Genomic DNA, 576,716 nt, shown 5'->3' on the forward strand with positions numbered 1-576,716 from the left:
TGTTTTATACGCCGATAAATATGGTAATTTTTTTTAGAGAAACTTTGCCTGGTATTTAAATAAACTTATTTTAACTATAAAATATTCTGGTATCCTTAATGTCGGTTTTCTCATTCTGAAAACACCTTTTAAGCATTTTTTACATAGCGCTATGTAATTAGCTGACACTTTCTTGATATTGAACTCATTATACAGGCACAGCAGACCTCAAACTGGAAAAAGGATGGTCGGAACTCTGTACTAAGGGTGCTGCCTCATTCCTTTCACCCTAGATACATATGAATTACACAGGTTCTGAGGCTGATAAAGGTGAAAATTAAATTCACTCAGTGCCCTACATTCATGTACTGTAGTTATTTATAGAGCCTGTGTAATGCATATACAGCATGTATGCCTTGCGATAAAGGGATTATGTGGTAGCCCTAACTATCAGTCTAACTGTGAACATTCTGTGAACATTATTACGGTAGACTAGAGTGCACAGATGACCTGACTTATGGGCTACTGACCCTTTAATGTCCGGGCATGTGCAAGTGTGAATCCTGGACTAGGCTGTATTACTATTATTAGCTGCAAGGAGCACGGGTGTCCAATGCCTGACTATACTGACTTAAGGCCTGTTTCCATCTGTGCATTGTAAAATGTGGTATGCTTTTCTGGAAAATGCATTTTTCATTTTTAGCTTTTTTGTTTTTTTCAATGCATTGTGTTAAAAATACCATTCAACACATGATTCAGTGTACATGCTTTTTGCATGTATCTTCCTCCCTGGTCACCTAGGAAAAAAGCACATGTGACTAAAAAAAAAGGCACTTAAAAAATGTGTGGTGCATTTTTGTTTTGATGCAGTTTTGGTGTGCTTCTATAGATCTCATGAAAAGGCGCACTTTTGGTGCATTTTTCAAACAGTACTGAAGATGCATCAAACCAGACTTTTCAAAAAACCGCACACTGTAAAAAAAAGAGTGCACAGATGGGAACAGTTTAAGGGGACTATATTTCATGCACTTTTGCGCACTGGGAAGGTGCGTTTTAGCACAGCAAAAGTGCACAAGTGTGAGCAGGGCCTAATAGAATTGTCTGAATTGCAAAACTAACAGAATGAACTTAAAAAGCTTTTGGTAAGATTGGGACTCATAGCACCCTGATTTAAATGTTTTGTTATTTCTTACATGTCCCACATTGTGCAATTATGAGATTTAAACCAGAAAGATATAAAAGACACAATTAATGCTTCAAGGTAATCATTTATAAACTATTCAATTTATTTTTAAAATGTTACTAGTATAAGTACCTGAATTTGACTTGATATTAGCCTCTTTCCAACCCTCATACAGCAGCACTGAGACTGGTATAAGGAGGAGGGGGGCAAGGTAAAGTACACAGATGACCTTATCAACATTGTTGAGAATAAAGGAGAGGAATACAGACCATGACAAGCGGTTTATTTTGCAAAACAATCACTATACAGCAACAAATACAATTGCAAATTGGTTTGAAAAACATGAACTAACTACCACCAGCCATTCAATAAACACCTCCCTATTACAGGCTTGAAAAGGTCTCAGGGAAATGCACAGGTTTTGCAAATCACACCCCTCACAGCTCAGCACAGAAGTAATGCACTGGTTTTTCTTTTCCATTGCTAAAGTTGAACATTTTTAGCATGACGGTTCACTTTGATAATGCAAATTACCTTGAAAATGTTTAAACATATTTTATGTAGTTATTATATTTGAAGAGTAAATAAAAATTAAGACTTTGATTGTATTTTATTGTGCAGCCATAGTACACCTCTACTCTAATCCAGGCTTTGAATGTGGACACATATACAAGAGCCTGTTGTGATTACCATAAACTGTATGTGGTTGGTTGCTTTGTGTTTCTCAGTTTTCAACATCATCATTGTTTTGTGCAAGCCCTTTACTTAAAAGTTTGCTTGAATTATGTGTGTTATTGTTAAATTCTCCCAGTTATGGTTTTCTGCTGCAGCATAGATCCGTAGTATGTGGTCATAATTTATACAATATCAAATGCATAAAACCCAGCATTTTGCCAGGAACCTAATCAAAAAGGCTTTTGGGTAAATAGAAAAAAGTGCTAACTAGTAATGCCCAGTGCCAGACTGGGACAAAGTATTATTCTGGCATTTAAAGCATTCTGGGTTTATGTTTGTGCATGGCTGAAGCTACATTGTTTTATGTCCACTAAAGCATTAATGTTAGTGTAATAGTGCAAGTGTACAATATTACCCTGGATCAATGCAGGTCACCTGACATATAACAAAAGTGTCAGATTTCTAATCCCGAACTATGAATACCCACTATGATAAAATCTATTGACACCACTGACTTTTTCAAAAAATATTATAAAGAAACCTTCTCCAGACAAAATATTATTACTTAAGTTTTTGCTTAAGACTGGAGAATTATTGATAGCATAGTTACTGCTGGTCATTATCAAAAACAGTATTTAGCTTTTGCTAAAGCACAAATGCTTTAGAATTTTCTAAGACTAGGGGACTGTCAGATACAGAGCTGGCCAGTTCTTTTACATTTCATATTATATACGTGTGGTCATGTATAGGTAACAAATAAAAGCCTGGGCTCAATGTAAAAACGTTTGAAAGGACTATGTGTTGCTTATTTCAACTTTAATCTTTAAGTTTGGGTTTCAAACAGAAATTGATCTGCTCGCAGTAGGAAGTATTGGAATTTCTCAAGTTAGACTCTTTGATATAAAGCTCATCAAAGCCAAATAAATTAGCGTCCATCTAGAGACTTCACCTCTCTTTTACTATTTCAGTTACTAAAAGCCCTTTCCGAGCAATCAACTTTTAAAAATTTCCAAAAAAAAAATTACCTTCTTTTTTAAGTCAAATCTTCTTTCTCTACGTTAGTGTAGAAAATCAGAGAATAAGCAGTGCATGCATGTCTCTCCTATGTGACTGGCAAGCTGTTATTTGAACTGCATTTCCCCACAGCAATATGCAGGTCACTGTTACATAGGCTCCAGAGGAAGACAGAATGGCTTTCCAATGATAGGTGACGGCAGAGGCAGGCATTCAGCAGTAACATTCCTTATTGCCTGCTCACTCCCTATGTCCTATTGTGGAAGCACAGAGTGACAATGCAGCAGTGATTCTAACTGCAGTAGCAATAGTGTTATCAACCCAAAAAATTATGTCAGGGTTCTACAGTTGAACTGGCCAGATCAACAGGTAAACTGTCTTGCAAATGACACTATGCAAAATGAAATGTGCTTCACTTTGCATTGACTGATAAGTAATTTTGACTTTTAGCCTGCTTTAAGAAATGTGATATATTAACAGACACTGTACATGCTGTACTATATTTAGATGGCTTGTGAAACATTAGCTATTTGACTATAGGAAAGCAAATGTAGCGGTCACTAACAAATTAATTAGTGTACAATGAAAGAAAACACCTGCAAAATATCAAGAAAAGTTGACCGCATGCAGGATAATTATAAGACTGGAGCAGTCAGGATGAGCACCTTCTCTGATCACATGGGGAACATATTGCTCTAGAATGTACCCAATCCTATGAAAATGGCACTTCATTTTAAATGCTACACCATTTTTTTTTTTACATTTAAGGATGATACAGAACACTTCCACCAGCACTACACACCTCTGAAGAAAGTTCCATTCTACAAGGTTGCCTAGCCAAGTAGCCATGATGACTTCCTTTGATCAGTGTATTTGATAAAGTGTTCACTGCTGCGTACTAGATAAATTCCACAAATAATATGTGATCTCTATTTAGGAGCAATCATCTTGTTTATATTTAGTATTAGTAAAATGATAAAATATTGCTGCTTTTTTTATCTTGCACTGAGGAATGAACAGATTAGTACAGAGGCCTATAGCTCACCTATAATAACTTAGGAGATGTACTGTCTTTTTTATATTATGGGAATTGTCTTATTAAACATCCCAAAATTGTATTTTTTTTGAAATGCTAAATATGCAACTTGTTTGTTTATTTGCAATTTGTTGCAGGCAAGCTACCTCTAGACCACTCAAGGACTGCAGCTGACTCAAGTCACTGAGCACTGGTACAACTCATCTACACTGTACACACTACTAGAGATTTACACTACTTTTAAAGTAGTCCGGCTGCTGCTCATCTATAAAAGTAATCTACTTATGAAAATTCATGTGAACATCCTGACAGAAATACCAACATAAAATTCCCATTCGTCTATCTTGATATTAAGGCTTATAGCACTGTGCAAATTTGGGAGGGGGTAAAATACATGTTACTGCATATTCACAATTTCAGGATTCCTGTGAAAATGTCTGCTTTCTTTACTACAAATACACTAATCTCATCTAAAGGTACCATGTACTTACCTGCTTCATCTGTGAACAATACTACTAAATGCTTGACTTTGACTTTAAAGTTTCAATACGACTTTATTAGAATCTATAGATGCCATCTTATCTAGTATCTTCAAAAATTAATATTGTGAATATAGAGCTCAAGTAGAACTGGACCTGCTTACAAAAAAAAGCAATTCTGAATTTTTACAACACTATTGCAAGACTAGCTGCTAGGCAAACTGATACCTACCAACATTCCATGTACATTAAATAATACTGGTGGAAGATATGGATTATCATTTTAAATTACATGGCGGCTTCAATCAGAATGAATAATTAAATAGTAGCCAATTACTCTTGGTAACTGTGGTAAAATAGAGTCATATTCCTCCTTGGAAATTATATGATGATATAACATATGTGTTTGAACTTGGGGCTATCAATTCTATAGTTCTCATACCCTCTTATTAAAGCCTCAGTGATGAGAGGGGTTACATTCTGATAGGTCACCACCTATAATATAGGATACAACTAATAGGTTGCACTGAAAAATTGTGACAATTCTAAAGACCTCACAATCCAAAATCAATACATCAGCTGTACTTTTGTTCAACTTTAGCAAGCAGAAATCAAAATCAGGAAATGCCTTCCTACTGAGTCTTTGTAAGTGAAAAAGAAAACAGGAACCTTCATGATTAAAAACCAATGCATACGGCAGCCCTTTCGAAATGAGGAGCAAGAGAAAAGCAAAATCATTGACAAAACAGCTCTCATTTTGGGGCATTCCAGCAAAAAAGGAAATCTAAGACAGCCAATGCTTCTTAAGAGCCCAATGAGGACAACATCATGCTTAACAGCTTTTCTGCAGTTTGTCTTTATTGTCTTAAATATATGTTGTTGTTTTCTTCATTTTTTTTCTAGCTTTACGTATTTTTTACATAGGAAAAAAGAGAAGCTTTCCTAACATTAAATTATGCCTACCTAAAACTGCTTTACCAAATGGTGCAACAGACACAGATACTGTGAGTAAGAAATGGAATCTTCAAGTATATGAAAAGGGTTTTGGGGATATGCATGAAAACATGGCCACAGAGAAATATATATACATCTAGATTAATAATACTGTATCAAACAGGTGGAAAAAAAGGTGTTGGAAATGTCTGCCTATGCACAAAGCTAAAATTTTCTGTTCATGGCCTCAGCTGCTCGAAAAGTCTGCAATGCACCATGTTACAAAGCAAAGCAGGCATTCTAGTAGCTAACAGACCATCAAATATACAGATACTAGTCAAAAAACAAGTGCTTTATTTACTGCTCCCTTACAACAGTGTTCCCCATAATCTTCCTCAAATTGGCTGCTTCTTCTGCCATTTCAATGGCTCGACCAACTGCTCGCTAACAAGATTTTCTTTTAACGTCAAAATTGGTGTTTGCCTTCTCTTAAACACACCTTGCTTGGTCTCTGACACAGCACAAAGCTTCAATGGGTTTATTAGCCTATGGGGACTGGGAATCTGATGGAACAAAGAGCTTAACCACTTGAACTGAACAAGAAGATGAGCAACCGCTCTGACTGGACATGGCTCTTACGCAAACTTTGTTCGGGTGGCTGGCAGGCACATGTTGAAATTACACCGAGTATTTCAGGGCTCCATGCAAGACTAGTTAAGAGCAGTGATAACAACTTGGGTGATGCTTTGAGAATATCATAATGTGTGACATTTGGTCTTCAAATTCCAGTGTACAGTGATGAAGTATGACCAGACCTACCTGTCTACAGTTATCCTAAGATCATCACTTGTTTTCTGTAATATAATGGATACATCTGGTATCTTCATGCGGAAAATCATGTATACAATGAAAGAACCTACAAGTGTATAGGTTTGGCATGAAGTGATATTTGCTTCTTTTGTGTTGAAGGATAAATAATGAATGTGACACCTGCTTTGAGCCCAAATCCTGCCAAGAGCTCATGCGTAAATATTTTTGTTATTAATATTACTTAATATTAACTTCATACACTGCTAAAGGTAGGACACATTCATAAGCCCTGTTTGGCCAGGGCTGCGGTAACATCTTCTGCTAGAGTAGCAAGCTGTGGGGATTCTAGCAGATTGATGCTTCCAGAGGAGGACACATTGCTGAGGCGCCGTGGAGAAGCCACACTGGACCTTCCTGGAGATTGTGTGATAATCTCAGCTCCATGATCTACACGGGCCTTTGCCGCATCACGGAAATTCAGTTTCTGGCTGTCTATCTGCAGAAGGAAAATAGAAGAGCAATATACAGTAAAAGAGATGTTATCTGCACAATTCATAAAGCATGTAGGTCAGCGACGTGAGTTGGAAAATGTGTTTCTATAAGCCTGTGCTCCATATTTTTATTTTGCCTACACAGTTCTAGCAATGGCTCAGGGCTGCTATCCAGGGACAACTGGAACAGTGACTTACTGATTAATGAAAAATAAGTCTCTGAACATCATGCAGTTATAAAACCCAGTATTTTGCCTAGGATGCTTTGAAGAAGAATTCCAGACAAAAACAGTTTTTAGCTAATTTACTTTGTCTGCTTTTTGTTTTTTGGAAACATCACACATAGTCCAATTTAGGTAAGTTCCAGATAAGAGATAACCCACCTTGTGTACAATGCAGCTATAACCAGCACTAAAACCTGCCCCCTACCTCCAGCCAAACAGTAATTACAGTCTTAAAGACTAGGTTTAGCTAAATATAAAAAGATAAATATCAGCACAAGGGACATAACTTACATGATGTGCCCCTTGTGTTTATTCTTCTCCTTTCAGTAGAACTCTTCCTCTGTCCTACCCTTCCCATACCCCTTCACTGTGATTTTACAGTGCCACCAGGGCCATACAGCTAAGGCATCGTCAGGAGCCCTCATCAAGAGAGACTGACTATGCCCGCCCTTTCCTGCCAGATTTGCCATTCATAGAAGCTATACTACAGCTTCTATGAAGGACACAAGATCTCTAAATGGGGAGGAATGAATGATTGATAGCTCCACTTCCCACATTCAGAGATCCTGTGTCATTCATAGAGGTTATAGTATGGCTTCTAGCTATTGCAGATCTGGCAAGAAAGGGCAGGCATGTTCAAGCTTTCTTGATGAAAGGAGCTCCTGATAGTCCCTTAGCTGTATTAACTCCCGCTAAACAGGCAGAGCATGGAGGGGGATGAGGGAAACCAGAGGACGATTTCTACTGAAAGAGAAGAATCAACAAAAGGGACGCATCATATTAACTGTAAGGGATGCCCCTTATGCTGATTTATCTGTTTTTATTGTTAGCTAAACTTAGGTTTTAAAGCAAAACCAAAGCCACTGATTTTAACCGTTTCTCAAAACGGTTGCATTTAAGACATTCTGTGAATAAAAACTGTCACAGTTACTGGGCTGCTAAAGTCAGATCTCAAATGAACTGTCAAGCCATCAAATGACTGGTGTCATAGCTTTTCACATGAGCAGCACCATGGCAACTGCAGATGAAACATAGGTTAAGATGGCAGCTTACTTTTAGGTAAAGGATATAAGTATTTAGTTACACTGACTATGGTGAGCTGATTTGTAAGTGCCCTAAACTCATATTATGTAAGTGTACTGCTGTTTGTATCCCAATTACAGTTCTATTTTAAAGGAAAGGTACACAAGAAGTGTCACTTACATTGCCATAAAACCTCAAGTATAACCTGTTATGACATTCTTATGCAAAGTTGGGTTTACAGTTTATAGTTGCAAAGTACTTAAGGCTACATTTGAGGAAACAGACACATAGAGGTTGATTTACTAAAAATAAATTGACTATTCATTCTATAAGGTAATTTACCTTTAGCTTAGTGAATGAGGTGACTTCTATGATCCAATCATGTGAAGGAGAAAATATTTTTTTTCCTTACTTGTGATTGGTTCTTCTTTGCAAAGTGAATTTTTACCACATCCACTAAGCTAAGAGAAAATTCCCTTTCAAATGGAACAGCCTATTCAACTACAGCAAATCAACACCATAGAATAATTGTTTTAGGCAGTAGCATATGTACTTATTGGTACTGCAAAAACAGGGTAAGGGCAAGCAAGTAGTAAAAAAGAAACAAAATACTTCTTTGCAAACACTATTGAAATGTTTTAAGAGGTATCAGCTTACTAAGATAACTTCTCTTTTCATCATCATTGCATATAACACATGCTATGGGCTCTAACCTAACTGTTGTGTATATAACCTACATCACTTGTCTGATACTACTAATAGAGAATTTTTTTCTGCCAAGTTCACAAAGTGAAATAATTATTCTTGTTCTTATTTTTTATTGTGTATACTTGTGATGCTTCATGGAAGCCTGAATATTAGCCAATATTATTGAGAGCTGAAGTTGGATGCATTACTAATTAGTAATTAGTAAGGTCCATAATAAATGCTGCTAGAATGAATACCTGTCAGACTGTATTGGTTACATCTATCAGCAAGTATACAGAATTATCTTTAATAATCTATACTAGTTCCCTGAGCTTACATATTAAATGTACCAACAACTCCTGGTCTACTGCTTGTATGCTCTAGTTATCCAAAGATTTCTACTTGCCCACTTAACAGGATGCTTCTGGAATGCTTCTAGCATTGTGAAATACCCTAGCATACTTGAGCTGTATCAGTTTTGTTAGGGTACGTGGCTTCATCTTAGACTTTAAACTCCAACTCCTTTCCATCATGATAGTTGTATTTTGTTGTTGTTTATAATTCAAGTGATTTACACAACATACTAAAATACTAACATAATCTGTTCATTTACCTTTATGTTGCCCCCTCCGGGAATATGATGGGCATTATCTAGAGAGCCAATCTTTGCCTGGGCCTTCTCCTTGAAGTCTAGTTTAACACTCTCAATCCTCACGTTTCCACCACCTGCAACAAGAACAATCATGAGACTAGGTGATAAGATACATACACTAAGGACACACTCCTCTTGTTAAAAGCAAATTTTGTTTGTTGAACATTCAATTTTGAAATAAATGTAATTTCCTGAACAAAAAGCACATTCACTGTTAGAAATTTGTTTATTTGAGAAAAATGTTCCCATCCTGCTTCTTTGCATTTTCTATTCACAGCTGTAGAAAACAAACAGTAATATGACCTAACTAACAATTAACAAATCAGACAAATGTTCTTAAATAACATTTTTTGAACAAAATTCTACTAGTATATAGCCAGCTTAAGACCAAATTCAGACTTCAAAATTAAAAAATACAGCATCAGCTAACAGTGCCCACTAATTGAACACATGAACAGTGATTGGGTGTTACTATGCTGCTATAAAGAGATGTCAAATATATTAAATGTATGTTCAAATATAATACAATTATCTATTAAAATTAAAATAAATGTTTAGCAGAACTATACCCCGTTACTTCACCCCTTTACTTTCGGGGGTGCAGACAGGAAGGAGATATGTATCATGTCTGGTGGTCTTCCCCGAAGGTGCAACGTTTTTGGATCAGAATATTCAACCTGATCTACTCAGTGACAGGACAAACTATACCTAGAAAACGGGGTTGTTTACTGACCTGTCAGAGATCTATGATCTCTCACATTTTTCATTCTCCTAGCGGCTAAAATAACTATAGCACGTGCATGGATTTTGCCTGTAATCAACGTTACCTTGGTGAAACACAAGCTGTCTTGGATTATGGTCAATGAAAAATTGGACAGTATAAGACGAGATAAGCAAGCTAGGTTTGAGAAGGTGTGGAATCCCTGGATTGCTTATTTCCATGAATGCTGGGTTATTTGTGATGAGAGACCGGGGTCAGGGGGACCCATCCCACTCTGTTCTACTCTATCTAATTCTTAATTTCTCCTTTTCCCTTTTTCTTTTTTTTCTCCGTTCCCTCGCGTTTTTACACGTGGGTTTGGTTATATCATAATGATGAAGGGAGGGGGGAATATATGGTTTGAAGGATGCTATCAGGGGACAAGGAGGTCTCTCTAGCCAAAATATAACCTTTCTTACTATGTTTGTTAATATGTATTTGATAAGGTCCACTGATCATATTGTATATTGCATCCTTGTTTCAACAATCTTCTGATGAATATCTGAGCATAATGTTCTGTATGATCTTTTGAAAATGTAATAAAAACTGTTGGAACAAAAAAATTTAAATAAATGGCAAGCATACTTTAAAGTCCTGTTTATAAAAGTTGTAAGACATTCTCAGAAGTCCACTGAACAAGAACAAGCTTAACCGCTTGCCAACCGGCTCACACTAATATACGTCTGCAGAATGGCATGGCTGCGCAAAACAACGTATGAGTATGTTGTTCCCTTTAAGAATTGCCAGAGGCGAGCATGCCCCTGGCACTGCGGGGGACCCGATACATGTGGCCGGCGGGCGTGATTGTCGCTGGCCACGCGCGGTCCCCCAGTCAATCATATCCCCATACAGTTAGAAACACTAACTAGGGAACACATTTATCCCCTTTATTACCCACTGGTGTTAACCCTATCCCTACCAGTGACATTTACACAGTAATCAGTGCATTTTTATAGCACATCATCGCCATTACTAGTAAAAAAATAAAAATGCCATAAAAAATCTTTCCCATAGTTTGAAGACGCTATAACTTTTGCGCAAACCAATCAAATCAACCAATCAATATACGCTAATTGTGATTTTTTTTTACCAAAAGTATGTAGAAGAATATATATTGGCCTAAAGTGATGAAAAAATGTGTTTTTTGGGGATATTTATTATAGAAAAAAGTAAAAAATATTGTTTATTTTAAAATTGTTACTCTTTTTTTGTTTATATCGCAAAAAATAAAACCGCAGAGGTGACTCAAAGCTCTATTTGTGGGAAAAAAAGGATGCAAATTTTGTTTGGGTACAGCACAGCACGGCCACACAATTGTCAATTAAATCTATGCTTGTAGACAAGTGCTCTGGTCAGGAAAGGGGTGAAATCTTCCGGGACTGAAGCGGATAAAGCAAGTCAAGTCACAGTAAATTTAAAAACTCCTATATACATTTTTTGAGTCAGGGAAACAGAAAACCTGGGTTCTGTTGTGAATGTAATATCTAGAGTTACCGTTAAAAAGGAATGAACTAGAGAAGATCTCAGTTTAGCACGTAGAAACTTATTATCTTGACTAGCTCAGTGATACCTGTTTTTGGAACTGGTTTCCAGCGGGTTTTTATTAACCACTTGCCGACCGCCGCACGACGATATACGTCGACAGAATGGCACGGGCAGGCATATGGGCGTATATATACGTCCCTGCCTTCCCGCGGGTGGGGGGCCCGATCGGGCCCCCCCCGGTGCCTGCGGCGGTCGGTATTCATTCGGGAGCGATCCGGGATGAGGGGGCGGCCATTCATTCATGGCCACCCCCTCGCGATCGCTCCCGACGAATGGAAACGCTCCGTGACATCACTTCCTCTCCTGTAATGTAAACACAGGCAGAGGAAGTGATGTAATCTCTCCTCCGTGTCGGTATTTTTCGTTCCGGCACCGAGAGAGGATCGGTGAGTTGCACCAACACGACACTACACAGTAGAACATGCCAGGCACACTCACACCCCCCCTTCACCCCCCGATCACCCCCCCAATTACCCCTGCCCCCCCAGTCACAGTGACACCAATTGAATTTTTTTTTTTTTGCATTGGTGTCATTTTTGACTGTAATAACTGTTAGGGCAGTTAGGGTTAGCCCCCTTTAGTTCTAATGTACCCCCCTAACCCCCCCAATAAAGGTTTAACCCCGTGATCACCCCCCGTCGCCAGTGTCACTAAGGCTGGGTTCACATTGCAGCGGTTTATGAGAACGGATGTGATTCGCACCGCACTGCAGTGCAAATCACATCCGATCTCTGTGCGATTCGAGTTCAGCCATACAGATAGTATGGCTGAATTTGCGCCGCACCCGCCGCAAATTCGCACGGGACCCTTTTTTTGGTCCGCAGCAGAATCGGATCGCATGGGTGTTCACACCATGCGATCCGAGGTTTGCAGATCGCACTGCGATATGCGAACTGATCTGGGGGTGTCATTAACATTTCACTGACACTCCCAGCAGTTCGCATAGGGCAGTGTGAACTGCCGCCGGGAGGCATGCCATGCGGGAACCCGCCGCGGATTTGTGGCGTTCCCGCGACGCTCCAGTGTGAACCCAGCCTAATAAGCGATCGTTTTTTTGATCGCTGTATTAGTGTCACAGGTGACGCTAGTTAGGCAGGTAGGTATTTAGGTTCGCCGCAGCTTTTTATAGCGCCAGGGACCCCCATATACTACCGCATAAAGCCCCCTGATTGCCCCCTAGTTAACCCTTTCACCAGTGATCACCATATAACTGTTACAGGTGACGCTGGTTGGTTAGTTATTTTTTTATAGTTTCAGGGCACCCGCCATTTATTACCTAGTCTCACTAGTGTACCCCTAAATTTAGGGGTGTCTACTTTCCAAAATGGGGTCATTTGGGGGGGGGGGTTTGTGCCATCTTGGCATTTTATGGCCTTCAAAACTGTAACGCCCTTAGAAAGCCTGAAGGCGGTGCTTGGTTTTCGGGGCCCCGTACGCGGTTAGGCTGTGTCATTTCACATATGCCCATGGCATGCGTGAGCAATATATCATTTAGTGACAACTTTGTGAAAAAAAAAAAAAAAGTTTGTAATTTTCCCGCAACTTGTGGCAAAGTATAAAATATTCCATGGACTCAACATGCCTCTCAGCAAATAGCTTGGGGTGTCTACTTTCTAAAATGGGGTCATTTGTGGGGGTTTTGTGCCATCTTGGCATTTTATGGCCTTCAAAACTGTAATAGGTAGTGAGAAGTGAAATCAAAAATTTACGCCCTTAGAAAGCCTGAAGGCGGTGCTTGGGTTTCGGGGCCCCGTACGCGGCTAGGCTCCCAAAAAGTCCCACATATGTGGTATCCCCGTACTCAGGAGAAGCATCAGAATTTATTTTGGGGTGTCATTTCACATATGCCCATAGCATGTGTGAGCAATATATAATTTAGTGACAACTTTGTGAAAAAAAAAAAAAGTTTGTAATTTTCCCGCAACTTGTGGCAAAATATTAAATATTCCATGGACTCAACATGCCTCTCAGCAAATAGCTTGGGGTGTCTACTTTCTAAAATGGGGTCATTTGTGGGGGTTTTGTGCCATCTTGGCATTTTATGGCCTTCAAAACTGTAATAGGTAGTGAGAAGTGAAATCAAAAATTTACGCCCTTAGAAAGCCTGAAGGCGGTGCTTGGTTTTCAAGGCCCCGTACGCGGCTAGCCTCACAAAAAGTCCCACATATGTGGTATCCCCGTACTCAGGAGAAGCAGCAGAATTTATTTTGGGGTGTCATTTCACATATGCCCATAGCATGTGTGAGCAATATATCATTTAGTGACAACTTTGTGTAAAAAAAAAAAAAAAGTTTGTAATTTTCCCGCAACTTGTGGCAAAGTATAAAATATTCCATGGACTCAACATGCCTCTCAGCAAATAGCTTGGGGTGTCTACTTTCTAAAATGGGGTCATTTGTGGGGGTTTTGTGCCATCTTGGCATTTTATGGCCTTCAAAACTGTAATAGGTAGTGAGAAGTGAAATCAAAAATTTACGCCCTTAGAAAGCCTGAAGGCGGTGCTTGGTTTTCAGGGCCCCGTACGCGGCTAGCCTCACAAAAAGTCCCACATATGTGGTATCCCCGTACTCAGGAGAAGCAGCAGAATTTATTTTGGGGTGTCATTTCACATATGCCCATAGCATGTGTGAGCAATATATCATTTAGTGACAACTTTGTGTAAAAAAAAAAAAATATTCAATGGGCTCAACATGCCTCTTATCAATTTCCTTAGGGGGTCTACTTTCCAAAATGGGGTCATTTGGGGGGGTTTTGTACTGCCCTGCCATTTTAGCACCTCAAGAAATGAGATAGGCAGTCATAAACTAAAAGCTGCGTAAATTCCAGAAAACGTACCTTAGTTTGTAGATGTGACAACTTTTGCGCAAACCAATAAATATACAGTTATTGACTTTTTTTTTTACCAAAGACATGTGGCTGAATACATTTTGGCCTAAATGTATGACTAAAATTGAGTTTATTGGATTTTTCTAATAACAAAAAGTAGAAAATATCATTTTTTTTCAAAATTTGCGGTCTTTTTACGTTTATATCGCAAAAAATAAAAATCGCAGAGGCAATCAAATACCATCAAAAGAAAGCTCTATTTGTGGGAAGAAAAGGACGCAAATTTTGTTTGGGTACAACATTGCATGACCGCGCAATTACCAGTTAAAGCAGCGCAGTGCCAAATTGTAAAAAGACCTCTGGTCATTGACCAGCAAAATGGTCCGGTCTGAAAGTGGTTAAAATGTAATATATAGAAAACAAACTGCAATGTGTTTTTTAAACTGCAAAGTAGCAGTCATCAAGATTTCTAACCTTAATTCTACTTTTAAACAAAATTTCTCCAACACACAGATCAAATGTCAGATGTCAGATACTGATCTTGTGATCTGTCAGTCATGTAAATGCTTATCTCATCTTCTGGTAGGAATCAATGAGCAAAATAAACTGGTCTCCTGTGGCCACTTAAAACACAGCTCTGTTTTAGTGGTTCAGACATATCATCATTACTGTCTGTCTTATTATAAAACCACACTGTTCCGTTCGATGCAGAAGAAAAATAGTGAAAAAAAAAACACATTGCTTAATCATGCTTGTGTTTTTTTCTTGGGGGATTTTAATTAAATGTTTAATTCTAGTAAGGTCAAAGTTAATCTTTACAGACATGTTTTCATCAAGTGTAGCACATTCTGGGGTTTCAAGTTTTAGAACCACCTTACTATTCAAACGACTAGTTTGTTTCCAAAAAAGGTTTGTTGACATGTTTGTTTCCAAAAATGATTTTTAACCACTTGCTTACTGGGCACTTAAACACCCTTCCTGCCCAGACCAATTTTCAGCTTTCGGTGCTCTCACAATTTGAAAGACAATTACTCAGTCATGCAACACTGTATCCAAATGAATTTTTTGTCCTTTTTTTCCCACAAATAGAGCTTTCTTTTGGTGGTATTTGATCACCTCTGGGGTTTTTATTTTTTGCACTATAAATGAAAAAAGACCGAAAATTTTGAAAAAAAAAAACGCATATTTCTTTGTTTCTGTGACAGAATTATGCAAATTATTAATTTTTCTTCAAAAAATTTTGGTCACAATTTATACTGCTACATATCTTTGGTAAAAATAACCCAAATTAGTGGATATTATTTGGTCTTTGTGAAAGTTAGAGAGTCTACAAGGTGTGGTGCGAATCGCACAAAATTGATCACATCTGATGTACTGGTGGCCTATCTCGAGTACAAATACCCCCCAAATGACCCCTTTTTGGAAAGTAGACATCCCAAGGTATTTAGCAAGAGGCATAGTGAGCTTTTTGATGTTGTCATTTTTTTCCCACAATTCTTTGCAAAATTAAGATTTTTCATTTTTTTTTCTCCACAAAATTGTCATTGTAATAGGTTATTTCTCTCACATGGCATGTGTATACCACAAATGACACCCCCCAAAAAACTCTGCTACTCCTCCTGAGTATTACAATACCACATGTGTGTGACTTTTTCACAGCCTGGCCACATAGAGAGGCCCAACATGCAGGTAGCGCCATCATGTGTTCTAGGAACATAAATTACACATCTAACCTGTTGACTATTTATTACACTTTTGAAGCACCAGGACAATGACGCGTGACACTGATGACAGGTGGCACTGATACGTGGCAATGATGACACTTATACGTGGCACTGATGACAGGTGGCACTGATGACAGATGGCACTAATATGTGGCACTGATGACAGATGGCACTAATATGTGGCACTGATGACACATGGTACTTATACGTGGCACTGATGACACGTGGCACTAATACGTGGCACTAATACGTGGCACTGATAACAGATGGCACTAATACGTGGCACTAATACGTGCCACCGATGACAGATGGCACTAATACATGGCACCGATGACGCGTGACACTGATGACAGATGGCACTGATAAGTGGCATTGATGACACGTGACACTGACAACAGATGGCACGTGACACTGACAACAGATGGCACGTGACACTGACAGGTGGCACTGATGACAAATGGCACTGATACGTGGCACTGATGGCAGATGGCACTATGTGGCACTGATGACACGTGGCACTGATGACACGTGGCACTGATGACAGATGGCACTGACGACAGGTGGCACTGACAACAGGTGGCACTGGGGGCAGGTAGCACTGGGGTGGATGGCACTGGGGGCAGGTAGCACTGGGGTGGATGGCACTGGGGGCAGGTAGCACTGGGGCGGATGGCACTGGGGCAGATGGCACTGGGGCAGATGGCACTGCTGGGGGCGGATGGCACTGCTGGGGGAGGATGGCACTTTTTATTTTATTTTTTTACTTTTTTTTTTTTTTTACTACAGGCAGAACGGCTGCCGCTGCAGCCGTTCATCTCTCCCCTCTCACACTGTCTGTGCGAGGAGGGAGAGCGGCGCTGAGAGATGATCTCATATGTTTACATATGAGATCATCTCCCATTGGACACGCCGATCACGCTGTAAACGGCCGCTGTGATTGGCCGTTTACAGCGATCTGTGTTTGCGGCGGCGCGCATTGCGGAAGTAAACATCAGGACGTCCAGGGACGACCACCCGGACGAACGTGCCTGCTCTACGGCCGTCATTCGGCCATAGGGCGGGCGCGAGGTGGTTAAGCATGTCTGAAAGCTGATGGAAAGAATTTGTTTAACAGACAAGACTCCTGCGCTTGGAAGCACCCACATGTTGCAATTATTGCTAGAGATACTTGGAATGTCCCTAATCCTGTTTCTGTGTAAACAACACAAATGATCCAACTTTGCAACAATCCTTTGTTTCATTAACAAGCACATCCGCTATTTAACAGAAAGTATGGAGATTCTGGGTCGTTAGCACTTGCTTTTATTTCCTTCAACAATATTTGCCTACATTGTATTATAAGTACTGGCTGAAGCAGAGATCTGGCGTGATGCATATGTTTATACACATGTAATATCTCCAAAATGTAGAGTTTATGCACATATTATTTTCTTTAAAATGACACAAATTATTTCAGTAAATATATGCCACTTTATTAGGTACACCTTGGTAGTACCAGGTTGGACCCCCTTTTTGCTTCAGAATTGTCTTAATTATTCGTGGCATAGATTCAACAAAAGTGTTGGAAACATTCCTTAGAGATTTTGGTCCATATTCACATGATAGCATCACATAGTTTCTGCAGATTTGTTGGCTGCACATCCATGATGCAAATCTCCCTTTCCTCCACTTTCCAAAGGTGCTCTATTGGATTGAGATCTGGTGACTATCATCCACACCATTACACCACCAACACCAGCCTGAACTGATGGATCCATGCTTTCATGTTGTTTATGCCAAATTCTGACCCTACCATCTGAATGTTGCAGCTGAAATCGAGACTCATCAGATTAGGCAAAGTTTTTTCAAAATTGTGTTGTTCAATTTTGGTGAGCCTGTGCAAATTTTAGCCTCAGTTTTCCATTCTTAGCTGACAAGAGTGGCACCCGGTGTGGTCTTCTGCTGCTGTAACCCATCTGCTTCAAGGTTCGATGTGTTGTGCGTTCAGAGATTGTATTCTGCATACCCTTGTTGTAACAAGTGATTATTTGAGTTACTGTTGCCTTTCTATCGTCTAGAACAGGGGTCTCAAACTGGCGGCCCTCCAGCTGTTGCGAAAATACGTTCCATCATGCCTCTGCCTGTGGGAGTTATGCTTGTAACTGTCAGCCTTGCAATGCATCATGGGACTTGTAGTTTTGCAACAGCTGAAGGGCTGCCAGTTTGAGACCCCTGATCTAGAACCAGTCTGACTATTCTCCTCTGAGCATCAACCAGGCATTTTGTCCACACGACCTCCGCTTACTGGATATTTTCTCTTTTTCAGTCCATTCTCTGCAAACCCTAGAGATGGTTGTACATGAAAATCCCAGTAGATCAGCAGTTTTTGAAATACACAGACCAGCTCGTCTGGCACCAACAACCATGCCACATTCAAAGTCAATTAAATCCCCTTTCTTTCCAATTATGATGCTCGGTTTTAACTTTAACAAGTTATCTTCGCCACATGTAGATGCCTAAATGCTTTAATTGGCTGCAATGTGATTGGCTGATTAGAAATTTGTGTTACCAAGCAATTGAACAGGTGTACCTAATTAAGTGACCGGTGAATGTAAATCTTTCTATCGTCTAGAACAGGGGTCTCAAACTGGCGGCCCTCCAGCTGTTGCGAAAATACGTTCCATCATGCCTCTGCCTGTGGGAGTTATGCTTGTAACTGTCAGCCTTGCAATGCATCATGGGACTTGTAGTTTTGCAACAGCTGAAGGGCTGCCAGTTTGAGACCCCTGATCTAGAACCAGTCTGACTATTCTCCTCTGAGCATCAACCAGGCATTTTGTCCACACGACCTCCGCTTACTGGATATTTTCTCTTTTTCAGTCCATTCTCTGCAAACCCTAGAGATGGTTGTACATGAAAATCCCAGTAGATCAGCAGTTTTTGAAATACACAGACCAGCTCGTCTGGCACCAACAACCATGCCACATTCAAAGTCAATTAAATCCCCTTTCTTTCCAATTATGATGCTCGGTTTTAACTTTAACAAGTTATCTTCGCCACATGTAGATGCCTAAATGCTTTAATTGGCTGCAATGTGATTGGCTGATTAGAAATTTGTGTTACCAAGCAATTGAACAGGTGTACCTAATTAAGTGACCGGTGAATGTAAATCTACAGTGTTTACTTATCTCTGTCCAAAGCTCTAAGTGTCGTTTCTCTCTGGTGCTTCGCTCCTCTGTTATCAGCATGAGTCACTTCTGAGAAGTTTTCCAGAGACATGAGATAAATTTGTGTCGGGAGCAAAAGCTCAGAGTGGAGATTGTCTATACACAACAATATACTTCTGCTGTGTGGAGGGGTGTGTGGATCTCTCACACACTGGAACTGCAGTCTCTCTGCCCTCTTCTCTGTGCTGCTGACAGATGAAGAGAGATTTTTTAACACAATCTGCACTTTTGAAAGAGTTTAGAGAAGGGGAGACTGCAGATAAAGAAGTAAAACCTATCTAGGAGGATTTGTTTAATCTCTGTGTATTATCTGAGGCTGTTCTCTTCACTGGTTATACGTGAAGGTTTACAACAGGGATATGCAATTAACAGACCTCCAGCTGTTGCAAAACTACAAGTCCCATCATGCCTCTGTCTCTGGGTGTCATGCTTGTGGCTGTCAGAGTCTTGCTATGCCTCATGGGACTTTTAGTTCTGCAGCAGCTGGAGGTCCACTAATTGCATATGCCTGGTTTACAATCTCTTAAAGTGTTTTGTTTAGCCCAAAGTCAAAAGTCCTACCAGCTGAACAAAATTAGTTTTATGAACCTGCTGATCACTGCATTGTAATATGTCTACTAACACAACTTGGCAACAAGGCTGGGTCAACAAAAAAGAACATTGGACAGGCCTCCATCAGGGTCTGTTAGGTGTTTTATCATGTGCAATGCACTTTGCTGAATGTTTTGAAAGAATACTAAAACTTCACACCCAATATTCTAATTAGTTAGGTGGTGAACATTAAAATTGTGTGAAAACTCCAAGAACTCTGAATAATATTTGGATTTGGTGAGCTTTATATACAAAGCAATATGAACAAACCATTATAAGATTAACACATATGGAGGGTTAGTTAGCATGTCAATATTATTACGATTTTGTTTACCTGGCCTGTGGCGTATGTTCCTTAGAGATCCACACTTGGATGTGATATGGCTAAGGTCAATCTTCTTAGTTACAATGTGGATCTGTAAGAAAAGCATAACATTATAAAATATAGAGAATGTACAAACCCTTCACCAGAAAGGTTGTTGAGGAAGCTGGAAAAGAGCTTTTGTAAAAGATGTTTCATGCTTCAAAGGCAGTGAGGATAGACAGGTCAGTGGTGCAGCAAGCATCTACTGCAGGTAGCACTTGCTACTATAACCATAAGACATTAGTAATGCACCAAGAAGTGGTTAAGTTCAAGCAGCCAACATGGATGGTCACAGCTGGACTCTAGTTCTATGCTCATTGGCATTTCTTGTCATGTATTAATTTAATTTTAATCTTTAATTGTATTTGCAATGAAGCCAATAAAATTGTTTTTGCTGCTACAAAGTTTTTTTGGTTGATCTACTGTGCCTATTTGAAAAAACTATGTTGCAGGTATTTTAATATTTCTATCACATGATAGCATCACCATGTTGCTTGAAATGTTCTGAGTGTGCCAAATACTGCCTAAAGTTGCCCAACACAGAGGTAAATGTTGAAAAGAAAGGCTTAGGTTGAGTTTACAAGAAGACATCTATAGTATTTAACCTGTAAAGTGGTAACTTTTACACTAACTAAGCACTATAACAACTATCCTGGTAGTGTTGGACTTAAGAGAAAAGGCTTTGGCTTGGCCAAGTAGAGCCCATGACAAGGGCAAGAATCAAGATCTTTTGGCTCTGGATGCTCACTTGCAGACATAGGACACCAATGTTTGTCATTACTTGTCCTACTAGTACTTGATCCCATTGGTTTTATATTACTAAACTATGTGGCACCAGATTAGCTGCTCAAGTGAACAAAGCTCTGGGAGTTTGTTACAGAAGTGAACATTCAGTAGACAGACACATAGAACAGACCAAGTGCTGACAGGTTAGGTGAGGCACAGATAAGGGTAGAACCTTTGAGGATCTTGCAAGGAGCACCAAGGAAGTGGCGGAGGAGATCCCATCATAAAATGTGCCCTTACTTACTTGACCTCCCCCAGCACTATGACTGATGTTATCCTTGGAGCCACAACGAGATTGAATAGAACTAAAATCAATCTTCTCATTTAAGATCTTAACCTAAAAGGAACAGGAGGTAGAGTAAGTGTGCCCAAGTGATATAAAGAAGCTCTGAAAACTATGCTGCTACTGTACCTTATAGCTTTGCGACTTCAAGTTTTTTTTGCATTGTAGTTCAGTGCAAACAATAATACAAATGTTAAGTTTCAATGACTGCAAAAACAATCATTATAAATCCTCTGAAAACAGCCTATGCAATGTGAATAAATAGGCAAAACTGCATATGTGGCTCTAAAGTGTTACTAAACCCACAACAGTAAAATCAGTGTGTATATGCAGTAAAGCATGCTTGTTATACTCACTGTGGAACCTAAGGGGTTAATCATCTGCATTGTGTAAAAAGGCTGTTTGATCCTATCTCTTCTGATCCTCTCCTCCTTCCACTGTCCCCAATATATTTCCTGATAATACAGAGCCAGGGGACAGGCTGCACATGCTCAGTTTGGTGTATATTGCAAGAGAATTATTTTTTTTTTATTAGGAGAATGCATGTGATCAGCACAGGGCCACTCAGCACTGACCAGATAGAGGGTCAGTGGTCCAGCATCCTGATTGGACAGTCAGTGCAGAATAAAAACTCCTCCTACAGGCTTTATTCAGACACTAAGGCTGCTTTCACACTGGGGCGGTATTCAGGCGTTACAGCGCTAAAAGTAGCGCCTGTGTAACGCCTGAAAAAAAACGGCCCCTTTAACTCCAGTGTGAAAGCCGGAGGGCTTTCACACTGGAGCGATGCGCTGGCAGGACGGTGAAAAAAGTCCTGCTAGCCGCATCTTTTCAGCGGTGAAGGAGCAGTGTTCACCGCTCCTAAACCGCTCCTACCCATTGAAATCAATGGGACACCGCGGCAATACCGCCGGCAAAGCGCCGCTGCAGCGGCGCTTTGCGGGCGGGTTTAACCCCTTTTCAGCCGCTAGCGGGGGTTAAAACCAACCCGCTAGTGCCCGCACACCGCCGCTAAAACGACGGTAAAATGCCGCTAAAAATAGCGGCACTTTACCGCCGACGCCGCTCCCGCTGCAGTGTGAAAGCAGCCTTATAGAAGTCACAAAACTGCCTTTATACTGCTGGTGAGAAAAGGTATTTAGAAGTTTATATTTACTAAAATAACTGTATTTCCATGTTCTGTGTACTGTGGGAGACCAGATATAGTGAATGCAGGGTCCTGGGTTTAGTAACACTTTAAGTACACTTAAATAAATAACATATCCTTGATCAATGCCACTCCAGACAATCTTTTTCAATTAGCCATGCTGGATATGCAAACTATTATCAAACTAGGAAGATTTTCAGGCCAGTAACCTGGTTATTGGATTTGGACTATAATATATTACTAAGTATATTTTCTTGCATGAGTAAATTTAATCACTGTTAAAAGGAAGTAAAACGTGAGGTTTTACGGATTCTAGGAAATAGTTTATTGTCGGTTCCTGTTGAGAAAGCAAAACATGATTTTATATGCTGAAAGTAATTTCACATGTGGCTGTTCCACTATAATAAAGTAGATGTAAACACTAACCAAATTATTTTAGTTTGCTAAAGTTTGTGTGCCATAAACAATTGCCAGTTTTGTTAATATATGCATTTTTCATATTTTTTCATTCTTTGTTGCATAAGGGCATGTTTCATCTGTAGCCTCTTTCTGTCTACAAGCATGCACTCTGCCAACTGCTCATTTCTCTGAGAAAATTTCCAGATTATGACAACATTGGGCCATGTGCCTTCAATGTGCATCTGCAAAGCTGTATTTGGTCTCCAAAAGGAGAGAGTGTGACAGTTTGACAATGCAAGAGAACAACTGAGAGACAGGGACAGAGCATTGTCACCCTTTAACAGGGACTGCATACACAAGGACTTACATGGCAGTGTCACTGGGCATTATCTTAACCACTTCCCGACCGGTGCACGCCGATGTACATCGGCAGAATGGCACGGGCAGGCAAATGGGTGTACCTGTACGTCCCTTTAACCACTTGCCGACCGCCGCACGACGATATACGTCGGCAGAATGGCACGGGCAGGCATATGGGCGTATATATAAGTCCCTGCCTGCCTGCGGGTGGGGGGCCCGATCGGGCCCCCCCCGGTGCCTGCGGCGGTCGGCATTCCTTCGAGAGCGATCCGGGATGAGGGGGCGGCCATTCATTCATGGCCACCCCCTCGCGATCGCTCCCGACGAATAGGAATCCCCCGTGACATCACTTCCTCTCCTGTAATGTAAACACAGGAGAGGAAGTGATGTATTCTCTCCTCCGTGTCGGTATTTTTCGTTCCGACACGGAGGAGAGCGGATCGGTGAGTTGCACCAACACTCTACACACACAGTAGAACATGCCAGGCACACTCACACCCCCCCTTTACCCCCCGATCACCCCCCCAATTACCCCTGCCCCCCAGTCACAGTGACACCAATGTCATTTTTTTTTTTTTGCATTGGTGTCATTTGTGACTGTAATAACTGTTAGGGCAGTTAGAGTTAGCCCCCTTTAGTTCTAATGTACCCCCCTAACCCCCCCAATAAAGGTTTAACCCCGTGATCACCCCCCGTCGCCAGTGTCACTAAGGCTGGGTTCACATTGCAGCGGTTTATGAGAACGAATGTGATTCGCACCGCACTGCAGTGCAAATCACATCCGATCTCTGTGCGATTCGAGTTCAGCCATTCGCCGCACCCGCCGCACCCGCCGCAAATTTGCACGGGACCCTTTTTTTGGCCCGCAGCAGAATCGGATCGCATGGGTGTTCACACCATGCGATCCGAGTTTGCATATCGCACTGCGATATGCAAACTGATCTGGGGGTGTCAGTAACATTTCACTGACACTCCCAGCAGTTCGCATAGGGCAGTGTGAACTGCCGCCGGGAGGCATGCGATGCGGGAACCCGCCGCGGATTCGCGGCGTTTCCGCATCGCTCCAGTGTGAACCCAGCCTAATAAGCGATCATTTTTCTGATCGCCGTATTAGTGTCACAGGTGACGCTAGTTAGGCAGGTAGGTATTTAGGTTCGCCGCAGCTTTTTATAGCGCCAGGGACCCCCATATACTACCGCATGAAGCCCCCTGGTTGCCCCCTAGTTAACCCTTTCACCTGTGATCACCATATAACTGTTACAGGTGACGCTGGTTGGTTAGTTATTTTTTTATAGTTTCAGGGCACCCGCCATTTATTACCTAATAAAGGTTTAACCCCCTGATCACCCGGCGGGTGTCATTTGTGACTAATAACTGTTAGGGCAGTTAGGGTTAGCCCCCTTTAGTTCTAAGGTACCCCCCTAACCCCCCCAATAAAGGTTTAACCCCGTGATCACCCCCCGTCGCCAGTGTCACTAAGGCTGGGTTCACATTGCAGCGGTTTATGAGAACGGATGTGATTCGCACCGCACTGCAGTGCAAATCACATCCGATCTCTGTGCGATTCGAGTTCAGCCATTCGCCGCACCCGCCGCACCCGCCACACCCGCCGCAAATTCGCACGGGACCCTTTTTTTGGCCCGCAGCAGAATCGGATCGCATGGGTGTTCACACCATGCGATCTGAGTTTGCAGATCGCACTGCGATATGCGAACTGATCTGGGGGTGTCAGTAACATTTCACTGACACTCCCAGCAGTTCGCATAGGGCAGTGTGAACTGCCGCCGGGAGGCATGCGATGCGGGAACCCGCCGCGCATTCGTGGCGTTCCCGCATCGCTCCAGTGTGAACCCAGCCTAATAAGCGATCGTTTTTCTGATCGCTGTATTAGTGTCACAGGTGACGCTAGTTAGGCAGGTAGGTATTTAGGTTCGCCGCAGCTTTTTATAGCGCCAGGGACCCCCATATACTACCGCATAAAGCCCCCTGATTGCCCCCTAGTTAACCCTTTCACCAGTGATCACCATATAACTGTTACAGGTGACGCTGGTTGGTTAGCTATTTTTTTATAGTTTCAGGGCACCCGCCATTTATTACCTAGTCTCACTAGTGTACCCCTAAATTTAGGGGTGTCTATTTTCCAAAATGGGGTCATTTGGGGGGGGTTTGTGCCATCTTGGCATTTTATGGCCTTCAAAACTGTAACGCCCTTAGAAAGCCTGAAGGCGGTGCTTGGTTTTCGGGGCCCCGTACGCGGCTAGGCTCCCAAAAAGTCCCACATATGTGGTATCCCCGTACTCAGGAGAAGCAGCAGAATTTATTTTGGGGTGTCATTTCACATATGCCCATGGCATGCATGAGCAATATATCATTTAGTGACAACTTTGTGAAAAAAAAAAAAAAAAGTTTGTAATTTTCCCGCAACTTGTGGCCAAATATAAAATATTCCATGAACTCAACATGCCTCTCAGCAAATAGCTTGGGGTGTCTACTTTCTAAAATGGGGTCATTTGTGGGGGTTTTGTGCCATCTTGGCATTTTATGGCCTTCAAAACTGTAATAGGTAGTGAGAAGTGAACTCAAAAATTTACGCCCTTAGAAAGCCTGAAGGCGGTGCTTGGTTTTCGGGGCCCCGTACGCGGCTAGGCTCCCAAAAAGTCCCACATATGTGGTATCCCCATACTCAGGAGAAGCAGCAGAATTTATTTTGGGGTGTCATTTCACATACGCCCATAGCATGTGTGAGCAATATATCATTTAGTGACAACTTTGTGTAAAAAAAAAAAAATATTTTTTTTTTTGTCATTATTCAATCGCTTGAGGCAAAAAAATAAAATATTCAATGGGCTCAACATGCCTCTTATCAATTTCCTTAGGGGGTCTACTTTCCAAAATGGGGTCATTTGGGGTGTTTTGTACTGCCCTGCCATTTTAGCACCTCAAGAAATGAGATAGGCAGTCGTAAACTAAAAGCTGCGTAAATTCCAGAAAACGTACCTTAGTTTGTAGATGTGACAACTTTTGCGCAAACCAATAAATATACAATTATTGACTTTTTTTTTACCAAAGACATGTGGCTGAATACATTTTGGCCTAAATGTATGACTAAAATTGAGTTTATTGGATTTTTCTAATAACAAAAAGTAGAAAATATCATTTTTTTTCAAAATTTGCGGTCTTTTTACGTTTATATCGCAAAAAATAAAAATCGCAGAGGCAATCAAATACCATCAAAAGAAAGCTCTATTTGTGGGAAGAAAAGGACGCAAATTTTGTTTGGGTACAACATTGCATGACCGCGCAATTACCAGTTAAAGCAGCGCAGTGCCAAAGTGTAAAAAGACCTCTGGTCATTTACCAGCAAAATGGTCCGGTCTGAAAGTAGTTAAATTTGCCACCCTGCCATCGCTCGCATGCTGCCGGCGGTGCGCTCGCGTGTCGGTCGGGACCCCCGTGAGTCCGGTCGCTGGTCCCGCGGACTCGATCGCCGCGAGCATGCCCGCAATCATCTTACTGGGCGGCTGAACTAGGAGATGCCGTTGTAAACAGCATCTCCCAGTTCTGCCTAGCAACAAGTGACGCTGATCTCTGCTCCATGTGATTGGTCCCCAAAATGTGTCAAAAATGTTCGATGTGTCCGCCATAATGTCGCAGTCACAATAAAAATCGCTGATCGCCACCATTACTAGTAAAAAAAAAATATTAATAAAAATGCCATAAAAATATACCCTATATTGTAAACGCTATAACTTTTGCGTAAACCAATCAATAATCGCTTATTGCGATTTTTTTTTACCAAAAATATGTAGAAGAATATGTAATGGCCTAATCTGAGGGAAAAATATTTTTTTATATATTTTTGGGGGATATTTATTATAACAAAAAGTAAAAAATAATGTGTTTTTTTTCAAAATTGTCACTCTATTTTTGTTTATAGCGCAAAAAATAAAAACCACAGGGGTGATCAACTACCACCAAAAGAAAGCTGTATTTGTGGGAAAAAAGGACGTCAATTTTGTTTGGGAGCCACGTCGCACGACCGCGCAATTGTCAGTTAAAGCGACTCAGTGCTGAATCGCAAAAAGTGGTCTGGTCTTAAGCCAGCAAAATAGTCCGGGGCTTAAGTGGTTAAAGAAAGCTGCAGATTTAGCAATATCAAAATGTATTTTTAAATTGCAATCATGTTTTAAATAATATATGAGATTTTAAAGGAGAAGTATGGCCAAATCTCTTTTGGTCATACCTCTCCTGTAGGTCACAGGAGTGCATTTAGTTCTGTGACCCTGATTCAGCTGACAGAGGACTTTATGTCACAGAGCCAGCCCAGGCTCTGCAGGGATCCTGACAATAATGCCTGGATCTGCCCAGATGCCTGACCAGCTGCTGGCTCAGCTTCCTAGTGTGCTGCTGAATGCATGGACCAGCCACTCCTGCCCCCTCCACAGTCCGGCACTCCAGTGAATGCTGGAGGGGCTGAGCACAGAGCCATAACTGACAGTGAGCACTCAGAGTGGACCCGAGAACTTTATTGCTCAGTTCTCGGTGTAGAGATGGCAGGGAACAGCTGAAGCAATGAATCGATGCTGCAGCCATCTAAGTGAGTAGGTATGTTTGTTTTAATTCCTGCACCTTTCTTTTATTGATTGTGTTTACATTTCCTTTTATGGCGTTAACACAGTATTTTGTTCTACAGAATGGAAGCTTTTACCTGTCCTCCTTTAGGCTGATACCTAATGTTGTCTGTGGATCCAATCTTAGACTTGATGTTCTTCAGGTCAGGTAGTGGCTGGTTCATTACACGCATTTGTTTCAATGTGGCTGGGGATTTGGGAGGTGTTCGAAGAATAGCCACTTTCTTTTCTGAATGAATGTACATGGCAGATTTTGGAGTTCCTGGAGTGCGTGGAGTGCGTGAATAACTTGGTGTTCCTGGTGTGCCTGGAGTTCTTGAAGCATAGCTTGGTGGTGTTCCTGGAGTAATAGCTGTAGATCCAGGTGTGGTTGGGGTAGATGTTCCACTCTTTCCTGTTCGACTCCAGATTGGCTCAGATCCTGAATATAAATTGGACACAGTTTGGGCAATGGTCCTAATTTCTATCAGTAACTAAACATTAATACGTTTATTACGACTTATGAAGTTCATCCCAAATGGTAATGAACAATTATAAATCCTTATTACAGGAGCTTTTAAGAAAAGTACTAGGAAGGAATGTTTTTAATAAAAACTATTTTACTATTCAGTAGAAGATGATTATAGACCCTGGTATGTAATTGTGGTGAAAATCTACCATAATGCAGTTCCAACAACTATCTCCCATAGCACTAAGATCTATCATTTCAATGCAGATTCAACAACTAACTCCCATATCACTAAGACCTGTAATTTTATTGCAGACAAAAATCAGGTGCACTTCTCAAGTTATATTGTGTTTTACAAAACACAAAGTAGGCCTTGCATAAACAGGAATCATAACAAGCTAAATACACTATATTGTCAAAAGTATTGCCTTTACACGCATATGAACTTTACTGCCCTTTCGTCCAATATCAGTGCCTGATCTCACAAATGCGCTTCTGGAGGAATGGTCAAACATTCCTATAGACACACTTCTAAACCTTGTGGACAGCCTTTCCAAAAGAGTTGAAGCTGTTATAGCTGCAAAGATGGGCCAACTCAATATTGAACCCTACGGACTAAGACTGGGGTGTAATTAAAGTTCAATTGCGTGTAAAGGCAGGTGCCCCAATATTTACTACCTAGTTACAGAGGGGCTAGACTTTCCTAGATTCCAACATATTTTTCTAATAGAGAAACAAATCATGGGAATTATTGTGTATTCCTTGCAAGTTGGTTCTTTTTTGCTAAGGAAACAGTTGGTTTTCTTTATGGCTCTCCTACTTATATCCTCCTGCACTACACTCCTCTTCTTCCCCAGCTTCCTTTTTACCATTCCGTTCAGCTCCCCTCATCTCTTCTATAAACACAATTTTCTTATTACCAATACCCTTCTGCCTTGTTCAGCTTATTTGCTCTTCTGCTGTCCCACTCTATAAGTCTCACTATCTGTATAGATGACTCAGCAATAGTATCATGCATAAAAATCAGACTTCTCTGAGGTATAAAGCCACAGCTCTACCTTGATAAATGTATTAATCGCCTAGCACCAGAGCCTGGGATTGGGGGGGGGCAGAGGGGGCACCTGTCTTGGGTACTGGCTGTTTGTGCAGTGTGTGTGTTTGTGTGTGAGGGGGTTCACGGGAGTGTGTATTGGGGTGCTATGAGCTCTGTGTATGGGGGGGAGCTAGAAGGTGGGGGAGCTCTGTGTGTTGGGGGTGCCAGGAGGTAGGGGAACTATGTGTATTAGAAGGTGCTAGGAGGTGGGGGAAGCTCTGTGCATTAGGGGGTGCTAGGAGATTGGGGGAGTTCTGTGTATTGGGGGTGCTGGGAGGTGGGAGAGCCCTTGTATTGGAGGTGCTAGGAGGTGGGGCAGATATGTATATTGGGGGTGGTACGGGGTGGGGTAGCTCTGCACTTTGGAAGAGGAGGGATCTCTGTCCTTGGGGGGGCTAGGGGTGGGGGGAACACTGTACTGGGAGGCAGGAGGAGGGCTGAGCTTTGTGTACTATCCATGCAAGGGGAGGGGTGCAGTTTCCTATCTTCGCTTTGGGCACTGATTGACCTTGTCCTGTCACTGCCTAGCACATAACATAATATAAAACTTGTGGAGTGACACCTCACTTTTTCATTACACTACAGTCCCACTACAGTTGTACAGAAAACTTTGTTAGTATCATGCAGTGCGCACAATCTATTTAATTATAACAATAATTTTGATAAGTAATGAAACTATCAGATTTAACACTGATGAGCAGAAAAACCACAGCAGCTGATGAAAGTGACTGTTCTGTTCATTTTGGGAAAAGTGCAGTGAAAAATTATTTCTGATTGGTTGGTATAAGTTAATACACAATTAAGTAGAACTTGAGGTCTAGTATTTTGGGGAAGAGTGGTGAAGAATTAGCCCCTATACACACGGTCGGAGATTTCCACAACCAAATCCGTCGGATTTTGCCCGTCGGTTTTTGTCCGTCGGATCTTGTCCGAAACTGTTGCATACACACGGTCGGACAAAGTTGGCGAAAAATCCGATCTTTCAGAACGTGATGACGTAATTTCGTTACGATGGGACTACATTCAGGCTAGTAGCCAATAGCTTTGATGTAGGAATTTGATCTGAGCATGCGTGGCACTTGGTCCGAGCAAAATTCTCTACACATGATCGGAGTATGTCCGATCGGCCCAGTTGGTCGGGAAATATTTCCAACATGTTGGATAATTGGGTCCGACAGATATTCCAACGGAATCAGTCCGATGCATACCACACACAGTCGGATTATCCGACGACACGGTCTGATAGGACACATTCCGACGGATTCTCCGACCGTGTGTACAAGGGCTTAGAGACCTTGTGTTATGGAGATTTCCTCTCACTTCCAATCCTGGAACCCACACAGGCAGAGAGGAGAATCCCAGCCCTTCCCCACTCTGAGATTAAAAGTAAACACTGGTGAACATACTGGTGGTGCGTCTCACTGAAGAAGACACTGAAGTGCTGGTGGATATAGAGTTCTCGTCTTTATCTATAGGGATGATCTTCCTGGTGGGATGAAGAGAAGAAGGTCTGGGCAAGGATGAGCGTTTTTCCGGACTTTTAGTCACCCCATCCTAAACAAAGTACCAAAGATAAAGTAATTATGACATTGTAAAATCACTTTTCCAACAATCTTGAAATAACAATACATTTATTCCTAGTAAACTAGGGCACAGTTCACATTACAGCAAGTGCTTGAGCCACTGTAACTTTATTTCCTTTAGGCTGGGTTCACACTGGTGCGCTGTGTGAGATCGCATTTGATTTGCATCGCACTGCAGTGCAAATCACATGCGATGTCCATGCAATGCGATATCAGTCATACAGACAGTATGGCTGAATTCGCATCGCATTCAGACCAAACTCGCACAGGACCCTTTTTTGGTCCGCACCAGAAACGGATTGTATGGGTGTGATCCGATTCATGTCGAACTGTCAGTTTGCAGTGCAATATGCGAGCTGAAATGGGAGTGTCAATACCATTGTATTGACACTCCCAGCAGTTCACATATGGCAGTGTGAACTGCCTTGCGAGTCAGGTGCGATGCAGGAACCCACAGTGGATTTACAGGGTTCCCGCATCGCGCAAGTGTGATCCGGGACTTATTCTGTTATTTGTATATTTCTAAAATGTAAATAAAAACTAGAATAAAGTAATGAAAAAAAATATATTTTTAGAGTTTATGCATCTTTTTTTTAAAAAAAAAGACAACTGTAGTTCGACATGAACAAGAAAATGAAAAAAAAAAAAAAAACGGAATGACAAAGTTTATATTTTGGTGTTTTTCTTTTCTGCCCATAGTTGGATGGGTTTGTAAAGTTTTCACTGATTCACATTTACAGTTGAAAAATGTACAGTCTTCTGCTCAAACTAACAATCCGGTGGAAAAGTCCAGCAAACTCAAGTCCGCTGGACAATCCGCCCATGTTTAGCCTCCGGCGGACTTTTTTTACCCAAAAGTATGGCAGACTTAGAAAGTCGTTTTGTACTCCAATCTTACAGCCGGACTCGCATTTCGGCGGACAATCCGGCCGTGTGTGCGCCAGTCCGCCGTACTTTTGAAATGAACGGACTTTTCCCGCCCGGAGAAAAGTCTGCTCATTTTGAGCGCGTCTCCAGGTAGGCGGGGCCAGCGAAGGAGGCATCACTGGCCCCGCCACCTGGTATGGACTTAAAGGGGAACCCCAACGCCGAAAAAAATCGGTGTGGGGGTCCCCCACAGGTCCACATCAGACCCTTGTCCGAGCATGCTACCCGGCCGGCCAGGAAAGGGGGGGACGAGCGCCCCCCCTCCTGAGCCGTACCAGGCCATGTGCCCTCAACATGGGGGGGTGCCGTGGGTCTGATGTGGACCTGGGGGGGACCCCCACGCCTTTTTTTTTGGCATTGGGGTTCCCCTTTAAGTCCATACCAGGTGTACTACCTGGAGACGCGCTCAAAATGAGCGGACTTTCCTCCGCGTGTGTAGGCGAGTCCGTTCATTTCAAAAGTACGGCGTATAGTCCGGCGGACTTAGTACGCCGTATTAGTCCGCTGAAAAAGTGCCGTGTGTGGGCAAGTAGCTCGTTCGGAAAGTCCGGCGGAAAGTCCGGCGGGAAGTCCGCCAGACTAAGTCCGACCGGATAGTCCGCTACGTGTGTACACGGCATTAGTGTGACTGTTGTGTAAACTTAACTGTGACTCTGTAGGATGGTTTTAGATACACAGTGGCAGCACTGGGGTCGTTGGTTTGAATCCTAACTACAGCACTTCCTGCCTGGAGTTTGCATGTTCTACCTGTGTCTGCGTAGGTTTTCCTCTGGGCGCTCCAGTTCCCTACAATACTCCAAAGACTCACGCTGGTAGGTTAAATGTTTCCTGTCTAAATTGGCCTTAGTATGAATGTGAGTTAGGGACCATAGATTGTAAGCTCCCAGAGGGCAGGGACCGATGTGAATGTACAATATACAGGGCTGCATAAACTTTTGGTGTTCTATAAATACCTATACTAAATAAAATACTACAAGGTGCCTGCTCTCAGCTAGTTCATAATCTCTGCTGATTTAGTCCCATAAAGTTCGGTGAACATTTCAACATTTTGAAAGAGCAACACGTTTCCTTGTGCCTGGAAGTATTGTTTCTTTTTTTTTTTAATAACAGAAAACTGCACCAGAGAAGGTTAGAAATTTAGAATCAGAAGACTTTTTATAGATCAGAAAACTCTTTGCTCCTAACGCTGTTTTCCTGCCACTGAGTATTGTCAAATGAACATTATACACATTATTGTGATTCTCTGTGGTAGATGTGTCTCTACCCATCCATGCAATGGACCAATTAATAATAGGGTGCCTAATGTCATGTTTTTTTTCTATTACTCAGTAACTGCACAAATAATTACCAGGAAATCCCCCCCAGTGGGGACATAGTAAGGCTGGCTATACATTATCCAATTTTCTTGTACAGTTTTCCTTTATATTTACAAAAAAGATATAATATGAGGTTAAACCTAAATGCTTTCAATTTGTATGAAATCAGGCAGGTCCTTGCACTACACGAAGGTAAATATAAAGCAAATTGAAAAAGAATTTCGTATAATGTATGGTCAGCTTAACTAATAACACCTGACAGTAGTCTTAAAGTGGTTGTAAACCCTTACAAACCACTTTGACCTACAGGTAAGCCTAGATTAAGGCTTACCTGTAGGTCCAAGAAATATCTCCTAAACCTATATGGTTTAGGAGATATTTGCCCAAAAACGGGCACCGCTGTCTACGGCGCATGCGCCGTAGACAGCGGCGTGCAGGCGCACTGAGTGCGGCATTTCCAAGAATGGAGCTGCCGCGCATGTCGACTCCCATGCGCATGCGCGGGAGTGACGTCATCGCGGCTTCGCCGAATGACAGCGGCGGAGCTGCGAGACGCCACCAACAAGATGGATGCGGCGGACTACAGGGGACAGTGGCGACTTCGCTGGCTCCTGTGTCAGGTAAGTGACACATAATGGACTACTATGCGATGCATAGTAGTCCATTATGCTTTGCCTTTGCAGGGAATGAAAGAGGAAGTAAACTCATCAGGGTTTACTTCCTCTTTAAGCCCTGTACACACGAGCCGTATGTCGGGAGATATTGGCTGGTTAAAAAACAAATGGCCAACATTCTGGCCATGTGTACGCCACCCTGCCAGATAGAAGCCGGCTGTTTGGCCGGTTTCTGTCGGACGAGCATGCTGGAAAACCAGCAGCTGACAGACTCCCAATCAGCACTCTCTGCCTATGTAGGAGAGCGCTGATCGGAGCATTTTGGTGGGGGGGGGGGGTGTCCCCCTGCCAGAACACAACAGCTCAGCAGGGGAGATTGCTTTACTATCTTTGCATAGTTAGTACAGTAGCTCCAACCAGAGCTGATTTTTAGGATAAATAAAAAAAAAAACTCATAGTGTGTACCAGGCTTTAATCTAGAACCTAGAAATCTGATCTGGGTTAACTGAGAATGCCAAGTTTGTATGCGTTTAGCCTGTTCCTATTAAATTTTGCATCTCTCTGAAATTAAGTCTTCCAAAAAGAAGGTATTAGATTTGTTACTCACAGTGCTCCTGTCCTTAGTTTGCCGAAGGGCACTTGACATTTGCTGAGAATCTCCCCCTGTTGGCATAGCACAGGAAAAAAAAAAACTTAATGGTTACAAGCACTAATTTCAATAGGATGGAACCACCAGACAGGAGGTCCTGGTAGACCAGCTTCTTTTCACATCATAATTATCATCACTCTACTAGTAAGTGTATTAGTGGTTTCTGATGCTCTATAACGATTTTGCGGCTTAACTTTGAGCACTGTTATCACTTGCTTAACAATATTGGTTAACTGATTTTTTTTAGGACAGATATTAATAGAGTCTGCTCTAATGAAAAATTTAACAATAAAAAACACATACAGTACATAATTATTGACTATACCTTCATCATGTCAATTTGATACAAACTTTAACCCATACACAATAACATGCATTACATGAAACACAGAGCACACATAGGCACACTTATTTCGCAGCAAGAATCAAATTCTAAGAATTAATCCCAACTTCAAGGCAATTTCCAACTCTACTTTCTTAAAAAAAACAAAAAACGAACTAGTGAGAGTTACCAACTTATTATTGGAAATGTATATTCTTACCATGAATGTATCTGTATTTTTTTTTGTGATGTCTCTGCGATTGAAGAAAAATGCCTACTTACAGATTTTACTCTAAGGCACCTAGACTGCTGTTTTAGCCATAATGCTGTTAGTATCTGCAGCTAGCCTACACGTATTAGATAAAATCTGTGCATAATCTGTCAGTAAACTCAGAGCAATTAAAGTGGGCTTGATATCTAAGTTCCCTCTTAGGTAGATGTAACTAAAACAGGTAAGACAAGGAAGACAAAAAAAATAAAATCTTTACCCATCCTAACTTAAAATTTTTTTTTTTTTTGCTGTGTGGTCCTTATTTGAGTGATTTTTCCTTATTTCCTGTCTTAATGGCCACCATCAGTGGGGCAGAATTTGAGGCCTATTCCTCCAAATAGACAAAACAGTCAATGTAAACCTAGGTTACCAGTGAGGAAAGCATGGAGAACAAGAAAACTCTCAGGTCTTAATGAATGGCTAATGGTTTGATACATGTTGGTACGTATAAAGATGGGAGGCTGATGGTATGGAAGGAGAAAAAAAGTATTTCCAATCCAATAATAAACTGGATAATGATAGAAAACAGTACACAGCAACCTCTTTTATCAAGCATCAACTCTCAGATAATGACCGTGGTTATGTATTTACTTTAAAGCAAACATAGCAATGTGAGCTTATAAGCACCAGTAGGTAAAGAAGCAATCAAGCATGAAAAGATAAGCTCCTTTGTTGGTGGAACAATAGAACCAGCACATTTTATAGGCTTCAGGACTGTGTCTTCTGTATGATATGTACTTAGCCATAGGAGGTGAACCTGATCATTGTTATCTAAGCCTAAGGTTGCTGCATTAGTATTTTGTTTTCAGAATGCAAAAGCCCCATGCTGGTAGCTTTCAGGGCAGGTTTCCTGGTACAGAACAGATTTCTCCCAAAGGTCACCCCAACTCCCCCAACCTTAATCCTCAATCTAACAATAACCCTCTCCTGGAGGAAGCCAGGGAGAAGATGCCAGCACTAGCAAGGAACATGGGATCATTGAAGTACAGGTGAATATCGAGGAGTTTAGCTTCACTTTAATGGGTTGAAGTAATTCTGGAGTAGTGGGAATTCTTAGGCAAGCTGTCTTTGCATGCATATTGCCCTAGGTAATGCTGAGCTTCTATAATTTAAATAACTAAAACTAAGGCATGAAGGGGCTGGGTCAGTCACAGTAAGGCTGATAAGAAGCAGGCTCTATCTGCAGCTTGCAATGCACATGATGCATCTAAAGCTCACACTGTGCGTAAAATCAGTCCCAGCAATTTCAGATCAGGGAAAGAATCTGTACAAAATTTAAGGTAAGGCTGGAGTTCAGCTTTATTATATTCACAGTTTTGATAAAAGAATCACATAATTTAGAAACCTATGGACATAAGTGATTTTTGGTATTAAATCCACCTTCAAAACCATGTTCTTTGTTTATACGATGGTCATTTTTGAACAACAGATAATTTTAAACAAATAATAATTCAACTATTGTTATGTGTTTGGCCAGCATTAAAGGGGTTGTGCAATAACATTATTACATGTATGGTCATTCAAAATGGATCTGTGCTTTACCCATGCATGCTCTGTGTGCTTGCAGAAGCAAAGAGGAGAAGCCATGTATAAGCTCCAAATCACTCTGGTCAGAGCTTACCCAAGGCTCTCATTCTGCTCCAAGTGACACTGCGGCTGTCCGGCGACTGGTCATTCAAGCAACCAGTGCTGCATCATGGAAGGAAGGGGAATAAGTCACAAGCTCTTTATGTCCAGACGTACTAGGTATTTCTCTTAAAGTGGTTTTATTGCCCACTTGGTCATTTTTACCTACAGGTAAGCCTAAAATAAGGCTTACCTGTAGGTACAATTAATATCTCCTAAACCTTCACAGAGCCGATGATGCAAGCGGCCCATGCGCGCTGAAGGTCAGGTGGCTCGTGCCGGAACTTGCCGGAATGTATGACTCCCGCGGGCATGCACATGAGTGGCGTCATCGCCGGCTCCGGCTGCTCACTGCGCCGGAGCCTGCCAACCCAGAATAAATGCAGAGGGAACATGTCAGCCCTCTCGGCGGTGACAGGGTGAGAGGCGGTAGCTTTGTTCTAAGGTAAGTATTTTATAATGTGCTAGTATACAATACATACTAGCACATTATGCTATTGTCTTGCAGGTTTTTTTTTTTTTTCCGGCAGTTTACTACCGCTTTAACTTTGGGAATGCTGGAGTGGTGAAACTGAAGGTAAGTATAAGCAGCTTATACTGCAACGTATCAAATACGAATCACGTTTCAGGAATGCACTTTAATGCATTATAAAGTGCACAGGAAGTTATATTATGCAGAATCTGTTTCTGATTGTGCCTGGAGACAATATTCTATATTATATTCTATATTATGGGTGCAATGCTGAGGATGCAATGCTCTGCATTTGGTGGAACTACAGAAAACTGTCCAGATTCTGCTCTAGAGTCCTCAGTTTCTTAGATTCAAGGCTTGACTTGCAGCACCAAATAAAATCTCTATATTGATAAAAATAGTGAGGCTGCTATTTCTGATTTACTTCTTAAAATACCAATTGCCTGTCTGTCTCTGGCTTTAGTATTTCAAAAAATTGGCCAGCAACAAGCTTGTAGATCAGTAAAATCAGTGAATCAACATTTCTTAATCTGCAAACTTGAGTGAATCATTGACTTAGAAAGTATTGAAGCATTTGAATAAGCTTGAAAAACAGTAAACTAGCAGATTCACAAGATCATCAATGGTGGCCTGCATACTTCCTCACTACAGCTTTCCTTTAACAAAGCACAGTATAAACTGAGTTTTCCCTCCTCATAGACAACCATATTAAAGAATATGCTGTTTAAAATCAACATTATGCTCCTAAGGCCGCGTACACACGGGCGGACTGTTCACCCAACTTTGTCCGCTGAACAGTGTTTCAGTGGACAGTCCGCTCGTGTGTGGGCTTCAGCGGACAGTTTCAGCGGACAGTCTGACGAACAAAGTTTTTCGGAATTCCCGTAAGACAGTCCGCTGAAACTTGGTTTGAGCGGACAGTCCGCTCGTGTGTAGGCTTGTTCGTCAAACTAAGTTCCGCGCATGCTCAGAAAGGATTTACACGCCGAAGGTTGCATTGCAGTGTATAGGACGTCGTTTTTCTAGTCCCGTCGTACGTGCCGTTCACGTCATTGCGCACGCTTTCAGCGGACTGTTCGTTCATCGTGTGTGGTCAAGTCCGCTCATGCAAATTTTGAGCGGACTGTTTGTCGGATTGTTTGACAAACTAAGTTGGGCGAACAGTCCGCCCGTGTGTACGCGGCCTGAGGCCGCGTACACACGCGGGGACTGTTCGCTCAACTTTGTCCGCTGAACAGTGTTTCGGCGGACAGTCCGCTCGTGTGTGGGCTTTCAGCGGACAGTTTCAGCGGACAGTCTGCTGAACAAAGTTTTTCGGAAATTCCGAAAAACTGTCCGCTGAAACTTTGTTTCAGCGAACAGTCCCCTCGTGTGTAGGCTTGTTCGTCAAACTAAGTTCCGCGCATGCTCAGAAAGGATTTACACGCCGAAGTTTGCATTGCAGTGTATAGGACGTCGTTTTCTAGTCCCGTCGTACGTGCCGTTCACGTCATCGCGCACGGTTTCAGCGGACTGTTCGTTCGTCGTGTGTGGCCAAGTCCGTCCATGCTAATTTTGAGCGGACTGTCCGCTGAAACTGTTTGACGAACAAAGTTGAGCGAACAGTCCCCGCGTGTGTACGCGGCCTTAGAGGTAATAATTTGAATAGTTGGCCCCCCAATTGATTAAAAAGAGAAGAAAACTGTATTCCTTAAGAGTTGGAAGCCTTGTGTAACATTTGTTCATCCAGACTTAATTTCAAAGTCTGACATGTTTTACAATTCTCCCACTTAATGCAAGTGTACACACAGCCGGACTTTTTGACAATTCGACCGTGTGTGGGCTTCATCGGACCTTTGCTGTCGAAAAATCAGACAGACTTTAGATTCAGAACATGTTTCAAATCTTTCCGACGGACTCGAGTCCGGTTCGAAAAATCAGTTCGTCTGTATGCTAGTCCGACGGACGAAAACCGACGCTAGGGCAGCTATTGGCTACTGGCTATGAACTTCCTTATTGTAGTCTGGTCATACATTATCACGGTCGAATCCATCAGACTTTGGTGTGATTGTGTGTGACCAAGTCCGTTAGTTCGGAAAGTCCACCGTAAGTCCGTCGGGAAGACCGTTGGACCTAGCCTGCTGGAAAGTCCGGTTGTGTGTACACGGCATTACAGACCTATTTCAAGATTCCACATTCCATCTTTTAATTAATTAATTTTTTATTCAATGTGTTTTTCTTTTCCCCATTTGAATTGTTATTTTACTCTATCCATAACCTATAACCTACTTTTGCCTTCCTGCCCAATCAAAGGAGTAAAGTGCAGATATCCCCTACGCCCACCATGGCCACTTCTTCCCGTACTGTTTTGTTTTCTGTGTTATTTCATGCACCCTTGTGTTTGAGTGGTGCATGCAAATGTTTCAGCATTTGTATTTTCATAATACTGCAATAAAAAGAATTAAAAAAAAAGAAAAAAATGTTTTGCTGTATACGACCAAATATGACTAAGATGCAGCTACCCTAAATGCTAAATCTCTAATTTGTCCAAGCAAGTCCCTGTTCAGTCCATGTACAGCAAGCTAGATAAAATGCTGTAATTATGGTTGAATTAAGACTAGCATCCCTGCTGACCACTCTTTTGTAGCCACTGTACATCTTTTGTGCATCTGCATCAGTTTTTAGCTTTCGCAAAAACCAAGATAGCAGGCACGTAATGTATATAGATGTAGGGGCAATGAAGGAAATGACAATCCTTTACAATGTAGTTTAAATCAAATAATCCTGCTTGTTCTTTCAAGTATTATAGCATACAGTACATTTAAAGCATACTAAAACCATTGACGCGTTTTCTCAACTGTCTGACCTCAAATATTGGCTGGACCATAATAAAAAATGACAACTTTTTAACTTTGCCCTCTTCTAATGCCTTCAAAAAAATCCCCTTCTCCTTGAAAGAAATTACAATATACTAAGATATTTTGTTTGTGTGTTCAACAATAACTACTATTGATGTCAGTTAGGTGATCTGACTGAAACAGATGGACTCCATTCTAGCCTTTACAGGATCAGTCCATTTAAAACTATTACATCGGTAATGAGAAAACCTTGCTGGCCTGAAATTTCCCTTGGCTTTTTATAGTCTTGGAGATTTTCTCAGGAAGAGTATGGCTCATATTCCCACTTGCCATGAAACCTCATTCTTAATGCAGCATTCTACATGATTTATGACATACAGAAAATCCAAGAGGCAAAGTGGAATTTTTTTTTTTTTTTTTTAACACCTGCAGCAGCCTGGGACTATTGCAAAGATGACAAAGGATAAATTAGGAGAGTGGGGGATTCAACCCACAAGCTTCTTCTAACTGATATGTATTTTAAAGTCAGTAATCGGAATGTATGATCTGAAACAGGAACAGGTAACATGTGGCAATTGTGAATCGATCGTTGCCAATTTGTTGCACACACTGGACTTATAATACCTAAATGGTTTTGAATGTTTACTTAATACAGACTGGGAACACTCACACTGTAAGCTAATATGTACTGTATAAGCATAAACATGGGGGTGGGGGTATTTACAGAAGCTTTCAAAAGACCCATTTTACTTATCTCTAGAGTAGGCACGAACAGATTTAGAGATGATGTAATTAATGTATGAGACAGAGGCATATCAATGGAAATGTGTACCATGGTTGCAATCGATCATGAGGTTTCCACCAGAACAGACATGGATATACAAACTTCTAAGAAAGCACTAAGTCACTATGCCAAGATACAACCAATGCACGCTTATGGCTTCGCAAGCGAATGTGATCATGAATTCTGCAAAGAAATGAACAAGAATCCATAAATCAACAAATAAATAGAACAGGAAACTAAATAAGAAGCAACACAAAGTAAAATAAAATGTTTGCAATGCTTTAACATGGAAAATTAGTTACTATGGAAGCCTGGAAATTCTCCAAATGGGAAACAAAAAAGGAAAAAGAAGAAATTTTGCAAGGATGAAATTTGCAAGCAACGCAACATGGAAACTAACCAAAATCATGTTTGCCAGCCACATTTGCAAAAAACTGAACAGAGCGGTCACCTGCCGGCTTTCTCCTCACGCAGGCCTGATGGGCCGGTCTAGACTGCTTGACCGCAGGTTTTAAAATTACTTTCCTGGAGGGAGAGTGGGTCTGAACTTCAGATTTTTTACCAATTTCAGCTTTCTTAAGAACTGCTATAGATGAGGAAAATAAGAAAAAAAAGAGAAAGAAAGTACAGGTCAGGGGAAATTACAACATACAGTAACAATAAAAAAAAAAAAACTGCTGAGTTGTGTCAATTTATTTAGGCTCCCTGGATGAGCCATAAATCTGTGCTTGGATATAAAAGATGAATAAGTGATGGACCTTTTTTCCTTCTCACTTCATCTCTGGAGGTTATGCACGGTTCCCTTTTTGTAATTTTTCTTTCTGGAGTAGAAATTCGACCTCGGCCAGTTTTGATTGGTTTATCTCTTCTATGTCTTTCAATGGGAGCCTTCTGTACTTCTCGCTCCACCTTGTCCTTTGGAATTGGCTCTATAGCTTCAGTCATGATACTTCCTTCATCATCTGTACAATTGGAAAGAGTTAGGAGAGCAGCATATACATGAGTATTTGGAGAAAGGAAAAAACTTCCAAAAAATAAAGGCCAAAGCTAGCAAGCTAAAGTAGAAATTCTACTGATTGTTATTACTGTATACAGTATGTTATTATACAGTAGATGAATATACTTTTCTTTTGAAAAGTATTTGATACTAACATTCTAACAATAATAATACTATCCGGTACTATAAATGTGTGTATTTGTAACCCTAAACGTGTTTCAAATAACAATTTTTTTAAAGGGGAGTTACCCCCCCCCCCCCCCGTGCCACAGTAGGCACCTTAAAAGGGGAGGGGGAAGGGGTAATTGTTTTTTCCAGTTCCCTGTCCCCACTTTTTGGAGACAGTGCAGACCTCTCCTCCTTCCTCTGCCGTCAGGCCAATAAGAAAAAGCATTGCGCATGCACAGTAGGGATCCTTCTGTGAAGCCGAAAGGCTTCATTGCCAGTTTTCCTTAGAGGAGATGGTGGCAGCACCTGACAGCCAATCCGAAAGGTCGGCTGGGGTGCCGACAACGTGGGCTCCCTGGACAGGTAAGTGTCTATATATTAAAAGTCAGCAGCTACATTATTTGAAGCTGTTAACCTTTAGTTCTTTTCCCTAGGCTGGAACACCTCCTTAAGAAGAATTTCTAGGATAAAAATTAACAATTCCTTAAGGTCTTCATGTTACCACACAAAGTGGTCCTCCCTTAACATAATTATAATATATAATGTGATGATATGGTGTAATTGTTAATATAATTCAAAAAGCAAGGTTAGTCTGCCAAGCAGACAACTGGGAGTCACAAGAAGGAAGGAAGGAAGCATTCTTATTACTTTACAGAGAAGCCTTGTCTGGTTGAAGTATTGTTACTGTACAGAGAAGAAGGAACGAGGGGTATAATTGTGTTTTAGCTTTGAACAAGTATTCCTATTGTTTAAAGTAAAGCTTCAGTCAAATATAAATAAAACATCAATTAATGCTGTTACAGTATCTCACAAAAGTAAGTACACCCCTTTTGTAAATATGTTATTAAATATTTTCATGTGACAACACTGAAGAAATGACACAATTTTCTGTCCCCTCAAAATAACTCAACACGCAGCCCATTAATGTCTAAACCGCTGGCAACAAAAGTGAGTGCACCCCTAAGTGCAAAGTTCCAAATTGGGCCCAAAGTGTCAGTATTTTTTGTGACCATCATTATTTTCCAGCACTGCCTTAAGCCTCTTAGGCATGGGGTTCAGCAGAGCTTCACAGTTTTCCACTGGAATCCTCTTCCACTCCTCCATGACAACATCACGGAGCTGGTGGATGTTAGAGACCTTGCGCTCCTCCACCTTCCATTTGAGGATGCACCACAGATGCTCAATAGGGTTTAAGTCTGGAGACATGCTTGGCCAGTCCATCCCCTTTACCCTCAGCTTCTTTAGCAAGGCAGTGGTCGTCTTGGAGGAGTGTTTGGGGTCATTATCATGTTGGAATATTGCCCTGTGGCCCAGTCTCCGAAGGGAGGGGATCATGCTCTGCTTCAGTATGTCACATTACATGTTGGAATTCATGGTTCCCTCAATGATTTGTAGCTCCCCAGTGCCGGCAGCACTCATACAGCCCCAGACCATGACACTCCCATCACCATGCTTGACTGTAGGCAAGACACACTTGTCTTTGTACTCCTCACCTGGTTGCCACCACACACGCTTAACACCATCAGAACCAAATAAGTTTATCTTGGTCTCATCAGACCACAGGACATGGTTCCAGTAATCCATGTCCATAGTCTTCTTGTCTTCAGAAAACTGTTGGCTTTCTTGAGCATCATCTTTAGAAGAGGCTTCCTTCTCCCGTGCAGACCAATTTCATGCAATGTGCAGCATATGGTCTGAGCACTGACAGGCACACCCCCCACTTCAACCTCTGCAGCAATGCTGGCAGCACTCATATGTCTATTTCCCAAACACAACCCCTGGATATGATGCTGAACATGTGCACTCTACTTCTTTGGTCGATCATGACGAGGCCTGTTCTTTGGTACCTGTCCTGTTAAACCATTGTATGGACTTGGCCACCATGCTGCAGCTTAGTTTCAGGATCTGGGCAATCTTTTTATAGCCTAGGCTATCTTTATGTAGAGAAACAATTCTTTTTTTCAGATCCTCAGAGAGTTCTTTGCCATGAGGTGCCATGTTGAACTTCCAGTGACTAGTAAGAGAGTGAGCGATAGCACCAAATTTAACATACTTGCTCCCCATTCACATCTGAGACCCTGTATGACTAACGAGTCATGACACTGTGGGAGGGAAAATGGCTAATTGGTCCTAATTTGGACATTTTCACTTAGGGGTGTACTCACTTTTGTTGCCAGCAGTTTAGACATTAATGGCTGTGTTGAGTTATTTTTAGGGGACAACAAATTTACACTGTTATACAAGCTGTACACTCACTACTTTACATTGTAGCAAAGTGTCATTTCTTCAGTGTTGTCACATGAAAAGATATAATAAAATATTTACAAAAATGTTAGGGGTGTACTCACTTTTGTGAGATACTGTATGTATCCATAAAAAATAATAAAATGCAATTTTTATATGCAGCTAGTGTAAGTACCTAAACGTAAACCCTTCCTGCCGCCGCCACCCGGCCCTTTAAGAGCTTTTAGATGCCAGGAGGCAGAGGTGGGCAATCGGGTCATGTGACCACTGGGATTGGCTGTCACAGAGATCACTGGATCGAAAAGTTTCTGATTGCAAGTATAGATCAGGACTTTCTGACCCCCGCTGGCACTTGTGCTAGGAGTGCACAGGGACCACGCTCTCAGCACTGAAATGTTTGCATTTAGGCTGCATATTTGCAGCCTCTCTGCGTTAAAGTCCATCCGCTGAGAGACCGCATATATGCATAAGGCCAGCGGGAAGAGGTTAAGATGTTACTAAACCCCAAAACAAAAATGTAATATAATGTAGCTTACCAATCATTGGATGTGGTGGCTGCATTAGTTTTCTTTTTTTAGGTGGGGGGGATTTTAATGCTTTATTTTCTGATACAAAAAAGGTTTATTGACAGCATTAAACAATCACAAAGTAAAGAAGCATAAGGAACAAGGCGTTCTGTGGCAAACGGTTTTGCTAACCCACACAGGAGCCATTCAGTATGCACTAGGGAACACAGATTCCTAAGTGTATATAAAATTAAGGATTCTCAAGAGCAAAGGTATACAAAACAAACAAAAAGCTTTATTATAAAAATTGTAAATCGGAATATTGCCAGATTATTGCATGTAGTAGCCTCGTAAAGCACAATGAATATTAATCCTTTATTTTCATCTGGTATTTGGTCAGTAGCATTGTCAATCAGTGGAGAGGGTGGTGTTGGATGGTCTAATAGATTTAGGTGGACTTTACATTAATGACTAGCCCAACTCTGGCTAACACTTTTTAAGTAGTTACAGCAATTGTTTTTTTCTTTCCCTTTGGGATAAAGATTTTACATAAATGAATAAAAGCTGCTCTGTTACAGGAAGTTGAAAAACAACAGACTTGCTAGCTGGGTCACCAGGTAATAGAACTATGTAACGGAAATGCAAAGTGTTAATGCTATTGACAAACTTTATCATATGTATTTTGTGATTTTGGCCATAGTTACACTTAAAGAGGGGAAGTAAACCTACCCATTTAACTGTCTCCCAAATCAGTTACATTCAATCAGTCCTGAATTATATTTTTGTATAAATAAATTGTAAGCTCTCGCCCAAACTGTCAAGCCAACAAATGGCTGATGTCATAGCACTTGTACTGCACCATGGCAACTGCAGCTCATACAAAGGCTAAGGTGGCTGCTTCCTTGGCTGTAAAGAACAGGATTGTTTAGTTCCACTTTAATTTGGTATAAGCCTCTTGTAATCCCCCTGTACATCAAAACAGAGAGGAAGGGGCAGCATTAGAGGTCAATCAGCAATGCTGCAGTACACACGTAATAACAAGAGACAAGCTGGCAGGAGGAGAGAGCAGAGTGAGCAGAAGGACTGGTTTATTAATCTGTTAATACTCTGTTATTGTCCAATCAGGCTGGGGATGGGGAGGTGACCAGGCTGTATGGCTTAACCACAGCAGAGAAAAGTCAGGTCACCAATCTGGTTCTGCTATTGGGCAGGTCTGTGTAAATCTCAGAACTACAAGGACATGATTACAAACTATTTGGCAATGAAAACTGCTCCCATATTTGTATTCAGTCTGTATTTAGCAGTGTGCCTTCAACTTTAAATATAAGTAAAGCAGAACTATATTCACCTTGGCTCGAGCAGGGAGATGTCCTGGAGCTCCCCGCTGGCTGCTGACATCTTTGAGCAGCCAGCTTCCAGGTATTGGATGCCAGCCGCTTTTGTTACTGGGCAGGGGTGACGTCACTACTGCTTATGCGTGGCAATTCTGCTGGCTTCAGTATTGCCAAATTTCTACAGTCCTGTACATGGGCATATAGGTAGGTAGGTCATTTTAATGCAGGAGAGACAAAGCATGTCTCCTCTGGTGTTAAAAATCCTGCCTATTCACTGATTTTTATTTGTTACCTAATAAGAACACCATTACTTCTTCATTTTCAGGATTATTAGTTCAGCCAAAAAACAGGCTAATTACACTGTGTAGGTATCAGGCCTAAATTAAAGTTTTTTTTTATTACGTTACTAAAGCTTCTCAATACGAGTCACTGCATCTTGCTAGAAACATGTTCTTTCTGCATTTCAGTTCATTTGATATTCTACATTTCTGGATTTAGTGATTCATTGAAAATCATGTAGCAAAAGTACAAATTATTTTGTTAGTCCAAGCTGTTTATCTGTCTGCCAGCTAACCTGTAACGCCCCTTCTCCTTAACAAACTAGCAATTACACATTTGTCACCAGCTCAGAGAGCTGACAGCTGTTCTTTGTGCTGAAAACACTTCATTGCTGTTAGCTATTCTCACTTTTTCACTGTAGTATTATAGGCAAACAATGGCAGGGCATTTAGAAGCCAAACGCCTTTTCTTTTTAAAATACAGCAGCAATTTTTCACAGAGGGAGTTAAAATTGAGCATCACTTTACCTTACTATAAGGGTAGAATTTATTTTACTCTAACCAATATTATTGGTATTGTCAATACACAAATGTATGTAAGGCTCTCAAACTACCCATGGCACCCCAGTATATGTGGAGATTTTGCTGCTTTCCAGAGAGACAAAGCAAACACCACAGTTACCTAGAGCCTACGGCAGCCTTTCTTAACCCTTTCAACACAGAGATACCCTTGAAATAACTTTCTGGTCTCAGGGATCCCCTGTTAAAAATGACTATATCGACAACTCATGATACATTAGTATGATGGTCAGTGGAAAGAATGCTTCGTACACTTGTGGTCATTGGGAAGAATTATAGATAGTTATAGATAGCTAAAAAGATCAATGGTGTCAGTGAAAACTTTATCTGAGAGGCAGAAATTGTTCACTGCTCAAGGAGCCCCTAACAACCTCTGGAGGAACCCTAGGGTTCCATGGAACCCTGGCCTATGGAATGTTCTGTATTTTTGACAACAGTTCATGTGTCTACAATACAATATCCAGAAAACAAACTGCAGTTTTACGTTGTGCATATGTAAAACTTCAAGGTACAAACAGGACACATATTGGAAGAAGACAATATTATTAATAATCAATATTATTAATATTATTATTAATATTATTAATAATCAATATTATTAACACATTTGATAATTTTCCTGATCTGTCTTGCCTTTAGCATATCAAATTACTTAGTGGTGGAGGTAAAATGGGGCTTTTTAATATTCCTTTGCCAAAGGAAGACACTGGATTTTCCACATCACACTGATGCATGACATTTACAGCTGAACAGGTTCTGTATATTTTACGGAAGATTAAAATAAATATAGATTAAGACTCTCTCTCTCTATAATTTTGCTTTTTGTTTTTTTGTCCACAAAAATATATGACTGTGTATGCATACAGTGGTGTGAAAAAGTGTTTGCCCCCTTCCTCATTTCCTGTTTCTTTGCATGTTTGTCACACTTAAGTGTTTCGGAACATCATAACAATTTAAACAATAGTCAAGGACAACACAAGTAAACACAAAATGCAATTTGTAAATGAAGGTGTTTATTATTAAAGGCGAAAAAAAATCCAAACCATCATGGCCCTGTGTGAAAAAGTGATTACCCCCTAAACCTAATAACTGGTTGGGCCACCCTTAGCAGCAACAACTGCAACCAAGCGTTTGCGATAACGTGCAATGAGGCTTTTACAGCGTCCTGGAGGAATTTTGCCCCACTCATCTTTGCAGAATTGTCCTAATTCAGTTACATTAGAGGGTTTTCGAGCATGAATGGCCTTTTTAAGGTCATACCACAACATCTCAATAGGATTCAGGTCAGGACTTTGGCTAGGCCACTCCAAAGTCTTCATTTTGTTGTTCTTCAGCCATTCGGTGGTGGACTTGCTGGTGTGTTTAGGATCATTGTCCTGCTGCAGAACCCAAGTTCGTTTCAGCTTGAGTACACGAACAGATGGTCGGACATTCTCCTTCAGGATCTCTTGGTAGACAGCAGAATTCATAGTTCCTTTTATCACGGCAGGTCTTCCAGGTCCTGAAGCAGCAAAACAGCCCCAGACCATCACACTACCACCACCATATTTTACTGTTGGTATAATGTTCTTTTTATGAAATGCAGTGTTCCTTCTACGCCAGATATACTTGGACACACACCTTCCAAAGAGTTCCACTTTTGTCTCATCGGTCCACAGAATGTTGTCCCAAAAGTCTTGGGGATCATCAAGATGTGTTGTGGAGAAATTGAGACGAGCTTTGATGTTCTTTTTGCTCAGCAGTGGTTTTCTCCTTGGAACTCTGCCATGCAGGCCATTTTTGCCCAGTCTTTTCCTGATGGTGGAGGCATGAACGCTGACCTTAACTGAGGCAAGTGAGGCCTGCAGTTCCTTGGACGTTGTTGTGGGGTCTTTTGTGACCTCTTGGATGAGTCGTCGCTGCGCTCTTGGGGTAATTTTGGGCGGCCGGCCACTCCTGGGAAGGTTCACCACTGTTCCATGTCTTCGCCATTTGTGGATAATGGCTCTCACTGTGGTTCGCTGAATTCCCAAAGCTTTGGAAATGGCTTTATAACCCTTTCCAGACTGATAGATCTCAATTACCTTCTTTCTCAATTGTTCCTGAATTTCTTTGGGTCTCGGCATGATGTGTAGCTTTTAAGGATCTTCTGGTGGACCTTACTGTGTCAAGCAGCTCCTATTTAAGTGATGCCTTGATTGTGAACAGGTGTGGCAATAATCAGGCCTGGGTGTGGCTAGAGAAATTGAACTCAGGTGTGGACAACCACAGTTATAGTATGTTTTAACAAGGGGGGCAATCACTTTTTCACACAGGGCCATGATGGTTTGGATTTTTTTTCACCTTTAATAATAAACACCTTCATTTACAAATTGCATTTTGTGTTTACTTGTGTTGTCCTTGACTATTGTTTAAATTGGTTTGATGTTCCGAAACACTTAAGTGTGACAAACATGCAAAGGAACAGGAAATGAGGAAGGGGGCAAACACTTTTTCACACCACTGTATCTGGATTTTAAACTACTGCATAATGTAGACCTTGGCACACTAAATTTCATACACAAGTGCCATTGATCACAGATGTTATCTAATCACATGTGTAATTCTCCTAAATGTTATTATGTGAAACTGGAGTTGCAGTGACCCATGAATTACTCTGCTTTCATATTCAGAATTCCCATGGCTGCAAAGCTGTATTAAAACTAGCTGGAAACTAATCCAATATGGGCTCTGTACATAAATAAGTGCAATAGATTAAATTGTTTGTGTAGCTGTTATTGTTCTGATGTAAAATATGCATACAAAGTAAAAAGTAGATATACATGATCAGTTTATGTTATTATTTTATCTTTGGCTGGAGGTTAGCTTTAGATCTGCAACTCCATTCTGGCAATATATTGTTTGAGATCCCATCTGTTACAATAAATACATTTTTTTTAAAACTGTCCATCCAATAGAAAAATAGAATGGTAACCCACCTTGTGTGTCCACCCAAATGCTATCTGTATCCAGAACGGAATCATCAATGGTTGTCTCATCTCTGTAATCATCCTGTGTTTCTGTCTTGTATTCTGTTTCCTCCCTTTCTGGAGAAGCTGGCATACAAGGTGATCCTTCTTTGGGCTCTTCATTGGATTCTTCTTCTATTACTTCCTCCTCCTCCTCCTCCTCCTCCTCCTCGTGCTCCTCCTCTTCTTCTTCTGTTAAGGGCTTCTCATCTAGTTCAGCAGGTTGAGTTGCTGCAAAGCGGACATTGTGAGCCACAGATTCACCTTCATCCACAGTAGTTTGCTCTATCTTAATAAAGTCATCTTCCACCGTTACCACAGACTCAATAATTCCTTTAATTTCTTCTGTGTGGTCCTGAATTGGTTCTTTATCAACATTCTCTAACTCAACTTCCTCTGGCAATTCTTGTGTTAAGTCTTTACTACTTTCCTCTGTTACCTCTAACTCATGTATCTCTTTATCAGATTCTTCATCTACAGGTTGTATTATCTTCTGATCAATTTCTTCTGCTTCTGCTACTGTCTCTGTAGTTTGCTCTAAATTAGGTTCCTCCACCTTTTCTTCCTCTGCTTCCTGTGGCTCCTCGTGCTTTATCTCCTGTGTAAGAGAAACAGGTGTCTCCACTGGTTCTTGTGTGATCTGCATAGTGCTATCTTCAGTATCTGGTTTTTGAGTATCTACAGGTGATGCACTCTGGGGGCCTTCTTGTGATGGCTCTTGAGCTTGTTCTGGTTCCCCACTAGATTCATAAGACTCTTCTTTGTCAACTGCCTCTTGATGTACTAGGTCAGGTTTTGCACCTTTCTCCTTCAAATCAAGTTCAGAAAGTTTGCTTCCCTCCTTCAGAGTGGCTGCATCTTCATCAGAAATTACTTTAACTATGATGGAATCTTCTGCAGTAATTTGAGGTTCAATAGGTTCTTCTTTCTTATCTTCTTGTGCCTGCAACTCAGAAGGTTCAGTAACTTCCTGACTGAGTGTTTCTTCGGTAGATAGCTTGACTTGTTCGGATGCCTCTGTCATAGTCTTCTCAGGGACAGAGTCAGGGGTTGATTCACTTTCTTCAGGTTTGGACTCCTTAACAGATATCTTATCTATTTCATTCTTCATCTCTGGGGCTTCTTTGTCTTTCAAGCCAGGCTCTGTGCTTTCTACTTTGTCTGTAATATCCGCTGTCCCTAATGATTCTTTTAACTCAGTCAAATCCTCTCCTTTTTCTAAGACAGTATCAAGTTTTGTCTCACCAAACTTTTTATCCTGCTCTGACTCCCACCCCAATGACCCTGTGTCACTGCTGGATTCCTGCATTTCTATTCCAAGTTTTTCTGCTGCTGCCAGTTTTACCTGAATAATGGATGGGTCTACAGCAAGACCTTCATAAAGGGTAGACATTCCCCCACTCATACTTTCACTGTCTTGTACTGGAGATGGAAGAGGGACGGTGTATTTATTGAACACACAGTAGCCTAGTTCTTCCTGCTGGCTATCTGTCTTTACAAGAAGGCTGCTTTCTTCAATTACAGATGCTTGCTGGAGCACACTTCCTTCATCAATAATGATCTCAGAAGCTCCAGACTTTCTTCTAGCAACATCTACCTCTGCACTACCTGAATCTAGCCTTGATCGAGGTTTAGTTAAATCTAGCATTTCTGGCAAGTCTGGTGCCATGATAGTACCATTCTTGTAATAATCTTTAGCTGGATACTGAGACTCACATAATGGTTCCAACTCAAACCTTTCTTTCCCTGTATCTTTTTCTGTTTCTTGTTCATGCTCTTCCTCATCCTTTTCTTCCTGCTCTGCTTCTTCTGGGAATGAAGGCGCTTTTTCAAGAGCTGGGGTGATGGCTGGCAAATCGCCTTCATCTCCCTCATCTAGGCTACCACTTGTATTCGAAAGAATATCAGTTGCTAGAGGAGAAAGGTCATGGGCACGAGCATAGCTAAATCCTAGTGCTATGGAGTCAAGACAGGACATTGGAAGATTTATAGACATACTTCTTTGCTCAATGGCAGATCTTCCACCAAGTCCTAAACTACGACTAAGGGTCAGATCATCTTTATTTTTACTAAGGAACTCTGATTTGTCCGCATAGATATTTGGATCAATTGTGAATAAACGATCCCCGGAAGATACATTTGCATGCATCATTCCAGAAGTAAGAGTACTATAACCTACTTCATGAGTCGCACGGACCTTTTTTTCAACCACTGGGGCTAAGTCATTCTCTGCTTCATCTTCATCTTTAGCTATATGTGGAATGGAAGCAGCTTCATAAGGGGGTTCTTTGACATCCGTCAACTCATAGTAATCACTACTTTGTTGAACACTATCTCCTAAAGCTTCTTCTTTCAGAGCAGATGTTTCAAAATATGTGGACATTCCAGACTTATCCTCCTCCAGCTTGATTTTATGCTCAGCTACATTTTTACTATCATCCTTAGATTCTGGTAAAGATTTTTCTTTAGGAGATTCCAATATAATTTCTTTTCCATCTTGAACCTCAAAAGTGTCTACTGCTGATGCTTCCTGTTTATCTTTAATTTGCTTTTCATTATCAGTAGTAGATTTGCCACTGAGAGTTTCTTCTTGTTTTGGCAAAATGTCCATTTCACCTATTGCTTCATCAGGCTTGGTGTGAACATCCTCTTTTTCATCAAGTTGTTTGTCAGAAACTTTACTAGACGCATCACTTGATGTCATTAAACTTGGTGTCTCATCTTTCATCTGTGTACTTAATATGCTAATGGTTTCTGCCTCTGGCTGAGCCAGCTGACTGTGAAAACTTTCAATGGCACTATCTTTGGCAATTTGAGGGAAATCTGTCTTATCTGTAACATCTTTCTCAAATGAATCTGTGACAAGCATTGGCATTGAGGTATGTAAAGAAAGTTCATCTTTGACAACCAGCCCTCTATCCTGTACAGTTGAAAGTGGTACAGAACTTTCACTTGAAGGGAAACTAGAGAACAAGTTTTCCTTCACATTGCTTGTTGGGGATGTTGAAAGGTTATCTTTGCTTTCAGTTTCAGCTTTCATAAAGTCTTGCTCAGCTTCAGGAGATGTAGGGGTGCATGGTTCTATAGAAAATGAGTAACCGTGTGGAGCCTCAAACACTGTATCAATGCTGGGCATTTCTAACGCTGAAGGCAATTTGTCATCTTCCTTCTCTGGTTTCTTGACATCTTTCTCAAGGAGTTGTGATGCCAGGATATCTTGCTTTGGTTCTTCCTCAGTCTTGCTCTTAGTAGATGGAATATCTTCCACAACTTCCACGGAGGAAGGAACAGAATCTGCATGTCCTTGTGCCCCCATCTTCGAGGCTGAAAGCAAATCTAGAAAAGTTTGACTTTTTTTCAAAACATATCAGCCAGCAATCATTCATCAGAAATGTCTCTGTGAACAGGTGCATTACAATTAATGTAACAAAGCAGAAAGCACAGCAGCTCATATGTAAAACAGCAGGGCCTGGAATTACAGTACACTGTAACCTGAATAACTCAGATTATACTACATGGCATATTATGGCAAGTATACACCATTGTTTTCAATATTTTTTATTTTTTTTGTGAAGATACAGACCCTACATCAAGCCACTGTACTGGGCACCTGAATTGTCAATATTTTAGGTAGGAGTATTGAACAATGATGCTATGAAAAATTTAATTAGGCAAGACATCAACATGCAGTGTCTTTTGCATCATGCCGGTCCTTTTAACCCCCCTAGCGGTAATCCAGAGTCTGGCTCGGGGTAGGAATATACTGATAGGAGCGGTAAACCCGAGCCAGACTCGGGATGACTTCGCTCGATGCAGGGGAGGACACAGGGATCGTTACTCACCTTGTCCCCTGGATCCAGCGATGTCCGCCGCGCTGTGCGATTGAGCCGTCCTGCGCTCGATTCACAGTGCCGAATGCCGCCGAGCTCCGTTCCCTGCGACGTTACGGCGCACGGGAGCGGAGAACGGCGGCAAATTCAAAAAAGTTAAAACACACTAAACACACACAGCACTGTAATCTTACAGATTACAGTGCTGTATTAAAAAATACACACCCCCTTTGTCCCTAGTGGTTTGTGCAATGCCCTGCATGCACTTTTATATTATAAATACTGTTTTTTACTGCCTGGAATTTGGAGATTGCCCATAGCAACCAAAAAGTGTAAATTTTTCAGTGTTTTAGGATTTTATTACATTATTGAATACATTTTATTATTCTTTATTATATTATAAACTTTATCATACCCGGGATGTCTGCTAGACTCTGGTTTGAACAGATTTAAGAGCGTTATTCCTAAGAATTACAGGAATACAAAATAAAAGCCAGATTTCCGTGCAAAATAATTGTACCGCTTTCAGCACCTTATTCCAGACTGAATCATACCACCAGGGAGGTTAACATACCTTCATTATTGCACGTTATGTCATGCATTATTGAGTGTTGTGTTAAGGCAGCGCATTAATTGGGTAATGCATTTGGTAACACAGCGCACCACAATGCATTGTTGTGTGTTACTATATGTTGTGGTATGCTGCATTGCAGGTATTTTCCCTTGTGGCTCAGGATGTCAGTGAGAATTAAAGGCACTGCCACACAATAACTGCGGTATGGTGCATTACCAAGTGCTGTGGTAAAGCATACATTACTGTAATAAGGGTTGTATCAGTGGGCCTTCACTTTTTATTTTCTGACCTAGCACAACTGAATTATACCACAATTTTAAAATTTTCTAACAAGGTGTACAAAAACATTAACTGGAGTGTTGAAGGCTGCATCAAGCAGACTATATATCGCACTTACAAAATAATGTGTTTTATTGCTATCTTTGTCTTCCTGTTCTGGCAATGAAGTTAAATGCAACAATAAAAAAAAAACTAAAACTAAAAATAGTATACCAGTTAAAAAAAAAACCCACTAAAAAAAGTGGCCGGGGATTGGCTTTAGGCACATTTTTTTCTGCTTTTGCTTAAAAAAAAGCAATCCACCTACATGTTTTAGTTGAGTTTAATTTAAAGAAAAATTGCCTTAAAGCTACTGTGAAGGATAAAAAAATGCAGTTTCCATAGTAACTTTTAGGTGAAAGGTAATCTCTCTTCCGCTATCTGATTTTAATTTGGAAAAATCCAATGAAAATGTTGGTACTTGTCTTTGAATTTATGATCCCAGTAATATTAGATTTGTATGAACAGTATATGTTTTATTAATCAGGTTACAGTGCATCTGTAAATACATGACAAACAGTACAGAGAGTATCAAAACAACATAAGCAATTCGCATTGCAGGATTTCTCTTCTGACACAGTACTCCAAAGAACTATTTGAAAAATGTTTTATTGTGTAACCTTTCCTAGAATTGTTTCCCCGGTACAAAAAGCATGCTACCATTTAATTGTATCATTCCCTGATATAAATGGAGGTACACTTCCAATCGAGGAATTCACCGATAACCGATTTCTTTGGTGCAAGCCAGGACTGCCATCCTTAATTTGTTTCTGGTACGGTGACGTGTCAAATGACACAGCAAATAAAACTAGAAATAGGTTTAGCTGCCCCCCAATTTCAGTTATCAACATTTAAAATGTAAAGTTCGGCTTTTTCAATAAGTCTTGATTCAAATGTTCAATGCTAATAACTTCTCCTGATGGGAGATATCACCTCACTTCCTATCCCTATGCCAACAGGACCAGAGGAGAAACAAACCTGTCCAAAATAGGCTCAAACAGCCATAGTAATATTTTAGTAAATGAGGAAGGGGAAAGTAGAAGCTTTTAATCATATTTATTATGCATGTATCCCCACTGAGATTTCCTATTGCTCCTTTCTCCTGACATACTGCATGTCATGATGTGATAGGGTATCACTGGAAGAGGAAATGAGGGGAACCCTCATCAGCAGTTCTAACCCACTCTAGGCAAACCTGAAACAAAGAAAACTGGATGAAACTGGGCTTTATGAACAATTTTAGAGGGTGTATTTATTTTTATAATTTGTCATTTTTAATTCTGATATATATGACTATAGGTATACTTAACATTGTATTGGTGTCTACTATGAATATGTTTCATACATATATAAAATATGACGTTTTTCTTTTTAAAAATATGTTCTCTTCTCCATTGTACTCCATCTTCCCCTACACTCATTTCTATATTTGATTTGATAAGTATAAATCTGACATATTTTGACCGATTTTGTCAAACTGCTTTAAAAAACAAAAAACACTAACAAAACAGGTATTTAACCTGGGTTTTCTGGAAGACACAGCATAGTTGCAAGGTATTACATCACACAAATGATTGTGGCATGTAAACAAAGTTTATAAAAGTAGTGCATCTCATATGTATAAAAAAAAACACTTGTTTGTAAACCTCTAATTCGCTGACAGAGTAAGACCCAGTTCACACAGGGGAGACTCATTCTGTACTATGGAACCATTCTAATAGGAGTGACTCAAGTCGCTCCCACTTAGAAAAGGTTCCTGTACTACTTTTGGGGCGACTTCAGGTGACTTGCATTGACTTCTATACAGAAGTCATTTTGCAAGCCGCAAACTGAAGCCGTGTGCAGGTCACCTCTGTGAGTCGTGCCGCATGTCGTGCTGCCCCTGTGTGAACTGGCTCTAACTATTTCTCTTGAAATCTGTTTGGCTCTGCAATTCTTTTTTTATGCCAACAAAAAATGTGTAATAACCCTTTGGAAGTCAATTAGATGATTATCACACGTTGATATACACATCTGTAAAAAGCCCACAGTTGACACTATCAGCCCATACATGATCAGTATGTGACTGCACCAACAGGTCACAGTGCTACAACATAAGATCTTGCCTGCTGGCCCAGTGGCTAAACTAAATTTTACACCTGTTGTTCAGAAGGAATGTAGAGTCTGGGTTTTCTGGCAATCATTTTATGAAATGTATAACAAACTACAAATAATTTTACAGGTACCTGTCACTTTTCTTCTATTTTGCTTGAACTTTAACACATTTCTTATGGTAGGTGATACAGAAATTGAAGAAGAGAAGATATTTAAAGAAAGTGCTGTTTAAAATAATCATGGTATTATATATGTATATGTACTTAAATTCTCTTTAAATTCTCTTTTTTGGAAGCAGATGTTCTAGGAGCAATTATGTTCCATTCCCCATCCTTTTAAATTATTTATTTAAAAAGAACATGTCAAGAATTTAATTTATGATCTTTCGTTGCTGAGTTATGGGTTACATATAGGTCATATTCAAGGTCAATGACTCACCAATTAGTGAAAGCAGAATTACAATGACAACCCTGGAGCATGCACCTTTAAAACAGAAAGGCTCACATATGCCATTTAACTAGACAAAGGTAATTTTCTATTCCAGTTACTTAATTTGGTATCTGGTTTATCGGTCTTAAAAATGTACAATTTAAAATGTTATAATTCCCCATAGCATACAATCAGATTCTGTTACCCTTTTTATACAAAGTAGATCAGGATATAAGAGGAAACAAGGAATCTGAATGGTTGTTATGGACAACAAAAGTACTTCTTGCCCTTAAGGTTTGTTTGTAATAAATTAGATTAGGTGTGTCATAAATCTATTTGAATGGCTCTGTTAAAACATCATATATTCAATAATACATATGCGACTACATACAGAAGAAAAAGAAACAACAAAACTACACATCTATCAAGGCAAGAAAAAAGAATGCTAACTTATAGCATAGCTTTATAATGAGCAGCCGCAGACTGCAATGAATGGAAGAAGACATGCTTTAAAAAAGAAAACGGTAATTGTTTAAAGGAAAAAATGAAAAAAAAAAAGAATCAAGAGACAACATAAACAAAATAAACAAAATTATAATTGAACATTAACAAATGAGATATAAAATCAAGTTGGAAAACTGAGCCTCTATGAAAAAAAAGTTAGAACTAATGTAAGAATTTAATAAATGAATAAAAAATAAAACAGAGAGGTATATAGTCATCAGCAAAGTGACTGGCAAACACGTCTAACATGGCAGAAGAGAGACTAACACAAAGCAACAGCTTAGCAGCAAAGCATGTTTGTATCATGGCAAAGTAACCTGAAATCAGCTACTGAGGTAGGAAACGTTTTGTGCTGTCCATGACAGACAACAAACTGCAGTGAGCTTAGGAAAACAGCAAAGCCAATAATCATGGCAACACACAAGAATGAAACAGCCTCGGATGAGCATTTAAGTTGGATTCAGGGAGCAATTAACATGCAAAGCATACACAGGACACACCTTCCTCTGGTAAGGAAGGCATTACAACAGCAGAGGACACTGCTTCACTTTTTGTAATGCTTTTTCCATCTGCTATTTCGCATACAACACTTTCCTCTTGGTGTTGTGTGTCATCAGATCCTGAATCTGATTGGACCTGGCTGAGCCCCAAGTTGGAGGACTCAGTTGGCCTGTGTTCTCCCCCCTGAGCTTTCTCGTCTTCTTTCTCAGTCAGAGGACCCTTAACTCTCTCTTCTTTGGAGTTGAAAGACAAGATGACATGGAGAGAACAGATAAGACATTCATAGGAACATTATGAAAAGAACACCTTATATATATATATATATATATATTATATATAGAGTATCAACCTGACCAATTTTGGCTCATAACTTGAAAGAATACCAATATAGCCAAATGGATATTGCTTGAAATACTATGAACAGTAATTTACTGATCTGATCTTCAGTGCTTGGGAATCTCTATTAAAGTGCAGTACATTTATGTTAATATTTTCTGCAATCAACTTTCTGATTAACTTGGAAATATATGTTGCAGTACATTTGATTTATTTTATTCTTTTTTTTTCTATCAACTTGCCTGTGCACTAGGAAATATATGTTTCATCACCTATTATAAAATGGTTTGTAAATCCTTGGTGATGATGAAATTATCTACTTCAAGTTACAAACTCTTTAACTAATTGTACACATTTGAATACTGGAAAATAGGGCTTGGTTGGTAAATGCACTGTATTGTATCAAATTATCATGTATGCCTATATTAAGTATCAGTTTAGTTAAATGTACATTGTGTGGAAGATGTACTATGTGACTGATGTGCTACATGAAATAATTTTCACTTAGCCTATTGAAGATATATTCACTTCTAACACCCAGTTGTGCAGGTAAATAAAAAAATAAAAAAATGTGGATGATTGAAGTAAACAGGGCTACATAACCATTGGGAAACCTAACTATTCTACTCCTTTAGAAAAGAAATTGCCCACAATCAAGGGGTTGCTCTCCCACTTGCAAAGGTTGTCCCTTACAGAATAATCTGGTGTGCTCCAGATTGGATAGCCTAAAGGCATATAATATGTGAAACTGAAGCTCAGTAGTTACACTCAAAAATACAGTTGTCATATGCCAAACTTCTGAATTGAATGCCGCTAGATATCAGAATGTAGAAACCTAGATAGCATCTTATACTGACCCTGTCAAAATAAAAAGTTTGTGCAGGCCACATTCTTGTAAAGAATTACCTCTCCTGCCACTGAACACCATTCTAGTCCTAAGAAATGGACCCACAAAGCCCACTAGGAGGCCACCAGTTTCACTACTGTCAATCTCTGAGTTCCTCCACAGCTCTCACTGGTTTCTCCACTTGACTTACAGGACACAGTAGTGATGTGGAGGTGGAGATCAACTTGAGAAACCACTAAGAGCTGCATAGGACTTGTGAAATCAACACTCTTAGAAGTGCAGGTTTCCCAGAAAACCTCAGTATTCTGTGTTTTTTTTTTCTTTACAGGTAAGTGGTTTGCTGAAACTTTTGTGACAGGATATTTTTATTTGTGACAGGAGCAACAGTTTTCTAGCAAAGCTGGACAACAGTTTGTATCTGAGTGCAATAGGGAAAGGGAGACAGAGAGCATTTAACGGTTTAATTACTATTTTTTTTAAATAGCATAAAAGTTATTTGCATATGGGAGATGCTACCTTTCAAAAAAGACCCAAGAATGCCTTTAAAATCACGTCTGTTGCAGCCAGCTATTCATCCATTACCTTAAGTTAAATCAACCTTAGGACGGTAAGTTAAATCAGCCCTAAATGAGAACTGGATTTATTATTATTATTATTATTATTATTATATTTATTAATAATAAAACAAGAATAATTATAATTATTTTTAATTTAAAATTGCATATATTTTCCCCAAAATCCCTCTTTTTGAAGTGTAATTTTCACAATTTAATTTAAAATTACAAAATAATAACACTGCTACCCAAGAAAAGTATGACTTAAATAAACCATAAAAACAATCTGGATTGCATCCAGTAAAATATGGTTTTGCATTATTTGATAATTCCCAATTGCAAGTATACAAGTGAAATGCAGTGTACAACATGGATATGGAAATTGTATATATACAGTATATGTGGGTGAAAAGTACCTTGTAGGTATGTAGTAGTAATACCATGAGATCATAATAAATGTAAGTTTTAGAATTACATCTGTGTAATGTACATTTTGCATAGTTTATCATTTTAAGATTCTCAATGGACCAATTCAATAACAGGGCCTTACCTTCCTCCACCATTCCCATCTGTTCTGAAGCCGGTGAAGGAGGAGGAGAAGGAGGCAGATTGGTTGTATCTTCTACAGCTAGGATTTAAAGAAAGGTAAAGCAGGTCAGTGAAATGCACAACAATACCAAGAGTAAAGCATGTAAAAACATGCAAAGGGGTTGATTTACCAAAGGCAACTGAAATGAGGGGACGCTCTGATGATTTTATCATCTAATTATATACAAACAAAAATGCTTTTTTTTATCTTCCTTGCATGCTTCCCTCAGATCTACAGGGACTGCACTTTTCGAAGTGCACTTGTAGTGTAAAGTGGATTTGCCTTTAGTAAATAAACCGCATAGTCTCTGCATATACAGAATTTAGAACAGGGATGCCAACTGGAATCATAATATTTGAAGCATTTGAACAGTTTAGCAATATGCTCTGAAAAAAATGCAGTTGCATATACTTTGTAATTTTACTTAAGTTACATTCATCCTCAAAAAAATATAAAGATACTTTTGGGTGGACTTAAAGGAAAAATTCGGTATTGAATTTAGCAAACTTAAAAAAAAAAGACAATTACTGTTTAGGTACAACTGTTTAGGGTTAAGGATTGTAAAGGCTGCATCTGTTTAAAATTGTGTTTTCTTTTTGTTATAAATCTGGTGTTAGACCTATCAACTTCAATTGAAAACTTAAAACAAAAGGCAGTTGTAACCAAATGAGAATTTTAGAGAAGGGCGTGGCATTTAATGACAAATGAAATGAATGTCAAGGGTACATACCATTACCACCTAAAATTAATGTGACACTAAACGATATCCTTATTTTTTTTTTCAAATAATTTGTTCACATCCACTACTAAATGGCCCGTCATCTATGTTTCATTAAAAAAAACTCTCAATATGTTTTACACCTCCTTGTAACATCTTTTATGATCCCAAACCTTTTCTTTCCCCTTAACTTCCACTTGTTTGAAATGAGCAGTGCATATTACACTCGAGCAGTGTACACTACAAATTCCATGGTCCGTAGTCCCTATTTCATTTTTGGAGTGAGAAAGAAAGGATAATTACATTCCCACTTACAGTGGGACCATGGTGGACAAACATAGCCACCCTTTAACAGGAAATAGGATCCCAGCAGCAAAACTCTGAGACTGAGAACAATAGAGAGACTTTTTTAGTTAAGAATTAAATAATTTTCATACTTGAACAAAATATATATTTTTAAACCAGTTTGGTGCTACTTTAAATACGGCAAAGTTAATTTACTAAAGGTATATATACTGTGTGCTGTAAGTGCATTGTAACTGCACTTGGAAGTGTAATGTAAGTGCACTTCAAGTTACGTTGCTCTAGATCTGAGGTGAAGCTCTGCTGATTTCTATCATCCAATCATGTGCAAGCAGCACTTGCAGGGTGCAAAGATGCACTTTACAAAGTGCACAGTCTATTAGTAAATGAACCCCAGTATATTTGCAGTTAGTAAATCAACCTCAGTGTGTTTGTTTATGACTGTAGTAAGCACCTTTGAGGGCAGAAATGAATATGAACTATATGCATTATGTAACGATATGGACAAAAACAGCACTATATATATATATATATATATACTGTATTTGAATATGACAAAATAAGTGATTCAACATTGTGAGAACACTTGCAATAGAATACAAAAAGCAACAATCTTCCAGGGGTACATCTATTGTGATGACAACAGTGTACAGTAAGTGGAAATTTGTCCTCATAGTTGGAAATATTTCCTTTTATTTCCTGGTATGTTTCCAAGAAAGGAAGTGAAAAGAAATACAGTATGTCTAGAGGAATAGAAGCAAAAAATAAATAAATAAACACACGTCATCCTGGAAAAACAAATGAGGTCACCACATCTAAGGACTGGTAAACTGCAATATATTACTATTTTGTTTTTGGATTTAGATTTAAACTGTGCACAATATCTAAGCACTACTGTACAAGAAGAAATTCCTTTATTTCCTGTCCAAGCAGCAGTGAGACATGCAGAAGGTTTCTCCCATTTTCATCTTGACACCATTTGGCTAAGAGGCGAACATGGTGTTCAGAGTCTCATCTTAATTTCATATTATGGACTATAATAGATTTCTAGGCATCACAGAGCCTACTCTTCACCTGCAATAATCTATGCACAATCATTAGGTGTTTGAACTTGGGCATTACTTAAATGTGAGGGCACCAATAACTGTTCTTGTGTGGGGGCCCTTTGCTGACTATGTTCACTACTGAGCACATTGATTATTTCCTTATGATGTTTGATCTGAAAAAAACAACTTGTCCACTTGGTACTTTTCAAATAATTTGGCATGTAAGTAACAAATATATTCCAACTTCAACTGTCCATCTCTGAGGGGTCCTTTGTCCCAATAACCATATATAAGAGACCACCAACGTAAGGAAGCATGTCTCTGTTGTGATATGGCTGAACCAGAGTGACTCCATCTTTGTAAGTTCATATAGGTTTAACTTGGGTTAACTTTACTAGTTGGCTTAGACTCTGTATCTGCAGACATAGGCAGTTTTTCTGTAAACATGCACATAAGAAAATATAGCTTGCATAGGCAGTTTTATTCTGTACTGTCTAAATAAAGAAATTGTGTCACAATATGTCTGAGCCACATATCCCATGACTGTGATTCAGAAGCAGATGACATGAGTAATGATATGTAATGATATGTAATGATGATGTGTAATGATGATGTGTAATGTGCGCCTCTGTATTAACCACACCCATGTTCTATACAATGATTGGCTGATAAGGGTGCATATAAAATGCAGCCCCTCCCACAATACACCAGACAACTGCTGAATTACAATCTTGGCTCATCTGTTCTTGTTGTCTCCTTAATACTGCAGTGTTAAGTAAAGGGTTTTGTGAGTATTGTAATTACGTTAGTTATACCTCTAGCTGGTCTTTGTCAGGTATATAGAAATACCATTTTAATCACAACAGTCTCCACTAACCAGCAATGTATGGGGACATTGCAGTTTTCACTGTCTAATTTTCTGCCCATTATTACTGTTTGTTTAATTATAATTTCATGTTTATATAGAACATGGTTTTAGTGATTATATCTACAATTTACTGATCATTCTAGTAAACTAAGTTGTAGATAAAATCATTTTTAGCAGGGGTTCCCTATGACTTGAGAATTATTTCAAAGGTTCCTCCAGGGTAAAAAGGATGAGAAAGCCTGTGCTAGACAGATACACCACCTGGCAGTTCCTTGTATTTTTTGAGGGCTCCATTGTTCTTAAGATCTTAAGTCTGCAGAACTGCTGTATGCTGTCTTTATTCAAATGTATTTCATATTATGTAAAATACAACAGGAGGAGATGGAACAAAGGTGGGCTAAAATGTTTCTAACTCCCAGATCAAAAGGAACAGAATTGGTATTTATTGCAGTGAAATCCTGATAAAACCAAGGTGTGTAAGCCAGGGCCCTACACTTATATTTTGAGGTGGGCAGATATTTTAAAGTGTATTTTTCACTTTAGCAGATAAATGGGGATAACACATAGTTAATATTTGTCCCCATTCACATAGCATAAAAAAATGCAGCTTACCATAGTTAACCCAGTCTGTACTCTGCAGACAAATATTTATTATTAATTGTAACAAAATTTGAACACTGTCTGTTCTAACAAAGTTCAAAAAACCTTGCAGTCAGCCATGACACCTTTCCCTGACAAACATTTAAAGGGTAAGAAATAATAAAGTGGTTCTAAAGCCTTAAAGTTTTTCACCTTAAAGCATTAAGGTGAAAAACTTTCTGTGCTGCAAAATACCCCCCCCCCCCCAGCCCCTTCTTATACTTACCTGAGCAGGAATCCAATCCAGCGATGTGCACATGAGCAGGGGCTCCTGCTGCTGTCTCTCTCCTCCCTGGGCAGATTGATAGCAGTGGGAGCCATTGGCTATGCTGTGTCAAGTGAGCTGGGGGCAGGCTGAGCCGCCGAGTCTGTGTCAATAGATGCAGACAAGGCGGCTCAGGAGCAAACACACACGGATTCCCCTATAGAAAGCAGCTTTCCATGGGTGCAGTTGCTGAAGAGGAGGAGCCTGGAGAACCGGCAGGGGACCCCAGAAGAAGAGACTTGGGGCTGCTCTGTGCAAAACCATTCCACAGAACAGGTAAGTATAAAATATTTGTTAATTTAATGGGAAGAAAAGCTTTACTGTTGTTTAAAAGAAATAATAAAAATTAGTATGTTGTTTGAACGGGAACACATAACGATATTGCGGTTTTCTCAAATTTGACTGCAAAAGTGGAAATATGCTTTACGTTAAACAACATTCATCATTATGATCTGGTAAAAAGTACTTTTAACAAGGTTTAATCACTTTTGGCAGTGATGTTTCAAAAATGCAGTGCTTACAAGTTACATTAAACACCACCCAAACCCTTCAACCCAAACCTAAAACATAAATGTACAGTTTTGCATACAAAACCTCAATGTACGCTACCTGTAGCATTCCTCTTACAGAAGAAGACAAAGAAGAAGATTTCATTTTGAATCATATTAAATAGTCTATGTAAAAATGCTGTAGAATGTGATCCCAATCTGGTCACTTCTAATGTGGGTGAAGTTTTAATAAATATACACCCCCAAGTCTATACAATTTTAAATGTTTTAGTTTGAACTTACCAGGCAATTTGTCAGTCAGGATGCCAAGCTCAAATTACATATTCTAAATTACAAATTCCCAAACACCAGGGGTTGCCCTGACGTCATTACCCAACACAACCAATTAAACTGACTTGATACTGACAGTAATCCATCTGCTTTGTTGCTATGGGTAATACTTTTATTTTTACAAAGTGCTGCGTGTACATGTGCAACTAACCTTATGTATCATACACTGGCAGTAATGCCTGTGTGTGCGAGTATGTGTATTACAGTAATTCTGCTTCCCTACAGGCTATCACATAACAAGTTAATATTATCCATTGACTCTTCTTACAAAAAAGAAAATACACTGTTACAATTCTGCCTTTCTTCCTATAGAGAAAAAGTACTTGAAAAGTAATTTTCGCTGTGTGCTGCTCTCCATGATCCCTTGCATTCTATGCCAGAAAATGTTGCCATTGAATAGCAGGAAAATATCCCCTTCTATATAGGCAATAAAGCTTATTTAATCAAATCCCCAATGCAACATTATTATAACGGAATACTACTAAATTCAACAAGCTTTACCCTTGAAGTAACTAACAGAAAAGTCATACATTTTAGTATCCATATTTCACAAAATAACAAGATAGAACAAGTTATGAATACCAAGTGCGACATACCAATGTTGCTAGCCTGAGGGTACCACAGGCCATGCTGACCCTTGTATATATTTAAATACAAGTATTCAGTTTACATTATAGACAGGCTACTGTAAAAATTAAATCCAAGTAAAAGTATCTAAAATATAAAATACTCACAATGAAATCCAAAAGCTAAATTAATTACAAAAATGTGCAAGTCAGGGTGTTGGTGGACTAAGAGGGTTTGTGAACACTTGCCTCTTATCATCACTCACATGCAACAACATATATTTTTCATCCAGGAACGCTTTCACACATACAGTACAGATACAAATGTACAGACACTTTTTTTTACCTACAACCAATTAGACACGTGAACTGCTGAAAAATTCATTCATTTTAGTTTCATTCATTTTTGGTTTTTATTCGTTATGATCGCTATTTGTAAATTTGTAAATTCTTAAAAATCGTAACTTCGAAAAAACGAAATTAAGAAAGAACATCCGAAAATTAGAAAGAATAACTAACTAATAATAACTATTAAATTGTAGGTATTGGAATTTCCTTTCAAATTTGTCTGTTAGTGAATGGAACAAACACAAATTTATCCAAAGTTACAAATGATCTGAAATAACGAATGCTGCATCTACACAAATGGAACAGAACAAATTAAGAATAAATAATAATAATACATCGTTTTTATTATTATTATTGTTATGTATTATTATTAATTTGTTATGTTCCATTCATTTAGATATGGCATTCGTTATTTTGGATAATTCGTAACTTCGCATTAATTCGTATTCGTTACGTTCACTAACGTCCAAATTTGAAAGGGAATTCTAATACAGGCATACCCCACTTTTAAGTACACAATGAGGTTTATTTACTAAAGCTGGAAAGTCAGGCTCACTTCTGCATAGAAACCAATAAGCTTAATTGAACAAGCTGGGGTTAGAAGCTCATTGGTTTCTATGCAGAAGTGAGGCTGATTTTGCACTTTCCAACTTTAGTAAATTAACCCCATTGTGTACTTAAAAGTGGGGTATGCCTGTACCTATAAGGTAATAGTTAGTTATTATTTCAGATTTCAGAATTATCGGGTTTTTGGACTTTCAAATATTGAATTTCTGAATTTCCGAGTTTACTAATATTCTAATTTATGAATATTCGGAAAAGTTTGTTAAACATGTTTTCGTTATTTTGGATATTTCCAAATTAACAAGTGTGTCGAAATTTGTTAAAAAACTAATTTGGAACAAACAAATTGCACATGTCTACAACCAATTACAGCACATGAGTTAACCTTTTCTACAACCATCAGAACATACACTTCACACACATATACACCTATGACCAAGACACCACATAGAAAATTCTACATTGGTAAAACATTGGGTTAGTTTTGTTATAATAGTAATAAGTAGTTTGGCAATGGTAATATTGGGCCTGTGCCATTTAAAATGCACTTTAATTCCCAACTACAATTTAAAAATTGCAGAGGGATTCTGCAGAACAGTACAAGTCACACTCACTATATCCTCTTTTACCTAAAGGAAGATCTCCCGGAGGGCCCTTGAGCTGGACTTCCTTCTCCTGTTCACCTCTCAGGACCGCTACAGCATCAGCAGTTACTACTTGGACTATTCGTGCAGATACCTCCTCTACCGAAGCACCAATGGGGGCAAAACAAGACAAGCAAACAACACAGACATTGTTAATATGGTAGGGAAGGGAATTTACAGATTTCTTACTAAGAATGGTCAATAGCCAGTCAGTGGGTTTGCTTTATCAAAATTGGAGAAAATAACCCTGCGCCCATTACAACCAATCAGAATCCACTGGTCAGGGCAGGTTAGAAAGGAAAAAAAAGATTATGATTGGTTGCTGTAGGCAAAATGCTCCTTTATCTTACCTTTGGCCCCAAAATGGAATCTTACACAAATATTTATACTGATAATATCTTCCTAAAGAGGAATTAAGATGATGTTTTATTTTAGGACAACCACAATTAATGTACTTTTACATCAATTGCCTTGAAAAAGTATTCATACCCCTTGAAATGTTCCACATTTTGTTATGTTGCACCCAAAAACATAAATCTATTTTATTGGGATTTTATGTGATAGACCCACACAAAGTGGCACATAATTGTTAAGTAGAAGGAAAAATTATAAATGGTTTTCAAAGCTTTTTTTACAAATAAATAGCTAAATAAAGACATTGTAAAACCACCTTTCACTGCAATTACAGCTGCAGGTCTTTTTGGGGATGTCTCTACCAGTTTTGCACAACTAGAGAGTGACATTTTTGCCCATTCTTCTTTCCAAAATAGTTCAAGCTCTGTCAGATTGGATGGAGAGTGTATGTGAACAGCAATTTTCAACTCTTGCCACAGATTCTCAAATGGATTTAAGCCTGGACTTTGACTGGTCCGTTCTAACACATTCCATTGTAGCTCTGGCTATATGTTTAGGGTCATTGTCATGCTGGAAGGTGAACCTCTGCCCCGTCTCAAGTCTTTTGCAGACTCTAACAGGTTTTCTTCTAAAATTGCCTTGTATTTGGCTCTATCCATCTTCCCATGAACTCTGACCAGCTTCCCTGCTGAAGAAAAGCATCCCCACAACATGATTCTGCCACCACTATGTTTCACGGTGGGGATGGTGTGTTTAGGGTGATTGCAGTGTTAGTTTTATGCCACACATGGCGTTTTGCTTTTAGGCCAAAAAGTTCAATTTTGGTCTCATCTGACCAGAACACCTTCTTCGACATGTTTGCTGTGTCCTCCACATGGCTTCTCGCAAACTGCAAACGGGACTTCTTATGGCTTTCTTTCAACAATGAATTTCTTCTTGCCAATATTCCATAAAGGCCAGATTTGTGGAGTGCACAACTAATAGTTGTCTTGTGGACAGATCCTCCCACCTGAGCTGTGGATCTCTGCAGCTTCTCTAGAGTTACCATGGGCCTCTTAGCTCCTTCTCTGAATAATGCTCTCTTTTCCCGGCCTGTCAGTTTAGGTGGATGGCCATGTCTTGGTAGGTTTGCAGTTCTGCCATACTCTTTCCATTTTTGCATGATGGATTGAACAATGCTCTGTGATATGTTCAAAGCTTGGGATTTTTTTTATAACCTAACCCTGCTTTTAACTTCTCCACAACTTTATCCCTGACCTGTCTGGTGTGTTTCTTGGCCTTCATGATGTTGTTTGTTCACTAAGGTTTTCTAACAAATCTCTGAGGGCTTCACAGAACAGCTGTACTTATCCTGAGTTTAAGTTACGCACAGGTAGACTCTATTTAATAATTAGGGGACTTCAGAAGGCAATTGGTTTCACTAGACTTTAGTTAGGGGTATCAGAGTAAAGGGGGCTGAATACAAATGCAGGCCACACTTTTCAGGTATTTATTTGTAGAAAATTTTGAAAACCATTTATCATTTTCCTTCCACTTCACAATTATGTGCCACTTTGTGTTGGTCTATCACATAAAATCCCAATAAAATACATTTATGTTTTTGGTTGTAACATGACAAAATGTGGAAAATCTTTAAGGGGTATAAATACTTTTTTCAAGGCACTGTATATCCTTAATGTAGAATTGTGGCCAGGTTATGGTCATATAAATAGGTACAAATTTCTAACAAACAGTCAATTAGCATTAAAAAGGCTTAAATAACCTTTGTAGTTGTGAGCACTGTGGAATAATTCATCCTTAAAATGTATAATACAAGCAATAAAGACCTTCAATTGTGGTCTCAGAACTCTCCATACTTCCCATGTACCTGCTCTGTGTTTAGATTAGAAATTTGAAGGCTGTTAGGCTGCCAACTCACTGCTGGCAGTGAGGGGTTAAGCTATTGAGAGTAATGTGAAAGTATGTGAAAGTAAAACTGAAAAGCTTGTGCTGAAAAATCTAAGCATGTATTGTCCCACAGTGCCTGCAGCAATATAAGTCAGTGAGGGCTTATTTTAATGCTTACAGGCTCTCCTCAATTAACGAGGATTAGTCAGGTCAACATCCAGGTTGTTGAATGAATTGGTTGTTAAACGAGGAGTCACAAGTAATCAATAGTTTAAGCATTCTTAACTACTGTACTGTATTGTGGAAAAAAAGGTCTAAACACAAAACTCCAGCTCAATAACGTTTGTTTAATTTGCATAAGTACAGAACACAAACAAAATTTCTGTACTGTACTGTACAATACAATGATGTACAGCGCATCGTTCAGGTGGGGAGAGCAGGTCGTAAGTCCAAGCGGTCGTTACACAGGTACACAGGTAAGTCGTTAAACTGTACTATTTAGAAATCCATAGCTTAAACACCGTTTTAATTTAGATTGATCATTTATATTTTAAATGCATTACAAGTAAAATTTAATTATATTCATATTGAAATGTTAAAGCTAGAGAATGTTTACATCTAAGAAATCATGCTGTAAAAAAAAACACCTATTTGATATCAGAACTGGTATTTGCTTTAGAACAAATAAGAAGCTTTTCTTTTTTGCTCCATATATCAGAAATCAGACCCATCATTTCACAGCACCTATTCCTGCTTCAGATCTATTATAAAATATTAGAAAGAAATGTGATTACCAAATTTCTGCATGCATACTTGATAGCTAAAAACAAAGGAATATAATTTTTTGTTAAAATGGAGTTGTATTATGTCGCTATTTTAAATGTTTAAAAAATGTGCTTAGAAGATTTGTTCTTTAATTCCCCCATGTTTTTTTTTTTTTTTAGTAGATGACCTAGTAAACTGTAAGTGACTGTAAATAGTTTGGCTTTTTGATATGTAGCTTTTCCAGCACAATTACTCTGGGACATTATTCCACAGGGAAGTGAACTGCGGTAATCTCATTCTGTTTCACTGGCGTTCTTTAAATACGATTATGTAATTCACCAAGTCTGCAAGACCGTTCATGCTAGAAAGATTCACTCATCAGAACATTTTTTGACAGCAAACATAAAGTGTTATGCAACTTTGCAATTTACCGTATATACTCGAGTATAAGCCGAGATTTTCAGCCTCTTTTTTGAGGCTGAAAGTGCCCCCCTCGGCTTATACTCGAGTCATCGCTGTCTGCCCGCTCGATCAGCGTGTCGAGCAGACAGACAGCGGCCATTCTATAGTTCAAAAGCCGCGCCTCCGGCTCCGCCTTCGCCTGTGATAGGCGGAACACTGAATTTCCCAGCAGCCTGTGTTCCGCCTATCACGGACTTCGTATCATCCTCGTACTACGGACGAGGATGATACGATGTACGTGATAGGCGGAACACAGGCTGCTGGGAAATTCAGTGTTCCGCCTATCACAGGCGAAGGCGGCGGCGCAGCTTTTGAATTTTACAATGGCCGCCGAGGCGCCGACGAACGAAGAGGGCACGGGACGGAGGCAAGGCAAGGCACGGCACGGGACGGGACGGGACGGGACGGGACGGAGGCAAGGCACGGCGGCGAGGCACGGAGGCAAGGAGGCTCGGCACGGGACGGAGGCTCGGGACAAAGGCTCGGGACACAGGTAGGCTGGACACACACACACACACACACACACACACACACACACACACACACACACGGATGGATACACACACACACAGGGATGGATGGATGGATGGAGACACACACACACAGGGATGGATGGATGGATGGATGGAGACACACACACACAGGGATGGATGGATGGATGGACACACACACACACAGGGATGGATGGACGGACACACAGGGATGGACGGACACACAGGGATGGACGGACACACAGGGATGGACGGACACACACACAGGGATGGACAGGCATGTCTTACCCTCGGCTTATACACGAGTCAATAAGTTTGCCAGTTTTTTTGGGGGTAAATTGGGGGCCTCGGCTTATATTCGGGTCGGCCTATACTCGAGTATATACGGTATATAAAGTATTTCACAAAGTGAGTACACCCCCTCACATTTTTGTAAATATTTTATTACATCTTTTCATGTGACAACACTGAAGAAATTACACTTTGCTACAATGTAAAGCAGTGAGAGTACAGGTTGTATAACAGTGGCAATTTGCGGTCGTCTCAAAATAACCCAACATACAGCCATTAATATCGAAACCACTGGCAACAAAAGTGAGTACACCTCTAAGTGAAAATGCCCAAATTGGGCCCAAAGTGTTAATATTTTGTGCGGCCACCATTATTTTCCAGCACTGCCTTAACCCTCGTAGGCATGGGGTTCACTAGAGCTTCACAGGTTGCCACTGGAATCCTCTTCCACTCCTCTATGACAACATCACGGAGCTGGTGGATGTTAGAGACCTTGCGATCCTCCACCTTCCATTTGAGGATGCCCCACAGATGCTCAGTAGGGTTTAGGTCTGGAGGCATGCTTGGCCAGTCCATTACCTTTACCCTCAGCTTCTTTAGCAAGGCAGTGGTCGTCTTGGAGGTGTGTTTGGGATCGTTGATGTTAGAATACTGCCCCTGCGGGCCAGTCTCTGAAGTGAGGGGCTCATGCTCTGTTTCAGTATGTCACATTACATGTTGGCATTCATGGTTCCCTCAATAAACTGTTGCTTCCTAGTGCCGTAAGCACTCATGCAGCCCCAGACCATGACACTTCCACCACCATGCTTGACTGTAGGCAAGACCCACTTGTCTTTGTACTCCACACACGCTTGACACCATCTGAACCAAATACGTTTATCTTGGTCTCGTCAGACCACAGAACATGGTTCCAGTAATCCATGTCCTTAGTCTGCTTGTCTTCAGCAAACTGTTTGGGGACTTTCTTGTGCATCAACTTCTGTTGTCTCAGAAGAGGTCCTTCTGGGACAACAGCCATGCAGACCAATTTGATGCAGTGTGTGGCGTATGGTCTGAGCACTGACAGGTTGACCCCCCACCCCTTCAACCTCTGCAGCAATGCTGGTAGTACTCATACGTCTATTTCCCAAAGACAACCTCTGGATATGATGGAGAGCACATGCACTCAACTTCTTTGGACGACCATGACGAGGCATGTTCTCAGTGGAACTTGTCCTGTTAAACCACTGTATGGTAACTGTGCTGCAGTTCAGTTTCAGGGTCTTAGCCAACTTTATGTAGAGCAACAGTTCTTTTTTTTCAGATCCTCAGAGAGTTCTTTGCCATGAGGTGCCATGTTGAACTTCCAGTGACCAGTATGAGAGAGTGAGAGTGATAACATCCATTTTAACACACCTGCTACCCATTCACACCTGAGGCCTTGTAACACTAACAAGTCACATGACACCGGGGGAGGGAAAATGGCCAATGAGCCCAATTTTGGCATTTTAACTGTTACTCACTTTTGTTGCCAGTGGTTTAGACATTAATGGCTACGTGTTGAGTTATTATAAGGGGACAGCAAATTTGCACTGTTATAAAAGCTGTACACTCACTACTTTACATTGTAGCAAAGTGTCATTTATTCAGTGTTGTCACATGAAAAGATATAATAAAATATTAACAAAAATGTGAGGGTGTACTCACTTTTGTGAGATACTGTATTTACAATAAAATTATGTCCCATAAGGGAAGTTACTAAAGTGTTCTAACCTTGCCAAAGAAAGTAGTAAATATTAGACATGTGCGATTCGTTTCGTACGAATCTCAAATTCGTACGAATTTCCCTAAATTCGTACGTTCGGGAGGATCCGAAATACGAATTGCCATGCGTCCGAATTTTGTACGAAATACGAACTTTTATTTACGAATCCCCAGGAGGAAGTCAGCACAGCACAGGGATGGTGGGAGCCCCTCATCTAACGAAAATTCGTATTTCGGATAGGAAATTCTTCAACAGAATTTCGTATTTCGGATAAAAACCAAACTTCCATCAGCATCGACTGTCATATTGAGGCATATTTTTGCCTTTAAATTCATCGTAACGAACGTTCGTACAAGTTAACGAACCTAACGACAATTCGTATTTCGTACGAATTGAAATTGAATTTCGGACACGAAATACAAAGTACAAATTCATTTTAATACGAACCATAACGGAACAGAACGAAACGAATTTATTGGCGGCGCCCATGTCTGGTAAATATCTGGCCCATCAAGAAATCTGAGCCAGACCCTTTAATGTTTCAAATTGCCAAAGAGAGACATTTAAAAGACAATTATAACTTTAGGGGTTCCAATCTTCCAAGTTTTTAATGCTACAGTTTTGCTAGCAATAAAAATATATTGTTTTTATTCGTTTTTTTAGCAATATACTTTTATACCTTGTTTCAAACTTTTTAAACCCCCATTCTCTCAGTGATGAGCCTTCCCAACTGAACCATTTACACAGCAGTTTTCAAAACGCCCATATTTCTAAGTGTAAATTGTTCATTTATTTAGTTCACAAAAGCTAAGGGTTCATGCAGCAACAGTTCCCATGGAGGTGGTGAAGTGGCTCTTTCAAGGACACCATGAGTGGTTGATTAATCTTCTATAAGAAATGTGCATTGTGCATAAAGACTGTTGACTGACTAATTTGTAGTACAGGGATTGAGCCTGTCAAAAGACTGTCATTAAGGCCTCATCTGCAAAATGAGATCAGGTTCTGAATTTCATATGTGGATCTGGGATTTCTCATCCTCTCCTGCTGCTGCTTTCAAATACTAGCTCACCAGTCATCAAATTACCAATGCTGCCTTCATACAGAGACACAGCACAAATCTAGGCATGGCCAGTTAGTAATCGAGAGCCTACAGGCATTTCTGGTGACCACTCCTTTGTTGCCTTCTTTGAATTTCTTGGGCAGCAGTGTCCTCTTTAAAAAAAAAAATTGCGGTACTGGTCCCACTCAACTTGAGAAGAGATGAAGAGATCATTTGCTCTGTCTTTTGGGATTCTGTGTCAAAGGAGACCCGCCAAGAGACACTACTGAACGTGGAAGGTGTTGGTTAATTTAAGAACATTAAAACACATGATTGTGGATTTTAGAAAGACCTTGATTTAAATATTTGGGTGTGCATATCTCTGGTAGCATTACCTGGAGCACTAATGCAGCCAGCATAGTACAGAAGGCCTATCAACACCTTTACTTTTTGAGGAAATAAAGTGTGCTGGCCCTGTTGCTCCAGTCCACATCTCATTTTATAGGTGTGTGGCAGAGAGTGTACTTACTTCTTGCATTTGTTAGAGTAATTTATCTGTTAAACAGGTACAGCAATGGGTGGCTAAGAAAGCCCAGAGGATTACTGGTATCAATATGCCCATCATCAATACTATTTACAGGTGTAGGAAGATGACACCTAATATTTTGAGGGATTCCTCCTATCCTGCCTATGTTCTGTTTGTCCCCCCTCCCTTCATGTCTGAGGTTATGCATCATCAGGGCTAGAACCAAAAGACCTAGAAACAGCTTTTTCCTTATGCTGTGAGATTGATCATTTCTGAATCACCATAAATTATTGGTAATATACTGTATATTAGTATTTATTTTAAGGGCATTGCTGAAAATCCGCATTGATAAAACTGCTTTTTTCACATTATTATTATTATTATTATCATTTTTTAATTATTGCAATGTTATTTTATTTGTTTTTAATTATTTTCTTTTGTTTGTCTTGACTGTATTATTGTTAGCTGGGGTCTGAATATTTAGTGGGTTTTAATGTATAACATGTTTTGGAATGACAATAAATAATATCAATATCCCTACATGTATTTTTCAAATGTGTAGGTGTTTTTTTAATTTTACTATTTCTGACCTGTGTGCACTGTTAACTGGTTTATGAGAGAGGGGGCAATCAGCTACTTTCTCCCCCTTTCCTGAACTCTGTCCTGGGCCCTGGGGTTGCTGAATAGCATGGTTCAAGAATGGTGCTTACCACAAGTTTGCAACCCATCTAAAGCACTCCATCAATGCTAAAGGAGGATTTATATACACATGGCAAGGGACTGCACTGCTGCTGCCCCTTATATACACAGATACACACTCACAATATTGGTATCACTCTTGCTCTCACGCCGGTGAGCTTTATTTTCATCTATGTTTAGTGAATGTGCAAAGAATGTAATGTTCACATTTTTAAGGGTTGAATGTTACAATAAACAACTGTTTGCATTTGCAAAAAAACAATGCTGGCAAATATCAGGGAATGTTATAAACAAATGTTAAGTGAATGTTTTGTGAATGTACCACGAATATGCCTTTAAATAGGGTGAAAGTAGCAGACTGAATGTCAAGTAAAAGTATGAGGAATCCTTAGGAATCTTTAGCTAACAGCTAATCTAGAAGTGACAAATGTGGTTGTAGTTTAGAACAAGGAAAGAGTTTAGAATGAGGTTACATTTTTATGGATAGAATTACTGACAGATAACCTACCATACAGACCACACATCAAATTGTGTGCTATGAACAAACAACATTTAGCCTGCTACTGTACATCTGAACCATAAATATTCCTCATTTCGATAAGCAGACCAGTCATCCATGTATATAGCTCACTGCATGAATCAGGCTCTTAAACTGAAGTGCAACTCAAGTGTGACACATCAATGTGTTACAAAGTATTTGTTGCAAAGCGCTGTAAATTTACCATGCAATTTACCATGCAGAACACACTGAAACATAAGGCACTTTTAGGTGCCACTATCTTGCAGGTTTATGAACTGTGACAAAATTACCACCAGATGTCATTTGCAGCTGCCCTTTGTAATCTGCAGTAAACAGTAACATATTTCTCATATTGGGGTATGATCTTGATTTAGTAATATGCCTGGATATCACATGGGATTTTAGTTTTGGCTCTACTTTTAGTTATCTGCACATTATATGCCATACATTTCTAACTGAGCATCCAATAGCTAATTGACTGCCAACCAGTATCCTTGCCCTACCATTTTAAAGACAACGGTTATTAAATACTAGGAAACAAAACAGATAGTTAAAGGGAAAATGCGACAGCTTTAAAAAAATAATTCTACTCTGCCACTTTAAACAATACAGCCATAGACCCAGTTCTGCATCCATAAAAAGTGGTAACTACAGCACAGAATGTACAAACAGCAAAGGTAAATTGTTGAGATAAAGTTAACAAGGAAAAGAAAAGATATTTAAAAAGGGAAGCTAAAAACTTGATATAAGAAAAAAAGCTGGTCAAGCAAAGTATAACAGCATCACAGAGAGAAAAAAGCTGGTCATGAAACTGAATCTCAAGGAGGAGAAGGGACCCGAAACTAGAGATACAAGACAGGACACAATAGCATTATCAATAGTAATATGATAAGTAACAATTTTCACAGAGGGCAAATCACTTTTTGAAAACAACAATGCAAAAGGGAAGAGAACTCTAGGCACGATTGCCATGATTATAAAATGGCTGTCCAAACACATTTCTTCTCTCCAGCCTCAGCAACATTTGTCACTTCCTTGTTATTCCAATTAGATACACCACAAGGGTCACAGGGGTTGTTAAAGACCTGGAGCCCCCCCTGGGCACCATTTGGACACCAAACATTTGACACTTGAGTAGCTTACTGGGTGTAATGGTTGGTATGGCCAAAGCATAGAAATAGCTAAGCATGGTGTAGTTTAGAAGAGTCTGAACTTTCAACCTACATAGTGAATTCAGGTACAACAAATAAAGAGGTACCACACACATATAATCTAGTGCAGCACACACATGCAATCATCTACATCAAAGCTCCTATTCATACAGTTAAGCCATGCACACACAGTCAAGAACCCTACATACAGGCAACCTCAAACAGTGGGAGAAAGAGAAGATAAGTGCCTGTTTATTCACTGAAATACTGTCAAAAAAGTTGGTGGTTTACCTATACTTCTCACTTTCACAATGAAGCACTGGTCACAGACTGGAAACCCATACCACTGGTTTGCACAGAATTCACTATATTTTTTCAATTTGTGATACTTGGATCAAAAGCCTTTTTGTCATGTATGATAGTCAATGATCAATAATGTAATGGAAAGGAAAGTAATACAATAAAAATGTGGAGATAAGACTTTTAATACCCTGGCATGACATAGAAAAATAGGAAAATACAGAACATTAGGTTGAGGACATGGTACAGTCCATAAACTGCCATAAACTGGCTATAGGCAGTAGACTATAGATTCACTTTAGGAAATAAAAGTGGGAAATTGTTAAATATATGTAGAGGAACATACAATAGAAAATAATATTGTAAATCATAGACAGCAACAATTTATGAAACATACTGTATGCAAAATACGCTATTTTTTAGGAATTGGAAACTTGGACAAGAGTTTGCTGTCCATCTAGCATAGATGGATTTGAATAAAGTATTTGATATTCTACCTCACAGGTGCTAAGTGCCTACAACAGAAACAGTTTTTTTAGTCATGGGACTGGCACAGCACCAATCAGGGCTGGCCAAACACAGGGTCAAACTATAGAGAGCACACATCAGCAGAGTTATAGAAGCCCCTCTCATGGATCTTTCCCCGTCCCTGCAGATGCCAAAGAACAGGGAAAGATCATATAACTACACAACAGTGCTGCATGAATAAGGTGTTTTTTTAACAAAATACAGGGTCATGATGTACATGATTTATGTGAATGAATTATGGCAATTAACAATTCTCTGTTTAGTATCACTTTAATGATTCAGAGCAGTTTAACATACCTTCCCCTATCTTTTTTTTTTACCTGAGACTATGCCCATGTAGATCTTCAATCTGCAGCACTGGTCAACAAGTGCAGAGCTAGTGGTGGGCTTTCCATTTATTATTCATTTATAGGCATACCCCACTTTTACGTACACAATGGGGTTTATTTACTAAAGCTGGAAAGTGCAAAATCAGCCTCACTTCTGCATCGAAACCAATGAGCTTCCAGGTTTTATTACCAAAGCTTAATTGAACAAGCCAAGGTTAGAAGCTCATTGGTTTCTATGCAGAAGTGAGCCTGATTTTGCACTTTCCAGCTTTAGTAAATAAACCTCATTGTGTATTTAAAAGTGGGGTATGCCCGTAGTTCCGATTTCTTATTAAAAAGCCTACCATTCTTTTTTACAGATAATGAAAATATGATATAGAATATCAATCTATAAACGTGAACTTCAAAATAAAATGTAAAATAATGCTGGCTAAATCCTACTATAGTTTCCTTTTTAAGTAAACTGGCTTAAAAAGGGTGTTTCTGCCTAATCCCGTATCATTCAGGGTTTATGAACATATAAGTTATTTTAATTTGTAAAGTGAAAAGCTATTTACTGAGAAATTGTGGGGTTTATCTACTAAAACTGGTGAGTGCAAAATCTGGTGCAGCTCAGCATAGAAACCAATCAGCTTCCAGGTTTTATTGTCAAAGCTTAATGGAACAAGCTGAAATTAGAAGCTAAGAGAGGGGAAGGAAGGAAGACAGCATGACCAATCTGGTATATTAAGTTCCAACAATGTTTTAATTCAATCTTATTTTTAATTCAATCTTATTTTATCCAACAATGTTTAATGACAAAGAAAAGTTAAAAATGAATAGTCACAAAAGTATAAAAAACACACACACACACACACACACACACACACACACACACACACACACACACACACACACACACACACATATATATATATATATATATATATATATATAGAGAGAGAGAGATATATATATATATATGGGAGTCCATGAGCCTGTGCTGGAGGCGCAGTCCTGAAAGGGTGCAGCTGGGTGGATGGATGATGAGCTGCTGCAGGCACAAATCCAGATCCCTGTGCCACTGACTGTTAATAGGGAAATAGCTCTGACAGCCTGTGGCTTCCTTGTTCCCGCTGTCAATGGCCGATGGATGGTAATGCCCACCTAGAGTCAACGGTCACAGGATGCATTTTGAGTGACCTTCCTCTTCCTCAGCTGACCCCAATGGACTAGCCACTCTGTTTAAATAGCCCCCCCAAGGAAACAACTAGGGAACCCCTTTGGGGGGCTATTTAAACAGAATGAGGAGCCCATTGGGGTCAGCTGAGGAAGAGGAAGGTCCCTCGAAATGCATCCTGTGATCCTGAATTCCAGGCGGATATTACCATCCATTTGCCAATGAAACTGGGAGCGAGGAAGCCACGGCACTACACATGCTAACTGGGCTGTCAGAGTAATTTCCCTATTAACAGTCAGTGGCACAGAGATCTGGACTTTGTGCGTGCAGCAGCTCATCATCCATCCATCCACCACCGGCTCACCATCTCCCATGTATATATGTGTGTTTTTTATACTTTTGTGGCGTTTCATTTTTAACTTTGTAATTAAACCTTGTTGGAACTTACTACACCAGAGTGGTCATGTTGTCTCCCTCCCCTCTCTATGTTTTACAGCAGCACCCCTAGGTCATCAGTTCCCTTTTCCCTAATTGTAAGGGCTACCCACTCATAAAGCCCCCCCTGCATTTTGGTCTGTATAATTTTTGGTCTGTATCATTGCCTTTGTTTATTCTATGGGTTATTTTTTAACTTCATCATTTATGTGTCCCATGAGTGGTTGAGTGCTTATAGCTTAGCTCCATTCCTGGCGTTGGGGAAATAATATTTTTTTTTATGAACTTAGAAGCTGATTGCTTTCTATGTATAGCTGCACCAGATTTTGCCCTCTCCAGTTTTATTAAATGCAAAATCAAAGTACAAAGTGAACAGCCTATTTGCCTACAGTAAAGCAACCCTATTAAGTACACAAGTTGGCTGAAATCTTGCCAATAAATGCTGTTAGAATTATAGGCCCACCAAGGAACAATAGGGAAAATGTAGCTTTATGAATGTGCACAGATCTTAACACTAGCTAAAATAACCAGACTGCCTTGAGGGATTTCCTCAAGAGCAATGAAGACTCATATCTTCCAGTTTGATGCTTATTTCAAGAGACAAGAGAAAGAAGCACTGCGGCAGAAATTGTGTTTTTACTATTAATCATGCTGAAAAAGGGACAGACACTTCTGAACTAATGGACGTCCTCTATAAATAGCGGAGCCCGTTGTTCAGTTTACCCTTGAAGGCTTCGTACAGATATTCTTTAAGCTGTACTTTCCTAAGGGTTCACCCAAAGTTCAAGGAACAGGAAGGGTACAGACAGCGAAAAACACATAGTCTGCCAAATTTAAAGTAGTCTGTACATTTTTGCTTCTTAGCTTGTTTATTTTCTCCTCATTCTTTCAAGTTTCATTATGTCTTACTGGAGCCCATTTTTTTTGCTAAAGCTTAATCTCACCGGGTGAGAGAGATCCCTTATTCTTAAGTACATTTATCAAATAAAAGCTTGCCGCCTAAGTTTTGTGTCAAGTGCAACACACACCACATTCAAAAACATTTATCAAACTTTTCTGTACTAGAAAAAAATTATAGTTATGTTACACAACACGAAGAAGTTACCACATTATGATATTTCCATATGACAGAAAAAGGAGACAAGAACGCCTGCGAATCTGATCGACAAATTAGCATCTCTGATGAGCACTGGAAAAAAGGCATTTGTCTTTGAACGTAAGAGCTCCCTGAGCATGCGGGAAACTTAATTTAAAGTTCTTAGTCAATAGTATGCAACTCCAATTAAAGTTAAAAAATGGTTTCCCCACTTATCTAATCTATGTTGGAGATGTATGTGAGGCATAGGTACCTTCATACACATTTGGTGGTCCTGCCCTAAAATACCAAGTTATTGGGAACAGATTAAGAAGTGGATATCCCATATTATGGCTACAAAACTGACTTTAGATCTGGCCTGCTGCCTACTTCATATTATGTAATTTTCTTACAAAAAATACAATTCTCTCTGGAGACATTTGTTGAACACCGCTAAAACACCCATACCACATCATTGGAAACCTACTCAGGTTCCTACTGTAAAAGAGTGGTTAACAGAGTAAAGTCCTATGTGGAGGAAACATTGGCAATGGTCAAAGAATCTAAAACTTGGAATACTATCTTTGTGATCTCGAATGAGTACAGACAGTTTACTGGTACCATAATGTATTATCTCATGCACTCCAATATGACCTATTAAAAATAATCTATTTTTATCCAATAGTTAATCTATCCTCCGATCAGAATCCAATTATGTTCTCTATACATTCCATTAAGCCCCCCCCCCCTTTTTTTTTTCTTAATGGATACCCATTTGATTTTATTCCAGGTATTATAGTATTCTTGCATATTGTTTATCTACTATCCATGTTCATCAATGCCATTATACTTAGGCTTCTGTTTTGAATTATTCATGTAAAAACCTGTTTTCTTATGTTCTTTCTGTATATTATACAACTCTTATTGTGTACTTTTTTTGTATATGCAACAATATCCTTTCTCAATAAAACCTATTGTGGAAAAAAAAAGAAAGAAAAGGGTGATTATGAGTGACAGTTACAATTTAAAGATATTGTATCTGTAGCAAGTAGGAACCAGATTGTTTTTTTTTTTTGTTGGTTCTCTTTTTTTACAAGGTTTACCAGTAACAATATGTCCTCATCCTAAATTAATAGCTATGGATACTGACTTATAGAACAAGGCTGCAAAAGCAGCATCAGAAACAAGCAATGTCCAGATGGTTTATGGGGTTGACCAGTTCATTCACAGATTCATAAGCATTTCAGAATAGGCTCTATGCTTCTCTAAAATGAGTGGGGTAAGTGAAATGGTTTACTTATTATATAATGATGTCCCATGGTTGTTTTCCACTGGTGGTGACTCAGACAATTATGACTGAGAATAAGTGCCAGATTACATGTCTCATTTACTTTGAAAACAAATTGAGGTTGCCATCCAGAACTTTTATTACAATGTTTACATTTTTAAAATAACTAGACAATACTGCCATCGTGACACAGGCAGATAGGATCCTAAGCTTTCTGCATTTTGCCAATTTTTATGTTTAAAGTCAGTACACTACTGAAGTTCAAACAGAGAACATATTAAGTATAATGGGGAAAGAAACAGGTTTCAAGGTTGCATTTGCACAGCTAGTGTTGAATGGTGGGAATAATGTCGCGGACACACGACCAGACTTGCCGGCAGACTAGGTCCGATGGTCTTTCCAACGGACTTTCGGTGGAGTTCTAACAGACTTTCTGAACGAACGGAATTGGCCACACACGAACAGACTAAGTCCATTCATTTTTAACGTGATGACGTAAGACGGGACTAAAAAAGAAAGTTCAAAAGCCAGTAGCCAATGGCTTCCGTTGCGTCATATTCAGTCCGTCGGACCAGCTTACATACAAATGGTTTTCCCGACTTGAGCCGTCCGACAGATTTGAAACATGTTCTATTTTTCTATTTCTAGGTCCGTCTGATTTTTTTTCCGAAAAACTAACGGATTAGCCCACACATGATCGGATTGCCCGATGGACTGATTCCGTCAGACCTAGTCTGCCGGAAAGTCCAGTCGTGTGTACGTGGCATAAGGCTTAGTTCTGAGCTGTCAAAACCTTATCCCTTTTATAAATAACACTGAAGAAATTACACTTTACTACAATGTAAATTATTGAGTGTACAGCTTGTATAACAGTGTAAATTTGCTGTCCCCTCAAAATAACTCAACACACAGCCATTAACCTCCCTGGCGGTATGATTATTTCTGATTTTAGGTGCTGAAAACGGTGCAATTATTTTGCATGGAAATTTGGTGTTTTATATTGTATGCCTGAAATTCTTAGGAATAACTCTCTTAAATCTGTTCAAACCAGAGTCTAGTAGACATCCCGGGTATGATAAAGTTTATAATATAATAAATAACTATAAATAATAATAAAAATTATTCAATAATGTAATCAGATCCAAAAACATTGAAATTTGCTCATTTGCAGAATTGTCGCTGTCATTAGATTTAGTGTTAGTGTTTGATGGCGGATCTCCCCGCAAATCTCTATCGCTCAATTCTGCAAGTGATTCTAATTTATTATGGCTGTTTTCTAGCTTTTGACATAAAGGGACACTTTTTGGTTGCTATGAACAATCTCCAAATTCCAGGCAGAAAAACTTATGGGTACAGGGACACTTACTTACCTTGTCCCCTACACTACATGCAGGGCACTGGACAGACCACTAGGGACAAAGGGCATGTGTATTTTTTTATACAGTACTGTAATCTTACAGATTACAGTATACTGTATGTGTTTTGTGTTTTTACTTTATTCAATTTGGTGCCAATCTCCGTTCCCGTGCATCGTAACGTCGCAGGGAACGGAGCTCAGCGGCACTCGGGCACTGTGTAAATCGAGCGGAGGACGGCTTGCACACACAGCGGGGAGAACATCGCAGGATCCAGGGGACAAGGTAAGTAAGTGTCCCTGTACCCATAAGTTTAAATGTCCAAGTTGGGCCCAATTAGCCATTTTCCCTCCCCGGTGTCATGTAACTCATTAGTGTTACAAGGTATCAGGTGTGAATGGGGAGCAGGTGTGTTAAATTTGGTGTTGTTGCTCTCACTCTCTCATACTGGTCACTGGAAGTTCAACATGGCACCTCATGGCAAAGAATTCTTTGAGGACCTGAAAAAAATAATTGTTACTCTGCATAAAGATGGCCTAGGCCAAGACCCTGAAACTGAGCTGCAGCACGGTGGCCAAGACCGTGTTCAGTGTCATATCCAGAGGTTGTCTTTGGGAAATAGACATATGAGTGCTGCCAGCATTGCTGCAGAGGTTGAAGTGGTGGGGGGTCAGCCTGTCAGTGCTCAGACCATACGCCGCACACTGCATCAAATTGGTCTGCGTGGTTGTCATCCCAAAAGGAAGCCTCTTCTAAAGATGATGCACAAGAAAGCCCATAAATAGTTTGCTGAAGACAAGCAGACTAAGAACATGGATTACTGGAACCATGTCCTGTCTGATGAGACCAAGATAAACCTATTTGGTTCAGATGGTGTCATACGTATGTGGCGGTAACCAGGTGAGGAGTACAAAGACAAGTGTCTCTTGCCTACAGTCAAGCATGGTGGTGAGAGTGTCATGGTCTGGGGCTGCATGAGTGCTGCCGGTACTGGGAGCTACAGTTCATTTAAGGAACCATGAATGCCAACATGTACTGTGACATACTAAAGCAGAGCACGATCCCCTCACTTTGAAGATTGGGCCGCAGGGCAGTATTCCAACATGATAACAACCCCAAACACACCTCCAAGGCGACCACTGCCTTGCTAAAGAATTTGAGGGTAAAGGGGATGGACTGGCCAAGCATGTTTTCAGACCTAAACCCTATTGAGCCTCTGTGAGGCATACTTAAACGGAGGGTAGAGGAGCTCAAGGTCTCTAACATCCACCAGCTCCGTGATGCCATCATATAGGAATGGAAGAGGAGTTCAGTGGCAACCTGTGAAGCTCTGGTGAACTCCATGCCCAAGAGGGTTAAGGCAGTGCTAAAAAATAATGGTGGCCACACAAAATATTGACATTTTGAGCTCAATTTGCACATTTTCACTTAGGGGTGTACTTATTTTTGTTGCCATTGGTTTAGACATTAATGGCTGTGTGTTGAGTTCATTTGAGGGGACAGCAAATTTACACTGTTATACAAGCTGCACACTCGCTACTTTACATTGTAGCAAAGTGGAATTTCTTCAGTGTATTCACATGAAAAGATATAATAAAATATTTACAAAAATGTAAGGAGTGTATTCACTTCTGTGAGCTACCGTATTTGGTGTCTACTGTTAGGTAGAACCTTTTACCTTTAAAATTGAAAATGGGTGGCAGGTTCACTTTAAGGCTCAAGTCCAGATTCCTAAATGATTAAGGCCACAGCACTAATTGCCGAAGATACCATTAGTTAGCTAAATGTGGACAGACAAGCTGCCAATGTAGACTGGTCTTGAAATCTGTGAACCTTTGAACCTGGAGCGATTGGATTATTGAATCTTAAAAGAAAAGACAAGATGGTACCATCATTAACTATTAACACTACTGTATTATGAGACCCAATGAGAAAATACCATTAACTAAATCTGTAGTTATAGAAATATTTTGTTCAATTAATTTATTTCCTATGTGAGAATATTTGCAGCTGACCAATACAATCAGTTTTCTGACATCTGTCCAAGTAAAAACAGATGTCGACTGTATAAAGAAATTAACAAATCCTTTAAGTCTATTCTAAAAGTCTAGAGAGCTCATCAAACAGCTAATTCTTCTTTAAATAGTACAATCTGCAATGGGTTCTGTTTAACAGTATGTAGTAATGAAAATATTCTGTCCTGCTAAAAAATGGAAACTACTTTCTAGCTGGGGCTATCAACATAGACCTGTCTCTTACCATGTACATTAACATAAGTATGCCCCTAATGGGTGAAGGTAGGAGAGGTAACAATTAGGCATCTGCTTACAGAGAAAGCAATTCCTAGAGGCAGCAATTTGGCATCAGATGTAGGAGATTATTTGATTTTTTTTACCATAGGGAGATATATTCATAGAAAAAGAGATGCATAATGGACATCATATGTAATAGTTATATTTAAGAGAATATTTTTGAGACAAAGCTGAAATAGTGCTGATCTTATACACAAAATTATATCATTTATTGAGACATGAGCCTTTTTTCATTTGATTTATAAATACAAAAATGGAGCCAGTGTAAGTAAGGTTATAATTATCATCAGTGTAGTGCAGTCAAAACATGACTCTCTTTTGCTGGCAGGGTGCAACGTGTTTCCACAGCAACTGTTTGGAATTGGTTCTACGATGGCTCATATCCAAACAATGGGCTCCCCACCCATCTACCAGTAAAGCTAAACCATAGTAAAGCGGGTCTGTCACCTAAATTATAAAGATATTCTAATCTATGACTCAGGGGCATAGCTAAACTCCTCTGGGCAAAGAGCCAAATGTGAACCTGTGCCCCCATCTCTTAACTCCATTATTAATACCCCGGCCAGACACACAATTGCCTCAATTTATCTATTATAAATAAATATTAGGCCCAGGAGCAAGAAAATGTCTTCTAGCTAATAAACACATCCTAATAGTGCTTTTGTTGGTGTAATAAAAAAAAGAAAAATGCAACTGTTCTTGCTGGTCTACCAGATGCTATGTAGCAATTCCCACTGGTGTTACCAATGCACCATGGATATTAATTAAATAAAAATATTTAGCATTGACTGTATTTTAAATTAAAAATGAGTAGGAGTAGTAAAGGTTTACCCAAGGCAACATCTTTTTCCAGGAAAGAACCATAGCTTACGCTGTGCTTTGTTAATGACACCATTGCACACAGGTCTATTTATTTAAATGCTGGAATATGTATAGAGATGGAGTCTCTAACATTTTTTATCTACAACATTTTTCTGAGTCTCTTAATATCTCTGTTATTTTTAATTGCCATTTTCACCCTTTTTTACAAATCTTAATTTTGGCCCTAGCCACTTTCTCAAATTTTGCTGGTTGCCATGGGTTATCTCTCAACACATGGAACTGGCTACTGTAATCACCCTAAGCTGAAGAAAGTGACAGTGTCTCTGCAATGGACCAGCCCATATTCACATTTTAAACAACCCTTTGCTTGATATGTAAACAACAATTTAGCATATGCCATTCACAATTTTAGCTGGATAAAGTGTGATGCTTTACATATTTTTTCGGAAGCTGTAAAAGTGAATATAAGTAGTACATCCTTGGAAATGTGTACTTATAACAGCTAACTGCATGATTTTTTTAATATGCTACCAACAATAATAAAAAATCATTTAATTTCAAGCTAAATTTCAGGTATGTTTTTTTTTTTTTTTTTGCATAGTTACATTGGTCCTGTCTATACTAATTTAAATATACATATTCCATACCGGGCTGATCCCATACCTTGTTGCTACTACAGTGATCCTCACTGTCTTCTGTGTCCCATGCTGCTTTCTTACTGATTAGTAACTACAGGGGGTCATTTGCTCAGCGTGAACGCCATTCAAAGGATGACATGACATGAGATGCATTTTTCTGAATTAATGCAAAGCCTTCTCTGATTGGACAAGGTGAAGAGGCACAGCGGTGATGCCACAATCTCCACCCTTGTGGTTACTAGATAGCAGGTTGGCTACTCGGCATGGGATGTGAATCGGCCAAGTATAAAATATATACACCTACATTGGTCCAAGCTGGACCAATGTAACTATACAAATAAATCCATCTTTTGTTTTTCATTTGAAAGTTAACTAATGTAACCATTAGTCTGATTAAGATCATGTGTATCTTAAAATGACCCAAAGAGCCAGTTCACACCTGTGCACTGGCTCCAAATATGTCACCATATCAGAATGTCTAAGGCCGCGTACACACGCGGGGACTGTTCGCTCAACTTTGTCCGCTGAACAGTGTTTCGGCGGACAGTCCGCTCGTGTGTGGGCTTTCAGCGGACAGTTTCAGCGGACAGTCTGCTGAACAAAGTTTTTCGGAAATTCCGAAAAACTGTCCGCTGAAACTCTGTTTCAGCGAACAGTCCCCTCGTGTGTAGGCTTGTTCGTCAAACTAAGTTCCGCGCATGCTCAGAAAGGATTTACACGCCGAAGTTTGCATTGCAGTGTATAGGACGTCGTATTTTTCGTCCCGTCGTACGTGCCGTTCACGTCATCGCGCACGGTTTCAGCGGACTGTTCGTTCGTCGTGTGTGGGCAAGTCCGTCCATGCTAATTTTGAGCGGACTGTCCGCTGAAACTGTTTGACGGACAAAGTTGAGCGAACAGTCCCCGCGTGTGTACGCGGCCTTACTGTTACAGAACATTTAAAAATACAAAAAAAAAAGCAGATAAAGGTCTACAATAAATGCTTCCTAAAATCTTTGAAATTTTTACAGCTGATGTAGGGATGAATGCTTTGTTTTTACAAACAATATGGTATTTTCCTTTATGCATGGTTCACTGCATGTGAGGAACCCTTTTGTACACCTAATCGGTGCATATGTTTGGAATTGAGCAGTCTGCATCACTCTGGAGATATTTAAAGTTACCAAAACAATCTCCTTTCATTCCACATGCTTTGAAGATAGTGATATTCTTGCCCTGCATAAGCTATTGAGATTGGTTGTCCCACAGCATGATAGCTAAAAAAAAAACACAAAAAAAAAAACAAGCCTGTCTGGAAGGTTGTCATGACAACAGTCAAAGGAAGTAGATCATTTTGGGCTTGCTACCAAAAACAGAGACAATTTTCAGTTCCTGGCCAGTTATCCACTTGAAAAATCTATAAACCCTTGTACATAAATAATTTCCCTCATCATAAACATTTTGCTACACACAGAAAATCTTTTCTTTTTTTCTGCTCAATACCATATACAGTGGTGTGAAAAAGTGTTTGCCCCCTTCCTCATTTCCTGTTCCTTTGCATGTTTGTCACACTTAAGTGTTTCGGAACATCAAACCAATTTAAACAATAGTCAAGGACAACACAAGTAAACACAAAATGCAATTTGTAAATGAAGGTGTTTATTATTAAAGGTGAAAAAAAATCCAAACCATCATGGCCCTGTGTGAAAAAGTGATTGCCCCCTAAACCTAATAACTGGTTGGGCCACCCTTAGCAGCAACAACTGCAACCAAGCGTTTGCGATAACGTGCAATGAGGCTTTTACAGCGTCCTGGAGGAATTTTGGCCCACTCATCTTTGCAGAATTGTCCTAATTCAGTTACATTAGAGGGTTTTCGAGCATGAACGGCCTTTTTAAGGTCATACCACAACATCTCAATAGGATTCAGGTCAGGACTTTGGCTAGGCCACTCCAAAGTCTTCATTTTGTTTTTCTTCAGCCATTCGGTGGTGGACTTGCTGGTGTGTTTAGGATCATTGTCCTGCTGCAGAACCCAAGTTCGTTTCAGCTTGAGTACACGAACAGATGGTCGGACATTCTCCTTCAGGATCTCTTGGTAGACAGCAGAATTCATAGTTCCTTTTATCACGGCAAGTCTTCCAGGTCCTGAAGCAGCAAAACAGCCCCAGACCATCACACTACCACCACCATATTTTACTGTTGGTATAATGTTCTTTTTCTGAAATGCAGTGTTCCTTCTACGCCAGATATACTTGGACACACACCTTCCAAAGAGTTCCACTTTTGTCTCATCGGTCCACAGAATGTTGTCCCAAAAGTCTTGGGGATCATCAAGATGTGTTGTGGAGAAATTGAGACGAGCTTTGATGTTCTTTTTGCTCAGTAGTGGTTTTCTCCTTGGAACTCTGCCATGCAGGCCATTTTTGCCCAGTCTTTTCCTGATGGTGGAGGCATGAACGCTGACCTTAACTGAGGCAAGTGAGGCCTGCAGTTCCTTGGACGTTGTTGTGGGGTCTTTTGTGACCTCTTGGATGAGTCGTCGCTGCGCTCTTGGGGTAATTTTGGGCGGCCGGCCACTCCTGGGAAGGTTCACCACTGTTCCATGTCTTCGCCATTTGTGGATAATGGCTCTCACTGTGGTTCGCTGGATTCCCAAAGCTTTGGAAATGGCTTTATAACCCTTTCCAGACTGATAGATCTCAATTACTTTCTTTCTCAATTGTTCCTGAATTTCTTTGGGTCTCGGCATGATGTGTAGCTTTTAAGGATCTTCTGGTGGACCTTACTGTGTCAAGCAGCTCCTATTTAAGTGATGCCTTGATTGTGAACAAGTGTGGCAATAATCAGGCCTGGGTGTGGCTAGAGAAATTGAACTCAGGTGTGGACAACCACAGTTATAGTATGTTTTAACAAGGGGGGCAATCACTTTTTCACACAGGGCCATGATGGTTTGGATTTTTTTTCACCTTTAATAATAAACACCTTCATTTACAAATTGCATTTTGTGTTTACTTGTGTTGGCCTTGACTATTGTTTAAATTGGTTTGATGTTCCGAAACACTTAAGTGTGACAAACATGCAAAGGAACAGGAAATGAGGAAGGGGGCAAACACTTTTTCACACCACTGTAGTAGTACAGTATTTACTAAACACAAATTACCCATATGCAAATAATTACTATGTATGAAACTGCAGTTACACATCAAACACTCCTGTAACCAAAATATAAGGCTATAATAATAATAATAATAATAATAATAATAAAATACTACTATATAACTATATAATGAGTTAAGATTTCATGCTACATCGAAATTTATGGTGTAACATTAAGCATATTCACAGTACGCAGCCCCCCTTCCCCCTAAATCGGCCATCCACTTTTACAGAATCCAGGTGTTCTCCTCCATGAAGGCTTCTGTCATTTTGTGAATTCGGTGCATTTTTCTGCCCCTGCAGTAGCGACCTTCATTCAAAGGAATCTGCTCATTGGCCACTGCAACAGAGGGACTCACAGTTTTCAATGGAGGACAAGTACAGTGACATCATTGAACTTGTAGTCCATTGATACTTCCTCCGGCCCCATAAGTAAAGATCAGGACCTGAAGTATCCTGTGCACTGCACCTGCAATACACTAATGGCGATTGCAATGCTTTGCAGGCTCCAATGCAAAAACTGAAAAATACACATTTAGTTATGAAGCAATATTCTTAGTTAATGTGGATTCTTTACACGATCATATGAACAGATCAATGAATAAACAAGTGGGTGGACAAAATTGTACACAGAAATCTTGGTCTTAGTCATATTTAAAAAAAAAATGTTCTCTCAAAACTTACAGGATATACAGTATATTAACTGGTAACAACTAAACCATCTGCCTTATCAAGGACTCCCTTCTATCAAGATTTTAACTTTACCTATGGCCCATACTGTGACAATAAAATGCCTCCGTCCATTTGTCACCTGTCATCCCGTAGACAAGTGATATGCAATTAGCGGACCTCCAGCTGTTGCAGAACTACAAGTCCCATGAGGCATAGCAAGATTCTGACAGCCACAAGCATGACACCCAGAGGCAGAGGCATGATGGGACTTGTAGTTTTGCAACAGCTGGAGATCCATTAATTCCATATCCCTGCCGTAGACCCTCCACAACCCCCTGGAAAATTTCAGAACATACAACATAAATTAGTAATGTGTCACTCCTGCAACAAGGTACAGATATGGATCTTTTAGTATAGAAAATTAGTGAACTTTGATTCTTTCCAAGGTTCTCAATGTAAGCTCCTTTCAGGCCGGTGAAGCTGAGTAAAGCTGGGGTCAAAGGAGACCACTTACACAATTTTGTTACACAAGCACCATGATTTGCAGTTATGCCTCTTTGCTGACTAAATTATTAATCTGAATGACCTCTTTTTACATAAGCCTGCCTTCCCACTACTATGACCACTCTACTATGCCAACTCCAATCTCTAAAAGTAAAAAAATGTAAAAGAGGCTCCAAGTACTTGACTTGGTTGGAGAAACTTCTACTGATGAATCTCATAATGGCCTGTCACAAGGCTAAATGTCTAGGGTTTTGGTTTTGTGATCTCTACCATACAGAAGGCTCAAATAATCTACACTCCAAGCGCTCTTTCAGCAAAGCTGATGTAATCACATTTGTTCATGTGACTGGCCTCCATGGGATCCTGAAGCAAAGGTTAATGCAGTGGAGGTATTTGTTACCTTCTAGCATTCTCAGGGAGCATGGTGGGTAGATTTGTGGGGGAGTCTTTTGTAAAAATAGGTCCACTTTACAGGAGACAGAAAATGAAGGACTCCTGAATGATTTTAAGAAACCAGTATAGGCTAAAATATGCATCTCTGTATAGAGCTGGATATCTTGCATTATTTATTATCTATTTATAAAATATCCTTCCTTAAATACTCATTTCAGTTTAACACATAGGAAGCTTAGTGAACCTCAGGCCAAAAATGAGTGTGTACTGTCTTTTTCCCTGTGTTTATATCATGGATCCCTGTTTGCCAGTAGCACATGCTGTGAGGGACATGTGTTAGGAATTAGCAGTGTGGACTGGGCCTAATGCCACAGTGCTTCATCTGAGCTGCAGCTAAAAGGCTGGAAGGATCGCTTAAAAATCACTGTAATCTGTGTTTAACATGGAAATATACAAATGATGACATATAAGTGCATCTATCAATGAAGCTAGCCACATGTGGGCACGACTTATGTTGATTTGAACAAAGCTATGGCTAGATCAAGCAATAGTCCATCTACAGTATCTGCAAAGAAAACCTGTATAACTGTAGGATCACTCTGATAAAAATACACTTTATTGTCAAAAATATTGGGAAGCCTGCCTTTACATGCAGATGAACTTTAATAGCACCCCAGTCTTAGTCCGTAGGGTTTAATATTGAGTTGGCCCACCCTTTGCAGCTATAACAGCTTCAACTCTTCTGGGAAGGCTGTCTACAAAGTTTAGTAGTGTGTCTATGGGAATGTTTGTGAGGTCAAGCACTGATGTTGGATGAGAAAGTCTGGCTCGCAGTCTCCACTCTAATTCATCTAATTCATCGGGTTGAGCTGAAGACTCTGTACAGGCCAGTCAAGTTCCTCCACCCCAAAATCACTCATCCATGTCTTTACGGACCTTGATTTATGCACTGATGTGCAGTCATGTTGGAACAGGAAGGGGCCAAACTGTTCACACAAAGTTGGGAGCATAAAATTGTTTTGGATGTCATGGTATGCTGATACCTTAAGAGTTCCCATCACTGGAACTAAGGGGCCAAGCCCAACCCCTGAGAAACAACACCACACCATAATCCCCCCTCCACCAAATGATTTGGACCAGTGCACAAAGCAAGTTCCATGAAGACATGGATGAGCAAGTTTGGGTTGGAACTTGACTACCCTGCACTCAATAGGACACCTTTGCGATGAATTAGAGCGCTTCTGAAAGAATGGTCAAACATTCCCATAGACACACTCCTTGTGGACAGTCTTCCCTGAAGAGTTGAAGCTGTTATAGCTTCAAAGGGTGGGCCAACTCTATATTGAACCCTACAGACCAAGAATGGGGTGCCATTAAAGTTCATATGCGTGTAAAGGCAGGCGTCACAATACTTTTGACAATAACATGTATGTTTATCAGAGTGATCCTGCAGCTATAGCTAGGTTTACTTAGCAGATACTGTAAATGGAATATCGCTTGATCTAGCCATAGCTTTGCTAAAATCAACATAAGTCACGCCTACATGTGGCTAGCTTCATTGATAGATGCACTTATATGTCATAATTTGTATTTTTCCAAGTTTAACACAGATTACAGTGATTTTAAAACATGCAAGTGATCCTTTCAGCCTTTTAGTGACAGCTCAGATGAAGCACTGTGGCATTAGGCCCAGTCCATACTGCTAATTCAAATATAATGTATCTTAAATTAAAAGCAATCTCTTACAAAGGGTTAAAAGAGAGAATGGTATATTCAAAAGGCAGCTAAGCCTAAAAAGTAACTTTTCATAAAAGTGATACTAGGAAAATGTAAAAAATGTATGCAATGTGCCATATATGCACAGAAAATAAGGTATGTGATATTTATGGAACTGCAGTTCACTGTTCCATGCTAAATTGAATTTCAGAGTAAGAAAAGCTTAAAACTAGGAACACACTGTTCTTCTCAATGCGGACAGAAGACAGGATGTTAGCTGGGTGTTCCAATGTTTAAAGCAACGTAAAACAGCTAAGTGGCTAAGTGGTTAGCACTTCCACCTAGCAGCACTAGGGTTGTCAGTTTGAATCCCAATCACGACACTACGTGACTTTGTTTGCATGTTCTCCCTGTGCCTGTGCGGGTTTCCTCCCACACTCCAAAGGGATGCTGGTATGTTAATTGGCTTCTGTCTAAATTGGCCATAGTACATGTATGTGAGTTAGGGACTTAAGATTGTAAGCTCCTTGAGGGCAGGGATTGATGTGAATGACGTAAAATTTTGCATGAGCGGGACACATGACTGAAAATTTGCCAGCATGCTGACCAATGACGTGTCAACAGAAGTCATGTTCTTTTACGCTCCACACATGACTTTGGAGTGACTAGAAGTCCAAGCATTAAGCAGCCACCCCTAACAATCATTTATTTCACTGCTTGGATTTTGGGCTGCAAGGCACCTCCTCACTCCTTCAGGGTTAACTATTTAGGCATGCAAATAACTTGTGGGATTGTGCCAATCAAGATATACTGGGATATAAAAATATAAAAAAAAATAATGCATTAAAAAAAGCAAGGATCAAGCATACTTTTGGCCTAGGGGTACAAAGAAAGATGGAACACACACCCCAACTTTAGTCAGAGCTTAGAGATATATTAAAGAGGAGTTTCCATTTGAAACAAAAAATTAAAAGTCAGCAGCTACAAATACTGCAGCTGCTGACTTTTAATAATCAGATACTTACCTGTCCAGGGTCCAGCGATGCAGGGGGTCGAAGCTCCGCTCGTCCCCCCTCCGCTCGGCGGCGCCGGCATTGCAACTGTGGGCACATGTGCGAGCGGCGCCACGCGCCGTGATTAGCCACGCAGTCCCAGATGACTGACAGGAGGGAGGGGGCAGAGCTGAGCCCTTCTTGCGCTGAGGGGAAGTGATGTCACCAGCCCAGGCACTGAAGGAGGCAGACTATGAGGAACCCCCCTAGCAACAGGCATTTAGAGGTAAGTTTTAAAAAAAAAAAATTCCAAAAGTTTATTTTTAAATTTTTTTATGAATTTTAATCTTTTTTTTTTTTTTGTGCAACACCACTTTAATGTGTTACGAGTTGGTAAAACATATATTTATAAGTTGCAAGGGAATCAGGTAGCGGACCCCACCTCTCACAAAACAGAGGAAAGGAGTGAATAATTTGTGTAATAATCTGTTTGTTTAGCAAACTTAAATGGCAACAGTGTTTTTACAAATCATTGTAAGAGCTTGTTTAGATGGTTAAAGAGGGAGTCCGCGTTTTTTTTTTTTAAAAGCCAGCAGCTACAAATACTGCAGCTGCTGACTTTTAAAATAGTGACACTTACCTGTCCAGCGCGCCCGCGATGTCGGCACCCGAAGCCGATCTCTCGATCGGCTCTCGGGTGCTGCCGCCGCCATCTTGGGTATGGGAATCAGGAAGTGGAGCCTTTCGGCTTCATTTCCCGGTTCCCTACTGCGCATGCGCGAGTCGCGCTACGCAATAAGGATGGACCCGCTGCCTCTGGGATCTGTGTGTTTCCCAGCAGGCAGCGGGGGACTTTCGGAAAGGGGCGTAATCTACGGCCCTTTCCGCAGAGAGCTATACCGGAAGTGGGTGCAGATACCTGTACTGTACAGGTACCTGCACCCCCTCCCCCCTGAAAGGTGCCAATTGTGGCGCCGGAGGGGGGGAGGATTCCAATGAGCGGAAGGTCCACTTTAGGGTGGACCTCCGCTTTAAGTAACTCTTTACATCTGCCCTGTAGTAATTCACTGTTTTAGCCTTCCTCATACAACTTTAAAAAGTTGTACTAAACACATAATATATATTATCTTTTTTTTAGCTTTAAATGTTATCATCTTTAGCCACTTTATGCCTGGCAATGTAAATCCACTTTTCCAATTTTTTTTTTCAATAGTTGCTTTTATTTAGGAGACAAACTGGTCTTCTGTTTTCTGATATGGATTAAACAACATACTTTTTAAATTCTTAAGTTAATGTAATAAAAAATGGCAAAATGTTTGGATTATCAGGTTTGCCATCGTAATTCCACAAAAGTAAAGCTGAATGATTCTGTTGTTTAATGTTAAATAAAAAAAAGGAAAAAAGCACATACAGGTGGTCCCCTACTTACAAACATCCAACTTACAAACGACTCCTACATACAAACAAAGGGAGGAAACAGGAAGTAAGAGAAAATCTACCCCTAGGAAGGGAAATTCACTCCTGGAAGAGTTATTATAGGAAAAGTTGTCTCCACTGATGCTTTATCACCAAGACTTGTTTCCACAACAACCCAAAATTTTCTAAATCCAATTGTCATGGGGACAGAAAGTGAGGTGAAATCTTCTGCACAGGGGCACAAACAGCATAACAAATGTTACAGGGGTTAACTCTTCTCTATGCTACTCAAAAAGCTTAAAAATATTTTTTTTGGCTGGAGCTACAATTAAAAAATGGACCTCTTCCGACTTACAAACAGATTCAACTTAAAGTGGAAGTAAACCCATGGATTTAAACAGTTAAAAAAAAAAGGAATGCCGGGAATGCTAACTGCACATTGGCTGTGCTCTCAGCCAAACTATCAAACCATCCAATGGCTGGTGTCATAACGAATCACATGTGCAGCACCATAGCAGTTGAAGATTAAACAGAGGCAAAGATGGCAACTTCCTTGGCTGAAAACGATAGGGGAGTTTACTTCCACTTTAAGAACAAACCTACATACCCAATCTTGTTTTGTAACCCGGGGACCGCCTGTATACTGCATCGTAAGGTAGGGTCAGAGATCGGAATGGCTCAGTTAGGGAAGATTGATATCTGCAATGTTATTGACATAGATGTGTGTTTGCTGCCCTATAATTGTTGATGTAACCCCTATCTGATGTACCCTATGATTATTCTTTGTGTGCACAGTAAAAACTTTAAAAAAAAAAAAAAAAGAAGAAAAGCTGAATGATTCTAACACCTAATCATAAGCCATCTGTAACTTTAGGTAATCACGGTTGCTAATATAAAAAATAAATTCCACTATACATTCATGATAATTAAGTACTCACTGTTTTCCCTCACAAAGGACAAGCAAGGTTGCTGTATCTAGGAAGGGGATTGGAGCTACAACCAATTATCCTTTCTTAAACAAAAAATGTAACACAACAAAAAAAAAATTGCATCATCCTTTTTTCAAAACAAAAAATTAGTTAAGTTTTCATGCTACACCGGAATTCAGGAAGTAACATGAAGCATATTCACAGCCCGCAGCACCCCCCACCCCCCTTTCTTCCTAAACTGCCGATCCACTTTTACAGAATCCAGGGGTTCTTTTCCCTGAAGGCTCCTGTCATTTTCTGAATTCGGTGTGGCTGTGCCTGACTCTGCCCGCGCAGTAGTGGCATTCATTCACAGGAATCTGCCTATTGGCCATTGCAACAGAGGGACTCGTAGTTCTCAATGGAGTATAAGTGCAATGACGTCACTGAACCATAAGCCATCTGTAACTTTAGGTAATCATTGTTTCTATTATAAAAAAATGTACACTGTATATTTAATGAAAATGAATTACTCCCTGTTTTCCTCACAAAAGACAAGCAAGGTTGCTGTATCAAACGGGGTTAATCTAGGAAGGGGATGGAAGCTACAACCAATTATCCTTTCTTAAACAAAAAATGTAACACAACGAAAAAAAAATTGCATCATCTAGGGCCTGCCCAATTCTTTATTCCTGATGGAACACTTTGCTAATGATCATTGTGAGGGCTGTCACAATGAACATGCAAGTAGAGCCCATACTGATTGGTCTCTAGAGAGTATAACTATTTAGGTGAGAAAGGGATGGCATGGTGCAGTGGGAGAGTGGGTTAGTGAGTATAAATGCATTGAGAAGTCTGCTGTCAAGCAAATTTGCCATTTATACCCTGTACACAGGAGCGGATTTTCGGAATTCTGCTCAAGCTTGGCTTGCATACACACGGTCACACAAAAGTTCTCTGAACTTTCGACCGTCAAGAACGTGGTGACGTACAACACTACAACGAGCTGAGAAAATAAAGTTCAATGTTTCAGAGCACGCGTCAAATTGTTTCCCAGCATGCGTAGGAATTTTGCACGTCGGAACTTGTACAGATGATCGGAATTTCTGATCGGAACTTTTTCTGGTCGGAATTTTTTCCGACCGAAAAATAGAGAACCTGCTCTCAATCTTTTGCTGGCTGGAATTCTGCCAGCAAAAGTCCAATGGAGCATACACATGGTCGGAATTTCTGATCAAAAGCTCACATCCAACTTTTACTGGCAGAATTTCTGATGTGCATGGGGCTTTAGCCATGGTCAAACATTTATGTCTTAGTCGTGTCACTAATTCATTGTAATATTCTCACATTTAGTTTAGGACACAAAATACAAGTTTAGCTGGGTATGAACAGCAGGTAGGCTTTACTGGTTTGTCCTGTGAAACAGGATCTAAAAGTGGTAAAAAAAAGATCTGCATTGCATCGTTTCTAGCTCATAATTCCTTATTGAAATGTGAATGCATCAGTAACTGGTGCCATCATCTTGTATAAAATAACCAAATGGCAAAAGAACATATTTGCACCTAGAATAGCACATTCCCTCCAGCCAAACATCATAACTAAAATCTAAATGGCACCAGAGCTGACCTTTTCATACTTCAGAGAATTTCAGCAATGCAATTTAATGCCTCTAGCTAGGGATTCATTTTAACAATCCATCCACGGTCTACATGTGCTTAAAAAAAAAAAAAAAGAATGACTGCAATGTTGGAGATTTAATGAGAGCTAAGGTTCATAAAACTTATTGTAGTCTAATAAGCTGAATCCTTTAGAAAGCAGCTAGGGAGACGTTAAAAAGGGCTTTACAAAGTCAACAAGCTCAGCAGTGGTCAGTAAATGCTGTGTATACTACAAAGTGTTTTATAAAACACAAATACACTGTTCTAGCACTGCACAACTAGCATCTCTTAAGAAGAATAGGGGGCTAGGGTGAGAGTCTAGAAGCTGCCACTGGAATAGCACCCAATAACTTTTGGCCCAACACTAATGCCATCTACTCCCTTATTCACCTCGTTCACTAGTAGTGTATTCATATTTATTTCTGAACTGTGTAAGAGATCATTTAACAATCAATATACACACTTAATAAGAAAACTCTCTGGGATTACTGCATCCAATTCAATATTCACTGACTCATCCTGATTGTGTTGGATGATGGCTTGTATAGTGCATTTTTAACAGTGAAGTGCCATAAAGGAGCTTCTCTTTTGGCCTGAATTTTTGGCTCTGTGAACTTTTGTTATGGGAACATCTCAAAAACATGCATAATGTGTGTTTGAAGTCAATGGGGCTAAATATTGTCCCATTTTGCTTTAACCATTTGAGGACCAGCCGCCGCAGTTATACTGCGGCAGGTTGGCTCCCCTGTGCGAGGCGTTGTAGCTGTACGTTGGCCACTTTACGGGCACTAGGGGGGCGCGCGTGCACCCGTAACACAACGACAGAGCCAGTGCAAGGTGGCTGCAATGTCCGCCGGGCCCCCGCGATCACTCCAACTTCAGAAGTCTGTCAATGTCTGTTCTGTCAGGGGTGAGGAGACTATTGTTCCTACTGCTTAGGAATAACTATCGGTCTCCTCCTCCAGGCAGTCCTATCCCCCCACAGTTAGAAACACTTCCTAGGACACACATTTAACCCCTTGATTGCCCTAGCGTTAACCCCATACCTGCCAGTGACATTTATACAGTAACCAGTGGCTTTTTTTTTAGAACCGATCACTGTATAAATATCAACGTTTCCAAAAAATTGTCAAAAGCGTCCGATCTGTCCGCCGCAATGTCGCAGTCCCACTAAAAAGTGCAGATCATCGCCATTACTAGTGAAAAAAAAATTATAATAAAAATGCCATAAATCTATCCCCTATTTTGTAGACGCTATAACGTTTGCGCAAACCAATCAATATATGCTTATTGTGATTTTTTTCACCAAAAATATGTAGCAGAATACATATCAGCCTAAACTCAGGAAGAACATTTTTTAAAGAAAATTTTTTTGGGCTATTTATTATAGTAAAAAGTAGAAAATATTGTTTTTTTTTCAAAATTGTCACTCATTTTTTGTTTATATTACCAAAAAATAAAAATCACAGAGGTAATCCAATACTACCAAAAGAAAGCTCTATCTGTGGCAAAAAAAGGGCATCAATTTTATTTGGGTACAGCGTTGCATGACCGCGCAATTGTCAGGTAAATCGATGCGGTGCCGTATCACAAAAAATGGCCTGGACATTAAGGGTGCAAATCTTCCGGTTCTTAAGTGGTTAATACTGGTTCATGTACCTTTCCCTTTTTGAGCTTCAGGCGTTGTGCTACAGACACCTGAATGCTCAAACGTGAACAGAGACAATTTAAAAGCATGGGTTTAAGCTACAAAATGGTCAAGTGTGAATAGGGGTGGATAGATCATTTAAGTTTGAAAGCCTAACCCCTATTTTTTTAAATAAATGAACAGTGCAAGGGCTGCATTAAACCTTACTTAAAGATATGAAAAGATACCTCTTCAAGCAGATTCATCCCCGGTCCTCTAAACCAATTTAAACCTCTTCTTCAGTGTGGCTCCTCCAACTGTTTACTAAACTAAGATTTCTATGTTTCTATGAAACTGAGATTTCTATGTTATGTTATGAAAAAACTGTGTTGCCTGCAAAAATGAACCATATTCATCCTTTCAGAATCATCAATCCAGCACCCCATACCTCCTCAGGATGTCTATAGTGGGCAGGACACCATGCGGTTGTCAGATATGCTTCTCCTCCCAACACTACCAGGACCCACCTCAATCTTTGGATGCATTTTAATACACAACAGAGGAAAGGAATGCATTCTTTTCTTTGGACAGACTGACAACAACAGAAGTGGCTGAACTATGAAAAGTATGCTTGTAAGAGCAAATAACAATTAACCATAAACCACAATCTCAATTTAATTTATTAATCATACACTACAGAAAGGAAATTCAACCAGTCAAGTTGATTAGTTGATGTGGGTAACAAAAGATTTCTCTTGCAGCACACATTTACTACACCAGCTCCTTGGGTGTCTGTTGAAAAACTTTCCCTCGGTTTCCTGGTCCCATTTCTCACTTATATCTCTAGGATTTCCTATCACCATCTGGAACTCTGTCTTGTATGCAATCGGTCACCAAGCCTCCAAGCTCCTCATAGAACTCTACTTTATGGAAACTGATGTTCTTGACTACTCCTATTACTACATTATATCCTACAACGCAACTTCTGCTGCCAAATTCTCTTAGCTCTCTACATCCCCTTTTACCATGTAAACCAGGAGTGCCCAACCTTTTGAAGAGTGAGGGCCACCTAAGCGACTTGGTAACTGGTCAGGGGTCACAATGAGTGGAGCGGGTGCATGGCAGCTCACTCTACTCTATAGAGCCCACTCTACTTTTTTCTTTTTGCGGATCGGATTGGAGGTAGGCGTTTGTAAGCGGACACAAGTCCATTTACAGCTTCTACTTTTTAGAGGTGAATGGAGGGTCCAATTGGGTCTGACTGATCGTGTGAAAGGGGCCTATGGCTCAGTGCAGGTAAAACCCTGCTCTGCACCTGCGGATCAGAAAGCAGCCCAGTAACCACTGCAGAACAGACATGCCTATATATACACTGTGATTTTAGTGATACATTTTTTAGATTTTTAGTGACTTACTATCAATAACAGTATTCTATTCCATCACAGAGCAGGAGGTCACGGGCCACATCAGAGGGCTCCGCGGGCCACTGGTTGGGCACCCCTGATGTAAGCACTTTTGTTATAGAAACCAACAGACTTCTACCGGTATAATGGTAGCTGGAACTTGATCAGTTGCTATGGACAAAATTAACAAGTTCTCTTTGACACACATAATTTACTATTCATCAATATACAAAAAAAAAAAGCGATGGCAAATAAAAAAAAAGTAAATACAATTCAAATCAGAACTTGCAAAAAATATGTAAGTTTAATGTGTAAATACCTGCTGTTTCTGAATCTGCAGATGGCATTTCTCCATTGATGCCATTCTCCTTGCTTGTGGGATGGGAGTCCTGGAGAGCCCGCTCCCCATATCCTCTTTCCTCTGTCTCTCGGAAGGGAATACCATTTGAGCTGTGGACTATCCCATCTCCTGCTCCCCCTTGTTCCTTCATGTCTGTGGCGTGAGGAAGGGATGAGGCCTCAGTGAGCTGCCCTGGTGCCCAGTGGGACGGTTTGGGCTCATCCTGCCTGTTATCCGTCATGCTTCTTCCAACCACAAATCTGCAACCACAGAAAATGAATAGTGCATTTATCAGTTAAATTGTACCAACATATTGCACGGTGCTTTACATTAAAGTGATTGTAAAGGCAGAAGGTTTTTTATCTTAATGCATTATATGCATTAAGATAAAAAGCCTTTTGTATGCAGCAGCCCCCTTTAGTCTCTCTAATACTTACCTGAACCCCCTCTCATTTCAACAATGTCTACGAGTGTCTCAGCCGTCCATCCTGATTGGTTAAGAAACATCAGCGGCGCCATTGGCTCCCGCTGCTGTCAAGGGGCAGGGCCAAACTGTGGCTTCTTTTCTGAATTGATACACAGAGCTACGGCTGGGTTCGGGTGCACCCATAGCAAGCTGCTTGCTGTGGGGGCACTCAACAGGAGGGATGTGCCAGGAGCACCGAGGAGGGACCTGAGAAGAAGATCTGGGCTGCACTGTGCAAAACCACTGTACAGTGCAAGTTATTTTATTTTTATATAAAAAAAAAGAGACTTTACAATGACGTTAAGTAATTAAGTAGATAAATCCCTGCAACAGAGGAATATGTAATGTAATGTCTACAAAACAAGCACATATGTACTTAAGGATGAATTTGTTTATAAGTCTATGATCTAAAAAAAAATTGAGGATGTGGAGAGAAACCCACACAGGGAAAATATTCTAACTCTAGAATGATGGTAATTATCCAAAGTTAGCTAAGCTGCAACAAGCCCCAAGGCCGTGCAAGTCTGGTGTCACTCAGATACATCACATTTTTTCTAATGGTACCCAATGTACTTTTGAAGAACTGTGTGATAAGTTTCCTCTGCCATCATCAATGCACTTATTACATTCAACTTAAACACTCTATAGTGTGGAGTCAGTCTCCAACTCTACTGTTTAACATGATATCCAGCACAGCTTCCACTAAAGGGTTCATCTCCCACTTCTATGCCATGCTTCAGACGGACTTTCTGAAGTAATTTCCCTTGACGGTGGAGAGGCGGTGGGCGTTGGATCTCGACCCCTTTATAGAGGACCAGAGGGGTCCACAAGGCTCTATAAAAGTGTTGCAGAGGGTTACGAAAATGTATATAGTCCTTAGGGCTCACTATACCCCAGACAGGTTGTGCAAAATGGGCCCACTAATCAATCCCACATGCAGTAAATGCTGTCGAGACCAGGGGGACTTAAAGTGTTTGTTATCTCAACACTTCATATTCCTGATATGTGCCTGCTGTACCATGTACTTCTATTAGAATGTATCCTGTTGTCTTTGTATTGCTTCCTTTGTGTGAAATCCCTGGAGTTCCTGCCAGTCCCTCTGCTTTCCTATTCAAAACTGACCACGCTAAGCATGAGAACACACCATGGTCAGCTCTCTAGCTGTGTTGGAAACTTAGCCTGCTCTTCTTCAATGATCAGACTTGTCCTGACACACCCCCTCTGCACAACCAATCACTGGGAAGTTAAGTGTACTGCTGCTTCTCCTCCCCCCAGCTCTTATGCAGCTGAGAACAGAGGGAAAGTGATCACTTATAAAAAAGGAGAAAAGGGTATTTATAATTTTTTTATACCACTTTTTTACAATCACTTAAATCCGTTTTCCAGCTCTCTATTCCACTCTATCCTAAACCATGTCTATTGGGTATACTGGATGATCTCAAATTATCAGCTTTTGCTAGAGAGGCAGTGGCTAGGACCCTCTTTCAAGCCCGGAGAGTTTTTCTAAGAAATTGGAAATCTCCTGATCCCCCTTCTCACAAAGAGTGGATACAGTGTATGGGAGGAACAGTGCCTTTTAAAAAGTAATCATACCCCTTGAAATTTTTCCACATTTTGTCATGTTACAACCAAAAACATTAATGTGTTTTATTGGGATTTTATGTGATAGACCTACCAAAATGATAAATTATTAAATGATTTTCAAAATGTTTTCAAATAAATATCTGAAAAGTGTGGCGTGCATTTGTATTCAGCCCCCTTTACTCTGATACCCCTAACTAAAATCTAGTGGAACCAATTGCCTTCAGAAGTCACCTAATTCGAGCTGTGTGTAATTTAATCTCAGCATAAACACACCTGTTCTTTGGAGGTTTGTTAGAGAACCTTAGTGAATAAACAGCATCATGAAGGCCAAGGAACACACCAAACAGGTCAGGGATAAAGCTGTGGAGACGTTTAAAGCAGGGTTATTGTTACAAAAAATCCCAAGCTTTGAATATCTCACTGAGCACTGTTCAATCCATCATACGAAAATGGAAAACGTATGGCAAAACTGCAAACCTACCAAGACATGGCCATCCACCTAAACTGACAGACCAGGCAAGGAGAGCATTATTCAGAGAAGCAGCCAAGAAGCACATGGTAACTCTGGAGGAGCTGCAGAGATCCACAGCTCAGGTGGGAGAATCTGTCCACAGGACAACTATTAGTTGTGCACTCCACAAATCTGACCTTTATGGAAAAGTGTCAAGAAGAAAGCCATTGTTGAAAGAAAGCCATAAGAAGTACCTTTGCAGTTTGCAAGGAGCCATATGGGGGTCACAGCAAACATGTGGAAGAACATGTTCTGGGCAGATGAGACCAAAACTTAACTTTTTGGCCTAAAAGTAAAACGCTATGTATGGCGGAAAAATAACACTGCACATCATCCTGAACACATCATCCCAGTTGGACATCTTGAGAGGTTGCCCCCGTAAGTATGATAATCTGTAGGGCCTGTCTGGTTGGACATGTTGAGCCTGAGTCCATTGGACTTGGTCATGGATAGGCTTCTAATGGCTATATCCCTATGGTCAACGGTTTTAGAGTGTGGCTGAATACCTTGTGCTGTTACCTAGGCTGCCAAATGTATTTTTCTTCTGATGACACTCATAAGGCTTATAATTTGTTCACTGGTCTTGCTATGGTGCACCTGGTCTGTATCTACGCCTGACTTTGACTTTGTACACTCACTAGTTTCACCTATGGGCATGACTCTGTTCTGGAATTGCTGTATGTTTATTCTTTTATTTCAATAAAACTTTTCTCAATTAAAAAAAAGAGAACTCTAGAGTTTGCCTGGTAAGGTTCAAACCCAGGAACCCAGTAATGCAAAGGAAGGAAGTTAAAAAACATCCATTCTCACCCATGTGGATACAGCATCGATCCAATGTTGCATCTGTCCCCCACCACCTCTACACTGAGCACTGAGCAATCAAAGACAGCTGATCGCTCAGTTCTCAGTCTTCAGTAAGCAGAGAGCTGTTGACTGTCAGTGGCTGGTCACTGTCAGTAACTGGACTCTGCTTGCTCAGCGTGGGATCATTCCACTGATCCCAACTGAGCAGGCGGATGACAGGTCCGTCTCCGCTCACTGTGCAGAGCGCAGACAGACCCAGTTCCGCTCTCTTCTATGGGGAAATCGAGTGAGGACAGTCCGCCTGATATTTACCCGATCATATCCGATCAGCCAGACAGATGGAAAATAGGGCCACCATCCGTCTGGATTTGGCAAACAGGATCGGATCGGAATAGCGGTGGATGTCAGGGGACATGTCACTGCTGACATCCGCTGCTCCATAGGGAGAGTGCAAGGTTAGGATCAGGTCTGCCTGAAAAACTGACAGGCGGTCCTGACCGGACAGCCCGTGTGAAAGGGCTCTTATTGAATCTAAGGAATAACAGGTAAAAAAATTATCTGGCATCAGTAAGCTAAAATCTAAGATTGGCTGAGTTGATCATCTGAAATTTGCACTTTAGTTTTGCACTTTGCACTGTCTTATTATTAATTAAGGTATGATAGTCATTGCAAGAATTTAGCATAGGGTGACAATCATTTTGATAATAGTTTTATGGGTAATTTAAAACCAGGTAAGATTGGAAATCAAATGAGAATAAACATGTAAAAAGGAGGTTAGCAGTAAATATCTCAACAGCCCCCACCCCAATATCTGCACCTAGCTTAAAACTGCGATAGTTTTCTGTCATGTTGAATGACACACATGACAAAGCACTAAGTTCATTTTAACAGAGGCCTCGTCAAAAACACATACTCATCTTCACTTTGCCCCCCTTACAGCTATGGGGCAGCATGTGACTCACTTCCTTCTCACCCACATGACGGCTCTGGTGCTTGGGGATTGGCAGTGTAGGCACCCAATGCTGTCATATGGGACGAGGACTGAAGACTGAGGCAGGAGGCAAACTGAGACAGCAAAGAGAAGGTAAGTACCAATGCCGCTGTTTGGGCCATGCAGAGGAAAGTAACATGTTCGCTTTAAGCTTATATTTTTATGTGATTAGCAAGTGAAATGAGTCTGTATATAAAGCTCTGTGTTTATCATTAAGAGTGTATGGCAACTATCCCTACTAAATTACATCCAGTCTGGAATATAATCCACTTTCTAGGTGTCTTCCTTTATATCTGAGAAGCACGTGACTGCCCCCTTGTGGCTACAAATCTGTAAATTGATTATTTTTACAAAAATATAATGCAAAAAAACATATAATGACATGTAATAACAATCATGGATACAATTTTTACCAGCTAAATGTTAACACAAATACAGCAAATACACGTTAAAGACTAAGTTCACCTTTTTAAGGAAACATAATAAATGCACATATTTTTGCAGTAAAAAAATGTGCATTATATGTCAGGCACTCTCCATCCAGCTTTTCTGCCTTTACCTCTGTATGAGCTTTTAGTTACAAAGCTGGAGGAAGAATGAATGGACTACGAGGGTGCTCATCAGCAGTGCAGTGGTGGAATATGGGACTTGTAGTTTTCTCATTCACAAATCCATGTGAATGAATGATGGGGCTGTGAGTCAGCTAAACTGATTTTGAAATGTGACAGCAGTTGCAGGAAGAGGATCCCCCACCCACTGTCAGTGTACACATTCTCTGCATTAAGGTAAAAAACATTCTGAGAGCAGCTCCCCCACCCCTCAGCCCCCCTTAAACATACCTGAGTATGATCTGGATCCAGTGCTGTGCAGCTCTCTCCCTCCTGATAGGCTAAGACACAGCAGTGTGGCCAGTGAAGAGGGGGAAGGGGCAGGGCCAATCTATGGACACACAGAGCCGGCTTAGGAGTGAGCTTGCACGAGTGTCCCTATTGCAAGACGTTTCCTATGGTGAGCACTTGGCGAGGAGGAGGAGTCAGGAGCACTGGTGGGTGGACCAGGAAAAAGGAGGATAGGGGCTTCTCTGTGAAAAACCATTGCACAGAGCAGGTACTTTTACCATGTTTTTTTTTTATTTAAAAAAGAAAGGTTCACAATCAATTTAAGATTTAACTATAAAAACAAGCTTGTCAGTAATTTAAAAGGTTGAACATTAGTCTTAACTAATAGTAGATTAGACTAATAGCCATAAGGAGCATGGTTTACTTTTGTTATCAAGAAAAGACTAGTCTATGTGCCTTTTTGTTTGTGGTTTCACTTTGTTACTAGGGGTAAGCTTTTATAAATTTGGGGGTATAAATTAATCAGGTTAATAGGAAAACAGGTAGGCTGCCAGTATTGACCTCTAGCACTGCTAATGTCAGTTGCCTATCTGTCATGCTGACCCTCTGGTTTAGCAACTAATGAGTTCTGATGTTTCTCTGATTTTCCCAATCTGTATAATTGTCCCATGTCAGTTGAACCCAGCAGGTCAGCAGAAAATCCAAGCAAAGAAATTGCAGCTTCCATATTTATCTTATGATAGGTTTCCTTTAACCTTGTCCTGGTCATCTCCAGAAGTAGGGCTTAGCTTTGAATTTAACATTGTCCTGGTCATCTCCAGAAGTAGGGCTTAGCTTTGAATTTAACATTGTCCTGGTCATCTCCAGAAGTAGGGCTTAGCTTTGAATTTAACCTTGTCCTGGTCATCTACAGGAGTAGGCCTTAGCTTTGAATTTAACCTTGTCCTGGTCATCTGCAAGAGTAGGCCTTAGCTTTGAATTTAACCTTGTCCTGGTCATCTCCAGGAGTAGGGCTTAGCTTTGAATTTAACCTTGTCCTTGTAATCTCCAGAAGTAGGGCTTAGCTTTAAATTTAACCTTGCCCTGGTCATCTCCAGGAGTGGGGCTTAGCTTTGAATGTAACCTTGTCCTGGTCATCTCCAGGAGTAGGGCTTAGCTTTGAATTTAAAGAAATTAAGTGTTTAGTAACCAAGTGAAACCAGTGCCACAGGGGTAGTCACCAGTCACAATGCAATGTCTGCTTTTAGGCAGTTCTGTAAATGTAAAACATTTTAAATGTAATGTATGCAAACTCCAACAATAAGTTTCTACACCATGTCTCCCTTTGCTCTGGTAAATATACCATTGATTGGGTTTTACCTGTTAAGTGTTTGTTTTCAGATGTAAAATAATACCTGTTAATTCTGCCAATAATCCTGTGAGCATGTAACTTCCTAACCTGCCTGCCTGTGCTGCACTGAAATCCCTGCCCAGTTCTTCTCTCTGAAATACAGAACACACCACCATGTGTTACATAAATGAGGAGAGAGGGAGGTATTTTATAGTCCAAATCTAAAGTTAGCAGCTTTGGATGACAAGGATGCTCCTCCCTAGATAAAGTGCAGTGAGTAACTGTTGTCACCCTAGTATTGCAAATATGATACCAGCAGTAAGATCAGGTGCAAAAAAAATTCATAAAGGCTGAAAAAAAATAAAACTAATGCAACCACTGGTTGATGGTTTAACTTTAGTAGTATATTTGATTCATAATGCCCAGTCTCCAAAATTTCTGGGATACTTCCTGTTCCTAAAAATTAACCCAATCCTTCTTTATTTAAGGTGCTTTATTAATGCCAAACAGAAGCAGAGCTGTGGTTCACAACAGACCATCATTGTTCCTGTTTTTTTCAAATAAATCATTTCAATTGCTTCTTGTAGAGCTCCAACAAATGCTCTATTTTCAGGACAGTTAAGACTTTGCAATAAGATGAGAAATCTGGAGAGTGGCCTGGTGAAAGGGCTGCATTGTGTAGCAAGAAAGGAAAGGGCTAGACACTATTACTCCATTTCAAGTCAAATGAATGCTAGTTGAATTGATTCTTTTTATCGTACTGAGCACAATCCACCATTCAGCAAGTAGATACAATATTAATTTGCTCTATTTTCACATCATATAATGTACATTGACTAATTATTATAAGGTAATTTAAAGAAACTGTAAATATAGTAAAGTGCTGAGAATAGATTATGTTCAGAATATAATATAACATAATTTTACATATATATATATATATATATATATATATATATATATATATATAAAATTATATTTTTTTTTGTACCTACACACGCAGATAAATAAATAAATGTATATATATATATATATATATAGGGGGTTAAGTGTTCCTAGGGGTGTGTTACTAACTGTGGGGGGGTTGGGCTTTCATTTAGTGAACACTGATCTCTGCTCCAATCACATGGAGCAGAGATCAGCGTCACTAGTTGCTAGGCAGAATGGAGAAATGCTGTTTACACAGCATTTCCTCCATTCAGCCGTCCCGTGAGACGATCGCGGGGATGCCCGCGGCAATCAAGTCCGCGGGTCCCGCGACCGGACTCACGGGCGTCCCGACCAGCGCGGGAGCACGCTGCCGGCGGCGCGCTCCCGATGGCAGGGCGGCATTGAATATTGGACGTACCTGTACGCCAATATGCCTGCCCGTGCCATTCTGTCGACGTACATCGTCGTGCGCTGGTCGGGAACCGGTTAATAAGGAACTTTGAAGCAAAATAAGGGTCAGTGCCCATCTGCAGCCTCACCATTGCCATCGATGCATCCTGATCAATGCCCATCTGCAGCCTCACAAGTGCCATCAATGCAGCCTCATCAATCCACATCAATGCAGCCTCATCAGTCCACATCAATGCAGCAGCCTCACCATTGCCATATATGCAGCAGCCTCACTATTGGCATCAATGCAGCAGCCTCACCATTGCCATCAGTGCAGCCTGATCGATGTCCATCTGCAGTCTAGAGGGAACAGGGAGGCGGGCAGGATGAGCGCCGACAGATTACATACAGTGAGAATCTCCTATGATAGACAGAACAGTGGTCCAATGGCAGTCCAGGAGATGGCACTTCCTTTTACAGAGGCCGCCAAGTAAACAGGAGATTCTCACTATATGTAATCTGACGGGGCCTGCACCACCCCCTTCCCTGCCCCCTCTGAGGTAGCTAAAATTTAAGTATCGGCGTATGACACGAACACGCTATTTGCATCCGATTTTCAGGGTGAAAAAATGTGTGTTATACACCAATAAATACAGTAGTTAGTACATACCAGAAAGCGGTGTGGGAAAGGTGTGTTTCCATGCATGTTTCCCACACCACACATGCTGCCCTTGTTAGATGCATGTAGGACACATATAAAAAACGCAGCACGTTTTCTGCCACCAAACTGCATATTACCGCAGTACCACGTGGTTTGGTGTGAAGCACTCTTTTAAAATTTGCGACCTGATGTACTTTTGCTCATTTTTATGCACCTTTGCAACCCCTTGAAATGAATGGGATGTCAAAAACAGAACACCACACACGCTCCAGTGTGAACCGGCCCTTTATGTTGATTAAGAGTGTATCTTGAGTGTGCATGTACACGATTGGGCATTTTTTGCAAAGTGAATTTTCCCTTTGTTTCACTTTATTCATAAGATAAATGAAAATTCACTTTGAAAGTGAAAATGCTTTATTCCTTTAGTAAATCAAGGTCATAGTGTATGCATGGCAATTTTATTGAATCTGAACTGTTTCATCATTCAGCAGCGATGCATCATTTATTATGGAAAAGTCAGCAGGTATGTGTATGATGCTGAGAAGTTTTATTTCTCTGTCTGTAAAATAAGGATTTTAACCTGAAGCAGGTTCTTTGTGAATTATGAACTATCCCTCAACATCAGTCATTTGAAATATGCCAATACTGTACTCAAACAACATTACCATTGTCCCTGCAAGTTTTACAAAAAGAGAATCCGTTTTTTCTTAAAGTGAAGTTCTACTTTTGCTGTCGAATTTGAAAAACTATGTTATATGTTTATTATGTGTTTCCATTCACACAGCATGCTTAAAAATAATATTTAAAAAAAATATTTCTTACATTTCTATTGTTTCTTTGGAGCAGGTCTTTGGGAGGATTGCAAGCTGCTCTGCACAATTTAAAAGTGCAATAAGTAGGGACAAAGTAGGAACAGACTGACAGAAGGATATTAGCATATAATGCAGAATCCAAGCCTTGAGATCTTGAGATCTTTAACCGTTTATTAAGACAGACAATGTTCAATCTAATTTCCAACTAATAATAAAGATCTGCTTATACAGAGTTAACTATACAGAGTTTTAGGTAAGTAAAACGGTAAGCAGAAATTTTAGATTTTTTTTTTTAAGTTATGTTATGTGAATGAGAACACGTAACACATATAAATAAGCTGTTATCCCATTTTTGCTGCAAAAGTTGACCTCTGGAAGATTTATCCCACTTCATGACCAGGCCATTTTTTACGATACTGCATTACTTTAACTGACAATTGTGCAGTCATGCGACGCTGTACCCCCCCAAAAAAAAATAATTCATGTCCTTTTTTTCCTCACAAATAGAGCTTTCTTTTAGTGGTATTTGTTTGCTGCTGTTTTTTTCTGTTTTTTGTGTTATAAACAAAAAAAAAAACTGGCAATTGTGAAAAAAAAAAAACAATATTTTTTTTTACTTTCTGCTATAAAACATATCCAACAGAAGAAATTGTAAAAAAAAATGTAACTTCTTCTTAAATTTAGGCCAATATCTATTCTGCTGCATATTTTTGGTAAACAAAAATCCCAATAAGCATATATTGATCGGTTTACACAAAAGTTATAGCATCTACTAACTAGGGGATATTTTAAAAAAAAATGATTTATTTATTTATTTTGTGTACTAGTAATGGCGGTGATCAGTCACTTATAGTGGAACTGCAATATTGCGGTGGACATTCTGACACTGACACTTTTTGGGGACCAGTGACACTAATAATTTAGCACAGTAATCAGTGCTAAAAAATATGCACTGTCATGGTACTAATGACACTGGCTGGGAAAGGTTTAACATCAAGGGTAATCAAAGGGTTAACTGTGTGCCTAACCAGTGTTTATATGAACTGTTTGCAGTGCTTTTGCAGTAACACAAATTCGATCCCTTCACTCCTGTCAGAACAGTGGTCTGCCTTGTTTCATAGGCAGATCGCCGCTCTGTCTCTCTGTCTAATAATCGGTGAGTGCCGGCGGACAACGGGTAACGTGAACCCACCGATCAGCTTCTGTGTAATCACAGTGTGAAGCGAGCCACATGCACACTCCCTACCCAGAGGAGTCGGATAATTTATATATACGTGATCTGGAGCAGATGTGCCATCCTGTAACAGTAAAATGCCATAGAGCGGTTAAGTGATATAGAGCAGTAGAGTGCTTACGTGATTACATTTCCTGTGCTGCTAAAAAGGCTGCTACCAAGCACCCCTTGTGGGGAGTTGTTAAGCATTAGGAGAAGGGTTCTTCATTGGTCTCAAAGAGCACCCTATCTCTCTTCCTCCAATAGAGGTCAAGGGCATCCTCTTCACTAGCATAAAATAATGTAAAAATAAGCTGGTGAAGCTACAAGCTATGATGAAAGGAACACAACAAACTCTTTAAGTAAAGAACAAAACAGTGGCACCTGGGCACCAAGGACAAGCTTTGAAATTGTGTTTCTCCTTTAAAAGACAACAAAATATACCAACTTTCTCTGAACTGGTTATGATTAGGCCCTTTAAGAATACTTTATAGGTGAGCTAAAAAAGCATGAAAATCCAGAATTATGGTTTCTTACAAAAGCCTTCTCCATTCTTCTCTACCAATAGCCATAGCAAATCACCTCCTGATTTCAATCATCCCTGTATCCTTATTGATTTAATCCAACCCCCATATTCTGCGTTTCCCAATATGTCTTTTTCACCCAATCCTGCTTCCTTCAGTCTCTCCTTGGCATACGGTCTTTAGTCATCCATTTTATGACTATTCTATTTTAGGTGAACAATGAGGTTTGAGGTTGATTTACTAAAACTGGAGCGTGCAAAATCTGGTGCAGCTCTGCATAGAAACCAATCATCTTCCCATTTTTTTTTTGTCAACGCTTAATTGAACTCTCCAGTTTTAGTAAATCAACCCCAATATTATCACCAATTAACTGGCATCCATAGCTTACTATATCTGGAACTCAACAAACCCCTTTCAAGTATTTCCCTATAAAATCCCTTAAAGAGGAGCTCCGCTTATCTGTTTCCTCCCCCCCCCCCTCCGCTGCCACATTGGACACCTTTCGGAGGGGAGTGGGCACCTGGTTTTGACAGGTACCAGCTCCCACTTTTGGCTGATCTTGCCACGGCAAGATCACCTGAAAGTTCGCCCCACCTCCACCTTTCCCCACTGCCGGGTCAATGAGAGAGTGCAGCGTGCTTTGCGCATGCGCAGCATGGAACCTGCTGGGAAGCCTCAAGGCTTCACTTCCAGTTTCCCTGAGAAGCACCCGAGAGCCAGTGGAAAAGTCAGCTGGGGTGCCGATATCACTGGATTCCTGGACAGGTGTCTTGATATTAAAAGTCAGCATCTTCAGTATTTGTAGCTGCTCACTTTTATTTTTCTCTGAAGGAGCCTGGAGCTTTAAGCACTTTCTTAAAGCAACGTGACAAACTACACGATCGACTTTATACCTCTGGTATTCATAAATTGAAGGTTTTCTCTACACCATGGTCATTTAATTTGTAGATTTGCCCCACTTATCTATGGCACTAAATAACCAATAAAAATGTTCAAATTCAGAATAAGCAGCTAAAAATCTTACAATCAGCATTCTGGGCAATGTAAAAAGTTCCTTTCCCTTTACTACTGGCAGATATCGTGCACTAGGGACATGTCTATGATATAAATAACGGAAGTCCTTTATTACAGACATCTGCAGTTACATACAGGGAATTAAATCATAACCAATTCTTAACAAATGTATTTTTAAGTAATTAACATTTCAGGCTCATTAGGAAATAACTATTCTAACTATTCTAAGCATAAGCATTCCTGTCAGTGTCAGAAACTGTGATGTAACAGAAATGACATTTATCTAGAGAAAAATATTAGTATTAATATTTTATCAGTAAAAAATGTCTGTATCAGTTACTCTTGCATTCTTGGATAGAGTTCAATGCAATGGCTTTCTTTCTCTCCACTACCTAATTATATAAGCCTTGGGCACTCCATGCCCAGACAGGTCCAGGTCACTAGCTATCAGCGGTCCCTTCTAATTTCAGGCCTGGTGCTACAGCTGAGTGAATCTAAATAAATCAGGTCAATTTTTACATCTTGTTAATCACTTCTGCTGACTACTGGCTTCTGCTGACCATATGACACCTGCAGGAATATCTCCATGCTGATATGGTAGGCTGCGCATGAATGGATGCATTCTACTGTACTGTCAAAGAGTCACTGCCTACACATTTGACATGATTTTGAAGTCAAGGCATTCTTGAGATACATTATATATATATATATATCTATATATATCTATCTATCTATCTATCTATCTATATATATATATATATGTATATATATATATATAGATATAGATATATAGATACATATCTATATCTATCTATCTATATATAGATATATATATATAAATATGAGATTCAATAAAAATTTCAATAAAAAAAAAATATATATATCTATATATATATGAGATTTAAGTAAAGAAAAACCCAAAATATACCCCTACAAAAAAGACACCATAGCTCCCTATTAAGTAAGACATTTTTTTATTTTTTATTTAAAGACCCCAGTTAAGTATGTAAATTAAAGCAATCTGGGTGCAAAAAAAAAATTAGCAGTCAAAATGTTTAAATCCATTGAAAATTGCAGTTCGAGTAAGTTCTAACAGGATGCAATTACACTCTTACAGGAAACAAGTAATCATTTAGTGAGCAGTGAAATAGCAAAGAATGGATTATACTGGGAGGAATGCTTTCATCATGCACCAAAACAACAAGCACGTAGGGCAATAACTTATTCTAAGTGACAATGACAAGTATTAGAAAGAACACGTATTTTTCTAAGTACAGCCTTGTTTACATTTTTCTCATTGGTCAAATATCCTACAAATTGCTTTTCCAGTTTACTCTATAGATTCCATATTAGGAAGAACAATTCAGATGTAAAGATAACCAAAATAATTTTCTCTAAGACAGTGTATTAAAGTATAAAAATTGTATTAATATATATTAATATCCTGACTCATGTTTTAGATGAAAGTGTGATTATTTAAATTTGTATTCCATAATCATATTCATGCTACAGAATTGCTTGAGGAGAGATGTTTCCTCTTGCATTACTAGCCAGCAATTAAATAGCTAGGGCTTAGCACAGTGCCTGCAATGCAGTATTTCAGCTCACTTTAACTCTGCAGTGAGACCTCCCGTATAGTGAATGCTGTAAGTGAAAAACAGCAAAGAGGACCATTAATGAACTGAAGTTATTTACTCACCCTGGGTGAAAAAATGTGCTGATATCCCAAAGACAATTACCTGCTCTGTCCACGGCAAGCCCACTCAGCAACTGCAAAGCTGACTATCTAACAGAACACCCGCAGCTGAGTTCCAGCTCTAACTTGATGTAACATATTTGTCATGAAGAACATGTAAGGGGGCAATGGAAAGGTAAACTTCAACAAGGACATGCAAACAGCTAGAAGGGCATTCCAGGTCTGCTGTGGCCTCTCGATCCTAGACAGCTGGAGAACTAGGGGTTACCCAAACAAATGTAAACAGAAACAGAGACCATACATGCACCAAACCTTGCACTGCATTAAAACATTTTTTGTAAGGCTGAACTATAAAATAACACCATGGGAAGATATACCGAACTTGAAGGGTGCAAAATCTGATGCCGCTCTGCATAGAAACCAAATCAGCTTTTAACCGCTTGCCGACCAGCTGCCATCATTATACTGCAGTAAGTCGGCACGATTCCGCGAGCCGTCGTAGCTATACTTCAGGATCGCAGGATCGAGATAGCAGGCGCCTGCTGCACTGTGGGGGTGCTGATGCTCGTGGCCGACCGTCGCGATGACCAATGGCCACGAGCGATCGCGGGCATGAGAGTCAAAACAGGGACATGTGTGTGTAAGCACACAAATCCCTGTTCTGTTCTGTGAGGAGTGACAGATTGTGAGTTCCTAATAGCTAGGAACCTCTATCTGTCATTTCCTCTAGGTCAGTCCCCTCCCCCTACAGTTAGAAACACACACAGGGAACACAGTTAACCCCTTGGTCGCCCCCTAGCATTAACCCCTTCCCTACCAGTGCCATTTTTACTGTAATCAGTGCATTTTTATAGCACTGATCACTGTATAAATGCCAATGGTCCCAAAAATGTGTCAAAAGTGTCCGATGTGTCCGCCATAATGTCACAGTCCTGATAAAAATTGAAGATCGCTGCCATTACTAGTAAAAAAAATATTAATAATAAAAATGAAATAAATCTATCCCTATATTGTAGATGCTATAACTTTTGCGCAAACCAATCAATATATGCTTATTGCAATTTATTTTGCCAAAAATATGTAAAAGAATACATATCGGCCTAAACTGAGAAAAAAATAGCTTTTTAAAAAAAACATGGGAATATTTATTATAGCAAAAAGTACAAAATATTGTGTTTTTTTTTTTAAATTGTCGTTCTTTTTTTGTTTATAGTGCAAAAAATAAAAACCGCAGAGGCAATCAAATACAACGAAAATAAAGCTCTATTTGTGGGGAAAAGAGGATGTTAATTTTGTTTGGGTGCAGCGTCGCACGTCTGCACAATTGTCAGTTAAAGCGACGCAGTGCCAAATCGCAAAGAATGGCCCGGTCATTCAGCAGCCAAATCTTCAGCCCCAGAAGAATTTACCCCCTTCCTGACCAAGCCAGGCCATTTTTTGCGATATGGTACTGCATCACTTTAACTGACAATTGCGCAGTCGTGCGACGTTGTACCCAAACAATATTGATGTATTTTTTGTCCTTTTTTCCCCACAAATAGAGCTTTCTTTGGTAGTATTTGATCTCCTCTTCGGTGTAAATTTTTTGCAGTATAAACCAAAAAAGAGCGACCATTTTGAAAAAACACAATATTTTGTACTTTATGTTACAATAAATATCCCAAATTTAAAAAAATAAATAAATAAATGTCTTCATCCGTTTAGGACCATATGTATTCTTCTACATATTTTTGGTTAAAAAAAATCGCAATTAGCGTATATTGATTGGTTTGCGCAAAGGTTATAGCATCTACAAATAGGGGATTGATTTATGCAATTTTTATTATTTTTAATACTAGTAATGGCAGTGATTTTTATAGTGACTGTGACATTGCGGACACATTTGACACTTTTTTGAGACCATTGACATTTAAACAGCGATCAGAGCTAAAATAGCCAAATACTGTATAAATGTCATTAGTAGGGAAGGGGTTAACACTAGGGGGCGATCAAGGGGTTAACTGTGTTCCCTAGGTGTGTTCTAACTGTGAGGAGACCGATCGGCGTTCAAACTTAGCATGAACACACGATTTGTCTCCTCTCCCCTGAGAGAACCGGAATTTGTGTGTTTACACACACAGGTCTACGGTTCTCACTCTGTCACGAGCATTTGCGGGAGCCCGGCGGTCATCGCGCCCATGGGGCACACGCATCGGCTCTGGGGACACGTTGCGCACCTGCAAAAGCATCTTAAAGAGCTGACGGCTCACACAGGGGAGCCATCCTGCCGCAATATAACTGCGACGGCTGGTCTGGAAAGGGTTAGGTCATAAAAGCTAGGCATTATGGTTTTAAGCACTTTGTCTAAAAAGAGTGCTTATTCTTGAAAATAGTAGCATATATTCCTAGCAGCTTCAATGTATAAGAAACTTCAAAATATATTTAAAAATACATGTTATGCCTTTTATCCATCTACTCTAGTCAAACTACAAACAAAATTCCAAAAAAGTTGGACACTGTGTAAAATCTACATAAAAACAGATTGCAATGATTTGCAAATCTCAAAAAAAAACATATTTTATTCACAATACAAAATAGAAAACATATTAAATGTTTTAACTGTACAATTTTAAGAAAACAAATAATGTTATTTTTAACTCAATGGCAGCAACACATCTCTCCTTTTAACAACACTCTGTGAAAGTCTGGGAACCGAGGAGACCAGTTGGAGTTTCAAGAGAGAAATGTTGTCCCATTTTTGCCTGATATAGAATTCTAACTGCTCAACAGTCCTGGGTCTTTTTTGGCACATTTTTTGTTTCAAGATGCACCAAATATTTTCAGTTGGTGAAAGGTCTGGACTGCGGGCAGGCCAGTTTAACACCCAGACTCTTCTACTACAAAGCCATGCTGTTGTCATAGATGCAGTGTGTGGTTTAGAATTGTCCTGCTAAATATTCAAGGGCTACCTTGAAAATGACGTTGGCTAAATGGGAGCAAATAAAACTAGAATATATCTTTCAACCTTAATGGTGCCTTTTCAGATGCCTTTCTAGATGTGGAAGCTGCCCATTCCATGTGCACTAATGTACCCCCATACCATCAGAGATAAGGCTTTTCAAACTGAAGGCTGATAACAAGCCGGAAAGTCCTTTTTCTCTTTAGTCCGGAGGATACAGAGCCCATGGTTGCCAAAAGAATGTCAAATTTAAATTTGTCTGACCACAGAGATGTTTTCCACTTTGTAACAGACAATTTTAAATGAGCTTTGGCCCAGAGAAGATGGCTGTTTTTCTAGATTATGTTAAGATATGGCTTATTCTTTGCATGATAGAGATCTCCCTTGTATTTTTTGATGCCACGGCAAACTTTGTTAATAAACAATGAAGGTATTCCTGAGTCCATGCAGTAATGTCCATCACAGAATCATGCCTGTTTTTAATGCAGTTCCATCTGAGGGCTTGAAAATCACTGGCATTCAATATTGCATTTCGTCCCTGTTCCTTTAGTACAGAAGTTTGTCCAGATTCTCGGAAGGTTTTCATGATATTATGTATCATAGATGATGGTACAGTATATTTAAAGTCTTTGCAATTTTTACGTTCAGGAACATTATTCTGAAATTGTCTGACCATTTTTAGACATAGCATTTCACAGGTACACGTCTGCCCATCTTTACATCTGAGACACTCTGACTCTCTAAGATGCTCTTTTTATACCCAGTCATGTTACTGACCTTTTGCTAATTAACCTAATTAGCTGTAAAATGTTCTTCCAGCTCTTCCTTGTTAGTACCACTTACTTTGCCAGCTTTTTGTTGCCCTGCCCCAACATTTTCGAATCATGTGGCTGCTATCAATTTCAAAATGACCTTTTTTTTTCCCTAAAATAGTAAATTTTCTCAGTTTAAACTTTTGTTATGTATTCTATTTTTCACTGTGAATAAAATATGGGTTTATGAGATTTGTAAGTAATTGCATTCTGTTTTTTATGTAGATTTTAAAGAACGTCCCAACTATTTTGGAAATGGGGTTGTACACTATATGTAGATAGAACTAATTTATTTTTACCAATTTTGGGGTTTTTACTAATTAGAAGTGTGTTGGTAGACAGAGGGGTTGATTTGCTAAAACTAGAGAATGCAAAATCTGGTGCAGCTGTGCATGGTAGCTTCTAACGTCAGCTTGTTTCAGTTAAGCTTTAACAAAAAAAAAAACCTGGAATCTGATCGGTTTCCATGCAGAGCTGCACCAGATTATGCACTAGTTTTAGTAAATCAACCCCCAGTATGTTGTTACCAGACAAGATTAGTATGAACTGTGGGCATTTTTTTCAAAGTTACCATCTATCACACTTAACAGACAGATCATTTTAAACAAATACCCAGACTTACCCCCTGCCACAGTCGGTGTTCTCCTTTATGCAGAAGTGTAGAGCTCTAAATAGCTGTAAATATCAAAACGTCACCTAGCAAAACCAGAAGAACAAAAAAAAAAACATATGAATGAAAAGTTTTGGTTTCATGCAGTTCCATGGCTTTAATTTATTATATATATTTATTATATATTAGGACATAAATCAGGCTGTTTTGCCATATATGAGAATGCAATTTTATTAATTCAGTCGTGTCAGTAATTTGTTTAATCCATAAAATAGCTGCCAACTCTCCAAAAAATATTTTTCTAAATGGTACTTAGTAGTAACACAGAGGACTCTTCTCCCTCAATAGACCCTTTCAAAATAAAAATTAACTGTCAAATAACAAAAATGATGGTATTTCCAGAGTTCCAAGGGATGTGGCCGTTGAATAGGGGAAAAAAGGTTTTAAAAATTGATTGGTTGTTGCTAGGCAATACAAATAGTTTCTTTTTATTTTATATAATAAAAAAAGGACCACCCAAACTGCAGTAGGCTATACAATATAAAGTAAATATAATCCCTTTTACGCTGATAAAATATTTTCTTTCCTATCCTCTAAGTAAATGCACAGTTAATTTTGAAAACTAAAATGATTAATTATTCTTAAAGATGGAAAGCTTCTGTTTGTCAGATGAAACATCCCTTGGCAGGCAATTTTTCAGTTAGTGGTAACTTAATATATTTTTATTGTGCGGCAGATGAAAAAAACAGAGGCTATTCAATTAGATCATGTCAACTACTGCCTGGCTTTGCTGTAAACATAATCCACAAGGCAGTGGTTCTTAGTGATGATACCATTCTGGCTTGAAGGCTCTAGACAGCAACATGCATATCCTGTATTTCAAATAGTTTATTTCTTTCTTAGGCGGCCTATTATGGATGCAGTAAGTATGTTTGCATATATCGGGGGGGGGGGGGGGGGCACTCTCAATGCATTCTGGCAATACACTGGGTTTGGGTCTGAAGTGAAATCATTAAGGTCTACTCTGTCTGCACCTGTCAAGTTTTATTGGTTTAGGTACATTTACATAACATACAATTTAAAGTGATTGTAAAGGCAGAAGGTTTTTTATCTTTATGCATTCTATGCATAAAGATAAAAAGCCTTCTGTGTGCATCAGCCCCCCAATACTTAACTGAGCCCCATCTAGATCTAGCGATGTTGTAGGATTGTCTTGTCTGCCCAGGACTCCCCTCCTCATTGGTTGAGACAGCAGCGCATTGCCATTGGCTCCCGCTACTGTCAATCAAAGTCAGTCAGCCAATGAGGAAAGAAAAGTGCAGTGCCACGGCTCCATGTCTGAATGGACACAGGCAGCTGCGGCTCAGCTCAGGTGCCCCCATAGCAAGCTGATTGCTGTAGGTGAACTCAACAGGAGGGAGGGGCCAGGAGCACTGAAGAGGGACCCGAGAAGAGCAGGTAAGTATAACATAATTGTTATTTTTATCTAAAAAAACTTGAGACTTTACAATCACTTTAAGCTGATGGTGTATAAAGTGGAAACTACTAATGTCTTTTATAAATGTTACCCACAACCAAATGGTACCAAGCATAGCTGAGCATTTTTCCTTTGAACAGTAAGTCAGGAGACTTGTAGCCAGTGAATCCAAAAAATAACAACTAGCGTTAATACCATCAGACGCTCTCTGGTGCCTTAAGGGTGACTGGATGCTGAATTCTATAGCAGTTCATTTATATCTGGTCTGAGGTGTGATAAGAGAATCCACCACAGTGTCAATGAGTGTTGACTGTTATGCACACTATGCTTACTATAGATAACACTGATCCTAACTCCAAGCCAGCCTGCAGTCAAGAATAAGTGAGCATGGCATCCTTGGATTGAGGTGAACATTCTTGTCACATTAGGTTTGTACGCATCTTCTGTTGGCAACTGTCAATTCTTGACCAACAGCACAGACAACAGTCCACACTAATAAGGGTGAGAATATTATCTCCTTATTTATTTTTGCTTGCCCTCTCTAGGGACTTGCACACATCCATGGGTACCCATATTAATTTACGCAGTATTCTTGCTTTTACCAGGCTGTTACTAACATCGATGATCACTGTTAATGTGCTCGGAGCTGATTACATCTTTGTACAATTTTTTTTTCATAAAACTAAGCCTTCAGTTGTGCTTAATTAAGTGGTAGAGGGACAGACTGATACATTATGCTCATGCATGCATCTATCATGGTGTACCATGCCTGGCACTCTAAATATGCAATTTTCAACACTTTTAGCAGTGCTGATACTGGACATTGAATTGAATTTTTTATTTTTTTGCTGTAAGGCAAAAATGTGGAATTTACATATATTGTTTGAAGAGATGACCTAATTTTTTACGACCTTTTGTAACTTATTTATACTCTTATGAACTATGTTTGTTTTTGTAGAATAACTGATTCATTATGTACATAATGGGCGTGGATCCTGACAAATCAAGCTTTTTGCGAAACACATTGTTCCTGAAAGTCTGACACCACATATTGGTTATATACTTATGGTCAGTATTTTTATCAAGCCATGTGTGTGTTTTTGTCATTTAAATTTTAAAAATGGTTTTATCTATTTGTGTGATTTCTTGAAGACACATATAAAGTCCCATTTATTCTTCTCATATTTTTCTCATATTGGGAATATGAGAGCTCTCCAATCCAATATTGGGCCTACCCCTCCATCTTTCTGTTCTTTCCTACTGGCCCATCACTATGACTGTTCTTTCCTACTGACCATTAGGAAGGTACAAGATGTGAAACAGGAGCAATTGACATTGCTGGGAAGTTTTGTTATTTTCGTATTAAAAGGCCCGAGGGGCCTTGTGTGTCAAACATAGATACCTGTAGGCAGCTGAAGGTGCCTGCTTTTGATTTATGTGGCCAGTTTAGGTACTTGTACACTATGACAGGTGTAGATTAAAGCCTTCTAGTAAGCAACTACAGCATATTGCATGTCTCTGCCGCAAGGTGGGGGGAACCTCTGAAACAGATCCTACCAAAGCCCTTTTGTACCAAGTAACGGGAGTTAACCTCCCTGGCGGTATGATTCATTCTGGTTTTAGGTGCTGAAAGCGGTACAATTATTTCAGATTTTAGGAGCTGAAAGCGGTACAATTATTTTGCATGGAAATTTGGAGTTTTATATTGTAGTCCTGTAATTCTTAGGAATAACTCTCTTAAATCTGTTCAAACCAGAGTCTAGCAGACATCCCGGGTATGATAAAGTTTATAATATAATAAATAATAATAACAATTATTCAATAATGTAATCAAATCCTAAAACACTGATCCCAAACCATGCATACTGGGTGTGCTGGATGACCAACCCCTGGAGGATAACTTTAAACCATCTATTGCAAGAGCCCTTTTCCAAGCTTGCCTGCTTATCCTTCAACGATGGAAGGCAGGTGACCCTCCCACGCTCAAGAAATAGATTACCCGAGTGGGGGACACTACGGTTGGAGCAGTTTATTTTCCAGCATAGAGGACGCCCTGGGAAATTTATTGCATTATGGTCACCCTGACTGGATACCCCAGGACTTTCCCCGGTAGCCCTCATGGATAGACTATTGATTTAAACTAGCTGCTGGAAGTTTACAATCTATAAAGTTAATTAAGGTTTGATAGCGCAGTGGGCCCTGCAGGGTAGTGTGTTGTAGGTGCATAATGACGATACCAGGTTGAGCGCTGGTGTAAAGTGATGATAAGTATACCGATTGTACACTGTACCCTGCTGAATCTGGAATCTATGTCACGTTTGTAATTTCATGTCTTTGATAAAGTTTTTATTGGGAAAAAAAAAAGCCTTGTAAGAACTACACCAGAAGACAAAATACCAAAGATTCTGAACTCCTGATGTCAGTGAAAATACAGACTGTCCTGATACACATGAACAGCCATCATCACCGTGTTAGGGAATCTATGGTCTTTTACAATTTAGTATTATTTTTAACACTGAGATGCTCTGGTCCTTTGGATTGCAGAGATCAAAGGAAAATAATGAAAAAATAAAAAAATCACAGTGCAAACACACTGTCTGGAGGAGTCTATTGATGTTTCACATTTATATTATCTGATTTAAACACATTATTATCTGTGGAAAGAATTCCTCAGTAGTGGTTTAAAGGATAATAATACAAATTACTAAACTGACTTGCAGTCTGTAGCATATCCTGTATACCTACTTTACAGGGTGGAGTTCAGAAAAGGACAATGAATACTCTCTAATACTGGCCATACACTTCACAATTTTGTTGCCAATTCTCAAAGTTTTCCATTAGCAACAACGGCATGAAATTAATTGATTCATAGCACACATGGTTTAAAATTGGGATGGAAATTGCTGATAAAAAGTGCAGTTGGTTAGAGACAATGCAGGGCCTATTTCTTTTCATACTAAGCTCTGTTAAAAGACAACATTTTTGGACATGTGCAGCGTAAACATAAATCTCCACTAATGAAGTGTGTGTCATTTGTGTATGCTGCTGTGTTTGTAAAAACGTTTGCTTTCATTTAGCTCTTACAATACAGTTAACACCGAATATCTGAAGCGGAGACTCACAGTTACACCGGGAGTACACAGATCATAGCGGGCTGTTTGCTTGGCACCTTGCCCATTGAGAAAATGTCTTACATTCTGTGACTGAAAATGGTATATTTGAATTCCACGATCTCCCCTCCTCCAATCACAGAACACCTTGCATTCTGTAGAGTGAAAGAAGATGGTTTCTCAATGTATGAGGTGCAGATCAAGACTACCTGTGTATAAAAAAGCTCTAAGAACATATTAGCAATAGTATTGCTCAGGTCAGACTTGAGCACCTTTCTGGGACAGGAGTGTAACCGCTTAAATTCTCTATCCTTGTTCTAAAGGGATGTTTTGACTTCTGATAGGAGCATAGGACCTGTGGTTATACCATAAGAATACATGCAATCCTCTTTAGAGCATTTAACATGTAAATGGTTTCTAATTCACACCTCAAATTCACGTAATGGTCTCTCTTATTTAGTAAATGTCACAATCACCAGTTCCATCCTTCAGCGCAAGGTCTCCTTCCCCATTTGAGGCCACTGGCATGCGGCTAATCGGGGTCAGCAAGCAACTCAGCCAGTCCATGGCCAGGCTCTGATTTATATGAATGGTGCACGTTTTTAACCACTAGAGAAATGCATTCACACACTAGTAGCAGGACACCCTGTGTTTCCTAGTGACTTCCTGAGCGTGTCTTTAGTGACCCTCTGGGACACCGGTGCTACCACTCATTTGTGACTCCCTGTGTATTCCAGCCTGCAACCTGCAACCAGTGCCTGTGTGTTTCCCTGTGTGTTCCAATCAGCAACTTGCATCCCATCACCTCTGTGCACTCCAGCCCATAACTAACTTACCCATACCTGTGAGTTCTTTGTGCACCCCAGCCAACATCCAGTTTTCGATTATCTTTGTACTCCAGCCAACAACCTACATTCCAGCTGCTGTGTGACTTTTTTAGACCTTGCACCCTAGACCTTCTATGGTCTCTCACCTTCATTATTCGAGTGGGCCCACTGAGCCCTCTGAGTCTTTGCTATCACCACTGTACACCCCAGCTGCTATACCCAAGCCCTGGTCAGCCAATCTACCCTTAGTGGGAATGGATTCACAAATCTTGACAAATTTTATCAGGACTGCTTGACACTGCAAGACTGTAGGGCTAAAGGTTGGAATTAAAGATTAAATAACCCTATGTGTTAGGTTTTACTTGTCTATGTGATGTTAACTGTTTGTAAACTGGTAACATTGCTAAATAAGTCAATAAAAGTAGTCTACTATCTACAGTACATAATTGTCTGTACTTTTTGCCTTTATAAACTCTCAATAAAAATGTGTCTCTCAATATCACAATGCCTTTCCCTGTTGTTACCTGTCCCATTTAAATAGAATCTGTCATCAACATAAAGTTTTGTGGTTTTGCATTTATAAATTCTCAATGACAAACAGACAGCAGTAGGTTTTGACACTGCAAATGAAAGGCAAAATACTCACTATCCATCATTCTCATAATCAACCCTGCTGCACTGGCAAAAGTGATTTACCTGCAATAGAAGAATGTTAATACATACATCTCCAGCTTCCTAAGCCGCCAAACACTGATTTGATGAAGAGTCCCCTGCAGACCGAGTCTTTTGAGAGTGTTGACCTACTGTGTGCCCTGCAGTTTTCAGTGCTTCTTGTCACATGATTCCTCATCAACAGACCAGCGTTTGGGGGCATGGGAAGTGTCAGAGTAAGCATTTAGTGTAAGCATTTATGTTCTTCTTTTGCAGGTACAGTACATATCTTTTGTCAGTTGAATTTGCACAACAGGGTCACTTTAAATGCCTTGCATTCTGTAGAGTGTATTAATTCCTTGGCTGTCAAGCTGATCCAATGGCTGAAGAATATTCTGAGTATGCAGATTTTTAGATCCGACTTCTGTATTTTCAGAAGGAAATCAACAATGGGCAGCCTTCATATTCCCTTAATATTACACGTTTTTCTTTAAGGAAACACTGTCAAAATCTGAATTTCAAGAAAAAGTTTTAAGGATAAAGTAAATTTACTCATTAACTGTTGTAACTGCCCCTTATTCCTTCCATTGTGTTTAGCTTGCTAGAAAATTAATGTAGCATCAAAGGATAACAAAATCAATAGATCACTTTGAAGACCACACTTTCAGTATACAAAGTATTGATTCAAATTCTAAAAAGACCAAAACTGCATCAAGATGCACCATGGGACCACCTGGCATTTAAAGTTAAGATCATCAACCCTGACATTACGTACTCAAAGGGACCTATTGATCATTATTTGATGTTAGTCGACATTATATTCACATGAAATGTAACTACAGATTGTGCAGAATGGAAATGTAATAGTTATATATTTTTCTACGGTTACAGCTACATTAAAGTGAATCCATGCTTTGTCCATGCATGACAAAGTATCAAGTTCCCAATAATCTCTCCTCCCCAGTAGCAAATACTGAACTTACATTCCTTGTACTCCCATGCTGCTTTGTTTAGCCACTGGCCATGAAATGAAGCCCATCATTTATAATTTACAAGTTGCTGGAGTTGTAGCTTCCTCGGGGCTATGGGCTTCCCATGTGGCAGAACTGATTTACATGGCCGGGTAACACACTCTTCCTTACTCAGATCTACTAGGTATTTCTTACAGCTCCTGGCACAGAAGAGAATGGAGGGGGTGCACAGTAAAGGTTAGTATATAGAGCTGGAGATGTGTGTGTGTGTGTGTGTGTGTGTGTGTGTGTGTGTGTGGTAGTGGGGGTGGGGGGTGTGGGTAAGGGTTGAAGTGACATTAAGGCAAGCCATAGATTAATCAATTTTGTTTCCTTCAGCCAAGGGTGGAAAGAAAGAAAATCACTTGATTTCCCCATCAACACATTCAGTGTTGATGGGGGAATGCTTCCTGCAGCACTATTGTATTCTGCTGGTGGGGGGATTTCCTGGCTGGCAAAATACAATGATTACTGCTATCAGCTATAGCCACTGACTCTAATCGAATGCAGAAAAATCCAACAGGCTGGTTGTACCCAAGTCATACAACATCTCATATGAAACAGCGCTGTTATTGATTGTTTATTAAATCCTTTCTTACTGCTTTTTCAGGCTCCCTGTACTGTCCTGCCTATGCTCCCAAAGCTCCCCTGTTCCCCCTCACTGTTGCTTTAGAAAGGGCAGCGTATGTTAGTTGCAGTCACATGCACTGCTCTATGAATAGTACAAATTCCACACTGCACAGCATCTTGATTACAAATGCCAATTAAGCTTGTTGTGCAGAGTATTTGAATTAAGTGCCGGAAGCTTCTTGGATGCAGAGAATACTTTACTTTCATGGAGGATTAGCAATGCATGTCTTACAGTATTAGAAACATGAAACAGGAACAAAGAGCATACAACTACATGCACTGAGGACAACAACACTTCCTCTAAATACATCACCATAGATACACACTACAGTGCCACCTGCTGGATAGACAGGTAATAATACACTATATAGTTCACAGTACTTTAGATTACATGCTGTTGTTATTCCAATACCCCTTCTCAACAGCATGTGCTTTGTCAAAATACATTCAGCGTCTTCTGAGAAATAACTATGACGTTCCTTCAACAAAGGCTTGGTGAGTGCATCAGCAGTCATCTCCTCTGATTGGCAGTATTGAATTTCAATAACACCTTTCTCTTTATTGTCCCTCAGTAGCTAATACTTGGCATCAATGTGTTTGGACCTAGGACTGACCCTTTCTGATTAAGTAAGCTTTATACATCCCTGGCTCGCTTTAAAAATGGGAATTGGTTTTGACATGTCTATCACAATGTCCACAAAAAGTTGACAAATCCATATTGCATCTTGACATGCATATGCTGCTGCAATGTACTATGCTTCAGTTGAAAATAGAGCAACAGTTACTTCCTTTCGACTAGACCAAATTATGGTTCCTTCCCCATACTGGAAGATGAATCCACTTGTGTATTTGAGGTCTGGACCAATCAGCATCCACATATCTGACCAGTGTTGGAATTAATGTTGCTGGTAACCGTAACCTCAGCTGAATTGTTCCTTTGAGTTATTGTATCACTCTTTTTATCGTGTTCCAGTGATGCTGACAGGGAGCTGAGACTTTCCTGCATAGTATGCCCACTGCTGAGGCTATGTCTGGTCTTGTCACAGTGGTAACATATGCAATACTTGTCATTGTTGGGTAGCAAGTTTTATGCTTCATTGCTCTTTTGATAGCCTGGTTCCATAGGAGTTTTCACTTCCTTTGCATCTTGCATATGAAATTGTTCCAAGATTTCAGAGATTTTCTGAGATTGGTTGAGAAGATAACTTCCATCTTCTTATCTCTCTATTTTTATTCCCATATAGTAGATAATGTTCTCTAGCTCTTTGATTTCAAACATTTCTTTCAGCTTATGAGCTTTCTTACTGTAACCCCCTTCTTGTTCAAAATAGGTTATAATGTTATCAACATAGAAAAGGATGTATATCCATCTGTCTTCTTGATTCCTGAGGTAAAGACAGGGGTCTGTTTTACTTCTTGAGAATCCCTCTCTGGTAAGCACTTTGTTCACTTTCTCATTCCACATCTTTGAAGATTACTTAAGACTGTAGATGCTCTTCTGAAGTTTACACACAAGGTTGTCTCCTTGCTCAAACCCTGGTGGTTGCTCTATGTAAAGGTCTTCCTTAATGTCTCCATATAGGAAAGCAGTTTTAACATCTAGGTGTTTGACTTGCATGCCCTTCCTGGCTGCAATGCTAAGAAGATCTGATGGTGGAGTTTTTTATGACGGTAGCAAATGTTTCATCGTAGTCTTCACCAAATTTTTGGGAGTAACCCCTGGCAACTAGTCTGACTTTGTATTTGTGGATATTCCCTTTTGCGTCTGCCTTTACTTTGAAAACTATACTTTGAAAACTATACTTCCTATAGTTTTGCGATTAGGAGGGAGCTCTGAGAGTGCCCAGGTTTTATTTTCTTTAAGTGACTTTAATTCTTCTTCTGCTGCCTTTCTCCATTTATTGGCTTCACGTTTTGGCGTTTTTTTTCTATGTTTTCCCAGGATGTTGGTTCAATTATGCTGCGTGTTTTGACAGTATATGATAGTTTGGGTGGTGGTATCTGCTCTGTAGTCCAAGTGGATCTTCTGACTTCAGGCAGTTCAGTAGGATCTGGTGGGAAACTTGGTTTAGGCATTGTGAGTTTTACCTCTTGTTCTGCACTGGTTAGCTTTGGTCGACCTTTTCTTTGTTCTTATGTGAATAAGCTGGTCAGCTTCCACTAGTAAGCTTATGGTTGCTTTTGTCCGTCTATTCTTTTTATCACAGTTCTCCATCTCTCCATTTGTGGGTCTGTCTGTATTCAGCACTTGCCATAAGTCATCCTTGTTCAGAAACATTTCTAGTTTAAACTTTCATAGCTGGTAATTGGCTTTGTTCAGCTTTGCTATTGCAAACTTCACATCTAAACCACTTGCCATTTTTCCATAGCTACATGTTGTTGTTATCTCAACAAAGCTGAGGGAAGGAGTAAAGCAATGCCAAGTACAGGCTGACAGCATCTACACCTACGTTTGTAGTTTATCTCAGGAGCAACCATGAGAGGGTGGCTACATTCCACATAAAATGGGACCATGAAGAACGAAAGTAGCCACCCTCTAGCAGGAAGTCAAATCAGAACATCAAAGTAATACGAATTTTGAGATTTTGGGAGAGCTGATGGCAGAACAAGGTACATGTTTGAATTAAAAATATAAAATAGCATATATACAGCATACAGGAGAGTTTTGTGTTACTTTAAACTATGGAAAACGAGTATAAAATAAGAATTGGATGTAAACACATCGTTAAAGTGTTTGTTATTTAATCCAGTTATACAGTATAGCCATTAAAAGTGATTAAATGTATTTTTAAATAGCTACTCAATCTGTCTTTGTATTAGCTTCCTGTAATCTTCTAGCATGTCGACTGGGAAAGGAAGACAGAGATCTGTAAGCTAGTATCTGTTTGGATTCTAAAACTGACTGAACGGAGATTAACATTTAGCATTTTTGGCAGGTAAGATATCTTACTCCTATGTATTTTAACTACACTTACAATTTAATTTCTTTTTTAAGTATTGAGAAATACCAGTGGGATAGTTACACATGTCAGAGACTGCACTCTGCTCTAGAATTTCTTTGGATAAACTAAATCTAAATTTAAAGCTGGAACCAATTACTGCCTCTGGATTGTGTGCTCATTTGCATAGTATTACCCATAATTCCTATTACATTTAGCTAATCTCTTCCAAATTGAATCTCGGCTCAGCAGACGCACACTGAGCTAAGGCCTTTGTGTTGGATAAAGTGCAGTATGTGGATAGGTCACAAAATCACACATCAGGACTCTCCCACCTTAAGCCTTCTTAGGAGAGGTTTTTGGTTGTTAATGTTATCACATCATCCTCCTCATTTGTCCTGCAAGCTAAGAATTAGTTTTATAAATATTTATGCACAGTAATTATTGCACAGAGAATGCGTGTTGTGGCTTCTCCTGCCAGAAATGCCAGTAATGTATTGCAGCAAATATCCAGTACACATAGCTCCAGGCTTGCAGGAAATTACAAATTATTTACTGAATTGTGTTTAGGAAACAGACCAAAATATCGTTCAGGAAAGCACTGCACATACAGGCAAATTGCAACTAAAATACAATGGAGACAAACTTTAAAAAGTTAAAAAGTACTGTTTAAAGAGAATTAGTCAGCAAAGGGGATTTGTAAGATTCTGAATCTTATAACTGTGCAAACTTAACTCTCCGGGATAAAGTTTGCTTTTATTTCCTTGTATTCCTTTCTTGTCTCAGCAGAAATTACAACTCAGCATTAGGAAATAAGGCTTCCATGGAGACTTTAGCCCCTTGCCAAACACAAGTGACAGAACAAAGGGGTAAAACTGCCAATAAGCAAATCATTTGTTCTTGATAATCACAGCAATGCTTTTAACCTCCCTAGCGGTAATCCCGAGTCTGGCTCGGGTTGGGATTTTAGTATCATAAACGGTAACCCCGAGCCAGACTCGGGATCGCATCACTGGATACAGGGAGGACACAGGGAGAAGTTACTTACCTTGTCCCCTGGAACCAGCGATGTCCTCCGCGCTCTGTGATCAAGCTGTCCTCCGCTCGATTCCCACAGTGCCCGAGTGCCGCCGAGCTCCATTCCCTGCAACGTTACGGCGCACAGGAGCGGAGATAGGCGCCAAATTCAAAAAAGTTAAAACACACAAAACTCACACAGTACTGTAATCTGTAAGATTACAGTACTGTATAAAAAAATTACACACCCCCTTTGTCCTTAGTGGTCTGTGCAGTGCCCTGCATGCACTTTTATATTATAAATACAGTTTTTTCTGCCTGAAATTTGGAGATTGCCCATAGCAACCAAAAACTGTCCCTTTATGTCAAAAGTGCTTTTAGACCAACTAGAAAACAGCGATAATATATTATAATCACTTGCAGAATTGACCAATAGCGATTTGTGGGGAAATTCGTAATCAAACACTTAATCTAATGACAGCGACAATTCTGCAAATGAGCAAATTTCAGTGTTTTTGGATTTGATTACATTATTGAATAATTGTTATTATTTATTATATTATAAACTTTATCATACCCGGGATGTCTGCTAGACTCTGGTTTGAACAGATTTAAGAAAGTTATTCCTAAGAATTACAGGACTACACTATAAAACGCCAAATTTCCATGCAAAATAATTGTACCGCTTTCAGCACCTAAAACCAGAACTAATCATACCGCCAGCGAGGTTAATATATTACTGTTTGTAAGTGTTTTTATTAAAGCGGAGCTCCATCCAAAAGGGGAAGCTCCGCTTGTTTGCTCCCCCCTCCCCCAGCTGCCACATTTGGCACCTTTTCGGGGGGAGGGGAGAGTAGATACCTGTCAAAACCAGGTACCCACTTCCACTTCCAGGTAAGATCACAGCACTTCCAGGTACCCGCTTCCACTTCCAGGTAAGATCACTTGTGTGGAGATCTACGCAATTTTCAGCCCTTCCTCACTCCCCCCCCCCCCCCGCTGCCTTCTGAGAGACACACAGGTCCCAGAAGACTGCGGGACCAGGGGCGGACTGACCATTAAGGCACTCGGGCACCAACCAAAGACCCCATGGCCAGTAGGGGGCCCCAAGAGCAGGGACAGTCGCACTCTTTAAGAAGGTGTTCTGTTACAGCTCAATCCGGGGTTTGTCAGTAGCAGTGTCATTGCTTCTAAATACATATACTGACCGGTGGTGTGGAATTTCTGTACTCCCTCAATACATGTCTCTGTCTCAAAAGCGAGACTTCAGGGGGTCTGTTTAGACCCCTGATATCTCACCAATCCCCCCTCCCCCCAACAGAGTTGTGAAAAAAAAATTGAATAAAAAAAACTGTAGTAAAAACTTAAAGTGGTAGTAAACTCTGTACTACCACTTGTACCTACAGTTAAGCCTATCACAAAGTCTCCTGCCACTCTGCATGTCGCCAAGCTAGGTGCCCCTCCACAAGGCCCTGTTGCATTAATGTTGCATAAGAAAGATAGCTGCTGTGTGGTGGCCATCTTTAAACCTGGGGGCCCCATGAGTTGTCAGTCCGCCCCTGTGCGGGACCATTCAAAAAGAACAGCACGACTCGTGCATGCAAAGTAGGAAACAGGCTGTGAAGCCACAAAGCTTTACTTCCTGTTTCACTTAGTGAAGATACCAGCACCTGCACCCAGAGCCGATGGGCGGATCAGCTTCAGGTGCCGACATTGCAGGATCATTGGACAATTAAGTGTCCAATACAGTAGTACAGTACAGTAGCTTCTGACTTTTAATATTTTTTTTCCCCCAGGCTGGAACTCCTCATTACATTGAGTTCAGGGTAGGTTTAGCTCAGGAATAGATAGGATGATCTTACATCTGACACGTCTGTTTTGACAGGGACAGAATACAAGTAAATATTAAAATATCAACTAATCTCCAAGAGATAAAGGGATAGACTTACTAAAGGCAAATATTGCAAATAATGCAGTTGCACTCTGCAAGAGCAGTTGCTCCAGAGCTTAGTAAATGAGCAGAAGCCTTGCTGACTTCCATCATCCAATCAAATGCAAGGAAAAATGCATTTTTCCCTTGCATGTGATTGGGTATTCTTTGCAAGGTAAAGTTTTACCTCATTTACTAAGCTCTGGAGCAACTATACTTGCAGAGTACAACTGCACTATGCAAAGTGCACTGTTTATATGCCTTTAGTAAATCAACCCCAAAGCTTCACCATTATAACCATGTAAGAGTTGAGACTCAAATCATTACAGACTGCTTTGGTTCTCTTCAAAGGATATGGGAGAAACAGCCTACTTATCTAGTCTTTTTGGTTTTCTGTTCATTAAAGTGGATGTAAACCCCATTCATGAAATTTGACATGGGCACATCTTTCTGTAGTGTTTACTTATTTCTCACCAAAGATAATGTGTGCCAAATTGGTGCATAAAAGTAGATTAGCAGACAGCTGTTCTATTCACAGCACAGCTTTGCACATTTCTTCCTTCCTCGGTGGGGGGGGGGGGGGTGCACCTTTCCTCCAATCAGCTGTCACACAGTGTATGCCAAGAATCCACACCTAGTAGTGGAACAGGAAGAGAGAATTCTAACCTGATGTGCACTTTCTAAACAGTATATAAAGATGAAGACAGCAGATATACAAGTAATAGTTATGTAGGGATATTTGTTCCATCCCTGTGTATCATCTGAGGCTGTTCACTTCACTGTAAACACAACAGAAATATGTGCCCATGTCAAATTTCATGAATGGGACTTACGTCCACTTTAAACACTTGACGCCCAAGCTACGTCATATGACGTCGTGGGCTTTGTGGTGGTATATCTGAATGATGCCTGAGATTACAGACGTCATTCAGATATCGACATGTATCTATTTCAACTGAGGGTAGATGAGAGGCGCTAGTCCTTGGTTGGACCTAATACCTTCATTCAGCAGCTCTCTTCAAAACAGGGGTCTTCCCAGTCAAGGAAGTCAGAAGACTTGCGTAGTCTATATATATTTATAAAAACAGGAGGAGAGACAAACACATGTCATAAGTGCCCAACTATGTATTTTAATGATCCACAAATGACAAAAGCATAAACACAATAATCCAATGCATTTTGGGGGTCAAAAATCTCCCCTTCAGAGCTTTAACTCATATCGGGGGGGGGGGTCTCTACTACATAAGTGTTGGCAAGGCTGTGTAATGCTGACACTGTAAGAGAGATCCCCCTTGCTATGAATGATACAGCAGGGTTGATTTTATAAAGCTGGAGAGAAAATCTGGAGCAGCTCTGCATAGAAACCAATCAGCTTCCATATTTTTTTTTTTTTGTCAAAGCTTAATTGAACAAGTTAGAAGCTGATTGGCTACCATGCAGAGCTGCACCAGATTTTACACTCTCTAGCTCTAGTAAATCAATCCTACTCAAGTTGTCATTGTTTGAGATTAGTGGTGACATATGTTAAAGCCTTGATGAAGGGGGATTGTTTGGCCCCCATAGGCACATTGGCTTCTTGTGGTTATACTTTTGTCAATTGTGTATCATTAAAATACATACTTAAACTCTGTCTTATTAAGCATTTTTGAAGATCCTTCTGGTTTAAATATTGACTGAAAATTCTGCTAGTTTAGAAGTCTGAACACAAACATGACCCAATGAAGACACAAGTACAACATAAATTCTAATATGTGTACCTTACTGTATTTATGCAGAACAAAGATCACCCCATTCCAATTATGGATAGACCTGATCATTCAGGAATACATTATTCACACCACTGATCTGCTTTCACTGCCTTCATTTACTACTTCTCAAACTCTGTGTATATGGAGAGGAAGGCTGTGGCATACATAATAAAAGACAGAGACTGTAGTCCTACCTAGGGGCACTTTCAAAGCCCTGCTTAATTTGGATGCAAAACATCAAGGGAAATGATATTAAATGTAACCTGAACTCTATGCAATAAGTAAAATCAATTAGTGAAGTACTAAAGCTAATTAGTGCTAGAGTCTGAAAATCCATTCAATTTAGCTTAGTGTAAATTTCAATCAATTGAAGACGGATTTAACAAACTCTCTCTACGTCTAGGGGAGACTATGTTTCTTATTACAAAAGTTTGTGTGGTGTATGATCCATCCCTTGCTCACCAAATGACATCAATAGGCCAACAAAGGGTTAAGTTATTTATATGTGGTCTGCACATTCACAAGCTCATAAACTGATGTTCCCAGAATACAATATTACAAGAAACAAGGTGATTTTAGGCAGCTGGCACACTACAGCTGTGACTGTATGAAAAACAATAACCCTTATAACCAGATAGCAAGTGAGATGTGTCCTCCCAGGCCCCCCTGCACACAGCAAGACCCAAGACCTCATTTTCAATTCTGATCGAACAGTACTTTACAAAAAATATATATATATTCAGTTCAATAGATATTTAAGTTGAGAATTCTTAATTTTTCTGAAACAGTCATAAAAACTAACAGGAGTTGCAACATTTCCCCATTGTGTCCTTATTGCAGAGTTTTTCCTTGTTGTGTCACTGGGTATGGGAAGAGAGGAGAACTTTACCAACAAGGGCACAGAAAGCAATAAAAAAACACTTTATTTGGCAGAGTGGGGAAGGGTTAGGACCTTTTCTAGTTTTTTGTTGCTGTTTGTATTAATCTCTCATACTATTTGCTGTTTCATCAGGAAAAAAGTAAGGGTACATTTTCCCAACATAAATCCAGACAGCAAAATAAAATACATAGTTACATAGTAGGTGAGGGTGAAAAAAGACACAAGTCCATCAAGTCCAACCTATGTGTGTGATTATATGTCAGTATTACAATGTATATCCCTGTATGTTACGGTCGTTCAGGTGCTTTTATATTTGTTTTTTGAAACTATCGATGCTCCCTGCTGAGACCACCACCTTTGGAAGGAAATTCCACATCCTTGCCGCTCTTACAGTAAAGAGCCCTCTACGTAGTTTAAGGTTAAATCTCTTTCCTTCTAATTTTAATGAGTGGTCACGTGTCTTATTTAACTCCTTTCCGCAAAAAAGTTGTATAGCTATTGTGGGGTCACTAGTACGGTATTTATAAATTTAAATCATATCCCCTCTCAAGCGTCTCTTCTCCAGAGAGAATAAGTTCAGTGCTCGCAACCTTTCCTCATACCTAATATCCATTTCCAGTACATGCTTCCAGACATACTTCCTGAGGACTGGTGCCCAGAACTGGACAGTATACTCTAGGTGTGGCCGGACCAGAGTCTTGTAGAGTGGGAGAATTATAATTTTATCTCTGGTGTTGATGTCCTTTTTAATGCATGCCGATATTCTGTTTGCTCTGTTAGCAGCAGCTTGGCATTGCATGCAATTGCTGAGCCTATCATCTACTAGGACCCCCAGGTCCTTTTTCATCCTAGATTCCCCCAGAGGTTCTCCCCCCCAATGTATAGACTGCATTCATATTTTTGGGATAGTTATACACGTAAAGCCGCGCCTATGGAATAGGTCTTGATCAGCAGGAATATGTATAGGTATTGATTTGTACCTGTGCCCTTATGTTATATATAGTTTTTTATTGGTTTACAATTCTTCTATCTAATTTTTGTCTTATTAAAAGATTAAGTATAAACTTTCTTTATTTTATGAGGTTGCTGCCACCCTAATATGCAAAGGCTGCACAAAACAACCTGCATAAATGGAATGATTCTTGATTAAAGGTTATTGGCGCTACCTCCACCCAGTTAATTCCAATAGCACTCTTTGCTTACTCAAACCTTTTATGTCTATCTATCACCTTAACGTGTCCCCAGGGACTATGTGCATTAAACCCGTGTTCCGTATTTTATCTCAACAACACCCCATATATCCAACACCTAAAACTCAAGGCAAAAACTGATTGCACCCCACTTTATATCACCTAAGTGAAATAGTGCTACTATAGTTTCATATAGAATCTCCAATCAGAAAGATATACATACAAGAAATAAAAATAAAAATAAAATAAAAAGTGATTGGTAGAGGCCTCAGCCGTAGAAAAACCTAACTTCAAACAAAAAGCCAAAAAATACAGAAAAACACAGAAAAAACACAGAAAAAAACACAGAAAAAAAGGGGAGAAAAGAACCCCCAACAGTTTTAGTGTTTACCAGTGCCAAACCTCTTCCTAATTGGGGAAGAGAACTATCATGTACATTCTTTGTGCTAGTTATTACATATTAAATTCACCAGATCTCCTTATATTAATAAATGTAAAAGGAGGAAGCACATGGTTTCCTCATGCAATAATATCCAAAAAAATTTTTTTATGCAATAAACAAAAAATCAAAAAAGACAAAATATGTGAAAAAGTCCAGTTATATCCAGTGGTCTATACACCAATCCACGAGCATGTGAGAGTGTAAAAGGGTCAAGTGCGCCCAATATATATCAAAAATAAGCAGTATAAATATCAGTCCACATTGAATCTTCTATAACCGTATCAATGCAATTAAGCCTCTTCAGAATACAGGAAAGGTGACTTTCGTGAGATTGCCTGCGCTTTATTAGTGACTTTCGTGCTCGTTCCCCCTCAAGGGTCCCCACTCACCAGATCCATTCACCCCCTAGGGGGTTAAACGCCTGTAATCTGTGTCCTGTTTATCCGAAGATTCCACCATCCAGTTATATCTCCAATAGGTCCTTCTCAAGGTCTTTTAAAGAGATGCAGGTAAGTCCTTATATCCAATAGTAATTTCCTCAAATAGAAGAGAATACCCTCATGGTGTAGTATTTTTGATTATAGTTGGGAAAAAAGGGAGAACAATATGATATTCTTCTTTAAAAAGCAGGTATTTTTAGTTATGTAGAAATTTTAGGAGGCTAATTTCCACTTAAAAATATTTTATTACAAAAATATTTTATTACAAAAAACTTTATACAACACTCTGTGCAGAAAAAAGGGGGTTTTTTTATGCAAGATGCAGTCTAACAATCCATACATCAGCATACACCGTATATAACTAGTGTTATACGGCTCAAAAAGATGTAATGTAACAACCCTTTTTTCAGCAAAAACAAGGAGCCAATATAAAATATAAAAATAAAAAGTAAAACAGAACAGATGCAATATAAAGCACTGATTCCGGAATGCAAAAAAAGGATTTACTTTATATATGTACCAAAAGTTCACCAATTATGAAAAAAATAAATATAAAAATAAAAATCAAAAATGAAAAACAGAATCTCCTACGGTCCTTTACATAAGTCTGCAGAGTATCTGCACTTATTCCCAAAAAAACCCTATTCCCCCAGTGCTACAGTCCCCTTGCTACCGTGGGGTTAAATGATGGTTTCCTCTGGGGTCCGTATAACAGGCTTAGTTTGGGTTAGGAATGGAGCTCCGTATGTTAGAAAACCAAAAAAGAAAAACGTTAATGTTAAAAGAAATTTTCAGAACGTTTATCGGACTTGTTCCTACTAACTACAGCCCAAATATTCAACTCGCCGGTCCGTCGTAGAGACAATTCCCCTGAACGCGCGGCGTGCGTTCCAGGCTGCGTTCCAGCGGATCCAGGCGCACCGGAAGTGACGTGTGTGCGTAATGACGCTGTCAGCTGTCAGCGTCATTACGCACACACGTCACTTCCGGTGCGCCTGGATCCGCTGGAACGCAGCCTGGAACGCACGCCGCGCGTTCAGGGGAATTGTCTCTACGACGGACCGGCGAGTTGAATATTTGGGCTGTAGTTAGTAGGAACAAGTCCGATAAACGTTCTGAAAATTTCTTTTAACATTAACGTTTTTCTTTTTTGGTTTTCTAACATACGGAGCTCCATTCCTAACCCAAACTAAGCCTGTTATACGGACCCCAGAGGAGACCATCATTTAACCCCACGGTAGCAAGGGGACTGTAGCACTGGGGGAATAGGGTTTTTTTGGGAATAAGTGCAGATACTCTGCAGACTTATGTAAAGGACCGTAGGAGATTCTGTTTTTCATTTTTGATTTTTATTTTTATATTTATTTTTTTCATAATTGGTGAACTTTTGGTACATATATAAAGTAAATCCTTTTTTTGCATTCCGGAATCAGTGCTTTATATTGCATCTGTTCTGTTTTACTTTTTATTTTTATATTTTATATTGGCTCCTTGTTTTTGCTGAAAAAAGGGTTGTTACATTACATCTTTTTGAGCCGTATAACACTAGTTATATACGGTGTATGCTGATGTATGGATTGTTAGACTGCATCTTGCATAAAAAAAACCCCTTTTTTCTGCACAGAGTGTTGTATAAAGTTTTTTGTAATAAAATATTTTTGTAATAAAATATTTTTAAGTGGAAATTAGCCTCCTAAAATTTCTACATAACTAAAAATACCTGCTTTTTAAAGAAGAATATCATATTGTTCTCCCTTTTTTCCCAACTATAATCAAAAATACTACACCATGAGGGTATTCTCTTCTATTTGAGGAAATTACTATTGGATATAAGGACTTACCTGCATCTCTTTAAAAGACCTTGAGAAGGACCTATTGGAGATATAACTGGATGGTGGAATCTTCGGATAAACAGGACACAGATTACAGGCGTTTAACCCCCTAGGGGGTGAATGGATCTGGTGAGTGGGGACCCTTGAGGGGGAACGAGCACGAAAGTCACTAATAAAGCGCAGGCAATCTCACGAAAGTCACCTTTCCTGTATTCTGAAGAGGCTTAATTGCATTGATACGGTTATAGAAGATTCAATGTGGACTGATATTTATACTGCTTATTTTTAATATATATTGGGCGCACTTGACCCTTTTACACTCTCACATGCTCGTGGATTGGTGTATAGACCACTGGATATAACTGGACTTTTTCACATATTTTGTCTTTTTTGATTTTTTGTTTATTGCATAAAAAATTTTTTTTGGATATTATTGCATGAGGAAACCATGTGCTTCCTCCTTTTACATTTATTAATATAAGGAGATCTGGTGAATTTAATATGTAATAACTAGCACAAAGAATGTACATGATAGTTCTCTTCCCCAATTAGGAAGAGGTTTGGCACTGGTAAACACTAAAACTGTTGGGGGTTCTTTTCTCCCCTTTTTTTCTGTGTTTTTTTCTGTGTTTTTTCTGTGTTTTTCTGTATTTTTTGGCTTTTTGTTTGAAGTTAGGTTTTTCTACGGCTGAGGCCTCTACCAATCACTTTTTATTTTATTTTTATTTTTATTTCTTGTATGTATATCTTTCTGATTGGAGATTCTATATGAAACTATAGTAGCACTATTTCACTTAGGTGATATAAAGTGGGGTGCAATCAGTTTTTGCCTTGAGTTTTAGGTGTTGGATATATGGGGTGTTGTTGAGATAAAATACGGAACACGGGTTTACTGCATTCATATTTTTGCCACCCAAATGCATTATTTTACATTGTTCTACATTAAACCTCATTTGCCATGTAGTTGCCCACCCCATTAATTTGTTCAGATCTTTTTGCTAGGTTTCCACATCCTGCGGATAATTTATTACCCTGCTTAGCTTAGTACCGTCCTCAAATACAGAGATTGAACTGTTTACCCCATCCTCCAGGTCGTTTATGAACAAAATAAATAGGATTGGTCCCTGGGGGACCCCACTGCCCACCTCTGACCATTCCACATTCATCACCACCCTCTGAACTGTCTCTTGTAGCCAGTTTTCAAACCATGTACTCACCCTATGGTCCATGCTATCGGACCTTATTTTGTACCGTAAATATTTATGGGAAACTGTGTCAAATGCTTTTACATAATCCACATACACACCAAGTTTATGGGCCTTTCTTTATCTAGATGGCAACTCACCTACTCATAGATTGGTAATAGATTGGTTTGGCAAGAATGATTCTTCAGGAATCCATGCTGATTACTGCTAATGATATCATTCTCTATACTAAAATCTTGTATATAGTCCCCTATTATCCCCTCCAAGAGCTTGAGCTATTGATGTTAGGCTAACTGGTCTGTATTTCCCAGGGATGTATTTTGGGCCGTTTTAAAATATTGGTGCTTCATTTGCTTTTCTCCAATCAGCTGGTAGCATTCCAGTCAATAGACTGTCAGTAAAAATTAGGAACAATTGGCCAGCAATTACTTGACTGAGTTCCCCAAGTACCCTCGGATGCAAGCCACCTGGTCCCGGTGATTTATTAATGTTAAGCTTCCCAAGTCTAATTTTAATTCTGTCCTCTGTTAACCATGAAGGTGCTTCCTGTGATGTGTCATAAGATAAGCACTGCAGTTTTGGTGACTGAAGCCTCCCGATTCCCTTGTGAAGACTGAGGAGAAGAATAAATTCAATACCTTCTCCATCTCCCCATCCTTTGTAACCAGATGTCCTTCCTCATTCTTTATGGGGCCAATATGATTCCTCATTCTTTATGGAACCAATATGGTCTGTCCTCCCTTTTTTACTGTTTACATACTTTATGTGTCTTTTGTGTTCTATTTTAGCCATCCTAAGTACATTTCTTGTCGCATTCTTTATAAAGTCTGAATGCTGATGATGATCCCTCAACCCTGTATTTTTTGAAGGCCTTCTCCTTTGCTTTTATATGCATTTGTACATTGGAGTTAAGCCATCCAGGACTTTTGTTCGCTCTTTTAAATGTATTCCTCCGTGTTCTTTGTTCCCAAGATTTTATCCCAATTCATGCCTTCTAGCAAGGTTCGTAGTTTAAGGAAGTTGGCTCTTTTGAAATTCAGTGTCTTTGTATTCCCCTTATGTTTCCTATTTGTATGATTTATACTGAAGCCCTCTGGTTCCCTTCACCCTGTCTATGTCTGGATAATTAAAATCCCCCATTACAATAACACTTCCCATCCTTGCTGCTAATCCAACTTGTGATAAGAGATCCATCTCCCCCTCCTCCCTCAGGTTAGGGAGCCTATAGTATACTCCCAGTATTATTTTCCCCTTAGCTTCATCCCTTTGGAGCTCTACCCATAATGATTCCACCTCCTCCCTAGCTCCCTTAGTCATATAATCTCTCACATTTACTTGTACATTATTCTTGATATATAGGCATACCCCTCCCCTTTTTTTACCCTCTCTATCCCTGCAATAAAGGGTATACCCTTGAATGGTTGCCAGCCAATAATGAGAGCCGTTGAACCAGGTCTCTGAAATTCCCACAAAATCCACATCCTCCTCGTACAACAGTATCTCTAGTTCACCCATCTTGTCCGCCAGGCTCCTGGCATTTCTGACCATGCCACGTAGTTTAGACCAGTCGCATACTATTCTCTTATTGGGTGTTCCAAGATTGCAACTAGGACATGTTACTATACTTACCTTGGGTTTATGTGCTAGTCAACCTACCACTTATGCCCCCAATACAACCCTCTGGAATATGTTCCGTGCTGACTATATCTACCTCTGGGCCCTCCCCCCGTCACCTAGTTTAAAAACCCTTCTAACTTTTTGGCCATCTTTACTCCGAGCTGATCTGCATCCTCCTCAATTAGGTGCAGTCTGTCCCTTCTATAGTACTGGTGATAAACTGAGAAGTAGGCCCAGTCCTCCAGGAACCCAAACCCCTCCTTACTACACCAGCTCCTCAGCCACTTGTTTACTTCCCTAGTCTCCCTCTGCCTTTATGGTGTGGCTCGATGTACCAGTAATATTCCTGAGAATACTACCTTGGAGGTCCTTTTCCTCAATTTAGCTCCAAAGTCCCTAAAATCGTTCTTTAGGACACTCCATTTGCCTCTGACTTTGTCATTGGTGCCAACGTGCACCATGACAGCCGGGTCTTCCCTAGCCCCTCACAGTAAGCTGTCCACCAGATCCGTGATGTGCCTAATCCAAGAGCCCGGTAGACAACATGCAGTTCGGCACTTCAGTTCTTTGTTACAGATTGTTCTCTCTGTCCTTCTAAGAATGGAGTCCCCACCACAAGAATCTGTCTTTCCTTTCACTCCGCCTCCCCCCCATACTCACTGGAGTTCTTCTCCCGGCAGCTAGGAGAGTCCCTCATTGGTTGGAACAAGCCAATACACAAGTACTCGCAGACCATGTGAACTCGCTGACCAACGTGCACTCGCTGACCAACGTGCACTCGCAGACCAACGTGCACTCGCAGACCAACGTGCACTTGCAGACCAAATTAGTTTCTAATCCTTTCCCACTCAATCTAAAACAAAAGAAAAAAAACCCTAGTGTAGTGTCATCGGAATTCTAAAATTCTACATGTATTTATACACTCCTCTATTATTGTGAATAGGCTTTTCTGCACGTTTATTTGTTACAAATTTACAAATATGCATATGTACTATTATATTATTCAAGCCTTTTCTGATAAAACTGGGACAATTTTGATTACATAAGCATTTTGCTTTAACGTACAGCCTACCTTTTAACAGTGTTCAACACACTGCTTTTGGCTGTCATTTTTACACCTTCTTAATGTAGCAGCTGAAAATGACTATGAAAAAGCTTGTAAATGCTTTTAGGATAGATCAGAAAACCATTTATTTCTGCCAAACAGTAATTAAAATGTTCAGGCCTTGAGTGTAAGAGATGTAACTGAAGTGTATAAAAAAGCAGGCATATCCACGGACCTGGGATGACTGGCAAACGTCGCTTTACTTTACCCATAAATCCTCCTTATCTTGATATATACAAGAAAAACACGTTAGTCTCCTTTACAGATGATACAGGGACCCTTACTCCCTGCACAAAATTTTACCGTCGGTCCCCCCTACTTGTTGGCAGTGTAGATCAGCTGAGGGAACATATCTCCACTTATGGTGGGATTGTAATAAGATCCAGCCCATTTGGTCTCGGGTTTTCTCCATACATGGTGGTCTGTATATATCAGTCTCAGATGCCTACTCCAGAAATGGCACTACTATCCATGCTCCCAGGTTCTATTGCATCACAGAAACGTAATGTGCTGCGTTTTTCCCTGTCGGCGGCTAGACAAATGGCCCCTTCATTCTGGAAAATGACTACTACCCCCCCAACCCCCCCCCCCCTCGTTGTCCTTGTGGGTTTCTACTGTAAATAATATCACGAGTATGGAGGAGATGCTGGCTTTAAATAATGATACATTAAACAAGTTTAACCTCCCTGGCGGTATGATTATTTCGGATTTTAGGTGCTAAAAGCGGTACAATTATTTTGCATGAAAATTTGGCGTTTTATATTGTAGTCCTGTAATTCTTAGGAATAACTCTCTTAAATCTGTCCAAACCAGAGTCTAGCAGACATCCCAGGTATGATAAAGTTTAAAAAATTAAATCATAAATTATAATATAATAAATAACTATAAATAATTGTACAAAATAATAATATAACAATAATAAAAATTATTCAATAATGTAATCAAATCAAAAACACAGAAATTTGCTCAGTTGCAGAATTGTCCCTGTCATTACTTTTCAATATTTGATGACGGATCTCCCCACAAATCACTGTCGCTCAATTCTGTGAGTGATTCTAATTTATTATCGCTGTTTTCTAGCTGGTCTAAAACCATTTTTGATGTAAAGGGACAGTTTTGGTTGCTATGGACAATCTCCAGTTTCCAGGCATAAAGAACCGTTTTTATAATATAAAACTGCATGCAGGACACTGGGCAGACCACTAGGGACAAAGGGGATGTGAAATATTTACATACAGCAATGTAATCTGTAAGATTACATTATACTGTATGTATATTGTGTGTTTCACTTTTTGAATTTGGCGCCGATCTCCGTCCCCGTGCGTCGCAACGCTCGCAGGGAACGGAGATCGGCTCGCTCGTACAGCGGGGAGACAACGCTGGATCCGAGGGAGAAAGTAAGTAAGCGTCCTCCTGGATCCAGCGATGCAGTCCCGAGTCTGGCTCGGGGTTACCGCTAATGGTACCAAAATTCCACCCCGAGCCAGACTCGGGAAGACCGACAGGGGGGTTAAGGCCATTTGGACTATCTGGATTGAATTTTCCACTTCAGATTCCCTGAAAAACATGTTATTGCCTGATGACTGATATGACTCCACCTTGACCACTCTTTATAGATGTGGCCTATCAGATATGCTCAACCTTTTCTCTTCTGTCGTTTTCCTTCTTTCCCCGATCTCATTGGGATCTTTCACCCTCTATTCTCCTTTTGCCCCTCTTCTCTTTTATTTTTTCTTTTATTTTCCCACTCTCCTTTGATAGACCTGAAAGTGTACACCCCTGGTTCTTGGATTTCATAACTCTAAAGATTTATCGTTTTTTTTTTTTTATGTTTTCATTTTCCGAGGGCACTCACCACTATTGCTAGGTTCTCTATGATGATTATGTTTTATCTACCTTTGTTATATAATTTGTACAATATTGCTTGTACGATGGATAAGAGGACTTACCTCTGTTGCTAAAATAATATTTTTTGTTTTGTACAATAAAAATATCTTTACCTCTAAAAAAGCAGACTTTTCTTTCAGTACAAGGAATATCCTCAAGCCTGAGAAGACCAGCTCAGGCCACAAATGCTGTAAGCTTGCAAAGATAATTATGAATTTCCACAAATGTAACTGTTAATGAGAACCTCTGTTAATGAGAACCTCTCCTGTGTAAGATATGCCCATCAAAATTAAGTGGAAGGCAAAGGATTAGCCACCAGTATTGCCTTTAGGCTATCAGTACAAGGAATATACTTAAAGTATAACTCCACTTTTGTTCAGAAAAAAAAAAACATTCTGCTCTTTGTTACAGATTCCTACCTTTTGTTATTCTGAAGAAATCCCTGTGTGTTTGTCTGTATTCATGTTGGAAAGTGAGACTAATGGGAGTGGTTTCATAATAATAAATTAGCTGTGCACCTGCAGGGCTCTAATGAGGAAAGCTGCTGGGCCTGCATCCCTATAGTTGGGATTTCCTATTGAAAGTATCTCACAAAAATTATATTTTTGTTGCAGGGGGTCCTGAACTTTGACTTGAAAATTAGGGCAGACTTCTGCTTGGAACTAAGGAACTGCTTGGAACTTTAGGGGGAACCTGATGCCATTCTTCCATGGTTTTCCCTTTTTTAACTGTGTACTGTCCCATAATAAAGAGAGACCCCAGATATGCTCCCAGAGGAACATGTATGGTATATATGGCTGTTCACGTGACAACTCAAACTTTAGATTTATCCTCACTTTTGGTCCCAGTGGCAATGATCAATAAGACAAACGGATGAAGTGATTCTTGGAACACAGGCAGCAATCTCATTACACAGATGCTAATAAACAGTGGTTACCCGTTCATTAGGGGCGCCACCCCCTCCTCCAGCCACTCCCCTATATGCAGTGAATAGATTGCCACTACAGCCACTCCCTATTCATGTGTCCGGCCCCTTACAGGTCACCGGGCATATGAATTACAGAGGCCAGGTTTTTTTTTTAAGATCCTGATTAGATCCAGAGGCTCTAATAGGCTTCAAAATAGGATGGACTGGGGACGCAGAGCATTGCATCTGGAGACCACCCAGGTGTGTTGCAATAGCAAATGAAAATTTGCTGTTGCAACACTGATCCTCCTCCCGGCCAATTGGGAAGCAGGTATGAAATCTTTTTCCGATTGGCCAAAATGTCAGGCGATCCTATTGGAGGCCTAACATTGGGAGGAGCAGAGAGGAGACACTACAGAAGCTGTTCCAGGAGAGGACACCGAAGTAGCTTTCCCTGAGTCCGCCAAGCTGAAAAAGGGGCACATCAGATGGCTGCTCTCACATCCAGGGTAAGGACAGCGGGCCGGTGGTGGTGGGGGTAGTGTTAGTGCCATGCAATGCCGCAGGGGGAGGGGTAGGTGACAGTTGTGCTAGTGCCGCTCCACCGGTGGCCCGGGGGGGGGGGGGGGTTGTTTATCGCCCCCCCCCCCCACCAGCCGCCATTTCTGTACTTTATCTAAAATAAAATAAAAATCGGCTCCACATACATTTATTGATATTGCAGCACCAGTCATCAGAAGGACAACATTGACATGAGGAAACAAAAACCTGCCTCTACTAAGATGGTGGCCTCCATACAGAAACACAGTACAGAATAAGGTATGGTAAGTCAGTGATGTGGAAAAGATCACCCACAGGGGAAACACAAGCATTAACAGAGACTAGTCTTTGCCTTCTGCTTGCCTCTCACAGTTCAGGTTCATTTTAAAAGCCGTTCTCACGTGGCACCCTAATGCTACTCACCAGAGTCAGTAGTGTCAAGGCAATGTTTAACCCACTAAAATTGTCCCACAAAAACAAAAGGTAAACCTGCATACATCAGAAATCCTCATAATAGAAACAGGTGTGCTTCTATACAAAATTCCTAAACCACAAAAGAAACAGCCACAGCTATTTTCACAGCTATTTACCTGTTATGTATGTGTCTGAGGTCTATGACCAAAACACTAGATCAAGATGTCTATCTGGCGCGCTAGTCAATCTGATAATCCAATTACAGCCATCAACATCAATGTTTCCTCAAAGCTGGTAAAGAAAGGGTTAAATGGTTAATCCAATTTCCACACATCCTTCTAAAATCTGCATTCAGTATGGACTAGTAATAAAAATAATGTCTACAGATTTACTGAACATGTCGAGTTAAAGTGGTTGTAAACCCTTACAAACCACTTTGACCTGCAGGTAAGCCTAGATTAAGGCTTACCTGTAGGTCCAAGAAATATCTCCTAAACCTACACAGTTTAGGAGATATTTGCCAAAAGACAGGCACCGTTGTCTACGGCGCATGCGCTGTAGACAGCGACACGCAGGTGCACTGAGCGCACCGCTGTCAACAGCAATATGCCGCGAGTGGCGGCTCCCATGCGTGGGAGTGACGTCATCGTGGCTCAGTTAAAAGACAGCGCCGGAGCAGCGAGACCCACCAAGAAGATGGAGGCTCCGTACACAGGGGGACAGCGTTGACATCGCTGGCTCCTGTGTCAGGTAAGTGACACATAATAGACTACTATGCGATGCATAGTAGTCCATTATGCTTTACCTTTGCAGGGAATCAAAGAGGAAGTAAACCCATTAGGGTTTACTTCCTCTTTAAAGAAGCTATAAAAAGTAGGCGGACATGTCAGTGGATATATCCTATTAACTACAGAATGTGTAGGGGCTATAGCTGCACCAACATCACACGGCTTGTTTTGAGAATATGTACTGATTACGACTTTATAAATAATAGACATGATTAAGAAATGCCTTTTTTGGTTTAAGTCTTCTTTAGAAAAGGTAGAGTTGAATACAATGATTTTAGTGCTATCTACACACACAGCTATTGTGTCTGATAAGGAAAAGATTCAGTATAAAGAAGCATAGTTCCCGATCAGTGATTTAGGAGCCACTTCTGCCTTTTAGTTAGCTTTGGTGTGGCTCTTTGCCTGTAGACCATTTGATACACTGCGGCTGATCTACTAAAGCAAAGAGAATGTGTATTTATCTCAGCTAATAGGGTGAAACTTGCTCATGATTATATATTCAAAAGTAAAGAGTCACTTTGGAAGTAAAAGCTCCTTCAGTAAAAGTCTACCACATTATGTACTTCCCATATGTTATGAATGTAGGCATGAAAATATTAGTTTATATTATTATGACTTATATTATCTGAGCTTTTTTGTTTTTATACTGAACTGTGGTGCTTCAACACTTTTTAATTCTGAATTTATAAGCAAGCAAACACTGTTTTTATAGGCATAACTAGAACCATAACAGTTCACATCAGTTTTATGGGGCTCAGCAGCACACAAGGCCCACAGGGGGCAACAACCTACACTGACTGTATGCATAATAATAACATAAACTGTGAAACAGTACAAGGAAAATAGTAAAATGTAAATAGTTTGCAATACTTGTCAGTAGTAGAAGCGGAAAACCATCCAGTCAAATTGAAAAGGTGTAATTCCTGCCATTAGAATGTCCCCCGAGATTCTCTAACTCTGTTAAAAACGTTTCTCCTATGATTTTAGTGTTTCATAAATAATTACAAGAGCCTCACTTTTTGAAACACAAAACTCAATCTGATAACATCTAGAGATGTAGAGATGAAACCAAGTTACTAGATAGATATACAGATGCACTGCTCATACCAGGTGGAGCTGTTGAGTGAATGAAGCGGGTGCTCAGGCCAGATGTCCTCTCGTTCACCAGTTAATAACAAAACAAATGGTAGATGAATGAATGAGAGTGCCGGCAGCTCCGAAAATCCTTATGAATACGTTTTCCTTTACATGATGGTGAGTAAAAGCAGTGCAATCCTTATGAATGATTTTTTCTTTACATGACAGTGAGTAAAAGCAGTGCTAACGCGTTTTGGCAATAATTCTTGATCAAGTTGCTGGCTCTCTCGTTTGTTTGGCAAGTTACTAGATCATTCTAACACCACACTGTTCTAAAGTTTAGCCATTGTAAATGCATTAGAAAGCACCAATATTCACATTCTCGTTTTTCAGCTTAAAGAATACCTATGCCGAAGACCAGCAATGCAACATATTGCATGTTACAGTCCTTAGATGTGGGGGTTGTTTTAGTTTTCCTACTTTTACTATTGCAAAGATTCTTAGTCTAGTGACAGTACCAAGAGCGATAAAAAGGTGTTTAAAACCACTGAGCTAGCCCCATTGAAAAACGATATGTTGAGTAATGAAAGAAAATACAATTACTTGATACAAGTAACTTGTGCACATATTAAACACAAATGAATGCAGTTATGTATTCATCAAAACTTAACTTTGGGCTTATGTAAAAACATATAAATTCATCTCCCCTTTGCCTACCACCACCACCCAAGCAGATGAAGAATACATTGCTTGTTTTGTCCAAGGGATGATCCATTACATAGCAATACCAACCCTATTACAGGGTTCAACAGTTTTTCTCCTTGACGATCACAGTTGTAAAAATCCTTCCAGTGAAGCTGCTCTGATTGCCAATCTCCAACAACCTTGTTGACCCCACCCCCTCTGTCCAAAGTCATCAAGTACAACACAAGACTTGTGGTCTTGCATTTATGTTAGGAAGTTGGTTCCCTGTAAAGCAGCATTCCAGCATGAAGAGAGATGGCCGGTGTTCTGGCAGATAGTGTCCTGCCATCATATAGTGTCCGCCCCATACTGCGCAGAAGAAGCTTCGGAAAATCTCTGAAGATGAACGGCGCCTGCGCCGTGAGTGGAGGTGGTAGCCCCACCATCCAAGTGGACATAGGGTTGGGAAAATTATTTTATATTCCTACTCTATGTCCACTTGGATGGTGAGGATAGAACCTGGACTCACAGCGCAGTACACAGCGGACACTATCCGATGGGGGGCCATATGTGATAGGACACCGGCACTAGTTGCAATTTAGGTTCTGCTGCAGTGCACATGTACAGGCGGTGAATGTGCTGAGAGCTGGAAAGGTCAGAATGACTAGACAGATAAACTCATCAGTGTGCTGCTGTTCCTTTATTGTTCAATTAGCAGGCTGTGGGTCTGTACTTGAGCACACTAGGCTGGAACAATAGCTAACTGAAAGCTTTCAATATTATTTATTTTGTTTAATCTGTAACAGAAATCTATGTCAGGAAATAAAGAGACTGCTGTACGACGATCAAATCAGTTGACAATTTGGGCAAAATTGAAAAAGGTAAATGGTGATGTCTCAATATATGATCTCAGATATGTTCAGTCCACGGAGGATCTTATAATTCTTGAATCATGATTGCCTGGACTCCTGATATACATGATTCTCCACAGATTAGAAAGATATGTAAATATTCAGGTGAGTCAGTGAGCCTTCTTATTTGAGCATCACTGTATGATAATCAGCTCTAGCTTTAGACAAGGCCCTTAGAGTACAAACCAAACTGGGCCATTTATGCACTTCTATGAATCATTACTTTATTTAAACCTACAGGGCATATAAGTCATGTTTAGATAGTGAACTGAATGTACAATTTGAAATAGAACTATATTCTATTTTTCTTTTATTGCTGTTGCATTTTCTGTGAATTCAGAAACTGAACCCATCCCGGCTGACTGACCTTATTCATGTGTCAGTCAATTATACTGCCAGCTGAATGATGTTTTTTATGTGGTCACCATTGGACCATTCTAACAGTAACTCATAAATATGTATTCATCTACATGAAAAGACTGGGTGGACTAATAGGGCATGGCCACTGTAACATTTAAATGATAACATCACAGTTAAAAGGATTTAAAACAGTTGTGTTGACCATTGTAACCAATCAGGTTCATATTTCAAGAGTAAATTAATAAAAAAAATTAAAAAAAATAGGCTGACAGACAACATCTGAGAACCATCTATCACTTTCAAATGCATCAAGATAACTTATTTAAATGTATAACATCTATATATCTGTTCTTGTTAGTGAATCTTTTGTCATCCAGTGCATCTTTATATGCATTAGGAAAAGGATTACCGGTAGTCCCCGGCGTTCAAGGAACCATGCATGTGAAGTTCAACTACTGCTGATAACTGTGGCTTGACAATCAAGTACAGCCCCAATTCCAAAAAAGTTGGGACGCTGTGTAAAAGCTACATAAAAACAGAATGCAATGATTTGGAAATCTCATAATCCGGGATTTTCACAACAGAAAATAGAAAACATATCAGATGTTTAAACTGATAAAATGTACTATCTTAAGAAAAAAACAAAAGTCATTTTGAAATTGATGGCAGCAACACGTCTCAAATAAGTTGGGACAGGGCCATGTTTACTACAGTGTAGCATCCCCTCTTCTTTTAACAATACTGTAAACATCTGGGAACTGAGGAGACCATCTGCTGGAGTTTTGGAAGAGGAATGTTGTCCTATTCTTGCCTGATATGCGATTCTAACTGCTCAACAGTCATGAGTCTTCTTTATTGTATTTTTCCTTTCTAGATGCACCAAATATTTTCAGTTGGTGAAAGGTCTGGACTGCAGACGGGCAAGTTTAAGTGGTTGTAAACCCTTGTTTACAACTTTATGTTACAGGTAAGCCTATATTAAGGCATACCTGTAGCTAACAAGGATATCTTCTAAACCTGTACGTTTTAGGATATATCCCTGTATTTGCATGTGCCGACATCATGCGGCACATGCGCACTTAAGACAACTGAAGCAATGGCGCGATATGCTGTTGCTTCAGTTGTACTGTGCCGTTCCCACGTGCATCCGCAGAGTGACGTCATCGCGGCTCCGGCTAATCACAGTGCCAGAGCCGCGATACCTGAAAGTCACTCCGGTACAACATGCCAGCAGTCGGAGGGGGAGACATGGACTGATGTGGGGGCTTGAATCTGAGGTGAGTGATACATAATTAGCTAGTATGCTATGCATACTAGCTAATTATGCCTTTCTCTTGTAGGGTTTTTTGTTTTTTCATTTTTTTGCTATGGGTTTACTTCGTCTTTAAGCACCTGGACTCTTCTAGTTCAAAGCCCTGCTCTTGTCATATATGCAGTATAGCATTCTTTTCCTGAACTATGCAAGGCATTCCCTAAAAAAGATGTTGCCTGGATGGGAGTATATGCTGCTATAAAATCTGGATATAGATTTCACCATTGTTGGAGCCTTCCCAGATGTGCAAGCTGCCCATTACATACACACTAATGCACTCCCATACCATTAGAGATGCAGGCCTTAGAAATGAGCGCTGATAACAAGCAGGAAGGTCCTTCTCTAATTTAGTCCGAGGGACCCGGTGCCCATGATTGTCAAAAAAAAATTCAAAGTTCAATCTACTCACAGAACAGTTTTCCACTTTGCAACAGACCATTTTAAATGAGCTTTAGCGGAAATAAGACGGTTTCTAGATCATGTTCAGATATGGCTTCTTCTCTGCATGATAGAGCTTGAACTTGCATTTTTGATTGGCATGGCTAACTGTGTTTACAGACAATGATTTTTGGAAGTATTCTTAAGCCCATGCAATAATGTCCATCACAGAATGATGTCTGTTTTTAATGCAGTGCCATCTAAGGGCCCTAAGATCATAGGCATCTAATATCTCCTATCAGCCTTGCCCCTTACGCATAGTGATTTCTCTAGATTCTCTGAATCTTTTTATGATATTATGTACACTGTAGATGATGATATATATAAAGTCTTTGCAATTCCATGTTGAGGAACATTATTGAGACATCGTTTCACAATGTTTAGATACAGCTTTTCACAGACTGGTGAACATCTGACCATCTTTACTTTTGAGATGCTCTGACTCTCTAAGATGCCCTTTTTATTCCCAATCAAGGTACTGACCTGTTGCCAGTTAATTTTATTCGTTTTAAAATGTTCCTCCAGCTCTTCCTTGTTAGTCCCACTTACTTTGCCAGCTTTTTTTGCTCTTTCTCAACTTTTTTGATCCATGTTGCTGCCATCAATTTCAAAATTACCTTTTTTTTTTCTTAAAATGGTACATTTTCTCAGTTTACAAATGTTATATGTTTTCTATTTTCTATTTTGAATATAATATGGGTTTATGAGATTTACAAATCATTGCATTCTGGTTTTATGTAGATTTTACACAGTGTCCCAACTGTGTTTTGGAATTGGGGTTGTAATTGCTATAACACATCAATACAAAGCATACGGTAATACTGCAGCCTTGTGTAGGAACTCAACAGGCAATTAGTAAAAAACAAAGTTAAAAAAAACCTTTATCTTATTGTGAATACAGAATGTTTGATAATGTAGGTCCACAGTATGACTTCAATGAGAAAAAAATACCTTTTTCTAAATTTTTAGGATCAGCAGGCTAGCAAGGAAAGAAAATGAAAAGGGATACTAAAAGTCCAATAATCAGTGAAAGAAAAGATGGGAAAAATATGCCTGGTAAAGGTTATCAATAAATGAAATAAAATAGTTCCACACAGTTGTGCAGCAATTTGCTCACACATGGACAGAAAACAACATGGATGACACTCACTGGATCAGCCAGAAAATTCTACAAAACGCATACAATCCAGATGGCATGAATGTCATATGGTAATTGTGGCAGTGTCTAATAATTTCTACAAAGAGGCTCAGGAGCTTTTTAAGTGAGCACTTTAATGTAAAATAGCTGAATATGAAAACAAATACCCCTGACAGGTTACAGGTCTCATTGGACATTTTTTTTCCAAGTAATCTAAGTACTCTATTTGCACGAGGTACGTCATTTCCGGCCACGCATTGACTCCTGGGATATGAGTTTCATCAATCCCAGGAGTCAATGGGCCTCCTCCGTTTGTTCATACGCTATGTTTTCGAAGATATGCGCATGCGCAAGATCAGCAGGTGCATGCTGGGTAGCCAAGGAAGAAGAGATGAGTCAGCTTCACATGCCAACACTGAAGATGGAAGCATGCTCCCCGGGGAAATCTGAGTAAATTATTTAAAAAGAAAAAGAATAATAACATGTACATTAAATAATCATGCCAATATGTCTTTGATTAGGTGAGATCATCACATGGGGGTTTTAAAAAAAAAATAAAAAAAGCTGGAACTCCAGATCATGTGTTTTGTTTCCTGCAAACAGGGCTAGATTTCCAAGGTTCAATATTCCCAAGGTTGGCCTGCTTGGTTTGATAGATGAATACAACTAGTCCAATAATGAAAAAATTAAATTTACTCTATATTGTTCTAAGCAAGAAAATGTATTTTAATAAATTGAAAGAGCACAACTCCTCAGAGGTTTACCGCAACTGAAGAGGCTTATTGATGACCTTGTACCCACATTCAAGATAGTATACAATAGTAGAGCTTGGCCCCAAAAATATTACAAGATTTAACTAGACATGTGCACACTGAAATATTTTGTTTCGGAATTTTGTTTTTGTCCGAAAAATACATTTATTTAGTTACTCCCGAAATTTGTTTTTATTTAATTTGTTTCGTTAGAAAATGCACTCGCCCAAAAATCCAAAATAATTAAGATTGAATCTGCCATTGAAGGCTTATGGTGTCTGTCGAATGTTCTAAGAAGATTCGACGGAGCAGCTAAACTGTATGACGCCGTAATCGTACATTTCCGGATGAATGTTCCGCCTACAAGCTATAGTAAAATTCTAATGTATGACAATAGTAATATGACAATAGTAACAATAGTAATAATTATATTTATTAATTATTATTACTAGTCAACCAACATTAGAATTCTTCTATAGTCTATAGACAGAGCATTTGACCATAAATCTCCACTCGCGGCAACTGCTTCATTTAATCTTCATGTTGAATCTTTTCTCTCTATGTCGAATAATCTTGGACTAATAGAATTAGGTTAGGCACATTCAACCTTTTTTGCTATTGTCTCTATAATGTTGAATCTTTTCTCTCTATGTAGAATAATCTTGCACTAATAGCGCTAAGGTTAGGCACATTCGACCACAGGTTCGATGGACACAGATTGCTATTGTCAGCATCATGTCAAATCTCCTATCAATATCTGTTGTCGTAACTAAAGTGAAAATAATCGTTTGTTAAAACGATAACGAAAAAATTTCCTGAAATTTGGATGAAAATGCATTGGACGAAAACGAATACACATGTCTAGATTTAACAACCTTGGATTGACGTAACCCAGCCTGACAGGCTAGTGTTGGCCATGCTGCCTCTCCTCGATCAGGTACTTGTTAACTCATCATATGGGACAAGCTTAACATTTATATATCCCCTTTGTCAACTATATAGGTGCGAATTGAATGTTGATGTGTATGGGTCTGTGCATATGGTATTTTTTTGTTAGCACACCTGTGAGTGTGCAATAGGCCAGCTTAAATGTATATGTAAAACACATACATAAATTAATACCGTTTACTAAAAAAGATGAAAACAAGCCAGGGGTGTGACAGACTCCCATACGGTACCACAGCATCTCAGTATTAACTAATATAAGAAAGGCAGAGGTGAGAGACAGTGGAAGAATGTGCCAGACTGCCAAGAAGAGGTAGTAGGGCACAAGAAAAGGAAATAAACAAGCGTGAGAGAATCCAAGGAACAGAAAGCATAGCTGGTAAAATCAGACAAATCATCACAACTGGGAACAGATAGGGTTCATTTTAATTTAAATGCCCTTCTGCAATAAAATATTTGTGTTTTACTGCATAAGATTGTCTTCCAAATAGATGTCACATTCATTGCTATGTGGCTAGCTGGCATAAATACGCAGCAGCTCAATGTGTTTTTGAAAAATAAGACATATCAATTTGAGTGCTAATGTTTATTTAGCAGACTAACTAAAAATCCATATCCTGAATGTCAATGTATCTTCACCATCAAAAAGCTGTACTTGGAAATGTTCCTCCCTGCTCTGCACTGTATAGTAACATGTGTTAGTTACTCACACCACAGTGCATGCGTTATCGCATGGGAAAGCGTGTGTTCCCAGTGTGAGCCTAGTATGACCTGGCCCTTAATCTAGGTTCTGTGTGAAAAATCTGACTCCCTGATAAACTTAATTTTAGTTTTAGACACCACGGTATAAAATAATGGATGTGGGGACCTTTTGGTGGGTGTGATTTTTTTTATTTTGCGTGGGGGGGGGGGGGGGGGGCATTACATTCTTGGACCCAGGCAGCACAATGTCTTGTCACAATTCACACTTCACTAAGTGTGCATCTTCTGCTCCTTTACATAATTAGCCCCATATTTTTCAATACTTTATAAGTCAATGACTTTGCACAAATGCAAATTAGGAGCTCTGAATGGCTGCGTTCTTGTTCCAGGTCAGCATAGCTCCCAACTGTCCCTGATTTTGAGGGACTGCCCCTGATTTTGAGGGACTTTCTCTGATTTGGAGCAATGTCCCTCTGTCCCTCATTCCTCCTCATTTGTCCCTCCTTTTGGTCTGATCTATATAGTTGTATATAAAAATTCACTTTTTACCTATCAAAAAGTGTTTTCCAGCACTAAACCTTTCATCTGATTACTAAATTGCTGCATTTGTAAATTCCAAAAGTCAATATAAAGGAATAGTAGTGGTAAAAAAAAGCACTTGTGGGTTTAAGCAATCTTGTTTTTTGTACAATTCTCCTTTAAGGGAGCGTGGCATCCTATGCCTGCATACTTTTTCTGATAGGTGTCCCTCATTCCCATCTCAAAAAGTTGGGAGGTATGAGGCCAGTAACACAACGTATGAGGCCAGAGACAACCAGGTAAATAGAATTTTCAGAAAAAATTCAAAAATGATTGCAGCATATTTCTTTACAGGATTCCCTTCAAGTGCCCAAAAGCAGGCATGTAAAAACACAACTAATACAGGCATACCCCACTTTTAAGTACACAATGGGGTTTATTTACTAAAGTTGGGAAATGCAAAATCAGGCTCACTTCTGCATAGAAACCAATGAGATTCCAGGTTTTATTACTAAAGCTTAATTGAACAAGCTGGGGTTAGACGCTCATTGGTTTCTATGCAGAAGTGAGCCTGATTTTGAACTTTCCAGCTTTAGTAAATAAACCCCATTGTGTACTTACAAGTGGGGTATGTCTGTAACAAAAATTAGGAATATGCATAGGTGTGCACAGCGGCATTCACACCAGTAAGGTATACATAAACGATCCAATATTAATATGTTATCATATATTCCCAATATTGATATACAAGTTTTACATAAAGAAAACTGCATTCATTGATATAGAGAAATGAGTATGGACATTGAGACAACAGCAGATTTTACTGTATTTAAAGCCTGAATGCTACAGTAATAAATTACAAGAGGTTATATTGGAATGAAAAAAGAAAAGAAAAGAAAAACAATGTTGGTGCCCTTCCCATGGTGGAAAACTACATAGAGTTTAGAGCTCTCAACATTGCTAAATGTATCTTGTCCTACCAGAACAGTGTTGATTTTGGCCTACTATAAAAATGACAGTAACAGCTGGATATTGGATAAAAAGACCTTAGAATATACTGCATGACAGCCCACATTCTCTGACAAATGGCAGATTTGTCAAATTGCTGGACTTTCTTATGGCACACTAGAAATTAAATTTTAGTGCTTGATGATTAAAAGGAGGCAAAAGTGGACAACAGTTCTGATTAACAGCCACTGCAACTTTGCTATTATCACTCAGTTTAGTGTAAGCTGAGCCACATGCAGTCTGCAACACGATTCCAGAGATTATCTCACAGGGTGACTGACAGAGTAGTTCCCAAATCATGGCCTGTGCACATTCAAATCTCTCTGCTTTCTATATTATCAACCACATTCTAATTCCCAAGGCAACTGAATCAGAGTGGTGGTCAGGAGAAAATTCTTAGGGCTGACAATTTTTGCCTTAGATTTTCTGGGTGTAAGTCAGCTCAAAGCCTTCAGTGAGTGTCAGGGCCATTGCTACCACTAGGTAAACTAGGCAGCTGCCTAGGGCACACTGCCGCCTAGGGTGCCCGGGCCACTGGTATTCCTACTCTCTTCTCTCTGCAGCAAGCAACTAAGTTTCAGCATCAGCAGGCTGCCACCGCTCCGTTCGCACATAGTGTCAGAAGCTCAGCGATGGAAGAGGACTGTGTCTGTGTCCCGTCTTTCGAATGAATGGAAGCAAGCAAACATTCATTGATTGGCGCTGGTAGGCTGCATTAATGGGCGCTGGTGAGGTTGAATTTGATGGATGCTAGTGAGTCTGCATTTGATGGGCGTTGGTGAGGCTGAATTTGATGGGCGCTGGTAAGGCTGCATTTGATGGGCGCTGGTGAGGCTGCATTTGATGGGCTCTGGTGAGGCTGCATTTGATGGGCGTTGATGAGGCTGAATTTGATGGGTGCTGGTGAGGCTGCATTTAATGGGCGCTGGTGAGGCTGCATTTGATGGGCGCTGGTGAGGCTGCATTTGATGGACCCTGGAAAAGCTGCGTTTGATGGGCTCTGGAGAGGCTGCGTTTGATGGGCGCTGGAGAGGCTGCAATTGATGAGCGATCGAGAGGCTGCATTGATGGGTGCTGGGGAGGCTGCATTTTATGGACGCTGGTGAGCTGCATTTGATGGGCACTTCATTAAAAAGGTGGGTTATACATGAACAGGGCAAAGGGGGTGTGGTCAGGGGTGGACCCAAAGGGGGTGGCAAAATGAGGTTTCGCCTAGGGTGTCAAAAATCACCAGCCTTGGTGAGTGTGTGTGTGTGAATACATCTCCAGCATTACAAGCCGGGGTTTTCACATCACCAAGAAAAATTGTGTGGACTGGTGTAGTACAGAAATGCCTGCATGAAATATTAAGCTATTGAGCCTGTAGGCTTCCCTCCTGGAATATCAGGGTTTATTTCTGTTTTAACTCAATTTTATCTTTAAGCACCTGTATGAGACTTTCTAAGGTCCAGACTCTGGGGCTGATTTACTAAAGGCAAATAGACTGTGCACTTTGCAAGAGAGTTTTCCCTTAGATTAACCTCTTGCTGACCAGCCGCCGTCATTGTACTGCGGCAGGTTGACACGGCTGTACAAACCCCCGAAGGTGTATGACGGCGGCATAGGTGTATGATGACCGTATAGGAGGAAATGTCCGCCGGCGAACCTCAATAGCTCCTCAGAGAGCCAGAAAGGGGATCTGTCAATGTAAACAGACAGATTCCTTATTCTGTCAGGGAAGTAGAGAGATATGCTGCTCCTAGTGATCAGGAACAGCGATCTCCCTCTACTCCCAGTCAGTACATTCCCTCCCACAGTTAGAAACGTTAGAAACACCTCCCTAGGGAACACTTAACCCCTTGATAGCCCCCTAGTGTTAACCCCCTCCCTACCAGTGAAATTTATATAGTAATCAGTGGCTATTTGTAGCACTGATCACTGTATAAATGTCAATGGCCCTAAAAAAGTGTCAAAAGTGTCTGATCTGTCTGTTATGTAAAACTATACTACAAATGCCATAAATCTCCTATACTGTAGACGCTATAACTTTTTGCGCAAACCAATCAATATACACTTATATGATTTTTTGTACCAAAAATATGTAGAATAATACAAATTGGCCAAAACTGATGAAGAAATTTGTTTTTACTTTTTTTTATTGGATATTTATTATAGCAAAAATGTAAAAAAAACAGTTTTTTTTACAAAAATTGACACTCTCTTTTGATTATAGCGCAAAAAATAAAAACTGAGGTGATCAAATACCACCAAAAGAAAGCTCTATTTGTGAGAAAAAAAAGGACATCAATTTTGTTTGGGTACAACCTCGGACGTCCATGTAATTGTCAAAGTGTCACAGTGCCGTATCACAATAAATGGCCTAGTCAGGTAAATCCTTCTGGGGCTGAAGTGGTTAATGAACGAGGTGAAGCTTTGCTGACTTCCATCCTCTAATCATGTGCAAACAAAAATACTGTTTTTTGTTTGTTTTTGTTCTTTTCATTGCACATCAATTGGGTATTCTTTTCAAAGTGAATTTTTACCATAGTCACTTAGCTAAAGGAACATTTCCTTGTCAAAAGTCTGTTTGCGTTTATGAAATCACCTCCCTGTGTTTCCCCCATTAAGCAGAAAAGCTGCATAGTGTGACTTTTCTTTTGTAGTTTGGTGGGCCTGGGTGTGTGCATAGAGGCATTGGGGTTGATTAACTAAAGGCAAATATATGGTGTACTTTGCAAAATACAGTTGCAATCTGCAAGAGCTGTTGCCCCAGAGCTTTGGAAATGAGCAGAAGCTCTGCTGACTTCCATCATCAAATCATGTACAAGCAAAATTGCTGTTTTTTTTATTTTTTTATTTTACCTGGACTTGATTGAGTATTCTTTTCAAAGAGAAACTTTCCTCATTTACATCGTCCTGGAGCAAATGCCTTTAAGATCTATTTGCCTTTAATAAATCAACCCCATCGTGTAAGGCTAAATTCTCTCCAGGTAGTATTGTGTTGCCTTTTTAGTTGTTAAAACTAATAAGCAATACCAAGCACTACTTCCAGCAAATGCACTACGTTGACATACATTACAGAAAATGGTGTCTGTTACATTATCAGTCCTAATGTAAATTCTAAATTCAGGCCCATTCTATATGGACCTCAAAGTGTCTCCAAAGTAATATTATCCCTTTCACATTCAACGGTTCATCCTACAGAGAGTTTTATAAATGAAGGTCCAAACTGTGATGACAGAAGTAGAAGCTGAATGAAGGTGACAGCAGACAGGTCAAAGGAGTAAAGAATATAGCCGGTATCACATCACAGAGAAAGCACTATTGATGTTTCTAGAAAGGGATAAATGAAGGAAAATGGTCAACAAAGATCACGTTCAACCACTCGTAACCTTTGTGGGCTCCTTTACAACTCCAGGCAAACAGCTAATAATCAGATGAAATAAGAGAGTTGTTCAACCTGTCAAAGTATTTGTATCCAGTTCTGAGATTTATATATTCCTGCACAATAGCACTGTCAGGTGTATGATAGCTCCTTTCCCGTTTACAATTATAGACTGTAGAAGGAATTCATTTTGCGCTCTCTTCACCTATCAGCCTATTGACTGGACAGTGAAAGAGCAGCCAAAGACTGTTGAGGTGGTCTCTCTGCTCACTTTGCTTACTCTTTCAATCAGCATGCTCCTTGTCACTCATCTGCATGCAGCACAATGGATTGGCTTCCCAGATTGCCCCTCCCTCTGCTGGTCTGCAGCATAGGGGCGTGCCAGAAGCTGTTAAATCAAAATCAGGTACTTAGCTCTGGCTCTAATGTAATCATTTATTAGTTAGCGCCTAGCTACATTAAAGCAGACATTTGCATTTTTGCAACCCTTCACAATCTTAAAAGCTGTTTTTGTATTTTTTTCATTTTTTATTTTTGGTCCAGCCCACCTTCTCTACCCATTCTTGCCTTGACAACAATGAGGTTTACTTTGCTCCAGCAGTATCATGCTACTGGGGGGGTTAGCTGCAAGAAGCTAGAAGAGACAGTCAGCTCCCAATGACAAAAGGAAAGGAGACACCAGTGTGGGACACGGAGTGAGGGGGGTAGAGCAGAGGATCACAGCGGGACAATGCTGCAATCTCTGGCCATATAAATATGTTATTTGACTCAGTAGACAAGGTGGGAGGGCATTAAAATCAAAACTAACCACAACGTGAAGGTAAAGTGGTTGTAAAGGTAAAAGGATTTGTATCTTAATGCATTCTATGCATTGAGATAAAAAGCATTGTGTGTGCAGCAGCCCCCCTCATACTTACCTGAGCCCCATCTAGATCCAGCAATGTTGCAGGAGTGCCTTGGCTGCCCGTGACTCCCCTCTCCATTGGCTGTCACAGCAGTGAAGCGCTATTGGCTCCCACTGCTGTCAATCAAAGTCGGTCAATCAATAGAGAGAAAAGGGGGGGTGGGGCCAGGCTGCAGCTCTGTGTCTGAATGGCTCGGCACAGGTGCCCCCATAGGAAGCCGCTTGCTGTGGGGGCACTCAACAGGAGGGAGGGGCCAGGAGCGCCAAAGAGGGACCTAAGAAGAGGAGGATCAGGGATTCTCTGTGTAAAACCACTGCACAGAGCAGGTAAGTATGACAGGTTTGTAATTTTTAACAAAAAAAATAAAAAAACAAGACTTAAATAGCACCTTAAGTACCACTTTAATGTGTATTTTTGATTCCTATGTAGAGTTGTGCTTTAACTACAGAATTTTACAATATATCTATGTCTTGACTGATATGATTCTGTTAAATACCTTTGTTTCTGAAGCAGAATCTAGCATTTGTCCACGATAATGAACAGAAAGTGACTTTTAGAGTCTTGACTCGGCATACTGTTTGCCAGCGCTCGGTATAATTAGCACTTGTCGTGTCTGCTTTCTTTACACAGCAAATTTATTCACTGAGATGCTTGTGGTTTTGTTAAACTTGCCACTAAGAGGTGCTAACTGCAGAGCCGAGAGATCTCATGTAAATTATGGCTTGATGCACATAACATTACCGAGCTCCGATTCCAGCCCCGGGGAATGAATATATCTTCCATCACATTGCTCGGGCTGCTGCAGCACTTGTAGTGCTGATTTGTGTAATTAATACCACTGGCTATTCAGAATATCATTACACAGCTGTGCCCTGCTACTTGCCAATGCTATGGGAAACCAATGTTGTTTCGATGGTACACAAATATTAATGTTTGCACAATACCTGCCATTGTGTGATCATACACTGAGTGTATTATATCTATTTCATGACTCTGAAACCTTCCAAAGCTCTTCTTGTCACTTGCCATTATGTGTGTTTACTCTTTTCATTTGATTTATGATAACTATATACTATTCTGCTGTACTGCGATGGAACAAAGGATTACGGTAGAATTCTAGGATAAACCTAACTAGTCTTAAAACTGCTCCCAACCCCTTACTAACATCTATGCTGACTAACCTGTGTAAGAAAGATATATATACTTACTTATTTTGAGGCCATTCCGGTCTCCGGTCCGGTCACATGATCTGACTTCCCTGTATCAGCCAACAGCAGCTGCAAGGAAGAGAGAGCCACAACAATGGCCGTGTTAAGCCTATGGGTGACGTCACCACTCCCAGGTATTGCTAGCTGTTGTTGAGCGCTCTCTACTCTCCCCTGCAGCTGGCACTTGCTGACACAGGGGATCACTTGACCGGACTGGAGCTGCTTGAAAATAGGTAAGTGTGTGTATTTTTCTCACACAGCTTAGTGATCATAGGTGATAGGAGGGGGAGAGATCATTTTTAAAATGAGTTAGGTTTATCCTGAAATTCTACTTTTAGTTTAACTGACAATGTACTTGTGGGAACGTATGTGTATGTGAAGTATGGGATATACCATTGCTGACTTGCTCTAAAAGGTGCACGTTCCAGGGCTGTTAGGTTGATTTAGGTTTTACTACTTTATGAACCATGTGATCCACAAAAGATGTATGGCCAAAAAAGCTTTGACCATACTTCTCTTTCAAGCATGCATTTATGATTAAAAAAAAAAAACACTGTTAATTAGACGATAGTTTAGAGCAGTGGTCATCAACCCTGTCCTCAGGGCCCACTTACAGGCCAGGTTGTATGTATTACCTTGGGGAGATGCAGACTAGAATACTGCAATCACTGAGCAGCAAATGATATCACCTGTAATGTATTTCAGTTATCTTGCAAACCTGGCCTGTTAGTGGGTCCTGAGGACAGGGTTGATGACCACTGGTTTAGAGGATCCCTGTATACCCCACCTCAATTCTAACCCTACGGGGGTACCTGTTGGGAATTTGTGTATGTGTGGGATATTTTTTTAATATGTTTGTATCTATTTTTGGTTGAATTGTATTAAAATTTATATATTTTTTATCTTAAACCTTGGGTCTGTGCATCAGTGTCGTGATAGTCCATTAGCCTGTCTGGGTGTCCTTGTGTATTGTCAGCATCAGCAACTGCCCTCACATTTTCCCCCTTCTACCTTTTAATATAGTCTAGGGTAGCAAAATTTTGGGGGTAGCAGACTACCTATTATTATATATAACAACTTTCATTTTTCTGTATGCTTATACTCATTACAAAAAATAAAATAAAATTGCAGACACAAAAAAGGAGCATTATAATGGCCAAGGGACAGAATAATTGAAATCTGGCTCTGCATGTGGCCAAGGATTTTAAATGCTTAAGATGTCCACAACCTTTAAATCCAATCTTGTATCGTGATCACAGTTTTGAGAAAAATGTATAAATATTAACCTGTTTAAATGTAGTATAAATGATCTACTAGAGTTATTAGTGCCAGTTCTGATCCAAATGAAAGTCCATATACTTTGTGATTAGAAGTTGCCATTTTTTTAATGGTCTCTGACTTTCAGAGAAAACTGACTTACTCATTCAGCAACCACAGCTTTCAACTGTTCCTTATTTAGAGGGACTGTCCCTTTTTTGGAACCAAATCCCTGCGTCCCTCATATCCCTCTTTTAGCTCTGGTATATTGTTATGTATAAATAAATAAACTATTTAACCATCAGAGCTGTCTATAATGCATTCAACTTTTTTTTATCATTCTGGTTATTAAATGAATTATTTTTAAATGCTAATATAAGAAAAATAGCAGTGAACATGATTATTCTTGCAATACAATTCAACATGGTCCTTGTGATTAGGGGTTTATTCTGTGCTAAAAGGTCTTCATATTTCCTATTTTAGAAGGTTGCCTTGGACTCTGATGTGTCAAAACGCTTATAAGAATTACAATGCAGCCAGGATTGAGGAAAAGGGAGATAACTAAGCTGACACTACATATCACATGCTCAACAATGACAAGACTAATCCCAACATGCAGTGGGTGGGGCTGGGGCTCCTACTACAGAAACCGCTAGTAATGTCTCAACATATTTCACCTACTGTGGACACCTACATATACAATGCAGATTTTCATGCAATGTCTGCTTTATTGCTATGAAACGCAGATATAACTGCAATATATCTTGCCATTTTATTAGAACAGGGCAGATGGGCAGATCATACCAGCCAATAAATAATGCCAGATTATGCCAGCCCTGCTGGTAAATGCCTCATTTGTCAAGCCACCAACATGGGCCCATTGAAAGGGGGAATAAAATAAGAAATTACTAATGATAAAATTGTAGCATAATTTAGACATCTTTTAGTTTCAAGGAAAGGTTACAATGTTTTTTTGTTCAATGTAGGTTTATTAATTTTCAATTATGAGTCTGAACAAGCAGAACAGTTACAGAAAGAGAACGATTAATGGGCACTTATGGGCAACTTTCTCATTGAAGGAAAGGTTACAATTTTTTAACTAAACATTATATACTGTAAAAAATGACTGTAAAAATAAAGAAACTCAGCCAAAAATAAGAAAAAGTGAGTTAAAGTAAATCCATAGATTTACCAGTTTCAAGAAACAGTTCCTGCACATGCCAGAAATGTAACTGTCAGATTGTATGTGCTCTAAACCAAACTGTCAAACCATCCAATGGCTGGCATCATAACTGGTCACATGTGCAGCATCATGGCAGTTGAAGATTAAACAGGGGCCTACTCCAACAATCTGATGCCGTGCACACACGACCGGACTTTCCGGCAGACTAGGTCCGACGGAATCAGTCTATCAGACAATCCGATCGTGTGGGGGCTAATCCAATCGTTTTTCATTTAAAAAATCCGACAGACCTAGAAATAGAACATGTTTCAAATCTGTCCGACGGACTCAATTCCTATTGGGAAAACCATTCGTCTGGTTGTTGGTCCAGCAGACCCAATACGACGCAAGGGAAGCTATTGGCTACTGGCTATTGAACTTCCTTTTTTAGTCCCGTCTTACGTCATCACTTTCAAAATGAACAGCCTTTTGAACAAACTTAGTCCGTTCGTGTATGACCAAGTCCGTTCATTGGGAAAGTCCGTTAGAACTCTGCCGAAAGCCCATCGGGAACACCATCGGACCTAGTCTGCCGGAAAATCCGGTCATGTGTACGCGGCATGACAGATCACTATTGGTAAATGTGTAAGTACTGCTGGTTAACAGATAATCAGTAGGTTTAGAAGCTAAAATGAGGCACCTCATGTAAGTATTCATTTAGAGCTAGGGAAGCAGAAATAACTGGTAAGGGTAAATATGCTGTAGAATAATTGTGTGGACTGGACAGCCATGCAACAGAGCAGTCTTTTTTAAAGGGTTAGTTCACCTTTACTAATAAAAACTGCCCATCCAGGTAACGAGTATTTGTAGATAAAAACAAACTGCAGCTCTGACTAAAGTTGAATAATGCCCTTGTTATAGGTTTAAGCCATCTACCTATCTTCTGAAGCCTGACTGGAATACTTCCAAGATGTTGCTAGGATGTTGCTAAGTGAGGCCTAGTCGTTACTGCTCATCTCCACTTTCACAGGAGTGAGCTTTTTCTCTACCAATGTCTTAGCAACATCCTGAGAGTATTCCAGTCAGCAACTTCCTAGCAAAATCCTGAGTATCCCATTCAGGCTTTAAGAGGTATGAAAATGGCCTACTATGATACAAATTTAAATGGCAAACATAGGCCAGTCAGGATTTAGAGGTATGTGCTTTAAGCAGAGGCAGGGTGTGTTTTCTTTAATTGCTTTCAATGGGAAACCATTGATTGAGATAAGGGGAGAATTGCATAGTAAATGTTAATGTTACTTACCCTCACGGACGCCCCTAAAACCCATTCATGGACCACTTAAGGCTCAATAGACCCCAAGTTAAGAATCCTTGCTTACAGGCACCCTGGAATAGTTTTTAATTTCACCAATTGTTAACCATGTGCGTTTGGCAAATAAATGACACTAGGGACCCCACCACAGAAGTTTTTGCAACTCTCTTCACACTTACAATTAAAAAAAATTGTCACACTTTTAGGGCTGTAACTATATTTATTGGGCCCCATAGAAAAACCATTAAGGGCCCCCTAGACACTTTAAAGTGGACCTTTCAGTAGAATGCAAGGTATGTTTATTAGGTCCGAGCCACATTATAATAGTACTGCAAATATGTACCTATAAGGAGAGAATTATATACTTTATCTTACTCCTGTCTTTTGCCTGTGGTGTCTCAGTGAAGGTGACATCATGCTCTTTCCAACAAGAAAATTCGGGAATGCACAGCAGCTGAGAGCAAGAAGATGCCCTTGGATTGGACTGGAGTGCCATCTCACAAGATTTAGCCTGCTCTGCATTCCCCAGTAATCAGGGTAGAAAGACAGTGATGTCACACCCCGAAGTTTTGAAGATATTGGAAAGATAAGTAGGGGCATTTTACTGCAAGGTCCACTTTAATCTGTATTTCAAAGACAATTCCTCTTAGGATTACTAATTGCTTTCAAAGCAATATAAAGGTTACCAAACTATATATATGTAACTTTATTCAAGCTTATCTGCCAAACGCTATTGCTACTTGCATATATGAATGAGTAGTCATGCAGTTTTGGGCCCTCTATGCTCCTGATTCCCAAAGCCGTTGTCTGGTCTTCTATGGCTATAGTGAAGCACCTGGACACATTGGACCTGAGTAATTAGGTATGTCTAGTGCACTACATGCCATGTTATTATTGATAAATCCAAATTCTAAGAATGGCTTGTCCTTGGCCATATGGGTGAAGGAAAATGCTTTCATTTCAGTAATACAATACAATACAAACAAAGAATGGCAAAATGGTTTTGTACCCAGCAATGTAAATATTGTCCACGAAGGCCTGGCATTAGAAAAAAGCTTTGTTTGTGTACTCTAAAACAACAAAACCCAAGTAGAATCGCATAAGTGATACAAAATCAACAAAGACTATGACCTTTATTAAAAAAACATTGACAAAGAAAGAATTATGTGCTGCAAATCAAAAACAACCAATCACAACTCAGCTTTCTACATTCTGATAAAACTGAACCGTTAAAAGGTATCTGTAATTGGTTGCTGTGGGTTAGTGCACATCATTGTTCTATACAATATTTCAATAGACATGTGTGGAAATTTGAGCCTTGGCAAATTATCAATTACTGCAATACAAACCAGCAAAGCTGCGTACTGCCAGCAGGGCTGGATGACATAGTTCAGAGCTGCATCTACATTCTACACTATCTTTATGGATTGCTGCTTGGTGCAGCTACGGTGTATCCCACCCATGATCTCACCAGGGGTACATTTATCATTTCATTTTATCACCATTTTTTAACACAATTTTAATGCATTGAACAGCTGACACTACATCCTATACAGTTTAGGTACACAAAATATAGAAGCTTTTAACCAAACTTTCAGCATTACGTGTTCCAGATTATGGATCTTGTATCTGTAAAGTGCCATTCAGGTCCAGATTTTTATTCTATTTCTTGAATATATTTTTCTTGATAGATTTCTTGTTCAAAAATCTAAAGTCAATTTGCATTGTACATGCGTAGTGACATATGGTGAGCATAATTATTCATATGCACAACAGGTTATGATTTTATGTACAGTCTTAGTTCCTATATATCAGTGTATATCCCTCTAGATGAAGATGCTCCTGCAAAGACAGAGGCCCTCTGTTACTTGCTGATTCAGCAGGCGGGTCTGTCTCTGTCTGCACCTCCACTAGTCCTGCAACACACGGATGATGCAGCGAAAAAAATACACCGTGCAAAAAAAAAAAAAAAAAGCGCAAACAATAGTGTCAGAGCAATCATCAAAAACAGCCCCCTCCCTACAAATACTATGACTTAACCCTATATCCGCTGGCTACAAAGATAACGCAATTTTCCAGAACAAGGATTACCCATGAACCCGAAAAAAAAAAATGATAACGACCATTAAGTTAATAGAACGCAGAATAAAAAAATGGATTGTACAAACCCCAGAGTCTATCCTCCTCTGAAATTAAAAAACGTCCATACACAAAGCTACTGAAAAAGCTGGCATTCTGTCTCTACAATGCAAAGTGGGCCATAATCTGTCGATTGTTTCAAAGCAAATACCTTTTCATTTGTTTAGCTAATGCATTTACTGTAGCAGTAATAACATGGTTTGACTGATCTCTACAAGTAGCAATCTGTAAGTTATTGGCACAGCTAGGAAGATAGACATATTTCAGCACTGGCATAAATACCTCTTTATCCGGATGCTGTAGCAGGAAGGAGAGGCAGGAACAAAAGCCCGAATCAAGCAGGAACTGGAGAAATAAAAGACAGGGGGTGGGGGGGACAAGAGGACAAAACGTTAGAGTTTTTTTTTTTTTTTTTGTGTATAAAGCACTGAAAGAAGATGCACTGCCTGTAACGAGAGGAGATCTGCAGACAGCAGCGATGTGGATTTAACACACCTTCTGTTCCCTGGCACTGCAGCATAATGCTCTTTGTTTTAATTCAGCTGATGCTTAGGAAGAGGGCACTGGCAGAACTGGTTAATAGCCTCCTGCGAAATACACAGGCTGAGATCCACTTTATTCACTCCCTCCCTACCTCTCCACCGGCTCCCTCTGCCTAGGACTGTGTCAACCACCAGCCTGTCTCCGTGAAGCCTGCAGTGGTACTGAGGAGAGGGGGCGAGGGAGGCAGAGAGGGAGGGAGGAAAAAAAAAAAAAAGGAGGGGGTTGGGGAGCGAAAGGAGAAAGAGTGGAGGAAAAAAAAAAAAAAGATGAAAAATATTTTGGTGAAGAGGAGGAGGAGGTAAATGAGAGCAAGAAAGGCGGTGAAAGGAAAGATGGGTAAATGAGCAGGTGCTAAGATGGAAGGAAGATGATGGAAACAAAGGATGTGAAATGAAAACGAGGAAGGAGCGTATTATAAGGAACCAGACAGAAAAGGAAAAGGTTAATATGCAAAGCGTATAAAATGATGAGGGAAATCTAGGAATAAACAGAGAGCTCTCCACCAGACCTGGAATGTTCTAGAAAGAAAAGCAGACAAGAGGCGCGTCATCGTTGGCTCTCAGTGAGAAGATGTCCTGGTGTCTACATAGAGGACCTTGTCACAGGATTTTATTGTCAGCTACCTGACGGGCATCTTAATTGCCAGTCATATCTCAGATTACAGCATTAGAGTACCTCCTCCTATTCCGCCAATAGACAAAGACTTAAAGGTGAACCTACCTTTGAGACTAAAGCAGGCGTTTAACAGATTTAAGATGTAAAAAAATTAGAGTGAGGTGACAGCCATGTTGTAGGCTGAGCTGATATTCATGAGAATGCAGTATATTAACTCTGATAGTGGTGATGTCACTGAGGTGGGACGCTTTATGCCACTGATGTAAAGTAACACGTGTGCACCTGCTACACTGGCCACATTAAGCCATAGAAGGAAAGTAACAATTCATTGTGTAAAAATTTCACTTTGGGGGTTATTTACTAAAGGAAAAAAACATTTTGCACTGCAAGTGCACTTGGAAGTAAAATCGCTGTAGATCCGAGGGGGACATGCAAGGAAAATAAAAAACAGCATTGCACATGATTGGATGATAAAATCAGCAGAGCTTCCACTCATTTCAGATCTACCGCTTAGATTTAGAGCGACTGCACTTCCAAGTGCACTTGCAGAGCAAAGTGGATTTACCTTTCGTAAATAACCCCCTTCGTGTGCTTTGTTGTGTTTTGATATAGACTTTTTGTATTTGTGGAGTATTTGAAGTGCTTTTTACTTAATTTACAAGTGTTTTTACAATGCAGAACTTCACCCAAAAAGGAAAGATCAGCTTTTCCTCCTCCCCCCCCCTGCCATATTTGGAACATATTTTTTGGGGTGAAGCAGGTACCTAGTTTTGATAGGTTCCTGCTCCTATGTAAGCTCAGATCGAACCTTCCTGGACAGGTCACAGGTCTGAGAAGGCTGCAAGACCATTTACGATGCGCAACATGGCTCGTGCATGTTCAGTGGGCAACTGGCTGTGAAGCCTCAATAAGTCACAGCTGGCTGCCCACAGTTAACATGTCAGCTCTGGAGACCCGAAGACTTGTGAAGAACCAGCCCAGGGGAGGACAGTGCTGGATCCTTGGACAGGTGAGTGTTTGTTTCATAAAAGTCAGCAGCTACAGATTTTGTAGACTTGACTAAAGAGCCATGAATTAAAATTCATTAAACATGGGATCTATGCATTTATCATGCATAGATCACATACTCCACATACCTCTGTTCTCAGCTTTTGGGAGCAAGAATGAGAACAGGTGCCACTGAAATACACAGACCACTAGAAGACTTCCTTCTCCTACACCTTAACCATGCATTAAAATTAACCTGTGTACAGGCAATGCACATTAACATATGAACAAGCAATAAAGCTAAACTCCAGAAAATATTCATAAGGCACACTTGCATTGGTCCAGCTTAGCACAATGTCAGTATGGGTTACATAATGAACCGCTGGGGAGGCTTGAAATCACTGAATGATCCTGTGTACCTGTGCAGTGGGGCAGCTGCTGGCATAGGACCTGAGTAGGAACCAGAAGATCACAGCTATCGCTATAGTAAATATTCCAGCTTTTCCAGCAGTGCATCATGTATGGGTAATGGATACTTTACATTGTCCTATGCTGGTCCGATGTAAGTATACAATAAAAGGAGTTCAACTTTAAAAGTACTTTAAGGCTGGATTCACACCAGTGTGAATTGGATGCTTGTTTTCAAATGTCAGGAGATTGTGATCAGCTCTAAATGGAGCCAGTTCACACACCTCCGGTTCGGCTACAGTGCGAATTGCACAGAAGTCCCGTACGTCTTCTGGTCCATTTCAGCTCCAAATTCAGCCGAAATTCCGGGCTGAAATCGGACCTGAAATGGTGAATGGAGATGCACCAGACCCTCTGCTGTGAGCCACACCGTTTCTCAGTGTGAATCCAGCCTAAAACAAACCTCTATTCATTCTGTAGCTTCAGGTATTTGGGGAAATTAATCTTCAAAGTTTTCAAGCAAAGACACATAAATCACAACTTCTTTCTCTTTACTTTATATGGAAACACCTTTCTGCTGCATTACCTTTAGACCCCTTTCACACTGGGGCATTTTTCAGGCGCTTTAGCGTTAACAAAAGCGCCTGTAAAGCGCTTGAAAGAAGCCGCAACTGCAATCCCAATGTAAAAGCCTGAGTGCTTTCACATTGAGATCCCTTTCACACTGGGGCGTTTTTCAGGCGCTTTAGCTTTAAAAAAAGCGTCTGTAAAGCGCCTGAAAGAAGCCGCAACTGCAATCCCAATGTAAAAGCCAGAGTGCTTTCACACTGAGGCGCTGCGCTAGCAGGGCATCAAAAAAAGTCCTGCAAGCAGCTTCTGTGCAGCGCTTTTGGAGCAGTGAATACACACTCTTAACCTCCCTGGCGGTATGATTCAGTCTGGAATAAGGTGCTGAAAGCGGTACAATTATTTTGCATGGAAATCTGGCTTTTATTTTGTAGTCCTGTAATTCTTAGGAATAACGCTCTGAAATCTCTTCAAACCAGAGTCTAGCGGACATCCCGGGTATGATAAAGTTTATAATATAATAAAGAATAATAAAAATTATTCAATAATGTAATCAAATCCAAAAAAAAATGAAAAAGGGACATGTTTTGGTTGCTATGGACAATCTCCAAATTCCAAGCAGTAAAAAACAGTATTTATAATATAAAAGTGCATGCAGGGCATTGCACAAACCACTATGGACAAAGGGGGTGTGTATTTTTTACTACAGCACTGTAATCTGTAAGATTACAGTGCTGTGTGTGTTTTGTGTCTTTTTACATTTTTGAATTTGCCGCCGTTCTCCGCTCCCGTGCGCCGTAACGTCGCAGGGAACGGAGCTCGGCGGCATTCGGCACTGTGAATCGAGCGCAGGACGGCTCGATCACACAGCGCGGCGGACATCGCTGGATCCAGGGGACAAGGTAAGTAACGTTACCTGTGTCCTCCCCTGCATCGAGCGGTGCAAGCCCGAGTCTGGCTCGGGGTTACCGCTATTGTAATGAAATTCCCAACCCGAGCCAGACTCGGGATTACCGCTAAGGAGGTTAAAGCACTTGGGCTTTCACATTGGGATTGCAGATGAGGCTTCTTTCAAGCGCTTCACAGGCATTTTTTTTAACGCTAAAGCACCTGAATAACACCTGAAAAATGCCCCAGTGTGAAAGGGGTCTTAAGATATATTTATTAAATATAAAAAAACCTTGTACAGTATATATAAAATGTTAAAGTATATTTAAAGCACAAACTATTTTTGTAGTTTTGAATATACTGGTGAGGGGCTAGAATCCCTGTCAAGTTTTTATTTCTATCTGTGGCTCTGCTAAGGGGATTTAGTCTCTCTTTTTGTGTGTAATAGAAGGTTTTTCTACATAACAGTGTAATCATTTTCTAATTAGAGTGTTTTTGATTCTGCCATCCTATTCTATTGAGCTACAGAATGTTAAAGGCATCAATGCTACGGTTTGGATTCCATGATCCCAAACTTATAGAGCAATGTATCCTAACTGCATACTGCTGGTCTAGGCTTTTTGCTTTACCATCAGTTAAAATGGTCCAACACATCAGGAATTCTTAACCCATTGGCACAGCAGCAATGTTATCACATAATTTGGCATCAATTCTTTTATTAAAGCAGCATTAAATCCAAAGCAAACTTTTTTTATATTGCAGTTTACCAATTCTGGCTGCATTATTGGACTTTTTTAGGCTTTCTTTCCTTTATTTTCACCTGGGGATTTGGCCAGTAAGTCCGTTGTTCAACAGAACAAGCTGTTCTGCGGATGTAGCAGTTACACGGTTCACACAAACCATTTAACACTAGCAGGGCAGGGTTACTTACAATGATTTTATTTTATTTATTCATGAATACCCTTGGTCCCAAAAAGAAAAATCTGTTACTGTAACTGATTATTAAGTGGTAAGCTCAGGTTCCATTTGTTAGTGTATCTAAATCTGCTAATTCATCTAAAACTTCTCTCCCCCCAGATTAACAATGCTGCTGTCCAAAGGTGCTCCTGTGCTCCTTTATCAAGAGTGGAAACATTCTAAGCCCTTGTACACACGATCGGAGATTCCGACGGAATGTGTCCGATCGGAGCGTTTTGTCGAATATTCCGACTGTGTGTGGTCTGCATCGGACTGTTTCCGTCTGAATATCCGTCGGACCAAATTTTCCAACTTGCCGGAAATATTTTCCGACAAAATGCTCTGATCGGACATACTCCGATCATGTGTAGAGAATTCCGATCGGACCAAGTGCCACGCATGCTCAGATCAAATTCCTACATCAAAGCTATTGGCTACTAGCCTGAACGTAGTCCCATCGTAACGAAGTTAAGTCATCACATTCTGAACGATCGGATTTTCCGACAACTTTGTCTGACCGTGTGTATGCAACAGTTTCGGACAAGATCCGTCGGACAAAATCCGACGGACAAAATCCGACGTATTTGGTTGTCGGAATCTCTGACCGTGTGTACAAGGGCTAATAAAGGAGGTGTGTTACTGGCCAGATCATCAGGTGAAAACAAGCCTTTAATATTTAATATTAAAGGCTAATATTGTTTTAATACAAATTACATTGTATTCCTGGAAAAAATTTTATGTTTTTCCTGGAGTTGGGCTTTAACCACTTGCTGACCAGCCATTACTGCGGCAGGTCAGCACGATCCCACGAGCCGTCACAGCTATATGTTGGCTCTTTTAAGCAGGATAGCAAGCGCGAGTGTTCCGCCAGAGGTGCACTCACTGCACTGCGGGGATGCCGATGCTCGTGGCTGACAATCGCGATGACCGCCGACCACGAGTAATCGTGGGCACGAGAGGCAGAACAAGGACGTGTGTGTGTAAACACACAGATCCCTGTTCTGTTCTGAGAGGAGATGCAGATCGTGAGTTCCTAATACCTAGGAATCATAATCTGTAATTTCCTCTAGGTCAGTCCCCTCTACCTACACTTAGAAACACACACAGGGAACACATTTAACCCCTTGATTGCCCCCTAGTATTAACCCCTTCCCTGCCAGTGACATTTTTACAGTAATCAGTGCATTTTATAAGAAAGAGGGATAGGGTTTTTGCTATGGAAACAAAAGGTTTTGGGAAAAAATACTTAAATCACTTAAAGTCGCTTAAAATTAATCAAGTCGCATGTAAGAGGCTGCCACTACCAAAAGATCCAAACCTACAGTGGTGTGAAAAAGTGTTTGCCCCCTTCCTCATTTCCTGTTCCTTTGCATGTTTGTCACACTTAAGTGTTTCGGAACATCAAACCAATTTAAACAATAATCAAGGACAACACAAGTAAACACAAAATGCAATTTGTAAATGAAGGTGTTTATTATTAAAGGTGAAAAAAAATCCAAACCATCATGGCCCTGTGTGAAAAAGTGATTGCCCCCTAAACCTAATAACTGGTTGGGCCACAACTGCAACCAAGCGTTTGCGATAACGTGCAATGAGGCTTTTACAGCGTGCTGGAGGAATTTTGGTCCACTCATCTTTGCAGAATTGTCCTAATTCAGTTACATTAGAGGGTTTTCGAGCATGAACGGCCTTTTTAAGGTCATACCACAACATCTCAATAGGATTCAGGTCAGGACTTTGGCTAGGCCACTCCAAAGTCTTCATTTTGTTTTTCTTCAGCCATTCGGTGGTGGACTTGCTGGTGTGTTTAGGATCATTGTCCTGCTGCAGAACCCAAGTTCGTTTCAGCTTGAGTACACGAACAGATGGTCGGACATTCTCCTTCAGGATCTCTTGGTAGACAGCAGAATTCATAGTTCCTTTTATCACGGCAAGTCTTCCAGGTCCTGAAGCAGCAAAACAGCCCCAGACCATCACACTACCACCACCATATTTTACTGTTGGTATAATGTTCTTTTTATGAAATGCAGTGTTCCTTCTACGCCAGATATACTTGGACACACACCTTCCAAAGAGTTCCACTTTTGTCTCATCGGTCCACAGAATGTTGTCCCAAAAGTCTTGGGGATCATCAAGATGTGTTGTGGAGAAATTGAGACGAGCTTTGATGTTCTTTTTGCTCAGCAGTGGTTTTCTCCTTGGAACTCTGCCATGCAGGCCATTTTTGCCCAGTCTTTTCCTGATGGTGGAGGCATGAACGCTGACCTTAACTGAGGGAAGTGAGGCCTGCAGTTCCTTGGACGTTGTTGTGGGGTCTTTTGTGACCTCTTGGATGAGTCGTCGCTGCGCTCTTGGGGTAATTTTGGGCGGCCGGCCACTCCTGGGAAGGTTCACCACTGTTCCATGTCTTCGCCATTTGTGGATAATGGCTCTCACTGTGGTTCGCTGGATTCCCAAAGCTTTGGAAATGGCTTTATAACCCTTTCCAGACTGATAGATCTCAATTACTTTCTTTCTCAATTGTTCCTGAATTTCTTTGGGTCTCGGCATGATGTGTAGCTTTTAAGGATCTTCTGGTGGACCTTACTGTGTCAAGCAGCTCCTATTTAAGTGATGCCTTGATTGTGAACAGGTGTGGCAATAATCAGGCCTGGGTGTGGCTAGAGAAATTGAACTCAGGTGTGGACAACCACAGTTATAGTATGTTTTAACAAGGGGGGCAATCACTTTTTCACACAGGGCCATGATGGTTTGGATTTTTTTTCACCTTTAATAATAAACACCTTCATTTACAAATTGCATTTTGTGTTTACTTGTGTTGTCCTTGACTATTGTTTAAATTGGTTTGATGTTCCGAAACACTTAAGTGTGACAAACATGCAAAGGAACAGGAAATGAGGAAGGGGGCAAACACTTTTTCACACCACTGTAAAAGGTTGGAGAAAACTATGAGTATCAAGGTGATAGTTATGGCGCTCTCCTATGACTGTGCAAAAAATCGCATACTAAAATAATTATCTCAAAGTGCTAGTATTGCATGTTCTAATATGTTGGATCACAATTCAAAATACTAAAAATGTAAAGAAAACATTTAAGAATTAATAAAATTGATAACTGTGCAAAAAAGTGCAAAAAAGTGCTTGCGTGCTATAGTGCAAAATACGTGCATCTAGAGCCTATACAGCTTATATCTTCTTCCTGCCAACAACCATTTCAAAAACCAAAAAATACATTAAGAAAATATCTTTAAAAATCAAAAATGCAAAAACCAAAAAACACAAAACAAAACAAGACAGAAATCTTCAAAATAACTTTGTGCAAAAAAGAGTTTTTGCTAAAGAATTTTGCAAAAGTTAAATAAAAGTGACTTGTGCCCAGTGCCTGGTGTGTTCTGAATCTCAACCGGTGCGTTTTTCCGTGCGTAAAGCAAATTGCCGCACTCACCAGCTCCCCTGCCCCTGCAGGGGTTAACTCGCATCCACAGTGTAAGCCCCTGTGCCGCTGTGTGGAGCTGGTCCAGTTGGTATTCAGTTCCTCGTTTCCTCGTTTTTATAAAAAGAGATATAGAACATCCATAGTACAGTACTGTTTTTAAAAATAGCGCCTTTATTGTATGCAAAAAAATGGCTACTCACATAAACACAGATTAAAAATCATTCATAAGCATCACAAAACACCGCCGCCGCCTTGTGGGAGAGAGTGTGTACGTTAGGCCACGCCCTACGCATTTCATCATTGGACATCGTCTGGAGCGGCCATCTTGGTGCACCTCTCTCTTGATATAGGGTGTAATGCCTGTACTGCGCATGCGCGAGCGCAAAAGCGCCATATTAGTGTCTGGAATCAGACTTCAACACAGAGTGTTGCATGCGCAACTCCACTATATGTATTTCATCTGTGTATTCATTTGTTTTACTGGTGTTTCATCTTCTCCCTACATGTCTAGGAGAGTCCACTTTGAGAGGCAAAGTTTAGAGGTTGGGAATTGTGCCTTAGGGCCTGGAGTCAAGTCCTCCTTTAATATAAGTAAAAAAAATCATCCAATGTGCTCCAGGCAATTTTGAGAGTGGAAGATTTAGGAAAGACTATGGTTTGCTTCACCATCTGTGTACAAGCAGCTAATGTGCTAAAGCCTTGTAAAGAAATGAACTCGTTATCAATAAATTAACAACAACCAGAACATGGAAGCAGGAAATTGGAGATGCAGGAAAGAAAAGATGGAGCATATTGGGTTGAGAAAATGTCACTATGGGGCACACTTGCTAAAGGATACTAAACAGATAAAAGACCTAAATTCCTCTGTATTCTTTTCTGAAGTAGCAAATACAAAGTTATGTCACAATGATAAAATATTCTAACATGTTTCTGGTGTTAAAAGACACTGCTATTGTTAACGCTTATTAGAGATAAACAGTACTCACAATGAAAACTTTTTCTCTAAACTGGCATCTTAGAAGAAATTAAGATATTACCCATGCCCTTGTTTATTTCAAGGGGTGTAAGATAAGCAGTTCTCCCTGTGAGTTATGCCTAATACACACGGCCTGAATGTCAGGAGATAAAAACTGGCCTACTTCTGTCCGGCTTCTGTACTGGAAAACCATCAGCCAAACAGCTCCTGCTCAGGACTCTTAGCCAATGGCCAATAGCTGAGACCGCTGACCGAAATGTTCTAGCAGGGGGTGCTGCCCTCAGCGGGGGAGATCACTGAACTAATGTCGGACTGTTAGTACAGTGGCTCTGACCGGAGCTGTCAGGTTTTTTTTTGTTCAACCCAGCAGGTTAGTGTGTACCAGGCTTTAGGCTTTGGGGTTGATTTACTAAAGCTGGAGCATGCAAAATCTGGTGCAGCTCTGCATAGCAACCAATCAGATTCCAGTTATTTTTGTAAAAGCTTAATTGAACAAGCTGATGCTAGAAGCTGATTGATTACCATGCACAGCTGCACCAGACCTTTTTACCCTGGGTACGCATGCTTGAGAAGCTTTAATTGGAAACCAAGGGGTTGATTTACAAAAGCTGCAGAGTGCAAAATCTGGTGCAGCTCTGCATAGAAACCAATAAGCTTCTATTTTTTTTTTTTGTCAAAGCTTAAATGAACAAGCTGAAATTAGAAGCGGATTGGCTACCATGCATGGCTGCACCAGATTTTACAATCTCCAGTATTTGTAAATCAACCCCTTTTTTTCCAAAGGTTAAAGGTTCTAAAGCAGCAGAATGCGTACCCAGGGTAATAAGGTCCACTGCCATATATGCACAAGTAAATGTGTACTTGGCATAAGCTCACTTCTATGGTGAAAATTTACTTTTATAAAGAAATGCATAGCTTTATTGCATCACAATGGCTGAATTATATATGTATATATATATATATATATATATACACACACACACACAGTTGTGTGAAAAAGTATTTGCCTCTTCCTGATTTTTTATTTTTTTGCATATTTCTCACACTATGATCTATAGTTCTATGAACTATGATTAACCACATCATAAGCCGAGTTAAATTTCAATTGCCACATCCAAACCTGATTACTGCCAGACCTGTTGAATCAAGAAATCACATAAATAGAAGCTGACAAAGTAAAACACGCTAACAGATCACAAAAAGCCACACATCATGCCACAATCTAAAAAAAAATCAAGAACAGATTAGAAACAAAGTAATGTACATATATCGGTCTAGGGAGGGTTTAACCACTTGAGATCCGTGCTATAGCCGAATGACGGCTACAGCGCGGACCTCCTTTGCCGGGACTACGTCTATTGACGTCGTCCTGTGCACGAGCGGCCTGCGCGCCCCCTGAGGGGTGCGCGCAACGCGCTCTGTGATCGGCGAGTCTATGAGACTCGCCTGATCACTGATCCGAGCAAGGGGTCGATCCCGACCCCTTATCACGTGATCAGCTGTCAGCCAATGACAGCTGATCATGTGATGCAACGGAGCCGGTAATCGGCTATTATTCCTCCTCGCGCTGATAGCGCGAGGAGAAAAAAAAAAAGAGCCGATCACCGGCGGCCGTGATCGGGACATCAGTCCCGATCACGGCCAGCCCTGCCAGTGCCCACCTGCCCCCTGCCAGTGCCACCCTAATAAAACATAAGTGCCCCCCGTCAGTGCCACCCAGCAGTGCCCACAGTGCCACCCAGCAGTGCCCACAGTGCCACCCAGCAGTGCCACCCACAGTGCCACCCACAGTGCCCACAATCTGCCTCAACAACGGTGCTGCACCCCAGTGCCACATATCCGTGCCCATCAGTGTCATCTACCAGTGCCCATCCCTGCCCAGCAGTGCCGCCCATCAGTGCCCAGCAGTGCCACCTATCAGAGCCACCTATCAGTGCCACCTATCAGTGCCCATCAGTCCCATCTATCAGTGGTACCTATCAGTGCCCCTTAGTGCCACCCATCCGTGCCACCCATCCGTGCCACCAATCCTTGCCCATCTTTGCCCATCAGTGCCGCCTTATCTGTGCCCATCAGTACTGCCTTATCTGTGCCTATCGGTGCCACCTTATCTGTGCCTATTAGTGCCGCCTTAACTATGCCTATCAGTGCCCACCAGTGCAGCCTATCAGTGCCCACCAATGCAGCCTATCAGTGCCCACCAGTGCAGCCTATCAGTGCCGCCTCATCAGCGCACTTCAATGAAGGAGAAAAATTACCTGTTTGCTAAAATTTATAACAAACTATTAAACATGATTTATTTTTATTTATTTTTTTTGCATCTTTTTTTGTTTGTTTAGCAAAAAATAAAACTCTCAGCTGTAATTAAATACCACCAAAAGAAAGCTCTATTTGTGGAAAAAAAATGATAAAAATTTCATTTGGGTACAGTGTTGTATGCCCGCACAATTGTCATTCAAAGTGCATCAGCGCTGAAAGCTGAAAATTGGTCTGGGCAGGAGGGGGGTTTAAGTGCCCAGTAAAGCAAGTGGTTAAAAGCCATTTCTAAGGCTTTGGAACTCCAGTAAACCACTGATTATCCACAAATGGAGATAACTTGGAACAATGGTGAACCTTCCCAGGAGTGGCCGGCCTACAAGAATTACTCCAAGAGCATGATGGCGACAACTCATCCAGGAGGTCATAAAAGAACCCGGAACAACAACTAAAGAACTGCAGGCCTCACTTGCCTCAGGTAAGATCAGTGTTCATGATTCAACGATAACAAAGAGACTGGGCAAAAATGGCATCCATTAGGGAGTTCCAAGGCCAAAACCACTACTGAACAAAAAGAACACAAAGGCTGATCTAATGTTTACCAACAAAAAAATCTTGATTATCCCCAAGACTTTTAGGCAAATATTCTGTGGATGGATGAGACAAAAATGTAACTTTTTGGAAGGTGTCAGTCAGATATGGCGGTAGTAGAGTGATGGACTGGGCCTGCTTTGCATTTTCAGGACCTGGACAACTTACCATAATTGATGGAACCATGAATTCTGAGCTCTACCAGAAAATCCTAAAGGAGAATGTCTGGCCATCAGTTTGTGACCTCAAGTTCAAGTGCACTTGGGTTATGTAGCAGGACAATGATCCGAAACACAACAGAAAGTCCATCTCCAAATGGTTCAAACAAGGCAAAATTTAGGTTTTGGAGTGGCCTAGTCAAAGCCCAGACTTAAATCCAATTGAGATGCTGTATCATGACCTCAAACAGGCCGTTCATGCTGGAAAACCCTCCAATGTGGCTGAATTAAAACAATTCTGCAAGAGTGGGCCAGAATTGCTCCTTAGCAATGTGAAAGACTCATTGTCAGTTATTGCAAATGCTTGATTTCCGTTGTTGCTACCAAGGGTGGCACAACCAATTATTAAGTTTAGGGGGCAATTACTTTTTCCCATTCACAAGCCAGGCAGGTTTGGACAGATTTTTTGCCTTAATAAATGAAACCATCATTTAAAAACTTTTAAACTTGTGTTATCTTTGTGTAATAATAAAACTTGTTTTATGATCTGAGTCATTTAGGTGTGACAAATAAAAAAAAAAAAAAAAAAATCAGGAAGGGGCAAATACTTTTTCCCACACGAGTTCCTGATTCTGACGGAACAGGTACAGGGCAAGACATTTGTCTTGCTAGCAAAATACTTTAATCCTTTAAATCATTTGAATCCTTTAAATATGGTCTCATTCATTATGCCAATTGCCAATCAGTGCTGATTTTCAGTGCCCATCAGTGCCTACCCATTAGTTCCGCCCATAGTTCCGCACCTTTCATTGCCCATAAGTGCCGCCTATCAGTGCCACCTATCAGTGCCCATCAGTCAGTGCCACCTATCAGTGCTCATCATTGCTGCATATCAGTGGCATCTATCAGTTAAGTGCCCATCAGTGCTGCATATTAGTGCCTCCTCATTAGTGCTGCCTCATCAGTGTCCATCAGTTCAACCTGATCTTATTAGTGCCCATCAGTGCTGCATATTAGTGCCTCCTTATCAGTGCCACCCCATTAGTGCCCTTCAGTACCGCCTCATCAGTGCGACCTAATTCTATCAATGCTGCATATTAGCGCTTCCTCATCAGTGCCAGCCCATCAGTGCCCTTCAGTGCTGCCTCATTAATGCCCATCAGTGCCACCTAATCCTATCAGTGCTGCATATTAGTACCTCCTCATCTGTGCCACCCCATCAGTGCCCTTCAGTGCTACCTCATCAGTGCCCATCGGTGCCACCTGATCATATTAGTGCCCATCAGTGCTGCATAATAGTGCCACCCCATCAGTGCCCTTCAGTGCCGCCTCATCAGTGCCACCTAATTCTATCAATGCTGCATATTAGCGCTTCCTCATCAGTGCCAGCCCATCAGTGCCCTTCAGCGCTGCCTCATTAGTGCCCATCAGTGCCACCTAATCCTATCAGTGCTGCATATTAGTACCTCCTCATCTGTGCCACCCCATCAGTGCCCTTCAGTGCTGCCTTACCAGTGCCCATCGGTGCCACCTGATCATATTAGTGTCCATCAGTGCTGCATAATACTGCCTCCCCAGCAGTGCCACCCCATCAGTGCCCTTCAGTGCCGCCTCATCAGTGCCACCTAATTCTATCAATGCTGCATATTAGCGCTTCCTCATCAGAGCCAGCCCATCAGTGCCCTTCAGTGCTGCCTCATTAGTGCCCATCAGTGCCACCTAATCCTATCAGAGCTGCATATTAGTACCTCCTCATCTGTGCCACCCCATCAGTGCCCTTCAGTGCTGCCTCACCAGTGCCCATCGGTGCCACCTGATCATATTAGTGCCCATCAGTGCTGCATAATAGTGCCTCCTTATCAGTGCCCTTCAGTGCCACCTCATAAGTGCAGCCTTATCAGTGCCCATCAGTGCCACCTATCAGTGCGTATCAGTGCTGCATATTAGTGGCACATATCAGTGCAGACCAGTGCTGCATATTAGTGCCTCCTCATCAATGCCACCCCATCAGTGCCCTTCATTGCCACCCCAACAGTTCCCATCAGTGCAGCCTATTAGTGCCCATCAGAGCAGCCTCATCAGCACACATTAGTGAAGAAAAAAAATTACTTATTTACAAAATCATGCTTTGAAAACTGTCACATGACATTAAAAATAAAACAAATGATTTAAAAAGCAAATCATTGCAATAATCTGTACATTAAATCAAATGAACATTGTTATGCATATTCATACTGGGCGATAGATTGATTGGTTGTTTCTAAAAAAAAGCTAAAAAAGAGAAATGCAAATCTAGCTGTAGCATAGAAATGGTAAAAACTCCATAAAAAATGTTGCCCACTATATACTGTAGATTCCTGTTCACTGCACAGACTCAGCATTTCACACGGCTATCAGCAAGTCCCACTGTCACTATGCAAGCAGGAACATAGAAATAATTATAACATCATGATCTCACCAGCATATACCATATGTAAAAATTCCAAATGATATACAAATAAAAACGAATCTTAGTGTCACAAAAATTCATCATTCACTCGTATGTACATAATAAGATACTGTATATGTGAATGCATCAATGCCTAGTATGATAAAATTAGAAAGTAACTATAGCATAATAATCATAGTAAGAGTAAAAGAAAACAACACAAGAAGAGGCAAAAATCACCCAGTTAGAGAAGGAATAGGAGCAGACAATGAAAGAGAAGAGGCTAAAAAGAGCTGACATTCTAAGTGCTTGCCCCAAAGTCTTTTATTAACACTTTGTAGCACCATGCAGCAACTAACAGTGGAGGCATCATATGATTGCAGCTGCGTGGCACCACAAGACTTAGCTGCCAGCCATTCTGGATGCAGATGGAGCGTGCAGGTGGCTTACTTGCTATGGAAAAAAGCAGGGAAATTAGAAAGGAAAATCTACCTTACAAGTTGCAGAGATGCACCAATGTTTGCATAGAGGACTGAGGGCAAGAATCAGAATGTAATATATTCAATAGGAGAACTCTGCTCTTCGAAATACCTGCAAAGAGCAGCCAGCACTAAGACCTGTGATAAAAAACTATATGTATAAAAAGTGCAGCGCTATACGTGAGCATCAAAACGATTCATATGTGTAAAAACCATGAAATCAAGAGCAAAAAAAAGCATATAAAAAAAAGAAGCCTCTCATAGTGTAACATGATCCAATACCCAAATGTATTAAAAATAAGTAATGCACTCATATCGCTAAGTAACAAATGTACAGCACTACATCAATACTATACGATCAGCCAATTTCTCATTCTACAAAGCTGCTTCCGGTATCTACGTGTGTGGCAACTTTATCATGAATTGTAAAATATTTGCTTAGGACAAAATAAATGCAGGATATGAAGACTGTCAGAAGTTAGGTTTTCCTAATTCAGCGAAGGAACTGGTGAATCTCATCAACTGGGAACTGGACTATTTCTTATGTAAAATCCTGCCTATATATACCTTCTCTTCTATTTGTTATTCTTTTCTGCACTGAACATGGGAGGCTATCAACTCTGGAGAACTCGAAAAAATTCCCTGGGCCTTCAAGATGGTTTAGATTTAGAGTGAATGTCTGCCTTAATTCTGGCATTAAACACAGCTCTGATGAAACGCGTTGGTCAGGAAGTAACGTCACCACACACGTAGATACTAGAAGCAGCTTTGTGGAATGATAAAGCGCCTGATTGGAAGGTATTGATGTAGTGCTTTAACTTTGTTACTAAGCGATGTGAGTGCATTACTTATTTTTAATATATGTGGGTATAGGATTATATTACACTATGAGAGGCTTTTTCTTCATATGCCATTCTTCTCACTGAGTTGGAATTCCTGAGAGGAGGACTCTAGGATAAAGGATGTCTGTGAGTATTTAATGACCATTTCCTTATGCCTTCTGGTTAGGTAATTTGTACAGAAGAGGGGTTCACTTGGTATTTGAAGGTTGCTTTTTTAAGTTTTTGGACACGTCTGAAGAATACTAATGATGGACACTAATTTTTTTTTGTGATTTAACGAATATACAAATATTCTTTCTTTTGCACAGACACTTGGTAGTGTATTTACTTTTTTTTTTTTTGCTTTTTTTGTTTCATGGTTTTTACACATATAAACCATTTTAATGCTCATGTATAGCACTGCACTTTTTATACGTGAAGAAGGAGAGGAGGGTGGACTACCTTGGCTCCTCATGGGAAAGGAGGTAAATAATTGTTTTGCTGTGGAGGACCTAGGCCCAGGCTTTTTAATGTGGATCCTACTGAGGTAAACATATACATAGCTAAAAAATAAAAATAAAAAAATGAAATCAGCAATAAAGAGATTAGGTTGGTTCATTCATCTTTACAAGGCACAGGTGCCTGTATACACATTCACACTCTGGATCTTCCTATTATGCTGTAAAGAATGCAGCTTGTCAAGCGTGATACCTTCAAAGCCTGAGTGCAAAACCCTCCCCACCCTGCCATGTTTGACATCCTCTGATAAACACCCACATCGTACAAACATGAATTTCTTGTCTAAGACTTTTTGTGGTTTTATTTATACTCCATTTAATTTTTTCAACTATGTTTTTCCTTTTGAAGCCAATGCAGGTAGTGACAAGAAAATGTAGCATAGGTATAAGAGGAGACAAAAGTGTTAAATATAAGAAAATATTTGTGGAACTTACATTCCCTCAATGCAGCCCACACATCGGATTTAATGACTCTGCAGAAGTCTGCATTACTTTTAAGATATACAGTGAGGGAAAAAAGTATTTGACCCCTTGCTGATTTGGTACGTTTGCCCACTGATAAAGAAATGATCAGTCTATAGTTTTAATGGTAGGTTTATTTTAACAGTGAGAGACAGAATAACAATAAAAACATTCGGAAAAGGGCATTTCAAAAAAGTTATAAATTGATTTGCATTTTAACAATTTTAACAATTGAAATAAGTATTTGATTCCTTATCAATCAGCAAGATTTCTGTCTCTGAGGTGTCTTCTATACAGGTAACAAGCTGAGATTAGGAGCACTCTTAAAGAGAATGCTCCTAATCTCAGCTCGTTACCTGTAAAAAAAGACACCTGTCTCCAGAAGCAATCAATCAGATTCCAATCTCTCCACCATGGCCAATACCAAAGAGCTGTCCAAGGATGTCAGGGACAAGACTGTAGACTTACACAAGCCTGAAATGGGCTACAAAACCATCGCCTAGCAGCTTGCTGAGAGGGTGACAACAGTTGATTATTCACAAATGGAAGAAACACAAAATAACTGTCAATCTCCCTTGGTCTGGGGCTTCATTCAGGATCTCATCTCATGGAGTTTCAATGATCATGAGAATGGTGAGGAATCTGCCCAGAACTGCACGGGAGAATCTTGTCAATGATCTCAAGGCAGCTGGGACTATAGTCACCAACAAAACAATTAGTAACAGACTACACCATGAAGGACTGAAATCCTGCAACACTCACAAGGTCCCCCTGCTCTAGAAAGCATTTGTACAGGCCCATCTGAAGTTTGCTATTGAACATCTGAATGATTCAGAGGAGAACTGAGTGAAAGTGTTGTGGTCAGATGAGACCATAATCAAGCTCTTTGGCATCAACTAAACTCGCCGTGTTTGGAGGAGGAGGAATGCTGCCTATGACCCCAAGAACACCATTCTCATTGTCAAACATGGAGGTAGAAACATTATGCTTTGGGGTGTTTCAGGACAACTTCACCGAATCAAAGGGACGGTGGATGGGGACATGTACCTTCAAATCTTGGGTGACAACCTCTTTTCCTCAGCCAGTGCATTGAAAATGGGTCATGGATGGGTATTCCAGCATGACAATGGGGGTTATTTACGAAAGGCAAATCCACTTTGCACTGCAAGAGCACTTGAAAGTGCACTGAAAATGCTCTTGGAAGTGCAGTCGCTCTAAATGTAAGGGGTAGTTCTAAAATGAGGGGAAGCTCTATTGATTTTATCATCCAATTATGTGCAAGCTAAAGTGCTGTTTTTTATTTTCCTTGCATGTCCCCCTCGGATCTACAGCGACTTTTCTTCCAAGTGCACTTTCAGTGCAAAGTGGATTTGCCTTTCGTAAATAACCCCCAATGACCCAAAGGCTTCCAAGGCAACAAAGGAGTGGTTCAAGAAGAAGCACATTAAGGTCCTGGAGTGGATCTTAGTCCCATAGAAAATATATGGAAGGAGCTGAAGGTTCGAATTATCAAGCGTCAGACTTAAAAACCTTAATGACTTGGAGAGGATCTGCAAAGAGGAGTGGGACAAAAGATGTGTGCTGCTGAGATGTGTGCAAACCTGGTGGCCAACTACAAAAAATGTCTGACCTCTGCGATTGCCAACATGGGTTTCGCCAACTAAGTACTCAGTCATGTTCTGCAAAGGGGTCAAATACTTATTTCACTCATTAAAATGCAAATCAATTTATACATTTTTTGCAATGCCTTTTTTTTTCTTCTGGATTTTTTTGTGGTTATTCTGTCTCTCACTGTTAAAATAAACCTACCATTAAAATTATAGACTGATCATTTCTTTGTCAGTGGGCAAACGTACAAAATCAGCAGGAGATCAAATATTTTTTTCCCTCATTGTACCTGAAATGGTGAATTTCTCTATATCAGCTTACAGCAGTCTATAAATTGTTGTTGTAGAATCAGTTTTCAACTTTGTAGATACACCATTATTCTATCCTGCCCCCACATATGCCTCTGCAGTGTCATTAGTTAAGCTAAGTGGTATAAATATAGTTATTCTCTAGCATGAAGATAGCACAGGCTTCTTATATGGTGGGTATAATTCTTTTTGAAGAATGAACCCATCAAGGAAATGACTGAAAGAAAGGGGTTCTACAGCATACCTCATCTTTTTTCTAGAAGTCCACTGAGGGACACATGCATGTAATAATGATTAGACACTTGTGTTACACTGCTACCTAAAGGAGGTTAGGACACTGGGAAACACAAAATGATCATGGCTTAGTATTTTGAGCAAACACTATATTAGATGAATAACACAGAGGGGCTGGACCGCTACTCTTCAATGGACTTAAAAAAAAAAAGATTTTATGTACAAACAAAAATCTTTTTTTTTTTTATTGTCCATTGAGGGACACAGGAATGTAGTCATTCTTAGCCATTTGGTCCAACTGGGGGGTGGGCAACAGCAACTTAGAAATCCAACACATATGAAAATCTTACTACAAGTAGTCATATAAGGCCCCTTTCACACTTGTGCCACCTCAAAGTCGTGTGATTTTTGCCACGACTTTGACGCAAATTGAAGCAATGCCTGTGCAATCTTGAAGTCTATGGACCTCAAGCCGCATCAAAGTCAGACCAAAGTAGATCAGGAACTGCTTTGAAGTTGCTGGGACTTGAAGTCCCACAAATATGACTGGTACTTTGAAGTCCCAAGTCGAAGGACAAGTCAGACAAGTGTGAAAGGGGCCTAAGTTAAGACAAGATAAAAGAAGCATGAGAGCAACTATGAAAATTGACATGACCAAAGATAGAAAACTGAGAATCAACCTGGTGTTCCAGGTTAGGTTAAAGGGGTTGTAAAGTTATTTATTTTTATTTTTTTGAATAACAAACATGTTATACTTACCTCCACTGTGCAGCACGTTTTGCACAGAGTGGCCCCGAACCTGCTCTTCTGGGGTCCCTCGGCGGCTGTCTCTGCTTCCTCCCACAAGTACTTCTCACGTTCATGCGAGCTCCCTCGCATGGTGAGAAGAACTTGCGGGGGAGCTCCCGTGATACAGCCGGCGGCTATAGCTGCTCGCTGTACCACTCGGATGTGATTGACAGCAGCATAGAATGCATTAAGGTGAAAAAATATTTACCTTTTAGAACCCCTTTAAGTAATCACCACTAAGGGAAAACTACTATCCGAAAGAATGAACAGCTAAGATGGTCAACTAAAAAGGATGATTACAAAGGTAACAGCAAAAGGATATATATTAGGATATATAATATTTGGCTGCTGAGATAGGAAACTTGGCCAGAAAATGTATGTCCTAGACATGTGCGGTTTGTTTCATTCCAAATTTAAGTTTGGACAAATGTTCATATTTTGGAATCTCGTATGTACCTGAATTTCTGAATGACCATAGTACAGAATTTAAATGAATCTGAAACAACGGGAAAAAAAATCGTATGAAATTTGAATTTGAATCTAATTTGAATACTTTTTGAATAGTTTTCGAACTCAAATAGTTTTCCCCTTTCCAAAGAGAATAAAATAGAACAGAAAAAAAATAGAACAGAAAGAATAGAATAGAAAGAATAGAAAAAATAGAACAGAAAAGAATACAACAGACAATAAAATAATAGAATATAATAGAGTAAAACAGAACAAAATAGAATACAAAATAAAAGAACAGAATAGACTAGAATATGATAGAAACAAATAGAATAGAATAACATAGAAAGAATATAACCATTTACTAAAATTCTAAATTCAAATACAATATATTTGAATTTAAATACATAAGAAAAGAATAGAATGGAAAAGAATAGAATAAAAAAAAGAATATAATAGAATAGACTATAATAGAGTAGTAAAGAATACAATTAAAAAAACAATAGAATAGAATAGAAAGACTATATCAATTTCCCAAAATTCAATAGAATAAATTCAAATTTGAATAGAATAGAACATAATAGATTAGAATGGAATAGAAAATGACAGAATAGTATAGAAAAAAACAACAGAATAGAACAGAAAGAATATAACCATATTCCAAAATGTGAATTTTGAATAGAATAAATCTGAATTTGAATAGAAAAGCATAGAATAGAAAATAAAACAATAGAATAGAATAGAATAAATGAATAGAAAAAAGAAGATAATTTAAAAAAAATGATAAAATAGAATAGAAAGAATATACCGTATATACTCGAGTATAAGCCGAGATTTTCAGCCTCTTTTTTGAGGCTGAAAGTGCCCCCCTCGGCTTATACTCGAGTCATCGCTGTCTGCCCGCTCGATCAGCGTGTCGAGCAGACAGACAGCGGCCATTCTATTCAAAAGCCGCGCCTCCGGCTCCGCCTTCGCCTGTGATAGGCGGAACACTGAATTTCCCAGCAGCCTGTGTTCCGCCTATCACGGACATCGTATCATCCTCGTACTACGGACGAGGATGATACGACGTCTGTGATAGGCGGAACACAGGCTGCTGGGAAATTCAGTGTTCCGCCTATCACAGGCGAAGGCGGCGGCGCAGCTTTTGAACTTTACAATGGCCGCCGACGAAGAGGGCACGGGACGGCACGGCACGGGACGGGACGGGACGGGGGCAAGGCAAGGCACGACACGGGACGGATGCAAGGAGGCAAGGCACGGCACGGGACGGAGGCAAGGAGGCAAGGCACGGGACGGAGGCTCGGGACAAAGGTAGGCTGGACACACACACACACACACACACACACACACACACACACACACACACACACACACACACACATGGATGGAGACACACACAGGGATGGATGGATGGATGGATGGAGACACACACACACAGGGATGGATGGATGGATGGATGGAGACACACACACACAGGGATGGATGGATGGATGGATGGAGACACACACACACAGGGATGGATGGATGGATGGACACACACACACACAGGGATGGATGGACGGACACACAGGGATGGACGGACACACAGGGATGGACGGACACACAGGGATGGACGGACACACAGGGATGGACGGACACACACACAGGGATGGACAGGCATGTCTCACCCTCGGCTTATACACGAGTCAATAAGTTTGCCAGTTTTTTTGGGGGTAAATTGGGGGCCTCGGCTTATATTCGGGTCGGCCTATACTCGAGTATATACGGTAACCATTTTCCAAAATTTTTAATTTAAATAGAATCAATTCCAATTTGAATAGAATAGAAAAGAATAAATTAGAGTAGGAAGATAGTTATATTCATTCTATTCTTTTCTGTTGTTTTTTTCTATACCATTGTGTTATTTTCTATTCTATTCTAATCTATTGTTTTCTATTCTATTCAAATTCGAATTGATTCTATTTGAATTTCAGAAAATGGTTATATTATTTCTATTCTATTGTTTCTTTTTTTATTATTCTATTCTTTTCTATTTTTTTTTAAGATGGTTATAATTTAATTCTATACTTTTTTTATTCTATTCTATTCTATTCCTTTCTATTCCATTCTATTCTGTTCTTTTATTTTCTATCCTATTTTGGTCTGGTATACTACTGGTATTGGTATATTATATTCTAATATTTTATATTCTGTTATATTCTTTTCTATTCAACTAAAAAAAAAAAAATTTATATTCTATTTTATTCTATTTGGAAATTTGAAAACTATTAGAATTCGAAAACTTTTTGAATTTGAAAACTATTCGAAATTGATTTGAAAGCTTTAGGAATAAGAATAAGGGTCTCTGGATCAATGTTACGTTTTCTTCTGAGAATATGGAGAATCCCTATCCACATTAGAGGAGTATGAGCTAAGGTCACCTGTTGCAGCGGGAAAGTCTTGTGTCCTTGAAAATGTTGCACTGCATAAAGGAAAACAACTAGGTCACAAATGAGTCACAACCTTGTGTACCCACAAACCCAAGTAGATTATACTGATGAGGGTTGTAGACAGCCAGAGATGACCAAGTTAATGTAGGTGCAGTGGTGTAGAACCAGAGACTAGATCATTCAGGTGTCTCAGAAGCTATAGCAGCTAAAGGAAGGTCCGTCTTCAAGGCTGGATGACAGGAGAAGGAAAGTGGAACGCAAGAGTGCAACCCTCCACCTAGTGAATGATGTCAGCACTCAACTCCCTTATGCCACCTACACATGATCAGAGTTTTTGTCGGAAAAATCTTGGATGGTTTTTCCGATTGGCTTGCATACACACGGTCACACAAAAGTTCTCTGGACTTTCGACCGTCAAGAATGCGGTGACGTACAACACTACGACGACACTACTCGAAAATTAAGTTCAATGCTCCTGAGCATGCGTTGAACTGTTTCCGAGCATACATAGGAATTTTGCGTGTCGGAATCACTACAGACGATCAGAATTTCTGATCAGAACTTTTTCCGTCCGAAAAATAGAGAACCTGCTCTCAATCTTTTGCTGGCGGAAATGGAGCATACACACAGTCGGAATTTCCCACCAAAGCCGCTCATCGGACTTTTTCTGGAGGGATTTCCGATCGCATGTACGGGTCTTAAGCCTTAACTCTTACCACAGAAAGAGGACAGGAGCTGGAAATTTAAAAAAGGGGCCTGATGGTACCAACTAGCTCCAATAGGATGCTGTGGAGAGTCCAACGTATGCCGCGTACACACGACCGGACTTTCCGGCAGACTAGGTCTGACGGTCTTCCCGACTGACTTTTGGCAGAGTTTCCGATTGACCTTCTGAACGAACAGACTTGGCCACACACGAACAGACTAAGTCCGTTCAAACGTCCGTTAGTTTTTAACGTGATGACGTAAGACGGGACTAAAAAAGGAAGTTCAATAGTAGCCAATAGCTTCCCTTGCATCCTATTTGGCCCGTCGGACCAGCATACAGACGAACAGTTTTCCCGATAGGAATTGAGTCCATCGGACAGATTTGAAACATGTTCTATTTCTAGGACCGCCTGATTTTTTATGTGAAAAACTATCGGATTAGCCCACACATGATCGGATTGCTGACGGACTGATTCCGTCGGACCTAGTCTTGCGGAAAGTCTGGTCGTGTGTACACGGCATTACACATTGATGCAATTCTCTTCATGAACATGAGGTGAGAGGTCTGTGAGACTATTGTTCAAGAAATTGGTGGAGCTATCCATGGACAATATATTATTATTCATTTGCTCACTTCACATTTTATCCATTGTATCCACCATTGTTTGAGCTTTGATTCTTCCTTAGCACACTTTTTTTTCCCTCTGGAGGATGTTAGTTATTGGTTGTTTTTTGAGACCTCCCATATATAGATTTTGATTATTCTATTCAAGACTTTTAACACTACTTGGACACCTATGATACATATTTTTTGCGAAGATGTAACATGTTGCACTTTAATATTTTTGCACTTTATTAATCCCTTTTGGATTGCACTAAGTGATTTTTATATTACCACGCGAGATCACTTTATACCTTTATTTCTCTATTTTGTGTATTGTGAACACTATTAGGTTTTGCTGCTGGTTTTACACATCACCCGGGGTCACCGGGTGATGTCACATGGTGACCCCGCCCCTTATGATGTCACGGTCCAGCATCCTCCGGGGCTGTGACATCATAAGGTGCGGGGTCACCATGTGACATCACCCGGTGATCCCGCCCCTGGTCCCTATATAAGTCGCCGCACAGCACGTCCCTGCCATTGCGACCAGAGAGGGCATTGTGTCAACATCGCAAGGAAGAAGAATAAGAGAAGAAGTCAGCGGTGGCGACAGAAGACCGGGCCAACGCTAGTAAAAGAGCTATAAGAAGATAGTGGAGGCCCGGCAGAAGAACCGAAGAGCGGGACAAGACCCCAGAAGAGTGGGACATGACCCCGAAGTCGGAAGAAGACCACCGGACGGTGGCTTCGATGACGAAGAAGAAAGCCAGGCTCCTCCGCTAGTAAAGAGCTAGTATAAGAGCAGAAGATAGTGGAGGAGTCCGGCAAGAAGACCCCCCAAGACGGAAGAAGAGAAGACCACCGGAGCTGTCTAATAAATTATTTTAAAACTTGTGTTGTTTTCTTATTTACACTTTTTTTCACCAGGTGAATGGGTAGGGGTACATTGTACCCCATACTCATTCACATAGGGTGGGGGGCCGGTATCTGGGGGCCCCTTATTAAAGGGGGCTCCCGGATTCCGATAAGACCCCGCCCGCAGACCCCGACAACCAACGGCCAGAGTTGTCGGAAAGAGGCCCTTGCCCTCATCAACATGGGGATAAGGTGCTTTGGGGTGGGGGGGCTGCAGGGTCCCCCTTTCCCCAAAGCACCCCCCCATGTTGAGGGCACGCGGCCTGGTACGGCTCAGGAGGGAGGGCGCTCGCTTGGCCCCAACCCCTTTCCTGACCGGCCGGGCTGCGTGCTCGGATAAGGGTCTGCTTTGGACTTTGGGGGACCCCAGTCCGTTTTTTTTCCTTAGGGCTTCCCCTTTAATTCCATACCAGGGGATGGGGCCAGCGAGGAGTCAATCTCGCCGATGGAGGCGGCGACATTGACCTCCTTCAATAGTTCCATCTACCTGGAGCCACGTTCAAAATTAATGGACTTTTCTCCGTATGTGGGCAAGTCCATTCATTTCAAAAGTGCGGCGGATTGTCCACTCCAGCTCATCTGCACATTTCCCACCTCCCTAAATTCACAGATCTCACTGCGCCCCAGAACATCTCTCACAGGCATGAAATCAAAAACTGTATTCATTTAAAAAGAAGCTTCGAGGAGCAACAATGATGCACATATTTTTGTAGCCCATGGTAGAAAACCAAGCACCAGTGCAATACTATCTTAGAAAGATGCTTTATGTCTGTACTTTGCTGTTTGTTGGAGTAAAACTTTTTTAGAGGCACACAGCCAAGAAAGAATTCTGTACTGAAGAGAAGCAAGACCATAGTGCTCAATTTGAAGACAGAGTGACTGTGTAGCCTGGGATTCAACTCAACTTGGCACTAGACTAGACTTGACTACCACCTCTCTGTCTAATCAAGTTCACAGGTACTGAGGTCAGGATAAGGATGCAGAGTTTATTTGAGTCTGTAAGGCCGTGCTGGACCAAGTTGGTGGTAGGATATTTGCAGCAGCCCAAATTGTAAAGGGTCCACAAAATGTGTCTTTTCAGATGTTTAGAGGTGGGAAAATAACGTTTTGAGACCATTAGCCAGTTGAAAATATTATGTTTATTAGTGTATCAATGTTCATTAACCAACAGCTTTGTGTTTTAGGGGATTAAAGTAGTATTAAAACCAAAATCAAAAATTGCAGTTTTCCAATCCTTAATGGCTTCATTTGTTTTTTTTATAGGCTTTTTTCCCTTTATTTATATTTAGTGATCTCACCAATAAAATACTTCAGGTGTCTCCATTTGGATAAAGGAGCAATGGAGACACATTTGGACAACAGCACTGTCAGTCTAGGAAGAGGGTATTCTTATGCCCCGTACACACGATTGGACATTGATCGGACATTCTACATTCAACAAAATCCATGGGTTTTTTCTGATGGATGTTGGCTCAAACTTGTCTTGCATACACATGGTCACACAAAGTTGGTCGGAAATTGCGAACGTCAAGAGCGCGGTGACGTATAACACATACGACGAGCCAAGAAAAATGAAGTTCAATAGCCAGTGCTGCTCTTCTGCTTGATTCCAAGCATGCGTGGAACTTTGTGTGTCGGAATTGTGTACACACGATCGGAATTTCCGACAACGGATTTTGTTGTCTGGAAATTTGAGAACCAGATCTCAAATTTTGTGCGACGGAAATTCCGATGGAAAATGTCCGATGGAGCCTACACACCGTCGGAATTTCCTATCGAACATTTTACACCGGAAAATCCGACCGTGTGTACGGGGCATTAGATGTACTAACAGATTTAGATGGATTTGACCAAACAATAAAGCTGAACTCCTGCTAACACCTTTTTAGGTATGTACAGCAAAACTTTTTATTCCCTTTGGGGATAAATGTCTTACATAATTTAATAAATGCTGACAACTGTAAGTACTCCTGTCAGTATTTTTTTTTTTTTTTTTCAAATATAAATTTTTATTTATTTGGATAGATACACCGGTGGAGAGTACCCCACAATACAAACCGTAGGAATACAAAAAACAAGTAGAGCCCCCAATACAGAAAATAATGCGGTATCAAGAGCGCTTTGGCACTTGAACAGTGAAGTGAACAAGATACAATAAGCCAACAGGATATAAAGGAGATCCTTGCTTCCGCAAAGAGTAGGGACAGTGACTCCTGTCAGTATTAAATGGTTTGTCTCATCCCCCTAACTGCCACTTTTGCTGGATAGCTTGGCTTGGTAAGGGCAGTTGAAAGGTAAACACTAGATAATAATGGAAAATATTTTGAAAGACATCTCTGAAACCTGCAACTTTGATGGAAAGTTATGGCAGCATGCGTATCTGTGTCCTCACATGTCTAATATAATGAAACAATAAGACCAGCAATACTTAATAATATAATTATAATGAAGATCTATGTGTTTGCTCAGGTTTGCACAGACTGTCCAAAACGCTGTTTGTGTATGTTAGCACTCCTACATATGACCTTGTCTATGAAGTAAAACCTTGGACAGAGGGGTGGCGGTGGAAGTGGTATACTTGGATTTTGCAAAAGCATTCGATACAGTTCCGCACACACGGCTCATGTGTAAGGTAAAGTCTACAGGTTTGGAAATATCAGTTTGTAAATGGATAGAAAATTGGCTAGAAGACAGAATTCAAAGAGTCGTGGTTAATGACTCTTACTCTGAATGGTCTAAGGTTATCAGTGGTGTACCCCAAGGTTCAGTGTTGGGACCCTTACTTTTTAACATCTTTATAAATGATATTGGGTCTGGCATCAAAAGTAATATTTCTGTCTTTGCAGATGACACCAAGATATGCAGTGGAATAACGTCTTTACAGGATGTCTCCAATTTACAAGCCGACCTCAATACACTGTCTAATTGGGCGACTATGTGGCAGATGAGGTTTAATGTTGATAAATGTAAAGTTATGCACTTGGGGCCTAAGAATATGCATGCATCATACATGCTAGGGGGAGTACAACTGGGGGAATCCATAGTGGAGAAGGATCTGGGGGTTTTGGTAGACCATAAGCTCAATAACAACATGCAATGCCAAGCTGCTGTTTGCAAAGCGAGCAAAGTCCTTTCTTGTATTAAGAGAGGTATGGACTCCAGAGAAAGAAATATAATTTTGCCCCTGTTCAAATCATTAGTAAGACCTCACCTGGAATATGCCGTTCAGTTTTGGGCACCAGTTCTCAAAAAGGATATCGGGGAACTGGAGAAAGTGCAGAGAAGGGCAACCAAACTGATAAGAGGCATGGAGGAACTCAGCTATGAGGAGAGATTAGAGGAACTAAATTTATTCACTCTTGAGAAGAGGAGATTAAGGGGGGATATGATTAACATGTTCAAATATATTAGGGGTCCATATAGTGAACTTGGTGTTGAGTTGTTCTCTGTACGGTCAACCCAGAGGACACGGGGGCACTCTTTACGTCTAGAGGAAAAGAGATTTCAGCTTCAAGTACGGAAAGGTTTATTCACAGTTAGAGCAGTGAAAATGTGGAATAGACTCCCACCAGAGGTGGTTCTGGCCAGTTCAGTAGATTGCTTTAACCTCCCTGGCGGTACCATTATTTCGGATTTTAGGTGCTAAAAGCGGTACCATTATTTTGCATGAAAATTTGGCGTTTTATATTGTAGTCCTGCAATTCTTAGGAATAACTCTCTTAAATCTGTCCAAACCAGAGTCTAGCAGACATCCCAGGTATGATAAAGTTTGAAAAATTAAATCATAAATTATAATATAATAAATAATTATAAATAATTGTACCAAATAATAATATAACAATAATAAAAATTATTCAATAATGTAATCTAATCAAAAACACTGAAATTTGCCGAGTTGCAGAATTGTCACTGTCATTACTTTTCAGTATTTGATGACGGATCTCCCCACAAATCGCTATCGCTCAATTCTGCGAGTCATTCTAATTTATTATCGCTGTTTTCTAGCTGGTCTAAAATCATTTTTGATGTACAGTGACAGTTTTGGTTGCTATGGACAATCTCCAGTTTCCAGGCATAAAGAACAGTTTTTACAATATAAAACTGCATGCAGGACACTGGGCAGACCACTAGGGACAAAGGGGATGTGAAATATTTACATACAGCAATGTAATCTGTAAGATTACATTATACTGTATGTATACTGTTTATTTCACTTTTTGAATTTGGCGCCGATCTCCGTGCCCGTGCGTTACGCAACGCTCGCAGGGCACGGAGATCGCCGATGTGATAGATCGAGCGAGGCACGGCTCGCTCGTACAGCGGGGAGACATCGCTGGATTCGAAGGAGAAGGTAAGGAAACCTCCTCCTGGATCCAGCGACGCTGTCCCGAGTCTGACTCGGGGATACCGCTTTTGGTATGAAAAATCCACCCCGAGTCAGACTCGGGAATACCGTCAGGGGGGTTAAGAAAGGCTTGGATACTTACCTGATGGTACATAATATAACTAGGTACTAACATAGGTAAAGTTGATCCAGGGAAAATCCGATCGCCTATTGGGGGATCAGGAAGGAATTTTTTTCCCCTGCTGTAGTAAATTGGAGCATGCTCTGCTGGGTTTTTTTTTCGCCTTTCTCTGGATCAATTGTGGGCATAAAATTGGGTATCTGGATTGTACGATTATTTTTTATTTTATTTATTTGTTTTTAAGGTTGAACTGGATGGACTTGTGTCTTTTTTCAACCTGACTAACTATGTAACTATGTAACTATGTAACTATGATTCCACATTAAAACAGGATAAGAAAACCTGTGGCTTCCCAGTTGTTATAAAATTTTGAGTTCTAGCACATCTTTTTAGCTGAGGTGTGACGTTATGAACTGTATAAAGCCAATTTATCAGTTATCTAGGAGAGCAACGTATCAGTTTCTAGATGTTACCTTTCTTGCATAGACTAAGAAAACTAAGAAAATACCCTGACTGGGTGCAAGAAATATCATAAACAATTTCATTTGTAATAATGAGGACTCATTCACACTGGACATTTGGTTTTCTCCTCTGAACGCCAGAAGATGCCTTAAAATCGCACCTAAAGCTGCGTATTGCACATGCGTTTAGAAGTGTCCAACGTTGAGCGTTACTGTATTCCATTGGCCAGAATATTAATTTATTCTGGCAATTGGAATGTATTAATGCTCAAACATGGCTAAACGCGCCCAATGTTTAGACGCATTCACCTGCATTTTTTCTACTCGTCAGCTCTTCTTCTGAACAGGCTTGTGATGTTTTTTGTCAGCCTGTAAATATACCTCTCCTATTAAGCCTGTAAAACCCTATAAAATCAAAAGAAATACAGAATTTACTGCAACGCTTCACCTTTATTGATCCTTCATGCAAATGACATGGGTACGGTATACGAGGTTGTATGAGGTTATGAGTAAGCGCTAGTCACAGGGTGAAACGCGTCAATTTTTACTGTACCCCGCAATGTCTGTAATATTTTTTTGCATTAAGGATCAATAAAGATAAAGAGTTGCAGCAAATTTGGAATTTCTTTTGATTGTGTATCTGCAGAAGAGCTGTGCTAGCACCTTCACCTAAACCCTAGCTATGCTGTGGATGAATGGCTAATGTGCTCACCTGGAGTGCTTTTCTCTTCAGTGGTGGTGGTCCTGTAAAATCCTAAGCGTGCATGCATGGAGACACAGGAGCTTTTACAGGTTTTTTTTTTTACATTCACTGTGCATGAGGCCTAAACGATCCAGTCTGTTTCTATGACTCATAATGGAATGCCTATCCTATACTTGTCATATATGGTTTTAATTCACATGTACAGTACACAGATATGCAATGGCCCATAAATGGTTAAATTGTATGGACTGTCCATAAATTTACGGACAGTTGTCCACCCTGATGCAACATTGCAAGGTGAAAGGACCTGGGGGACTTTGATTATGAATTATTTTAGCAAAAGATATTAAGCCCAGGTTCGGGACGATTTGGCATGTGATTTGACATGTCAAATTGCATGCCAAATGGGCGGCTTTTGCTAGCAATAGCACTGTCCGAATCTGTGCAACACCAACTTTGCGACACTGCACCATTTCCCAAAAGTAGTTCCTGTACGTTGCATGTTATTATTGCGCTTATGATCTACCAAAACTCAGAGATCCTTCTCCACTACGGATTCCCCCAGTTGTACCCCCCACTATTTCAGTATATATGATGCATGCATATTCTTAGCCCCCAAGTGCATAACTTTATATTTTTACAACATTAAACCTCATCTGCCACTTTGTCGCCCAATTAGACAGTGCATTGAGGTCAGCTTGTAAATTGGAGACATCCTGTAAGGACGTTATTCCACTGCCTAGTTTGGTGTCATCTGTAAGACAGAAAAGGTACTTTTAATCCCAGAACCTATATCATTGCTGATGTTGCTGCCATCAAGTTCAAAATGACCCTATTTTTTTCTTAAAATGAGACATTTTCTCAGTTTAAACATTTAGTACATTTTCTATTTTCTAATGAAAAAAAAACATTTTTTTATGTAGATTTTACAGAGTGCCCCAACTGTTTTTGGAATTGGAGTTGTATATTAGAAATCATAACTATGATCAGTGACCATATTCTTTGTTAGTTGTAAAAACTCAATACATTGCTAATGGCTGCCAAACATAATACCTGTAATCAGTGCCCTTTGTACAACGGAAATAACACATCAGTTTTGAAGGCAGAGACATTTACTACCGGGGAATGCCAAAAATAATACCACAATAGCTATTTTTTCAACCGAATTTCTAGTATCATGTCTACTCTACTAGAATCAGGAATGTCCCTTTGTTTGGTGGAAGTTATTTCTTGTTCACCTCCCTTTGTTTAGCAGAGTAATGTGTATTCATTTTTTCATCTTTAATTAAATGTGATACCTCCCTGATGAGTGTGAATAATCTGTGATTGGAGTCTGACACACATTATCATAGCCTAAGCACCGCGCCAGAATTTAATAGAGGTCAAATGTACAAAAAGCAATGAACATTTTGCAAATAAAAGTGCAAGAAAAACAATTAAGAAATATACCAAATCAAACAAACCACACTGTATTGCTTATTACCGCTTTTTGCACTGATTACTAAGTACGCATATATTATAACTATAAAAAACATAAAAAAACAAAACTAGTCCTTTTACAGTTTTTACAGTCTCTACGTCCTGGCTTGTAGTGCTATGTAATGGAGTTTATTTACTAAAGGAGCAGCAGTAGTACTAAGTTCACTTATCCCTTTTGCCTCTCCTGAACTATGCTAATCTAGACCCCCCCTTCCAGATGGCTACTTACATTGCTAACATGACTGCACGCTCTGGGGTTTGTTTCTATGCCACTATTATTCTTCTGCGCCCTGGGCAGCCTGCACAGTAGCTATCCATTGCATTCTATAGCACTGTCTATTAAGACAGGGGGAATTTAGAGATGGGAAAACCAACATTTTATTGGGTATTCTCAGTTAGAATAATTTTACTATATTTAATAAGCTTTGCTAAGTGACAATTCTTTACTCTCCTAAACCTCAGCACCTTAGATCTTGGGGCTGGTATCTATGCATTACCAACACAGTAACTCTGATAGCTGACACAAAGCATAAATCATAGATCTATAGTCAGACAATAAAGTTAAAGTGGATGTAAACCCCCATTCATCAAATCTGACCTGGGCACATATATCTGTAGTGTTTACTTATCTCTCTCTAAAGCCCTAAGTCCCATGTCTTTCTGCTGCTCTGTACCTCTGTTATCAGCATGATAACTTCTGACAAGTTCTCCGGCACATGAGATAAAAGCAGCTGGAAATTTTTGTCGGGTAGGTAGCTTAGAGACAGATAAGCAGAGATCTGGTCTATTTAAAGTACAGATCTGCAAGTTTCCTTGTTCCTCTGCCTATTTGAAAGGGGGGGGGGGGGGTGCCTTTTCTCCAATCAGCTCACACACAGTGTATGCCTAGACTCCCCTCCCACTGCTGAACCAGGAAGAAAAATGTATAACATGATGTGCACTTTCTAAAGAATGTAGAAAGGGAAAGTCAGAAGATATGTATGTAAAACTTATGTAGGGAGATTTTCTTCATCCCTGTGTATCATCTAAGGCTGTTCAATTCACTGGGTATATGTGAGGGTTTACATCCACTTTAACAAAACAAAAAAATGGGCAGACTCGATGAACCATTTTCTTTTTCTGCCTTCACTTTCCTATGTTTGTTGTTTCCAAATCTATCTAGCAGGACAGAAGGCTGGGCAAGTATATAACTCAGTTATATTATATACTGAACAAAATGTTTTGTTAGTTTTGAAAACCCCATTCAAATACAACAGTTGGTGAAAACCTACAGTGAGCATAAGAACGCTACAATAAAATCACACATTAATACTGAATACAAATGTATCAAAACTATATAAATAAAGTAATATACACAACTTAATTTTTTGATAATATGCACAGCAGCAGTTGTTCTGATAGATATTAAATATCTCATCAGAAGTTACAAAAGACTCCAAAGACATGTGACTTGCAAGTTATTGGTTGGAAATTGCTTGCATCCATTATACATATGCATGGCACTGTACCTATGCTAAATTACATATCTATGGCACATAACAGATGTAATTCTGCTACACTCAGCTCAGACAATCTTTTGAGGACTTTAGGCATCTTACATAATATCAACAAACCCCATGTATTGTATGCCTTTAAAGAGGGAAACATCAATCCTGACACTATTGGCCATTGCTTTCACTTGAATATTCAAATTTTCTGTATTTCGTGGTAACCCACTGTGTGTTGGGTTTCACTTTCCAGATGTGCAATTTAAGTCTGTGTTAAAATTGTAAAGTGGATCTGAAGAACAGCCAGAGAACTAACATTTTAGGTACGAAATCGGCATTTTTTTTATGAATAATGGTATTATTTAAGTTCAATCTTGCCACTAAGCAACCAATCAGATTGTCACCTGGCTTAGGATGCAATTGTAAGTTCAAATCTGGTCACAACACAGAGACAGACTTTAAGGAGCTATGTACACAATGTTTTGTATACAGCAGAAGCCTCTACCCTCAACACACACACACTCACACACCCTTCCATACAAGTCAATTAACTTTTAGTACGGTTGTCCTTAAATTACTCTCCCCTACCCGGAGTGTAGCTTGCCCGGTAAAATGCTTATCTTGCTTCCAACAAATTTTCATTGTGTGGCCCTGCCCAGAGTCACATAGCCTTTTCTTACTGGACATGTGTACCATGGCCTCACTATTCCCATCGGTGTACTGTACTCCGATGGAGGCCACTATGACTTTGCCTCACCCCCAGGAATGAGTGACTCTCCTCCCAGTCTTACACTGTCCCTGGTTAGAGATCTTGGCTGTGCAACTGTGAAAAGGTCCCATGATCTGTATTCAGTTTTTTGGAATTTGTGTTCCTTATGCCGCGTACACACGTAGCCGTCTATCCGACGGACTTAGTCTGGCGGACTTCCCGCCAGACTGTCCGTCGGACTTTCCGAACGGGCTACTTGCCCACACACGGCACTTTTTCAGTGGACTAATACGGCGTACTAAGTCCGCCGTACTATCCGCCCTACTTTTGAAATGAACGGACTCGCCCACACACGGAGGAAAGTCCGCTCATTTCGAGCGCGTCTCCAGGTAGGCGGGGCCCGCAAAGGATACGTCGCTGGCCCCGCCGCCTGGTATGGACTTAAGGGGGAACCCCAACGCCGAAAAAAAACGGCGTGGGGGTCCCCCAAGGTCCACATCAGACCCTTGTCCGAGCGCCCCCCCCTCCTGAGCCGTACCAGGCCGCGTGCCCTCAACATGGGGGGTGCCCATGTTTATGAGGACAAGGGCCTCTTCCCGACAACCCTGGCCGTTGGTTGTCGGGGTCTGCGGGCGGGGGGCTTATCGGAATCCGGGAGCCCCCTTTAATAAGGGGGCCACCGGATACCGGCCCCCCCACCCTATGTGAATAAGTATGGGGTACAATGTACCCCTACCCATTCACCTGTAAAATAAAGTACAAAAAAAACACAACACACAAGATAAAATAGTTTATTGCACAGCTCCGGGGGTCTTCCGTCTTCGGGGGTCTTCTCGCCGGACTCCTCCGCTATCTTCTTGTAGCTCTTTTACTAGCGGAGGAGCCCGGCTTTCTTCCTCGCCGCCGGTCTCTTCTTCCGACTTCGGGGGTCTTGTCCCCCTCTTCGGTTCTTCTGCCGGGCCACCGTGCCTTCTCCTAGCTCTTTTTACAGGCGGTGGCCCGGTCTTCTGTCGCCGCCGCCGCCTTCTGTTCTTCTTCATCAACATGGGGACAAGGTGCTTTGGGGTGGGGGGGCCGCGCGGCCCCCCCTTCCCCAAGGCACCCCCCAAGTTGAGGGCACGCGGCCTGGTACGGCGCTCGCTCGTCCCCCCCTTTCCTGGCTGGCCGTGTAGCATGCTCGGACAAGGGTCTGATGTGGACCTGGGGGGACCCCCACGCCGATTTTTTTCGGCGTTGGGGTTCCCCTTTAAGTCCATACCAGGCGGCGGGGCCAGTGACGTATCCTTCGCGGGTCCCGCCTACCTGGAGACCCGCTCAAAATGAGTGGACTTTTCTCCGGACGGGAAAAGTCCGTTCATTTCAAAAGTACGGCGGACTGGCACACACACGGCCGGATTGTCCGCCGAAATGCGAGTCCGGCGGGAAGATTGGAGTGAAAAACTACTTTCTAAGTCTGCCGTACTTTCGGGTCAAAAAAGTATGCCGGAGGCTACACACGGAGGGATTGTACGGCGGACTTCAGTTTGCCGGACTTTTCCACCCGATTGTTTGATTGTGTGTACGTGGCATAAGTCCTTATTTCCTACCCCAGCTGAATTTGAGCTTTCAATAGGATTGAATGTTCAGCAGAAAAGATTCTGACAAGCATGGTCTTGGGGAAGAAGAAAACTCAAGATTTTGCAGAATCAGGAACTGGAAAGGCAGGCCATACACGGTGTGAATTTCTTTCCTGCAACCGCAGGAAATTCACACGATTCCCTCAACACAGGCAGGGAGAGGACAGTGAATATTGCTAGTGACTATAGCAGTCACTAGCGATAATTGCAAGAGAATCTGCCAGGCTGGATGTACCCAAGTTGATCGATCAATCAACTTGGTACATTCAGCCTGCCCGTTAACGGTTCGAATCTCGGCCAGTTCAGCAGGAATTCGAACCATGTATGGCCAGCCTAAGTTTAAAAATAGGAGGGAGCACTAAAATTGGCACAATGCTTCTCTACATGCATTGTTCAATTTTCTGTTCATTTACACTTATTTTTGAGGCCTCCCTTCTAGTCTCTACACCTCAAAACTGACTTAAATTCATCTGGTCTTTCATCTGGTCACTAGAGTTTTTTCATCTGGTCACTAGATCCAAACTTCAACAACAACTATGAAATCATCAAAAAATTCAAAATACAATATATGGTAAATATCAAAAATAGTTTGGATTCTTCCTAGTATGGTCTTTTCAAAATGACAATAAGTTACAAATGGTCATCCTAATATATTGTAAATGGCTGTATTTAGGTGATAGGTTTCCATTAAAGTAATCTATAGGGGTTAATAACCCACATGGATATATAATCAGTGACATTACAGCAAGCTTACATAGCATGCTATACTTATTAATAAATAGGGAGAAAATGTTCAGTTTCACATTTTTTAAGCTATGATAAAAAATGTCAGTTTATGATTGGAGTGAACTTTAATTTCATGTTTCAGAAATTTCAGTTTTTGGATTTAGCTGACCTTTAAATTATTATTTTGTTTATAATTTTCCAATGTTAATGCATTTAGGAGTCCCCATAGTAAAAAAAGACACAAATTCATAAAAATCTGGAATAAAAAAATAAATAAAGTAGGCATGCTTCCTAGGGCAGCAAGTCAAATATTTACTTTCATTAACTTATACTTTAAAAGTGGCAGTGGTTACTAGGACAACAGACACATTTTTGCTAATTAATGCAAAAGAGTTTCTGCAGTAATATGAAAAACATTAAATATTGCTGACGACATATATTCTGTATGGCCTTATTCTGTCTCCACAGTCCTACTAGAGAACTGATGTTGCTTGTTTTAATTTCCTTCTTAGTATAGATGAGTAAGTAGGAATATGTATATAGAGTGATTGTACAAGCATGAGGGACGTTTCACTTATACACCTAGTAAATGAGATCAAGTCATTTCCCTGATCCTATAATGTGTATAATGGTATCAAGCCTCTGGGCTAAGCAACTGAAGGGCAACAGGATTATTCACAAGAACACAGTAAAATGTAAAATTATTCAAAGTGTGTGTGTGGGGGGGGAGGGGAGTGCAACTAGAGAGTGCAAAAATCTGATGCAGCTCTGCATGGTAGCCAATCAGCTTCTAGCTTCAGCTTGTGCAATTAAACTTTTACAAAAATAACTGGAATCTGATTGGTTGCTATGCAGAACTGCACCAGATTTTGCACTCTCCAGTTTTAGTAAACCAACCCCACTGTTTAAAGAGGAACTGCAGTCTGCTCACATAATTTGTATTAAAAACGTCTTTGCCATTCTGAAGCTTTCCTCTAATTACTTTGCATATTATTTTATATATACTGGTCTGAGGGGAACATGCAAGGAAAATAAAAAAACAGCATTTTTGCTTGTACATACTTTAATGATAAAATCAGCAGAGGTTCCCCTCATTTCAGACCTTTCCCTCAGATTTACAGTGACTGCACTTCCAAGTGCACTTTCAAGCAGGGGCGGATCCAGAGTCTAGTCTTGGGAGGGGCACTGCCAGAAAATAAGGTGTTGCTTACAGAACGGGGAGGTCAGGAGAGCACACACCAGGGAGGTTAGGAGAGAACACAACAGGGAGGTCAGGATGGCACACACAAGGGAGGTCAGGTGGGCACAGTATGGGGTCAGGAGGGCACACACTGACGGGAGGTCAGGACAGCACAGTATAGGATCAGGAGGGCACACACCGGGGAGGTCAGGAGCGCACAGTACGGGGTCAGGAGGGTACACACCAGGGAAGTCAGGAGGGCACACACTGGGGAGGTCAGGACAGCACAGTATGGGATCAGGAGGGCACACACCGGGGAGGTCAGGAGAGCACAGTATGGGGTCAGGAGGGCACACACCAGGGGGGTCAGAAGAGCACAGTACGGGGTCAGGAGGTCACACACCAGGGAGGTCAGGAGAGCATAGTATGGGGTCAGAAGGGCACACACCAGGGAGGTCAAGAGAACACAGTACAGGGTCAGAGGGCAAACACCAGGGAGGTCAGGAGGACACACACCAGGGAGGTCAGGAGGGCACACACCAGGAGGTCAGGAGGGCACACACCAGGGAGGTCAGGAGGACACACACCAGGGAGGTCAGGAGAGCACAGTACGGGGTCAGGAGGGCACACACCAGGGAAGTCAGGAGAGCACATCAGGGGGGTCAGGCGGGCACACACCACGGAAGTCAGGAGAGCACACAAGGGGGGTTATGAGGGCACACATCGGGGAGGTCAGGAGAGCACAATATGTGATCAGGAGGGCACACACCAAAGAGGTCAGGAGAGCACAGTAGAGGGTCAGGAGGGCACACACCAGGGAAGTCAGGAGAGCACACACTGGGGAGGTCAGGAGAGCACACCAGGGGGGTCAGGAGGGCACACACCTGATAGGTCAGGAGAACACAGTACGGGGTCAGGAGGGCACACACCAGAGAAGTCAGGAGGGCACACCAGGGGGGTCAGATCTCATATTTAAGAGGTCCTGTCATGCTTTTTTTCTATTAGGGATGTTTACATTTCTTGTAATAGGAATAAAAGTGACACAATTGTATATTTTATTTTTTTTTTTAAGTGTAAAAATAAAAAATAAAAGGTAAAATAAATTAGATTTTTTTTTTTTAAACATGCCCCGTCCCGCCGAGCTCACGTGCAGAAGCGAACGCATACATGAGTAGCGTCCGCATATGAAAACGGTGTTCAAACCACACATGTGAGGCATCACTGCGATCGGTAGAGCGAGAGCAATAATTATAGCACTAGACCTCCTCTGTAACTCAAAACACGCAACCTGTAGAATTTTTTAAACATCACCATTCCACGTGCGAGCGCAATTTTCTCGGCGTAACATTATCTTTCACGATATAAAAAAATTGGGCTAACTTTACTGTTCTCTTATTTTTTAATTCAAAAAAATTATTTTTTCCAAAAAAAAGTGCGCTTGTAAGACCAATGCGCAAATACGGTGTGACAGAAACAGGAAGTGGGCTGTAAAAGGTATTTACTGGTAGCAACAAAAAAGTTTTACTAACCAAAAGTTAAAACAACAACACTTGAAAGTGCAGTTGCTGTAGATCGCTGTAGATCTGAGGGGAAGATCTGAAATGAGGGGAAGCTCTGCCAATTTTATCATTCAATCATGTACAAGGAAAAATGCATTTTCCTTGCATGTCTCTATTAGATATGCAACAACTGCACTTCCAAGTGTACTTACAGTGCACTTGTAGTGCAAAGTGTATTTGCCTTTAGTAAATAAACCCCATAGTGTCATTCAATTTCCACATCCCTTCTAGTGCTTTCTACATCTTGTGATTACAAAGCCTGAATGGGAAACACTTTAAGGGGTTGTAAACCCGTTTAAGCTATCCAAGAAAAAAAAAAACCTGCAAGATAAAGACATAATAAGCTAGTATGCATAGCATACTAGCTCATTATGAATGACTTAACTGAGATCAAAGCCCCCGCAGCTGTCCTTCTTCACAGCACTGGCGGCCGACATCTCCCTGGGGACTTACTTCCGAGTATCGCGGCTCCGCGCATTCTTGCGGGAGCCGCCGGGAGTGGCACAGGCTAACTGTACGTGCCATTGCTTCAGTTGGCTTAAGTGCACATATGCCTATGATGTTGGCACATGCAAATACAGGGATATCTCCTAAACCGTACAGGTTTAGGAAATATCCAGTGCAGCTACAAGTAAGCCTAAATCTAGGCTTGCCTGTAGTTTAAAGTGGTTGTAAAGGGTTTACAACCACTTTATGCTCTGATTCTGTCAAAGATATAGTTAGCACAAGCATGGGGGCTAGTAACACCATGAGTTGTCGCTAGTAAATTCTGTCAGTTTCCAGTGTAGATTACTGGATAACCATAGTATGGACAGAAGCCATACATGGTGATATGCATTTGGAGCATATGGTGCCTTGTGCCTAAATATATACGCTGTGTATATATATATATATATATATATATATATATATATATATATATATATATATATATATATATATAGTATGCATGCAGACCCTAATGGTCAAAGGGGTGTGTTGTAAATGAGGGTAAAGAGAAGCAGATGCTGCTCGGTCTGTGCGACACTGTGGCTGAGCTGATGAAAAGCTCACAATTATATTAATTGATGTCACATGGCCCAGTGCACAGTCATGCTAAAGAAGCAGATGGCTGTGTATTAGCATTTAAATGAGCTTGGGCAGCCTCTCTAATATAAGGAAAAAAAAGTACAGGCAGCAAAGATGGTTCATTCAGAACTGCTGAGTATATGTGATCCAGGGTGAATCTCATAATACTGCCTGTTAAGGAAGGTCACCTAAAGTGACAGACTAGAAGCCCTGTGGACAACCAGACTGACCTCTTTGTATTTAAAGCATAGTCTGAATTCAACATCTGGACTGTGCATGTGACAATTATTTGTGAATAATTATTGAAAGAAAATGATCTAGCTCAATCTGCCTTTGGGTGCTACTGGATAAGAAGAACAGATACTCAATCAGTTTAAAGCTGAACTCCAGGCAGTCATAAAAAGCCATCATTTAATTAATTTATGAATTCGTTAAAACTCATTAAATGTACTTTATTAGAGCTAGCATAAGTAACTAACCTAATCTGTTTTGTTAGTAGCCTCCTGTAATTCCCTGCACAGCAGAACTTAAAGTGGTTGTAAACCCTTACAGACCACTTTGACCTACAGGTAAGCCTAGAGTAAGGCTTAGCTGTAGGTCCAAGAAATATTTGCAAAAAGACCAAGAGATATTTGCAAAAAGACAGGCACCGCTGTCTATGGTGCATGCGCCGTTGATAGCGGCACACAGGCGCACTGAGCATGCCGCTGCTAACGGTGCACATACGCGGGAGTGACGTCATTGCGGCCAGAGCCACGAAACCCGGAAAGAAGATGAACGTTCCATGGAAGAGGGGACAGCGATGACATTGCTGGCTCCTGTGTCAGGTAAGTGACACATAATGGGTTGCTATGCGATGCATAGTAGCCCATTATGCTTTACCTTTGCAGGGAAACAAAGAGGAAGTAAACCCATCAGGGTTTCCTCCTCTTTAAACTGGAAAAGAGAAGGTCAGCTCTCTAAGTCAGTTATGCTCTACTGTATTAGGAAAGTGAAGTTGACTTATCATGTATTGTGGTTAATGCGCACAACAATGCAATGCACATTAATGCACCAAACACACATTAGTATGTAGTGGTGCCATTTTTTTTCAGGGCCCCCAACACACTACGGGGAACAAACCTGAACTGAGGCACACTACAATGCACAGTAACATATGTATTACGGCGTTCTGCATTACCAAAACGATTCATATTCCCTTTTCAGTACATTGTGGTGCACTGACAGGCCCTTTAAACAAATGTCCAGCCTTAATGCACCACAAGTTCATATCCCTTTGTTAAAGCGGAGTTCCGTTGAAAAAAAAAATGAAAAGTCAGCAGCTACAAATACTGCAGCTGCTGACTTTTAATATATGGACACTTACCTGCCCAGGGCGCCATGATGTCCTCACCCAAAGCAGATCTGTCCCTTAGCTCCAGGGTGGAGGCGCCAGCATCTTCAGTAAGGGAATTAAGAAGTGAAGCCTTGCGGTTTCACAGCCTGGTTCCCAACTGCGCATGTGTGAGTCACACTGTGCGATCTCACTGGTCCCTGCTGTCCTCTGGGACCTGTGTGTCTCCCAGAAGACAGCAGGGGGGGCAGAGGAGGGGCCGCACAAGACCACTAGGGGGGCGCGTAGCAATGGAGCCGATGCGTTACATAAATGTAAATGTTTACATTTACATTTCAAGCTGCTTTAATAATATTATATTTGTAACACTTTATAAAGTGTAACACTTTATAAATAATAAATGTCATTTTGTTTTGAAAGCCTGTTTAATGAGACAATTCCTTTTTTTTTAAAAAACATAATATTGTATTATTTTTATATAAAAACCTTCAGACATATATCAAATACATTTGGAAAATAAGTTTTACCAACTTAAAAAAATGGAGTAAGTTGCAAGTTAATATCACTTAAAATTAAACAACTAAGTAATAGGGCAGTGGTGTAGTGGTTAGTACGTTTGCCTAGCAACAAAAGGGGCACTGGTTTGAATTCCAACCACAACCCTGTCTGGAGTTTGCATGTTCTACCCTGTGCCTGCGTAGGTTTCCTCCCACACTCCAACGACATGCTGGTAGGGTAATTGGCTCCTGTATAAATTGGCCCTGGTATGTGTATATATGAATGTGAGTTAGGGATCTTAGATTATAGGCTCCTTGAGGGCAGGGACTGATGTGAATGTACAATGCATATGTAAAGCACTGCGTAAATTTTCAGTGGTATATAAGTACTTGAAATAAATAAGTTGATGTGCTTGTTCTTATCTTAAACTTTTTCTAGAAACTGGTTGAAAACATGAAAAGTCTAATGAGTCAGACAAAAATAAGTTTAAGTACTTAAAGTGGAAGTAAACTCTCCTATCATTTTCAGCCATGGAAGCTGCCATTTTTGACCCTGTTTAATCTTCAACTGCCATGGTGCTGCACATGTGATCAGTTATGACACCAGCCATTGGACGGTTTGACAGTTTGACTGAGAGCACAGCCAATGTGCAGTTAGCGTTCCCGGCATGCCGGGAATGTAACTGTTTTTTGAAACTGTTAAATTGATGGGTTTACTTCCACTTTAAGTACTTACAAAGCTAATGCAAATAGTTGCCTCAATTTTTTTGAGTAGATCCAGCACAATATTTTTTACAGTGCACGCATTACAACTAACATTTGCAGAACACCATCTCTGAGTGCACAACACATCGAACCTTGAAGCAGATGGCCTACAGCAACAGAAGATCACATCGGGTGTCACACCTGTCAGCTAAGAACAGGAAACTCAGGATAAAGTTTGCACAGACTCACCAAAATTGGACAATAAAGGACTGGAAAAACATTGCCTGGTCTGATGAGTCTCGATTTCAGCTGCAACATTCAGATGGTAGGGTCAGAGTTTGGCATAAACAACATGAAATTATAGATCCATCCTGCCTTGTATCAACGGTTTAGGCTGGTAGTGGTGGTGTAACAGTGTGGGAGGCATTTTTTTAGCACACTTTAGACCCCTTAGTACCAATTGAGCATTGTTTAAATGCCATGGGCTACCTGAGTATTGTTTCTGACCATATCCATCCCTTTATGACTACAGTATACCCATCTTCTGATGGCTGCACCATGTCAAAAAGCTCAAATCATCTCACCACTGGTTTCTTGAACATGACAATGAGTTCACTGTACTGCAATGGCCTCCACAGTCACCAGATCTCAATCCGAAAGAGCACCTTTGCGATGTGGTGAAACAGGAAATTTGCATCATGGATGTGCAGCCGACAAATCTGCAGCAACTGTGGGATGCTAGCATGCCAATATGGACCAAAATCTCAGAGGAATGTTTCCAACACCTTGGTGAATCTATGCCACAAAGAATTAAGGCAGTTCTGAAGGCAAGGTATACCTAATAAAGAGGGTGGTGAGTTCATATTCTAAATCATTGACTTTAGATTTCCTAGCTGCTGAAGTAAGATCTTTCCTCCAAAAAAAAGTTCTTTGTTACAAGAAAAAAAGAACAGTATCAGTATTGCATAATACACAAACGTGAGTGGATTTCACCAAACTGAGGGAAAATACCATTTTAAACAGTTATCACTGGAACAGATTTCCCCTCACCTCTTTATTCAACCTTAGCACAGTGACAATAGAAATTACCCAGCAAATGTAAAAAATGACATGGGTTGTAATCATTCTACTCTATTCAAAATGTAAAAAAAAGAGTTGTGGCTCAATAAACACTTTTATAAATGAGCCATATTCCAACCTCTCTATAGAATACAACTCTTCCATATGAATATATAGGGCAGCACTCTGCATGAGCACAAAGATAAGCAGCCTTCAAAGATGTCTTTGAAAAAAAAAAAAAGGTTACACAGTTCTGGGCAGGACTGCACAGTGATGATCGTTGGAATTGGGAGGAAGGTTAGGATTGATCACCACAGGCTGGACTCAGGGCAGGGTCTGGGGTGATTTATTAAAGGACAAGATCACTGAAAGTTAGAAATGCAGACCTCAGATCAGAAGCTTGTTTTCTGGCAAACCCGCAGCGCTATCGCTTTGTTTACAAGGCTTTTTCCAAACCAGCTAGGCAAAGAACTGCATGAGTAGGAAGTAGCTCTATTGACTTCTATGGGTTTACTGTGCTTTAATGCCACATCTACACGATGGGATTTTGCAACAACAAATGTTAGTTGGAGCCAACAACCTTCAAACAAAATTCCACAGTTTTGTTGACGGAAAGTCCAATCGTGTGTACTGGCATTAGAAACTGACACTGTCCTTAGCGATATTCATATTTAATCCCACCAGGTGACCAAACTCCTCTTAGAAAGGCTCACAGCCACTCTGCTCCATAGTGAACTGGTTAGTGGTCCTTTGGACGCCTTTTTAGCAGCTCACTGTTAGCCCTTGTACACACAGTCGGACATTCCGATGGAAAATGTCCGATCGGACCGTGTTGTCAGATAATCCGACTGTGTGTGGGCTCCATCGGACTGTTTCCGTCGGAATATCCGACGGACAAAGTTTTAGAGCTGGGCTATAAAACTTTCCAACAACATGATTCGATCGGACTTTGTCCGACTGTGTGTAGAGAATTCCGATTGGACAAAGTGCCACGCATGCTCAGATCAAATTACTAGACCAAAGCTATTGGCTACTAGCTTGAACGTAGTCCCGTCGTAACGAAATAACGTCATCGCGTTACGTACGATCGGATTTTCCGACAACTTTGTCCGATTGTGTGTATGCAACACAAGTTTCGGACAAAATCCGACGGATTTTGTTGAGGGAATGTCCGACCGTGTGTACAAGGGCTTACACTGGGTGATCAGCAATTTACAGTTTGACAGAACAGTTTGTCTATGACTGCCTTATTTCTGGAGAATCGAGGCAATTCCCAACCATGTAGTAATGAAATTATAAAATTTCAAGTTCATCTAACAGCTTAATATACACAGTGATGTTGCTAAATCCAACATCCATTATAATTAGATTTCAGGAAGATAAAAACTATTTAGAAATGCTTCTTCATCAACACAAGATAAATTTGGAACGTTGGCTTTGCCTTCTGAACAGGGTTAACATGCTTTCATTAACTGCTATGTTTTTTCTTCTCTCCCCTTCCACACAGCATTTCATTAGCTTTTGCCATATACGTGTACCCCCCACGTGCTACATAAACAATGAAATACAGAACTGACAGCAACCTTTAAGTGTTTTGTACTGCAATTTAATAACAGTGGCTGTTCTGCATATAAACTAAGAATTGGGACCATAAAGTCCAATAGGTGACTTGTATACATGTAGAAAACAAACCACAGGCTGGGCCATTCTCTCTAAGAATTTAAAGGATCTATTTCAGCAATAACTATATATGTAATGTCATAGCCTGATTTACTAGAATACCATGTATCATTAAAGCAGAACTCCAGACAAAATGACAACCCCAGGGTTCCAGTTTTAGATCCTACATATATGCCCTAACTTATCCATATCTGTAAGCTTCTTCCATGTACAGAGTTCAACACCCTTCACCATCTTGAAATCATGATAATATTATTACTCTTCCATCTGATGGTGAACATAGGAAAAACTACTGCTTCATTTGTCACTTTCTTCTACTCCAGTGTGATGAATGGACAATGAAAAAGACCATGCCTCTGTCCATTTAGGGTAGAGTGATGATACCTCCTGATAACCTACACCTCCAGTAGGTATTCCCACCTATTTGCGCTCCCTTGCCACCACCCAATGGAAGGAGTCCACCTTAAGTGAAGTCCAGAGTCAGAGTTAACCCAGGTGTATGACATCACTGAACCCCCCACATCCCCACAAGACAGTGTTCAGAACTGGTGATTAGCTGGTTAGGACCACTGTCATATTGGGAAGGCCTTAATCCCACCTCCACCATACCCATAAGCCCTAAAAATATATATATCACTGTAACTAAAGATCTGTATAGTTGGAAAGAAGCTCACTGGAACAGGTACAAGACCTTCCAAAGCCATGTTATACATGATTGAAGACTACTGGCCTGCACTCTGTGATCATACTCATTAAAACATATATAAGATGAACATAGGCACAGTCAGCATACATGCAGAGGCTGATAAAAAGGTGTTACTTTACAAACAGCTATATGCATAATTATAATCTTCATAGTGATCTGATCTTCATTAAAGATACCTCTAAGCCCTTGTACACACGGTCGGACATTCCGACAATCAAATCCGTCAGATTTTGTCCATCAGATTTTGTCCGAAACTGTTGTATACACACGGTCGGACAAAGTTGTCGGAAAATCCGACATGATGATGTTATTTCGTTACGATGGGACTACGTTCACGCTAGTAGCCAATAGCTTTGGTGTAGGAATTTGATCTGAGCGTGCGTGGCACTTTGTCCGATCGGAATTCTCTACACATGATCGGAGTATGTCCGATCGGAGCATTTTGTCTGAAAATATTTCCGGTAAGTTGGAAAAGTTGGTCCGACAGATATTCAGACAGAAACAGTCTGATGCAGACCACACACAGTCGGAATATCCGACAAAACGCTCCGATCGGACACATTCCGACGGAATCTCCGACCGTGTGTACAAGGGCTAAGAATAAGACTGACATCCATTGTTGGTCAGGCAAGAACCTGACAGTATGGGAGAGATTTACTAAAACTGGAGCCCAGAGAGTCTGATGCAGCTGTTCATAGTAACCAATCAGCTTCTAAATTGAGCTTGTTCAATGAAGCTTTGACAATAACACCTGCGCCAGATTCTCCATGTTTCAATTTTAGTAAATCCCCCCTTATATGATGTAAAAAGACCTGCCTGTGGAAACGCCACCTGGCAAAAGAAGAATCATTTATGTTAAAAGATTTTAGCCAGAGTGCTACTGTCCAAAAAATGACCACAATAGGTAGGTATGCATGTGTAATGGAATGAGACAGGGACTGCCATGCTAAAAGCCAAATTCTTCCCTACTGTAGAACTGTGTCATATTAGTAGAACATGTGTGTGGGGTTTTTTTTTTTTGTATAAATATATTGTAAGTACAACTGAATGCTCATGTATGTCTAAACAAGTACTAAATCTAATATTATTATTATATAGGATTTATATAGCACCAACAGTTTATATAGCACTTGAAAATATAAAAATCTAATTACTAAGTGTTGCACAAGCCTCAAAAAGTAAATGAAAACTTCCCTTACCTTCCCTGACTGAGCAAAATTCTCTTTCAGGTTTCATGTGCTCTAGATATGGTGGCTGCATTTGTTTTATTTTTTGGGGGCTTTTTAACCCTCGGTTTTCACCTGGTGATCTGACCAGTAACACACCTCCTGTATTAGAGTGCCTCTACTCCAGATGAATGAGCACAGGGGGCACAGCAGACAGCAGCACTGTCAGTCTGGGAGGGTAGGATAGTGTTAGATGTACAAGCAGGTTTAAATATACTAACAAACTGAAGCCAAACTCAAGGTCACACTTTATAATCAGTTACAGCAGTTTTTTTTTTAACTTTTAGGGTAAAGGTTTTACATAAATATATAAAAACTGAACATTGTACGCACCCCTGCCAGTGTTAAATGGTTTGTTTTATCCTTACAAACTGATACACTTGGAAGAAAAAGCTCTTTTGAAATACAACATGTGCACTGGCTCTATCACCAGGTGAAAATAAAGGGGAGCAAAGCCGAAAAAAGAAAACAAATGCAGCCATCACATCTAAGAATTAGTAAGCTGCAATATATTACATGTTTGCTTTTGGGTTTAATACTGCTTTAATCGAGGAAAGCCATGATGTTATATCACATTTGGTTTAAAATGGCAAAATGACAGATTAAAAAGTGGTATACTTAGTAATTTTTGACACTTATTTTATCTCAGCTGACTGTTTAATCCCTCTAATCTTCACTGCTGGGAGAGTCTATTTCGTACAATCTGTACTTGGAAATATTCTACCTACATAATTCCTGCTTGACCTGAGATATGCTGTGAGCCCATCTATTCTTCGCACAGCAACATCCACAAATTCCCCAATTTATCTTTTCCTTCTATTCACATCCAGTGTCTTGATAACATTCTCATAACTTCTTTATGTTTGATAATATGCAGCCTTTAAAACTGAATGACAACTAAGTACAAGAAGTCGTGATATAACACATAAAAATACTCAGACTATATAACTAGGTTATATACATTAGATCAGTCTTGCTCAAACATTTTACCCTAAAGGAACTCTTGAAATAATGTTCAGGTCTGAGGGAGTCCCTGCTAAGATTAGTCCATCAGGGATCTTTGGGAAAATGTCCCTTACACTGGTAGTGGTCAGTGCAAAAAATGACCATAATTGGCAGAGATCCTCATAGCTCCTTTTCCTATTAGAGTGTAAGTTCTCATAAGCACAGACCATACCTTTTTTTTTCTATTAGGCATGAAGCTCTTTTGAACAGTGGTGGTCAGAATGTCACCTTTGCCAGTCAAGCCACATAGCATTGGACCTGGAACTTTTCAGGCACCATCAGATGGGTGGTTAGTTTGCCATAGCTCAGGTGGATCCCTCTGGAGGAAACCTGGTGGAGAATGGATCGCATTGGATGCTAGCTGGTAGTTGGGAAGTTATCTAGATGCTGATAGACACCTTATAGACTAATGCCGCGTACACATGACCGGATTTTCCGGCAGACTAGGTCCGACGGGATCAGTTCGTCGGACAATCCCATCGTGTGCGGGCTAGTCCGATCGCTTTTTATAAAAAAAATCAGACGGACCTAGAAATAGAACATGTTTCAAATCTATCTGACGGACTCAGGTCTGATGGACTAAAAATCAGGAATACCGTTCGTCTGACAGACAAAATACGACACAAGGACAGCTATTGGCTACTGGCTATTGAACTTCCTTGTTTAGTTCCGTTTACGTCATCACGTTCAAAATGAACAGACTTTCGAACGGACTTAGTCCGGTCGTGTGTGGCAAAGTCCGCTCGTTCAGAAAGTCAGTCGGACCTCCGCCGAAAGTCTGTCGGGAAGACCGTCGGACCTAATCCGTCAAAAAGTCTGATTGTGTGTAAGCGCCATAACACACACAGGATACCCATCTGATTATTTGTTTGGGAACATTCATTCACCTGTTTATTTTGAATAGTATCCCGATGCACTAAATCAATACACCTGCCTTATATATCCAATATACATTGGAGGGCCAAGGAGGAGAAAGCTCTCAATAGGGTTTAAAAATACATCACTGACTTGCTTCCTAACAGAGAAGAGGACAATACTCTTCTGCATGCTACACAAATGGGTCATCAGCTTGTGCTCATCTTTTGTAGTCATTTTCTTGTCTAGCATTGAAACAGGGGGTACAGCTAACATCCAGGAAATTGGCATTTGGCAATTTTCAGTAAACAATAACAGCCTTCACAGTTCTATAAGAATAAATAAAGAATACCTAAAGTGTATGCAAAGCCTTTTTTTTTGTTTTGGATAGAGTAGGGAAATCCAAAGTTTAAGATGATCATAAAACATGATAAAATCTAAATCTATAAATCTAATTATACAAATGGGTCAACTTCTGCTCATCCTTTGTAGTCATTTTCTTGTCTAGCATTAAAGCCGGGGGTTCAGCTAAAATGCAGGAAATAGGCATTTTCAGTAAACAATAACAGCCTTCACAGTTCTATAAAATGAATAAAAAATACCTAAAGTGTATGTAATAGAAGTTTTTTTTTTTTTAGTTTTGGATAGAGTAGAGAAATGTTAAAGCCCCTGTCAGGTTATATCTGTCTAAATCCCAACTAGGGACTTCTCTACCTGTCCTGGTGACCATTGTCTCTGGTACAAAAGTGATGGGAAACCCAAAGTTTAAGATGACCATACAACATAATAAAATCTAAATCGAAAATCTCCTTTAGATTTACTAAAACTTTGTTACACAAGGACCTACCAAAACTAGCCATTACATTTTATTCAGCCAGACAGGCCCTTGTCCTGCATAGTTGTCACAGATCTAAATTAGATTGTATAGTCAGATTGCAAAGTGTGGTGAGCTCTAAATTTGTTTATTATTGCTATCCCCACCACAAAGATCGGGGAGGAAGTCTATATATATATATATATATATATATATATATATATATATATATATATATATATATATATATATAAAGGCCAGTATGGTGGCCTGAATTTATGGGAGGAGTCCAGGGGGTATTTAAGCAGCCCACTCATCTGTGGTCTTTGTCAGTTCTGGTGCGCAATCCGTTACGTCACTAGGCCGACTCTTGCAACCCACTCTGTGTTTGTGAGCTGTGTGTCCGAACTTTCAGAGGCTTTCGGTTCTCCGTTCATGGTTTTTCGTAGGAGGAGGATTTCTCAAACTGTCGTAGGTAGGATTCGTATATAATTTCTTCATTTCACGCATCACTGTTTGCCAGATACCCGTGTCACCCCGTGTCACTGAAATCCCACTACGGAACTTGCGAGTCATTCGTTAAGTCTCCGTATGCAGCTTTAATTTAGCCTCCTGCAAACCCCCAAACTTGAGGCTCAGTTCCTGAACACAAACAACGAGCTGTTTTTCATCGGTTTAATTCGTGCATTCCTGTACCTTGCTGTTTCACGCCACGTAGTAGGCCCATTTTCACTTAGAAACACACTGTCTATGATTTTAGTTATTTTAGTTCACATTACCCTCTGGTCCAAATCTAGTCGCATAAGTGACTCACCGGTTCGTCCCGGCTAGTTTTGTCATATTGTTTCATGCCATGCTCCACAGTCCGGTTCGTTGTCAGTCGCAAATTGCGGCACACTGATCCGTGCCTCTGTCATGGCGAGTCATTTAATTTGTTACATTTCACATACCCTTCACTCCGATTCAAATCCAGTCACAACTGCAACACACCATTTCTTGCCTACTCGTTTTAGTAATTTCATCTCATTTCATTCCATACTCCACAGTCCGGTTCGTTGTCATTCGCAATCGCGGCACACTGATTCATGCCTCTGTCATGGCAACCAAGTTCATTTTTTATATTTCACATACCCTTCACTCTGATTCAAATCCAGTCGCATCTGCGACGCACCGATTCGTGCCGGCTCATTCTAGTAATTTCATCTCATTTCATTCCACACTCCACAGTCCGGTTCGTTGTCAGTCGCAATCGCGGCACACGATTTGTGCCACTGTCATGGCAAACATTTCATTCATTCATTCATTGCGTATACCCTTCACTACGATTCCAATTCAGTCGCATCTGAGACGCACTAATTCATGTTGACTGGTGTTAGCCATTGTTATTTCCTGTTCCAAAGACAGATTTGCTGTCAATTTCTCTTGCGACACATCGATTTGTGCCTCTGTCATGGCAATAATTTTGGTCATTTAATAAAAATAAAATAATAATAATAATTTTGTTTATTTCATTTCGCCCTCATTTCATCCCATATTCCACAGTTCGGTTCACTGTCAAGTCACAGTTACAACACACCGATTCGTGCCTCTGTCATGGCAAACATTTCTGATTCCGATTCGTGTCAGTTATGGCACCCGATTCGTGTCACCATAACTTCAATCATTCAGTGGTCTTAGTTCGTATATTGTCTGTCATGTTCTCCATAGGTTCAGCAGTCACTTTGTGTCGGGTCATTTGTGCATTTTTTTTTTCCTTTTATCCCATCACAAGCTCTACTGTTGTTCGATGTCGGTCAGCAATGCAACGGTTCACTTTTAAATTCAGATCACTGTATGATTTGTCACGTCAATGACAGACACCCCTCAGTATGGCTCACCCTACGGTCCAGTTCAAATCTAGTCGCAACAAGGCCGATGGCCCACATAGCTTCAAACCAACTGTTCTCAAAGCCGTTTTCCTTCAAATTCCCTCAAATTCAATTTTTCCTTCAAAATCCATTCATGGTTTAAAATGAATTAGTTTAACCATCGTTCACCTCCCGATAAGGTTTCCCTTGCAGTCCCTATAAACGCATCTCAAAGTTGTACGGCTCGGCCACTCATTCACCTTCTAATGGCACTCTCCTTTGTCCATCTGTCATTTCTCCTCTAGGTCAGTCGAGTTCAGGTAGTTCCATCCTGCACCAGGTTGGACGTTATTCCCCCAGGTTCCGGTTGACTGAGATTTCTACCTCAAAAACCAGGACTTCGCAACTAGGGCACAAGTCAGCCAGAACCATGTCACAGGCTGGCAACAAAGACCTCACATGTGCCCCTCTGTCTCCCTCTCCGGTTTCAGAGAGCAGCAGTGTGCAGTCCCTCAGGGTATGGACAATCCCCAAGTTAACAGCAGAACTAAGGCGCAGGGGCGTACCCTTCCCCGCCACAGCCAGGAAAGCCAAGCTCTTCAGGCTCCTCTTCCCACCACCAGCCACAGACGGGCCCAGCTCCCAGCAGGCATCTCTTCAGTCCATGTCCTCGTCATTTCACAGCTTCACATAAAATTTTGTTTGGTGTACGGCCTCCCTGCGCCTCATTCTTCCCACATTCCAAGTTTGAATTCCTTAATTCCTTCAGAGGAATTCTCCCTGAAATATGCTTCAGTCGACATGGCGATCCTTGCTATTATCAAATAGGCACAAGCCCCTGGCTCTCTAAATCTGACATATCAGAAGCATTTAAGCTTCTACCCATCCAATCGTCCCTCTGGTGCTGGCATTAAATGGAAAGAGTCATATTACTTTGCCACTAAACTGACCTTCGGCTCTAAAAAACAGCCCCTGGCTTTTGACACCTTCGTACAGCCCCTCACTTGGATCCTGTCGCACCAAGCCCAGTGCCAGATGGTCATTTATTGTCTGGATGACTTCCTGCTAATTGAACAGCCCAATGTGCCCCCAGTAGACCTAGATAGGTTAAGAGTGGTGTTTGGGTATCTCAATGTGCCCATCGCATAACACAAAGTGGAAGGCCCAGCACACTCTATCACCTTCCTCGGGGTCAACCTTGATACTCGGTCCATACAGGTCAGCCTACCCCCCCCCGAGAAACCAACCCGCATCAGGTCAGTTCTTAATGACTTTACCTGTGCACAGGGATGTACTAAGAAATAGCTTCAATTCCTTTTAGGGATGCTCAACTTAGCAAAGAGAATAATTCCCCAGGGACAATCTTTTATTTTGCGCCTCTTGGTCTTACTCTCTCAGACACAGGACCCCAATCAAATCCTTAGACTAGACACAGCAGCAGTAATGGATTTGTCTATGTGGGATGAGTTCTTTACTAGTTGGAATGGCATGTCCATGTTCATACCTTCAGTATCACCTTTATCACCACAGGTATTAACATATGCCGCAGCCTCCACAGGCTTCATTGCAATTTTTGGCCATCATTTGTTTGCATGACCGTGGCCTCCAGAGATACTACTAATCCCCAGGTTCATCCAGTCTCCCTCATTTTGAGCTATACCCGATCATGGCAGCCGCTCAGGTCTGGGGCCATAACTGGACTGGACAAACGGTGGTCTTACCCACCGACAACCACACCATGGCAGATATCCTTAACAAGAACAGGTCCAAGTTGCTCCCTGTTATGTCCATCCTATGCAGGCTGGTACAATTATCCCTGCAGCATCAGTTTAATGTGCACTGCAGATACATTCTGGACAAGTGCAACATTGCAACAGACGCAATGCCCCATTTTAACTTCATTTCATCTTTCCAGCAGAAACCCGGAGCCGACCCAACGTCATCTCTTATCCCATCTTGGTTTTAGCTGACATTGGGTTAAAGCAGTACCCTCACTGCGCGACCCAGCTCACCAATCAATCCTTATCCCGCAACACAACACACAAAGCATCCTGCCCCATGGAAACGTTAACAGACACTAAGCACATACTAGCTTTCATTTCATATTGCCACACTCAATTGGCTCTATCACACAACACCATCAGACTATACTTAGCCAGCATCCAACACTTCCTGGCCTTACAGGATCTCAAAAAGCCATCCTCCTTCGCAACCCATGCGATCCGAGCCATTTCCACGCAGCGTTCAGAAGCGGCAGCCCATAGCCAACTCCAAACGCTTGCCCATCACGAGTACTATCTTCTACTATCTTCACTATCTTCTCTCGTTCCCTATTTGGCTTTCTTCCCAGCTTGGGCATTCAAGCGGTCATCTACCCAGCCTACTACAGTTTCTGCAGTCTAAGCAAGTTTACCAGTAATAGCCCTGCTGGCCAGGTACTGTGTAGACATCACCTGTCTCGCTTCCAAGATCATTTCATTCTCTACCTCGCAGTATTCAAAATCCAGCAATCTTGCCCCGGGGGGTCGACATCCATCTTTTTAAGACAAACAACAGTAAATAACACTAAACCAATAAAGAGCTTTCAACCCTACCTGAATGTTTTTACCCCCTTTTTTGGTATACCGACCAGCAGACCAGGACACACTTCAGGTCCATTTCATGATGTAAGTCTTGTGGCACATTCATGTGGTTCACATCCATCCAGGTTGAAGGACTAATGCCCCGTACACACGAGAGGGATTAAGTCTGACAGACCTCCAAAGGAGTTCCGCCGGAGTTCCGCCGGAGTTCCGACGGAGTTCTGGCGGACTTTTCGACCGAACGGACTTGACCACACACCATCACACCAAACTCCGACGGAGTCGAACGTGATGACGTACGACTGGATTCGACGTAGGAAGTTCCTAGACAGTAGCCAATAGCTGCCCTAGCGTCGGTTTTAGTCCGTCGGAGTAGCACACACACGAGCGGATTTTTCGAAGGGGACCGGGTCCGGCGGAGTTCCGTCGGGAAAATTTAAAGCATGCTTCATTTCTAAAGTCCGTTGCAGCCCACACACGAGCGGATAGTCCACCGGACTCAGTCCGTCGGAGTTTGGATGTCGAAAAGTCCGCTCGTGTGTACGGGGCTTTTAGACCATAAAAAAGAAGGTCAGTATGGTGGCCTGAATTTATGGGAGGAGTCCGGGGGGTATTTAAGAAGACCACTCATCTGTGGTCTTTGTCGGTTCTGGTGCGCGATAACCTCCCTCCCATTCCCCTTTTCAGGGAATTTCTCAAATGAATTTCTCTTCTCAAACATCTATTATCTTGGGTATGCCCCCTTTTTTTAGTATACTGACCAGCAGACCAGGGCACACTTCAGGTCCATTTCATGATGTAAGTCTTGTGGCACGTTCATGTGGTTCACATCCATCAAGGTCGAAGGGCTTCGACCATAAATATATATATTCTGATAGATGGTAGATAGATAGATAGATAGATAGATAGATAGATAGATAGATAGATAGATAGATAGATAGATAGATAGATAGAGATTTACTGCAACCAGAGTTCAGCAAGTGCAGCTCTTCATTACCTGGATTGCCTCTGCCCCCTCATCTCTCATGCTGATATGCAGCTCACTGTACATTTTTATTGACTCAGGTGTTTTCCTTTAATTTAGGTAACAAAATGGCCAGCAGAAGCAGACAAATATCCCACGAGCCTTGCTGAGTGATCTACAGTGCAGATTCACTTTCCATTCTGTTGATTTCATTATATCAGCAGAAGATGCTTCAGCGGCTGCAGTTGCTGCTTGCTGTAATTATTAAGTCTCAAATCCTAAGGGCTCCTCTCAACCTTGGCTGTTTCCCTGCTCAACAAGACTCAATATAAGTGATTCTCCAGATTAATAAAACACTGAGGTTGAATAGTGTGAGTGACTCAAAGCAAAAATCTGCCAATAGAATTTCAAATGAGTCCTAATAAATATAACATCATAACAAGCCACCAAATTAGGGTCTATTTGTCAATCGGACAGCTTTCTTTCAAGATTCAGTTAAAAAATGTAAACATTTAAATGAAAGATATGTGAATCCTTAGTGAAAACATTAATAAATAAAGGGTTTAAAAAATAAGTGCGGGAAATGAAAATAGCAATCCTACACATACTCACGTCAGAGATGTGCTGAGAGGCTAAGCCAGCTGCTGGTCAGATCCAGATATTATTGTTGGGATCCCTGCAGAGCCTTGACTGGCTCTATGACATCATCTAACAGCAGACTTGGGTCACAGGAGTGCTGAGCTAATTGCATCTTTGATCCATAGGAGAAGTATGGCTAAAATAACTTTTCCCATATTTTCCCTTTAGCTAAATACACAGCTGATTTGTATGGGATATATGGGAATTTATTTCATCTGAAAAAAAAATGCTCTGTCCGTTTTGTGATCTAGGGCCTAAGCAACCCAGCTAGATAGCACAGCCAGACCTTAGGACCTCCACAGCTACTACAGCATAAGGAGTTGCTGGACACCTCCTTGGCTCCATTTCTTTTTCAATAAAGAATAAAACTTCAGGCATATTTAAAAAAAAACACCATTTAATACATTTACAATAATCACGAAATGTAACTTGTCTGTAACTGACTGTAACTTGTGTAAATGCAACAGCTGGTACTGTGAGCCATTCCCCTTCCAGAATGCAGGCCAAAGAGATTACCTTTTTTGATTTAGCTCAGGCAGAACTTAAAAAATAAGCTGTAGCACTTACTTTTTTTTCTTGCTATGGCAACCTTCTGGCACTCCACTCTTCTTCCCAACCCTCTAAGTTGTGGGGCGTTCCCCTTTGTCTTCACGTACAATTCAGGACTGCTAGCCACCTAGAGCACCAAAGAGAAAAGGCTTCAGGGGACTGGTTGCACAGTGCAGTAGAAGCCTGCCAGGGCAAGGCATAAGGTACAAAAAACACTTCCAGCTTTAATAGGTCTCCCAAGGTCATGAGTAACAGGTGTCAGATCCCAGAACTAGGTGGATGCTGCCTTCCTCAGATGGGGTAATCGGAAAGGTACTACAAGAAAAACAGACATGGAAGGTGCGCACACCTAGTTCATTACCAGAGATAACGTAATAATAAGAAACTTTTGTATAAAAGCGAGTACTCACAAAATGCAACTGCCAAAAGGCCAAAAACACAGTGCATAGGCATGCACAGAACACAGGGTACAGTTAATGCATTTTGGGGGCGCACTCCCTTCCTCAGAAAGTCCTCAGAAGGGGGTGTGCCCCCGAAATGCATTAACTGTACCCCGTGTTCTGTGCATGCCCATGTGCGCACTCGTTCTTGCAAGGCATAAGGTAAGTATTACAACTTATTCCAATACCTGTAGACTTAAAGTATAAACAAGATATTGTACAATGTATTTATTGAACTTCGCAGTTCAAGGGTAGACAAGTAGCCAATGTGTTTCGGGGGAATCCCCTCCTTTATCATCAAAGCTTTGGCTAGCTCCTTTCCACTACCCAGAGCCTCAAAAGAGCTCCAGCAACAACTCATCTCTAGTTCCAGGCCAGCTTTTAATTTATCCCCCACCTCAGCCCTGATGAAGGGGGAGGCTTTTCCCCTGAAATCTGTTGGTTCCTTGTGTACCCTGTTAATTGTGAACTTCAATAGGCATGTTGTACAAAAACCTGAAGTGTGATATCTCTGTATTTTGAGTGTACCTCATATCTCGTTTATACATATCCTGTCAGGCGATTTCACGTCGCCATTAGCAAGGCAGAGTCCCCATCAGGATTACCTTTCCCTTCACCTTCATCTACCAACGGGATCCGTTTGAAGGGCACCATATCACAAATCACCTCTAGGGATACGTAGACTTAAAGGGCATTTAATCCTTGCAGTGCAGGAAAGCCCCACTCAAGGATATTTTTTTTAAATCCCAGAACAGGACTTTAACTGCAGCAGAAAAAAAGTGAGGCCACCAACCTATTGCCAAAGTTTAGCAAAGCTATACATAGTACATATCAGAACTAGCTTGACAAATTTACAAGTCCTTTGGCAGGAAGGATAGGTCCTATCATAGGAATCAAGTCCTGGGGAAAAAAGTGTGGGAACTCCCACCCAAGATCCACTCCCCCACCAAAAAAAAAGCTCATATGCACGAACACTTCAAAAGTGGTATTTTATCGTCTTAGTCGTATTGTGTGTATGAAGCTTAACTGTTAGTACATTTAAAAAAAACACAGTCCTCAATAAACATAAATACGGTAATTCTCTGAATAATCAGCATTCATTCAATTGTGCTTCCATGCAAATGTGAACATCATGTAGTATATAGAGTGTTTATGTGGTGAGTTTACACTTTTCATTGAACAGAGTTTGGATAACACAGGGTTAAACGGAAAGGTCAAAAATTAACTGCACATTATCTGGACAGAATGCTTGGAGAGATAGTGATGTGTTCCTGCTTAGGAGATGTATGTTAGCTTGAGGGGCTGCAAACTCTGCAGGGCTCCAACACACACTCGCTGCTATTCCAACCCTTCACATATTTCCATATAAACTTCCCTCCTGGCATTAACCTTTGCCAGGTATTGTGCTCAGCTTACCACCCTAAACTGATGTTCCTCCCTCAGCTCACCTCTCTCCCTGCATGTGCTATGAGCAGAATAGCTGTGCTCCTCCTCTGGCTTCTCTCATCATATGGCACTGAAGATAGAGGAGGGGGGTATTCAGTGGGACACACAGAGCAAGTATGCAGGAGACTAGGGAGGAGGGGAGATGAGGAGACAGAAAATCGGGAGGGGCCGGCAGGGAGGAGTGCATTATGAGAGGTCTGACTAAATACAATCAGGGACCTGATCTACCCATCAGCTAGCTGTGATTAACAGGTAGATCGAAGCAGAAGCTGTCATGGGGCCCACTAGTGGCAATGCCTGAATGGTCAGGTGTGTGGCCCTTACTGTTGCGAGCTGTGTCAGCAGCTGCTGGTGTATCACCTGCCACACAGCTCGCATACTTCAAAGTCTTGTAGGACACGGCTGCTAAAGGGAGCTGAGTTCCTGTTGTGGAAAAAGTACAGGAACTCTGTTCCCATGTGTTCCTGCAGGACTTGAGCCCTGGTCCTGTGTATACATTACGTATTTTAGCTGTTTGCCTTCAGTAAAGCTTTTAGTTCCCTCTGAAATCTAATATGTCACTGAAGGTGCTCAAACTTTCTTAGCCTGAAAACAGGTTCAATCCACAAAGTAGCTACTTTAGGTAGTAACTTCTGTTTTCTAAGCCCTTGTACACACATTCTGACGGAAAATGTCCGATCGGACCGTGTTGTCGGATAATGCGACAGTGTGGGGTTCATCTGACTGTTTCAGTCGGAATATCCGACCGACAAAATTTTAGAGCTGGGCTATAAAATTTTCCGGCAACATGATCCAATCGTTTGTAGAGAATTCCGATCAGACAAAGTGCCACGCATGTTCAGATCAAATTCCTAGACCAAAGCTATTGACTAGTATCCTGAACGTAGTCCCGTCGTAACGAAATAACGTCATCACATTCTGAACGATCGGATTTTCCGACAACTTTGTCCGACCATGTGTATGCAACACCAGTTTCGGACAAAATCCGTCGGACAAAATCCGACGGATTTGGTTGTCGGAATGTCCGACCGTGTGTACAAGGGCTTAGACATTTCTGTTCCCTTAGTAACACCGACACCGAGTTCCATTTGTACCAAACTTCTATGTTAAATATTGGTTTACCAACCACCCTTTTTCGCTCTGACCTGATGTTCACTACCTCAGCTTACCTCTAACAGTATTTAAAAAATGTGTTAAAAACTGTTTCTAATATTTTCACTGAACAAATTTCTATATTAAATCAAATGGTTTGTGATGATATAATTAACAAATAAATGTATAATTATTGATATGTGTCATGCAAGGTATTTATTATTTACTGTGCACATAAAGAATAAAAATTATAATTTACTCCACTAAATGATAACAGACCATAATAGCACTGTGTATAAACAAAAAAATAGATATTTAACAAATGCAAGACAGTATACCTTGCTGACATAAAATGTAACAACGTTCACCCCAAAGTGTTAAAATATCCATTGTCTATATTTTTAAAAAACACCTCTGTCCAGACTATAGCCATTAAAGCAGTGGTCTTCAAACTGCGGCCCTGGGGACTGGATGCAGCCCTTTTTCTCACTTTTATCTGACCATTGGGGCACAGTTCTTGCCACTGACAGCAACATTGGGGTACTAGTCCTCACATTAATAACAATGATGGGGCACTTTTCATCCCAATGAACCCAAAGATGGGGCACTATTATGTCCAATGATACCAATGATGGAGCACTATTATTTCCAGTGACACCAATGATGGTGTCTCCTATTCCTCCCACTGACCCTAATGATAGGGCACCATTTATCCCATTGATATCAACAATGCGACACTATTCCTCCCACTTACACCGATGATGGGACACTATTATGTCCAGTGACACCAATGATGGGGCCTCCTATTCCTTCCACTGACGCCAATGATGGGGCACAATTTCTCCCATTGATACCAACAATGTGACACTATTCCTCCCACTTACACCAATGATGGGGCACTAGTATTTCCAGTGACACCAATGATGGGGCCTCCTATTCCTCCCACTGATGCCAATGATGGGGCACCATTCCTCCCATTGATACCAACAATGTGACACTATTATTTCCATTGACACCAATGATGGGGCCTCCTATTCCTCCCACTGACGCCAATGATGGGGCTCCATCCTTCCCATTGATACCAACAAACTGACACTATTCCTCCCACTTACACCAATGATGGGACACTATTACTTCCCCTATTACCAATGACAGGGCATTGTTTACTCCCACTGACATCAGGACATTCTCTTCTCCCACTGGCCACAGTCTAGCCCCTCTAAAGTCTGAAGGACAGTAAACTGGCCCTTTGTTTAGAAAGTTTGGAGATCCCTGCATTAAAGTATTTGCATATAAGTACAACAAGCAGTAGAAATGTTTTAAAACAAGTCATCCCTTACCTCTATATCTGCATGTACTGGGAAGCAATTAACTCTCAAAGAGCCTCAGATGTCACAGAAAAGACTCTAAAGCTCGTCTCACACCTTCAGGGGGACCAAGTGTGGGCGTGTCTCTACACATTTTTTGTGCATTTTAGTGTATCGCATGTGTGTACAGCCACCCTTTCATTTCAATAGTCTGCCCTACACAGGGGAAATGTGGAAAAGAAGTCCCAGATTGTTTTCCATGATTGTTCTGGCACCGTGCAGTTTGATGCACATTAAACACAGCACGTTTGCAGATACATTGGGGGCGCCATTAACAATTAATTGCACAGCCCTGTGTCTGCTAAATGGCAACGCGTTTCTCTGTATGTCAGGAAAGCAAGCAATAGTGTGAACCTAGCCTTAAAGTGGTTGTATAACCTTATGTTACATTTTTACCTACAGGTAAGCATATAATAAGGCTTACCTGTAGGTAAAATGAACCCGGAAGACACGCCAAGGGGAAAAGGTCAGCAACCTCAGTGGTGACCGGGATCAGATAATGGCGCCTCGTTCTAAGGTAAGTATTTCATAATGAGCTAATATGCGGTGCATACTAGCTCATTATAGCTTTTTTTTGTGCGAGTATACAACCGCTTTAAATCCAGTTACAGATGGTTATAACAGCTTAGAAACACCTGCTGTGTGTTTATATTAGAAGGATGGCAGGCTGCCAAGTTTATACTCTCCAAAGAAAGTAATGTAAAACCCCTTTCACACTGCCAGCGTTTTTCAGGTGCTACAGTGCTAAAAATAGCACCTGTATAGCGCCTGAAAAAAGCAGCTCCATTCACTCCAGTTCACTCTAGCCCCGAGGGCATTTGCACTGGAGAGGTGCGCTGGCCGGGCATCAGAAAAAGTCCTGCCAGCAGCTTCTTTGGAGCGGTGAAGGAGCGGTGAACTCACCGCTGCTCCCCATTGAAATCAATGGGGCAGCGATGCGATACCGCCGGCAAAAAGCCCCCGAATTGAATCCCTTTTTGGACGCTAACGGGGGTTAAAACTGTCCCGCTAGCGGCCAAATAGCGCCGCTAAAACTGTGGTAAAAATAGCTCCGCTTTACCGCCGACGCCCGGGGGAGCACTGTGTGAAAGCCCTCTTAAGCTACAAGATTTTCAAAGTTAATTCTTCTTCCTCTTTTGACCACACCCACAAGACCTTGCACTTAATCATAGCCATAGCCACGTCCCCACTTTCAACACCCCCGAAACAATTGGTCACAGACTTTAGGAACAAGAGGCATACATTAAAAATATATGCACAAAATATGTTTTCACCATGTGAAGGCAATTTTTCTGAGGAGACACCATGATTTGAGCAGTCTTGAGAGGCTATACAAACTAGTTTGACGTCTGACACTAAAGGGCCCCTTGATAACATCCTATTAGATGAAACACGCTGGGGAGGAGACACTAGTGCAAACGTTAGACCACTATCCGATACTGGGTGGGCAGTGGCGCCCATTGTCATATGTTTTTATGATTTACTTTATTTTGGCTTTTATCCAATAAATACTACACTATGGAGACTTCATCTGCCTCCTGGTGAACTTTATTTACTAGCACTACATTTGAATGATGCGAGTTCCCGAGCAGCCTTCCCCACGACAGATGGCGCATCTACACTGAGTGCGTGTTTTCTGCTGTAACGGCAGCCATCTTTTCCGGTGAGTGTCCATTTCACAGGGGTGTGCGGTGGATATTTCTGGAACACTGTACTGGATCACCTCTTCACTTTTCAAGATACCACCAATTTGTTTGGGCACATCTTTGTATTGAACTTTGTGCTTTCACCAATAAGTTTATATTGCTGATCCTATCATTGGACTGTGCATTTAAATTTATATTTTTCATTATATTGATTTTTTTTTTGTGTTGACTTTCATTCAATATTGGACTTATAAAATGTAAAGTGCAATGCTAAAATGATGCAGATCGAGATAACACAATGCATGTGTAGCATGTGATAACTGTTAAGTGCAAATGTGCAATACCAGCTGTAACTAATGTTCAATAATAATACAGACAAAAAAAGGAAAGGAAATTCATATATAACTAACACAATGCATAAAATACATCTGTTATACTATAAAGTGCAATATCATATACAGTGCCAAATGTGATATCAAATAACAGTGCAAATATGAAAAGATCATATATGGCTGGAATTTAATCTTATGTGAGATATGGAGCGTTGATCAAATGCTTCACAGCGTGATACCCATCAGTAAGATAAAAGGCTTATCAGAAAGCCTGCGACTACCCTTACTCGGGGGGGGGTCAAAAAGCGCTTCTCTACTATTACTTACTATTGCACATTAGTTAACAGCAGATATTGCACATTTGCACATTTGCACTTTACAGTTATCACATGCTACATATGTATTGTGTCATCTCGAACTGCATAATTTTAGCGCTGCATTTACATTTTATATTCTGGTTTAGTGTCCAATATCTGGGTTATAGTGTTCAGCTGCTGTTTCAATTCTATTTTTACTTTTATTCACTAAGTGCGGCTATCATTTTATACATATTCAAGATTGGACTATATATATATATATATATATATATATATATATTTTTTTTTTTTTTCACTTTAGTATTTTTTTTCACTTTTGCACTTTTTTGGAATTTATTTCAATGTGCTGTTCATTTATAACACAGTATTCACATTTTATTGCTGTTCATTTACTTTTGCCGCTACAGATTTTGAACTTTGTTGTCTAGGTACAGCTCCACTACAACAAGGACTGTCCCCGGGCAATGGTACAGAAAAGAATGGCAACCTTAATGTAGAGGCTCATACACGCAGCCACCTAGGACATTACAACGTAAAGTTCTGACCTATTCCCCTGCCTGGGAGCCACAGCAGCCATGTAAAGCCACTACATAGACACAAATGGCTGCATACAGCTGTATGCAGGTATCCTCCAGTAATGTATAAACATGTGCATGTATACAGAAGTAAAAACACAAACATAAACAGTTTGTGCCTTCTGGACAGGAAAATACACCCATTTTTTTTCATTGTATGGTCCCAGGCAGCCGTGATTGGGCATGCGATTTCATTGCCTCTGTTGTGAATTTTGAAAATGTATTTCCCCACAATGCCTATAGCTATAGAAGTTAATGGGGCCTTGGTTTAAAGAGTTTTTATTGATTGTTCAAAAAGTTTTTTTTAAGTTTGTTAAAGTATACCTAATGCTATAATAATAGCATTATTATCTGCAATGGGACACAGCTGGTGAAAAAAATAAATCTGACAGGGGTGATAACCCTCTCTTGCTCTATCCAAAACTTTTCAAAAAAGTTGTGCTTATAGTTCTACTTTAAGCTTACTCTGTTAAACTTTTTTTGTGCTTTGTTCATGGAAAGGAAGTGAGTAGAAATATTCTACAGGAACATAGCAATCAAACATGCAACAAATGTTTCAACCTTCCCCCACTGTACTGGCACAAAAAATGCTTTATTGCACTTATTTCTCTCTTGGGTAGATTTCCTCCCAATTCTTGTCCCAGTGACAACATTCTTAGCTAGACAGAAAGTGAAGGGAATCTTCTCAGTGCAGCCACAGTCAAAAAACAAATCTAACAGAGATGAATACTCTTAGGCTCGGTTCACACCGTACGCGTCACTGCTTGCCGCGCCGCGACCTGCCGCGACCTCAGCGGCGACTTGCAAAACGACTTCTGTATAGAAGTCAATGCAAGTCGCCCGAGGTCGCCGCAAAAGTAGTACAGGAACCTTTTTTCTAAGTCGGAGTGACTCGAGTCGCTCCTATTAGAACGGTTCCGTAGTACAGAACGGGGCGACTTGTCAGGCGGCGAAGTCGCCTGGACAAGTCGCCCCTGTGTGAACCGAGCCTTAGGCTATGTTTCCCCTATTGCGTCCCCAAAGTCGTGCAATTTTGCCATGATTTTTTGCCACGACTTGAAGCAATGCCTGTGTCTATGGACCTCAAGTTGCATCAAAGTGGGACCAAAGTAGTGCAGGGACTACTTTGAAGTTGCTGTGACTTGAAGTTGCACGGATATGAATGATACTCATTGGAAATCATTGTCATGTGACTTTTCAGTCCCAAGTCGCATGAAAAGTCGCACTAGTGGAAACATAGCCTTACTGGAGGATTCACAGATTGGTAAGGATTTAGATTATAGATTTCCATTAAATGGAAAAACTGCAATCAACACAATCAGCCTCACTGAGGTCGGGTTCATACTGGTAGGACAAATGCTCCGACATTGGGAGCTCATGTCGCATGACATGTGAAAAGCAATGTTTCCCTATGAGAGCCATCTTAACTGGTCCGACTTTATAAATGCTCCCTGCACTACTTTGGTCTGACTTTGATCCTACTTCAGCCCATTGAATATCACTGAAGGTCTTAACTGATCCGACTTTGGCATGCGACTTGTGCTCTGATGACCTTGAAGGGGAACTCCACACCAAATGAAAAAAAAAACGTCATTCCCCCTCCAAGAGCATACCAGGCCCTTCGGTTGGGTATGGATTTTAAGGGAAACCCCCACGCAAAAAAAACTTTTTTTTAGGTGAATGGGCAGGGGTACAATGTACCCCATACTCTCTCACATAAGGTGGGGGAAAAAATCTGGGGGCCCCCTTGTTAAAGGGGCTTCCAGATTCGATAAGCCCCCCACCTGCAGACCTTGACAACCAATGACCAGGGTTGTCAGGAAGAGGCCCTTGTACCCATCAACATGTTGAGGGCATGTGGCCTGGGACGGTTCAGGAGAGGAGAGGGGAGCTCGCTCGTCCCCACCCCCTTTTCTAACCTGCTGGGCTGCATGGTCGGATAAGGGTCTGGTATGGATCTTTGGGGGACGCCATGCCATTTTTTTCGGCATGTGGGTTCCCCTTAAAATCCACACCAGATCGAAGGGCCTGGTTTGCTCTTGGAGGGGGAACCCATGCCGTTTTTTTTTTAAATTTGGCGTGGAGATCCCCCTAAAGATTCATACCAGACACAAAGTGCCTGCATTGTTGGGGGATCAAAGTCTGAACCCCCGTTCATTGAAGTCAGATGGATGTTGGACTTCAAGTCGCAGGGCAAAGTCGGATCCACTGTTGTACAACTGTCGCGTCGTACCAGTGTGAACCCAGCCTAAATCACCACATTTTCAATCATATTATAGCTGAATTGCTCTGCAGTAAACACCGTCCTATCTACAAATGCCCACAGATTAGTGCTCTTTATAAAAATGTATATTTGCTGATCACCACTTGTGTTCTGCGTACTTATTCAAATGTACTGTGCCATCATGCTGCTCTGTAAGAATTAACAACAAAGCAGTGAAATATTGCTACAAATCTAATCCCAAATCACCGTATGGTTGTGGACTCATATCTGCTGCTCACAGTAGTTCACTTTGACTACATATGGTTATGTATAATTAAACAGTTATCTCAGTATCATGATCTAAAAGCTCACTGAGCTCTTAGTGAATAAAAATCTCATGAAATTACATACCAGTCCTCGGGAAGCATTTAATGTTTCTCTTTGAAGCATTTCTCCATGCTTCTTGGGCAGAAAAAGTCCCACAATTACACTAAAAACCTAAGGCAGGGTTGCTCAACCTTTTGAACAGCGCTGGCCACTTAAATGATTTGGGCCACAATTAAATGGCAATGAATTTCATATTTATTATTTTGAATAGCATAATGAAGATTACAACCACTTCAATATAGGGCATTTTTACCCCCTTCCTGCCCAGGCCAATTTTCAGCTTGCCGCAGTATAACGGTGGCTGATCGGCAAGAGGTTAAATGACAATTGTGCAGTCATGCTACGCTGTACCCTTATGTGATTTTTATCATTTTTTGGAGACAGATAGAGTTTTCCTTTGGTGTCATTTAATCACCACTGGGTTTTTTTATTTTTTGCTGAACAAACAAAAAAGCTATTTTAGCAAATAAGTAATTTTTCTTCTTCACTGATGTGTGCTGATGAGGCTGCTCTGGTAGGCACTGAAAGGCTGCATTCATGGACATTGATGGGGCTGCATTGGTGGGCACTTATGAGGCTGCACTGATGGGCACTGATGAGACAGCACTGAGAGGCACTGATGAGGCTGCACTAATAAGGTGGCGCTGATAGGCGGCACTGATATGCTGCACTGAGGGACACTCATATGCTGCACTGATGGGGCTGCACTGATAATCACAGCACTGATCATCAGTGCCCTGATTATCAGTGTAAATGTCCACTGTGACTGGAAAGACAATGACAGCACTGAGAAAAGGAAATGCTGTTAACCGGCATTTGTTAACATGTGATTGGACACAGCTGATCGCATGATAAACAGCCTATGTCATCGGCTCTTTACCCTGATCAGTGAAGCGCTGTACCTGAGGGACACAGTTCACCACCAATCCCCGCAGTGCGTGCTCCTGAGGGGTATGATGTAAAGGATGTCATATGTTTTCCAGTCAGGATGGTAAGGCACCCGTTAATCTGCTGTGGGCAGGGCGGGAAGGTGTTAAACAACATTTAGGATCGTAATTTTCTGTGGGGCCAATCTCCCAAAAAAATATCACATTTTCATTAAACAAATCACCAATAATCCCACTCTCGCGCTCAGGTGTGACCAGCCAAAAGACTCCAAATCAGTGTTGCAGCCTATACTTTATCAGGGTCTTTGCAGCTATCCCTTGAATTGCCTAAACAAGGACTGCGGACAATCTAAATAAAAAAACAACAGACCAGGGAAGCGCATGCCCTAGTTGTGCAATAAACTTCTTTATTAAGCAAAGATAACATGACTGGCTGAATGGACCCCTATTCGGTTCACACCAGAACTTTTCGAACACCGCGAAAGTTCGGACCTGAATAACGAACCCCATTAAAGTCAATGGGACCCGAACGTCAAAAATCAAAAGTGCCCATTTTGAGGGCTTATATGCAAGTAATTGGGCATACAATGGTTATAGGGGTCCGGGTCTTGCCCTGGGGGACATGTATCAATAAAAAAAAAAGTTTGTGAACAACGTCATTTTTAAATGAGCAGTGATTTTTCGATTTTTAAAGTGAAAGCATAAAAATGAAAAATTCATTCCAATATAGTGCCTGGGGGGTCCCCTTAGTCTACCTGTAAAGTGGGAGATATGTACCAGGTTTAGAATCTGCTACAGCAATAATTGCATTTGTAAAGCCAAGATTAGAGATTTTTTGGATACATTCTGGTGCCACTTTGACTTTGGATAGAAGTAACAGGTGCGTTAAAAATGTTTTTTTTGGGTGTCGGTGGTGCCTTCCCACCGTAACCCTATAGAGGTAATCTCGATGAAAGCAAGAATTGGCTTTGCTGTAAAAAATTGCAATGATATGCACCTGTCAAACAGATGCAGAAAAATGTGGGTGTCAGTGGCGCCTTCCCACCATAACCCTATAGAGGTACTCTTCAATCCAGGACTGATTCATTTTTATAAAAGTCAAACGGTCCATGGAGTCTGTGGACAGACGAGTTCTATGATCAGTAACAAAACCTCCTGTAGCACTGAATGCCCATTCTGAAAGCACGCTGGATCCAGGGCAGCCCAACAACATAATAGCATACTAGGCAAGTTCTGGCCAGTGGTCTATTCTCATGACCCAGTTAGTCAGTGGATTGTCACCTGTCTCCATCTCTGTTTTGGCCCCAAGGTAAATCATCCACCATGTGATGCAGACGCTGTTGATGGTATGTGGAAGCTCACAGCCCTGGGCGGCGAGGACTTAAAAAGCAAAGTAAGCGCATATGGAAGTCGCGCCCGCATATGTAAACGGTGTTCAAATCACACATGTGAGGTATCGCCGCGATCGTCAGAGCGAGAGCAATAATTCTAGCACTAGACCTCCTCTGTAACTCTAACCTGGTAACCGGAAAAAAAATTGAAAGCGTCGCCTATTGAGATTATTAGGTACCGTAGTTTGTCGTCATTCCACGAGTGCGTGCAATTATAAAGTGTGACATGTTTGGTATCTATTTACTCAGCGTAACATTATCTTTCACATTATGCAAAAAAATTGGGCTAATTTTACTGTTTGTTTTTTTTTAAATTCATGAAAGTGTCCCTTTTCCCAAAAAGGTGCGTTTAAAACACAGCTGCGCAAATACCGTGTGACATAAAATATTGCAACAATCGCCGTTTTATTCTCAAGAGTCTCTGCTAAAAAAAATATATATATATATATATATATATATATATATATATATATATATATATATAATGTTTGGGGGTTCCAAGTAATTTTCTAGCAAAAAATATGGATTTTAACTTGTAAACACCAAATGCCAAAAATAGGCTTAGTCATGAAAGGGTTAAGATGGCAGCCAAGGAATTGGCAGCTTTAAAGGAAACCGTAGCAATGTGGTGACTATCACTGCTGGCCTCTCCATTTGGAAATACCACATGGTAACCAACATTGCTTACTTCCGTTTGAAAATGCCAGCTGTTGGGTTGTCAAAGGATTCATCTCTTTTCAAGTTACTTAGAAAACAGTCACAGTAACAGAAAAGTCAGAAGTCCTGACCTATATACTTATTCTGGGACAGGGACTCAGAAAGTACTAAAATCACTGAATTAGTATGACAGACCACAACTAGTATTTTCTGAAGGGGAGGTCAACATGGCAGCCTCCATACTGTCACTGTGCATGTTTACACAGAAATGAGCATTATAAGACACGTTATAATCCCTATTATAACATGAAATACCATTACTCATCCACCTTGTGTGGGAGGTGATGTAACACAGAAAGGTTCCTTTTAGACAGAGGACTTCCAAAAAAAAAAAGGGGCAAGAGTGATTGTTAGGCCGCGTACACACGGGCGGACTGTTCGCCCAACTTTGTCCGCTGAACAGTGTTTGGGCGGACAGTCCGCTCGTGTGTGGGCTTTCAGCGGACAGTTTCAGCGGACAGTTTGACGAACAAGGTTTTTCGGAATTTCCGAAAAACTGTCCGCTGAAACCTTGTTTCAGCGAACAGTCCGCTCGTGTGTAGGCTTGTTCGTCAAACTAAGTTCCGCGCATGCTCAGAAAGGATTTACACGCCGAAAGTTATAATGCAGTGTATAGGACGTCGTATTTTTCGTCCCGTCGTACGTGCCGTTCACGTCATCGCGCACGGTTTCAGCAAACTGTTCGTCCGTCGTGTGTGGCCATGTCCGTCCATGCTAAGTTTGAGCGGACTGTTTGCCGAAACTGTTTGACGGACAAAGTTGGGCGAACAGTCCCCGCGTGTGTACGCGGCCTAAGAAGTGCTTTTGATTATAGACAAGAACTTGACACTATAGCATTATTATTTTATACATCCACCCAACAAGGAATATTGTAAACATCAATCTTGTTTTTTTTTAACCCCTCTTACACGTTTTGCTGGATTGTCCTTCATTATCATGCTCATTCACCCATCAAATTCAATGTTACTCTGCAGTACCCAACCCCACCCCCCACCCCCCCGCCCACTGCTGCTCAATAAGGGACTGGCTCTGGTACTTGCACGTGCTTCACCGTGGGGGGCGGCTGCAAGAACCAGGAAGAGACGGCCAGCCCCCTAATGACGCACCATGCTGCATATGCTTTTGATTGCCCCAAAGTCTCCTGGAAAGTGTGATGTGGTATCCCAAGAGGCTGCAGGTATCTGACAGACGTCGTTTTGACTTAGGCAAGAAAGTTGCAGGGATGGGTCCCACAAAAATACATTTCTAGAAAATATTAATAAATGTCTGATTGTGTAATAGGAAGTGCTGAGGAGAAAACTTATGGAAAGTTACTGAGGAGGATGAAGGTCCACTTTAAAGTGTTATTAAACGCACAACAGTAAAATCAGTCTTTATATGCAATAAAGCATGCTTGTTATACTCACAGTGGAACCTGATGGGTTAATCCTCTGTATTGTGTAAAAAGGCTGTTTGATCCATGCATACAGATCCTCCCCTTCTTGCATTGTCTCCAAAACAAAGACAGAGTAACCGAAGTTCAGCTGAACATGCTCAGTTTGGTGTGTACTGCTAAAAATGTTTTTTTTTCTTGGGAGTGTGCATGTGATCAGCACAGGGCCAATCAGCACTGTCCAGACATAGGGTCAGGGGTCCTGCATCCTGATAGGTCAGCCAGTGTAGTATGAAGACGCCTACTACAAGCTTTAACCAAGCACTGATAGAAGTCACAAGACTGCTATACACTACTGATGAGAAAAGGTATTTAGCAGTTTATTTTTACTAAAATTATTGTATTTCCATGTCCTGGGTACTGTGGGAGACCAGATATAGTGAAACCTGGGTCCTGGGTTTAGTAACACTTTAAACAGAATATCTTTTATGGAAGAAAAGCTTTTAAGAGTAATAGTGAACTGTTCCTTTACAAACCTCCCAACATTTTGAGATGGGAATGAGGGACACCTACTTGCAAACGTATGTAGGCATAGGACACACCCCCTAACACACACCCTTAATCGCTTGCAGACCAGCCGCCACAGTTTTACTGTAGCAGGTTGGCTCCGGTGCGCGAAATCACATTATTGTATGTGATCTTGCGAGGCTTGGGTAGCAGGCGCGCGCGTGCCCACCACGAGCTCCATGAGTCCGACTGCGGGTCCCGCGGACTCGATGTCAACGGGGATATCCACAAGACCGTCTCACGGAGAGGAAGAATGGGGAAATGCTAATGTAAACAAGCATTTCCCCGTTCTGCCTAGTGACAGTATCACTGATCACAGCTTCCTGTGCTCGGGAGAGGTGATCAGTGATGTGTCACACACAACCCCTTCCTCCACAGTTAGAATCACTCCCTAGGACACACTTAACCCCTGCAGCGTCCCCTCCTGGTTAACCCCTTCACTGGCAGTCCCATTTACACAGTAATCAGTGCATTTTTAATCATACTGATCGCTGTATAAATGTGAATGGTCCAAAAATAGCGCCAAAAGTGTCTCATGTGTCCGCTATTATGTTGCATTCATGATAAAAATCACTGATGGCCGCCATTACTAATAAAAAAAAAATGTATAAAAATGCCATTAAACTATCCCCTATTTTGTAAACGCTATGACTTTTGCGCAAACCAATCAATGAATGCTTATTGTGATTTTTTTTTACCAAAAATATGTAGAAGAATACGTATCAGCCTAAACTGAGGAAAAAATATGTATTTATATATTTTTGGGGGATATTTATTATAGCAAAAAGGTAAAAAATATTGTTTTTTTTTTCAAAATTGACGCTCTTTCTTTGTTTATAGGGCAAAAAAAATAAAAACGCAGAGGTGATCAAATACCACCAAAAGAAAGCTCTATTTGTGGGAAAAAAGGACGTCAATTTTGTTTGGGAGCCATGTTGCATGACCGCGCAATTGTCAGTTAAAGCGACGCAGTGCCAAATCGCAAAAAGTTCTCTGGTCTTTGGACAGCCAAATGCTTTGAGGCTGAAGTGGTTAAAGGACAATTAACAAAAAAAAGGTTCATTAAATCCACAAGGACTTTTTTTAACCACTCCTATTCCTTTATATTTGCATTTAAAATTTAAAAATGCAGCAATTTAGAAATTTGACAGTTTCAGCGGAACTCAGTCGGAAAAACCTTTGGAGTTTATTCCGGCGGGAAAGCCAGCATTAGTCCCACACTGGGTTCAAGCATACCTCACAACTTTCTGAGATGGGAATGAGGGACACCTATTAGCAAAAGTATGTGGGACCTCCCCCCTGCCATGCCCCCTCAAGGGAGAATTATCTAAAAAAATAAATGGGCTAAACCCACTTTTTTTACCACTACTATTTCTTTATATTGGCTTTTGACATTTACAAATGCAGCAATTCAGAAATTGGATGGAAGGTTTAGCGCTGGGAAACTATTTTTGAAAGATAAAAAGTGCATTTTATATACAACTATATAGATCAGACCAAAATGAGGGGGAGATGAGGGGGAAAGAGGGACATTGCTCCAAATCATGGACAGCCCCTCGAAATCAGAGACAGTTGGGAGCTATGCCTTTATATTCGTATCTGCATTGACAGAAAGAATAAAGCTTCATTTTGGTATAGCAACATTAACCTTTGTTGTAAAGTGTAAACTTCAGCCAAATTTCATTAAAGTGTATGTAAACCAAATCTCATCCTTTCTAAACTACTGCGATATTGGTTATCTAGAAGGATATACATGCCTCCTGCATGTATACTTATCCGTCAAATGTCTCCCCTCTGTCTGCTATGAGACCCGAAAAACTGCAGATTTTGTGGGTGGGTCTGTTTTCCAGGGCTCAGTGGGTGGAGTCGTGATGTCAGTAGACCCCCCGCCCATCTCTACACTCCCCTTATCAACATACATTTTCTCCTGTGTATTTCTTACACTGAACTTCTGCTATGATCACTAACATCCAGTCTAAACCCAGAAAAGTCCCCACATGACTTCAGCATGCCAAATCATGCTAAGGTGTGGAACAGTCAATCCTTGCAAAGCAACAGGAGACAGGAGTGGGAGGGAATTAAAAAATAATGCATGTCTCTTAGGCGAGTGCACGAGATATGTAAACCACCTGTCAATCACAGCAAGGGGGAGGATCTGACAAAGTTTTTCTCTGTTTGTCAAGATTTATCTCACTGAACAATAAAAGAGGATTGCTCAGAGCTGGATTAACTCTTTGTGGCAAGACTGGGCTCAAATGATAGGAAATCTTATACTCTACATTATGACATCAAAATATATATATATATATAATTTTGGGTTTACATCCACTTTAAAGATATATGAAAATAACATTGATTCAAAAGCATTATAACAAAGTGTGAGCACAAATCACCGCAGAGACAGCACAAAGTACCAAGCGATTGTTGCTTTATAGACTATTAGACCATAACTAAAGACTCTAAAGCCCCCCCAGAAACCTTTTGTTTTATTGTATCTCTTTGCGATTGCTAGTGTAAATAGTAACGGCTGTTGCCATGGTAATAGGATTGGTGATTTGCCAACATGAGCACTGACATGCTGCTGCTTAAAAAAAAAAAAGAAAAAACATTGAATTTAAAACATTTGTATGTTGAAAGATCAATAAACATGAAACTGTATATAAATGAGGAATTTTAGCTTTCAGGGATTGGGCAATCGTGCCTTTGAAGGAAGAGGGTAAGGGGGATGCTGTGAGCATCAGCTGTCTCAGGAAAAATGACAGCGGTCGACCAGCATGGATTTTTTTATGTTACTGATCTCATGTCCGTGGTCAGCTAAACTTGAATTTGAATGCGTGTGTTCTTAACCCCTTAACAGCTAAATTATGCCTAGAATGAATTATTGTACAAACATAGATTTATGTCTTGTAACATCTAAACTATTGCCAGTTACAGCAGAAATATGTCTTTACATTAGCCCATCACTGTTGCAGGGGGAAGAATTTGATTACATTGGCACTCATCGTGCATCCAACCCCATCCAGAAGAAGTGGGTGTTTAACCTTGAGCTTAAACACTAGCATTTCCTATTTAAATGTCTAGGTGGTGTTTAACTACACTGAATTAATTATGGGAGCATATGGCATAACAGCAACACGTGGTAGAGAACAAGTGCATATGTTCACAGGATATGTGCCAAAATACACCATTTCAACAGATACCAGCTCCTACAAAACATGCCATTCGTGCTCACTTACTGGCTGCAGTTTTATTTCTACTGCTCGGTCATGTAGAAATGTCTTATATTAAATCTATTCATATTCATGTTATATACTGTCTCTATGGCATGGCCAGATGTAAAAAAAAATGTTTGCCAGCTCCCTGATTGATTAGGAATCTGGTGGTAAAGACCAACTCTGAGCTGGCATACAGAGGTACGGCAGTACTCCGAGTGGGGCATGGCTGTGTTGGGAAGCTGTCTTGAACGTGTGGATGCTCCATCTTCAGTGAGGGACTTTTATAAATTCCCCAGTCAGCGTTTATCAGACTTGCCTGACCTATTTATTAGCCGAAAATGTGCTTGTTACATTCACACATGCAGTGTGTGTGCTTGGGGGCCCAGCTAGCACATTCCAGAGAGGTGTCATTGATGGACACGAGGATGGTCATTTCCATACATAATCGGATGTATCAGTGGGGATCCAAGAAAAAGCTGCAAGCGACCTTCAGCTTTAATACCAGGCACTTATACACCTTCCTACCCAGACCAATTTTCAGCTTTCAGGTCTGTCACGCTTTGAATGACAATTGCGCGGTCATGCTATACTGTACCCAAACTACATTTTTATAATTTTGTTCCCACAAATAGAGCTTTCTTTTGGTGGTATTTGATCACCTCTGGGATTTTTATTTTCTGCTAAACAAATTTAAAAAAGACAGAACATTTTGAAAAAAAAACATTTTTTTTGTTTCTGTTAAAAAACTTTGTAAATAAGTAAGTTTTATCCTTCACTGATGGGCACTGATGGGGCTGCACTGACGGGCACTGATAAGGCAGCACTGATGGGCTTCGATGAGGTGGCACTGATGGCCACTAACGATGGGCACTGATAGGTGGCATAGATACACATAAGCGGCACTGATGGGCACTGAAAGGCGGCACTAATAGGTGGCACGGATGGGCACTGATAGGCGGCGCGGATGGGCATGGTCACTTATAGGTGGCACTGAAGGAAGTACACTAATGGATGGTACTGATGGGCATCACTGATTGCCAGTTTTCCATTGTGGGCACTGATTGGCAGGCATTGTGGGCACTGATTGGCATCCATTGTGGGCATTGATTGTTATCCCTGGTGGCCATGGGTGGCATACCTGGTGGTGACTAGTGGTGGGCATCCCTGGTAGTCCTGGTGGTGTCCCTGGTGGTCCAGTGTGGGCATCCTTGGGGGGGGCTGCGCTGATAATCAATCAGCACAGACCCCCCTGTCAGAGGAGCAGCCGATCGGCTCTCCTCTACTCACGTCTGACAGACTCGAGTGAGGAAAAGCCAATCAACGACTCTTCCTGTTTCCACTGTGATCAGCCATGATTGGACACGGCTGATCACATGGTAAAGAATCTCCATCAGAGACTCTTTACCTAGATCAGTGTTACAGTGTGTCAGACTGACAAACCGCAACAACGATAGCCATGATGCGCACCTCTGGGGGTGCGCAGCGGCTTGATATCCTGGCGAGTCATATGACGTCTGGTCAGGATATCGCAACCACTTTGCCGCCGTAATTTTGCTATATGGAGGGTGGCAAGTGGTTAAGTATGTGTTGAAACCTTTTCAGGTGCACCCACAGCTTATAATTTCTAATGTTATATTAACCCTTAGGGCTAGTTTACACTTCAAAACAAGGCTTCGGATATGCTTTGTTAAAGCTCTTTGAGCGTTAGTCAAAACCCCTGTCACTAAATAAAATGGTTAGCTTACAGTCCTTGTTTACACCTTGAGTTTGATTTGCTTTGCTTCGGCTTTGTTTCAAAAATTATACCCCATGTAGCTTTAGTGGTGCTTCAAAGCGTCTTCAAAGCCCCCATAGAAGTCTATGGCAAAGCTCTCTTGAAGCACCTAAAGCTTTTGAGAGGCTTTAATTCAGCTTTAGCTTCACTTTGTTTTGGAGAAATTGCAGTTATGAGATATCCATACACAAACAGTGCACCTGCCAAGCTTCAACAAATCTTCAAAAGAGCATCACTGAAGCTTCACCGAAGCATCACTTAGACTTTATCAAAGCACGTGTCAAATGCATGTTGAAGCGGTAGGCGCTTTAACCGCTTAAGCCCCGGACAATTTGGCTGGCCAAAGACCAGACCACTTTTTGCGATTCGGCACTGCGTCGCTTTAACTGACAATTGCGCGGTCGTGCAATGTGGCTCCAAAACAAAATTGGCGTTCTTTTTTTCCCACAAATAGAGCTTTCTTTTTGTGGTATTTGATCACCTCTGTGGTTTTTATTTGTTGCACTATAAACAATAAAAGAGTGACAATTTTGAAAAAAAAAAACGTATTATTTTTTACTCTTTGCTATAATAAATATCCCCCAAAAATATATGAAAAAAAATGGTTTCCCTCAGTTTAGGCCGATACGTATTCTTATAGATATTTTGGTTAAAAAAAAACGCAATGAGCGTAAATTGATTGGTTTGTGCAAAAGTTATAGCGTCTACAAAATAGGGGATAGTTTTATGGCATTTTTATTCATTAACTCTGTATGAACAGACGATCTGTCAGTTCACTCCTCAGAGAACCGTAAACTGTGTGTTTATACACACAGCTCCCGGTTCTCCGTGTGCCCCGGCAGTCTCGATCACTGCCGGGTACTCGCATTGGCTTGGGGAGCGCGTGCGACTCTGGCGGAGCAACAAGCGCCCCCTATTAGGCCGTTTATGTTACCAATGTAACATAACCACGGTTCGCGGAGCTGAGCCATATTGCCGCAGTATAACTGTGGCGGCTGGTCGGCATGTGATTAATGTGTGTTGAAGCCGAAGCAAGAGTAAATGAGCCCTTAGGGCTAGTTTACACTTGCTTCAAAACAAAGCTTCAGACAGCCTTTGTTTAAGCTCTCTAAATGCCAGTCAAAGCCCCTGTCACTAAATAAAATGGTTAGCTTACAGTCCTGTTTACACCTTGCTTTTGCATGGTGCGAAGCCATGTTTTGAAGCCAGTGTAAACTAGCCCTTACAGAGATTACTGCACTCCCTGTGACAAAGCTTTTTTATATGTTTTTCTCACCAGAAGGACAGTACCATCTTTGTTCAGGCATCATCTAGAATCACAATCTATTTCTTGGACTGACACTCTGGTTTGGAGATGATATAATCATGTAAATTGCAATGCCTATGGCCATGTTCATAAATCATCTCAATATGGATTTTACTTTGAACTACAATGCTGAAACTGTGTCCCATTTACATGACAGTTTAAAAAGTGTTGAGGTAGAAAAGTAGAGGCTCAAATGGTGGTAACTCCAAAGGGTACCTTTGAGCAGCAGGGGAAAAGGGGACTATTCCGGTACCAATGTATAGTAAATCAACTTTGAAAAAATATTAAAATACATATAATTATTTATTAAAGATATTAATGCCAATAACATCAAATTAGAAAAAGACTGTTACAAAGAAATCACATACTGAAAGACATTACATGATCATTACATAGAATTTAGAGATTACAGTAATGTATATTGACCCTCCATAGAGTCAGGGGTCGTTGGATAGAGGGTTTGGACATTTTCCTCGACTAGTTTCGCGACAGAAAAGTCGCTTTCTCAAGAGGCGTCACCCGTGAAATCTATCAAAATATAACAATTGTTTATTGAGGAGTCCATATATAAAGTTAAATATATACAAAGAACAAAATAGCATTGTCACTAAACAACATTGGAAACATAATTTACATTAAAATAACATAGGAGTATTATAGAAGTCCAATGACTCACCCACATACAGAAGTAATCCCAAAAAGCAGAGAAGGCAATTGCTGAGGTGCCCTAACTAAACGGGGCACCCCCCTAGGGGGCGGACAAGGGGGGTTCGATAAAAGCGGCAACGGCAAAAAAGTGTTTAAAAAGTGTTGAAACTTTCTTAAAGTGGTTGTAAACCCTTACAGACCACTTTGACCTACAGGTCCAAGAAATATCTCCTTAACCTACACAGTTAAGGAGATATTTTACAAAAAACAGGCACGGATGTGTATGGCGCATGCACGCCGTAGACAACGGCACAGGCGCACTGAGCTCGCTACAAGTGAATCCGAACATGCCGTCAATGACGGCTGCCGCGTGCATGCGCCGGAGTGACGCCATCGCAGCTACGGAGCTTTGACTGGCCAGAGCCGCGATGACGTCACTCCGGGTATCATGTCCTATGCCCACATACTTTTGCTAATAGGTGTCCCTCGTTCCCATCTCAGAAAGCTGTGAGGTATGCTTGAACCCAGTGTGGGACTAATGCCTTGTACACACGACCGTTTTTCCCGCCTCAATAAACTCCAAAGGTTTTTCGACGGAGTTCCGCTGAAGCTGTCGTGCGTACACGCGATCACACCAAAGTCCGATTGTTAAGAATGCGGTGACGTACAGCACGTATGACAGGACTATAAAAAGGAAGTTCAATAGCCAGTAGCCAATAGCCTCCGTCTCGTACTTGCTTCAGAGCATGCGTCTTCTTTGGTCCGTTGGAACAGCATACAGACGAGCGATTTTCCTGATAGGAATTGGTTCCATAGGAAATATTAAAAACATGTTCTATTTCTAGGTCCGTCAGAATTTCTATCAAAAAAAGTCAGATGAGGCATACACACAATCGGAATATACGATGAAAAGCTCCCGTCTGACTTTTTCTGTCGGACATTCCGCTCGTGTGTGCGTGGCATTAGAGGCTGGCGATGAGACTGTTGTATGCTATTATTATACATGGACTGTTTTGCTTTACTTTTGCTGAAGAAAGATATTTCAGTTTTATCTGGTTTGAGGGATAAAGGCTATTTCTTTGTACAAGCAGCTTGCTGGTGGTGATCCTGGGCCCCCCATATCACAATATACATACACAAATATATATATATATATATATATATATATATATATATATATATATATCTTTGTATTACAGTAGATTTCAGCTTTCATGTTATAAGGCAATGATTATTATGGCAAATAGGTGTTTTTTTGATTCAGACACAAGCCAGCTGTTCTGAATTCTGAACAGTCCAGCTGGTCTACAGTCATAAAAATCATTTAATTTACCCAAAACTGGGTTCTGCTACTTGTAGATTGGCATATGTTCATCTGCTCGTTCACACAATCACAGAGACCCATACAGTATGCAGAAGAGGTTTGTAATTATGCACCCAGGAGCGACAAGTGTTCCGTACAGCAGCAGCCAGCAGCCTGGTAAAGATCAATGACAGGAGTGGCTATACAGATTCTCCCACACATCCAAGTGTTTACACCCACACAATCACATGGATGGATGCACAGCCCAGGACTCAGTCTGTCTGCGTCCAGGGCCATGCATCTGTCCCTTTACAGATGTAAACACTAAGGCCGCATACACACGCGGGGACTGTTCGCTCAACTTTGTCCGCTGAACAGTGTTTCGGCGGACAGTCCGCTCGTGTGTGGGCTTTCAGCGGACAGTTTCAGCGGACAGTCTGCTGAACAAAGTTTTTCGGAAATTCCGAAAAACTGTCCGCTGAAACTTTGTTTCAGCGAACAGTCCCCTCGTGTGTAGGCTTGTTCGTCAAACTAAGTTCCGCGCATGCTCAGAAAGGATTTACACGCCGAAGTTTGCATTGCAGTGTATAGGACGTTGTTTTCTAGTCCCGTCGTACGTGCCGTTCACGTCATCGCGCACGGTTTCAGCGGACTGTTCGTTCGTCGTGTGTGGGCAAGTCCGTCCATGCTAATTTTGAGCGGACTGTCCGCTGAAACTGTTTGACGGACAAAGTTGGGCGAACAGTCCCCGCGTGTGTACGCGGCCTAAGATGTGTGGGAAGATCCATACAGCGGCTGTATCTGTCATCCTGTCATTGATTTTAAGGCATTATGCACATGGGTGGTTTGGCCCATCAGCATGAAACCCTGACATTTGATCAGGGTTCAGGGTTCCAGAAGGCACAGGTGCAGTGTTCAGCCTTGATGCTAGCAGCCTGTCAAAATATTTAAAAAGGAGTATTTCAAGTTGCAGTGTTCGGTTTGTATGCGTTCAGGGATGGAATTCCTGCACTCTGGGCATACATCACTGAATGCATACAGCTCTAATCATGAGTATCACTTTGTACAGTGTCCAGCCACTGCATATGTCAACATGTCATAGATCTTGACAGGCTGTTGGCAGCTTGGCTGGATGCTGCACCCGTGCCTCCTAGGCATCTGAAAACGCCAGGATTTGACACCGATGGACCAAACAGTGCATGTAGTCTTAAAATCAATGACAGGCTGACAGATGCAGCCCTGGATCAGTCTGTCTCCGGTGCTGCTCATCTGTTCCTGAACAGATATAGACAATCAAATATACAGTAAGATCTGTACAGTTGCTGCATCTGTCTGCCTATCACTGATTTCAAGGTTACATGCACATGGGTGGCTCGCAGTGGCGTCTGGGGCTGTATATTTTGGGGGGGGGGGGCGGCAAACAAGAAACCCGCCAGCTGATCACTCAGTCAACCCCCCTGTCACTCGCTCGTCCCCCTCCACCAGCCTCGCACCTATCTCCATCTAAGTCATGGGCAGCTTCGGCTCCTTCCAGTTTCCTCCTTGGCGGTTTCACCCTGTGTCTCCGGCTTCATGGCGGCTTCCTCCTTGGCAGTTTCCCTTTTTCTTCCCTCAGCGGCCAATACGATTGCTTCTCCTCTCAACCCGCTTCCTGATTGGCCAGGAGAAGAATCAGAAATTCAATAGCGAATATTAATTCACTATTGTCACACAACTGGGTGAGCCCATCCTTTTTTGAAGCCAATTACAGCCTCAAGCTCTAATCATGTGCTTAAAAAAAGACCCCATTGAAACCCATGCATCCGGTGTAGATGTGCATGTAGATTAGGGCCGGGCACATGGATTTGGGTAGTGGTGCCCCTGCGCCCCTAATGGATGGGCCACCACTGGTGGTTTGGCCCATTAGCGTAAAACCTTAGTGTCTTGGGATGCCTAGGAAGCACAGGTGGACATCGTACTGAGTGGGGACTTACATTTGGGCTTGTTTCCTCTCAGAGATGTATGCACTGCATCCCTAATAGGGATGGCCGAACGGTTCGCCCGGCGGTCGCTTCGCGGCGAATTTCGGCTGTTCGCCCGGTGGACTTCCGTGTTTACTGTGTAAAATAACTTTGACCTATGATGACACATCCATCATGGGGTACAGGACAGCCAATTGAGACATTACAGCACATGGACACTTGGACATTCCCCCTAACTTATAAATAGACCCGATCCGGCGGCCATTTTACATTCTTTCTTCTGTCACTATAGGGAGAGGTTGCTGTGTGGAGCAGGGAGAGATTGCAGTGACCCAAATCGCTAGCTATTTGGTCCACAAAAGTTATTTTCAGGACTGGTATAGGTGTTAGGTGTAGTTCAGGATATAGGGTTGAGGCACTGCTGTGCTACTGACTGTTGCAGCAGCCTGTCTCTTGTCAGTGTAGAGAGAGGGACAGTACGCTGTGTGCTGTAGGGACAGTCAGTTTAATCATTAGCTGTTACTATTAGGTCCACAAAAGTGCTATTCAAGTTATTGTTACAGCAGCCTCTGTTTTGTCAGTTTAAATAGGGACAGGCAGGAAGCTGTGTGTGAGGCAGTGAGGGACAGTCAGTTTAATCAGTAGCTGTTACTATTAGGTCCACAAAGGTTCTTTTCAGGACTGGTATGGTAATAGGCTTGTACACATATAATATTCTTTCTTCCAAATATAGAAAGAATATTATACTTGACTGCTGCCCTTCTGCTGCAGTAGTCCTTTATCAGTATAGGGACTGAGGTACAGTCTGCTAATCATTCACAACCTACTTGTTCCACAAAGGTCCTTATAAGGACTGGTAAGGTCTAGGGTGCTACAGTACATAGGGTTGAGTGAGGTACAGTCTGCTATTCCTTAAGGACTGGTATAGGTCCACAATACATAGGGTTGAGGTGCACTACTGCTGACTGCTGCCCTATACTGCAGCAGTCCTTTATCAGTATAGGGACTGAGGTACAGTCTGCTAATCATTCACAACCTACTTGTACCACAAAGGTCCTTATAAGGACTGGTAAGGTCTAGGGTGCTACAGTACATAGGGTTGAGTGAGGTACAGTCTGCTATTCCTTAAGGGCTGGTATAGGTCCACAATACATAGGGTTGAGGTGCACTACTGCTGACTGCTGCCCTACTGCTGCAGTAGTCCTTTATCAGTATAGGGACTGAGGTACAGTCTGCTAATCATTCACAACCTACTTGTTCCACAAGGGTCCTTATAAGGACTGGTAAGGTCTAGGGTGCTACAGTACATAGGGTTGAGTGAGGTAAAGTCTGCTATTCCTTAAGGACTGGTATAGGTCCACAATACATAGGTTTGAGGTGCACTACTGCTGACTGCTGCCCTATACTGCAGCAGTCCTTTATCAGTATAGGGACTGAGAGTTTTGTCACAGGGTCATTTAAAAAATGACAGGCAGAGGAAGAGGCAGGCCCTTCCGCAGGGGTGGTAGGGGTAAGGCAGGAGCAACAGGCTTGAGCCAAAGTGGGAAGTTGCAGAAGGTGCGTTCAATTACTTTAAAGGACGCACCAGACTTGGTTGAGTGGCTCACTCAGCCTTACTCTTCTGCACCCTCCTCATCCTCTCGATCTGCACCCTCTTCTTCACTCTCTGCTATGTGCACCCCCAAAGACACTACCACCAACAACACCACCACATACCTTCCGCTTGAGTCACAGGAATTATTTTCCGATCCATATCAAGACATTTCTGATGCGCAGCCACTCTTGGTATTGGATCAGGAAGAGGAGGTAGCAACAACCGCTACTCAGCAGTCTGACGACAGTACCCAGATCAGCCCAAGGAGGAGGTTGGTCCCCGGTGTTGCTGCCTACTCCGAGATCTCTACTTATAGCGGTGGGGAAGGTGACGTCGATGATGACATGTCTAGTGATGTCACGTGGGTGCCCACAAGAGAGGAAGAGGAGGGGAGTTCAGAGAGAGATATGGACCAGCAGATAGGGAGGAGAAGCAGGAATAACTTACATTGCACAGGAGGGACAAAGCAGACTGCAAATGTATCAGGAGCGAGTCATCGACCATGTACATTCACATCTGGCGCTCCCAGGACCCCGGCACATGGCTCCGCAGTGTGGGCTTTTTTTAACGTGTCCGCTGCTGACAATAGCGTTGCCATCTGCAATCTTTGCAGTCAACGCATTAGTCGTGGTAAGCCCAACACTCACCTAGGGACGACCGCCTTAAAAAGGCACATGAGCAGCCATCACCGAGCCCAGTGGTAGCAATGGAACACACAAAGCCACACTCCAGGCTCTCACCGTCCAGCCTCGTCTTCTACTTCTCCTTTCTCCTCACAATTGTCCTCCACTCCACCTTCCATCACGCCAAGCTCACGTTTTTCTGCAAAAAGGCAGGCTTCCATGGGCCTAATGTTCGAGCGTAAAAAAATGATGACGCCGGATAACCCTCTTGCCCAACGGTTGACGGCTGGCTTGTCAGAACTGATAGCCCACCAACTACTGCCATATAAACTGGTGGACTCGGAGGCCTTTCGAAAATTTGTGGCCATTGGAACACCACAATGGAAGGTCCCAGGAAGGAAGTATTTCTCAGAGAAGGGCTTCCCAGAGCTATATGGCCATGTTCAGCTGCAATTGAATGTATCTCTGGCACACAGTGTCGGTGCCAAGATACATCTGACCACAGACACGTGGTCTAGCAAACACGGGCAGGGAAGGTATATCACTTTTACTGCCCACTGGGTGAACCTTCTGACAGCTGTCAAGCATGTAACCCGTGGCACCTGTGTAGATTTGGTTTTACCACCACGGATTGCATGCAGGCCTGGCTCTTCTTCTCCTCCTCCTCCTACTGCATCCTCCTCCCTCTCCTCCTCGGCTGACTCCTCCTTTTCCGCTGCTAGCGTCTCTTCCGCTGCGCCGCCCAAGCTCCCCAGAACCTATTCGACATGCCAGGTGAGAAGTTGCCATGCCGTGCTGCGTCTGTTGTGCCTGGAAGCCAAGAGCCACACTGGCCCGGCACTCCTTTCAGCTTTGCGTTCACAGGCAGATCAGTGGCTAACACCGCTCAATTTGACAGTTGGTAAAGTGGTGTGTGACAACGGTGCCAATCTGCTTAGCGCATTGAAACAGGCCAAAATTACGCACGTGCCATGCATGGCACACGTCTTAAACTTGGTCGTGCAGCGATTCGTTGTCAAATACCCTGGGGTCCAGGACATCTTGCGGCAGGCAAGGAAAATCTCAGCCCATTTTAGAAGATCTTACACGGCCATGGCTCGCCTTGCTGACATTCAGCGGCGACACAATCTGCCGGTCAGACGTCTTATTTGCGATTGCCCGACGCGATGGGACTCAACCTTCCCTATGCTTGATAGGCTGCTCCAGCAGAAACGTGCAGTTAATGTCTACCTGTATGAACTCTGCAGCAGAACAGGTTCTGGGGAGCTGGGGTTTTTTTCACCGCGCCACTGGCTGCTCATGCGCGACGCATGCAGACTTCTGCGGCCATTTGAGGAGATCACCAAACTGGTCAGTCGCAGCCATGGCGCCATCAGTGACATGGTACCTTATGCCTTCTTTATGGAGCGTGCATTGCGTCGTATCATTGATCAAGCTGTGGAGGAGCAGGAGCGGGAAGATGAGGAAGTCGCAATGCTGGATGAATTCCCAGGGGGGGGCTACTCTATCTGAGACAAGTGAACAACAGGAGTCTGAAGAGGAGTCAGAGGAGGATGGTGCCGGGGCAGATGAGGAGGAGCAAGAAGAGCATGCTTTAAACCTTTCTGGGATCCCTGTTGTTGTGCGTGGATGGGGAGAGGAGAATGAAGAGGACGATATTATCCTGGATGATGAGCAGGAGCCAGGCCACCACACCGCTTCCAGTTTAGTGCAAATGGGGGCCTTCATGCTCCAGTGTTTTAATAGGGACCCCCATATAAAAAGCATAAGGGTCAAGGACCAGTACTGGGTGGCAACGTACTTAGACCCCCGGTACAAACACAAAATGGCGGAAATGTTACCGCCGCCACAGAGGGCTGTCAGAATGGAGCACTTCCAGGCCTTGCTTCGAGAAATGCTGCATTCTGCTTTTGCGTGCACTGGCAGAGGAGCAATTCCCACTCCCAGAGAAGGAGATGCGGGTACCAATCCAACAGCGCCTGCAAGAAGAGGCCGGTTTGAAGTCCTGGATGATGAGCAGGAGCCAGGCCACCACACCGCTTCCAGTTTAGTGCAAATGGGGGCCTTCATGCTCCAGTGTTTTAATAGGGACCCCCGTATAAAAAGCATAAGGGTCAAGGACCAGTACTGGGTGGCAACGTACTTAGACCCCCGGTACAAACACAAAACGGCGGAAATGTTACCGCTGCCACAGAGGGCTGTCAGAATGGAGCACTTCCAGGTCTTCCTTCGAGAAATGCTGCATTCTGCTTTTGCGTGCGCTGGCAGAGGAGCAATTCCCACTCCCAGAGAAGGAGTTGCGGGTACCAATCCAACAGCGCCTGCAAAAAGAGGCTGGTTTGAAGATGTGTTGGTGACTTCGGATATGAGGTCATTCTTTCAGCCGACCCATCGACAGGTGTCATCCGGATCCAGCATCAGGGAACGCCTAGACCGTCAGGTGTCCGACTACATCGGGTTAATGGCCGATGTGGACGCTCTGAGGAGTGACGAACCCCTGGACTACTGGGTGGGCAGGCTTGACCTCTGGCCAGAGCTTGCCCAATTAGCAATCGAACTGTTGCCCCTTGTCCAGTGTCCTGTCCGAAAGAACGTTCAGCACAGCAGGAGGGATCGTGACCGATAAGCGTACTCGCCTAGCTCACGACAGTGTTAACTACCTCACATTTCTAAAAATGAATGAGGCATGGATCTCGGAGTTTGTAGACCATGTATATGTCTATAAACAATTTTTTTAATCGAGCACACAGACCTTCTTTCTTCATCTGGCTCACTTCCTTGTCCAAAAAAAGCACACCGTACTATATGCCCGTACCCTCCTGTTTGAAGAGGTTGAGCGGTGTCATATTTCTACTGGGGCTGCTTATTATGAGGGGCTCCCACCATCCCTGTGCTGTGCTGACTTCCTCCTGGGGCTGCTTATTATGAGGGGCTCCCACCATCCCTGTGCTGTGCTGACTTCCTCCCGGGGCTGTACCTCTGCTGTGCATATTATGAGGGGCTCCCACCATCCCTGTGCTATGCTTATTATTAGGGGCTCCCACTATCCCTGTGCTGTGCTGACTTCCTCCTGGGGCTGCTTATTATGAGGGGCTCCCACCATCCCTGTGCTATGCTGACATCCTCCTGGGGCTGCTTATTATGAGGGGCTACCACCATCCCTGTGCTGTGCTGACTTCCTCCTGGGGCTGTACCTCTGCTGTGCATATTATGAGGGGCTCCCGCCATCCCTGTGCTATGCTCATTATGAGGGGCTCCCACCATCCCTGTGCTATGCTGACTTCCTCCTGGGGCTGCTTACAGTGCAGGTGTCAGTGCTGTATATCACGGTGCTGGTGTCAGTGCTGTATATCATGGTGCTGGTGTGAGTGCTTTATGTCACGCTGCTGATGTCAGTGCTCTCTATCACGGTGCTGGTGTCAGTGCTGTATATCACGGTGCTGGTGTTCGTGCTTTATGTCACGCTGCTGATGTCAGTGCTCTCTATCACGGTGCTGGTGTCAGATCACTCTATCACGGTGCAGGTGTCATTGCTGTATGTCACGCTGCTGATGTCAGTGCTCTCTATCACGGTGCTGCTGTCAGTGCTGTATATCACGGTGCTGGTGTTAGTACTTTATGTCACGCTGCTGATGTCAGTGCGCTCTATCACGGTGCTGGTGTCAGATCACTCTATCACGGTGCAGGTGTCAGATCACTCTATCACGGTGCAGGTGTCATTGCTGTATGTCACGCTGCTGATGTCAGTGCTCTCTATCACGGTGCTGGTGTCAGTGCTGTATATCACGGTGCTGGTGTCAGTGCTCTCTATCACGGTGCTGGTGTCAGATCACTCTATCACGGTGCAGGTGTCATTGCTGGTGTTAGTGCTTTATGTCACGCTGCTGATGTCAGTGCTCTCTATCACGGTGCTGCTGTCAGTGCCTTATATCACAGTGCTGGTGTTAGTGCTTTATGTCACGCTGCTGATGTCAGTGCTCTCTATCACGGTGCTGGTGTCAGATCACTCTATCACGGTGCAGGTGTCATTGCTGTATGTCATGCTGCTGATGTCAGTGCTCTCTATCACGGTGCTGCTGTCAGTGCTGTATATCACGGTGCTGGTGTTAGTGCTTTATGTCACGCTGCTGATGTCAGTGCTCTCTATCACGGTGCTGGTGTCAGTGCTCTCTATCACGGTGCTGGTGTCAGTGCTCTCTATCACGGTGCTGGTGTCAGATCACTCTATCACGGTGCAGGTGTCATTGCTGTATGTCACGCTGCTGATGTCAGTGCTCTCTATCACGGTGCTGGTGTCAGTGCTGTATATCACGGTGCTGGTGTCAGTGCTTTATGTCACGCTGCTGATGTCAGTGCTCTCTATCACGGTGCTGGTGTCAGTGCTGTATATCACGGTGCTGGTGTCAGTGCTCTCTATCACGGTGCTGGTGTCAGATCACTCTATCACGGTGCAGGTGTCATTGCTGGTGTTAGTGCTTTATGTCACGCTGCTGATGTCAGTGCTCTCTATCACGGTGCTGCTGTCAGTGCCTCATATCACAGTGCTGGTGTTAGTGCTTTATGTCACGCTGCTGATGTCAGTGCTCTCTATCACGGTGCTGGTGTCAGATCACTCTATCACGGTGCAGGTATCATTGCTGTATGTCATGCTGCTGATGTCAGTGCTCTCTATCACGGTGCTGCTGTCAGTGCTGTATATCACGGTGCTGGTGTTAGTGCTTTATGCCACGCTGCTGATGTCAGTGCTCTCTATCACGGTGCTGGTGTCAGTGCTCTCTATCACGGTGCTGGTGTCAGTGCTCTCTATCACGGTGCTGGTGTCAGATCACTCTATCACGGTGCAGGTGTCATTGCTGTATGTCACGCTGCTGATGTCAGTGCTCTCTATCACGGTGCTGGTGTCAGTGCTGTATATCACGGTGCTGGTGTCAGTGCTTTATGTCACGCTGCTGATGTCAGTGCTCTCTATCACGGTGCTGCTGTCAGTGCTGTATATCACAGTGCTGGTGTTAGTGCTTTATGTCACGCTGCTGATGTCAGTGCTCTCTATCACGGTGCTGGTGTCAGATCACTCTATCACGGTGCAGGTGTCATTGCTGTATGTCATGCTGCTGATGTCAGTGCTCTCTATCACGGTGCTGCTGTCAGTGCTGTATATCACGGTGCTGGTGTTAGTGCTTTATGTCACGCTGCTGATGTCAGTGCTCTCTATCACAGTGCTGGTGTCAGATCACTCTATCACGGTGCAGGTGTCATTGCTGTATGTCACGCTGCTGATGTCAGTGCTCTCTATCATGGTGCTGGTGTCAGATGACTCTATCACCATGCAGGTGTCATTGCTGTATGTCACGCTGCTGGTGATCATCTCCTGCACCCTCTTCTTTGCCTACCCTGACCTTCCCTCTCCTCCATTGCCTTCATGCGCTCCACAGTCCTGAATTGTCACAACAATGTCACATATAAAAAAAGAATGCTTGTAGTTGTCGATCCCAGATTCACCTCATACATGTGTTATGTTATTGGCCATGTGGTGGGACTATGTTTGCACAGCTAGTAATTATTTTGTGGCTGCAAATTTGACCTGTAGGTTTGCAAAGTTCGCCTCCCATTGAAGTCAATGGGGCCCGCCGCGAACGTTACGGTTCGCAAACTATCGGCCGCGTTCGCGGTCCACATTCGCAAAACGTCCCGTCGGAAGTTTGTCCATCACTAATCCCTAAACATGTGCAGCCCTAACCTTGAATACTGCTCAATACATGTCCACCATATTCCAGCCTGTCATAGATGTTAGGCAGCTGGCAGTGAGGCTGGATGCTGGACCTGGGCCTCTTGGGCACCAGAAAACACAGGATTTGATCTTAACAGGCCAAACTACCCTTATGCATGAGGCCTAAAGCCCCATATACACTCAGATTTTCTGCTGATTTTTGTCTTCAGATTTACCAAAACCATGTAGTGCAAGGGTCTGCCTGAATGCATACACATTGAAACTCCTAAGGTTTGACCTCATATTATATGGTTTTGGTAAATCTGAAGAAAAAAATAAGCAGAAAATCTGATAGTGTGTATGGGGCTTTAGGATACTTTCACACTGGGACCGTCCGAACATTAGCGCTTTAGCGGTGCTTTTTGGCCACTAGCGGGTCCCTTTTAACCCCTGCTAGTGCCCAAAGAAGGGGTTAAAAGCGCCCGTGTTGCGCCGTTTCGGAAGCATTTTTCAGGTGCTTAGGAAATGCTGCCCATTCATTTCAATGGGCAGGTCGGTTTGGGAGCGGTGTTAACACCGCTCCCAAACTGCCTCAAAGATGCTGCTTGCAGGACTTTTTCTAACGTCCCGCAAGCACACCACCCCAGTGTGGAAGCACTTGGGCTTCCATATTTGGGCAGCCTGGGAGGCAGTTTTCAGGAACTTTACAGGCGCTATTTCTAGAGCTAAAATGCCTGAAAACTGCCTCAGTGTGAAAGGGGTCTTACAGACTGCTGGCCGCAGCTCAGCTGCATGGAAGATATGTCACTCCGGCCTACATAAACAAAAGCTGTACAGGCCTCTGCATCCATTTGAATGAGGCCTAACTGAACCTACAGCCACTGTCACATTTTTAATTGTGACTGGGTTCTATTTTTAATAAGAACAGAATTTTCCACACATTGTAAACCTAATGTGGCTATAAACTGGAAAGCTACTAACTTTCTGCCTTGGTTCAACATAGCTAATATACATAAACATGATCTGACACAGTCACACTAAGTAAACGGCATACTGATAACACATGATTATGGATTCAGGTCTTTTTTAAGGTGCACTAAATAAAAATAATACCCAGCAAGCCGAAAGTGTCATTAAACCATTCTGGCCACCATAAAGAAGTATCTAGTGTCATAAAGCAGTACATAATAGCATGGTGTACCACGGAATAGCTTAAAAGAACAAAGACGCTCAGAACAATATAAGACGACACAGCTGTCATCTATTTACAGAGGGGTGGGCCTCCCAGGCATGGCAAAAATAACATCCCTTGTCATTAAAATAATTAACTATGTCGAGATATTTGTGTACAAAGGTAGATCTAGTTAAATGTCTATTTCAAATATTATGCTATGGAAGGAAAAAGATGCACAGTGGCACAAATAAGGCAGCGAAAGGGTAAAACATGCTTAGCTTGCCGGCATCCAAATTACCTCCCTTCCAGTTGCCATGGAAGCGGTTGCCGTGCCTTAGCCGACTCTGAAAACCTAAAAGCTCCCTAGGAAAAAAGGAGAAAGGAAGCAGGGGGTGGGGGCGTATTTCATTTAGTCCATGGAAGCAGAGTAAATAAGTCAACATTTATTGGAAGAGAAAGTCATTTAAATGCTCTTTTTTAATAACCTCACCCTAAAAAAAAATAAAAAAAAAATAAAAAAGGCTACATCCCAGTTCTTGATTTCAAGGATGCTGGAACTGTTTTTTATTAAAATATTAGTCATATTTAATATAAAGACGTATGTGTGATCTCAATCACTAAGATCCCACAGAAGCTTTAAATGTTCATGTAATTCCAAAAATAATGTTTAATATTTTTAAATCTGAAAACTTTCCTTAACTACTCCAGCTCCGGAAGGTTTACCCCTCTTCATGACCAGGCAATTTTTTGCGATACAGCACTGCGTTACTTTGTGACGCTGTACAAAAATAAAATTGATGTCCTTTTTTCCTACAACAAAACAAACCTTTTTTTTTTGGGTGGTATTTGATCACCTCTGGGGTTTTTATTTTTTGCGCTATAAACAAAAAAAGACCGACAATTTTGAAAAAATTATATTTTTTATTTCTGCTATAAAACACACCCAATAAGAAAATGTAAAAAATCTAATTTCTTCATCAGTTTAGGCCAATATGTATTTTGCTACATGGTTTTGGTTAAAAAAAAAATCCCAATAGGAGTATATATTGATTGGTTTGCACAAAACTTATAGCGTTTAAACAAAATAAAAAATGTGTATTGGTATCACTGGTCCCCAAAAAGTTTCACTTAATGTCGGATTTGTCCGCCGCAATGTCTCAGTCCTGCTATAGGTTGCTGATCGCCACCATTACTAGTAAAAAAAATAAATAAATAAAAATTCCATAAAAATATCCCAAGTTTTGTAGACACTATAACTTTTGTGAAAAAGAGAACCCAGCGCTATGGAAACCACATAAAGTGCAAAGTGATAACAAATGTCCGAATGGGTTAAATAACAAGAGTGTCCATAGAAGATTTTAAGCAATTTAGGTCTTTACACCATCACCACTGGAAACGATCATGGAAAACAAATGACACCCAGTGGATAAGGGTAAGTAGCCTACTTACCAAACTACCATGACCCCTGTAAAGACCTAAATTGCTTTAAATCTTTTATGGACACTCTTGTTATTTAACCCATTTGGACATTTGTTATCACTTTGCACTTTATGTGTTTTCTGGATTATTTTGGAATAAGTTACCAGTGATATATATGTATTATCAAGCATTTTTTGCACTTTATTTTTTTTACGTTATTTAAATATTGTGTACACATTTTTCATTTTGTTTAAGCGCCCTCTTATATTATACAACCCACATTTCACAAAGTTAGCACTTTAACTTTGAGGGGAGCAGCTCATATATTGTTTAATTTAGCCATAGCGTGGGGTTCTCCTTATTTTTCACAAAAGTTATAGTGTCTACAAACTATGGGATATTTTTATGGAATTTTTATTTTTTTACTAGTTATGGTGGCAATCAGCAACTTATAGCAGGACTGCGACATTGCGGCAGAAAAATCTGACATTAATTGAAACTTTTTGGAGACCAGTGATACAAATACAGTGATCAGTGCTATAAAAATATGCACTGTCACTGTACTAATGACAGGGAAAGGGATAATCAGGGGCAATCAAAGGATTAAATGTGTCCCTAGGGAGTGCTTTCTAACTGTGTGGGGGGTGTTTGTACTGTAGGAAGACAGAGATACATTTTCCTGCTTAGCAGACACACAGGATCTTTGTCTTCCCTTGTCAAAGAACGGCAATCTGCTTTGTTTACATAGGCAGGCGGATGTTCTGTCTCTGTTGGGAACAATCGGCGGGTCACGTCAGACATCGTGTTCGCTGGACCCGCTGATTGGCTCCCGCTGTGTCCAATCACAACACTCTGCAAACCTGGTAGTGGAGGTAAAGCACAGGTATGTGATTTTGCCTGTAGGAGCCGCCTCTCCACAGTACATGTACGTGGGGCGGTTGACAACAGGTTAAAATAACACATGGTAAACCTGCCATAAAGTCACTTCCTGTTTTAGGATGACAACGCTCTGTCTCCCATGTTGCATTCTTTATCGGAAGTTGATGCAGGCATGGTCAACAGTGTGTCATCATGGAAACCCATCCCAAGTAATACCATGCAGCCATCACTGGATTACATGCAAGTATTTTATAGAAATGGCATCTGCAGAAGAAACACACTTTTAAAACAAACACCCATTTATCTCTGTATCTCTTTAAGTTGTAAAGAAATTTGTTTTCACAGTTTCTAACACAACCACTGCGACTTTCTATGAAAATATAATCATGGCAGCCTGCCAGCCCTGCAAACACACAGTGGGTGTTTCTATGCTGTTGGGCCTCATTCACATAGCCAAGTATCTTGCAGAAAATTGTTGCCAGGAGCCCGGGTGTGTGCAGACAGCCACAGCCAGCAAGCAACCCTGGATGCAGGCTGTTTGCATCCAGTGGTGATCCCCTGGCCTTAATTGCAGGTAATTGCTCCCCCCTGTGCGACTACATCCAACCACCAACAGACAGCTGTGATCAATGCCATCCTGTCATTGCTTTGTACTGGCTTCCTGGTCACCACTGACCGCACATACCTGAATTTTACCGTTTACCACAAGATACTTGTCACACCCAGACCAACTTGGCCTCGTAAATAAGTCATTAGAAACACAGTTGCAGTGTGGTGCTTTAGCCTTTTTAGGATAAAAACAAATGCCTTATAAATAACAGTCAGCCGCTGATCACTCTTCAGAGGGGTAACAAGGGTTACACAAAAGGCAAGGGTTGCACAAACTGCATTTAAAAAACTGATTCTGTTTCACTTACAATCGGGGCTTTTTTTCTTATAGAATAGGTGCAGGAACTCCACCCCTTGGCTCCACCCTCTACCCACTTCTGAGCACCTCGGTTCTACTCCCAACCCACCTCCTAGTGCCACCCCTTTTAGGGAATACAAAACCAAGTATCATTTTGTAGTGCTAAGTAATGTGTATGGAATTGAATACTGATAACAATAAAAGCAGTAAAATAGATCCCTTGTAGCTAGCAACAATAGATTCACCCCAGCAACAATGGACACCAAAGCTAAAATGGACCCCCCAGCAATAATGAGCTCCCAATAGCCAGCGTCAATAGACCCACCAGCAGCCAGCAATAATGGAGCCCTCCCCCAACAGTAGATCCCTGCCAACAGTGATTGACCCTCCAGACACCCTCCCCCCCCTCAGCAATAATGGATTCGCCTACAGCAACTATTGCCATATTCAGTGCTGGAGGTGGTGGAGCTGCGTTTCCCCCATGTTCATGCTGACAAAAAGCCCTGCTTGCAATGCTCTAAAAATCGAAGTATTCATTAATGAGAGTACTGTATAGATCTACTTTAAAGCAGCACTGTTACCTCTGTATAAGGCAGAAAACTCAGCCACCCTGTAAAACAAAGTTACATACATATCATTCCGGCAGGTAAGAGCTCCGAAACCTGTTGCTATATGAAGTTTGTGCAAATGAGTGTGACAGACAGCATGTCTCTTGCTAAGTTCTGTGTTTCCTCCTGACAACTCCTATAAGAACCGGACATGCAACAATATAGGAGTAGATGGGAGGAACCACAGTACCCAATAGGAGACATGCTACTACTATATTTACAAGGGGGTTGTTAAGGTAGAACTAAAGCCTGTGTTTTTTTAACACCAACAGCATTTATTATTTTTGCACATTATGGTTAATAAAAATTATTTTTCTGACATTATCCACCCATGTCCTCCCCCTCCTGTTTGCACTTTCTATGAATTTCCTGTAAGGGCTTGTGCACTAATAACCTCAGTACCATAGCTCAGATTCATCAGGACATGTCCCGTCATGCTTAATGCCAGCACACAGTCTTCTCCGTCCAAGGCTTTTAATGTTGATGTGAGGACCCTGCCTGCACCCATAAGCCCTATAGTCCTCCGCACAGTGGCTATAGTGGGGCTGCAGAGAATCCTACAAAAGGAAAGAACCTAAATATGCAACTTGGGACCAGCCCACAGGCGCCCAGCATAAACTGGAGCACAGGAAAGCTTTGTTACAGCAAAACTAAGCCCTCCTATCTTTTTCTGCCAAGGAAGCTCCCATCTTGGCCTCGGTTTGATCTGCAGTTACCATGGTGCTGCACATGTGATCAGTTATGACACCAACCATTTGATAGCCTGACAGTTCAGTTGTGAGCACAAGCAAATGTGACAGTTAGCAATCACGGCATCCCTTGAATGGTCCTGTTTTTTTTAAACAGTTAAATTGGTGGTTTTAGTTCTGCTTTAAAAGAACAAGCCACATACAATATAAGTTATTACATCTCCATCAGAAACTGTTAAAAAAAAAGTCTTCATCTATCACTTTAAGGAACTAGACATTACTTATATTAGGCCCCATTTATCAGTGTGTAAAAAAAAAAAAAAAAGAAAGAAAGGATTTATCAAAGCACCTAGTTTTCATTGTTAGGCACTGGAAACTACAGTTGGTATTGTGCCGGTTTGGGTAATGCATACAGTTCTTCCAGTTACCGGAAAATTAGAAATGTTGTCATGGATACACAAACAGTGAATTCCACATTAGGGCAATATTACCATTGCCACAATCAATTTCCCCTGTTTACAAAAGCCTGCTCCAATTTCTGAAAGACCATGGCTAATCTATGTAAACCCCAGTTCTCCTAAGGTTTGTGATTCGAAACAGTGCCAAAGAGATGGCTGAAGAATGGGAATACCTAACAAAAACAGCAGGCTTGGGCAAAGAGATCATCTGTAGTGTTTCCTGAGACCTCTTCATCATCCTCTGCCTTACTGAAATCCCCTTATGGATTTTTCTTACAGTACCTACTAATTTAGCCATTTCTTATTACACTGCTTCTTTAAAACAGAATAATTGTCCTAAATGGTTATTACATTCGATTCTTAGTCTAAAAATTTGTCTTAAGTAATTACAACGCCTAGAATCAAACCAAATATAGAATTATCATAAATGTGTATAAATTCGTGAAAATGTCCAACATAAAAATGTGGTTTATTTTCTAAGTTTGAGTTTTTAGGCAAAAAAGGTAAACCTGAAAAAAAGAATAAGTTCCAAAACCTAGAAATTTGGAAAAAATACAGTAACAGATTGAATGCATTTGCATTATGGCTCCCAATCAAACAGTGAATTAAATTCAAATTACTAACCACAACATACAAAGCCATTCACAACTCTGCCCCGAGCTACATGACCAATCTTGTCTCCAAATATCATCCAAATCGTTCTCTCCGCTCTTCTCAAGACCTCCTACTCTCAAGCTCTCTCGTTTTCTCCTCCCATGCTCGATTCCAGGATTTCTCCAGAGTCTTTCCCATCCTCTGAAACTCGCTACCTCCACCGGTCCAGCTATCCCCTACTCTTGCTACCTTCAGGCAATCCCTGAAAACTCATCTCTTCAGGAAAGCCTATCACGTCTCCAACTAATCTTCTACCACTTCCATCAGCTCATTCCCCACAGTTACAACCCTTTGTACCACCTGCCCCACCCTATTAGATTGTAAGCTCTTCTGAGCAGGGCCCTCTTAATCCTTTTGTATTTGTATTATAACTGTGTTGTCTCCTTTTTATATTGTAAAAGACTGCGTAAACTGTTGGCGCTATATAAATCCTGTACAATAATAATAATAATAATAATAATTATGAGCAGCATAAGTAACCTGCAGTAGGTATATTTATTATATTTTGTTTGTCCTAGAAAAAAACATTTATACATATTTAATTAAAACATAATTAATACTGTATACCAAATATTGCATATAATTATCCAAATATTTTATATACAACTGTAACATAAGTTTTAAATTGATTATAAAGCCCCTTTAATACGAACATTCTACCAGTCTATTTTTGACCCATGATAAGACTGGTCACAAATGGACTATACAGTGTATCCCTAAGGGCATTCAGGTTTGTTGGATTTTTCTTACAGTACCTATTAATTTAGCCATTTCTAATTATAAAACTTCTCTAAAACAGAATAATTGTTCTAAACTGTTTTACATTAGATTCTTATTCTGGAAATGTGCTGTAAGTAATTACAGTTCCTAGAACCAAACTAAATATTGAATTATCATAAATGCTTCTAAATTCCTTAAAATGTTCAACATAAAATTGTGGTTTATTTTCTAAGTTTTTTTCGTTTTTAGGCAAAAAAAGTAAACCTGAAAAAAAAGAATAAGTTCTAAAGCCTAGAAAATTGGAAAAAATACAGTAACAGATTGAATGCATTTGCATTATGAGCAGTATTAGTAACCTGCAGTAAGTATATTTATTATATTTTGTTTGTCCTAGAAAAAACATTTATACATATTTAATGAAAACATAATTAATAATGTATACCAAATATTGCAAATAATTATCCAAATATTTTAATTACAATTATGATTATAAAGCTCCATTCATACGGACGTTCACTCTGTCTATTTTTGACCGATGATAAGACTGGTCAAAAATGGACTGCAGTGTATCCCTAAGGGCATTAATTTTTGTTGGATTACATGCAATAAGTTATGACATCACAGCACAGTCAGCACGGAGGCATGGGCAGAAATATTGCAGCTCTGTACAGCATCTTGCAGCAACTAAACACTGCTAAAGCGATCTACTGCTGGCTGATTGCGAATCTCCATGTCACGGCAATGATGTCAGCTGATCTTGATGACATCTGTTTACTTTGCAAGCATAAAATGCTCATGTAAGTAAACAAAATATCTTTCACATTTTTAGCAGTTGCACACCAATGAAAAGCCATCACTATGCTAATTTGTGCCCTCGTCAACCTAATATATTATTATCATAATGCTGTGCAAACAATTGGCACAAACCATTTTTCCCCTGTATGCATCACAATGTAGCGCTGAAAGGAGAATAAGTCTCTCCTAAAGTTAATTGCATATGTGCACTTTGAGTTTTACCAGCATGATATAAAGGTTAACTACATATAATTTTAAGCATCAGACTTTGTTGGTTATATTTTGTAATAAAATATATGACGGTGTGTAAATTACCTTAATGTTGCATTTGGAAGAATTACTGGAAAATGGAATTTTTCTTATTTTTTTTCCCTATTTATTCCAAATAAAAACCAAGGAAATAAAAATATAGATTTCCAGAATTGATAAAAAAAAATGAAAGCCCTATTTGATTAGAAAAAGAAAGAATAATACATTGAGGTAGACCACAAATGCTAAAAGGTATATTGTGCGGAACCAAGACATCTTTGAAACTAAAAAAAATATTTTTAGGTTTCAAGGGGATTTAGGGGAAAAAAAAAAGGTTTAAACCATATCAATGAAAGCTGGCTGTTATAAGCATCTGCGTCAGTGTCAGGAAGAAGTGTTCCCACTGGATGACTTACCCTCGCCACTTGTCCCGGTAGCTACTCTAAAATTCTGAACATTTAACTGATACAATTGCAACTACCAGGACGATGTGACTGAAAATAATATTCTGTGCCCACAATTACAAATAATCAATTGGGATGAATGGAACGTTTGGTAGGCAACCAATGGCTATCTGGTTTAGATGGGAATAAGGGACAACTTTGACATTCCAGCTGGCAGATCTCACTACTAGAGTAAGACTCTGTTAACTAAAACGTGTTAATTACAACATTAAACTCCATATATCATCGAATGACAAGATTGGTTGGAATAATCTTTTTACTTTACTATGTAAAAATTTAAATTATTTCTGGATGTTATTACTGGGCGAATTATATCCTGCTGAGAATTATTACTTGGATCAAATTACATGTTGCTGGAGGTAATTTATGGCCTGCTTGACATTATTACTCAAAACTTCCTACTGAGCATTATCGTTGCAAGATTTGATATTGTAATTTTATTCCTTTAAAATCAGATGAATTTCTGAAACCAGTAAGACTCAAATCAAGTTGGTTAAAGAGTAAGTTCACTAAAAAAAAATGTTTTCCTTGTAATTTTCTCAGCAATTAATACTAAAATTACCACATCAGTTATGGATGGTAGAACTAGCCATGTGCCTAGTTTGGTTATCATAAAATGTTACAGAAGCAGCAGTCAGAATTGCATTGCTCTCTGTGTATCTTGCATTTTATATCACATTCTCTTAACCAGTCTATGCTTGTTCATTAAGTGGCAAACACTGTATAATATTGCTCAGTCCAGCCACTTTTACACTTACATTTTTACAAGCCTGCAGGACAATAGCAAATAAATAGCAGAGAAAGTAATTTACCCTGACAGCGCACACTCCTTAAGGGCATAACTACAGCCATAGTGGAACATATAGCTGCTATGGGGCCCTGGGGGCTGAGGGGCCCAATCCATGTCTGAGAAATTGGTTTTTCAGCAGTTAAGAAGTGCAGACTCTTCCATGTGTCGATTGTTCATTAATCCACCTTTCCAAACAAGCTCAGTTCAGGCAAAGCATCTCTCCTTTGGTACACACAACTTATCGGTAAACCCATGAGGATGACGTAAAGTCTCTGAAAAACCCTACCAACGCCTTATATAGGCTACATGTCACAAATTGGGATCCATCAAAATTTTGCTATCTATTGCTGGGATTTCTAGCTGGTGGCCTAGCACTCCCAATTATTAGGATTTGCACAATCAAGCAGCACAATAGTTACATAGTTTCATAGTAGGTAAGGTTGAATAAAGACAATAGTCCATCAAGTTCAATCCATGTTGGTGTACGTGCGTCAGTGTCGATAATCATTTACCATATCCCTGTATATTATGTTCACTAAGATGCACGTTCAAGAGTCTTTTAAAAATATCAATACTCCCTGCTGACACCACCAATAGTGGGATTTCTAGCTGGTAGCCTAACACTCCCAATTCTTAGGTTATTGCACAAAAAAGCGGCACATTTGTTACATAGTTGGTAAGGTTGAATAAAGACAATAGTCCATCCAGTTCAATCTGTGTTGGTGCACATGTGTCAGTGTGGATAATCCTTTCCCATATCCCTGTATATTTTTTTACTAAGATGCACGTCCAAGAGTCTTTTAAAAATATCAATACTCCCTGCTGACACCACCAATTGTGGAATTGTGGATTAGCGAAGTCAGAGAAAAAGTATTGGCACTACTTTAAAATCCTTCTCGAATACCACATGTAGCACTTGGCTCCATTCAGATCTTGGCCACCTTTTGCACTAAAACAACTTTTTATTTCTGTTTATGCCGTGCTGTGCTGTAGCTTCACTCCAAGCTGAAGTCCAAACTATGGGCGTTCCTATAGGGAAGCTGCAGCACAGCACTAGGTACCACCCCAAATTGATCATTTACTAGTTTGAATGCGCAGCCAGCACTGCAAGTTGTTTAACCACTTCAATACTGGGCACTTTTGCACCTTTCCTTCCCAGGCCAATTTTCAGCTTTCAGCGCTCTTGCACTTTCAATAAGAATTGCGCGGTCATGCAACACTGTACCCAAATTACATTTTTATCATTTTGTTCACACAAATAGAGCTTTCTTTTGGTGGTATTTATTCACAAATCAATTTTTATTTTTTTGCAATATAAGGAAACAAATTAGCAAAAATTTAAAAAAAAATATGTTTTCTACTTTCTGTTTTAAAAGAAATCCAATAAAATCTTATTTTGTCATACATTTAAACCAAAATGTATTCTGCTACATGTCTTTAGTAAAAAAAAATCCTGTTACGTGTATAATAATTGGTTTGTGTGATCACGGAAATATGTACGCAGATGATCATGTACAGATATGCCCAGACAATCACGGACATATGTGTGCAGATGATCATAGGGACATATGATTTTAGCGGGGACAGGTTTTTTTCCAGGTGGGGACAGTGTTTTGGGGACATTGTGTGCCAGTGGTCAGTATGTAAAAAGCTGTAAAAAACAGCTCATACTCACTGATCACCAGCTGGCTGCAGCCATCTGCTCTCCTCTCCTCACTGACAACTTCCGCGTGAGGAGAGGAGAGCCGATCGCCTAGCAACCAGCTCTCGATTTACATCACATGATGGCTCTGATTGGACACGGCTGTCATGTGATCAGGAGGCCCAATCACAGAGCCCTCCTCCTGATCGAAGATGCGCAGTGTCCTGGTGACACGAGCACATCGGAATCGCACCGCTGTGCGGGCACATGCACACGATCCCCCTCCTTCTGAGGGACGTTCCTGAATGTCCACACAGATGGAGGAAGCGCCCATCCGGTCATATATATTCAGTGGCTGGGTGGGAGGTGGTTAAGTGATCTGCTGGCTGCTAGTAAATATACATGGCACAGGCAGATAGATCACACAGCACTGCCAGTGCTGATTGTTAATAAATAATAGTAAAAGCTTAGTCAGTGCTGCAGAGCTCTGTAATTTATCTGCCAGTGAAGTGCCTGTTTACTAGTACCCAGCAGATAAATCAGACAGGCCTGCAGCACTGACTGATCTTTTGTTAATGAATAGTCAGCACTGGTGAGGTTGTGTGATCTATCTGCCAGTGCTGTGTATGCCTACTAGCAGCCAGCAGATCTATCACACAGCCCTGCAGAGCTGATTGTTCATTAACAATAGTAAATGATCAGTCAGTGATGTTGGGATGTGTGATCTGCACTATCAATCAGCCCCCATTAGTTATTTGTCTCCTTGTTAGCAGCGGTGGGGAGTGAGCTGTCAGAGATAGCTACTCAGCACCCACAGGACAGATACAGTACTTTGCAAAAGTCTTAACCCCCCCCCCCCCCCCCCCCCCACACTTGGATTTTTACCTTTTTTGTTACATTACAGCCTTTAGTTCACAGTTTTTTTTAATCTGGATTATATGTGATGGATCAGAACACAATAGTCTAAGTTGTTGAAGTAAAATTAGAAAAATATATACATAAAACAATTTTTCAGAAATAAAAAAATGATAATTGGCATGTGCGTATGTATTCACCCCCTTTGTTATGAAGCCCATAAAAAGCTCTGGTGCAAGTAGTTACCTTCAGAAGTCACATAATTAGATTGCACACAGATGGACATAATTTCACTAAGTGTCACATGATCTATTATTACATATACACACCTTTTTAAAGGCCCCAGAGGCTGCAACACCTAAGCAAAAGGCACTAGTAAGCAAACACTGCCATTAAGAACAAGGAACTCTTCAAACAAGTAAGGAACAATGTTGTTGAGAAGTACAAGTCAGGGTTAGGTTATAAAAAAAAATCCAAATCTTTGATGATCCCTAGGAACACATTCAAACCTGCCAAGAGACGGCAGCACATCCAAACACACGGATAGGGTAAGGAGGGCATTAATCAGAGAGGCAGCACAGGGAGGTAACCCTGGAGGAGCTGCAAAGTTCCACAGCAAAGACTGGAGTATTCGTACATATAAAGAAAGGTTACCCTCGCGCCACAGTAATTATAGAAAAAAGAAAAATACACAAACAAAAAAGATTATGGTTGCAGCAAAGCACCGACAGGGGTTCAAACCCTCCCCTGAGTGAGTAAAAAACAAATGTATGAAAGTGGTGTTGCGCTCCTTAAATAAATATAGCAGTAAATATGTGAAGTACACAATGTACAAAATTAAAAGTGAATATTCCTACAAACTATAAACGCATGATTTAGCATAAAAAAGGTGCATTCAATAAAGTGCATACAAGTGCTCGGGTAGGTACATAATATATTCAAAGTGCACAGATTGCAGTGATAGTAGGATCTGCAACGTGATTAAAAAACACTCAATAATCTAATATCAAAGGTGCAACAAGGAAAAAATACATATATGACAATAAAATCATAAAAAATAAATAAATTATATAAAGTATATTTCACAGTCCGCATTAGATCATGCACTGCAAAAAATATATTAATCCACTCTATGTGCAAATATCTGGTAATCCCGTGAGTGAGAAAAAAAATATATATAACAATAAAATTATAGACAGATTAACTATATTGTATAAAGTATATTCCACAGTCCGTATCGGATCATGCACTGAAAAAAAGTCCACTCTGTGTGCAAATATCTGCTAATCCCGTGAGTGACTCTTTATTCCATAGGTGATAGCGTGCAAGGTGTCCACACACTGGTAGCAATGGCTACCTTACCTTACTGCTGTAAGGGAACAGCATATATCCTTTTGAGCAGGTGGTAGATGTAAACAACAATGGATGCCCCCTCTCTCGGTCCTCAGTCAAAGGTAGCATATACATCCATAGGAGAAGAGAAAATGCTAATAGTGAAGTATGTAATGCAATCCGAACTTTATTTTTAAAAAGGACACAGTCCAGGGTACTCACATTTAGCATAAACCATAAATGCAAAAAAACTTTACACGAAGCGACAGCATCAAACGAACGAGCAGGTAGTGTGTACTACGAACGTCACTTCCGGTATCCTCCTAGTCCAATCCTACGCGTATCGTCACTTGGACATGTGACTTCATCAGGGATCATCACTGATGAAGTCACATGTCCAAGTGACGATACGCGTAGGATTGGACTAGGAGGATACCGGAAGTGACGTTCGTAGTACACACTACCTGCTCGTTCGTTTGATGCTGTCGCTTCGTGTAAAGTTTTTTTGCATTTATGGTTTATGCTAAATGTGAGTACCCTGGACTGTGTCCTTTTTAAAAATAAAGTTTGGATTGCATTACATACTTCACTATTAGCATTTTCTCTTCTCCTATGGATGTATATGCTACCTTTGACTGAGGACCGAGAGAGGGGGCATCCATTGTTGTTTACATCTACCACCTGCTCAAAAGGATATATGCTGTTCCCTTACAGCAGTAAGGTAAGGTAGCCATTGCTACCAGTGTGTGGACACCTTGCACGCTATCACCTATGGAATAAAGAGTCACTCACGGGATTAGCAGATATTTGCACACAGAGTGGACTTTTTTTCAGTGCATGATCCGATACGGACTGTGGAATATACTTTATACAATATAGTTAATCTGTCTATAATTTTATTGTTATATATATTTTTTTCTCACTCACGGGATTACCAGATATTTGCACATAGAGTGGATTAATATATTTTTTGCAGTGCATGATCTAATGCGGACTGTGAAATATACTTTATATAATTTATTTATTTTTTATGATTTTATTGTCATATATGTATTTTTTCCTTGTTGCACCTTTGATATTAGATTATTGAGTGTTTTTTAATCACGTTGCAGATCCTACTATCACTGCAATCTGTGCACTTTGAATATATTATGTACCTACCCGAGCACTTGTATGCACTTTATTGAATGCACCTTTTTTATGCTAAATCATGCGTTTATAGTTTGTAGGAATATTCACTTTTAATTTTGTACATTGTGTACTTCACATATTTACTGCTATATTTATTTAAGGAGCGCAACACCACTTTCATACATTTGTTTTTTATTCGTACATAGAACAATAAGCCATACACTCCGTAGAGTTGGGCTTTATGGCACAGTGGCCAGAAGAAAGCCATTACTTTCAGCAAAAAACAAAATGGCAAGTTTTGAGTTTGCAAAAAGGCATGTGGTATACCCCCAAAATGTATGGAAGAAGGTGCTCTGGTCTGATGAGACTAAAATTAAACTTTTTGGCCATCAAAGAAAAATGCTATGTCTGGCGCAAACCCAACAAATCACATCACCCAAAGATCACCATCCCCACAGTGAAACATGGTGATGGCAGCATCATGCTGTGGAGATGTTTTTCAGCACTCAGGACTGCGAAACTAATCAGAGTTGAGGTAAAGATGGATGGTGCTAAATACAGGGATATTCTTGGGCAAAACCTGTACCACTCTGTGTGTGATTTGAGGCTAAGACAGAGGTTCACCTTCCAGCAGGACAATGACCCCAAACACACTTCTAAAGCAACACTTGAGTGGTTTAATGGAAACATGTAAATGTGTTGGAATGGCCTAGTCAAAGCCCAGACCTCAATCCAATAGAATATCTGTGGTCAGACTCAAAGATTGCTGTTCACAAGGGCAAACCATACAACTTGAAGGAGCTGGAGCAGTTTTGCAAGGAGGAATGGGCAAACATCCCAGTGGTAAGATGTGGCAAGCTCATAGAGACTTATCCAAAGCAACTTGGAGCTGTGATAGCTGCAAAAGGTGGCTCTACAAAGTATTGACTTTAGGGGGGTGAATGGTTATGCAGATTGACTTTTTCTGTTATTGTGTCCTATTTGTTGTTTGCTTCACAATAAAAAAAAAAAAATCTTTAAAGTTGTGGGCATGTTCTGTAAATTAAATGATGCAAATCCTCAAACAATCCATGTTAATTCCAGGTTGTGAGGCAACAAAACATGAAAAATGGAGGTGAATACTTTTGCAAGGCACGGTACATGCACTTGCCCCCTGGAGAAATTAATTAAGGGTTTAATTTGGTGATACCTTTTCCTTCCAAGTAGAATGTAATATTTTAGAGAAGCAGAACCTTGGGAGTGAGCGGGCAATGTAATGTATCATGTAAACTCTTTGTAAGGGAATTTTTTTTTTTTTACAAAAGCAATTTCTGCAATCACTCACTTGCTTAATCAGTGAGTAACTATGACAGAAAACATCTTTGTGATAGACTTGCTTTATCTTGGCTAATATCTTATGCCTTGTACACACGGTTGGACATTCCGACAACAAAATCCCTCAGATTTTTCCAGATGGATGTTGGCTCAAACTTGTCTTGCATAAACAGGGTCACACAAAGTTGTCGGATTTTCCGACAACATGATCCGATCGCACATTTTCCATCAGAAATTCCGACCGTGTGTACAGGGCATTACTGTTGGGTTAAAGATCCATAAAACTTTTGTACATTTGTTCAGTTACTTCCTGGTTTCCAGGCCTAAGAAAATTATATCATACATCCAAGAAGTCTTCAGGAGGGGAGGTTTTCTCAGCTAATCACACCCTCCTGTCTGCATGCCTGAGTTAAAGTGATTGTAAAGTCTCATTTTTTTTTAATAACAAACATGTTATACTTACCCCCTCTGTGCAGTTGTTTTGCACAGAGCAGCCTGGGTCCTCCTCTTCTCGGGTCCTTCTTTGCTGCTCCTGGCCCCTCCCTCCTATCAAGTGCTCCCACAGTCAGCAGCTTCCTATGGGGGCACCCGAGCCGAGTCAGGGCTCCCTGTGTCCATTCAGACACTGAGCCCCAACCTGGCCCCCTCCTCTCTCTCCCCTGATTGGCTGACTGACTTTAAATGAAAGCTGTGGGAGCCAATGGCGCCGCTACTGTGTCTCAGCCAATCAGGAGGAGTGTCCCAGATGGCTTAGACATTTGTGGACATCGCTGGAGAGAGATGGGGCTCAGGTAAGTAATTAGGGGGGGTGCTGGGGTGACTGCTACACATAAAAGGTTTTTTATCTTATGCATTCTCTCATTCTATGCATTAAAATAAAAAAACCTTTTATGTGTAGCAGCCAAAAATATATAAAAAATATAACACAAATCCTCTTTATTAAAACATATCCGTGATCACTGGTTTAATGAGTCTCACAAATTGTGAGCGACATCGGAAAAAGAAACGTCATCCATGGTCCCATACTTGCTCCCACAAATATAGCCTACAGCCTGTCCCCACACTGCATCAATACCTTTTAACATCCCTCCCTGAAATTCTAGGATTCAGTATTAAAAACCTCTAAGGCAGTGTTTCTCAATCAGAGTTCCGCTGCAATTTACCTGTCAATCGCAAGCCGCTGACAGGTAGATTGCATCCTCACTGCTGTCTTATACTCATGTCTGCATGCAGAGTGGTGTTGGCAAACAAAGAGCGTCTCTGCTCTTTCTGGATAGCTCCACCCCCTTATCGTCTTTCATAAGTGTGATAGGATGGAAAAGAGAGGAGTGGCCAGGAACAGCGCACAAGAGTAAGGACTACCACAGCCAGCCGCTTCCCCGATGCCCTGCTTCAATTTAGGAATGTGCCCTGCTCTTTTTGCATGTGTCCTGTGCCCTGCTCTTTTCCCATGTGTCCTGCGCCCTGCTCTGCTCCCATGTGTCCTGTGCCCTGCTCTGCTCCCATGTGTCCTGTGCCCTGATCTGCTCCCATGTGTCCTGTGCCCTGATCTGCTCCCATGTGTCCTGTGCCCTGCTCTTTTTCCCATGTGTCCTGTGCCCTGCTCTTTTTCCCATGTGTCCTGTGCCCTGCTCTTTTTCCCATGTGTCCTGTGCCCTGCTCTTTTTCCCATGTGTCCTGTGCCCTGCTCTGCTCCCATGTGTCCTGTGCCCTGATCTGCTCCCATGTGTCCTGTGCCCTGATCTGCTCCCATGTGTCCTGTGCCCTGCTCTGCTCCCATGTGTCCTGTGCCCTGCTCTGCTCCCATGTGTCCTGTGCCCTGCTCTGCTCCCATGTGTCCTGTGCCCTGCTCTGCTCCCATGTGTCCTGTGCCCTGCTCTGCTCCCATGTGTCCTGTGCCCTGCTCTGCTCCCATGTGTCCTGCGCCCTGCTCTGCTCCCATGTGTCCTGTACCCTGATCTGCTCCTATGTGTCCTGCGCCCTGCTCTGCTCCCATGTGTCCTGTGCCCTGCTCTGCTCCCATGTGTCCTGTGCCCTGCTCTTTTCCCATGTGTCCTGTGCCCTGCTCTGCTCTGCTCCCATGTGTCCTGTGTCCTGCTCTGCTCCCATGTGTCCTGTGCCCTTCTCTGATGTCATGTGCCCTGTACCCTGCTCTGCTCCCATGTGCCCTGTACCCTGCTCTGCTCCCATGTGTCCTGTGCCCTGCTCTGCTCCCATGTGTCATGTGCCCTGCTCTGCTCCCACGTGTCCTGTGCCCTGCTCTGCTCCCACATGTCCTATGCCTAGCTCTGCTCCCATGTGTCCTGCGCCCTGCTCTGCTCCCACATGTCCTGTGCCCTGCTCTGCTCCCATGCAACCTGTGCCCTGCTCTGCCCCCATGTGTCCTGTGCCCTGCTCTGCTCTTATGTGTTCTGTTCCCTGCTCTGCTCTTATGTGTTCTGTGCCCTGCTCTGCTCTCATGTGTCCTGTGCCCTGCTCTGCTCCCATGTGTCCTATGTCCTGCTCTGCTCCCATGTGTCCTATGTCCTGCTCTTTTCTCATGTACCTTCCTCTCATGTGCTCATGTACCCTGCTGCCATGTAAATATGTGCGCTGCTGCCATATACTGTGCCCTCCTGCCTCGTGTGCTATGCTCTGCTTGCCCCCTGTACCTTGACCTGCTGCTGCTCCCCTGTACTCTGCTATCAAGTTGGACCCAGAATTGAGTATAGGTGCAGAAAAAAACAAGTACAAGTTTCACATTAAATAGGTATGTTTTTAATTCTATTATTCAATGCTATTTTTAAAAATAATTGTTGTTATATCTACAGCTCGTGGATCACACCGGTGTTCCATGACCTGTCATGATGAAAATTATTTCAGGGGTTCCCCTAGATTTCAGACTTTTTGCCAGAGGTTCCTTGATGGAAAAAAGGTTGAGAAATACTGCTCTAAGGTATCCACATATTGTATGTGGGCCCTTAACCACTGCTATGGAAAACCCTAATTTCCCCCAAGGACTGGAAACCAATCAATTTCTCATCTGAGATTCTCAGCACCTATCTCAGATAGGCGCTGCTTTAGAAGCTGGGAAGCTGAAACTGTCATTTTCTGTGTACGATTTCATTAAGGACTGATGTAGAGTCAATTATCACCTCCAATTTCCTTTCATTTATATAAAAAAATGTTAGACAGATTGGTGGCATACTGATGGTGAATAAAAGCTAATGCGGAGAAGGGTAATAGACCTTCGGGTACTAGCCTTCACCTTCACATTTCTGGATAACTGTAAGCTGTTGGCAGGTAGATATCAAACACGTTGCGGCTTATTATTTATTAAGGCTTACATAAAACCTACACTAATGCCTCACAGTGGCCACTTTGCTATATAATGTTCTGTTATATAATTTTTGCAGCCTATGAGTTTGAGTTGTAGTAGAAACATAGTTAAATACTGATTGCTAGACAATAAAAGTGGACTTTGAAGACGTCTGAGCAATGTCATCACTGGAAAGACAGCACAATAATAATAGTCATAAGGAGAGAAGGAGAGAAGGAAATTGTTGTGCAATGTTCAGACAAAATAACCCTGAGGTGTGTCTGTTACAAATATTTATAGAATGAGGGAGTGGTTACTAGTAGGTGTATGTAGACTGAACCTACAATAGAACACCACGGTGACATATCTGTCTGCAATGCTTTACTAATGGGAGACACGCCCCATCACCGGCCTTTGTCTTAAAGCTTTTCTTTTTTTTGAGTTATGTAACACATAATTAAATATCTCCTGATACTTTTTATAATATATCTATCTATCTATCTATCTATATATATATATATTAGGGATGTTACTTATTACAATTTTCGTGTTCGATTAATCATTTTTATTTTTTTTTAGCAATTAATCGACTTATTTTGATTAATTATAATGCACATACAGATCCAACTGCTTTTAGCTGATCTCCTTGCATTGCAACTCTGCATTAGTCAGTGGTAAATGTGGTATACACTATATACAATCACCCGACACTAGTTAGTTTCCACAATTTATGACTTAACTTCACAGTTCACACAAATACGTTTTGAATTCAAACTGTAAGTAATTTATTTTATTAAACTTTAAGAAAAACTTAGAAAGTTATTTTAACTTTAATTATAAAACGTATCTAGTATGTTGACTGTCAGTCACTTTATAGTAGGCACTAGGCAAGTAGGCATCACTTTAGCCAGTCACGCAGACATACCAGAGTGTTTACATTTTGTTTTGTTTTTTACAACAATGTTAAAAAGGGAGGTTATCAAATTTGCCTACACTTAGCTCGCTGAATGATCGCAGTTAACCACATCCATATTTACCATCACTGTCCAGGCTGTCTCGTGACGTCGCGGACATAGAGGTCACCGGACTCCTCCCCCTTCTCTTCTTTAGCAGACAGAGGCCCTTATGGAAGGGGGAAGGAGTCCGGTGACGTCGATGTCCGTGTCATCACCAGATCTCTGATGGAACTCTCTGAAGCCGGTGGAGAGGTGAGTACCGATCAAAAGAATTTTGATTGATCAAAAAAATTAACAATTAATCGAGGAATTAATCTTTAAAGCGGGAGTCCGCCGGGACTCCACGTTTTTTTTTTTTTTAAAAGCCAGCAGCTACAAATACTGCAGCTGCTGACTTTTAAAATAGTGACACTTACCTGTCCAGCCAGCCCGGGATGTCGGCACCCGAAGCCGATCTCTAGATCGTCTCTCGGGTCCTGCCGCCGCCATCTTGGGTATGGGAATCAGGAAATGGAGCCTCTCGGCTTCAATTCCTGGTTCCCTACTGCGCATGCGCGAGTCGCGCTGCGCAATAAGGATGGTCCCCGCTGCCTCTGGGATCTGTGTGTTTCCCAGCAGGCAGCGGGGCACTTGCGGAAAGGGGCGGGCACTTGCGGAAAGGGGCGTAATCTACGCCCCTTTCCGCAGAGAGATATCCCGGAAGTGGGTGCAGATACCTGTACTGTACAGGTATCTGCACCCCCCTCCCCCCTGAAAGGTGCCAATTGTGGCGCCGGAGGGGGGGAGGGTTCCGATGAGCGGAAGGTCCACTTTAGGGTGGACCTCCGCTTTAATTTGCCCAGCCCTAATATATATATATATATATATATATATATATATATATAAAACATGTGAAAGGGGCCTAAACTGAGCGAACTGAATGACCTGAGCCCAAATCCCAAACAACAGTATCTTTTCCATCTTCTTTTAGCCACAGGCTGTCTACTACACATCATTGCTCAGACCTGCCTCCTGGCTAACAAAAGTGGACTATGCCTACACAATATGTGTAAGTACGTTTGCTTGCAGGCTCCACCAGTCAAGCAGCGGCTGCCCGTGAACTCGGAAGGAAGACCGGGTGAAGATGGAAGCCTTGTCAGCAGCATAGGCATGCGCACAGGGTATGTCAGGTGTGCTTGAGAACACCCCAATCACCCTGTGTGGTGCAGATTTCCCCTGTTTAAACCCCTATTTCAGCAAAGCCCCCTAACAGGGCTGCTAAAAAAATGTGTTGAAAAAAATGTAAATTGTAAAAAATAATATAAAATAAAATAATAAAAATAAAAACTACTGACGCCATCGGTATATATATATATATATATATATATATATATATATATATACATGCATGTGTATGAGCTTTGAGGTACACACTCTAATGCAATAGGCTGTATACACCTATGGTCAGCGATGCACATTACGACATTAATTTGCAAGGAGAAGTTTTTATTTTTTTTTTGGTTTACTACTATTTTAACTGTACCATAACCTGTCTGGGTATACTTTTTCATATTTTTATTAAACCATTTAATATGACTTTTGTCTAATATTACCTGAGTACTACAGTAAAACTTTGGATTGCGAGAATAATGTGTTCCGGAAACATGCTTGTAATCCAAAGCACTTTATCAAAGCGAATTTCCCCATAAGAAATAATGGTAACTCAAACGATTCCTTCCACAACCATTTATAAGTCCTTCAGTTTATAGTCCATATAAAAAGATTATAACCATGTGATAGGTCAGTAATGGCGAACCTTGGCACCCCTGATGTTTTGGAACTACATTTCCCATGATGCTCAAACACTCTGCAGTGCAGTTGAGCATCATGGGAAATGTAGTTCCAAAACATCTGGAGTGCCAAGGTTCGCCATCACTGTGATAGGTTGTGTCCATCAACAAACGGCAGCCTCTACAAGGGGATTAGAAGCAAAAGCTAGCAGGAGCTACAGAATATAAACGAAAAGAGAGGTACCTCTAATGCCGCGTACACATGACTTTCCGGCAGATTAGGTTCAACGGAATCATTCCGTTGGATAGTCGTTTTTCTTTTAAATCGTTTTTCAAATCTGTCCGACGGACTCAATTCCTATCGTGAAAACCATTCGTCTGTATGCTGGTCCGACGGACCAAATATAACACAAGGGCAGCTATTGGCTATTGGCTACTGGCTACTGAACTTCCTTTTCTAGTCCTGTCGTACAATATTTAGCAACTCACATGGTTGACGATTAAAAGAGGCACATCTAAGTATGCAGGCATCTGGGGTAAAGCTGTCCACATAGACAATCCCACACACCACCAGCTCTCATGGCTGTCAGTCTGCAATCGTGACTGGGAAGACTACCCTGCAGCAGAACGATCTGAAAGCGTCGCTTGTACCACTCATGGAGCGCAGAGTGGAAGGGATGATGTTGATGTGGAGGATGGTCTATGTGGACAGCTTTACCCCAGATGCCTGCATACTTAGATGTGCCTGTTTTAATCATCAACCGTGAGTTGCTAAATGTCGTATCTTCATTAAATGTAACCATATTGCTACATATAGAGGCGCCTCTCTACTCTTTTATATTAAGCTGTGACATGACACTACTTGTATATCAAGATATCGCTTGTATATCAAGTCAAAATGTATAAAAAAATGTTACTTGTCTTACAAAACGTTCTCAAACCAAGTTACTCTCAAACCAAGGTTTTACTGTAGTTTGCGTTTTAAGTGTGACTCCAGCACCATATACATTTACAACTGTCTTTCATCCCTGGTTCACATTGGTACAATTTGACATGTCCAATCGCATGTCAAATCGGTGGCAATTGCCAGGAATGGCACCGTCCTAAATCGGTGCAACTCTGCATTTGCGGCGCCGCACCAATTTCAAAAAGTAGTTCCTGTACTACTTTTTGTAATTTCAGGGTGCGATTTCCATTGACATCTGGGCAGAAATCACAGCTGAAATTTGGACTGACATGCGGGAGTGAAATCGTGCGAGTTCAGCTTCATTCCCGCAGCTCAGTGTGAAGCGGGGCTCAAGCTGACTGAGGTTGGGGACTTCTGGTACATAATAAAATTAAGGTATTATTACTGCAAGCCCAGTCTCTCACCATATAATGAAAGATGTAACAGTAGTATTCATCTCTCTAGGAAATCAGCTGACAGAATCAAGTTCTGTACACTGCCAAACATCTTATAGTTACAAGACTAAGATCACAGCAAATTCACTGCCTGAGACATGTAATCGGTTTTCTGGCAGCCACATAGACACCTCACTCTTATCGGGACTAGCAGTAGACAGCACAGTAATGAGGTCACATCTAAAAGTTAATGATACAGATCAGTGCAGTGTACTGTTTTTTTCTGACACATGAAATTAAATTCAGCAATTGATAAACAATGTAGCAAAATCAATCTATTAATAAAAAAGAGGTCCTTAGTTAAAGCGGAGGTCCACCCTAAAGTGGACCTTCCGCTCATTGGAATCCTCCCCCCCTCCGGCGCCACAATTGGCACCTTTCAGGGGGGAGGGGGTGCAGGTACCTGTACAGTACAGGTATCTGCACCCACTTCCAGCATAGCTATCTGCGGTAGATTACGCCCCTTTCCGAAAGTCCCCCGCTGCCTGCTGGGAAACACACGGATCCCAGAGGCAGCGGGACCATCCTTATTGCGCAGCGCGACTCGCGCATGCGCAGTAGGGAACCGTGAAATGAAGCCGAAAGGCTCCACTTCCTGATTCCCATACCCAAGATGGCGGCGGCAGCACCCGAGAGATCGGCTTCGGGTGCCGACATCGCGGGCGCGCTGGGCGGGTAAGTGTCCTTATTTTAAAAGTCAGCAGCTGCAGTATTTGTAGCTGCTGGCTTGTTAAAAAAAAAAACAGCGGAACTCCTGGCGGACTCCCGCTTTAAAGTGGTTCGAAAGCCTTATGCCACGTACACATGTTCGGAATTTTGGTCGGAAAAAGCTCTGAAGATTTTTCAGACGGAATTTCACTCAAGCTGTCTTGCATACACACAGTCACACCAAATTCCGACCGCCAAGAACATGGTGACGTACAACACATACGACGGGACTAGAAAAAGGAAGTTCAATAGCCAGTAGCCAATAGCTTCCATCTCCTAGTTGAATCTGAGCACGCGTGAGTTTTTGCACGTCGGACTTGCAAACACACAAACGCATTTTTGGATAGGAACTTTTTCTGACTGAAAAATTGAGAACATGCTCTCAATTTTTTGCTGGCCAAAATTCGGCCAGCAAAAGTCAGATGGAGCATACATATGATTGCATTTTCCGACCAAAAGCTCTCATTCGTCTTTTGATTTCCAATCGTGTGTACGTGGCATTAAGTTTTTTTTTACCTTAAAGTGGTTCTAAAGTTTCAAGGTTTTTTACCGTCATGCATTCTACGCATGACAGTAAAAAACCTTCTCTTTGTAGCAGCTCCTCTCATGATCACATCACGATCTAGTGATGTGCATGAGAGCCTTGGCTCCCTGGAGACTCTCCCTGTCAATCACAGCCAGTGAGGCAATGAGGAGAGAGAGGGGGCGGGGCTGAGCCATGGTTCTGTGTGAATAGACACACAGAGCTGCGGCTTGGGAGCTAGCCTGCTTAGGTTCCCCCATTGCAAGTGCTTGCTCTGGGGGTATTCGGCAGAAGGGAGAGGCCAAGAGTGCAGGTGGGGGAATCAAGAAGAGGAGGATCAGGGCTGCAATGTGTAAAACTGTGCATAGCATGTTTTTTGTTTTTAAAATAATAATAATAAAAAAAAGCCTTTCATAACACTTTAATGCATTCAGCCATTGGCTGTCTTTAAATTCTGTGAAAATGGAGCAAATGGGCTGAGCAGAGCCTGCAGGAGTGTCCCCATAGAAAGCAGCTTTCTCTTGAGAGGTAGAGCCAGGAGCACTGTCCGGGGGGACCCCAGAAGAAGAGGATCACAGCTGATCTGTGCAAAACCTGTATGATATGTTTATTATTTTAATTTTAAAAGAAATGTAAGCTTTACAATCACTTTAAATTCACAGCTGATATTGGAAATGATGAATCTTCTCTAGATATGGAAGGAGTACTTGAGAGGAGAGGAGGGAAGACAGCAGCACTGTGGGGCGGGGGAGAGGCCAACACAGGGAAGGGGGAGCCCGGGCAGTAGGGGGAATCGGAACCACACATAATGATTAGGGTGTGCCCAGGCACAGCTGGCACACCCCCTGCGCATGCCTATGGCTTCAAACAGGTTTTCCATTCCCATACAGGTCTATAAGGATGTAAAACCTGCTTGTCGCAAGAAAAGGGTAAACTGCAGGTCAAATGCACCTGTCATTCAATTCTGAATGACCTCAAAAGACTGTCAAACTGATCCTATTGACATAAATCCAAACCCTACTGACACAGGCCCTTATCTACTGGCTAATACGACTAGTTTCTTTCTACTACTAAATTGGAGTGAATAAAGATTAAAACTCCTATTGGGTTGTTTTGTGCTACTATGGGAGAGATTCACCCTCACTTCCTCCCCTGCTGTCAATGGTTTCACCAGACAGTAAATGAAGGAAAGTCTACAACAGGGATGCAGACAAAAAATGTAAAGTCTGACAGAGGTTGCAGCCTTTGCCTACTAAAGAATCTAATTTTTGTATCTGTCAAGAGAAGATTTATGCTGCGTACACACGATCGAATTGTCAGGCGGAATTGGTCCGGCAAACAATTCGGCAAACAATCCGCCGTACTTTATAACAAACGGACTTGGACACACGGATCCTCCGAAAGTACGGCGATTTCTAACGTGATGACGTACAGCACGTACGATGGGACTAGAACAAGGAAGTTGAATAGCCAGTAGCCAATAGCTTCCGTCTCGTACTTGCTTCAGAGCATGCGTCATTCTTAGTCTGCCGGACTAGCACACTGACGAATGGATTGTCCGCTGAAAGCCAAGTCCGGCGGACACATTTTAAATCAAAACTACATTCTAAGTCCGCCGGACTTTACGATGAAAAAGTCCGCTGGAGCCCACACACGATCGAATTGTCCGGCATAATGTGATCCGGTGGACCTAGTCCGCCAGACAATTCGATATTGTGTACGCGGCATTACACTCACTTATTGATTGGCAAAACATTAGCAGGACAGGAAGTAAGTGGGGATGAGCTTAGGTTTGCTCTGAACCCAGAAGTTAGCTATCATCGCCGGGCCAACGAGACGTGGGCAGGAAATTCCCTCCCCTGCTGCGGAACAAAGAGGTGTGGAAGCTCACCGTGACATGATTGGTATAATACAGCCACATCAATGACACTGATGTCACTATCATTCAACCCTTTGTGTACAACAGTTGTGGATCTTAACCCAAGCCCAAGCCCAAACCCAAGCTCATTACAAAAAGTGAGGGTAAATCTCTATAACCGAGTCCCAAAAAGCAGTAAAAACCTGACAAAAAATGATCTGGCTGAACATACACTTTAAAAAAAACCATCAAAATTCTGTTATGCTGTGACCCCTAAGAATGAATGAGATGGATTTTCACCTTGTTCTTTGGTCACCAGCTGTCTTCAGCTCTTGTAGACAATGGGGACACAGTTTGCTGTACATAAATGCACTGATTTCTACATTGTCTGAAGGGATGGGACAGCCACATCAGATACTTTAAGTGCTGCTTTCGTAAATGTTAGGATTATAAACACAGTATGCACTTGATAAACTCTGCACAACCTTAAGCGATAACTCGCAGATAGCTCATTAGCACAGCAGGTGTACACCTTTAGTGCCCCATAGACAAAGCAAGAACAGTAAAGGCTTGATTGTTTTATCAGCTGCTTGGAACAGGTACATCTATCATGCCTCTCAAGGACCAGAGGAACTATCTGAATTAGAAAACAAATTTAAGCATTGTCTGACCATCTGTCGGTAATATTGTATAGGTTAACACCAACAAGTGTCATGAAGTAATACAGAATCAGTTTCCTTATTATAATTCCATAACTATAGGCCTCATCTATTGCGTTATCAGTACAAAGCTAATCACACACAGATTTTGTTTCACAGCAATTCTCCCATCACATTGTTTTATCACCTTTTGATAGTGCCATTATATCCATTATGTTTCCACTTCCTTCAACAGGTCAAGCTATCCAGCAACTGTATCAGTTACAGGGATTGGGAAAAACTGTTGCTGTAAATGATTACATTTTTTTAAAGAGATGTAACCTTAAAAAAATTTTTTAAAAAAGAGAGAGATTCTGTTCCTTTAAAGCAGGTTAAATAGCATAGAGCTTGTGCTGTCTAATCTGTCCCGTTCTATGCTGTAAAAAAAATGGTTGATCATGCCTGTTCCCGTGTCCCCATATGTTAACTGACCACGGTAATCATGGCTGATGGTCCATGATACCATGGTCAGTTTATGTGGCTCTGTCATCCCACAGTCTCTCCTCTCTCTCCCCCTCCTTCCCTGCCTGTCAGCGTCTGTGCTTGAGCAATCCCCTCCCTGCCGCTCCACTCCCCTCCTGATGCTTTTTGTAGCTGGCAGAAAAGTCAGAGTAGGATTCCTGTCAGCCCCTCTGTTATACCAAGGTATACTACAGAGTGTAAATGTTTGTTTAAAGTGATGACGCTAAATACCTTCTTTCAGATCACCTCGGTGTGGTCACGTGACCTACCAACGCTCTCCTCCCTCAATCTAAGGGCTACAGAGAGAGGGGCTGAGCGGACAGCACAGTGATCACGTGACCTCCTGGCTGACATCAAAGGGGGAACTCAGTCGCTCTCGCTGTAGCTCTTAGATTAGGGGAGGAGAGCAGCAGGAGGTCACGTGACCGTACAAAGGTGATCTGAAATAATGCATTTTAAAGAAACATTTCTACTGTGTAATATACCTTGGTATAACAGAGGGGCTGGCAATAATCCTACTCTGACTTTACAACCATTTTGAAAATTGATTAACACTTAGCCTAACAGAAGGGGATGGGTTAATATAGAGATCTAAAAGTGGCTCTTAGTATGGAAAGGATGGGTTATCAAGAATCCAAGATGGGTACAGAGGATCGGGGTACCTTCTCTGACCAACCCAGCAATTGATGCAGGTGGGTAATGAAATAATAACATTAAAGGTTGGGAACCGAGAGTACTCCTTGTGAAGTATGTGCTGGGGTATTCCACTAATAATTCAGGGTCTCATTGGTGCCAAATGAATATATGTGCTGTGTTAATGCTAGTAACAGACTTATTGATTTATGTAATTTTTTATTTTTGCCCATACTGTAGCTGCACTTTGAAAAATATATACCATTTTAATATTTTTGTGTGTGTAGCGTCTTAAATCTGATTAGTTACTCAAAGAGAGGCTGCCAGTCAGTGTCTCTATCTCACAGGGAGTCATGTCAGGAAGGGCAAGTAGACCGTGGAAGATCGTAGAAGGCATGGGGTGCAGGTTGTGGGAAGAACAGACAATAGTACAAGGGGCAGTCGGAGCGAAATCAGGAACAATGTATCAGAGATAAGAGATGAGAAGAAACGTGTTTGGTAACAGAAGACAACTTAAAGGATAAGTTCACCTTTAAAAAAAAAAAAAAATGCACATTTTTTTTCAGTTAAAAAAAATGTGCATTTACTAGCCTGGAAAGCATTGCACCCTCGATCAGCAGATCATGGGTTCAATGCAGGGCTACAGCAGTGTAAGCTGTCTGCTCGTACCTCATATGGGCGCTCGTACCTCATATGGGCAGGTAGTTACACAGTCATAGGAAGAATCAATGAAATACCACAGTGCTCAACAGCGTCCTGGTAGTTCATAGAGAACTACAAGCCGCCAGCCGCAAAGCTGGTCAGTACTTGCAGTCCATTCATTCATAGGACACTGTACACTGCACAGCCACACTTTTTTCAATTAGTAACAGCGGGTGCGGGAAGAAGATCCCCCTCCCATTGTCATGGGGGGGGGGGGTGCATGGAGCAGCCACAGGATTGAGAACATGTTACATGCTCTACCTTAAAAACAGGTGGAATGTTTCCAGTCAGATTAATAAACAACTTTACTTTTTCCGGGTTACCTTCTCTCCTTAGACCCCATGCACATTGAGTATTTAGCCTCTGTGCCCTATAGCCAGTGTTTTTGTGCTGGTGGAATGCCCAGGTGCACTCTCAAGCCCTGCTGCCAGCCGCCTGTAAAACTTCTACTAACGTTAAGGGCAGTAAGAACGTAATGCATGGAATCCATACTTACGTTACAGGCAATCATCCCAGGGTGCATACTGTTTGAAAGTTTAGTATCACGTGCACCGTACATCCCCTGTCCAGTCAAAGAAGCTTTCAGCATCTCACAGAGTTCTACAGGTAGCAGGGCTGGATGATGCACCTGTGCCTGCCCAGAGAGAAACCCTGCGATTGGTCTAAATGCCTTAGGTTATTAGCAACAAGATATATTTCATTAACCATGTTACCATGTGTAATACAGCAGCACATCAATGGAAACCAGAAGCTCTGGGCAGATAGGCTGTATTGTGATCATGCATACAGTACCTGTAGTAGGGTGCTCTTTTACTCTCGAAGCTCACATGCAGACACTTTTATCTCCTTTTCATACAGTTCTCTGGGTTCCTGAACAGAAGATAAGTTTCTCTACCTCCATCCTACAGCAGCACAGAGAGTCCAGACCTAATGAGGCAGAGGTAGATGGGCAAGTGATCTGCAGCCAGGTGGGAGGTCCTTCACTATCAGAACCAGTGTGCTGGAGCCGATCACATTACCACACACAGCTTCTACAGTAGACCCAGCTACTATGGGGAGCACCTTCCCAATTGCTACCAGAGTACTCCAATTCCAATAGGATTCCCCCTCCCCCCAAAAAAAACCGCATACTAGCTCATTATGAAATACTAACTTAGATCAAAGCTGTTGCAGCAGTCCCCGTACACTGCTGTGACCAGTGACATGTCCCCCAGAGTTATCTTTGGGTTTGTGGGCCCCAGCGATGTGATTGGCCGGAGCCGGGATGATGCTACTCCCCCACGTGTGCACAGGTGCCGCCGGTCACGGCACAGCTACTGAAGAAACAGCACGAGTGAGCCGTTTCTTCAGTGCGCATGTGCCAATAAAACAATAACGTCGGCAAATGTGGATACAGTGAATATCTCCTACACAGTGCACGTTTAGGAGATATTCACGGTACCTGCAGGTAAGCTTTATTATAGGCTTACTTGTAGGTAAAAGTGGTAGTACAGGGTTTACAACCCCAACAATGCTGGTGCTCACGGCTCCTGTTTAGTGTATGGGCAGCAGCGTTTTAGACTGCAGACAAGTGTGAACAGGCCCTAAACTGCACATTACAATTACTTCCACTCAGATTTTTCAGCCGATTACCTATTCTTAAAGAATAAGCTCATCTCTCCGAACATGTTTTATGTAACACAAATATTTAGGGTACAACATGTAGCATGTTCAGAAACCTCCTCCCACACCCATGATTCCCCCTATCTTCCCTGTGACAGCGGGCAGGGGATCCTCTCCCCACATCCACTCTCAGATTTAAAAAACAGCTGGGCTCGAACAGACGCATGATTCATTTACAGGAATCTGTGACTGATTGTACTACAAGTACCATTTTCCACTATAACAGGTAGCTTGTAGTTCTCAATGAACTGGTGAGCGCTCTCATAGTTCATTGACATTTCCTCCAGCTTTCAAACAGAAAGCCTATACAGAGGAATGGGCCAAAAGCTGTAGCAAGTGTCTGTAGGAGCCTGACATTGCACCCTTTGATCATGGGTAAAATGCGCTGCAGTCTCCTGAGAAAAAAAAAAATTAAGGTACATTTTTTTACCTGCCAAAACATGTACAATTATATTTTATATACCGCATTTAGTTACTATATATTTTTTTTTGGCAAAAAGGTGAAGCCATGGCTAACTTTGTCTGGAGTTCTTGTTGATTGTTGAAAGTCTGGTCACACCAAGGTTTCAAAACCAAATATTAATATGTGTGTGCTAAACAAGGGTGCAGCTGGAAATGACACAGCGGTACTAATCTTCTCACTTGCAGGATTTTCAGCTAATTACTGTATTATATTAACCCCATTTGCTACTTTATCCCTTTGCATGTGTACAATTACAATGAAAAGTTTCTCATAAAACTTACCAGTGTTCAATGGAGCATTCACAGCAAATCCAGCAGTCAAGTTATCTGAAACCAGACAATAAATAGCATTTTAATTATTCACACATCAGATACACAGAACACAGACATCCCAAACGGCAAAAACTAATTTCAGGGAGGTGGCAAACTAATTTCAGGGAGGTGGTGCCAGCAAATGCCCCCCCCCCCCGCGCCCACGGCAAAATATTATTTAAATCACTTTCTCAATATTCTTTTGCAGTGCTTCGGGGGAAGGGGGTAGGGGGTGGGTGGCAGTGGATGGTGTCATTTGTTTTTTTACTTTTAATAACAGATTTTTTTACATGTACATTTTTTTTCACAATGCTTTTTTTTTTTTTTTTACACTTTTTCGTTTGTTAGAATTGTTTTACAATATTTTATTTTTTATCTTTGGGGGGGCTTTGGTGAGATGTCAGGGGTCTAAACAGACATGTCCAGCCTGTGTCTGAAAATAACAGGGAGGTGAAGCCTCCCTTAATCAAGACATGATGTCCTACCCCCATTGGAGGTAGTGGGCTGTCATTTACCACTGTGTATACACCCACATGTGTGACTCTATAGTCACATGTGCTGCTCAGATTTGATAGGAAGGAAAATGCTCAGCATAGAAACTCACAGAAAACTGAGCATGTGCACTAGCTGCCAATACTGCTCTGAAAAATCCCCAACTGCAGTAGGGACATGGACAGGAGGGGGGAGACAGAGAACGGCAGGATCAACCAGGTTTTTAGCAGAATACAGAAAATGAATCCCATAGTGACTGACTATGAACAGCATGTATTACAGCATTTATTGAGAGTTTTTAATTATGTGGGTTTAATGATACTTCAAAGTTACAGTAGAAAACATCCTTAATCTCCAAAAATGATCCATACACATCCACTATTTGGCCCCCTTTGATACATGCGATTAGCTCCATGAGGGTCGTCTTTTACCAGCATCCCATTATTATCAGTTTAGATCAGTGATTCTCAACCAGGGTTCTGTCCTCCAAAGGTTGCTAGGGGTTCCTTCAGGATTGGGCAATTTGTGCCTCTCAGATAAGTTCGCACTGACACCACTGATCTTTTTAGCTCTCTGTAAGGAGGCAATTCTTCCCAATGACCACAAGTGTAAGGAGCATTCTTCCTACTGACCATCACACTAATGTATCATGAGTTGTAAATTTCTAATTTTTAGCATGGGTTCCCCGGGGAAGTATTTCAAGGGTTCCTCTGTGTTGAAAAGGTTGAGAAAGGCTGGTTTAGATATATGTTTCCCAATATGACACGTGGAGCAAACTGAACCCCCCCGCCCCTGTGACTGGGTCCTTTAATGGCCCTGTAATCTATTTTTCCACAAAATTGTTTCTTACTGTGTTTTTCTGCCTCATTGTAACATCCTCTGTGAGCTCCAGAACTTCCCCTTTTCCCCCTCACTTCCACTTATTTGAAACAAACAGTATGCATTATTTGTGGTCCTGTGACTACTCTATGCACACTACAATCTCATAAGTATAGTCCATCTTAGGAGTAAGCAAGAGAATGTTGCTACACACCTACTTACAGTGAGACCATGAATGGACCTCCAATAAAGATCTGGGCAAATTGCAGCCCCAGGGCCACATCTGGCCCTTTGGCTGTCTCTATCCGGCCCTCAATGTTTTCATTGTCGGCTTGCTTCTCCAAGCCTGGCAGCATCCTCATGGCAGCATCCTCACCAAGAAAGCTGACAGGCTCAGAAAAGCGTGTGACAGATGTCTGTCTGGAGAGCTGCAAGGACTTGAAGGAGAGAGTCTAATGATCGAAACCACAGATGTCAAACAGGCAGCCCTCCAGCTGTTACAAAACTGCAAGCCCTTTGAGGCATTGCAAGGCTGACAGTTACAAGCACAGCTCCCACAGGCAGAGGTATGATGGGACTTGTAGTTCAGCAACAGCTGGAGGGCCGCCAGTTTGACACCCCTGATCTAAACAATACCGCAGAGAAGCTCAGCACTGGTAGAAGAGCATTTTCTAGGAGACGTCCTGCCACTCTCCCGCCAATCTGCTACCCATCAAGTTCTTCCTGTCTTAGCGCCTGCACACTACAAACTCCAGAAGCTGTGCACCTTTTCTTCACTCCAGGTTTCTGCATAAATCAGCTTTCAATTTTTGTCAAAACTAGAAGTGGTTGTAAAGGCATGCATGCATGAAGGTAAAAAACATACTGTGTGCAGCAGTCTCTTCAGCCCCCCCCCCATACTTACCTGAGCCCCCCCTCGATCCATCGATGTCCACAAGAGCCTTGCTTCTCCAGGGACTCGCACCCCTGATTGGCTTTGGGCAGCAGTGGGAGCAATTGGCTCCCACTGCTATCAATCACAGCCAGTGAGCCAATCAGGAGACGGAGGGCGCATGGCCGAGCCGTGGCTCCATGTGTGACTGGACACACAGAGCCGCAGCTCCGGAGCGTGCCTGCTTGGGTGCCCTTCCTCAGGTCCACACCATACTGCAACAAATAAAGCTCACCCCAGAGCCAACGCATATACTATAGTGTAGTATTTATTGCACCATGTGAGCAACATTAAGAGCACGTCACAATAAAAGGACCGATACAGTGCCTTGAAAAAGTATTCATACCTCTTAAAATTTTCCACATTTTGTCATGTTACAACCAAAAACATAAATTTATTTTATTGGGATTTTATGTGATAAACCAACACAAAGTGGCACATAATTGTTAAGTAGAAGGAAAATGATAGATGTTTTTCAATTTTTTTTACAATTAAATATGTAAAAATTTGATGTGTATTTGTATTCAGCCCCCTTTACTCCGATACCCCTAACTAAAATCTTGTGGTAACAATTGCCTTCAGAAGTCACCTAATTAGTAAATAGAGTCCACTGTGTGTAATTTAATCTCAGTATAAATACAGCTGCTATGTGAAGCCCTTAGACCCCTTTCACACCAGGGCATTTTGCAGGCGCTATAGCGTTAGAAATAGTGCCTGCAATCCGCCCTAAAGAAGCTGCACCATTGTGTGTAGTGTGAAAGCCCGAGGGCTTTCACACTACAGCGGTGCGCTGGCAGGACTTTAGGGAAAAGTCCTGCCAACAGCTTCTTTGGAGCGGTGAAGAGGGCTGTGTTTACTACTCCTCCACCGCTGCTCCCCATTGAAACCAATGGGGCAGCACTGTAATACTGCTGGCAAACGCTGCTATTGCGGTGTATTGCTGGCGGTTTTAACCCTTTCTCGGCCGCTAGCGGGGGTAAAAGCGCCCCGCTAGCGGCCGAAATGCGCCGCAAATCTGGCGGTTTTACCGCCGACACAATGGGCAGTGTGGTGTGAAAGGGGTCTTAGAGCAGGGATATGCAATTAGTGGACCTCCAGCTGTTGCAAAACTACAAGTCCCATGAGGCATAGCAGGACTCTGACAGCCACAAGCATGACACCCAGAGGCATAGGCATGACGGGACTTGTAGTTTTGCAACAGCTGGAGGTCCGCTAATTGCATATACCTGCCTTAGAGGTTTATTGGAGAACCTTAGAGAACAAACAGCATCATGAAGGCGAAGAAACACACCAGACAGGTCAGGGATAAAGTTGTGGAGAAGTTTAACCACTTGCCGCCCACCATATAGCCAAATTACTTTGGGAAAGTGGTTGTGTTATCCTGACCGGACGTCATATGGCGCCTTTTAGGACAACAAGCAGATGCGCGCCCCTGGGGGCACGCATCACGGCAAGGGACCCTTTACAACCTTCTCTTAACACAAGTGATCTGCAATGAAAATGTTTTGAAATATGTCAAATAAAATGGGTCAAGAAAAAAGGGGAGTGGTAGACTGGTGTTCTACAGATATGCCTAAATAAAAATAAAATGTTCAGGTAGGCTGTGTTCCCTCAATGAGAATGTACCCATAAATGAAACATTACAAAATGTATCATAATCACAATCCATGTATAAAAGATATATTATAATGCCAAACAATAGGACTAATTGTATACATCAGCAAACAGGAATGAAAATTTTACAGGGTGCAAAGTGTTCAAGTTGTAATTGGAAAAGTCATTTCAGAATGGAATGGACAATTATATCCCGAAAAAAGGACCTTCTAGATCCCTCTACTTAGAAATAACAGAAATAGTATGGAATAACTTTCCAGGTACAATGCTACAAAAAATAAATGTACAGATTGATCTTTTTCAAGTATACTAATAACACATACTGAACTAGGAAGCAAAGTTGGCCAGAGTCCCTGAGAATGTCAGTGGTCTTAGCTAACCTCAAACCACACTGGGAATTACAGGGCATTTCTGAGAAATTCCGAGTTTTTCCTTCCCACTCTGTATAAATTTAGAATTTTCATCCCCCGCAGCCATGCACTGCCTGTTTCAGTAGTACCCTATTCACATCCCTCTCATCTTTGTTAATAATTATTGTTTAGGAAAATGGACAAAAGCTAAACTATAAGAAACAACTATAACAAATTGTAACCATTCCTAATATCCTTATTGTAAGCTGGTACAGTAAATGTATTACAACTGTAAAACTAAAGAAAAACCTGGTGACAAATAGCAACAGTAATTATATATTAAGATGATGCGTCATCAAGACTTTGCTTCTCTTGGGTGGCCAAATCAACATTTAGTGCATAATATACTGAATATATACAGTAGCAAGAAAAAGTATGTGAATACCTTGGAATTAGCTGGTTTTCTGCAATAATTTGCCATAAAATGTGAGTCACAACAATAGACAAACACAATGGGGTTGATTTACTAAAGGCAAAACACTTTCCAAGCGCAGTTGCCCAAGAGTTTAATAATTCAGGTAAAGCTTCACTTTAATGTATATAAGGGGAGAAACTCTGCACTTGAAAGAAATAATATGTGAAACAATATATAAAACAATATTATGTGAAACAATATATAATGAATATATAAAGAATAGCAGCTACCACCACATGTCTTAATACTGATCAAAAAAAAAAATCACAATTTCATAAATATGTGCAACACTTTAAAAACAAACAATAATATATAAATATTAAAGCACAAATGAAAAGTCCATGTAAAAGATTCCAGAAAAAGGGAGTATGGAACAGTCCACCACAACAAAATGTGTAAAACGATAATAATCCAGTAACATGATAACTCCTCTTAAATGATTCTTCCACTCAAGAGAAACAAGAAAACATTTCACCCAAACACCACTTAAGCCTCATACACACGATAGGACTTTGTACAAACTTTCCCTTGGATTTTTGTACAAAGGGCGTCGGCCCTGAACTTGTATTGCATACACACAGCAGGACTTTTTCAGACAACTTTCACCAAATCATGTGGTTTTTCTGCTCTTTACCGCCACTTTTGGTCAACTTCTGTATTGTTGTCTGATCTTTTGCATTGGTTCTGAGCATGCCTGTTTGTACTTTGTACAAAAGTCCTATGGTTTTCTGTACACACGATCAGACTTTGCTCCATCGGACTTTTGTTGCCAGAAAGTTTGTCCGTTCGCACAGCCAACAAAAGTCAGATGAAAACCAAAAAAGTTTGTCCGATGGAGCGTACACACGATCGGATGTTGCTCCAAAACAGCTAATTTGCATGTTTGTTGTCAAAAAGTCTGATTGTGTATATGGGCCTTAATGCCGCGTGCACATGATCGGATTATCTGGCGAACTTGGTCAATCCACCCATGTGTGGCAGACTTTTTGTTCCCGTGTGTGGGCTCCGGCGGACTTAAGCCTCATACACACGATCGAATTTTGTACAAACTTTCCCGTGGAATTTTGTACAAAGGCCGTTGGCCATAAGTTTGTATTGCATACACACGATTGGACCTTTTAGGCAACAAACACGAATATAGTGACGTTTCAACGTACTGACGACACTTCAAAAGAGGATGTTCAATTACTCCAGCGCCACCTTTGGTCAACTTCTGTATTGTCTGATCTTTTGCATTGGTTCTGAGCATGTGTGTTTGTACTTTGTACAAAAGTCTGATGGTTTTGTGTGCACGCGATCGGACTTTGCTCCATCGAACTTATGTTGTCAAAAAGTTTGTCTGTTTGCACAGCCAACAAAAGTCAGATGAAAACCAAAAAAGTTTGTCCAATGGAGCGTACACACGGTCGGATGTTGCTCCAAAACAGCTAATTTGCATGTTTGTTGTCAAGAAGTCCGATCGTGTGTACGGGCCTTTAGAAAGAAGTCTTCAAAATGTGCCCGTCTGTGTGCTAGTCCGCCGGACTTTTGAAATGAATGGGCTTGCCCACACACGAAGTCCGAAGAACGTGGCTCCAGGCAGATGGAACGATCAAAGGAAGTCAATGTTGCCAACTTCATCAGCGAGAGTGACACCTCGCGAGCCCCGTCACCTGGTAGGGATTTAAAGGGGAACCCCTATGCCGAAAAAAACGGCGTGGGGGTCCCCCCAAAGCCTATACCAAACCCTTATCCGAGCACGGCCGGTCAGGAAAGGGGGTGGGGATGAGCGAGCGCCCCCCCCCGAGCCATGCCAGGCCGTGTGCCCTCAACATGGGGGGTGCTTTGGGGGAAGGGGGGCCCTGCGGCCCCCCCACCCCAAAAGCACCTTGTCCCCATGTTGATGAGGACAAGGGCCTCTTCCCAACAACCCTGGCCGTTGGTTGTTGGGGTCTGCGGGCGGGGGGGTTTATCAGAATCCGGGAGCCCGCCGTCACCGCCGTTATCCAGGGGTCTTCTTCCGGCTGCGGGGGTCTTCTTCTGACTTCGGGGGTCTTCTCCGCCTTTCAGTTCTTCTTGATGGGCCTCCGCTTTTTTCTTCCAGCTTTTTTTACTAGTGTTGGCCCGGTCTTGTCGCTGTCGCCAGAGGATGCTGGGACTGTAACATCATAAGGGGTGGGGTCACCATGTGACATAACCTGGTGACCCCGCCCCTTATCCCTATATAAGTCGCCGCACAACGTGTCCCTGCCATTATGGCTAGAGAGAGCGTTGTGTCAACATCGGAAGAAGAAGCAGAAGGCGGCAGTGACAGCAACAAGACTGGGCCAACGCTAGTAAAAGAGCTGGAAGAAGAAAGTGGAGGCCTGTCAAGAAGAACCGAAGAGTGGGACAAGACCCCCGAAGTCGGAAGAAGACCCCTGAAGTCGAAAGAAGACCCCTGGACGACGGCGGTGACGAAGGAGAAAGCCGGGCTCCTCCACTACTAAAAGAGCTAGCAAAAGAGCAGAAGATAGCGGAGGATAGTCTGGCGAGAAGACCCCCGAAGACGGAAGAAGACCCCCGGAGCTGTCTAATAAAGAACTTTAAAAACCTGTGTCGTGTTTTTTTTATGTACACTTTTTTCCCCAGGTGAATGGGTAGGGGTACATCGTACCTCATACTCATTCACATAGTGTAGGGGCCGGAATCTGGGGGCCCCCTTATTAAAGGGGGTTCCCAGATTCTGATAAGCCCCCCGCCCGCAGACCCCGACAACCAACGGCCAGGGTTGTCAGGAAGAGGCCCTTGTCCTCATCAACATGGGGACAAGGTGCTTTTGGGGTGGGGAGCCACAGGGCCCCCCTTCCCCAAAGCACCCCCCCCATGTTGAGGGCACGTGGCCTGGTATGGCTCGGGGGGGGGCGCTCGCTCGTCCCCACCCCCTTTACTGACCGGCTGTGTGCTCGGATAAGGATCTGGTATGGACTTTGGGGGGACCCCCACACCGTTTTTTTCGGTGTGGGTGTTCCCCTTTAAATCCATACCAGGTGAGGGGGCTCGTGAGGTGTCAATCTCGCCGATGGAGGCGACGACATTGACTTCCATCGCTAGTTCCATCTACCTGGAGCCAGACTTTACTCTGTGTGTGGGCAAGTCCGTTCATTTCAAAAGTCCGGCAGACTCCCGCCATAGTCCGGCGGATTGTCCCATGTGGGCAGGTCCGCTCGTTCGGAAAGTCCGGCGGACCTCTGCTGCTGGGTTGTCCGCCAGATAGTCTGATCGTGTGTATGCGGCATTAGTGTATATAAATCCACCTTACCAGAAGGGGAGGCCACCTATAACAGATGGTCAGGACATGCTTTTAATGTGAGCAATGCTGGGGCAATATAGTTTTATGAAATTTGCAAATCATTGCATTCCATTTTTATGTAGATTTTACAGCATATATAACATACAAATATAAAACTCCATCAAATATTTATGTAGTAACAAACATTTCAGGACCATAGAGGAGACTAATACCCTGTGCTAAGCATCAAACTCTTTTTCTAAAGTCGATGTGCAAATCAGAAGCCTTTGCTCAAATCCCCGAGGACATGAGATGATTCAGAGGCGTGAATCACACTGTTCACAGCATCCACCCTGAGAGAGACGCTCTAGCCTACGCAGGATGCGCTCTGCATTTACAAAAGTAGAACAGGCCTGAGCTGTTTATTCGACAACAAGGTAAGTTACTTCTTTAAATCATTATCCTAATTACAGACATACAAGTCTTGCACTGCAGTCATTATTTAAAGATCGCTTAGTGATCAAATTAAATATTGTACTTAATAACTGTAGTGTTTTGATTCATGATAAATCAGGTACAGCAAGGACGCAGTGACCTAATCATGCAAATAATTTGAATGTGTTTCCAGAGAGTAATGTCATTACATTTAAAGAGGAAGTAAACCCTGATGAGTTTACTTCCTCTTTTTTTCCCTGCAAAGGTAAAGCATAATGGACTACTATGCACCGCATAGTAGCCCATTATGTGTCACTTACCTGACACAGGAGCCAGCGAAGTCGCGCTGTCCCCTGTAGTCCGCCGCATCCATCTTGCTGGTGGCGTCTCGCAGCTCCGCCGCTGTCATTCGGCGAAGCCGCGATGACGTCACTCCCGCGCATGCGCACGGGAGTCGACAAATGCGGCAGCTCCATTCTTGGAACTGTCGCGTTCAGTGCGCCTGCGCGCCGCTGTCTACGGCGCATGCGCCGTAGACAGCGGTGCCCGTTTTCGGGCAAATATCTCCTAAACCATATAGGTTTAGGAGATATTGCTTGGACCTACAGGTAAGCCTTAATCTAGGCTTACCTGTAGGTCAAAGTGGTTTGTAAGGGTTTACAACCACTTTAAACAAAGAAAATTCCCGCTTGAATTTCTGAAGTTTAAGGCCCCTTTCACACGGACGGATAGAAAGGTACTTTTAGCTGCGGATTTTCTAGTTTTCTACCGCAGCTAAAAGCACACAATGCTTTCCTATGGCCCCATTCACACACAGCGTTTAGCTGCGATTTCGTTACATGCGGTTCGGTGCGAATAGAAAAAAATAGAATTGAATGCATCCAGGTGTGATGTAGCGCAGCTATATACATATAACCGCAGGTAATCGCAGTCTTTTGTGTCAACTGCAGATAGCAGCGTGAGAAGGGATACAAGGGACCAAAAAAATAAATAAAAAAAAAGGGTTGCTATGGGAATGACTATATTAGATAACTGCAGCTGAATGCAACTGCACAGAAACGCACATAAACGCAGGTGATTGCACTATACAAATGCAGCTGATCGCTCTGCCTGGAGTCTTGAATTTCACAGAAAAAAATAAACATGCTAAACCGCGGCAGAATAGCCTTCTGTGTGAAAGGGACCTAAGCCTAGGTTCACATAGCCACGATGCAAAACATTGCATGTGATTCACACAGGAATCACACAGCATTCCTGTGCAAATCTCATGCGATGTTCGTGCGGTGCGATTTGAGCCATTTGTTTTGCATGGCTCAAACTGCACCTCATCTGCACAAAACAGTGCAGGAACCTTTTTTTTGTGCCCCACCGGAATCAGATTGCATGGGTGTTCACGCCCATGCAATCCGATTCAGGCAATTGCACTGGGTTTAGCGTGCTGTTTTGGGGAGTCATTTATTTAACATTGACACCCACAGCAGATCGCATGAACGCCGTGTGATTTCAATGTGGTGCGGAAATGCACAGAATTTGCTGCATTTGCCGCAAATATGTGAACCGAGGCTCAAGAACAATGGTGGTCAGGACATTCAAATATTTATTTATTCTCAATATTATTAAATAAACTTTAAAAAAAAAAAAGCCCTAACTGACCCATGTTGCTGCAGGCACTGTGGAGTAATCCATTCTCAAATTTTGCAGTGGAAACTTCAGCTCCAAAAAAAAAACTTGAAACACTATTTGCAGAAATTGAATTGAACTGTAACATATTTATATGCAATATGGATTTTGACCATAAAGCAGCTTTTCTCAACCTTTTGTACACAAGAGGAACTCTTTCAATAATTTTGAGGTGTCCGGGAACCCCTGCTAAGAGTCAATCATGGACCATACAGAAAATGCCTCTTATATTGGTGGTCAGTGGAAGGAATGACCCCTTACAGTGCTGGTTAGAATGCCACCCTTACAATTAGCTGAAACGATCTTTGGTATTATGTCACTGGCTCTGCCAAGTGGCAATTGACCTGGAACCTATGAAGGTACCTTCAGATGGAAGGTCAACTAGCCACAGCTCAGGGAACCCCTAGCAACCTCTGGAGGAACCCTAGGGTTTCAGAGAACCCTGGTTGAGAATGCCTGCCTTTCAAGAAATTAGCAAAATATATGTTGCTGAAAGAACAATTTGAAACTAAATGAAATGTGTAAATGCTGTATAAAACGGTATTCTATTTTTGTATGGTTAGTCTCATTGTGCACACGGCACTAATTATGTTTTCATTACATCAGGGATATGCAATTAGCGGACTTCCAGCTGTTGCAGAACTACAACTCCCATGAGGCATAGCAAGACTCCGACAACCACAAGCATGACATCCAGAGCAGAGGTATGATGGGACTTGTAGTTTTGCAACAGCTGGAGGTCCTCTAATTGCATATCTCTGCATTACATGTTTTCAATCTTTTGAGTCATGATTAGAATTGGCCTTCCTATGTTACGCCCCTTGTTACCATAAAAGTACAATTGTAATATTAATGTGATACCTACATAATAATGTGTATAAAAACCTTCAATTGCATCAAATAAAACAAAACAGTTATTTTGGAAAGATGCTGAGTGTGTCTTTTTGTGTCTGTTCCCTACTGCAGTAATTATTGCAACCACTAATCAATATGAGGATAGGATTTGCCTATATATAACATTTCCAGAGCACAACATATTAGGTTCATTGGTAACAGGTCAGTATAGTAACATGATTGGGCATAAAAAAGAGCATCTTAGAGAGTCAGAGTGTCTCAGAAGTAAGGATGGACAGAGGTTCACAAATATGTTAAAAGCTGCATCTAAAAGTGGTGGAACAACTTCAGAACAATGTTCTTCAACATATGATTGCAAAGACTTTAAATATATCATCATTTACAGTATATAATATCAAAAGATTATGAGAATCTGGAGAAATCTCTGTGCACAAGAGACAAGGCCAAAACGCAATGTTGAATGCCTGTGATCTTTGGGTCCTCAGAAGGCACTGCATTAAAAACAGGCATGATTCTGTGATTCATGATCGGACATTCCTGCATGAGCTCAGGAATGCTTCCAAAATCTCTGTCTGTGAAAACGGTTTGCCGTCCCATCTTAAAATGCAAGGTAAAGCTCTATCATGCAAAGAAGAAACTATATCTGAACATGATCCAGAAACGTCACCATCTTCTCTGAGGCAAAGCCTACAGGAGAGGGATCTTTTGGCTTGTTATCAGTGCTGGGTTCAAAGGCCTGCACCTCCGATGGTGTAGGGGTGCATTAGTGCATATGGAATAAGCAGCTTGCACATCTGGAAAAGCACCACCAATGCTAAAAAATATATTCAGGTTTTAGAGCACCATATGCTCCCATCCAGATGACATCTTTTTTTAGGGAAGGCCCTGCATATTTCATGAGGACAATGCTAAACCGAATGCTCCATCTATGACAACAGCATGCCTTTGTAGTAGAAGAGTCCAGGTGCTTAAGTGGCCTGCCTATAATCCAGAACTTTCACCAATTGAAAATATTTAGCACACCTTCAAGCAAAAAATATAATAAAGAAGACCTAGGCAAGAATAGAAAATTCTTCTCCCAAAGCTCCAGCAACCGGTCTCCTCAGTTTCCACAAGTTTATGGTGTGTGGTTAAACGTGGGGTGTAGAGGGCTACACTGTATTAAGCATAGCCCTGTCCCAACTTTTTTTTTGAGACATGGTGGGCATTCCGTGAATAGCCAAGGTGAGTGGGGGGTGTGTAAACATCGTTAAAGCTTTCGAGTCTGGAGGCTCCAACTCTCATATTTGCAGTGGCGGAAAGTACCTCTAGAGCTATAATATCTGACATAGAGAAAAATAGTAATAATAAAGGAGAGAGCTGCCAAACAGTCATGAGATACATCTCAGCAATGGTAACAATTGTTTACACACTTGAAATTAGAAAAAAAAAAATTGCCTGGAGATCTGCTTCAAGCTAAATTCAATAGTGACATGCAAACATGCATGATTTATGATCGGACATTCCTGCATGATCTCAGGAATACTTCCAAAAATCTCTGTCTGTGAAAACAATTTGCCATGCCATCTTAAAATACAAGGTAAAGTTCTATCTTGCAAAGAATAAACTATATCTGAACATGATCCAGAAAGGCCACCATCTTCTCTGAGGCAAAGCTCATTTAAAATGGTCCTGTGGTCAGACGAATACAAATTTAGTATGGGTGCCACATCCTCCGGACTACAAGAGAGGGATATTTTGGCTTGTTATTAGCCCTCAGTTTAAAGGCCTGCACCTCTGATGGTGTGGGGGTACATTAGTGCATATGGAATAAGCAGCTTGCACATCTGGAAAAGCACCACCAATGCTAAAAAATATATTCAGGTTTTAGAACAGCATATGCTCCCATCCAGATGACATCTTTTTTAGGGAAGGCACTCTATGGCATCTATGACACCAGCATGCCTTTGTAGTAGAAGAGTCCGGGTGCTTAAGTGGCCTGCCTATAGTCCAGAACTTTCACCAATTGAAAATATTTAGCACACCTTCAAGCAAAAAATATGATAAAGAACATTCTTCTCCCAAAGCTCCAGCAACCGGTTTCCTCAGTTTCCAGAAGTTTATGGTGTGTGGTTAAAACAGGGGCGTAAAGGGCTACACTGTGTTAAGCATAACACTGTCCCAACTTTTTTTTGAGACATGCTGGGCATTCCATGAATAGCCAAGGGGAGTGAGCGGTGTATAAACATCATTAAAGCTTTCGAGTCTGGAGGCTCCAACTCTCATATTTGCAGTGGCTGAAAGTAGAGCTATAATATCTGACAAAGAATGCCTGGAGATCTGCTTCAAGCTAAATTCAATAGTGACATGCAAACATGCATGCTTTCTTTAAAACAGTACCAATTACCCCATTTCCACTGTTCCCAATGTTAATAAGGCACAGTAATATGCATCAGTGAACACAGAAACATACATTGCCAAAATGCAGTTTGCGAGCACATAAACATATGTGTTGGGCACATGCCCGAAGACACCATAGTCCCAACATATAGACAAGGCAGTTCACACCACTGTGTGGGAGAAATATAATCGAAAAATAAATGCGCATGAGCACAAGAAAATAAAATTCCCTGAAAGAAAAGAAAATTCCCAGAAAGAAAAGAAGATTCCTGGCCACGAAAAATTATTTTCTGTAGCAACATGAGGTGAAATTGAAGGCTTGGTTGGTGGAATTTCAAAATTTACGGTCGCACCATAGGATCACAAAACACAACATTTCTGATTTTGGAAAGAACATTTGTTTGGAATTCAGCCCATGTATAAAGCGTGAGAGTACAAAATCTGGTGCAGCTGTGCATGATAGCCAATCAGCTTCTAACTTCAGCTTGTTCAGTTAAGCTTTGGCAAAAAAGCGTGGAAGCTGATTGGTTACTATGCAGAGCTGCCCCAGATTTTGCATGCTCCAGTTTTAGTAAATCAACCCCTCTGCTTTTATAGTGGTGGGCATGAGTTGACTGTTCACAGTATGACAAAATAAAACAAATATGCGCCCAGCTTATTGTTGAGTTAAATATATAATAAGATAGCAACTGCATCAATAACACTGCAAAATGGAAGAATGATCATCATGCATTGCATACAGGATCGTTTTTAAGGCAGGGCAAAAGGGGCAGTTGCCCTGGGCCCTGTCATTGTTATGGTTCATACTTGCCAACTGTCCTGGTTTAAATTCCCTCGTCCCTTGAGGTTTTAGTCCTGTGATGTGTCCCAATATCTCAGTGTGAAGTGTTGCTACTAATGCTGTCCAGCTCTGCCCTATTGTTGTGTACAGATGACTCAGCTGCAGACCCTGAGTTTACATGTAAATTACCGGCATTCATATGTAAATAGCAGTTGAATTCATATGTAAATAGGGGCGACTGGCAGCATTGATATGTATATAATGCCCCCCTGATGTCATATCCACAGTAATCTCTAGCAACTAATCAACAAGCAGAAATCATGTGCTGTAACCTCTAGCAACTAATCAGTGAGCCGTAAGGTGTGCTGTAACCTCTAGCAACCAGTCACTGATCGGTAATGATGCACTGTAACCTCTGGCAACCAATTGCAATAGCCACCTAATCTGATTCAGTAAACAGATTTTGAGTCTAGCTGCTAATTATTGTATGTCTCAGAGCAGGTGAAGAGCAAAACTCCATGGGGGGGGATCAAGAAAAATTTTGCCCAGGGTCCAATCAATATTAAAGAGGACCCTGATTGCATACCTTACTAACTCAAATGTGTCTTCTATGATTACGATTGTATAGAATTTGTCAAATAATAGTCTTTTTATGGAGCTCTTGACTGTTGATATGCCTTCATCCTCATAATCTATTATTTCATGAAATCAGTTTAGATATTATCACATTAGCAATCACATATCATAAAGTAGCCAGTGATACAGGGGGCAAATATTAAATATGCAGTTGTGCTGTCAAAAAAATGACAGACTAGAGAATCAGTGGGTCAGCCACTACATCTTCTATTAAGCCAGCTAACTGGAAGCAGACATTGGAGCTATAGGGTAATCTTGGAACTGAATTGCCAGTGCGTAGCTATGTCTAGACAGCAACTCTGCCTCCTCCTGCCTACAGAGAAGTTCTGTGCAACAGTCTATTCAGGGCAGACAAAGCCCAAGAGAAAGTCAACAACAAATTTGTAATAGCCATATGTGGCCTGTTTACTGTACATATTAGACCACTGTAGACCTAGCAGGAGCATGACTGCTTTGCATGATAAACATACAAATGGAAATAATATTGCCAGGATGGCACATGTTTCAATGTAGACAATCCTATGGCAGTCTTCTAGAATGTTGACATTTGCAGGTCTTGCCGTAATTATGTATTGTATTGCAATATATGCGAACGATACATCCATTGGACATATTCATAGAGCACCTGGAACTGTTAAAGTATGGCCATTACAGTAATATAAAATAAAACATCATTAAAAACGTCCCCAAAATCATGTATACCTAAAGCAATGCAGCAGACTGCATAAGAAGCAAAGCCAATCCACTGTGGGCTATACTAAGAAACAGGCTTACACTAATACCCTGCGTTATATTAGCCTTCAGTGCAGTTGCTAGAAATTGAATGCAGCCTGATCAAATAAATAAGGATGATCAATAGCACTTTGATGAAATGCCTGATGGGACAGCCTGGATTGTCAGTACTAACAATTCGGTCCTCATACTGATATATTGATCACTATTTGGAGATTTGCCCAAGCCCAGTTCAGCATCTTCTAAAAGTAACACATGGAAATGCACAGCAGGCATATTTAATCTTGTTGGCTAAACTGCTTAGTTGCTTCTTAAAGTTCATATAAAGCCTTTAGCTTTCTCTTTTTAAAGGGTTAAACAGACATTTTCAAGGCACATTGGAATTTTAAATATCCTGAACAAAATGCAATTTACATACAGCAGCAGCAAAGGTGACACCATTGTAGTGATTTCACTACAGGAAAAGCATTATCACCCTATCAAAGGCAGTACCTATCCAATGGTTCTGCTTGCAGGTACAGTGCATCCGGAAAGTATTCACAGCGCTTCACGTTTTCCACATTTTGTAATGTTACAGTCTTAGTCCAAAATGGGTTAAATTCATTATTTTCCTCCAAATTCTGCAAACAATACCCCATAATAACAATGTGAAAGAAGTTTGTTTGAAATCTTTGCAAATTTGTTGAAAATAAAAAACAAAAAAAATCACATGTAAGTAAGGCCCCTTTCACACTGGGGTGGTTTTCAGGCGTTACAGCGCTAAAAATAGCGCCTGTGTAGCGCCTGAAAAAAACAGCCCCTTTCACTCCAGTGTGAAAGCCGGAGGGCTTTCACACTGGAGCGATGCGCTGGCAGGACGGTGAAAAAAGTCCTGCTAGCCGCATCTTTGGAGCGGTGAAGGAGCGGTGTATTCACCGCTCCTAAACCGCTCCTACCCATTGAAATCAATGGGACAGCGCGGCAATACCGCCGCTGCAGCGGCGCTGCAGCGGCGCTATGCGGGCGGTTTTAACCCTTTTTCGACCGCTAGCGGGGGTTAAAACCACCCCGCTAGCGCCCGCAGACCGCCGCTAAAACGACGGTAAAGCGCCGCAAAAAATAGCGGCGCTTTACCGCCGACGGCCGCACCGCCCCGGTGTGAAAGGGGCCTAAGTATTCACAGCCTTTGCCGTGACACTCAAAATTGAGCTCAGGTGCATCCTGTTTCCACTGATCATCCTTAAAATGTTTCTACAACTTGATTGGAGTCCACCTGTGGTAAATTCAGTTGATTGGACCTGATTTGGAAAGGCACACATTTGTCTATACCATGGGTCTTCAAACTATGGATCTCCAGTTGTTCAGAAACTACAATTCCCATCATGCCTAGTCATGTCTGTGAATGTCAGAGTTTTACAATGCCTCATGGGATATGTAGTTCCGCAACAGCTGGAGGGCCGTAGTTTGAGGATCCCTGGTCTATACCGTCCCACAGTTAACAGTGCGTGTCAGAGCACAAACCAAACCATGAAGTCCAAGGAATTGTCTGTAGGACCTCCAAGTTAGGATATTATCGAGGCACAGATCTTGGGAATGGTACAGAAAAAAGTCTGCAGCATTGAAGGTCCCAGTGAGCACATTGGCCTCCATCATCTGCAAATGGAAGAAGTTTGGAACCACCAGGACTCTTCCTAAAGTGGGCTGCCTGGCCAAACTCAGAGATCGGGGGAGAAGGGCCTTAGTCAGGGAGGTAACCAAGAACCTGATGGTCACTCTGATAGAGCTCCAGCGTTTCTCTTTGGAGAGAGGTGAACCTTCCAGAAGAACAACCATCTCTGCAGCACTCCATCAATCAAGCCTGTATGGTAGAGTGGCCAGACGGAAGCCACTTCTCAGTAAAAGGCACATGACAGCCTGCCTGGAGTTTGCCAAAAGGCACCTGAAGGGCTCTCAGACCAAAATTCTCTGGTCTGATGAAACAAAGATTGAACTCTTTGGGTTGAATGGCAAGCGTCATGTCTGACGAAAACCAGGCAGCACTCTTCACCTGCCAATACCATCCCTACAGTGAAGCATGGTGGTAGCAGCATCATGCTGTGGAGATGTTTTTCAGTGGCAGGAACTGGGAGACTGGGATCAAGGGAAAGATTATGCAGTAATGGACAGAGACATCCTTGATGAAAACCTGCTCCAGAGCGCTCTGGACCTCAGACTGGGGCGAAGGATCATCTTCCAACAGGACCAGGACTCTAAGCACACAGCCAAGATAACAAAGGAGTGGCTACGGGACAACTTTGTGAAAGTCCTTGAGTGGCACAGCCAGAGCCCAGACTTGAACCCGATTGAACATCTCTGAAGAGATCTGAAAATGGCTGTGCACCGACGCTCCCCATCCAACCTGGTGGAGCTTGAGAGGTCCTGCAAAGAAGAATTGGAGAAACTGCCCAAAAACCGTTGTGCCAAGTTTGTAGCATCATACTCAAAAAAGACTTGAGGCTGGCCTGTAATTGATGCCAAAGTTGCTTCAACAAAGTATTGAGCTGTAAAAACGTATGTACATGTGATGTTTTTCGTTTTTTATTTTTAATATATTTGCAAAGATTTCAAACAAACTTCGTTCATGTTGTCATTATGGGATATTGTTTGGAAAATTTTGAGGAAAATAATGAATTACATAAATTTTGGAAAAAGGCTGTAACATAGCAAAATGTGGAAAAATGTAAGCATTGTGAATACTTTCCAGATGTACTGTATTTACAAAATGCTCCATGAAGTATTTAGAGAAACTGAGAACCTAGTCTTACTAATATGGGCAGTGTGTACCACATACATTATTTTATAGTTTGACTAGCAGATCAGTACCACACTATATGCTTTGGATTGAGGCTGATACACATAGAAAGATATGCTTTGCTAATTTTTCATTTCAGAGGTTTACAACCAGTAAAGGAGGCGTATAGTGTTTTTTACCTATATTTAGTTATTATGGCCATAACTAAAGAATACAATTTAAAACACATAGAATTTTCTTAATTTAGTAGGGTAAAAATGAAAAATTGCATAATAACATTTGTTTTTTTTATATGCAGTCTACAGATGGAACCCAATCTCCTTTTTCACTTGCTTTCTAGCTCATCTTTATCTGATTTACTTAAAGAAGCCTGTTGTTTACAGAGCTCAGTAGCTCACGCTATTGTTTATACACAATCATGAGTCAGAGAAGTAAATAATCACCCTCTCCCCATTTCCCTCATTTTCTTTTCTTTTAGCTCACCCTAGAGAATTCATAGGATGAAAGTAGGAAAATAAACAGCTTTTGCTGCTGTGCTCTCTTTAGAAACCCCATAAATCTCATAGAAAGAATGGATCTGCTCTGTATTAAATGTTTATTTATAAAACAACATTTTATTTAAATAGGATAAAAAAGATATGAGTTCATTCACACTAGCTTTGCTTTCTAAACAGTGATCCACGGTCAGATTATTCTTTAGAAAGCACTTGACAGGTGGTGAGGAAACATTGCATCGCCTCCTTACAAGCAAAGGGTTGCAGTGTGGCTCTATTCACCTGAATTGGTCTTGTTTGACAAATGTTAGGGCCCACTGAAAACTACAAGGGATATAGTTCCTGTCGCAGTGTGTACACCACTGGCCACCGCCTTTGCAGCTAAAGGGGGTAGCAAGTTGAGGGAGGTAAAAGCTTGGCTCAGCAGCAGAGTTTTACTGACCCCCAACCGCTAGTGTGAATTAGCCATAAAACATCAGCTTTAAAAGAGAATTGTAGATATAATTATATGTACACCAACAATATTGCGCAAAAGGAAAATTATAAATTGAAATAGATAAATACAAAGAAATGTATATGATGAGCAGCCAACACGCTAAAACTAGGGATTTTTTTTAGCTGGAAAATCGATAAAAAATGTAGTGCAAGCGCTCAGCCTATACACACTTCTTATAGTGCTACAAAGTAATATGTGCTCAAATATATGTATAGTATTACCCAAAGGAAAAAAATATAGATACACTGTAATAAAAATACAGAATATGAAATTGTATAAATATATACAGTGACCTATATATATACCAAGAGAAGAGGGTAATAGGATGTTGTATCTCTAAAAGAGAAAACAGTGACTATGAATATCTGTAAACAATAAACACAGTGATAAAATCCATAGATAACTGTGAAAACAGTGACTGTGAATGTCTATAAACAATAATCTCAATAATGAAGTCCATAAATGAATATATAGTCCAAAACAATCGTGCAGAGTGCCAGTAGTGACCAGGATCCTGTGATATTGTGACCGAAAAAAACAATGTTCCACCATGTGACAATCCCACCACCTTATAGGGTGTAGGCTTACCAGATCTATGTGACCCTAGTAGGCATACGCCTCAGGGGTCAATCAAAGCTTGCGATCCCAACCAAAGAATGGTCTCAAGGATTAGGTGTGTCAGTCATGGCATATACGATCCCAACAGATGGTTAGATGTGGTCAATATTCCTCATGTGCATATATAGATCCAACAATGATTCAGGCATGAAAGATGAAAAGACAGAACCGACATGGCATAATAACGTCTTTAAAAAAACTTTAATAAAAAATATTTTGGTAAAACTCACATTTCCAAAAAGTACAATCAAGCGTGTCAGGATAAAAATGGCAGTAGCGGAGTCCTCCCGACGCGTTTCGACCCACCGGTCATCATCTGGGGTCCAGATGATGACCGGTGGGTCGAAACGCGTCGGGAGGACTCCGCTACTGCCATTTTTATCCTGACACGCTTGATTGTACTTTTTGGAAATGTGAGTTTTACCAAAATATTTTTTATTAAAGTTTTTTTAAAGACGTTATTATGCCATGTCGGTTCTGTCTTTTCATCTTTCATGCCTGAATCATTGTTGGATCTATATATGCACATGAGGAATATTGACCACATCTAACCATCTGTTGGGATCGTATATGCCATGACTGACACACCTAATCCTTGAGACCATTCTTTGGTTGGGATCGCAAGCTTTGATTGACCCCTGAGGCGTATGCCTACTAGGGTCACATAGATCTGGTAAGCCTACACCCTATAAGGTGGTGGGATTGTCACATGGTGGAACATTGTTTTTTTCGGTCACAATATCACAGGATCCTGGTCACTACTGGCACTCTGCACGATTGTTTTGGACTATATATTCATTTATGGACTTCATTATTGAGATTATTGTTTATAGACATTCACAGTCACTGTTTTCACAGTTATCTATGGATTTTATCACTGTGTTTATTGTTTACAGATATTCATAGTCACTGTTTTCTCTTTTAGAGATACAACATCCTATTACCCTCTTCTCTTGGTATATATATAGGTCACTGTATATATTTATACAATTTCATATTCTGTATTTTTATTACAGTGTATCTATATTTTTTTCCTTTGGGTAATACTATACATATATTTGAGCACATATTACTTTGTAGCACTATAAGAAGTGTGTATAGGCTGAGCGCTTGCACTACATTTTTTATAGATATAATTATATGAAATTAACCAATACCATTATAGTTTATTTTTTAAACCTCTCAGGTCTACAGTGGTGATATCTCCTTACTATGTCCACTTATCTCTGAAGTCTCTCATTTCCTGCTGCATTTTCCAGAGTGTACATTAAATTAAAATTTAACAGAAAGGAAAACCTTTGTAATTTGATAATGGTTTTGGCAGAAGAAAATAAGCCCAGTGACATAGAAAATGTCATTGGATGATTGACTAGCTGGTACCCAAATAAAAAAGAAAAACAAGAAACACTCGTATTGAAAGGTAAGGATCAATATTGGCCATGTCTTCCTGGCTGCAGGGACACAGAGGTTACATTGACAAGTAGAGACCTTGAGTGAAAGTTGAACTACTTGTAACATTGGCCTTTTTGTACTATGTATTTTTTTCTTTCAGAGTCTTTAACACCGTATTTACAGTGGGGCCGTTAGCGAGTACATGCAGGAAACAGAGCAGAGGTTCCCAGGGCTTAGCGGCAGCCACATTGAAAGCAATAGGGGACTGCCAGCTCCTGCAGCAAAATGCAGCCGCTCATATGTAATCACCATGAAGTGATTACCTGCGAATGATCAGCTCTGGATGCATCATGCGAATGGCCACAACTAGCTGCGGGAGCTGTCAGGCTCCTATTGCTTTCAATGGGGTTACTGTCTGCAGTTTATCACCAGGAAACCCTGCTGAGTCTCCCACATATAATCACTAATGGTCCCATTTGCAAGTGTGAATGGGGCCTTAAAATAACCCATTATCCCATGTGTTCCCTATTGGATTGGATTTTGAAATATATAGAGAACTCTGGTGAAAAGGGTAGTGTTGTAGACAAGACTGAAAATCAAGCATGTTATCAAACCCAACAAACAATGGTTACAATCAAATGTGTAATAGCACCGCTCCAGGACTACATCACCTGCTCTACTGCTCCGCTGCCTCTAAACGTGGGTGGAGGCCCTGCTGCAAATAGGAAGCTATGATTAAGCACCAGATGTAGGTGTGAAACACGTCAGCTTATCATTGTATTTCACCTCTGTTTGCTGTATGGATTATGGTTATTCATCAATAAAAGAGATTGCATTGGAGTGCGGCCATTCAGCCCCTTTTTCTATTCTAATGGTTACATTTAGTTTAGTTGTAATAGCGTTATAAAATGTATCTTTATCCATTACATACACCCAAATAGCAAAGATAACTTGCCACAAATTTGTGGCAGTGTTGAATTGTAAGTCTTGTTAACTTGTCGCACATTTTCACTGGCAGAGCACTTGAAGAACATGTTCTAGTTGACACTTTTAATTTGTAGCAAATTTGCGTAGCAAGAGCTGTGCAAGTCTACAGCATAAAAACTCAGCCACAGTGACCCCTGTGGTGGCATGACTATTGCACAACATAACTGAACCAGAATTTGTAACAGACTTGAGTTCTTTACTATAAGAGCGGCAAGGATGTGGAATTCCCTTCCACAGGCTGTGGTCTCAGCGGGGGGCATTGATAGTTTCAAGAAACTATTAGATATGCACCTGAACGACAGCAACATATAGGGATATACAATATAATACTGACATATAATCACACACATAGGTTGGACTTGATGGAATTGTGTCTTTTTTCGACCTCACCTACTATGTAACTTGCAGAATGTTTGCAAAAAATGTTGATCTGGAGTTATGCAATGCAGACTTGCTGCAATTGCGCAACAAACTTGTAAAGCCTGAAGTCTAGCAATAGCTTAGCAAGTCATTTTCAAACTTGCAACACAACTACTTGCTATCTGGGCAATGTATGCATGCAAATAGCTCTAAAAGCAAACGAAAACAATAATTACTCATTTCCCAGCTGTCATTTTTTTCAGGAATTACATCATGAAAGCGAACACGTGACTGCTCAAATGTATGTGTTTATAATGCCCACGTAGAGAGTAGACAACCATTACATGAGCCAATATCCATAAGAATAGAGAATACCTACTGACAAACAACCTGTGACATCACATTCTGACAACAGAGATATTGCTTGTTTTTGCTGCATTCATTGCACTTGTTATCAAGTTTATGGATGAAGTCTGCAAAGTCGGCTTTTTGAGCACTGCAGGCAATGTGTAAACAACAACATTTATATAATTAAGTACTGCATTTATTAGTCATCTCCTTGAATGTTGGTCAACATAACTGAAATATCAAAATGATTATCATTATTTCATAGGATGACCTGGAAGCTTCTGTTACTGTAAGACTAATGCCGCGTACACACGACCGGACTTTCTGGCAGAAAAGATCCGAGTAATTTCATCGGATATTCCGATCATGTGTGGGCTTCATCTGACTTTTTCTTTCTGAAATTCTGATGGACCTAGAAATAGAACATATTTTAAATCTTTCCGACAAAATCAATTCCTATCAGGAAAACCGTTTGTCTGTATGCTATTCTGACAGACCAAAAACGACACAAGGGCAGCTATTGGCTACTGGCTAGTTAACTTCCTTTTTCTAGTCCGGTCGTACGTGTTGTATGTCACCGCGTTCTAAATGATCGGACTTTGGTGTGATTGTGTGTAGGCAAGTCCAGTTCAGCGGAACTCCATCAGAAAAACCATCAGAGTTTATTCTGGCGGAAAAACCAGTCGCGCGTACACGGAATGAGAGTGTGTTTTGCGTGTGGGCTTAAAGTGATTGTAAAGTCTTGTTTTTTTTTTCTATAAAAATAACAAACATGTCATACTTACCTGCTCTGTGCAATGGTTTTGCATAGGGCAGCCCCCGATCCTCCTCTTCCTGGTTCCCTCTTCTGTGCTCCTAGCCCCTCCCTCCTGTTGGGTGCCCCCACAGCAAGCTATGGGGGCACCCGAGCCGAGCTGCGGCTCCGTGTGTCCATTCAGACATGGAGCTGTGGTTCGGCTCCGCCCCTCACTCTCCCGATTGGCTGACTTTGACAGCAGCAGGAGCCAATGGCGCCGTTGCTGTGTCTCAGCCAATCAGGGGGGAGAGAACTGGATCGCGGAGACAATTGTGGACATTGCTGGACAGAGAGAGAGTTCCAGTAAGAATTAGGGGGCCAAGGTGGGGCTGCTGCACATAGAAGGCTTTTTATCTTAATGTATAGAAGACCCCTTTAGAGTAGAACTAAAGACATTTTTTTTTCATTTTAGATAAAGTAGGGGAGGGTTATAACCCCTGTCAGATGGTTTATCTTTTGCTATCTGTGTCCCATTTGGGAAATTTCCCTTCCCTTCCTGTCCCATAGCCAAACAGGAAGTGAGAGGAAATCCCTGAAAATTAGGGGAATTCCTTGGGGACCCCCAGATCACCAGAACTAGTGTCCACATTGGAAGATTTCTCCTCTATTACTTTTCTAGGGACAACCCAGGGGTCAAGTCCTGGGGAAAAAAAAGTGTTGAAACTCACCCAAGATCCCCTCTCCCCCCACCTCAAAAATAAAAAAAGTGTGTGTGAATATATATAATATATATATATATATATATATATATATATATATATATATATATAAAATACATGCTCCTTTTCTAACAAATAAAGTGCAACATTTATTGTAAAGTGCCAGTTTATGAGGACATCTCCAAAATTCACATGCATTAAACAAATAAACATAACACAGATATAAGAACAAAATAATTTAACCTGTATGCTATACCACGGCTTGACAAATTTGCAAAATATTTTTTTTTGTTTGTTACAAGATTTTGCAAATAAGTTATTTTTCTCCTTCACTGATGTGCACTAATAAGTGACACTAATGAAGTGGCACTGACAGGTGGCACTGATAGGCAACACTGAGATGGCACTGATGGGCACTGACAGGTAACACTGAGGTGGCACTGATAGGCAGCATTGACAGGTGGCACTAATAGGCAGCACTGAGGTGGCACTGATAGGCAGCACTGAGGTGCCACTAATGGGCACTGACAGGTGGCACTGATGGGCAACACTGAGGTGGCACTGATGGGCACTGACAGGTGGCACTGACAGGTGGCACTAATGGACACTGATAGGCAGCACTGAGGTGGCACTGACAGGCAGCACTGAGATGGCACTGATAGGTGGCACTGATGGGCAGTACTGAGGTGGCACTGACAGGCAGCACTGAGGTGGAAATAATGGACACTGATAGGTGGCACTGATAGGCAACACTGATATGGCACTGACACGTGGCACTGATGGGTACTGATGGTGGCATTGATAGGCACCACTGAGGTGGCACTGATGGGCAGCACTGACAGGTGGTACTAATGGGCAGCGAGATGTGGCACTGACAGGTGGCATTGATGGGCAGCACTGAGGTGGCACTGATGGGCACTGACTGGTGGCACTGATAGGCAGCACTGACAAGTGGCACTGATAGGCAGTACTGATGGGCACTGACAGGTGGCACTGATGGGCAGCACTGAGGTGGCACTGGCACGTTGTGGTGGGAATGCGTCATGACATCATTGAGCGTCGAATCATCACTCGCCTCCCAACAAATAGGTGAGCGGCGCGCAGCACTCACGCAGCCTCTGCCAGACCCACTCCCCGGCCCAAGCTCTGCTGGCCAAATACGGGATTGAATGTCCTGATGTGGAATAAGAACGTCGTTCCCGCAGGACTCAAACCCAGGGAAAACACCAAAAATAGAGAGGGTGAATCTCCCTAATGGGAACACAGACAGCAATAAAAACTGACAGGTGTTCTAATCCCTCTCCACTTCATCCAAAACCTTTGCCTTTCGTTTTTCCTTAAAGGGATTGTAAACCTACTTGTTAATGTCAAAGTTTTTCAGATGGAATCTGAAAACCATTTTAAAAATTTAAATAAATTGACAAGATTTGAAACCTCCTGTGGATAAGGTAAGTGAGAGAAAGGAAGATTGGGATTGCTGGGCCAGAAATAGCATTGGAAAACGCTTCTATTTATTATGAAAAGCGAAATTCTGTCCAAAAATGTGAACTTATCCGTTAAAGCCCTGTGGACAATCTATTCAGCAAAACAGCAGTCAGAAAGTGAATCACTTGAGTTTAAGCCACAACGCTGTGAGCTGCAATGCACTGGGGTACACTGATTGGACCAGTTAGAAAATCTGCCCAATTTGCTGTAAATTTCCTTAAAGCGGTGTTCCACACGCAATTTTATTTTATTTTTTTAAAGTTAGCAGCTACAAACACTGTAGCTGTTGACTTTTAATAAGCACACTTACCAGTCAAGTGAGCCCACAATTTCGCCCCCGAGGCCGGTGCATACTAGCTCATTATGACTTTTCCCTTGCAGGTCTGAAAAAAAAAAAACATCAGCGGGTTTACTCCCACTTTAAGACCACCTCACAAAAGTGGGTGGAACTCCACTTTAAGATATACTGTACTAGGCTGACAGAGTCTAGAGCTAACAGTCTTGCAGATCTGAATTTTTAAAGTGGAAGTTTTAGGCCCCATGCACACAGGACGTAGAAAAAAAAAAACGAGCTACAAAGCCAGTACCGGCACCAGGAAAAAGCGGCAGTAAAAACGCATTAGCCTTAATGCGCATTTAGCCACATTAGTGTTTAGCAGCATTTCTCTGCCCTCTTCTATTTTCTCATCCAAATCCAATTACTACAGGCTAAAAAAGCTTGACTTTGCTTAACGCTGTATACAGCGTTAATACACGTTTAGCCGCGATAAGACACGTAAGGCGTTTTTCCAGCTTAAAAACGCCTATGCCACTTACAGCTCCTAAAAGCCTATGTGTGCATGGACACATAGAATAACATGGAGAGGCGTTTTTAAGCCATACAAAAAAAATAAAAAAACGCGTGATGCCCCTAGGAGCAGCTGTAAAATCGTCCAGTGTGCAAGAGGCCTTAAAGAGGTTGTAAACCTCCCTTTACACTTTGTACCTATAGGTAAGCCTAGAAAAAGGCTTACCTATAGGTAATGTAAATATCTCCTAAATGTGCGCCGTGCCGTTTCTTCAGTTGTGAGTGCCGTGACCGGCGGTTCCCACGTGCTTGCACGGGGGTGATGTCACGCGGCTCTGGCCAATCACAGAGCCGGAGTCCGCGGCAGCCCGAAAGGAAGATGGGGGAAGATGGATGCGGCCTGCATTGTGGACAGCTCAGGCTGTGTTTGCAGGTAAGTATCACATACTTGCGATGCATACTAGCACATTATGGGGGTTATTTACGAAAGGCAAATCCACTTTGTACTGCAAGTCGACTTGGACGTGCAGTCGCTCTAAATCTAAGCCCTTGTACACATGGTCGGAGATTCCGACAACCACATCCGTCGGATTTTGTCTGTCGGATTTTGTCCGATGGATTTTGTCCGAAACTGTTGCATACACACGGTCGGACAAAGTTGTCGGAAAATCCGACGTGATTACGTTATTTCGTTACGACGGGACTACGTTCACGCTAGTAGCCAATAGCTTTGGTTTACGAATTTGATCTGAGCATGCGTGGCACTTTGTCCGATCGGAATTCTCTACACATGATCGGAGTATGTCCGATTGGAGCATTTTGTCGGAAAATTTTACCAACAAGTTGGAAAACTTGGTCCGTCGGATACTCTGACGGAAACAGTCCGATGTAGACCACACACAGTGGGAATATCCGACAAAACGGTCCGATCGGATCCATTCCGTCTGAATCTCCGACTGTGTGTACAAGGGCTAAGAGGTAGATCTGAAACGAGTGGAAGCTCTGCTGATTTTATCATCCAATCATGTGCAAGCTAAAATGCTGTTTTTTATTTTCCTTGCATGTCCCTCTAGGATCTACAGCGACTTTACTTCCAAGTGCACTTGCAGTGCAATGTGGATTTTCCTTTAGTAAATAACCCCCAATGTCTTTACTGTGCAGGGGAGGGAGAAGAAAAAATTTTGATCAAGGGTTTACTTCGTCTTGAAAGTGATCTTTATTTTAACCACATGTAAGTCTTTCATCTGGCTAATAAATATGTTTGATTACTGAGAGCACTATGTTGTTTTCTTTGTCTTTTTGAGCGGACATCTGCTGCTTATTTTAGGATTCCTAAGGCCCCTTTCACAGTGGGGTGTAGCCACCATTGGCAGTAAAGCACCGTCATTTTTAGCAGACCCATGTCTAAATGCTGGACAATACTTTAAAAAAAATATTGGTTAAAAAAAAAGTTGGATAATTTCTTTACTATACCTTACATCCGACTTCTTCACCCAGCACCAAGGCAATGTTAATGTTATCATCCTTCCAATGAGATCCTGGGAAATACTGAATAATCCAAACCTCTTGAGAAGATGCTACTACCCCGTGCTGGACCATCATCTCATGTGATTTTGGGCTACTCAGCATTTCCAGGATATTCTAGGAATAATGGTGACATCATCCCCTGCAGTACAAAGGGTAATTAACTAACAAAAGTTTTTTTTTTCATTTAGTGCAGTGATTTCAAATGGGGGTGGGGGGAGCAAGCTATGAGCTTTGCTTGTACTGCAAGGTCTGCTTTGATTTGTGTCTTATACATCTAAATGCTGCTCAGCTTTAAAGGAGAAGTACATTCAAACCTCTTTAGGCTGTAATTCTCCTGTGGATCACAGGAGGGCAGTTCATTTTGCACTCCTGTGGCCTGTTTTCAGCAGACAGCGGGCTGAAATCTGCTGTCTGCTGACATCACAGGGCTCAGACAAGATCACAAAACTGGGGTCAGGATCAAGCCCACATGCCTGGACCGGCACCCAGCTCAGCCTTTCAGTGAGCTGCTGAGCCACTCCCACCCCCACAACAGCCCATCGCTCCATTGAGCAAGGAAGGGGCAGAGCACAGAGCAGTGACTGGCAGTCACCAGCTCTCTGCTTGGGGCGCTGTGAGGACCGAGCAATCGGCGGTGTTAGATCGCTCGGTTCTCAGTGTTAGAGCCGGTGGGGGTCAGATGCAGTTGGATGAGGAGAAAAATCAGGACAGCCGCACTCAAAATCAATGCCTTTATTAAAAAGAGGTAATAATCCAAAATATACAAGCCACAGCAAACAACGGAATACAGGAGCTGGCGCGTTTCACACTTTTAAAAGTGCTTATTCATAGGGGGTCAGATGCAGCATCGGACCGATGCTGCATCCAGCTAGGTAAGAATATATATGCAAAAACCCCAAACCTCATACTTCTCTTTTAATGCTGAACTCAAATACAGTTATTTTGTCCTGTGTGGTTACCTCTAATGATTGCTATGTACCATCTGGAGGACTGCTAGGGATGTTCAGTAGTCAGTAGTAATCCATGCCACATACAGCTGTGATCTTCCAGGTACAGTAGTATATCAGGTCACTCATTCGGCATCTACACCATTAACAAAAAAGATTATATATTCTTTTCAACAAACGGAAAATGCTCTGTGACTGGACAAAGTGCGGAGAAGAGGTGGATGAATGTCACACTCTACCCTTGTTGTATGGAGGAAGTTCTGAGAAAGCAACTTATTACACTCAATATAGGATGCCACTGCAGCACCGCCTGGAAGATCACAGCCCCGACTTTATTTGGAAAGAACTACCAATAGCAATTTATGCATCCCTAGTAGAGATGAGCTTGGGTTTGGACCGAACCTGGAAGTTAGCTGTCACTGATGGGAGATTCCCTGCCCCTGCACATACATAAAAGGGAGGAATGTTCATGACATAATTGACCTAGTATGGGAAAATGGCCATATTAGATCAATGATGTTACAAGCATCAACCCCCCCCCCCCCCCCCCAACTATGGGGCAGGGAATCTCTCTCCCACAGCTCATTGGCTTAGAAAAAACAGCTCATTTCCAGGTTGCGCCAAACTTGGAGTGCGACTGACCCCAACCTCATCAGTAATCCTCAACAGCATGTTACATAGCAAGCATTAGAGGATCCAATCTAACTTTTACAAATCAATTTTTCCTGGAGTTCAGCTTTAATAAATACATAACCCCATTGTTAGTTATTTTTTATTATGTGACTTCAAACTATAATTATAGACATGCACACTTTCCATCACACACCCACAGACGCGGTTTCATTCTTCGCACAATTACTTTCATTATTCCACCTTTCTTTCATTTATTTATAATATATTTAACATTTTTTAAATGCAGTCAATTAGGCAAAATGCAAATGCTGCACTTTTTAACAAGCATATGTTTTTATTGCCGTACAATTTTCTATTTTTGCATTTTTTCCTTTAAATAAATAGCAATAATACCTACAATTTCAGTTCCGTAAATGGCACATGTGCTTTGTACATCATTATTAATACTGATTTTATTCATTTAAAAGAAAATATTATAGTGAAAGAAGAAACAGACTACAAAGGACAGCAACATTCGTACAACTAGTAGGAAAACCGGCGCCCTGCAAGGCTTTTTTTTTTCATCTCATTGTATGAGTTGTGTGTGGCCACTGCTCTTCAGTGAACTGTCATGTATAACTAATATCACAATGATGCTTTCTATGATTGGAACAAGAACCGAGAAGGCACTTCTCCAAGCAAGCAGTGTTCATATTCCAGGACAGATATTTTATGCATCATTCCTCGCCCCTTTGTTCCTTTTCTTTCCCCCACCTTCCTATTTACCCAGAAAGCTGGCAGGCCAGACATTCTCTTGCTGCCATGACAAAGCAGAACTCCATGCCATATGAAAAAGCTGCATCTCACAGATCAAAATCCTCAACAGCCTTCTGCATATTTCCCAGTTTATGGTTGCTTTAGGTAATCTGCCATTATATGTAAATGTTTATTATGAATCTACAATATAATATGACAGATAAACTTTGATCACCTATCTACCCCACCTTATACATTTCAAAATGTATATGTAAGAAATATGTATGTGACAATACAGCAGCATGTTTTTGTGCCTGCATTATACACAGCATGATCGGAATACATATACTTTTATGAAAATGTATTAGAAAACATGGTATGAAACACACAATGCTAGTAAGGAATGATATAACAAATTTCTATTAGTGCAAATAATAACCTAAATCACTAAATAGTGATATATGTGGTAGGTGATATACCAAAAAAACCTCACAACACAAAAAAAAAAAAAAAAAAAAAAAATACCCCCCCCCCCCCCCACCTGGCTGCTCCACACACAGACACTTCACATATAAAATATACATAACAAAACAGTGTTGCGCGTCCTAAATAACTCATAATAAATTATCGTCTAGTAAGGAATGTGTCTGAAACCTTTTCAGGTGGTAGTATGTTTCTGCACCAGCAATAACGTTTGTGTTATAGAACACAACAACAATCAAATCGAATTGTACTGTATAATAAACATTCATAAAAGTAACATTGGGTTTACAGACATTAAGGCACAGCAATAAGCAATCATGAACATATATATGTATGTATTGTGCTGGTCCTATGTCTTTCCACAACAGGTGACCGAAACAATGGATTCTGGGCATCAGTTATTATGTGTGACAGCAATCTCATTTAATGGAAAAAATTTGTAAGTCTTCAAAAAGGTGTACCCAGCAATATAGTGTTAGCTGCTATCTTATTATAACTTTAAGTGCAACAGATTTGTATGTTTTTTGTATATAGTCATATCTTTCGGAAAAACATTTCAAGTGGATTGCATTTCTAAACTGTTTATCATTAACCTTACCCATACTGACAATTTAGTTGATTAAATGGAATTCTGGTACTGTAGTAGGGATAGATAGATAGATAGATAGATAGATAGATAGATAGATAGATAGATAGATAGATAGATAGATAGATAGATAGATAGATAGATAGATAGATAGATAGATAGATAATGATATAGATAGGTGAGTGGATAGATGGATGAACAGACAGAACGATGGAAAAACAGACAGATGGATGGAAGTGTGGGTAGAAGAATGGATGGATCGATGGCTGTATAGATGTAGATAGATAGACAGATGGAAAGACAGACAAACAGATAGAACTGATGGATAGAGATAGATAGATAGATAGATAGATAGATAGATAGATAGATAGATAGATAGATAGATAGATAGATAGAAGATTATGATATAGATGGGTGAGTGGATGGAAGTGTGGGTAGAAGAATGGATGGATGGATTTATAGATGTAAATAGATAGACAGATGGAAATACAGACAGACAGATAGACCTGATGGATGGATAGAGCGATATAGATAGATAGATAGATAGATAGATAGATAGATAGATAGATAGATAGGTAGATAGATAGATAGATAGATAGATAGATAGATAGATAGATAGATAGATAGATAGATAGATAGATAGATAGATAGATAGATAATGATATAGATAGATGGGTGGTTAGATTGGGTAACAGACAGACAGGTGGAAAAACAGACAGATGGATGGAAGTGTGGGTAGAAGAATGGATGTATGAATGGATGTATGGATGGATGTATATATGTAGATAGATAGATAGACAGATGGAAAGACAGACAGACAGATAGACCTGATTGATGGATAGATAGATAGATAGATAGATAGATAGATAGATAGATAGATAGATAGATAGATAGATAGATAGATAATAGATGGGTGGGTGGAAAGATGGATGCACAGATGAAAAGATGAAAAGAAGAATAGATGAATGAATGGATGGATTTATAGATGTGGATGGATAGACAGATGGAGAGACAGACAGAGAGATAGACCTGATGGGTGGGTAGGAGAATGGATGGATGGATAGAGATAGATATATAGATAGATAGATAGATAGATAGATAGATAGATAGATAGATAGAGACAGAGATAGAGAGAGAGATAGAGATATGGATAAAGAAGTGCTTGAACACTCTTTGCAGCACTAAGTAATTTTCACTGTCATACATGTCACACACGTTAAACTGGATCATTGGGTTCCACCCCTCACACCTGCAGGGACCATTATAAAGGCAGGGCTGGATGCTACATGGGACTAGTTAGAAGCAGTCATGGATTAAGCTTAATTTTATTCTCTGAGCATGCGTCTTTTATTATACCCAGCCGGTGAGGGTGCCTGCCTTTCCTTTGTCTGCTGCTTGCTTTTCATCAAACAGCTGATCTGGAATATTCTTAGCATTACACAGTGCCCTAACAGACACCATTTAAACAGCATGAACCCCATATGTTAGATACTCCGTAAAACCTCATTTTAGAACATTGGAAAAAGAAAGCTCAATAAAACCATCTTATGTTTTGTATGAAGAAACACTTGCAACATTTTTTCTACTGTATCTCTGACAACCGCCTGGACAGGTGATAATAAAAAAAACTTGATTATATTGAGCTGTATTATAAATGGCTCAATCTGCCTAATTCACAAGCAGATTGGAAATGCTAGTACCTGCAGTGCTTCCCTTCCTGCATATTCTCTGAACATCTGTGCTGCATTTTATCCTCACTGTAAAATCAGACAAGTGGAAGTTACATGGATCACTAGGTTTTATATTCAGAGGCCTAATGAAAAGAGATGCGTTTTAAAAATAACCTCTGGCTTTATGTACAAATGGTAATAAATCTTTTAAAAAATGGTCTCTGGAGGGCAATTCATCGTTTTGTGCTCTGGCACTCTGACAAAGTATTTAACAGCATCCCAAGCACAGTTTTAAATTAGATAGACAAGAAAAATATTTGCAGTGAACTAGGGGCCTGCCATGCAAAGGAATGATAATGCTGAAAGGATTTATACCTTACCTCCTGCGCAATTTGCATTGGAAAAGTGAATAGAATGAGCAATGCCTCTTGCTAAGTGCACCTATCAATCCTTCCTTCATGGTTCCCATTGCATCTTTTTACTATACTGATACAACCCTCATCCATTTTGTGGCCACTACAGTAACCGGTATATATTTCCCTATAGTTGAGTGTAATGTATATGGATTGGAGAAGCACTCATTGCCTTCCACTGCACAATGCTGTATGAATATCTCTCAGATCTGTCAGTGTGTATCACTGCTGCACTGCAGGCATAATGCGCCCCAGGCTGGGGAGGATGTATAGATGCATTGCAGGGACAGCAATCAACGCAAATATCTGTATGTGGACTATAGCAATTATACAGCCCATAGATAGAGTGGTACTCTCAGACCGACAAAAGTTTTGTGGCATTAGTCGTATATCATGTCAACGGATTGAAAGCTACTGCAATGCAGACAACCAATGCCCAGGGAATTGGAAACAACGGGCTGTTGATTGCATAGAGACTTGTAAAAGGGCCACTACAATCCTCCAGGTTTGAGCTATGCCCTATTTTCACCAGGACGAAAAAAAAGGCCAATGCTTATTAACAGGTGGCTCCAATGCAGTACTACAGTTCTTTGTGAAAAGAGATATAATGACATTCAGTGCCTGCTGTTTGATACATAGGCAAGTTGCTGTTGATGATCAGGATGATGGGCAGCAGGGGTAAGGGGGGCGGGGCAGGAGGGGGGTAGCTGTGGGTAACAAAAGATTACAGCTGTCAGTTAGATGGGAAGCTGTATATTGGGGATGCAAGTCCAGAAAACAGACATATATATGTTCTGATGGCATTTACTGACAAGATAGATACAGCAGTATCAGGAAAAAAATATGATGGGCATAGAGATAAAGAACACATATATGGTACTCACATGGATGGGTGGATGCAGCAGGATTCTGAACAATCATGTGACTGCTATAGCTTTCATTTTATGAATGAAAGGATGATCATGGTCTTAGCTCTAAGAAGGATCTGTATGTTGTAGCATGGCAAAGCATGATCTGCATATTAAAATACTGCAAAGCGTGATCTCTATGTCATAATGCTGCAAAGCATGATCTGTATATTACAACACTGCAAAGTACGATCTATATAATATAATACTGCAAAGTAAGATCTATATAATATAATACTGCAAAGTAAGAGCTATATAATATAGTACTGCAAAGCATGATCTGTATATTACATCACTGCAGATTGTGTACTAGAGCAATATTGGGCATGAGATGCCATGCTATCATCAGGCTCCGTTCACAAAGCCTTAGCACAATGATAGGAAATTAGGACTGTGTATTCCATCCATATGGATGTAATGATGAGCTCTTATTCTTGCTCTCAGCGGACACTGGCTTTGCTGTAATGAGGGCTCCTGATGATTAATATCTATGATCCTTCTCCCTCCCGGGATGGGTGCTCGGAGGACTGTACTTACCGGACCGGTCTGTCACCAGCTGCACCATTCGGGATGCTCAGATCGCTTTGATCAGCTGCGGCTTGGCGAAGCCAAGGATGAAGCCAGCACCGCCCACTATTATCATAGGCACGCCCTCTTTCTAGATATTCTAGCTGCGAGAAAGCGTCCCTGGCGACTAGAAGCCCCTCCTACTTCCACCTAGGAAACGCCCATAAGCTTGAATCCCTTCGCGGCCAGATCGCTTTTCACACACTTGCTAAAATATCATTATTGGCTATAAAATGGACTAAATGGGAGCTGAAGAAGAAGAAGAGGATATTTGTATGTCGCATTATACTGAGTGTCTGCAGGATCCTGGCAGTGCAATGGCTTACGGGATGCAGAGTATAAAAAAATAAGTCTAAAAAAGTATAAAAATATAAAAAAGTATTAATAAAAAAGTTACTTTATTTTTTATTGTTTGGTACGTGCCAGTTCACCTATATGCGATGCGGGAACCAGTGTGATTCCTGTGCAGGTTCCCGCTTTGCATGACACCTGCGGTTCACACTGACATCTGCGAACCGCTGCGGGTGTCAGTGCAAAGTTAATGGCGTCCCCAGATTGGTCCGCAGATCGCAGTGCACACTGCCAAATGCTGCAGGTATCGGATCGCATAGGTTTGAACACCCATGCGATCCAATTCCAATGTGGACCAAAAAAAGGGTCCTGCACCGTTTTGGTGTGAATGCGAAGCAAATTCAACCATACAAACTGTATGCCTGAATTTGCATCGCACAGACACAGCAGTGCGGTGCGAATCACATGTGATGTGATTACAAAATATTTTTCATTTACAGTTCTTTTAGGAGCCCCACTGGTGGCTTTGATAAAACATAAGAGGGGTCTAAACAGATCCCTGATGTCTCACTTTTGTGACAGAGAACCTTTCTCTGCAGAAGTTGCAATGGAAAATGAATGAATGGGACATGCACTGTACTGAGCAGCTTCCTGTTCATTCATAAACTGAAGCCTAGTAGACAGAGTTTACTAGGCTTCAGTTATGAATTAACACAGTGAGTGATCTGTAACAATCACTCACTATGCTCATTCAGAAAAGGAAGCGGCCTGGAAATGACACCGACCTGGGCAGCAGGGGAAATCTACGCCACACAAGGGTGATTAGGGTGTGCCCATGCACACTTGTCACACCCCCTGTGCACGCCTATGGATTCAACAGAAGGCATTTCTGCTTAAAGTGGTAGTAAACCTTAGGCCGCGTACACATGGGCGGATTGTCTGGCCAACTAAGTTCGTCAGACAATCCGACAGACAGTCCGTCCAAATTTTGAATGAACGGACTTGACCACACACGATGAACAGACAGTCCGCTGAAAATTTGCGCGATGACGTGTACGGCACGTACGACGGGACTAGAAAAACGACGTCCAATACACTGCAATGCAACCTTCGGCCGTGTAAATCCTTTCTGAGCATGCGCCATACTTAGTCCGTCCAACTTGCCTACACACGAGGGGACTGTCCGCTGAAACCAAGTTTGGACGGACAAAACCAAGTTTGGACGGACAAAATTACGGAAATTCCGAAAGACAAAGTCCGTCAGACTGTTCGCTGAAAAAGTCAGCTGAAGCCCACACACGAGCGGATTGTCCGCTGAAACACGGTTCAGCAGACAATCCGCCCGTGTGTACGCGGCCTTAGAAAAAAAAAATGCACCCTGCAAGAAAATGTCATAATGTGCTAGTATGCATCAAATAAAACTAAGCCCTCCAGCGGGGTGCTGTCACCGTAGACAGGGCTTCCATCTTCACCCAGTCTTCCTTCTGGGTTCGTAAACACCAGCTGTCTGACTGTCCAAGCTGCGATGATGTCACTACCGCACATGCGCATGGGAGTCACTAATTACGGCACAGACCTCTGAAGGAAAGGCACGGTATGCTGTTCTTTCAGAGCACATGTGCCGGTGATGGCACCAGCTGCAGCTCCATGGAATATTACCTATACAGTGCAGTCAGGGCCGTCTTTAATATTGATTGGGCCCTGGGCAAACATTTTCTTGCCCATCCCCCCCCCCGCCCCAGGCAATTTCACTCTCCACCTGCTCTGAGACATACAATAAATAGCTGCTGGACTTGAAATCAGTTTACTGTATCAGATCAGGCAGCAACTGTTGCCAGCAGTTACAGCATATCATTACTGCTTACTGATAGAGATAGACGAACTTCCGACAGAACGTTTCGCGAACCGCGAACGTAGCCAAAAGTTTGCGAACCGCAAAGTTTGCGGCGGGCCCCATTGACTTCAATGGCAGGCGAACTTTAACCACTTAATAACCGCCCATAGCCGATTAACGGCTTCAGGGCGGTTGTTTAACTCTGAGAGGCCATTAATTAACGGCCTCCCAGATTTCTGCTCTCGCGCTCCCCCTGGGGCGCGCACACGAGAGCATCCGTGACCTGTGGACCCGGCGCATCACGGATCACGGTAAACGGCCGCTCATCGCGGCTGTTTACCACGTGATCGCTCTGTCAAATGACGGAGTGATCACTTGTAAACAAACCGGCGTCATGTTATGACGCCGGTTCCTCCCTCCCCTCTCTGTACCGATCGGTACAGCGGAGGGGAAAGAGATCGGTGTCAGCAGCACTGTGGGCTGCATCTGCAGTGCCCACATCGCTGCTCACCGAATTTAACCCCTCCATACCCTGGCAATACTCTGCAATGCCAGCTAATACCCTGCAATACCTGTCAATGCCCTGCAATACCAGCCAATACCCTGCAATACCAGCCAATACCCTGCAATACCCCCCAATACTCTGCAATACCTGCCAATACTCTCTAATACCCGCCAATACCCCCCAATACTCTGCAATACCCCCCAATACTCTGCAATACCTGCCATTACTCTCTAATACCTGCCAATACTCTCCAATACCAGCCAATACTCTCCAATACTAGCCAATACTCTGCAATACCCCCCAATACTCTGCAATACCCCCAATACTCTGCAATACCCCCCAATACTCTGCAATACCCACCAATACTCTGCAATACCCGCCAATACTCTGCAATACCCGCCAATACTCGCCAATACTCTGCAATACCCGCCAATACCCGCCAATACTCTGCAATACCCACCAATACTCTACAATACCCCGCCAATACTCTGCAATACCCCGCCAATACTCTGCAATACCCTGCCATAAATTTCCATACCCAGCCATACTTGGAGATACCCTGCAATACCCAGCCATACACAGAGATACCCAGCCATACATGGAGATACCCAGCCATACACGGAGATACCCATCCATACTCGGTGATACCCTGCAATGCCCAGCCATAGACGCCCCCCCTCGCTGCCCTCCGATGCTTCTACCAACTCGCCAATATGATCAAAGCCAGAATCTTTTTATTTATTTTTTTATTTTTATTTCAGGCTTCCCAGCCTAGAGGTGAGATGTGGGGTCTTATTGACCCCATATATCACTGTAAAGAGGACCCGTAATCCCATATTCCTATTACAAGGGATGTTTACATTCCTTGTAATAGGAATAAAAGTGATCATAAATTTATTTTTGGGGAAAAAAAATGTCAAACTAAAATAAAGTAAAATGAACAATACATTTTTTTTTTTAAAGCGCCCCTGTCCCCATGTGCTCGCATGCAGAAGCGAACGCATATGTAAGCCCCGCCCACATATAAAAACGGTGTTCAAACCACACATGTGAGGTATCGCGTGAACGTTAGAGCGAGAGCAATAATTCTAGCCCTAGACCTCCTCTGTAACTCAAAACATGTAACCAGTAAAAAAAAATTAAAGCATCGCCTATGGGTATTTTTAAGTAGCGACGTTTGACGCCATTCAACGGGCATGTGCAATTTTTGAGAGTGACATGTTAGGTATCTATTTACTCAGCATAACTTCATCTTTCCCTTTATGCAAAAATTCAGCTAACTTTACTGTTTTTTTTTTTTTTTTAAGCACAAAACAGTTTTTTCCCCCAAAAAAATGCGTTCGAAAAATTGCTGCGCAAATACCGTGTGAGATAAAAATTTGCAAAGACCACCATTGCATTCTCTAGGGTCTTTGCTAAAAAAAAATATATAATGTTTTGGGGTTCTATGTAATTTTCTAGCAAATAAATGATGATTTTTACATGTAGGAGAGAAATGTCATAATTGTCCTGGGTGCTCCAGAACGCCTAATGGCGCTCCCTGCATGTTAGGCCTCTGTATGTGGCCACGCTGTGTAAAAATCTCACACGTGGTATCGCCGTACTCGGGAGTAATAGCAGAATGTGTTTTGGGGTGTCATTTGTGGTATGCATATGCTGTGTGTGAGAAATAAACTGATAATATGACAATTTTGTGAAAAAAAAAAGGAAAAAAAATCTTGATTTTGCAAAGAATTGTGGGAAAAAATGACAACTTCAAAAAACTCATCATGCCTCTTACTAAATACCTTGTAATGTCTTCTTTCCAAAAAGGGGTCATTTGGAGGGTATTTGTAATTTTATGGCATGTAAGGGTCTCAAGAATTGAAATAGGCCGTCAGTACTTCAGGTGTGATCAATTTTCAGATATTGGCACCATAGCTTGTGGACTCTATAACTTTCACAAAGACCAAATAATATCCACCAATTTGTACTTATTTTTACCAAAGATATGTAATAGTATAAATTTTGGCCAAAATGTATGAAGAAAAATGACTACCGTATATACTCGAGTATAGGCCGACCCGAATATAAGCCGAGGCCCCCAATTTACCCCCAAAAAACTGGAAAACTTATTGACTCGTGTATAAGCCGAGGGTGAGACATGGCTGTCCATCCCTGTGTGTGTGTCCGTCCATCCCTGTGTGTCCATCCATCCCTGTGTGTGTGTCCGTCCATCCATCCCTGTGTGTGTATCCATCCATCCATCCCTGTGTGTGTGTGTGTGTGTGTGTGTATTCATCCATCCATCCATCCCTGTGTGTGTGTGTGTGTGTGTGTGTGTGTGTGTATCCATCCATCCATCCATCCCTGTGTGTGTGTGTGTGTATCCATCCATCCATCCATCCCTGTGTGTGTGTGTGTGTGTGTGTGTGTGTGTGTGTGTGTCCGTGCAGCCTTGTGTGTGTGTGTGTGTGTGTGTGTGTGTGTGTGTGTGTGTGTGTGTGTCCGTGCAGCCTTGTGTGTGTGTCCAGCCTACCTGTGTCCCAAGCCTCCGTCCCGAGCCGCCGTCGTCCCGAGCCTCCTCCGACCCGTGCCGTGCCTCCTCCGTCCCGTGCCTCCTCCGTCCCGTGCCGTGCCTCCTCCTTCCCGTGCCTCCTCCGTCCCGTGCCGTGCCTCCTCCGTCCCGTGCCTCCTCCGTCCCGTGCCGTGCCGATGGATCGCCGCTCTTCTCGGCGGCCATTCTACAATTCAAAATTCCGCCTCCGCCTGTGATAGGCGGAACACTCAATTTCCCAGCAGCCTGTGTTCCGCCTATCACGGACATCCTCTCATACTCGTCCGTAGTATGAGAATGAGCGGATGTCCGTGATAGGTGGAACACTGACTGCTGGGAAATTCAGTGTTCCGCCTATCACAGGCGGAGGCGGAGAAGGAGGCGCGGCTTTTAAATTTTAATGTCCGCCGTCTGTCTGCTCGATACGCTGATCGAGCAGTCAGACAGCGGTGACTCGAGTATAAGCCGAGGGGGCACTTTCAGCCTCAAAAAAGAGGCTGAAAATCTCGGCTTATACTCGAGTATATACGGTAATCTGCTAAATTCTATAACAGAAACGAAGAAAAATGCATTTTTTTACAGAATTTTCGTTCTTTTTTCTTTTATAGCACAAAAAATAAAAAACCGAGAGGTGATTAAATACCACCAAAAGAAAGCTCTATTTGTGTGAAAAAAAGAACAAAAATTTCATATGGGTCCAGTGTTGCATGACTGAGTAATTGTCATTCAAAATGTGAGAGCACCAAAAGCTGAAAATTGGTCAGTGGTCAAGTGGTTAAAAACCTACAGGTCATATTTTCAGCCACAAAATACTTACTAGCTGTGCACACATAGTCCCACCACATGGCCACTGACATAACAAAAGTATGAAGTGAATCTGGGATCGACAATGACAAGCATTCTTTTTTTATCTGTGAAATTTTGACAATTCAGGACTCAGGAGCGCATGAAGGCAATGGAGGAGAGGAAAGGTCAAGGTAGGCTGTGAAGAGGGTGCAGGAGATGATCACCAGCACCGTGATAGAGAGCACTGACACCAGCACCGTGATAGAGAGCACTGACACCAGCACCGTGATAGAGAGCACTGACACCAGCACCAAGATAGAGAGAGAGCACTGACACCAGCACGAGATAGAGAGAGAGCACTGACACCAGCACTGTGATAGAGAGCACTGACACCGGCACCGTGATAGAGAGCACTGACACCAGCACAGAGATAGAGAGCACTGACACCAGCACCAGCACCGAGATAGAGAGAGAGCACTGACACCAGCAGCGAGATAGAGAGCACTGACACCACACCAGCACCGTGGTGTTGGTGGTAGTGTCTTTGGGGGTGCACACAGCAGAGAGTGAAGAGGGTGCAGATTGAGAGGATGAGGAGGGTGCAGAAGAGTTAAGCCCCATACACACTATCAGATTATCTGCTGACTTTTTCCTTCAGATTTACCAAAACCATATAATATGAGGACAAACCTTAGGAGTTTCAATGTGTATGCAATCAGGCAGGCCCTTCTACTACATGGTTTTGGTAAATCTGAAGGAAAAACTCACCAGATAATCTGTGTATAGGGCTTAAGGCTGAGTGAGCCACTCAACCAAATCTGGTGCGTCCTTTGACGTAATCGCACGCACCTTCTGCAATTTGCCACTTTGGCTCAAGTCTGTTGCTCCTGCCCTACCCTTACCACCCCTTCAGAAGGGCCTGCCTCTTCCTCTGCCTGTCATTTTTTAACCACTTGCTTACTGGGCACTTAAACCCCCCTCAGTCCCAGACCAATTTTCAGCTTTCAGCGCTGATGCACTTTGAGTGACAATTGCGCGGGCATACAACACTGTACCCAAATGAAATTTTTATCATTTTTTTCCCACAAATAGAGCTTTCTTTTGGTGGTATTTAGTTACAGCTCGGAGTTTTATTTTTTGCTAAACAAACAAAAAAAGATGCAAAAAAAAAAAAAAAAAAAATCATGTTTTAATAGTTTGTTATAAAATTTTGCAAACGGGTCATTTTTCTCCTTCATTGAAGTGCGCTGATTAGGCGGCACTGATAGGCTGCATTGGTGGGCACTGATGGGCTGCATTGGTGGGCACTGATGGGCTGCATTGGTGGGCACTGATGGGCTGCACTGGTGGGCACTGATAGGCATAGTTAAGGCGGCACTAATAGGCACAGATAAGGCGGCACCGATGGGCACAGATAAGGCGGCACTGATGGGCAAAGATGGGCACAGATAAGATGGCACGGATGGGTGGCACGGATAAGTGGCACGGATGGGTGGCACGGATGGGCACTGATAGGTACCACAGATAGATGGGACTGATGGGCACTGATAGGTGGCACTGATAGGTGGCTCTGATAGGTGGCACTACTGGGCACTGATGGGCGGCACTGCTGGGCACTGATGGGCGGCACTGCTGGGCACTGATGGGCGGCACTGGGGTGCAGCACCTTTGAGGCAGATTGGGTGGCACTGTGGGTGGCACTGTGGGGTGGCACTGTGGGTGGCACTGTGGGTGGCACTGTGGGTGGCACTGTGGGCACTATGGGCACTGACAGGGGGCACTGACGGGGGGCACTTACTTTTTCTTTTATTTTACTTCAGGATGGCACTGCGGGAGGCAGGTGGGCACAGGCAGGTGGCAGGTGGTCCCTTGTATTGATGGCCGTGATCGGGACTGATGTCCCGATCACGGCCGCCGGTGATCGGCTTTTTTTTTCTCTCCTCGCGCTGTCAGCGCGAGGAGGAATAATAGCCGATTACCGGCTCCGTTCTATCACATGATCAGCTGTCATTGGCTGACAGCTGATCACGTGATAAGGGGTCGGGATCGACCCCTTACACGGATCGGTGATCAGGCGAGTCTCACGGACTCGCCGATCACAGAGCGCGCCGCGCGCGCCCCTCAGGGGGCGCGCAGGCCGCTCGTAACCAGGACGACGTCAATAGACGTAGTCCTGGAAATGTAGGTCCGCGCTAATGCCGTCATTTGGCAATAGCGCGGATCTGAAGTGGTTAAATGACCCTGTAACAAAAGTCTCTAGAGAAGTGCAGTATGTACAGTGGTGTGAAAAAGTGTTTGCCCCCTTCCTCATTTCCTGTTCATTTGCATGTTTGTCACACTTAAGTGTTTCGGAACATCAAACCAATTTAAACAATAGTCAAGGACAACACAAGTAAACACAAAATGCAATTTGTAAATGAAGGTGTTTATTATTAAAGGTGAAAAAAAATCCAAACCATCATGGCCCTGTGTGAAAAAGTGATTGCCCCCCTTGTTAAAACATACTATAACTGTGGTTGTCCACACCTGAGTTCAATTTCTCTAGCCACACCCAGGCCTGATTATTGACACACCTGTTCACAATCAAGGCATCACTTAAATAGGAGCTGCTTGACACAGTAAGGTCCACCAGAAGATCCTTAAAAGCTACACATCATGCCGAGACCCAAAGAAATTCAGGAACAATTGAGAAAGAAAGTAATTGAGATCTATCAGTCTGGAAAGGGTTATAAAGCCATTTCCAAAGCTTTGGGAATCCAGCGAACCACAGTGAGAGCCATTATCCACAAATGGCGAAGACATGGAACAGTGGTGAACCTTCCCAGGAGTGGCCGGCCGCCCAAAATTACCCCAAGAGCGCAGCGACAACTCATCCAAGAGGTCACAAAAGACCCCACAACAACGTCCAAGGAACTGCAGGCCTCACTTGCCTCAGTTAAGGTCAGCGTTCATGCCTCCACCATCAGGAAAAGACTGGGCAAAAATGGCCTGCATGGCAGAGTTCCAAGGAGAAAACCACTGCTGAGCAAAAAGAACATCAAAGCTCGTCTCAATTTCTCCACAACACATCTTGATGATCCCCAAGACTTTTGGGACAACATTCTGTGGACCGATGAGACAAAAGTGGAACTCTTTGGAAGGTGTGTGTCCAAGTATATCTGGCATAGAAGGAACACTGCATTTCATAAAAAGAACATTATACCAACAGTAAAATATGGTGGTGGTAGTGTGATGGTCTGGGGCTGTTTTGCTGCTTCAGGACCTGGAAGACTTGCCGTGATAAAAGGAACTATGAATTCTGCTGTCTACCAAGAGATCCTGAAGGAGAATGTCCGACCATCTGTTCGTGTACTCAAGCTGAAACGAACTTGGGTTCTGCAGCAGGACAATGATCCTAAACACACCAGCAAGTCCACCACAGAATGGCTGAAGAAAAACAAAATGAAGACTTTGGAGTGGCCTAGCCAAAGTCCTGACCTGAATCCTATTGAGATGTTGTGGTATGACCTTAAAAGGGAAGTAAACCCTTCCAAACAACTTGGACCTATAGGTAAGCCTAGATTAAGGCTTACCTGTAGGTCCAAGCAATATCTCCTAAACCTATATGGTTTAGGAGATATTTGCCCGAAAATGGGCACCGCTGTCTACGGCGCATGCGCCGTAGACAGCGGCGCGCAGGCGCACTAAATGCGGCAAATCCAAGAATGGATTTGCCAAATTTGTCGACTCCCGTGCGCATGCGCGGGAGTGACGTCATCGCGGCTTCGCCGTATGACAGCAACGGAGCTGCGAGGCGCGACTCCCGTGCGCATGCGCGGGAGTGACGTCATTGCGGTTGCGCCGCTGTCATTGGTCGGAGCTGCGAGACGCCACCAGCAAGATGGACGCGGCGGACTACAGGGATCAGCGGCGACTTCGCTGGCTCCTGTGTCAGGTAAGTGACACATAATGAGCTACTATGCGATGCATAGTAGTCCATTATGCTTTACCTTTGCAGGGAAAAAAAGAGGAAGTAAACCCATCAGGGTTTACTTCCTCTTTAAAAAGGCCGTTCATGCTCGAAAACCCTCTAATGTAACTGAATTAGGACAATTCTGCAAAGATGAGTGGGCCAAAATTCCTCCAGGACGCTGTAAAAGCCTCATTGCACGTTATCGCAAACGCTTGGTTTCAGTTGTTGCTGCTAAGGGTTGCCCAACCAGTTATTAGGTTTAGGGGGCAATCACTTTTTCACACAGGGCCATGATGGTTTGGATTTTTTTTCACCTTTAATAATAAACACCTTCATTTACAAATTGCATTTTGTGTTTACTTGTGTTGTCCTTGACTATTGTTTAAATTGGTTTGATGTTCCGAAACACTTAAGTGTGACAAACATGCAAAGGAACAGGAAATGAGGAAGGGGGCAAACACTTTTTCACACCACTGTATGTGGAAGAAGGTATATAACACCCGCTTCAATCTGCAATTTTTGGGGGCCACTGGTCTATCACACCAGTTATAATACTTTTTTTTTTTTTATTGCGTTTGTCACTCTTTGTAATATTGCTGCAGAACCGCTCAGCAGTCACAATGCTGCACAGTGGAAATGCACTATACAATGCTTTCTATATGTGCAAGTATTTTATACATGTATTATACCCCTATGTACTGCACACCTATACCAATCCTTAAAAGGACCTTTGTGGACCTAGTAGCTAGTGATTTGCAGACTGTCCCTCAGTCCCTAAACTGATAAAAGACAGCTGCAGAATCGGTCAGCAGTCAAGCATAATATTCTTTCAATATTTGAAAGAAAGTATATTATACGTGTACAACCCTATATACTGTAAACCTATACCAGTCCTTAAAAGGACCTTTGCGGACCTAGTAGCTAGTGATTTGCAGACTGTCCCTCAGTCCCTACACTGATAAAAGACTGCTGCAGAAACGAGCAGTAATCTGCAGCACAGCAGTGCACCAGCACCCTATATATTGTACACCTATACCAGTCCTTAAAAGGACCTTTGTGGACCTAATAGTAATAGTTAGCTAGTGATTAAACTGACTGTCCCTGCTCCACACAGCATCCTGTCCCTACACTGACAAACGACAACTGCAATCACCAGCACAGCAGTGCACTGAACCCTATATACTGTACTACACCTATACCAGTCCTTAAAAGGACTTTTGTGGACCTAATAGCTAGTGATTTGTGTCACTACAGTCTCTCCCTGCTCCACACAGTGTCCTGTCCCTACACTGACATAAGCCAGAATGTAAAATGGCCGCCAGATCAGGTCTATTTATAAGGTAGGGGGAATGTCCAATTGTCCATGTGCTGAAATGTCTCAATTGGCTGTCCTGTACCCCATAATGGATGTGTCATCATGGGTCAAAATTCTTTCACACTGTAAACACATATGTCCGCCGGGCGAACATCGCCAATAGTCGAATTGCGAACACTCAAAATTTGCCGCGACCCGACCGCCGGGCGAACCGTGAGGCCATCCCTACTTACTGACTGGTTGCTAGAGGTTACAGCACACATTGTGGCTCACTGATTAGTTGCTAGAGGTTACAGCACATCATCTCCTCACTGCAGGGGAGCATGATATACATATGAATGTCGCCTTTATTTACATATCAATGCCACCGGCTGCAGTTATTTACTTAGTATTGCAGATGAATGCCGGCTATTTACATGTAAACACAGGGTCTGCAGATGAGTCATCTGTACACATCAACAGGGCAGAGCTGGGCAGCATTAGGACCAGCACTTCACACTGAGATATTGGGACACAGCAAGGGACTAAAACTTCAAGGGACAAGGGAATTTAAACCTGGATAGTTGGCAAGTATGAGGCAGATGTTTTGGGCCCCACAACAATGACAGGGCCCAGGGCAGCTGCCCCTTTTGCCCTGCCTAAAGATGGCCCTGTATACGGTGCATGCTTAGGCCCCTTTCACACAGGTGGATAGAATTCAGCTTTTTGCTGCGGATAGATGAAGTTATCTACCACAGCTAAACTCACACAATGCTTTCCTATGGCCCCATTCACACACTGCAATTAGCAACGGTTTCATTACATGGGGTTTGGTGCGGTTAGAAAAAATGAATCTGACTGTGTCCAGGACTGATTTATTGCAGCTCTCTGCACATGACTGCAGATAATCGCAGTGTACTATTTCAGTTGCAGATAACAGCGGCAACAAGGAAAGAAAAAAAACAACAGGAAGCACATCAGAAATGCCAAGAATTTTCCAACGCAGCTAAACGCAGCCGCATATAAACACAGCTAATCGCAAAGTACAACTGCGAGTGATCGCTGTGCCTGGAGTCTTGGAATTTCAAAATAACAAAACATGCTTTTAACAGCGGCAAAAAAGCCGCCCGTGTGAAAGAAGTCTTAGTAGATATTCATTTTACCTGCAGGTAAGCTTTATTAGAAGCTAACCTGTAGGTAAAAATGTCACAGACGCGTTTGCTACCACTGTAAAGGTGTTTTCTGAGCTTGGTGAAAATGTTCTTAGCCTGAAAAAAAGAAAACGAATGCAGTCACCATATCTAGGGTCTTCTAAGCTGCAAAACATTATTATTATTTTTTTCTTTTGGCTATCCCTTAACCACTTTGTGTTTGGGGTCATTTAGTAAATCTTGACTTTCTGCTATAAAATTACTTAACCACTAGAGATCCGCACTATAGCCAAATGACGGCTACAGCGCAGACCTGTGTAGTGTCACAGTTTGATGCCTATCACAGGATGGTGCGGAAGTGACGTTGTTGCGTACTGCGCATGCGCGATGCGTTCCAAACGCTCGCGCCGTGCGTTCCAACATAGTTTCGGCAATACAGTTCAGCGAAACCATCACATAATGTTACGGAAGTGATGTTACACACAACACAAACACGGGCCACGTTGTTGCGTACTGCGCATGCGCGATGCGTTCCAAACACTTGCGCCGTGCGTTCCAACATAGTTTCGGCAATACAGTTCAGCGAAACCATCACATAATGTTACGGAAGTGAAGTTACACACAACACAAACACTGGGCCGTTCGTTACAACACTAATACTTCCCTTGTTACCTAGTAGGTTTTGCATTGCTGGGACTTGTAGTGCCTATCCTGAGCTACATGCTTCAATGTTCAGAGTCCTCATCCCTATCCCCATGCTTCAATGTTCAGTGTCCTCATCCTTATCCCCGAGCTTCAATGTTCAGTGTCCTCATCCCTATCCCCCTGCTTCAATGTTCAGTGTCCTCATCCCTATCCCCGAGCTTCAATGTTCAGTGTCCATCCTTATCCCTGTGCTTCAATGTTCAGTGTCCTCATCCCTATCCGCAAGCTTCAATGTTCAGTGTCCTCATCCTTATCCCCATGCTTCGATGTTCAGTGTCCTCATCGAAGCAGGGGGATAAGGATGAGGACACTGAACATTGAAGCTCGCGGATAGGGATGAGGACACTGAACATTGAAGCAGGGGGATAGGGATGAGGACACTGAACATTGAAGCTCGGGGATAAGGATGAGGACCCTGAACATTGAAGCAGGGGGATAAGGATGAGGACACTGAACATCAATGTTCAGTGTCCTCATCCCTATCCCCCTGCTTCAATGTTCAGTGTCCTCATCCCTATCCGCGAGCTTCAATGTTCAGTGTCCTCATCCTTATCCCCCTGCTTCAATGTTCAGGGTCCTCATCCTTATCCCCGAGCTTCAATGTTCAGTGTCCTCATCCCTATCCCCCTGCTTCAATGTTCAGTGTCCTCATCCCTATCCGCGAGCTTCAATGTTCAGTGTCCTCATCCTTATCCCCCTGCTTCAATGTTCAGGGTCCTCATCCTTATCCCCGAGCTTCAATGTTTAGTGTCCTCATCCCTATCCCCCTGCTTCAATGTTCAGTGTCCTCATCCCTATCCGCGAGCTTCAATGTTCAGTGTCCTCATCCTTATCCCCCTGCTTCGATGAGGACACTGAACATTGAAGCTTGCGGATAGGGATGAGGACACTGAACATTGAAGCACAGGGATAAGGATGGACACTGAACATTGAAGCTCGGGGATAGGGATGAGGACACTGAACATTGAAGCAGGGGGATAGGGATGAGGACACTGAACATTGAAGCTCGGGGATAAGGATGAGGACACTGAACATTGAAGCAGGGGGATAGGGATGAGGACACTGAACATTGAAGCTCGGGGATAAGGATGAGGACACTGAACATTGAAGCTCGGGGATAGGGATGAGGACACTGAACATTGAAGCTCGGGGATAGGGATGAGGACACTGAACATTGAAGCATGGGGATAGGGATGAGGACACTGAACATTGAAGCATGTAGCTCAGGATAGGCACTACAAGTCCCAGCAATGCAAAACCTACTAGGTAACAAGGGAAGTATTAGTGTTGTAACGAACGGCCCAGTGTTTGTGTTGTGTGTAACATCACTTCCGTAACATTATGTGATGGTTTCGCTGAACTGTATTGCCGAAACTATGTTGGAACGCACGGCGCGAGTGTTTGGAACGCATCGCGCATGCGCAGTACGCAACAACGTCACTTCCGCACCATCCTGTGATAGGCATCAAACTGTGACACTACACCTGCATTGCTGGGATGCTTGAAGGGCGCACACGGTGCGCTCTGTTATCCTGACCCCTTACCACGTCATCAGCTGTCAGCCAATGACAGCTGATCATGTGATGTCAACACAGCCGTAATCGGCTATATTTTCTCCTCGCACTGACAGTGTGAGGAGAAAGAAAAAAGCCGATCACCAGCGGCAGTGAGAGGGACATCAGTCCCGATCATTGCGATGTGCCGCCAGCTCCTCAGTGCCCACCTGTGCCCCCTACAAGTGTCACCTAGCTGTAGGCAACATTGCTACCTACCAGTGCCCACAGCGCCACCTGTCAGTGCCCACAGTGCCACCTGTCAGTGTCCACAGTACCATCTGCCAGTGCCCACAGTGCCACCTCCCAGTGCTTACAATCAGTGCCTGAAGAACAGTGCTGCACATCAGTGCCACCTATCGGTGCCCATCAGTGTCACCTACCAGTGCCCATCAGTGCCACCTATCAGTGTCCATCAGTACCATCTATCAGTGGTACCTATCAGTGCCCATCCATGTCACCCATCCATGCCACCCATCAGGGCCCATCAGTGCCATCTTATCAGTGGCCATCAGTGCTGCCTTATCTGTGCCCATCAGTAAAGACTTATCTGTCCCCATCAGTGCCACCTTATCTGTGCCTATTCATACCCATCAGTGCAGCCTATCAGTGCCCACCAGTGCATCCTATCAGTGCCCACCAGTGCCGCCTCATCAGCGCATATCAATGAAGCATAAAAATTACCTGTTTGCAAAATTTTATAACAAAATACTAAACATTCATTTTTTTTCAAAATTTTCCATCTTTTTTTGTTTGTTTAGCAGAAAATAAAAGCCTCAGCTGTGATTAAATACCACCAAAAGAAAGCTCTATTTGTGGGAAACAAATTATACAAATTTCATTTGGGTATAGTGTTGTAATGCGTCAGCGCAGAAAGCTGAAAATTGGTCTGGGCAGGAGGGGGGTTTAAGTGCCCAGTAAGCAAGTGGTTAAGGTTGGGTTCACACTGGGTTTCTCCGCATCCAATTTGCATAGCAGGAGATTGTGACCAGCTCTCTATGGAGCCAGTTCACATCTCCACAGCGGCTCCGGTGCAAATTGCACCGAAGCCCTGTGCGTCATTTGGTTCATTTCAGGTCAGAATTCAGCCCAAAATCAGACCTGAAACGATGAAGGGAGATGCACCGGACCCCTGCTGTGAGCCGCCAGCCTGAAGGCAAAACTTTTTTTTTTCATCTTGGATAGAGTAATGAAGAGTTATAACCCCTGTGATCATGAGCATGCACACAGGGTGTGCCAGACACCCTAATCGTCCCTGCGGTGCAGCTTTCCCGTGCTCTATTGACACCATCCATGTTTTAATACATTTTAAAATGTTTTAATACATTTATTTCTAAAAGTATGTGTGTGTGTGTATATATATATACGTTATATATATGTTAGGTGGCACTGATGGACACTAATAGGTGCCACTGATTGACACTGATAGGCAGCACTGGTGGGCACTGATAGGCAGCATTGGTGGGGCATTGATAGGCAGCACGGATAGGTGGTACTGATGGGCATTGATGGGTGGCACTGATGGGCGACACTAATGGGCATGGATGGACAGCAGTGATGGGCATTGGTGGGCAGCCCTGATAGGCGGCACTGATTGACATCACTAATGGGCACTGATTGGAGGAACTTGAGGGCAGTGGTGGGCAGTGATTGCTGGCACTGGTGGGCAAGGGTGGGCACTGATTGGTGACACTCTTGGCGCTATATTGTAATTACGACACTGATGATCAGTGCCCTGATTACATGTTTTGTTGTCCCCTGCGAGGAGATGCCGCTGATCGCCTCTCCTTGCCACATACTCTGTCAGTCTGAGGAGAGGAGCTCCGATTACCGCCATCTCCGTCTTTACATGTGACTAGAGCCGATCACATGGTGAAAGAGCCACGGACGCGGCTCTTTATAGAGAATGGGATTGCACCATGTCTTAGCAACATGGTGTGGCTGCGGTTGCTGCTCTGTGCCTCCCTGCGTGTGCATGAGAGCGCTCATTCTGGGCTGGGACGCCGGCACCACCACCCCCCCCCCCCCCCCTGTCATTTGACAGTGGGCGTGTGGCAACTGGTTAATGACAACAGTTGTAGGCAGGACTTTCAAGCATGTCCCTTTACCTCCCCAGTGTACAGCATTCAGCAGAAGTGATGGCATGATATACATATGAATGCTGCCTCTAGTTACATATCAATGCCACTGACCTGCAGCTATTTAGATATAAATGCAGGTTATGTACATGTAAACACAGGATCTGCAGGTGAGTCATCTGTACACGGCAATAGGGCAGAGCTGGGAAGCATTAGTAGCAGAACTTCAAACTGAGATATTTGGACACAGCACGGGACTAAAACTTCAAGGGACAAGGACATTTTAACTGGCATAGTTGCCAAGTATGAGGCAGCTGCTTTGGGCCCCACAACAATAATGGGGCCCAGGGCATCTGTCCCTTTTGATCTGCCTTAAGGACAGCCCTGTATAGAATGGTATAATTTTAAGAAGGCACATACACTGGGGCATACAGCATTATGGAAGACAAGGGATTGGCTAAAAATCACCAAGTGGGGTTACAACAGCTTTAATGTATGGCTTGCCTTACTCTATCTAAAATGATAAAAAAAAATAGTTTTCCCTTTAGTTTTACTCTAACAAATAGCTATTCTGATATCCAGCACAGTCACATGGTGATGGGAAGAGACCTCATCCCTGTGTAAGGGCTATGTTTAACACACGTTTACACGAGGAACCATAGCTCCCAACTGTCCCTGATTTTGAGGGACTGTCCCTGATTTGGAGCAAAGGGGTTGATTTACTAAAGGCAAATAAACTGCACTTTGCAAGTACAGTTGATCCAGAGCTTAGTGAAATGAGGTAAAGATTCACTTTGCAAAGAATACCCAATCACATGCAAAGAAATTTTAAAAACACAGCATTTTTGCTTGCACATGATTGGATGAAAGAAGTCAGCAAAGCTTTTGCTTATTTACTAAGCTCTTGAGCAACTGCTCTTGCAGAGTGCACCGTCTATTTGCCTTTACTAAATTAACCCCAATGCCCCTCTGCCCCTTTTCCCTCTTCATTTGTCCCTCATTTTGGTCTTATCTATATAGTTCTATTTATCTTTCAAATATTGTTTCATAGTACTAAACCTTTCATCCAAAGTCTAAATTGCTGCATTTGTAAATTTCCAAAGCCAGTATAGAGGAATAGTATTGGTTAACCACTTCAATACCCACATATAGACATATGACATCCACAGGTGGGAGTAGGGTTGCCACCTGTACGGGTTTCACCCGGACAGTCCGGTTTTTTAATGATGTGTACGGGTTTTCATCTGCTCCAGACCCGTACACATCATTCAGACTGGACTGCCCGAGATTTAGACTGGACTGCCCGAGAGTGATGAGAGTGCTCTGTTGATGATGTGTCTCCCCTCCCCCGCCGTCTCACTAATGACATAGTGTCAGTCCACCCCGCACTAATGCTGAGTGCAGGGGGGATCCGAAGCACTTCAGTGAGCCCACACTGCCTGCCGCTGATTGCATGCAGGAGGGAGCCGGTGGGCGGTCGCAGACAAGGGGTGTCAGCTGAAGAATCGAAAAGCAGGGAGGAGGATGTGCCCAAATCTACTGCCAGCTTCCTTTCTATGGCAGCAACACACCCTTTCTCCTGGGCACAGGCTCCTCTCAGGCTGGATAGGGCCTTTAACAGAGCTCCTCTACAGGTGGGCGGAGCAAGCGACCCCACACAGACTGCAGCCCAATCACTGCTTCCTCCTGCCCAGCAGACATCAGGCTCACCCTGGGGCAGACTGAAGAGAACAGAGGACTGCATATTCTCCTCCCGTGAGTCCCAACCTGTTTTGCCCTCCAAACTGTATGATCCTGTGCTGTAATCCTGTTCTGCATCTTGCAGTGCAGCTTTACTGAACGAGAAAGTAAAGATCTTGGCCATGTCAGGAATATATTGGGACTTTTCAGGCTCCACATGGATGTATTCCACACACACACACTATATCTTATTTCAAATGATTATTTTTGATAATGTGGAATACTTCTATGTAGAACCTGAAAAGTCCCAGTATATTCCTGACATTGTCATGAGCATAATCAGCAAGAGACATACAGAGTACTATGCATCCCATCTCCAGGAAAGGGGGAAATGACCACTTTTACTTCTATGTTTCCATGTTCCTGCTGCACTGCTCTCCTCCTCCCAAAGCCTCAGCATCACTGCATACCATACAGGAACATTAACCCTGTATGGTACAATGAAGATGAAGGAGTGTGACCACAGCCTGTCACAACTTCCACTGAAGCTGCAGGGGACCAATCACAGAGATTGAGGGAATCAGAAAAAGTCAATTTGTTGACTATATTTACTATGGTTCACAGAAAGGAACTGGAGAATCTACCTTCAGTCCCTTTCTCTGTTTGAAAAGTGAGCTATCAGGGGTCTGTTTAGTCTCCTGATATTTCACCAAAGCCCCCCCAACAAGACTGTTAAAAAAAGGTAAAAATAAATAAATTTGTAAAAAAAAAAAAATACTGACACCGTCCACTGCTCTACTAACACCGTCCACTGCTCTACTGACACCGTCCACTGCCCTACTGACACCGTCCTCTGCCCTAATGACACCATCCACTGCTCTAGTAACACCGGCCACTGCCCTACTAACACCGTCCACTGCCCTACTGACACCGGCCACTGCTCTACTAACACCGTCCATTGCCCTACTGACACCGTCCTCTGCCCTACTAACACCGTCCACTGCCCTACTGACAGCAGCCACTGCTCTACTAACACCGTCCATTGCCCTACTGACACCGTCCTCTGCCCTACTGACACCGTCCATTGCTCTAGTAACACTGGCCACTGCCCTACTAACACCGTCCACTGCCCTACTGACACTGGCCACTGCTCTACTAACACCGTCCATTGCCCTACTGACACCGTCCACTGCTCTACTAACACCGTCCACTGCTCTACTAACACCGTCCACTGCCCTACTGACATCATCCACTGCCCTACTGACACCATCCACTGCTCTACTGACACCGTCCACTGCCCTACTGCGCCATCCACTGCTCTACTGACACCGTCCACTGCCCTACTGACACCGTCCACTGCTCTACTGACACCATCCACTGCCCTACTGACACCATCCACTGCCCTACTGACACCGTCCACTGCTCTACTGACACCGTCCACTGCCCTACTGACACCGTCCACTGCTCTACTGACACCGTCCACTGCTCTACTGACACCGTCCACTGCCCTACTGACACCGTCCACTGCTCTACTGACACCATGGCGCACCTAGCTCGCTGCATTTCTACTCTCCTTGAGGCAATCAAAGGTGTCCTAAGTCTTTTATAATCCTATAGTGTATACTCCACACAAAAAAAATTGTGCCGCTAAAGTGTTCGGGTTTGGCTTGAAGAAAAGGTGGCAACCCTAGGTGGGAGCTCCCATCCTCGGCGGGCGTCATATGATGTCCTCGGCTTCCCAGCGGTATAGGGGGCGCTTGCAATGCGTCACTCTGAAGCTAATGTGCATGCCCAGCGGCCGCGATGACAATAAATGTCAATGATCCCAAAATAGTGTCAATAGTGTCCGCCGCAATGTCACAGTTATGATAAAAAACGCAGGTCACCACCATTACTATTAAAAAAATTAAATAAATAAAAATGCTATAAATCTATCCCCTATTTTGTAGGCGCTATAACTTTTGCACAACCTAATCAATATAAGCTTATTGTGGTTTTAAAAAAAATATGTAGAAGAATACATCGGCCTAAACTAAGAAAAAAATTGTTTTTGTTTTTTAAATTTGGGATATTTATTATAGCAAAAAGTAAGAAATATTGAGGTTTATTTACTAAAGGCAAATCCACTTTGCACTACTTGGAAGTGCAGTCACTGTAGATCCGAGTGCGGACATGCAAGGAAAAAAAAAAAACAGCATTTTTGCTTGTACATGATTGGACGATGAAATCAGCAGTGCTTCCCCTCATTTCAGGTCTTCCCCTCAAATTTTCAGGGACTGCACTTCCAAGTTCACTCGTAGTGCAAAGTGTGCACTTCCAAGTTCACTCGTAGTGCAAAGTGGATTTGCCTTTAGTAAATAAACCCCATTGTGTTTTTTTCAAAAGTGTCAAATTTTATTGTTTATATCGCAAAAAAATAAAGACCACAGAAGTGCTCAAATACCACCAAAAGAAAGCTCTATTTGTGGGGTACAGTGTTGCATGACTGCGCAATTGTCATTCAAAATGTTACAGCACTGAAAGCTGAAAATTGGCAGGAAATGGGTGAAATGCCCTGTATTGAAGTGGTTCACTTTAAAAAAAAAAAAAAAAAAAAAAAGCATTTATGGGTTTAACTAATATTTATTTTTTTTTTTTTTGCTTAATTCTCCTTTAACCAGTTCCTGCCTGGCCTATGGCAAGATGACGCCGGTTGAAACCTCTCATCTGCATTATGACATGTCACTGGCTGTTTTGCCAGGACACACCCAATAACTGATCACTGTATTGGCCCGTTGTCGGTAATCAATCACAAAAGGTCACATGACAGTTGTAAACAATGGATAGCTTAATTTCCTGCCATCCATTGTATACAATTGTGTTGCTAGTTGTGATTGTCTGTGCCATGTGATCAGCTGTGGCCAATTACAGCTAATCACAACAAAACAAACTGAATTCATCTTTTCAGTAAAATGCTTGCTTATAGAAATTAAATTCATTGCCAAAGGCAAACATAATGTATATATATATATATATATATATATATATATATATATATATATAGATATATAGATATATATATAGATAAATCACTTCCCCAGAGTAGAACAATATTACTATGGTAACATTATATTGCTCTGGTCAAAGTGTGTTAAAAAAATAAAAAAAATAATAATAATTAATTAATTTTAATTTTTTTTTTTAAATATATATATATATTGTTTTTTATTCCATACTGTCACCAGTCAGTGTCCCTGATCACTACCACATTAATATACAGAATTTACAGGATCACCACATCAGTTATATATTGACGCTGTACTGCACTGGCGACAATATGTAAAAAAGGAAACAAAATAGGAGAAAAAAATACACCTTCTATCTCTGAGGACTCTGATGGGCCAGGCTGAGTATATCTTTATACCAGTTTTGTTTCTCTACCAGTGTTGCCTGAATGTCAACTGACAGGGGCAATTACCTTTTACAGCTATCATGGACAATATTGCTATGGACCCACATGATTCCCATTTATGGAAGCAGGCCCGGACTGGGACAAAAAATAGGCCGGCATTTTAGACTGAGCAGCCGGGGGGGGGCAGCGTTCGCGGGGTCGTTGATGACGGATATGGAATAGATCTATCTAAACTATCTCACAAAAGTGAGTACACCCCCCCCCCCATCATTGTAGATATTTTATTCTATCTTTTCATGTGACAATACTGAAGAAATGACACTTTTCTACAATATAAACTAGTGAGTGTACAGCTGTGTCGCCTCAAAATAACTCAATACACAGCCATTAATCTGGCAACAAAAGTGAGCACACCCCTAAGTGAAAATGTCCAAATTGGGCCTAATGAGCCATTTTCCCTCCCCGGTGTCATGTGACTCTGTTACAAGGTCTCAGGTGTGAATAGGGAGCAGCTGTGTTAAATTTGGTGTTATCGTTCTCATACTGGTCACTGGAAGTTCAACATGGCACCTCATGGCAAAGAACTCTTTGAGGATCTGAAAAAAAGAATTGTTGCTCTACATAAAGATGGCCTAGGCCATAAGAAAATTGCCAAGACACTGAAACTGAGCTGGAGCATGATGGCCAAGACCATACAGCAGTTTAACAGGACCGGTTTAACGCAGAACAGGCCTTGCCATGGTCGACCAAAGAACTTGAGTACACATGCGTCATATCCAGAGGTTGTCTTTGGGAAATAGAAGTATGAGTGCTGCCAGCATTGATGCAGAGGTTGGAGGCAAGCAGGCTAAGGACATGGATTACTAGAATCTGATGAGACCAAGATAAACTTATTTGGTTCAGATGATGTCAAGCATGTGTGGCAGGAACCAAGTGAGGAGTACAAAGACAAGTGTGTCTTGCCTATAGTCAAGCATGGTGATGGGAGTGTCATGGTCTGTGGCTGCATGAGTGTTGTTGGCACTGGAGAGCTACAATTCATTGAGGGAATCATGAATGCCAACATGTACTGTGACATACTGGAGCAGAACACGATCCCCTCCCTTCGGAGACTGGGCCACAGGGCAGTATTCCAACATGATAACGACCCCAAACACTCCTCCAAGATGACCACTGCCTTGCTAAACAAGCTGAGGGTAAAGGTGATGACTGGCCAACCATGTCTCCAGACCTAAACCCTATTGAGTGCCTGTGGGGCATCCTCAAACGGAAGGTGGAGGAGTGCAAGGTCTCTAACATCCACCAGCTCCGTGACATCATCATGAAGGAGTGGAAGAGGACTCCAGTGGCAACCTGCGAAGCACTGGTGAACTCCATGCCCAAGAAGGTTAAGGCAGTGCTGGAAAATAACAGTGGCCACACTAAATATTGACACTTTGTGCCCAATTTGGACAGTGATTTACACATTAATGGCTGTGTGTTGCGTTATTTTGAGGGGCCAGCAAATTTATACTGTTATACAAGCTGTACACTCACTACTTTACATTGTAGCAAAGTGTAATTTCTTCAGTGTTGTCACATGAAAAGATAGAATAAAATATTTACAATAATGTGAGGTGTGTACTCACTTTTGCTAGATACTATCTATCTATCTATCTATCTATCTATCTATCTATCTATCTATCTATCTATCTATCTATCTATCTATCTATCTATCCTGCAAAGTGGAAGTGACCTGTGTAGTAGAAGGATCTATTATTAGAGAAGTAACATACCGTCACCACTGGGGTGACTCAGAATTGAATCATTCTGATCCCTGTAATCCTGGCCCCCTCTACACGGCTCGGAATGTTCCTGAACACACAGAGCTGGAGTCACATATCCCAGTGTGACTCATGAAGAGATCAGTAGGAGATCTAGGAAAAGTCAGCCACACTGGAGGTGACCATCGGCTGCAGGGCGCATATGCAAACACGGACTTCCTGGCCAGCGGCAGCCTGGGTTGCAATGGGTCGACTTGGTAGGCCGGGAATGAGGATACTTTCTGCTCCTCCCACCACCACCTAGCATAAGCGGAACAGCCCTGCGTGACGGAACCCGCGGCCGGCTCTGCATGTTGCACCCGGACATGCAGCCCAGCCGCCCCCGGCCCACCGTGCATACGTCCAATCCAGTCTGCCCTATTGTCAGTCCGGGCATGTATGGAAGCAAATTTCTTCTATATCCTGGACGCACTTGCTATTATGTAATGTTCATTGCACCCTTGATCAGTTGAACGTTCACTAACAGATTTGAGACATATAGGGGTTGATTTACTAAAGGCATATAGACTTCTCAGTTGCTCCAGAGCTTAATACATGAGCAGAAGCTCTGCTGACTTTCATCATCCAATCACGTGCAAGCAAAAAATATGTTTTTTTTATGTTATCTTCTTTGCATGTGATTGGGTATTTTTTGCAAAGTGAAGCTTTACCTAATTTTACCGCTAACCTCTGGAGCAACTTTGCAAAGTGCACAGTCTATTTGCCTTTAGTAAATCAACCTCATAATATCCACAATAAACATTGTAATTATAGCCTCATAGACTTATATTAGAGAATGAGGCTTGTTTGTATGTTTGTTGTGACACTTGTACCGACACTGAATATAGAGTCATTTTGAGAAGTGATGAACTTCCGACGGGACATTTCGTGAATGTGGCCAAAAGTTTGCAGGCAGACCCCATTGACTTTAATGGCAGGTGAGAACCTTAAAAACCTCCAGGTCATATTTTCAGCCAAAAAATACTTACTAGCTGTGCACACATAATCCCACAACATGGACACTGGCATAACAAAAGTATTAAGTGAATATGGGATCGACAACGACAAGCATTCCAATTTTGACAATTCAGGAGCACATGAAGGCCATGGAGGAGAGGTAAGGTCAGGCCAGGCTATGAAGGGGGTGCAAGAGATGATCAGTGCCACAGTCAGGGCAGCACAGTCCTGTGCCAGTGTCCCAGTGTGCCAACCTGTGCTTGAGCCCCTCCCTCTGCCCAGCCCTTACCCCCATCTATGCAGGGCTCCACTGCGGTGGTCCGGAGGTGCCAGTCCAGTGGGAGGGTACGGGCATATAGTACGGTGTGCTTTTTTTGTACAAGGAAGTGAGGTAAAGGTAGAAAAAAGGTCAGTGTAAATAAATCGTTTATAGAGTTATGCATATACATGGTCTACTGGTCACATGTGTTGAATTCCTCCAAGATCCATGCCTCATTCATTTTTAGAAATGTGAGGTAGTCAACACTGTCGTGAGCTAGGCGCTTATGGGTCACGATCCTCCCTGATGCGCTGAACGTTCTTTTCGGACAGGACACTGGATGAGGGGCAAGCCAACAGTTCCATTGCAAATTGGGCAAGCTCTGGCCAGAGGTCAAGCCTGCCCACCCAGTAGTCCAGGGGTTCATCACTCCTCAAAGCATCCACATCGGCCGTTAATCCGATGTAGTCGGACACCTGTCGGTCTAGGCGTTCCCTGATGCTGGATCCGGATGAGACCTGTCGATGGGTTGGCTGAAAGAATGACCTCATATCAGAAGTCACCAACACATCTTCAAACCGCCCTCTTCTTGCAGGCGCTGTTGGATTGGTACCCACAACTCTTTCTCTGGGAGTGGGAATTCCTCCTCTGCCAGCGCACGCAAAAGCAGAATGCAGCATTTGTCGAAGCAAGGTCTCTAAGTGCTCCATTCTGACAGCCCTCTGTGATGGTGGTAACATTTCCGTCACTTTGTGTTGGTACCGGGGGTCTAAGTACATTGCCACCCAGTACTGGTCCTTGACCTTTATGCTTTTTATATGGGGGTCCCTGTTAAAACACTGGAGCATGAAGGCCCCATTTGTACTAAACTGGAAGCGGTGTGGTGGCCAGGCTCCTGCTCATCATCCAGGATAATGTCGTCCTCCTCGTTCTCCTCTCCCCATCCACGCACAACAACAGGGATTCCAGAAAGGTTTAAAGCATGCTCTTCTAAGCAAAAAAGGGGAATTTGGGGACTTTAAATGAAGTTCTAGACCAAGTGGGAATGTAAAAGGAAACGCATATTTATTGACACGAAATGTGCTGTAATAAAATATCTGCATTCTGGGACCGTACATCATGATACATGCATGTCATAGACATCAGGGACATATATTCATATCAACTTGAAAACTCATGGTAATATGTCAGATACATACAGAGCATGGACATCAAGGGTACAAAGTAATATCAGCTTAGAATACGTGGCAGCATGAACATATAATGAACAGTTCCCATGATCACATACATATATACACACATAACATTCCTTGGAGCGGCACTGTGCATAACAAACAAGAAGTAAAAAATGTAATCCAAAGTTACTTTTAGACCAATAATTGAATTTGCAGATTTAAAAATGTGTTGGCATCCTGGATTGTCCGACGTGTTTCGTGTTAATACACTCATCAGGGGCGGATGCTCTCAACTACAAAGAAAAATAAATTAAAAATAAATATATTAAGTCTATGGGGACAATGGGTATGACAGGAAACGACATATCCTGAAATACTTACATATAAAGTTGATGGGGATAGATGGAATGATAGACCGGGGCCGACCAAGGGGTGTCCACCCCGGAAGCTGAGGCGATAAGTCCACGTGCATGCCAAGACGCAAGCATAAAACTTATCCCAAGGGCAATTAGCCACACTTGGTTGAACGCTAAAGTGATAGTCGAATAATAGGAGTGCCATAAAATCTAAATAGATAGATAAAGTATGTGTTAATTAGTAAGGTCGCATTAAGTAGCGTCCAGTAGCATATATGAATACTTACAAAGTTACCAATATATAGAGCGTCAAGGGACAGGCAGGTCCTTGACCCAACTGGCGTACTCATATTGGGGCAAAAGAAAGCTATGCAGGCGGATACAATATACCCCCGCACGCATAATTACACGCGGACTCCCGCCAACGTCACGCCCGCCAATCACATGCAAAGAGGGGCTCAGATCGGGGCGGTACACCCGCACACGAAAGGAGCCAACCCAAATATGCTGTGGGAGCTGGAATGGAAAAAGAGTGCCCCGCATCATGATGCCAAAATGACATCAGACGTGGGACACGTGGCTGCCACGTATTCTAAGCTGATATTACTTTGTACCCTTGATGTCCATGCTCTGTATGTATTTGACATATTACCATGAGTTTTCAAGTTGATATGAATATATGTCCCTGATGTCTATGACATGCATGTATCATGATGTACGGTCCCAGAATGCAGATATTTTATTACAGCACATTTCGTGTCAATAAATATGCGTTTCCTTTTACATTCCCGCTTGGTCTAGAACTTAATTTAAAGTCCCAAAATTCCCCTTTTTTGCTTATATGTACCAGGGATGGAGGCACATAGCTTGTGCCTCATTTAAAGTCCCACCTGTGTTTTTACACAGCCCCCCCTTTCTTGCATTTCAAATGGGATGGAGGTTCTGGACTCAGTTGGCAGTTTTCCCCTGCTACCTGTGTGGGTGGTCCGGGTTGCCCTCCCTGTCTTTGTGGCATTACATTCCATCTGGGTCCCTGGTCTATACTCTGGACATGTTTATCATGTTAATGAGTTGAGCGGCAGTTGTTTTGTTTCATTTTTAGTTTTGTAGGGACTATGTATGGGCTGGTACCGGAAGCCTCCTTTTGTTGTCCTACCCGGAAGCTGCGATGCACCCTGTGGATCCTCCCCCCTGACCCTCCCCTCCACCTTTATTGGGTGTGGGGTTGTTCGGGGGGGTGGGCGGGTCTCCATGGTGCATCGACTCCACGCCACGTGTCCCATGTCTGATGTAATTTTGGCATCATGATGCGGGGCGCTCTTTTTCCATTCCAGCTCCCACAGCATATTTGGGTTGGCTCCTTTCGTGTGCGGGTGTACCGCCCCGATCTGAGCTCCTCTTTGCATGTGATTGGCGGGCGTGATGTTGGCGGGAGTCCGCGTGTAATTATGCGCGCGGGGGTATATTGTATCCGCCTGCATACGCTTTCTTTTGCCCCAATATGAGTACGCCAGTTGGGTCAAGGACCTGCCTGTCCCTTGACGCTCTATATATTGGTAACTTTGTAAGTATTCATATATGCTACTGGACGCTACTTAATGCGACCTTACTAATTAACACATACTTTATCTATCTATTTAGATTTTATGGCACTCCTATTATTCGACTATCACTTTAACGTTCAACCAAGTGTGGCTAATTGCCCTTGGGATAAGTTTTATGCTTGCGTCTTGGCATGCACGTGGACTTATCGCCTCAGCTTCCGTGGTGGACACCCCTTGGTCGGCCCCGGTCTATCATTCCCTCTATCCCCATCAACTTTATATGTAAGTATTTCAGGACTGGCGTATATGTCGTTTCCTGTCATACCCATTGTCACCATAGGCTTAATATATTTATTTTTAATTTATTTTTCTTTGTAGTTGAGAGCATTCGCCCCTGATGAGTGTATTAACACGAAATGTGTCGGACAATCCAGGATGCCAACACATTTTTACATCTGCAAATTCAATTATTGGTCTAAAAGTAACTTTGGATTACATTTTTTACTTCTTGTTTGTTATGCACAGTGCCGCTCCAAGGAATGTTATGTGTTTATATATGTATGTGATTATGGGAACTGTTTATTATATGTTCATGCTGCCACGTATTCTAAGCTGATATTACTTTGTACCCTTGATGTCCATGCTCTGTATGTATTTGACATATTACCATGAGTTTTCAAGTTGATATGAATATATGTCCCTGATGTCTATGTTTTTACACAGCCCCCCCTTTCTTGTAAAGCATGCTCTTCTTGCTCCTCCTCATCCTCCCCGGCACCATTCTCCTCTGACTCCTCTTCAGACTCCTCTTGTTGACTTGTCTCAGATAGAGTAGCCCCCCTGGGAATTCATCCAGCATTGCGACTTTCTCATCTTCCTGCTCCTGCTCCTCCACGGCTTGATCAATGACACAACGCAATGCATTCTCCATAAAGAAGGCATAAGGTACCATGTCACTGATGGCGCCATGGCTGCGACTGACCAGTTTGGTGATCTCATCAAAATAGCCGGAGAAGTCTGCATGCGTCGCGCATGAGCAGCCACTGGCGCGGTGAAAAAAAACCAAGCTCCCCAGAACCTGTTCTGCCACAGAGTTCGTACAGGTAGTCGTTACTGCACATTTCTGTTGGAGCAGCCTATCAAGCATATAGAAGGTTGAGTTTCATCGTGTCGGGCAATCGCAAATAAGATGTCTGACCGGCAGATTTTGTCACCGCTGAATGTCAGCAAGGCGAGCCATGGCCGTGTAAGATCTTCTGAAATGGGCCGAGATTTTCCTTGCCTGCCGCAAGATGTCCTGGACCCCAGGGTATTTGACAACGAATCGCTGCACGACCAAGTTTAAGACATGTGCCATGCATGGCACGTGTGTAATTTTGCCCTGTTTCAATGCGCTAAGCAGATTGGCACCGTTGTCACACACAAACTTTACCAACTGTCAAATTGAGCGGTGTTAGCCACTGATCTGCCTGTGAACACAAAGCTGAAAGGAGTGCCGGGCCAGTGTGGCTCTTGGCTTCCAGGCACAACAGAGGCAGCACGGTATGGCAACGTCTCACCTGGCATGTAGAATAGGTTCTGGGGAGCTTGGGCGGTGCAGCGGAAGAGACTCTAGCAGCGGAAAAGGAGGGGTCAGCCGAGGAGGAGAGGGAGGAGGACAGAGTAGGAGGAGGAGAAGAAGAGACAGGCCTGCATGCAATCCGTGGCGGTAAAACCAAATCTACACGGGTGCCATGGGTTACATGCTTGACAGCCGTCAGAAGGTTCACCCAGTGGGCAGTAAAAGTTATATACCTTCCCTGCCCGTGTTGCTAGACCACATGTCTGTGGTCAGATGTATCTTGGCACCGACAGATACATCTTGGTGCCAGAGATACATTCACTTGCTGCTGAATATGGCCATATAGCTCTGGGATGCCCTTCTGTGAGAAATACTTCCTTCCTGGGCCCTTCCATTGTGGTGTTCCAATGGCCACAAATTTTCGAAAGGCCTCTGAGTTCACCAGTATATATGCCAGTATTTGGCGGGCTATCAGTTCTGAAAAGCCAGCCGTCAACCTTTGGGCAAGAGGGTTATCAGGCATCATCATTTTTTTACGCTTGAACATTTGGCCCACGGAAGCCTGCCTTTTTCCAGAAAAAAGTGGAGGACAACAGGTGGAGTGGAGGACAATTGTGAGGAGAGAGGAGAAGGAGAAGTAGAAGACGAGGCTGGACGGTGAGAGCCTGGAGTGTGGCTTTGTGGGTTTCGTTGCTCCCACTGGGCTTGGTGATGGCAGCTCATGTGCCTTCTTAAGGCGGTTGTCCCTAGGTGAGTGTTGGGCTTACCGCGACTTATGCGTTGACTGCAAAGGCTGCAGATGTCAACACTATTGTCAGCAGCGGACACGTTAAAAAAAGCCCACACTGCGGAGCCATGTGCCGGATGTGACCATACACGGTTGATGCCTCGCTCCTGATACATTAGCAGTCTGTCCCTCCTGTGCAATCTAAGTTCTGCCTGATTCTCCTCACTATCTGCTGGTCCATATCTCCCTCTGAACTCCCCTCCTCTTCCTCTCTTGTGGGCACCCACGTGACATCACTAGACACATCATCATCAACGTCACCTTCCCCACCGCTATAATTAGAGATATCGGAGTAGGCAGCAACACCGGGGACCAACCTCCTCCTTGGGCTGATCTGGGTACTGTCATCAGACTGCTGAGTGGCGGTTGTTGCTATCTCCTCTTCCTGATCCAATGCCAAGAGTGGCTGCGCATCGGCAATGTCTTGTGATGGATCGAAAAATAATTCCTGTGACTCAAGCGGAGGGTATATGGTGGTGGTGGTAGTGTTGGTGGTAGTGTTTTTGGGGGTGCACACAGCAGAGAGTGAAGAAGAGGGTGCAGATCGAGAGGATGAGGAGGGTGCAGAAGAGTAAGGCTGAGTGAGCCACTCAACCACGTCTGGTGCATCCTTTGACGTAATCGCACGCACCTTCTGCAATTTGCCACTTTCGCTCAAGCCTGTTGCTCCTGCCCTACCCCTACAACAGCTGCGGAAGGGCCTGCCTCTTCCTCTGCCTGTCATTTTTTAAATGACCCTGTAACAAAAGTCTCTAGAGAAGTGCAGTATGTATGTGGAAGAAGGTATATAACACCCCGCTTCAATATGTCGTTTTTGGGGGCCACTGGTCTATCGCACCAGTTATAATACTTTTTTTAAATTGCGTTTGTCACTCTTTGTAGTATAGCTGCAGAACCGCTCAGCAGTCCCAATGCTGCACAGTGGAAATGCACTATACTGTGCTTTCTATATGTGTATTTTATACGTGTATTACACCACTATATACTGCACACCAAATAGTACACCTATACCAGTGCTTAAAAGGACCTAATAGTAGCTAGCTAGTGAATTGCAGTATGTCCCTGCTCCAAAAATCAAACTGTCCCTCCCTACACTGAGAAACGACAGCTTCAGAATTGGTCAGCAGCACTGCATGCAGTGCACTATAATATGCTTTCTATATTTGAAAGAAAGTATATTATACGTGTACAACCCTATATACTGTACACCTTTAAAAGGACCTTTGTGGACCTAGTAGCTAGTGATTTACAGACTGTCCCTGCTCCAAACACCAAACTGTCCCTCAGTCCCTACACTGATAAAAGGCAGCTGCAGAATCGGTCAGCACTCAGCAGCACAGCAGTCAGCAGTGCACCATAATATGCTTTCTATATTTGAAAGAAAGTATATTATACGTGTACAACCCTATATACTGTACACCTATACCAGTCCTTAAAAGGACCTTTGTGGACTTAGTAGCTAGTGATTTGCAGACTGTCCCTGCTCCTAACACCAAACTGTCTCTCAGTCCCTACACTGATAAAAGACAGCCACAGAATCGGTCAGCAAGCACTCAGCAGCACAGCAGTCAGCAGTGCACCATAATATACTTGAAAGAAAGTATATTCTAAGCCCTTGTACACATGGTCGGAGAATCTGTCGGAATGAGTCTTATCGGACCGCGTCGTCAGATAATCCGACTGTGTGTGGTATTCATCGGACTGATTCCGCTCGAATCTCCATCCGATCCAAATTTCCAACATGTTGGAAAGATTTCCCGACCAACTGGGCCGGACAGACCTAATCCGATCATGTGTACAGCATTTTCATCGGAACAAGTGCCACGCATGCTCACATTCAAATTCCGACACGGAAGCGCTCGTTCAGGTAAAACTACTGCTCGTAAGCGATATAGCACATTCGTCACGCTGCAATGTTAAAAATTCATTAGTCAAGCGCATTCTCTTGATCTTTAACAATGCTGCAAGAACGAACTTCTTTTGATGCTCATAGTCACACACACTTCTCCCGAACGGATTTCATTACTCTTTTTTAACCATTACAGCAATACAATTTTAGTTTAAGTCACATCTACACAATTTTTGTTTATTTTATTTTTTTTGGATGTTTTTTTTTTGGGGGGGGGGGGGGATTCCCTAAAAATCTCCTTTAAAGACACTGGTCATTTCTCCTTTTTTGAACTTTTTTTTTTTGGGTGTAAACTTACAACAACAACATTATTGTATTTTTTAGATTTTATTTTTTAATCTACAGGAGGTTATTTAGTGTTGGTACCCCTTGTTATTTATTTTACTTTGTATTTTGGAAATGTACCTGCCTGCTCACAAATAAACTCTACTTTTTGAAGGAAAACACATTACACAAGTATTTCATAAAACAAAAATAAAATTTATTTTTTTTGCTTGAAAAGAAAACTAGGAACACAGCACTGGAGAAACTTTTTAACTTTGGTGCAGCCTTTGGCCCCCAGGGCAGACATGAATAAATGAGATATAAAAAAATTGGTGGCCTGAGGAGTAGATATCTCAGGGAGAGAAGTCTGCTCCTGAAGTCCTCGAGAGCAGGAAATTCAGATGCCCAGGATGGTGATCTTGAAGAGGCTGCATCTTCTGGCACACCAGACTCATCCCAGGCCATCACTCTCTGGTCTTCCTTTGGGACTTCCCACCAGGCATCCTTCCAGGCTGTGGCTGGGCTCCTTTAGCTGGGGCAGGAGGAGGAGGGCGTTGTTGGACCTCCTGGCTGCCACTTGCCACAGCCTCCCCCCGACTAAGGTCTTCCTGTGTATGAAAAGGGGACATTGTTGTAGTTTTTTGATCATCAATCACAACATTTTGTGCTCCTGGCTTTTGCTATTTGACTGTTACCAAATAGAACAGACTATCATTCTGACATAAGCATTTTTCTTTCCCATACCAATCATTTTTGGTCACTACTGTCTATTGAGATGTAAACCACTTGGAGAAATCTCAACTTACTGATCAATAAGAACATCTAATCTAGTTAACATCATTAAATGTAACACAAGAAATATGTTCAACAATGCAATACCTGTCTCAAGCTGGGCCCCACCACATGGTGCTGCCTGGATGGCCCAGGTTGGTCATCAGAAGCCTCAGCTGGGGGTGAAGGATGCCTTGGAGGAAGCATGGAGAGTGGTGGCCTGAATGGTGGCCTGGGTACCCCCTGGTCTAACAGAAAATGCAGCCTGTCAAAGTGCACCATCCTGGGGTAGTAAACAGCATCTGGATCTCCTGCTCTCAAGGACTCCAGGTGCTTCTTCCTCTCCCTGAAATATGTAAGCTTCATGGTCACAATTTTGCGATTCAGATATGTCATGTCTGCCGTGGGGACCCTGATCTGCACCAAAGCAAGCAGTTTCTCCAGTGCTGCGTTCCTCTTGGATCTGTCATAATACAATTTGTTGTGGAACTGCCACAGGCAGGGCATCTCCATGTATAGCTTGAGGAAGAGCCCCATAAAGTTGGGATTGGTGAATGGGTCCATTTTCTCTGCAAGACACAACACAAGACAAACCCTAAAATCCCTCCTAATCTTGTCCCAACAGCGACCTAGATACAAGCAGTCTAGTCTAGTGAAGCACAAATTTAAAAATGTTACCTTCGTTTTGACGTTCGCCGCGTCCGTGCCTCACACTCTCCTCCCAGATCGTACGGACGATACACATGCGTGGCGTTTTATTTACAGTGCGCATGCATGAAACTCCGCCCGCCCCTGACGTTCTTTCCAGACTATTCCCCGCCCCTTGCACATGCGGAGAGAACGCAGGTGCGCAATAATAGTTCCACTAACGAGGAGGAGGGTGAGGAAAGCCCGGAGTCAGAAACGTCCCGATCCAGGAAGACAAGATTTAAGGCCTCAAATATGTCTTTTGGAGAGATGTTGGAGATGGTCGACATATTGAACAGGACCGACTATGATGGGAAGTATGGACCTTACCCAAACCCAAATATCAGAAAGGCCAAGATCATGAATAAAGTTATGAAGAGTCGTCTGAAGAATTTTGGGGTACGCCGATCCAAGGATCAACTGAGAAAACGCTGGTCAGACCTGAAACTGAGCGAGCACGAGCAGTACGTAAGGATCAAGCGTGTTCTTAAAAAAAGTAAGTAGTTGTCGTGTGTTCATATCATTATTCTTGCTTGCATACATGCTCCATGTGCTTGGATTTCATGTTGTGCATTTTAAAATGGCCACTTTCAAGGTCATGGTTTCGTTCGTTCGTATGAAACATCGTTCTGCAGGGAAGTATTCCAGCTTAACAAAGTGGCACCAATAATGTTCTCACCTTGTAACTCGGCCCAAAAAAACAATTGGACAACACTTCCAAGCAATGTTTCATATTCCTATTTCTGCCCTCTGTGTGCTAATTAATCTTTGTTTACATTCTCCTAGGGGAGAGAAGACTCGGCAAGTATGAGGACACCATGGGCCATGAGGACACCAGGGACCACACCCCTCCCAAAGAAGGGCAACTTCCAAAAGCAGAAACAGAGGAGCAGGAGCAGGAGGAGGAGGAAGAAGGAGAGATTGTGGAGGTTGGCCAAATTGTCACCACAACAGGTGAGTGTCGGAGAACACAGCTTCCGGTAAGCTCATCAATGTATATCACCATATTTGGATTACATGGTGTGTTTGTTTTTTTTTCTTCTAGGTGATGTGGAGGAAGATTCCCGTTTTACCAGTGAAAGTGCCCAGATCTTGATCGGGGAGATAATGGTGTGCAATAGGGATTTGGAAATTGTACAACAAAACATCAATCATGTTAAAAATAAAATGAAGAACATCATTGATGTTTTGGGGAGAGTGTGAAAACGAAAAAACTAGATAGGGTTTTATATTTGTTTTAGAAAATAAAAAAGGTGGATTTAGCATAATTCCAAATTTGGAAGATGCACAGAGTGTGTAAACATGCGCTATCTCCCATCATGGGGGATCAATGTACATGTTTTGTGGAAAGTGTCTGAGATGAAGGGGTTGCAGCCCCAAAGCATGTACATTGATCCCCCATGATGGGAGATAGCACATGTTGACACACTGTGTGCATCTTCCAAATTTGTATTTTTCAGGGGTCACACCCCATGTGATGAAGGCAATATCAGCCCAGTTTGTACATACTCATGTCTGATATTGTCTTCACTTTTCCAAGTTGAACTTTGTAAGTTCCTGTGTTCTGTATTTTACGCTTTGATACATGCCTGTTTACACAAAAAAACAACTCAAAAATAAATATTATTAAACTGGGTTTTGGATACTCAAAATATCTTGGTTGTGTTGTAAAAACCTTTACTAAACGCACATATGAATGTGCTTGTATTAAAAAGTTTCATTCTCAACAATATGTGGCTTCCTTTTTCATTGGGATTACAATGTATTTGTAGTCAAATTTGAGTTTGTGCTGAGAAGGAGTGTGATTTACTAAAGGCAACTCCACTTTGCACTCCAAGTGCAGTTTCAGGTGTACTTTTGCAGTGCACTTGTAGTGCATAGTGGATGTGCCTTTAGTAAAAAGCACCCACAGTGAGGTGTAAATTTGGACAATCATGCCATTTTCCTGCCAGGGTGCTGAAAATGAGCATGATTTAGATCAGTAATGCACTACACATTAGTTAACAAAAAGAAGGTGTGTGTGTAGCAGACCAACAACATAATAAGATTATCTGAAGAAGAGACTGTCCCCTCATCTCACTCTGAACTTGGGTTTGCACTGTTGCTGAAAAAGGCACAACTTGTCCAAAAATGGCAAAGTGGGAGGCCACAGTCTGCCATTCCTGTTGCGTTGAAGGACACTGTGTAGTGACACAAGAAAACAAACTAGTAATTTGACAAATCAACATTTGAAGACAATTAGTATAACATTTTTTAAAATGAGTATTTAAAGCCTAAAGTATAAGGTCCCCTTATGAGAGTCCTAACCCCCCCCCCCCCATCCCCCCCATCTGATGGGCCCTTGCTAAAAAATGAGGGGGGATGTTTAGGAGAGGTAACCCTCTCCACTTGATTGAGAGCTGAATGTCTAAATAATGTGTGATACTTTGTGAAGCCCCTCCTTAGTTACACTATTGGCAGCCCACCGGACAGGTAAGAAGTGTCATAATAACAAAATGGAAGGACATTTTGACATTCTGCTATTACATAGCAATAAAATTAATATGTTTAAAAAATAAAACTAGCATTTGAAAGTATTGAGGCAGGCCCTTACACTACATGCTTTGGTGAATTTGTCCATAAATGTTATCATGAAAAAAGTATTTAGAGTGTGTATTGGGTTGGGTCAATTCATGAGATAGAAGATTGCTATCAGCTGAGGTAACAGTTGGGGAGAGGGGGGTTACTAATGAGTTTGGCACAACTCCAAAAAACAATAAAAAGGTCACTTTGCATGAATTGAAGCACACACATCACATTTGTAGAGATTTTAGGGGATGTTTAGGGAAAAGCAATACTATGGAGCTGCCAAAAGACATTGTCAAGTGACTAGACTCTAGTTTTAGGGGCCAAGAAGAGCATGGTGGGGAAGTTAGTGAGGCAAATCCGCATGAGGACAAAGGGGCAGAGCATATGAATTAGAGCATATTGCAATGATGGTAATTAGGGAATGAGGAAAGAAATGCAAGACATTAGCAATCATGAAATACATAGAATGTGATGTTTACGGTTAAAAATTAGCATGCTATAGTCCTTCAGCAGGAGCTGAATGATGGCAGAACAGGTCTCTGGAATAATGATCCCCAGAGCCTGGGGGGAGATGCCTGTAGAGAACTTGAGGTCCTGAAGGTTCGTCTACGTCCTCATCGTACAGTTTGTTCTGTGCAGGGGTTCTTACTTTGACTTTGACACAAGCCCTTTGGCTTGTGTCAAAGTCAAAGTAAGAACCCCTGCACAGCACAAGCTGTACGATGAGGATGTAGATGAAACATGTTTGGAAAACAGTCAGGTGGTCAGAACGGACACCAGAAAGCAACGCTAAACAGCAAGGCCTGAAAGGACGACCTGAATAGCAGAAGCAAGCAGACAGTAAAAAATGCCTTTCAAAGCGTACTATACCAAGATAGAGTCCACAATGAGAAGCAAATACTTAATGACTGCACGCACTGATTATCAGATACGCAAAGACAAGCAGAAACTGAAGAGCAGTAGCGATCTGAATCACTAATCTGATAAGCGCGAATCATCTTTCACCAAACTTCTACTAAAACACGAGATCAGCAGAAGGAGCACAAAGGGTGCCGGACGTGGTGCTGAACTTCCTTTTTCTAGTCCCGCCGTACACGGCTTACGTCACCGCGTTCTTGGCAACCGCGAAATCAGACAACTTGGCCCGACCATGTGTATGCAACAGTTTCAGGCACAATCCGTCGGACTCAATCCGACGGGCAAAATCCAACGGATTTGGTTGCCGAAATCTCCGACCGTGTGTACGTGGGCTAAGTGTAATACAACCCTATATACTGTACACCTATACCAGTCCTTAAAAGGACTTTTGTGGACCTAATAGTAATAGCTAGTGATTAAACTGACTGTCCCTGCTCCACACAGCGTCCTGTCCCTACACTGACAAAAGACAGAATGTAAAATGGCCGCCAGATCAGGTTTATTTATAAGGTAGGGGGTATCTCCAATTGTCCATGTGCTGAAATGTCTCAATTGGCTGTCCTGTACCCCATGATGGATGTGTCATCATGGGTCAAAGTTCTTCACAATGTAAACCCATATGTCCGCCGCGCGAACAGCAGCAGAAGTCTGCCGGTTTGGCGAATCGCGAACGGGAAAAATTTGCCGCGAACCGCAAGGCCATCTCTAATTTTGAGCGAAATAGCGTAGAATGCCTGTTTTCCTACACTAGTTCTTTGCACACGTTACTCTGTAATCTTCAGCCAAAAAACAAGTAGCTAAGCTGCTGTATGCTTTGTCAGGCCTTGCACACCTGTGGTGTGGATGCCAGTACCTAGGAGGGATCCATTACAAAGTGGGCCCTAACATGGGGTCACTGCTGCTTAGAAGGGTAAACCATACAACCACCAATCCACTCCTCCGACCGAACCTCCATCACAGGCCACTATCACCTCCTCTCACAAACTGGCTGCTTCTCCTGCTTTTTACCTTCTTACTCTTCATCATCCAAAAGGTTAATATGAAGGTTTACACGTTGTTCCCTGTTCCCATTAACTGTAGGAGTTCACTTTGACTCTCCATACATAGTAAACCCAACCATGCGATTCATTTAACCAGAAACGTCTTTTACTGAATGAAATGGCATACATGTGCAGTTCCTCTTCATCTCCATATTATGGTTTTCCATCAATTATTATACACAATTTATATAGGGCCAACAGTTTACACAGTGCTTTACGATGTATAGGGGGAGGGGGGACGACGACACAATTACAGTACAATACAAAAGGTACAGGAGGGTCCTGCTTGTAGAGCTTACATTAAAAGTTACAACAGCATAATATTTCTCTCTAATGATTACACTGGACTTGATCTGTGATGTGGTGCCCATACCTTTAGCTTGTAATATTTCTCAAATGATGGTAGCATGACTTGCTCACTCCACAGGCCAAATGGCAGAAATGGCAGATACACCACAGCGTGGCAGATACACCTGACCCTGTCCTGGTGCCATAGTCACACAGGTACTCATTGATGGCCCTCTGCTGAGTGTGCAGCCGTTGCAGCATGGCCAACGTTGAGTTCCACCTGGTGGGCATGTCACAGATTAGGTGGTTCTTGGGGGGGTTAAATTCCTTTTGGAGATCAGACAGCTGAGCACTGGCATTATATGACTGGTGGAAATGCACACAGACTTTCCTGGCCTGCCTCAGGACATACTGTAAGCCCGGGTACCTGCCCAAGAACCACTGCACCACCAAGTTAAGGACGTGAGCCAAACATGGGTCAGTTGTCCCTGTCGGAGTGTGGAGAGAAGGTTGGTGCCATTGTCACAAATCACCATTCCTGGCTTAAGCTGGTGTGGCATCAACCACCTCTAAGCCTGCCCCTGAAGAGCTGACAAAATCTCTGCCCCAGTGTGGCTCCTGTCCCCCAAGCACAGCAGCGCAAGCACCACATGGCATCTTTTTGCCTGCGTACTTGTGTAGCCCCTTGAACACCTACGGAGCACCACTGGTTCCGAGGACAAAGCACAGGAAGAGGCCATGGAGGAAGAAGAAGAGGAGGGATCGAGGAGGGAGGTGTGTCAGAATCACCAGTAGTAGCCATAGTGGCCATAGCGGGAGGCAAGACCCCTTGTTCCCTAGCTGCATTAAACACAGTTAGAAGTTTTGGTAAAAGTATTTCCGCATACTGCTTGTATACTTCCATGCGATCTTGGATTGCTGAGGTCATGCTTTCTACCTTTTTCTTTGCTTTCCCACGGGTACAGAGGGCCGGTGGGTGGAGCGGGTGGGTGTGCGGGTCGGTAGCCAGATGGAAAGCCATATTTCAACGTCGGATAGCTGCTGGGAGAGGATCAATTGTCTGTGCTGGAGCGGGGCTGTGAGACACACGTCTTCTCACATGCCGGCCCTGGTCACACCCCCTGTAATGATCATTAGTAGGAAGAAGATCCACATCCCCTTCCGTTTTTAGGTATGCTGTGTCCATGGGAGTACTTGCTTCTTTGGCTTCAGTCATGCCAAATTGCTGAAGCACTGCCTCAAATTTAGATTTTTGATTTAACAGGAAGTTACCAGCTTCTTTACACCGTACGTTAATTCCTAGGTAGTCTCAAAATGCTGGTTAAGCACTGCCGTCAACTTTGCAACTTCCTCACCCTTTTTGTGAGCAACATTCAAGGCATCCACATAGAGACATCAACAATCAAGTCATCTACAATATATATATTTAGAATGTACACACTTTGTGTATAGGCATGGGTCAGCTCTGCTTCATATGAATCCTTCATATAGCAAGATTTTGGTATTTTTAAATTCAATTCTGAACTTTCACACAAGATGCTCTACTCTATTTCTCACGTATACTTCTGGCTGTGTAATAATATACATTATATTACCAAAAGTATTGGGACACCTGTCTTTACACGCACATAAACTTTAATGGCATCCCAGTCTTTGTCTGTAAGGTTCAACATTGAGTTGGCCCACCTTTGCAGCTATAACAGCTTCAACTCTTCTGGGAAGACTGTCCACAAGGTTTAGTAGTGTGTCTATGGTAATGTTTTACCATTCTTCCAGAAGCACATCTGTGAGGTCAGGCACTGATTTTGGACAAGAAGGCCTGGCTCACAGTTTCCACTGTAATTCATCTCAAAATGGTTGAGGTTAGAACTCTGTGCAGGCCAGTCAAGTTCTTCAACCTCAAATTCGCTCATCCATGTCTTTGTGGACCTTGTTTATGCACCTTACCTGTGTACATGGCCTGGTCCATATACTCATCTTGAATTTCCATGACTGGTAGTTCTGGTTTGTCAGATTTGCAAATCAAAGTTTTGTTGTAGCTGTGTTACTGGTCATTTTCTTTTATTTTTTTGCAGTCTTCTTTCTGTTGCTGTATCTTGCAGTTATCTGTTGTAGATGTCTATGACTGGGTGTCTAAGTTCACAGCTTTTCTCTGGGTGGGTGTCTGGGCTATGTCTGAGCCCATAACTTGTTAGAAATTCTGTATGTAGCTCTACAGAAAAAACAGACAGTGCTTAGTCCATGTGGGCTTTGCTGCCTAACTGCAGACAAGAAACAGGAATTTTAATTATACAGAGAAGAGACAGAGAGTTTACCATAGATGCAGCCTAGGTCCGGCGGACCGGAATACGTCGGACAATTCAATCGCGTGTGGGCTCCAGCAGACTTTTTTTCCCAAAAGTCAGACGGACCTAGAAATAAAACATGTTTCAAATCTTTCCGACTGACTCGAGTCCGTGCGTCTGACAGACATAAACCGACGCTAGGGCAGCTATTGCCTACTGGCTATGAACTTCCTTATTCTAGTCCGGACTTTGGTGTGGTTGTGTGTGGCCAAGTCCGTTCGTTTGGAAAGTCTGTCAGAACTCCGCCGAAAGTCCGTCGGGAAGACCGTCAGACCTAGTTCGTCGAAAAGTCTGGTGGTGTTTTTTCTATAGCAGCACACCACTGTTTTTGTCTGTGCAAGTGTGCAAAAATAAATTCCTGACATTTCACAATTTACAACCACAGTATATTTTGTTTTTAGAAAGCCTGCCCTATTTATCATTATTAAGAAGTCCTTTGTCTTCAGGCAAGTGCTTTTACTTAGGCTAAAGTGTTGCTGTGGCAGGCAGAAGGAAACATTTTCTCAATTTTCTGTACTCCAGTGATCAGACTGCAACATTATAACTCTGTATGAAGTGAGGCTGATCCATGTTAGACATTTGTGGACACATCCAATACCTGCACAGGAACCAAATCTACATAATTGTAAGCCTGCATCTCAGTCCACAAATAGATGCTGACTCTGAATAATGCTTGAACAAAGATGATGTCAGAAAAGCAGATGAAGATATTGTAAGGGGAAGAACGATTATCCCTGTGAGAGGCCATTTGTAAAAGTTGGACAATAGATTGGCCAATAAACTTAGGTTGAAGGGTCAGAACCCAGGATTAGTGGACAAATAGTATTTAAAGGAGCTCTATGTTCACAGCATACACTTTGATGTTATAGCATCGGCATTGTAATAGCAATACAAACAATAGTTATTTTTGACAATCCAATATAAGCTAATTTGAAAAACCTAATTTTATAATATGAATTCTGGCCGTCTGCTGTCCAGCTCTTTCCACAACTTCCTGGATTCCCTGCATGGATCGCAGCTTCTCCTCTGCTGTTTACTTTCAATTGCTAAGGACTACATATCCCATGGGGCCTTGCAGCCTGCAACCGGTGATTTCTGTACTGACGCTTCCTGAAACTCCTCCTCTGAGCCCCTCTTTAGGTCAGAAGGCAGGCTCTGTGAATTCTGTTACACAGCAGTACCTACCCACAAGGGCATGGACAAGGGGTGGACAGGAGGGGCAGCTGTCTTGGGCACTGTGGCATCATGTGAGGTGGGAGGCACCAAAAGGATATTGGGGGGGTGGGGATTTGTGTTGGGAGGTAGGAATTTGGTGGCGGCAGGGGGTAAGAATTGTTCCAGGAGGGGAAATTTGGGGGGTGCTAGGAGTGGTGATTTTAGGGGATTTGTGTTGGAAGGGGGAATGGGGGGAGAGGATTTGTGTAGGAGGAGGGATTTGGGAGGTTTGTGCTAGAAGAGGTCATATGGTAGGGGGGAGGGTATTTTATGCTAGGAGGGTAAATTAGAGATGGAGGATTTGTGCTAGTAGGGCCCCCCTACTAGCACAGGGGGATTGGGGGAGGTTTAGTGATAGGAGTGATGTCTTTGAAGTAGGGGGGAGGATTTGTACTAGGAGGGGACATTTCAGGGGTAGAAGATTTGTGCTAGAAGAAGTGATTTTTTTTTAGGGGTGGGGGGATTTGTGCTAGGTGGAATGATTTTTTTATTCTGATTTTGAGAGTGGGAGGGGGTTTGAACTGAGAAGGGGGTGATGGGCAAAGATTTCTGCTGGGAAATGTTAGGGGGTAAGCATATAGATAAATGCTTATATTTTTTGGGAGGGAGGGAATTTTTGTTCTAATGAATAATGCTCATACATCTTGGGGAGGGGGGGGGGGGCAGTTTGGCATGTTCGCCTTGGAAACAGACCTCAAAGAAGTTAAAGGAGTTGTAAAGGCAGAAGGCTTTTTTATCTTAATGCATTCTATGCATTAAGATAAAAAGCCTTCCATGTGTAGCAGCCTCCCCAGCACCCCCAATACTTACCAGAGCCCCCTCTCAGTCCAGCGATGTCCACAAGTCCCCCAGCCATCCAGGATAGCCCCCAAACAAGACTTTACAATCACTTTAATGTGTAGGGATCTTCACAAAGTATGTTTACAAATTTCAAGATTGCTCAGATTAATAGGAGTAGGCTAGAAATAACTCAAATACAATGTGGGCATGAATTTATGATTTTATATTGTAATCATACATACACCCTAAATCTATAGATATGGTTGACTATAGTTATTAGATCTAATACATGAAAAGTTTTAATAAATAATGCTGGTATGGGATTTTGTTATATACCGTATTTATCGGCGTATAACACGTGCCGGCGTATAACACGCACCCCAAGTTTAGGAGGGAAATTTAAGGAAAAAAAAAAACATTTAAATGCCCATCAATGCAGCCTTATCAGTGTCCATTTGAAGCCTTGTCAGTGTCATTTGCAGCCTTGTCCTGCAGCGTGTCCATCATTGCAACCTTGTCATGCAGCCGGTCCATCATTGCAGCCTTTTCATGCAGCCGGTCCATCATTGCAGCCTTTTCATGCAGCCTGTCCATCATTGCAGTCTTGTCATGCAGCCTGTCCATCATTGCAGCCTTGTCCTGCAGCCTGTCCATCATTGCAGCCTGTCTATCATTGCAGCCTTGTGCATCATTGTCCCCTTGTGTTAATTGCAGTTTTTATTTTTAAAAATGCCGCCGCCGAGATGTCCTGAGTATCTCGGCGGCGCCCGGTAGTTCTTCGGCTCTTCTCACGGCTTACGGCCGCCTTCGGCTCTTCTCGCGGCTTTCTGCCACGTTAGGCTGTTCTCGGCGGCTTTTGGCCGCTCTCAGCTATTCTTGGCCGTTTTCCGAGAATGGCCGAAGGCCGCCGAGAAAGGCCGAATGCAGCAGAAAGGCACGAGAAGAGCCGAAGGCGGCCGAAAGCCGCGAGAAGAGCCGAAGGCGGCTGAAAGCCGCCCAGAGGCTCAAAATCTCTCAGAAATCGAGGAGGATCGGCGTATAACACGCCCCCGCGATTTCCCCCTGATTTTAAGGGGAGAAAAGTGCATGTTATATGCGGATAAATACTGTACATTGACTATACATACAATTTGGAATCATTTGTAATTATATTTTATTTAGATTTTTTGTGCTATTATAGAGAATTTTCTGAGATGTCTGTACTGCTTTAAAGGAATGACAAGCATTCTAGGCATGGTATTTGCAAATTGATTTTTAAATGTTTTTTCCAGTGTTTATAATACTAATATAATCATGTAAAACTTATGAAACATTTATCTTAGCATGACGTGCGTCACAATCTGTTGCATGTAAGATAATGATAGCCCACCATTGCCTGGTCCTCACTGTGAAAGAACAGAAGAATTAAGCCATCATCTTCCGATTCCATACATGTCTCGGTTCAGGTGACGCCAATGTATTTACCAAGCTTCGTTACCATGGAAACACTGAAGCAGAATGTTTCTAAGAGCTGCAGTTCATTCCACATGAATAAGGCTGAAGCTTCAGGACATCAGTTCAGGAGAAATACGGTAGCTCCCTTCAATTATTAAGTATCTTGACTGATACCCAACATTGATTAATAGTCTTGCTGATTCTAAGAAGGTTACATAAATAAAGGAAATCAATGGATTACATAACAGCAGGCCTGGGCATTTGCAGTGGAAAAAGAGATGCATATATTTAACATGAAATGAAACCTGACTTGGCCTCAAAAGTTCCCACAATATCAATATTAGTAAAGTACACATACCTGCGTGGTCTTCAGATTGAATCCCAGTGTTCTTCTGGAGCCCTTTGCATCCTAGAACAGGTCAACAAATCAAGATTAAAGTGAACCTAACCTGGCCTTAATTATTTCTTAGGTACAATAGTGCTAAAGTGCCCATGTAAGTCTTCAATTAATTCCCGTGACGACACCTTGGGTCCTAAATTCAAGCTGCATAGGACATCTTGCCATCTGCCCAATTCAAGATTAAAGTGGAACTAAACCCTCCTATCTCTTACAGCCAAGGAAGCTGCCATCCTAGTCTCTGTTTGATCTGCAGTTGCGATGGTGCTGAACATGTGATCCGTCATGACACCAGCCATTTAATGGCTTGACATCTCAGTTGACAAGCACAAGCTTGAAAGCAACTGTTATCATTGTCAATTTCGTTGTCAGTTATCATTCATAGCATACCTTGAATGAAATTGTTTTAGGAAACAGTAAAAAAGACCGCTTTTATCCTCACCCTCTGAAGTAGTAAGCCACTTTTACCCAAAAGTTGTATTTTGAGAATTAATATCTCTCAGATATGTTTTGGGTTAATGAGAGTTCTTTGACCATGACACTTACATCTTTAACACAATAAAACAAAATGTATTTTGTTAAATGGTAAGGAGGCCTAAACTAATACACAGCAATCTTTATATTGTACAGAACAAGGGTAAAAAAAATGTCATGGAATATAGAGTATAATATTCAAAACATTACTCTACAAACAACAAGACAGACAATACATAGGACAAGCATGTATACAGATAAGTACTAGGAGATGTCCTGATATTTACCAGAGGTTTTGTATGAGGTTCCCTCCATCTCTGGTTAAGACCTAAACTAATAAAGACCCATCTCTCATAGACTTGCATAGGGCCATCCTAATTGATGAGACTACAGTGGTGTGAAAAAGTGTTTGCCCCCTTCCTCATTTCCTGTTCCTTTGCATGTTTGTCACACTTAAGTGTTTCGGAACATCAAACCAATTTAAACAATAGTCAAGGACAACACAAGTAAACACAAAATGCAATTTGTAAATGAAGGTGTTTATTATTAAAGGTGAAAAAAAATCCAAACCATCATGGCCCTGTGTGAAAAAGTGATTGCCCCCCTTGTTAAAACATACTATAACTGTGGTTGTCCACACCTGAGTTCAATTTCTATAGCCACACCCAGGCCTGATTATTGCCACACCTGTTCACAATCAAGGCATCACTTAAATAGGAGCTGCTTGACACAGTAAGGTCCACCAGAAGATCCTTAAAAGCTACACATCATGCCGAGACCCAAAGAAATTCAGGAACAATTGAGAAAGAAAGTAATTGAGATCTATCAGTCTGGAAAGGGTTATAAAGCCATTTCCAAAGCTTTGGGAATCCAGCGAACCACAGTGAGAGCCATTATCCACAAATGGCGAAGACATGGAACAGTGGTGAACCTTCCCAGGAGTGGCCGGCCACCCAAAATTACCCCAAGAGCGCAGCAACGACTCATCCAAGAGGTCACAAAAGACCCCACAACAACGTCCAAGGAACTGCAGGCCTCACTTGCCTCAGTTAAGGTCAGCGTTCATGCCTCCACCATCAGGAAAAGACTGGGCAAAAATGGCCTGCATGGCAGAGTTCCAAGGAGAAAACCACTGCTGAGCAAAAAGAACATCAAAGCTCGTCTCAATTTCTCCACAACACATCTTGATGATCCCCAAGACTTTTGGGACAACATTCTGTGGACCGATGAGACAAAAGTGGAACTCTTTGGAAGGTGTGTGTCCAAGTATATCTGGCGTAGAAGGAACACTGCATTTCCATAAAAAGAACATTATACCAACAATAAAATATGGTGGTGGTAGTGTGATGGTCTGGGGCTGTTTTGCTGCTTCAGGACCTGGAAGACTTGCCGTGATAAAAGGAACTATGAATTCTGCTGTCTACCAAGAGATCCTGAAGGAGAATGTCCGACCATCTGTTCGTGTACTCAAGCTGAAACGAACTTGGGTTCTGCAGCAGGACAATGATCCTAAACACACCAGCAAGTCCACCACCGAAATGGCTGAAGAAAAACAAAATGAAGACTTTGGAGTGGCCTAGCCAAAGTCCTGACCTGAATCCTATTGAGATGTTGTGGTATGACCTTAAAAAGGCCGTTCATGTTCGAAAACCCTCTAATGTAACTGAATTAGGACAATTCTGCAAAGATGAGTGGGCCAAAATTCCTTCAGGACGCTGTAAAAGCCTCATTGCACGTTATCGCAAACGCTTGGTGGCAGTTGTTGCTGCTAAGGGTGGCCCAACCAGTTATTAGGTTTAGGGGGCAATCACTTTTTCACACAGGGCCATGATGGTTTGGATTTTTTTTCACCTTTAATAATAAACACCTTAATTTACAAATTGCATTTTGTGTTTACTTGTGTTGTCCTTGACTATTGTTTAAATTGGTTTGATGTTCCGAAACACTTAAGTGTGACAAACATGCAAAGGAACAGGAAATGAGGAAGGGGGCAAACACTTTTTCACACCACTGTATATTACCCCTCTCCTACCTCCAGGTGTATCTCATCCAGGATTGGAGAATTTCCCCATCCCCTAGATTTAGCATAACCCAGCTCCTCACTAGCAACTCCTCTCTTGGGGAGAACATTAAGTAGGCCAGGTCATAACCATCTCTTGAATGGGACATAAGTTTTGCAAGGTCATATCCTGGGCAAATTGTCTATTCCTGAACAGATGGCCATATTCTCTGCATATTAAAAGAGAGCATCTTTTGAAGTGGAGATAATACTAATGAAGGGTTTTCAAAAGGCCTGGTCTAGATAATTACTTTGGCCCCCTATAGTCTGCTGATAAGGTAATGAATTTAGGTGTTGTCCTTTTCTCGCATATAAATGTAACAAGAAGAAAGTTGCCGCTCCAAACCCAAATCGTCTTAAAGCATACACCCTATTGGAACACTTCAGGTGCAGGCTCTGCAATGAATCAGAGAACTGAAACAAGTCCTGGATGGCCACACACCAATAAGGCACTTTTATTGAAGATAAAAATCCAATACAGTCAGTTCATGTTGCAAAGGCAGGGAATAATAGTTGACGCGTTTCACACCATGATTTGGTGCATAGTCATAGCTGACTAAGCACCAAATCATGGTGTGAAACGTGTCAGCTATTATTCCATGCCTTTGCAACATGAACTGACTGTATTGGATTTTTATCTCCAATAAAAGTGCCTTATTGGTGTGGGTGTTCAGCCATCCAGGACTTGTTCTTGTTTTCCGCATATAAATGTATGATTGGTAAATAGCAGAGCAACCTCTGTGGTGCCACCTACATGTTTAGCACAACCTAACATTCCTACACTTCAAAAGGAACTGGTAAATCAATTTATTTCCCACACTACAGCCTGAAAACCTGGTTCCCTTAGATTTGTACATCTAATTATATCAAACCAGTAAAAACAAAACCCAATATCTCATACCACTAAAAATATATATATAAATATCTATATACAGTTATTAAGGAGATTACATAAACTGCTAAGGCAACACCACGCTCCTGTCATCTAACTGTCAAGTATCAGAACTTTAAAGCTAAAGTGTGATGTGCCCATTTAGAGCAAAGCAATATATTTAGATTAAAGTGGAAGTTCAATCTACTCCCACCCCCATTCTAAGCCAACTTCATCTACTCTGTGAAAGGAAAGATCTGTATACTTACCTATTCTTAGGGGGCTCTGGTCCAGTCACGTGATCAGGTCCCAGGACCAGCTCAGTGTATAGAAGGGACAATCGTCAACGAATGCCCCATAGTAAGCCTATTTAGAGAATTATTAGGGGATTCTTTGAGTTTGCCAGCATCGCCATACTGATTAAAGCTTACCTGTAGGTCCAAGAAATATCTCCTAAACCTATACGGTTTAGCAGATATTTACAAAAAGACAGCCCCCGCTGTCTACGGTGCTTGTGCACCGTAGGCGCAGGCGCACTGGGCAGGCCGCAGATCGCGGCGATATTCCGCTCGTGTCGGCTCCCGTATGCATGTGCGCGAGTGACGTCATCGGGGCTCCGGCGAATCACAGCGCTGGAGCAGCGAGACCCAGAAGTCACTCCGGGATACATGGCAGCGGCAAACATGAAGACGGAGGACCGCTTCGGGGGCTTCGTTCTTAGGTAAGTTATTCATAATGAGCTAGTATGCTATGCATACTAGCTCATTATGCCTTTGCCTTGCAGGTTGCATTTTTTTTTTAAACTGCCTTTACTTCCTCTTTAAAGCGGGAGTCCGCCGGGACTCCGCATTTTTTTTTTTTTTTAAAAGCCAGCAGCTACAAATACTGCAGCTGCTGACTTTTAAAATAGTGACACTTACCTGTCCAGCGCACCCGCGATGTCGGCACCCGAAGCCGATCTGTAGATCGTCTCTCGGGTGCTGCCGCCGCCATCTTGAGTATGGGAATCAGGAAATGGAGCCTTTCGCCTTCATTTCCCGGTTCCCTACTGCGCATGCGCGAGCCGCGCTGCGCAATAAGGACGGTCCCCGCTGCCTCTGGGATCTGTGTGTTTTCCCAGCAGGCAGCGGGGCACTTGCGGAAAGGGGCGGGCACTTGCAGAAAGGGGCGTAATATACGCCCCTTTCCGCAGAGAGCTATCCCGGAAGTGGGTGCAGATACCTGTACTGTACAGGTATCTGCACCCCCCTCCCCCCTGAAAGGTGCCAATTGTGGCGCCGGAGGGGGGGAGGGTTCCGATGAGCGGAAGGTCCACTTTAGGGTGGACCTCCGCTTTAACAAGACAAAGAAAGCCCTCTATTTTTGGGACTTTATAGGCAAATAAATGTACCTGTACTTAAAAAACAAGCATGTCATCTTTATTGTACAAATAATCAATTGAAAGATCAATAGCGACTGTGCAAACATGAATCGCAACATGAAATGAACATCCTCTAAATCTCCCGTATTTTGCATCAACACATTAAATTACATGGCCAACACTATAGTTATGTTATTTTGATGGAAAATATAGGGTACTATGTTTATTTCATGTTGCAATTCATGCCTGTACAGTCAAAAAACAGTCGCTTTTGATCTTTTAAGTTATTTTATTATTTATATAATAAAGATGACATGTTTGTTTTGTAAGTACAGCTACAATTATTTGCCTATGAAGTCCCAAAAACAGAGGGCTTACATACACCATATTGTCAAAAGTAATGGGACATCTGCCTTTACACGCACATGAACTTCAATGGCATCCCAGTCTTAGTCCGTAGGGTTCAATATTGAGTTGGCCCACCCTTTGCAGCTATAACAGCTTCAATTCTTCTGGGAAGGCTGTCCACAGGGTTTAGGAGTGTGTCTATGGGAATGTTTGGGCATTTTTCCATAAGCACATTTGTGAGATCAGGCACTGATGTTGGACGAGAAGGCCAGGCTCACAGTCTCTGCTCTAATTCATCTCAAAGTTGTTCTATCGAGTTGAGGTCAGGACTCTGTGCCTGCCAGTCAAGTTCTTCCACCGTTTTGAGATGTTGCATTGCCGACAGTAGGGTGCTACTTGTCATATAATTTGACCTGTCAAATCACATGGCAAATCACACTGGTGTGAATGTGTGCTTAACCTGTTGTTTTTCCCTGTCTAGACAAAACACAGGTTCATGTTAAATGTCCACTGAAGTTCTGCCAAGTCCTTCGGGTTGCAAGGACTTATGTGAATTGTCCCGTGTTCTCTGCAAAGTGCTTTGGAATATATTGGCTCTATATAAATTAAAACAAATAAAATATATTGTTTTATCTGTCATGTGGCAATCTTATCTAGTGTAGAACATGCCCATTGCCGTGGGTTGAGTAATTTTCAAAAATCTTACTCTCTGCTCCTGATAAGACAGATACACTATATTGTCAAATGTATTGGAACACTTGCCTGGTATTTTTTTGGTATTTTTAAATTTCATGCTGATTGCTTAAGTCCATAAAGAGATTTCCGTAACTTTTACACAAGATGTTCTTCTCTATTTCTCATCTATCCTTCTTGCTGTGTAATATACATTATATTACCAAAAGTATTGGGACACCTGTCTTTACATGCACATGAACTTTAATGGCATCCCAGTCTTAGGCCACGTACACACGGGCGGATTGTCTGCCCAACTAAGTTCGTCAGACAATCCGACAGACAGTCCATCCAACATTTGAATGAACGGACTTGACCACACACGATGAACAGACAGTCCGCTGAAAGCTTGCGCGATGACGTGTACAGCACGTACGACGGGACTAGAAAAACGACGTCCAATACACTGCAATGCAACCTTCGGCCGTGTAAATCCTTTCTGAGCATGCGCCATACTTAGTCCGTCCAACTTGCCTACACACGAGCGGATTGTCCGCTGAAACCAAGTTTGGACGGACAAAACCAAGTTTGGACGGACAAAATTACGGAAATTCCGAAAGACTTAGTCCGTCAGACTGTCCGCTGAAAAAGTCCGCTGAAGCCCACACACGAGCGGATTGTCCGCTGAAACACGGTTCAGCGGACTAAGTTGGGCAGACAATCCGCCCGTGTGTACGCGGCCTTAGTCTGTAGGGTTCAATATTGAGTTGGCCCACTATAACAGCTTCAATTCTTCTGGGAAGGCTGTCCACAAGGTTTAGGAGTGTGTCTATGGGAATGTTTGGCCAGAAGCAAATTTGTGAGGTCACAATTGAATGACAATTGCGCAGTCACGCAACACTGTACCCAAACAAAATCATTTTTTTACACCTATAGAGCTTTCTTTTGGCGGCATTAAATCACCACTAGGATTTTTATTTATTGCTAAATTAAAAATAAAAAAATACCAAACATCTTTAAAAAAAATCACTTTTTTTTATTTCTGTTATAAAATTTTCTTTATAGATTAAGGCCAAATTGAATTCGCTACCTTTCTTTGGTGAAAATAACCCAAATTGGTGTATAATTATTTAGTCTGTAGGAAAGTTAGTCCACAAACTATGGTATATAGCTGAAAATGGATCAATTCTGATGTACTGAAGGCCTATCTCATTTCTTGAGGCCCAAAAATGTCAGGGCAGTACAGATATTCCCCAATGACCCCTTTTTGGAATGTAGACAGTAGAAGGTTGTAATTTATTGTCATCATTTTTTGTGGCGGTGATCAGGGACACTGACTGGTGACAGAATGAAAATAATAAATAAAATGGTAACTCTACTTTCATGGGGGGGAAAGTAGAAAAGAAAAAATAATATAGCGTATACAATTGCGACTCAAATCATATTGTAATTGAATGTTATTAAAAATGACATTTCCTTTTCAATCTGCAGCTGCTGTAATTTTCTGAAAATGCAGTGAAATAAGGCTACCTGAAGTTGTTCTGTACACAGAATGTGTACTGACTACTCCCCAGAAACATTAATTCCTGCTTGTGTGATTGGCTCACCAATTTTCCCAGAAGTCTGCCTAGGATACAAGTCAGATTTCAGGCATCCCCTGCAACAAAAATGTAATTTTTGGTGAGATACTCACAATGGGAACATGTCTAAAGGGATGCAGGCCCAGAAGATTTCCTCATTAGTGCTCTGCAGCTGCACAGCTGACTGATACTTATGAAACCACTCCCATTAGACTCACTAAGGACAGAGGCACAGAGGAATAAACAGTGATTTCTTCAGAATAACAAAGGGTACGAATCTGCAAAAAAGGTTGTTATAATCCTTGCAATGTACATAGATCACCCAGAGGGGAATGTTTTTTTCTCAACAAAAATTGAGAAATAGAATTTTTTTTTCACTTTTTTTTTTTTTAATATATATTTTTTCTTGTTATCACAATTTTTTTAACACACTTTGACCACAGCAATATAATGTTACTATAGTAACATTGTGCTACTCTGGGGTAGAGAGCAGTATTTTTTTTTTTTTTTACATTGTGCTATAAGCAAGCATTTTACTGAATTAAATCAATTCATTCAATTTGTTTTGTTGTGATTAGCTGTGATTGGCCACAGATGGACTGTGATTGGCCTAGTCTCTACCATGTGATCACTGTGACAAATCACAGCTAGCAACACAATTGTACACAATGGATGGCTTGAAAGGAAGCCATCCATTGTTTACAACTGTCAGGTGACCTGCTGTGATTGCTTGCAGCGGTCACATTGTACCGGCAGGTACAGTGATCAGTCATCAATCATTGGCTGGGTCCTGTGGAAACAGCCGGTCATATGATGTCCACTCGAATCATCAAGAATCCCACCCAGCTGTCATTTTGCTATAGGCTGGGCAGGAAGTGGTTAAAAGTCCATCTGCATTTTTCTATTCAAAATTTCTGTTCTCTTCACCTGTTAATCCTGCCAGTAAAGTCCACCTATTACAGCTTGATGTGATGAAGTGGGAACAATACTTCACTGATCCCATACATGCCAACAGTCCAGATTTTTTCACAGGATTTCACAGACATTCACAGGATTTAGACCCATGTCCCATTTTTGGATTGTTCAGGGAAAAATCATGGGAAAATGTCATTCTCCCAGAGAATCGCCAGAGCCACTGCTAGAGATCTGGGGCCGGCTGTGGCGATGGTCTCCACTCCCATTTCACAGAAGACCAGCTCTTGTGGAACCTGGTCACTCCCCGAGGGGAACAAACAAGAGGCAGAGCCGGCCGGGTGGCTGCCAATAGAAATGGATCTGCTGCCAACCCCCCGCCCCTGGGCTGCTGCCGGTCTGTGATGTGTTGTGGAAAAGGCCTGCAGGGTGGGGGGTTGGCAGCAACTCCATATCTATTGGCAGCCACCTGGCCAGCTCCACCTCTTGTTATTTCCCCTCGGCGAGTGACCTGTTACACGAGAGCTGGTCTAATGGCGGTGGAGACTCCGGTGGGGACACCTGATGTAGGGAGGGACTCCAGTGGGCATACCTTACGTAAGGAGTGACTCTGTTGGGGACACCTGATATAAGGAGGGACTCCGCTGGGGACACCTGATGTAAGGAGGGACTCCACTAGGGACATCTGATGTAAGGAGGGACTCTGCTGGGAATGCCTGATGTAAGGAGGGACTATGCTGGGAATGCCTGGTGTAAGGAGGGACTCCGCTGGGGACACCTGATGTAAGCAGGGACTCTACTGGGAATGCCTGGTGTAAGGAGGGGCTCTGCTGGGGCACATGATGGTATCTGGTGGCAGGTGATGGTGGCAAGTGACATGCTCAGGGCTCTTACTGATTCTGCATTATGGTGAGTTCAACTATTTAATTTTATAGCACAATGTTATAATGGAAATAATGAACTTCAATCATCCTGACACCATATCAAACATGGTGCCGGGATGATTTAAGCGCTAACACCAGGTGTTTGGAGTATCTTTATCTGCTGATTGTTAAACGTTATGGAATACACATATTTCTGTTGTGGTGTAGGATCTGGGCCTGCTGTCCTTCCATCCCTCTTTCCTTCCTTCCTTCTCTCTCCTTCCCTCCATATCTCTTTCTTTCTTTCTTTCTTTCTTTCTTTCTTTCTTTCTTTCTTTCTCTCTCTCTCTCTCTTCTTCTCTCTTTCTCCCTATCTTTCTCTCTTTCTCCCTATCTTTTTCCCTCCATCCCTCGTTCATCTTAGACTCTAACCACACCCCCTTTGAATCACGCCCCTTTAAGCCACTCCCAATATTACGTTTAGATCACGCCTGTTTTTCACCATGGCAAATGCACTGCATTTTTCTTTCCCCACTATATCGCACCTACAAGTGAATGCTCCTCCCCTAATTATAATAGGACTCCGCCTATAGACAAAAAAGTGTCTCTATATATTTTTTTTCAATGTTAGCCACTATGCGCTCCTGAATTCAGGGTGGAGTTGCCACACATGTAGGCTGTGTTTGCTTGAACTATAGTAAGCCTAAAGCCGGGTACACACGGGCTGAATATAGTCCGGTATCGACCAGTTCAACAGACACCAGACAACATTCGATTAGTGTGTACAGCTGTGTTTCAGACGCAAGCCAGTCTAACCCACTTTTGTCAAGGGGACATGCTAGAAAATGATCAGTTCTCGTGTTCTGGTGGAGGGGAAGTCCCCCGGTCAGAAGACAAAGGCACTGTGAGGGAGAACTCTGCACTGACATTGCTTGTGCTAGTGTGGTGATCTTTGAGGTTATTTTTTGCTCAGCCCACTGGGTTGAACAAAAAAAAGTATAGTGTGTACCAGAGGTGGGGGACTCGAGTCACATGACTTGACTTGATTCAGACTCGAGTCACCTGTTTGAGGACTTGCGACTTGCTTGACAGAATTCAATAGATGACTCAACTTGACTTTGACTTGTCACTAATGACTTGCGACTTGACTTTGACTTGGGCTATATGACTTGCAATGACTTGGCACCACTAACACTACCACTAACCACTAACACTAACCACAAGCTGCCGTCTGCCTACCTGATCAGAGTGTAATGCAGACAGACGGCGGCCATTGCAGTGTTCAAAAACTGCGCCTCCTCGTCTGTGATAGGCAGGACACTCAATTTCACAGCAGGCAGTGTTCGGCCTATCACGGACATCCTCTCCTCCTTGTATGTGTTATGAGGATGAGCGGATGTCCATGATAGGCAGAACACTGAATACTGGGAAATTGAGTTTTCCGCATATCACAGATGAGGAGAAGGCACGGCTTTTGAATACTGGAATGGCTGCCGGGACGCTGCCGATCAGGTACACGGCTGACGGGCATAGTGAAGCATGGGCACAGTGAGGCACGGGCACAGTGACGCATTGGGCACAGTGAAGCAAGGGCACAGTGAGACACAGGCACGGTGAGACACGAGCACAGTGAGGCAAGGGCACAGTGAAGCATGGGCACAGTGAGGCATGGGCACAGTGAGGCATGGGAACAGTGAAGCATGGGCACAGTGAGGCATGGGAATAGTGAAGCATGGGCACAGTGAGGCATGGGCACAGTGAAACATGGACACAGTGAAGCATGGACACAGTGAGGCATGGGCACAGTGAGGCATGGGCACAGTGAGGCACAGTGAGGCATGGGCACATAACCAATATGATTATTGTTATCCCTCCTATTATTTTTATACACTGAAAAAATGACCTATCTTCCTGCAGCCTGCCACATGTGATGAGAGGATACAGAAGAGGATACACCGATAAAGTAAGTGTGGCTGTACTGTAGTGTATTGAGGCAGGCGGAGTCTGCTCTGTTCCCTGCGGTTTGTTTACATACCATCACCCCCGCTTGTTCTCAGGACCGGAGTGGCTGTGAGTCTGTGACAGTGAGTGTAGAGAAGGCTCTCTGTGATGTCCCTGTCCCCCCTTTCCCTTCTCCGGTCAGCAACACGAGAACGATGATCAGACGGGGCTGTGTCTGATCATTCTTATTAAGATACATTACTGAGTCTGCTCACCATTCGGTTGCTAGGGGTTACTGCACAGTGATTGCCTGCCACTCAGTGTCCCCCTCTGTAAATGGCTTAGTCCTGAGAAGTAATGTATAGCAACCCCTAGCAACCGAATGGTGAGCGGTAATGTATAGCAACCCCTAGCAACCGAATGGTGAGTTCATTAATAATTGCACATGTTACTTTTTTGTTGCCTAAATACTGAAATTTGCACTTAAAACTGTATTTTTTTTTTACTTTTGGAAATGCCAGGAAAAACTTGCCTGTGCCAGTACATTTTGGGTGTCGCGTGTGGCTGTTCTGTCACAGAGGAAGAGAGAGATCTTGTGTCTAAGCTGAAACACAGATCTCTCTTTTTTTCTAGCACATCCAGCCGTGCCACAGTTAGAAAACACTCCCTAGAAGCATACCTAACCCCTTGATCACCCCTAGTGTTAACCCCTTTCCTGCCAGTGTCATTTATTCAGTAACAGTGCATTTTCTTTAGCACTGGTCACTGTATTGGTGTCACTGGTGCCAATAAATTCTGTAAGTAAGCAACGCCTTATTTTCTGGCAGTACCCCTCCCGACAGTAAACTCTGGATCCGCCCCTGAGGGGCAAACGCACAAGACAGCTATAATGGAGGAAACGATTCCAAAAATAATTACATTTGGATTTAAGGATTATGTTTTAGATGTTGGTGAAAAGAAGAGAATGACTGTATGCAAGGTCTGCAGCTCAAAAATAAGAGATACGTCCACCACAACATCCAACTTCATCCGTCACTACAAAATCCACAAGGAAAGGTAGGTACAGTAACGTGTATGTGTAGCTAATTTTAAATAAATAATTGTCTCATCAAACGTTAGCTAATGTTTTAATTTAAGCTAGGTTGAATTTAAAATCTATCATGTATTTTGTTGAGAAGACCCTGTGAATGTAACACAGGACTGCAAAACTTGAATTAGAGTTTTGAATAGGCGAAATGACGTTGCAAATATTTACTGTATATGCAAATTAGGCATGCATCCCACTTTAGGCGGGAGCAGAGTGTATTGTTGTTCAAATCAATAAATCACATAGCTAACTTTTTTTCTATCTCTATTCTGTTTACTCTATAGATATGAAGAGTATATCCATACCAAAGGGACTTTTAATGCTAGTCAGCCTCAAATCTCACAATTCATCGCACAGGGGACTGTGCAGCTATACCACTACAACCACCAGCAGCAGAAGGCAATTACAAACTCAATCCTGTCATACCTCATTATAAACTGCAACATGCCACTGTCCATCATTGAACATCAAAGCTTTCGTCACTTTTTGTCAATAGTAGACAAGTACTCTCCAGTAAGTAGAAGAACAATTACTGCCAAGCATGACAATCAGGTGGCAGATAGGCAAATGAAGCTGAAAAATGAACTCACAGTGGTAGATCATCTGTCAGTGACTGTAGATATATGGTCAGACCACAGGATGAGAGGCTTTCTTGAAGGCACAGTGCACTGGATCAACATTGAGGAAGACCGTCTTCAGTTGAAATCACAGTTGCTTGCGTGCAACCTCTTCAAAGGTCCCCATATATGTGAGGAATTTGAGCATATATGTGAAGAGTACAAGATTAAAAAAAATGTAGACCACATCATCTGTGACAATGCCGCAAACATGAAAAAAGCATTCACTACATGTTTTCCAGGACAGGGAGATGAAGACGATGACCTTGATGATTCAGACATTTGGAATGACCTGTCAATGGAAGAACAGGAGATGTTTGATAATTATTTGAGTGCAAAAACCCAGACTAGACTTCAATGTTTTGCACACACGCTTCAATTGGTAATAGGTGATGGACTTAAAGAGACTAAATTAGTCAATGCAGCTCTTGCCAAAGCTTCCAGGTTGAGCTCCTTGTTACACACAAGCACCTCTTTCAAGGAAAAAATTGAGGAGGAGTTTAGACAGCATGGAATCCCTGCCTCTGTTACCACACGCTGGAATTCCACACTGAGACAATTGAAATCAGTGGTCAGGTTTGACCAGCTGAAACTGACTAGAATGCTTGCAGATGTGGGACACAAAGAGACTGTATTCACAGCTAGAGAGTGGAATCAGATTAAGGAACTCGTGGATGTCCTTCAACCTTTTGCAGAAGCCATAGACCTCTCACGGGGAGAAAAAATTGTGACAATAAGTGCTGTTGTACCCTGTATCCTTTCTCTGAATCACCACTTGGAAAATCATAAAGAGAGCGTGCGCTACCTTGGTGGCTTGATCCGTACCCTGCAAAAATCACTTCAAAGACGATTCGAAGGGATCTTTGTCAATGTGAGGATGGCAGATGAACAGAATGATGTAGCAACCTTACCCTTCTCTGACCCTCTATACCTAAAAGCTGCTCTGCTGGATCCTTCATTTGGCACCATGTGGTTGACCCATGATGTTTTGGCTCCCGAAAATGTCAAGGAGGCTGTGTCTGCGATGATAAAAAGTATGTTATGTTTTGGTAATAACCCAATTTAATGCCAGATTGTAGGCTATAAAAGAATATGTCAGTTTGTTGATATACTCTACTCAGAGGTCTTCAACCCTCTCCTCGGAGGCCCCCAGCCAGGCCATGTTTTTGTTTTAACCCTAAAATAACACACCTGTTTCAATTACTCAACTACTACACATTAAGCCTTTGATTAATCAAATCAGATGTGTTATTTCATGGGGAAAAACAAAAATATGGCCTGTTTGGGGGGCCCCAAGGAGAGGGTTGAAGACCTATGCACTAGATTGTCATGATCTGGTTGCTTTTGATATTTCAGTTGTGTTGTGACCATTTGCAGTAATATCACCTGAGTGAATTGAGTCACTGTTTAATGCTTGTGTTTTTCAAACTTGATTCTCAAAGAGGACTGCAAGCCCACCCCACCAACCACCGATGAAGACGAGCAAATGCCAGTGGCAGAGCCAGAGAATCAGTCTGGGCTGTTCTCAGCATACCGCAAAAAACAGAGGAGAGATTCATGTTCCAGTCCCCAAATTCAGCTGAACCAGTATTTAGACATTTGTGATGGACAGAGCTGCCTTCAGTTTTGGGCCATGAACAGGCACATGTTCCCTTCTTTGTTCAGGGTAGCGGTAACAGTGATGTCAGTCCCTGCATCAAGCGCACCTGTTGAACGTGTGTTCAACCATGGTGGGGTGATAATGCGACCCCATCACTCACAACTGAGCGAGAAAGTACTATCCAATAAAAATTTTTGCAAATGCAATGCATTTTAAGTGGCTATTCTCATCACCATTCAAGTGTCCAGACGTTGCCATTGTGTCCACTGATTTAGATGTTAAAATACTTTGTTATTAGTTTGAAGTTATTTTCCCCCTCAGCAAGGACTACATTTTTTCAGGCTTGTTGGCCATTTAATTGCTGAGTGTTCTGCTCCTTGTCTGCTGTTTGGGCATTCAAAGTGTTTCTTTAATATGCCAAGAAAAAAGCACTAAGCAGTTTTGTTAATGTTGAAAATAAAACAAAACCATTCCTGAACACTGACTTTTAACTCATTTAAAGGTTGAATTGGGGTAGATCAGTATTTTGACTTGTTTTGTGACTTGACCAAAATAAATGACTTGACTTGACTTGCTTGACTTCTTTCTAGCAGGGACTCAACTTGACTTGCTTGCTTTTCACCACAGTAACTTGGGACTTGCTTGAGACTTGAAGGTTAAGACTTGAGACTTGCTTGTGACTTGCACATGTGTGACTTACTCCCATGTCTGGTGTGTACCAAACTTAAGTTGACTGTTTCTTTACTATTATGAATGGACAATCAGCACTGTTGTGGTTGTTAACATGCATGATATAGCTCTACATTGCTGATTGTTCATTCATGAAAGTGAAGGATCACTATGACCTCACAAGTGTCCCCTGCTACCAGAGACCAGCACTGTCACTCATGAATCCACCTCCTTTCTAGCAGCATTGTCGGGCAATGGGAGCAAATTGGTTGACCATGCTGCTTAGGAGCAGTAGAACAGATTTGAATGGTGCCAAGTGCTACATGGACTTGGTACCATGAAATGGTGAAGAAAAGTTTAAATAGTTTAGTGAGTCTTCTTCTTTAAATAATTACAAAATACTTTAAAAGCATCTAAAGCCTTAGAATAATGTGTTACTTTTTTTGTGTTACTTTTTGTGGTTTTTAGTGGATTTGTATAGTTACATTTATAATCGAATGTGAATCTAAGCTTATCCATTTTGTTATGGAGAAAACACACATGTCTTTTCTGCTGGATACGTTACACAACTCAGAGAGAAGGCAAAAAGTCAGCCAAGTTCCCCAGAGCTGCAAAAAATCCCTCTGGATCCATACAAATATTATTTGTCAGACACACAAATAGACTCATTCAGTCGTTTGTTCTCTGCTCAGCTGTGACACGGTTTGTTTCTATAGCAACCTGCCGACTGCGCAAGTGCTCAAGGATGTAATTCTCTTCTCTCTTTCTGTGAATACCAAGTACGAAGGGGTGATCTCAACAGTTCCTTCATCAAATATTTTTGGGGAGATATATTGTTGGGTCAGTTTTAATTCTCATTACATTTATGGCACATCAACAAGGATCCCAGTGATTTTATTTTGATGTTAAATATTTATGGCCCATACACCAGCACATCTAGTGGATTAACCTTGTACAGCTCTTATCATAATCTGCAATAGTCTAATCTGAAAGAATCTGTTTTAAGTACTCAAAATTAAGATATATAGACCATATCCAGAACTTAGGAAATTTTCCTTCGGATATATTATTGCTCGCCTGCTGGGGAAGTCTTTCCCCATAAGTTGAAAAAGGTAAACTAGTTGCAAAACGATATAACCTGCCACAATGGACACATTTAAACCTGAACTTCAGGAAAAGGACAAATGTTTCCTTGCAGTGGTGCTGCCAGCACACTGCAAGAGTTAAATGCTCTTTTTAGGTCTAGTGGACCACTGTAAGATCTGTCCCCATGGCCTCTTCTATGCTCCAGCAGCCACAGATCCTCTGACATCAACAAGTCCAATGCAGAGTCCATAGCCCTTCAATGAAATGTGATGATGCCAAGGGCTGTCCACTGACAGAGTGTAGAGGAGTAGAGGAGAATGCCAGCTTCCGGGGTGGTGGGGCGGGGGGGGGGAGGGGCATGGCGCTCAAGTAAGTAAAACTGCTTTTTGTGGCCACATAGACCTAAACAAGCATTAACCTTTACAAGGTGGGGGACAGCCCCAATGCAAGGGAGCATTTTCCTTTCTCTGGTTTTAAAGATAGGAGCTTCCATCTTTAACATCCAAAACAATGCAGCTGATATAAGTTAAACTGTGCCTTGCTTGAGGTATCCAAAACAATGCAGCTGATATAAGTTAAATATATCAGCTGCATTGTTTTGCATTGTTTTATATATTTAACTTATATCAACTGCATTGTTTTGCATTGTTTTATATAAGTTAAATAATAGTACACGGAATAAATGAACTAAATCATGGCAAGGTAACAGTGATAAATTCACATTCAATAGTGTCCATAAATGGTCAAAAAAAAAAAAAAGTGAAAAACTGTGATAAACTTCCAAAATAAAAAAATAAGAAAAAAGTAAAGTCCCAAAACTCTGTGAAGAGGTTGGAAAGGACAAAACAGAATAGACAGAACAAAGATACCCTTGCCAGAGGCTTACCAGAAGGCCAGCAACTCCCTATCAGGGGTGGTTAGTATGCACTTAAAGTGGTGGGCCAGTGAAAAAATGTAGAAGTCAGCAGTTACAAACACTGTAGCTGCTGACTTTTAATAAGCCCTTACCTTTCTAGGGTGCCCGCGATGTCCGCCGCCCGAGGCCGTCCCATCCCTCGCCACTCGGGTCCCGGCGCCGCCATTCAAAGTAAGGGAAACACTCAGTGGAGCCTTGCAGCTTCACTGCCGTTTCTTACTGCGCATGCTGCGTGGTGCTTTGTGAATGGGGCGTGCTGTGTTGTGGGACACACACAGTTCCCAGAACATACCACGCCCCATTCACCAGAAGACAACGTGAGGAGGAGAAGACCAAAGATCACCGCAGAATAGGAAGAGGCAGATTAGGATGATCTGCCTGGTAAGTGGAAAAAATTATTATTTTTTTGAAAACTTTTTTATAATGCATTTTTATGCATTCTTTTTTTGTAAGGTGGACCACCCCTTTAACTAGGCAGTAAAGATGGGCTCCATGGCAGGAGATGGAATTGCGATATTAGCACAGATCACTTTTGCAAATAAAGAGACTCATCAACCAGCCAGATGAATCCAAGAAGGTCACAAGGGATTGTAGGATATGTAAAATAAAGAGACCCACATAGTGTACGTTTGTAAAGCACCCATAGTTTAATAGAAACAATTGCACTTACAATTTAGCAGGTAATGAACGGCATGTAAAAAACGTCATAAAAGGAAACAGGTCTTCCTCCAATGACAAAGGCTGTCATCATTATCCTTTCTTTACTACTTAGTGGGTCACTGACCTGGAACAAATATGCAGGCCAGGTCAAAGGTGGAATACTTGTGTCATATCAGTGGCTCACTAAGTAGCAAAGCTTTTTCTAGAATGCTAGCCCTTAAACCTTTAGATACAAGTTAGCTTTGACAGACTATTTAAAGTGTTTGTAACCCTAAAAAAAATATATATGATCCTGTTCCTTGAAAGCATGTTATATAGCACAATGCTTGTACTGTGTCATTTGGCCCTTTCTGTCACCTAAAAAACCTGGTTGGGTCTGCATCCCCCTGGAAACTGACCAGGTGTATTAAGGCTGCTGAGCCCTGACACCATGGTCAGTTTACGTGCCTCCGTCATCCGCTGTCTCTCCCTTGTCATTTCTCCCCAGTCATCTCCCCTCTCCCCTCCCTGCCTGTCAGCTTGTGTGTGAGCCGTGTCCTCCCAGCCCTCACCCTGCCATTCTATGTGCAATGACATCATTACTAACTAGAATCCCCTCTGTTATATCTGGTTAAATCACTCAGAGCCTTTGTTTTTAAAAAATGATGCTGCGCAAGACTGCCGCTGAGCGGTCACACGGCGAGGCTCTCCTCCTCTCCTCCCGGTGATATCAGAGAGAACCTCAGCCCCTCCCTCTGTAGTCCTCAGAGCGGGGTAGGAGAGCTCAAGGATAATGGCTGACTGACAGCGGGCACTGCAAAATAAGGTATTGCACCACATTATTTTTAAAAATAATCGCCTAGAGGCGATTCAGTTTGCATTGTGCGCTATACAAGTATTTCATTCATTCATTCATTCAAAAACAAAGGCACTGAACGATTTAACTTGATATAACAGATGGGTTTCTAGTTAGTAGTGAAAGTGACTTTACAACCACTTTAACTCCTTCAGATCCATGCTATAGCTGAATGACGGCTACAGCGTGGATCTGCTTGGCCAAGTGGGCGTCAATAGACGTTCTCCCCTTTGAAAGCCCCCTGCAGGGCACGCTCCTCGCGCTGTGATCACCCGAGTCAATGAGACTCGGGTGATCACAGATCGGAGTAAGGGGTCGATCTCGACCCCTTACCACGTGATGAGCTGTCAGCCAATGACAGCTGATCACACGATGTAAACAGAGGCTCGGTAATCATTAAAAAAAGCCGATCACGGCTCCTGTTGAAGGGACATCGTTCCCGAGCAGGGAGAGGCGAAGCTGCCTCACATGTGCCCACAGTGCCCACCCATCAGTGCCGCCTATTAGTGCCCACCAGTACCGCCTTATGGGTGCCCATCAGTTTTGCCTTATCAGTGCCCATCAATGCAGCCTATCGGTGCCCATCAGTGCAGCCTATCAGTGCCCATAAGTACAGCCTATCAGTGCCTATCAGTGTAGCCTCATCAGCGTACATCAATGAAGGAGAAAAATTACCTGTTTGCAAAATTTACTAAAAAAATCTAAAACGGTTTTGTCGTTATTTATTTTTTATTTGGTCTTTTTTTTAACAAAAAATAAAAACCAGAGGGGTGATCAAATACCCACAAAAGAAAGATCCATTTGTGGGAAAAAAATGATAAAAATTTAATTTGGGTACAGTGTTGTATGACTGCGCAATTTTCATTCAAAGAGTGACAGCACTAAAAGCTGAAAATTGGTCTGGGCAGGAGGGGAGTTTAGGTGCCCAGTGAGCAAGTGGTTAATTCTTTGTTAACAGGTTATAGTGTATGGAGCAAGTTAAGGGACCCTGACACTAGACTATTCATTTCAGCTAAAATCTTCATACGCATTTATACTATACGTACCTTGTATATGTATGTATATATATATATATATATATATATATATATATATATATATATATATATATATAATTATTGTGCAGTTCTTAGGAGGGTGTGGGATAGGCGTCCCTGAATAAATGAGTTTTTTGGGATCTCTCAAAGGTGGACAGGGTACAGAATGACCAGACATACCAGGGCAGGGAATTCCAGAGGATGGCAGAGGCTCTTTAGAAGTCCTGGAAGCGAGCATGTGAGAAGGTAACAAGGGAGCTAGAGAGCAGGAGGTCTTGGAAGGAGAGGACGATTTGGGCGATATCTGTAGATGAGGTTAGTGATATAGCTGAGGGCGATCTTGTGGATGGCCTTGTATGTTGTGGTTAGTATTTTGAATTTTATATGGTGGGTTAGTGGAAGCCAGTGAAGGGATTGGCAGGGAGGAGCAGCAATCATTGATCGGTTAGTGAAGTGTATGAGTCTAGCATCAGCATTCATAATAGACTGAAGGGGCGATAGCCTGTGTAATGGTAGGCTGGTGAGGAGAGAGTTGCAGTAGTCGAGGCAGGAAATAACCATGGAGTGAACAAGTTGTTTTTTTTGGTGTTGTTAATCAGGAAGGGGTGAATTCTGCAAATGTTGCAGAGTTTAAGGAGGCAAGATGTAGCCAGTGGTTGGATATGGGGGCTGGAGGAGAAGTCAGAGTCTAGGATTACACCTATCACCCTGGCATGTGTGGAGGGACCAATGGTTGTACTGTTGGTCCTAATGGTAAAGTCATGAGGAGGGGATTGGGGTGGAGGGAATATTACAAGCTCAGTTTTAGAAAGATTGAGTTTGAGGAAGTAATGTGACATCTATACCAATATGTCATTCAGTAAGTTTGCATGAGGAGATCAAGGATGTGAGTTGAGTGGAAAGATAGATCTGTGTGTCGTTGGCATAGAGGTGGTATTGGGAGTCGTGGGAGGTTATCAACTGGCCCAGGGAAGATGTGCCAGTTGAATAGGAGGGGCCCAAGGACAGAGCCTTGGGGTTCCCCAACAGAAAGAGGAAGTGGAGCAGAGGAGATGGTGTTGTATGTGCGACTGAAAGTGCGCTGAGATAGATAGGAGGAGAACCAGGAAAAAGCAGAATCACGGGGGCCAAGGGAGTGGAGTTTGTTGAGGAGGAGCAGGTGGTCAACTGTGTCGAAGGCAGCAGAGAGGTCCAAGAGTATGAGTAGTGAGTACTGGCCGTTGGCTTTAGCAGCTAGTAAGTCGTTGGTAGGCTTGTGCAATTTGTTTCCTAACAAATCAAAATTCGGCCGAATTTTGCATCTTTCAGACATTCGGATGCATCTGAATGTCCGAATAAAAAAAATAACGAATTTCAACTAATACGAAAGAAATTATAGCGGATATAATGAATGAATTCAACATGATTCTGTAATTCGTTAAAGATCTTATGCCGCGTACACACGATCGAAATTCTCGTCGGAAGAAGCTCTGACGGTTTTCCCGACGGAATTCCACTCAAGCTGTCTTGCCGACACACGGTCACACCAAATTCCGATAGTTTAGAACGCGGTGACGTACAACACGTACGAGGGAACTAGAAAAAGGAAGTTCAATAGCCAGTAGCCAATAGCTTCTGTCTCGTAGTTGACTCTGAGCATGCGTGATTTTTTGGAGTGTCGGAATTGCATACACACGATCGGAATTACCGATAGAAACTTTTTCCGTCGGGAAAATTGAGAACATGCTATAAATTTTTGGCTGGCGGAAATTCGGACAGCTAAATTCCGATGGAGCATACACAGGGTCGCATTTTCAGATGAAAAGTTCTCATCAGTCTTTTTCTGGCCGGAATTCTGACCATGTGTACGCGGCATAATAAAAAAAAAGGTCAACTCAAAGTAAATCTTACAGTCATTAATTTTGTGCTGGAGGTTGGATTACTGGCAAAGTGCATTGCTGAGAACTGAGTGAGAAGGGTGTTGTATTCTATTTGAGCAGAGGAGAAGAGATATTGTCATTGTGTGTGTTAATAGATTCAATAAACAAACGACTTTCCAAACTACAAATCATTAACACGAATATATACAGATACATAAATATTGAATTTCAATATGAATGAAATTATAGCGCATATAACAAATTAATTCAACATGATTCGAGATTCAGTATAACAAATATCGACACTACAGAAATAATGAATTATCCGAAAACGTATTAACGTATCATAACGAATATAACGGAACAAAATTATGTATTTTTTACGAATGACAACGAACCAAAACTAAAAAAAAATTCCGCTGTGCACAAGTCTAGTCGCTGGTGAGTTTTAGTAGGGCAGTTTCAGTGGAATGTTGTGGGCGGAAGTCAGATTGTAGGGGATCGAAAAGGTTATTGTCAGTGAAGAAGCAACTCATACGGGAGCAGGGTCTCAATATATAAACTTTTTTGTATAATCTTTTTTTATTAAAGAAGAAAAATATTTTTTCAATACAATGGAATAAAAAACAGTACAGAGGGTGCATGTCCATCATTCAAATCACCAATTCTCTGTCAATCTACAGCCATGTACTGTAAAAGTTACATTGCATAAGGATAAAAGTTGGGTAGAGGTGATGCTCCTGTACAAAGGTGATAGGCCAGCGGGGTAATCGAGTTACTGCATAGTGCAATATATATAACAAAATATGGTTATTGCTTGATACCAAAGCATGGATGAGCGTTCTGGACACAGCAATACAGAAAAAACGGACAGCATATAGCAGTAACCCATAGAAAGGGGGGAGAACAACAACTAAGGCCAAGGGTTGAAGTTGCTCCAGAGATAAATAATACCCTTGAATTAGTATGAAACATATATAAAAGACCAAAGGTCTATACACAGTCAGGTGTGAAATGACAGAGGGCCGCACTTGGTACATATTGACAGAAAGCAGGAGAGATATGTTATCATCAAAAGTAACTAGCAGAGGCAAAAAAAAAAATGGTACAGCAGTCAGGGGTCAGTGCAGTTTGGACCATCAAGAATAGTACATCCAGCTAGACTAGATATTGTGAAATTTCTCAAGGTTATTTTTAACAGTGTAAACCCATTGCTATGCCTCCATTACTCTGTCCACTTCCCGCTTACAGTCTTGTAAAGTGGGGCAATAGGTTTGTTTCCAAAATGTTGGTATAAGGCTCTTAGCAGCGTTCAAAAGGTGTGGGGGTGTAGGACTTAAGAGAGAAAGGGGTGGCATGAAACAGGTAGTTAAGGGGAGTAGGGATGAGCTCGGTGTTCGACTCAAATGAATGTTCGACTCGAACATCAGCCGTTCGTCTGTTCGGCAAATTCAGAACTTTGTGGACCGTTCGCACCAAACTCGTGTGTTACGAACGGCCCACAATGCACTACGCCATCGCAGTGCATTGCTGGATCATGATTGGCCAAGCATGCACTGTGACCCCGCATGCTTGGCCATTCACAGCGCCGGCAGCGAGGTAAGCCATAATTGGCCACAGGCAGGATGCTTGTGGTGCAAGTAAGTAGCCTTATAGAGTGGTGAAGCTAAATTAACCAGGTTTTTCCAAAAGTTTAGCGAAGAAGCTGAGGAGGCTTTCCACTTAAAGTGGTTGTATACCCACATTTTTAACTTTTACCTACAGGAAAGCCTATAATAAGGCTTACCTGTAGGTAAAAAAAATATCTCCTAAACCTGTACGGTTTAGGAGATATTCCCCTCGGTATGCGCCGCTGACTGCAGTGGCGCATGCGCACAAGGGGTTTCTCGCCGTCAAAATCCGGCAGCGTCCGAGCGGCCGGACTGAAATCTCCCGCGCGCATGCGCGGGAGTGACGATATCGCGGCTCCGGCCACTCACAGCGTCGGAGCCGCGATACCCGGAAGAAACGCCGAGGGAGCATGTCAGCTCCCTCGGCGTGGATCGGGCCAGATGTCGGGGCCTCGTTCTAAGGTAAGTATTTCATAATGAGCTAGTATGCGGTGCATACTAGCTCATTATGCCTTTTTCTTTGCAGGTTTAAAAAAAAAAAAAAAAAATGTGCGGGTTTACTACCGCTTTAAGTACGATAGCTTTCAGGGCATAGTAAATTAATAAACCCATATGAGTTCTGGAGGCACTACGAGGGTCTAGACTAGAGGGTCTACCAGTCCCAGCAGACACACCTCAATCTTAAGGGGCACCTGAATGGTGGTGGCAGAGAGAAAGAATGAATAAAGTCAGCATTGAAAATACTTCATTTTCACCTGCAATCTTTTTATGTTGGTGACAGGATCTGGGCTCTATTCACACTGAAGCTCATAAGCAGGCATTTGTGGGAGTTTGGGCATTTTTTTTAACAGCCCATAAACTCCCCTCAATGTTATCTTACATGTCCATGCACACATGGACGTTTTTGGACATTTATCAGCAGTGGAGTTTATGGGCTGTTTTCTGAACGCCATAAAATTGCATTCAGGAGTCATTTTTCTGACCACAAAAAAATGACAAACGTGCATAAATGCTCATAAACGCTGATAAACGCTAAAAAACGCGGCTCACCAGCATTTAAAATTTTTGAGCCATTGAAAAAAAAAATGCTAAAAACTGCTAATAAACGCTATTGCAAAAACGTTAAAAAATGTTGAAAGACTCACTGCAAAGTTACTGGCGTTTTTATAACATTATTTTAACGTCCGGAGTGCATAGAGCCTTGAAGATAACACTAGCAGCATGTATAGTACTGAAATCACTTCCTATCTGCAGTATTGAGTCACTACTCTAATACCCATCCACATAGGGAAGTTTTGCTTTTTTCATAGCTAGCTACACACAAATTTCTGTGATATGATGCCTCTGTTTTGCATTGATGTATTTTTTATTAAAATCTTCTCTTCTGCAACAAACTGCTAGGCAATTCTTGTTAAAATTTACTCTGTCTTTGTCTGCAATTGCTTGCCTCATTCATTGTAAAACAGCACAGGGCTTCCTCTAGCTGGGAACAGTGATTAATTATGTAGATTGCATATTAACTGACACCGTGTCTGGGCTGCTCTCCCACTTGATATTCATGGAACTGTTTATTCAGTAGTATACAAGATCCTGGATTCTGTCTCAATGTCATATGGCATCTTAGTCAGGATTCTAATTATATTAATTTAGTTCTCATTAGTGATCTCCATATGAACATACAAAGAAGTAGGACCACTTTCATGTCTGAACTTGCTCTTGTATTCTAGAAGTCATACACAAAATGTTTTAGGCTATACCCTTCATCAGGTGTACCGATTAGAGAGCATTGCAACATTTTATATGAATGGAGTCATGTGATCCCGGTATGTCATGTGATTGAGCCAGCAGTGTCACACGTGCTTTCTTATTGGTACATTAAGTTCTTCACACATGAACATTCAACTTGCGAAATTTCAAAGATGCAAACATGAATTCACATGGACAATCCTGTAAAGATGAGTACACACAGGATGACTGCAAAAAAAAAAAAAAAAAAAAAAACAGATCACCTTACCAAAACAAGCAATGTTGGTGCAGCAATCTCCCATGCTGTTCTGACAAGGGACCTTTATCTGCAAACGCAGATTTTTGCTGACAAGTTGAAGTTACGAACGAGCTCCTGAAATGGAACTCATTCGTAAGTAAGGGACTTGCTGTATATGACTTAAAGTGTTACTAAACCCAGGACTCTGCATTCTTTATATCTGGTCTCCCACAGTACACAGAACATTGAAATGCGATTATTTTAGTAAATATAAATTGCTAAATGACTTTTCTCATCAGCAGTATATAGCAGTCTTGTGACTTCTATCAGTGTCTGGCTGAGCATTGGTTAAAGCTTTTAGGAGGAGTCTTCATTCTCCTTTGACTGCCCTATGTGGCTGCATGACCCCTGACCCTCTGTCTGGACATTGCTGATTGGCTCTGTGCCGATTACATGCAAAAAAACACATCAAACTGAGCATTTGCAGAGTGCTCCCAAGGCTCACTACTAACAGGAGATGGTTTGGGGACCGTGGAAGAAGGAGAGGATCAGGATTAGAGAAGACAGGGTCAAACAGTCTTTTTACACATAGCTCAGGATTAACCCCTTAGGTTCCACAGTGAGTATAACAAGCATGCTTTACTTCATATACAGACTGATTTTACTGTTGGGGCTAACACTCTAAGTGGGGTGGTGTATTCATGAAGACCTGGTACTTGTAACCAAGAGCCTTGGAACCTGAGGGACCATTTGTACTTGTACTTGGTGTGTTTTCCAGTATATTGTCTGATCCACCAGCTGGGCAACTGTCGTTTTATAAAACCTCTGCTCTGGGGATCTTTGTAATCTAAGTTACCTTGTATCTGTGGAGATAACTGTAGGAGGAACCATTCTGGAGAAGCCAGGAAATATATTATGATGCATGGAACACTATGTACAATGCAAGCTGGCCAGTGGTAGGTAAGTTCACATGACCTAAGCCATAGCATTTGTCATCTGGACTGATATTGGCCTCATTCGCGAATCATCAAATATAACTTAGGAGGGGGTGGTGAATTTTGAATACCTGTTACTTGCAATCAGGGTCCTTGGGACCTGATTATATAGGCATCACCTGCACTTTTACTATGTGTGTTCTCCTATAGCCTGCCTGAGCCAACAGCTGGAAAATTTTACTTTTATAAAGCCTGTGCTTATTTCTATGGGGATCATTGTAATCTAAGCTATCTTGTGTCTACGAAGATGGCTGTTGTTTGCAGGAGGTAGCATTCTTAAATAGCCATGAAATCTGTTATAATGCATACAATGTCTTGTACAATGCAAGCTAACCTGATTAGTGGCCATTTCTCATTTGTACCGACACTACCCTCATTCAAGAATCATTGAGCACCAGTTGAATTAACTCTACCCCATTCACTAATCTATTCAGTTTTGGATAGAGTGAGGAGGGAATGCTTGTCAGTTTTTATTGCTGTCTGTGCCCTCGTTAGGGCCTCTCTATTTGTCAGGGGTGGACTGACCATTCGGGCACTCGGGCACTGCTCCATGCCACTAAGGGGCCCCATCAGGGTTGCCAGCCTCAATAAAAACCAGGGACAGTATGTAAAAATCTGTGTTTTTTTTTTAATTCCAAGATTATAGTTGCCCCACCTCTCCAGTACCTTTTCAGTGTGTGTATGTGTATTCTGTGTGTGTATACTGTGTGTGTATATTGTGTGTCTGAGTGTGTGTGTGTGTGTGTGTGGTGTATGTGTGTGTATACTGTGTGGCCCCATACTCTATTGCCTGGGATCCACATAATCTCCTATTGCCTGGGGTCCCCATAATCTCCTATTGCCTGGGGGCTCTATAATCTCCTATTGCCCTGGGGCCCCATAATCTTCTCCTATTGCCCGGTGGCCCCATTAGTTGTCAGTCCGCCCCTGAAAAGTAATAGAGGGGAAATCTTCCAATGGAGGACACTAGTTCTGGTGACCTGAGGGTCCCCAAGAAAGTCCTTTAATTTGCAAGGATTTCCTCTCACTTCCTGTTTGGCTATGGGACATAAATTGAAATCTCCACAATGGGACACAAATGTAGAAAAAAAAAGTCTAACATGGGTTATAACCCTCCTTTACTCTATCCGAAATGAAAGAAATTCCAGGGTGAAAATGAGAGTAACTCAAGAGATATTTGGGATCCCTAGGGTGAGTTTAAATACCAAATTGTATTTAAAACTGAAGAGATTTTTCCCTTTGAACATAAACCCTTCTTTTTTAGGTTTAGATTTCAATAAAACAGAAGTAAATTGCACATTCCTCTAATTACACACTACTAATTTTATGGCTGCTTCAGTTTATTTCTATCCTAACTATCTCTCTTTTGTATAATAGACGCTGAGTAATTGAAATACAAATTGTGCTTTTGCGTATACTTGTTTAAATGGTTATTCCATTTTTGTTAAAGTAGATGTGTCGAGATTATGATGTAATCGCAAAGCTTGTGAAAAACACACATTCTAGCATGACATGTTTGTCAAACACCCAAGTAATTATAGGACATGCCTAAGCACAAGGTGTGTACCTGTCAGCTGTATTTAATCATTTTTTTATGTAATCTTGGATGCTAATCACCCTTGTTCTTCTTCCTTTTAAATATATTTAGGTAATACATTGTTTTACTGATGCCAATAAGAGATCATCAAGCAAAAACACTGATAGGAACTGCAGCGTAGGAAGAGGATACTGAAGACTTTCACTCGTTTCCTAATCATTTCTTTTGCCTAAACTATTTCCGGACCACCATACGGTCACAAGTCTGAATCTTCAGGTATATAAAACACACAAATAATGTAGCTTTTTATTCATAAGTAATCATTAAATGTATTTTAAATGCAGGCAGTGTAGAACCTGAATTTGACCTGGAATCAGCCTCTTGCAGTCCCTATACAGCAGAGCTGACTACGAGAGGAAGAAGCAGCATAAAGAGCCAGTCAGATGGGTTGCAATGCTCATGTGCTATCAAGTGAAATGCTGAGAGAAGGAAATAATAACAGAGTAACAAAAAGATGAACTCATCAGTTTTGCTGCTTCTAATTCACTGTCTAGTTACTGTCTAGTCAAGTGTAAACTAACTACAGGTAGCCTGCACCTTCTAAACACTGTTGCGCTTTGTGGCTGAGCTTTGTTAATCTCAGAACTGGGTGGACAGAACCACTATAGGGCAGTACACTACAGGCCATAATTATCACTTTTGGGGAAGAGAAATAATCAGGCTGGTTAGAAAATATTGTCCAATTAGTATGCCCAATTTAAGATCATAATATCATGTATCCATGTCTGAATGCTTACTAATTGCGTAGGGACTGGGTGTGCAAGGAAGAAAGTGCTAAAAGCAAAACATATAAAGTCTAGATTTAATTTTAAACAGACTTTTGTACCATAAAAGAGTAATAAAAAATCCAATGTGTTTTAGGGGTTCAGAGTGTTTTTCCTTCATTAGGGTTTGGTAATGTTGTACAAAGCATGTATTGAACTGATAAAAGTGGACCCTGAAGAGTAGTTTGTATGATCGTTCCAGATGCCAGTTAAGCCATCTAATGAGTGTAGTCTATTTTCTCCACTGCAGGTGGTGCAGTCCGCACCGACACTGTTGTTGGAGAGGAAGTCAAGAGGAACTGGGTTCCTCTATGGTTTCCAGGGTCACTGGGGAAGTTATCCTATTGGATGCTGCTGCCCCATGTGACTCTGGTGACCATCTTGGGTCAGGCAGAGCTTATTTAAGGCCCTGGTTCCCAGGTTTAGCACGCATTTCATGAGTGGGCAGTGTAGGGAAAGGTACCCCGTCTGTTAGGGACAGTGTTAGCTTTAGGGAAATGTTCCTGACGAGGAGGAAAAGTTTAAGGTCTGCGACTCCTCTGGATATCTTATCAATTGGGCATTAGACAGCCCGGCCGCATTCTGCCCTCTTTACAGGCGCTGTCAGTCCAGCTGAGCATCGCTTCATTCATAATGCTGAAAACCGTGAGTGCACCCAGTTGGGCAGTTGTGAACTGTTTCTGCATACTTCAATAAAAGTTCTTTATTTAACCTGTTTGTGTGAATTATTGTCACAGCACCATGCTGCACACCTCCTACATGGTGATTCATACTATATATGTTCTGCTTTTGCCACTTTCCTTCTTGTACTCCAAGTTCCTTAACAAGCAAAGAGCCAAGCTTTGGCCACTACCCTGCTTAAGAATAATCATTCCCTCCACTCTGGTTAAGATCTTACTGAAAATACCTACTGCTTTTAAAAATCCAGTGCCCCACACTTTTCTTTTACTTCACCACTTACTAATGTATTTGTCTAGTTTAAAAGGGCTTTACACCCAATTGCAGGTTTTCTTGCTATTACCTAAACTGCCTTTCCAAAAAGCTGGAAGTGGTCCCTTGGCCATGGAGCAAACATCAGAATGCCTTCCCGTTGCAGTTTTAGAATTAATTATGTCAGCTTTTAGCTGACAAAGTAAACTGTACAACAGTAATCAAGTGAGTAGTTTGATGATTCCACCTTCAAAAGTGCAATTCTGAACTGACTGTATATCACTCTGTCAAACTAAGTATAAGCCATCAGCTGGATATAACATTCTCCAGTCCTCATGTTTTCTTTTGCAAAAATGTCTTTCCAGGGGAAACTGCACAGGTAACAGGCAAGTTAGGGACACTATCTGATTTATGTGTTGTAAGTATACCTTGGATGAAAAATATGCTGAAAGCACCATCTATATTGCTTGACAAGCATGTTATATGTTTTGAAATGTGCAAAAAATATCTGGAGTTTGAGTTTGGTGTTAAGAATTTTGCTTCTGATTCCTTCAATTTAATTAAAAAGTTTGTGAACGCTAAAATTTTAGAACAGCCTAGATCCACCAGAAATCCAAATGGGCCGATCGTGAGATCTGCATCAATAATCTGTCCTCCATAAGGCATTTCTATAATTTAGGTTTCTGGAAAGTAGGACAACCGTGGAAGTATATGACTGCATTAGCCATTCTAAAATGTAGCTTTATTAGGTAGTCGGGAATTTATTTATCAGTCGTGTTTATATGAGATTTTGATGTGTCATCTATAGGGAGTAGGTAGAATAAAATTGTTACAGCTATAAAGTGCAGGAACCCAATGAAGCATGCCCATATCTATAGCAGGAACTAATACCTAATTTTTGCATGTGTACCTTGGGCTGTTATGACAGGCAAAACTGCAACACTTTATGATAGTGCCAAAGCTTGATCTGTTCCTTCCTGCATCCTACACGTTCCAATTGACCAGTAGGACAGAGCCAATAGGAATGTATCGGTAGCAGCACAGAGAGGCATGTGCCAACCTTAACAGGAGGTGCCAAAGCTTTGCTGGAATACATGGGGATTGCACAATTGCACTGCAAAAGATAAGTATTAGAACCTGTATGTGAAGGAACCTGTATTTTGTTTGTTTGTCTGTTTTTTTTTTTTTTTTATAACAGAATTCTCCACACACAGACTACTTGCCCAGAGCTGGTAAACTGGTATACCAGAGTTGCCAAACAGATCTGAGGCTTTTTTTGTTATGCTGGGCCTTCTTCAGGCTTTTTCAGGTATCCCAGTCTGCTTTTGGAAACCCATTGGTGTCCAATGTAGGCTGTAGAATACAGGCATTGAAAACCACACAGCAGTTATCTCAGAGCTTCTTGGCTGCACTCTTTATTATGCTAATTATATGGATGTCACAGGCAGCACAGAGCTTTGATTATGAATGTTTTTGACTTTCTCTCTGAAAGAGGAAAACCACTTCATAGCATTGGCTTTCCATTACAGCAAGCTACAAAAGTAATATATTTATTGCACAGCACTTTACGTACTGTAAATTCACACTGGACTGCCCTCAAGGAGCTTATAAGCCAAGATCACGTGGAGGCCTGCAATGCAGGGTGCAGGAGCATGGCACCCCTATCCATGCGTCTGGCCCCCTAATCTACATGCACATGGATTACAAGGGTTTTTTTTAAGCACACGATTAGAGCCAAAGGCTCTAATAGGCTTAAAAAAAGTATGGGCTCGGGGTGCAGAATATTTGCTATAGTCTTCCTGATTTTCCTCCCGGCCAATCAGGAAGCGGGTCCTGAGACCTGTCACCCGATTGGACAAAAGGAGAAGCCATCCCATTGGCCTAGGAGGAGGAGGGAGGAGACGCACGGCAGAAGCCGCCATGATGGGGGGGTGGCTGCAGGTGCATTGCACCAGCTGCCATTGCTTGTAAGTGTACGTCATCCATGTCCATGTTAATAAAAATCTGTACTTACAATCTGTACTTACTGGTATACATATCATAGGGATCTAATCATCTGACATACATAATGCACTCTTGACAAACACCCTTAGCCCCCCCCCCCCCCCTTTGTTTCTCATGGATTGCAATCTCACTTCAGGGCTGCTATTAAAAAAACTTAAGTATACTGTCAAGGCTCAAATATTCACAATGGGTCACTGAGGTTTGTTGTAGAGGGAAGGCTATAAAATGACTTCTATTTGCCGCAAAGTGTAAAGTTTCACATATCTGTATATGGAATGAACACTCTCCATACATTTAGAAAAAAAAATGTTTTAAATGTTTTTTTGAAGCAGACCTTACACATTTGTGCTTACATACCCTGTTTCCCCCGAAAATAAGACCTAGCGTGATTGTCGCTGATGGCTGCAATATAAGCCTACCCCCCAAATAAGCCAGTTAAAGTCCTTGTAGGCCTTATTTTCAGGGTAGGGCTTATTTTCGGGGGAAAAGGGAAGGGCTTATTTGGGGGGTAGGGCTTATATTGCAGCCATCACCGACAATCATGCTAGGTCTTATTTTCGTTGGAAACAGGGTAGCAGCATTTGTGATTTATTTGCAAACTACAGTGTGTAGAGATACTTTGCTCTGATTAAGCACTATCCAATTGGTGCTTGGGAATTTACTGTTTGTACTGCATATGCAATTGTGCAATTATGCATAAGTTGCCTCTGTCATGGATGGGGGTAGTACTCGGGACTCAAAGAGACGATTGTATAAAGCTAGTAATTTAGGGATGAGTGTGTCGCTATATTGGGAATAGAATTCAATTGGGATATGGCTGTCGTGATCTCGTCCGTAGTAAGGGGTGCCTCCAAGAGGTCGATTTGTTCTTTTGTCAGCTGTGGAAGAGCGATACCCTCAAAAAAAGGGACATCGATTCTGTCTCAGTGGGAGCTGTTGTTTTGTATAAGTCAGCAAAGACGTCTCTGAACATGGAAGTTACTGTAGGTGGGTCTGTGATTTGTTGTCCTCCGGGGCCATGTAATGTATTACCACCGCGGGATCTATCTTCACTATGTACCAAGTACGCAAATAACTTGCCTGCTTTCTCCCCATGGTCAAAATGTTCTGCTTAGAAAAGAAGAGTTTTTGTCTTGCTTTTTGAAATTGGAGTTGAGTGGCTACTCTTGTAGTTTAAGCATGTTGGCCTTTGCGGGAGTCGGAGTGGTGGCAAAATCTCGCTCAGAGGCGGACAAATCCACCATCGCCTTACCGAGGACAATGGAAGAATCTGCCCTAATCGTATTAATGCCTGTAGTTAACATTGAGCGAGCAAATAGCTTGAATGAGTCCCATACTGCAGAGGGTGATGCTGAGTTATCATTTTCCATAAAGTACAGTTTAAATTTGTTCTCAAGCTCATCATCTTCTGGTAGGAGTGAGAGCCAGAATGGGTTTAAATGCCAAGACCTTGGTGGCTTATCAATTGGGATGCTCAGAGTTATCCAGTAGGGACTGTGGTACGAAAGTGTCCCTGGGCAGGATGCGGCCTCCAGCCTGTAGTGCTGTTAGACTATGGGATATGAGTATGAAATCTATACGGGACATTGCGTTATGTGTGGATGAAAAACAAGAATATGACTGTGTGTGGGGGAATTTGTGGTGCCACGTGTCTGTTAAATGAAAGGTGGAAACAAACTTAGAAAGTTTGGTTTCAGTAGGTGTGTTCAAGGTGGGTGAAGCCAATTGTAGCCTGTCCAGGGTTGGGTTTAGCGTGGTATTATAATCACCCAGCCAGACTGCAGGTATTGTAGGATGACGGGCCATAAAGGACAGTCCCTCTTTAATTATGGTGATATTGAACGGGGGAGGCACATAGAATGAATGAAATGAATGAAATACTTATATAGCGCACAATGCGAACTGAATCGCCTCTAGGTGCTGTGGCGAGCTTTGATCATCTGCTAAAAGAGGAAGCCAGTATGAGGAGGGGTTCGCCATATAGCTTAGCCAGGAGGAATATGTAATGTCCCTGCATGTCAGTGGACAACTCACATAATTCAAAATGTACTGATTTAGCAATCAAAATTGAGACACCTCTAGCATGGGATGTGTGGGTAGAATGGTATGCCCATCCGACCCATGGACGGCGAAGTGCCATCTGGATGCTCCCTTCAACATGCGTTTCCGTCAATGCTATCACATCTGCATATTGTTTCTTAAGGAATGTGAGGACTGCCGCGCGCTTAACTTTCTCACGTATGCCCCTCACATTCCATGTAATAAATTTTAAAGATGCCATAGATGGAAGTTTTGGGGATCAATTAACATAGTCATGTTTGGCAACGTTTCCCTTGTGCGTGTGCCACTTAGGTTCACAGTACTCAAACATAGATTCAATAGGGTTATTTCACATGACATATATAAACATTCACATAAACATTTTTCACAAGGTGTTACCTGCTTTCTGAATTTAGTATGCACAATAGAGTCCAATAAAACAATAACTGTAATAACTTCCAACCCCCTCCCTGCTCTGCACCCTACCCAACTGGTGCGGGCTTGTTCCCTTAACTGGTGCTTTCCAACTGGGAAATACGCTGTCTTCTGAGATATGTAGAGAAGGTAATATAGTGGGCTAAGTTCCTGGATTCTGAATCGAACTGGGGATGACACCCATATCAATAGGTTAAGGTGAATCAAGGTTCTACTGTCCCCCTGTATTCCGCAGAAGACAACAATCAAGCTCCAGAAAAAGCTCCAGTCTGCATAATAGCGACTCCCAGTGGTGTGGGGGGTAAAGTATTGCTGCACACTGCAGGTAATTGGTAGGACTCTGCATCTCCTTAGCTCCTTAGTCAGTATGGTCTTGAATAGTATGTAAATTCCAGTAATGTAATAGGTAGGATCAGTGTGGCTCCTGTACAAGTATCTCAGGTCCATGTTCTGTACTCACATTGGGGTATTACTGGTTCCCCATCGCATGCAGGAGTTCACTGTGTATGGCGTGGAATGTTCCATATCTGTGTGTATTTCCAAGTAAAATTCCATGTGAATGTGAGAACAGCACAGTTATTCAGTTCTGGGAAAAGAGGGAATTGTACTAGGAGCGTTTGTGAGTACAGAAAAAAAGCAAAAAGCAAAAAGGGGTCTAAACTGTATACCTTCGGCTCTTTCAGGGAAGGCTCGCCGCCCCAGCCAGAAGATGACTTGTTCCGGATTCTCGAAGAATATCGCACGGCCGTCATGTTCTACCCGAAGGTGAATGGGGAAGAGCATGGAATATTTATAGTGTTGATTCCTTAGCCTGTGTTTGGCCTCCATAAAGTTTTGACGGCGGCGTTGTATCTCTGCCAAGAAGTATGGGAAAATGGCCACTTTAACATTTCCTACTGGAATGTTGCCTTTCTCTCTCGCCATTCTCAAAGCTGCATCACGGTCTTTGTAATTGAGGAGTTTAGCTATGAATGTGCAGGGGGGCGCTCCCTGCAGGGGGAGGTCTGGCTGGCATGCGGTGCGCTCGCTCCACTGCGAACATGGGGGAGAAGGCTTCCCTCCCATAGGTAGTAATTAGGAGTTCCACACTCCCACAGGGGGTTAAACTCACCAGAAATTCCTCAAGAAAGAGCCTTATCAGCACAACCACTTCAGATTATACGATCCCGTCTTCCAATAGTATAAAGACAGTGATTCTATGTGTTGGACATACACATTCACTTCATATTACACCTCCATACGTCAGCAGCAGCAGCAGCACATGGAAAAAGATAAGCTCCACATCGAGTAGATCTTCTCAAATTTTCAATTTATTCACATTTAAAAACAGTATCTCATTTGGCAGATGCAGTGAACATTCAGCATTCTCCACAATAAAAAATCTCCAAGTATAGCTGATACTTGTGGCAGATCACACAAACAGATGGCAGACACTTGACACCACCAGCCCTAATCAGCTGTTTACATTAGCCAGGCAAATACCTGAATCGCTGTGTGTACTTGTAACAGGGCTTCTATTCCTTCGTTTGTGTATTGTCCCAGTAACAGCCTGCATAAGCATCACTTCCGGTCGCCGTACAGCCAATCCCTGACCGGTTTCGTCATTCGACTTTGTCAAAGGGGCGTGGCTTAACGGCGCGGCGTTCCGGATTTAAATATCACATAATCCCGCCCTCTACATGGCTATCAGCGAATCAGACCACCCAGACCCTCTAACCTATCAGAAACAAGGGTGGGCGGAGACTGCATTTGCCATCAGGCTATGGATCTTCTGTATAGAGAGACACAAAAGCTCTCCATGCAATATAAACTTAGCAAATATATCTATATGCCATATTTCTTTTCATTGATGATGGAAAGTCACTGAAAGTCAGACTTTTAACAGATCTTAGTATAACATTCGTCATATAATTAAACCTCACTAAAATGTTTTAAAATGTTTCAAAACACTAATGCACATTTACCTACGGTGACACAAAACAGGAAGAAGGAAAAAAGAGAGCACAGGGAGCACCATAATGAAATAGTGCTAAAAATAACCAAAAAAACAGCCTATATTTGCACTGCAGAGTGTAATTCTTCTCTCTACTGTGGTCACCCATAAAGAAATATTATTGTTTCTGATAGGTTAGAGGGTCTGGGTGGTCTGATTCGCTGATAGCCATGTAGAGGGCGGGATTATGTGATATTTAAATCCGGAACGCCGCGCCGTTAAGCCACGCCCCTTTGACAAAGTCGAATGACGAAACCGGTCAGGGATTGGCTGTACGGCGACCGGAAGTGATGCTTATGCAGGCTGTTACTGGGACAATACACAAACGAAGGAATAGAAGCCCTGTTACAAGTACACACAGCGATTCAGGTATTTGCCTGGCTAATGTAAACAGCTGATTAGGGCTGGTGGTGTCAAGTGTCTGCCATCTGTTTGTGTGATCTGCCACAAGTATCAGCTATACTTGGAGATTTTTTATTGTGGAGAATGCTGAATGTTCACTGCATCTGCCAAATGAGATACTGTTTTTAAATGTGAATAAATTGAAAATTTGAGAAGATCTACTCGATGTGGAGCTTATCTTTTTCCATGTGCTGCTGCTGCTGCTGACGTATGGAGGTGTAATATGAAGTGAATGTGTATGTCCAACACATAGAATCACTGTCTTTATACTATTGGAAGACGGGATCGTATAATCTGAAGTGGTTGTGCTGATAAGGCTCTTTCTTGAGGAATTTCTGGTGAGTTTAACCCCCTGTGGGAGTGTGGAGCACCGTGTGGAGGAATTAGTGTGAAGTGCACCTATTTTTCTACCATTTCTCACTGGAATCACTCACTGCGGCCCCCTTTGCTTTGGACTTATTCACTTCCTTAAATCTTCTGTTGCATTCAGAGCACTGGAATTGTTGGACTGATTATTTGAGTCTGATCGATTTATTCACATGTTATGTCTTAATATAGAAAAAGTTATTGTGTTGATGACACAGAACTGATAGAAGCGCTGCTTGGATTATTATTGTTTTCATCATTTACCTCTGTAAAGTGTGAATTATTAATAATCAATTTGTTCATGTTTATGTATATTTTTTAAGTAGCTGCTGTCTCAGGTGTAAACCTGTCCATTTGTCTATTATTATTTTTTCCTTTTTCTTTTTACATTGAGCTTTTAAACCATTTAGCGCCGAGGTGAGAGAATTAGTGGGAGTGCGTTTGTGTTTTAAAATTATTTTTTTCTCTCTTATTGTTTAAATTGTTGGCTATTTTATTACCTAGGCTGGCTATGGATATATTCAGGTTTTTAAAAAATCGAAAGATTGACGCAGACGGTCTGTTTGCTTTAGATGCTCAACCTACGTTTGAAGAAAATTATGAAAGTACATTTATATCCCTGGGCAACGCTCTTGAAAAACAGGTTCGCACCTGGTGGGATATTTGCACTTTTGAATATTATTTAAAACATAAAATTATAGTCCGAAGTCTGAGGTGGGATGTTGCCCCCCAGGACGGGCTTGATGATGGAGAGTCCATGGGAGAGTGGCTGGCGTTCTTTAATGGCGTGGGTCTTAAACTGCAGGAGATTGTATTACAAAGGAAAAAATTAAAAATGATTAAATTGGAGACTTTAATTGCAGATCTGCAGCTACGACTTGACCCCATTAAGGAGACCCAGCAATTTGTAGATTTTAACAATAGAGTTACTAAAAAATTAGAGAAGATAGATAGGGATACTCAAAAGAAAAAATTAAAAAAGTTTTTTAGGGACATTAAAGATTTTCAATCTAATTCTATTTATTCGTGGCAAAAATTTGTAGAACTAGCGAATCCTGAAGCTGAGGCTATGGAGAGTAGTAATATACCAACTCCACAAAAAACACCTAAAGCCAGTAATCTAGGGCCTAAACCTCAGAATATGATGAAGGATCCTCAAAACAAAATTCAGCGTGACCCTCCCAGAGTGTCTAGAGGAAAGGGCAATAACCGCGGTAGAGGGAGAGGAGGACAAGTAGTTAATACGCAGAATTCTGTACATAATACCAATAATACCGCTATTCCTACTAGTAATAGATTTGAACCCTTATGGAATTATAATGGAGATAACGGGAATATTGCCCCCATTCCTTTTTTAGGGAGAGGCAGGGGGGGCCAGTGGAGGGGCAGAGGGACCCCAAATTACAGGGGTCGGCCCTGGTATCCCCCAGTGAATATGGAGTATCGAAATCCTCAATACAGGCCACCCCCTTATTGGCAACAACAATCCAGCCAAGTACAAGGACAAAGGGGAGACGTACAAGAGGCTGTCGGGCAGGATCTCGGATCCAAAAAAAGAAGGAGGGAAATGGAATAAGCGGGATTTTTAACTTGAGTAATGAGACATTGTCACATAAAGAAATCAACATTCTGCACCAGGGTCTCAAATGTGGTTTGAAAAGACCAGTGGGGAAGTTTGACGCATTTGTTGATGTTCACAAATTTATGAGAAAGATGAGTATAAAAAAATATTTTCTAAATAAAACTTCAAATCCTACTAGCCAGAGTGGGACTATGTCTATAGCGGTAGATAGTGGTTTAAAGAATAGATCATTATTTAACCCACCAAATTCATCCACACAACATCTTGATGTATTTAAAAGTTTAGTCTTGCGCGACTTAGAAACAATTAAACCCCAAAAAAATGTAAATCCCAAATATATTGAGGAGGGTATAAAAAAACTCGAGTCTCGAAAGGGATTAGTGGTTAGACCCGCCGATAAAGGTGGAGGGGTGGTCGTCATGTCTAAACAGATATATATCGATCAATTATCAGAACTTTTATCTGATGAGGGAACTTACCAAAAATTGGAAGGTGATCCCACCAATCAATATAGAAAGGAATTGGAGGTTCTGATCGATAGTGGGTATCGAACTCATGTTCTAACGACAAAAGAAAAAAAGTATTTAACTCCCAGTTTTAGCAGATTACCGACTATATATACCCTCCCAAAAATACATAAGGATGCTCAGGACCCTCCACCGAGACCCATTGTTAATGGGATCGGGTCGGTATCAGCTAGATTGGGGGAGTATCTGGATACATTTTTACAGGCGAGCGTAACCTCAACCAAAGCCTATTTAAAGGATACAAAAAATCTGTTACAAGATTTAGAGGGTATCTCTTTGAGTGGTGTAGGAGAAGTTTATCTCGTCACTTCTGATGTGGCGAGTCTTTATACCATAATCCAGCATGAAGATGCACTACTGGCCCTAAATTGGGCACTTAGTAAGAGAGAAGATCTCCCTCATACTCAGAAGATTTTTTTGCGAAACGCATTAGATTTTTGTTTAGGTCATAATTATTTTTGGTTTGCAGGTAAATTTTACACTCAGAAGAGGGGCGTGGCTATGGGCGCGAAATTCGCGCCCAGCCTCGCGAACCTCTTCATGAGTGAATGGGAGGATAAAGCAGTGTTCCGTAATAGGAGAACAGAGCTACTTTTTTATAAACGCTACATAGATGACCTGATCCTGATATGGACAGGTACTGAAGCATCTCTGGTCTCTTATTTGGAACAGCTGAATGAGAATACTAATAACATCAGGCTATCCAGTGTGTGGAGTAAGGAGTTTATTAACTTCTTAGATGTCACTATTTTTCGTGTGGGTGATCAATTGCAGACAAAAGTCTTTTTTAAAACCACTGACAGGAACAGCTACCTTCCTATGCATAGTGGTCATCACCCACTTTGGCTGAGGAATATTCCTAAGGGGCAGATGATGAGGGTGAGGAGAAATTGCTCTACCCTAGAGGGCTTTGATGAGCAAGTGACTGTGCTGAAAAATAGATTTTTAGATAAAGGCTATAAAAGCTCCCATCTGGATGCTGTAGTAGAGCAAGTTCGGTCAACCCCGCGGGAAGTATGTCTAAGTAATGCACCTAAGGGTACAAAAAATAATGACCATGAGTGGGGCTTTGTTACGTCATTTCATTCACAGTATCGCCAGGTTGAAAGTATTTTTGAGACTCACTGGCATATACTGTGCATGGATAGAACATTGAGCCGGGTGTTGCCCCCCAGACCTAAATTCATTTATCGAAAAGCCCCCAGTTATGGAGACTCTGTGGTTAAGAAAATTCTAGATCCACCTGAACGGTTACCGTCCTTTTGGGACAAGAATGGCTTTTACGCCTGTAGAAAGTGTAAACCTTGCAGGGAGGTGGGCTGTCCTTTGAGGGGTATTGAGACATTTACATCCCTTATTAATGATCGGACATTTTCCATCAAACATTTCATTACATGTAATACTACACATGTAGTATATGCATTGACCTGCCCATGTGGGTTAATGTATATAGGGCGTACTAAACGGCCACTAAAAGTTAGAATAGCCGAGCATGTATATAATATACGTATCGGGTATAAAGACCACAATGTGTCCCTCCATTTTAAATTACATCATGCTCGGGATCCATCAGGTTTAAAATTTTGGGGGATTGACCATATTGGACCCAATTGGAGGGGTTCCAATATGGTCAGGGAATTGTCTAAGAAGGAAACTCAGTGGATTTATTTGACCGGAAGTCTTGCACCTCGTGGGTTAAATATTGATTTAGATGTGAATTGTTTCATTAGCGATGATTAGATATGATTGATATTTTTTAAATTGTGTATTTCGTTTTATTTATTTATTTTTTATTTTTTATTTCCATTTTTATTTTATTTTATTTTATTTTACTTTATTTTTTCTTTATATTTTCCTTATTTTTATCATATAATATTTTTTTATTATATAATATTTCTTTATGGGTGACCACAGTAGAGAGAAGAATTACACTCTGCAGTGCAAATATAGGCTGTTTTTTTGGTTATTTTTAGCACTATTTCATTATGGTGCTCCCTGTGCTCTCTTTTTTCCTTCTTCCTGTTTTGTGTCACCGTAGGTAAATGTGCATTAGTGTTTTGAAACATTTTAAAACATTTTAGTGAGGTTTAATTATATGACGAATGTTATACTAAGATCTGTTAAAAGTCTGACTTTCAGTGACTTTCCATCATCAATGAAAAGAAATATGGCATATAGATATATTTGCTAAGTTTATATTGCATGGAGAGCTTTTGTGTCTCTCTATACAGAAGATCCATAGCCTGATGGCAAATGCAGTCTCCGCCCACCCTTGTTTCTGATAGGTTAGAGGGTCTGGGTGGTCTGATTCGCTGATAGCCATGTAGAGGGCGGGATTATGTGATATTTAAATCCGGAACGCCGCGCCGTTAAGCCACGCCCCTTTGACAAAGTCGAATGACGAAACCGGTCAGGGATTGGCTGTACGGCGACCGGAAGTGATGCTTATGCAGGCTGTTACTGGGACAATACACAAACGAAGGAATAGAAGCCCTGTTACAAGTACACACAGCGATTCAGGTATTTGCCTGGCTAATGTAAACAGCTGATTAGGGCTGGTGGTGTCAAGTGTCTGCCATCTGTTTGTGTGATCTGCCACAAGTATCAGCTATACTTGGAGATTTTTTATTGTGGAGAATGCTGAATGTTCACTGCATCTGCCAAATGAGATACTGTTTTTAAATGTGAATAAATTGAAAATTTGAGAAGATCTACTCGATGTGGAGCTTATCTTTTTCCATGTGCTGCTGCTGCTGCTGACGTATGGAGGTGTAATATGAAGTGAATGTGTATGTCCAACACATAGAATCACTGTCTTTATACTATTGGAAGACGGGATCGTATAATCTGAAGTGGTTGTGCTGATAAGGCTCTTTCTTGAGGAATTTCTGGTGAGTTTAACCCCCTGTGGGAGTGTGGAGCACCGTGTGGAGGAATTAGTGTGAAGTGCACCTATTTTTCTACCATTTCTCACTGGAATCACTCACTGCGGCCCCCTTTGCTTTGGACTTATTCACTTCCTTAAATCTTCTGTTGCATTCAGAGCACTGGAATTGTTGGACTGATTATTTGAGTCTGATCGATTTATTCACATGTTATGTCTTAATATAGAAAAAGTTATTGTGTTGATGACACAGAACTGATAGAAGCGCTGCTTGGATTATTATTGTTTTCATCATTTACCTCTGTAAAGTGTGAATTATTAATAATCAATTTGTTCATGTTTATGTATATTTTTTAAGTAGCTGCTGTCTCAGGTGTAAACCTGTCCATTTGTCTATTATTATTTTTTCCTTTTTCTTTTTACATTGAGCTTTTAAACCATTTAGCGCCGAGGTGAGAGAATTAGTGGGAGTGCGTTTGTGTTTTAAAATTATTTTTTTCTCTCTTATTGTTTAAGTAATTAGGAGTTGTTCTAAGAACGTAGTAGTGTGCTTTCCCTCAGTCCCCTCTGGCAGACTAATAAAGCGCAAATTACATCTTCTCAGCCTGTTCTCTATATCATCCTGCTTAGTAAGGAGTTGGCGTATTTGCTGTTGTATGTGGTCTGAGGATATCTGCAGAGGCGGAATGGTGTCCTCCACTGTGCTCAGCCTGGTCTTTGTCTCCTTCACCCGGGCCCTGAGCTTTTGGAAGTCCTGCCTAATGAGGGAAATATCCATTTTCACCTCCTCAATTTGCGCTGTAAGAGAAGCTCTGCATAAAGTGATCACTTCTAGCAGCCTGTTGGTGTCACTTGTCGTTCGTTCTCCCCCCCCACCTTCTCGCCATCTTCCTCCATATCCTGTTTGCGGAACTGTTCAAGTTTTCCCGCCGCCGCTTTCTGCAATTTCGATGGTGACATATCTCAGGGGTCTGGGGTGTCTGTGCATATGTTGCCAATGTTGTGCTGGGTGGTCCTGTAGGCCGCAGTGCTGGCCAGAGTTTTGGGTGTACCAAAATGGCCGTCGGCTCCAGGAGTAGGCCAAAGCCGGGGACTTTCTTGGGAATGCCGGCCGCCGTGCGGGGGATCGCCGCTCTGCACAGGCCGCCGTGTAGCTGAGGGCCGTTGGGGGTCAGTCAGGGTGTGAAGAATGTGCCCAGGTACCTTTTCAGGTTAATTTTCCAGTTTTCCAGGTGCTGCAGGATTAATTAGAGGATCAACGGGCGGAGCTCAGAGCCTGCACGTCCTACCCCATACAGCGTCAGGCCATGCTCCGAATTATGCATACGTTAATAAGGATGCAATTGCTTCATCTTCGGATGGATAAAAGATGCAATTTATAGCCCAACTATGACAATTACAGTATCTCACAAAAGTAAGTACACCCCTCACATTTTTGTGCATATTTTATTATATCTTTTCATGTGACAACACTGAACAAATTACACTTTGCTTCAATGCAAATTAGTGAGTGTACAGCTTTTATAAGAGTATACATTTTCTGTCCCTTCAAAATAACTCAACACAATGTCTAAACCACTGGCAAGGAAAGTGAGTACACCCCTAAGTAAAAATATCCAAATTGGGCCCAATTAGCCATTTTCATTCCCTGGTGCTATGTGACTCGTTCGTGTTACAAGGTCTCAGGTATGAATGGGGACCAGGTGTGTTAAATTTGGTGTTATCGCTCTCACTCTCTCATACTGGTCACTGGAAGTTCAACATGGAACCTCATGACAATGAACTCTCTGAGCAGCTGAAAAAAAGAATTGTTGCTCTACATAAAGATGGCCTAGGCTATAAGAAGATTGCCAAGACCCTGAAACTGACATTGGTGGCCAAGACCATACAGTGGTTTAACAGGACAGGTTCCACTCAGAACAGGCCTCACTATGGTTGGCCAAAGAAGTTGAGTGCACGTGCTCAGCGTCATATCCAGAGGTTGTCTTTGGGAAATAGAAGTATGAGTGCTGCCAGCATTGCTGCAGAGGTTAAAAGGGGTGGGGGGGTCAGCCTGTCAGTGTTCCGACCATAAGTCGCACACTGCATCAAATTGGTCTGCATGGCTGTTGTCCCAGAAGGAAGCCTCTTCTAAAAATGATGCACAAGAAAGCCCACAAACAGTTTGCTGAAGACAAGCAGACTAAGGACATGGATTACTGCAACCAGGTGAGGAGTACAAAGGCAAGTGTGTCTTGCCTACAGTTAAGCATGGTGGTAGGAGTGTCATGGTCTTGGGTTACATGAGTGCTGCCGGCACTGTGGAGCTACAGTTCATTGAGGGGACCATGAATGCCAACATGTACTGTGACATACTGAAGCAGAGCATGATGCCCTCCCTTCAAAGACTGGGCTGCAGGGCAGTAATCCAACATGATAACAACCCCAAACACACCTCCAAGACTACCACTGCCTTGCTAAAGAAGCGGAGGGTAAAGGTGATGGATTGGCCAAGCAATGTCTCCAGACCTAAGCCCTATTGAGCATCTGTGGGGCATCCTCAAATGAAAGGTGGAGGAGCGGAAGGTCTCTAACATTCACCAGCTCCCTGATCATGGAGGAGTGGAAAAGGACTCCAGTGGCAACCTGTGAAGCTCTGGTGAACTCCATGCCCAAGAGGGTTAAGACAGTGCTGAGCAATAATGGTGACACTTTGGACCCAGTTTGGACATTTTCACTTAGGGGTGTACTCACTTTTGTAGCCAGTGGTTTAGACATTAATGGCAGTGTTGTTATTTTGAGGGGACAGCAAATTTGCACTGTTATACAAGCTGTATTCTCACTACTTTACATTGAAGCAAAGTGTAATTTCTTCAGTGTTGTCACATGAAAAAATATAATAAAATATTTACAAAAATGTGAGGGGTGTACTTACGTTTGTGAGATACTGTATATTTTTTACAGGATCATTGGCAGAAAAAAGCTCAATATAGAATTCACATTCTTAGCTGAGCAATCTTTTTAAAATACAAGTGTAGCACCCGCCTAGGTAGGTGCTAGAAGTTAGACGAGTGTCAGGAACCATGAAATAGACTGAGATAGAAGTACAATCAAATCACACTTGTTTATTAATAATAAAAATAAAAAGGTAAATAGAAAAAATTTTTTGTCAAGCATAGCCAGAGTCCAGTAGCCAGATCGGGTAGTCAGCCAGTCCAAAGTTCATAAACCAGATCGGGTAATCAGCCAGTCCAGAAGTCAGGGATCCAAGGAGAGCAACTGCAAGCAGGATAAAAAGCCAGGAGGGATGTCAGCAAGCCAGTCTTGAAACAAACAGCAGGAGATGGTTCCTTGTGATGTGACCAATGTGAAGGCAATGGAGAAATCAGCTGGAAGGCTTTAAATAGGCAGGTCAGATGAGCATCATCAGGAACAGCTGGTAACTGTGGAGAAAGAAGAGAGCTGGCAATTAGCCGACAGCTGAGTGGTCAGCCCAGAGGAGGAAGGGCTAAGCCAGCCCTGACAACAAGTTAGAGTTAGTTGTGGTTTTGATAGGTAAATTGAATTGCCAAACTGTAGTCAGTGTGATTATGTTGTTTGGTAGTGTAACGGGTGCCTGTAAAACTGGTTAAAATTTCAGGAAAAGTGATTGATGGGAAATGTGTTCCTCCACGGATTCTTAGATTTGCAATCTAAGATAATACCAGCACAGACTTCAGGGTAAAGAAGGATAATAGGATTTTTATAACAGCTTACCTGTAAAATCCTTTTCTTGGAGTACATCATGGGACACAGAGCCATAGTAATAACTATATGGGTTATATAGGCCACCTTTAGGTGATGGACACTGGCACACCCTAAGACAGGAAGTTCACTTCCTATATAACCCCTCCCATTACCGTTAGAACCTCCAATTTTGTAGCAAAGCAATATACGTGTATCCAAAGAGGAGAGGGACCTCTGTGTCCTGTGATGTACTCCAAGAAAAGGATTTTACAGGTAAGCTGTTATAAAAATGCTATTTTCTTTATCGTACATCACAGGACACAGAACCTAGTAATAATTATGTGGGATGTTCCAGAGCAATGCTATCTGAGGAACGGGAGACACAAACAAAACAGGGCGCCATCAGACTTGAGGACCTATATTGCAGCCTGCAGCACACTGCACCCAAAGGCGATATCCTCATGCTTTCTTACATCCACCTGATAGAATCTAGTGAATGTATGGACTGAAGACCAAGTTGTGGCCTTGCAGATTTGAGCCATGGAGGCTTGGTGATGCACTGCCCACGAAGCACTAACAGCCCTGGTTGAGTGTGCTTTCATTTGAAAAGGTGGAACCTTCCTTCTTCAAATCATAAGCTTGAACAATTACTTGCCGAATCTACTTAGAAATAGTAGATTTTGCTGCTGCCTGTCCTTTCCCAGGACCTTCAGGCAGCACAAACAAAACATTTGTTTTTCGAATCTGAGCAGTTGCTTTCAGGTAGACCTTGACTGTTCTCACTACATCCAGCGAATGTAGCGACTTTTCCTCCGTAGAGCAAGGTTTATGAAAAAAAAAAAGGAAGAACAATATCCTGGTTTAGATGAAAACCTGACACTACCTTCGGTAGAAAGTTAGGATGAGGACGCAATATTACCTTATCCTTGTGAATAATCAAATATGGCTCTTTACAAGAAAGAGTCGCCAACTCTGATACTCTTCTTGCACAAGATATGGCTACCAGAAAAATGTATTCCCTTGTCAAAAGAACCAAGGGAATATGTCGAATTGGCTCAAAAGGCTGTTTCAGAAACACCGACAGAACTAAATGCAAGTTTCAAGAATTCAGGGGTGACGTAACCAGTGGATTAAGGAGCGTTACTCCCTGTATAAAATTAGGGACCAGGAAATGTGAAGCAAGTGGTCATTGAAACAACTCCGAAAAAGGTTGAGACCTGGCCTTTGACAGTACTTAAGGCCAGCTTCAGCTCTAACCTATTTTGCACAAAAGCAAGGATTCTACCTATGACATACTCTTAGGATGCCAACCCCTGGATTCACACCAGGAAACATATGCCTTCCAGACTCTATAATATATGACTCTGGAGGCCGGCTTCCTTGCATTAATTAAGGTAGACACAACTGATCCTGACAGCCCACGCTTCCTCAGAATGTGGTTTTCAATAGCCAAACCATTAAATTTAGCGTTTGTAAGGCAGGATGGAAAACCAGACCCTGCGACAGCAGGTCTGGACGTGGTGGTAGGGTCCATGGATCTCCTACCTCCACCTTTATGATCTCTGCATACCAAGATCTTCTGGTGCCCCCAAGAACCACCAACTTCCTTTCCTGCTTGATCCTGCGAAGGAGTCGTGGAAGCAGCAGAATAGGAGGGAATGCATAAATCAGTGAAAACTGATCCCACGGGGTCACCAAGGCATTAATTTCGCATGCTAGAGGATCCCTTGTTCTTGACACATAGTTGTCGATCTTCTTGTTGAACCTGGACGCAAATAGGTCTACGTCCAGGATCCCATCTCTGGCATATTGCCAGTAACATATCAGGGTGAAGGGACCATTCCCCCCGGGAACAACTTCTGGCGACTCAAGTAGTCCGCCTGCCAATTTTCTATTCCTGATATGAAGACTGCCGATAGGCAAGGTACATGATTTTCTGCCCAAGTTAGGATATGGTTCACCTCTCTCTGGGCCGCAAGACTTCTTGTGCCCCCTTGGTGATGGATATAGGCCACTGCCGTTGCATTGTTGGATTGGATCCTGACAGGACAATTCTGCAATCTGAATGTCAGGCCCTTAAGGCCAAGCGTGCTGCCTGAATCGCTAGAATATTGATGGGCAAGGTCCTTTCGGTTCTGGAGCATTTTCCCTGGGCACTCGCCTCTTACAGGACTGCTCCCCAACCCGTAAGGCTGGCATCTGTTGTTACCACCTTCCATGTAACGGGTATGAAGGATTTCCCTTTCTGCAGATTCTTGGTTAACCACCACCAACTGAGGCTCTGGCGCACCTTAGGAGACAGATGCATTCGGAGTTCTAAGGCTTGGACCCTTTTGTTCCGAGTGTATAGGATACTGTTTTGCAGCAGTCTCAAATGAAACTTAGCATAGAAACGGCTTTGAATGAAGCCACTATCTTCCCTAATAACCTCATGCAAAGGTGAATAGGAGGGTCCTTCTTCGCCCTGATGATCTGGACCAGCTCCTTTATGGTGCTGATCTTTGCCTGGGGTAAAAAATACTCTTTTCTGGTCTGTATCTATGATCAGGCCTAAATATTCTAGCCTTCTTAAAGGTTTTAAGGAAGACTTCTCTAGGTTGAGGATCCACCCTAGGTAGTTGACTGTGGTGACCACGCTTTTGTCTAAGTGGGCTACTGACCTGTCTATCAAGAGCAGGTCGTCTAGGTATGCAATAATTGTTATACCTTGAGTCCTTAGTTTGCCCAGAGAAGGGGCCAAAACTTTTGTAAACACCCAGGGTGCAGTGGCTACACCGAAAGGCAAAGCTACAAACTGAAAATTTAGTTTTTCTACCTCAAAACGTAGATACTTCTGGTGAGTGGGGAAAATAGGCACATGCAGGTATACATCCTTGATGTCGACTGACGCCAGAAGTTCTCCTCCTTGCAGGATGGAGATTACTGATCGGATTGATTCCATGCGATACAAGTGGATATTTAGGAATCGGTTCAGATCCTTGAGATCTAGAATGGGTCTGACATCTTCATTTGGTTTTGGCACCGTGCAGAGTTTTGAATAAAACCCCAACCCCTGCTCTTCCATGGGGACCTCCATGATCACTCTTTGAGACAAGAGCTGGTCTAATGCTTGAAAGAGAGACTTCTTTTTTTCTGGATCTTTGAGGACATTTGATCTCAGAAAATGAGGAGACGGTAACTCCCGGAACTCTAGTTTGTATCCTAGAGCTACTGTGGAGACCACCCATCTATCCCAAAACTCTTCCTGCCAGACCCTTGAGAACTGCAGAAGTCTTCCCCCCACTCACGCAAGCCGGGGTGCCCCTTCATAAAGAGGTAAGGAAAGTAAAATGTAGCGCTAGTGTCTAAATAACATGTGCTTGAAATACATAAACAACAACAAAAATAAACGAATCAGTGATTAAGTGCATAAATAAGTCCACAAAGTGTCCATCCAAATATTTGATGGGTCCGTCGTAAACCAAACCAATCCGTAGACAGAAAAGCCAGCAATAAATTGAACCTCTGAGGCCGCGTACACACGGGCGGACTGTTCGCCCAACTTTGTTCGTCAGTTTGACAAACAGTCCGCTCAAAATTAGCATGAACGGACTTGACCACACACGATGAACGAACAGTCTGCTGAAAGCGTGCGCGATGACGTACGTCACGTACGACGGGACTAGAAATAGGAAGTCCAAGACACAGCAAAGCACCCTTTGGGCTCCTTCTGCTGACTTTGCGTTAGTAGAAGTTTGGTTAGAGACGATTCGCGCTTTTCAGACTTCAGCTTAATTTGTCCGTTCACTGCGGCGCAGTCTACCTGTGAGGTTTGTATCTGTCTTTCGGTACGCGTGGATCAGTTGTACCTGTTATTAGGCGCTTCTGGTCCGCTCGTTTCTGGGTTTCAGGTCGTTCTTCATAGGTCTGGCTGTTCTTCAGTGCGTTCAGTTGAGCTTGTCTGTCCAGCCGACCGTTTCAAAGCCATGGAGTGTGGACGTACTCGGGAACGAGTTTGTGCTATATTGGGGCTTGGTGTTGGGGTTAATACTTTGACCCGAGCCCAGTCTGTGAACAGGGCGAGGAGGAGTTCATGGACAAAGAATTGGTTGCGCCAACGTGACCAATTCTCGCATATGCCTTTACTCTGTGAGATCCGTGAGAATAATCCTGATGATTTCAGGAATTATCTCAGGATGACGGACCCGTCATTCACCGTCTGCTGGCTTTGCTGACCCCTTATATCAGCAGGCAGGATACCTGCATGTGGCAAGCCATCACTCCGGAGCAGAGGCTCGTCGCCACGTTGCGCTACTTGGCGACAGGGAGAAGCCTTCAGGACCTCAAGTTCTCGACAGGTATCTCCCCCCAGGCTCTGGGGATCATTATTCCAGAGACCTGTTCTGCCATTATTCGGGTCCTGCAGAAGGAATATATGAAGGTAAGTTTGTTCTTTTAATATTGCATTATATGCATTATATGCATTGTATGTTTGTATTCATTTCATCATGACTTTTAATATCCATGACAGGAATATGATGTGAATGTCCCCTTTATATGAATGCATGCATTTTTTTTTTTTTTTTTTGTGTCATTTTTTTTTAGCTTTTTACCTTTTTGTGTCCCACGTGCATATTTGCTTTCATTAACGTCCTCAGCATTCAATCCTGGGCCCCATATACACCCACAGCCTATAATTCATATTGTCAGCTCCATTGTACTATTTTACTTGCCCCACCCCCACCCTTTGTATACTCTTTGTATACACCCTATGTGTGTGTGTGGACTTCCCCAACTGCGGAGGGGCGATCGACGGGAAACATGTGAGGATTGTGCCCCCACCCCATTCGGGGTCCTACTATTGGAATTATAAGGGGTTCCATAGTGTGGTGCTAATGGCGGTGGTGTCGGCACAATGTGACTTTCTTTATGTGGATGTGGGGAAGAACGGCCAGATGTCTGACGGAGGAGTCTTTAGGCAGACCGAGTTCTGCCACCGTCTTATCACTGGTGGCCTGGACTTGCCACCAGATGCCGAGAATGTGGAGGGGCTACCGTTTGTTTTTCTGGCTGATGAAGCGTTCGGTCTGAGTGAACATCTTATGAGACCCTTCCCCCAAAGGACCCTCACCCCGGAGAGGAGGGTTTTTAATTACCGGCTGGCCAGAGCAAGAAGGGTTGTGGAGAGTGCCTTTGGCATTATGGCCAGCCGGTTCCGTCTGTTACTGACAGCCATCAACCTTGCAGAATATAAACTGAACTATCTGATTCTGTGCTGCTGCATTCTGCACAATTTTCTACGGAAATTTTCAGGTAACCAGTACCTGCAGCCTATTGGGCCTGAGGCCGGAATAATATTTCCAGAACTGACAGGGCTGGATCATGCCCTTCCTGGCTTAGCCCACCAAACAGCACGTGAGGTGCGTGACCGCTATGTCAGCTATTTTAATGGTAGGGGGGCTATTCCAATGCCAGCTGAGCAATAAAAATTTATTTTTCTTGAAATATGTATTGTCTGTTCAAATTTTTAAGTTGGGTTCTTGTTTGCTTTTCACGTTGCTTGTCTCCTACATATTGTCCTAATTCAGGGATATGCAATTGGCCAACCTCCAGCTGGTGCAAAACTACAAGTCAATCATGCCTCTGGGTCTCATGCTTGTGGCTGTCAGTCTTGCTATGCTTCATGGGACTTGTAGTTCTGCAACAGCTGGATTTCCACTAATTGCATATTCCTGTCCTAGTGCATTTGTATAGCAAAGTGGTTTTTGACAATAGGAAATAAGGCCCTTTGTGACAGAAAACACAAAATGACTTCCCAAACTGGTATTGAGTATTGAAAGAAGTAGACACACACACACACACATCTTTTTTTTGATTTTTTTAATAGTGCACATTCCAACCAGTGCCTCTTTTTTAGATATTTTTCTTTTTGTGTTTTTTTTTTTTTCTTTTTTTCTTTTTTTGTAAACATAGAAATATATAGATATATCTAAAATACAATTATCACAAAAAAAAAAAAAAAAAAAGCATCTTTTTAACTATTTACATAAAACAAGGGGTAAAGCCAAATTTTGAAGATGCACACCAAAAATTGGTAATGTCAACATGTGCTATGTACCATCATGAGTGATCAATGGACGTGTTTGGTGTGTGCAATCCCTTCCTCTCACATACTAGAATGAGGAAGGGTTTGCAAACACCAAATGCGTCCATTGCGATCCTCTGATGGCACATAGCACATGTTGACACACCGTGTGCATCTTCAAAATTTGGCCTCTAAAAACTATGTTCTAAAAACATTAAAAACTTTTTGGCAAGGAAATGAAGAACATGATCGATTGTGTTTTAGGGAAAAGGGGCTTAGATTCTCCCTAAAACATCGATCATGTTCTTCATTTCCTGCCTCATAGTGACCAGTTGCTGTTGTATGGCATGGATTTGGTGTTGCATGGCCTGGATGTTGTCCTCCATGAAATCAATCCTGCCATTCCAGGCCATGATCTGCCCAATCAGCCTCTGGGCACTGTCAGAGGTAAATGGCTCTGCAGCTTGTTGTCCTTCCACAACCAGATCATCACCTAAAAACATGTGTAGATAAAAAATTGGTTAACATATACAGCCATTAATTGTTTACCTTAAGCTGGGTTGTCAGACACTCACTTTGTGGGGTGCGTATCTCCACCAGCTCTTCCTCCTCCACATCTAGCCCTGGGCTGGATGGCTCCATCACCGACACGGGGCTGGATGGCTCCATCACCGACACGGGGCTGGATGGCTCCATCACCGACACGGGGCTGGATGGCTCCATCACCGACACGGGGCTGGATGGCTCCATCACCGACACGGGGCTGGATGGCTCCATCACCGACACGGGGCTGGGGCTAATTGCCCAATCAGGCTGGCGAGGTCGGGGGGTCCTGGGCTGCTCCGCCTCTTGTCTGAGTCTTTGTTCCCCTATGAGAGTGCAAAAAAAAAAAAAAGGATACTTTTAAGCATAATATTTGAGATATTTGAGTTCATAAATTTGAATATGAAACATTGGTTTGAAGTGGTGTACAATTATTAGCTGGTTATTACAAGCTCCTAGTTTAATACATCATTAAAATGACATTTTTTGAGTTAGGCTGTGTTCAGACTGCTGCGATGTGCGAACGCTGCAAATCTACTGTGGTTTCACGCATCGCATGTGCAGTTCGCACTGCCCTATGTGACCTGCTGGGAGTATCAGTGTAAAGTTTTATTGACACCTCCAAATTATTTCTCATATCACAGTGCAATCTTTAAACTCGGACAGGAATCGGACCACATGGTGTGAAGACGCATGTGATCCGATTCGGCTGTGGACTAAAAAAAGGGCCATGTACAAGTTTGGGCCGGATGCGATGCGAATTCAGCCATACTATATGTATGGCTGAAATCGCATCACACAGAGATGTGATTTGCACTGCAGTGCGGTGCAAATCACATTTGATCTCGTACATTGCAGCAATGTGAACCTAGCCTTTAACCAAACTGTGATACTTTATATCTTTTGTCCAAGTTTCACAGACGGACACACTCGAATCAACGCCTGGAGTACCTGTGTGTGATTATGTCAAAAAATGTTCTATGATGTCCCAAACTACACTTAAATGTTTCCCAGTCCAGATGTTGAACCAGCATTTTATCTATCTATCTATCTATCTATCTATCTATCTATCTATCTATCTCATTTTTTTGATTGAGTCTACATTGCACTGAATAAATTTATGAAACTTTATTAAAAACTTATATCCTATAAACTGAGCGTGACAATTCAGTTTATCATGAACAATACAAAAAAATGAATAACTAATTAAAATCTAATCCAACACCAGATAAATTTACACCATATACAAATTCATGCTATTTACGCCCACATATACGAACAACCATATGCGCTCATTACATGAACTATTAACTACACGAACGATCAAATCCGCCAGATCAGATTTACATACAATACCTACACGAACGATTACGATCAAATACGCCAGATTTACATACAATACCTACACGAACGATTACGATCAAATCCGCCAGATTTACATACAATACCTACACGAACGATTACGATCAAATCCGCCAGATTTACATACAATACCTACACGAACGATTACGAACAACTCCGCCAGATTTACATATAATACCTACACGAACGATTATGTCCGACAGTCACGAGAAATGCGGAGTTTACTCACTTTTTTCAGGGCCTTTTTGATGCGGTGATATTGGTCCGGCTCCCTGGACTTGATGTCGGACCATCGTTTCCGGAGCTGGTCCTTGCCTCTTTGTACCCCAAATTTGTTCTGCAACGAAGTCACGACCTTATCCAAGATGGCGCTTTTCCGGACGTTAGGTTTGGGGTACGGGCCATGTTCCTCATCATAGTCCTCCCTTCTTAATATAGCCACCATGTCCACCATCTCTTCAAAGGCCATATTGGTGGCCTTATATCTCCTCCTTGCTCCGGAAGCATGGGGTCCATGGCTTTCCTCCGCGCTGCTCACGCTGCTAATTGAATTTGCGTCCGCCATTTTCTCCTATCATTCACCCACAGCGGAACGAGGGTAAAAGGGGCGGGGAAATACGGTCACAAGGAACGTCAGGGGCGGGCGACGCAGGCGGAGCCTGAACGCATGCGCTGTATATAAAGCGTTACCGCGAGGCCGTACGCTTGTCCGAACGGAAGCAGCGAGTGCTACACGCGACGGTAAGCTAGTTATCGTTTTATTTTCGTTTAATTTAAAGCCTGCGTTAGGAATGTGTATATTGAAATTTAATCTTATTGATGTTTAATTGATTTTTATGTGGGTTGGTGGTTGAGTGGGGTTGGTGTTTTGTGTGGTAGTGTGGGGGTGGAGGTGGGTGTATAGGGGGGGGGGGTAATGTGTGTGTGTGTGTGTGTGGGGGGGTAGTGTTTGTGTGTGTGGGAGGGGTAGTGTGTGTGTGTGTGTATGGGGCAGTAGTGTGTGTAGTGTGTGTGTGTGTGTGTGGGGGGGGGGGGGGTAGTGTGTGTGTGGGGGGGGTAGTGTTTGTGTGTGTGGGAGGGGTAGTGTGTGTGTGTGTGTGTGTATGGGGCAGTAGTGTGTGTAGTGTGTGTGTGTGTGTGTGTGTGTGTGGGGGGGGTAGTGTGTGTGGGGGGGGTAGTGTGTGTGTGTGTGTGTGTGTGGGGGGTAGTGTTTGTGTGTGGGGGAGGGGTAGTGTGTGTGTGTGTGTGTGTGTATGGGGCAGTAGTGTGTGTAGTGTGTGTGTGTGTGTGTGTGTGTGGGGGGGGGGTAGTGTGTGTGTGTGTGTGTGTGTGGGGGGGTAGTGTGTGTGTGTCTGTGGGGGAGGGTAGTGTTTGTGTGTGTGGGAGGGGTAGTGTGTGTGTGTGTGTATGGGGCAGTAGTGTGTGTAGTGTGTGTGTGTGTGTGTGGGGGGGGTAGTGTATGTGTGTGTGTGGGGGGGGGTAGTGTTTGTGTGTGTGGGAGGGGTAGTGTGTGTGTGTGTGTGTGTGTGTGTGGGGGGGGGCAGTAGTGTGTGTGTGTGTGTGTGTGTGGGGGGGGAGTGTGTGTGTGGGAGGGGTAGTGTGTGTGTGTGTGTGTATGGGGCAGTAGTGTGTGTGTGTGTGTGTGTGTGTGTGTGTGTGTGTGTGTGTGTGTGTGGGGGAGGGCGGGGGTAGTGTTCATGTGTGTGTGTGTGGGAGGGGTAGTGTGTGTGTGTGGGAGGGGTAGTGTGTGTGTGTGGGGTAGTGTGTGTGTGGGGGGGGTAGCGTGTGTGGTAGTGCGTGTCTCGCCTACATTGTCACAATATAGTGTGCATTTGGTTAGACTTATTTTTTTGGTATTTTTTTTTTTTTTTCAGAAAATGCAAAGGTATACCCCAGACCCCTTTAAGGAGGAGGCCTTCCTCTCAACATTTCTGGATTTAATTGAGTCGCACAGTAGTCTTTGGGATTCAAAACACCCCCAATATTCAATCCGTGGTGCCCGGAAGAAGACACTGGAGACAGTTTTGACGTTTGTGAAAACCCGACTCCCCCAGGCAGACACTGACTTTGTGAACGCCAAAATTAAGAACCTGCGTAGCGTGTATAGGCGGGAGCGCAGAAAGATCCTAGAGTCCCAAACATCAGGATCAGCAGCAGGTCAGGTCTATGTACCTAAGCTGTGGTATTACGACAGGCTGCGTTTTCTGGATGACACGTCAGAAGCCAGGCAGTCACTTTCTGCTCTTCCGTCTACCCTTCCCTCCACCCTTCCCTCCGCCTCAGGTGAGCCATCCCTGGAAGATCCAGACCCTTCCTTGCTGGACGAAGTTGATGCGCCCAGCTGGAGCCAGGTATATTTTAGTTTCTAAAGTTAGGATTGCTCAAATATTAATGATGTAAAGTTCAATGTTTGAATTGCTTCCAAATCTAGGATTTCATCACAAATTAAATTAGATAGAAGGATACAGTAGTTTACACAAATGTGGCTCAAATCTTGGTGAACTGATGGAAAAATGATGGTGTCAAAATGATAGCCTTTTGTATTTCAAGACAAATGTATTTGCAAGTGAGAACTATAAAATTGTTAGTGATTGATGATTTCAAAATATAGACATATTTTATTTATTGATTTCTTTGTTTTTTTACACAGGATGAGCTCACCCAGGAGGAGGCCGGGACCAGTGGTATGGAGGAGGAGGCCGGGACCAGCCACACGCAGGAGCTAGCTGGGCCCAGCAGGAGTCGGACTGAAAGCCAGGTCCCTCCCCTCCGCCTAGCCAGCAAAAGGCCCAGGAGGATGACCCGTACAGAGGAGGAGTCCTTGGCACTTATACGCCAAGCCACACAAGTTCTGTCCAAACCCCCCAATCCGGAGGAGGCCTATGCCACTTATCTAGCTAGTAAGCTACTTGAAATGGACAAACCACAGCGCAACTTGTGTGAAGCAATATTTTTTGATGCCATCCAACGGGGTCTGAAGGGTGAGCTCACACCCACCACCAAGCTTTATAACGCAGACCCTACTGCTCCTCCTCCTCCTCCTCCTCCTCCTCCTACCACAACTCCACCACCAGAGGCACAGCCTCCAGCGAAGCGTGGAGGGAAGGCTAGACGGAAGAGTCGGAAGTGACTGCCTGGCTTCAGTCTGCTCTGAAAGAAGACGCAGGCTGTTGTAGTACCACAGTCTGGGGACATAAATCTCATCTGCTGCTGTTCCTGGTCTTTGGGATTCTAGGACCCGGTTGTGCTCCCCATTTACATGCTACACAGGTTCGGAATTTTGGTGGCCACTCAGTTGATGTGTGCCTGGGGGACAAAAGGCTTCACAAACGTCAAAATTGTCTCCAGTGTTGCCTCCCTCTTGATTTACTTTTGTTCTGAGGAAAAATAAAACTTTATTATTTCAAAAAAATATTGTATGTTTTTTTTTTTTTTTTTGGCTTAAAAAACTAAGTTTATTTGTGAGTAGGCAGATACATGTCAAAAGACTCTGGGGGTTATTTACAAAACACACGTTCATGTAAATATGCTAACTTCAAGTGCAATTTTTAAAGCACTGCAAGTGCACTTGGAAGTGCAGTCGCTGTAACTTTTGAAATGAGGGGAAGCTCTGCTGATTTTGAACATGCAATCATGTGTAAGCTAAAATGCTGGTTTGGGTATCTATCTATCTATCTATCTATCTATCTATCTCTACTTGCATAGTCCTGCTTGGCCAAAAAAAATGCAAGTCCATCTTGTTTCAACCCCCCCCCCCCCCCCCCCCCCCACAAAAAAAAAAAAAAATATGACAATAGTAGTTCCAAATATATAGTAATAGATAAATTCTATATTTTTTTGTAATAAATAAATATATATATATATATAAAAAAAATTTGGGGGGTTTTTATTTAATTTTTTTAAGAAAGATATATATATATATATATATATATATATATATATTTATTTATTTATTTATTTTTAGGTGTTTTTTTTTTTTTTTTTAAATTTGAATATATTTTTTCTATAATTGGAAGATTAATCATAGGATGAGGATGAATAAAAACATGTGGTATAACTCTGTGTGAATATAAGCAGAAAAGCTACTTCATTTTTCTTGCATTACGAAGAAGAAAAGAACGGGCTATATTAAAAAACCACAAAATTATCAGCATGACGAATATGCTAGCTTCAATACGAACACTAGTTTTACAAGACCGAGCGCTTCCGCCCTGTCCGCCCTGTAAATCCTTTCTGGGCATGCGCGAAACTTAGTCTGTCGAACGAGCCTACACACGAGCGGACTGTCCGCTGAAATCAAGTATCATGGGACTGTCTTACGGGAATTCCGAAAAACTTTGTTCGTCAGACTGTCCGCTGAAACTGTCCGCTGAAGCCCACACACGAGCGGACTGTCCGCTGAAACACTGTTCAGCGGACAAAGTTGGGCGAACAGTCCGCCCGTGTGTACGCGGCCTGAAGGTAATGGCATCAATGAAGGTAGGTAAAAATGAGTACTCTTACTAGAGCTGGTGGACCTGCATGTCAGCAACACCAGATCGTAAATGCATATAGAGAAGGAACTACGTAGGAATGGAGTAACAGGTCATGGAAAATCCTCCATCCATGCCAACCGATCCACAACATCCTCTGGAGACCCTTGCACAGTGAAATCTGGGATGGGGGGAAACCCAGCAACAATGTGTCACCCAAGGTGTCAGCAAGCTCTTAGAGCAGGTGGTATGAAAAACATAAAGGGACACAGGCTCCCAATGGTGTAGGTCAAAAAGCAAAATGGCTATTTATTTTCAGAAAACACAGACAGATAAAATAATTGTATAACAGAATAAAATGGTGATCACATAGTATAAAAAGCAATATGGGGAGCGGAGAAACTGGGCCCCCATGGTCCCCTGAGGGGCCTCATCTTCCCCGCCCACTGATTTTCTGTTTGAGGGACCTGGGTGGAAGAAGGAGACCTATCGCGTTTTCTCCCATGCTGGGAAGATGCGATTAGAGTCCAACCCCACCAAGGCTGAGGATAAAACATCCTCAGTAATGTAGACAGGGGCTGAAGTTTTGGAAACAGTTGCAACACTTGACAAAAATGATGGTTCACCCTGATCAGCTACCCCTGGATCTTCGGGGGGGTGGGGGGGTGGTATTGCTAAGGTGAGACTAGGGTCCTCAGAACCTGAGGGTGATACCTTTGGTCCACTTTTTGAGGAATTTATACGTCCCCTTCTGGAATGCATAGTCCTAAGCACAAATGCAGATGTACAAAGAAAAACGCACTGTTGAGCAATAGTCCAGTAATTGTTACTGCTATTAAACGCTCAGCCTGATGCAGAGTAAATGTGCCTTGGAAATGCCTGTGTCCCACACTCACATGCCCAGGTCTGCTTCTGTGTCCCTCCATCAGCCAAATGAGTCTGGCAATGGAGGTTTTGTAAACTATGCCGTCCTGCGCTGTGACGCCCGATCCAACACCACACTAAGCCATGCCCCCTACTTCCTCACTACGCCTCCCCTTCTCTTTTTCAAAAAAGTGATTCCAGCCCGGGTGCGGGCATCCGATCTGATCGGATTGACGTGTGGGGGAGGAAGGCACTGGGGAAGAGAGGAAAGCTGCCGCTGCTGAAGGCAGTGGAAGGAGGAGCAGAGCAGCAGACTGCTGGAACCCTTTAGCATCCGCCTGCTTGCTCCTGGAGAGGAGAAAGGAAACACTGCCCAGATGGGGGTAATTCCAACCAAAATCCTCCACTCCAAACATCTTACCGGTGGCCAGGAATGGATAGCTGGAGGAAGCCTGCAGCTTCTGCTGACACAGAGTGAGATCTGAAAGCATGGAACAGGTACGTGCTCTTTACACCTTCTAGTGGCGACTTTAGGCAAGACAACATTTACTGCAAGCAGAAATCCAAAGAGTTTTTAAACCCCTTAGGAATCTCCACTTACCTTATCCCACCACTTGAAAACCAAACAGACCCAATCTTCACCCATCACAGAGAGCTCCGTTAAAAAACCTTCAAGGACTGGGGTCCCTTTTTATCGGGGTTCCACTGCCTTTGACCTGTATAGCACTCTGTCAGTAAGCTTTATGGCACTGTAATATGACCAAAGCACTGAATACCAGGGTCCAGCTCTCAAAGATAAGCGTTACATGCAAAACCTTGTTTCTTCTACCACGAGGCCTGGGTACCATCCACTTTGGCCTCAATGGCACTTTGGATGGATCCGGTTGCAAAGGCTTGCTCCAGCAAGGAATACTCCAGAGGCCCTTCTGCATAGCACATCTTTACTCATGACCACCACCTAAGACACTGGCGAAAAAACTGAGTTACTCCCGGTAATGGGAGGGGTTATATAGGGAGTGAACTTCCTGTCTTAGGGTGTGCTAGTGTCCATCATCTAAAGGTGGCCTATATAACCCACATAGTTATTACTATGGCTCTGTGTCCCGTAACGTACGATAAAGAAAGTTCTTTACCCTGTATTGGTAAAGTCCATTCCGGGGGTGGTTTTATTGGTAGTCTGATAGAGACCTGGGTGGGAAAGACTCCCAAGTCCATGGACCGCAGTTTATTTTTGTTTGATTAATGGCAAGATGCCCTTTTTCTTCTGTTTTGGAATATCCTGTGGATTAAACATGATGTTTTCCTAAAGAACTGTGAGTTTGCCCCTGCATTGAGTCTGATCCCCTACAGTAGGCAAAAGCATATTCTGTTCACTATAATCAGTGAAACTGCTAGCCAGGTCTGCCCAAATGTGTTCAGCTGCTGCCACTCTGGTGTATAGTTTCTTCTGTATCCAGTGAACTGGAGACGTTTCTGGATGATAGGTGTGAAGCTATTCAGATGGCAGCATGATAAACTGATACAGCCCTGGCCTATCCCAGAGAGGCAGACTCTGATGGTATTCTAGGTAACTGTATATATTCAGTGAGCATACTGACCCCGGGGCTTTTGCACTGCCCTCCCAGGCAGAAGCTGCTGTTGGTGACCCGACGGGCATGAATGCTGAGACGCAGAAGCTAAAGGGAGCTGACTAAGGGAAGCTGTCTGCTGGTGATCTGTCAGGTATCATGGGAAAGTTTCACTTTGAAGTTGGATGGAGGCTACCAGCTGCCCTTGGGCCTTGTGAGTACAGATGCTTAAGAGATCTTGAGGAACTGTATTCTTTAGGTATCCCTCTGGTACTACATAATCAGCCATTGGTCTATTTAAAGGGGACACCAGCGTCCCGAAGAGCTTTATCCACTTAAACTCTTTCGTAAAAGGGACTCTGCTCTTGTGGCTCTAGCTACTACTACTAAGCCAAAATCTACTGTTTGTTTCAAGCCAGGGACTTAATTTTAGCTTGCTCTGAAGAATACCTAAGTTTTCAGTTGAACATAGTTCTTATTTCTGGAGTATCTCACCACTACCCTCAACCCTGTCCAAGTTCTCCAAAAATAAAAACCACAAAAAAAACAATATCCCCTAGACTGGTTATTGAAGAAACGTGTAAAAAAAGAGCCTATGTACCTGTAATGGTCGATGGGGAAGACCTAGACAGTGATCCTGCTGCCCCTATGGGAGTAGTGCTACACAAATGCATGTTTTTGGTACTTTGCAAATATTCTGGTCAGATTCCTGCCTCACCCTACATTTTCTGATTGGGCAGCAAATGCAATGGGTGGCCATAATAGCCAATAGAGGTGTAAAGGGTGGCAGAAGAAGGTGAATCAGGAATCAACAATGTAAACCAGAGTCTCTTCTTTACTTTACCTACCCTGTGCACTAACATTGTAGGAGATCACACCTCATGCAAATTAGTGCCTGGAAATGTATTGTGTGGTATGCATGTGCAGTTATACAGCTGAGCAATACTCAGAGGGATGAAGTTCTAAGGAAGCACCCGAGGTTACATGAGCTGGGGACTATGAAGTGGCTGGGAGGACTTCAATAGAGAACTCATCCAAGTGAATCTGCATATGGTGCCCTGAGTTAAGTTCAGTTACTATAGGAGACAGCCTATTCTACAAAGTACAGATGTGCTGGTTCAGCTTAAAGGCTCTTTTCCTGTACAACTGTCTGCCTAATCTCACCTTTTTGTCTAAGGAGTCTGCCTGTCTGTTGACCATTACTATTTTTGAGTAAGGATGTCCTGTGCCCTACCCCTCTCTCCCACATTTTGCCTTTTGTGAGAAATAAACTTCTCTTTGTTCAAGCATAAACGTGACTGCCGCCTATCTTTCTACCTAGTACTTCATCCACCATGCCTAGAAACCTGCACCCTGAGGGGAATATCGGCCCTCCTTGTCTCTGGGGGGCCACCACCAGGCCCCTGGAAATGTGGGGTAGGTATTACACAGCAATTGGTAAAGATGCAATAGTTCTTCTTTGTGTGGATAGTAGGTGCACTTTATAGATCAACAGCGCCAATTACCCTCCTAGTTGACCGTTTTCAAAAAAAACTCTGTAGAGCTCAAATGTTAGCTGAGCATTTTTTAAATACAAATGCATGTTTTGGCACTTTGGGAATATACTGGTCAGACTCTTACCACCCTAACTCATGCATTCCAATTGGGCAGTAAATGCAATGGGGGGCAGGGGTATCACCAGCCAACACAGAAAAATGGCAGGAAATGGCAGGAAACCCTATAATCTTGGGTCACTGATTGCATAATAGAGATCCCAGGACCATCTGAAGCTGTTACAACAGTTGAGCCAATACCTCGAAGTTCCTTTCTATGGACCCTGAGCCCTTGTAGCAGGTAAGGTGAAAGTTTACCTTAAACTCTACAACGTAACTGTTTAATTGAAGTGTAGGGACTTTAATTTCTCCTCATGTACCTTTGGAGAACATCCTAAGAGCCCCAAAACACTTGAACCCTGTGGTGTTCTGATATATAAATCAAGTCTTTACAAATTTGCATCTACCACATCACCAACGGGACTACGTTCAGGCTAGTAGCCAATAGCTTTGGTCTAGGAATTTGATCTGAGCATGCGTGACACTTTGTCCGATCGGAAATTCTCTACAAACGATCGGACAAAGTCCAATCGGATCATGTTGTCGGAAAATTTTATAGCCCAGCTCTAAAACGTTGTCGGTCGGATATTCCGACGGAAACAGTCCGATGGACAGTTTCCGTCAGAATGTCCGACCGTATGTGTATGTATGTTTCTCAATGAATCTGTGTACAGAGGGGTATGTTCCTTTCCCTCCACTTAGTTCTCAGCTGTGCAATGTGTGACATCAGATCTCTACCTACTGTCTACTGCTGCTTAGAAATAACCTTTGATCTGTGTACTTTGAACAGATCTGGAGAAGAGATGGCTGCAGATAAACATATACAACCTATGCTTATCACCTGAGGCTAGTCAGTTCACTGGGTATATGTAAGGGTTTAAAACAGCACCATATTTAATCTGACCTGGAGAGAAAATATCCTAGCAACATAAATGTTTTGTCATTTGCAGTTAACAAATGTACATGTGGTTTTACAGGTCAAATAGCTCTGAAGATTTGTTATAAATGCACCCTATAATGTAGTGATGTAATGGTATCTGCATGGAGCTTGGCAGCCTACCAATAGAGTGAAACAGGTTATTTAAAATGAACTCCTCTGGGTTTTGGATCCAAACCTTACTTTGCCAGTGACACACCACGTCATAAATGTGTGAATCATTTAAATTTATTATTGTGGTGATTTAAAGGTTTTCTTTATTAGGGAGGGGCGGTGTCATGCTTGATAAAGCTCCATTTGTGCCTAGAAAATAGTGTACACTGTAGATGATAAAAAATAATGGGTAAATCATGTGTTACTGTTGGAGCACTGCAGTCAGAAGACGTAGCAGCAGGTGCTAGGTAACAAAACGGCCACAGGCATAGCTCCCAACTGTCCCTGATTTGAAGTCCTTCATTTGTCCCTCATTTTGCTCTGATCTATAGAGTTGTATATAAAATGCACTATTTATCTTTCAAAAAGTGTTTCACAGTGCTAAACCTTTCATCCAATTTCTAAGTTGCTGCATTTGTAAATGTCAAAAGCCAATATAAAGGAATAGTAGCGGTGAAGAAAAGCACTTGTGGGTTTAACAAATCTTTTTTGTGTAATTCTCCTTTAAGGGGGTGTGTCCTATGCCTACTTTTGCTGATAGGTGTCCCACGTTCTCATTTCAAAATGTTGGGAGGTATGGCCACAGGTAGTGGCAAGAGTGCTGGTAGTGGTGTTTATTGACTATGGCGTCTTATCTTAGGTTTGGTGCACATCTGTGCAAGTGCTGGAATGTGTGTAAATCACATGCATCCCCACACTCTGATTCAGCCGCACACAAAATGCGATGCTTTAAAGAAAACATTCTGGGGTACCATTAACTCTTAATGCCCCCCCCCCCCCCCCCACTCACTGAAACCATGCTTTTTCCTGCACATTGAAACACGGCACACAGAGCTGCATAGATGATGTGAACCAGGCCTTAGGCATAATACTACCCATCTCCGTATCGCATGGAGTATTTTGTCTTCATAATGTTTTTATTTGCCTTTTGTTAAAAGTTTTATAAAACCTTTGGTTTAATAAAGTTTGTTATTGTAATAAAGATACTAAAATGTAAATTACAGTACGTCTGCAGTGTTCACAAAGACAGTGATGTTGGCAAAGAGAAATAAATAAAAACAAGTATTAGCTATATGGCTAGCTATTTTTTTATTTTTTATTTTTATTTTTTATTTTTATTTTTGAGTTATTGGGGCTTCATGATTACATTTGTGTTTGTGCAGTGAAGATTTTTTTTTTGCACACTTTTTTACAAATGGCCTTGTTATGCTTAGAATGTGGAAAATTGAAAGCATTTTGTTGTTTGGCTTGGGGCTAAACAGTACTGTTCAGCTTGTAGCAGCAGCATTTTTAGCAGAAGCTGGTGTAAAGCTGCGGTGGTTGGCAGTACACTGTCTGCTGCAGACTGCCACCTAGTGTTCAAATAAAAGAAGAATCTTTATGCCAATAATATGTGCTATACAGACAATACAGGCATACCCCACTTTTAAGTACACAATGGGGTTTATTTACTAAAGCTGGAAAGTGCAAAATCAGGCTCACTTCTGCATCGAAACCAATGAGCTTCTAACCTCGGCTTGTTCAATTAAGCTTTGGTAATAAAATCTGGAAGCTCATTGGTTTCGATGCAGAAGTGAGCCTGATTTTGCACTTTCCAGCTTTAGTAAATAAACCCCATTATGTACTTAAAAGTGTGGTATGCCTGTAGACAAAATACATGTAAAATTTAAAATACCCAATGATAGTACTTTAAACCCCACTTAATTTTTGCTGCAAGCAAATACATTTCAGGTGCATCAAAACGAAAAGGGCACAAATTTGTTTACATCTGCATTGCTCTGTGAGGAGCAGTGATGTAAGTAACTCCATTAAAATAAACAGAGTTACCTAACGCAGTTACTTTAGAGTGTATCGAGTAATCTAACTGATTACTCTTCCCCTCATGGTAACGCCGTTCCCATTACTTAGGCGGCGTTACCACAATTACATCCTGTCTGGACCGCCCTATCTCGCCCCGCCTATCCAGAGAGAGATTGAATGTAGGGAGGCGGGGTGGACACTGAAAAATGAAGTCAGCTGACAGATTCATTTTGAACGTGACTCCAGGTAGACGGGACTAGCAAGGAAGTGAATGTCGCCGCCTCCATTGGCGAGATTGACACCTCGCGAGCCCCGTCGCCTGGTATGGATTTAAAGGGAAACCCCTAAGCCGAAAAAACGGCATGTGGAGTTCCCCCTAAAGTCCATAGCAAACCCCTATCCGAGCATGCAACCTGGCCAGTCAGGAAAGGGGGTGGGGACGAGCAAGTGGCCCCCCTCCTGAACCGTACCAGGCCGCGGGCCCTCAACATGGGGGGTGCTTCGGGGAAGGGGGCCCTTCTTCGCCGCGCCGTCTGGGGGTCTTCTTCCCACTTAGGGGTCTTCTTCTGACTTTGGGGGTCTTGTCCCGCTCTTCGCTTCTTCTGCCGGGTCTCCGCTATCTTCTTACAGCTCTTTTACTAGCGTTGGCCCGGACTTGTCGCTGTCGCCGCCTTCTTCTTCTTCTTCTTCTTTTCTTCTTCTTCCTTCTGATGTTGACAAAATGCTCTCTCCAGCTGCAATGGCAGGGACGCGTTGTACGGTGACTTATATAGGCATAAGGGGCAGGGTCATCGGGTGATGTCACCTGGTGACCATGTCCCTTATGATGTCACAGTCCCAGCATCCCCAGTGCATAGTTGCCAACATTGTAAAAAAAAATCGGGACACTTTTTTGGCAGTAGGCGGAGTCGTGGTATAATTAGGGGGTGGGGCATGCGTGTATAGGTGTGGCATAGGAAAAGGTAAAAATGCGGTGCGCTCAGCCCGCCATGGCGAAAAGTGGGCGTGGTTTACATAAAATAGTGGGCGTGGTTTACATGGGGCGTGGCTCAAAGGGGTGTGGTTAGAGTCTGAGATGAATGCGGGATGGAGAGGGAAAGGAGGGGGATGGAGAGAGGGAAAGGAGGGACAGCAGCCCCCCGATCCTACACCACAATAGCAATATGTGTTTTCCAGAGTTTTCCAGAGTTTGACAATCAGCAGATAAAGATACTCCTAATACCTGGTGTTGGAGCTTCAATCATCCTGGCGCCATGATTGTTATGGTGTTAGGATGATTGAAGCGCATTATTTCTATTATCACATTGTAATATAAAATGAAATCATTCAACTCACCATAATGCAGAATCAGTGGGAGCTATGAGCGCGTCACTAGCCACGTTGCCTGCCACCAGATGCCATCAGGTGTCCCAAGCGGAGTCTGTCCATCAGGTGCCCCATCAGAGGTACCTTCCTCACATCTGTGTCCATCAGCGGAGCCCTTCCTCACATCTAGTGGCCCTCTGACATCCACAGACTGGCCCCCCCCACATCCACAGACCGCCCCCCACATCCTGCACAGATCTGCCCCCACATACTCCACAGACCAGCCCCCACATCTCCAGACTGGCCCCCGACATACCACTGGCCCCCAACATCCACAGACTGGCCCCCCACATTCACAGACTGGCCCCCGACATACCACTGGCCCCCAACATCCACAGACTGGCCCCCAACATCCACAGACTGGCCCCCCACATCCACAGACTGGCCCCCGACATACCACTGGCCCCCGACATCCACAGACTGGCCCCTGACATCCACAGACTGGCCCCCACATTCACAGACTGGCCCCCGACATCCACAGACTGGCCCCCTACATTCACAGACTGGCCCCCACATTCACAGACTGGCCCCCGACATCCACAGACTGGCCCCCGACATACCACTGGCCCCCACATACATTCACAGACTGGCCCCCGACATCCACAAACCATGACTGTCACTGCCCCCCGACATCCACATTGACAGACTGGCCCCCGACATGCCGCCATTGCCGCGCGGAGACATTTAACTGTGGCGCCGCCCACCGCCCTTTACACTGACACAAACACACACTAGCAGCGAGGGTGGGCGGCGCCAAAGGTGTAGACCAACTTCTGGCGGCCAGCGGAGACATTGTCATTGCCTACCTCTAGCGGCCGGCGGCAAAAAAACAGGAAATTCAATTTCCCGGGACAAACCGAATTTCCCGGGACATTTCCCAGGACAAAATTAATTCGGGACAAATGTCCTAATCCCGGGAATGTCCCGGGAAATTTGGGACAGTTGGCAACTATGCCTCTAATGCCTATATAAGTCGCCGCACAACGCGTCCCTGCCATTACGGCTGGAGAGAGCGTTGTGTCAACATCAGAAGGAAAAAGAAGAAGAAGAAGGCGGCGGCAACAGCAACAAGCGACAGCGACAAGACCGGGCCAACGCTAGTAAAAGAGCTGCCAACGCTAGTAAAAGAGCTGTAAGAAGAAAGCGGAGGCCAGGAAGAGGACCCCTGGAGCTGTCTAATAAGTACTTTAAAAACCTGTGTTGTGTTTTTTTTATTAACATTTTTTTCCCCAGGTGAATGGGTAGGGGTACATCATACATCATAGGGGGCGGAAGCAGGGGGCCCCCTTATTAAAGGGGACTCCCGGATTCTGATAAGCCCCGCAGACCCTGACAACCAACGGCCAGGGTTGTCGGGAAGAGGCCCTTGTCCTCATCAACATGGGGACAAAGTGCTTTGGGGTGGGGGGCTGCAGAGTCCCCCTTTCCCAAAGCACCCCCCCATGTTGAGGGCACGTGGCCTGGTACGGTTCAGGAGGGGGGGGGCGCTCGCTCATCCCCACCCCCTTTCCTGACCAGCTGGGCTGTGTGCTCGGATAAGGGTCTGCTATGGACTTTGGGGGGACCCCCATGCCGTTTTTTTGGGCGTAGGGGTTCCCCTTTAAATCCATACCAGGCGACGGGGCTCGTGAGGTTTCAATCTCGCCGATGGAGGCGGCGACATTCACTTCCTTCGCTAGTCCCGTCTATAGAATATTAAAAAAAAAAGTCACAGTTACTTTGCTGAGTAACTAATTACTTTTCCAATGTAGTAACCAAGTTACTAACGCAATTACTATTTGGGAGAAGTCATTTATAACTTAACTAATTACTTTTTTAAAGTAAGATGACTAACACTGGTGAGGAGCGATCTGCAGTGGAACGCTTTTCACAGAGCCATGCAAGCTCAGCTGACAGGTATTCAGGAGAAGATACTGCTGCCTTTTAAATAGATTTTCGTTGACAGGTAAACAGACTGTTTGGATGGGAATACTATGCCACAACCAAAAGCCATGTGTTTGGCTCACAGTTGTGAAGCAACCCTATTTATTTGAACATGTTGTGTTTGGTGGTGGTACTGCCCACTGAACTCAAGGAGTGGGCAGTAAAGCAACTGTAAAGCAAAGCATGGTAAAGCAAAGCATGGTGGTCATGTAGGGTTGCCACCTGTCCAGGATTCATCCACCTGAAACCCGGACACATTATTAAGTCAGGAATGTGGCTCAGGACAGAGTACGACAGCAGGATGAGGGGGCAATATGTGAGCCAAATTACTATTCTCTTTGGAGAACCCAAATGTGTCTGTAGTGGATACTAAAACAAATTTAGCTGTAGCCTGCTAAAATGTTTGGGTTCGGCTAGAAAAAGAAGGGGCAACACTTTGGCCATGTCATGTGTACACACTCCTCTGGCTGCCTTTGCAGCTTATGCTAAGGCAGTCGGGGGCAAGAAGAACGCAGCTCAACCTCCTATTTTTTAATGCCCCCCAGCAGAAAATGAAAATCCTTACAGTTTCCTAGCCAGGCTGAAAGGAGATTTAGCCTGGCTAGAAAAACCTGACATCTGTCAGAATGCAAAGGACACATGCTCTCTGTGCAGTGGTCTCTTACTCTTAGCAGAGGTCTAACATGCCCTCTGCAGGATCAGAACTAGATAGAGCTCTCTAATCAGCAGGGAGTAGGGATGGAGTCTCTACCACAGACTTTGGATTTCGAAAGCAAGAACTGGCCTATACTGCAATATACTGCACCAAGTGTGCAGTAACACACAGAACTATATGGTGTTAAACTTTCAGTAACGCACAGATCTATATGGCGTTAAACTTGCAGTAATGCACAGAACTATATGGCGTTAAACTTGCAATAATGCAATGAAATATACGGTGTTAAACTTGCAGAAACGGACAGAACTATATGATGTTAAACTTGCAGTAATGCAATGAACTATACAGCGTTAAACTTGCAATAATGCACACAACTATATGGCGTTAAACTTGCAGTAACGCACAGAACTATATGGCATTGAACTTGCAGTAACACACAGAACTATATGGCATTAAACATTCAGTAACGCACACAACTATATGGCGTTGAACTTGCAGTAACTCACAGAACTATATGGCTTTACACTTGCAGTAACACACTGAACTATATGGCATTAAACTTGCAGTAACGCAATTAAATATATGGCGTTAAACTTGTAGTAATGCACAGAACTATATGGCTTTGAACTTGCAGTAATGCACAGAACTATACGGCGTCAAACTTGCAGTAGCGCAATGAAAGATACGGCTTTAAACTTGCAGTAATGCACAGAACTGTATGGCGTTAAATTTGCAGTAACACAATGAAATATACAGCGGTAAGCTTGCAGTAATGCACAGAACTATATATGGAGTTAAACTTGCAGTAACGCAATGAAATATGTGGCGTTAAACTTGCAGTAATGCAATTAAATATACAGCGTTAAATGTTCAGTAACACACATAACTATATGGCGTTACAATAACGCAATGACGGTAAACTTGCAGTAACGCACAGAACTATATGGTTTATAATTTGCAGTAACACAATAAAATATACGGCATTAAACTTGCAGTAATGCACAGAAAAAAATGGTCACTACACTCACACTGCCTGAACTATCCTTACATTCACACTAATGTAAAAATGAATGGTGGTCGCACTACACTCACACTGAACTATCCCTAGATGCACACTAAACCGATATTCTACACTGACAATAGAATCAGAATAGCACACTAACTGTCTAATAGCACTGAACAGAGCCCTGTTTTATCTATCTCCATGGAAATCCAATCGTGTGTGGGCTCTATTGGACTTTTTCCGTCGGAATTTCCAATAGAAAAAGTTTGAGAGCTTGATCTAAAATTTTCCGACAACAAAATGCGATCTTTTTCCGATCGCGTGTAGAGAATTCTGGCACACAAAGCTATTGGCTACTGCCCTCTACGTAGTCCCGTCGTATTATTTGTACGTCACTTCGTTCCGAAAGATCAGATTTTCCAACAACTTTGTGCGGCCATGTGTATGCAAGACAAGTTTCGGCCAAAATCTGTCTGAAAAAATCCTACGGATTTTGTGGTCGGAATGTTCGACCGTGTGTATAGGGCATTACAGTAGTCCACACTCTCCCCCTGCAATGGGATCGCATCTGTGCACTCTCCACCTCCAGCTGACATCAGTAACATAGGGCTCGTGATTGGAGGAAGCCTGTTTGACAAGCTATGGGCAGCTGTGCACCCACGCGGCTCTCTCCCAGGCTGACTGACCGTGTATGAGACGCCCCTCAATTTTAGGAAAAAGTAGCATCCTATACACAGAAAAATATGGTAATCAATTATGAAAATAGTTGACAACTATTTTAATAATCGATTAGTTGTTTCGACCCTTGACATAAGCAAATGTGACAGTTAGCAATTCCGCCATTCTCAAATTCTCCTCTCAAATTTTTTCCGGTAGAATTTCTGACGGAAAAAGTCCGATAGAGCCCACACACGATCGGATTTTCCAACAATATAATCCGATCAGACCTTTTCCGTTGGAATTTCCTACCGTGTGTACAAGGCATTACTGTTTTGTAAAACCGTTAAATCAATGGGTTTAACTCCACGTTATCATTTACTGCTATTCAGGGGCTCAGGGCTTCAGCAAAATAACAGCCTCCAGCAAGAAGAAACAGTAACTATGCTGGAGGCAATGTACAGCACACACCAATGTTCCTTGCTAAAGAACATTATTTTATATCAAGTTGTCATGGGTAAAGTTCTGCTTTAGGTAAAAGCAGTACATATTATGCACATTACACTTGTTAGGCACACAGCCAACCCTTTGATTGCCCCTAGCATACTTGCCAACAGTCCTGATTTTCCTGTGACAATATGATTTTGGGACCCTCTTCCTGATCGGAGCTCATCCCGATTAAATTCCCGTGATTAAATCTGGAATGTTTTAGGAAGAAAAGGCCGGCGGGCTACAAAAAGATGGCCGCCGCCGATACCGAGTATTTGCCCAAGTACTTGTACTCGGGCAAATGCTCCCGATGCTTCCCCGATACCTTAAATTCCCAGAAGTCAGTGGGCGGGCAGAGTGGGTGGGAGAAGGCGGAGCACGGGTCCTGGCACAGTGAGTCCTTGCAGTGCAGCGGAGGAAGGTAAGCCTGTGGGCAGGGGTGTGGGTCGCAGCCGTTTGCATCCATCACTGGCATCAGTGACCGGGCCATCAGAATCGTTAAAGTTAACGATTCTCCGTCGAAGGCTGTACACGGTAACGCCCATCTTGGTATACCCTGAACTCGGCCTCAGTAGCCTGCAGTCACAAGGCAGCAGGCGACATCTTGTTACACTCAGCCCATATAGTTCACTAATTACATGGGCTGGGTGTAACAAGATGGCCGCTGCTGCATTCTGTCTAGGCTTACTGAGGCCGAGTGCAGGGTGTATCAAGATGGGCTCTTGTATAGTTAGCCCTTGTACACACGGTCGGAGATTCCGACAACCAAATCTGTCGGATTTTGTCCGACAGATTTTGTCCGAAACTGTTGTATACACGCGGTCGGACAAAGTTGTCGGAAAATCCGACGTGATGACGTTATTTCGTTACGACTGGACTATGTTCACACTAGTAGCCAATAGCTTTGGTGTAGGAATTTGATCTGAGCATGCGTGGCACTTTGTCCGATCGGAATTCTCTACACATGATCGGAGTATGTCCGATCGGAGCATTTTGTCGGAAAATATTTCCGGCAAGTTGGAAAAGTTGGTCTGACGGATATTCCGACGGAAACAGTCCAATGCAGACCACACACAGTCAGAATATCCGACAAAACGCTCCGATCGGACACATTCCGTCAGAATCTCTGATCGTGTGTACAAGGGCTAACTCTCTTTATAGCGTTGATTACATTTTTTAATGCCAGGCTGCCAGCAATCATCAGTGCCACTGCCTACCAATCAATTCCACCTATCATTGCCCATAATTGCCACCTATTGGTGCCCATCAATCACTGCCACATACCAGTGCCACCTATCAGTGCACATAAATGCCACCTATAAGTGCCAGACATCAGTGCCCATCAGTCATTGCACCTATCAGTACTGCAAATCACTGCCCATCAGTCAATACCACCTATCAGTGCTGCAAATCAGTGCCCATCAGTAAGTGCCACCTATCAGTGTCAACCATCATTGCCTCTATTGTATTGTGTATCTGTATTGTGCTTTGAAAACTGTCACTTGACATAAAAAAAAAAGTATCCGCAATCGGTATCGCCGAGTGCTTGAAAAAAAGTATCGGTACTTGTACTCGGTCTTAAAAAAGTGGTATCTGTAAAACCCTAGAATATATATATAATATATATACTTTTTTTTATTGGATATGTTTTATATCACAAAGTAGAAAATATTGGCGGGGGGGGGGGGGCTGGGTTCAACATTTTCTAGTATGTTTTCATCTATTTCACAAAAAAACAGGGGTGATCAAACACCTTAAAAGGAAAGCTCTGTTTGTGGGGAAAAAAATTACAAAAAAATTTAATTTGAGTGTACTGTTGCATGATCGCACAATTACCCGGCCTAAAGCAGAATGATGGCCCAAACGGGGATCGGTTATCCTGACTGGGCGTCATATGATGTCCAGCACGATAAGCCACTCTGGGGCACTCAGCGATCGGTGGTGCGGTGTGAAAGTCCGACACGCCGCATCTCTTATCTAGGTAAAGAGCCTATGACGTAGGCTCTTTACCACATGATCAGCTGATCATATGGTACCAAGAAGTGGCTTTATTGGCTTTCCTCCATTCGATTCCATTCGCACTGACAAGGTGCGGGTAGAGGAGAGCCGATCAGCAGCTCTCCTGACAGTGGGGGTCTTTGCTGATAATCAGTGCATTGATTATCAGGGCAGACCCATCAGTGATGCCCACTGGTGCTTGCCACTGCCAGTAATGCCAATCAGTGCCCACCTATACCCACATGTGGTACCAATTAGTGCCATCAGGGAAGCCAGTGGTGATTAAATACCACCAAAAGAAAGCTCTATTTGTGGGGGAAAAAGATAAACATTTCATTTGGGTCCATCCACACATAATATATATATATATATATATATATATATATATATATAATATGTGTGTGTATGTGTGTGTGTGTATTAGTTCTTCTACAAATATATATAATTATATATATATATCAGCATACACATCATCATCATCATGTCTTCCCATTATTTTATATCTTTTTTTTTTTATTGCCCCTCCTATTATTTTATTTATAATTACACTTCCTATTATATTTATTTTTATTATATATTTAATATTTATTGTTAACCCTTCTCTCTTATTTTACATTATTATTTTATCTAATTTATTATTACCCCTTCCTACTGCAATTTTTTTTTGGGGGGGGGGGGGAGGCACAAACAATGAAAAATTAAGAAAAAAAGATCATCAATTCCAGGCTCACTGTGCCATCAAACGCAGCCACAGTGCACATCTGTTTCTCCGACTGCTCTAGTCTTTGTATAAATCATCCTCACGCTTCTTTCTTACCCCAGACCCTTTCTGTCCAGGGGAAGCGGAATTTGATAGCAAACTGACTATTGCTGTTGAATTTGGTTCTTCCTCCCAATATAGCTTCCATGGCATTTCTAGAGTTAAAAATGCTTGTATATGCCTTCTCGGACTGCTCTAGTCTTTGTATAAATCATCCTCACTCTTCTTTCTTACCCCAGACCCTTTCTGTCCAGGGGAAGCGGAATTTGATAGCAAACTGACTATTGCTGTCGGATTTGGTTCCCCCTCCCAATATAGCTTACACGGCATTTCTAGGGTTAAAAACACTTGTATATGGCTTCTCTGACTGCTCTAGTCTTTGTATAAATCATAGTCACTCTTCTTTCTTACCCCAGACCCTTTCTGTCCAGGGGAAGCAGAATTTGATAGCAAACTGACTATTGCTGTTGGATTTGGTTCCCCCTCCTAATCTAGCTTCCACGGTATTTCTAGGGTTAAAAATGCTTGTATTTGGCTTCTCTGACTGCTCTAGTCTTTGTATAAATCATAGTCGCTCTTCTTTCTTACCCCAGACCCTTTCTGTCCAGGGGAAGCAGAATTCCATAGCAAACTGACTATTGCTGTCAGATTTGGTTCCCCCTCCCAATCTAGCTTCCATGGTATTTCCAGGATTAAAAATGCTTGTATTTGGCTTCTCTGACTGCTCTAGTATTTGTATAAATCATCCTCACTCTTCTTTCTTACCCCAGACCCTTTCTGTCCAGGGGAAGTGGAATTTGATAGCAAACTGACTATTGCTGTCGGATTTGGTTCCCCCTCCCAATATAGCTTCCACAGCATTTCTAGGGTTAAAAACACTTGTATATGTGGCCTCCAGCGTGGACAAAGCTGGCTTTTTTTTGGCAGCTAAGTGGCACGTAATGTGCTAGTATGCAATGCTCCAGCTATTCTAATATCTTCAGCTATTTCTGAAGCTGGACAGGTAAAAACAAAATTATTCTACAGTATTAAACTTTTATACCAGTATAAAAAATCCCTCATAGATAGAAATTCAAAATTTGTTTATTGTTTTGCTCAATTGACACAACAGTGACGACAGATTTTACCTGTATCAATAAAGTGATATAATTAACAATTTTTTACAACATATCTCTCTGAAACTACTGAAACTGAACTGACGTTAATTATTATGTAATGAAATATATTAGGGCTGAAACGATTAATCGATAAAATCGATAATAATCGATAATGAAAATCATTATCGATTAGTTGGTCTGCTAACGGCACGCACCATCTTCCCTGCCTTTCAGTCCCGCGTCTGTCCGAGTGTTACAATCCCCTGTATAAAATGCCGGCGCCGCTGTATACCTCTCATAGCGGCTCTCATGTGACCAGGCACGTCCTCCTCTCTCTGCTGACAACAGCGCAGTATTCTCAGCCCCGCTCGCTTTGTTGCCGCAAGGGAGAAGAGAGAGAGAGAGACAGAGAGAGAGAGGAGAGAAGCAGCCAGTGACCGGTCACGTGAGCGCCGAGCTGCAATAAGGTAGCAGCTAGCTTTTAAAATATAGTGAACTTTGCAAAGAATTCATCTTGGTATTTATGGGAGAACAAGTGCCCCAATCACTGGTGTTCTGGGGGGGGGGGCCCATCATTGCCCCATCATTGCTGTTACTTGGGGAGGGAATAGTGTCCCATCATTGGTATTCCTGGGGGGGCGGGAATAGTGCCCCATCATTGGGGTTCCTGGGGAGGGGAATAGTGCCCCATCATTGGTGTTCCGGGGGGGCGGGAATAGTGCCCCATCATTGGTGTTCCTGGGGGGAATAGTGCCCCATCATTGGTGTTCCTGGGGGGGAATAGTGCCCCATCATTGGTGTTCCTGGGGGGTGGAATAGTGCCCCATCATTGGTCTTCCTGGGGGAGAATAGTGCCCCATCATTGGTCTTCCTGGGGGGGGGGGGGATAGTGCTCCATCATTGGTGTCAGTTTGAGGAATACACAGACCTCTCCCACCCACACTGTGGTCCAGAGCCGCCACCACTCCTCCCATAGTCCAGTCCGGTTCCTCCAGCCTGCTTTGGTCCGCTCCCTTACCCCAGCCCACTCCTCCCCCCCTTTTGGGTCTGGTTCTTTGTCCAACCAAACTCCCTTTCTATCACAACCCCCTCTGGTCTGGTTCCTCTCCCACATGCCTCTCTTCCAAACTCCCTCCCAACCTACTCCCTCTAACGCCTGGTCTCAAAACTAGCCAACTCCCTCCCACCCTCCAGTACGGCCCCCTCTCCCATTTAGGGCCAGCCCCTTACTGCATTGTCAGTATGAATGAGGAATTTACTTTAATAGTTATGTTGTGATGCAGTTGGAGTGTAACACTCCATTTTGTCATTTATTATTTTAAATAAACAACATTTTTTTTTTTTTATGATTTTATCCGATTAATCGAAAAAATAATCGGCCGATTAATCGATTATGAAAATAATCAGCCGATTAATCGATTATGAAAATAATCATTAGTTGCAGCCCTAAAATATATTAATATATCTTCTATTTTATCTATTATTTCTCTTTAATTTTATATTGCATACCTGTTTATAAATCTATCCCAGTCATACATGTGATGCTATTAGTTTTCCCACATTTCCCATAGTTCATGGTACATGTATACATTTAACCACTTGCCGACCGCCTCACGCCGATGTACGTCATCAGAATGGCACGGGCAGGCATAAGCACATATATGTACGTCCTTTGCCTCCCGCGGGTCGGGGGCCCGATCGGGCCCCCGCCCGGTGCCTGCGGCGGTCGGTTTTCGTTCGGGAGCGATCCCGGACGAGGGGACGGCCATTCATTCATGGCCACCCCCTCGCGATCGCTCCCGACGAATGGAAATCCCCGGTGACATCACTTCCTCTCCTGTAATGTAAACACAGGAGAGGAAGTGATGTATTCTCTCCTCCGTGTCGGTATTTTTCGTTCCGACACGGAGGAGAGCGGATCAGTGAGTTGCACCAACACATCCCACACACAGTAGAACATGCCAGGCACACTCACACCCCCCCTTTACCCCCCGATCACCCCCCCAATTACCCCTGCCCCCCAGTCACAGTGACACCAATGTCATTTTTTTTTTTTTTTTTTTTTTTTTTGCATTGGTGTCATTTGTGACTGTAATAACTGTTAGGGCAGTTAGGGTTAGCCCCCTTTAGTTCTAATGTACCCCCCTAACCCCCCCAATAAAGGTTTAACCCCGTGATCACCCCCCGTCGCCAGTGTCACTAAGGCTGGGTTCACATTGCAGCGGTTTATGAGAACGAATGTGATTCGCACCGCACTGCAGTGCAAATCACATCCGATCTCTGTGCGATTCGAGTTCAGCCATTCGCCGCACCCGCCGCACCCGCCACACCCGCCGCACCCGCCGCAAATTCGCACGGGACCCTTTTTTTGGCCCGCAGCAGAATCGGATCGCATGGGTGTTCACACCATGCGATCCGAGTTTGCAGATCGCACTGCGATATGCGAACTGATCTGGGGGTGTCAGTAACATTTCACTGACACTCCCAGCAGTTCGCATAGGGCAGTGTGAACTGCCGCCGGGAGGCATGCGATGCGGGAACCCGCCGCGGATTCGCGGCGTTTCCGCATCGCTCCAGTGTGAACCCAGCCTAATAAGCGATCATTTTTCTGATCGCCGTATTAGTGTCACAGGTGACGCTAGTTAGGCAGGTAGGTATTTAGGTTCGCCGCAGCTTTTTATAGCGCTAGGGACCCCCATATACTACCGCATAAAGCCCCCTGATTGCCCCCTAGTTAACCCTTTCACCAGTGATCACCATATAACTGTTACAGGTGACGCTGGTTGGTTAGTTATTTTTTTATAGTTTCAGGGCACCCGCCATTTATTACCTAATAAAGGTTTAACCCCCTGATCACCCGGCAGGTGTCATTTGTGACTAATAACTGTTAGGGCAGTTAGGGTTAGCCCCCTTTAGTTCTAAGGTACCCCCCTAACCCCCCCAATAAAGGTTTAACCCCGTGATCACCCCCCGTCGCCAGTGTCACTAAGGCTGGGTTCACATTGCAGCGGTTTATGAGAACGGATGTGATTCGCACCGCACTGCAGTGCAAATCACATCCGATCTCTGTGCGATTCGAGTTCAGCTATACAGATAGTATGGCTGAATTCGTGTCGCACCCGCCGCAAACTCGCACGGGACCCTTTTTTTGGTCCGCAGCAGAATCGGATCGCATGGGTGTTCACACCATGCGATCCAAGTTTGCAGATCGCACTGCGATATGCGAACTGATCTGGGGGTGTCATTAACATTTCACTGACACTCCCAGCAGTTCGCATAGGGCAGTGTGAACTGCCGCCGGGAGGCATGCGATGCGGGAACCCGCCGCGCATTCGTGGCGTTCCCGCATCGCTCCAGTGTGAACCCAGCCTAATAAGCGATCGTTTTTCTGATCGCTGTATTAGTGTCACAGGTGACGCTAGTTAGGCAGGTAGGTATTTAGGTTCGCCGCAGCTTTTTATAGCGCCAGGGACCCCCATATACTACCGCATAAAGCCCCCTGATTGCCCCCTAGTTAACCCTTTCACCAGTGATCACCATATAACTGTTACAGGTGACGCTGGTTGGTTAGTTATTTTTTTATAGTTTCAGGGCACCCGCCATTTATTACCTAGTCTCACTAGTGTACCCCTAAATTTAGGGGTGTCTACTTTCTAAAATGGGGTCATTTGGGGGGGGGGGGGGGTTTGTGCCATCTTGGCATTTTATGGCCTTCAAAACTGTAACGCCCTTAGAAAGCCTGAAGGCGGTGCTTGGTTTTTGGGGCCCCGTACGCGGCTAGGCTCCCAAAAAGTCCCACATATGTGGTATCCCCGTACTCAGGAGAAGCAGCAGAATTTATTTTGGGGTGTCATTTCACATATGCCCATGGCATGCGTGAGCAATATATCATTTAGTGACAACTTTGTGAAAAAAAAAAAAAGTTTGTAATTTTCCCGCAACTTGTGGCAAAATATAAAATATTCCATGGACTCAACATGCCTCTCAGCAAATAGCTTGGGGTGTCTACTTTCTAAAATGGGGTCATTTGTGGGGGTTTTGTGCCATCTTGGCATTTTATGGCCTTCAAAACTGTAATAGGTAGTGAGAAGTGAACTCAAAAAATTACGCCCTTAGAAAGCCTGAAGGCGGTGCTTGGTTTTCGGGGCCCCGTACGCGGCTAGGCTCCCAAAAAGTCCCACATATGTGGTATCCCCGTACTCAGGAGAAGCAGCAGAATTTATTTTGGGGTGTCATTTCACATATGCCCATGGCATGCATGAGCAATATATCATTTAGTGACAACTTTGTGAAAAAAAAAAAAAAAAAAAAAAAGTTTGTAATTTTCCCGCAACTTGTGGCAAAATATAAAATATTCCATGGACTCAACATGCCTCTCAGCAAATAGCTTGGGGTGTCTACTTTCTAAAATGGGGTCATTTGTGGGGGTTTTGTGCCATCTTGGCATTTTATGGCCTTCAAAACTGTAATAGGTAGTGAGGCGTGAAATCAAAAATTGACGCCCTTAGAAAGCCTGAAGGCGGTGCTTGGTTTTCGGGGCCCTGTACGCGGCTAGGCTCCCAAAAAGTCCCACATATGTGGTATCCCCGTACTCAGGAGAAGCAGCAGAATTTATTTTGAGGTGTCATTTCACATACGCCCATAGCATGTGTGAGCAATATATCATTTAGTGACAACTTTGTGTAAAAAAAAAAAAAAAATTTTTTTTTTGTCATTATTCAATCGCTTGAGGCAAAAAAATAAAATATTCAATGGGCTCAACATGCCTCTTATCAATTTCCTTAGGGGGTCTACTTTCCAAAATGGGGTCATTTGGGGGGGTTTTGTACTGCCCTGTCATTTTAGCACCTCAAGAAATGAGATAGGCAGTCGTAAACTAAAAGCTGCGTAAATTCCAGAAAACGTACCTTAGTTTGTAGATGTGACAACTTTTGCGCAAACCAATAAATATACAATTATTGACTTTTTTTTTACCAAAGACATGTGGCTGAATACATTTTGTCCTAAATGTATGACTAAAATTGAGTTTATTGGATTTTTCTAATAACAAAAAGTAGAAAATATCATTTTTTTTCAAAATTTGCGGTCTTTTTACGTTTATATCGCAAAAAATAAAAATCGCAGAGGCAATCAAATACCATCAAAAGAAAGCTCTATTTGTGGGAAGAAAAGGACGCAAATTTTGTTTGGGTACAACATTGCATGACCGCGCAATTACCAGTTAAAGCAGCGCAGTGCCAAAGTGTAAAAAGACCTCTGGTCATTTACCAGCAAAATGGTCCGGTCTGAAAGTGGTTAATGTGGTAATATAGACTGGATGAGTGTGTTTACCAGTTTTTTTAAGTACAATGGTAAAACTCTTGATGTCATAATTTTTCCAAGCTTTTCATGTCCTCATATGATTGCTATCCACTAGGTTTTCAAGCACCTGAGTAGAGCCATAGGCTCTAATAGGCGTCAAAAAATATGACCTGCGAGAGCCATGCTGGGCGCTCGCAGGTCACTCAGCTGTGTTAGGAAAGCGAATATTCATTTGCTTTTCTAACACTAAATCGCCTCTCTACACCAATCAGGTGCTCTGATCTGTTACCCGTCACCTTATTAGCTGAAACGACAGGTGCTGTGATTGGATGCCTATCAGGCGTCCAATCATTGCAGAGGACGGGAAGAGAGGACGGGAGAAGACATCGAGGAGCTGTCTCACCGAGATAGGTAAGTACAGCCGGTGTGCCGGCGGGGGGACACACTGCCATCATTTGATATGGCACACTGACAGCAATTGATGGGCACAGTGGCTGCGTTTGATGGGCACAGTGGCTGCGTTTGATGGGCACAGTGGCTGCATTTGATGGGCACAGTAAGGCAGTAATGGATGGGCACAGTGAAGCTGCAATGGATGGGCACAGTTAAAGTGGTTGTATAGTCAATTTTTTTACTTTTACCTACAGGAAAGCCTATAATAAGGCTTACCTGTAGGTAAAAAAAAATCTCTTAAACCTGTACGGTTTAGGAGATATTCCCCTCGCTATGCGCCGCTGACTGCAGCGGCGCATGCGCACAAGGGGATTCGCGGCTGAAAGCCCGGCAGACACCGGACCCTGCCGGGATGAAATCTCCAGCACGCATGCGTGGGAGTGACGATGTCGCGGCTCCGGCCACTCACAGCTCCGGAGCCGCGATACCCGGAAGAAACACCGAGGGAGCATGTCAGCTCCCTCGGCGTGGATCGGGCCAGATGTTGGGGTCTCGTTCTAAGGTAAGTATTTCATAATGAGCTAGTATGTGGTGCATACTAGCTCGTTATGCCTTTTCCTTTGCAGGTTGGGAAAAAAAAACACATTAGAGGGTATACAACCGCTTTAAGCTGCAATGGATGGGCACAGTGAGGCTGCAATGGATGGGCAGGTGGTCTGACTCCTTTTTCCGAGGCCTCCGCTCTCCTCCAAGTCCAATCACGTACACACGTTTGCAGGCAGCATAGCAAGGGGCGGGGCCAGAGCGTCAGTGGAGCTCAAGGCCCCGGCCACCCGCGGCCCGCTCCTTGACACTGGAATTGGTTGCTGCACTGTGTGTGCGTGCTGCTGAGCTTATGCCGGCTGATGTCTCTCAGTGCCGATTTGCAGACAGCGCATGGGCTTAAAGGGAAGCTCTGCTTTGGGCCCCAAACACTGAAAGGACACTGGGCAGCTGCCCTGTTTGCCCTGTGGTAAAGACGGCCCTGCCCAGGCCAAGCACACAAGCCTAGGCTGGTTTTCTGTTGAATACTGATGTAAGGGAGAACTCCACTGGAAAGACTGAGGTAAGACAGAACTCCGCAGGGAATACTGATGTAGGGGAAAACTCCGCTGGGAATACTGATGTAAGAGAGAACTCCGCAGGGAACACTGATGTAAGGGAGAACTCTGCAGAGAACACTGATGTAAGGAAGAACTCCGCTGGCTACACTGATGTAATGTAGAAAACTGGAGGGGTAATAATTAATAATGTAAAATAATAGGGGGGTTAACAATAAATATTATAAAATAATAGGAGGGGTAAGTATACATAATATAAGATAACGGCAAGGTTAACAAGAAAAAAATATAAAATAATTAGAAGGTTAACAATAAATAAAATAAAATAATAGGAGAGGTAATAATACATAATGTAAAATAATAGGAGGGCTAACAATAAATAATATAAAATAATAAACAGGGGTAAGATAATATAATATGTGGGAGGAGTAATAATAATAATAGGAGAGTCTTCATTCTTCCAGGTGATATTGTTGGATTGATAATGATAACATAATAATAGAGATTGCGGGGAGAACTTCCGGTGTCTATACAGAAAAGGTTTCCCCAGAAAACAGGGGATGTGTATGGGGGCAGGGGCGGTAGGAGGATGATTAGCATTTGGGGTAGAGTAGGAAGAGCAGCAGTGGAGAGGTGGAGTTCTGATCTCAGCCAAGAGCCAGGGGGAACAGATTTCATTGGGAAACCGTTTTCGGCACAACACCGGTTTTGTGCCGAGAATGGTTTCCCATCAAAATCCACTTCCCCTGGACAGAAAGGGTCTGGGGTAAGAAAGAAGAGTGAGGATGATTTATACAAAGACTAGAGCAGTCAGAGAAGCCAAATACAAGTGTTTTTAACCCTAGAAATGCAGTGGAAGCTACATTGGGAGGGGGAACCAAATCCGACAGCAATAGTCAGTTTGCTATCAAATTCCGCTTCCCCTGGACAGAAAGGGTCTGGGGTAAGAAAGAAGAGTGACGATGATTTATACAAATACTAGAGCAGTCAGAGAAACAGATGTGCATTGTGGCTGCGTTTGATGGCACAGTGGCGGCAATTGATGGGCACAGTGGCAGCAATTGATGGCACAGTGAGCCTGGAATTGATGATCTTTTTTTCTGAATTTTTCAGTTTGTTTGCGCCCCCCCAACTGCCACAGGGAGGGGGTAATAATAAATTAGATAAAATAATAGGAGGTGTAATAATAATATAAATAATAATCTAAAATAAGAGAAGGGTTAACAATAAATATTAAATAATAGGAGGTGTAATAATAATGTAAAATAAGAGAAGGGTTAACAATAAATATTAAATAATAGGAGGTGTAATAATAAATAAAATAATAGGAGAGGCAATAAAAAATTATATAAAATAATAGGAAGAGATGATGATGTGCATACTGATAGATATTTTATAGGTGGTAGGAGTAATAATAATAATAATAATAATATGGATTGCTGGGAGAATTTGCAGTGTCTAAAAATAATAGAAGGGATATCAATAAATAATATGAAATATTAGGAGGGGATAAAAATGATGAAGACGTAGGAGGGGTAAGAATATAAATATATATATATATATATGGAAGGAGTAATAATATTGTACTATATATATGTGTGGATGGACATATGGATATGGATAGATATATATGGAGGGAGAGTAATACTATTGTTTTATATATATATATATATATATATATATATATATGTATATATGTATGGATGTGGATGGACTAATAATAGCGGGGACGGTAGAAGTGTGATTTGCATTCGGGGTAGAGTAGGAGGAGCCGCAGGCGGAGTTCCGATCTGAGCCGAGAGCCAGGGGGAAACAGATCTCGACGGGGAAACCATTCTCGGCACAACAGCAGCCACGTGTTATTGGGCTCTAGTTCTGCCAGGAGGAAGAGAGCAGACGGAGGTTTCCATGGATACGGAACGCCATGGCCTAGACGGCGGAAGTGCAGGCCGCAGATGTAGGTCGGGATATGGCGGCCTCCGTCCTGGTGTGTGCAGTATGGAGTGCGGCTATCTTGTTATCCGAGGCCGGGGGAGAGCAGAGGGAGTTCAGGCCGGAACAGTCTGCGGCCTCCGTGCCTTTGGGGGCAGTTGCGGCGGAGAGGAGGTAGGAAGCCGGGCTGAGGACGTGGCAGCCATTGCTGGAGCTGCACAGCTTCATTCACTCACACAGAACTGCACTGTACTTCCACCAGGAGATCCAGAGCTTGGCTGGAACCACACTGCTTGCACTCTATTACACACATTGCAGGAAAGGTGCATGCATTGCATGGTGGTTGCAGCAGGGAGGTCAGCGTGCCATTAAGAATCAATGGGGGAGATTTATTAAAACCGATGCACACAGAATCTGGTGCAGCTATGCAAAGCAACCAATCGGCTTCTAACTTCAGCTTGTTCAGTTAAGCTTTGACAATAAAACCTGGAAGCTGATTGGTTTCTATGAAGAGCTGCAACAGATTCTGTGTGCTCCAGTTTTAGTAAATCCCCTCAGACTGGGTTCACACGTATGCAAATTGGATGTGGAGAAATACGCATCCAAGTTGCAGGACGGGAGATTGTAACTGGCTCTCTATGGAGCCAGTTCACATATCTCTGTTGTAGCTTGCACAGGAGCGCTGTGCGTCTTTGGCTCCATTTAAGGCCTAAATTCAGGCAAATATTCAGCCCTGATTCGTCCCTGAAACAGAGAACAAGGACGCACCAGACCCCTGCTGCGAGCCACATCCATTGGAGGTGTGAATCCAGCCTTAGGCCCCTTTCACTTGGGATGGATCCGTGATGATCCGCCCTGTGAACATCTGCTTGCTCCGTTGATTCCGGCTGAGCCGGCGGATGACAGGGCGGTGCAGGGACCGTCCTGTCAGATCTCCGCTCTCCTCTATGGGGGATCGGATGAACACGGACCGTCTGTCCGGACCGATGTTCATCCGCTGACACCCAATCAGGGCTGCTGTTAGAAATCATGGGGCCCCATACAGCCTACCTGACAGGGCCACCCCCCCCCCCCCCCCCCCCCCTGCCCGGCCAATCATTAGTGGTCGAGATATTCGGCACATGTATACTTTTATCCATGTATATGTGTGGCTGTGGGTAATGCCTCCACTTATGATTGGCAGTGCACAGGGAGATGCTAACTGTTAAGTCTTGGTTACTTTTGTGTTTGGGCGGGGGGGGGGGGGGGGGGGCAGTAAAAATATGCAGCTGGGCCACATTTTTACCATCCCCAACTACTCCCCCTTATGCAGCAAAGGCACTACTTGTGTAAAACACCCTGCAGGTGTACTACAGAACATCCTGTCACTACTGCAGCACTATGGCAGTGGTGTCTTTGCAGCATGAAGGGGGAGTGGTTGGAAGATGGTAAAACTGGCTGAGCTGCACATTTTTACTGCCTCCCCGCAAACGTAAACAAGACCTAACAGCATCTCGCTGTGCTTATGTGATTATCATCATTATCATGATGATGATCACACAGTACAGACGTATGCCTCTCTGTATGTTTGTTTGTTTCTATACCTTCCAGAAAACGTGAGCCTGCCCGTGGATCGGGATCCCTATGCTGCCTGCGCTCTCAACCACTTCTCTCTCATCTCCCGCCGCTCAGATACAGCCTATCCTCTTCCCACCTCGGTTACTAAGGGAGGAAAGGAGAATCACTCCGCCAGAGATCGGCTGTCATCAGCCACGGCCAGCAGGAACTTTAAAAAAGTGCGGCGCTGGCTTTAGACGCCTGCCCCTCGAAATTGAAAAAATAGTCCCTCTCTGCTAATCACCTCCTGGGCCCCTCTGCTGTACTCACGGGGCCCAGGTAAAATAGGTTTATGTTACAGCAAGCCTAGGAGCATTATCAAAGCTTTCACCTGGGCAAAGTGCTTTTACCAAAGCTGGAGAATAAAGTTGTCTGGGCCCCCCTGCTGGCCGGGCCTGGTACAGTAGGGCTGGCTGTACTGCCCTATCAGCGGCCCTGCATCCAATATCCCATAGGGATGCATGTATGTCCGAATTTCATCCGAAAACGGATGGATGAAATACGGACATACGGTCCGCACATGTGAAAGGGGTCTTAAAGAGGAAGTAAACCCTGATGGGTTTACTTCCTCTTTTTTTCCCTGCAAAGGTAAAGCATAATGGACTACTATGCATCGCATAGTAGCTCATTATGTGTCACTTACCTGACACAGGAGCCAGCGAAGTCGCCGCTGTCCCCTGTAGTCCGCCGCATCCATCTTGCTGGTGGCGTCTCGCAGCTCCGACGAATGACAGCGGCGAAGCCGCGATGACGTCACTCCCGCGCATGCGCACGGGAGTCGCGTCTCGCAGCTCCGCCGCTGCCATTCGGCGAAGCCGCGATGACGTCACTCCCGCGCATGCGCACGGGAGTCGACAAATTAGGCAGATCCATTCTTGGACTTGCCGCATTTAGTGCGCCTGCGCGCCGCTGTCTACGGCGCATGCGCCGTAGACAGCGGTGCCCATTTTCGGGAAAATATCTCCTAAACCATATAGGTTTAGGAGATATTGCTTGGACCTACAGGTAAGCCTTAATCTAGGCTTACCTGTAGGTCAAAGTGGTTTGAAAGGGTTTACTTCCTCTTTAAAGTGGAAGTAAACCCTCCTATCATTTTCAGCCAAGGAAGCTGCCATCTTGACCTCTGTTTAATCTTTAACTGCCATGTTGTTGCACATGTGATCAGTTATGACACCAGCCATTGGATGGTTTAGCAGTTTGTTTGAGAGCACAACCAATGTGACAGTTATATTCCTGGCATGCCAAAAATGTAACTGTTTTTTGAAACTGTTAATTTAATGGGTTTACTTCCACGTTAAAAGGTTGTAAATCTCAGACATGAAATCTGAACAAAGCACCTAATTCTATAGTGTTTATTTTAGGGATGCACCGAAACTGATACTTTGCCGTGCGATTTGTGTCTGTACAAAATTAATGAGTGCAAATCACACTGCAAAGAATAGCATGCAATACGATGTGATTCCTGTCCGAATCACACCTCTCGTGTGTGTCTATAGAAAGGGAAGTGTCATCTAGAAATGTAACCCTAATGCCGTGTACACACGACCAGACTTTTCAACATCAAAAGTCAGACGGAATGATTCCGGCAGACCATTCGATCGTGTGTGGGCTGCAGCGGACTTTTGATTTGCAAAAGTCTGACAGACTTTAGAAATGGAACATGTTTCAAATTTTTCTGACAGAACTCCGCCGGACCCAGTTCCTACCGAGAAATCCGCTCGTGTGTGTGCTAGTCCGACGGACAAAAACCGACGCTAGGGCAGCTATTGGCTACTGGCTATGAACTTCCTTATTCTAGTCCAGTCGTACGTCATCACGTTCGAATCCGTCGGACTTTGGTGTGATTGTGTGTGGCCAAGTCCGTTCATTCGGAAAGTCTGTCGGAACTCTGTCGGAACTAAGTCCGGTCGTGTGTACGCGGCATTAGGGTCCTTTCACAAGGACATCGATCCCCGCTGAGCAGGCAGATGACGGGGCTGTCTCTGCACACTGTGCAGGGACGGACCTGTCAGATTACCGCTTTTCTCTATGGGGGATCGGATGAAGAAGGACCGTAGAGTCTTGTTGATGGGATGAAAAGTATTGTTTCCATCCATCTTCAGCAGATTGGAGTGGGTCGGATGTCAGCGGACCTGTCACTGCTGACATCCGTCACTCCATAGACCTGTATGGAGTGTCCATTCAGGTTCGCCTAAAAAACTGAAAGGCGGACCTCAATGGTCCGCCCATATGAAAGGGGCATAAACCATTATAGTTTCCTGTTAAGTGTGGTTGGTTGACATCTGCTAAATCTGTTTTTTTTAGAAAACCTCTCTAGTAGCCCAATCTGCACATGTTTGAAATCTAAAGCTGTTAATATGCAAAGCATTTTAGTGTTTGCCTTAAAGTGGATATAAACCCTCTCCTATACCTAGTGAAGTGAACAGCCTCAGATGATACACAGAGATGAAACAAATCTCCCTACATAAGTTTTATGCCGCGTACACACGATCAAATTGTCTGTTGGACGATTCGATCGTTTGTGGGCTCCAGCGGACTTTTTCATCGTAAAGTCCGGCGGACTTAGAAAGTAGTTTTGACTCAAAATTTGTCCACCGGACTTGGCTTTCAGCGGACAATCCATTCGTCAGTGTGCTAGTCCGGTGGACTAAGAATGACGCATGCTTTGAAGTAAGTACGAGAAGGAAGCTACTGGCTATTGAACTTCCTTTTTCTAGCCCCGTCGTACGTGCTGTACGTCATCGCGTTAGAAATCGCCGGACTTTTCGGAGTGTCCGTGCGTGGCCAAGTCCATTCGTTAGAAAGTCCGGCAGATTGTTTGCCGGACTAAGTCCGCTGGACAATTCGATCGTGTGTACGCGGCATTACTTGTATATTTGCTCTTTCCTTTTTTTATATATATTCTTTAGAAAGTGCACATCGTGTTAGAAATGTTTCTTCCTGTTTCAGCAGCGGGAGGGGAGTCTGGGCATTCACTGTCTGACAGCTGATTGGAGACAAGTCACGCACCCCCCCCCCCCCTCCACATAGGCAGAGGATTGAAGAAACACGTAGAGCTGTGCTGCGAAGGGACAAGCTCTCTGCTAATCTCCCTCTAATCACTCTCCCTGAGACAAATCTCCAGCTGCTTTTATCGCCTGTGTCAGAGAGCTTGTCAGAAGTTCTCATGCTGATAAAAGAGGAACAGAGCAGCAGAAAGCAACGACACCTAGGGCTTTGGAGAGAGATAAGTAAACACTGCAGAGAGATGTGCCCAGGTCAGATTTCATGAATGGGGTTTACATCCACTTTAACCACTTCAGTACAGTGCAGTTACACCCCCTTCCTGACCAGACCAATTTTCAGCTTTCAGCGCTCTCACAGTTTGAATGACAATTACTCGGTCATCCAACACTGTATCCATATGAAACTTGCGTCCTTTTTTCCATACAAATAGAGCTTTCTTTTAGTGGTATTTAATCACTAGTGGGTTTTTTATTTTTTGTGCTATAAATAAAATAAAACGTAAATTTTGTGGAAAAAAAAATGCCTTTTTCTTTGTTTCTGTCATAATTTTTTGCTAATTAGTAATTTTTCTTCATAAATTTTGGCCAAAATTTATACTGCTACATATCTTTGGTAAAAATAACCCACATTAGTGTATATTATTTGGTCTTTGTGAAAGTTATAGAGTCTACAAACTATGGTGCCGATCACTTCTGATCAGGCCTTCAGTAAATCAGGTGTATCTCATTTCTTGAGACACTAACAAGTCAGCAAAGTACAAATACCCCCCAAATGACCCCTTTTTACAAAGTAGACATTCCAAGGTATTAAGTAAGTAGCATGGTGAGTTTTTTTAAGTTGTAATTTTTTCCCACAATTCTTTGCAAAATGAAGATTTTTTTTTTTATTATTTTTTTTATTTTTTTTAATTTTTTTTACAAAATTGTCATATTATCAGGTTATTTCTCACACACAACATATGCATACAACAAATTACACCCCAAAATACATTCTGCTACTCTTCCCGAGTACCGCGATACCACATGTGTGAGACTTTTACACAGCCTGGCCACATACAGAGCACCAACATTGATGTAGTAACTTCAGACGTTCTACGAGCAAAATTACGCATCTCATTTCTCAACCACCTATTAAACTTTTGAAGGCCCTGGAGTACGAGGACAATGGAATTTCCTGTAAAATGACCCCATTTTGGAAAGCAAACACCCCAACGTATAATCTGTGAGGCATAATGAGTCTTTTGAATGGTTAATTTTTCTCAAGTCATCTTCCAGGACGGCACACCTGAGAGATGAGAGGCTCCTCCCTACAGGAAACACAATCAATCGACAGCTGTTTTAAGTCCCCACCCTTCCCCTTGATCCTCAGTTTTTGATTGTGTTTCTCCCTACACAGCGAAACTGTTTGTTTTTTTCCAAATGACCCGAAGCCTGGGGCTGGTGGTCTCCCCCTGGGAGCCGGACCACAAGCCTGGGAAGCCTCTGGGTCTGGTAGGATATTCTTGTCCTTCCTGGGGGGTTCCCCTATCTTTTCCTCAGGGCGGGCAGCAGAAATTGGAAGAGCCCCCCTGAGAGCTGAAGGACCCTGGGTACAGTGGTGTACCCAGAACTTCAGGGGCCATTATCCTGTCTCCCCCTCCTTACCTGTACAGGTGGCTGTTCAGACGGGGGTGCTGGCCATCGGTTCTTTCCAGGGGGCTTGTCCCCGACTCCTGGGTCCCCGGTAGCTCGCGTGGGCTGCCGGAGAGGGCGTGGCAACAAGCACCCGCGTCATTTTCAAACTTCGGGAAAATGGCAGCGGCGTTCTTACCCAGGAGGGAAGGCTGAGAGTCAGTAGGAGCAGGCGCCCACATCCTCCTTTCTCTAGAGCGAGGAGGCACCAGTTTACTACGGTGGATGTCTGCCTTAACCACCTCAGATATGAAGATAGGAATGAGGAATGGAAGGCATTGCCCCCCCCCCCCCCCCCCCATGTATATAGACTGACTGGTACAGTGCAGGACACAGCCTAACCTGGCACCTCCCTATGGGGACAGCAGTTGGGGGGGGGGAGCACTTTGGCGGCTATCCTCCTTGCGTGTGGACCATAAGGATGGAAAAGCAAGCCCGCTGGCTGTGGCAAAAAGAGGAAGACGACAACGGTGAGTACTTTACTTTCCTTTTGCCTTGGGAATTTAGCTGCAAAATCCCCAATTCCAGCCAGAGGGTTCCTGGGCATTTGAGATCTCACCTGGGGTCTGGATTCAAATAGCCCTTAAGCTTCTGCTAAAAACACCAGCCGCAGCTCCCTCTTACATCAGAGAAGCTGTATGGTGGACAGGTGGTGCAGAGGAACGAGTGTGCCTAAACCACCTCAGATGAGAAAGAGGTAGGTAGGCCATTGCTCCCCCTTCCCCGTGTATATACTGACTGGTGCAGTGCAGAACCTGGGGTCGGGATACAAATAGCGCAGACGCCACTGCTAAAACCACCAGCCACAGCTCCCTCTTACAGCAGAGACACTGTGGTTATCGCAGCAGTAGGTTGCCAGCCTCTCCCTACATGCCCAGTTGTGGTACATTAGTAGGGATGAATATAGCGTACAGAGGGGACCTGGTAGATACAAAGTTACTTACAGGCCAGGTATACCACTGAACAGGTTATTAATTGGGCAGTGGTTGGTGGATTCAGAAGCTCCCCTGGTCAGCAGGTGCACTAGGTTACCGGCCCTATTAGCCCAGCTGCTAGGAATCTGAAGTTGCTTCACAATGTTTAAAAGCTGACCTAACATTCAAGGATGGGCAGAGACCAAGCTATTGTGTGGCACAGTAGGGGTTCCCTTGTCACAGATCCTCCTTTTGGGGGTTGCCTGCTATAGTTAACTTTCATAAGCTCCAACCTCCCACTCCACCTTTACACTGTGTTTATATTATAGTGTAGGAGGTAAGAAGAAACTTTTTTTATTGGTTTGGGCTACAATCCACTCAGTGGCAGATCTAAAGGCGATTCACCATAGATCGCTCCCTACATCCTTTTAATTGAGGATTTTCTGTGCAAACCTATGCAAGAGCTACATAATTAATTGTTTGAAGCCTGCAAATAGCTATTTACCTCCCAGGCTAAACTGGTAACCACCTCTTCTAGAGAGGTCTTAAATTGGTCTCTAGGGCTGGGCTCATTGAGACTTTAGTTGCTAATCAGCACCACCTGGATATGTGCTGGCTAGCGTTTGCTCAGTCTATGGAGGTAAGGTAGGACAACAACTACTACTAATAGTAGGGTGTCCAACCATTTTAGGATCTGTTCCTTCTCTGGTGGTGAAGGTTTAGTATCTACAGCCCAGGCTATGCCTATGAAATAAATTGCCTGTTGGTTATTTCATAAAGGGATAGACCATGACGACTCATTGGCTGCACACCAGTAGACCTCAGTAGTGAAAGTTTGTCCTTGCTGGGATGTTTTTGTGGCACAGCAGAAATACACATTGAGATTTGTGACATCTCTGCTTATAAGGGCTATATTGCTGTACATCAGAAATGCACTGCACTGAAGCTTGTTTGCTGTCCTTTATATACTAAAGGTACTGCTTTGTTTGGCTACAGATCAGAAAAATACAACAGTGAAGGTGGTCTGTACTTTCTGGTTTTGTGTTGCACAGCAGAAATGCACATCATTGTGTCTGGTGACATCTCTGCTCATAATGGTTATATTGCTGCACATCAGACATACACAAGATTGAGGTCTGTCTGTGGGGCTTTGTGTCCTGTTTTACTGCCTTGTTGGTTACTTATCAGAAAGGCAGCAGTGAAGTCTGATGATCCTGATTTGCGTGGCGCTGTGCTGATTCAGACAGTGCTATTAACAGCAATGGCTGCCGAGTTTAAACATGCGATTTGACATGTTGAGTTGCATGACAAATCATTTCAATATTGGTGTGCTATCTCTATTCATAGTGTTTTATTGTTGCACATCAGATTTATACAGCATTAAGGTCTGTGAGGTTTTGTGTCCTGTATTACTGCCTTATCAGAAAGGCAGCAGTGAAAATTGATGGTTCGAATTTGTTGGGCTACATAGTAGAAATACAAATTGAACCCCTGCCAGGTGTAGTACATATACTGCCTTTGGTAATCCATGTAGCACCACAAAGTGGTGTTGTGCTGATTTTAGCCATGCGATTTGACATGTTGAGTCGCAAGGCCAAATCGCTTCAATATGGATGTGCTATCTCTATTCAGAATTGTTATATTGTTGCACATCAGACATATACAAGATTGAAGGTTGTCTGTCCTTTGTCTTGCATATACTGCCTTATTGGCTGCATATCAGAAAGGACACAGCAGTGAAGGTTGCTTGTCTTTTTCTGATTTTGTTTTTGCTGCTCAGCTGAGAGACACATTGAGGATGCTGGTCTCTCTGCTCAGTATTGGTATATTGCTACACATCAGACATACACAAAGATTGAATGTTTGTGTCCTGTATGTCCTATATTTACTGCCTTATCGTTTGTATATCAGGCTAAGCAGTGTTTCTCATGGATCTACCTTTCTGCATCTTAGGGATACACAGCAGGGGTTTGTTGGCTGCAATCCTCCAGGGAGTCACAGCATTGGGGACCCCTTACTTGTTCGACCTGAAAATTGCTATTTGTTTTTTTCCCTGCGACCTGTGTAATCTTGAGGTCTGTGGATCCAGGAATCAGGGACTGCTGGTGTTGCACAGACACAAATGGTACCCATTGGAAGCCATAGTATATGACTTCTCATGCGTCTTGCAGTCCCAAGTCGCAGGTTGGGTCGCACGGGTGTGGGAACCCTAAACTTATCTGTCCCTTCTGATTGAGGTTTTGCTACACAGCAGGAATACTCATCATGGCGTTATTGTTTTATTTTGCAGCAGACCAGAAAGATTGCAGCTGTAAAGGCTGTCTGTCTTTTTCCTCAGTGTCTGCTTTTATGTTGTTGCACAGCAGAAATACTCAAGATTGAAGCTTGTTGGTGCTTTCTGTTTCAGAAAAACACAATGCTGCAGGTTGCTTGTGTCCTTTCTCAGTGTTGGTTCTATCTGAACTACACTACAGAAGTGCATGACAGAAAGGATTGTCTTGTGTTCCATATTTTTCCCTGTGGCATAGCAGAAATGCACAACACGGGAGTTGGTGTTCATATTAATCTTATAACTGTGGTGGTTTGTCAGAAATACACAACATAGAAGTTTGGGTCTTTCTGTCTTTATAGCCTTATTTTGCTGTACATAGGTAAAGCACAACAGTAAAGGGGGTTCCTGTCCTTTCCGTATTTATATATCAGTTATGACCTAGCTAGCTGCACTAAAGAAATGCGCAGCATTTAGGGTTTGCTTGAGTCTTAATGTTTTTACGTCTTGGCAGCACATCAGAAAACCAGACTATGAGGACTGTTTGTCTACGTTGAGGTTCAGATTTGGGTCTCTTCCCATATTTGATATATTGGTTTAGCTAGTCACACTCAGGCACACAACATTGTTGTCTATGCTTGTGTCCTTTCTGTCTAAATCTATTGTGCCGTGCCCACAATCTATGATCATTTTATTTGTGATATTAATAATGCATGTATCACCTTTTTGTATTTCAGCCTTCTTTTCCATGGAGGGGCCAGGAGTTCGGGCTGCAGCTGCCACATGTCAGAAAACCTTGACCACTTGCATTCAGGGATGCCAGAACCATTTCCTAGGGTTGAAGCCCTGTAGGGTTATGGGACACTGGAGGAAGGGGATAATGAATCGCCCTGTTTAGTAAGAACTTGGAGAGTTCTGTTCAGAGGAGTATTAGGGCCTGAGGATGAAGTATAAAGATGTATACCCGATCGAATAGGTTTCGGCTCGGTGCATGGCCTTCATTTTGCCCTTTTAGCAAAACTAGACATAGCAATATGGGTAGTCTACTCCTGCTAGGGACTTTAATCTCCTGAAGAAGGCTCTCAGGCGTAAGTAAGGACATAGATTGGGCGTGCCTTAAACCCAGGGTTCAAGCTTCTGTTAATCTATTTCCCTTAAGTAGGCTTCCCTTTAGTCTTTTGCTAACATAAAGATAAAAAGGAAGCAGTTTTATTTCCCTCAACAGGATAGTGTTAAGACAGGCCCTCTTATTGATTAATGTAGTGTCCTTGTCTTACACAGGTCTCTTATTTATCTTTTTAGTGGTTCTAAGTAGCACCTACAGGCATAATAGGCCATGGTTGTTAGATGTGTGAGATAGGCAACATTGCTAACCTACAAGTTTAACATGTTTTCTGATTCCATTTTTAAGAGCCCATTTCACCTAGATACTGCATCTGAAGCGGAAAAGGCAGGAACATCTGTGGAGCAGACCTGCAGATCAGCCGCATGATCCAGCTAACATGCCTTCATCAAGCATATGAGCGTATGGAGTGGAGGTAAAGCTCACTGCAGAGCCAAGGTTCGCCAAGAGGGTTTTGCAGTGGCCCCACCCTAAGGTAGGCCTGAGGTACTTGTTTATCCTCTCAGGTGTGCCGTCCTGGAAGATGACTTGAGAAAAGTACCAGTTACTTACCGGTAACTGTCTTTCTGGGAAATCTTCCAGGACGGCAGGCCTACTTCCCGCCCGTTGGAGGAGGGAAAATTCTAGAACACTAGAAGGTGAGTACCTATGAGGAATGATTTCCCTTGTGAACCTGGTTCAGGAGTTACTTCTCTACAAACTGAGGATCAAGGGGAAGGGTGGGGACTTAAAACAGCTGTCGATTGATTGTGTTTCCTGTAGGGAGGAGCCTCTCATCTCTCAGGTGTGCCGTCCTGGAAGATTTCCCAGAAAGACAGTTACCGGTAAGTAACTGGTACTTTTTTCCAGAAGTTTTTGGAATATGTGGAAAAAAATTAAAACGCATTTTTCTTTTACACAAAATTGTCAATTTATAAGATATTTCTAACACATAGCATGTATATAGCAAAAAATTACACCCCAAAATACATTCTGCTACTCCTCCCGAGTATGGCGATACCACATGTGTAGGACTTTTACACAGCCTGGTCACATAGAGAGGCCGAACATTGAAGTAGTATGTTCAGGTGTTCTAGGAGCATAAATGACACATCTCATTTCATTCCTACCTATCACACTTTTGAAGGTCCTGGACCACCAGGACAGTGAAATTACCCACAAAATGACCCCATTTTGGAAAGCAAACACCCCAACGTGTATTCTATGAGACATGGGCTGCAAATAGGTACTCTGATGGCCTGGTGACAGGTACTCTGGTATCCTGATGGCCTGGTGATAGGTACTCTGATGGCCTGGTGACAGGTACTCTGGTACTCTGATGGCCTGGTGACAGGTACTCTGGTACTCTGATGGCCTGGTGACAGGTACTCTGGTACTCTGATGGCCTGGTGACAGGTACTCTGGTACTCTGATGGCCTGGTGACTGGTATTTGGGTACTCCATATGGACTGTGACAGGTACTCTGGTACTCCGGATGAACTGTGACAGGTACTCTGGTACTCGGATGAACTGTGACAGGTACTCAGGTACTCGGATGAACTGTGACAGGTACTCGGGTACTCGGATGAACTGTGACAGGTACTCGGGTACTCGGATGAACTGTGACAGGTACTCGGGTACTCGGATGGACTGTGACAGGTACTTGGATGGACTGTGACAGGTACTCGGGTACTCGGATGGACTGTGACAGGTACTCGGGTACCCTGATGGGCCGTGACAGGTACTCGGGTACCCTGATGGGCCGTGACAGGTACTCGGGTACCCTGATGGGCCGTGACAGGTACTCGGGTACCCTGATGGGCCGTGACAAGTACTCGGGTACCCTGATGGGCGGGGACAGGTACTCGGGTACCCTGATGGGCGGGGACAGGTACTCTGATGGACTGTGATTGACAGGTACTATGAGGGGTGGTGACAGGTCCTCTTTATTGGGGGGGGGGGGGCAATCAGTGTGTGTTGGTGTACACTGTAGGCGGTAACGAGATGTTACTGCAATCTCCTCCTCACACACGATCGGTGTGTGAGGAGGAGAACCCGGTAACATCTCGTTACCGCGGTTTGTTTACATTTTAGTGATCGGCTGTGAAAGGATCACAGCCGATCACGTGGGTAAACAGCCAGCCAATGGCTGTTTACCAGCGTCGGTGACGAGCAGTGTTCCCGGGGAACACGCCGCCACCGACGTGCACGCGCAGCGCGCTCACGATCGCGCGCATGCACCGTGCACAGTGGGGGTGTGACCATCTGTGATCGGCCGTGACTTCATCACGGCCGATCACGTGGTAAACAGCCATAACCAACGGCTGTTCACCCCCTTCGGTGGCTAACGGTGTCTCCGTGACACGCCGCCACCGAAGAAACAGGGATGCGCGCGCACGATCGCGCGCATTCCCTGTTTAAACGGAAGGCCGTCATATGACGGCCTCCCGCCGCAATAGGTGCGCCGCCTGGCCGTCATTTGATAGCCGGCGGTCAGCATCAAGTTAATACAACTATACCCTATATTAAACAAATCTTCCATATATTTCTAAAAATGGGGAACAGCTTAAGAGTCCAACACAAAGTCATGATGCATGTACAGTTGCATATTTCATATCCTAGGGCAGGGGACTGCACATTTTCTAAATAAAGGACCAGTTTACTGTCCTTCAGACTTTGTGGGGTGCAGATGTTAGTGTCAGTGGAAGGAATGGTGCCCCATCGTTGGTGTCAGTGGAAGGAATGGTGCCCCATCGTTGGTGTCAGTAGGAAGAATGGTGCCCCATCGTTGGTGTCAGTGGAAGGAATGGTGCCCCATCGATGGTGTCAGTGGGAGGAATAGTGCCCAATCATTGGTAGTGGGAGGAAGAATAGAGCACCATCATTGGTGTCAGTGGAGGAATAGTACACCATTATTGGTTTCAGTAGGAAGAATAGTGCCTCATTGTGGATGTAAGTTAGAGGAACAGTGCCCTTCGGGGGGGCGATAAAGGCAAGCAAGGGGCCAGAGTTTGGAGATTACTGTCCTAGGGGATTTTTATCAAACATAATTGTTGGGCACTTTCTATAAGTAGAATGATTGGCAAGGTATGCCCATAATGACCTGTCTTGGCCAATGTTCAGCCTAAAGGGCTTTAGTTATTTTCCATTTAATAGCTTTGTCTTGTTTGGATAGTTTACATTAATTTCTTTCCTTTAAAATCTGTGATCAATAAGTTGTTGTGATTCTTTTGTAATATCTATGTCCAGTCATGTGTTAGAGTAAAACTGTATATTTAATTTTATCATCTAGGTATCTGTTGTACGATGTGAATCCTCCAGAAGGATTTAATCTTCGCAGGGATGTTTATATTCGCATGGCCTCGCTTCTAAAGACATTAAGAAAGCGCTCAGAGTGGGTGTTGGTTCTTCCGCCCTGGGGGAGGCTTTACCACTGGCAGAGTCCTGACATCCACCAAATACGCATTCCTTGGGCTGAATTCTTTGATCTAGACGGTCTCAACAAAAATATCCCTGTGATTGAATATGAAGATTTCCTAGCTGGTGAGTCATAACATTTCTTAACAATAAAATGTGGATCTTTCACAGAAGTTTGTAAGGATACAATCTTTATTCTAGACTTCTACACACTAATAAATGTGCTAAATTACATGTTTGTGATTGTCATTAAAAATGACAGAAAGCTTGAAGAGCTACAAATTAACCACCTTTGATAGGAACAGTCCCATACACACCAGTCTTAAGCAGAGGTCTACATTCTAAACAAGGGGCCAGTTTACTGGCCTTCAGAATTTAGATGGGCTGCACTGTGGACAATGGGAGTAGAGATAATGCCTCAGGCTTGGTGGCAAGCGGGGATAAAAAAAAACTGTGGTTAGGTGGGAGGAATAATTCTCAATCATTGGTATTAGCGGGAAGACTAGTGCCCTATTGTTGGTATCAGTGGGGGGGGGGGGGGGGGGTGGTATAGTGCCCCATCTTTGGTGTCAGTGGAAAGAATAATACCCTATTGTTGATGTCAGGGGGGGAAGAGTGTGAGCCAGATAAATACAAGCAAAGGACCACAGTTTGGAGACCACTAGTCTTGAGTGTACAAGTGGGGTGTCTTGCTCTAGCTCACGGATATGCAATTAGTGGACCTTCAGCTGTTGCAAAACTACAAGTCCCATCATGCCTCTGGGTGTCATGCTTGTGGCTGTCAGTCTTGTTGTGCCTCATGGGACTTGTAGTTCTGCATCAGCTGGAGGTCCGCTAATTGCATATCCCTGCTCTAGCTTTTATGTACCATACTGCTGCAAACATAACTACGTGGCAGTGACACTGCATACTTCCTTTACCTAAGTTCCTGGGTACCATGTTGATACCACTATTATTAAAAATATGTTGCCCAGCATTTGTAAAATAATACCTGAAACTTTCCCTGCAATGCTTGCCTTAACCTCAGCACTGTCCCCTGCAGACTCACCACTATCTAGTCAAGCTTTGGTCCTCTTCGTGACCCACAGGGTGGTTTGTGATGTCCAACCCACCTCCTGTATCCCTAGGGCGTCATGAACCACCCTTTAGGGATCTGTCATCATGGCACCCTGCACGTGTTTCTTTTGCAGGAAGAACTGTTCAATATTCTTTAGAGCATTTTAATAGATTTTAACCTACACTAGCAAACAGTAATAGGAACTTGGCTCATGGCTGGGAATCTGGTTATGGTAATTTGACAGTCAATACTATGGGATATACACTATATTACCAAAAGTATTGGGATGCCTTTACACGCAAATGAATTTTAATTGCATCCCAGTCTTAGTCCGTTGGGTTTAATATTGAATTGGCCCACCCTTTGCAGCTATAACAGTCTTAACTCTTCTGGGAGGGCTGGCCACAAGCTTTAGGAGCGTGTCTCTAGGAATGTTTGACCATTCTTCCAGAAGCACATTTGGGAGGTCAGGCACTGATGTGGATGAGAAGGCCTGGCTCGCAGTCTCCACTAACTCATCTCAAAGGTGTCCTGTAGGGTTGAAGTCAGGCAAGTCAAGTTCCTCCACCCCAAACTTGCTCATCCATGTCTTTATGGACCTGCACTGGTGCACAGTCATGTTGGAACAGGAAGGGGTCATTCCCAAATTGTTCCCACAAAGTTGGGAGCCTGAAATTGTCCAAAATGTCTTGGTATGTTGACGCCTTAAGAGTTCTCTTCACTCTTCACCCTGAAAAACAACCCCACACCATAATCCCCCCTCCACCAAATGATTTGGACCAAACAAGGTCCATAAAGATATGGATGAGCAAGTTTGGGGTGGAGGAACTTGATTGGCCCGCAGTGTCCTTACCTCAACCCGATAGACTACCTTTTGGAATGAATTAAAAGCCAGGTATTCTAGTTCACATCAGTGCCTGACCTCACAATTGTACTTCTGGAAGAATGGTCAAACATTCCCATAGACACACTCCTAAACCTTGTGGACAGCCTTCCCAGAACAGTTGAAGCTGATATAGCTGCAAAGGGTGGGCCAACTCAATATTGAACCCTATGGACTAAGACTGGGATGTCATTAATGTTCAGTAAAGGCAGGTGTCCCGCTACTTTTTGTAATATAGTGCATTTATAAAGCAGTGAATATTGCATTCACCAAATATTCACTGAGGGTGTGTCTTCCTGGTTCATGTGCTTTAAAGTGGCCCTAAAGGCAAAATAAAAAATGACATATATGATGCAATCTGTTACTAGCATTAACAAAGCAGCTTTGAGTGCAATATCATTGTTCTTATACAAAACGCTTACACCAGTATTCTTTAACTTTTTATCATGGAGGAACCCTTGAAATGGCTTTCAGATCTCAGGAAACTTCACAGCTTATTACACTTTAGTGTGAGAAGTAGGTCACTTCAGAAGCGCCCCCTATACAAGTGGTCAGTGAAGGGTCCCTTTACATCAGTGGTTAGTGATATTCTTCCTTTACATAGATGGTCAGTGGAGACCGGCTCCCTTAGGACAGTAGTCAGTGGTCTTCCTTTACAGATAGTTTAAAAACCATTGGGGTCAGTGGTTACATATGAGAGTCAGAAATTGCTTATAGCTCAAGGAACCCCTGTTAACCTCTTGGAACCCTTGTTCAGAAAGGATGCTTTACACGCTTAATGCACTAGGTCTGTGCTCCCTACTTTCTGCTTTAATCTTATAATGCCATGCCATGTCAATGCAAAACCTTACATATATATATATATGAATTAGGTGACACTCATGCCTTGGTATTGTGGTGTGGCTAATTCGGACCGATGCTGTATACAGTGCCTTGTGAAAGTATTCGGCCCCCTTGAACTTTTCAACCTTTTGCCACATTTCAGGCTTCAAACATAAATATATAAAAAAAATTATTTTTTGTGAAGAATCACCAACAAGTGGGACACAATTGTGAAGTGGAACGAAATCTATTGGATTTTTTAAACTTTTTGTTAAGTGGGGCGTGCAAAATTATTCGGCCCCCTTGCGTTAATACTTTGTAGAGCCACCTTTTGCTGCGATTACAGCTGCAAGTCACTTGGGGTATGTCTCTATCAGTTTTTCACATCGAGAGACTGAAATTCTTGCCCATTCTTCCTTGAAAAACAGCTCGAGCTCAGTGAGGTTGGATGGAGAGCATTTGTGAACAGCAGTTTTCAGCTCTTTCCACAGATTCTCGATTGGATTCAGGTCTGGACTTTGACTTGGCCATTCTAACTCCTGGATACATTTATTTGTGAACCATTCCTTTGTAGATTTTGCTGTATGTTTGGGATCATTGTCTTGTTGGAAGATAAATCTCCGTCCCAGTTTCAGGTCTTTTGCAGACTCCAACAGGTTTTCATCCAGAATGGTCCTGTATTTGGCTGCATCCATCTTCCCCTCAATTTTAACCATCTTCCCTGTCCCTGCTGAAGAAAAGCAGGCCCAAACCATGATGCTGCCACCACCATGTTTGACAGTGGGGATGGTGTAATAAGTAAAGAAAAAAAGAGGTAGTGGTGCGCTGTACAATGGTGGAGATTCCCTTTAGTATGGAGCGTGGTGGCGTCACCACTGGGAAGGTACGCAGTGACGCCACCACGCTCTATGAGGGGAGGACGGGACGCTTGTTTGTATGCCGGCCGGCGTAGTTTGTTCTGTTTTGATGCCTGACAGAAAGCTGTTGTATGTAAGTGCGATTCTTTTATTTTAATAAATTTTCTGAACGATTTTACGCTATGGAGGCATTTCTTTTTCTTTAATGGTGTTACCGATGCTATACCCATTGGAGCCCTAAAGACTGGGATTTGGCCACATATCTGTACTGAGGGTCATCTGGATACAAGAACCTTGATTGATGCTCTAACCTCTCTGCCTCGAATTATAAATCATTAAGGCTGTTACTGTTCATTCATCTGGCAAGCGCATCACTTATCTGGTGACGGGCACAGATTCTCAGGGTGTGTGTGTGACCACGGTGGTGATATGCTGATCGCTGGAACATTGGAACATCCTAATGGACTTTAATTTTATAGTCTTCATATCTATTTCTATGTATGGTCTCTATTTTTTATAGACTATATAAAATTTGCGCATACATTTTTTGTGATCATTATATGCACGTTTAGTGATTGCTTTTGGCAATTAGGCATCAATTTTGTATGAATGTCATATGTCCTTTATATGGTTACATTTATATAGTTATCTTATTCATTTAATGCTATTGGCGCAGCTCTCCATATTTGCGATTATAGGAATAATCGCAGCACTCTGCACTTGAATACGGACATTTGTTCAATACACCAGTTTTGTTTGTCACAATATTTCTATATATATTTGAAGGTTTGCCTATGCGCATCACACCAGAGCACTTGCACTTTTTTTTTTTTTTTTTTTTTTATATTTTATTGAGTTTTCACAAAATACAGAAGAATGAATACACAAGCCAAAGTTTCAAAAACAGAATAATGACAGTTATCAGAATTGGATCTGAACAAGATAAACATTGAATAAAGTACTGATGCCTCAATATAGGGAAAAATACACAGTGAAAATAGTGAACATATGCGAAGCTGGCAAAGAGACATGACCATATTAGAAGGAATAGGGGCCAAAGTAATGGTAGAGGGAAGGGGGAAGGGTAGGGAAAGGGGAATTGGTTATTGTGGGAAAGTGTGGTTGAATATATATCTGTCTCCGGTCACCCCTAGAGGGATCTGACTGTGACCGGAGGGTGTGCAGTGAGAAACATACAAGGATGGATAGAATAAGGTAGTATAAGCGGTGGCAAAAGGGCGTCGTCCGCAGTACTGTGATTGAACACCGAGAAATAAGTAACCTACTGGGGTGGTGGTGGCGGAGTGTTCTGCAAATTGACCAACCCTAAGTTCCCAGGGTTGTTAGGCAATGTGGAGTTACGGAAATGTGTCCAACACGCCCATGTTGACCCATAAGCGGTCGGCTTGTCATGCGCCTGATAGAGCACTTGCACTTTATGCGATTTTTTATTTTTTTATTTTTTTATTTTTTTTGTTATCGCAACACGCTGCACTTTGGAATAGATATTGTTAATTTTTACGTTGTTCTTATACTATATTTTATATACTGATGTTTAAAATTATATCAGCACTAAAAGTATTACTATTTTAATAGGCACACATTTATATTGTGTTTTTTACCTATTTATTTTACCCTCAACTTTATTCTGTACTTCCTAACTGTGGATTCAGTATATTGCCCTTGTTGATAGGTATATTCCACCATCGTACAGCGCACCACTACCTCTTTTTCTTTACTTATTACTCCTCTGGGTTCAGATATTTCCCTCCCAGTGTGTGCAGCAGTACACTATCTACTTTTACCCTGATTAGGCACAGGAATAACTTTCTTTACTAAAGTATCGTTTTGCATTGTGGGCAAAAAGTTCGGTTTTGGTTTCATCTGACCAGAGCACCTTCTTCCACATGTTTGGTGTGTCTCCCAGGTGGCTTGTGGCAAACTTTAGACGAGACTTTTTATGGATATCTTTGAGAAATGGCTTTCTTCTTGCCACTCTTCCATAAAGGCCAGATTTGTGCAGTGTACGACTGATTGTTGTCCTATGGACAGACTCTCCCACCTCAGCTGTAGTTCTCTGCAGTTCATCCAGAGTGATCATGGGCCTCTTGGCTGCATCTCTGATCAGTCTTCTCCTTGTCTGAGCTGAAAGTTTAGAGGGACGGCCAGGTCTTGGTAGATTTGCAGTGGTCTGATACTCCTTCCATTTCAAAATGATCGCTTGCACAATGCTCCTTGGGATGTTTAAAGCTTGGGAAATCTTTTTGTTTCCAAATCTAGCTTTTAAACTTCTTCACAACAGTATTACGGACCTGCCTGGTGTGTTCCTTGGTCTTCATGATGCTCTCTGCGCTTTCAACAGAACCCTGAGACTATCACAGAGCAGGTGCATTTATACAGAGACTTGATTACACACAGGTGGATTCTATTTATCACCATCAGTCATTTAGGACAACATTGGATCATTCAGAGATCCTCGCTGAACTTCTGGAGTGAGTTTGCTGCACTGAAAGTAAAGGGGCCGAATAATTTTGCACGCACCACTTTTCAGTTTTTTTATTTGCTAAAAAAGTTTAAAATATCCAATAGATTTTGTTCCACTTCACAATTGTGTCCCACTTGTTGGTGATTCTTCACAAAAAATTTAAATTTTATATCTTTGTTTGAAGCCTGAAATGTGGCAAAAGGTTGAAAAGTTCAAGGGGGCCGAATACTTTCGCAAGGCACTGTATGTTTATATGATGATGATATGATTATATGTGCGAATATAGCAGAAAAAAAGTGCTTGGTGCTCCGTGCTTCAAAGATGACTATGGTTTTCACCACTGTGTGGTTCCGCACTCACCAGATGGGTTGGACTCTTTTGCCTTATGGCAGAAAGAGTCAACTGTGGTTTAGGTCTCTTGGGGGGGGGGAAGCTATCCCTCAACAGTTTTCAATGAGCACTCCTGCTGTGATGGCTGCCCTCCTGTAGTGGCACTCAAAATCCAGGGTGTGCAGGCATGGAATATACAAACAGAGGTCTCCTCAGTGTAAGATCCTTTTTAAAAACCTTTATTCAGCATAGGCATCTTAAGGTAAAAATGCCTTTAAAAAGTTGTTGTCAACAGCTCTAATAAAAACATCCCCGGGCAGCTGTCGGTTTCTGTTGAATAAAGCTGTCCGCAGATCAGCATGTGTTCCAACGTCTGTGCCAGAAATGTATCAGGCTTGATGCATTTCGTCATCAAGGTGCAACATTATCAAAAGCATAAATTGTTTTAAAGAATTATTACTATAAGATGCCTATGCTGTATAAAGGTTTTTACAGGATCTTGCGCTATGAGGTGACCTCTGGTTGTATATTCCATGCCTGAACACTCTGGATTTTTAGTGCCACTATAGGAGGCCAGCCATCGTAGTGAGAGTGCTCGGTGAAAAACCTTGAGAGATAGGTGCCTCCTCCCCCCCCCCCCCCCCCCCCCCCCCCCCCGAAGAGATCTAAAGCACAGTTGACTCTGCCATAAGGAGTCCAACCCATCTGGTGAGTGCGGAATCACAGTGGTGAAAATATAGTCACCTTTGGAGCACCAAGAACTTTTTTTCAGCTGTATTTGCACATATAAATATATATAATCACGAGTCATTTTCTTATTGTAAATTCAAGTCACTATATATTTTTTTTGATGTAATATTATATAGTCAGTATTTTATATTTGCCACTCAGTCACAATTGTTATCTTGATATTTACCAGTGTAACCACATACTTATTGATCAATTCTATAGTTCCCATTACATAGAGGTGGGGTGAGGCAAGCGCTGTTCAGTTCAATCAATCATCCTATATATGTATATGCCAAACTATCATAATGGTCCAGTAGTGACAGTGTTGTTAAGAAAGAGAGAAATTTTTATATATATATATATATATATATATATATATATATTTTCTCTCTTTTTCAACACTGTCACTACTGGACCATTATGATAGTTTGGCTTGGGATCCAAATAATTACATTATGGCAACAATTTCATCATAAACATACACAGGATTACTGCTCATTACACATCTCTACTTTTTTTATTTATTTTTTTCCCTCAATCACTCTTGCATTGATCCATTAGTCATATCCGACCTTCATACTTATTTCTGAGCTAGAGAAGGAAAAAGAGGGAAAAGGGGTTCTTGGCAGACCCTACAATGTCCCTATAAACTGTTCCTTATTTTATTTGTCTGTTGTCTCAGGACCATAGTACTACATTTCCACACGTGATGCATAGCCAAAAACAAAAATGGAAAACCAAAATGTTTTACCACTGCTGTGTGAGGTGCACACCAATGTTCAAGAACAATAAATTAGCCCGTGTATGCATGTTTCTCCTGTTATGCCCTTGTTGACTCTGTCATTTAATTGGTTATACTGATTACTTCTAGAATCTGGAGGGCCATTCATTGACCAGGTGTATGTTCTGCAAGGCTATGCTGAAGGATGGAAAGAAGGCACATGGGAGGAAAAAGTGGACCAGAGACCATGCATTGATAAACTCATGTACTCTGAGGATAAGAATGGCTATTACAGGTACACTGACTATAATGTTACTTTTTACTCACCTTATTACTACCCTGTTTCCCCTAAAATAAGACCTAGTGTGATTGTCGGTGATAGCTGCAATAAAAGCCCTACCCCCCAAATAAGCCCTAGTTAAAGTCCTTGTAGGTCTTCTTTTCAGGGTAGGGCTTATTTTTGAGGAAACAGAGTAGGGCTTATTTGGGTGGTAGGGCTTATATTGCAGCCAACACCGACAATCACGTTAGGTCTTATTTTAGGGGAAACAGGGTATATGCAACAAAGATTATTGTGTGATTATTAACTGCATCTCAAGGACATTTAGACCACAGAAATTCTATTCAAGTAACATTCCTGAAACTTTTTTTTGTATTTGGTGGATTCAAATGCTTTTGTATTTACCAAAGCTGTATGTGAACAGGTAAAATGTATTGTGTTCATAACAATAAGAGCTCAAACCACATTAACGTGGACCTTTCAGTAAGTTTTCAAGCATAAATTCAAAGTACATCAAAATATACAATACAAATATTTTACTCAGAATACGGTACCTTTTATCCTCCAAAAGCAGTTCTTGAGCTCCAGTCCAGTGACTCCACATAGGCTGACTTGATGTCACCAGTTTGCTGCAGGTAGGAGGAAGCATTTCCTCAGTCTCTTGTTCCCCAGTGATCCAAATTCAATATTGGTACTTTGTAACAACTCACAAGGTAGGAGGCTGCAGCAGAGGACTTATCTGTTTTAAACATTTGTGTACACATTTAAGAACCCAGATTTATATAATTGTATCATTCCTAAGCCAGCATCTCGATCCAGGAAGTAAATACTGACCCTGGATGATGTCTAAACAAACATGGCTTCTTTGGGCGAGAAATAAAGGATAAAAACATTGTCAGGGGGAATTATCTTTGTAAAGCTGAGGACACATGGGTGATTTTCTTGCAATAATTACCCCCCCCCCCCCTCCCCCCTTCTATTCAGTTACAGAGAACTCAATGCTAAGAATTCACAATGGTTTTCTATGGGATCGCTAACAGGGAAATTTTGAAAACGATTTGTCACTCTGTCACTTAGCCATCAAGATTCATTAGCTGTTCGACTTGATGGGGAAAAACAAGCTTGCAACATCAGAGAGCAAGAGCACAGCTTGATGCTGTAGCAAATTAGCAGGGAGTCTAGCAATTATATTGATAGCTACAGTTTGTGCTTTCCAATAGCTCAAATATTTTAGAATTATACCCTTTTAAAGAGGACATTATTGCAAGATTTCAAAGTAAGTTCACTTCATTTGAAAGCAACTGTATTGCAGAAATGTTAGAGCTTATCTGCTACTTATACTATGTTGAGTTTTTATTGGTCCATTACTAACCTGGAGCACAATAACAAACATTGTAATTACACTTTGGAGTCTAGTTCCCTGCCCCAGATTAAAGCAACGGATCACTTTTTATTTTTCATTGTTCTGTTCAACCATGGGTTGAATGGAAAAAAAATTGACAGATCCCTGCATCCACACAAGCGATGTTGATGTGGGGATCGCCCCCCATTGCACTATTGGATTCTGACAGCACTGACTCCTTCCCTGTCCGAATACACAGGTCAGGCATTGGCTGGAAGCGCTGATTAAATGCTGGAATTCCAGCAGGACCATTTGATAGATGCCGGTTGTTAGTTCGGCTTCTGTTGAACACACAGTGAAATTCAGCCAGTTCTTGCAGAACCAGCCAATTTTTGGTCCATGTATAAACGAGCCTTAAAGCGGGAGTCCGCCGTATTTTTTTTTTTTTTTTTTTTTTTTTTTTAAGCCAGCAGCTACAAATACTGCAGCTGCTGACTTTTAAAATAATGACACTTTCGGCTTCATTTCCCGGTTCCCTACTGCGCATGCGCGAGTCGCGCTGCGCAATAAGGATGGTCCCTGCTGTCTCTGGGATCCATGTGTTTCCCAGCAGACAGCGGGGGACCTTCGGAAAGGGGCGTAGATTCTGCGGAAAGGGGTATACCTTCTGCAGATATCTATGCCGGAAGTGGGTGCAGATACCTGTACTGTACAGGTACCTACACCCCCCCCCCCCTCCCCCCTGAAAGGTGCCAATTGTGGCGCCGGAGGGGGGGAGGGTTCCAGTGAGCGGAAGCTCCACTTTAGGGTGGACCTCCGCTTTAAGCCAGCTGAGCTTGTAGACTACACACTTGATATGGAATTCCATTTGCATTTGTCAGCTCATTCATCCACTCTGGTATCGGAGTTGTACTACCACCAGCACATTTGGTCACTTGACTTCCTTTTGTGTGCTTCATATAAGTCCCACCACTTGCTCTCAATTTTAATCTATAATTTAATTGTTAAATAGAATGGAAACCAAATGTATTTTCTTAAGGAATAAAAAAAATATATATTTAATCTATAATTTTAATTTTGCATTCACTTTTACATATCTTGTTCAGCAGCTAGTTGAGTTTCAGTTTACACTTTAGTAAAAAATAGTCGTATTAAGCGGTATAAGGAAGTGGGTCATAATGGAAACTGTACAGATCTCTGATTGTTATTTACATAGTCAGTAAGGTTGAAAAATGTCTTGTGTCTAGTAGGTTCAGTCTCACACAGCGCCTGCACTTTTGGTCCAGAAGGCAGAGAAACCCCCTGGGCAAATGTTGCCAACTTTGCTATACACAAGAAATAGTGCTTCCTGCCCAACCTGCAGTTTTATCAGCTTTCTTTATCAAACTACCGTATTTTATATAGGTCTTTATAATTTTTATAGCAATTATAATTTTAGATTTTATTTTTAGCAAGAAAACTGATTTTTTTTTTGTTTTGTTTTTTATATTGAACTGTTGCTTTTGCCACTGCTAAATGCAAGTCTTTACATGAAAAACTTAAATGGGGAAAAAACTTGCACTGAATATATAATCTTTCAATTCACAGGGGCTGGTTTTGGGGCTATGAAGAGACCAGAGGTTTAAACGTCACGTGCCTTTCAGTACAAGGTTCTGCATCTATCATTGCACCGGTGCTTCTGAAAAACACATCAGCAAGGTGAGAAGTCGTGCGTCTGAGCTCCATCGAATCTTACTTCTTCCACTGTAGTAACAGCCTAAGTCAAAGTTTCCTGTCCTCTTCTAGGTCAGTAATGCTAGACAGAGCTGAGAATCTTCTACATGATCATTATGGAGGCAAAGATTATTGGGATGTAAGTATTGGAGAAAATAAAATTTGTTGCTTTCTGAGCATATATCTTTGTCTATTGTCCACCCAAACCTGATAATTACTCATACTCTCAGGGGCTTTGGTGGCAAGACTGGATTCATCGATCTTATTCTCCTTGCTTGATTTTGTAGCAAAGGAAGTGAGACTGAACAAAAAACAGCACATAACTGATAAAAACCCCACAATTCAAACAATTTTTTGTCCATGTGAAAGATTTAGCCACCAGCAGTATCAACATAACATACACAATTGTACAAATATCCTATATAATGCTGTTTGTTTCTGCATTTAGACACGGCGCAGTATGGTATTTGCCCAGCATTTACGGATAGTTGGGGATGAGTTCCGAGCTCATTTACTCCAGTCTAATGATGAAGCAGATAAAACCATATTCCAGGAAGACTGGACAAAGGTCAAGGTATTGGGATGCTTTCCTAATTTTTATTTTTAAGGTTGAATAGAAATCCTGTAATATATGCAGCAGGGCAGAAACACACTTCTGGACAAGGGCAAAAGTATTCTATGCGAGGGGGATTCTAACCCCTAGATCAGTGGTATTCATTGGCTTAAGGATTGCTTTAAACCTAAGGATCACCTATGCCCCTCTAATAGGACGTTTTTCACTTTATGACCAAAAACCGATGCTTTTTTGATTTACCCAGCCGCTTTATTTTTTGCTGAGGACCAGATTTTACTTTCTGACCAGCCTGTCGCCCTTTCACCCTGTCCAGCTGTCATTACTTTCTGGGCAGTCACTTTCATTTTCTGACCATCTGCTTTTACATTCTGGCCGGTCACTTTCTGCCAAACCACTAACTTTTGTTTAGCTCTTTTCTCTCTTATTTATTTTTTGTTACTCTATTTATTTATTTTTTAGTTTTGTTGTTGCGCGTATTGACCACTTGAGCTCCCAAAGGTTTTACCCCCTTCATGACCAGGGCATTTTTTGCTATTTGACACTGCGCTTTTTAACTGGCAGTTGCGCAGTCATGCAACGCTGTACCCAAATTAAATTTTTATAAATTTTTTTTTTAATACAAATAGAGCTTTCTTTTGGTAGTATTTGATCACCACTGGCTACTTTTTATTTTTTGCTATATAAACAAAAATTACTAAAAATTTTAACAATTTTAGCTAACATTTTCCACATTCTATTATAAAATCTGTCCAAATCAAATTTCTTCATATATTTAGTCCAAAATGTATTCTGCTATATGTCTTTGGTAAAAGGTATAGCGTCTACAAACTATAGTAAATATATTTGAAAATGTATTAGTCCTGATGTACTGACGGCCTATCTCGTTTCTTGAGGCCTAAAATGCCAGGACAGTACAATTATCAACCAGATGACCCGTTTTTGGAAAGTAGACACTTGGAGGAATTTCATAAGAGGCATGGCAAGTTTTTTAAAGTTGTAATTTTCTGCCAGTTTTTTTTAAAATTAAGAATAAAATAAAATGTGGATTTTTTTTTTCCTTTTACATACTACCATCAGTGCATTACAGCAGGGGTTGACAAATTTGCTTTGAATTTAGGAGCCAGTTAAAAAAGTTAGGAGCCAGTTGTTTTTTTTTTTTTTTTTTTTTAGAGTGGTATGGATTGTCGGCTCCCGGGGTAAGGCCAGTCATTTTCACCCCCTATCCCTAACTCACAATGGAGCACCCAGTCAATAACTCCAATGAAATGCTGTTGCATCATGGTTGACCAGAAAGAGTAAGGCTGGCAACAGATGGAACTGGTTGGCACTGGCAGGTGGCACTGATTACCACTGGCAGGAACGTGGAACTGCCAGATGGCATTGGCAGGTGACACTGGTTTGGAACTGGCAGGTGACATTGGTTTGGAAGTGGCAGGTGGCCCTGGTTGTTGATGGCAGGTGGCCCTGGTTGGTGGTGGCACTAGTTGTCACTGGCAGATGGCACTGGTTGGCGGTGGCACTAGTTGGCACTGGCAGATGGCACTGATTGGCAGTGGCACTGCCAGGTGGCACTGATTGGCGGTGGCACTGGTTGCCACTGGCAAGCACATGGAACTGCCAGATGGCATTGGCAGGTGACACTGGTTTGGAACTGGCAGGTGGCACTATTGGCACTGGCAGGTGGCACTGGTATGGAAGTGGCAGGTGGCCCTGGTTGGTGATGGCAGGTGGCTTGGGTTGTCGGTGGCACTAGTTGTCACTGGCAGGCACGTGGAACTGGCAGGTGGCACTGGCAGGCACGTGAAACTGGCAGGTGGCACTGGCAGGCATGTGGAACTGGCAGATGACACTGCTTTAGAACTGGCACGTGGCACTATTGGTACTGGCACGTGGCACGTGGCACTGGTTGGCAGTGGCAGGTGGCACGGATTAGCACTGGCAGGTGGCACTGGTTGGTGGTGGCAGCTGGCACTGGCAGGTGGCACTGATTGACGGTGACACGTGGCACTGGCAGGTGGTACTGACTGAAGTTGGCACTGGTAGGTGGCACTGATTGGCGGTGACAGGTGGCACTGATTGGCGGTGGCACTAGTGGTTGCAGGTGGCATTGATTGGCGGTGGCACTGGTTGGCACTAGCAGGTGGCACTGGTTGGTGGTGGCAGGTGACACTGGCAGGTAGCACTGATTGGCGGTGGCACTGGCAGATGGCACTGTTTAGCACTGGCAGGTTTCACAAGGAGCACTCTGTTACTGAAATGTAACAGAGGAGCTGTCAGAATTGAGCTTAATGTCGGAATGGGCGTGGGGTGTGAAACTGACAAGTAACAGAGAGGCGGATCTGTCAGATTTGAGCTTGATGTCAGGGTGAGCGGGGCCCGGATGGGTGGGCGGGACTCAGCAGCTATCAAACACCAGCCAACGATTGGGCTGCTTAAGAAAAGGGGCATGCCACATACACATAGTGGCCCGCCCAGATCCCATTGGCTGGTGTTTGATAGCTGCCGGGTCCTGCCCACTCCGGCCGGGTCCCTCCCACCCCGACATCAAGCTGAAATCTGACAGATCCTCCTCTCTCCGTTGCTTGTCAGTTTCACACACTTAGCGTGGCACCGCTGAGTGTGGAGGAGGGAGGAGGAAGGCATTTAATGCGCTGCATGTCTGGGGCATCAATAGTGAGTGGGCTGGTGGCAGCTTAGGCGCCAGGTTGCGATTTCTGGTCGCATTGGTGACCTGGCGTCTGGGGTTTGTCAAGCCCTACATTACACCATCATCATCATGATTAGCATGGTGGTGATCAGGTATACTGACTGATGACAGTATATAAGAAAAGGGGGAAAAAATGTAAATAATTTATTACCTTCTTTTTTTTTTTTTTTTTTTTTTTTTTACATTCTGTCATCAAAGCAGAAATTGTCACCAGAGTGACACTTATACCACTTGTTGTTTTTTGTATTTTGTTTTTCTTACACTGTTATTGCTTATACAGTGATCATCACTGTATAAGCAATAGCTTTAGCTGTCATAAACGTGTTTCCTAAGCTGGGTACACACTAACCGTTTGCAGGAAAAAACGCACAGCCGCTGTACTAACCATGCAAGGTTAGTTTAGTGATCTCCCCTGCTTAGCTGTTGTGCTCTTACAGGGGGACAGCTCCCTCATCAGAACACTCAGACCAGTGCTCTCTGCCATTGATCGGGGGTGGTTGGCTGCTGTTGGACAGACCGATATACACACGGGCCGAATGTTGGTCATTTTATTTATTTTTTACCCAGCCGTTGTCTCCCGACTTTCGGCCCGTGTGTTTGAGGCTCTACTCATGAACACCTTGCTTGTGATCTGTGCTTGGCTAAGCTAATAACATGGTACACAAGTAGCCAGGTACCATTTAATTGGCTTGGGCCAATCAGATCGCAACAGTAAGCAAACTGTTCATGAATATAAAGTCATTCATGACAAGAAGTTTACATTGGTATCATGTGACCGTCTGTTGTGTCCAGTGGTCACACTATATTACCAAAAGTATTTGGACGCCTGCCTTTACATACACAGCACACACAACTTTAATGGCATCCCAGTCTTAGTCAATAGTGTTCCATATTGAGTTGGCCCACCCTTTGCAGCTATAACAACTTCAACTCTTCTGGGAAGGACGTCCACAAAGTTTAGGAGTGTGTCTATGGGAATGTTTTTGATCATTCTCCCAGAAGTGCATTTGTGAGGTCAGGCACTATTGTTGGCTGAGAAGTCCTGTCTTGCAGTCTCCACTCCAATTCATCCCAAAGGTGTTTTGTCAGGTTGAGGTCAGGACTTTGTGTAGGACAGTCATGTTCTTCCACCCCAAACTCGCTCATCCATGTCTTTATGGACCTTGCTTTGTGCACTGGTCTAAATCATTTGGTGGAGGGGGGATTATGGTGTGGGATTGCTTTTCAGGGTTTAGACTGGGCCCTTTAGTTCCAGTGAAGGGAACTCTTAAGGTGTCAGCATACCAAGACATTTTGGACAATTTCATGCCTTGTGAGAACAGTTTGGGGGTGGCCCCTTCTTGTTCCAACGTGACTGTGCACAAAGGAAAGTCCAAGACATGGATGAGTAAGTTTGGGGTGGAGGAACTTGACTGTCCTGACTTCAACCTGATAGAACACCTTTGGGATGAACTAGAGTGGAGACTGCAAACCAGGCCTTTTTGTCTAACATCAGTGCCTGACCTCACAAATGCACTTCTGAAAGAATGGTCAAACACTCCCATAGACGCACTCCTCAACCTTGTGTACAGCCTTTCCAGAAGCGTTATGGCTGTTAAAGATGCAAGGGTGGGCCAATGCAATGTTGAACCCTACAGACTAAGACTGGGATGCCATTAAAGTTAATGTGCGTGTAAAGGCAGACGTCCCAATACTTTTGGTAATATAGTGTATACAGTTGTGCTCAAGTTTACATACCCTGGCAGAATTTATGATTTCTTGGCCATTTTTCACAGAATATGAATGAGAACCTAAAAACTTTTCTTTCACTCATGGTTAGTGTTTGGCTGAAGCCATTTATTATCGATAAACTATGTTTACTCTTTTTAAATCGGAATGACAACAGAAACTACCCAAATGATCCTGATCAATCGTTTACATAACCTAGTTCTTAATACTGTGTATTGCCTCCTTTTACATCAATGACAGCTTGAAGTCTTTTGTGGTATTTGTATTTATCTTCTCAGATGGTAAAGCTGCCCATTCCTCATGACAAAAGCCTCCAGTTCCTGTAAACTCTTGGGCTTGGGTTTTGAGATCTCCCCAGAGTGGCTCAATGATATCAAGCTCAAGAGACTGAGATGACCACTCCAGAACCTTCACTTTATTCTGCTGTAGCCAATGACAGGTCGACTTGACTTTGTGTTTTGGATCATTGTCATGTTGGACTGTCCAAGTACATCCCATGTGCAGCTTCCTGACTGATGAATGCAAATGTTCCTTCAGTATTTTTTGATGACATACTGCATTAATCTTGCCATCAATTTTGACCAATTTTCCTGTACCTTTGTTGCTTACACATCCCCAAAACATCAGTAATCCACCTCCGTGTTTCACAGTAGGAATGGTGTACCTTTCATCATAGGCCTTGTTGATTTCTCTCCAAATAAAGTGTTTATGGTTGTGTCCCAAAAGGTACATTTTGGTTTCATCACTCCAAATGACTTTGTGCCAGAAGGTTTGAGTCTTGTCTCTGTGCTGTTTGGAGTATTGTAAGCGGGATACTTTGTGGCATTTGCGTAGTAATGGCTTTCTTCTGGTGACTCGACCATGCAGCCCATCTTTCTTCAAGTGCCTCCTTATTGTGCATCTTGAAACGGCCACACCGCATGTTTTCAGAGAGCCCTGTATTTCACCTGAACTTATTTGTGGGTTTTTCTTTGCATCCTGAACAATTTTCCTGGCAGTTGTGGCTGAAATTTTAGTTGGTCTACCTGACCGTAACTTGGTTTCAACAGAACCTCTCATTTTCCAATTCTTGATTAGAGTTTGAACACTGCTGATTGGCATTCTCAATTCCTTGGATATCTTTTTCTATCCCTTTTCTGTTTTATACAGTTCAACTACCTTTTCCTGCAGATCCTTTGACACTTTTTTTGCTTTCCCTATGACTCAGAATCCAGAAACATCAGTGCAGCACTGAATGAAAGATGCCAGGGTTTGTCAGGAGTCCAGAAACTCATTGATCTTTTATACACACACAGATTACAGGTGAGGATGGTTACCTTTTTAATAGTCATTCAAACCCCTTTGTGTCAACTTGTGTGCATGTTATCAGGCCAAAATCACCAGGGTATGTACATTTTTGATCAGGGTCATTTGGGTAGTTTCTGTTGTCATTATGATTTAAAAAAAAAAAAACATAGTTGACTGATAAAAAATTGCTTCAGCCGAACACTAAACTTATGAGCACAACTTTATGTAAGCCTGCACGCAGGAGTGGGGTGGCAAGTAGTTGAAGCTTAACTTAAGGGAAGCCGCTAAATGCACAAATGAAATAAATATTCAGTAGCTGTTTTGTATATCTGTCCATTATTCTCCTACCGCACAGCCAGGCAGATGATACCACTTTCCCTGTTACTACATTAAATTGTAGTATCTGCCTGCTGACTGGACAGTGAAAGAGAAGAAGCAGACTGATAAGATCTTATTTTTTTTTTTTTTTTTTCTTACCTCTCCTCCTATGTTACTTTTCAACACTTTCCTGCTATTAAATTGGTAGGACAATGAGCTTCATCTGTCGCAGATCTTTTCAGCAGAAATCTGTGTTTACTTTTAGAGCTGATGCCAAAATTGTTTTCCTGCAACTGCTGTGCATTTGGTTTGCAAGTCAAACACAGGTCAGCAAATCCCAGGACAGCTGGAGAACTTGGTATCAGACACTTGTAATACCTTGTACAGCAGCACTCACTGCCTCCAGACCTAAACCCTATTGAGCATCTGTAGGGCATCCTCAAAGGAAGGTGGAGGAGCGCAAGGTCTCTAACATCCACCAGCTCCGTGATGTCATCATGGAGGAGTAGAAGAGGACTCCAGTAGCAACATGTGAAGCTCTGGTGAATGCCATGCCAAAGATGGTTAAGGCAGTGCTGAAAAATAATGGTGACCACATAAAATATTGACACCTTTGGGCCCAATTTGGACATTTTCACTTAGGGGTGACTCACTTTTATTTGCCAGCGGTTTAGACTAATGACTGTGTGTTGAGTTATTTTGAGGGGACAGCAAATGTACACTGTTATATAAGATGTACACTCACTACTTTACATTGTAGCAAAGTGTAATTTCTTCAGTCTTGTCAATAAAAAGATATACTAAATTATTTACAAAAATGTGAGGGGTGTACTCACTTTTGTGAGATACTGTAAAAGCCTTTTTTTATTCTCAGTACAGTTCTTCTTTTACACCCCAACCAGACCTAAACTAACCCACCCAAGATGTATATTTACCTGAAAAGGGCATCCATGACCCACAGGAATCTTCAGCTCCTTCAGCCATAATCATTTTTTTTTTTCACCTGGCTGCACCTGCACTGTAGGAATCTTGAGCACCACAGTATTAATAGATGGTTCAATATAGATGTAGACTTCTCTGGGGTTCATATATGCAGTGAGAAGGAAGAAGAGTTTGGCCTGGAGGCTTTAAAGGTTCCTGTGGGCTACAGTTGTCAGATACAGTTATATACATTTGGGGTGGGCGAGTATGGGGTTTGTTTAGGTCAGGGGGCAGAGGCAAAAGGATAACTACTTTTTATAAAAAATATAGTTGTCCTTTTAATCTGGCCTGAAATTCAGTTGATTCAAAAGTGAAGTTGCTAATGCTCTTTGTTCACTACATAGACAAAGCCAAGCCCACCGCTAGGAGGACCTTATCTTGCTGTACATCTTCGAAGAAAGGACTTTATTTGGGGCCACAGAGAAGATGTGCCTAGCTTACGACGAGCAGCTGAAGAAATTCACAGTCTCTTAAAGAAGCAAAAACTCAAGAAAGTGTTTATTGCTACTGATTCTGACAGGCAAGGTCGGTGCCAGACGTATCGCCATGTTCTAAATACATTTATTATAAAAAAAGATGTAGTAATATCTCCATTTACAAACATGTCAATTGCTGCTATTTCTTTATAGATCTTGAAGAACTTCGAAAGTTGATACCAGAAATGGTGAGGTATGAACCTACCTGGGAAGAGCTGGAGCTGTTCAAGGATGGAGGAGTGGCAATTATAGATCAGTGGATCTGTGCTCATGCCAGGTAGGGTGATGCTTACAGATCCCTCATAGTGACCAATGTTGATCCACATTTTCTGCCCTTTTTAAAGTAGAATTCCAGGTCTAAAGCATATCTTCACTGCATCTGAGCAGCACAAACCAACATTTTTTTTTTTAACCACTTCCCACCCGGCCAATGCACATATACGGCCGGGTGGGAGCCGTCTACTTCTGATAGGACGTTCAGGAACGTCCATCAGAAGGAGCGGGATCGCGCGTGCCCGTGCAGCGGTGCGATCCCGATGCGCCCGTGTCACCCGGACACGGCGCATCTCAGATCGGCAGGAGGGCTCTGTGATTGGCCCTCCTGATCACATGACGGCCGTGTCCAATCACGGCCGTCATGTGATGTAAACAAACAGCCGGTTGCTAGGCAATCGGCTCCTCCTCTCCTCACACAGAAGTCATCGCTGAGGAGAGGAGAGCAGATCGCTGCAGCCGGCTGATGATCAGTGAGTATGAGCTGTTTTTTACAGCTTTTTACTCACTGATCACCAGTCTCACAAATCACCACACAGTGTAAACACACCACACAGTATAAACACAATGTCCCCACACATGTCCCCAAAACATACATGTCCCCAAATAATAACACATGTCCCTAATAATAAAAACATGTCCCCCACATATGTCCCACTAAAATCACATGTCCCAATGATTATCTGCACACATATGTACGTGATCACCTGCACACATATGTACATGATCATTTGCGTACATATGTCCGTGATCACACAAACCAATTATTATACACTTAACGGAATTTTTTTTACCAAAAACATGTAGCAGAATACATTTTTGCTTAAATTTATGACAAAGTTTGATTTTATTGGATTTCTTTTAAAATAGAAAAAAGAAAATATTTTTTTTTTTTTCCAAATTTCTGCTTTTTTGCGCATATATCGCAAAAAATAAGAAACGGAGTCGTGAATAAATACCACCAAAATAAAGCTCTATTTGTGCGAACAAAATGATAAAAATTTAATTTGGGTACAGTGTAGCATGACTGCGCAATTGTCACTGAAAGCGCTAGAGCGATGAAAGCTGAAAATTGGGCTGGGAAAGAAGGGGGCGAAAGTGCCCTGTATTGAAGTGGTTAATATTTTAAAGCAAACTCCCCAATCCATCCATGTCTCTATGCTTTATTTCGTTGAGAAATCACTTTGAAAAACAACCCTCTAGCATTACTGTCCGTGGCCATCTTGAGTAAGGGCAAATGTTTTATGTAGCATTTAGTTTCCGGAATCCAGCTCTTAGCTCAGGCATGCATGGAGGAGAGTTTGCTTAGTGAAGAAAACCTCTCCTCCCCTGCTGAAGACTCCAGGAATGTGTGACATCATCTGCCTGAAATGTAAAAAAAAAAAAAAGTTTAAGCCCTGGTTCACATTGATGCTACTTTGAAATCACGCCCACTTTCCTTGAAGTAGCGCGATTTCAAAGTTGCAAGGTCAGCGCAATTTCAGGTGCTACTTGATAGACATCTGTGTGGCTTCATGCACAGATGTCTATTGAAGTTGCACCTGAAATCGGCAAAAGTAGTGCAGGAACTACTTTTGCAAATTGGTGCAGCGCCGCAGTATCGGTGTCGCAATGTCATTGCCTCCAATAGGCTGCAACTTGTCATGCAATTTGATCTCTCAAATCACGTGACAAATCACTCCAATGTGAACCTAGGTTAAAACAAGTAAATATGATATATTTACTTGTTTTAGCCTAGGTTCAGTAAAGATATCTCTTTATTAATGGTAGCAGAATGATTATTAAAAATAATCAACATTGATTTGGAGAGTGAAGTTTCACTTTCAACAGAGTTTGAAGTATTTCCATTATATAACTATGCAGCCGCTGTCTATGCTGTAGTAACATTAGCTACGTACAGTAAGCAGAGCTGTGTTCTTCAGTAGTATTTTTTTCACTAAATACAAGGTCTCCTGTGATTGATGGTGGAAGGCATCTCATAAGTGACTCGATTCCCACATCCACCTATTTGAGGTGGATGGGAGAATCCTCCCGCTGTGTCTTTGTATTCTGGCAGCGGAGAGACTTCCTCGCTGTCAGAATACACTATTCAGCGCTACTGCCTATAGCTGGTGGCACTGACTGAGCATACATTTTTTTATCAGGGCAGTTGATCAACTTTTGTACAACCACCCTGCCCATATGTTGATCCAAATCCTTGCTGAACCAGCCACATTTCAATCCACATAAAGTCAGCTGAAATTGTGAGTCATCCACCCGCCTCTCTCTCTTCCTCAATCAGAGGCAGCTTTGTATTGATTGATAAAAATACAAGGTGTCTCCTGAATGGCAGGGAAGCATTCTGCCTGAGCAATTTAATTCAGATAGCAGACAGAAAGTTGCCCATAGTGCTGTGGAACAGCTAGTAAAGCATATTACAATGTACACAGCGGTCACATAGTTATGCATTGAAAATAGTTCTTTGGGCCAGCTTGGCCCAAACTGAATATTGAAAGTCATATTAAACCTGGAATACTACTTTTAATATGTGGCAGAGGTAAAAAAAATTGCAGTCTAGTACCAAATTTCTATTACAGCAAACCAAACTTACCTGGTATAGCTAAGCAGTTTGTGATGGGAAAACTGTCCACAACACAGTACAATGAGATTGTACAATCTTACCAAACCTTATGCAGTTTGAGGATCTACCGGGCTGGATCTAAAATGACTGGGTTTTTAGGTAGGCCATTGCAATACATAGTTGGTAAATCTAAGGAAGACTTCAGAGAGATTGCACAGTTAGACTGTATATTGAGTGACCAGGGTATCAGTTGCTACAGACCTTTATAATCGTTTAGGCAAGCAATTTTTTGTATTTTAAGATATTTAAATTTTTGTACCATTTAACTTTACCTTAGTAGAATGTATAGTCAGGTTGTAAAGTGTGTAAACTGCTTAACACACATTAAAGTAAAATGCATACTGCTGATTAACCTTTCTGAACAACTTGGGACACGGGTAATAGGAAGTGTGTGCTGTGGCATGGATACTGTAAAGTAAGCTGTGTATGCTGGCGCAAACTCTCTGATGGGATTGTGATTTTGGAATGAGCTTTGTGTACTAGGGTACAAATTTCACTAGTGACATAAAGTGTGGGGGGGGGGGGGCCTTATGCATGTCACATGGATACAGGGGATTGAGTTGTGTGCTAGAGTGCAGATCCCACTAGTCTTTTCCCTCCAGCACTTGACCTCCAGCATGTGCTGTCTCTCCTTCTGCAGTCCCTTCCCTGTGTAGGTTGGAAATTGGTGGTTTCTGTAATTGTATGTACTTTGAATTTTAAAGTGGTAGTAAACTCTGTTCTACCACTTGTACCTACAGGCAAGCCTATATTAAAGTGATTGCAAAGGCTCCTCAGCCATCAGCTTACTACAGGGAGCACCCAAGCCAAGTCAGAGCTCCGTGTATCCATTCAGAAACAGAGCCCCGACCTGGGCCCACCCTCTCTCCCCCCTGATTGGCTGGCTAACTGACTTTGACAGTCGCGGGAGCCAATGGCACAGCTGCTCTGTCTCAGCCAATCAGGAGGAGTGTCCTGGATGGCTGAGGGGTTTGTGGACACTGCTGGAGAGAAAAGGGGCTCAGGTAGATGATTAGGGGGTTGATGGTGGGGCTGCTACACACAGAAGTTTTTTTTATCTTAATGCATTATGATAAGAAACCTTCTGCCTTTACAACTCCTTTTTAGGCTTACCTGTAGGTACTGTGAATATCTCCTAAACTTGTTGCACACTTTAGGAGATATTCGGAGTGCATGTAGCCAGTGACGTTACCGGCGCATGCGCTCTGGAGGTCCGGCATACAGTGCCGAACCTTCTGAGCCAGTGCCATAGACGCAATGTCATCGCGTCCCCGGCCACTTGTGTAGCCGGAGGACCGGGGAAAATGTCAGCCCTCTCAGCGGTGACCGCGCAGCTCTGGAGGGCTTTGTTCTAAGGCAAGTCTCTCATAATGTGACACATTATGACATTGCCTTGCAGGGGATTTTTTTTTTTTTCCCCATCCACTGCGATTTACTACCACTTTAAGAATGTGTGATTTAACATTACACATCAGATGTTTACATTCACAGAGCATTTTTTGAAAGCCCCTGAAAAATAATAAATGTATGGGCCTAATATTGAAAAATATGTGTGCTTCCATTGCTAATGACTAACAATGCTGATTTCCTGGCAGTCTCTGACTTCAGCCACTAACATGGAACTAGCATATTACAAGTTGGAGTCCTTATCTGCATACTTGTCAACCTAAAGTATTGAAGCTACCAGATTAGCATAACATCCACGCATCTAGCCAACATGCAGAATAAAAATGATTAGCTGGATTTGGACTGGGTGTTTTGCAAATCTATTGGTAGTAAGATTCTGCCAGAGAGATTCTATTTCCAATAATTCTGGTCTGAAAAAGCTTAAATGTACATCCCAAATCCAGACAGATATGTATATATATATATATATATATATATATATATATATATATATATATATACTTTTTCTTTCTGGGGGACAGAAGAGGGACAGAAACACACATTTAGTAGACTGGGGAAAGGCCACAACTTTGGCAGGTTTTGATTTGCTCTTGCCTGTATCTAAAATGTCTTGTCCTGGTTTCAGGAAAGAAAGGGGTGGTTGTGGAATTTTCAGCTAAAAACTTGACAGATATTTTAATCTTCTTCTTGTACTGTTTTCAAAACAAAAAAAGATTGGCTGGATCTTGCTGAATTATTTTTCTGTCCTATATTCGCAAACTGCCTTTCAAGCATTAGCAGAAATAAGCCTTGAACCCTACCTAACACTTAATACTTTTATCATAATTTGTTTACAGGTATTTTATTGGCACTTCTGTTTCTACCTTTTCTTTCCGCATTCATGAAGAGAGAGAAATTTTAGGTTTTGACCCAAAGACAACCTACAACCGATTTTGTGGAGAGCAAGAAAAGAACTGTGAGCAGCCAACGCACTGGAAAATTGTCTACTGACTGTACACTTCAGTAGGGGGCGATCTGCCCTCTAGCATTCACTCTACACAGACCGACACATACCTGGAAGCTGTAGGTGGCTGATTTAAAGTGGACATTTTGCTGCTGTCTAATGCTCCATTATAGCAGTGGCCATCAACCCTGTCCTCAGGGCCCACTAACAGGCCAGGTTTTATGTATTACCTTGGGGAGATGCAGACTAGAATACTGCAATCACTGAGCAGCAAATTATATCACCTGTGATGTATTTCAGTTATTTTGCAAACCTGGACTATTAGTGGGCCCTGAGAACAGTGTTGATGACAACTGCATTATAGGATATACGGTTAAATAAATGAGGGATCTATTCAGTACCTCACACATCCAGAGTTGGATGTATGAGTACATTTCTTTCAATCTAGGGCTGGCTACTTGTGGATTAGAGAGCAATTAAATTTTAGCACAGCTCATCACCAGCTCTGCGTTTACAGTAATGGGAAAATGGGATGCAATGCAGGGGCAGCTAACTTGTTCTTGCGTTATAGTCACGTGACTGTTTCCTTTAATGAAACAAATTGAAACAATTTCTTATGATGGCACAATGACATCTAGTAAAAATATAAAGTGGTGTTGTACCCATACAGCAGACCATTTTACTTTCTGTATCAGAATGTGTTGCACAGTGGGGTGTATTATACCCTTGTGACTGCCACCTCTTCTTCTTCTATTTTTATTTTTACTATGCAGAGATCTTGGCAAGATATATAAAATGGTAAGATTTAAAATATAAGTGGAAATCTTAGTGTATTCAAACCCAAAGACTTAAACCAAATATAACATTGCACATATTTCTGTGTAGGGAAAATGAAATTTTTTTTTTTTTTTTTTTTTTTATATTTTGTGCTTTAATTCAAATAATTCCTGGTAAGCAAGATGGATCCTGATCTTAATTGCATTGGTTTTACATGTATATTTCATGCCTGATGGACCATTACGGAAGCTGCCAATCACTGTAGTAGTCAGACTAGGGAAAGGAGGGACGGTGACATCACCATCTCCACTTCATCCAATCGGAGAACCCTTTGTATTGTGAATGGCAGCAGTGCCGATCGAGCGCCTCCCTGTGGGCAGTGTGCAGCAGGACTGATGCTCAGCACAGGATTCGGAAGATCATGGTAATTCATGTAGGAGCACTGACTACTACAATGATTGTTGGCTTCCACAGCAGTCCCTCAGATATGCTTGACCACTGTGAGTATGCAGTTAGGATCATACCTGAAGTTAAGCTTTAATTCAGCTGCAGCATTATCACCCTTTCCCTTTTGTAGGGCTAGAAGCATTTATGTGAGTGCATAGTGTGCTGGCACATTCTGCGGAATTCACAGCAATATACTGTGACTTTGTCTATAAAAAGTTCTTGTAAGGAGTCTACTGCACATGTGTATTACACAGGGGGACAAAGCATGGACGCAAGAAGAGAAACATTGTATTTTCACGAACTAAATGCAATCGTGTTTTATTTACAGTGCTCTAAAAAGTATTATTCAAGAACAGTAATATTTGTCTGAAAAAAATGAGTAACTATGAATAATATCTGTAACGGCTAAATTTAAAGCCCAACTAAAAACAGACTGATTATATTCTTATCATCAACGTACTTGTTTTACCTCTGTAAAAATGTCAGCTTTTTTCTTATGTCTTTTTTTCCAGAATTTTTGATGCCTCAAACTGGCTCACCCTTCATCCTTTGTTTACTTTTCTTTCTGTGTATGCAACCAGGTGATGCTGCTTTCTCCATAAGGAGAAATAGGTCCATCATTGTAAGGAGTGTGCGTCATGAAGTCATGCCTCCTGTAGGAGGAAGGATCAGCATAGGACTGGGTTGTGGCCTACATCAGTTGATTGGCAGCTGTGCAAATAGAGACATCCCACAAACGCCTCTAACTATTCTGCTCTACTATCAAAGAGGGCTAACATTTTTTACATTTCCTATTGCCTCGTGGGAAATGTAGTGCTTTGTGTAAGAGCGGATGTAACGTGCTGTATCTTCGGTCTTTGCAGCACACTAAAATAATGAATTTGTTTATCAAGAGCAGGTCATGACGTCATTGATTTGAGGAATGCTTGTTTACAGAAAAGGCAAGGTAAATTTTACTAAAAAAATAAAAGTTTTCTTTTGCATGGGAAGAGGATTCTCTGTGTTCATAGCAAGCTTTCAAGGCTTTAACTCTTAAAGTATATTTTTTATTTAAAAAATAACAAGCATGCTGTACTTACCTGCTCCGTGCAATGGTTTTGCACAGAGCAGCTCCGATCCTCTTCTCAGTTCCTCCTCACTGTGGCATGCCCCCCAGAGCAAGCTGCCTGATCTGGGGGAGCGACCACTGAGCCGCCTCTGTGTGTCTATAAGACACAGAGCACAATTTGGCCCCTGACCCTCCCTCCCCCACTGGCTGTGATCCTCAGCAGCAGGAGCCAAGGAGAAGAGGGAGAGCCGAGGCTCCCCTGCACAGCGCTGGATCGGCCGCGGGGGAAGTATTAAGGGGGTCTGTGGTGAGAGCAGCACACAGAAGGGTTATTTTTACCTTCATCCATACACAGAAGGTTTTTTTTTTTTTTTTATTACCTTCATGCATAGAATGCATGGTAGGTAAAAACATTCAGCGTTTACAAGCACTAATTAAAGCCGAGTTCTGCCTGGAAAAAATAAAAAAAAATTAAGTCAGCAGCTACAAATACTGCAGCTGCTGACTTTTAAAATAAGGATACTTACCTGTCCAGGGAGCCCGCGATGTCCTCACTCAAAGCTGACCTGGAGGCGGTGGCATCTACAGTAAGGGAATCGGGAAGTGAAGACTTGCGGCTTCACAGCCTGGTTCCCTACTGCGCATGTGCGTGTTCTGAGTGTTACCTGCTGTTATCTGGAACCTGTGTGTCTCCCAGAAGACAGTGGGGAGATGGAGGAGGGGGCCGGACATGGTGTAGATTGCCGTGGATACTGTGGTGATCTTTTGCCAGAAGTGGGAGCAAATACCTGGCTTAGACAGGTATCTGCTCCCCCCTGAAAGGTGCCAAATGTGACACCGAAGGGGGGAAGGAACCTGGACAGTGGAAGTTCCATTTCTGGGTGGAACTCTGCTTTAACTCGGTTACTTTTGTTATTTTGACCAACATTACTATTCTTAGTCTGTTTCTTAACACGTCTACACTTTTGGTGCACAAACTGAAAAATATTCAGTATGTAGGCTGTAACAACAATGCCTATATATTTAGGCCTCATGCTCACTGGACATTAAGACTGCTGGTAGGTGCATCTGGCATTTTTTTTTTGCTCCTAAATATCCCTGCATGTTAGTCTATGGGGGTTATTTACGAAAGGCAAATTTATTTTGCACTACAAGTGCAAAGTGCACTTGGAAGTGCAGTCCCGGTAGATCTGAGGGGGACATGCAAAGAAAATAAAAAACAGCATTTTAGCTTGCACATGATAAAATAAGCAGAGCTTCCCCTCATTTCAGATCTACCCCTCAGATTTACAGCGACTGCACTTCCAAGTGCACTTTCAGTGCAATTTCAAGTGCACTTTGCACTTGTGGTTTGCACTAGTAGTGCAAAGTGGATTTGCTTTTTGTAAATAACCCCATATGTGTCCTTGCGCACACACATGGGTGTTTAGAGACAGGAAAAAAAATACTCCCAGCACTTTCAGGAGCAGCCTTTTGGCAGAATTTTTTTTTGATGTGTCTAAATGTGTGTTAAAACTAGGCATGTGAAGTGTTTGAGCGTTAAGTCATTTCTATGGGCAGAATAAATTATTATTCTGGCCAATGAAATTAATTAACAACGAAGCACTTGATGCGCCTAGACACGTTTATAGGGGTCAAGCTTTTTGTTTGCAAAAATGCTGCTGCCAGGGGGAAATGCAACTGTCAGCCTTGCAATGCCTCATGGGACTTGTAGTTTCGCAACAGCTGGAGGGCCACCAGTTTAAGACCCCTATAATAAATACAGCATCACCTTTTTAAGTCAGACCAAGCAGGAAAAAATAAATCGCTGCTCATCAATCTGGTTGCATCTTGCATAGTAATAAATATGCTGCCTGCCCCCCTATTATATTATTTCTCTAAATGCTCTGTCTACTTTTTGCCAACTTTGTTTTTTTTTTATTTTTTTATGTCATTTGTTTCAGTATTAAGATAAATATACAGTAATTCTTACTGTTACACACTGCTAATATTTGTGAAAAATCTGCATCAAACTAATAGGATTTGTCACTCAGAATTTCTGGTTTTATTCCACTTGCACATTTTAAATGTAAATACTGCAGGGAAGAAATGATGTATAAAATCTATTTGTTTTTGTTTTTTTGTATTAAGTGGGTAATTATTACCCTAACTTGTTTTGTCTGGAAGAGGGTGAAAACTAAACCTCCAGTCTGTTTTTTAATGAACCAATAAAAGGCTTGTAATAATTGTTGGCTTTGGTTTAGTTTTTTTTGTAGAAAAGTCCTCTTGATTCACATTGATCATTAAAAACTAGTGTTTTAACCACAAGGTGGCACTATCCTCCTAGTATAAAAAATAAACTTAACACACTTGTATAATGTATAGCAGACTCCAGTTTATAAAATCATCATTTGGTTCACAGTGAAAACTACCTTCACCTCCCTTTTGTCTCATATATAATGTGTGCATAAGTCTCAGTGCAGTCCACTTTCAGGACCTTTGTCTGGTCTTTAGGTCTCTCTGCGTGTCATGGTCTACGTATAGAATTGTATAGGGTTGCAAGTATAAAAAGTGTGTGGGGGGGGGGGGGAGCAGAAGTTGAACCCAACATCAAGTCAGCCTTTAAATTGATGGCAAGGCTCCATTTCTTGTGCATTATTTGAAACATTTGGTTACTTCATTGAATGGGTAGTTTGAAATGTAAAGAGTATCGATTCCTTTATCCACTACTTGAACGTTTTTTTTTAGTTCGGTTATCCAGGAGTCTAGGACTTGAGGAATTTTACTGGCCACGCTCAACATCTTTTTCTTAAAGTGGTTGTAAGGGCAGAAGGTATTTTATCTTAACCACTTCAGCCCCGGAAGGATTTACCCCCTAATGATCAGGCCATTTTTTGCGATACGGCACTGCGTCGCTTTAACAGACAATTGCGCGCTCTTGCGACGTTGTACCCAAACAAAATTGATGTCCTTTTTATCCCCACAAGTAGAGCTTTCTTTTGGTGGTATTTGATCACCTCCCAAGAGTTTTATTTTTTGCGCTATAAACAAAAAAAGTGACAATTTTGAAAAATAAACTATTTTTTACTTTCTGCTATAATACATTAATACATATCCAAAAAAAAATTATATATATATATATATATATATATATATATATATATATATATATATATATATATATATATATATATATATATATATAAATATTGGAGCTGCATGATTCTGGGCAAAATGAGAATCACAATTTTTTTTTTTTTTTTTTTTGCTTGGAATAAAAAGATCACGATTCTCGCAGCGTAATATCTTTTCACATTTATACAAAAAGATTTGGGGTAACTTTACTGGTTAGTTTTTTTGTTAATTCATTAAAGTAATTCTTTTCCCCAAAAAATGTCATTTGAAAGACCGCTGCGCAAATACAGTGTGACATAAAATATTGCAACAACCAGGGGCGGACTGACCAGTCGGTCACTCGGGCGCCGCCCGAGGGCCCGCGGACGTTAGGGGCCCGGACTCGGCCATATGAGAGGCCACTTGCAGCGGCTGAATTACATGCCGCGCCCGCGATGCAGATAATAACACTGTTAACTGTGCGCTGCTCCCCGCCGGCCCCTCCTTCCCCTGTCCATCCCAGGCCAGGTGCTTGTACTGTATGCATTGTGACATCACCTGACCTGGGACAGACGAGAAGAGTGGAGGGGCCGGCGGGGAGCAGCGCGCTGTTAGAAGTGTCTCAGGCTCAGCATCCAGTGACTCGGTGAGTGAAGCCGAGACACCAGGGCCGCCACACGCGATGGGGGGGGGCGGCGCGGTACAGACAGATGCATGGGCCCCGGGTCCCTCCATCCCACAGTGTCCTCCTGTGCTGTGTGTATGTCCTGTGTGCATGTCCCCCTGTGTGCATGTCCCTCTGTGTGCTGTGTAAGTATGTCCCCCTGTGTGCATGTTCTCCCGTGTGCATGTCCTCGTGTGCTGTGTGCGTGTCCCCCTGTGTGCTGTGTAAGTGTCCTGTGTGCATGTCCTGTGCAAGTGTGTGTCCTATGTGCATGTCCCCCTGTGCTGTGTGCATGTCCTGTGTGCATGTCCCCCTGTGCTGTGTGCATGTCCTGCTGTGTGCATGTCCCCCTGTGCTGTGTGCATGTCCTGCTGTGTGCATGTCCTGTGTGCATGTCCCCCTGTGCTGTGTGCATGTCCTGTGCTGTGTAAGTATTTGTCCTGTGTACATGTCCTCCCATGTGCGTGTCCCCCTGTGTGCTGTGTAAGTGTCCTGTGTGCATGTCCTGTGCTGTGTAAGTGTGTGTCCTGTGTGCATGTCCTGTGCTGTGTAAGTGTGTGTCCTGTGTGCATGTCCCCCTGTGTGCATGTCTCCCTGTGCTGTGTGCATGTCCTGTGTGCATGTCCCCCTGTGTGCTGTGTGCATGTCCCCCTGTGTGCTGTGTGCATGTCCCCCTGTGTGCTGTGTGCATGTCCCCCTGTGTGCTGTGTGCATGTCCCCCTGTGTGCTGTGTGCATGTCCCCCTGTGTGCTGTGTGCATGTCCCCCTGTGTGCTGTGTGCATGTCCCCCGGTGTGCTGTGTAAGTGTCCTGTGTGCATGTCCTGTGCTGTGTAAGTGTGTGTCCTGTGTGCATGTCCCCCTGTGTGCATGTCTCCCTGTGCTGTGTGCATGTCCCGTGTGCATGTCCCCCAGTGTGCTGTGTAAGTGTCCTGTGTGCATGTCCTGTGCTGTGTAAGTATGTGTCCTGTGTGCATGTCCTCCCATGTGCGTGTCCTCCCATGTGCGTGTCCTCCTGTGCTGTGTGCGTGTCCCCCTGTGTGCTGTGGAAGTGTCCTGTGTGCATGTCCTGTGCTGTGTAAGTGTGTGTCCTGTGTGCATGTCCCCCTGTGTGCGTGTCCTCCTGTGTGCGCATTCTCCCTCCAGTGTCCCCCTGTGTGTGTGCCTTCTCCCTCCAGTATCCCCCTGTGTGTGTGCCTTCTCCCTCCAGTGTCCCCCTGTGTGTGTGTGCCTTCTCCCTCCAGTGTCCCCCTGTGTGTGTGTGCCTTCTCCCTCCAGTGTCCCCCTGTGTGTGTGTGCCTTCTCCCTCCAGTGTCCCCCTGTGTGTGTGTGCCTTCTCCCTCCAGTGTCCCCCTGTGTGTGTGCCTTCTCCCTCCAGTGTCCCCCTGTGTGTGTGCCTTCTCCCTCCAGTGTCCCCGTGTGTGTGTGTGTGTGTGTGTGTGTGTGTGCGTTCTCCCTCCAGTGTCCCCCCCCGTGTGTGTGCTTTCTCCCTCCAGTGTCCCCCCCCGTGTGTGTGCTTTCTCCCTCCAGTGTCCCCCCCTGTGTGTGTGCTTTCTCCCTCCAGTGTCCCCCCCTGTGTGTGTGTGCGCTTTCTCCCTCCAGTGTCCCCCCCGTGGGTGTGCGCGTTCACCCTCCAGTGTCCCCCCCCCCCCCCCCCCCCGTGTGTGTGTGTTCTCCCTCCAGTGTCCCCCCCCCCCCCCCCGTGTGTGTGTTTTCTCCCTCCAGTGTCCCCCCCCCCCCCCCCTGTGTGTGTGCGCGTTCTCCCTCCAGTGTCCCCCCTGTGTGTGTGTGTTCTCCCTCCAGTGTCCCCCCCCCAGTGTGTGTGTGTTCTCCCTCCAGTGTCTCCCCCCCAGTGTGTGTGTGTTCTCCCTCCAGTGTCTCCCCCCCCCCCGTGTGTGTGTTCTCCCTCCAGTGTCCCCCCCCCCGTGTGTGTCCCCCTGTGTGTATGTTCTCTCTCTCCAGTGTCTCCCTGTGCAGGTTTGGCTTGAGTGTGGAGACCAAGGGGGCCCCATGATCTTCTATTGCCCGGGGGCCCCATGAGTTGTCAGTCCGCCCCTGGCAACAACCACAATTTTATTCTCTAGGGTCTCTACTAAAACAAATATATATAACGTTTGGGGGTTCTAAGTAAGGTCTAGCAATTTCTATCATTAAAAAAATAAATGATTTTAACTTGAAAACAACTGTCAGAAAAAGGTTTAGTGTGTAAGTGGTTAAACGTTCCTAATTTACATACAGAAGTCTATTCCTTTTGATGTAAATGACAAATTGATACAATGTTTAGCCTTAAGATTCCACTGATAGAATGTTTTAAAAATTGGCAGACTGCCCAGATTTTGACTGCCGAGAGCAGAGAGAAAATTCTCTGCATGTCAAAGATCAGGAAACCCTGTCAAGTTTGCAACGGGAAAATATTGTGATAACGATTCTTGGCGATTAATCGTGCAGGTCTAAAATATATATAATCTCACTTTAGGCCAATATGTATTCTACTACATATTTTTGGTAAAAAAAAAAAAACACAATAAGTGAATATATTGATTGGTTTGCGCAAAAGTTATAGCTTCTACAAAATAGGGGATTGATTTAGGGACTTTCTATTTATTTATATTGTTTTTACTACTAATGGCGGGATCATCAATTTTTTTTTTTGGGTGTTTTTTTTGTATGACTGCACTGATCACTGTATAAATGGCACTGGCAGGGAAGGGGTTAACACTAGGGGGTGATCAAGGGGTTAGGTGTTCCCTAGGAAGGTGTTTCTGCCTGAACAAAAAATAGAACAAAGTTGCGTTACCAATAAAAAAACAAAATAGCAGCCAGCATCAACAATGATGGTAATTGTGAAAATAAAAATGCAGCACTAAGAGAATAGATCTACCCCAGAGAAACGCTTCCTAGGGAAGAGTATTCACTAATATTGTATGTGAAATGAAAAATATTGTGAATATATTAAATTGTGTACATCAACAAAGGTAGAGAGGGGTTTCATATAGACCTATCACAGTCACATATATAAAAACAAATGCATCAGTGTCCCTCCAATGACCATGCATGAAATGTTGGTCTAATCGGGGTAAGTCTCTTCAAAAAGTCGACTTATGAAATTCCTATATAGTTCATATAAGAAGTAACGATAAGATCAATGCAGTCTCTTATATGGGGGGAAAAAAGCATGATGTAGTCCTCAAAGGCTCAGGTGGTAAATATAACTTCACACAGGAAAAGAAGACAATGGGTACTCTTACCCCAGGGTGTGGACCCACACACTGTACGATGGTGAGTCAATCAAGCATGGAACAGTACCCCACAATGAGTCTTCCAGCCAGGATTACTGTAGACCAGGTGAAGCGTGACGATATCATCCGTTTTCCAAAAACAAGGTGTGTTACTTCATCCACACAGCAGGGTGTATCACGAGAAGAGAAAATAAAAAGGCCTCCACAGCAGATCACTCTGGTATAAAAGGTTTATTGGAGTAAAACACTTTAAAAAATGTACAACTACATCACTCAACAAAGTGTACAAGCGTGATCACAAAGATAAAAATAGAATGGTATATCGAGCCTGGCAGGCTATGTACCTGACATGTTTTGCACTAAACTTGCTTCAACTGGGGCAACGAGTAGGTGTTTCTACCTGTCAGGGGGCAGGCTGACTGGGAGTACAGAGAGATCGCTGTTCCCGATCACTAGGAACAGCTGATCTCTCTCTCCTCCACTGTCAGAATGGGGATCCCCGTTCTGCCTCTCTTCACTGCAATCACCGGTGGCCGGCAGACATAGAGTCCACTGGACCCGCGGACGAGCTCTCGAGGAGCGTGACCGCAGTACCACATGCCCAGACTGACGTACAGGCACGTCGGTTTGCGCAGCCAAGCCGCTGTATGTTAGAAGGTAGTCGGCAAGTGGATAATGCATTAACATAAAAAGCTTTCTGTGTGCAGCAGGCCCCGCAATACTTACCCGAACCCCATCTCGACCCAGTGATGTTGCACGAGAGACTCGGCTGCCTCATTGGCTGACACTGCAGTGAAGCTTCATTGGCTCCCGCTGCTGTCAATCAAAGTCAGTTAGCCAATGAGGAAAGGGAGGGGGCCAGACTACAGCTTCGTGTCTGAATGGACACAGGACTCTGCGTCTCGGCTCGCACAGTAAGCTGTTTGCTGTGCGGGCACTCAACAGGAGGGAGGGGCCAGGAGCGCTGAAGAAGGACCCGAGAAGAGGAGGATCTGGACTGCTCTGTCCAAATCCACTGCAACAGAACAGGTATGTAAAACATGTTTGTTATTTTTAGCAAAAAAAAGCGACTTTAGTATAACTTTAAGTAACTGTTTTTTTTTTTAAGTAATGGTTTTGGTTCAGGCTTTTGGTCAAAGTGGCTAGGATGCTGGAGCTCTCCTCCACTGCTGGGTGCCAAAGCTAAATAGGGGCTTTATACACAAATTCAGGTAAAAACAATTCTTGGATCCCTGAATTTGTCTCAAGGTAAATAAAAAGTATGACCAAAGCTTTTTTGGCCATACTTCTCCTATGGATCACAGGAGTGCAGTTCGTTCTGCACTCCTGTGACCCGGTCCAGGCTGGAGAAAGATCCTGACTTTCACAGTCTGGATCCACCCAGATCCCTGGACTGGCAGCTGGCTCAGCCTCTCAGCTGCACTGCTGGGAGATTGAGCCAAACTGTCCCTCCCCGCTGACTCACTGTTAAGCGCTGGAGGGGCAGAGAACCATTGACTTGTAGTCACGGCTCTCTGCTCAGAGCAGAGGGGAGAATTGAGAGATCAGCGGTGTTTGCTCAGTTCTCACTGCAGAGGCGACGATGGACAAATGCAGCATTGGATTGAGCTGCATCCATCTAGGTGAGTATAAGGTTTTTTTTTTTTATAAAACACGTCATTCTCTTTTAAAGCGGGCAGCTAATTGCTAGTACTATTTAGTCATACAGTGGGATAATTCAGATTTGGATCGGATTGTTTCCTTTAGGAAACGTACTTTTAGTCCTGATGCTCATATACATCAGGCTTTTTGTACGCGAGAGACCTCCAAGAGCCAGTGGTGTTTGAAAGGTTTTTAAAATAATACTTTTACTGCATGATGAAGAGAGATCCCAGATTTCAAACAAATGAGTGGGGTTGTCTGGTGCACTACAGAAGTGCTTAAGTGGAAAATTAAAGCCCAGAGCAGGTACACTGCTTGTTATATGCATTTTAAAGTGATTGTAAAGTATTGTTTTATTCTCTATAAAAATAAATAACATGTTATACTTGCCTACCCTGTTGCAGTGGATTTGCACTGAGCAGCCAAAATCCTCCTCTTCTTGGGTTCCTCTTCTGTGCTCCTGGCCCACTCCCTCCTGTTGTGTGCCCCCACAGCAAGCGGCTTTCTATGGGGGAACCCGAGCCGAGCCACAGCTCCATGTGTCCATTCAGACACGGAGCTGCAATTCTCTCTGGACATTGCTGGACAGAGAGGGCTGCTGCACATAGAAGGCTTTTTATCTTAATGCATAGAATACATTCAAATAAACCTTCTGACTTTACAACTCCTTTAAGGGTTCATTTTCAGCCATACTTCTCTTATTAGATATGGTGCTGCTTCAATTTAGAATAAAAATTAGGGGGGAATTCTTGGATCTTTTTTTAAAGTTCTTCTCTGTGTTTACAGCCCCAAGTTTGCGTTTACAACTTTCTGCACACAAACTACACTCATTTACAGCTATTGGCTTATGTGGTACTATTTGTCTTTAGAGCCTAACTTAGACCTTTATTTTATTTTTTATTTTTTTTAAGTAATGGTTGTGGTTCTCAGGCTTTTTCTGGAACTGACTTACATTTTTACAATGGTCAAGACTGCTTCACCTCTCTTAACCACTGGCCACTTAAACCCCCTTAATACCCAGACCAATTTTTAGCTTTCGGTGCTCTCCCAATTTGAATGACAATTACTCAGTCACGAACACTGTACCTATATGAAATTTTTGTCCTTTTTTTCATATAAATAGAGCTTTCTTTTGGTGGTATTTAATCACTGCTGAGTTTTTTTTATTTTTTGTGCTATAAAAGAAAAAAGACTGAAAATTCTGTAAAAAAAAAAAAAAAAATAATAATAATTTTTCTTCCTTTCTGTTATAAAATTTAGCAAATTAGTAATTTTTCTTCATAAATTTTGGCCAAAATGTATACTACTACATATCTTTGGTAAAAATTATTACACATTGGTGTATATTATTTTGTCTTTGTGAAAGTTATAGAGTCCACAAGCTATGGTGCCAATATCTGAAAATTGATTACACCTCATTTCTTGAGACGCTAACATGCCAGAAAAGTACAAATACCCCCCAAATGACCCTTTTTGGAAAGAAGACATTCCAATGTATTTAGTAAGAGGCATGATGAGTTTTTTGAAGTTGTCATTTTTTCCCACGATTCTTTGCAAAATCAAGATTTTTTTTTCCACAAAATTGTCATATTATCAGGTTATTTCTCACACACAGCATATGCATACCACAAATTACACCCCAAAACACATTCTGCTATTACTCCTGAGTATGGCGATACCACATGTGTGAGACTTTTACACAGCATGGCCACATACAGAGGCCCAACATGCAGGCAGCACCATCAGGCGTTCTGGAGCTCCCAGGCCAATTCTGACATGTTTCTCCTGCATGTAAAAATCATCATTTATATTGCTAAAATTACATAGAACCCCAAAACATTATATATGTTTTTTTTTTTATAGCAAAGACCCTAGAGAATACAATGGTGGTCATTGCAACTTTTTATCTCGCACAATATTTGTGCAGCAATTTTTCTAACGAATTTTTGTTAGGAAAAAAAAAAAACAGTAAAGTTAGCCCAATGTTTTTGCATAATGTGAAAGATGAAGTTACGCAGAGTAAATAGATACCTAACATGTCACCCTTCAAAATTGCACTCAAAATTAGCCCTAGACAGGAGGTCTAGGGCTAAAATTATTGCTCACACTCTAACGTTCGCAGCGATACCTCACATGTGTGTTTTGAACAACGTTTTCATATGTGGGCGGAACTTATGTATGCGTTCACTTCTGCATGCGAGCACACGGGGACAGGGGCGATTTAAAAAAATTTTTTATTTTTTTTATTTTTTATTGCTCATTTTTTTTAGTTTGACACTTTTTTCCCCAAAAATACATTTTTTGATCACTTTTATTCCTATTACAAGGAATGTAAACATCCCTTGTAATAGGAATATAGCATGAGCGGTCCTCTTTACAGTGATATATGGGGTCAATAAGACCCCACATCTCACCTCTAGGCTGGGAAGCCTGAAATAAAAAAATTATTCTGGCTTCGATCATAGCGGTGATTCGGTAGAAGCACCGGAGGGTGGCTGAAGGGGGGGGGGGGGGAGTCCCCTCTCGCCTCCTGTAAGAAGGATCAAGCAGCGGAACAGCCACTATGATCATTGTTATATTGTAGGGAATCGCCGGCTGAAAAAGCTGATATCTAAATGATGCCTGTAGCTACAGGCATCATTCAGATATCCGCGCACAAAGTCAAGGGCATCATATGATGGCCGGCGGGCGGCAAGTGGTTAAAATGCATTTTTTTTTAACACAAAGTTGTCCATTTATACAATATTTCTAACACATAGCATGTACATACCAAAAATGACACCCCAAAATAGATTCTCCTACTCCTTCTGAGTACAGCGATACCACATGCCACAGCCTTCCACAGCCTGGCCACATACAGAGGCCGAGTACAGCCGAGCATGGCTGGGTATGGCTGAGCATGGCTGGGTATCACCGAGTATTGCAGAGTATGGCTGGGTATTGCACGGTATCACCGAGTATGGCTGGATATTGCAGAGTATGGCTAGGTATCACTTAGTATTGCAGAATATGGCTGGGTATTGCAGGGTATCACCGAGTATGGCTGGAAATGGCAGAGCATTGGCAGGGTATTGCTGGGTTAATTGTTACAGAGCAGCGCTGTGGGCACTACAGATCTAGCTCACAGCGCTGCTGCCACCGATCTCTTCCCTCTTACACTGTACCAATCGGTACAGAGAGGGGAGGGAGGAGCGATCACGAGGTAAAGGGCCATTTACCGTGATGCGGATGTTCTCCAGTGCGTGCCCCAGGGGGGCGCGCGAGAGCAGAATTCTGGGAGGATGTCACTACCGGAGTTAAGCAACCGCCCTGTAGCTGTCATTCGGCTATGGGCCGGTTGTTAAGTGGTTAAACAAAATACGATGATATTATACAAGTGTTTTAGCTAGCCACTTTTAGGAAGGTATTTCCATTACTGTAGGACAGTATACAGGCGCTCCCCGGGTTACAAACAAGATTGGGTCTGTAGGTTTGTTCTCAAGTTGAATCTGTAAGTCGGAACAGGTAGATTTTTTTTTAAGCTTTTTGGATAGCGTAGGGAACAGGGTTAACACCCCTGTAATGTTTGTTTTGCTGTCTGTGCCCCTGTTCAGAAGATTTCACCTCACTTTCCTGTCCAATGACAATTGGATTTTGAAAATTTTGGGTTGTTGTAGAAACAAGCCTTGGTGATAAATCTTCAGTGGATGTACCTTTTTCCCATAGAATGGAAGAATGGTCAAACAGTCCCATAGACACACTCCTAAACCTTGTGGATAGCCTTCCCAGAAGAGTTGATGCTTGAAAAAGGAGCGTGACTACCACATCACTTACCGCATGAAAGCTTACAAAAGCATCACATGTTAGTGACATCACAGCCCCGCGCCGCCTTGTACCTTCTAAGCCTCACTCTGGATGAGATCTGACACCGCAAGGCCATCTGCCATCTTGCAAGAAGTGATCAGTGAGGACAAGTAAGGAACAGCAGCGCTAAGCATCCTGGTATCCAGCTCACCTATGTGCAACATTTCTTTCTCTCATGTGAGTTGATAATGCTTTTTTTTTTTTAAGCCTTTACTATTTCTTCTTGCCCATTGCTGGACATTTATGGATTTTATTATGTGGTCACCTTTAAGGTACTAGTGTGTTGTGCCTTTTACTTGTATTTCTGTGTATGGACTTGAGCAGCAGTAATGTCAAGGCAGTCCGTGGTGGTAAAAACATAGATTGACCACCTGTTTTTATTGCCCCTTTGTTTGCAGGAAAAGGGCCTAGGTTATCTTCATAACACAAGTCTGTAACTGTTGTCTAATGCCAGACTGTGAACGTAAATAACATTACCCTTATATTGCAACTGACGTGGAAATTTCGTTACGCTGCGCGTAATCCATGTCTCCTGCGCTAATAAAGTGCCCTTTCAGCCTTTTGGTATAATGCATATTAGTAAACCCTTGTTTCCTGAGTAAAACAGACATGACCAACATCCTCACATCCTCCAGGCCGAGTTGTTTCTGGAGAGCATGTGTTTTGTTTATTACTTGAGTGTATGATTCCCCGCCCCCTGTCCTTGTAAGCCATGCTCTTCAGCTAGACAAAGAAAGCAAGATGGCTGGTTGAAATCTTGAACGCTGTCCCCAACCAAAACGCATTCAAAGACTCCAGTGGCGGCTGGTGCTCAAAATTTTGGGGGGGAGCAAACAAACTGAAAAATACAGAAAACTTGTTTAAAAAAAAACATCATTTGCATCCTCACTGCGCCTATCAAATGCAGCCACGTGCCCATCTCATGCAGTCACAGTGCCCATCATATGCAGCCAACATGTCCATCATATTCAGCCACTGTGCCTAGCAAATGCAGCCACTGTGCCCAGCAAATTTAGCCACTGTGCACATCATATGTGGCCATTGTGCCCAGCAAATACAGCCACTGTGCCCAGCAAATACAGCCACTGTGCCCATCATATGCAGCCACTGTGCCCACCAAATACAGTCACTGCCCACCAAATACAGCCAGGCGCCTCCCCTGGCTGTCATTTTAACCAACCCCCCTGCGCGGTTGGTCCGGCGGCACTTACCGCTCATGTGGCAGGGCTCTGCTCCTCTCCTGGAGTGACGGGGCTTTCCTCCTCCTCTTCTTCTGTAGTGGCAGGAAGCGGCGATTCCTGTGTCTGCTCAACTCCAGTCCTCAAACTTCCTCCGCCGTGTCTCCTCTTCTGCCAACTGGGCCCATCCAATGCAGACAACTACGCCCATCAAATACAGCCACTGTGCCCATCAAATGCAGCCATTGTACCCATCATATGCAGCCAACTGTGCCCAGCAAATACAGCCACTGTGCCCATCATATGCAGTCAACTGTGCCCATCATATACAACAACTCTGCCCATCATATGCAACAACTCTGCCCATCACATGCAGCCACTGTGCCCATCATGTGCAACCACTGTGCCCACCAAATACAGCTAGGCCCCTTCCTCGGCTGTCACTTTAACAAACCCACCATGTGCGGCCAGTCCGGCGGCACTTACTGCTCGTGTTCCGGGGCTCTGCTACTCCCCTGGAGGGACGGAGCTCTCCTCCTCTTCTTCTGTAGTGGCAGGAAGCAGCAACTCCTGTATCCGCTCAGCTCCAGTCCTCAGGCTTCCTCCGCCATGTCTCCTCTTCAACTAAAGCATTAGGCATCCAATAGGATCGCCTAATGCTTTGGCCAATCGGGAGACATGTCTCACTGACCTGCCTCCTGATTGGCAGGAAGGAACGTTAATTTGAAAATAGCAAAAATGTATTTGCTATGTCACACAACAGGGTGGGATCGAGATGCAGAGCTCTGCACCCTGAGCCCACCCCATTTTGAAGCCTATTAGAGCATCTAGCTGTAATCACATGCTTCAAAATGCACACCCCCACCTATCCCCATCATAGTATTTCATGTGTCCGGTGTCCTGAAAGGGTCCAGGCACATGAGTAGGGAGGGCGGTGGAGGTGTCTTGGGGGTGGCACCCATGCGCCCACAATGCACGGGCTGTCAATGAAAGACTCCCTTTTTCCATTGGCGTGAATCCTTATTCTGCATTGTTCAGAGTACAACGCATACACAAAATATCCTACCACTCCTGTCGCTGGGAGATTTATCTGCAGGGACATGCCATAGTCCCCCCATGTGCTGATCAGACACACACAGACACACGAGCGTACATCCCCCATAACAGATAATGTCTTCACAGGTTGAACACATCCCCCAAACGATCATCTGTAAATTACACAGGGGCCCTTCGCTGGCAGGCTTATCCACACTCTGCAAATACTTCTCTACATCTTACAGGAAGCTTTTTACTACCAAAACGGGTCTCAACTGATGTCAGTCTGCCCCAGTCCGCTCTTTAGAGCGGGCTGCAGGAGAACTAACCACTGAGAGACACTGTGACAATACATATTAAATACAGCTTAATAAAATTTCCACAACACAACCTATTATATTATTACTAAAACCAACTTCAACATGTCTGGACAGTCGCACAGCTAACAAATAGTTGTCCTTTTCCAGTCTGCTAGACTGTTATATCATTTTGTATCTACTACCCCTGTTTACTGTTTGATCCAAATCCTTTACTGCCTGGATACAGGTACAGTCATGAGCATTCGTGGATTTAAGACAAACCTGACAAATTAATTCTGTTCATTTGTGCTGGGTCCTTAATTTGTGATAGTGGCGGCGTACATTTTATTATGGAGTAGCTTTTCTTTTTTTTTTTTTTCAAGGAGCAGCAGCCAAAGCACTAAAAATGTATTAAATCAGACATTAGAAGCATCTTAATTAGCAACATTAAGTATCTTCCACTGCTGAATTTCAATTGGAAGCAATGAGCATGGAAATAAATATATTACTGTCTGAGCTTCAGCGCTAATTGTAAATGCGTTTCATAATTACTTAAATGAAAGCATGACAAACGTATTCATTAATGGGAATAAGATGGGACAGTTTGTCATAGCCTTTTATGTAAACAACAAGACATTTCCTCTTAAGAGAAAAATTTAATCTGTAGTACTCATAATGCCACTCATTTATGCATTAGCTTACTTATTCCAATATTTTCTCACCCCCACCTTTATCTTAACCTCTGTGTATGCTCTTTGTAGCTCCCCACTTAAAGTGGTTCTAAAGTCAGAAGGGTTTTATCTTAATGTTTTCTATGCATTAAGATATAAAACCTTCAGGTTGCTTACCTGAGCCTCATCTCGATCTAGCAATGTGCATGAGAGTCTCAGCTGTCTGGGACTCTTCCCCTTCATTGGCTGAAACAGCAGCAGGAGCGCTATTGGCTCCCGCTGCTGTCATTCAAAGTCAGTGAGCCCATGAGGAGAGAGAGGGCGGGGCCGAGCCACGGCTCCATGTCTGAATGGACACACAGAGCAGCGGCTCAGCGGTCCCTATAACAAGCTGCTTGCTGTGGGGGCACTTGTGGGAGGGAGGCGCACTGGCGAGGGACACAAGAAAAGGGGGATCAGCGCTGCTCTGTGCAAAACCACTGCACATAGCAGGTAAGTATAACATGTTTGTTATTTTTAACCACTTCCATACTGGGCCAATTCTGGCATTCCTCTCCTACATGTAAAAATCATAATTGTTTTCCTAGAAAATTACTCAGAACCCCCAAACATTATTTATATAGTGTATATATAGGACATGCTGCCCTGCCACAAGGAGAAATAACCAGAAAACAAAAAAACTTTAATTAAATCTATAAGGACTTTTTTTTACCATTACTATTCCTTTATATTGGCTTTTAAAATGTATAAATGCAGCAATTTAGAATTTGGATGAAAAGTTTAGCACTGGGAAACCCTTTTTTATATACAACTATATAGATCATACCAAAATGAGGGACAAATGAGGAGGAATGAGGGACAGAGGGACATTGTTCCAAATCAGGGACAGTCCTTCAAAATCAGGGACAGTTGGGAGCTATGAATGAAGTGCACACAACCCTTTCTTTTTTAAATTATGCTTGTTGTTACAATGCATTTTGGCAAGCGCAAAAGCAAGGAGAGTTGTGGTGCTATTAGGCCCCTTTCACACTGGGGCAGGACAACATTTTCCGACAACATGCTCTGATCGGACATAGTCTGATCATGTGTAGCCTACTCTTACGGACAAGGTGCCACGCATGCTCACAATCAAATTCGGACACGGAAGCGCTCGCTCAGGTAAAACTACCGCTCGTAATCGATATAGCACATTCATCACGCTGCAATGTTAAAAATTCTTTCATGCAGCGCATTCTCTTGTTCTTTACAATGCTGCAAGAATGAACTTGTTTTGATGCTCATATTCACACACACTTCTCCCGAACGTATTTCTTTATTCTTTTTACTCATTTCAGCAATACAATATTTTAAATAGTCACATCTACCCAATCTTTTTATGTTGTTTTTCTTCTTTTTTTTTTTTTTTTTTGTGTTTGTTTTTTTGAATCTCCTTTTTTGACAGTTTGCTCATCTTTGCATTTTTTTGGGTGTGTTTTGTGTGTCAACTTACCACAACACCATTATTATCTTTTTTTAAATTTTGTTTTTCTTTTTTAATCTACAGGAGGTTGTTTGGTGTTGGTGCCCCTTGTTATTCATTTCACTTTGTACTTTTGAAATGTACCTGCCTGCTCACAAATAAACTGTCCTTATTGAAGTAAAACACATACACAAGTATTTCTTCAAACAAAAAAAACTTTATTTAGGTATCAAACAAATAAAGAGGGAGGCAGCGCTGGAGAAACTTGTCAATTTGGTGAAGCCTTTGGCCCCCAGGGAAGACATGAACTAATTAGAAAATGCAAAATTGCAGAAGTCCTAGAGATCAGGAAGAGCAGGTGCCATCTATGTCCCCAGGATGTGGTTCTACAAGAGGCTGCATCTTCGGTCAGACCAGACTGAACCCAGGCCATCACTCTCTGGTCTTCCTTGGGCACTTCCCTCCAGGCTTCCTTCCAGGCTGTGGCTCGGCTCCTGTAGTTGTGGCAGGAGGAGGAGAAGGAGGGCGATGGTTGACCTCCCGGCTGCCACTTGCCACAGCCTCCCCCCAGCTGAGGTCTTCCGGTGTATGAAAATGGGACATTAGTTTTATTTTTTTGGTCATCAATCACACAATTTTGTGCTCATGACTGTTGCAAATTGAATGTTACCAAATAGAACAGACTATCATTCTGAGCCCAGCATTTTTCATTCTTGTCCCAAATATTTTTGGTCACTACTGTCTATTGAGATGTAAACCAATTTGTTAAATCACAACTTACTGATCAATAATAACATCTAGTTAACATCATTAAATGTACGACAAGAAATATGTTCAACAATGCTATACCTGTCTCAAGCTGGGCCCCTCCACATGTTGCTGCCGGGAAGGCCCAGGTTGGACGTTGGAAGCCTCAGCTGGGGGTGAAGGAAGCCTTGAAGGAAGATGGTAGAGTGGTGGCCTGGGTTCCCCCTGGTCTACCAGAAAATGCAGCCTCTCATAGTACAACATCCTGGGGTAATAAATGGCAGCTGGATCTCCTGATCTCAGGGAATCCTGATGATTCTTTCACTCCCTGACATATGTACTCTTCATGGCACCAATTTTGGCCATCACATAAGTCATGTCTGCCGTGGGGACCATGATCCGCACCAAAGCAAGAAGTTTCTCCAGCGCTGCCTTCCTCTTTCTTCAGTCATTATAAAAGGGGGTGTTAATCTGCCACAGGCAGGGCAGCTCCCTGAACAGTTCAATGAATAGCCCCATAAAATTGGAGTTTTTGAAGGGATCCATCTTGTCTCCAAGACACAACACAAGACAAACCCTAATAATAATAATGCCATGCTAAACCCTCCTAATCTTGTCCCAACATAGGCCTATATAGAAGCAGTATAGGCTAGTGATGTACCAAGTTAAAAATTGTACCTTCGTTTGCACGATTGGCGCGTCAGCACTCTGTTCACAGATCGTACGTACGACACACGTGTGTTGCGTTTTAAATACAGTGCGCATGCGTGAAACTCCGCCCGCCCCAACGTTCTTTCTAGACTATTCCTCGCCCCTTCTCTTTCGGCGCAGTGGGGAGAGCACATGGCGGAGAGAACACAGGTGCACAATCAGAGTTCCACTAATGAGGAGGAGGATTTAATAAGGGGGCCCCCGGATAGCGGCCAGCATGCATGAGGACAAAGGGGCAGAGCATATCAATTAGAGCATATTGCAATCGTGGTAATTAGGGAACGAGGAAAGAAATCCAAGACATTAGCAATCATTAAATACATAGAATGTGATGTTAAAGGATAAAACTTACCTTCATATAGTCCTTCTGCAGGACCTGAATGATGGCAGAACAGGTCTCTGGAATAATGATCCCCAGAGCCTGGGGGGAGATGCCTGTGGAGAACTTCAGGTCCTGAAGGCTTCTCCCTGTCGCCAAGTAGCGCAACGTGGTGATGAGCCTCTGCTCCGGAGTGATGGCTTGCCGCATGCAGGTATCCTGCTTGGTGATATAAGGGGACAGCAAAGCCAGCAGACGGTGAAAAACAGGGTCCCTCATCTGGAGATAATCCCTGAAATCATCAGGATTATTCTCCCGAATCTCACGGAGCAAAGGCATGTGCGAGAACTGGTCACGCTGGCGCAACCAATTCTTGGTCCACAAACGCCTCCTCGCCCTGTTCATGGACCGGGATTGTGTGAAAGCTAAAAGCCCAACACCAAGCCCCTGCACAGCACACACTCTACGACGAGTACGTACACGAAACATGGTTTAATACTGTCGGCTGGTCAGAACAGACAACAGAAAGCACTGATAAACAGCAATGCCCGAAAGAACGACCTGAAAAGCAGAAGCAAGCAGACAATAAGCAATGCAAATCAAAGCGTACTATACCAAGATATAGTCCACAATGAGAAACAAATGCTTACTGACTACATGCACTGATAATCAGATACGCACCGACAAGCACAAACTGAAGAGCAGTACAAAACTGAAGTACAAATCTGAAAAGCACGAATCGTCTCTCACCAAACTTCTACTAACACGCAATAAACACGAGATCAGCAGAAGGAGCCCAAAGGGTGCCGGACGTGGTGCTGAACTTCCTTTTTCTAGTGCCGTCATACGCGGCTTATGTCACCGCGTTCTTAGCAACCAGAACTTCCGAAAACTTAGTCTGACTGTGTGTATGCAACACCACTTCTGGACCTCTTGCGGACTAAATCCGTCTGAATTAATTCCAATGGATTTGGTTGCTGGAATGTCTGACCGTGTATTCGGGGGCTTATATCTCTCTACCAGGGGGACTGGCTGCAAACAACTTTCATGGCCCATAATAAAAACACATTTTGGGTGGAATTATGCATACAGTATATAGCAAAAATGCCTGGCAGACTTGACATAAAATATAAAAATATAAGATAAAACATATGCTAATTGATCACTATAATGCTGGCCATACATGGTTCGAATTTCGAAAGAATTTTCTTTCGAAAATCGTATCTAAGAATTTTCGTATGAATTTCGCACCATTAGTAGGCTGCAGCAACAGCCGATTTTCGTGCGGAAATAAAATTTGAGGAATCAGACATGTTGGTAATTTTTAGAAAAACTAACGATTTTCTAATCAATGATGGGAGAATCGTGCGAGAAACGTAATAAGAAAAGAAAATGTACGGAGATAAAAGAAAATTTACGGAGAGAAATTAAGATTCCCAGCCAAGGCAGACTCTAATGTTGGCTACACGGGCATCAGAGGGGGGGCGTGGTCGGATGCGGGCGGATCCGAGAGTGAGTGAGTGAGAGAATGTGAACGCTGGACGTCCGGATTTAGTCTCCCCTCACTCCCCCTCCATGCGAAAGAAAAAAAAAACCAGCCTCTTTGTAGAGTCGGTATCTAGCCGAGCCCGGCGCAGCCCAATGTAGCGGCCCTAGTCCCCTCACTTTGAGTCCGTGGAGATCACCACGCTGAACGCCGAACGCTGTAGAGCTCGGCGATACTAGCGGGTGCTCTCGCGGGAGTTCCTGTATCAGCGCAAGTCCAGGACCTTATCTACTAGCATTGTGGCATCGGGAGAGAGCCGAACGAGCCAGCGGGAAGCCCAAAGGAACCTTCTCAAACAGAGTCGGGACACCGCGAGACCGGCTACAGCAACCCGGCGGTGCGTACCGCGAAGATCCTGGTGGTGGCCTGTGGATACTTGCGAAGAAGCCTATGGCATCTACCTAGGCTAAGGGTAAATCGGAAGCGAGCCGGGGGGCGCTGAAGCCGGTTGCTGGCATTTAAATGATCATATAAATGTCTAATATAACGGTTTAGTAGCCATTACCCCACTAAACTCCCCTGCTGGGAGGTATAGGTTGCTGGCTTCTTGGTGCCACTGAGGCTTTTTGAACGGCCCAACGATCCTGCTTCCAGGAGGGACTTGGGGAAAGCCCTCTCTCCCCTCTTCTTTTTTTTTTTTTTTTATATGGCTGTATGGGGGTGTTTTTAGTGCGATGATCTGTGCGATGAACTGTGTTAACTATTTTCGCAAATTCAATACAGTGCTAAGCATCAGATAAATTGTCGATTGAACAACCTCCTCCCCCCTGCTTACATGGTCAGCTTGTATGGTCAGCCTGTTGCCCTTTTGATCTGAGGCCACTGCAGAATTCTGGCTATTCCGTACGGATTTATACCATACTATACTATATTATACTTACACTAACCTTTTCTTCTTTTTGGGAGTAACTTTGTTGCAACTTAGTAATTCCACTATTACTCCTATAATATAATATATACTAGGTAAGGTCTATTGTGATCTATTACTCCTAGCTGCCTGCTATGCTTAGCAAGCGGGCTAACGAGGATGGGCTGATGGGCGACGGGATTCAAAAAACCCGGGCAGCTAAAGAAAAAGCAAACCAGGCATCTGCTACAGCGGCAGCAAAACTGGAACGCTTCGCTCATGCAATCTCTCCTACCAGAAAGGGGCCCCACCAGACAGCAGGGCAGCCAAGGTCGCAGGGGGGTACCTCAGAAAGGAGAAGTATTACTCAATTAACATCTAACCCAAGCCGATCACCTAGTGGTAGCAAGACGCATGACGCTGCTATAGCAGCAAGTAAGATAGTGCATAACGCAATAACCCCATTGGAATCTCCTCTGACAGAGGATGGTGAACCTACACTGCGGGACATATTGCAAGCGGTTAACGAATGCAAGGTGTCTATAGGCGGCCTTGACAATCAGTTAAGCAGCATTAAAACTGAACTGCACTCCATGGGCCAATTACTGAGCAACACAATGGAACGAACCACGGCCCTGGAAGGAAGAATAAGCACGATTGAGGATGATTTTTCCCCATTACAGCAAAAAATAATTGGGTTACAGAAACAAATGGCCATACAGACAGCGAAATTAGATGCGATGGAAAATAGGAACCGTAGGAATAACGTTCGTCTGATTGGCCTACCAGAGGGAAGTGAGGGGCCTAACCCTATAAACTTTCTGGAAAATTGGTTCAGGGAACTTCTGGGCGACACCTCCTTTACTACCCTTTTCGCCATTGAACGGGCCCATAGAGTTCCCATAGGCATGCACCCACCAGAGGCCCCTGATACTGAGACTGGTGAATTATAACGACCGGACTATTTTGCTACGAAAGACCAGGGAATTGAACGATGTCTTCTATAAGGGATCCAGGGTCTCGTTCTACCCAGACTTCTCACCAGACCTACAGAAACAGAGAGCCGAGTTTGTCCCCACTAAGCGAACTCTCCAAAAATACAAGATAAAGTATGCTCTGCTGTACCCTGCCCGGCTGCGTATAACTGCCCTGGGCTCAACTTTCTTTTTTGGCACTCCAGAGGAGGTGGAAAAGTGGCTGGAGGAACACAAAAAGGATCTCTAGCCACTTTCTCCATCACCGGACCCGGGGGCCCGGCTTCTGGGGGGCCCTTCTTCCTTGGGGGGGTGGAGGGGAGCGTGACTGTTATCCTTCTTCTATTCTTTTTTTTTTTTTTTTGCATTGCATAGTATCTGCACGAGAAATAATCTCATTCACTAGTAATGTTGATTGTCCACTATGATAGCTAGAGTTAGCGTGAGGCACGATACTACAAGGCTACCTAGCACCTATTAAAGAGGGGTGAGCTAGGGTGTTGGTAGGAATAGAATAATACAATATAAATATCACTATAAATGTCACATAATGAAATCTTGGAGAGGCCGGTATTGAATATCCTCGGCCTTCTTTTTTTTTTTTTTTTTTTTGCATGGTATAATATCGTAGGACACTTGCACTTGAAATAACCTTATTTACTAGAAATGTGGAATGTTTATTATATTATTATGGCGATATGAGGTATGTTATTATAAGGTCACTTTTCACTGGGTAGTAAAGTGGGGAGTGTCAGGGGGAGGGTAGGAAGGGTACAATATAGTATAAATACTATCAAAACGTTTAGTAGTTAAGCATTGAGGGGGCTGGTATTGAATATCTCCCGCCCCTCCCCCCCCCTCTCTCCCCCCCCCCCCCCCCTTTTTTTTTTTTTTTTTTTTTTTTTTTTTTTTCTTTCCCTCTCCATGGTATAATATCGCAGGACACTTGCACTTGAAATAACCCTATTCACTAGTAATGTGGAATGTTTATTATTATTAGTATGGCGATACGAGGTATGTTACTATAAGGTCACTTTTCATTGGGTAGTAAAGTGGGGAGAGCGAGGGGGAGGGTAGGAAGGGCACAATATAGTATAAATATCATTAGGAATGTTTAATAGTTAAGCATTGAGGGGGCCGATATTGAATATCTTCCCCCCCTCCCCCCCCTCTCTCCCTCTTTTTTTTTTTTTTTTTTTTTTTTTCTTTTTTTTTGAGAAGGTGGCGGGTCACCGCAGACCAGCTTGGGCATATGCCGCATTGAAAGTGGAGAGCTCGAGGAGTGAAGGGCCCCCAGCTAATTTGGGAGAGAGGGGGGAGTGGGGGGGGTGTGGAGATGGACGTCCAGGGTGTTGGAGAATATGGTAAATCGGGCCACAATAGTGACCCCTAGGGGTTGCCCAGCTGGGCTGGGGGGGGGTGGGGGGGGGAGGAGAGGGGGAGGTGATGGGGTGGGTAGCAGGGCTAAGGGGGGCACCTCGGGCACGCATAGCTGGTACAATGGAATCGGGGGGGGCGGGGCGGTGGGCCCGTCGTGGGAGGGCGGGCCTCCTCCTCTCCCTCCTCCTTTCCCCCGCCCGGCTTAGAAAATAGCAACATCTATGGGTAGTGTACACATTATATCATGGAATGTGAGGGGGCTGGGAGATCCAAAAAAGAGGGCAGCAGTCTTGCTGGAAACAGCAAGGGGAGGTCCCGGCCTGCTCTTTTTTCAAGAGACACATCTTACCCCTAGCACAGCCCCACTGTTAAGGAACCGGAAGTTTTCGGCATATTACCACTCCTTTTACACATCCTACTCTAGAGGGGTGAGTGTTCTTGTTAAAAGGGGTACGCATTTTCTGTGTAAGGAGTCCTCTATTGACAAAGAGGGAAGATTTGTTTTTCTATATGGCCTGCTGAGCGGGAGACAATGTATCTTAGCCAATATTTATATACCCCCTCCTTTCAAACTGGAGGTAATGATTAAACTGATGGCGTTCTGCTTAGACAAGCCAGATGTCCCATGGATAGTAGTAGGCGATTTTAATGAAACGCTGGACTCACATATGGATAGATTTCCGGCTCCAGCGGTGACCAAAATAGGGCGCTTGCAGGGCTTTGCCTCCGAAATAGGGTTAAATGATCTATGGCGAACACGTCACCCTCAAGCAAGACAGTATTCTTGCTTCTCCAGTACCTATTGCACATTATCAAGAATCGACATGGTGCTGGGAAATAAAGAAGCTGCGGAGGTGGTCCAGGAGATAGAATACGGAGCAAGGGGGGTTTCAGATCATTCCCCCTTGTCCATGACACTGTCTTTGGGTGCTAGACCAGGTCCAAGGGAGTGGAGGATAAACCCGGGTTGGCTGGCATTAATGGGTGGCCCAAGTCCCCACCAGGATAAGATAGGGGAATTTCTTCAAATAAATAGGGGCTCTGCCCCTTTGGATGTAGTCTGGGATTCCCTAAAAGCCTACATCAGGGGCACATTAATACAACAAGTCGCAACTATTAAGAGGAAAGCTCGAGAACAGGACCTAGCAATGAGAAATAAGGTCGCCCAGGCAGAGCAAGCTTATATAGTAGCTCCATCGACTGCAAGCCAGCGGGATTGGTTGGCTAGTCAACAAGTCTATAAAATAGCTCTTCTAAAAAAAGCAGAGAATAGACGGATATTTCAGCGCCAGCATTACTTTGGCGAAGGAGAGAGGGTAGGTAGAACCCTCTCCCTCCTGGCTCAAACTAATGGCGCGCCAACAGTAGCCCAGGCAATTAAGTCCCCTACAGGCGATCTTGTCACCAGCCCCCCCGCGATTATGAGGGTACTCCATGACTACTATAAAAATTTATACAAATCCGTCATCCAGGGACAAGGTAACTTAGCTACCGATTTTTTACTTCGGACAGTAATACCAACTTTATCAATGGACGACAAACTATCCCTCGAGCTACCACTTACGCTGGAAGAATTAAAAAATGCGGTAGCTGCAATGCCCAACGATAAATCTCCAGGGCCAGATGGCCTCCCTGTAGAAATTTACAAACGTTACGGGGATGTGCTACTTCCGGAACTCCTGGGGACATTGAATTACGCATTGGAGACGGGGGAACTCCCCGCCTCGATGCGGGAGGCCAATATTATCTTAATCTTGAAGGAGGGGAAGGACTGCCAGGAAGTTCCATCATACCGCCCGATATCCCTGCTATGCTCGGATATTAAAATACTAGCCAAAGCATTAGCAATTCGGCTAAATACATATATCCATAAACTCATACACCCAGACCAGTCGGGCTTTATCCCGGGCAGGGCAACCAGTGCTAATATTAGAAGAGTCTTCCTTAACGTTCAAATACCCAGAGATAATGAGGGGGCGGGGGCTATTTTAGCACTGGACGCTACTAGGGCCTTTGACAGTTTGGAATGGGGCTATTTGTGGAGGGTCCTGGAGAGGTTCGGATTCGGCCCCTTATTTATCCAGTGGATAAAATTAATGTACAATAAACCCAGGGCCAAAATTAAGATGGGTACTGAAGTCTCTGAACTATTCCAACTGGAAAGAGGTACAAGGCAGGGGTGCCCGTTGTCCCCCCTCCTTTTTGTGCTGGCCATGGAGCCTTTGGCGGCTCTGGTAAGATCTTCCCCGGACATACAGGGATTTCGGCGGGGTAGTGATGAGGAAAAAATTGCCCTATTCGCGGACGATGTCCTATTTTTTATCGGCGACGTGGACTCTACCCTGAATAGAGTGATCCACCTGATGGGCGAGTTTGGTCAACAATCAGGCTTAGAGATCAACTGGGGCAAATCAGCCCTTCTACCACTGTCCAGGCATGGGGAACAGGGGGTGCCCTCAACGATAGTAGGCCTGGAGACGGTGACCAAGCTGAAGTATCTGGGTATCTGGATATCTGGGGATGTAAGCCAATATGCCAACGAGAACTTAGCACCACTACTGCTGAAAATGAAGATGAAACTTAATAGGTGGTGCGGCCTCCCTCTCTCGGTGGCGGGACGCTGCAGCCTAGTAAAAATGCTTTGGCAACCCCAAATACTTTACATTTTACATAATTCTCCAATTTGGATTAACCAGAAATGGTTCCAAACCATGGACTCGCTCATCCGGGAACTAATCTGGAAAAAGGGGCATGCTCGGATAGGGTTGCATACGCTGCAGCTCCCCGTCGCGGAGGGAGGGCTGGCCATTCCCCACCTGGGCGCATACTTCCTGGCCGCCCAACTTCAGCATTTAGCAGGGGCAGGGTTTCAAGAGGGGGGGCCTACTAACCATAAGTTGATGATGCTGGGAGCACCTCATAAATTGGTACCCGAAGCCCTGGAGGCTAACTCCTTTTTTTATAGATGCCCTACTAATATTCTAATGAGGAAGGTATGGCAGCAAGCAAAGCAAAAGCTAGGTTATGCGGGTGTAACTACTTATACCCCTCTATGGCGCAATTGCCATCTGCCCGAACTAAATAAGGTAGATAGAGCTCCGGAATGGGATAGCCAGGGGATTAACAGAATAGTGCATCTCTACGAGGGGAATGTAATGAAACCTTTTGAAACGATCAGACAGGAATTTAATGTCCCTAATAGGTCGTTCTATAAATATTTGCAGTTGAGACATGCAATTCAAGCCCAATACGGGTCATTCGCTATCGAACGCACTGAAATCCCTCAGCTCCAGGCCCTTATAGATCATAGGCATGTAAAAGGCCAGATTTCGAGGCTATATACAAAGCTTAGAGGCAGCTTTTTGAAAGGGGAAGGCCCAGCCAAGAGTAGGCAGGGTTGGATAGGGGACGTTGGCCCGATATCTCGGGAACAATGGGCTAAAACGCTTGAACAGGGGCATTTGGCCTCTATATCTCCATCTCAGCAAGTGTCCCATTTGTTCCTTATATACCGGGCATACTACACCCCCCAGAGGCTATGGAAAATGGGCAGGAAACCTAGGGATGAATGTCCTAGATGTGGGGCACCGGGTGATCTCTTCCACATGGTATGGAAATGCCCAAAACTGTATAGCTACTGGCTAGAAATAGTTCTTAAAATAAACAGAGCTTTCAAGACCACTCTGAAACCCGAGGCCAGGGCCTGTCTACTGGGGATATTTGAAGAGACAAATATTCCGTCGCCGATTAAGCCATCTGTCTTGAAGTGCCTATATCAAGCCAGGCGACTGATAGCAATTAACTGGCAAGCTAAAAATCCCCCGGATATTGGACATTGGGTTAATGCAATTAACTCTTTAATATGGTGCGAGAGAGCAATGCTTATAAAGCTAAATAATTTAAGAAAATTTGAGATATTATGGTATCCTTGGCTGAGCGACATGGGGTTCCCTTTGGAGTGAGGCCAACACAAGAATGGTTTAGTACCCGCTGGCTGGGGGGTAGGGAGGAGCATCTTCCCTCCCCCCTTAGGTGGACTCTTTTAAGGGTGGATTTTTCTACCCCTTTTCTTAAACGGTTATAGCTATCTGGTTATGACTGGGGCGGTTGCTGCCGGCGCTGCGTGCTCGAGGTGGGGCTAGGGTTGGGAGGGAGGCTCGGGGGGAATAGGGGGGGGGGAGGCGTATTGAGGGGAGGTACTAATGAGTAGCCGTGGTACGGCAGTCTTAGCGTATTAATTTGCTTGATATGTAACCTGTCTCTTTTTTCCCTTTCTATACGGTATAATACCGCTATCTATGTGCGGAAAACTCTTAATAAAAAGCATTTCAATTAAAGAAGGGTAGGAGGAGGGAAAGAGAAGGAGAGTAAGATAGGAAAGAAGGGAAAAGAAAGGATAGGGAAGGGAAACGAAAAAAAAGAGAGAAAAAGAAGGGAAAAAGAGGAAAAAGGAGGTGTATGTTGGTATAGAGCGGGGGAGGGGGGGTTTCGTCTCCCACCCCATAACACAACTTTTAGTTGGGGCGTTGAGGTGTGGGGTCGATGCCACCACCCCTCGCCTATTACTAGCAATATACTCACCATTTAAGCTCAAACGTGATTGAAGTTATGGCTACGTTTTACTCAACTGCATTATATCCTATACCCCAGAATATATTAGGCTATGCTACCCTGCCTTTTTTAACTTGTTTCTTTGTATATGTGGAAACCTCAATAAAAATCATTGCAATTGAAAGAAAAAAGACGAGCTACAATGATGTGATGTGAAGTCGAGGAAAACTAAAATGAACGCTAAGTTGATTGGCGCCTCGCAGATGAATTCGCTGAAGTAGCCCAAAAATAAAAAAAATAAAAAAAATAAAAAAAAAAGATTCCCAGCCAAGAAAATTCTTTTCTGTAGCAACATGAGGTGAAATTGAAGGCTTGGTCGGCCGAATTTCGAAAAATCAATGGTGGCATCATCGGATCACAAAAAAAACGAATTTTCTGATTTTGAAAAGAAAATTAGTTCGAAATTCGACCGTGTATGGCCTGCATAACACTGGCAATTGTCTGTTATAGGGCTATGAATAAAAAAAAACTGAAATGACACCACATAGCCACTAGATGGAGAAATACATGTATAACATAAAGGACAGTTAGCTACTGGCAGTGTAGCAAAGAAATTATAGTTGTAACAATAAAAGCCAAACTAAAAATGGAAGACACATGGGCTATGAATAGATGTGAGAAATATGTATAAAATAAGAACATATTGACAATATTTTAACTATTTGGGATGGTTACGGTGCAACAAGAATACTTTTTGGTTATCGTTCACTCCTGTTCACAATACAGCTACCTTGGTTTTTCTGGATTTAGAATTGCTTCATGAGGGTGGACAAGTTTTAGCCAAGCCCCACTTAAAAAAAAATGGGTGCTAATTCATACCCACCCAACGGGTTGCCACCAACGAAAATGATTTAAAAATATGACAAAAGGTCAATGCTGTCCTCTCAGGAAGAATTATATTTTTACTGTAGATGATTCTAGGGAACTGAGTACAGGTAGTCCCGAGATACATACATCCGATTTACGTATGACTCATACTTACAGTTGAAGGGAGACAACAGGAAGTGAGAGGAAATCCCCCCCTAGGAAGGGAAATTAATTCCTGTAAGAGCTATCATGGGAAGAAGACGTCTCCACTGAAGCTTTATCACCAATCCTTGTTTCCATGACAAACCCCAAATTTTCAAAATCCAATTGTTGTTGGGACAGAAAGTGAGGTGAAATATTCTGATCAGAGGCACAGACAGCAAAACAAACATTACAGGGGTGTTAACCCTTCCCTATGCTATCCAAAAAAAAATTAAAACATTTTTTGGCTGGAGTTACACATTTAAAAAATGTACCTGTTCTAATTTACATACAAATTCAACTTAAGAACAAACCTAGAGAACTGGTCTCGTTTGTAACCCAGTGACTGGCAGTACCATCCTCAGATAGAAATTCCTTGACAAGTGATAAACTACTGATGCTATAGGAACAGCTTAAAATTAAGCTAAAGTCTTGTTTTTTTTTTTTTTGTTTAAAAATAACAAACATGTTATATTTACCTGCCCTGTGTAGTACTTTTGCACAGAGCCACTTCGATCCTCCTCCCCATCGGCACTCCTGTCCCCTCCTTCCTGCCAAGTGCCCCCACAGCAAGCAACTTGCTATAGGGGCACCCGAGTCCAGCCGCTGCTCTGTGTGTCGATTCAGACACTGAGCCTTGGCTCAGCCCCGCCCCCCTCCTCTTTCTCCTCATTGGCTCACTATGATTTACAGCAGTGGGAGCCAATGGTGCCCACTGTGTGTCTCAACCAATCAGGAGGGACAGTCCCGGACTGCAGAGTCTCATGTGAAACATCGTTGGATCGAGATGGGGGGGCTGAGGGGGGCTGCTCCACACAGAAGGCTTTTTATCTTAAGGTCATGTCCACCATCCACAATGACACCTTGGCGGGGATTCACAGAAGATGCAGCCCCATTGTAAAGTCTGAATGTGTCCACGATTATAATCAGTTCATACGGGGAGTGGATTTAAATAACCAGATGCTACAACCATATTTATCAACCCGAAAGTCCTGTTACTGGTATAAAAAAAAGTTGCATTTTATCTCTTTCATATGGTCACGTATAAGTCTTTGTCTGCTATCAAAAGTCAACCGAAAGCTAACCCAGCACCAACCTCAAATATATTAAAGATATTGTCACTGACCAGATTTAACAGCAAGAACCCACCCCAGGAAGCATTCACTCTGATAGTGAGAGTCGACTTCATGAGCAACATTTTTCCTATAACATTCCCCCCACATAATCAGGAAGAAGACACCAAAAGAAATGTTGTGTATACAGCAGAGGAGGAGTTAGAAGAGACACTAGTATCATTGTCCCCAATGTCCCTCCCAATCTGGCCTGTGTATCGAAGATTGCATCAGAAGTTATCTCATATCCATAAGATATTAGTTCCTCATTTAACAGACTGACATTTCCGTTGTTTCAAATGCCTGTATGGATCATTTGCCTGTTACTACGTTTCTACCTTCCACCTTAACTGACCCTGGACTGTTTACTGACAGTGCTTTTGCCTGCCGTTTTAAACCACATTTCTGACTTCCACGTGCACTGACCTCATCCTGTTAATCAACCATGTTTTTTGCCTGCCACTTGGACTGATCTTTTACCCTTCTACTTTAGTACACAGGGGTCTCACATATGTGAGGGGCTTCAGAATAGTGTTCTGAGTATAGAAAAACTGTTTTTCGTTTTCTGTGTTCCCAGAACAGGGTCTGGAGTCTGAAGGCTTCGAAGAGATTTGGATGGGAGAAGCCTCTACCCCTGTCCCTATTCTTTCCTGAAAGAGGTCCTAACCTTGATGGTCCTTCCTGCTGCCAGGACCACTACTTTGGCTGTGCTTATCATATCACTGCCTGTAATGACCCAAGACTTTATGGACCATGTTTCTAACTGCTGCCTGGACCAATACTTCGGCTGTATTGACCATATCTCTGCCTGCTGCCTCTACTGACTATGGACAGTATTTCTGCCTGAACGATTCCTTTCACTGCTGCTGAACACATCTCTGCCTGCAACCTGGACCAATGCTTTGGCTGTGCTGGCACTATCTCTGCCTGCTGCCTGTACTGACTATGGACAGTATTTCTGCCTGCTGCCTGGACCGATGATCTCCGCTGGACTACTGCACTACTAAACCCACAGGTAATCTTTTGTTTACCCTTTGCTCAGGAGAATGTATTTGGGGGTGTAATTGGTATGTACATCCTATGTGTTAGAATTATGAAGGGCCTTCAAAAATGCAATAGGTTGCCAGGAAATTACATGTATAATTTATGCTCCTAGAACATCTGAAGGTGGCTACTTGGATGTTGGGCCTCTGTATTTGGCCAGGCTGTATAAAAGTCTCACAAGTGATATCGCCATACTCAGGAGTAACAGATTGTATTTTGGGGTGTAATTTTTGCAATGTACATGCTATGTGTTAGAAACATCTTAATAAATTGACAACTTTGTGTTATAAAAATTTAAATTTTCTATCCCATTTTCCAAAAACTTATGGAAAAAAGTTACATGTTCAAAAGACTCATAATGCCTCATAGAATATACGTTGGGGTGTTTTCTTTCCAAAATGGGGTCATTTTATGAGTTTTTCCATTGTGCTGGTGCTCCAGGGCCGTAAAAAGTGTGATAGGTAGGAATGAAATTAGATGTGTAATTTATGCTCCTAGAACGCCTGGAGGTGTTACTTGGATGTTGTGGCCAGGCTGTGTAAAAGTCTCACACATGTGGTATCGCTATACTCATTAGTAGGGATGGGCGAATGGTTCGGGCTGAACTTTGGTTGTTTGGATGTTTTGCAGAACACAGAACAATATGTGATAATTTTAAAGGCTTATATGCAAGTTATTGTCATAAAAAATGTTTGGGGACCAGGATCCTGCCCAAGGAGACATGTATCAATGCAAAAATTTAGTTAAAAATTGCATTTTTTTCGGGAGCAGTGATTTTAACCACTTCAATACCAGGCACTTATACACCTTTCTGCCCAAGCCAATTTTCAGCTTTCAGGGCTGTCGCAATTTGAATGACAATTGTGCAGTCATGCTACACTGTACCCAAACCAATTTTTTATCATTTTGTTCCCACAAATAGAGCTTTCTTTTGGTGGTATTTGATCACCTCTGCGATTTTTATTTTTTGCGCAACAAATAAAAAAATATAATTTTGAAAAAAAAAAAGGTTTTCTTTGTTTCTCTTCAATTTTTTTGTAAATAAGTATGTTTTCTTCTTCAATGATGGGCACTGATATGGCTGCACTGATGGGCACTGATAAGGTGGCACCGATGGGCACTGATGTGGTGGCACTGATGATGGGCTCTGACAGGCGGCAATGATAGGTGGTACTGGTATGAACAATGAAAATGATTTTATCAGGCTGAGTTCGATTTTGATTTTGAATCTTTTCATCTAACTGTTGTGAATTTTAATCCTTTGTGCATCTAATTAAATTAACTTATATTTACATTATTACTATCAGTTTATTATTTTTCTGGCCCTATTGAGCGCTGTTTTTTTGTATATTTTTGTTGTGATCTTTTTCCAGAAGTTAGCAGCTGCACTGGGTTCCAGAGAATTTCCACATATTGACTTTGACACAATAAGGGCCGGTTCACACTGCAGGCGATGCGAGGCGACACCGACTTGCCTCGCCGCGACCTGCCGCGACCTCAGCGGCAACTTGCAGATGACTTCTGTATAGAAGTCAATGCAAGTCGCCCCGAGGTCGCCCGAAAGTAGTACAGGAACCTTTTTTCTGAGTCGGAGCGACTCGAGTCGCTCCTCTCAGAACGGTTCCATTGTACAGAACGGGGGCGACTTGTCAGATCGAGGCGAGGCAAGTCGTGTCGCCTCTCATCGCCCGCAGTGTGAACCGGCTCTAAGGACTTTTTATGATTGCCATTTTTAGCGCTGAAGGACTGTTTTGTTTAGGTTGAATAAAGACACCAGTCCATCCAGTTCAACCTGAGTGAGCGTCTACAATTGTCCCTATCCCTGTACATTGCACACTCACATTGGTCCCTACCCGCAAGGAGCCCACAGTCCAAGGTCCCCATTCATATACTAGGGCATGTCTTTGGAGATATTCTGATGACAACCAGGGACTCCTCATTTTTGACTAAGAGATAGGATAAAAGGAAATCTCCCCAAAGGGACACAATAAAATAAAAATAAAAATAACTGACGGGGTTTATAAGCCTCCCTTAAAAAATGCCAGTAGTTCTACCTTATAAAGTCATTTTGATGAGCACCACATGTTTATTGAAAATGGCTCATTGGATCATTGGAGTGTACCAAGATAGTTTGCACTGGAACATAAAAAAGCCTAAAGATTTTTGAAATAGAAAGCTTCTTTGCACAGAATGATTCTCTAATGTATATAACCAGGAAACATTCTGAATTTACATGGTAGATATGATGAGCCGATTTGGCCTTATTGAGGAGCTGAACATCAAGAATATATACAATAATTTTAGACACTTTTCATCCATATCCTCTTTTTCCAATTTTATATAATAATATTTTAGGATATAAATGTGATTTTGGTTCCTTTTTCATGTTGCATGCTACTATATGAATCTTTCTTGTAAAAAAGCATTTTTAAAATAGCATTTATACTCTTGTTGATTTATATATTTGTTTTATTTTTTTATATGCCTCTCTGATATATACTTATGTCTTTCTTTTCTTTGTATTTAGACCCCTTTCTCACCTGAGCATTTTGTAACCTGAAGTTGTAAAACTCCCAACAAACAAAATCCCTTGTTTGTAAATGTCAGCCATTCACATATGAGCGCTCAGGCTCCTGTAGCTCGACAACTGATACTCCAAAAGCTACACAAGCTACATTTGAGGCAGATTTGTGATTTTTGGGCCCATACACATGAATGGAAATGGCTGTAAATATGCAAATCGAGCTTTTTTAAAGCGTAAATCCACTGTTGTTGAGAAAAAAAAACATTCCCTTCTGGGTGATCTATGTACATTGCAAGGATTATAACAACCTTTGTTGTTGATTCTTACCTTTTGTTATTCTGAATTCATCTGAAGTTATTCTGAAGAAATCACTATTTGTTCCTGTGCAGCTGCAGAGCACCAATGAGCAAATCTGCTGGGCCTGCATCCCTTTAACCACTTCAGCCCCGGAATATTTCCCCCTATAATGATCAGGCCATATTTTGCGATGCTGCACAGTGTGTCGCTTTAACTGGTCATGCGAAGCTGCACCCAAACTAAATTGATGTCCCTTTTCCTCCACAAATAGAGCTTTCTTTTGGTGGTATTTCATCACTTCTGCATTCTTTATTTTTTGCGCTATAAACAAAAAAAGACTGACAATTTTGAAAAAAATATATATATATTTTTACTTTTTGCTATAATATAAAAAAAAGTAAAAAAAACTAATTTCTTTATCAGTTTAGGCCAATATGTATTCTTCTACATATTTTTGGTAAAAAAAACTCAATAAGCGTATACTGTTTGCGGAAAAGTTAAACCATATACAAAATAGGGGATATATTTATGGCATTTTTATTATAATTTTTCTTTTATACTAGTAATGGTGGTGATCAGCGATTTTTAGTGGGACTGCAAAATTGCGACAGATCGGACACTTTTGATACTTTTTTAGGACCAGTGACATTTATACAGCGATCAGTGCTATAAAAATGCACAGATCACTGTATACATTACACTGGCTGGAAGGAGTTAACAGTAGGGGGTGACCAAGGGGTTAAGTGTTCCCTAGGGAGGTGTTTCTAACTGTGGGAGGAGTGGTACTGACAGGGAGTGCAGAGATCGCTGTTCCTGATCACTAGGAACAGCAGATTTCTTTCTCCCCCCTGTCAGAACGGGGGTACCTATTTGTTTACATTGACAGATCCCCATTCTGTCTCTCTGTGGAGCGATGCGGATGGCCATCGCAGCCACCGGCCATGCGCATCGGCTCCCCCGCCGTTCAGTGCGTGCCTGCTATAGCTCTTAAAGGAGCCGACGTACACCTACGGCAATTTGCGGGAAGGATCCGACCTGCCACAGTATAATGATGGCGGCTATTTCATTGCATTTTGAGAAAATTACAGCGGCTGCATATATATATATATATATATATATATATATATATATATATATATATATACTCCTCTAGTCCTCCTGGATGATATGTGATATGAGGGGGATGGTAATATTACACAGTGTATATATATATATATATATATATATATATATACACACACACACTCCTCTAGTACTCCTGGATGATATCAGTATATGAGGAGAGTGGTAATATGTGTATGTGTGTATATATATATATATATATATATATATATATATATATATTCTCCTCTAGTTCTCTTGGATGAAATCAGTATAGCTGGATAATATCAGTATATGAGGGGGATGGTAATATCATGCAGTGTGTGTATATATATATATATATATATATATATATATATATATATATACACTCCTCTAATCCTCCTGGATGATATCAGTGTATGATATGATGTGATATGGGGGGGGGGGGGGGGTGGTATCAATAATAATAATAGTAATATACACTTATTGGGATTTTTTACCACTAATATGTAGCAGAATATATATTGGAATACATTGATGAAAAAATTAAATTTTTTTACATTTTTCATTGGATATTTATTATAGCAGAAAGTAACAGCGCGCAAAAAAAAATAAACGCAGAGCTGATCAAATCACACCCAAAGAAAGTTCTATTTGTGGAGAAAAAAGCATACAGCGCCGCATGACCGCGCAATTGTCAGTTAAAGTAATGGAGTGCCGTATCTCAAAAAAAAGGGCCTGGTCATGAAGGGGGTAAATCTTCCGGAGGGGAATAGGTTATATAGGTGATATTACCACCCCCTCATATCACATCATATACTGATATCAGCCAGGAGGACTATATATAATATAATAAAAGCAAATAGGCTGTCTGGCAGGGAGGGGGAGAGGGAGAGATCTCCATTAACTAGTAAAGAGAAAGTGTTGGAGGGGTTCCAGCCATTTGCAGTGTTTGTGTATAGTGGGGGGGGGGGGGGGGCACACACCTGTATAAAGGTGAAGTGTCTGTATAGAAGAAGACTGGGAGGAGGGAGGGGAGTGAGGGACTATTGTTGGGAGAATGTCAGGAAAATAATTTCTGGACGGATTAAGAAGAGGCTGTAAATTAGCAAGGAGCAAGCAGCAAGGGTTAACGGCGATCTGGGAGATAGGCAGTGGGACCGGCAGAGATGGATGGATCTGTGTGTGGATGAAAGGGAGCAGGACGGGATAGTGGCTGAGGCAGGGAGGAAGATGCCGGGCGGGAGAGAGGCATTAAGCCAGCTGGACATGAGATAGATAACAGAACTGACCCTTATGAAAAGAGCTGGCCAAAGCGAGGGAAAACCTGTTGGGAGGAAACTTCTAGGACCCCTCATGCACCAAGGACCCCTGGACAGTTCACAGAGATGCCTGTGCTTTAAGACAGCCCTAGGAAGGGGCAAGTAAATGACATATTCACCGGCCCCTTCCCCTGCTCTCAGTGACCTGACACATCCCTCTGTTTCCCACAAGAGGAAAACAGGCAGCGCTGCTTTCAGTTTTCAGATCCATCTGAAAGCCGTCAGGAGAGAGAGGGAGGCAAACCAGGTTTCAGCTGCTGGATGGATCGTCACATCCCACCAATCCCCCTCCCTGTCTGGGCCCTTATGTGTGCTCGGGCCCCCTACAGGAGGACCAGTGGTCCCCCCTGGCCTGGTGAGTTTGTGGTTGGAAAATTGCTTTTAGTTATGGAAAGTCATGCCAACACTCATTGTGCTTGTGTCCCCTGTGCTCAGTTTTGTGGCCACACCTCCCACTCAGTTGTTGATTGATAGCTGTTCCCAACCGGAACTTTGGTTCTGGAACAACAGCTGGTTCTGGAATTTTGAAAATTGAATAATTTTATTTTAATTCTCTGCATTAAGGTAAAAAGCCACCTGTGTGAAGCAGCCGCCCAAACTATCTGCACCATTACTATACCCTTGGCTGTATACAATTGGCTGCAACGTATTAAGCATACCACTAATAATTGCTCAATTGTGTCCCGCCCCACGAATGTAAATGTACTGGCAATAAATAACACATACCAGCTTGTTTTTGTATACTTCCTAGGGTAAATCTCCACTGTTAAATGGCTAAAAAAACAATATTCATGCATAACAGTGGTTGAAAATAAGTTTTTCGTACATGTCCAGTGACTTAGCAATGGTCATAAAGGTGTGAAGGGGTTAGACAACATGCAACCTAAAATCAGAAGCCAATAAAAATAGTAGTAAATAGTTCTATGAAAAAAACGTCAATTATTAGTTTACAACTGGGAAGTACATGCTCGTGTATGCCAATTAAAAATAATGTTCTTAAAGTGAGTTAGAAATGTCTAAACATGCTTATTGCTTTGCAGCTCTTTAGATAATCTATCTGAATTAAAGAATCACAAATTTCCTTTAAAGGGTTTGTAAACCCGTGTGCATAGGATGCATTAAGGTGAAAAAAACACCTGGCAGTCACCAGCCCGCCCCCCCCCCCCCCGTTTTACTTACCTGAGCCCCTTTATCTTTTTGGCGGGGATGCGCTGTCCCTCTCTCAAAGGGGTCCCAGCTCTTGATTGAATAGATTGATAGCAGCGGATTGGCTCCTGCTGCTGTCAATCGAATCCAATGACGCGGGTGCCAGGGGCAGGGCCGAGTCTGGCATTCGTGTCTGTAGACGCAAATGCTGGCCTCAGGGGCGCACCCGCAAGGTAACCCCTCGGAAGAGCGCTTCTCCTAGGGGGTTATCTGATGCAGGGAGGAGCCGCCACGAGAGCCGCCGGGGGACCCCAGAAGAGGATGTTTATGGTCACTCTGTCCAAAACGAGCTGCACAGGGGATGTAACTATGACATGTTTGTTATTTAAAAAAAAAAAACAATCCTTTACAATCACTCTAAAGAAAAAAGTAAATTTATGATCAACAGGCACAAAAAATAAAAACCAATTTCATGCCTATAAAAGTCTTACCAAGAGGAAAAGAGCTTGGAATACAGCAAAATCTGTTAAAAGCTTAAAATGGGTTCCAGTAACTTGACCAGAAAGAAAATAATTACAGGGTTCATGTTAAATAATTCCAGCCCAGACAGCTAATTGACTTGCTTGATGTGGCGCAACTAATATGGATTATGTTATAGACGTGGGAGACTTTCAGGCTGGGCTACAGAGAGGAGGTAACCGGCAGCTGGATAGTTATCACATACAAATGTACACAACCCATCTCACCTGGACTCACAGCAACTGCTACACAGTGACTCAGAGGTAATGTTCCACATCGTTGGACCAAAACAAGTCAAGCCCAATTACCTTAAACTTTATGCTGCTCATTTTACCATGTTATCACTATCACACTCCAATTTTTGGCTGAAACTTCCACTAAAAGACAAAGTGGTATTGTACTGAGTACATCTAAATAATAGCAGACATGCCAACTTTTTGAGATTAAAAAAATGGATACGCTTCAGCACAATGTACATACTTAAAGGACACACATCCAGTTACACAAAGCAAAGAAGCGATTTGCAAGATATAATTGATTAACCACTTGCCGACTGGCTCGGCAGAGTGGCAACGCTGCACAAATGGGCGTACCTGTACATCCCTCTGTAAAAGCAGGATAGCGGGCGCGCGCACACTGCGTGCCGCAAGAGCGTGCACGTGAGCAGGGCCGGCCCTACCATGGGACCCCGCGGCACTTTCAGGGAGCGGAAAATTTTGGCCCGCTAGCCAGCCCATTCCGGTGCTTCCGCTACTTATCCCGCGGCGCCGAGGTGGAGCGTGGAGGAGCCCAGCGCCAAGGTGACAGGAGTGGGTGGGCTGAACAGGGGATTAGTCAGCGAGCGGGTCAGCGGCTGAGTAAGCAGGTGCTGGCCAATCAGCTGGCCAGCGGGCGGGGGAGCAGAGAAATTACATCATGTCTCACCGCCCACCCTGCATCACTGCAGTTCTGCCCTTACTGTGCTGCCTGCCTTCACTCTGAGACACAGCAAGTGACAATCCACAATGTGTGGCAGGTGACATTGTGGCAAGTGACAATCCGCAATGTGTGGCAGGTGATGTCCTGGCAAGAAGTGACAGGTCCTCTTTATACGCCTATATTCATGAATATAGCGATGACAGGTCCTCTTTATACTCCTATATACATGTGTAGAGCCATGACAGGTACTCTTTATACTCATATATACATGTATAGAGGCATGACAGGTCCTCTTTATACTCATATACATGTATAGAGCCATGACAGGTCCTCTTTATACTCATATACATGTATAGAGCCATGACAGGTCCTCTTTATACTCATATACATGTATAGTGCCATGACAGGTCCTCTTTATACTCATATACATGTATAGAGGCTCTCCTCTACTTGCGTCTGACAGATGCAAGTGAGAAAAAGCCTGTGATCAGCCGTGATTGGACACGGCTGATCACATGGTAAAGAGTCTCCGTCAAAGACTCTTTACCTAGACTGGAGTTGTGGTGTGTCAAAGTGACACACCACAACAATCGCCACGAAGCGCGCTCCCGGGGGGCGTGCAGAGGCTTGTTATCCTGAAAGAAGTCATATGACGTCTGGTCAGGATAACACAACCACTTTGTCAACGTCAAATGGCGGGCAGCAAGTGGTTAATTTGATTAGTTGAACTGGTTTAGTTATTTTATATATTTTATATATGTATGTAGCACTGAACCCCCAAAGGAGCTGCTGGTTTTTGTTGGGCTTACCGTTACCTCACCTGCTCACTGTGTCCATCTTAGGGGTTCCGTTGTAGAGTGGATTAAAGAATATTAGCTCCGACACATAGTCCTTTTTCTGGGTGTTTATTTAACAAAAACACACACGTTTGCAATAGAGGGGTAGAGGATAAGGGGAATTCAGGTACCTTTGTAGTTTTGCGGGTTAAAGGTATTTCCTTGGTCCAGAGGACAAACGATTCCGACAAGCTGGATCTAGCAATCACCGGATAGGCCTCTCTCACTGACCTAGCAGCCGGAGAGATGCTCAAACAAAGTCTCTGCCACAGACTTGATAAGTTTAGCAATCTTGTTATGCAATCTTCTTCCACAGGAAGGCACAATAAGCTTCTGGTTGCAAAATTAAAGAGTTTCCCCACAGTACCTGATTCTTTCAGCCGACCCGGAGATGCTGTGTGGTAGACAACCCAGGATGCATCCTCCAACTGAGTCTCCAGGCTTCTCCATGAGGCACCAGCCTTATTGCTCGGTCCTCCTCAGAAAAGTCTTCCCCTGGATCATCCAGTTGCTTGGCTTTTCCCCACAGGCAAGACAGCACAGGATCATCTCTGGATCAGTAGGCCCAAGAGCCTCTGGGCCTACCTTTCAATTGCGGAGCCTCAGGCCAGCCGGCCCCGAGACACTGAATAAGGCAGCATACACCTCAGGCCAGGAGGGCCATGAGGTTGGGAAAAACGAAAAACAAAAGAAAATGGCGTCGGTACCTTAAGTACCCTTACTCAGAATGCACAGCAGGTAGACCACTCCCACCGGGCTGTTTTGGAGTAAAAGGGGTACCCAATACATTTAGCTTGTTGCATTTCCAACACTTACCGGTGGTGACAGCGACACCCACGGTCAAGTGGAAATTAGCACAACCCAACCAAACTGGTACAGAAACCAGAACTTTAGCATAATTACGGTAGTCTGAATCAAACTGCAGCTTTAGACAAACTTAAATTAAAACTAAAATCAAAAATACTAGCATCGGTTTAAAAAATACCAGCCCTACATATTATATATATATATATATATATATATATATATATATATATATATATATATATATATATATATTATATTTGGGTATTATTTGTTCACTTGCTGGAAAGTGTGCTGTGGAAACTTCTTATGTGGCAACAACACAGTACATTTGGAAAAAAACTGCAACTCCAAAACAGGAAGGGCTTGAATGACACCCATAGGAAGTTTAGTGGGTGATCCTGCTAGTAAAACATTTTCTGTCCTAGGATGATGATACTCACTATGGATCTATTTAAGAGCAGAGCTGTCGCCACAAGACAGGAAGTGTGTTCTGTAGGTCCAACACAGTTCCTGATAACATTGTTTGAGACAATACGGCATAGTACACACCATAGCAGTGGATAGATGACAGGATCAACCGTGTTTTTTTCAATTCATCAAACAGATATAACAAAATGCTGGTATAGTTAATGGACCAAAAGGTTTTCAGGGTTCACATATACTTGAACCATTTTGCTGAAGGGCATGTTCCTACAAGTAATTGCAATGAAAAAGTTAAAGTAGTACTATAGGCAAAACTTTTTTTTTTTCATTTTGGATAGAGTATGGGGGGGGGGGGGGGTTATAACCCCTGTTAATTTTTTTTCCATCTTTTGTCTCATTGGGGAGATTTAGATTCACTTCCTGTCCCATAGCCAAAACAGGAAGTGAGAGGAAACCCCTGCAAATTAAGGGAATCCTTGGGGCCTCCTTAGGTCACCAGAACTAGTTTCTGCATTGGAAGATTTCCCTTCTAATACTCTTTCTTTTACTTTCACTTTAAATTATAATGGACAGGACAAAGAAGGTGAATCTCCCTAATGGGTGCACAGACAGCAATAAAAACCTGTCAGGTGTTCTAATCCCTCTCTACTATGTGCTAATCAACAACAACAAAAAAGGTTATGCGTTTAGTTATACTTTAAAACATGATCCAAAATAAAATGGCTTCATGTAGAAGTGATCTAGGTGGCTGTAAAGCTGACAAATCACTTAATTTGCCCATCCCTAACCAGAACCCAGATGTCTCCATGTCTAAGAGGACCCTTCACAACATTATTGCTTTCACATAGGGACTTGTCAGACAAGTATGGTAAATATATTATAGAGACCTCTTGCTCCCCGTGCACGAGATGCTGGCTGTACTGGCTGGTGCCAGAGGGTAGGGCCCTATGCATTCAGGGACAAATTCATGGAACACAAGTACAAGGCACCTTATCAGTTAGCATTGCTCCTAATTCACTTTATGGACTACAGCAGGGGTCTCCAAACTGCGGCCCGGGGGCCAGATGCAGCCCTTTGCCCGCATTTACCTCTTTACCGGCACTATTCCTCTCCCTGACACTAACAACAGGGCACTATTTTTCCTGCTGGCCCTGATGGGGCATTATTTCTCCCACTGACACCAATGACGGGGCACTATTCCTCTCCCTAATACTAAAGATGGGGCATTGTTTACCCCCACTATTGCTAGGACATTTCTACTCCCACTAGCCACACTTCAGCCCCCCTAGTCTGAAGGTAAGCCTTTGTTATAAAGTTTGGAGATCCCTGGACTACAGCATAACATCCCCTTATGTTTTTCAGATTCGGAGACATGTTTGAGTAATTCTAACACAATTCCTGCCCTATGGTGACAACTCAGCTCCTCCTTTGTTACAGTACAGTAAAAAAGCGTTGTCGTCCTAGGACAAAAAATAGGTTAGTGGCTGAATCACCATATTAAAATAAAGGAGAAAAGCCAAAAAAATCGATTATTAATAGCATTAATGCAGATATCCTTTAAATGGGTTGGGTGGATTTTATAACATGACTTTAAAGTGTTACTAAACCCACAGCAGACAAATCAGCCTGTAAATGCTGTAAAACATGCTCGTTATACTCACTGTGGATCATAAGGGGTTCATCCTCCATGTTTTGTGTAAAAAGGCTTTTTGATCCTGTCTTCTCTGATCCTCCCCTTCTTATACTGTCCCCAATCCATCTTCTGATAAGACAGAGCCTTTGGAGTCACTCTGCACATGCTCAGTTTGGTGTGTATTGCTAGAGTGTTTTTTTTCTCTTGGGGGGTGCATGTGATCAGCACAGGGCCAGTCAGCACTGTCCAGACAGTGGGTCAGGGGTCCTGAACCTCATAGGACAGAGTAGAATGAAAACTCCCCCTGCAAGCTTTAACCGGTCACTGATAGAAGTCACAAGACTGCTATATACTGCTTTTGAGAAAAGGTATTTAGCAGTTTATATTTACTAAAATAATTGCATTTCCATGTTCTGTATACTGTGGGACACCAGATATAGTGAATGCAGGCTCCTGGGTTTAGTAACACTTTAATTTAAAAGTGTGTTAAATCCAAGTATAACAAACAAGTTAGCAAAAAATGGGAATTTCTGCTTTTGCAGATTACAGTTATCTAACTGTATTGTTCAATTTCATCCAAATGTATTTTCAAAGAAATGCTTTGCTACTTTGATTGCAATCTTCCCCAAATGAACCATGGCTATGATATGTTGCACAAATCCTGAAAATATTCCAGTTGTTCCAACAATACGTCAGTTTGTGTACTGATAAGTGTCATGCCATTGCTGTTATTCTAGCTGTCAGCTAGATATATAAATGTTTGTGGATCTATCTAGTTTTGTCTTGATGGCACCCAGTATAACATTATACACATTGTCAGGGGACCAGGATACCATCCCTTCAGTGAGAGAAGGCCTGTTATAAAGTAGAGGAGCATCTGAGTGTCTGTTGCTGCAGGCCTCTTCTTTTCTGTGTGCTTAGTGACAAGGTTGGGTCATACTGCCAAGAAACCTGTCACACAGATTCAGCTCCTCGTGTCCCACATCACCTTACATCAAGTTCAAATGCAGTATAGAGGGAAGAAAGAAAGCAAGAGGATACACAGATATTAATTTGTGCCACAGGGTTTAATACTGTAAAAAAGGTTAAAGCAGGTAAAAATGGTGCCATATGTTGAATCCTAATTGAGCATTTAATTTGCTGATATTAAAATTAAAGAACATGTCTTAAGGTACCCCTCTGCCACTGTACTCCTTCAGAATTCAGTCATTTTTATGATTAGCTAGAGTAATTGCCTGTCATGTATCAGTTAAAAAGTCTATATAAACCCAAAATCTAAAATTAGGAATGCTCCTGCTTACTGACCTGTAAATCTGCTATTCTTTTTTTTTTTTTATCTTTGTCCTAGCCTGGTTATACTGGCATCCCACTAGAATCCCTGGTATAGGGTGACAAAACTTACTATTTTCCAAAAAAAGCAGCAGCGTTGTCATCCTTGAGTTACCCATTGTGCTTACACTTCCACATAACTTCTTCAGGCCCACAGGCCATGTCATGTGACTGCTGCAAAAATCTTAGAAATAGAAATTAACAAAACATTCACAAAAGTCCCTCAATTTCACTTTACAGTCTTTAGTTCAAACAAACCTTAATATCCTGCAGGGACCGACTTAATATTTATAATCCTCATATATTGAGGAGTCTTAAAACACTTACCCAATAAAAAAATAAGACAAAGAAAAAAAACTTTTGAGCATATTTGTGTAGCAGAGAAGACATGCTATGATTGTTCACACTATAGCCTACATACTTTTTAAACCATCAATTCACTTCTCTTTAAAGAGGTTCTAAAGGCTACACATTTCTTTTCCTAATGCATTCCCTGCATTAAGGTAAAACATGTTCCACAAGTTGTATTGCCCCCACTCCTCCCTTTATACTTACCTGATTCCTCTCTCTATATAGTGATGTGCCTGTCCTCAGTGGCACTGGTCTCTCACTTTCCTCACAGGCTCAGAGACATCAGCAGGGGACATTGGCCGAGTCTGAACCCACCCGAGCTATTCTGGAGGCAGTGCCCGCCCCTTTGCATACATGCGGCTATGAGGTGGGGGCTGCCTCGAAGCCTAGGATTGGCTGACCATGTGACTGCGCTGCTTGAAACATCTGGGGGAAAGCACTTGGTTTGCAAGGCAGGGATCTATTGGAGATCTACTGATCACCTGCCCACGGTTGACCAGCAGATTGTGATCGATGGGTTGCGGACTCGTGTTCTAAACAAATCAAACTTGAAATCTTATTGGTTGATTTGCATGAAATTGCATGACATTAATAAAGTATTTTGGTCTGGAGGGTCAGGAGGGTATAGTGTAAGGGGGGTCAGGAGGACGTGGTGCAGGAGGGGTCAAGAAGATATGGTGAAGGGGGCTCAGGAAGATGCAGTGCAATGTGGTCAGGAGGGTATGGTGCAGGGAGGTCAGGAGGGTATGGTCCAGGGGGGGTCAGTCCAGAGCACCTGCTATCATTTTATTGCACCCCAGTTCCTATGTATTCGTACATAGTTGGGTCATATCAGAGGTATGGATTTTTGGCCGTAATTCTTCTATGAAGACCACTTCTGGCCAGACTTCACCAGACAGTAGATGGGTGTACATGGGTCCCACTGGTTTCCTTCAGCTCTGTGCTGATGGCACTGCTGGACATCCTCTGATGTTTAAGGGAATTAAGCACCATAGGGGTTTCATTTGCTGCATACGTTTTCTTGGCCGACCACTGTGTCTACAGTACTTACCATTACCCGTTTCATTGTGCTTCTTGAAAAGAGCTTGAATCAGAAAATCTTAAAACCCCAGTCTGCTTTGAAATCTTTGCCTGGGAGAGACCTTGCTGATGCAGTATAACTACCTTGTGTCTTGTTGGTGTGCTCAGTCCTGCCATGATGTATGACCTGTGAAATGAAACCATCTTCCACAACCTCACCTTAGTAGCAGAGTTTGGCTGTTCCTCACCCAGTTAAGGCCTCTTACACAATTGTTACACAATTGTTTCTGTTTCAGTTAATGACTGTGTTTCATCCTACATCTAAAATTGATAAACATTAGCACCTGCTTGGTATAATTGGTTAATCATACACCTTTTGATGATTGATGCTGGCTTGAAGCCAAAGGGTAGTTTACACATTTTTCTATTCTGTTCACTCACTTTGCAATTTGTAAATTAATAAAAATAAACAATTAAATATATATTTTTGCATTCTTACTGTACAACATTTCGTTCCAACCTGCTGAAAACTTTTGCACAGTATTGTATACTGTATATCATTTTTTTATGTATATATTAGATTTGGATAATGGAAAGAAGAGTGCCACTTAAAATCCATTACTGAATTCAAAGTATGTTATTAATTATCATCCAATTACTCATTATGCATCTGGTGGCGAGAGAGCAGAGATTTATAAGAATAAGCTTATTGCAATATTATGCACTCTTTAAATTATGACTCACACCCAACAGTCTATGCCAGCAAGTTACATAAGCACAATCTATATACGACTACAATTAACTTTTATGTGGATTAACAAAAGTATGTGGGACAAATTTGGTAATCTTTTCTCTGTGTTATGAAACTGGGATGAAGCTGTCTCTCAATTATTGCATTTACTGGGCCATTTCAGAACTGTCCAGAGCTTCGCCATTCATCCTATACTTTCATTTTCTGCTGGCTAAGTGCACCTTGCGGAAGCAACTGTTTTCTGGAACAGCTGTGCGCCACACCTCCAAGAGACAGGGACAGATGGAAGTCCACAGATGTGCTGACCCTTTAATGGAACTATGGGGTTGTCCTGAACTTTTTTTGATGGGTCTTTTGCCAGAAGCACATCCAGAAAAAAACACATAAATTGTGTTTTTGGCTAGGCTCCAGCAGTGGTCTATAACCTTCTGCGCAGGATTAATAGAATCTGCAAAATCTAATCACAACAGGACAGAAATCCCCCAAACAGCACTCCATAGTCTGATTCATATCAATTCACAGCAGATGAAATGAATTAGACTTGGGCTTTTATTGTAGATAAATCTCTAATCCATTGAGATGTTGGTTTTAAGGTTTGGTAACCCCTTTATTTCCTTGGAGAATATGTGAACAGAACGCTTGTGAGTAATGTGTGTTTAGTTTAGAACTACCATTGCTGCAGCACATTTTTTAATCTTCTTCAGTACTGATACTTGTGACAAGAGCAGAAAGGGCCACATAGAACAGTCCGAAACCAACCTTTTAACAAATTATCTTTTTTTTTTTGGTTTGTTGTAAAATTGGTCATATTTTCTTTGTTCCCAGTCTGTTAACTTCCTCATGCTATCTACTGCAACTTTAAGATTAAGACCTTACTCTCTGTGTCTACATTTTTTTTCTCTGTGCGACACATCTGACATGAAACATACCTGAACTCTTTAAGCTGGCTAACCTGCTTTCCTATTCCCCTTCAAGTGATTAAAGCAAGGGACTATGAAATCTGTGTTTACATTTTAGGGTGCCTTTGGCCAATCATGGCTCAGGGGGACTAAGTCCACGCCCCACAATATATAAGGCTGCCTGCACGTCGGCCCTGTGTAGTGTAGATTGCGCAGGCAGGTTATTCAGTTAGCTGCGGTGTATTTTATATATATATATATATATATATATATATATATATATATATATATATATATATATATATATATATATATATATTAGGGCTCTTACTGATTACAATTTTCATGTTCGATTAATCGATTTTTTTAAAATCGATTAATCCACTAATTTCGATTAATTTTAACGCACATACAGATCTAACTACTTTTTAGCTGATCTCCTTGCATTGCAACTCTGCATTAGTCAGTGGTAAATATTGTATATACTATATACAATCACCCCGACACTAGTTAGTTTCCACAATCCATGACTTAACTTCACAAAATTAATTTTTTTTCCACAGTAGCGTGACAATCCCTCCACCTCCACCTCCTGTCTAACTAATCACTCTCACCTTATAGCATGGACCCCTGTGCAAACAGGTGGTCATGCAAGCAGGTATCACAGTGACATGGAGCCACAGTCACTCCTTCCCTAGACCAACCATCATGGGAAGAGGAGTCCCCCCAACTATTCGGCCAGAGTGTCGGGTACATGCTGCAGGAGGATGCACAGCGATTTGAAGACTCTGATGATGGTACCCAGGTTGAGGAAGGGAGTAACGTGAACCTAGAGAGAGGGAGTGCCCAAGAAGTACAAGAAACTGACAGTCATGTTTTCCCAGCTGCAGCATACTGCCAAGTTTGCTCCAGTAACAAGGAGGGAGGGTATGATGAGATCACTGACTCTACTTGGGTGCCTGATAGAAGAGATTAGGAGGAGGCACATCTCCAACAAGGCAGGATGCCCTCCAGGGGGCAGCTTAAGGGCAGCCACCCTATTTGCATCACACCGCAGAGCTAAGCAGGTGCAGGGCGCTGCTGACACCCCGTATATTTTGAAAGGTTCTTTGGTGTGGGCCTTTTTTGAAACGTGCAGCAGATCACACCATTGCTGTTTGGTGTGGGCCTTTTTTGAAACGTGCAGCAGATCACACCATTGCTGTTTGCAACATGTCTGAAGCATATCAAGCGTGGCAAAAACAGCAGCCGCTTGGGCACCACATGCTTGACCAGACATATGATGACCTCCCATGCAGTCCGTTGGCAACAGCACTTAAAAAGCCCACATCAAAGAACAAGGCGGACCTCTCCTTGCTCCTCATCAGCTGGGATCTCCAACCCCACTATACTTCCAGTCCTCTCAGAAACCTGCACTGCAAGGAATGAAGGTATAGAAATAGGTGTCCCAAGTACTTGCGGCCAATCTACTAGCGGTACACCAACATCCGATTTTAGCAGGCAAATTTCCCTACCCCAATTGCTAAACCTTCAAAAGAAATTTGGTCCCAGCCATCCACATGCTCAGCGTCTGAATGCTAGCTTGGCCAATTTGCTAGCACTGCAACTGCTGCCTTTTCAGCTGGTAGACTCTGCCCCCTTTCGAGAATTTGTGGAATGTGCAGTACCTCAGTGGCAGGTTCCAAGATGCCATTTCTTTTCACGGAAGGCCATTCCGGCTCTCTACCAGCATGTGGAAGGCAATGTCTTGGCATTGTTGGACAGGGTGGTTAGCAGTAAGGTGCATATTACCGCTGACTCATGGTCTATGGGCAGGGACGTTACCTTTTCTTTCATGGTGCACTGGGTAACTCTGCTGGCAGCTGGAAAGGATGCAGGACAGGGTTCGGTATTGTTGGAGCTTGTTCCACCACCATGCCTCCAAAATGCTAGTGGGGATCCTGCCACAGCTCTCTCCTCCACCCTCTCCTCTTCTTCTTCCTCTATGGCCTCTTCCTCTGCAGATTTGTCCTCTGAACCAGCGGTGCTCCGTAACCGTTCAAGGGACTACACAAGCACTCAGGCAAAAATATGCCATGTGGTACTTGAGTTGGTCTGCTTAGGAGACAGGAGCCACACTGGGGCAGAGATTCTGTCAGCTCTGCAGGAGCAGGCTCAGAGTTGGTTAACGCCCCGCCAGCTTTGGCCAAGAATGGTTGAATGTGACAATGGCATCAACCTCCTCTCCGCCTTCCGACAGGGACCCTTGACCCATGTTCCCTATTTGGCTCACGACCTGAATTTGGTGGTGCAGCAGTTCTTGAGCAGGTACCTAGCCTTACAGGACCTCCTGAGGCAGGCCAGGAAAGTCTATGGTCATTTCCAACAGTCATATAATGCCAGTGCTCAGCTGGCTGACCTTCAAAGGGAATGCAACCTGCCCAAGACCTGCCTCATTTGTGACATGCCCACCAGGTAGAACGCAACAATTGAAATGCTGCATTGGCTGCGCACACAGCAGAGGGCCATCAATGAGTACCTGTGTGAGTATGGCACCAGGACAGGGTCAGGGGAGCTTGTCTTTTTTTCACCACACCAGTGGCTACTGATCAAGGATGCATGCAATATTCTGTCACCATTTGAGGAGGCCACGAGGATGGTGAGCTGTGACAGTGCATGCATCAGTGATACTGTCTCTCTTGTCTTCCTGTTGGAGCACACGCTTCGTGGAATAATGGACAGGGCACTTGAGGCAGAACAGAGGGAGGAAGAGGAGGACTTCCTTACCTCTCAAGGCCCCCTTTACCCAGATAGTATTCCTGCGGGCCCACCGATCACACAGGAAAAAGAAGAGGAGGAGAAGGAGGAGGATTGTGTCAGCATGGAGGTGGAGGATAACACTCAGCATCAGCAGCAGTCTTCAAGGGATCGTTTTTAGTCCCCAGAAACCCATGGAGTTGTACGTGGCTGAGAGGAGGTGGTTGAGGATCATGTGATCCTTAGTGACCCAGAGGACTCAGGATTGAATGCCTCTGCAAACTTACGCTGCATGGCCTCCCTGATCCTGCAAAGCCTGCAAAAGGACCCTAGGATTTGTGGTATCAAGGAGAGGGATCGTTACTGGCTGGCAACCCTTCTTGATCCACATTACAAGGGTAAGGTTGCAGAACTTATCCAACCTTTGCAGAGGGAGCAGAGGATGAAACATCTTTGGGAGGCCTTGCAGAAGGGTTTGTGCAATGCATTTTCAGAGCCTGGGAGGTTACAACTTCCTGGTGCTGGACAACGTGTTGCTGAGGCTTCAATCAGTCACAGAAAGAGTGGTGGAGAAGGTGGCCAACTGACCGATGCCTTCAGACAATTCTTCAATAGTCAGCGCCAAGGTCTGATCGGTTCCAGCAACCATCGCCAGCATCTTAATTACATGGTGCAGGAATATCTAGGGACAAGATCAGACTTGGAGACCTTTCCAACAGAACATTCACTGGGTTACTGGGTCTTGAGGATGGACCACTGGCCAGAGCTTGCTCAAAATGCAACTGAGTTAGTGGCCTGTCCTGCATCCAGCTTTCTTTCTGAGCGCACATTCAGTGCTGCTGGAGGCTTTGTAACCGATCTCAGAGTGCGCCTGTCCACAGACTCTGTTGATCTGCTCAGATTCATAAAAATTAATCAGTCTCCAGCTACCAAGCACCCGATGCTGATGTAACTGATTGATTTTTCTATGGATGTGGGATCCCTTGAAGACTGCATATGGTGAGTGACTATTTTATTATGCCAAGTGACGATCCTATTCCTCCTCAATCTTCGTGATGATAGCTTCTAAAAATATTTTTGGTTCAGGGAACCACCACCACTGCTTAAGGCCCAATTTTTCTGCCCCTGTTTAACAGGGGTGTGTAATTACAATTTTTGATCTAATATTTCACAGCAGGGCTTGTTCCTGCACTCAACAAGAGTATCTGTGAGGGGTTGCAGTGTTGTGGCGCCACCACCACTGCCTAAGGCCCAATTTTTCTGCCCCTGTTTAACAGGGGCATGTAATTACAATTTTTGCTCTAATATTTCACAGCAGGGCCTGTTCCAGTGCCCACCAAGAGTAACTGTGAGGGCTTACAGTGATCTGGTACCACCAACACTTAAGGTCCAATTTTCCACAGAGTACATAGGGCAGGCCGTATAGTATATACAAGCGGTCCCCTATTTTGAAACATCTGACTTACAAACGACTCCTACTTACAAACGGAGGGAGACAACAGGAAGTGAGAGGAAATCTACCCCTAAGAAGGGAAATTCTCTCCTGTAAGAGTTATTATGGGAAAAAAGTGTGTCCACTGATGCTTTATTGCCAATCCTTGTTTCCCTAATAACCCAAAATTTTCAAAATCCAATTGTCATTGGGACAGAAAGTGAGGTAAAATCTTCTGAACAGGGGCACAGACAGCAAAAAAAAATGTTAGCTTTCCTATGCTATCCAAAAAGCTTAAAAATTGATTTTTTGGCTGGCACTACACTTAAAATGTACCTGTTCCAAATTACAAACAGATTCAACTTAAGAACAAACCTACAGTCCCTATCTTGTTTTTAATCCGGGGACTGCCTGTATACTGCTGTTCAGAGTATATAGGGCCTGGGGGCCCCACGCAATTTTTTTAATTTGGGTGCAGGGTTCCCCTTAATATGCATACCAGACCCAAAGGGCCTGGTAATGGGCTGGGGGGGGCATGTAGTTTTTCTCAATTAGCAGTTTTAAATGACTTTTATTCCTTTAGAAATGTCATTTTGTGCAGTGACTGTTCTAAACACTGAAAAAATGCGCCAATTTACAGGCATACAATAGACACCCCCCAGGCATGATATTTAAAGGAATATTTCACTTTTATTTTTTCACTTTAAGCATTATTAAAATCACTGCTCCCAAAAAAATGTCAGTTTTTAAAACTTTTTTTGCATTGATACATGTCCCCTGGGGCAGAACCCGGGCCCCCAAACACTTTTTATGACAATAACTTGCATATTAGCCTTTAAAATGAGCACTTTTGATTTTTAACGTTTATGTCCCATAGACTTAAACGGTGTTCGCTTGTTCGCATGTTCTGCTGTGGACCGAACCGGGGGTGTTCGGCTCGTCCCTTATCAGGAGCAGTGGTCTCTGTCATGTCAGTGGTAGCCCACCCCCCTAACAGTTAGAATCACTCCCTAGGACACACTTAACCCCTTGATTGCCCCCTAGTGTTTAACCCCTTCCCTGCCAGTGTCATTTATACAGTAATCAGTGGCTATTTATAGCACTGATCATTGTATAAATGACAATGGTCCCAAAATAGTGTCAAAAGTGTCCGATATGTCTGTCATAATGTTGCAGTCCTGATAAAAATCCGTTACATCAGAGGGGGCGGGGTCACCCATACGTCATTAGGGAATCCCTGGCTCCTCTCACCAGCGTCAGAGGGGCAGGGTCAGGTGACGTGTGGCCCCGCCCTCCTAATATAAGAAACGTCAGCGCTGGGATCTCCGCAGTGTCTCCGCAGTGGAGACAGAAGACGGATGTATGGACAGCGCTGGACTGAGAGATCCCCTGTCGCTGGATATGATCATCCACCGCTGGACCCCGGAGATCCGTCGCTGGATAGCAAGAGTGGATTAGCACCGCTGGAATCTTTTTTTTCTTTTTAATAAAGGAATTGTTCAAAAGTGTGTTTGTCTTATTCAACCAGTTTTACACTTTCTTTGTGAAATGGTAGGGGTACTTTTGTACCCCCTTATCATTTCAAACAGAGGGGGGGGGCCGGGATCTGGGGGTCCCCTTGTTAAAGGGGGCTTCCAGATTCTGATAAGCCCCCCGCCCACAGACCCCCCACAACCACCGCTCAGGGTTGTGGGGATGAGGCCCTTGTCCCCATCAACATGGGGACATGGTGCTTTGAGGGGTCACAGACCCCCAAAGCATCCTCCCAATGTTGAGGGCATGTGGCATAGTACGGTTCAGGAGGGAGGGGGGCCGCTCTTTCGTCCCCCCCTCTTTTCCTGTGGCCTGCCAGGTTGCGTGCTCGGATAAAGGGTCTGGTATGGATTTTTTTTTTTACTTTGATGCAGGGTTCCCCCTGAAGGGTCTGGTATGGATATTTAGGGGGACCCCCACGTCAATTTTTTTTTTTAATTTGACACGGGGTTCCCCTTAATATCCATATCAGACCTGAAGGGCCTGGTAATTGAATTTAGGGGAACCCCCACGCTTTTTATTTTTATTTTTTATCAATGAATGAATGAATTGTCGGCTAATACAGAGAACACTCATTGAGTGTTCTCTGTATTACGGGAGCCGACAATATAGCCGCAAGTGATTTTAAAAGACTTTTTTTCCTGCACAAATGACACTTTGTGCAGGGACAGTACCAGAACCAGAAACATGCGCCCCTTCACAGGCATACTATAGACACCCCCCAGGAACCACATTTAAAGGAATATTATACTTTTATTGTTTCACTTTAATCATTATTAAAATCACTGCTCCTGAAAAAACGGCCGTTTTTAAAACTTTTTTTTGCATTGATCCATGTCTCCTGGGGCAGGACCCAGGTCCCCAAACACTTTTTAGGACAGTAAAAACAGGGGTGAACAGTGGCGCTAGATATGGTGATAACATAAAATTATATAGCAACTGGAATATAGGTATACATAAAATGTGTGTGAATAAGCACACATAATATTAAAACATTTGTTAAAACATAATGTCCATAAATGATCCGAGATCTTGTATGATTAGCACCTGGAGGCAGCTCCCTTAGAGTGAAGCGACTTTTTAGGACAGTAACCTGCATATTACCCTTTAAAATTAGCACTTTAGATTTCTCCCATAGACTTGTATAGTTTGCGGCAAATTCGAAAAGCCGGAACAGCCCAAATTGTTCACTGTTCGCTGAACAGGCGAACAGGCAATGTTCGAGTCGAACATGAGTTCGACTCGAACAGGCAATGTTCGAGTCGAACATGAGTTCGACTCAAACTCGAAGCTCATCCCTACTGACCACCAACATAATGGCAATGCTTCCCACTGATAAGAAGAGGATACCCACTGGTAAAACAGGATTCTTTCCAATGGCCTCCAATATAAGGGGTAATTTTATCATTGACGAACAATCTAAAGGGTCGCCTATTTCTGTGGCAACCAATCGAGGTGGCCCTTCTTCCACTTACGTAATAGGCATTATTTTCACAAACTACTAATGTAAGGGGGCATTTTGTTGTAGCCAACAAAATGATTTCCACTGCCTTCATTTCTTTTCCCACAATTATTAAACACTTAATTTCATGCCTATTACTGAAAATAATTGTGTTTTTTAGAGCAGGGCAGTTAAAAAATTATCAGCTCTGGGTGTCAAATATGGTAGGTTTGGCATATTGTCTTATTTTTTTTAATTTACTGTTGTATACACAACTTACAGATCATATGAATATACACATTTTGCAGGTGTTTCCTGAGACCTAAAAATTAATGTAAGGGGACTTCCATGGTAAAATGGTTGTAAAATCGAGTATGATAATTGGATTTTTTTTAATTATATAAAGAAATTATATCTTTGCATCAGAGATAGTAGAAAAACCCTGAAGAGATATAACTTTTCTGGGTATATGTATTTAATGAATACAGTTATATCTAAGTGAATGATAATGAAATTGTAAAACACAACAATAAAATGCTGAGACAAGTGTTTACAAACACTCCACTATTAATATCTCTATTTGTGGAAATAACAGCCATTTAAACAATTTTGCTATTTATTAATCTGCAGAATGCAATCAATTTCATTAAACTGGTTCATTTGTTCAGAGATATATAGATACAACTAATTAATCCTAGTTGGAATCATAGAAAGTAGCAGGAAGCATTCCATGGATGATAGCCATTGATATATTAGATTGCATTATACATGCTAAATGGCCTGTTTTACGTGCCCATAATACTATCAAGTGTATTCGGAAAAAAGTAATTATGAAATATCTTTGTACATAGTGTCCTGATTTATCCCTATAAAGATCAAAATATTTATATAAAAAATCTTAGCAATATTTGATACTGTATCTTTGGACTATGACTAGAGTTTGGGCAGAATGCACATGTGAAAAAAAGCTCCAAGTCTCTAAATGATCTTTGTGTCCTTACATTTCATCAGACTCCTGCATGAATTACATGGGAAATTTGTTTTTAGGACGCTAGGTAGTATGGTTCTGTTTTGGGTTCATCTTTGTTTATTAAAATAATTTATTACAATAAGAGAAAGAAACAGGCTCTGCTTAGTTGATGTGGCAGTGACTCATGTCCCATCTTTGTGGGCATCTTTTCTCAGCATTGTTATTAATTCATCTTCTGGTATGTTGCAGAGGAATTGATATGATGACTTTGGATAGTTGTACACCTTATGCACCCTATGTCCGTTATGTTTGAGCTGCATGTTTGAGAAAATATCACAATTTCTTCACTCCAACAAGAAAATCAAGGGCTATAGCCAAAGGGTAGAAGAATATCAAAAATAACACTGTTATTTATATAAAAAAATGTATTTATTGAGGGTTGAGGGTTGTATTTATTGAGGGTTGAAGAAACATTTCAGGGATCTGTATCCCTTTCTTCTTTAATTACCTGAACATGATGCAACTATAAAGTGTAACAAGCAGGAAAGTGGCAAGAAGGTCCAGCAGTAAACTGTGTGACTGCTGGGTAATCTTGGAATAGTAGCAATATTGCTCTGGTTCCAACTGGTTGCAAGCATGTATAAGCCACTGTGTGCTATATTCTCACTTACTGCTCCCTTTCAACGATAACAATTAGCCCTGAAGAAGTGGGTGCAGATCCATGAAATGTGTCAGTGGCCTCCTATAGACCACCAATAAACAACCAACATTGTTAGAAAGACTGACATTCTCTTTGGTTCTCTTCATAGTTACATAGTAAATGAGGTTGAAAAAAAAGACACAAGTCCATCAAGTCCAACCTATGTGTGTGATTATATGTCAGTATTACATTGTATATCCCTGTATGTTGCGGTCGTTCAGGTGCTTATCTAATAGTTTCTTGAAACTATCCATGCCCCCCGCTGAGACCACCGCCCGTGGAAGGGAATTCCACATCTTTGTCGCTCTTACAGTAAAGAACCCTCCAGGTAATTTAAGGTTAAACCGCTTCTCATTTCAATGAGTGACCACTTGTCTTGTTAAACTCCTTCTGAGAAAAAGTTTTATCCCTATTGTGGGGTCGCCATTATGGTATTTGTATATTAAAATCATATACCCTCTAAAGCGTCTCTTCTCCAGAAAGAATAGGTTCAGATCTCACAACCTTTCCTCATAACTAATATCCTCCAGACCCTTTATTAGCTTTGTTTCCCTTCATTGTACTCGCTCCTTTTCCAGTACATCCTTTCTGAGAACTGGTGCCCAGAACTGGACAACATACTCTAGGTGCCACCGGACCAGAGTCTTGTTGAGCCAGAGAATTATCGTTTTATCTCTGAAATTAATCCCCTTTTTAATGCATGCCAATATTCTATTTGCTTTGTTAGCAGCAGCTTGACATTGCATGCCATTGCTGAGCCTATCATCTACTAGGACCCCCCCGGTGCTTTTCCATCCTAGATTCCGCCAGAGGTTCTCCCCCAGCGTATAGATTGCATTCATATTTTTGCCACCCAAATGCATTTTTACATTTTTCTACATTGAACTTCATTTGCCATGTAGTTGCCCACCCCGTTAATTTGTTCAGATCTTTTTGCAAGGTTTCCACATCCTGCGGAGAAGTTATTGCCCTGCTTAGCTTAGTATCGTCTGCAAATACAGAGACTGAACGGTTTACCCCATCCTCCAGGTCATTTATGAACAAATTAAACAGGATTGGTCTCAGCACAGAACCCTGGGGGACCCCACTACCCACCCCTGGCCATTCCGAGTACTCCCCATTTATCACCACCATCTGAACTCACCCTTGCAGCCAGTTTTCAATCCATGTACTCACGCTATGGTCCATGCCAACATATCTTATTTTGTACAGTAAACGTTTATGGTGAACTGTGTCAAATGCTTTTGCAAAATCCAGATACACCACGGCCTTCCTTTATCTAGATGGCAACTCACATCCTCATAGAAGGTTAATAGATTGGTTTGGCAAGAATGATTCCCAGGGATGTATTTTGGGCCTTTTTTTAAATATTGGTGCTACATTGGCTTTTCTCCAATCAGCTGGTACCATTCCAGTCAGTAGACTGTCAGTAAAAATTAGGAACAATGATCTGGCAATTACTTGACTGAGTTCCCTAAGTACCCTCGGGTGCGAGCCAGCCATCTGGTCCTGGTGATTTATTAATATTAAGTGTCACAAGTCTAATTTTAATTCTGTCCTCTATTAACCAAGGAGGTGCTTCCTGTGATTTGTCATGAGGATAAACACTGCAGTTTTGGTTACTGAAGCCCCCCGATTCCCTCGTGAAGACTGAGAACAATAAATTCAATACCTTCACCATCTCCCCATCCTTTGTAACCAGATGTCCTCCCTCATTGTTTATGGGGACAATGTGGTCTGTCCTCGCTTTTTTCCTGTTTACATACTTAAAGAATTTCTTTGGATTTTTTTGCTCTCCTCTGCTATGTGTCTTTCATGTTCTATCTTAACCGTCCTTATTGCACCCTTACATTTCTTGTTGCATTCTCAAGTCTGAATGCTGATGATGATCCCGCAACCTTGTATTTTTTTAAGGCCTTCTCCTTTGCTTTTATATGCATTTTTACATTGGAGTTAAGCCATCCAGGACTTTTGAAACTGACCCAATGGGATGCATTGGCTAATGCCCTTATTTAATATGCTCTTAAAGCAAACCCATCTCTCCCCTGTGTTCTTTTTTCCTAAGATTTTATCCCAATTTCTGCCTTCTAGCAAGGTTTGTCGTTTAGGGAAGTTGACTCTTTTGAAATTCAGTGTTTTTGTATTCCCCTTATGTTTCCTATTTGTGTGATTTATACTGATGCCAATTGACCTGTGATCACTATTACCTAAATTGCCCCGTATTTTCACATCCATGATCAGGTCTGTATTGTTGGTAATCAGTAGATCCAGTAACACTTTCTTTCTAGTTGGTGCGTCTACCATCTGACCCATAAAATTGTCCTGCAAGACATTTAGGAACTGGCGAGCCTTAGATGAGCGTGATTCCCTCCGCCCAGTCTATGTCTGTATAATTAACATCCCCTATTATGATAACACTTCCCATCCTTGCTACTAATCCAAATTGTGATAGGAGAGCTGTCTCTCCTTCCTCCCTCAGGTTAGGGTCCCTATATCATGCTCCCAGTATTATTTTCCACTTAGTGTCATCCCTTTGGAGCTCTACCCATTCCACCTCCTCCCTAGCTCCCTTGGTGATGTCATCTCTCACATTTACTTGTACATTATTCTTGATATATAGGCATACCCCTCCCCCTTTTTACCATCTATATCCTTGCAATAAAGGGTATACCCTTGAATGTTTGCCAGCCAATCATGAGAGCTGTTGAACCAGGTCTCTGAAATTCCTACAAAATCCAAATCCTCCTCGTAAAACAGTATCTCTATTTCACGCATCTTGTCCGCTAGGCTCCTGGCATTGGTGAACATGCCACATAGTATAGACCGGTCACATATTATCCTCTCATTGGTTGTTCCGAGATTGCAGCTAGGGGTTGCTACTATACTTACCTTGGGTTTATGTGCTTTGGTCAACCTACCACTAATGCCCCCACACTGACTATCTCTACTGCTGGACCCCCCCCCCCCCCCCATCGCCTAGTTTAAAAACCCCTCTTACTTTTTGGCCATCTTCATTCCCAGCTAATCTGCACCCTCCTCATTTAGGTGCAGTCCATCCTTTCTATAGTACTGGTTATCGACTGAGAAGTCGGCCCAGTCCTCCAAGAACCCAAACCCCCACCAGCTTTTCAGCCACTTGTTTACTTCCCTAATCTCTCTCTGCCTTTCTTCAATCATTTAGATAGGGGCTTGGCCCCTTCTATTGTAGTGGAGTGCTTATGATCTTGTTTTCTTTCTCATTAACAAGCAGTGGGGTCCTCGGTCTGAATTCTGGCCAGCACACATGCATGGAGTTTACATGTTCTCTCTTGCTTGTGTGGGTTACACCTGAGTATTCCAGTTTCCTCCCACACTCCAAAAACAAATGGCTCCTATCTAAAATTGGCCCTTGTGTGATTATCTACTGAGGACACTCAGGAAGACTGCCTCACTTCCTATGTGCTCCAATATCAATTTGATAACTGCTAAGTCCCCAGGAAGAAAAGCGGTATAAAAATGTAGATTAAAATAATAATTATTAATAATAAATCAGAGGTCCTTACACATTTGCACTGTTATCAGCCTGTTATTGGATACTCAAACCATATATGGACATAATCAAGGAGAAACAACATATAATAAAAGCTTTCAATTACGAGTAAGGTATGTACTGTAAGTAATTTACCATATACCAGTACTTTAAAAAAGTTGAGTATTTATGCTATGGATTCAAATACGAACCTAATTTAAATTTAAAAGTCTTTTTTTTTATTTTTTTAACACAAGAAGACCATTTGAAAAACAATCTGTTTCTAATAAGAATATCAGAATTGTAAAATGCACAAAATAATAAACAGTGTAAAAAAAGACTGAACAACATTTCAATACAGTATTTTCAAAATTGTGGTGTTTCGCAGCAGATTGTGACAGATAGTTGTTGACCAAGGAGTTAAGTTATTATTATTATACACAATTTATATAGCGCCAACAGTTTACGCAGTGCTTTACAAAGTAGAGGGGGACAGCATAATTATAGTACAGTTCAATACAGAAAGGACAGGAGGGCCCTGCTCGTGGAGCTTACATTCTAAAGGAGGGCAGGTGGTACAAAAGGTAATAGATGCGGGGAATGATTTGATGAGGGTGGCTCCGGGACAGTTGTTAGGTGGGTGTGGGATAGGCTTCCCTAAATAAGTACGTTTTCATGGATCTCCTAAAGGTGGACAGGTTAGGGCTGATCAGTCATACCGGGGCAGGTAATTCCACCGGATGGGAGAGGCTCTGGAGAAGTCCTGAAGGCAAGCATGGGAGGAGGTAACAAGGGAGCTAGAGAGCAGGAGCATCCAAGCATTCTTTTGCGATTTAGGCATTGTGAAAAAAGCCTTTCTATGTTAGCAGGTATCTCTGGGCAAACAAGGACTCTTGTGAGGTTAAGCACTCTTGTGCGACCTCGTATCCTTATGAAAACAGGTATTTATGCGTTTTTTGGGCAATTATGCGATCTTGAGATTCATGCGACTTTTAGGCACATTCTTAGGCGTCTATATAAGTCCACCATAAACAGAAAAAAAACATGCATCTCTATGTGTTACATATTTACATGTTCTACCACATGCACTTTATACCTTCCAATACTCAGGTAATTTATGCAAAATGGACTGATACAAAGAAGTTTGTCCTCCACTTAACGCACACTCCCTCATGCGTTTAGCTGTTTTGTGATAGCAACAATGTTCATAGAACCATGTACAGTACCTGCTAACCCTATACAGGTATTAACCAGGCCTGACACTGCTTAGCTTCTGAGATCAGATCAGATCGGGCTTGATCAGGGTGATGTGGCTGTAGGCATCTCAGCATTTGTGCGTTTTGGCTAGTTTATAAGCAAGCACCTGCATGAGGATTTTGTAGCGATGACGGACTTGGACAGGTACAAGAAGCTTATGGGCATTTTAAGAAAAAAAACCAAGCAAGGAGGCAGAGGTTCTGGCCGTCTAGGCTGAGGGTAAGTTATACACAGCCTGAATCTCTGTAAAAGATTGTAGCTACCACTTCCGAGCCTGCGAGGCCTCTAATACCTCCGCTTCGTCAGATTGCACCTGTTCCCTGATGGTGATCTTTCATCATCAGATTTTAGATCCTCTTGATTGAGGATCTAGGGCAGTGAGAGGGGATTTTCTTCTTCGCCTCTGTCCGAGGGTCTTCTTCCGACTTCGGGGGTCTTGTCCCCCTCTTCGGTTCTTCTTGCTGGGCCTCCATGCCTCCTTCTAGCTCTTTTACAAGCGGTGGCCTGGTCTTCTGTCGCCGCTGTGTTCTTCGTCGTCACCGCCTTCTGTTCTTCTCTTCTCGAGCTGTTGCCTCGTCGCTGTCTCTGGCCACAATGACAGGCATGCGGCGTGCGGCGACTTATATAGGGACATCACCGGATGTCCCCTCCCATTATGATGTCACAGTTCAGCATCCTCTGGGACTGTGACATCATAATTCACAAAAAAAATTCACAAAAAAATAATGGGAGATACCAGCAATTGATGCTGCTATATCCTCTGTGAATAAAAGTTTGACTTGTCTGGTAAAATGCTTAGGGATCCAACTGATAAGAAATTGAAATTCCTCTTAAAAAAAAACAAAAAAAACATTTTCTTTGGCAGGTTCAGTGACTCAATCTGCGGTGGCATCAACTGGTGTATGTCAATCCTTGAAAGACCAGTTTATCCATGATCAGCAGGCTCAGGATTTAGCCAAGCTACCAAGTGCTTTATGTTTTGCAATAGACGCTATGAGAGATTCTATTCTTCAGGCCTCATGCCCTATGCTTGGGCTGGTGCATATGCGTAGAATCCTATGGTTCAAAAATTGGTCAGCCGAAGCGCCATGCAAAAAACTCCTGGCTAGTTTTCCTTTCTGAGGTGAATGGCTCTTTGGGGATGATTTAGATAAATACATCCCAAAAATTTCTAATGAAAAAAGTACCCTTTAACCAGTTAAGAAAAGGAGTAAACGTATTTCATTTAAACAAGCTTCTCCAGTGTCAGGGGCATCAGTCTCCAGGCAGTCACGATGGCCTCCGCTGTCAAGTTCAAGAGGTAAACCTCAGGGTCAACCCCTGGGGGAGGAAACCTACAAAACAAAAACTAAAGCCTCCTTATGAAGGGGCGACCCCACTCGCTTAAGTGGGGGGAAGACCTCAGCAGTTCTCAAAGGTCTGGCAGGTAGAGTGTCGAGACAGATGGGCGATTTCCTCAATAGCTCTAGGGTATAAACTAGAGTTCAGAGAGTTCCTGTCTCCTTGTTTTCTCAGAACAAGCGTTCCCAAGGATCCAGAGAAAAAGAAGTCTCTCTTTCAAGCATTGGATCGTCTTTTGTCTACAAAAGTGATCATTGTGGTCCCCATGGAAGAGCAGGCGCTGGGGTTTTATTCAAACCTTTTCACGGTGCCAAAAGCAAATGGAGATGTCAGACCCATTCTAGATCTCAAGGATCTGAATTGGTTCCTGAATATCTGCTCTTTTTGCATGGAGTCAATCCAATCAGTGGTCTCCATCCTACAAGGGGGAGAACTTCTGGCATCAATCGACATAAAGGATGCATACCTTCATGTGCCTATTTTCCCCGATCACCAGAAATATCTACATTTCAAGGTAGAAAATCTTCATTTTTGGTTTTTAGCTCTGCCTTTCGGTCTAACTACTGCACCTCGGGTGTTTACAAAGGTCCTTGCCCCTCATCTAGCCAGATTAAGGGCCCAAGGTATAACGAGGTATAGCTTACCTAGACGATCTGCTCTTCATAGACCAGTCGGTAGCCCACTTAGACCAAAGTATGGTTACCACAGTAAACTACCTAGAATATCTAGGTTGGATTCTCAACCTATTGAAAACTTCCTTAAAACCATCAAGGAGATTATAATACTTGGGTCTGATCATAAATACAGCCCAAAAAAAGGTATTCTTGACCCAGGCAAAGATCAGCACCATAAAGGAACTGATTTCTTCTATTCGACTTTGCATGAGGTTGTTGGGAAAGATTGTGGCTTCATTCGAGGCCATTCCTTGTGTTCATTCGAGACTGCTGCAAAACCTTATCCTATCAGCTTGGAACAAGAAGGTCCAAGCTCTAGATTTCCCAATGTGTCTGTCTCCAAACGTGCGCTGGAGCCTCAGTTGGTGGTTTATAACCAAAAATCTGCAGAAGGAATATCCTTCCTACCAGTTACCTGGAAGGTGGTAACAACAAATGCCAGACTTTCGGGTTGTGGAGCAGTCCTGGAAGAGGTGACTGTCCAAGGGAAATGGTCCAGATCAGAAATGACTTTGCCCATCAACACTCTAGAGGTTCGGGCAGCACGCTTAGCCCTGAGGGCTTGGACATTCAGGTTGTGGAATTGTCCGGTCAGGCTCCAATCCGACAATGCCACAGTAGTGGCCTATATCAATCACCAAGGGGGCCCAGAGAGAGGTGAATCATATCCTAACTTGGACAGAAAACAATGTACCTTGCCTATTGGCAGTCTTCATTCCAGGAACATAAAAATTGGCAGGGCGGACTACTTGAGTCGCCAGCTGTTGTTCCCGGGAGAATGGGCCCTTCACCCCGATATCTTCCTGGCAATATGCCGGAGATGGGGGATCCCCGGACATTGACCTGTTTGTGTCCAGGTTCAAAAAGAAGATCAACAACTTTGTGTCAAGAACAGGATCCGCTAGCATGTGGAACAGATGCCTTGGAACAGATGCGTTGATCCGCTAGCATGTGGAACAGATGCCAACATATGTTTTTTGGTGTGAATCTAGGGGTTGGCATCCCAGAAAGTTTGTCGTAGAAAGAATCCTTGACTTTCTACAAATGGGGTTAGAGATGAAGCTGGCCTTGAGTACTATCAAAGGCCAGGTCTCGGCATTGGCATTGTTTCAATGACCACTTGCTTTGCATTCTTTGGTCCGTAGCTTTATACAGGGGGTAACACAGATTAATCCACCAGTTAAGTCACCCCTAAACCCTTGGGACTTGAATTTAGTTCTGTCTGCATTACGGAAACAGCCTTTTGAGCTGATACGGCATATTCCCTTAGTCCTTTTGACAAGGAAGTTAGTTTTTCTGGTAGCCAAATCTTCTGCAAGAAGGGTATCAGAGTTGGCTGCTCTTTCTTGTAAAGAGCCATATTTAATTATTCACAAGGATAGAGTGGTATTGCGTCCCCATCCTAACTTTCTACCGAATGTAGTGTCAGGTTTTCATCTAAACCCGGATATTGTTCTACCTTCGTTTTCTCCAGAACCTTGTTCTATGGAAGAAAAGTCGCTACATTCTCTTGATGTGGTGAGAGCAGTCAAAGTCGACTTGAAGGCGACTGCTCAAATTTGAAAAACTGATGTTTTGTTTGTGTTGCCTAAAGGTCCTAAAAGAGGACAGGCAGCATCAAAATCTACTATTTCTAAGTGGATTTGGCAAGTAATTGTTCAAGCTTATGGTTTGAAGAGGAATATTCCACCTTTTCAAATCAAAGCGCACTCCACCAGGGCTGTTAGTGCTTCATGGGCGGTGCATCACCAAGCCTTCATTGCTCAAATCTGCAAGGCCGCAACTTGGTCTTCAGTCCATACATTTACCAGATTCTATCAGGTGGATGTAAAAAAGCTTGAGGATATCGCCTTTGGGTGCAGTGTGCTGCAGGTAGCAGTATAGGTCCTCTGGTCTGATGGTGCCCTACTTTTGTTGTGTCTCCCTCCCGTCAGTTAACATTGCTCTAGGACATCTCACATAGTAACTACTAAGGCTCTGTGTCCGGTGATGTACGATAAAGAAAATAGGATTTTTATAACGGCTTACCTGTAAAATCCTTTTCTTGGAGTACATCACGGGACACAGAAGTCCCTTCCCCCTTTTGATACACGTATATTGCTTTGCTATATAAATTGAGGTACTCCAAGTAATGGGAGAGGCAAACTTCCTGTCTTAGGGTGTGCCAGTGTCCATCACCTAAAGGTGACCTATATAACCCACATGGTAACTACTATGGTACTGTGTCCCGTGATGTACTCCAAGAAATGGTAAGCCGTTATAAAAATCCTATTTTTATACGGTGGGGTAGGGCAAGCCAGTGAAGGGATTGGCAGAGAGGAGCAGCATTCCGGGATCGGTTAGTGAGGTGTATTAATCTAGCAGCAGCATTCATAAAAGACTGAAGGGGGGATAGCCTGCATAAGGGTAGGCTATTAAGGAGAGAGTTGCAGTAGTCAAAGCAGGAAATAATCAAGGAGTGAATAAGTTGCTTTGTGGTGTCATTAGTCAGGAAGGGTTGAATTCTGGAGATGCTGTAGAGGTTAAGGCGGCAGGTTTTAGCCAGTGATTGGATGTGTGGGTTGAAGGAGAAGTCAGAGTCAAGGATTACACCCAGCACCCTGGCATGTGTGGAACGACCAATGGTTGTACTGTGGATCTTAATGGTAAAGTCATGGGGGGGGGGGGGGGGGGAACCGGGAAGGAGGAAATATAACAAGCTCAGTTTTAGAAAGATTGAGTTTGAGAAAGGGGTGTGACATCTATACGATATCTCATTCAGCAAGTTTGAGATCCAGGAGGAGGTCGAGGGGGTGAGTTGAGGAGTGGAGAGATAGATCTGGGTGTCGTCGGCATAGAGGTGGTATTGGAAGCCATGGGAGGTTATCAACTGGCCCAGGGAAGAGGTTATAGAGTGAGAATAAGAGGGGCCCAAGGACAGAGCCTTGGGGTACCCCAACAGAAAGTGGAAGAGGAGCGGAGGAGATGGAGTTGTAAGTGACACTGAAAGTGAGCTAGGTAGGAGAACTAGGATAAAGCAGAAAGAAAGCAGTTAAGTCCATTTTAACACAAAGAATGTTATGTTCATAGGCAAGCCACTGTGTCCTATATATCTTATGTCCAAAGAAATGATCTTTTAGGCTTTGATGTCTTCACTACAGTAGCTGATTTTTATTATTTTTAAAAGTGTTGTAAAGGTCACATGTCACAGCCTCATACAAATTGCCTTTAGCAAGGGTGACAAAAGAAGAAATCTAAAATGTCATATTCCTAACATGGCAAAGAAGAAAATCATGACACCCCTTTTCAGAAATAGAAGTTAAAAATACAAAATTTTAAACCTGCAAATTTTATCTTCATAATAAAGCTGTAATTAAAGCTACTTCAATTGAAACTGTCATGTCTGCCACAGTGTAAAATCTAAAATTACTGATAAAATGCCTATACATTGCCTATAAACATTTGCTCTAGTTTTTCAGATCATTTACTTTCTGCCTGGGGAAGACCCTGGAGCCTCAGCCTAGGCTGTATACAGGGCCCCAACCTCTTCTCAACTAAAAAAAAGTACACTTGTGCATAAACATTAAAGTATTTACATATTCTTAACAAGCAGTAAATAGTTTTAAAGAAGCCAAAGCTGACCTGCATGTCTTGTGAAGTAAATCATTTAAGATCCTTAACCATTTAAGGACTGCCTCATGCCGATGTACGTCGGCAGAATGGCACGGCTGGGTACAGGCACGTTGCCCTTTAAGAGCCCAGCCGTGGGTCGCGCGAGCTCCGTGACCATGGGACCCGCGGACCCGATCGGTGATGGTGTCCTGCGATCGGGTCACAGAGCTGAAGAACGAAGAGAGGTAAGTGTAAACAAACCTCTCCTCGTGCTTCCTAGTGTGGCTGTCACTGAACGTCTTTTCCCTGTTATAGGGAAAGACGATCAGTGACATCACATGCCAAGCCACTCCCCCAACAGTAAAAAAAAACACACACTCACACTTAACGCCTACACTGCCTCTAGTGGTTAACCCTTTCACTGCCAGTGACATTTTTACAGTAATCAGTGCATTTTTAATCGCACTGATCGCTGTATTAATGCCAATGGTAATTAAGTAATTAAAGCGGGAGTTCCGCCGTTTTTTTTTTTTTTAAAGTCAGCAGCTACAAATACTGCAGCTGCTGACTTTTAAAATAAGGACACTTACCCGCCCAGCGCGCCCGCGATGTCGGCACCTGAAGCCGATCTCTCGATCGTCTCTCGGGTGCTGCCGCCGCCATCTTGGGTATGGGAATCAGGAAGTGGAGCCTTGCGGCTTCACTTCCCGGTTCCCTACTGAGCATGCGCGAGTAGCACTGCACAATAAGGATGGTCCCCGCGGTCTCTGGGATCCGTGTGTTTCCCAGCAGACAGCGGGGGGACCCGCAGGAAGTGGCGTAAATATCCGCAGATTCTGCGGATATCTATGCCGGAAGTGCACAGTACAGGTATTTGCACCCCCCTCCCCACTGAAAGGTGCCAATTGTGGTGCCTGAGGGGGGGAGGGTTCCAATGAGTGGAAATTCCACTTTAGGGTGGAGCTCCGCTTTAAGGAAAGATATCATTCATTATATTGGAACAAGTCTATTGGGGGAAGTTGCAGTTCCGTTTCAAATTGTTCCAAAGTTTAAAGATCGCTAAGATTGCAAAGTCTATTCCTCTATAGTCCGCTATTCACAGTAAGCCTTTATTGTCATGGAGTTAGGGCTAGAGTGAATTTGGGATTAATAAGAATAGGAACAACATACTCGGGATTCACATTAAGGCATCGATAGAGGCAAAATAACATGACAAAGCTTCTATGGAAACCCCCTGTAAAGTAGTATAGACCAATTGTGCTATCTGAGCAGCATGGTAATAAGCCAAAAGATTAGGGAGTCCCAGGCTTCCGTGAGGCTTGAGTGTATATATTATTAACCTAATAATTTGGGTTTCATATGGCCCCATAAAAACAGACAAATTTGGTTTTGCAGCATTATCAAATATTTTTTGGGGCAGTGTTCTGAAAAAGTAACGTATCCTAGGAAGAATCTGAAAGAATCTTGACAGAATAAATCCTACCAAACCAGGAAAGAGATGAGTTAGGCCGCGTACACACGGGCGGACTGTTCGCCCAACTTTGTCCGCTGAACAGTGTTTGGGCGGACAGTCCGCTCGTGTGTGGGCTTTCAGCGGACAGTTTCAGCGGACAGTTGGACGGACAAGGTTTTTCGGAATTTCCGAAAAACTGTCCGCTGAAACCTTGTTTGAGCGAACAGTCCGCCCGTGTGTAGGCTTGTTCGTCAAACAAAGTTGCGCGCATGCTCAGAAAGGATTTTCACGCCGAAAGCTATAATGCAGTGTATAGGACGTCGTATTTTTCGTCCCGTCGTACGTGCCGTTCACGTCATCGCGCACGGTTTCAGCAAACTGTTCGTCCGTCGTGTGTGGCCATGTCCGTCCATGCTAAGTTTGAGCGGACTGTTTGCCGAAACTGTTGGACGGACAAAGTTGGGCGAACAGTCCGCGCATGTGTACGCGGCCTTAGTTGGACCACATGCCTAGATAATGTTTGAAAAGAGCTGGATAGTTTTCGGAATATAACATATGTACAGATGGATTCCTAAATAAGGAATAGATTTAGAAGCCCATTGAAAGTCAGAGTTATTTCACAGCAATGAAACAGTGGATTGTGGCAAGCTGATATTCATGGCTACAGTTTTCTTCTGATTCACCAATAAGCTTAGTGTGTTTGAAAAGAACCACAAAAATTTTAGAAGGCTACGCAATTGCGTATATGAGGATGACACACACATTAGAATATCTTTAGCTCCAGTTAACCACAAACAATCCCCTTTATAATAGGGTTTGACCGTATACCAATGGCGAGGGGCTCCATTGCAATGGCAAACAATAAAGGAGAAAGCAGTAAGCCTTGCCGGGTTCCCCTCTGTATGTTAATTAAAGAAGATTTTTATATATATTTGTGTAGAGGGAGTGTGATAAAGTGCATTCAATGTGCATGAAAAAAGTACCAAATCCCATAATATCTAAAACATAGAAAAGATACTCGGAAGATAAACTATTGAATACTTTGTGAAGATCCAATAATAAAATAACCTTTTTAGTGCAATGGAGAGTCCCAACAAGACTCGATCACTGAGATTTGACATGGAGTCTGTCGGTGTCAAATAAAACCCGACTAGTCATTATGTACATTATATAATGTTCTATACATGAATTCAGCCTTAATATGAGAACTTTAGTAAATACTTTAAGCTCACAATTGATTAGGAATATCAACCTAGGCAGGAGGGGTGTTAGGGCAGCCAGGGCTGGCCCAGGCGGCATTTTAATAGTGTGCAGCCCCTTCTGCCTGTGAGACAGTTGCACACTGAGCAGATCGCTCTGCTTGTAAGATCTGCTGACTGTGTGACACTGTCATGTAATGTAACTGAATGCAGACAGAGGCCTCCTGTCATAATTGAGCATTGATGTCGGGGATGGGCAGGACCCAACAGCTATCAAATACCAGCCAATGGGATGTGATCTGGAAGGGCCACTACGTGTACATGTAGCTGCCCGCCCAGATGGGATCATTGGCTGGTGTTTGATAGCTGCTGGGTCCTGTCAACCCCTGACATCACCGCTAAATCTTGACAGCTGGTTTCTCTCAGTCACACACAGTTTCACTAAGCGTCAATATCCGCCTTAGTGTGAAACTCCCTCTCCTCTGTCAGTGCCAATCAGTGTCAATGTTGCCAATCAGTGCCACCTGTCAGTGTCAATGTTGCCTGTCAGTGCCAATCAATGGCAATCAGTGCCACCTGTTGGTGTCAATCAGTGCCACCTGTCAGTGCCACTGTTGCCAATCAGTGCCACCTGTCAGCGTCAATGTTGCCAATCAGTGCCACCTGTCAGTGCCAATCAATGGCAATCAGTGCCACCTGCCAGAGTCAATCAGTGCCAATCAGTGCCACCTGCCAGTGCCAATCAGTGCCACCTGTTAGTGCCAATGTTGCCAATCAGTGCCACCTGTCAGTGTCAATGTTGCCAATCAGTGCCACCTGTCAGTGTCAATGTTGCCTGTCAGTGCCAATCAATGGCAATCAGTGCCACCTGTTGGTGTCAATCAGTGTCACCGGTCAGTGCCACTGTTGCCAATCAGTGCCACCTGTCAGCGTCAATGTTGCCAATCAGTGCCACCTGCCAGTGCCAATCAATGGCAATCAGTGCCACCTGCCAGAGTCAATCAGTGCCAATCAGTGCCACCTGCCAGTGCCAATCAGTGCCACCTGTTAGTGTCAATGTTGCCAATCAGTGCCACCTGTCAGTGTCAATGTTGCCAATCAGTGCCACCTTCCTGACTGTGGCAGGTGGCACTGATTGACTCTGGCAGGTGGCACTGACAGGTGCCACTGATTGGCAACATTGACACTGACAGGTGGCACTGATTGACAACATTGACACTGACAGGTGGCACTGATTGGCAACATTGGCACTAACAGGTGGCACTGATTGACACCAACAGGTGGCACTGATTGGCTCTATCAGTGCCACCTGCCAGTGCCAATCAGTGCCACCTGCCGGTGCCAATCAGTGCCACCTGTTGGTGTCAATCAGTGCCACCTGTCTGTACCAGTGTTTCCAATCAGTGCCACCTAATATCAGTGCCAACCAATGCCACCTATCAGTGCCGATCAGTGTTTCCAATCAGTGCCACCTCTCAATGCCAATCAGGGCCAATCAGTGCTGCTGCCAGTGCTTCCAATCAGTGCTCATCAGTTCTACCTATCAGTGCTGCCAATTAATTCCCATGAGTGCCACCTATCAGTGTCCATCAGTGATAATGATTAGCGCTGCCTATCAGTGTCCATCTTGCTGCCAATTAGTGCCCATCAGTGCCGCCATTCAGTGCCACTAAATGCATCCAATCAGTGCTGCCTATCAACGCCAATCAGTGCCCATCAGCGCTGCCTATCTGTGCTGCCAATCAGTGCTTTCTATTAGTGCCAATCAATGTCACCTATCAGTGCCAATCAGTGTACTGAGTGCAGGGATGGGGTGATGAATTCAGCAGCCAGGCACATTGTCCATGGGGGGCTGGCCTGGTGGGGCACAACTGAACTCTGTTGACGTTTATTAATTCCATATGCAGATCTTTATTGTAAATAGTAGTGTGGTGATTACCAATTATATTAAAGTACTGGAGGTAAAATAAAAAAAGTATCAGTAAAAGACCTGCCGCTAAGCCCTGTTATGTGTTCCCAAACCACAAAAAAAAATTGCGCCTCTGACATACTGATCAATAACTTAACAACAATGGTGGAATCCTCTAATGTATGGAAATCTCAGTAGGCTCCAATCTTATGACAATACCAGTCTCTGATACGCAACTCCACACATAATACACATCAGACTGAAAATAATCTGTATGCGCCGTACTGTATAAAATTAAACTTAGCAGGGGTGGTCGAAACCCCTCCTATAGATATTGGCTATAAAAAAAGTCTTCATCAGTTTAGGCCAATATGTATTCTGCTACATATTTTTTGTTAAACAAAATCGCAACAAGCGTACATTGATTGGTTTGCATAAAAATTATAGCATCTACAAAATAGGGAATAGATTTATGACATTTTTAATCGGTTTTTTTATTTTGATTTAATTTTAGTTATTATATAATGGACTTTTTGGTGGGCATGATTTATTTATTTTTGGGTGGGGTGGCAGTTCATTCTTGGGCCCAGGCAGCACAATGTCTTTGGCTGACCCTGAGGTAGCATATATAAAATCTCCTCCATTTTCCTCCTGTAGTTGCTGAATGCTGGCGGGAGGTAGAGGAGGTGAGCAGCCTTTCAGCAGCTGCAGGCGGAAAGTGGAGGGGATTGGCTCCTGTATATGTCACCCTTGCCATCCCCTCTATCCAGGTATAAAAACCAAATGTGACAGGGATATCGCATAGACCCTCTGGAGAAGGGATATGCAATTAGCGGACGTCCAGCTGTTGCAAAACTACAAGTCCCATCATGCCTCTGGGTGTCATGCTTGTGGCTGTCAGAGTCTTGCTGTGCCTCATGGGAGTTGTAGTTTTGCAACAGCTGGAGGTGCGCTAATTGCATATCCCTGCTCTGGAGAATAGGGAACATGGAGCATGGTGCTGGGTCACCAATGCAACCCCTGATTCTAGGCCAGTGTGTGGAATCCCAATTAGGGAGATAAGATTCTTGGCTCAATCATTTGGAGAATTTTGAAATGCCAGGAAAGGATAACCCTAGCAAGCAATGAAGGGGTCCAGAAGCAGAAGGACCCCTAACAACTGTTTAAGTATCTCTTATGCCACGTACACACGACTGGTTTTCCAGTTGGAATAAACTCCAAAGGTTTTTCCGATGGAGTTGCGACTGCCTTGCGTACACACGATCACGCCAAAGTCCGATCGTTAAGAACGCCGTGACGTACAACATGTACGACGGGACTAGAAAAAGGAAGTTCAGTAGCCAATAGCCTCCATCTCCTACTTGCTTCAGAGCATGCGTCCTGTTTGGTCCGTCGGAACAGCATACAAGCGGTTTTCCCAATAGGAATGGTTCCATCAGAAATATTTAAAACATGTTGTATTTCTAGGTCTGTCTGAATTTTCGTAAAAAAAAGTCAGATGAGGCCAGGGGCGGACTGACCAGTCGGTCACTCGGGCGCCGCCCGAGGGCCCGCGGACATTAGGGGCCCGGACTCGGCTGAATTACATGCCGATGCTAACAGCGGCTGAATTACATGCCGATGCTAACTGTGCGCTGATCCCCGCCGGCCCCTCCTTCCCCCGTCCATCCCAGGCCAGGTGCTTGTACTGTATGCATCGTGACATCACCTGACCTGGGACCGACGAAAAGAGTGGAGGGGCCGGCGGGGAGCAGCGCGCTGTTAGAAGTGTCTCAGGACTCAGGCTCAGCAAGCATCCAGTGACTCGGTGAGTGAAGCCGAGACACCAGGGGGCCGCCACACGTGATGGGGGGGGGGGGGTACAGACAGATGCATGGGCCCCGGGTCCCTCCATCCCACAGTGTCATGCATGGGCCCCGGGTCCCTCCATCCCACAGTGTCCTCCTGGCTGTGTGCATGTCCTGTGTGCATGTCCCCCTGTGCTGTGTGCATGTCCTGTGTGCATGTCCCCCTGTGCTGTGTGCATGTCCCCCTGTGCTGTGTGCATGTCCTGTGTGCATGTCCCCCTGTGCTGTGTGCATGTCCTGTGTGCATGTCCCCCTGTGCTGTGTGCATGTCCCCCTGTGCTGTGTGCATGTCCCCCTGTGCTGTGTGCATGTCCTGTGTGCATGTCCCCCTATGTGCATGTCCACCTGTGCTGTGTGCATGTCCCCCTGTGTGCATGTCCCCCTGTGTGCATGTCCCTCTGTGTGCATGTCCCCCTGTGTGCTGTGTAAATGTGTGTCCTGTGTGCGTGTCCCCCTGTGTGCGTGTCCTCCCGTGTGCGTGTCCTCCCGTGTGCGTGTCCCCCTGTGTGCATGTCCTCCTGTGTGCATGTCCTGTGCTGTGTGCGATTCCCCCTGTGTGCTGTGTAAGTGTCCTGTGTGCATGTCCTGTGCTGTGTAAGTGTGTGTCCTGTCTGCATGTCCCCCTGTGCTGTGTGCATGTCCTCCTGTGTGCGTGTCCTCCTGTGCTGTGTGCATGTCCCCCTGTGTGCTGTGTAAGTGTCCTGTGTGCATGTCCTGTGCTGTGTAAGTGTGTGTCCTGTGTGCCTGTCCCCCTGTGTGCTGTGTAAGTGTCCTGTGTGCATGTCCCCCTGTGTGCGTGTCCCTCCTGTGTGCGTGTCCGTCTGTGCTGTGTGAGTGTCCCCCTGTGCTGTGTGTATGTGTCCCCCTGTGTGTATGTGTCCCCCTGTGTGCATGTCCCTCCTGTGTGCATGTCCCCCTGTGCTGTGTGCACGTCCTCCTGTGTACATGTCCCCCTGTGCTGTGTAAGTGTCCTGTGTGCATGTCCCCCTGTGCTGTGTAAGTGTCCTGTGTGCATGTCCTCCTGTGCTGTGTGCATGTCCCCCTGTGCTGTGTGCATGTCCTGTGTGCATGTCCCCCTATGTGCATGTCCACCTGTGCTGTGTGCATGTCCCCCTGTGTGCATGTCCCCCTGTGTGCATGTCCCTCTGTGTGCATGTCCCCCTGTGTGCTGTGTAAGTGTGTGTCCTGTGTGCATGTCCCTCTGTGTGCGTGTCCTCCCGTGTGCGTGTCCTCCCGTGTGCGTGTCCTCCCGTGTGCGTGTCCCCCTGTGTGCATGTCCTCCTGTGTGCATGTCCTGTGCTGTGTGCGATTCCCCCTGTGTGCTGTGTAAGTGTCCTGTGTGCATGTCCTGTGCTGTGTAAGTGTGTGTCCTGTGTGCGTGTCTGTGCTGTGTGAGTGTCCCCCTGTGTGCATGTCCCCCTGTGCTGTGTGCATGTGTCCCCCTGTGTGCATGTCCCCCTGTGCTGTGTGCACGTCCTCCTGTGTACATGTCCCCCTGTGCTGTGTAAGTGTCCTGTGTGCATGTCCCCCTGTGCTGTGTAAGTGTCCTGTGTGCATGTCCTCCTGTGCTGTGTGCGTGTCCTCCCGTGTGCGTGTCCTCCCGTGTGCATGTCCTGTGCTGTGTGCGATTCCCCCTGTGTGCTGTGTAAGTGTCCTGTGTGCATGTCCTGTGCTGTGTAAGTGTGTGTCCTGTGTGCATGTCCCCCTGTGCTGTGTGCATGTCCCCCTGTGCTGTGTGCATGTCCTCCTGTGTGCGTGTCCTCCTGTGCTGTGTGCATGTCCCCCTGTGTGCTGTGTAAGTGTCCTGTGTGCATGTCCTGTGCTGTGTAAGTGTGTGTCCTGTGTGCATGTCCCCCTGTGCTGTGTGCATGTCCCCCTGTGCTGTGTGCATGTCCTCCTGTGTGCGTGTCCTCCTGTGCTGTGTGCATGTCCCCCTGTGTGCTGTGTAAGTGTCCTGTGTGCATGTTCTGTGCTGTGTAAGTGTGTGTCCTGTGTGCATGCCCCTCTGTGTGCGTGTCCCCCTGTGTGCGTGTCCCCCTGTGTGCGTGTCCCCCTGTGTGCGTGTCCTCCTGTGTGCATGTCCTCCTGTGCTGTGTGAATGTCCTCCTGTGCTGTGTGCATGTCCTCCTGTGATGTGTGCATGTCCCCCTGTGCTGTGTGCATGTCCCCCTGTGCTGTGTGCATGTCCCCCTATGTGCATGTCCACCTGTGCTGTGTGCATGTCCCCCTGTGTGATGTGTGCATGTCCTGTGTGCATGTCCCTCTGTGTGCATGTCCCCCTGTGTGCTGTGTAAATGTCCTGTGCTGTGTAAGTGTGTGTCCTGTGTGCATGTCCCCCTGTGTGCGTGTCCCCCTGTGTGCGTGTCCTCCTGTGTGCATGTCCTCCTGTGCTGTGTGAATGTCCTCCTGTGCTGTGTGCATGTCCTCCTGTGCTGTGTGCATGTCCTCCTGTGCTGTGTGCATGTCCCCCTGTGCTGTGTGCATGTCCCCCTATGTGCATGTCCACCTGTGCTGTGTGCATGTCCCCCTGTGTGCTGTGTGCATGTCCTGTGTGCATGTCCCTCTGTGTGCATGTCCCCCTGTGTGCTGTGTAAATGTCCTGTGCTGTGTAAGTGTGTGTCCTGTGTGTGTGTCCCCCTGTGTGCGTGTCCCCCTGTGTGCGTGTCCCCCTGTGTGCGTGTCCCCCTGTGTGCATGTCCTCCTGTGTGCATGTCCTCCTGTGCTGTGTGCGTGTCCCTCCTGTGTGCGTGTCCCTCCTGTGTGCGTGTCCGCCTGTGCGAGTGTCCCCCTGTGCTGTGTGCGGGTGTCCTCCTGTGTGCATGTCCCCTCCTGTGTGCATGTCCCCCTGTGTGCGTGTCCTCCCGTGTGCATGTCCCCCTGTGTGCATGTCCTCCTGTGTGCGATTCCCCCTGTGTGCTGTGTAAGTGTCCTGTGTGCATGTCCTGTGCTGTGTAAGTGTGTGTCCTGTGTGCGTGTCCTCCTGTGCTGTGTGCATGTTCCCCTGTGTGCTGTGTAAGTGTCCTGTGTGCATGTCCTGTGCTGTGTAAGTGTGTGTCCTATGTGCATGTCCCCCTGTGTGCGTGTCCTCCTGTGTGCGTGTCCGTCTGTGCTGTGTGAGTGTCCCCCTGTGTGCATGTCCCCCTGTGCTGTGTGCATGTCCCCGTGTGCATGTCCCCCTGTGCTGTGTGCATGTCCTTCCTGTGTGCATATCCCCCTGTGCTGTGTAAGTGTCCTGTGTGCATGTCCCCCTGTGTGCATGTCCCCCTGTGCTGTGTAAGTGTCCTGTGTGCATGTCCTCCTGTGCTGTGTGTGTCCCCCTGTGTGCATGTCCCCCTGTGCTGTGTGCATGTCCTGTGTACATGTCCCCCCTATGTGCATGTCCCCCTGTGCTTTGTGCGTGTCCCCGTGTGCATGTCCCCCTGTGCTGTGTGCATGTGTCCCCCTGTGTGCATGTCCCTCCTGTGTGCATGTCCCCCTGTGCTGTGTGCACGTCCTCCTGTGTACATGTCCCCCTGTGCTGTGTAAGTGTCCTGTGTGCATGTCCTGTGCTGTGTGTGTCCCCCTGTGTGCATGTCCCCCTGTGCTGTGTGCATGTCCTCCTGTGTGCATGTCCTGTGTGCATGTCCCCCTGTGTGCTGTGTAAGTGTCCTGTGTGCATTCTCCCTCCAGTGTCCCCCCCTGTGTGTGTGTGCGTTCTACCTCTGGTGTCCCCCTGTGTGTATGTTCTCTCTCCAGTGTCTCGTGGTTTGACTTGAGTGTGGAGACCAAGGGGGCCCCATGATCTTCTATTGCCCGGGGGCCCCATGAGTTGTCAGTCCGCCCCTGGATGAGGCCCACGCAATGAAAAGCTTCCGTCTGACTTTTTTTTGTCGGACATTCCGCTCGTTCATTCGTTCACGTGGCATTATCCCAGAAGGGGCTGATAAAAAGCACAGCTCCCTCGCTCCTCTGCCACTCACCCCACCTCTTTTTCCCACCTTGATACTCTGAACATCTTTCCTTCCTCTTTCTTATTTCCTTGTTACAGATCATGCTGTTTTAGATGTGATGTTTTGATCTGCTTATTGTTTCACAGCCTGCAACAAATTTACTGGGCTCATTGATACCTACTCTAACTTGCAGGCAACAACTTTGGTTTATTTACACTGTTGGGTGTTTTTACACTCTCGGCAGCTATGTTCCAGCTGTCTAATATCCTTTAGACAATTACAAAATGTCATTTTCTGCTGTTTTGTACCTTAAATTTTTTCAATAAAAAAACTATTGAAAGTGAAAAAGTGCACCTCCAAAAAACGTGAAATAGTGTGCCCTCTTCTGACTTGAGTGAAGCACCTCAGGGATTTGATACCATAATTAAAATGTTATTCTCCTTGTATGCCACACATTGAGAAGACTTGACTGCTGTTTCCCGTACTTTATCCCATCGTGGTAAAGTAATATAATGTTGGAAGGTTGCCTCCCACTTATGCATATAGAGGCGTGCTCACCAGATACTGGTACTAATTTGTATGTATTAGAAATGAAATGAAGTTGGAAAGGAGCCTGAGCAAGCATAGCTTCATACCTGATAGGTCTGTCTAAGGTCAATAAAGGGTTGCTGCTATTCCCACTTTTCTCTATTGTAAGTAATTCAGAAACATACAAAGAACGGCCCGACCGACGCATGCGTAGTGCGAGCTAGAAAAATCCAGTATGAACTGCGCATGTGTTAGGTTCCCGGCCGGCGCATGCGCAGTTCGGTCGGGGAAAATCAGGCATATAGTGCGCATGCGCTGGTTCTCATGCCGGCGCATGCGCCGTTCGGTCCAGGAAAATCAGGCATCTAATGCGCCGCCCCAAAAACCGGCGCATGCGCAGTTTGGTCCGAAAAAATCAAGCATCTAGTGCACAGGCGCCGGTTTTCGGGCCGGCGCATGCGCAGTTCGGTCCAGAAAAATCAGACATCTAGCGCGCATGCGCGGGTTTTCGGGCCCACACATGCGCAGTTCGGTTCGGGAAAATCAGGCATCTAGTGCGCATGCGCCGGTTTTTGGGCCGGCGCATGCACAGTTAGGGAAAATCAGGCATCTAGTGCGCATGGGCCGGTTTTCGGGTCCGCGCATGCGCAGTTCGGTCCGGGAAATCTGGCATCTAGTGCGCATGCGCCAGTTTTCGGGACAGCGCATGCGCCATTCGGTCCGGAAAAATAAGGCATCTAGTGCGCATGCGCTGGTTTCCGGGCTGCGCATGCGCAGTTTGTTCCGTAAAAAATTGGCTTCTAGTGCACATGCGCCGGATTTCGGGTCGGCGCATGCGCACTTCGGTCTGGAAAAATTTGCCATCTAGTGCGCATGTGCCGGTTTTCCGGCCCGCGCATGCGCAGTTTGGTCCGGGAAATCTGGCATCTAGTGCGCATGCGCCGGTTTTCGGGCCAGCGCATGCGCAGTTCGGTCCAGAAGAATTTGGCTTTTAGTGCGCATGCACCGGATTTCGGCCCGGCGCATGCGCAGTTCGGTCCTGAAAAATAAGGCATGCGCCGGGTTTCCGGGCTGCGCATGTGCAGTTTGTTGAGGAAAATTTTGGCTTCTAGTGCACATGCGCGTGATTTCGGGTCAGCGCATGCGCACTTCGGACCGAAAAAATTTGGCATCTAGTGCGCATGCGCCGGTTTTCCGGCCCGCGCATGTGCAGTTCGGTCCGGAAACATTTGGCTTCTAGTGCGCATGCGCAGGATTTCGGGTCGGCGCATGCGCACTTCCATCCGGAAAAATTTGGCATCTAGTGCGCATGTGCCGGTTTTCGGGCCCGCGCATGCGCAGTTTGGTCCGGGAAAATCTGGCATCTAGTGCGCATGCGCCGGTTTCCCGGCCCGCGCATATGCACTTCGGTCCGCAAAAATTTGCCATCTAGTGCACATGCGCCGGTTTTCGGGCCCACGCATGCGCAGTTTGGTCCGGGAAAATCTGGCATCTAGTGAGCATGCGCCGGTTTTCCGGCCCGCGCATGCGCAGTTCGGTCCAGAAACATTTGGCTTCTAGTGTGCATGCGCAGGATTTCGGGTCGGCGCATGCCCAGTTTGGTCCGGGAAAATCTGGCATCTAGTGCGCATGCGCCGGTTTCCCGGCCCGCGCATATGCAGTTCGGTCCGGAAAAATTTGGCTTCTAGTGCGCATGCGCAGGATTTTGGGTCGGCGCATGCGCACTTCGGTCCGGCAAAATTTGGCATCTAGTGCACATGCGCCGGTTTTCAGGCCCGCGCATGCACAGTTTGTTCCGGGAAAATCTGGCATCTAGTGCGCATGCGCGGGCCGGAAAACCTGGCCCGCGCATGCGCAGTTCGTTCGGATTTCGGCCCGGCGCATGCGCAGTTCGGTCCGGAAAAATAAGGCATCTAGTGCGCATGCGCCGGGTTTCCGGGCTGCGCATGTGCAGTTTGTTGAGGAAAATTTTGGCTTCTAGTGCACATGCGCGTGATTTCGGGTCAGCGCATGCGCACTTCGGACCGGAAAAATTTGGCATCTAGTGCGCATGCGCCGGTTTTCGGGCCCGCTCATGCGCAGTTTGGTCCAGGAAAATCTGGCATCTAGTGAGCATGCGCCGGTTTTCCGGCCCGCGCATGTGCAGTTCGGTCCGGAAACATTTGGCTTCTAGTGCGCATGCGCAGGATTTCGGGTCGGCGCATGCGCACTTCCATCCGGAAAAATTTGGCATCTAGTGCGCATGTGCCGGTTTTCAGGCCCGCGCATGCGCAGTTTGGTCCGGGAAAATCTGGCATCTAGTGCGCATGCGCCGGTTTCCCGGCCCGCGCATATGCACTTCAGTCCGAAAAAATTTGCCATCTAGTGCACATGCGCCGGTTTTCGGGCCCGCGCATGCGCAGTTTGGTCCGGGAAAATCTGGCATCTAGTGAGCATGCGCCGGTTTTCCGGCCCGCGCATGCGCAGTTCGGTCCAGAAACATTTTGCTTCTAGTGCGCATGCACAGGATTTCGGGTCGGCGCATGCGCACTTCGATCCGGAAAAATTTGGCATCTAGTGCGCATGTGCCGGTTTTCGGGGCCGCACATGCCCAGTTTGGTCCGGGAAAATCTGGCATCTAGTGCGCATGCGCCGGTTTCCCGGCCCGCGCATATGCAGTTCGGTCCGGAAAAATTTGGCTTCTAGTGCGCATGCGCAGGATTTTGGGTCGGCGCATGCGCACTTCGGTCCGGCAAAATTTGGCATCTAGTGCACATGCGCCGGTTTTCGGGCCCGCGCATGCACAGTTTGTTCCGGGAAAATCTGGCATCTAGTGCGCATGCGCGGGCCGGAAAACCGGGCACGCGCATGCGCAGTTCGTCTGGGAAATCTGGCATCTAGTGCGCATGCGCCGGTTTTCGGGCCTGTGCATGCACAGTTCGGTCCGGAAATATTTGGCTTCTAGTGCGAATGCGGCAGATTTCGCCCCAGCGCATGCGCAATTCGGTCCAGAAAAATAAGACATCTAATGCACATGCGCACATGTTTCCGGCCTGCGCACGCAGTTTGTTCCGGAAAAATTAGACTTCTAGTGCGCATGTGCCGTATTTCGGGTCAACACATACGCACTTCGGTCCGGAAAAATTTGGCATCTAGTGCGCATGTGCCGATTTTCGGGCCTGCGCATGCACAGTTTGGTCCGGGAAAATCTGGCTTCTAGTGCGCATGCGCTGGTTTTCGGCCCAGCGCATGCGCAATTCGGTCCAGAAAAATAAGGCATCTAATGCGCATGTGCCGGGTTTCCGGCCTGCGCATGCGCAATTTGGTCCGGGAAAATCTGGCTTCTAGTGCGCATGCGCCGGATTTCGGGTCGGCACATGCGCAGTTCGGTCCAGAAAAATTTGGCATCTAGTGCGCATGCGCCGATTTTCCGCCCCATGCATGCGCAGTTCGGTCCAGGAAAATTTGGCATCTAGTGCGCATGCGCCCGGTTTTCGGGCCCGCTCATGTGCAGTTTGGTCCGGGAAAATCTGGCATCTAGTGCGCATGCGCCGGTTTTCCGGCCCACGCATGCGCAGTTCGGTCCGGGAAATCTAGCATCTAGTGCGCATGCGGCGGTTTTTCGCCCCACGCATGCGCAGTTCGGTCCAGGAAAATTTGGCATCTAGTGCGCATGCGACGATTTTCGAGCCCGCACATGCGCAGTTTGGTTCGGGAAAATCTGGCATCTAGTGCGCATGCGCCGGTTTTCCGGCGCGCATACGCAGTTCGATCCGGAAAAATTTGGCATCTAGTGCGCATGCGCCAATTTTCGGGCATGCGCATGCACAGTTTGGTCTGGGAAAATCTGGCTTCTAGTGCGCATGCGCCGGATTTCGGCCCGGCGCATGCGCAGTTCAGTCCGGGAAAAATAAGGCATCTAGTGCACATGTG

At 42.6% G+C, this 576,716-nt stretch overlaps 2 protein-coding genes across 32 annotated transcripts; one reads left to right on the forward strand and one right to left on the reverse strand.

The window, feature by feature from the left end:
• Nucleotides 1–1,424: 1,424 nt before the first annotated feature.
• MAP2 (microtubule associated protein 2) lies at nt 1,425–326,650 on the reverse strand. 31 transcript variants are annotated; one of them, XM_077448377.1, is made up of 21 exons: nt 326,563–326,650; nt 291,473–291,517; nt 227,127–227,235; nt 170,342–170,404; nt 148,255–148,369; nt 124,880–125,022; nt 120,293–120,366; nt 102,135–102,415; nt 67,205–67,318; nt 60,381–60,458; nt 58,093–58,326; nt 49,814–53,179; nt 41,509–41,712; nt 41,151–41,336; nt 34,397–34,452; nt 30,756–30,903; nt 27,886–28,229; nt 21,233–21,325; nt 20,173–20,254; nt 9,148–9,260; nt 1,425–6,605 (listed from the first exon to the last, which is right to left on the reverse strand). In XM_077448377.1, the coding sequence occupies exons 8-21, from the start codon at nt 102,394–102,396 to the stop codon at nt 6,390–6,392; spliced, it is 5,496 nt and encodes a 1,831-aa protein (XP_077304503.1). In that variant the 5' UTR covers nt 102,397–102,415; nt 120,293–120,366; nt 124,880–125,022; nt 148,255–148,369; nt 170,342–170,404; nt 227,127–227,235; nt 291,473–291,517; nt 326,563–326,650; the 3' UTR covers nt 1,425–6,389. The 31 variants fall into 31 exon arrangements, 30 of the variants coding, with proteins under 30 accessions (XP_077304503.1, XP_077304501.1, XP_077304517.1 ...); XM_077448375.1 differs by lacking the exon at nt 124,880–125,022; XM_077448391.1 differs by lacking the exons at nt 124,880–125,022; nt 148,255–148,369 and having other exon boundaries at nt 49,814–53,167.
• Nucleotides 326,651–454,626: 127,976 nt separating this feature from the next.
• POFUT2 (protein O-fucosyltransferase 2) lies at nt 454,627–497,704 on the forward strand. Its single transcript, XM_077448403.1, has 9 exons — nt 454,627–454,874; nt 468,550–468,800; nt 476,709–476,853; nt 479,768–479,878; nt 479,966–480,032; nt 480,342–480,467; nt 487,833–488,013; nt 488,118–488,241; nt 493,101–497,704. Exons 1-9 carry the CDS (start codon nt 454,738–454,740, stop codon nt 493,252–493,254), a joined length of 1,296 nt encoding a protein of 431 aa, XP_077304529.1. The 5' UTR covers nt 454,627–454,737; the 3' UTR covers nt 493,255–497,704.
• The last annotated feature ends 79,012 nt before the right edge of the window (nt 497,705–576,716 follow it).

Source organism: Lithobates pipiens, unplaced genomic scaffold (assembly GCF_037356315.1).
Source record: "Lithobates pipiens isolate NorthernLeopardFrog02 unplaced genomic scaffold, aLitPip1_a1.2 Scaffold_22, whole genome shotgun sequence".
Classification (NCBI taxonomy): Eukaryota; Metazoa; Chordata; class Amphibia; order Anura; family Ranidae; genus Lithobates; species Lithobates pipiens.

Coding starts and splice junctions, on each gene's coding strand:
- MAP2 (XM_077448385.1), bottom strand. CDS start 102,396: ATGACGGATAACAGGCAGGATGAGCCCAAACCGTCCCACTGGGCACCA. Junction 58,327..60,380: donor GATGGGAATGGTGGAGGAAG/GTAAGGCCCTGT, acceptor TCAACTCCAAAG/AAGAGAGAGTTAAGGGTCCT. Junction 28,230..30,755: donor TTCAGTGAGACGCACCACCA/GTATGTTCACCA, acceptor ATTTATATTCAG/GATCTGAGCCAATCTGGAGT.
- POFUT2 (XM_077448403.1), top strand. CDS start 454,738: ATGGCGGCCTCCGTCCTGGTGTGTGCAGTATGGAGTGCGGCTATCTTG. Junction 468,801..476,708: donor ATATGAAGATTTCCTAGCTG/GTGAGTCATAAC, acceptor GATTACTTCTAG/AATCTGGAGGGCCATTCATT. Junction 488,242..493,100: donor TGGATCTGTGCTCATGCCAG/GTAGGGTGATGC, acceptor ATTTGTTTACAG/GTATTTTATTGGCACTTCTG.